This window comes from Akebia trifoliata, chromosome 5, assembly GCF_017979445.1.
Source record: "Akebia trifoliata isolate Shusen 1 chromosome 5, ASM1797944v1, whole genome shotgun sequence".
In the NCBI taxonomy this organism is placed as follows: Eukaryota; Viridiplantae; Streptophyta; class Magnoliopsida; order Ranunculales; family Lardizabalaceae; genus Akebia; species Akebia trifoliata.
In genome coordinates, this window is record NC_141379.1 from 34,389,652 (window position 1) to 34,797,887 (window position 408,236).

Consider the following 408,236-nt stretch of genomic DNA (forward strand, 5'->3'; position numbering starts at 1 on the left):
CCGTGTGGTTCTCTAAATCGAGAAAGATGTAAAATACAAAATTTTAAGAACTTTAAAATTATGATAGGAAGATAATGGGTGAGAAGTTATACTTTGTTTGGATCATAACATGCATCTTTTTCGAACAAAAATAGATGGGGTGTTTGGACCCATGGGCCCAACTAGCCTTTTAGAGTAGCATATCTTGCCTAAATCTTCTTGATACATGTAAACCCTACAAACCACATGTACCAAGTAATTCAAGATAAACCTTTATGAGTGGCCAAAGGGAGGCTTGAACTCAAGACTTCTCTCTTTTTTGAGGAAGACCTTAGCCATTATGTCCAATATTTGTTGATTTGTTTTCGCATATGTTATTTGACGTTTCGTTTTAACTCTTACTTTTTGTGATGGAGGTTTGCATTTGCATGGCCGAAACAATCTCTTCAGGAATATAAATTTCTCTCATTGCATGGTCTCAAACATTCAGAGAATTGCCAAGACTATCCAATTTTTGCAAAAACAATCAATTTCATAGCTTGTAGGATCTTCATTTTTTGCGTTAAAAAAATGATAATTTCAAGAGCTTTTTTTCCGGTAAAATGTACTTTTTTTTTGGGGGGGGAGGGAGGAGATGACAATCCAACTTCCAAGCATGCCCTTGCTCTTTTTTTGATTTCTTGTCACACCTAGCTATCTCAAAAAATTATATAATTACAAGGTTGATTTGTCATTTCTCCTTTCTTTCAAAAGGGAATAGAAATTGTTCCTCCTGATATACTGCCATCCGATGATGGTGATGACAAGTCCATAATGCATGAATTTTCTCCTCTTAGAATGGAAACAACCTGAAAAAACAACAACAAATACTTAGATAATTTAATCCTTAAAGTCTTTAATGCTTATTGTTGCGATCATTGATCACTAGGCATGTATTGTACATCAGGAAAGTATTGTACTCTTGTATGAGTAGCTCTGATAATTGAAAGTCATAATTTTGGTATTTCGAGTTTCGGTGGTACATGTGCTTGTAATGTGACTCGCTGTAATGTGACAATGAAGTCAAATCAAATAAGGAAACTAGGCTTTTGGGTTCGGGGATTCTGAGAGAGGTATAGGGAGGAATTCGGGATTGTAATTTCTTTCTCAAAGATGGTAAATTGTTCTCATCCCATTCTTCGATGTAGGTACTATTGAATCACATAAAATTTGTTGTTTTTTATTTGTTATTTTTTGTTTTATTGCCTACGATAATTTGATTCACTCTATGTTTGGATTGAGGGAAATGAAAAGAAAAGAAAAGAAAAATTGTGAGTTTCTCTCCATTTCTTTCATTTGGATTGTGAAGTGAGGAGAGAAAAGAAAAGTAATGGGTCAATTTTTCCTCTCTAAATCAGAGAGAAATGGAAGGAAATGAAATGCCCATGATTAAAAAGAGCATTAAAAATTACATTTCTACTTTTTTTTCTTTCCAAACTGAAGTTTTTTTTTTTTTAACTCAACTTTGCAGGGTGACTCAAAATTTCAACTAACGTGTACCCTTCAAGAATCATAGATTTTCCCCTCGGGATACACAATTGCACATCCCCATGAAATATTTACAAAATCAGCACTCTTTTTTTATTGTTAAAACCAAACATGGTGGATGGAAATAGAGTTTTTTCTTTTTTTTTAATGGGTTTCTTTTCTTTCCTTTTTCCCCCAATCCAAACACAGCGTTAGGGGTTCTATGCTCACAACTATATTACTTTAGATCCATTTGGATTTAGGATCATGTACGAGAAGTTACCTTCGTCATGCTGGGTCGAGAAAGTGACTTTGTCTTTGTACATTCAATTGCAGCACACATCACTCTATACATTTCATACATGTCCAAATCCTCCATATCTTCGTCTAATAATTCATAAAATGCGCCCCATTGTAGCAATGGCCGAGCCTACAAGAAACCCACACAAGAAAAATGCATTAGAAGGCTGTCTACCCCTTAACGACATTCACCATTATAGGAGCGTTCGGATTCTTGCCTATAATTCAATTCTAGAATCCGATGTTATGTTTGGTTTTGACTTATAAAAGTGAAACTCTCATAATCAAAATTGGCTATTGGCTAAGAATTGATAGAAGATCTATTTCTTGTGATTTTGGAATATGTTTCTTGCACTTTATAAGGAGCACAACTATACAAATACGATAATAATAAAAAATGAGATTCTGATTCTATGTTCTGAAATCAATTTTTATAAACGGTATAGCTAAATGAGAATCTGATTCCTAAAATTTAGTTTCTATAATCTGATTATGACGATCCATAGTAAAAAAAATAATAAAAATAAGATCCAATAAATCAACACCTCAAACTATCAATAGATGGCAACAAATAAATAAAAATAGTGTAATACTGACCCATTCGATTAAATGTTTGTCATCCTCAGGAAATGGTCTCTTGCAAAATAACCTCAAGAGCAAGACTCCAAAGGAAAAGACATCGGATTTTACTAACTCCATGGATTCAACATTGGAAGGATCCTTGCTACAACACGTATTAACATCAAAATTAACTTCATTTTATGCCAAATAATTAGTTAAAGTTAATGGATTTGATGACACCATTCTCACTTATTGATCCAATTGGATCATAATACATTTTAAGACAACTTAAAGACCATCTTATAAGGGCACATGATGGGCTATGGGTCTGAGTCTTGCTAATGCAAACCTTTTGTATGTGTCAATGGCCTCCTCTTGCTCAAATTGCAGCCATGTTGCTCGCTCAAATCCGGAGATCTATTAGAACCATAAGCGCAAATTTAGAAAGCCAAGACACACATTTAATTAGGATTATAAGTTTTGTGTGTTTTTACCAGTGGTTGGAAGTTTAGACCTAGAAAAATGTTGTATGGCTGCAAATTTCCATGAACAACTGGGCCTCGAGGACACTCTTCATGCATATATCGAACACCTCGACCAATTTCAATAGCTATCTTCATTCTATTTTGAAATGTTAATCCCACCTGTTTTCCCCTCAAATCTGGTCAAGAAATATCAAGAAAAGGATGATCAAGTCCCTTGCCTACAATTCATGAGCATATTCAAAGGGGGCAGAAACATTTCAGAAATATTTGCTTCAAATGTTTAGATTTTAGTTTTAATTCATTAATAAAAATAAAAATAAAAAATTTTGTTTAGCATTTAAAAATGAATCAAAGGTCGCACTTTTCTGACTGATGTGCTATAGAAGTGCTTCAAAATAATCCAAAATAAATATAGGAATCTCAGAACATTGCATTTGATACATATATAATATTGTGCAAGTATTTTTTATTTAATTAAATGAATCTTAGAAATTACCAAAGTTGTATGATAGTCAACTTTGTATTGAAATATTGCATTTGATATATTTCAATATTATTTTGACAATATTACAAAACATTATAATTTCAGTAAAATATTATTTTTATAAGTCTTGATATGTTTTGCGAAACATTCCAAAACCGATATTGAAATTTCCTATTGTTTTGTTTTGATATAATAAAAAAAATTGGTCCAAATATTTCGAAACTTTGAATCAAATTCCTGATAACTACTCGAATACTCTATCAGGTGTGGAAGTGTTGGGACTCACCATTGAGATATCGATCCAATGTCCCTTCTATGGTGTGGTTATAAACTAAAACAATGCCATTTTCGCTCTCATGATAATGTGTCAACCCCAAAATATTTCGATGAAACAGAGTTGATGACACTCTCTTTTCAGCTTCAATGTTAAAGATACCATTCGAATCACCGATGTATCTCTTAACCTTAACGGGCAAAGAAGGATCGTTAATAAATCCATCATACATCTCAAAATTCTCATATTGGTTGACGCAATCCCTCCATTGGAACCCACGAGTTATCTCCATAATCTCTTCCCAACTTAATTTAATTGGTATTCTAAGAACCATGGCCTCGGATAATCTTCCCATTGAGAAAATATCATATAAAGAAGTTTTGTTCCTTCCTTCAACTCTTTCGAAGTCATTGGATCCATTTTGTCCCAAAGAGTAATTAAGACTAGTTGTATCTGCCCATTGACTTTCCTCCGTAGTTCGTTCGATCCTTAATGGATTTTCGATTTCTTTACTCGTATTCACTAGGAGAGATGGAGGGGAAGATCGATGCTTGCCTTTGAAAAGCTTGGGAAATATTGGATTGGGTTGTTCAACCTCTGTAACTATAGAAGTTTTTGATCCATCACATTGGTGGGGATGATTGTAAATCTCGGCTTCCTCCTTGTTACTTATTAAAGCTATGCTGCAATCATCTCTACTCGATCGGATACTATGATCACCTGAAAAACACCTGCAAATATGAAGAAGTATTTTCATGGGGATTTAGCTTTAGATCAGTTGAGATTTGAGAAAGCAATCTTTGAAATTTTTTTTTTTGTCATATTGTTTTTTTAGTTTACTTCCACATTGAAATGGTGGGATTTCCCAATTACCAAATTTTGGACTATTTGAGATCTGGCTCATTGTAATTGTCACCCTTTGTTCTAAACAGATTTAGTTTGAGAACTGCTATTGGCACCCCAACTTTTAGTTATTACACCCCAATTTCTTGAATCATTTCACACATCATTAAAGATTAAAAGACACTATTAAAACATTACCACAAATTATTATCTCACCACCACAAAAACATTGTAACACTTGTTCAAACAATTTCAGTAGTAGTTTAAAATTATGATTAGGCTCATATAAAATCCTAAACCCCAAAAAATAGAAATATAGATATATAAAAAAAAGGTCAATCTCCATTTGTTGCACTTAAATCTACAACGTTTGGTAGACAAAATTATAGACAACGTTTTAGACAAAGTTTATATATATATATATATATATATATATATATATATGAGAGAGGGAAGGAGACCTGTCCATGATGATCCAGGTTGCCTTGACGTTATTTGCCTCATCGATAACAATTTCCTTCGGTTGAAATCCGGCGGCCATCTTCACCTGAAACTTCATCTGCATGACAGCATATGGTTCTAATGGAGCTATACAGGTGCAAAATAAAACAATTGATAAGAGTTTATACCGGCACACCGACAGTTTATTATAATACCCCAATCATTAGACTAAATAGATTTGGAGATAAAACATTTTTATTTGTTGCACCATGTGCCTTTATCCATTTTTCTGCTATGGTTTCTCTGCCACTAGAACTAAGGAGAAAGCAAGAGCCCTTTGGAGAGAGAGATTAAGAGACAAAAAAGTAGAAAGACACAGTGAGATGTCAATTTGTGCTTTATGCCCATTTTTGGCTTTTACATAAATTTATTAATGGTATGCTGTGATAAATTGTTGGTGTGGTAATATAAGCTCTCTAATTTAATAACTTAGTGTGTCTGGTTTGGTATAAAATCAAAACAAGTGAAAAATTGAATTAAGCAAAGAAGATCTAGCATTTGATTCAGTTGAGCCTATGTCTATATCCATAGCTGGTCACAAAATTCTCGAATTTCTTTTCAAAAACTTGCAAAATTCAACGAATAAGGGACTATTTGATTTCAGAAAAACAATCAATTAATTGAAGATTTATCGATTAATGGACAAATAAAACAACATTTTTACCCTTCAACTTCAAAATTTTATCTTCAAATCTCAGGAATTAGAACCAAAAAGCATCATTTATAAACACAAAATTTCTTAGAACTTTTAAAGAAACTTTTTTGAACTTGTTTGAGTTAATTAACCCCCCCCCCCCCCAACCCCAACAAACTCATTGAGCCTAAACCTGTACCATAGTCACAAAATTCTCCAATTTTTTTCTGAAAACTAACAAAATTCGCCGAATAACAGACCATTCAGTTTCAGTGAATCAATGATGTATGGACTAACAGCCGAATAGGATAACATTTTTACCCTTCAACCTCAAAATTTTATCTTCTTCAACCTTCAAATCTTAAGAACAATATAATGAAAATGATGGGTTTTGGGAAGAACTAAAAAGCATCATTTGTATAATCCCAAATTTTTTTCCAAACTTTTTGTGAAACTTTCTCGAACTTAATTGAGCACTGTATCTGGTGAGTACCCATTACAAGACTTACTCCATTTCTCTTGCATCTATCATAATATGGTCTGAGGATCTCTAGGTAACCCTTCCTTCTCTGATTGATCTGATCATGGAGGAACTTTATACACTCATCTCCCTCACATGGAAGACTCTGTTGTTGATGATGGTCAGTACCCAAGCAACAAAAACCCACTATTGGTGATGGCATGAAATCAGTAGGATTAAGTATGGTGAGCACCAATAAGTAATCCTTCGGATCAACAACGACACGTAAAGCCCATCGGAGTGGTGCAACACCCTTATCATCTTCGGAGGCCTTGACACCATCTAACACGACGATTACAATCTCTCTTCTTTCTCTCTTTCTAATCATCTTCGTTGTTGATGTCATCTCCTACTGGTTTAGGATGGATTAAGCATAAGTGATTCTATCTAAAAGAGTTTTTTTTTTTTTTTTGTCTTAGTGTTGCTTCTTGTTGTTATCATGAAAAACCAATGCATCATTGGATGCATCGTCATTTGTCATGATTTTTTGTAACTATATATATCGTTTCGCCGCATAACTGGCTGATTGATTCTGGTACCTAATATTATAATTTTAAACTAATCTTTATAAATTTGATTTCATCATAGAAATCTATGGAACTTGAACAAGGTGAACTTATTTAACTCCCATTTTAAAGGAACAAAGAAGTAGGCATGTAGGTTACAAACAAGACAAACTTTTTTGGAGCTAAAAACAACACACGTGGCCAACTATGGTAGGTGAAGATGTTCTAAGACTTTCCATAGACAATGACCAATTTTTCAAACTATGCACATTAATAAGATGAGCATGTAATTCCACAATGCAGTGGGTCTCCCTTTTTCTTTTGTCTTCTAGTTGTCATAGATGCCTTGAATTTAAAGGGACAGTCATCTATGACAACTAGGTCCTCTGTCCGGGATTAATAAGGGACAGAGGATTATATACAATTTTAATTCATATCAAGAGCACGGGAGTGTTAAAACTCTTCAAATTGTGAGTTCTTCTTGTTGTATATTTTATTATTTGTAAATAAAATTTTAAAAGATAAAATATTTTTTTATTTAATATTATTATAAATAGATTATTTTGAATGCATTAATAAATTCATCAAACAGAACTTCTATTAATTTGTATCCATTACTTAACTTTTTCTCAGTATAATAGTATAAATATGCTCTGTATGTCACTAAGTCCACGATCAAGATATGAACTTACATTCGAATCAGTTTGACTTCCGATTTGAATTAATTAGGTACCCATTGACCTCTTACGGTTGTGGATCCTCTGTCGTTCCTTATAGTTGTACTTGACTGTTGAAGGAGAGCCACATCACCAATTCACAAATATCTCCTTCATTAAAAATATTGGAGGTCATGGACCGTCCTTTTAAAAGCCTTCATCAGACCTTAAAATTTGTCCCTTTTTTTTAAATTTTATAAATCTGATCTAAACCATAATCCATACAAATCTGAGGTATTAGATTTTGTTTATAAGATGTAAAATCTCTACTACTTAAATGCACTGCATGGAACTACAGAGGATCCGCTCCCCTCACCCCAATGCATGATTTAAACTTCCAGAGAAAGAAAAAAAAAAGTTTGTATCCAATTTGGGTCAATCTAACTAATCAAAATTGTTTCCTGAATTGCTCACATCTCTTAATATGGAGTGTGCATGCTAATCTAAAATGTCCTCAGGAGCTGGAGCTTTAGTTTGTCTTGAGAAGCAAGAACTTGGGTTTTGCTTGCCATAAGCGGCGCCTCTCACGTTCATGCAGATTGATGTGGCATTACCATCTTCATCGGTTCCATCTTTGTCCACATAGGCCAGATCGATATCAACAAGTTCTATATTTTCACAAGGCACTATTGAACTGCACTCTAGCGTTACTGCAGATTTGCTTGTTGAGGTGCCCCTGATGTTCTTGAAATGGACATCACTGATCCCCACAAGCGAAGTCTGTCGGGAATTTTCAAAAATAAATGAGCCTTGTAAAACCCCGAAAGTAAGTTAAAATTGAGGTTAAATTTTAAAATCACATACCTTAAATTTGCAACTGTGCCCTGGACAGTACCCTTGATCTATGATAATGGGGTTTTTGACGTCGATCATGACAATATCCTCGAACGTCATATTAGAAGCCTTGCTTGCCCTCAATCCTGGCCATGTCTTGACTCTAACACCGTTATCGGTGCCCCTAATGGTACAATTCTTCACACTCAACCCTACCACATCCTTTTCATTTGGGTACTTTCCTAGGCTCCCCACACTGCAAGATTATACAAAAGTTAATCTTAGAGTTGACGATTTGGCACTTAGGTTCTATCATCTCTCAAGTCGAGATGAAATTTTCTACTTCGAGTTAAAAATGAATATATGTATGTGAATCTTATTGTCCATCATCCTTAATGAACCTTACCTTATGCCATGACCTGGTCCACAATTGACGTTCGAGATGCCAATGTTGGTGTTACCCGGTCCAATGGAGATGCAATCGTCACCAACGCCAATCCTCGAAGAAGTAATGTGGATGTTAGAAGAGTCACTTAAGTGGATGCCATCGGTATTTGGGCTGTTCCCGGGGGCCATGATATTAATGCCACGAACGAGAATATTGTGACTTCTTAAGAAGCTAGCATGGAAGCTCTTACTATTGAGTAGAGTGATGTCACTGATAATCCCACCTAAGATTTCCGTAAATCTCACAGACTGCGCCAAATTGTAGATGGATCAGTTCAATCTCACGTAATATGAATAAATATCTTCGAAAAAAATTAGACTTACATGAGGATAACTATTGCATCTCCCAGAAATGCGACAACCTAGATGTCCCCAAGATGATTTTCCTTGACCATCTAACGTTCCCGTACCAACTCCAGTGAGATTCATGTTGTACAGGCCTTTGAATTCGATCCAAGTAGGAGTGTGGAAGGCGCTAAGCCTCGTCGGTGCCTTCAATGTTCCCCTAATCTCGATATTTGGAGATTTCTTCTTGTGGCAAGGTCCATTGAAATATATTGGACCAACAAAATATGTTCCTTCGGGTACCAAAAAGGTTGAATCCCCGGCGTATCTACATGCATCATCCCAAGCAGCTTGGAATGCCTAAGAAGACAATCATCGATCGATTCAAATTTTCAATACGATTGATTTAGGACTAAGTTTGAGATTCATGTATAAAGATTATTTTGTGAAATTTCAATTCATGTTTAATAAATTTGTCAAATAAAAAAAAAATTACAATTGTTTATTTGCTTTAATATTTGATCTACAAAGCAAGTAAAACCTTAACAATGGTATATTAGGGGTATTTTTATATTTAAAATTTAAATAATAATGTGTACAATATTAATGGTGTTGGATAATGTATGATGTTGACACAGTTGAAGGGTATTTCTCTCTTTTGGAAATAAATTGTATTACAGGCCTAGGACTGTCAGTGGACCGTCAGTGGACCGGGCCATAGCCTGATACCAATCAAGACTCAAGATCTTCCTCCGGCCCATTTAATGGGTCGTTAGGCCGGATCAAACAAAAAGAAACTTGCCTGGCCTGGTTCGTATGGATTCAAGCTTATTTAAGAGTAGGACCGAGCCACTCGAAGTGCCCAACTCCATTCAGATCAATACGGATCTGGGCCAGACCAAAATTGTAAGATGCCCATTGATATCCCTATGGAGGGCCATATTCCAAAGGAAAATCTATTTCAAAAAAGTTTTAGGATTTACATTAAGGGGCATGTTTGATTGCACGGCAAATTAAAAGGAAAATGGTTTGCCGTGGAAAATTTGAATTTATCGGTGCATGTTTGATTGCACGACAAATTAAAAGGAAAATGGTTTGCCGTGGAAAATTTGAATTTATCGGTGCATGTTTGATTGCACGACAAATTAAAAGGAAAATGGTTTGCCGTGGAAAATTTGAATTTATTGGTGTTTAATTGCAAAATAAATGGAAAAAATGGGGGAAATTATTTTCCACGCCCAAGAGATTTGCTGCTTGAGGCAGCAAATCTTTTCTCGCCCTCCCGCTTAAGAAAATAATTTGCCACACAGTAGCAAATTTGAATCTTATAAATATCCACTCTTTTACAGATTTACCTTGATATAAGTAGAGATATTTTGGTCAGAAACCAATAAAATTGCAACTAATGACCGTATAATCAAGGTGGTTAGTTTTCAAATCTACATATATATATATATATTATGTAATCTTTAAAATCATATAATTAATATTTTAAATTACAAATAAACTCTTTGGATATATATCAATTTGCTTGTATTATCTTCTAATTTCATTAAAAAACAGGGAGAGAGAGAGAGAGAGAGAAATACTTTCCTTATTGAGGGTTGTTGAGGTCAAATATGGATTATCAAATAGGCAATCCAACACCATAGCCCTCTTGATTTCATGGAAAATGATTTTTTTTACTTGATCCAAGGATTTGAGAATGGGCGGTATAAAACTCCCAAACTTAAAATTAAAATCTAACAGTGAAAAATAACATAATTTTAAGTTGTTTTTTCTTTTCCGCATGATTTTCCATGTACTCAACAGAGGAAAAGATTAGCCAGTACTTTTGACTGATAAATGATTTGCAAGATAATTATTTTCCTGAATAATGATTTTCTGAATACTCTACTGACGTGGCATGAGCATGGAATCATAGATCTTTTTTCCTAGGATACACAAGTGCACATTATTTATGAGAATGTGCAAGTGTATATCCCGAGGAAAATATTTATGATTTCTGTATCTGTGCCACGTCAACCGGGTGAAGAAGACTTTCTAGTTAGAAAATCAGCACTCTTAAATTTTCCCAGCAAACAAACATGATTGCTTCATCTCTAACATAATTTATGTTCTATTGCTAATGGACTAAAAACATTGTAAAACTTACCAACTTATTCTCTGTCTTCCCATCTGCCACTGCTCCATATTTGGTTACAACAAAAACTCCACGTGAATTGGATCCTTGGGTCGATCCGTGGCTTCTTGAATCCAGTTCAGGGGTTGAATCTGGTGCAGCGGGTCCTAAAAAATCGTCTTTGGATGCAGGACCAGTAGCTGAAATTGGTGTGGTGGGTCCTAAAAAGTCATTTTCGGGTATTGGAGCAGGAGCTGAATCTGGTGCAACCGATCCTAACAAGTCGTCTTCGGATATTGGAGCAGGAGTTGCATCGAGTGTGGCAAGTTCTAACGGATCATATATTGGATATATGGCATTGACGCAAATAACCAAACCTATCAAACAAATATTAGCTACCAAATTCTTGCTTGAGTCCATGATTTCCTTGTTGATGCAACCTATGGTCGAACCCGTGGGAACTTTTTGGACACAGGGACTCGACCCGGACCCCTTATGTGAGCTTGCTTGATGAAATAACCTCTCAAATGTAAGATAATTTATAGTCAAGTTTCAATGAGTTAATTTCTAAATCTAGATGCTTTGAGATCAAACGTTTTGCAACGTTTTAGGGGGAGTTTTCTTTTTATGTTTTAACTGCATTTGACCAACTTAACATTGATTTGCTCTACAGTTATTGGTGCTGCTCTCCCTTTTACTTGCAAATTTTTTGTGGGGTTGTGTAATTATGATTTGGTGGATACTTGAGACACCCCAACCACTGTGTTTTCAAACTGGTGACAAACCCCTTTACGATCAATGTAAAAAGTGACCATATATGTGCACAAGCGAACCAACCTTGCGATCTCGGAAACCAAAGCGAACCTGATTGATTTGGGGGTCCACAGGAGCTTATTGGGTGGGGGGGGGACAAGACAACACCCCTACATGGAAGGACTGGGCCGAAGCATGTGGAGATATGAACTAGGCGACGTGGAGGAGAGAAATGCCCATTTAGATACCATGATAAATATGGTGGTCTAACCCAAAATCAATTGACAATGATTGGAGAGAGCTGGGAGCTTCTAAGGGGATAGACAAGGCAATGAACGTCCGATGTGGGACTACGTCAACACGAGCTAAGAAACAAATTATCTCTACCTACCCCTATGAACTGGGTTCATTCATTATCTTCCAGACAATACTAGATTAATCATATTTTTAGTTACATCAACATGCATTTAGAATTTAACTTAAGATAGGATATTTTTTAATTTTTTATAAATAACCAAGAACAAAACTTGTTTCAACCATTAAAGTTTTATGAAAATTTATAGCTAGATGGTTTCTTTGAAAAGCATTATTAAACAACTAAAATTTCCCACAAAGTGCTAAATATCAAACACAATCAAAATATATAGGAAAAAATGTATGTAAAAAAGATGAATCTCCACCCAAGTCTAGCATGCAACCAATGTTTATTATAAATATAAACTACTAATTTATTAGCAGTCTTCCCAATATCTATGGCAAGTTTATTACAAAGGAGCATACAAACTCCCAATGTTTATTATAAATATAAACTACTAATTTATTAGAAGTCTTGCCAATATCTATGGCAAGTTTATTACATGCCAATAACTATGGCAAGTTTATTACAAAGAAGTCCCAAGCACCTTTCCTAGGAGCCTAGCATACAAACTCCCAGTGTTTATTATAAATATAAACTACTAATTTATTAGAAGTCTTGCCCCAACATAGCCACTGCCTCTTTCAGCGTTGCCTTCCTTCCTTCCTCATAGTTCCACAGTTCCTCTACAACACATCGTCCAGTAGGATTGTATTCATTTAGCTCCATCAATGCTTTGGAAACAGCGTTGTGCACCTCATCGCCAAAATCATACTTCAGCTGCTTCAGCTTCTCATCCTCCTCATCTATCATTTCCTACACGCAATCAAGTTTATTATATATATATATATTTGCTTATCGTGGGTATCCCCACCCTTCGGGTAAGACTAATCGCACAAATCGTTTTTTGCTCACAGAATCCTCAGTGCTTACAACGGTAGTTTTGTAACTACCAAGGGTACTTTTGTAAATTAGGAATACCATTCAATACACATGGGTACATGTGATTGGTGGATCCTAGATTTTTTATACCAAATTTTTTTTCCTAATCTCACGCTCACACACCGTCCCTTTGAAAATTTCTATGTCGGGTGGCCCCAAGTAATTCATTGCTTCATGAGGTTTTAAATACTTGACCTACCCTCCGTGAGGAGCTTATCAAGTAATCATGCATTAGATATAGAATTGTGATAATTTGACTCCCCCACGTGGCCTAATCAAAATACTTTTCTGATGTGACATATGCTAGAACCATAGATTTTTTACCTCAGGATACACATATGCACATCCTTGTAAATATGTGCAATTATGTATCCCGAGGCAAAAAGATCTATCGTTCTAGTACATGCCAGCCAAATCAGGAAAATATTATGAGTATGTCATGTGGGGGAGTAAATCAGATTCCTGATTTTCTAACTAGAAAATCTTCGCTCCGGCAATATTTAGCTGATGTGGCATGGACATAGAATCATAAATTCTTTTTCTCGGGATACATAATTGACATTCCCAAAATATCTATGCAGTTATGTACATTGAAGAAAAGAATCTATGATTCTGTATACATGCCACGTCAGCAGAGCATGGATCAAGTGAAGATCATTATTCTTCAAATTAAATTGACTTTCAAAAGTCTATATGCCATAAAGAATAGGATTTTGAGATACCTGAGGGATACCATCATTATCAACTATTTTGAAAGGACGCCATTCAGGGTCTCCCAAATTGCCTACCCACAGCGAGAAAAGTTTTGTACATTCCTCTTCTGCCACGTCAGAAGGAAAATATTTTCCATAGCATGCAACCTGAAATGGCTTAATGTCAAGCTCCCCCATTCTTTTAACTCCAATCACATCGCCTCCCCATCCGTCCTTACAAGCCTATAAACAAGATGAACATTTCTTGGTTAGTAAATAATAATTGGAAGATTCTAACTTTATAGTTTTCTTCAAAAATTGCCTTAAAAGCCTATATATATTTTTTAATTATCAAATTCAGTTCTTTTTTTTTTCTTGTTTGTGCTCAACCCAAAGTATATTTAAGTTGCATGGTGTAGACAAGCAAGGGTTTTATTGTCATTGTTCAATGGATTTTTGCAAATAAATTTAGACTTTTGAGATTGATATTTATAAAAAATACAACGACATAAAAGCGTTTGCTTTCTACCAAATCTCTAGGTTGACAATGCAAATTCATGCAAAATCAAGAAGAGTCGGTGATGATACGACACCCCTCTCTGACATACATGCCTCATTACAAAACTATAGATTATTTTCCTTGGGATATGTATAACTATACATCTTTTCTAGTGTATCCCAAGAGAAATGATCTACGGTTCTGTGATGGGGGTGTATGTACGGTGTTAGAAAATAATTACACAACCAAGAATTATCAGCAAAACCAACCCCTTATAAAAATTAAAAACAATTGTATTGGACCATTGGAGTCTATGTAGAGCTATATTAACAAAATCAAGAATACTCACATTTATAAATTCTTGACGAGCTTCAGTTATCTCATCACTGTTCTGACGCTCTTTCTCTTCTAGAACTTGATTTAGAGCCCTGACCCCTTCAATTTCTTCTTTCAACCCTTCTATTTTTTCATTTAGTGCATCTAAATTGGGCTGCATTTACAATATTCTATTTCAATACCAAAACCAAGAGTCATACAAGAAGACCACAGTCAAGGGGTTCAGCAATTTGATAATGATCTCAAACACTCATAGAAATCTCGATTCCAAAGCAAGATCTCATAATAAAAATTAGAACCCAAAAAACAAAAACAAAAAAAAACACTAGTCGTCATGGTTTTAAAACTCATTTTGAAGTCATCTTGTTCAACAATGAGAAAAATGATATATGGTTTTAAATCTCGTCTGATATATTTGACTTGTCTATCCATCTTGGTTGGATGAGTTGTCTCGGTCTCGGACGAGATTTAAAATCATGCTATTCGTACCGGGGAGGGAGAGAGAGAGAGAGAGACTTACCTCTATTATTTCTTTGGACGAGGATGGAGTATCCTTTCCTTTGGAACCGCCCTCAGTAGACATTGTGGCTATCTCTTCTCTTCTACTCTCACAATAGATGAGAGAGACGTTGGGTTGCAGAATCTATGCATGCATGAGACTCGATATTTATAATGCCATATATTAAGGAAAATGAAAATTCTAATGGTGGGAGACGAGATGGTGAGACGGGAACAAGATACTAATTTCTTTTACAAAAACCCTCCTTCTAAGCTGACACGTGGTTTTTTATATTTATTTCACATCCCTTCTTTTTCGATAATATTTGAAATACCTCATGGAGACACCACGTGTAATTCATAGGAGCGTGTTGTACCGAAATTTTGAAGAGCGGGATGGACACTTCAAATTTTTTTCCAAACAAATGAGAGCCGCAACGATTGATGATCCAAGGATGCATCGTTTAGTTAAGAGTCGTTATAACCTGACTCCCCCACGTGGCATACTCGAAGAGTTCTACCGAAATTTTAAAGGGCGGGAAAGCCACTTCATTTTTTTCCAAACAAATGAGCTGCAATGATTGATTAAGGACGCATCGTTTTAGTCAGTAGTCGTTATAACCGGACTCCCCCACGTCATACTCAAAATACTCTTGTGACGTGGCATATTCTAGAACTATAGATTTTTTGCGTTGGGATACACATATGCACATCTCATAAATATTTGCAGCTGTGTATCTTAAGGAAAAAGATTTATGGTTATAGACCTCGTACATGATACGTCAGGAGAGTATTTTGAATATGCCACGTGGAGGAATTAGAATCCCAAAATCATTATTCATTAGTCAAATCTTTTACGTGTATGGTAATATCAAAGGGTACTTGAGAACGTGTGCCGATACTCACATGTTAAATGCAATAGAAATTGCATATTGTATCGAAAATGCCCTAAAAAAAATCCTTTTTTTATACCAAACTTACTATCCATTCATCCATATACATTAGTAGACATTAACTCCAACATGCATACATACACGTTTACGTAATTTCAATGCAATTAATTGTGAAATTACATAATCTATCAAAGTTGGTGGTTTCTCACATCTTTATCTAAAGTGAAAAAAAAAAAAAAAAAAACCTTGAAATTTTTAATTTTAACATGGAGTGTCCAAAATAATTAAAATTTTTTTGACGTGCCCCTAAAAATATGAGGGCCTTAGAATTTCTTGAAGTATCAATAAAAATTTTCATTAAGAAATCATACCCTTTAAGTACCAAAGTTGGTGATTTCTCACATCTTTACCTGCGAACAATGTACGTATTAAGGAATCATACCCTTTAAGTACCATATGCGGGAGATTTTTTGGATCTCCCACCCCTTGAGATACGAGTTACAATTGATGATCAACTCATGTCATCTTCTTCGATGTAACTTCTGAGTTCTGGTTGTCTCTTCTGATGATGCATCAGAATCTTTGATCATAGCTTGATATTGCTTTAATCTGAAAAGACATCGATGTGATACTCACCAAAGAACCTCCAACGATCAAACTAGATCTTAGATAAATTGCAAATCAAAAAGAAGAAAATAAGTGTAAGAGAGTTCTTTTTTGTGGCTTGTGTCTTGGATTTGAATAGGAGATGTTCTCTATTTATAGAGTAGTTTCTTAAAAGGTGATCAATAACTTAGTTGTAATCTTCTACGTATATTGTCTAGTATTTATGATAATAAAAGATCTTAATGACATTGAAGACACACTCCTCTCGATTCTTTTAACTTACATGAGGAGTGGACTTAATGTATAACGGGTCTAACTCGGTGGCTTTTTAATTTTCGAGTCAACTCAGTCGTGTTATGTATCTGCCACTCTTTTTATTGTTGATAATTCTCTTGCTTCTTATCTTGTTAGTTGCTATAATGATTTGACCTAAAGAGATTAATCCACTTTGTATTGGGATTTAAATTAAATGTTTGTATCTTTTGAGGTCATGTTATAGAAAGGAATGGAATTTATGAAGAGTCGAACCCTTTTTGATGGATGAAATTAAAGTTAAGAGAGAGGGGACTGAACCCTCTTAGTATTAGAAGAGAAGGAGGCCGAACCATCTTGGTGTTAAAAGAAGAAGTTGAACCCCTTGGAGTTGAATCTTCATAGAGGAAAAGGAAGAAGGGAGAAGGTTGAACCTTCATAAAGGAAGAGAAATAAGTAGAGGAGAAAGAAGAGGGAGAGGATGAGAACAATGACCTGAACCCTCTAAAATGTTAGAGAAAAGAAGAAGAAGAAAATGAGCTAAGCCATCTCTTTGAGTGAGATGTCTTTTTAGTGGGCCCACCTCATTTTAATATTTTATTCGGATCAGATCTTTTGGGTCGAACCTTGCTTCGTTTGCATTCAATCTACTTATATTAGTAATTTTGCTTATCCCAATGAGAAAATATTTTTTGCTCCTAAGCCATCAATAAAATCCTAAAACATTAATGCTTTAGAGGTCAATGTTTCCTATTGGTATCAGGCGATACATATTGATATTTTGAAACCATTAAGACATCTTCTTTTATGGTTTAACCATTAGATGATCCTCAAGATTACGCATTGTGAATCTCATAGAATGATTCAATGGCTTAGATTATAGATGATAGACTTATAAATATGCCCAAAACACAATTATACAAAGCAAATCATAAAAACCTTTAAACATAATCAACTAAAAATTCTTGAATCTTGAAGTTTGGAAATCAACTTGAGAAATGTGAAGCCTTTCGAGTCGGATATGGATTAATGATTTTTGACCCGAGTTGGATCCGGGTCGAATATGGACATTCGTATATCTGAATGCTATATTACTTTGTATGTTATACTTTTCAAGTTATCTTTTATCAACTAACAAGTGTTGGGCACAGTTGAAAATGCCCCTATTCTTCAAAGGGAAATGTCTTGAGTTCAAGTCACTTTTTGGTTGTATTTTTAGTAATATTTCTTGAAATAATTTGAAATTATTCGATCCAATCGATCCAAATCAATTAATTCGGTCAGATCTGATCTGGATATAGGTTTGTTTTGATTCGGGTCGATCGAATCTAGATATAGATTTTATGAAAATAAAAAGATTCGAATATGACTTGAGCTAGTAGGATTTGAGTCGGATTCAGATCTAGATCTGGACCTAGATAAAAATCTAATATGGATATATGCATATTCGATTCGAACCCAACCCATTTTAAGCCCTATTTTTTATGTAAGATGGGTGGCAGTGGATGAGTATATAAAGCGATAATATGATTAAAAAAAATGGGTTGACGGGATAAATGTGCCCTTCGACTTGAAAAGGTTGCAACTTTTGACTCGATTGTGAAATAAATAGTAAGATCTATTATCAAAATCAGCCCATTGAGCTTTGCATGAAGGTAGCCTAGCTGCCTATGTTGATAAGGTTTTCAGAATAAAAGTGAAAGAAGCCATTTTTTTGGGATCAAACTATATTACTTTTGAAAAATTACTTTTTTTTTTGTTGTTGTTGTTGTTGTTAAATTCCTATTTGCAAATTTTGAGTGCTAATATATTTACAAAAAAAAATAACTACTAGCAATCTAAGATTAGTAGAAAAGTTTTAATCAAGTTGAAAATTCTCTAATTTGGATAATTAGTAAAAGGGAAAAATGGGGTTAAAGTTGCAATCTATTCAATCAATTGTAAGGAAAATTTAATTGGCATTCTTATTATTATGATTATTCATGATTTTAGTAATAAAAAAAATTATTATTTTTTGTTTATAAAATTACTATCTTGTTTTACTTCGTAAATTCAAGGTAAAACCAGTGATCTTCTTTGTTTAACTATGATATCATTGTAAATCTTTAACCATGATTTTTTTGTTTGAAAGATCAATACATATTCTTATGATTTAGTTCTTATAGAGGCCTTTTTGAACTTCCACTCATCAAGAAGAGAATTGTCGTCTGATTGTAGGTTTGATTTAAAGATTTTTCTTCTTTGTTGGTGCTGAGTTGGTTGACTTCTTATGATAGTTGGCTTGATCTTAACCTAATGATCTTCTTCATTTGTTGACATTGATTAATAGTCACTTTTTCGCCACTTTTTGATCAATAGAAGGACGAGATATCGGTGTGGTGCCTACTAAAAATGCTCTGATGGTCAAGTTAGTTTTTAGATAAAAAAAAAAATGAACGAAAAAGAAGATGAATTGTGCTCAGATTTAGAGATCATGTCTCAACCAAGCCAACCAACCAACCTCGTTATTTAATTTTGAGAGTTTATACTTATAGGCAAGCCTTAGAGACATGTGTTATGACATTACTTGTCTAAGAATATGATGAGCTAGGTATTAAGATGTCCTTCAGTGTTTTGAAATATTAATCCATCACTTATAAGAAAACATTTGAGTGCGATAGGTAAGTGTTGTAAATCATTAATCTAAAGTAGAGAAATGAAGAATTCTTGCATATGACGTTCCATCAATCTGATAAGATCTTATCTACATCTTATTTAATGCGAAAATGTATGCTTGACTTTAGATACATACTAGGAATTATATATGTGCTAGGGACCAAGTTAAATACAAGCTCAAGATTAAATTAGATATGAGTTCAGGTTTAGATCATATATGAATTCGAGATTAAATCATATACGAATTAAAGATTATATCAGATATGAGCTTGAATTTAGGTCAAATGAACTAAGGATTAGACACGAGCTCTACTTTAGGTCAAATACAAGCTCATGATTAGATAAAAAATGAGCTAGGGATCATATATGAACTTGAGTTTATGTCAAATACGAGTTATGGATAAGATCATAAACGACCTAGAGACCAAATTAGATATGAGCTAGAGATCAGATATACACTTGGGATTATGTCCTTATGTAAACACTCAGATGTGAATTGCTTTAACATATCGATTTAAATAAGTTTGGGAACTCAGGCTCTTCCTTTTTCATGAGGATAATTTCATATTTTTGAGGTATATGTTACAACCTTAACGTGGGACAAAAAATATTATCAAAGTTTTCTACATTGTTCATCAATTAAACCACTGGAAAGGAATATAAATGAAGTTTTTTTCATACAATATTCTCCAAATAAATCAGACTACATAAATTAATAAAATTATAAGAAAAAATCAACAATTATTATTATTATTATTTCGGAATAAAAAAACAAGATCTTTGAAAAGAGATTGAAGATAACATAGTTATTACCGTCACATTTTTATATTCGGTATTTTTTATTGATTCAGGATCCAGCACAGTGTCCCGTTATTACAAAATAGGAACGGTGTCTATGCGGCAAGCTTTAGTTCGTAATTAAAACACCTCGAAATACTAACAAGCCGTGCACACAGTCGAATGTATTTATTCACCAATCAAAATGTGGTGCATCAGCTTAGGACATAAATGGGGAACAGCAAATATTTGATCATCAATTTTGAACTTATCCTCTGAAGTCTAAAGTCATATGTAACAATTTCGGGTTCACCATACGAGTAAGCAGTACGACTCTTTCGGGTTTTCTGTCGCGACGGAACACTCGATCCTTCTTCTTCGAAGTACGGTTCCATCATAAAGATCGATCGCACAGACACAGAGATAGAGACAGAGATAGAGAGAGAAGAGAACGATTCCATGGCGAGTCGCACATCGGATCTTCTGGGATTGGTACAACCGGCTCATGGGTTCAACGTCGATGCCTTGTCTCGATACGCGCAAGCAAATGTCCATGGCTTCCCTTCTTCTCCATCCAAACTCACTGTTTCTCAGGTCAATTTCCCCCCCTTTTTTTCTTCTTCTCTTCATTCTTGTTTTATTATTTTTTTTTTCTTATATTGTTAAACGGAATTGAGGTTCATAGATAGAATTCTATAATTCAGTTTGGTCATGGGCAATCGAATCCCACTTTTCTTATGGAAGTTAGTTCTGGAGATTCCATCAAGCGCTATGTCCTTCGAAAGAAACCTCCTGGAAAATTACTACAATCTGCCCATGCAATCGATAGAGAATTTCAGGTACTTTTGTACCAAAATTATTATTTATTCCACTAATTGTGGATTGGATGTTCTTGAAATTTCTTTTTCTGCTCGATTTTATCTGTAAATATGATTGGGGGTAGGAAAAAAAAACGATTTTTTTGTTGCCCTCAGACGACTCTTCTTGTTGGACTCTGTGGGCACACAAAAGTTTTCACATTAGTTATGATCATTGAAATTAACAGAAGTTTTAGCTCTAGATAGAGTTAAAATGGGGAAAATGATTCATGTTGCTGATTCGCGATATTTGGGATAATGGGTAGATGTTAGTGCTTACTTCAATTTATGAACATTTTATTGAAATGGGTAGAGAAAATTACCTCTTCTTTTTTTATAAAAAAATTCTTTTTCATACCCCATTAAATTTTTTGAATATTTTGACATGACAGGTTATGGAGGCATTAGGTGTTCATACACAGGTTCCTGTTCCTAAAGTATTCTGCTTGTGTACTGATCCAAGTTTAATTGGAACTGCATTTTACATCATGGAGTTTTTGGAAGGACGGATATTTTTGGATCCTAAGCTACCAGTAAGATATTTTTCATGAATGCTTCTTTTCAGAGATTTCAATTTTATTGGTATGTGTCGCTGGTATTTCTTATATATACTAGAAGGTGGCATGTGCAAACACACATTTATCAAAAGGGCTTATTTCTACTTTAAAATATTGATTCAAGGGTTTGTGAAGATTACGCGGTAAAAATGACATTTTTGTAATTTTGAAAACTAAGCAACACGAGTTGCAATTTTCTTGGTTTTGACCAAAATGACCCTCGTTATTTTAAGTTTAAACTTAAAATTGGGGGCATTTATGACCACTCAAATTTTTTATTTTTTATTTTTGATGCTAGCAGTATTAACCTGGATTGCTATTTCTAGAATCAAATCTGTTTGGTTCCAATTAATTTCATTTCTTTTAAATGATCAGGGAGTAACTCCTAATAGGAGGAGGACTATATACTGTGAAACTGCAAAAGCTTTAGCTTATTTACACAGTGTAAATGTGGATTCCATTGGCTTGGGGAAGTTTGGGAGACGGGACAACTATTGCAAGAGACAGGTGAATTAATTTTCTGATAATTTATCTAATCTTCTGCCAGGATTTAACAGAAAATAATTGTCATGTGACGTCCCTCTTACACTGTGGTATTGCATTAGTTCATAGGGTAAAAACTTGGCTTGGGTGAGTTAATATTTTTAATCAATTCAATTGTTGATCGCGAATTGGGGGTGAATGTGTATTACATGCATAGTGACAAACTCGGGGTTCGGGAATAATTTGGCAAGGAGAAAATCCAGAAAAAATGACTAAGTCAGGAAAAAATTGGGAAGAATTTTTTTTTGTTACTCAAGAACAATATGGAGGTGTATGGTTCATATATTAAACAAATTATGAATTTTCATATTATAAAAACAAATTATTAAACAAATTTCCATATTAAACATAATATAAAAATGTATTTTTCAAAACTTTGCAAATAAGTTGGGATTAAATTGTCGATTGAAAGAATTACGAATTAATTTTTCAAAAAATCGGATAATTTAGCCATTATGATTACGCAAAGGAAAACGTTCTCATGATATGTGTTGTTATACAGTTGTGAATTTCTATTGAAGGTTGTAACATCATTTACCCATGAATGGAAACATCATTTTTAAAAGATTTTGTCTATTTTAGGTAGATAGGTGGGCAAAACAATATATTGCTTCAACTGCTGAGGGTAAAGTTGAGCGGAATCCGAAGATGCTAGAGTTGGCTGGCTGGTTACAACAGCACATCCCTATTGAAGATTCTTCGGAAGCAATAGGCGGCCTTGTTCATGGTGACTTTCGGATCGATAATCTCGTATTCCATCCCATTGAGGTTGGTACCTCAAATGCCTTCTTTGTTCATTTGAAACTACTGTTTGTCATCCACAAGTCAGTTATTCAAGGAGAGATTTTAATTGGCACTCCAGCTTTTACTTATAACATACCAATACTTTTGAAATTACACCTTTGTTTATGTATAGAGTGGTGTGTTAATAGAAGTTCTCTTATTCAAGTATCCAAGTGATTTACATAACATGTGGATGTAGCTTCTGCTCCACATGTTAACAACAAAGAGCTCCATGAGTTTCATTAATCATGGAAGAGATGGAAATTTGTAACATGGCTCTTTGTATCTGAGGTGACTTCTAATCTAATGCAAATGTGAGAGAAATAAATAGTTTCATGAACATGATCCTGTGATTCAATCTCACATCTAAAGAGTCACTCTTTCATGATGCAGGATCGAGTGATAGGTATTCTTGATTGGGAATTGTCAACTCTTGGAAACCAAATGTGTGATGTTGCTTACAGCTGCTTGGTACTTATTCCATCTCTAATGTTTGTCTTGCACATAACAATTCTTACTACTGTGCTGTTTTGACCAACTTGTGATTCATTTCTTGTTGATGTCTGATTGGATTGTTTTATATGGTTCTGGTTTTGTCATTTTATCCACTTTATCTTTAACTTAGCATACATTGTCAGAGCAAACTCCCAAGAAGTAGCATGAGTTGATTGGTGATTTGTTTTCCTGGCAGCCTTATATTATAGACGCGAGACTTGATAATGCACAATCATGTGATGGATTTGAATCTAGTGGCACCCCTGAAGGTATTCCTTTACTAGCAGAATACCTGGCGGAATACTGCTCTGCAGCTGTAAGCACCACCTTGATTGTTCTAACTGGATTGTCATTCAGTACAAATTTAATGAGCTTCTTTAAATTAATTGTTTTATTACAAAGAAATTAAGGTAGATGTCGGGTAAATCATGGGATGGCAGACAAGGGCATACAGTAGATGCGGTGTAAGGGCAAGTTAGTTGGACCCATCATTTTATGGGTTTCACATGGGAGATCTCCCATCCCAAAAAATTCACCTGACCATACATATGAAATGATGGTTATGATCCGGGGTGGAGCTACATAGGGCTGAGTGGAGGCTATAGCTCCCACTGAACTTTGGAAAAAAAAAAAAAAAAAAAAAACTATTGTTTGGCTGTGTAAAGAAAGAAAACATGCTTTATAGCGGCGGAATTTTCCGCTTCCGTATGTGCCTCTACACTATATCCACAACATGCATTTATCGCCAGCCTTGCTCATCAAATATTAAAAAAACAAAAATTTAATAGTCCTATAGAGGCGGATTCTTCCGCCCCATAGACCTTATATATTTTCAAAAAAACAATTAGAAAATCTATAGAAGAGTAGCTATAAAATAAATATTTTGAAAAATAAATAGAATTTGAACTATTGAAATCTATATTAAACGTCCATGTTTCTGCTTGGCCCACCTCCATATTGGTGGTTTTTAATTGACTAGTGATTTTTCATATTTTAAGGTTCAATTCATTTGAAATCTACAGTTTTGTGACTAAATTGGTATTAAAATTAATAGTGCATTGGACTGACACATACATTTACAAAATATAAATAAAGATTGTACACTCTTATCCATTCTTGATATATAATTTTTCCTGATATGTTGTTAATATTTGAAGTATCACCACTTCCACAATCCTTCTCCTACGCGTGGTATGGTTCCAAATGAGGTTATTGAACACTCCAATTAAACTAAGGCACAACCCTAAAACCAACAGTGTAAAAACCAAGAGTGTAAAAGGCCTTATTAGTTCATGTATATAGGAAGGAGGTGAAGTATACCATGCATTCTCTCTCATATCCTTTAATAGAAAAAACATTACTCACATGGATTCTCAGATAGCATCAGGTTTGGGTAATGATTTTTTCAACTATTGACGAAGTTTTTTCCTTGTCATCATCTTCATACCTATCCATTGAAAATTCATAGTTCATTATGCCCATGTTGTCAAAAGTTCTAATAAGATGGTTTTTGAAAGGAGGCTTGAGAACTAAGTCATTTAATTAATTGGGCTAGTTTGATCATGCGAATTTTCAATTATATAAACCAAGTTTTTAAGTTGTTTGATAAACTTGATTACTTGTAGCATGATTTCTTATGTTACAAACGAGACTTATCAAATAGTTTCGATGAATGACACCATAGTATAAAGGTACATTTATGGTAGTGTTTAAGATTTCGACATGAATATTGTTGTTTTGCATGGGGCGGTGGATTTGTGTAGTTAGGAATTACAAGACCTTTTAAATTATTGAGAGTTTGATTTTACCATTTTTTTAGATAGGATGATCTAGATTTTTTTTTCTTCTCAATTCTTCTTTAACTAGGAGTGCATTGATATATTTTGTCGAGCAGTTGAGGGCGAACTTTAGGAAAATGTAGAAGTCTTTATGAATGGATACAACTGTTATTAGTATCCATTGGTCAACCATTATTTACAGTGACAAGCCCAACGTTGGCATAGAAGGAAACTGAGATTATCGGTCAACCATCTTTAGTACTTAACCCCCACTGACAGAAAATCCTGGTTCCATCATTATGATCATTGGACTTGGTCAAATTTTTGGCACAGATCTCAAGGCTGGACAGGTTGAGTGATTGGTCCTACCCACATCAAGTGTGAAACATGCATTCATATGCTGTTAATGCCATCCTTATTGTTTACTCACTAGCCAAGATTTTCTCATTTATTATTATTATTTTTTGATCGGTAAGCTGTGGTTAGAAGGTCCCTCCCTTGTTATTAATTACTTCTTTCTGAAATAGTTTCAAGATAAATCATCAAGAAGAATGCTTTGAAATTCAAAGGGACAAGATATAACATCATTAACCACATAAAAACCATCCCCATACGATCCCAATCGAGCCAAAAAATCAGCAGCTCTATTGGTCTCTCTCCACCAAAATTTGAATGCACAAGTTAGGAATTCTTCCTTCATCAACTGAATTTCCTTGATCAAATTGGCATATTTCCCAGAGCTTTCTCATTTATTATTGGTTGCTTAATTACTTATGTTTTACTTGATCGTTGTTTTTGTCATTTATTACTCGTTGTTAGACTAGGGGAGCTTACTTTTACTCGGAATGTTGAAATTTAGGGAAAATCGTGGCCGGTTGCCAGCTGGAAGTTTTATATTTCTTTTTCCTTGTTCCGTGCGGCATCGATCTATACAGGAGTGTATTTCCGTTGGATTCTGGTATGTCTATCACCTGGAATTTTTCGGGGAAGAAAATTTTGGAGTGGACATGCATTATGCATTTTATCATGAAAGTTCCAGAAATCACTACATTTTGTACTGCATCAAAATGCAGGGTAATGCTTCAGGAGGTGAGCGTGCCCAAAAGGCAGGGAGAATGGCTAATGTTTTGATAGATTATGCATGGGAATTTATCAACCGAAAATCTGTGCTTCCTGATCAGCCGCCTCCATCTGGTATTTCAATTCCTAAAATTGCATTTATGCAGATAATCTATTTCTTGGATTGGGATATTATGGCTTTTTGGAGTTTTGAAAGGAATACTAGCTTTTGAATAGGGATATATAGAGGCAACTAAAAATTTCAAAATTTACCAACCTTAAACAAATCTTCTCTAAATTGAAGGCGCCATCTCGGTGAGGTGGTAAAGTATGTGTGTGGTAATACCACAGACCTGGGATAAAAACCTTGCATAAACACTTAAACCTATAAAAAATAATAATAATTAAATGAATCAATAAATAAATTCTTCTCTAAAACTTTTGATTTTTTTGAAACCCTTCGCTCTCCCTGGTATGGTTGATCTAGCACAGCATGACCTACCATACCAGATTGAGAATCTACAACCTTCTGGAAACTTTGCCTTTCTTTCTTCGCACATCCTACCCACTTTATGGGAAGGTATAAGTTGCACTCTTAGCAAATAGCAATTTCACAGTGTATGTGTCTGTCTTGTCATTTTGGTTTTTTGGTTTCTGGCTTGAACTATTACCGAACATGGGATGTTTAACTTTTCAGCTCATTCCATTGCAGGAGATTATTTGAAACAATTAGAAAATAAGAATGAAGATCAAAGCCTTGCAAAAGAAAGAGGAAACTTTGTTCCAAGTCGAAAAGTTTTGGAATTGAGAAACAAATTACTTAAGTTCATGGAAGATCACATATACCCCATGGAAAATAAGTTCTACAAACTTGCTCAGTCTGATATGCGTTGGACAGTTCACCCAGAGGAGGAGAACTTGAAGGAATTGGCTAAGAGAGAAGGCTTATGGAACTTATTTATACCTGTATGTATTTCAGTTCTGTATATATCTTTGTGCATCTCTGCCAATATAGGGCTCTAGATGCTTTTTCTTCTTGCAGAAGAAACAAGATATTTGGCTCCTCCAATTAGTATTTCTTATAATCAGTTATTTGATGCATGCTTCTTGTGGTTTAATGTGCAGTTGGACAGTGCTGTTAGAGCAAAAAAGCTACTTTTTCATTGGACTAGCAACATTTCTTCTGGGGATGTGAAAAATCACTTATTGGGTGCCGGACTCTCAAACCTTGAATATGGATATCTGTGTGAGATCATGGGGCGTTCGGTTTGGGCTCCTCAGGTGTTCAACTGTGGTGCTCCTGACACTGGAAATATGGAGGTAAAACAAAGTTTTTGGATTCATGAGGAATGATTAGTTGGTGCGTTGTTCATATTCCACCTTAGCATATTATGTGAGAGTTTAAGTATTAATCCAATTATTTATTTATTTCTTTTAAAGTATTTCATTCTCAAGTACCATCTGAGCTGTAGTAGAGAACTATTACATTTACAGTTAAGCTTGCTGTGTAGGATTTTGTAGGTTACCATATCATGCAATTATAACCATTATATGTGATTGCTGTCGGTTATATGACACTGATTAATTCTAGCTTCTAGCAAAGCCCAAGCGACTGTAGAGATCTAAAAGGGGACATTAATTGCCACGTCGCTTGTCTCGAGGGTAGCCAAGGAACTGAATCAATACTTCACAGAAAATTGACTCATGAATGTGGCCTTTGAAGTGTTTAATTTGACAAAGATCAGACACTGCAGGGTCCTGCTGGCCTCGCTTGGGAGAAGTAATTGCAAGGCCAGTGGTTTTCCTTCTATAAAACCTCAAGTTCCAATCTAAGGTTAAAGTGATTAGGGTAGGGATGATCGAATAGTAGAAGCTAGGGTAGTAAGACTACGGTTAAGAATGGGTTTTATGATATAAATGTGGGAAGAACGAGACATGGTTCTACTCTGCAAGACCTCCGAATCATTCTCTTGAAGCTCATCCTCTTTATGACAAATGACCCGCTTGCCCTGAAATGACCTGGCCCAATAGGGAAATCCCAATTAATTGGACCTTTCATACAATCCAATAGATTGCCACAAGGGCGCCATAGTCTAGGAGCCCAAAAGTAGTGTTGGTTGACTGACAGCGTACAGAACTTGGAGTTCTCAAGTGGGGCTTTGAGGTCCAAGTGGAGCTGTTTGGAACTGACATGTGGAGTGAAGTTGCAAGGTGTTGGTTGAGTTTAGGTACATCTGAATGGACTGAAAAGATGTTATAAAATGACTAAAAGTTTAGGTTTCTAAAGGGTTATATGATGACATGAGAGTCGAGGGTTTTATGTTTGGAAAGAATTGATCTAATGGGTCTTATTTGTTTTAAATGGTGGCCAGTGATGTGGTGTTCCAAGTGACTGGTAAATAGAAAATCGACAGGAGACCTTCATTGGTGAGGCTTAAATTTCTGGTGAATTTGAAGCTCTAGACCGAAGTGAAGATTTAGAACCTTGTGAAAATACTCAGTCGGCAACACTGCATATCTTTTGATGCCCTACTGGTCTGGTGGGATAGTTTGGACACCTGACCCGATTTTTGCACTATTGCCAATATATTTGTGTTCACAACAGAGAATAATTAGCTTTAGAAGCTGTTTTCAAGTCTTAGATGGCTAACAAGGGGGCAGGAATTCTTGCTCATTATGGTTGTAGTGGGGACTGAAACTCATTGAACTGGCAGGTATATATCTTGATAGAAGTTCCTTCTACAGTTCCATTATTGAAGGATGTCTGCCTTTCTATGATGGAGTATTTGTACATCACATTCCAAAATTTTCATTTATCGCAATATCATGTGTAAATATTTTGATGATTGATCTAGATACCGGTTAGATATATTCACCATGAGCATTTGTCGACAAAGGGATCACCCTAAGAGGATCATCTCATGGCTATTGAGAACGAATCAAATCAGATGGTTCTATTTCTCAATCTTTCTGACTTGCTCCTACAGAACCAAGGTTGAAAGGATCCAAAAAGACCTTTCTCTTCGTCTCAGGCCACCCCTACGTGATTCCTCTTGAATCATATACTCGGGGGGGGGGGGGGGGGGGGGGTGCCGAACTTACAGCTCGGACTCGGATTGTAAGGATTACCATGAGTAAACCCCTTGACCTTGAGTCAAGAATGATTACCAATTACTAATCTTCTGTTTTGATTTGAAGGAGCAAAGCTTCTTTCATTTTGTTCGGTCAATAACTAAAAATCCTAACTCTGGGTTGGTGGAAATTCTTATGCATGGCAGTCTAGAAAAAAAATACTTAACCTAGTCCTGAACCACCAAAATAGAAGCATAAAAGAAAGATGATAACTCCTGGACTTACTGTGTTTCCCAAAAAGAAACCTACTACATTTTTAGTTTGAGATACATGGTGTTATTTATCGTGTTGGATTGCTCTATTTTCATCTTGTTAGAAAGTTGTAAGAGTCTAATGTTTGGAATCTATTCTGTGAATGTTGTCGTCTCTGTGAATAAGATAACTGATTTCAATATATTGTTTCCTTAATGTTCTTTTTTAGGTATTGTTGCGGTATGGAACTCAAGAACAGCTTCAAGAGTGGCTTATTCCTTTACTTGAGGGGAAGATCCGGTCTGGATTTGCAATGACAGAACCACGAGTGGCGTCTTCCGATGCAACTAATATAGAGTGTTCAATTACAAGGTAGGTTGCTAATCAAAATAAAAATAAAAATAAAAATACAAGGTCGGTTCATCCAACAATTGTAAAACTAGAAGGATAAAGCATTTATAAATTCATGGATATGGCATGCTGTCTTCTTAACATACAGCTTGGTTGCATATAATCCATAGAGAAAAAGCTGAATTTTAATCAGAGATGTCAATATTTGTATTGTTGCAGATTTGAAACTACTCAGTTCTAGTTGTAACCCTTCATTGGAGTTGTCAGTATTTGGACCCCAGATTGGAGTGGTGTCAAGTGCATTTTTCAGTATGTCCAATTTTGGTACCCAATTCTTGGGCGCTAAAAGTTTAGCCCAGAAGTTTTCAACATTTCATAAATTGCTGATCTAATATAAAAGATTTGTTGAAAAAACTGAGTATAATTATATGGTTATATTAGTTTTTGATACAATCATGTATGGTTTGGTTGGTGCCCAATTCTGCTCATCATGTTTATAAATGGTACCTTCTATGCTTTTAGGCAAGGGGACTCATATATCATCAATGGAAACAAATGGTGGACAAGTGGAGCGATGGATCCTAGGTGCAAACTACTGATAGTCATGGTTAGTTCTACTTGTATATCAACTCGTGCTCCAAGACAATTGATCACCGTAGTCTTTCAAGTATTTAAGGAAGGATTATCTGAATAAATGCAGGGGAAAACAGACTTCACTGCCGCTAAGCATAAACAGCAATCGATGATATTGGTGGATATCAATACTCCAGGTGTACATGTAAAGAGACCACTCTTGGTATTTGGCTTTGATGATGCACCTCATGGTCATGCAGAAGTATCATTTGAGAATGTATGTGTGCCAGCCAAAAATATTTTGCTGGGAGAAGGGCGGGGGTTTGAGATTGCCCAGGTGAAGGTTATTTGATGTTTTTTGAAGATGACTAAGAAGCCAATTAGGCCAGCTGTAAGTTGGTCAACAAACTTCTAGGTTTTTTAACTTGAAAGCCTAATTTGCTACTTGAAGCTTTGCAGGGTAGGCTGGGCCCTGGAAGGTTACACCATTGCATGAGACTGATAGGTGCTGCAGAGCGTGGTATGCAGATGATGGTACAAAGGGCTCTTAAAAGGAGAGTGTTTGGAAAGTTGATAGCTGAACAAGGTTCATTCCTTTCTGATATCGCTAAGGTAAACTTGACATGGTATTGTAAGGAAGCTAACTCTTAACATTGTGTCTATTCTCTTGTTGAGTTTGCCATCCAAAATTAAGGAGAATGAATCTCCTTGGCTTTGGCAAGAAATAAATGATGCAAGTTATGTCATGGATACCCCATAACTCGCTCATGGCCTGAAATGTCTATGGGCCATTACGCTATTTTTTTGTTATGGTTTCCAAAATGATGGCAATTATTTCCATTTTATTGGTGAAGTTGCTTCTTATTTTGCAGTGTCGAGTGGAGTTGGAGAAGGCACGATTATTAGTTCTAGAAGCAGCGGACCAGCTTGATCGACTTGGAAACAAGAAAGCACGTGGAATCATTGCAATGGCCAAGGTAATTCCCGTGTACGAAATCTAATATATGAGAAACTAATAAATCTATTCTGAGGGAACTTTTTTTCTTCAACTTCCTTCCTTTCTGTGTGAACCAAGCAGGTTGCAGCTCCAAACATGGCACTGCAAGTGCTTGACATGGCAATGCAAGTTCATGGTGCTGCTGGCTTATCTTCTGACACTGTTCTGGCTCATCTATGGGCAACGGCAAGGACTTTGAGAATTGCAGATGGCCCAGATGAAGTTCATTTAGGGACAATAGCAAAGTTAGAACTGCAGAGAGCCAAGCTGTAATGTTTCAAAAGTGGAGAGTTTCGGCATGAATAAATTAAAATAAAAGTCTAAATTCATGTAATCCTGTGGCCAATTTACATGACTGGGAATAATATTCTTCCAACTACCCCTACTAAACATGAGTTCAAGGGAATCAGATATTCTGAGTGACAATGGAGTTGTGAGTAAGATGTATGGATACTGATAATTACTTGTAGTGTTTTTGGCTTTATAACCATTTCCTAAACCATTTAAGAACAAAGCCTTTAAAAGCCATAGAAAGTGTTGAGGGACCCACTATTCATGGGTCCAGATAAGACATGAATCCGTCGAATGATCAGCTCCATTTGATTGTATAACCATTTGATTTTTGAGATTTGTTTTGAACTATGATACATACATTTGTAATGTATGTATCATGTTAATGATAAAATTACTAAGATCATTAAATGATTAAAATACATAAAAATTAATATAAATAATACATTTGTTAATTCGATATCGTTGAAACGTGCAACAATCACAGTGAGTGATTAAGATTCATGTCATTTTTAAAATCGAAAGACTGATTAATCCGCAAAAATAATTTAAGAATGCACTAGGAAAATCTAAAAGAGATGACAAGCCAATGCCATCCTTCAACCATCATTTAGAGTTATTAATCGATCAAATTAGACTTGAAATCTGATCCATTCCCATTTGCTAACACAATTTCCGAATTTGGGTTCTGATGAGGACTCAATCAAATGAGGACCTATCAAATCAATTTTGGATCGATCATTTTGCCATCCAATAAGGAATAATCACTCAGGGGTGGCGATGGATCGGTTTCATCAATCTTGATAATTGGATCGGGCAGGATAAGATCAAATCCCAAAGAATATTTAAAATATATACATACATCCATTGACAGCCCTATGTATCAGACCCGAAACGGATCAGATTTTGCTTATGACCCGATCCATTGAGTATGGTTCCATAACATTTAGTGTCTAGAGCTTAAAATAGCACTAGAGAATATGGACCCTCCAATTTTTTTAGAAAGAAAAAGGGACCCGTTGCACTTGGATTGGTGGTTCTCATTTTCAAAAGCACCAACGACCCTCTATTTTGTTGTGGCTCTCCTCACTCTTAGCTCTCATGTTTGCAAACTATAACTAACTTTTTACCTGTTTTGTTCTCTGCTCTCTCTTATAAGTCTCATGAACAAATCTCAACATCAGGGTACAGGGAGCTTTAATAGCTCTTTATCAACTCTCCTATCTCTCTCTCTTCTTCTATGTAGAAACCTCTTGCCTTCTAGGGAATTCCTGAAGCTGTAAGCGATCAAATCAAAGGCGCTTCAGTTTCAGATCTTAAAAAAAAGGAGAAAAAAACATAGAAGATTTCGCTTTGATTCATAAATAGAGTTTCTCAATCAATTATGCCATCAATGAAGGGATATGGGCATGTAAACCAAGTAGGGAACAATGGACAAAAGAAGAGAATCGCCATAATAGGCGTGTCTTCTTTAATCCTTGTGGCCATGGTTGTTGCCGTAACCGTCGGTGTCAGCCATAACCACAATGGGTCAGACACATCAGGCTCTTCTAGTGGTGGGTCCGGTGATGGTGACATAAGCGCTTCAATGAAGTCGATCCAAGCCATCTGCCAACCTACGGATTTCAAGCAAACCTGCGTAGATAGCCTCTCCTCTGAAGCTGGGAACTCCACCGACCCGAAAGAACTAATTAAGGCAGCATTCAAGGTCGCGGTGACCCATATTAAGGAGGCCATGGGACACTCATCGGTCCTCCAAGAATTAGAGAAGGACCCAAGGAGTACCCAAGCTTTGAAAAATTGTAGGGAACTCATGAACTATGCTATTGATGATCTAAAAAATTCTTTCAATCAATTGGGCGAGTTTGATCTCAACAAGATGGACGATTTACTTGCTGACCTCAAGATATGGTTGAGTGCCGCCATCACTTACCAAGAAACATGTTTGGATGGATTCCAAAACACGACGGGTAATGCTGGGGAGTCGATGAGGAAGGCATTAAAGAGTGCGGGTGAGCTTACAAGAAATGGACTTGCCATCGTTACTGAGATCTCATCCGTCCTCACCTCCTTAGATATCCCAGCTTTCAACCGTCGACTTCTTTCCGAGGAACCCGAGTACCCAAACCCTTCTAAGGATGGTTTCCCTACGTGGGTCTCTGATGGGAAACGTAGACTTCTTCAGGCTATTACAGCTGATATCAAGGCTGATATTGTCGTATCGAAGGATGGGAGTTCGAAGTACACTACCATCAATGCTGCACTTGCCGATGTCCCGAAGAAAAGTAACTCAACATTTGTAATTCACATCAAAGAGGGAGTTTATGAGGAACAAGTGCAGATCAATCGAAGCATGACCCATTTGATGATAATTGGAGACGGTCCCACAAAGACCAAGATCACAGGCAACAAGAACTTCATTGATGGAACCCCCACCTTCAAGACTTCCACAGTTGGTATGTAACATCGACACTCTTCCATAGTTTGATTTCACACAACAAAAGACTTTAGACATCACTTTTAAAAAAATGACATCTGAAGTGCAGTTTTCATGGGTGGAGGGATTGCGCCAAAAGTGTTGGGCTTTAGACAGATTTTTGTAAAAATCATGTCTTAAACCAACTTTTATGCACACTTTTTCATCCGAATAATAGACATCACTTTTTTCTTATAGCCATCATTTAAAAAGTGATCCATAAAGTCTTCTTCCTACATCTTCTGCCACACATGTTTTCATTTTTTGGTACTGAATATTTGTAAAATCTTAATCGTATAGCGGTAATTGGAGACGGTTTCATAGCGAAGGACATTGGATTTGAGAACACAGCGGGCCCCGAAAAGCATCAAGCCGTGGCATTGCGGGTGCAATCTGATATGTCGATCTTCTACAACTGCCAGATGGATGGCTACCAAGACACACTCTACACTCATACCCACCGTCAGTTCTACCGCGATTGCACCATCTCAGGTACAATAGATTTCATCTTTGGTAATGCTGCGGTCGTATTCCAAAACTGCAAAATGGTTGTGAGGAAACCATTGGACAACCAACAAAACATTGTGACCGCTCAAGGAAGGCAAGATAAACGTGAGCCCACTGCTATCATCCTCCAAGGTTGCACCATCACTGCTGATCCACTGTACTTCCCATTCAGAAATACTCTTCCATCTTACCTTGGTCGCCCATGGAAGGAATACTCTAGGACTATAATCATGCAAACTCATATCGATGATTTGATCCAGCCCGCCGGGTGGCTTCCATGGATGGGAGACTTTGCTCTAAAAACTTGCTTCTACACCGAATTTGGCAACAAGGGTCCTGGTGCAGGAGTGGCAAATAGGGTGAAGTGGCGTGGTGTCAAGACCATCACCCCCACACACGCTGCAGATTTTACTGTCGGGAAGTTTATTAGGGGTGATAGCTGGATCAAGCCTACTGGAATCCCCTACTCATCTGGCTTGGAGCCTATGTAGGAGAAGAATATTTTGTATTTTGAGTGAAAGACTGCCATGTTGATTCTTTTGCCTTTGTTTGTGCTCTTTTTTCTTTTTTTAATTTGAAAGTCCAATATAGAAATAAAGTGTAATATCTAACTTAAGCCTAGTCAATATAAGAAAAAAAGAAAAAGAAAGAAGAAGATCAACACTCCTTGTTGCTCCTTCTCTCAAATAAAGTGGCATCAAAATGAGATTCTAAAGTTTTCTAGTTTATAAATTTATTATTTTTACTGATAGATTATACTCTAAATATTTCAATTGTCAACCTGTGAAACCAAAGGCAAGATATAAAAATAACTTAATTTTTTATCCTTGCATTTACTCTGAAAGTTTTATCGACTAAGGAATTTGAGAATCGAGAGCCTCTCATTAAAAGAATGGAACCAAAGAATCTGTTTCAATAAGAATTCAAAAACATTGATAATCCGTCCTTTAAATGGAATGACGAGGTACATTTAGAGTCTTAAATACACATTTTTCTTCAAAAATAAATATGGAAGGAAAAAAAAAAAAATTCAGAAGAAATTTGATGTTCTTGCCATTAGACCAATATGCATTTGGAATGATTAGAAACATCGATGATAATATTATTTTGGCTCTTTTTATATATTTCCTTTATTCTCAAAAGCGAGAGCGTAACCCTCTTCACATTTTGGTTAATATTTGAGATATCTTAGGTTTTCAAACTGATAATTTATCCATAATCATGGTCTGCGTGAGAGATTAGCACAAATGACTCAAAATATCCTTGTCTTCAACCTTTTACCAAAAATCATTGAAAGTTCTTCAAATGAGCTTTCATCGTACCTTGGGACGATTTGGATAAGTTCTCAATTTTCTATCTAAATCTATGATAAAATAAATAAATAAATGAAATCGTAACTCAAAATGACTTAGTCAAGCAAATAGACGGTTCAACAATGAAGATGATGGGCTTTGAGGGCATTTCAGTCATTTCAGATTAGCCTTTCATGCAAGAACTCAGTCGTAGAGGTTGAGAGGGAAAATATCAGTTTGTATTTTGAACTCCGAAAAACCTTCACGGTTGGTCTCTCTCGCGCTCTCTCTCTCTCTCTCTCTCTCTCTCCTATTCAAGAGGAGAAGAAGATAAACGTCTCGCATCCCTCAAACTCTAATTTCACACATTTAGGTTTTTTGGTTCTAAATCCTTAACATCCCTTTCTAGGGTTTGTTTCTGGAATCCTAATTTCTCTTCCTAGGGTTTCTTCTTGTTCAATTCTTCAAGATCTAGGGTTTCAGATGGAAGTGAGATAGTTCGGCATGGAGCGTTCAATTGAACCAGCTAAAAATGAACAACGATAATGAAGAACCGAGTGGCGAAGGCATCATTGGTGGAAGATTTCATATAGTTCAGCCACATCGAGACCCTGAATCGAATTGGGCGGTCGATTTGGCCAAGAACCTCGAAAAGTATCTCTTAAAAATTTGTTCTGGTGAATTATCGGGCGAAGACGATGACGGTCACCTCTCTGTTAATTTTGCAGAAGGTTTGGGTTTGGGCTCCATTCTCTAATTAATCTTTGGTTTTATCCTCCAAAATTCAAATTTTCTTCTATTTTCAAGAGCTTAAAACAAATTTCCTGAAAAATGTAGCTGCTTTACTGCTTCAAGGCTCTGTTCAAGTGTACAGTCGAAAGGTGGAATATCTATACAGTTTGGTTTTGCATACTTTGGAGTTCATTTCTCAGAAAAGGTTCGAATTCGAACTCTTTATGCCCTTTAATTTGTTCTACTTCTACTTATATTCACTTTGGGTTTTTGATTAATTTGTTCCTGAGAATTTTCGTTTTATTTTCAAAGTGAGGCAAATGGGAAGATGAAAAGATCCAGACTTTTTTTCTCTCTGTAATAATATATGAACTTTTTTAATTTTTTTTTGAACAGGCAGCAGGATCAAACAGAAAAAAATTCAGTACAACAACAACCTGAAGGAAGTGATTCCCAGACAGTTGTTGATGAAGAAAATGAACCTTTTTTCGGTTTAGATGATATTCCGGGTAATTCAATTAGAAGTTTTTTTATATATATATAAAATAATAATTATTTTTTACTTAAAATGGTTTTTAGTTGGCTGATGTTGTTTACAATGGCAGTGGAAGCTAAAAATTGCCTCAATGATGAGCTTGATAAAGACGATGACTTGACTCATTTTGTAAGGCCTCCTGCAAATTTAGTTGTTCTAGAAGGCGATTGCTTTGATACTACTGGAGATGTTGGAGAATTGGAGTCATATCTGGTTAGTTGGTGATTGTTTTGACTCTTTATATTTATTTATTTTTTCCTTTCCAACTCATTGACTGGTTTGATTAATTTTGCAGTTAGCCACTCATGATCTTTACGAGGATTTTATTCTATTAGATCCTTCTGATGCGGGGGAAATTCAAGATTTTTTGAAGAGAGATAAAGATGGGTTAGGGAACAATGTTGGTCACAAGGGCAGTTCCTTGAAGTCTAAGTCTCGCAAAAGTGTTCTTCAATCTCCAACAAGACAGTCGGGGGGAAGGACTGCCCATAAATCACCTCTTGGAGAGAAACAAGATGCCAATCTCGATAAACCTCCTGCCTTTGATCTTCCTGAAAATGACTACCCTGAAGATGGGATGAATGGTGGATATTCAGAACATGTGGATGAGTCAGATTATGATGATGATGATCCATGGAAGCCTTTGAATCCCCATGAACCCGGGAACTTGAAAGTAAAACCATTTAAAAAAGGTTAGACAATCTTAGTAATTCCTCTTTAAAATTTCAATTTTTTGATGGATTAAACATATATTTTTTTGGTCCTAAACAGTAAATGTTCCCCAAAGGCAAAGGATAAGTTCTAGTAGGCGTGTCTCTTTAGCTACAGTGTTTCCCGTTGCAAGACTTCATGGCACCATCAGTCCAGAATTTACAGAAATATGGGAGGAACAAATCCAAGCTTGTGAAAGACTTAGGGAGTCACATTCTCCTTCACTTTATGAGAAGGTCTGTTTGCTTGGCAATTACATTTGCTCATATATCCATTTAAATTTTTTTACTGATACCTGGTTGTGATTGCAGCTACGACAATCTCTTGTTGATGGGGAAAATGAATCATACCCTGAGAATGAAAATGAAGACAATGGATATGACGTCCCTGATTTTGATATGCCCGAGAGTACTTACATGGATATGGAAGTATCTCCAAACCATGAAAAGGTTAACCTCTTCAATTACCCTCTCATAGCCTTAGTGTGTGTAAATGTGTCAGTTATTGGATGTGAGTGGTACTATAGTAACTTCCTATTAGATTATTGAATCTTAGACCAAATTGACATTTTCAGTCGGATAACTTATTATTTGATCTTTATGCAGCATGTCAATGATTTTCTTCATTCGTATAACAATGAAACCTTTGGGCAGGAAGATCCAGATTCTCAAGCAAGCCTTGAAGATCTTTGTCGGTCACACTTGGTATTTAGCTTCTCAAGATAGTTTTTTTTTTCTCGGTACTCAAGATAGTTTACTCTTACAATTCTGTATTGTAGAAATGATAAGTTGTCATTTTATGTTTTGTGTGTTCTTGTTTCGTAAGAGTTATAAGCTGCCTAACTGATTTCCCCCTTTTTCGAATGATTGAGCTGGATTTTAGAGAAGTTCAATTTCTTCACTTAGTCACCAAACCCAAGTAAACTGCATTGAGTAAAAATATATTTGCAACCTCTTGAAGAACCTAGTTCTTTTTATTATTTTTTTCAAGTTGTTGCAATATGTGGAAGTACTTAGTAGATTTTCTTCATTTATTGAATATTCTTCCATGTTTAACTTTATTTGGTTTTTCTCCTTGTTCTTTTTCTCTCCAAACAATTGTCTTTTTTCTTTTTCATTACCAAGTTAGCCAATGTGCTCAAGTATACTAGGGTTTGTTGAATTGGTACTTTGGTAGTTGGTAATGTATATTAGCAAGAACTTAGCCCTAAATATGATACATGTTTGAATTTGTAAGTTAATTTTTCTTAATTAAATGAATGACGAATGGGAAAAATTAATAGGTGAGAAGTATACTGATTGCTCTAAAGGGAAAAATTTATAAGGCATTAATAAGACCATGGCCATGTGGATTTAAATGTTGGCCAGTCAAGAAACATGTTTATGGAATGAAATTAGTAGAGGTGAGGAAGTTGAGATGGGTGAGTGGTTATATTAGGAAACATGGTTGAAGGGATCAAAACCAGGCTCCGGATTGTCTCTAGGGATTTGACCTGATTCCAAAAGCAAAAGTCAATTCCGAATTTCGGCCATTACGTTTGAGTCATGTCGAATTAGGACAAGTGGAGATAGAGTCAAGCTATGCTTTTCATTTCTCCAAACGCTTACTCACCCTCTTCAAATTTTCCAAGATGACATTAGGGCACATAAATACACAATCACTACTGCTAATTACTCCACCAGTTACCACCAAGAATCTCTCTTATTGGCCTTCAGCTACAGGCTTCGTATTGTTTTATTGTTCATACTATATGATACTGAACATTTTTATTTACTATTATGAACATCAAATTTCGATAGTACACTTCAATGCTAAGAGATCACAATCACATTTTCTCTATTTATGAGGTCCACATTTATTCTGGCAGTGACTACATTGATTTTGTTCTCTTAGTCATGAATCTCTTTGGAGAGGTAATGTATGATATATAACCTACTTTGTTTTTTTTTTGCGCAGGATGCTTTGCTTGCTAGCATAGCTGAATCTGAGAAGCAAACTGATTTGGCTACAAGGGTTTCAACGTGGAAACAAAGAATTGAGAACACCTTAGAAGAGCAGGTATGTTGTACCTTCGTGTTTGTTTCTAGTCATACTCTGATTTATTGTTACCAGTAACAAAATGCACTTTCCATGTTCTACTTGAGCCTTTCAATTGATTATAATTTTTCAATTTTCCATGTCTTTCACTTTTCAAGTGCAATTGATTATAACTTGATTGTGGCAGGATTCACACCCACCATTCAATATTCACGAATACGGTGAGAAAGTTCTGGACAAACTATCAGTGGAAGCAGACAGTAAAGGAGGTGCCCTGTCCTTTGCAGATGTGGTGAAGGGACAAGAAAAGCACGACGTTGCTAGGACTTTCTCTGCCCTTTTGCAGCTGGTGATTCCCATGTTAATTTCTGAAGAACCTTTTTCTTTTGCCCCGCCCTATAGGGTCGGGCTTTCACACCTTTAAACGGTTTTGGGGTAGTTTTCGTATTACAAATGAAAAAGGAATCATGGCAGGGACGATTTTGATATACCCTGCCCTGTTAACCCACCCCTCCCCGATTTTTAGATATAAATACATATACCCTCATAAGAAATTTAGGGATGTGGATGTGCATCTTCTAAATCTTATTAGGATTTACTTTGATCAAAAAATTGGAGATTTCCCAGTCTGATTAAGAAAAAGGAAAAAAATTGTGTTTAAAGGACAGGGCGGGGTTGGGTTTTAGAAATACTATTAGGGGTGGGGATGGGTTAAAACATTAGGACCCAACTCCCATGAACACTATTAATCAGGCCAGGCCATGCTGGGTTAAGCTAAACCCGCCCCCTAGCCACAAATACCACTTTTGCTACTACCCAAGTGTGGTACATACAAGATTTGTTGAGAAGGGATCTCTTATTTATTATAACGTATCTTTTGCTTTTCCAGGTAAACAATGGAAATGTTGATCTGGATAGAGGTGAATCTGGTAATCAGGCGGTGTGTTACACGGTTGTAAATCCTTTTTATGTGCGGCTTCTTGAAAGTGGCAAGAGACGGGAAGAGGTGCAACTCCGTTCATCGAAAAAGAGAGTGAATTCTCCCAAGGATAAACATCCCATTCAAGAAGACAGAGACAACCGCATTGGAAAAAAAATTCCGACAACCAGTTCATCATCTTTGGATTCTACCTTGGTAAAATCTTCAAAATCAAAGGGAAAGTTGATGGTGAAGAATGGTAAGTCCTTTGCAGTCCATCGTACCCCTGAAGGAAAGAGAAGACGGAGGTCTCGATTTATTGAACCAGTTGATTTGCAATCTGCAGAGTGACAAAAACTGGTTATTTTTTATAACTCAGTTTTGGTGGGTAAAGCTGCCCCCTAACAACCTCTAAGTTTCTAACAAAGCTAGGTTGACTGCCTGTATCTGTATTTATCTTTAGTTATGATGAAGATTTAGGATTTGGTTGATATACATATTGTATTCTAGGTCTTGTAACATCTTTATTAATTCAATATTCAAGTATCTTATATTTTCTGTTCTGACTCTTGTAAATATTAGTGTGCTCTTTTTACTCTAGATTTAGATTATTAGAAAGAACATTTCCCCTTTTTTCTTTTAGAGCTTTTTGCCTTAGAATTCCATGTACCTTTGAGTGGCCACTGAGTCGGGTCACCTTTGATCAGATGTTTCCTTCTTCAAGGTTCTTTCAAACAAAATATGTACACATTACCAAGCCAACCTTGTTGACATGTTGAATCATCACATCCATGCAGAACTTATCTGAAAATTAATTGTGTATCGCAATAGAACTCTACCATACAAGTACACTAAGTTGGATGATTTTCAGAGAAAATCAACAGCATCAATCATGGTTAATAGATACAAACTTGAAAGAGGCCGCATATTTAAGCTTGAGCACTATTAAGAACCCAGGCCAGCATGACAATAAATGCAAACACCACCAATCAACTATAACAAAAAATTTAACTACTACAGGTATACCCTTACTTTTATGTGTCATCATGAAGAGACTAGTTAAATAAATCTGAAGTGAAGAAGTTATCATGACCATTGATTCAAAAGTAATTATGGGACTTGTGATAAATGGGAAGTAAGGTGTGGGTTTCTACCAATTCTTACTCCTGTTTGGAGAACTGGAAATCTGTTTCCAGACACCTGAAATGAGCTTCCATTTCAGAGCCAACCCGAACTGAGATTTTACTTATAGCCCATTAAATAGCCAAACAAGGCTAGATATATGTAATGTATGCCCTCTGGAAGGAGGAACGTGCCGAGTCTTTATAAAATGGATTTTAATTCTTGGTCATCAATTGGACTGGTTTTCTTAGTTTCTTATCTGATTTTCTTTGTAGATTCAAAGATTTATTATGAAGAAGACGACTTCTAATTTTCTCCCTCTTCTCAAATGCAACAAAATGGGTGCTGCATTAACCCCAGAATCATAACTGATTATCCCATTGCGAAATTATATATATATATATATATATATATATATATATATATATATATATATAGATAATCCGATTGAAAATCACTTGAAGCCATGCTACCCAATTTATTTAATAGGTTTGGTATCCAAACAAAAGGAATAGGCGACCTTTTCCAGAACTACTCCTTATCAATTTGGTTTATAGGAACAGTCCTAGTTTAAACCTGATGAAGCTTTTCGTTCCCAACCACATCCCATCCCATTCCATGCCCTGCCCAGAGGACTAGCTTCCGATACTCATCTACAAATTACTGCAACGAAATAAATAAATGAATAAATGAATAAAAGAACAAATAAACGAACAATGACTTCCTCTTCATACATGGTCCACAAATGAAGATAGCTATGTTTATAAACATAAATGTAAGCTGGTTCTTGCTTAGTTTCCTTTTGGTATATATCATTTAAGTATGGCTTCTTTGATTCATAAATAACGCCCTTCTTTCACTTATTTTTGTGGACATCGACAATGAGCAAGCAAGATTATTTTGAAGTTGCTGCCCATGAGAAAGAAGACCAAATCATCTCGTATGCAACATAAGCAGCTCTGGTTTTTCAACCAATAGTTTCCACTCATTGCAGAATTTAGCAACTGTTGCTCCATCCACAACTCTGTGATCAGCCCCAATATTGACCTGAAAAGGAAATTAGCATGTTAAGACATGGGCATGTATATATATCAACAACTAACAAATCCAATTTTAGTAACATTTATCTGCAACAAATTCAATTATCATTATCAGAACAAATTATGTGCTTCTAGGTGAAGATAATGGAATGCCACAACTTTCAACTTGACATGAACCGTTCATCTATCCTTCCTTAGTTTCTATAATAAACCCAGCCGATAAAACCCTAAAAATTAAATTCTTCTCACTTCAGCCCACAGAATTTGTCCGCTATCATTAGGTCGCTCATCCTTAACATGCTCAAAACCTTTCCACCATAACTCGTAACCCTAATTTCCACACTGTTCAATTCCACCCTTGTGAGAACCAAATAAAAGCCTACCCTGAAGTCATGTATATCAGTTTGGCATTAGAGCTAATATCTATTATCACAACCGCTCCTATGATATCCCCTTGAAGATTATGTAGAAATTTCAATATCTTCCAAAATCCTGAAGTTACTCACCACAATGTCCCAGTTATTACAAGTCATGATGAGTAATAACAATATGATAGTGTTGATAAATGCATGAGTATATAGAAAACTAAACACGTGCCTTTGGACATGAAGAACGAACATTAAGGTGCATGCCATACACAAGTATAAAAAGTTATTTCTTACATTGACGATGGATGCAGGATATACACTTCCATCATCTGCAAAACGAGGAAGTTTCTGGATTCTGCCCATAGCGATGATGGCAACTTCAGGCAAGTTGAGGATTGGAGTTCCAACCTTTCCTCCAATTGCTCCAATGTTGCTTAGAGTTATCGTTCCACCAGAGATGTCCTCAGAGCTAAGCTTGTTATTTAATGCCAGTTGTTGTAACCGTGACAGTTCTTTCGTTATCTGATAACGAAAATGAACAAGGTTTAATATGATGGTCTGCATTTGATAAGAAAGGAGAAGAAAATAAAACATAAAGATCAAGCCTGGGATATATCACATCCTTCATCACTTGGAAATTGGGAATGTATAGAATGGCCACATAAATTTTAAAAACAGGTGAGAAATATAGGTAACATCATGTTTCCACCGTGTAATACAACAATATACAACTAAAACTTCAGTGAAATCATAAAACAAGAGTTTGAAAATGTAAGAGAACTATATGTTCGATTATAAGAGTTTTTTTTTTCCATCCCCTTTCTGACTATTTCAATGTCTAAGGCTTAATTTTTTTTTCCTCTACTTAAATATTTTATAAAATAAAAAAAAAGAAGACAAAATTGAAGGGTTGCGTTAAGGGTTTGAAATACAGCTGGTAATCTACTAGATGAATGGTCCAGATATACCATGTCATTGTATCACATGGAAGGAAAACTCTCTCTTAGCAAAAGGTATATAAGACATTCATGAAGACAAAGGCCCTGTTATACTCCTGGACTTTGGTTTTGACAGAATCCCAATGCTGTCAGTTTGATGATTGTCTTCAGATGTGGCAGTTTGATAGGTTACGAATCTGTTTTTTTTAGTAGTTGGTTGAGCTCTCCCTCACTAAGCTAATGTATTAATGTTTCTCAGAATAAACCTTTTTTTACCTATAAAAAAGATCTTTTCCTCCCATTCAAATGAATAGTTGATTCATTTGGCCGCAGAGAAGCCAAAAAATAGTTATAGAGAAAAGGCAAAAACAAAGGAAAGAGCATGGAAAGGCCAATGAATTCCATACCTCAACTTTGAAAATTCGAAAGAATATTGGAAAATGTAAGTATAGAATGGGAAAAAGAAGCAAAACAAACCTCCAGGATGGATAATGATTGGACCTTCTTTATGTTTGGTACAACTAAACCAGTTGGAGTAGCCATGGCAACTCCAATATTGTGGCAACCTACAATAAATCAACAGAATTGGAAGACACAATTCAATTCCAAACAAACGATAAGAACTAATACCATAAATAACAATAAGAAAACAAAATATGATCAGTCTGATACATATAATTTAACTACAAAATATTTTCCCATAAATTTGATGATGAAGCCTAGAAATATTAACACTTTCACAAAATGCTAGGCATAGTTGTAACAATTTGCTTGATGGGTGCATCTCAAATAGAGGATTACCAAAGGTATACTAATCAGATGGTTTTCTCAATGAGGGAAGCAGTTGTCATATTTTTTAAGACAAGTTGAAGGCTCTAAAAAACAACAGAAAGGCCAAAAGGAATGTAGAGTGAGAGTGATGTAGTAAGAAAGATATGAAGAACATGTCTTGACAGAACATATAGCAAGTATACTTATGGTCCGAGAGTCTAGGTTAAATGAGAACCCAAAAAGGTTAAAATACTCACCCCCTTGGCCTTCTAGTTTTTCACGGCTAAAGAATGGATTTCAAAAGTCAAGATGTATCTGTGCCCTTTACAATTGGACCTTCACCCATATTGAGAAAGAGAACATTTCATGTGATCATGTTCAATGGTATGATCACAAGCATTAACATGATTAAAAGGTGGTGGATTACAACTAACAAAAACATGGTGTCATGACCAAAAATTAAGAAAATACTCGGGCTATGCATTAAATGGTGGTGGATGAACAATTCATGTGTCATGGATGAATACAAGAAGAAATAGAAAATGTATTCTAGGACTATGTATTAAATGGCCAGTACTATTATTAGCATTATATAGTGAAAGCATCTGAGTATCTTACATCGAAAGGTAATACATGTGTGATTGGGAAACATGTATAAAATTAATTACTTCAGTCTCTGAAATGCCACAATATCATGAGAGCAGAAAGTGAGGAAACCACCTTAAATAGAAGAGTTTTGGTAATTTATAACGCAACCAAAAAAAAACATTTGTTCAGCATGCAAAACAAAGTGTAGAAATCCTTGTGGTCTTTGCTGGCTTTTTTTTTCATCTAGCAGCCATATTGCGGTTGCTATGCAAGCTTCAAAGGCTTAACAATCATCAAACAGGATAAGAGGCTCTAATGATAGCTGTTCTAGTACCATAAATGATTTGAAAATAAGGAAGGTGATAGCAAGCTAAGTTAGTTAAAGTCTGAATGTTGATACAACCTGGATTTAAAACCCTTCTTCACCAACTTATCAAAAAAAAAAAAACTCACCTTCACCAACTAATTACTAACCACTAACTTGCTTGGTTAGCAAATACTTGAAAATGAGAAAATAGTAACCACTCAACTATCTATTACTGAAAATATCAAGCCCTATACTAATAGAACAATTAATTTCCTGTGTAAATGGCCAGTTTTCATTCACCTTCTACAAAAAAAAAAAAAAAAAAAACAGTTGAAGTTGTACTTACCAAAAAGAAAAAAAAACACAAAAACAGTTGAATCTGTTAAGATATATATAATACTTAACAGCCGGCTCCTTCTCAATCAAAGAATCAGAAGTTGATAGAAATTGTGGAAACTAGTATTGAATATAAAATAGTGATAGAAGCAGGAGTTACTTGAGGCAGATTAATGTCAGCATACCTTTAAGGATGACCTCATCTAAGTCCTCACAGAAGGAACTATTTAATAAGGGATATTTACTCATCGCCATAGAAAGTGACTTTATTAAGAATGGCAGGTAAGTGTGTTTGACATCTGGATCGGAATTCTCATTTTTGAAAGCTGCTTTAAGTTCCACAAGAGCATCACAATTTATCTCTTCTAGATAGTAGAAATGTGGAACTTTTGCAGCCATGGTCATTGATTTAAACATTAGACGATGAAATCCCCTGCAAAAGGTCATAATTAATCAGTCAAAATCTTTAACAATCACAAAGATTTAGAATATTCATAACTTGAAATATAGCTGCTAAGCAACTAAAAGCCAAGAAATAAGGACACTTCATCAATTACATCATAGACTATTGTACCACACATAAATCCATAGCACTTCAACTTTAATCTCAGTGTCTCATTCTTTTTCAGTATAACTTTGTATGTATTATATGTAAGTGAATTTATGAATTGGTATTTATACAAGACCAACCATTCAGTAGTACAGTGTCATAGTAATTAACATACTGACAAGAATCCAACGTATTGGCTATGGCGACAAAATGTCATGGAAGTAATCTTTACCTGAGGGGAACTGTCTTATCTTCAAAGTGCCATCTATCTTCAGCCAATGCAGATAAAGATTTCTCCTCTTTAATGAACAACTGTTCTGAAGAACTTGCATCTGAAGAGGCTGATGGTTCTCCACACATCCCTTTGTTAGTAGCATAGTTCAGGACATCTTCTTTTAAAACCCTCCCATCTTTACCAGATCCTTGAATATCATTTATATTTATACCATATTGCTTTGCCAGGTGTCGGACGGCAGGAGAAGATAGAACCCCCCTTACAGTATGTTCATTGAGTGAGAAGTTTTCATTACTTGAGTCACATGTCGCAGGATTCAAAGACACAGTATTGTTTGAATCATCAGGAATAAATGTTGAGATTTGCGATTCTCCAACAATCATCTTCAAAAGAGTTTCTCCAACCTGCAAGTTGAACTCAAGGCATAACCAACCATCTTTGCAAAATGCAAGAAAACTGAAGAAAGAGTAGAAACATGAAATTATAGACAAGTAATGCATAAAACCAAATCACTTTAGAAGACTAAGCATGGATATTATCTCCTCCATCATCAACATATGGGTGTTTTTCCTTTCCAAGGAAAGTTCAAGATATATTGTATATTTCAAGCAAAAAACAATTTTATTGTAATTCTTTCTTCCAAACTATAAAAGAAAGACAGTCAACATGTTCCTGCTTGAAAGATCAAAATGCTTAAAACTCAAATAACATTATAGGTGATCGTAAATTGTTTAACTAAAGAATTAGGGCTTGGATAAATGCAAATTTTCACTTTTAAAGGGAACTCAACTCTTTTACCTTCACTATGTCACCGGGATTATAGAGAATCTGTGAAACTTGACCCTCATAACGGCTTGTTATTTCAATAGTCGCTTTGTCACTTTGAACTTCACAGAGGCGTTGAAATTCTTCGACTTGATCCCCCTGCCAGACCATATAATTAAGTTAGCATTTACTTCAGCTGTAACAACAAAACTATCAGTAATTCAGGCTACAAGTCATATAGAGGACAAAATATCAGATAGAACCACATTGAACCTTATATTGGTTCGCATATGTGTACAGTGAGTATCCCATTGCTAAGGAGAGGAAATCACCCCCCTTCTGTTTAACAGTGCTGAAGATCGGGATATAATTTTTTCTTTCTTTGATAATCTATGAATCTACCAAAAACAGGTGCATCCATCACCCAATTTTACAGTCTGGAAAAGAAACAAATAGTGTGGGTCTGTTAAGAAAGTTAATCTCATACATTTTACAAGGGAATAATATGCATCTCTTCTTAATTTTAGCTGTAAACAAATGAAATGAAGCATCAACTAATATCCAGAAAGATATACAGAGATATCTAAAAGCTTACTGAAATAAGATACATAGAAAATGTAATAATATCTTTACTTGAAAAATTAAGAAAACAACAAAATACTCTCACCAACTACAATTTGGAACAACAGATACTGATAACCACAAACAACAATGAAAGAAAGGTCAGGTGAAGCCTTTCAACTCAGAAGTCTGCCAAGCAATGATAACCAGCAGTGATGACATGATAAATTAAACAAAGTATACCATGAATGAAAAATAATCTGCTCACCTCTCTCACAAACCATTGGAGGAGCTCACACTCAGCAATACCTTCACCAGTTTGTGCCAAAGGTACATCAACTACCCCACCTACTGAAAGATCAACCCAAGCTTGACTTGAGAAGGGGCATTTCTTTGTTGTATATGAATTGTTCAACTATAAAAGGAATACATAAGAAACATAATATTAACACAACATAAAATGACTAAAGATAGAAAATAATATTATAAAGAAAAACCTCACTACATTAGCTAAAAAAAAACACAATAACACAACAAACAGGTTTAATCACCCATGGAAATTGGTACCAACAAAAGGTAAAAATAACATTCAAGATAAAATGCAGCAAAATCATCATTCATAAGTTTTAACCAGTTTCACCATTTACTGATAACTAAAAGAGCAGTACTTCATAGAAAGTTTAACTCTTCAAGGGGGGAGCCATATAGGAAAACTGATTGAAGCTTAGGGTCTTGCATATCGTACTCAAATTGCAATTCAATTGAGACTCCACCAAAATCCCCCGTTCTCAGACACACTATAGCAATGATGACTCCATGAAATCCCTTGCCGCCACCTGCAGTTCATCATCATTTATGCCTTACACAAACTTTGGTGTTGGCATGAACCCTGTTTCTTCATTCAATTCTATCTAGAGTCTAGGCTTATATCTTTTGTCAAGGCTTGCATCTACAGAAATTTTCTTACTACTTCAATCCACTTCATTTTTTGCCTTGAAATTTTAGGACCTTCAATTTGCATTAAATCACTCAGTAGTATTGTCACTGGTTGTTGTGTGAACAAACACCTAAATCTACTTTCCAATATCTTTTATCTTATTGATTCTATCACAATCTGTAGTCCAATTTCCTTTGTTCAAAAATGGAATCTAGATAGTGAAAAATCATATTTTTTTATAATAATGATGAATGCACGAGATAAATCATACGCTGTCTGTATGCGGCCGATGTGGCAAGGGCACAGAACCACAGAACCACAGATCTTTTTCCTAGTGTATCCCAAAGAAAAAGATCTATGGTTTTGTGCCCTTGCCACATCGACCTTGTATGATTTACCGCATGTATTCGTCACGATTTTTTTTTTTCAGACCCTCGAAAAACGCCATTTTCAAGAACAATCAAGAAAGAATATCTATTTTTCTAGTATAATCTTTCAATCCAGACCTAAACAAAGAGGTGGCCACACCAATTTAACAATCTGTAGGTTTTAGTAAAGAAAATTCTCGATTCAATTCACGAACACTTGTATGAACTTAAAGAGTATAATTAACAAGATAATTGTGAAATTTGAATTTTATTGAGAATTCTTGGATGAATATTACATAAATTCTGATAGGATATTTATAAGGATTACATCAACCAAGATAAGGAAACTAGCCTAACATAAATATTCTAATTTATTAGAACTTCCTAATGTATTGCTACATATATTATTCCCCAACATTCCCTTCCTTTTGAGATGAGATACATTGATATGATATAATGTATCTCATGTATCATAATATGGTGCATCCGGTTCTCTAACAATAATCTCAAAAGAAAAAAATAATAATAATAAATAAATAACAATCACAAACCTTTTAACATTTCAAGAAGAAAAAACAAAACAAAACAAAATTCAAAGGTGCAGAAAAACAATTCCACCTCTTCACATCAATCTAGAACTAATTCATAGAACCCTATAATAGAAGCAAAATCGTAAACAAAACAAACTAACAACATAGATCAATAAAGTTTAATTCCAAGAACAACAGAGACTCACATCGATGTGATTAGCAAAAGAAAAGGAGTTAACAGAGGGGCAATTAGAGACTATCGATCGAGAAGAAAACCCTAGAAATGAATTCTTCTGCTCCCGAGATGCTGATGGCGCACGTTTAGAGTTGTACGCACACCCAACTCGTGCACCGGAAATCAATGCTTTCTTCTGCAAAATGCGCCGCGAGATCATCTTTCCAAATAGGATACAATGGGATTTTGTAAATTGTGTTGTGTAAATCGCACCTATGACTACTACTTGTAGTATATAGAGTCAAACGAGAGTCTTTTTCGCGGGAATGGAGGCGTATCTAGCTATCTATCTATCATCCGCTTGAAGTGCGGGGATTTGCACCTCCCATGTGGTTTCTGTGTTGGATGTTAAAAGGTACTCGTGATTTTGCCATCTAGTTGTTGATCTGATCTAGCGGTTGATATTGTTGGTGAGTTTGATTGTTGTATTGGGAATGATGCAGCGGGATGCATGAGATAATTTCTATAAATAATAGTTTTATTGGATCAGAACTATCTGACCTGGTTAACAGGGCAGTCACGTGAGTCATATCCACGAAGGATTGTGTTGCCGTCAGCCTCGGTATCAATGGGCTGGGCAATGCATTCGTTTTGGATTGGGTTAGGCCCATTAATTATAGGTCTGGGTTTGGGTTTGAAGTTCAGATCTGTCATTTTAAGTAGCCAAGCCCCGCCTGCTCTCTATTGTTCTATTGTATTGTAAATAATGCCCCCATCTCTCCCTCCCCAGGCCCAAAAAAAAAAGAGGACCGAGTGCATTAAGGACGGGTGGTGATGGACTAGACTTGGGCTTACTGATTTTATAAAGCCCCAGTTCGGTTAATAGATGGACTGATCTTGGGTTAGGATTTTAATTCTGATTAACCTGGCCCATTTAAGAACTTGTGCATTGACACCCCTTGCTACCTGGTACGACCACAAATCATATCAAATGGGCCCAAAACAAAATTTGATAAGTGATCTTTCGAGACCAAATCAGAGCTATAGAGAACCTAATTTTAAAGATCATTGACCTATTTATTAATTTTCGTCATGATCATCAATTGCTTCTCAACAGTTTTGGTTGCACAAATCTAGGCCCATCAAAAGGGCTGCCCAGCACCGTTGGCTCATTTTTGGGCCTTGACTATTTAAAGAAATAATATGTGGATCAACCCAATGTCTAGTTTTGATTGAGCCTTGTCAAAAAATATTTGGGCTCATGAAAAGGTTCGACAAATGCTTAGTAAACCTGATTTTGTTTTTCTCGAGTTTGGATCATTTTTTAGATTCTATCGACACACCTTGCATTGCTCGGATCTATTTACATTACGGATTGCAGGACCCTTACATCATTATGAACATATTTACTAGTTCTATCCTCAGTAATTGCTTGAATCTTGATATTTTCTTTTTGTCACTTAATTACTTACCCTCATTGCTGGGATCCTTGTGACAATAGATGATGATGATGACGACGGTGAAGCACATGTACTACTATTCGTCTATTAGTACCTGATTATGCTATAAGCCCAAATCCATTTATACAGGTTTGGGTCCATCATTTGGTCCAGAGTAATAATCCATCTGTTTGTCAATGGATTTGGTCCAATGTCATGATACATCATCGTCATCGCAATGGAAGTCTTATTTCAAAGAATTTGGATTGATTGAATGAATATTATTCATCTAAATAATAACCTTGGTGTGTAAAACAAAGGTAAGATTTCTCTCCTTTCCCACTAAGGATGGTGTGTCTTGTTCAAAAGTTAAAATTTCCCCTCTCCACATCAACCAGGCATGCTCATCACGACCTTTCAATTGATAGCCACACATGCTTTGCTTAATATAGTTAAAAAAAGCTCTTTTTTTCAAAAGCAAAAGAAACCCTTATACGAAAATCCTCCATCTTTCAACTAATGTTACTTGCCATGTTGGGACCTACATGACTTAACATAATCCTCTCCTACTAATCATAATTGCTTCCAATTAAATTTATATAGTTCTTGTCCCATCAAAAAGCCCATGACCCTCCCTTTCTGTTATTTTCCTTGTAGTTGAAATTGTAAATATTTTTTTTTCTTCTAAATTGAAAAATATTACAAGCATGACCAATCAGTTTTATATTTTAATTACTTAGTTAAAAAAGGGAAGTGTGACTATCACATTGATCGATCGATGTTGAATATTGGGTAAACAATCATTCTCACTGATGGTTCTAACTCAAATGTCCTCACCAGATCATGTCGGTATCTTTGAATAAGATCTATAATCAATTAATTAGTTGACTATGGTCTTACCTTTACAGATTTAATTATCAGTGTTGATCATACTAATACTAGAAAATCAACAATAATAAAAAAATTCATTAACTAGCATAACTCAATTTGGCCGACAATTAATTGCCTTCATTAGCATTCATTTCAATTAAATTTTCAAAGTCAAGTTTGCTAATCATGCTTCATATATAGATTAAAATTTTCAACATATATCTACCCCCATTCAATCTTAGTTCAATTTTATATATATATATATATATATATATATATATATATATATATATATAGTTTTTATGGAAGGAATACTAATTAATAGGTCAAAGATGCCCCTATCCGTTTTTGTTGACTCAAATTGGCCGACCTAGTTTTGGGCGGTTGATGTCTTGATGAGGTATCTATTCTATGGAAATCATTAGGTTTCATTTCTATATTGAAGAATGTTACAAGAATTTTGATAATGTGACTGGCTAACGCACCTGATGCCATTTTCTCTCTCCTGCCCATATTGAAAAAAAAGAAAATTTTCTGATCGGATGCAATGGAGTTGTAGAGGGTAAAATTATATGAACTTTAAAAAAAAAATTATAAAATAGTTATTTTTCACTGTTGAATTTTATTTTTAAATTTGAGTTCTTGCTCGCTTGTCCATTTTCAACACTTTGGATCAATCTCGAAAAACAATTTTTTTTTATTATTTTAGAATATGAATATTTTCATGAAATTTAAAAGATTGTGTTGTTGGATTGTAAATATAATAATAAATGTGGGTCCATCGACTCTTTTTAAGATTTGAAATCTAAAAAAATAAATATGTGGGCAGCGGGCATGAAAGAGAATCTCTCTATCGCTGATGTCATTCGTGCCACATTTCAAATGTTTGTTCCCCACATGCCAAAACTGTATCACATTATCAACACTCATGTTACAAGCATGATCAGTCAATTTCATGTTTTAATTACTTATTGAAAATGAAGAATTAGGACACTCCCAAGAAAAGCTCGAACGACCTTTTATACGAAAAACTAGCTGCATCTGAAACCAATACAATGGGCAGGTAAAGAATATTTGTCATTGTTACAGGTGAATCCTAATATGAATTTATCTTAGAAAAACCTGATTTCGAAATGGGGTGAAAAGAAAATTTCATAATGGAATTTATAAATTGAGTGGTTGATACTAAAGATGCATGTTAATATCTTACCACTACTTTTATTAATTTCAGTGTTGATTCAATACATATTAGAATATTAATTTAAAATAAAAACTAATCGTCATGGAACTAGATTTGGTATAAAATTTAGTGTCTAAACTTGGCTTAAGAAAAATCCAGTAAAAATAAAGATTGATTGGTGCCTTGGTCAAATCATTTGAGATCAAGTTAGTTCTTGAGAAACTTTTTGATTGTTTGAAAAGTCTTTTTCAGAAAACAATATGGTTAAAGATTAATCAGACTTTGGTTTAATTAGATTTGTGAGTCATATTTTGGGTCCCTGAAAACCACTATCACACCAAATCAAGTGAGACATAAAGATCACTCTTAGTCATTTTAAATTTTTTGTAAAGTACCTTTAAATTATATCAAATAAATGTTGGGAATAATCTTAAATGACCAATGTCATCAAAGAAATACCCCACTTTGATTCATATCGTAGAATCTTTAGAACATAAAACTCCCATTTGCTTATAATCATGATTGGTGTTTTCTAATTGTGACTAAAGATAATTGGTTTTCTTATAATTAAAGAAGAAGCCCTAACTTTGGGAGACGATTGATTGATTGACCAGTGTTTGATGCACTTTTTTAGCTTGATTTCAGCTAAACTCATTAGTCATATTGGGATGCTTTTACCAAATGATGTTTCATTGAAGAAAAAAGAATCAAACTAAAAATCTACTTATATTCCCTCAATCTTAATTTAATCTATGATTAACGGAAGAATGATCAAAAGGTCAAAAGGTAGGCACTTGATGGGGGATAAGAGACCAAACAATGTGGAAGATCAATTGGAAGGAGATTCTCTCCACTAACATTCCCATTCTAGATATACTATCATTATACTTAGGGTTAAAGTAAATGAAGTTTTTCAATTAGGATATGTATGATTTTTTTTTTTAAGGGGGAGGGAGAAATGCAATTTGCCACACATTTGATTGTCCATCTTTTCTTGAAACCCATTTTCTTCCCAAGAAAATTATGGGAAAACCCTTTTTTTTCTCCTTATTATAACTCCCATCCCCAAAATTTAAAAACCCTCTTTTAAAGATTTTCTAATGTGCAATATTCAAATAATACATGTAAACATTTTCATAGGATCATTTTCCCAACAAAATTATTTTCCGGAGAAATATTTTATTTTATTTTTATTTTTATTATTCTCAACTATCATATATACCATTGGTGGAAAAAAAGAAAAAGAAAAAGGAATAAAAAAAAAAAAAGGGAAAAAAATAATGAAGAACTGGGCCCTATGAGTGGTTGAACACAAGACTCCCTACAAAACCCATTATCCTAGGATACACAGTATCTTCTCTATGTTTTGTTTTTCAACAAAAGTAGATTCAAAACCAAGCAACAAAGTACTTGTATTGGACATGAAAGGAGGCACTTAATGTCAACTTTTGCTGCAAGTTGTGGTTGTTGTTTAAGCTTTAGAAGGAGATAATGAGATCTATAATATTATTGGTTGTTGGTGATATCCTTCTCCTACAGCAAGAAGGCTTTCAAGTTCAACTACACAGTGAGTAATGTACAAGACACAGTACTCTAATACTCATTGCATGGAAGAGAAGTTGTCTCTTGTTTGAGTTTTAGAAAACATCCACCTGAAACTGGGGACCAAAGAGATGGTATCTTCCCAACATAACCTCATCAATTTTGCAACAGATGTGACCAGCAGATGTGGTACCGTCCCCTCCTACACGTGTGTGTGTCTGTTACACGTGTCAATCTTGTATTGGTAGTACTGGACTACACTCTCCCATCTTTGATGTGATAAATTGATTTGAAACACAATTTGTAGTGGGATCATTATTGTTGTTGTTAATTATTGATTCCTTTGATCTACTAGTTCTCCATGTTAGTAATATGAGGTAGAGGGGGTAGTATTATTACCATACAGTCCCACTCAAAAGGAATGTGTGTCAGTTGAATGTATATATTAAGAAAAAAGAAAAGTAATGAAATTGAAAATGGATATGAAGACAATTGAATTAATATAAAGACATTACTTTAGACATAATTAAATGTGTAATATGACTCGTTCAACTGAGACCTTACATTTTGGGATAATATTTTTGTTTTCTTATTTTTCTTTTCAATTAATTTCGTATCCCAAAGTTGAAGGTTAGAGATTTTTTCGATGTGTGTCCTTTTTGCATTAGTTTATACCAAAGTACTTGTGGGGGAAAAGATATTCTGCCACCACCTCGAGATGCATGGCATAATTGATGAGGGTCTTCTGGTTGTCTTCTCCAATCATTTAATTTATTTTGGTGAAATGTTTGTAATTTTATCATAATACTAAGTTAGTAAATAGTTTAATAGGGTATTGCATAACTTAGATCAGAGAAGATTATGTACCTTTACCTTGATTTTTCTTTCTTTATAATAAGGTTAATTAAGGGTTTGTGGGTGAATCATGAGCTCCAACCACTTAGCTCAATGTCCCCTTTCTTTTTGCCAAATATTAAGCCACTCAGAATCATGCTTTCTTTGATAGAGTCAATTACTACTAATTCGATGATTCTCAGGATTCGTCAAGATCCTACTTTGTGCGTGCTTGCTATGTCGAGAATTCCATTTGAGCGGATCTCTCTTTCAGTCAAAAGCTCTGATTGATTTATCCCTTTGAGTGTTGTGCTTATCTTCTGACTTCTCATTCAAGAGGTTCTTCTGTTCATGTCACTGGTTCTACGTCACTCTTTTGATGACACGTACACTCACGCAAAGATATGTATTTTTTACCTATCACATATGTATGTGTGTATATACAAGCATTATCTTTTTCTAAAAAGGGTTATGGATGCTTATTGCATGCATGCATGCATTTATGGTAACAAGTGTATGTGCATATACACATAACAAAGTGACAAACAAATCTCATGGTCGTATCAATTGTACCTTTCTAGTCCTTAACCTAAGGAACATATGGAGCTTTAACATGGAATATAGCCATTGTAGATTCAGGTTGAGTTTAACTACAAGGTCCTCTTCATCATTGATGAGAGAATAGAAAATAATTCCTTATGCCATTTCTATAATAAATCCAAGACTAAAGCTAAGTGATGCATGGGCCATGTCCACCTAAATTAAGCCAAGCCAATAAGAGAAGAAAATGTGACCAGATATCAAGAGGGAGGGCTGCTTTAACTTTGCTGGAGATGGAGGGTGTGCTCTAGTCGATATATGATCTTGGTAGGGTGTGGGCTCATGGTTAAAGCCCATTTAAATGTTCCCACTAGAAGACAAGACACTATTGTCCCCATCTATGGACTCAACTGTACCTTTCCTTAATTATCTCATCTTTCATAACAACCAATGGTTCTAGCTACATCCATCTATTAAATGGTGAATCCTTTGTCTTAAGTTTTATAAAACGAGATGACCAATCAATAAGAGTATCCTTAGACGAAGGTTGTTAAAGTTTGTGACTGTAGATTAGTTGATACCATGACCACGGTTCAAAACCCATCTTCACTTACTAATTTCTAACAACCAACTCACTTGCTTATCAAAAAAGTAATTAAAAAAAAAAAAAAAAAAAAGATAATCTTAAAATGGAATCTGCCCGAACATTAATCAATTCCATAATAAGGATCTCTTGAGTCAAATATATCAACTAAATCAATTCATCTATTTATCTTTTCAAGGTCATGAAAAATCTAGTTAGATGTTATGGTGTGGGTTGGATCTTACTTGACAAGGAATTTTGCTAACTTAGGACTGTTATAAGTATAATTGACTAACTCCCGGCCCCTCCTGTCATCAGATCACCAACTTACTATATTGGATAGCAATCAGTTGGATGGATCGAAAGATTATCTAGTCTTAAATATATCTTAGTTGGGGACCTATTGAGGCATGGGTCCTAAATCACGTGTGTGTCATACTTAATTCCTTTACTATTCATTATAGTGAAAGCTCTCCAATGGAACTCTCGATTTCTATCTCATCGAGTGGACCACCTTACCATCAGGAGCATCGGATCTCTTGCCATCAAATCTTACAATAGGGCAGGATGATTCCATTAATATGCCTTCTTTTCTAGATTTCATTTTCATTACTTTGTTATATAGACCCCATGTCCCATGGGTGTGTTTCATTTTGATTTTTACACTTGCACGGAAGTACCAAAATATGGTATGAACAACCTTCTAATCATAAAAGCAGTTTATATTATTGACACTTAAAGCTTTCAAATGTGATTGAAAATGTGATCTGACTGTATGTCTTCATTATTAAGGAATACTCACCATCATTCTAGGAAAGTCGGTCCAGTTGGTTTGACCATTAATGATTTGTTCAACCGACCTCAGATATTTGATAGATAATGGGTTATGATGATGATTATGATCTCGGAGAGGTCGATCAACATCAAAAATAATATGGGTCACCATCCTTACTCATGTGACTAACACATGGTGCACATGCAAGGTCTCCAATATGATTAGGGATTTCACAATCAATATGATTCATATAGTTCGTGATTTGCTGTTTTCTTGAGGTATGAAGAGAGAAATCCCCGAGTTGGACCACTTAACTTGCTTAATTAGTTCAGTATTCATTATCGTCTAATCGCACTTCGTAACTATGGTTTCGACCCATCACTCTATGGGCCTACATACGAGATCTTCTACATCCATAAAAGGAAAACACTAGCCTCAAACGACATTTCAGACTCTTCATCCAACCAATGGCTTAAATGGAACACACTCCTATGGAAAATGGAGAGCCCTAGAAAATTTGCACTGAAGCTCTAAAATATTACTTATCTTTAGAAATTTTGTGTTTTTCCTCCCATTTGTTTCATCTCCTCTATTTCAATCCTGATTTAGAAAATACATGGTTAAGAGAGAAGAGATGAAGTGTGATGCAGAATACATAATTCTACGATTGATTTGTTATAACAAAAAGTTGGTGTGATATTATAAGCCCTCTTTAAAATGTCCAGAAGAATTCAATTTGAGACACCCAAACCACATTACATATCCATCTTACATGGTATATGTTGCTACATCTACCAAAACAGGTGCCATGTGAATTTTCAATAGTAGAATTGTCATTACATCGAATGGCTAAAAATCATCAATCAGGCTTATTATCAGAATTAGTGAAAAGCTCATGATCAGTGGGCCCAAAGATAACGCTATATATATATTATATATATATTTGTAATAAAAAATTGGTGTGCTTTTGTCATGTGTGGTTCCTTGATTTGTGGAACAAATTCTTCGTATAGCCCATCCCAAATCTTTGGACAATCGTTCGATAGAGATGCCGATGGATTTGGACATTTTTCATCGATGATTTTCAATCAATGGAATGATTCATTTATCATTTGTGTGTAAAGGGGGGAGAGAGGAGTTATTTGAAGTTTGATCAAATGGATATAAATCGTATTTGAAGTCAAAAAATTTCTCTATAAGCCCACCAACAGATGGGAAAATGTTATGGGTTGATAGGCCCAAAAAGGTGCTGGTGGACAAAAAGTTCTTTTTTTTTAGTGAACCATCTTTCTAATGTTCATTGAACCAAATTTATCTTGGGATTCGTGCAATCCTATTAAAATAAATTGATGAGGGTCAAATATTTTAGTGGAGTATCGTGTAGCTCTGCCCCAATACCAGACGTAGAAAAAATAATTATAGAACAATTGAACTATACTCCAACTACCCGAATTAACTAAATAATATATGTTTAATGGTATCTAATTCGAAAATAAAAGTTCTCTGCAATTTTGAGAGGAAAGCACTTGCATCAAAGTTTGAAACTATAAATAAAAAAATAAGTGTGTTGGTGGGTATAGTTCACAATCAAAACTAGATATTAGTAAATAATAATAATAAGAGTCGTGTTGGGGGCACATTTGATGTGCATTGTGCACATAATCGTAAATGTATTTTCTCGAGATACGATTAAAAAGCATCTAAGGTTATGTGTGCACCTCCACTTCTGAAATGTGAGAATCGCAATAAATCCAATGTCACCCCAACATTAGCATAATAATAATAATTTTGATCTGTAATGATTTCATGGCACGGTGAATATGATTATCTTTAAGAAGAGAGTTTTTGCTCACAAGAAAATTAATACGGGATTTTACAGATTCTCATTCGATCAATAACATGAAGTCTAATTCAGGTAATTTTTTAAAATTAGAGATACCCTCAATATATATGGATTCATGCAATTAGTTGATCCAAAATTCTATGAGATCCCATATTGACTTTTTTTGGTGAGTAAAGAATTTCTATCCCATTCTGTAAAGAGTTATCCTCAAATTTAACTTTAGGTTAAAATGAAGTCGGGTTATATATCAATCAGTATATGCTTTATTACAGAAACGCTCCACATGTCAGAAGAATGAATACAAGCTTTAGAACACTGGTTCTCCATAAAAAATAAAAAAATAAAAAATAAAATTGATGTGGACTAAACTTTCTAGACAAAAACATGGTTTTTCATGCTTTCCCTATTTCACTCAACCTTACTCACTCATTTCAAACTTGTAAGTAACCCCCACCACTTCCCCACCCTTATAAAAATCTTCTATTTCTTTTGGTAAACTTCACTGCCTTCACCTCTCTCTCTCTCTCTCTCTCTCTCTCGCTCTCTCTCGCTCTCTCTCTCTCTCTCATCTCTCACCCACTAACAACTGACTCCCCACCATTAAAGCTCTCTATATATCTGTTAACTCTCTCTAAAACAAAAGAAAAGTTAAAGAAATGGTTGCAGAAGAAGATCAGACCCAAAAGTACCCGACAATGCCAGAGGTATGAAACCTTAACACCAACAAAAACATCTTCATCACTCAATTTTAATACTCCTCTCCCTCTTTCTCTCTGACACAATTTTTTGATTCATGACTTTTATTAGGTTGTAGAGGAACTTAGCAGAATTAAGGACATAGCCTTCCCTATTGCCACCATGAGCTTGATTGGCTACCTCAAGGGAATAATATCAGTTATGTGCATGGGCAGGATTGGTCGGCTCGAGCTAGCCGGCGGTGCACTTGCCATCAGCTTCACCAACATCACAGGTTATTCGGTTCTATCGGGCCTAGCCATGGGTATGGATCCTGTTTGTAGTCAGGCCTTCGGTTCGCACAATCTTCCCCTAGTAGCCATTACATTACAAAGAACCATTTTAATGCTACTATGTGCCTCAATACCTATCGGATTGTTATGGGTTAATCTCGAATCAGTGATGCTTAGACTCCATCAAAACCCCGATATTACACAAGTTGCTAGCCTTTATTGCCAATTTGTAGTACCCGATCTAATCGCTAATAGCCTTCTTCATCCTTTACGAATCTATCTACGTTGTAAAGGGGCTCTTTGGCCACTTATGTGGTGCACTTTGTTAGGTGTCCTTCTTCACCTTCCGATCACGATCGTTTTAGCATTTACTCTTGAGTTTGGGGTAGCAGGTATCGCGGTTGCCACCTTTGTCACCAATTTTAGTACTCTCATTTTCTTATTAGTTTACATGTTTTATAAACAATCCTCAGAGGAGTTTCTTTATACACCATTGTCACAACCATCTTCAGTCCTCAATTCGACTAGTTTACTAGGTGAGGAATGGGGGATATTGCTTCGACTCGCAATACCAAGTTGTCTAGCCGTGTGTCTCGAGTGGTGGTGGTACGAGTTCATGACACTCCTTGCAGGTTATCTTCATCAACCTCATGTTACATTAGCGACATCGGCTATTGTCATTCAAACCACCTCACTAATGTACACATTACCAGCCGCCCTTAGTGCTTCGGTGTCAACCCGTGTCGGTAATGAGCTCGGGGCCGGTAGGCCTGGTAAAGCCCGATTAGCAACCATGGTATCAATGACACTTGCCATTTTAGTTTCGATATTGGGCTTCCTATGGACCACCTTAGGAAAATGGCCATGGGGGAGGGTCTTCACCCAAGATGATGAGGTTCTACAGCTAACTATTGCAGTGCTACCCATACTTGGCCTTTGCGAGCTTGCAAATTGCCCACAGACGACGGGTTGTGGCGTGCTCCGAGGAAGTGCTAGGCCGACTGTCGGTGCCACGATAAACCTATACTCCTTTTACCTGGTTGGAACTCCAGTAGCCATATTCCTAGGGTTTGTTTTGGAGCTAGGGTTTGTGGGCCTCTGTTATGGGCTTCTAGCAGCACAAATAACTTGTGCTTTCTCCATCATAACAGTGATTTGCAAGACAGATTGGGATGGGGAGACTTTAAAGGCCAAAGACTTAGTAGGAAGAGATGGTTGTGTACATGCATGAAGAAGACCCAACAACAAAATCAGAGGTAAAAGATGGGTTTCTCAAAGAAGTAGCATTTGAAACATGAGTGCAAGGGATACATACAAAAATATCACTTTAATAGACCTGTCAAAACGTACATCATCTTTATATTTTACAGCATTTTGTGTAAATATGTTTCATCATGATCAGCTTTTATCTCCCTTGCAGGCTAGTGCTTATCCCCATCTATCCATCCAACCCACTTCAACTTATAAATCTAATTAGCAAAAAATTAATTCAGAGAGAGAGAGAGAGAGAAAGACTTTATGTAAGGGTTTGAAGTTATGTGTAAAAAAGTGTTCAAAAGCTACTTGTGCTTAATTTGCTACAATGTCAAAAAAGAGAGAAGCTAATATTACTTTTTGGCTCATTTTTGAATTGGCACCATTTCTTCTTTCACTTGAAATTTGTTCAATGCCTCTCTCTATCACTAAAGTTTTAGTTGATCCCTTTATTGTCTTATAGTCTTTAATCTTTAATTAATGCAGTTTTAATTACTTCATTCTTTTTTTCTCCTTTAATGTAATTTGACTTCATAGCTACGGATGCATGACATGTTCCTCCATTCAATTCTATGTGAATCCATTTCAAAAGTTTTATCTAACTCTGAGAGTCAACTAAACAAATCATGTTCCTCCATTCAACTATCAATTGAATGAACCCATATCTCAAGCATGATCGAAATGTTTTCATATCCCTTGTCGTTTCCTCGTTCCGTTCTTCAATAACTTCCTCACTCTTCAAGTTTCGTAAGTATTGATGCAATTTCATCTAATCAGACCATATTATTAATCGACAGTGTTGTTTATATCGTTAACGACAAACAACAAACTTGTAAGGTTCATCAAAGATTCTAATGTTTTAATTGTTGAATGTGTGATTCCTAGTTTCATTTTCACTCACATGCATCACACGTGCATTCCACTAGTTTTATTAAGAAGATTCTTGTGTAATGTTTTGCTTATAAATCACTAAAATAATGGACCACATGTTGGACCCCCTCACAAGTACAAGATAGAAATCAATTCCCCTAATCCATCAAAACATCAATTAATTACTATTATATTGGGTTTTTAATAGTTTAATTTTACACAAAAAATAGTAGAGATCATAGTGGAATTCGATATGAATACACTTGAATTAACAAAAGACATTGCAATTCAGATAGAATTGACCCTAGGAATTAATATGATTCGTTTAGCCGACCCCATATCTTTTTATATAAAGATTTTAATGGTGGCAAATGATGATCCCGTAAATATCACATCGATCAAGCGACTACACAAAACACATCACTAAAACCCATGCTAGAAAAAAGTTGTGATTTTCCTTTATTGAATACTATTGTCGACGTGGGTTTGTCTTCTATCCTTTTCATATAAACACAAAACAGCAAAATCTCAACAAATTGGTGCAAAGACTATAGGAGGAGTTTCCAATTTAGGGTGTTTTAGATGTGAACGTAAATGGATGCAAGTGCACCTCCAAATCTCTTCATATATTCTCACTGTTTGTGTACTTATGCTTCTTCTTTCTCATTCACCAAATAAAACTCATCTTTCAATCCAATTATATGAAACTATATGTATGTATAAGTATGTAAAAGTAAAGCCATACGTATGGTTCTCTAATACCCATAGCTTTAATTTAGACTTTAGTAACTCCACCAAAAGTAACTTTTCTGCAACTAGACGTACCTACCAGAAAAACTAAAAATTAATAAATTAATAAAGGTAAAGTAGACTACGAGAGCTTAGAATTATACTTACGTATTGTATTTATCTACCCCATTGTTGTCGAATAAAGATGGATAGAGTGGCCTAATTATGTCGACGAATGGCTAATTTATATATCACGCCTCAAGGAGAAAGTATACTTGGAGTCGCATGCAATCAACTCCACAATATATTGTGATTGCTCATTTGGATGGCTGTGGTTGTGAATTTGGGCCATCACTTGAAGGAGGGCATTTTGGGAATTTCAAATTGTCTTGTAATAGTTTGATTTTTCATCACTTATTTAGGATTTTTCTACCATTTTGATAAATAAAAAAATTAAATAAATAATTATTTAGTAGGGAAGAAATAATATTTGGGGTTAGCATATGTGACCTCATTTCATTTGTAAAAAAAAAAATTAGAATATTTTTTTGAGTCCTGATAATATAATCATGTATCCCGAGGCGTATCGATTGAGTACGAGTCATATTATCACGACTCTTAATTAATTTTGCTCTCATCGAAACACTCCTTGGGTATGATTGATCAAATATTCGGGTATCTAAGAGGCATCATATCAACCTATAGAAGTTATAGGGTAAATAAAATAATGCATGAAACATTTGAGCCCACCATTGCTCCTTATTTGTATAATTGAATAAGGGTCCAATATTGATGTTTGTTACCTTATTGGGTTTAGAAGAAGGCCCAGGAACAAAAGGCATTATGGGACCAAAAGTACTTTTAAGATGTAAACAGATCATGCGTGATAAAAGTGATTGTGGAAAATCTGGAGAGTCAAACATAAATCAGGGAGGGGGAGGGGACCACTAGGATGTGAGTATCTATCTTAATAGGATTGCTGGCTCGAATACCATTTTGATTATAATCACCCCCACCCCCCCATAAAAAAGGGTAATTTTATGGTGCCCCTCTGGGTTTTGGTGAAAATTAAAGATAACCTCAGGTTTTCAAATTAATGATGACATACCCCTTGACTTCTAAGAAAATTATCATAACAACACCCTTTTCTTCCATGTAAGATCAAGAGAGTTTTTTTTTTTTTTTTTTTGGAGGGGGGGGGGGGGGGGGGGAGAGAGGAATATAGAGTTTTTACAAGGGATTGAAGAGGTTAGACAAAGTATCCTAAAGTAGGGCTTTCAATGGGCTGGGCCCGCTCAAAATTATAGCCCAAGCCTCACTTAACTAATGTTGAAGGTGGACCATATAAAATATATTCATGTCCAAGCCCGGCTTAGCCCATAAGTTTTAGGACAATAACTTTTCTATAGGACAATAAATTTTCTATAAGTGGTTGGGCCTGTCCTTCTCGATGTTCCTAGCTCCCCAAGACTGATCTTGGCCTTAATTATATATCGGGCTAACTTGGCCAGATAACTAAATGGGTCTAGTAACACCACCCAAATCCAGTCCATTATGAAAACCCAGCCCATTGAAAGAGTAATGGCATTTTGTCGGAGAGAGATGATGAGGGCATTTTTGTCATTTTATTATTTCTAATAAATGACCAAATTCAATGGGCATCTAGAATTTTCACTAAAAGGTTGATTGGTATTTCAAATTTACTGAATAATATTGAACCGATATTTTTTTTTTTTGTTTTAATATTGCCTGTTTATGAATATAAGTAAAGACATTTGGGGATTTTTTTATTAAAAAAACCTAAATAAAATAATATTTTTAATAAAATTAACATTTTTTCCAAAATTACAAAAACCAATCTTGACAAACATCGTTTTTTGCAAATCACAAAAAACCCTCTTCAAAGTTTTTCAAGTTGTCAGGAAAAACTCTACTTCAATTTAAGAAACTACAATTCAAGTGTAGTTTTTCAAAAAAAAACTCAGACTTTTTTCCATTTCAATTGCTGAAGTTGTTTGAATATATTATAAATCGTTGTAATGTTGAGGTTATAACTTGAACCAATATTAAAAAAAAAAAAAAAAAACCACAATATTGTTGTTGTGGTCTTTATGCTTTCATACGTATTGTTATTTGTTTTCTATTTGATAAGAATTACCTATTTGTTGATTCCACCATTTTTTTAAAATCACGTTTTTCGAATTCACCATTTCATTTCAGATTCTTAACCTTTATTTTGTTTGTAACATGAATAATGTTCTAGATTTGAACTTCGGTGCACTAAGCATAAATGGTGCGGTCGACTAACCTTGCTAAGTTCGTAAGGATTCCACCCTTACTAAGGGTCCTTGGGCTCACCTTGTGGCATTTGAAAGCATAATCCAATGTTCGGGTGGTAGAGGACAAAATTCTATGAACTTTCAAACAAAATAAATATTTGTTACTGTTGAATTGTAATTTAAAATTTGAGAATTCTGTAAAAGTTCAATAGCCATCCATTTTCAAGTCTTGAGTGAAGCCCATTTTTTTATTTTTTTCTTTTATCTAAGTTTTCCGACGAAATCTAGAGGGTTGTGGTGTTGAATTGCCAATGTGATAATCCATTTTAACATAACAACCCTTAGTAAGGAAATTGTTCTTCTAAATGGTGTGTGCGAATAGAATACATATTCTATTGTCACACCGACTTTTGCTAACACCACCCCAATAGAACCTCTCAATAGAATGGCTTATAATAAAATGACTCAGACTAACTTTACGAAGTTAGTAAGGATTTCACCCTTACTAAGGGTCATTGGGCTCACCTTATGGCATCAAAAAACACGATCCCATGTCTCAGGGTTGTAAAGGACAAAATTTGATAAACTTTGAATTTTTTTTTCCTTCCAAAAAAAGAGTTAATTTTCACCGCTAAATTTCAATTTTAATTTTTATAATTGGCATATTCTGTCTCTCCACACATATACCAAGTTGACTCATTTGAGTCATCTCATCTCAAATGAACGACATAAAATATGCTCATTCCCATGATCATATTTATATATTAATATAATAATAACTTTTTTTTCTATAAAAAAAACAACTAATTAGAAAACTCTCAATTACATGATCATATTTCTATTTTAAATAAATATTTAAATAATTAAAAAATAATTATTTTTGTCAAAAAATACAAAAATTTGTTAAAATTAGACTATTTTTAAAACAATGTTTCTATTTATTATCTTTTAAAAATTCAACATTTCTTCTCGTCCCTTACTAATATTGAGTTGACTTGCCTATGTCATCTCTTCTTAGATGAGATAAATCATTTAATTCTATTTAAAATTATTTATTTTTATATATATATTACTAAAAGTAGAAGAGGTTCTAGTGAAATTTGTAGAAATTTAATATCAAGAGTACCCTTCACTGGTATGAGTAGTATCTCATGTTCAACCAAAATCCTCTAAAATCTCTAATATTTTTAATGCTTAGAATACATTTTACTTACTTTTTTTTCCGCATTGAAATTAATCAAAAATCTCCTAAAATCTTTTATGCCACGTGTCATTTTGGCCATCACGTTTTTTTTAATCTGAATTTTTCAATGAAACTTAGAGGGTTGTGTTGTTGGATTGCTGATGTGGTGATCCATTTGAGCAAAATGACCCTTAATAAGACTTAAAATCTTACTATATCAGTAAGGAAAGTGTTTCACTAATAAAATTAGGGGTGCAACTTGGTTCGGGTTGGTTCAAGTTAGAGTAAAATCAAAATCGAATCGATCATATGAGAATCAAAATCGAACCGAATTGTTCTAAAATCAAACCAATCAAAACTAACCTTACTTCGATTTGGTTAGGTTTGGTTCTATGGGTTGCCAAGAGATTTACAGTTTGGTCGTAAATCGTAGCCGCACTGAGAGAGAGAGAGAGAGAGGAACCTATCGTAAGTCGTAGCCATAAGTCACAGATCGCATAACGCAAGACACAAGTCGTAACCGCAACGAGAAAGAGATCCGCCGTTGACAACATGTTGTAAAGACGAGATGAGAGAGGGAGAGAGAGAGATCCACCACTGATAGCAGGTCGCAGAGACGAGACGCGAGAGAGAGATGAGGGTTTTGTTAAAAATTATATATATAATATTTTATTTTAAATAAATATTAGTTTGATTTTCGGTTTGGTTCGATTTTTTATATTGTCTGAATCGTGAATCAAATCGAATTCATCGATTCTTCATTTTTTTAACTCAAAATTTAATCGATATAAATCTAAATTAAATCAAATCAATCCAAATTTTATAATTTGATTCGATTCTCGATTTGAGCCGAATTAAGTTGCACGATAAATAAAATCCTTCTGATGGAGGAGGATCCACCTTGGTAAAGTCTACCCACCCCATTAGTTACTAGTCATAAGATGTGTAGCATAGAAAAGTGCGAACCTCGGAATCATCACCACCAAGTATCTGTCGTACACATCTCGAGGAACACCAACTTGTGAATGTAATGGCGTCGAACATAAACATAGACGGCCATGATTATTGTTCTCTATATAGATTGGTGACGTGTAAACGATATTGAAAATTTCGAAAAATGGAACTTATCCTTAGTTAGGCTAGCAAACAAACGTCCCAATACGTCAAAGTCAGATACAGAGGGAACACGCTACCTCATCACTATCATCTCATCAGTCATCATTAAATAAAACCAACTAACCGCTTTCGTCTATTTACTTTGATCACGAACACCAAAGTAGGACTCGACAGGAAAGATCGAACAGAGAGAAAGAGAGATATGAGCAACAAGGGAAGAACAGTTATGGAGGTTGGGACTGATGGGGTGGCTATCATCACTATCATCAACCCACCTGTTAATTCCCTTTCTCTTGATGGTACTTTCTTTCCCTCACCTTTTTTTTTTTTTTTTCTCTCCGAATTTATGTGATTTTGTGTTTTATTTGTAGAGATTTTTTTTTTAGGTTTTGTAATTCCAATAAGACATTAATATTTTGTTGATTTTACTTGATTTCTTTTCGTATAATTGAAGGGAAACTAGAAGGGTTAGAGGAGGATTTATATCTTGGAGAGAAATGGGATATAATTAGAGTTTGATTTGTAGATCTCTTTCTGATAAATTCTGAGATTTGTATGAATTTTATATCATGATTTTCATTGAATGTCACTGCCCCATTTCTTCTTTAATAATAATAATTTCTATTTCTACTTCAATTTTCTATTTTTAGATATGTATCTATGAGAACTTTTGTAATGAGCTAAATTGATTAGGTAATGATGCAAATCTGAGTACATTTGAGAACCCTAGAAGTTTTATCCTAATCACCCTCTAATCGAGATTCGAGAGGTAGATGTTGGGTCATTTTTCAATAGAAAATGGAATGGAAAGTGAATTTTGGATCTAGGGACAGATCCAGAAGCAGCAGAGTTTGGGTGGGTTTGTTAGTGTCGAGCTTTGGCAATAGTTATCGCAATTTTGGAGCAACTTTGAAATTTAGAGCAAAATGAATTCCAGTTGGGTTTCTCTATATCAATTTATACGTTTTTATCTAAGTCCTTGTTTAAGACCATAAACACACTTTGGATTATTTACAAACATCATTAATCCCAATTGGGTTTCTTTGTAGCAATTTGTACATGCACGAAGCTCCATGGTATTTCTCATATGTGAAAGGCCTGTTTCTTACTATCCATAATTGGGAGTATCTAATACTTTGTTACCATGATCTAGGTCCTTTTTTTTAAGTCCATAAATGCACTTTGGATTATTTACAAACATTATCAAGGTGAATGTGATCCTTTGAGCCCTGAGGTTGTAACTTAAAAAAATTCACACGGATCAATATGAATTATGGGGGACTTCCTTGTATTATCCAGTAAGTAATTTTGCAAGAAAAGGATTCATTTAAATTTTGTTGTGACATAAAAAGGTAAATGGGTTTTAGTGCCAGTTAGGGAATTAGAAGTAATTCTTCCAGCCTTGAAATGTCTAACTATTAGATGCTTGAGGAGAAGGCTATATGTATTGTCAAACAATACACTTCAGAGGGGATCTAACACTTAGACTTGGCGGTGGAGAGTAAATTCCATAAAAGTGATTTGTCTCACATCTTCAATTGAACATATCAAATTATCGTAATCTTTATCGTACGCACTTATCTATTTTGCTTATCACGTTAAACTTACTGTTCAAAACCTCATATTTGAGGATTTATCAATAAGAAGTCATTTTACGGGTCACTGTAATTTTATCAATTAGCATTCAGCATTGTGTTTAAATAACATCGTATAAGTTTATTTCTTTTGTTTTTCTTTTTTACTATTTTCCAGTATTAACCAGCTTAAAAGAGAATTACGAGCTAGCTCTGCGCAGAGATGATGTGAAAGCGATTGTTATTACAGGTAGAAGAAAAGAGTTTACAGTATATATTTTCTTTTCCTTTGAAGGATATAAATGATTGAGATATTTGAGTAGGTGCACGAGGCAAATTTTCTGGAGGCTTTGATATCACTGCCTTCGGTGGAATTCAAGGAGGAAAGGGTACGATTATCGTTTTGTTTGTTTTACATCATACCATTGTACCATCACTCATTTGTTAAAGTTATGGTGGTATATGTTACAGTGGAGCAGCCAAAGCCTGGTTTTATATCAATTGAAATTATCACGGACATTTTAGAGGGTAACTATTCATAGTTTTAATATAATTTTTTTCTTTACATTATGGGATTTTTTTTAATCATTATTGGATCAGATTTTGTTGACAACTTCTGTGGGTTACTATGCTTCTCAGGTGCAAGAAAACCTTCAGTCGCAGCTATTGATGGCCTTGCCCTGGGTGGTGGTTTAGAGGTTGCAATGGTACGTGATGCAATTATCTGGGATAAGTCTGTAATATTGATTGTGCTTGGGTGCAATCTCTTCATTCACTTTATTTGACCTGGCTAATTCTTACCTTTTCAGGCATGTCATGCACGCATTTCGACGTCCACTGCACAACTAGGCCTTCCTGAACTTCAACTTGGAGTCATTCCTGGATTTGGAGGTATAGTTTTGTGTCTGTATTATGAAACATTATGGTTTTGGAACATGGGAGTCTCTGACTTTTTTTTATAAGTGCATTTGATGTTCTGATTAATTGATGTTTTAATGGTGATAATATTCTGTGCATCATCTAAGTCAAGAAAATTCGTGGTGTTTGGCTATCTTTTGAATAATGGAAATATTTTTGGGTAGATTATGCTTTCCGTCTTATGTTTCAGTTTTCCTCAATATACAGTCCTCCTTTGATTGTTGAACCTAATCAACATTTCATTGTTTTCTCTGCTGTAATTATCAAATAATCCACAAAATACTACAGGTGTCTGAACTCTTAAGGTGTACAATACTCTAATGTACTGTAATTGGGGATATTAACATTTTCTTTTGTTTGGGTCTGACCTGAAAATCATTGTCGTCATCTTGAATGTTAAGGTACTGCAACACCTGGTAAATGGTAACCCTGGTGTGCTTTGCTGGTTTATTAATTGGTTCAACATTACCCCTTTTCCAGGTAACTTATTCAAATATTGAGAAGGTATTACCTTGGTGACCTGGTAAAGTCTGTGTGTGGTGATTCCACAAACCTGGGATCAAAACCCCAGCCTTCACACTTAAACCTACTTTAAAAAAAAGAAAAAAAACTACTCACATATTGAGTTGTGGTGAGAACCTGAGCACCCGAAGGCTGACATCATTTGCTACAAGCCTGCAAGTTGACTATACGAACCTTAGATTTTTTAAGGCCTTTGTGCTTCGTATGGAATTATTTTTGTTTTTTTAGTAGTTGCTAAAGTTATGCTTTCTCCGGTGAGGAAAAGAAAATAGTTATTTGTAACCAATGCAACTTTTTTGGTATTATAAAAAAAATAGTATTCGATCTCAGGATCAACCTAGATTTGGATCATGTTTAACCTGCCAGAAGATTGAATAGTGCAAATGAGATACGTAAAAATGACATGGAAGTAAAATCACTCATTCACCAAGTTTGGGACAACTATATGTTGCTCATTCTTCATTAAGGTAAAAACTAGAGCTGTCCAAACCCATGGATACCCAAAACTCATCCAGCAAAAATTGAAAAACAATGTACCAAATTTGTTTTACGGTCTATCTAAGCAAGTCCTTAATTAGCTCAAATTTGATATAACATAGGTTATGCTATAAGAGTCTCTGTTATCTGGTCCAATCTGTGCTTTGGTTAGGATGCATGAAGCATGGATGCTTAGATCCATGGGGACCATTAAAGAGCATTTTTCTCAATATATCATAATTCATTTATTTTGTATTGTATATTGTACATACCATGCCAAGAAGACACACATGCATGCACATACACATTGACACACATGCATGCACACACAAACACGCAAAGCACCCATCCATGCATACATATTACACTTGTATCCCATATTTACTGTGATATGTTTTACATGGTTCATGTACTCACAACTGTTAAATTATCTCCCTCTCGCAATAGCATTATCTAATGGGGAAGATCCTTCTTTGCTAACTCTCAAATAATATATTTAAGCATGCTTTTAGAGAATTCTGCTTTGTCAATGCATAACCTGAATTTTATTATTGTTATTTATTTTTCTATTAAATTCTCACTCCAGACTTGTCTCAGGTACACAGAGGCTTCCACGCCTCGTGGGCCTTTCTAAGGCCCTTGAAATGATGCTGGTAAGTTGTTCTGCCTGTTGCAATTTCTTGATCTTAAATATCAATACCTATGTTTTGCAAGATATAGAATTTTTTGATTCTCTCTCCATGCAGATGTCGAAGCCAATTAAGGGGGATGAAGCCCATGCCTTAGGCCTTGTAGATTTCATTGTCCCACAAGATGAACTGGTGAACACTGCTCGTCGGTGGGCCCTCGATATTTTGGAGCGGAGAAAACCATGGGTTTGTAGTCTCTACAAAACTGACAAGTTAGAGCCCCTTGGGGAGGCCAGGGAAATACTCAATTTTGCCAGAGTTCAGGCCCGAAAACAAGCTCCCAACCTCAAACATCCACTCTTCTGCATTGATGTCATTGAAGAGGGTATAGTTTCTGGGCCCCGCTCTGGGCTTTTGAAGGTATATATGTCTGTTTTTTTTTTTTTTTTGTTTCTGTTTCTCTTCCAAGCTGTAGCTAATATGCAAATACATAATGATGTCTATGGTCTTGGCAGGAGGCAGAAGCTTTTCAAAAATGTCTACACTCTGACACTTGCAAGAGTTTGGTCCACATATTCTTTGCTCAACGTGGAACTTCAAAGGTTTGAACCAAGAATTGGTGTTGTGTTTGTTTATCTTCTTTTAGCTTAAGAGAAAAAGATCTTGTATAAGATTCGGAAATCTTTTAGGAAAAAAGTTTATCTTACTTCTAACTTGGTAAATTGTTAATTTTGAATGTATTAATGAAATATCAGTGCCTTGGTACTTTGTTTTTTATGTTCAAAAGTCATGTTGACTTTGTATGGCCAAGTTTCTTAATAGTGAGTCTAGATTCCGCTTTATAACGACCTGTACTTGATGGTTGACCTAGCTGGTTTTTACATTGTGGATTAATTTTTCTGTGACTCAGCAAGTTTTACTTGGAAACTGATAGACTGGCTTCCAAATTAATCTGTTTTCCTGAACATTGCTCAGGTGTGTTTTGAAATTAAATAGGCATAGAATAATCAGTGCATCCTTGGGATTGAGCTGTCTGCTCATATCTTCACCGGACATTACTCTGTGGCAGCCCTGAAGTCACGATCTTGACCCTGGCTTATCTACCAAGAGTCTACCTCTCATCCAACAACCAAATGATAACAATGTAGATTAACTCTTGACCGATAAAAAAATATATATATAGATTAATTCTTGTTCTTCATGAACTTGCAACAGGTTCCTGGCATCACTGATTTGGGTTTGGTACCAAGGAGAATAAGTAAAGTTGCTGTTCTCGGTGGAGGATTAATGGGTTCTGGAATAGCAACAGCTCTGCTTCTTAGTAATTATCCTGTGGTCCTTAAAGAAGTAAACGAGAAATTCCTACAGGCCGGGATTGGCAGAGTCAAAGGTTAGCCCCTTAATAACCAACCTCCCATTGAGACTTGTTGATATTCACCCCATATTTTTTTATATATTATACTGCTCATTAATTTCTTGTCATTTAAAATTTTCATGTCCTGCAATCTGACATCTTGCTCTCTCAGCAAATTTGCAAAGTCGTCTCAAGAAAGGGAAAATGACACAAGAGAAGTTTGAGAACACTCTCTCTCTTCTCAAAGGTGCTCTTGATTACGAAAGCTTTAGAGACGTTGACATGGTCATAGAGGTAAGTTGAGAATACTTTTTTCTTTTGTCAATAAACATTACATACTAAATTTTTGACTGCCTTTTCGTTTTTGGATGCTTGAAACAGGCTGTAATTGAGAACGTCTCTTTAAAGCAGCAGATTTTTGCCGATCTTGAGAAATACTGCCCACCACATTGCATACTTTCTAGTAATACTTCCACAATTGACTTGAACTTAATTGGCGAGAAGACCCGGTCCCAAGATCGGATCATCGGGGCTCATTTCTTTAGGTAATATTTAAATTGCAGTGATTTGTTTTCCTTTTATCCTTTTTTATCCAACCATCCCTGTATGTTTGTGGTGCAGTCCGGCTCATGTCATGCCTCTCCTTGAAATAGTTCGTACCAAGAAAACATCTCCCCAAGTAATTGTGGACTTACTAGATGTTGGGAGGAAGATAAAGAAAACCCCAATTGTCGTTGGGAACTGTACTGGCTTTGCCGTGAATAGGATGTTCTTCCCTTACACACAAGTGGCTCTCCTACTAGTTGAACATGGTACAGATGTCTATCAAATCGACCGGGCGATAACCAAATTTGGGATGCCAATGGGCCCATTTAGGTATTTAATGAATCATGGTATTACTGTATCCAGAATCATGATGTTGCTTTTGCTCCCCAAGTTTTGGTCCCATGGAAACATTGAATGGGCTCCAATATTTCCTTTATGCATGCAGATTGGTTGATCTGGTTGGTTTTGGGGTCGCAGTAGCAACTGGTGTACAGTACATTGAGAACTTTCCTGAGAGGACATACAAATCAATGCTGATTCCTATCATGCAAGAGGATAAGAGAGCAGGTAACAATATTTTCTGTTTAAACATTAGGCTGCCAGTTGTTACCTCTTTGTTTTTAGACGGGTATTGTGTTGTCATCATCTTTAATACGTTGAAGTTTAAGATAAATAACACTGTCCTTTAGAAAGTACATCTCTGATGACCCTCGTTTCAGGTGAAACCACTCGCAAGGGTTTCTATGTCTATGACAATAAACGCAAGGCTAGCCCAGACCCTGAACTAAAGAAATACATTGAGAAGGCAAGGAGCATGTCTGGTGTGAAAGTTGATCCCAAGGTCTCTCTCTCTCTCTCTCTCCACACACAGGGTCGCGTTCGGGGGATATCTACAAGTGACAACTATTTTTACATCTCTCAGATACCATCCATTTTACAAGATCCAATGGCATCCAGTGGTGTTGTAGAAAACATTGAAAAAATGGACCACATCTGGGTGGTTATGTAAAAATAGTTGTCAGTTTTAGGTGTCACCCGAATACGCCCATATATATATATGTCGTGTCAATTGTTTTACCTTGTGTTGATTAGTGGTTTACAACAGTTCTTTTTCAACCCAGGTTTATTGGTTGATCTGACCATGACCATCCCTCAAAGAGATCATGGATTTGAAGTCTTTGATTCTCAATGAACTCTGCCTTTTTTTGTGCCATTCAGGAGGCTCACCAACTCATTGTGTTGACCACCCAATCAGTGGGTGAGCTCAACCTAAAATTTAGATTTGACAGTTCTTACTCCAGATATATGTTCTACTGTTAATTTTACATTTTTAGGTACCCAAGTTTTTGCTATATATTGAATGACCCCAAATCGCTTGCCCATAATTTGTATCATCCCTGGAAATCAAAACTCTATTGGTTTTTGGCTATTGATATAGTGCATTCCATTCTCAAATAACTGTCTTTTAAACTCTTGCATCTTGTACTGCTCAGGCCTAAACATCTCACCCAAGATGGGTGTCTTGTCTTGGCCACAATCAAATACAGGAGTCTGCCATAAGTTGGCAATTCAGTCTAGTGGGTGCAATCCTGCAAGGCATCCCGTTCCGGCCAATCTCTCTCTCCCTCTAAAGAATTTTTTTGCATTTTTTTTAACCTATGCCACAACCCTCCGCGTCCAACACAGGTACGAAGTGTCACAGTGATCCCCGGAAACCCAATTTTCTGACACATCCATATAACTTATTTCAAATATTGAGAGACATTTTTTGAATAATTCAATTCATTTTGTGTGTCCAATATAGAAGATTCATTTAGATAAGCTGCTATTTCTTAAAATTATATAAGCAGTACACAAACCATTACTGAAAATAAGCTATTTGATTAAATTAAAGATTTCTTTAGTAAAATGTGTCAGCGTGTATCTGAAATTCATGAATTACTTAAAAAGTGATCTTACATGTTTTGATGTGTTTTTTTTGCTTTTTCTGTTTGACTTCTACGTGGATGCAGCTGATGAAGTTATCAGATAAAGACATTGTGGAAATGGTATTCTTCCCTGTTGTAAATGAGGCGTGCCGTGTCCTTGATGAAGGAATTGCAGTCAAGGCAGCCGACCTCGACATTGCTGCTGTTATGGGCATGGGCTTCCCGCCATACAGGTTCCTGAGTTTCTTGCATAGTAGATCATAATAGAACTGTTTCTCTCTTCCAAGCAGTGTAGAGTTCTTTAATCTGATGGGGACCTTTTGATCAGGGGAGGGATCTTGTTTTGGGCTGATTCACTCGGATCTAGATACATCTGTTCAAGATTGGAGGAATGGACTAAGATGTATGGAGAAATCTTCAAGCCTTCTGCCTACTTGGCAGAAAGAGCTGCCAAGGGGGCTTCTCTGGTGAGACATCTTAACTGGTTTTTATGGATTATATTATGTAGAGTAAATGTGTAGACATCATATGGCCACTCTACCAATAACTCATCAGCAAGAGTTGAGAACATGAATGGATTCGAGACTCAGTTGGAAATGGCAATTGTAATAGTGAGTGTTAGTCTGTATCATGTCCCAGTTTTGCGCTTGGAGGTCTATTTATTGACTCCTTATCTGATGAATTGCTCATAAGCTTTTTACTAATCTGACACATTGTGAAACCAATGCAGAGTGCCCCATTGGAGCAGGCCAAGTCTCGGCTCTAAGATTAATCTGCTAGTAATCTTGTTCACTTTCTATTCCATATGTTTTAGAAGCTAGAAGCAAAACTTGATGAGGGCTAAATAATGCATGAGATGCGTAATAACGGTAAGAAGATCCAAAAGTGAGGACTTGAACAATAATATTCTGTAACCATCTCACTCTTTAATTTAAGGCTATATATTACCTTTTTCAAAGGCTGTTGTGTCCACTGTGTTTCCTTACTCCAGCAATGATCCTCGATATTTCTTTCTTCATTTTGGATTTCTTCTTATCTTATCAGTATATGATAAAATGAAGTCAAGCCACATTGATTGTGGCCTGTTTGGATGGACTTCTGAACATATTCTGTGCTATTCTTGAATGTGTGTCAATCGCATTTTGACATCTTTTTAGTTTGGTTTGTGCGCACTTTGTGCCTTTGAATGTGCCCCAGTTACATTTTTCTTTAATTTCTCCATTTCCAGTGTGAAGAGGTTTTCATTATCTTTTTGAGCATCTTTATATCCATAATAGTCATCTCAGTTGGTTAGACTTTTAAAATTGAGGTTTTGCTAAAATTATATGTTTCATAAAACGATGGTGTATGCGAATGAGTTATATCTGGAATCTTGCTTCGTAGGGCACCTAATGATTTGAATATCCCATCATAGAATGGTGTTCATATTAGCATTCTTAAGACTTAAACTTTCCACTCCATTAAAACCTAGGTATTTTTTATGGGATGGCTTGGGTCTTAATATTTGGTATCTAGCCAACATCCTATAAACCCACTTCAATATATTTTAATGAAAAAATAATTAAATTTAAATTTAAATATGTAATTATTTATTTATTTTATAAGAAGGTGGTTCTCGGTTAGGTTCTATACCAATCTTGAATCAAGAATCAAACCTAATTGATTGGTTCTTCATTACTCTAACCCGAAACCAAATGGAAAATTGTTCCAAACTGACCCAAACCTACTAGTTTGGTTTGGTTCTTGGTTTGAACCGAATCAAGTTGCACCCTACTTAAATGGTTACCAATTAGCGTCCCTAATTTTCGTAAGACGTGCATTTGCACTTGCCACCTACTATTATTTTTTTAATTTTTAATTTATTTATAGAACAAACACAATTGAAAAAGGAAAGAAAAAAAAAATGCAATGGAGGGCGGATCTTGTACTAGGATATGAGCATGGTTTTAAAACTCGGTTTTGTGTCTCGTCTTGTCCATGCCTAATACTGAGTCATCTCGGACAATTTTTTCGATACGTTGGAGACGTCTCGTCAAAATTTTCAAAAATAAACGTGAAGTATTAAATCTCGTTCTAAAAGTTGACTTGTGCATCCATCCCGTTCATGCCTGATACTGAGATGACTCGAACAATACGCCTAAAATTTGCTTTGTGGATAAATTATGAGAGTTGTTATTGCCACACCAACGTTTACTAATGCCTCACCAACTATGTGCAATTCGTTGATAATTAATGTAGGAATTGGTGTGACAATAGTAGCTCTCTAAATCATAGTGGTTGGATACTGGGATTCAAGCATTTTTATTTTTAGGTCTTTCAGGATTCAACATATTAAGACACCTCATAAAATATTAGTCTGTCAGGAATCTTTTATGAATTTTTCAAGAAAAACACCTGAAACACTTTCTTTGACTATGAAAAAAGTATGAGAAAAGAAAGTAAGTAAATGGTTGAGAGTAAGTAAAAGTTGGGGTGCCAATTAAACTTCTATCAAATTTTTTTTTTTTTTTTGGGGGGGCCTAATGATAATATAAACAACGATTGAAATTGTTTGAATGAGTGTTATAATATTTTAGTAATTTTGAGATAATATTTTGAAACAAACCGTTGCAATGTTTGAATGGTGTGTTTTAATCTTTAATTGGGGTGTGATAACTAATTTATGAAACTAGGGTGTAATAAGTAAAAGTTGGGGTGCCAATAGCAGCTCTCAAAAGTATTTCCAATTTTTCATGAACGATTTTGAGTCACATCTCTCGATTTGCCATGAGCGTAAACTATCTCTTATCAATTGATATGTGGTACCAAAATTGAGAATATAATTTAAGAGTCGTGTAGGAGTGACCTTAAGATTGGACCTCATATCATATCGCACATCTTGACATGAAGGTGGATATTATCCATAGATGATTCTTCACTCATATGTCGAGAAAACTATTTATGCTAACCATACACTTTCATGTAAGGGTGTGCGATGTGAGGTCCAATCTTGAGGTCACTTCAGCATTATTCATAATTTAATTTGAATCTTAAAATAACATGGCAGATTGTCTTTGGATAGTTAATTTAGCCCATATCCTTGATAAATGATTCAAACATCAAGTGGATACAAATTAGGGGTGCAACTTGGTTCGATTTGAGTTGAAATTGGAATCGAACCGACATAGGTCGGTTTCACTAAATAAGAATCAAAACCGAACCAAAATTCCATTGGAACCAAGTCAACCCAAACCGAACTAAAGTCGGTTTGGTTTGGTTCAATTCGGTTCTACGGATTGCCAATATTCTATAAATTATAAATAATATTTTTTTAATGAAAAAGGAAACATATAATAAATATAAATTTTCATATAATAATCACTAATCTATGCATAAAAAGTCATTAGTTTATTGATAAAAATCATTAATATAAATCCTAATTCCTAAAATAATTCATAATAATAATAATTATATATATATTGCATAAGGGTTAGATTCTGTACAAACTTGATCCAAGAACCGAATCAAATTGATCGATTCTCCATTTTTGTAACTCGAAACCAAACCGCTATCTGTTTCATATCGAACCAAACCACTCCAAAGCTATCGTTTGGCTCCATTCTTGGTTTGAGCCGGACCAAGTTGCGCCACTAATACAAATGCAATATTGTCAAATTTTCATAATTTCAAGTGGTGACTGTTGGGTATTTCAATGGATGTAATTAAGGGGAGAACCAAGGGTGTTTGTAAAATGCGTGGGGTGTTTAGATTGAAGGACATACTACTAAGACCTTGGATGCAAGGACAGGTCATCCAAGCTGATGGAAAATGAGATTTTATCCTTGGAAGGGAAAGTGGTTTTTGGAGTAATTTATTTGTACTAATGATAGTGTGCCCTTGTGTCCCAACAACCCATAGTGTCTTCTTAATTCCCATTAATATAATTCAGGTATTGATCCACATTACTTGACCAAATGCCAGATCCATCGGGTCAGATGGGCTCTTCCTACCACTCATATGCATGAACCCATCACACCACGTGCCATACACATCAATATCATGTAACAAAGAAATATTTCAAATCCTTATAAATAGTTTGCTAAAGCCAAGAGGCCAACCATCGATCACTTACTTTGAGCATCTCTTACCTTATCTTTCATTGCTTTCTCTTCCTTAGTCTATTTTTCTGAAATGGATGATCGACTTTTGATTTTGTTTCTCATTTGTTTGCTTCAATTCTCACTCTCTTCTCCAAAAAAAACTTATATCATTCATGTCCAAAAGGACTTGAAACCAACAATTTTTTTAAGTATTGAAGACTGGTACACTGCAACGATAACAAGTCTTACTTCCCCATTAGGCTCTCCAAATCCAACAACCCATCAAAAAGGCAGTAGAGATCTTCTCCACATTTACAAAACTGCTTTTCATGGCTTCTCAACACAGCTGACTCCACAACAAGTGGAGGATATCAAGACTCGCCCAGGTGTCATAGGAGTCTACCCAGATCAAGTTTATCGACTTCAGACGACTCGTTCACCTGAATTCCTTGGACTCATTCCCAATCCCAAAAACTCAAACAATATTTTAGTTGAATCAGATTATGGTTCTAATGTTATAATTGCGATCATTTGAAGACTGGTACACTGCAACGATAACAAGTCTTACTTCCCCTTTAGGCTCTCCAAATCCAACAACCCATCAAAAAGGCAGTAGAGATCTTCTCCACATTTACAAAACTGCTTTTCATGGCTTCTCAACACAGCTGACTCCACAACAAGTGGAGGATATCAAGACTCGCCCAGGTGTCATAGGAGTCTACCCAGATCAAGTTTATCGACTTCAGACGACTCGTTCACCTGAATTCCTTGGACTCATTCCCAATCCCAAAAACTCAAACAATATTTTAGTTGAATCAGATTATGGTTCTAATGTTATAATTGCGATCATTGACGGAGGGATTTGGCCCGAACGACGCAGCTTTCACGATCAAGGCCTTGGTCCAGTGCCCAATCATTGGAAAGGAGAATGCGTTGAAGGAAGAAGCTTCTCAAAAAATATCTGTAACAAGAAATTGATTGGAGCAAGGTCTTTCTTTCGTGGGTACGAATCTTATTATGGTCCTATCAACGACACATTGGAGTTCAGGTCTCCTAGGGACTCAGATGGGCATGGAACCCATACGGCATCTATCGCTGCTGGACGAAATGTTAAGCATGCATCCTTTTTTGGACATGCTAAAGGTGTTGCATCTGGAATTGCACCAAAAGCTCGACTTGCAATTTACAAGATATGCTGGCAAGGAAGTCATTGTTTAATGTCTGATATACTCGCCGGCATTGACAGTGCGGTAGAAGACGGTGTCAATGTTATTTCAATTTCTATAGGTGGTCCACGATCTATACCATATTACATTGATCCCTTAGCTATGGCTTCCTTTGGTGCAATGGAACGTGGTATTTTTGTTTCTTCTTCGGCAGGAAATGAAGGTCCTGGTGAGAGGACAGTCAAAAATTTAGCACCATGGATAACAACAGTCGGTGCGGGGACAATCGACAGGAGTTTTCCTGTTGATCTTCTACTTGAAAATGGTATAGTCATCACCGGAGCTTCTCTTTACAGCGGCACCCCATTAACAAAAAACAAGTTTTTTCCACTTGTGTATGCACGAAATTTAGTGACTTCATCACGAAAAAATGCCTCTGGTAGTGTTGGTGGTTTTTATACACCATATTGCTACCGAAACACGTTGGACCCGGAATTTGTACGTGGGAAGATCGTGCTATGTGATGACGGAGGAATCGTACAGATCGAGAAAGGAGTTGCTGTTAAAGAAGCAGGAGGGATTGGCATGATTATCATTAATGGGCATCCTAATGGAGAAGAAATGATGGCTGAACCCCATTTTCTCCCTGCCTTACAAATCCCTGAATCAGCTGGATACACTCTTCATGCCTATATTGCCTCATCTAAGAAACCACAAGCCACGCTCATTTTCCATGGAACCCGATTGGGTGTCAAACCTGCTCCAATGGTTGCTTCATTTTCATCGAGAGGACCCAACATCAAGTCACCCTACATTCTCAAACCTGATTTGATTGCCCCCGGTGCATACATCTTAGCAGCTTGGATAGATAATTTGAGTCCAACACGTCTCCCATATGACCCAAGAAGAACAAAGTTCAATATATTGTCGGGTACTTCAATGTCGTGCCCCCACATATCAGGTCTTGCAGCACTACTCAAAGGGGTCCACCCAGAGTGGTCACCAGCGATGATCAGATCAGCGTTAATGACAACAGCATACATGCATGATCAAGAGGGGAAACCACTGTTGGATGAGTGGTCTCATAATGTGTCAACGGTGTGGGACACAGGAGCAGGACACGTGGATCCTCAGAAGGCAGTTGATCCAGGTCTAGTTCTTGATCTCACTATAGATGATTACTTAGACTTCCTTTGTGCGTCAAATTACGACACTGATGAGATACAAGCAATTGCAAAAAGACCAATTAAGTGTAGGAAGAAGGGATTAATAAGTCCTTCAAATCTTAATTATCCAGCGATCTCTGTTTTATTTGAAGACCAATCAACATCATCATCAAGTGGTTCACAATTCAAGATAGCTGTCACCAGGACTCTAATGCAAGTTAGTGAGGGTACATCTCACTATACTGTGAAGATTAACAATCCCAAACAAGGTGGGGTTGTGATGACTGTGGAACCTTCGACGTTGAATTTCCGCAGAAAGGAGCAGAAACTAAGTTTTGTGCTCAAGATTTCGGCCAGAAAGGTTGACGTGCCACTTGGAAATTACAAGAGCGTATTTGGAAGAATTACGTGGTCAGATGGAAAACACGAGGTTAGAATGCCGATTGCTTTGACATGGGGGAATATAAGTTCTGTGTAATAAGATGTTCTCTCGAATTGAGAAATATGTTCACATTTGCAATTTATTACAATAAAAAGTTTAATGTTACACAAAGGATCATGTAGTGTGATTGATTAATTATCATTCATTTGCAAAATGCAATTATTTTGGGTGTCATTTAAGAAAGATATTTGGAAATTATGCTTGTGCCATCATTTTCACGACGAACAAGTTTTCTCAGTGGAGTTGAAATCACCTTATTCATAACTCTCTAACCATAGGACCTGATCCCATATAATTTGTTATTGAGGCAGAAATGATCGACCAGAAAACTTGTGTTGATCATTGTATTCTCATTAATCAGAAATGATCATTTTGGTTTAATGATGCTCAAGTTCGACTCCCTAGGTGTCAAGTTCGACTTCTCCCACTCTCTCCATTTTTTTCTTCTCCTCTGAACGTTAACTTTTGTTCTCTTTCTTCTTTTTCCACATTTTATTTTATTTTTCTCTTTTGATATAGATCAGTGTTTTCTGATCTAATTTGTACATGTTATCCTTATGGTGGTTAAAATCCTATGTTTGGAGAATTTTATCTTTGTGATTGAAAAATATTCCTAACATAAGCATAAATCGAGGGATGTTCATTTGTTATGAAAAAGAAAGAGTGTTTAAAAAAATATGGTTTTAGAACTTGTTATTTTGTTTGGTCTTGTCCCACTGATTTCAAGTTGACTCATTTGAGTCATTTCATCTCAACAAAATAAATCATTTAACTCAATTAATAATCATTAATTAACATATACATACATATATTCAAATTATTATTTATAAAATAAGGTGGATTGAAATACTAAATCACAAAATCATATTTTTGTTTAGATAATAAAACCTTTTAAATTATCTCCATTGTATCTGCCAAGAGCACAGCTATATATTAATATATATATAGAAAAATGTAAATAAACTAACAAGAATTTATTACGTAAAGAAAAGGCAATTAAGGAAACATTTTTTTTTTTATAATAAAACATAAATTATCTATTGAAAGGAAATTAAGAGATGTGCAATTGTTTGCAGCTTCTTTATTCTAAAACACAAGAAAGAAAGACAGAAATTAACTTAGGTGATTGAGATCATATAGGGATGACTGACACACAGTTATTCAATACTGGGTGGATATGGTACTAGGGGTATGATGTTCTCTCTTTCTGGGGGTGTGTAACAATCGTAGGATTCACAGCAAACTTGTACAGCAGATTTCATGCATCCTCTCTTGGTAGGTTTCTGGCCTCCCTCTAATTCAACTGCCATACAAGTCCAAAATACACATCTTACGCAACAATCGGTCTTTGGCTCATATTTTTTACATCTCATGACAACATCTGCATCACATCCCACTGTCGCTAAGATCAACAACAATACTACCACTGCAACTACCTTCTCACTACCCATGGCCATCCTGCTTTCTCTATGTATATATTCGATCTTCTCTACGGATACCTTAATTATATATCACACCCCCTTAATTACTTCTGAGAAGGGCAGTACTGTTTTGTTTTGTTTTGTTTGATTTTCCTCTCCACACACAACAAACACCCTTATATAGGATACCACCACATCTGGAGGATTTCCTTTAATTCATCTAATGCTTACAAATACTTCATTAAATAAATAAATAGAAACATATAAGTTTAACCCTTCCTTTCATTAATTGTATTTTAGACAACTGTTTTGCTAATATTCATTTGTTCATTCTAATAAATCGTGCGTTTCCAGTTTTATTTGCATATATGTTAGTAACCAGTAAATCAATAACTATTATTAATGATAGCAAGTGTATTCTATATATAATCTCATCATATCGATTGGGATAACGTTACTTGATTTCAGCTAGAAGTGAACCATTGAATCTTGGTAGGAGAAACCCAGAGCTAAGACATCATCACATTCATTCAGAATCTATGTACTTTTTAAGGGAAGAATTTTAAGTGATCATTGAACAAAAGCAAATAACACACCAACTTCAAACTTAAACAATTGAGGCATTTGAATTCTGGGTCATATAGATATCATGTTATGTGCTTCAATATATGGTGAATTGTCTGTACAACTGAGACCTTTTTTATAAAATTTCAATCAACTCTCACATACTTTTTTGTTAGAATATAAAGTATGATGTAATGTATTAAAGTGCATCAAGATGCACCGGATCATTATCTTATAATGGGTTGGTGATCTTAGAAAATAAATGGAGACTGTTGTGCAAAGTTCAATTATTTGGAAATGCCCAGATCAAGATGTAATTAAAATCAATACGGATGGAGCACTTTCATCTTTTGGTGGTGGGTCTGATTTTATAGCAAGAAACTCAGTTTGCACTTTTGTTTTTGCAGGTTCATCGGGGATAGAGGAGGATGATATAATCCTAATTGAGTTAAAAAGCAATTCATGAGGCTATAATTTTTACAAAATTCAGCAATATTGCAAAGATTATCATTACCTCGGATTCTTTATCTTCCATTAATTGCAGTTAGGAGGTGGTAGAGACTTCATATATGGAAATATATATAGAGATCAAATCAAAGAAATTCAGCAACTACAACAAGAGTTTACATCATGTGTATTTGAATTCTTTAGGAGGGAAGCAAAACGTGCGGCTGATTTTTTTGCTCGGTTGGGTGTCTACAACACTAGAGACTTGTTTGTAACTGAGGATGAGTTTGTTCTTTCTAAAGAGCCGAATGTGATTATGTTTGATGATTTAACTTATACTTATCTTCGATAGCATAATTAATAAAAGGGAGGGATCCCTCAAAACCCAGCTTACCAGTCAAAAAAATATTAAAATGCGCCTTATAAGGATGTTTATTCTTCTTCAGCTAAAGTGCATTACTTTTATGATCTTTGCTTACATTCAAGAAACAAGATAATCAACTTTCACTTGTTCAATTAAGTTCCAAAACTTCATATTTTATAAATGTTTTGTTGACCTAAACCTTCCCTCCCTCCAAAGAAAAAAATTAATTTGCATTCAACCAAATGAAGAGGAGGTTTAAACCAAGAAAATTGCCAAAGCATTGTAAAAATATTAGCTGACAATGACAATGGTGTGGTTTCGATGGGGTGTGAGAAAATTTTAGGAGAAACAATAATTAAGTAGGAGAAGAAGGTAGGGGGGAAAACAAGAAAATTGAAATGGAGAAAAAAAAAAAAAAAAAAAAAAAGTCAAAAAGTTATTAGTTGACCCTGTCGTTGGGGTCTTCTTTGGAAAATCACCTTAGACTTTGGGCATTATATTTAAAAACACGGCTAGTTAATCTTTCTTTCTTAATGCCCCTTACCCCTATAAAACATCAAACCCAAAGCATCAATATAGACAATTGGAGTAATTGTGATTGACCATTCAAAAATCATCATTCTTGATTATTTGAACCATACAAAGTCGCTGCTTTAAGTCTCATGTAGATCCTTAATTCATGAAGTTTACAGAATGAGTTGCTCCCGAAAGTACACCTGACGTGAGGTTTTGTGCATCAACTTGTGAAGCATGAGGGAAGGTAAATCAATATCAGACTCTTTACGACCCCTTACGACTCTTATTAAGACTTGTGTTTGTCTTTCACTTGCCTCTTCTTTTTTCTTTTTTTAACTGAACCACTATGAATCGTTAAGAAATAAGTGTTCAGCAAAATTCTTAGTTATAAGTGGCAACAAACCGATAACTATACAGTAAAAAATCAAAAAGATGAAAGAAAGAGAATAAGAATAAAATCGTGGTGGACAACACTTATACAAAAACAAGTTTTCACTTCTATTGACTAAGGTGAGTTAGGTTGAAAGGAAATTGATCTGTTCGTTACACGATTTTCGAATCCTAAATATCTAGTGTAGTGCCTTCATGTTCAAGCGTCGATTAATAATTATTGATCAATGGTTGTAAAAAGTCAATCTCAACAATTTGACTAGCCAATGAACACGCTTGAAAGGGGGTTGTTCTAGGCCATACCAGGAATTTTCAAAAAAATAAAATTGATCTCATATAGTATATCAAATTTTACTACTTCTGCCACGATAATAATAATAATAATGGAAAATTGGAAGGTTGTAATAATCCCAAGGCTTATCTGGATATAATATTATATTACCATGAATCGTTTGTATATAGATTTATGAAGAGAAATGATTGGTAGTATTGATCAGGAACGAGAGATGGAATGGTCCCCATATTACACCCATCACAAATTACTTGTGTGTTGTTTCTAGCTGTAAAGAAGAGTCTGACCTAATCTCTTTCCTTGGGCTTCATGTGTGCCTATCCTCCCATTAAAGCAAGAAGCTTTTCTCAGCTTTCTTCTCCCTTTTACAGGTAAAAGATAGATATTTGAACTTTGAAAAAGTTGGGGAAATAAAAAAGCAGAATCGTCCTGGTCGATTTACACGTCAAATGTCAAATTGATGTCTGAACTCTGATCCATAGCCATTGAATTAAGAGTTATGTTTTTTAGCAAAACAAAAACTCTCATGAACCACCTCAAAAAGCTCATAGTTTAAGTTGAATGAGGTCCCAACTTCCTTTTATAGAAGGGTATGATTGAGTCCCATGGCCTCGATCCAATAGTTACAAAATGATTTTCTAGAAGACAAAAAATCTACACCCACCTATTATTCTTGGATCAACCTAAGAGACATCTAGACGCAATTGAAGAGGACGAATAAGAAACAATAACCAAGAAATCAACTACAACACACAAATTCACATATAAACCCTAAATCAAGAAAAAAAAAATCACCAAATCACAACGATTTCACTAGACAATAAAATTACAATATTTTACTCAAACAAATTTTGATTAACATAATGGGTCTGGATCCGTAGACACATAAAGGTACTCATAAAACTGTAACATGTTTTGTCTTATATGGGCAAAAAGTTTCGGAATGGACTGATTTTTTGTGAGGATGATCTTTATGGTGAGGGGGTCATCCTTACAAAAAATCAACTCATTCCAAAACTTTGAACCCCATCAAAAGTGATTTACAAATAATGGCGGGTCCAGATCCGTAGACACATAAAACTATTCATAAAACTATAATGTGTTTAGTCTTATATGGGCAAAAAGTTTCGAAATGGATTGATTTTTTATGAGAATAATATCTATGGTGAGAGGATCGTCTTTGCCAAAAATCAGCCAATTCAAAAACTTTGAACCCCATCAAAAGTGGTTACAAATAATAATCAATCTAGAAATCTTCAACTTGTAAATATGGGGTTAGAAGTTTCAGAATTGACTGATTTTTTATAAGGATGATTTTCTCATCATAGAAATCACCCTCCTAAAAAATCAATTCGTTCTGGACCTTTATTTTTCATATAAAACAAAACACGTTGTAGTTTTATGTGTACGTAGATTCCGATCCTAACATAATACATCGGAAGTAAAGAATCGCACAGGGCAACAACTGGTTTCATTAACCGTACATTTTTGTAGGCCCACACAATGAGACTCCACAAAATATAACGCATCTCAACCGAAGAATACATTTTTCAGATGTGGTGCTCACTGTGTCAGGAGGACATCATCCTTAGGTCCAACCCACTTAATCGACAACCTCCTGTGGCTTTTGTCTCAATACTTGCAAACTATTCAGAGACTCCCAAGACCAGTTGGTGGCAACTGGCCACGTGCATAAAAGAGTAAAGGAAACATAGAGTGAACCCTACACTATACCCTACTTCCAACTTTGTACACTTTCTAAGCAACAATGACAGTTGGGTCCCCAGTTTTTTTATGCAAATTGATTTAATTAACAAAAATTAAATCAACATAATCCTATAGTTGATTATAGCAGTATTTTATTAGAAGCTATAAGGTTAATTTCCCAACTTTATTAGAATATCTTGTTTATATATTTCTCAAGAAAGGTTAACGAAAAGAAGAGAGGAGAAGAAGAAATATTCAAAGCTTAAGCCTGAGAATGGTGAAACAAATTGAATGTCTTCTACTTTTATTTAAAAATTAAAAAAAAAAAAAAAAAACAAATAATACAACCGAGTACAAAACTACAAATCGACTAAGAAATCAAAATGGGGAATAGAGAAGACGAGGGACGAAAAAAATCAAGAAAATTTTAGGTGCCCGTAAAAAATAAAGAAAAACGAAGAGCAGAAAAAGGGGGGAAAAAAACTAAGTCTATTATTTTTTTAAAAAAAATTGAGGTAATTACCGGCCACCTATGGTTAAGGAGAAGATCCGTACAGGTCGTATGGGGCCCACAGAGCATCGAGAGGGCACGGCCGCTTCGATTCGAGTCTCAGCCATGGCTTACCGCTCCCGCTCCAGTGGAGAAGACTGACTGGTCCAGGGTGAAGATTACGACAGCTGCCCTTCACGTTATCGCCACCAAGGCCATGTTGGTTCCACCTGTGTTCGATGGGCGCCACGTGTCCAGCGAAAACGAGAAGGAATGGCGGCAACGATCCCAGCTCGTATATCCGGTTGTTCTTCTGAATCTTCATCCACCGTTCAATCCTCTTACCGTATCCAAATCTCCTCCACTTCACCAGATCTATTATCATCACACCTGTATTGAAGTAGCAAGGTTTCCGCCCGGAAAAAGTACCGGAAAACCTCTTATCTGACCAAAAACCAGCCGTGAAATACTTGGTGAAGTTAGCGTGGCAGTATTCGGGCGCTCCAATGGTTCGAGAACCTAATCTAGTAGACCACAACTTCGAAATATCATCTACAACGACAAGATCTGAATCCAAATAGATCACTCGACGAACACAGGGTTCAATAATATCAGCTAAATAGTTTCTAGCGTAGTTTAGTGGCTGTTCAAGCGCTTGTCTTACTGAAGTCGAAATTAAGCTTCGAACGATCTCTGGATCGAAGTAATAAACCTTGAATTTCAACTGAGGAAACGTAGATCGAACTAGGGATTCGAGATTCGTTTCCGAGACCATAAAATGGAAGAAAATGTTTTCTGGACAGAGAGAATGTTGAAGGATCGAATGAACAGCTGCGATCGAACCACGCATGTACTCGATATCGAGCGTCATTGCTATGTGTACTAAAGTTGGATCGCAAATCGTTTTTTCTCCATCGATTGAATGATCTCTGGATCCGCATTCTTCAGCATTGAGAAATGAAGATGCTTTTCTGAAAGAAAAACGATTCTGCAAATCGATTCTAGGGATTTGACCTGGAAATCTAAGATATCCATCGAAATGAGAGGATCTGATGGCTTCAGCTGGAGGAAACGATTGCAGAGATGGAGACATCACGATCATCACCATTGCTGCGGAGACAAAACCAGATAATCTCATGATCCAAAGCATCCTCAATCGATAATCTCCGCTCCTCCTCTTCTTTTTCTTCGATTTGAGATCAATAAATCGACAAGATAGAAAGAAGAGAAGGAACGTTAGGGTTCCTTTGAGATCTGCCAGTCTGAGAAACTGAGAGAGACGACTCGAATCGTACTCTCTTTTCTCTTTCATGAATCAGATTCCGTGGAAACGAATCGATCTTCGAGAGAATCCATGAAACGAGGGAAACAGAGAGGAACAGTTGCTATCTTGCGCCGATGTGCGCACGATTAACTCATCTCTTTCTTTCTCTCGTTTGGATAAACCGCACAGCGGAGACAGTGCAGCACAAACAGAGAGGGAGAGCCTTCCTTCTCTTCCACCTCAAACCTCTCAGGCTCGCACAATAAAACCCACGGAGCCAAATAAATAATATAATATATTTTAAGAAATAAATAATTACGCTAACAGTAGAAATAAAAGATAATCAATTAGGAAATAATATCCTCCAGAAGTCCAGACGTTTTCTGTCCTCGTCCTTTCTAACAATGACAGGTCCATCCCTATCTGCTGAATATTGTTATTTTGACCTTGACTTTATCTTCTATGATAGACTACCGAAAATAACCTAAATGCCCTTGTTCTCCAACCATAAAAAATTATACAAAAATCCTATTCACCCTTAGCATTCCATTCTAATTACTTTTTTCTTTGATTTTAGACCTTGAAGATTCTATTTACTTCAACTATAAAAAAAATTATTTTAACATTCTATCATTTTTTTTAATCTAAAAATCAACCTTATGATCAACTTTCAATGATTATTTTACAGTCCTATTCAACTTTAATACTCCATCATAATTTTTATTAATCTTAATCTTCAACTTTAAGAATCTATCTACTTTAACTATTGAAAATTATTTTACATTCCTATTCAACCTTAACATTGTATCCACTTCAAACCGTATGAAAATGATTGGCTTTTCTAGTTAATGCTAATGAAATTTTTGATTAAAAAATAATCAAGGATTTTTCTAAGGTATTAAGATGAGGATTAAATGATGGATTGAAGATGAGCAGTATTTCCTCAGGGCCACCCGCGAGGGCTCTCCCTCACTTACACTTACCTAATTCGTGTGATATGCGAGCATTGCACGTTCCTAAGAGAGGGAACCACATGCCTTGGCTCATTTGGTCCCTCAACATAAATCCAAACACCCCCGTTATCAGAGAGAAGAGAGAGAGAGAGAGAGAGAGAGATTTAATAGGTTAAAAGTTAATTTACCATAAACATTGAAGATGACAGATTTTGAAAATAAATATAAAAGTTTTTTTTTATTACAAGTTGAGAGAGAGGATTCAAGTTATTTTATATTACTAGAATTTGCTCATGTTGTACCAGGCATCCTCTTTAGGTTTAAGGTGGTAAAAGTGAAATAAAAAATAAATAAAAACAAAGTTAGGGAGCATTATAAATATTTTTTTAAAATTAAGAGATAAAAGATGAAAAATAATAAAATATTTAAAGGAGTAAAAGAGGGAATATAATAAAGTTAGAGGGGTCGAAGAGGAAAGATAATAAGTTGAATCTTACAAAAATTATAGTTGGATGAGATGTTTATCCTAGCTTGATAGAAGTTTGTCCCCGCAAAAGTAGGTCTACAATTGTATTTTTATTGTATAGATTTTATAAAAGAAGATAGAACTAAGGGGGCATGTCATTTTGAAAACATATGAGTATCTCAAATATTCTCTTAAACCATCTCTAGATTATCCTTATTGTCTCTTTTTAGCAGGAAGATTGTGAATTTGATTGGAATTTTAAAATCCAATATTAAATTTGATTTAGATTACACTAAATTCTGTCATTTGTTGACAATCAAAAGAAGATTATGATTTGATTCTGAAATCAATTCTTAGAATAAAATGGTTAATGAGATTTTGGGTCTTACAAATTAATATACATAATCTAATCCTCGTATCAAAATCTAAAAATGCATCAAATGTCCTCTATTTATTTATATTTTTTTTCTAAGACAAAAATCAATTGTTTGAAATGTAGGGTAGGTTAATTCCAGTCAATGTAAAATCATCACATATCTAGTTAAAATTTATCGATCAGAATGGTATTTAGCTTACGACTCTATATGGTAGTTAGTATAAGTCCACTCGACCGTATCAAAAATACCTACATTTTCCGATAAAAAAAAAAATTCGATACGAATATACCTTCTTCTCAAAAATAGCAAACAACATGATGCTTCCCGCAAGCATCCATTCTCGTTGAAAACTCGAAAATTTTTACGTTTTTACATGAAGACTATGAGGGCTGTGCTCCAACAAAATTTATTAAAATAAATGTTATTTTATATATCTTTTTATAAAGAGCAAAAGTTGTACATGTACCATAGCCCTCCTCCCCCCCCCCCCCCCCCACACACACACAAAATTTGCAAAAATTATGATTTTATATGTATTTCAATAGAGTACTACATGTACAACCGTCGCCCACAAAGTTTATAAAATAATTATTATATAGCATATTCACTAGATGGTGGAAGTTAAACGTTTATGTATCAAAAATGGCTTAGTTGTTGTTTAAAATATTAATTAAAGAGTAATATTACATAATAAAAAGATTAATTTTATAATTTTGAAAATTAATCAACATGATTATATAGGGATGTGTGATTACAATTCTCTTTATTTTCACCTAAACAAACCTGATTTTATTAAGTTTAAATGTAAAGATGGTGAGTGGGTGGATGGGTGGTTGTGTAGAATTATTTTTTTTTAAGTTTATAGAATTTTTTTCTCATTCATGTATCATCCGATCATGTTTTTTGGATGTCACAACGTGTGATCAACCACCGTTAATAAGATTTAAAATCTTACTTAGTAAGGTTTGTCTTATTCATATTTTTATTCTATTAATTAGTGAGAGGGGGTTTCATTGTTATTTTGCAAATTCTCTTTTTTACTTTTTTCCTTTTCTAACCTTATCAAAGTTGGGTAGATATATTTTTGTAAAGCGTTTAATTAGTCATAAAGTATTAAATTATTAATTATCTAACTTCAGCTTTTCTTTTACAGGAAAAATATGCAATATGACTTCTATTATTAAGAAATATGTACATCATTATTTATTAATTTTCGTACACTTAATTCGGCCTCCTCAAGTGAACTTTTCTGGGTCCACCCCTGCACAAAGAGGTACAATCTTGAGGTCACTCCCAGATATCAGAACTTCTCGGGATGAGACAGCACGAATCTCTAGGAATTTGTACATTTAAGATGGAAATTTTTTTAGTCTTTCAAGTTATTAATGAGGCTTTTTACTCGTAACTCTTTCAAAATGACGACCTTATCCCACTAGCTCAGCAAGCGTTTGGCACAATCAAGAGGGTGCATTTGTCTTTTTCTTATTTTCAATTGGAAAGGAATTTATTCTTGACATAACTCAAAAGATGATGTCACAGGCACAAAAGGTCAGAAGTGGGTCCAAGGGGCTGAACCGCATAAGGCGAAGGTACGTGTTTGATCTATCTCGATGACACGTGGCAAATAAATGGCATTTTAACTGTACGGCTGACTCTTAGCGACACGTGGAGAAAGTTCGGGAAACGTAGTAGGCCCTCCGTTTACGAGATACGAATCCGTATATCGTACGTACTGACGCCAGCCTGGAATCCACTTTCTTTAATTAGTATCTAGCGTTTTGGGGCCTTTCTGTCCACTCTAGGGAACTGTCATCCTCAGGCCCTAACCATTAGATGATCCTTTTTTATTTCCCAATCTCGAGGACCATCTAAGAGTCACAAAATTCGTCCCATAAGGACCAATTCATTAGACATAGACGGTGAAAAATCAATTCATTTGTTAATTTATATAATAATTTTACTATATAGACAAGTTAGAACAACAATCATAAAATGTGAAAAAAAATTAAAAGTTATATAAAAATAGAAGAGAGATACAATGATTTTTGTTTTAATTTAAAAATATATGTATAATAATTAAGAATATACAATATATCATATATCAAAATAGAGTCGTGTTGGAGTGACCTCAGCAAGTGACATCTTGACGTGGTGGCATGCATATGTTTGTAAATGTGCTTTACTCATATCTCGATTAAACGCATTCACAAACATGTGCATGGCACCACATCAAGATATTCTCCCGGGTGTCCCCCACTAAGATAACTCCAACATTAATCATTAGAATAAGAAAATTAAACTAAAAATACATATTAGAATTTTCTGACATTTAAAAAATATTATCTTGATTAAGCATCTTATTAATCAATATTTATATTAAAAAAGAATGTGATGGTATAAAATAATTAAAAAAATCAAATAAGCTCTCTAACGCTCGTAAGGTAGCTCAAGTCAACTGGGTGATTTAAGACATATAGGAAAAAAATAATATAAAACTCTATTTGTTTTATTGTGAAAAATTAGGGTTACAACCCTGCAAAGTGCAAGATTAGGCTTACCCCCCTGACCGTTAGTCAATGTTTGCATTTTCTTGATGATTTAATAATGAGATTTTTTTTTTTTTTTCAAAATACTCTATAAATGCTTAAATTAGTAAATCAAAATTTCACCATCAAATCAGCAAGAAAAACAACATTGACTTTTGGTCAAGGGGTAAATCTGATATCACCAATTTTACAAGGGGCATTTCTAAAATATCCAACTTCTTATTACTCTCATGTAGGAAGGAGGGTCTTCCAACCTTTAATAAATTGCTCACTTGTATGCCGACGTACTTGTAAAAATATCACATTACATTCAAGAATCTCGATTCATGTACACTATATATTACTAATAATATTTCCTTACTGTGATTTTGGATTAGTGTTAGTAACTAAACCAAACATTAACTAAAAGTAACATTTAAATCATTAAAAAAACAAAGATTTAATGTAATAGTGCAATAAGATTTTTGTAGATGCCCATCAGGGATTAGTTAAGATGGTAAGAAGTGTCTGAGTATGCTCCTTAGGTCATGACTTCGAATTTCTATATGCCCCTCAACAGAAATGTGATTACGTAATCATCATAACACGTGACAGGATAAGATGGTGCGCAAGACCCTAGGTAATTAGTCTCACTAAAGGTGGGGATACTCCTTGGCCGAACAAACAAAAAATTTCTCTAGATAACCTTACGAGCCTTTTAATATTTATTAAAATAACGTGGTAGAACAACAATAATAAAGCCTTATCTCAAGGACTTGGGTTTCTCCTAATTTAAATACCATGATGAAATTAAAAAAAATTTATTTTTATTTATTTTTAAATAATATATCGAGATTCTTTAAGATATATAGTCTATTAGCACATCAACTTTTACTTGCAATGCACCAATCCTTTTGAAGTTAGACGGATGTTTACATATAGATTGGAGTGTTATAAGTAAAAGTTGGTGTGTTAATAGAAGCTCTCTTTCGAAGAAATATATATATATATATATATATAGGGTTGGGATAGTCACATGGATCAATTGGCCCAAAGAATTAACCATGTAAGGGGCCACGACAATATTGACAAAATGCAGGTTCAATATTTTTTTGGTGATTGCTCAATTCAGTTTAAACTAGAAAATGTTTCAAAAAAATTCAGGAGAATTTTGGAATATGTATCAATGATAGTTATAGGTTTCTTACCAAAATCCATCATCTTCAACTTCTCTAAAAACCCTTTGTTGTTCTTGAGATTTAAATGTTGAAGAACATAAAATTTTGAAGGTGATAGTTTAGTATTTTTTTACTAAATTTCAAGATTAATTAATAAATTATTGATTATTTCATTTATTTGCCCAAGTTAGTCACCTAATCCTTAATTGGGATAATTTTACAAAATTTTGTAAAAATTGAGAGAATTTTGTGACAATGGCCGTACAACCATCGTCCTTGAATGATGGTCAGAGTGTGAAGTTACATTCAACTAAATTCTTAATTATAACTGCAGCCATCATGACATAAATTACCTACTTTTGCTTTACCATAAAAGTTACCATAAAAGATGTATTAAAAAAATCAGTACTTGGCTTCTTCCATGAGAAATGTGATCGGTAACTTTTATTAACAAGGTCACCATGAGAAACAAAATTAAATGGTTGCAATGAGACAAAGATGTCCTTATTTTTAGTCAAGTTGCATTTTGGCCATTGTAAGATGAGCAAATGAGATATTTTGTATCAATTTCAAAATGAACTTATGGCTTTTGTGTGGAGTAAGAATTTCATTTTCGTAGTTTAAGATTGATTCAAGTTTTATCTAGTAGAAATCTATTCCCCGTGAGAGGTAGAACCCTGGAACTAATCCAAGCAAGTATAAATAGAAGGATATGGTGATAGGATAGGGACCAGATCCTCTGCAACACGCATTTTTTGTAACTCCTTGTAACGTCATTTGAACAATTGAAAGAGCGCCACATTAATAATAAAGTAAAATCCCATTGTTCAAAATTTGAGAGTTTAATGACCGTTCATTTTCAAAGACTCATATCAGGTTTAAAAAAAACAAATTTTTTTTTCCTTTTTTTGAATTAGATCTGAACCATAAATATAAATGGAAGTGGTGTTACTTTTTTTTTTTTTAATATGATTCTTTATTTTCTCTAAATTTATTATATTTTCTCTTTTACCACATTAACCTTAAAAATATTTTTTTTTCTTTTGCTTTTAACCCTGAATCCCAAAGAGCGGCATGGGCTAACTTGGTCTTACCGACACTTTGACGTATTTTGAGTTGGCGAGAATATGTCAACATAATTAGTCAATTTGACATGTTATCATTTTTTTATAATTGATCAAATATAGACACTTTTACTTATAACTAAATTAGACCCCACAACAATGTAAGGTACTCTCTACCAATCACTTTCTCAACCACCAAATTATTCCCTCCATATCATCCCAAATTAATCCATCAAATCAGGCATCTTTGCAAAATGTGTTATCTACAAACATGTGTATCAAAACTTTGATGATGAAGAATGTATCAAAGTATTTAAGTAAAGAGAGATTGACAAAGATACTTGGCTTTTACACGTTTGGACAATCAAAATCGATTTGTGTTGCCTTTCAGCAGTCCAGGCGAAGATGAATTTATTTATTAAACTTTGCAAAAGCTGGATTTATACATAAAATAATAAACTAATAAAACTAAACTTTATTTTATAATTTTTTGTTTTCTTTCTTTGGTTATCTTCTGTGATGGAAATATATACCATTGGAATCATGTCTACAACTATATGTATTTGAATCAAATCTCTTTGTCTCTTAGAGACGGCTACAGTCCAAGGACAAGTTGCTTAAATTGACCTTTGGCCTCTTATTTATTTATTTATCTTGGCTTTTGGGGAGTTTAAGTAAAGGATATTAGGATGTTTAAATAAATAATTGAGAACGTTATTGAATCCAAAATAAATAAATAAATAAACCCACAATAATTTTCAAAATTTAAAAGATATATATGTTATTGCGACAGATAACTACGATGAAAAATAAAATGTGTCACTATTGCTCCCACAAAGATTTTTTTTTTTTCGTTTGTAATTCTTACAAGTGGAGGGGAATTGAGTGTCATTGGATCTGCCATGTCACACAAAACCCTTGATTTTCTTCTTAAAAACATCATCTTCACCTTCCCTAAAAGCTTATCTTGTTCTTGTGGTTTATAGGTTGGAAGAGAGAGAGAGAGAGAATCTTGAGGTTGGAGACCATGGGCTTTGGGGAGAAAAAATAAAGGGATTTTGCAAGAAGACGAAGGCAATAAAGTTATTTTTCATTAGTCTCTCACAGAAGACTGTGGTAAAGGGTATGTAGTCAGTTTGAAAAGACAAGGGTGTCTCAAGTATTATTTAAATGCGGAAGGCGGTACATATTGCTCTTGGAAAAAGCCTCAGATTGGCTGGTGGACTCTAAACGTGGATGGTACTTTCTCCCCCATGAGAGGTGGCTATGGAGCTATTATCACGGACAATAAGGGCAGTATGATAGGTGCTCTTGTTGGAATGGACTTATCCCAAATCCCTCCTACATCATGAGTTACAAAGAATCCTCGAAGGGATCCGTTTAGCTGCCGCCCATCAGTGCACTCGTATTGAAGTTCAATCTGATTCACTTGTTGCTGTTAACATCCTAAACAATGTGTGAAATCCCCCTTGGCATGTTCATCACCTTTACTTGCCTATCTTAAGGTTAATTACACCTTTTCATGAAGCTATTTTCTCCCACGTGTTCAGAGAAACTAACAGGGCTGCTGACTTCCTTGCAGCACTGCAACCCGTTGTTGGCTGCCATGTGCTGAATTGTAACTCTTCTTCTATTGATCTTTTGTCGATCCTTGATAAGGATCGTAGTGGTTCGCGGTTCCTAAGGTTGTAGCTGGTTTGGGTCTGGCCTTAACCCAGTTAATCTTTAAAAAAAAAAAAAAAAATGCGGAAGGCTGTATCTAAAATTCTAAATGACCCAAACTTCTTGGGTTGGGCTTAGTACAAGGTTCTGGGCCAAACAAGACCTAATTATCATACATTACACGTGGGCTAAGCTTTTAAATGAAACTGTTTTACAGCTATCCATATAGTCTTACCTATCATTGAGTTTTCTCTTGTACTCAAAAAGCTCACACTCGTGTCCTTTAGACAGTGTTGCTGAAGATCTCAAAAGAGGGGAAAGGGATCGTTAAAGACTAATGATCAAACTTTATGAATGGTATAGGTAAATTGGGTAACCTATTCACATTTAAATTAAGGCCCAGCCCAACTTACAAGATATAGCCCAAATAGGTGGGCTTCAGGAGATAAAAGACTATGTTGGGTTTGGGGTTCAAACATTCGGCCCAATCTGTAATGTCTCATAGAATAGTAAATACGAGTCGAGTCAAGGTCCTAGCCTAAAATACTAAGCGAGCAATGGACAGTCGGACACGTCGTTGGAATTCCCAGTTTGAATTTCTCAATGAAATGGTGTTCCATTATTGTAAAATAGATTTGAATTTTTTTTTCTTCAAATGTGCAGCTAGAACAAACTATTGCGATAAGTAAAAATTGAGCCAAACCTTTGTAATGTTTGAATAGTGTGTTTTAATCTTTACTTGGGGTGTCAATAGTAGCTCTAAAATATTAGGTTATACATAAATGAAATATATATGATATTCTAATTTATAGGTATATAATATATAAACATCTTCAAAATATGTAAGATACATCACACATGGAAATAGCTAAATAATATTATATATGTCTAACTAAACGAAAAAAAGTGTATTAAATAAAAATAAATGTGATTACAAATGTTTGAGGGAATACTCCTCAAACAAAAACAAAAACTTCTACCATAGACGAACTCATCGACTAAATCAAGAGTTGAAGATGATGGGCCTATGGACAAATGAAGATTATTTGAGATAAAAAATTAAAGAGGTTCCAAATAAAGTAAAGTTTTCATTTAAAAATTTAAGAGGTTTAAGACAAAAATAAATAAAATCAAGGAACTTTAGGCAAGAGGTTGATGACCAGGGATTTTGGTAAAATTTCCTTTGGTGTCTCAAAAAAGACTATGGTCAAGAGGATACATCATCAATCTAATAAAATTGGGGATATCTCAAACGTAGGTTCAAGGCATGATTTCAAAACTCGTCCGAGACCGAGATGTATCGCCTGAGTCGTCTTGCTATTAGGCATGAACTAGATAGAAAATCAATTTTTCAGACAAGATTTAAAACCTCACATTCATTTTTCAAAATTTTGAACGAGTCATTTCAAACTCGTTCGAAATGACTCGGTATCTGGCATGGACTAAACAAGACGTGAAACCAAGTTTTAAAACCATGGTTGAGGGAAGGCATCAAATAACCATTTCCCATAAAATAAAATAAAAGTAAGAAAAATAAAAAAGGAGTGCATGGCCATTTTGTAAATATTAAAAAAAATTGACTAATTCAGCAATGAATTAAAATGTTTCATACATCATGGGCTCTATAAATATGCCATTGGGTCAATTACAAATCAAACCTCATGATGAGTAAAAACTACCATCACATGGACATGGTTAATCCACTTAATCTTATTTTTATGTATGATTCTACCAAAATGGAGCAAAACATTTATGAATCAATGGGCCTAAAGAGTATACTATTTTTTTTAAAATAAAAATGATGAGTTCGATCGGTTAAGGCACATTCGGTGTTTCAATCGTGAGAAATGGGGAGTGAGGTTTAGGGACGGATTAGAAAGAAAGGATTTACTAAATGGACTATAAAGAGAAGTCCCAAAACTTAAGGACTAATTAAAAAGAAATCTCCTATCCAGGGTCTTCCAAGTAATTTCCCACAAAAAATCATTTGTGTGAGAGAGATCTTCGTATAGAAAATGTTTTGTGTCACATGGGCGGAGAGAGGGTATGTTTCTAGCATTTTTCTTATTTTAAGTTTTGGGAACTCTATCTTCAGTCTTCACGACACCCAACAGTCAACACCATTAGAGTACCACAGAAGTTGATTTCCCTTACAACTACTACTCTTGAAGGACTTTCCATTAATATTTATAACTACAATTATGTTTTTTACTGGACATTTGATCACTTAGAGCTACCTATAAACACTTCAACATATGTTTAAAGATTATTTCATCCTTTATCCCAGTCTCCCCTCCCCATACCATATTAGGGAGAGTTGACTTATTTGGAGAGTTGGAGTTTATTACTAGTGCACTATGGCTTTTCAACTTACTTTTTTCTAGTATAATCAGGGCCTACTCATTTATATATAGTATCGTCACCGTCTCACGTAAGAGCACTCATTAGTATGGAATCTATTCCATTAGTTATTATCACAGTTCAAATAAGATTCGGACCGCCACTTCTTTTAAAACATGGTTCTTGCCTTATTATTATTATTATTATTATTAGGTTGATGGATGGATGCTTGTTCAATCATAAAATCTTATTTTTATCTAAGTAACAAATATTTAAATTATTAAAATCAAATGATTTTATATGAAAAAAATATAAAACTTGATTTACTCGATTGAGTTTTCATTCGAATCCTTGGCGAGTCATGTGATGGATATGCGTTTACCATATCTCGTCTAAGATATTTCAATGTAGAGCAAAATGTATCTACTGATTGTCAAAACCTATATTTTTTGAATCACAAAAAGGAGAGTTGGCATTTGAATCACAGGCCACGGAGCAGATTATTCTAACTTCTTAGCTATTTATTTAACTTGCTTCTTCTTCCTTTTTTTCAATGAGCCAGAGTTTAACTAATTAGTGCAGATTAGATCCTTCATTTACAATTTTATTCAAAAAATGATGGTGAAAATCGTTTGACTCACTTCAATCATCTCGACCGCAATGAGTATTGAGATGAGAAGAGAAGTTGGGATTGAAAATCATATGTTAGAACATCACAAGTAATATTTGCATGCGATAATTGTGGAGTCCATTTTTGTCACACCTTGAGATAAGTACACATGTCCTACCTAGACCCACAACTCCGGCTTTAACCTCAGACACTTTGATTTAGAGAACTACATAGTCGGTCAAGAAGTTATAACACTTGGGTGAAACAATGAGTTAGCTCTAGATAGTCGAGAAATTGAATGAGATAAGGAGGAACAAGTCAAAGTAAAGGTTGGACAAGCACAATACTCTAAGACAAAAACAAGACCTGGTTATGCAGTCAAATCGTTAAATTTAATGCAAAATTTTTTACTATGTATCGAAGAAACACTTACAATAATGTTCTCTAACTCACCAACTCCCAAACAGTAAGTTCAAATTAATTTAATAATCAATGCATTGAGATACCTCAAATCAAACTCAAGTGCTATCATTAATAAAGCATGGGAATGAAAATCTAAAATGCAACTAGCTCATGACCTATTTGGCTTATACTTCTGGGTAAATCATGTGGTGATACCTGTCTAGACATGAAGTTATAAAACCCCCACTCAAAATAAGGAAGGGGTTTCAAATTTTATACAACACAAAAAGCAAGTATAATCTCAGGCACTTCTCTGAGATTCATTATTTATCATCTTCTTCATTTATCATACTTTGATCCACCATTCAAATTTCATTGTTATTTCTAACTTAATCTTCAGAGGATCTTTGACAGACACCACATTGAATTCTCAATTTTCTTCATTCAAATCTTCATAGGCTCGGAGCCAACTACATCAACAAGAACCGAGGTATATGATTGAAGAAACATCCATTAAAACAAATGATTCGACGGATCAAGATCTACCAAGCTTGATCAAAGACTCTACACATCTCGAAGAGTGGGATCTAAAAAATCTTAATGAATAAAAAAGTCAAATCAAGTTTTGATGTCAATTTAAACAAATCGAATGAATCTTCTAAGATAGCAACTTACTCAAGATATCTCTCACTCATTCTGTCTGTCAGTCTCGATCACTACAATGATTTAAGAGGCATAAATAATCTTAATCACTCCTTGCTACTAGAAAAATCAAAATTACAAAAGAAAATAATAATAAATAGGATTTAAAATTCTTCTTTTATTTTATTTTATTTTCTTATTTATGGCAACAAGTCAACCTTTGTTGACTTTTAATATATGTAAGTTCATACTTGTATATCTCTCCATCCTAATAAAGTATTTGATTAATACGTATTACGTCGGTCGCTTTACATGATAATGGCAATAAAGTTCGCTAAACCTTAGCTTTCCTTAATCTTCAAGTGGGCCCCAAGTGCCGATGCACGTTGCTTACCAATCAAGATTCCTTGTCGGATCCTTAGGCAATAGTGGCGTATGATGTGACGCCCAACATTTTGTTTTGGTTCCAACTCGCCCTCCATTGGCCTTGGAAACAAGGGTTGTGGAATTATTTGGAGGGGGACTCTTTTAATCTTTCTTATAGAGCAAAGCTGATGACCCAACCTCCCCCAACTCATTTCACATTCAAAGAATATTAGAAATATGGCATTATATGATGAGGGGACCTGAGGACCATCATTCTCTATTGACCCTACTGCCTATTTACCCACTAATTCAATTAGTGGATTAATATTTGAAGAATTTATTTTAATGTATGCTTTTCACCCTCCCTTCGAGATATAGGTCTTAGTGGTAAAGTTTTTTGAAAAATTAAAATAAATAAATAAATAAAATTATCTACTTTATCCGCCATTGATGATTGCTTTTATTGTCATGGTAGGTGGATTACATTGCACGTCATCTCTTTCCTTCTTATTTCTTTTCCATACTTTGATGTTAGTCAAGTCATGTTGATGCTTTTATCAAGTTTTATGAGTTATTTGAGTCGATATTTTTGTGATAGATTGTGATTTTTGTATTCTAGAACGTATGTTAATCCTACCTCATACCATGTTTTACTGTTTTCTTTTCATATTTTCTTTGCTAGGCGTTCTCTCAAGCAATTTTTTCTTACTAATCTTTGCATTTAACTTGTATCTCTATTAAAAATCAAGGTTTCGAGCACATGTAGTTTAACGGTCATCTCACATTTAGGGAGTTGATGGTTCATCCACGGGTCAGTACTTGATTATAATTAAAAATGTATTTTTCATTTATAAAAAAAATGATCTCGAGTCACATCTCTATATTCGACATGGGAGTAGACCATTCCTTCTCGATTAATATAACATATCATGAATTAAGAATATAATTTGATTCGTATCTTGAGATGACATGTGTTCTTTAAAATAATTTTCATTTTTTTAAGTCTTACAATAAATAAACGACTTGTTCAAGTGATTACAAATGTTTAACATCAAGAAATTCACACAATTTCGAGATGGACAATGTAAAGGGGGAATGAACAGTGTTTGTAAAACCTGAATTGTGGGTTCTATGCTCCTTCCACCATATTCAACATGACAACATAACAGCATAACATGTGTTGCATATATATTAGATAAAACCATGTGGGTGAGGTTTTTATTTCATCTTTTTGTGAAAATAGTACCTCCCCCTATTCAAGCCTTAGATCCAGCATTGCTTGCCAAAAAGCTTAAATAATACATCCAAGACTTTTAGTTTTCTTGGCAACGAAAAAGAGAAAAAGGAAGTAGAGTAGAAGCAAAAGATTAAAGTGTAAGATTCTTTGTATTTAAATGGAGTCTTCATCGTCTCTCTCTCTCTCTCTCTCTCTCTCTTATAAAGCCAAAATGGAGAAAGCTGTCAACCATTTGCTTAGACACCAATCTCTTTCTCACCAATTTCTTGAGTGACAAGTTGTCATGATCCAGGGGTCGTTGAATATTCAATGGCCCCAACCCCAAAAAAAAAAAAAACCCTCTATATCAAACCTTTTATAATCAATTCAAGGCGCATAAATTTGGTTACAGTCAAGTAAAAATAGTGTCGAATTTTTTATGGTCTATCTAATGAAACTTGTTCTAATATCTAATCTTGTCAAGAGCTACATCTTTTCCTGGAAAAATTATTAGAAGGAATCTCACATAGGGATTTCTTTCTAATTAGTCCCTAAGTTTTAGACGGTCTCTTAATAGTCCGTTTAGTAAAAAAGAATTTATTAACAGTCCTTGGAGTTCATCTTCCACATTTCTCATGATTGAATGTCCTAACCATTTGAATTTCTCACTTTCATAAATAAAAAAAAATAGATTTTTTTGCATCTCAATGAGTTTCAAAGATTCTATTATGTCGAAAATGATTTAAGAATGTAGAAAAAATCATTTTTTAGAGATTGTTTCAAATATTTTGAAGATGTATATTAAAAAATTAGAATTTTTCACTCTTTTTTTTCATAATTTTTGAATGAAAATCGATTAAGAATGATTTTTGTACGTTAAAATCATCTAAACAAGTCACTATCTCAAGTTTTTACTCAATCTTTCCATGTATTTTAGTTGAAAAAATTCGAAAATTGAAAATGGGTGAATTTTACTAGTATTGAGTTCACCACTTTTTATTTTAAAAATGGTGAACTCGTCAGTAAATAGTGGTGAGTTCGACAATAAAAATTGGGAACTTGACAGCAAATAAAAAGTGTCAGGTTAATTCGACAGAAAATAAAAAAGTGGTGAGTTCGCCAAATAATGAGGGACCATTTAGAAAAGAAAATTTTACTAAATGTCATATCAAGCTACGGTTGAAAACTTAAAGACTATTTAAAAAGAAGTACCTCCGTGAGGGTCGTTTAAGTAATTTTCTTCTTTTTTTCTGTCTTAGTTTCTATAAGATCAAACCATTTCAATCTTATTTCTCTTAATCAATCACTAGATGGGATTGCTACAATATTTTTTTTTTCAGAATTTGCACCATTTTTAATATTGTATTTCATCATATTTTTTAATTCTTAATTTAACATCTATTATTTCTTAATTGTCATTTAGCATACATTAGGGTACGCATATAAAATAAGAATTAATAAAATTAAGAATGTGATTATTTAAGTTTGGAAATGTACGTTTGTTGTAATCGACCGATATGAAACTCTGCTCTCTTTACCTCATGTTCCATCATGTGGGGGAGTTATGGACCCCATTAAACATACTAGGAGGCAACATTTTTTGGCTCATTATATCATAAATGCTTGATATCATGTGATTAATCTATCAATAATAAATAAATAAAAGGAACTGTTATTGGCACCCCAACTTTTTATTTATCATATTTCAATTACTTAAATTATTTCTCACAGCCCAATTAAGGATCAAGACACGTTGATCAAACATTACAATAGTTTGGCTCAAATTAAAATCCCAACACTATAACATTTGTTCTAATAATTTCAGCAATTGTTTATAATTATGATTAGGCTCGTATAAAATTCGAAAAAAAAAAAAAATGGAAATCAAGCAAAAAGGATAAACGAGAGAGTTTCTATTCGCATCCCAATTTCTACTTATTCTTAATCATTCATTTATTTTTGTTGTTTATAATTGAAATGTAATAAGTAAAAGTTGGGGTTTCAATAGCAATTCTCTAAATAAATATTGTTTTGTGATTTGTAATTTTTGGAATTAATACAATAACAAACAATCAAATAAAGACTTTTAAATCAGGCTAAAACAACCTTAAGAAACCTATGTTTTTCATTACATATTAATCGTATGTTTCCATGTGGTTTTATGTATAAATGAGAGAGCTATTATTCTCACATCAATTTTTACTAATGCCACAACAATTCTCGTGTAAATCACCAAAGAATTGCACAAAGTTAGAGTCGTATTAGTAAAAGTTGGTGTGGCAATAGTAATTCTAAAAACCAATCATTAAGAAAAAAATCTAGCATTAAGAGGTTAGAGAAAGGTGCCACCAACCTTAGTTAGTGAAGACGAAGGTTACATTTCCATCATCGAATTTCTCATGTTATAAAATAAAATAAAAAAACTATAGGCTGATTCAAGACCCCCCCTAAATGAATAAAATTACACTTAGGGAAATTGAATTTTGTGCCGTAAATATCCTAAAAGAAATTTTTTTTTTTTTTTTTTATCAAATAATCCACGGGTGTCTTTATTGCACTTTAACGTGTGGCCTTAGGGCACATGTTATCAAGACCCGTCCATCAAACATTCACTTACGACCACAGATGAGACACAAGCCTTCAGTTTTACCTAGAAACCAATACTAACTGCAAAACCATTCAATCCCTAGGATTCTACTCCCATTACAGCCGTTGGTTCAACGGAGGATATTTTTCTGGAAAAACAAAAAACGTTATTGGGTAGTTGACGTGTCAACGAGTGGGGACCAATTAAAACGTTAAAGCCAAGAGAATAAACCCACGTTTCATGTAGTGACGTGTGTAGAGATCCATAATATAATAGTGGACACAAATTCCAGACTGGAACAAATCACTATGGAAACAACCAATGCATAAAATAAAAAAAACTCGGATTTCGCCGACAGTAGAGTAATAGTCAAAAGTCAAACTTTCTGACAGGTAAAAAATATATAAAATTGACAGATTTAAATTCCTATGCACGTGTCCATATCATCTCGAACTTCACATCTTTTCTTCTGTTCACATTCACAACTTGAAAAGACAACGTGCGGCGTGCGTGGTGCGGCTTCCAAGCGACAACGCTCCACTGCCACGTCATAAGAAGATAACTCTAATCATACACGTGCCAATAATTCAGTGGACGATTCATTAAAATCATAATATAACTCGCTTAAAACTTACACTATCTGTACGTGATTGACGTGGCAAGTGTAGAGAACCGTAGATCTTTCTCCATGTCTATCCCCCAAAAAACCAAATCACTATGTTTAATGTTTATGTACACTTATGACGTCCGTCAACGTCATACACATCCAGTACGTTTTCCTTGCTCCGTTTCAGAAGAATAATGGTGAATGCCCGCGGTGGTTTTGGTACGCGGCTGGATATGTGGCAAAGGTGCATGACTGCACATCTTTTTCTTGTGTATCCCGAGGATAACAATCTAATGATTCTATACCCTAACCACGTAAGTCATGTACCTTACCATGTACGAAGATCGTGTGCATACATCACGACTGATTCTAAAATCATGAGTGATGTGGAAAGTGTATAGAATCGTAAATCTTTTTCTTTGAGATAGATAAGGGAAAAAAGTCATGAAGGACTGACAATAATTTAAAATATATTTGATGTTCGAATCAATCAAATTTGAAAAACATATGAAAAATCATATTCAGATTGAAATCTTAGATCTTAAATTATTTCATATCGGATTCAGATTTATTCCAATCCAATCCGAATATATTTTAATAATTTTTTTTATTCTTAATTTCATATAAATACATATAAATAAAATATTTTTAATCTTTTTTTATTATTATTTCTCTTTATATTTGTAGTTGGAAAATAGATTTTTTAAAAGTTTAAATTTTTTTAAATTGATAATTTGAAAATAAGGCTTGTGTTCAAATCGATTTTGTATTAAGGATGAAATGAAACGGATTGAATTTGATTCATATATTCATTAATCCGTTTGAATTAGATCGATATATCTTTAAAAAAAAACCAATTGATATTGGAGTGGCATTGATCCGATACCGAATTGATCCGTTGCTAGTCCTAGTCATAATGAATGAATACAGTTTTGATATGCAACTAATGTGGCAACGGCATAGAACCACAAATCTTTTTCATCAAGACACACATGAGAAAGATGTGTAATTGTGTGCCCTTGCAACATACCCAACCGTCGCGTACCAAAATCGTGGGCATTCATCATTATTCAAGGAAAAAATATCTATTATACTATATTCTTGCCATGTCAACCACATAGAGGCTACGTATGTTTTAGTGCATCATTTTATCTTCGTTTTATTATTGAATCTCAATAAATTGACGTTGTTGACGTGGTAGTGCAAAAATATCTTTTTTCTTTAAATATAAAACAAAACAAAAAATATACATCATTTTGTGTACATGTCAAGAGTCTCAAAGCAAGATTGTCGATTTTGCGTGTCATGTTTGTCATTAATCTAAACGAGTCATAATAATGTGACTCACCAATTGGAAAACTCAATCAATTCCTAAATGTGATAAGTTCAGAAATCGTAGATCTATATGTCTCGAGGTACATGATTATATTTTAAAATTTAAAAAGAAAAAATATGTATCCCTAAGAAATCGTGGTGTATTCTGAGATGTATAAATCTACCATTACTAAACTTGTACACGTCAGTAAGTCGATTCAGTATGCCACTTGGCAAGTCATATTATCATGACTCTAGTCTTGAAACTATGATTTACAGTTTTTACACAACTCTTGTGGTAGATGACAGCTGTCAATAAATATTATATCGAAAAAAAGACGTGGTGTAGAGTAGAAGATAAAACCCGCCTCTAGTAATAGTATGGTACGCTCATCATCTCACATAAGAATACTCACTCATCATCTCTCTCACTATCTCTGCCCACAAACCCATCTACCGCACAGTCTCACTCTCAAAATTTTTTTTTTTCTTTTTTATCTTCTATTTTCCTTTTCTTCTCCTCTCTCTCAATTTTTCCACTAAAAATACTTCAATTTTAAACAAATCTTCATCTCTATCTACATCTCCAAACACCCCAAACCTTCTAAAATATGGCGAACCCACTCTCTCTTCTCCTCCTCCTCCTTCTCTTCCTCATCTCTCCAACAAAATCAACAACCCTAACAGCAACAAAAAAAGACCAGATCACGTGCACAATGTGCTCCTCCTGCGAAAACCCATGTCAACCAGTCCTCTCTCCACCCCCACCATCAAATCCATCTCCACCCCCACCATCACCACCACCGCCATCATCTGACTCTCCCAACTGTCCTCCACCACCATCTCCACCAAGTTCTGGCAATTACTACTACTCTCCGCCGCCTCCATCTCAGCCTTCTTACAGTTACACTCCTCCGCCTCCTAGCGGTGGCACAGGTGGCACAGTTTACCCTCCGCCGTACCAATCCTTCGCTGGTCCGCCACCACCAAACCCTATCGTGCCTTATTTCCCTTATTACTATTATAGCCCTCCCCCTCCCTCAAATTCACCTCAATTGAAGAACTCCATTGTTTCTTCCTTAATTACCCTTATGTGTCTTGCTTTCCTCTGTTTATTTTAGTTAATTATTATTAGAATAATTCTGTATAATTGCAGATCTACGAATTCTCCAAATTGCCCTTCTCGATTGGCATTCGAAGAACAAAGGAGGAGGAAACCAGAGATGAGGGCATCGTTTCTGAAGTAGGGGCTTAATTCTCTCCCTCACTCTCTGTTTCCATCTGTTGTAGACTGATCTGTAATTTTTTTTTTTATAAAATAATTTGTGGTGTTTTTTATGTCATTTATGTAACAAAAAAATAAGGAATTTTTTTTACAATATTTCGTTATTAATGTTAAGTGTTAATGATTAATTAGTTTCAATATTGTTTATTTTTAATTATTTCGACTTTATGAATTGTGATTTCGACTTTCGATCAGACTTTTTGTTGGAAAGAGAACAGATCTCTGAGAAAGTTTACTTTACTTTTTTGGAAAAATAATGAGTTGGAATCGAATTCTGGACCATCCGCTCACCCGACGAGTTTCTGGAACGTGCACATGGCAGACGTAAGTCTTTAATGTTACTTTATGCGTCCAACTAACGATAGTGGGAAGTGACAATGGGTCGGATCAAATCGGTTACCCTATATGACCTGATTGGATTTATCAGTTCGGATCGGGTAATTGGGTATCAATCAAACTCAATAGTCAGATGGAATTTGTTTTGGTTCATATTTTGTTAACATTAGTCACAAAATTCCCCAATTTTTTTTTTTTTAATTTCTCCAAATAAGAGATTAGATGATAAAATTGATGATTTGTGGTTAATTTGCCTAAAATGATAATCTTGAAGAGATGGGTGCTTCTCTTTTTCAAAATTTATTTTCGTCGACATTCAAATCTAACAAAGATGATTTTGCTAAGAAATGAGAAACTTCAATGCTTTCCATTTTGTGAAATCTTCCTGATTTTTTTCTACGAAACTTTCTCCAATTTGGGTAAAGTAACAAAATTGGGTTACAATTTTTGTTAGGTTGTTAGGGTAAGGTTTGATGTAGACAAGCTTAACTTGAATAAATTTAACAGCTTGAAAACATGAAATTTTGGGTAGGTAAACAAAGGGTTATAAAGAGGTTGAAGATAGTGAAATTTATGGCAGAAATATCAAGAGTTCTTAAGTTGGATTTTTGGGATAAAAATTAAGGTTTTGGAAGCTTGAGTTTTTTTTTTTTTTTTTTTTAACTCAATAAGTTTATGAATTGGTTTGACAATTCATTCCAATGATTTTTGTGAACAAATCACCTTAATATCCAATCTAGTTGAGCTTAAAACCATGTTATAGTAACTTCTTAAAAAATGATGAATATAAAAGACAATTAACCAAATAACCTTAAAATATGACATTTTAACTTAAATCTAATTTTCAAGATCATAGAACAAATTGCAAAATGTGTCTTGTTAAGATGCATTAAATAAATCTTAGAAATAAGCATTTGGAGGGTATTTCTCATATTAAAAAAAATAATAATAATGATATTCTACTCCCCCCTCCTCCCTCTTCAGACGTGGCATGTGATAAAAACTTAGATTTTCTTGAGATACACAATTGCACATGTATATGGAGATATATAATTGTATATCCCGAGAAAAAAATCTACGGTTATATCACATGCCACTTGAAAGAGTAGAGGGGGAAAAAATCCCTAGTAAAATTTCATCTTGGACTTAAAACCTGACCTCCAAAGCTTTGTAGGCTGCAAGTCAAGTCACCTTTGTTGGGTCGGCCAATCCTATTATAAGGAGCTATTCTAGGCCACCCACTTTGATTGGGTGAATGTCTATGTCAACAAATGCCCAACGTGAAGGTACACCAACGAAGTTAGGTCCTTTTAGATTCAAATAATACCGTTTGAAATATTTTTCAAATTCAAAACATGAGTATCTTCCCATATTAAAGATTAATGGTCTTGTCCAAAATAACGGGACAATAAGTTGATTTTCATAAATTTCGTAGTATGTTGGATAGGTTGCTTTTGACTTGTTCATGTCCTCGGATTTGAAAAAATGGGGTTGAATAATAAATAAATAAAATCATTGCTTCCACACTTGTAAGCTTCTATTTCAAGCAAAATGTTATTATAATCAATGGAAAGCTAATTAACCACCATATTTTAATTTTAAGATAAGATGGATCATTCCCCTTTAAGAGTACCTCCGAAAAATAACGTTAAGGATGTCACATTTTTTATTGAAGATCGAATTTTACTACTCATTCTAAGATTTTGGTCGTTCAATTAAGCTAAAATATGTTAATATAATTATAGTGTTAAACATCATAGTTTTAAGAATAATGATGAATGCACGTAATAAATCATATTCAGTTTGTACGTGGTTGATGTGGTAAGGGTATATATTTTTCTTTGTATATCCCAAAGAAAAATATCAATGGTTTTGTGCCTTTGCCATGTCAACCGCGTACAGACTGCGAGCATTCATCACAACTCTAGTTTTAAAGCTCACCAAGTTGACTCAACTTGATTGAATTTTTACTTGACTCAATCAGAAAACTCATTAGAACAAATTTGTCAAACCAACTCATAAACTTAGTCAAATCGAGTAAAATTTCTTTTTAATTTTCAAAACCATTGAATTTTCTCCAAAAATCAATTTTAAAACCCTTGACATTTCCCTCCCCAAATTTCACTATCTTCAAGCTCTTTAACCTATTCATTCTCTTTTCAATACATTGGCTTAAACATCCTGAAGAGAACCCTTGATTTTTTTTTTTTATATCCAAAAACTCGTATGCTCAAAGGGTTAATTTAACTTCCTATAAAAAAAATTGGAATAATTAATAATAACTCCTTGTCGACCAGTACCATCACACTTCATAAATCGTAACAAAAGTATCATAAATGAAAGAGGTATTTCATTTATATATTTAACAGATTAATTTCTAGGGATCCGAGTTTGATATGAAGGTTTCATATAAAATTATTACGTGAAGCCACGCAAAACAACTCTAGAAGAGCAAATTTGTTGTTCTATTAACACACATACACATATCAAACAATTAAAACTAAAAATACCCTGATAATGTTTGTAGTAAACTCCTTCGAAATAAGCCCGAGGAGCATTAAAATTGACTACCACAAAATTATCAAACAAATGACTAGAAGAAAATTGTCATATCTATTGCCATACTTTGTAAGTGGGCTTTTAAAATCTTTTAAAATAGCTTGGACTTCTTAATAAATAAACTCTAGCACTTGTTTGGGCTCTTTTGTTCCAATTTGAAGGTTGAGCTTTTTATTAGTCTGAATGAGTTGTGATTTCATAACTCCAATTTAACTAGTGTTTCATACTACATTGATGTGGTGGCCTTAGGTTTCCTCAAGATACAAGTGAAAAGCATTTATAGTTATGTGTGCACCTCCTCGTCTGTGCAGTGTGAAACGCAGTGAAAAAAAAGAGTAAAATCTCTAATTCATTGGAGATAAAGAGAGAGTGTATTAATATGTTTGCTCGTGGTAATTGTGACATCTTGGGAGAATCGATGACTGCATCTTTGATGCACTGGTGGTAGTACTAGTATACATGAGAATTCTGAATTAACTAGTTGTAAATAACCCAAATGGAATAAAGGACTATCCGGATCTACACTGAGGTATTGACGATAATTCTCAAATATCACATAACAGAATGTGAAACGATGAGATAAAATGCAATAGAAACATAGGAAGGGAATGTGTTACCTACTGCTAATGATCTAAGCGAACCCTTTCATTCCGAATTCAAAATTATGAGAATGAATAAATCAAGACATTCTCATTAAAGAGATTTCATTTTTATAGTCTCTTTAAAAAATGGTCGAGACTTATTTAAATCGGCAATAACCAACTTCTAAAAGCCCAACAATATTACCCTATTTTATAAATTTGGTTGCGTAAACGAACCAATAAACTTTCTCTCTCCATTCTCAATTGAACAGCTTAGCTAGTATTGGATGGATTTGTCTTGATATATCTACATTCGGTTGACACATCAAATTAAGGATTCATGTATCCCATATTATATGATCTAGGTGACGTGGAGAAGAAAAAAACTCACTCTAATACCATGATAAGTTTAGGGATCCAACTTAAAACAAATTAACAATGAATACAGAGGCCCAGGATTTTACGAGGAGAGAGGCAAGGCAATTTGTGTCCGATGTGGTACTAAACTCAACACCTTATTAATAATATTCATGGTAGACCAAATAATCATGTTTAATAATAATATTAAGTGTATAATTTTGATATAAAAATAATAATTATGGATGCCACATGTCATTTGTATGAGAAAAACTATAGGGTGATTCACATGTAAATATATCTTACAATGTGTGATTTTTATATTTTTGTTACTGGCAACTTACCAATGGTGGTGGTTCATGACTCGTTACGATTGATGACACAGTCCGACATCTCCCACATAGCCATTCAGGCAAAAAAAATTATCAGTCTTCACTAAGACCCTATAGAATGTATATTTATTAAACTTGTGGATGGTTAAAACTTTTGTTAAACATATCTTTTGAGGATACATAACTCATTATTATTTTATTTTTCTTTAGAACATCAAATATAGAAGTATCATGTAAATTTGATGTCTAGGATTCCACTTTAGTACTGTTTTGATTAGTTGTTAACATAAGGATTGGAAAGGACCAATAAAAAATTAATCTTCGACCGTATATTTTATGATTAACATGTTCTGTATATAAACATTAGGGCCCAAAAAAAGAGTGCATAAAATGGGTTAAATTTTATTCAAAATTCTAGTGATTGGAATATAACTGCTTTAGACCATTGAAATAGATCTGAATAAAAAAATAGGTCGAGTATGATTTGATATCCCTTGACCTGAGTCGGATTCAAATCAGATATGGGTCTATGATTGTATTCACCTAGATCTAAATGATATATTACTTTAAAAATTATATTTTTCAAATGAATAATGATTTTCTGACATACACCTCGTACGTGGTATGTACCAAAATCATTGATTCTTTTTCTCGGGATACACAACTGCATTTATTTATGAGGATATATAATTATGTTTCTCAAGGGAAAAATCTATGATTCTAACCTATGCTACATTAAGAGGCTTATTGGGGTGTGTGTAAGAGGGGCCATCCGAAAATCAATCAATCGTGACTCTTTTCAAATATCATTTTCTACTACTTTAATGTAACTTGAATTCTTATAAAATAAAAGGATTACAATTGTAAAATAGAGTAATACAGCACAAAAAAAAAAAAAAATGTTGATTGATTCGAAATTATTTGAGTGGACTTTAATCAAGTAATTTGATTGGGTCAGATCTTGATTACTTGAAAGCAAAATGATTCAAATATAATTTTATCTTGTAATATCTAAATAAGCTTCGAATTTCAGATAATAAAATTTGGATTTGGATATAGATATACTCAAAATTGGCTCAAGTCTGACTTTTTTACTTCAATTAATTAAGAAAGAGCTTCTTACTCAAGTGTTAGTTAAGAAAGAGTTTATAACTCAAGTACTAGACAGAAAAAACAACTCTCACTTTAGCTACTAATTAGACTACGAATTCGAGACACAGCTCATAACTAAGGACAGTCTCCTAACTCAGAGCTCAGTAGCTCATAAGGAACGTTACCCCCCTAGCCCTCGAACTCACCTATCGACAAACATCGAACTTTTACTTGTATCTTTATACCTAATTTTTGCCTAGAACTTTAAAGTGATTTCTTTTTGATAGATTAGAACCTCATGTCTGTCTAATCTAAACCGACCTTATTAAGCCCTAAATGAGCCTTACAGGAGGGACATTAGCTGTCCAACCAATGCCTAAGATGAAAGCGCATTACATGCTTCCTACAGATCGGTTTCACTAACCATCACATAAGATCATGATCAAAAAAATTAGGTCACCAAGGCCATAAAAATATTCAAATTTCCATATATATCCCCATATCAGATTTTACATCCTACACCATGTGTAGGGCACTGTTTCTTTTGATTGGTGATTGAAGATCATCTCTTCGAAACACAATTTAAAACATCAAAAAAAAAACATAACTTCTAATTCTTTCCAAAACCCCACAAAACAGTAAAAAGGGTTCCAACAAAAGTGACAAAAAGGCAAATGGAAGATATGTTGGTTAGGGTTTCTTTTTTAAGCATAAACAGAACTACAAGACAGAGCCATTAATAGTACGGCCGCTTGTTCTTCCTCCCCCAACTTCCTCTGTTTCTCCATTGTTGATCTCTGCAATAACACCTCACTTCCCAAACCCACCAATCTCAGTTTCATTGATACACCACAACTGCTACTTCTTTCCTTCTTCTTCTTCTCTGTTTCTCCTTTGTTCAAACCCAGAAGAGCCCTCCTCTTCTTTCTGTATCTAATCCCACAAGCATTGCACAGAGACTAAAAAACAGAGAGATAAAGATTGAAATCCCCCATTGATTAAAACATGATCAAAGATCAAAGATCAAAGAGCAAAAAATAAAAATGGGGTTTTGTAAATCACCTTAGGACCAGATGGACCACCTCTCCAAAGAGGGGTTTTGGTTGTCTGGCAATCAATACAACTCTTCTTTCCATTAATGTCTTCAGAACCTGATCTCTGTATTAGAAAGATAAGAGTAGATCAATATTAAAATCACATTGAAATTTGTAGATATAAAATACCCAAAAAATATATATGACTCACTTTTTCACTGAGATCCATCATTTCTATAGTTCTCTTGAAGATGTAAAAGAAATCGAGAAAGGTGTGGTTGAGGTGGTGAGCTCTTTAAGCTACAAACATACCTTGAATAACACGGAGAACATTAATTTCCTGAGTACAGAGTGAGTGCCTATCGAGGAATGAGAAACAGCGCAAAATGTGATTCAGAGAGATAAAGACAGATTTAACAGATTTCTGGTGAAAGAAACAATCTTGCATTAAGAAAGAGATCTGTTGCAGAACCCATTGGCAGCAAAAAGTTTCTCCATCAGGAGAGAGAGAGAGAGAGAGAGATTTGGTGGACCAGGGTCAAGGAACTTGGGCGACTCGATGAAGGAACCAACATGCAGAGAGAGAGAGAGAGAGAGAGGTGAAGAAGAACCGACAGACAGTGTCTAGAGCCTCTAACCCTTTAATTGACGTTTGTAACAGTGGGAAATCATAAATCATAAGTCTAGAGACACGAAACTCTAAGGGGGCGATTGATTGCGCTTCAAAACGCGGAATTTCCAGCGTTTGCGTTGAAAAACGGCGTTTGACGATATTTTGCGTGTTTGTTAACGCTTTTAAATGCTGCGTTTTGACGCGATTTACGAATGTTAACCGCTGTTTTGAAAAGCGGACGAGAGAGGCTTCGCGCAACCGCGTTTAAACGCAATCAAGTGAAATGACTACTATACCCTTCGACATATTTAGAAATTACAGCTTCTGTCCGCGATATTAACTTCGTTCATCGAAAGGGTTTTTCTTACCCATCGATTTCCTCAGCAGCAGCCGACTGAACTCATCGACGACGACGACCACCAGCTCCGATCTAACATATCGACGACGCCGAAGTCGACGCTAACTTCGTTCAAGTGAAACCCATCAACGACGATGGCGGAAAAACGATTTGAAATTCAAAAACCCATATCGATCGACACCCTTTATCGTTGAACTCAACCCCGATCAAGACAGCGACGAAGATCGACGGCATTGACGACCTCGTTTGCTATTGACGGCATTGAAGACGACGACTCGAAATCAATCCCTCCGTTTACTCCTTTTTCCGATCGAAACCCATTTTTCCAATCTCTGTGAGCTCTCTCTCTCTCTAATTGATTTCAATTTTTATGAATAATTCTTGTCGAAATTGCATATTGAATAGAAAATCTTCTGTTAGGGTTCTAATTTGTTGATAGAATTTTATTACCAAAAGAACATGTATATCGATCTAAATTTGTGTGAATAATTCGTGATGAAATTGTGTATTAAAGGTTGGATTAACAGAAATTTTTCTGTTAGTGTTCTAATTTCTTGGTAGATTTTTGTTAAAAAATAAATTAATAGAAATTTTATTTGTTAGAAATTTTTTCCAACTTATTTTCTTTTCCATTTTAATATTTTTCCATTTTCCATTTCTATATTATGGATAAAAGTGACAAGTTTGATGACTCAAATGTAAGATACCATTATTATCATTGGATATTGTTTCCAACTGCCTTTGCTCCATGTTTAAATTTTTTTGCTTCAAGTATGATATTTTTAATAGACCATGTTTTGAGCTTGTAACTATAATCAATGTGGAGGGAGTTAATAAAATTATTTTTTTAGTATCGAAACTTAAAGAAACTCATCTTACAGTTATTGAGACGTTAGTTGTTAAAAAAAATTGATGATTTTAGTTTTTTATTTTTCAGTAAATAATCCAACTATCATTAATCTGAACAATTTTCTACTTTCTAAACTAGGAGTAAAAATTAAGATGATTGTGGTTTTTTTATTTGACCATTGATTCCCCATAAGTTTGAGTTGGGTTTTTAATTTTTATCAACCCGTGTTTGTATTTAGTAGAAAAATAGTTTGAGTTGGGTTTTTAATTTTTATCAACCTATGTTTGTATTTTGGAGAAAATAGGATTACTTCAGATTTGGCATTGATCTTTGAATAGTAGGTGGCATGGTCCTCAACATTAGCCATTGCTAGAATTGCAAATAAGTGAGAGACTACCATGATTAATAGGTCTCTAACTGCCTCAATGATGTTGTACAATCTCATCTCTTAATATGTGGCTATATTTTTCTGTTTTTGAATGCTTCAAGTTTGATGCCAATGATCTCAAGATTGTACAATTTGAAATAATTTGAGTGAGCTTCATTCAAAAAGCAAACAAGATGCAGAATTATGGTGGAATTATCTATATGATTTGTTTATTTTCGTTGGGATTAAATAAAAAATTAGTAACCTTGGGTATGATGTTAGTTTAGGAAACTTTTAGGAGTTTGATATTAATTGTCTAAAGTGGTCTTCTTTCTCTGTTCAGCCACTTTAGAAGAATCATAATTGTTGATAATTATATTGCTTGTAGGTGAATTATCATTACTTTCTATATGATATGTGAAGAGAGTGTCAATCACCTCCTCATCCATTGCCTTGGGACTAGAAGTATCTGGTCTCATTTTTTTTTTTTCTCTTTTAGACATTTACTCGACTCTCCCCTTTTCAATTCCATCCTTCTTTATTAGCTGGCTCAGATATTATTTTAATGCTAAATATGGGACTCTTTTGGAGAGTTGTTGTTTGCAGTTTGTTGGTCTATCTAGAAAGAAAGAAATAGAAGAACATTTGGGGCAAGGAGTCTTTGCCTAATTCTATTTTGGCAACCGTATGTTCATTTTGTCTAAAAGTTACAAAGAGTTTAGGGGTTCCTTCTTTGGGCTTTGTAAAGTATGTGATAGGTTTTGCCAATGCACATTACATGGCAATAGGGTTGGTAGATCCTCCTTGCAACCTGAACTATTTTTACCTCTCTAACAATTTTTTTTTCTTTCTATTGTACTAGTATACTCATTTAGAAATATCCAATCCAATTGTTTCCAATTTAATGTGTGTGATGTTTCCGATTTTGACATTAAGAAAACTTGGATTAAGCTTAGGCCACCATTGTATTCATTATAACTTTGAAATACTTACACTAACTAAAGGTTTAAATCGAAAGATACCTTTTCATATGCATAATAATGTCAAATTTTATATGCATTGTAATTTTTCAAAGCTTAGGCCACCATTGTAATTTTTGATGCATTCTGCGTACATTATGTTGAATTGTGTATTATGCAGGTATTTTGTTTATCAGGAAAATTTTATATGTCTATTTTTAAGAGGAGATGCTGCCGAAATTTCTATAGAATTATAAATTTTTCTATAATTTTTTATAGATTTATAAACATTTTAAAATTAAAATAATTATTTTTTTAATTTTTTATATAATTTTATTATATTTATATATATATTTAGTGTAATTATATATGTATAGGGGTATTCTGGCAATTTTTATGCATTCTGGTTGCATTATCAACCTTAAGGGCATTCTGGTCATTTTACCCTACTACAGCAGATTTTAGAAGCTGTATCAAACAGTCCACAGTCAGATTCTAGTCAACAGCACAGCAGTTTTTAAAAGCTCTATCAAACAAGTTTTTCAGCTTTTCAGATTCTGACAGCAGATTCAGACAGCAGATTCAGACAGCAGAAGCTGACAGCAGTTTTAAGAAGCTGAATCAATCGCCCCCTAAGTGGTCCTCCCTCGGGTTTCTAAATGACCAAATTGACCTTAAATCTGAAAATCTAGTCCCCGCGATTCATCTGTCCAAAAACATAAAAGGGTAAAGAGCGTAATTTTCTATTCTTAAAATAAATAATAAATAAAAAAGAGTGCATATAATACGAAGGACTTCTCGCACGTTGACGTGGAAGTATATAATTATTAATTAAATAAATAAATAAAAGAATTTCTCTATGAGTTTATGTCAAGTCTATCCATAAAAAATTTGTCATATTAAAAAATATATATATTTTAAAATTCTATGAGTTTTAAATAATATATATATATATATATATATATATGGGTCCCGTTCGCCACCCTTAGTTTTACCACACACTTTAACAAACGCGTTTTGTCTTACATGGGTTAGAAGTTTCGGAATGAGCTGATTTTTGGTGAGGATGATCTCCATGGTGAGGAGATCATCCTCACCAAAAATCAGCTCATTCCAAAACTTCTAACCCCATCAAAATTGATTTACAAAAAATGGACGGTCCACGATTTTTCAACGTGTAAACATGGGCTAAACATTTCGGAATGGGCTGATTTTTGGGGAGGATGATCTTCTAATCATAGAGATCATCCTCACCAAAAATCAACTCATTCCAAAACTTCTAACCCATGTAGGACAAAAAACGTTTGTTAAAGTGTGTGGTAAAACTTAGGGTGCTGAACATTTCCCTATATATATATATATTTTTTTTTTTTCATCGATGAATTTTATTTTTAAATGTGGGTGCTCAAAAAAACATTTTCTTATCTTTTCAGTATGAATATTTTCATGAAATCAAGATGTCTGTGTTGTTGGATTGTCAATGTGATAATCAATGTGGGCCCAATGATTCTTTTTAAGATTTAAAATCTAAAAAAATAAATATGTGGACAATAGAGAAATTTTCTCTCTTTTTCTTTAAATAAGTTATGTGCTTCCACACGAGCTTATGTCAAGTCTATCCATAAAAAATTTGTCATATTAGCAGTACTCTTTTGTTTAGTGCTCATATCATCTCTATTGTGTGACACATGCAATTTAACGATGATAGTTTTGTAAATTTGAAGATACTCTCAATACAAGCGAACTAACGTGAATGGTCGATCTTGAATCCTGTGAGCAAATTTTTTTTCTTCTTCTATATTATAGTTATGGAGTGTTGGATATTAAGGGAAAGATGAAAGTAACCTAGAAAATTCATATAGGAGAAGAAAAACGCAGTATTACATGATACAAGTAGCACATGTAAAGCCCTAATAAATAAAAGAGTTGTGGTACACTGACCTCAAGATTAAGCCTCACATTACACTTTTATGATGTGGAAGTATTAGAATCCATCGATTTTTTTATTTTTTATTTTTGTAAAGAAGGGTATCCTGGCCAACTTGCATGCAACAACTATTCCCTCCTCCTCGAACAAGGCTTACTGAACAAGACTTTTAACCCTATGGATCGTTGCCACTAATATTAACAATCAATGGGATTCGAACTTCAAACCACATAGGGAGCCAACCTCTTGACCCCTAAGTCTTACCACTCAACCACTCATCTAGTGGTTACATAGATTCTTTTTACTAGTATTTGGATGAAAAGTATTTATGGTTCCTACCTACTTTCACACCAGGAAAGTGCGATGTGAGGTACAATCGTGAGGTCACTTCAAAATTATTCTAAATAAAAAGATGAGTTTGTAAAATCACAAAATAAAGTGAAGTGAGAAACCAACATACATACTTATAAAGGCTAATAGGGATTTGTAGTTTAAAAAAAGAAAAAAAAGGAGATATTAGTTGGTTAACTTTTATTTGTCGTTTTTTTTCTTTCAAAATTGTTAGAATTTTGTCCTTGATAACTTGTGGCACCATATCATGTTTTTAAACGCCACAAATTGATGTTGTTAGTACTACTCCAAGGTTTATTGAGTGATAAATTATCGTCATCATTTTGAATTTTTTGACGTGGATTCACACTCAAAGGTTTGTTGGGTAATGAACTTTATAAAATAAGATTCTTTTAGAATTGTTAGAACTCTGAAGGAGTTTTTGTAATAAAAATGCAACATTTGGATCTACCGGATAAATCTCTCTAAAAGAAAAGTGACAAATCGGTAGAGATGTGAGGGACAAAAGAATAGCTGTTGGTGGCTTCATTTGTATTATTTGTGGTGGAGAAAAGTATTAGAAAGATAGGGAATTCTTTTGTTCACAATTTTTCATTAAAACTACCATTCCCGATCCTGTACTTCCATGGAGTTTGGTAACTACTTAACTCTCTTATCTCCTTTGAACCACATGGTGTTTTCTTTCCATATTAAATATATATATTATTTAGCTAAATTGTTGTTTTTAATAATTAGGGAAAAGATTTCTTTTTTGTCTTTTTAAATAATAAATAATAAGTAAATAAAATTGAATCCAATGGATAAAAATCAAGGTGGTTGGGTATTTAGGTCTACCAAACAATGGGCTAAAACCAAATACAAGGAGAGTTGGAGTAGGGATAGTTAATCAACTCCCTGAAGTACGTGATCGAAAAAAATAAAGGAAACTGAAACCAATCTCTCTCTTTCGTAAAAAACAAAACAGAAGGTACTACAAACAGGTCTGAAAAAGCCAAAGAGTGGGGATCCAGAACGGTGTCCCGTTTCTATGCTTAAGTAGGTGTTTACGTGGCATTTTCTTATTCGATTTTAAAACTCGTTGGGGCTGCTAACCAAGCCGTGGGAATCTCTACCTTTTAAGTGTTTTAATTAAAATTTAAAAAAAAACCCTTACGTCTTTCCCTTCCCTTTCTGTATCCGAAGTCCAAACCCCAAAACCCTCATTTCTATTTGATCTCCGATCATAAAAAAAATTAGGGTTCTCTCTCTCTCTCTCTCTTCTACTTGCACTCTTTGTCTATATCTTATTTGTGGGGGGAAATTCTTGAGCACGGACACGTGGCTCGATCAGGGGCCAAGATTAATGATTAGAGGTCGTGGCTCGGTTTATCAATCCCGACGAATGCATGTATTCGAAGATCGGAACTGTGCCATCAGCTCGTAGGTCGGTCTGACGGGTCTGACAGATGAGCCTGCAATAGACAGCCAGTTCTAACCACCCACGTCATGTCAGACCAAATCTGACTTTCTCAGAAGCGATAGGGCAGTTGCAACAACTCCTGCAGCTGACATGTCAGGGAGTAGGCTAACTACCCCAAGTCACCTCAAGGGGTGGCACAGAAAACGAACAAGTCGAACACCTATATAAGGAAGAGGATTATGAGTAAAAGAGGTTCGAATTCTTCTTCTCTAAGCACATTACACTGATCAATTTGGCTAACTTGATCGTCGGAGTGGGCTGTTTTGCAGGTCCCCCCGAGCTTAAAGAGAAGGAAAGTGTAGTGCCATTTCGTGCATCTACATTATTCTTATTCATCTTCAATGCTGTTGAGGGCTCAAGATCAAATTAGAGGTGAGGGAAGAGACGAGGGTTTTGTGGTTTGGATAGAGAAACAAAGGGGAAGGAAAGAGTAGGGTTTTTTTTTTTTTTTTTTTAATTATAATTAAAATAGTCCGACTAGCCTTACTAATTAGTAAGGATTTCACCCTTAATGAAGGTCTTTGAGCTGACCTCGTAGCATCCTAATACATGATCCAATGTTCCAAAGTTGTAGATAATAAAATTCTATGAAATTTGATTAAAAAATATTCTAAAAAAAAGTTATTTTTTTAATTCTAAGTTTGGAAGTAAGGTGGAAGTTCCGTATCCATTTTCAAAACCTTTGATCAAGTCAAAATAACTTCTTCTTTTTTTTTGGAATTATTTTATCTGATTTTTTTCTATGAATTTCCAGGGCTGTACTGATGGATTGCTGATATTGTAATCTATTTAGCAAAACAACCCTTAGTAAAATCTTACTATGTTAGTAAAGAAAGTATTTTGCTAATTAAAATAAGGGGACGGTTCAATGGCCATATGAGAAAACATATGAAAAAACTTTTGTTTTCAAAATAAGAGTTAGAGGTTTTGGATTGAGCTGATTTTTTGCAAGGATGGTCACTATGATGAAAAGATCATCCTTACAAAAAATCAGCTCAATCAGAAACTTCTAAATCCATCAAAAATGATTTACAAATTAGTGATAAAATTGATAAAAAATCGACGGTCCACATTCTAAATCACTTTTAATGGGGTTAGAAGTTTTAGATTGGGCTGATTTTTTTTTTTTTTTTTTGGATGATCTTCCCATCATAGAGATTATCCTCACAAAAATCAGCTCAATCCAAAATTTCTAACCCATATTTTAAAATTTTATTAAAAATGAAAGTTTTTACATATGTTTTCTCATATGCCCTTGAACCTGACCCTTAAAATAATTAGTGGTCTAAAATGATAAATAAGAAAGAGAACTTCTATTGCCACGCCAACTTTTGCTAACACCACCCTAATTGTATGTGACTTCTTCGGATTTTTACCACCACGTGCACAACTTATGTCCCAAGTTCTTGTTTCCGTTACTTTTAATTTATATTTATAGATTCTAAAAGTGAAATTCACGAATTCATAGATTATAAAAATGAAATGCATATTTTAAAATTAAAATGAATTGTGTACCAAACTCAAAATTTCTTCATATTCAACACACAAAATGGAAATTCAGCTTTACTTTGATTTTACTAATGAATTGGGGTGGTGTTGGCAAAAGTTCATGCAGCAATAGAATCTCTCTAAATAAATTATTATGGGCTTTTCAATTTCAAGCCTTAACCAATCACCATAAAAGAAACATATTGAAAGCTGAGCATTTCTTAGAGTGCAGAGTTGAACAACTTGACAAACTTTGTTTTCTCCTCAATAAGGTGCAATAATGCTTCATATCGTTCTAATTTAGGTTTCTATGTGATTATATACACCCCCAAAAACTAAATCTACAAAGTGTGCTTAGGTTTATAAGATTCTCCGAGAAATCTTTCCAAAGAATTTTTTTTTTTTTTTAAATGGTACAAAGATAATAAATTTATTGAGAAAAGGCTTCCCGGTGTTTGATTTAAAATAAAAAAATGTCAAAAGAGTCGACTGTTGTTTAGAAGGTGGAGGTGGAGTCTTCTAGAGAAAATAAATTAGTATTTTCTAGTCCTGAACTTGATACAGTGAATGATTTTCCATCATGTATGGGAATTTACATTTTTTGTGGAAAAATAGTATTAAAATGAAAAAATTTCATGACCTTCTGAGTGAAAATGGAAAATGATTTGAAAGACTTTGCAACAAGTCACAAACGAAACTGTATAATCTGAAACAGAAATAAAAACTTACCAAGTTAAAGAAAAATAAAATGTGAACCGATTTCTTCTAGTCTGGTATTTCATGATAGAGAAACATGTAATCAGTATAATCTTTCTTCATTCAATATAGTTCAACAATTGTTTTCGATGGGGTTTACTAAAACTATAAATATATATTTTTTATCCCAAAAATACCTTTAAGGGAACAACCGATTAATAAACAAATAACAAACACACAATAACCGGCACACACGACACCAAAGAAAGCTCTCCTCTTTCTTACTTCTTCCTTCCTAGCTATACACTAGGCAAACTACACCGGGCTACTGAGGCGAGACCTGAAAAACCGACTCTGCAGTAACTATTAGAACTATCGACTCTAAAAATGCATAAAAAGAACCTGGACTTGATGCTGCGGTCTTGGCCCCACTTTTGCTACAACTAGGACCACCCTCCTCTTCTCCCAAAGCATTCTGCCAGTAGAGAGCACGCATAACATGAAACATATATACTCAATGCCTCCTCCTTTGAACCCCCCACCAATATGACAACATTTTATTCAACCACTGTAGGACCCCACGCAACCAATAGGACCCAAAGCTTCAGCACCCAACGACAAGACACGACACAACGCCCTGACCAACTTGATATGTATCCCGTCACACCCAACCTGGAAGAGAGCTTGCACCATCAACTGAAAGCCTGCAATTGCAAAAGACAGGTATCGTTATCCAAAGTTACATCATAACATTTAACTAAAATTCATGTATAAAACAAATTTGACTCAAATCATCTTCTCTGCCTATGTTACATATAGCATGGGCGCAGCCATGCAGGAACCTGAGACTCGAACCATAGGGAACTTGAACCCGAAAGAAAAGGTGACCCACACCCAATCAAGGAATCACTATTGCATTATTTTTAACTAATGTCAAGTGCCTCTTCTATTAGTAAAATTTTATATCCAACAAAAAAGAACCAATGTAATTATTGCCCATAAAATTGTCAATCTTGACTAGTCAGGCTCCCAGTCATTCATCTGATTCAGACTACTGAAACCTGTTTCCAATGACAAAATTTATGAAAATATGAAAGTTGTGAAACAGGCGGACAAGTCAAGTCAACATTTGCAGGGCTTTCCAGTGCGTCACACTTGACACCAAGCATAAAAGTAAGGTAATAGATGCACCAAAGGGCTTACCATCAGCCGAAGTTGAATCCACCAGAAGGAACTTGAGGCTCATTGCCACCAAAGCGAAAACCTGTTTGGGCAGCATCACCAGGGGGCATTGACTCGTCGTCTTCCTCCAACCAATACGTCTCAAGAATCTTCACTGCCTTCTCATAAATTTCAGTGTTATCGTGACTCTGTAGATTTTCAATCTTCTCCAACCCCTCAGCATCATCAATCAATTGTGCATAGAGATTCACATCACTGATCCCCGAGGTCTTCTCAACTTCCCCAACCTTCAAAATGTTCTCAAGCCCTTCTAAACATACTGTAACAATTCTCGGATCAGGGCAACCAAGGAGATCACACAATGGCTTGATACAACCCTGGCTCACCAGGTACCTATCATCCACAAAAAGAATCAACCATATTAGCGCAAGATCCAATAGCAAATTTTCAAGAAGTAAAAAAGAAGATAGCTGAGAAGGCAACATACTTAATTTGCTCATGGGTACCACCGGATGTAGCATTTGAGATTGCCCATGCAGCCTCTTTCTTGATGTCGAACTCAGCAGTTTGAAGCAAATGGACTAGAGGGCCGATGATACCAGATGCAATAACAGCCTATAAAATCTCAAATTTTACATGCATTTCAGAGTCATTCATTATAACGGATCAACAATAGAAAAGTTTTAGAAAATTAAGAATAAAGACAGTGCAGCTATAAATTCCTCAGAGCCCATTTCATTGTATGCAAAGTCCCTGATAGGCAAGAGATGCAACTAATTTGAAGCCATGACTAAAGAATGTGGGTGTTGAGACCCCCAATCACAAACGTATTAAGTATAGAGAAATAGCTACTCCATACACAATAGGAAAATTGTTTCACACCTGTATCTGATCCTTGTTCCCAGCGGTAATATTTGAGATGGTCCAGCAAGCCTCCTTCTTGATGCTCTTCTTGTGATTGTGTGTCAACAGATTCAGAAGGCAAGGAAGAGCTTGATGGTCGATAATGTACTGGAGAAAGGGAAAATGACACATCAAACCCATTAGCCAAGAGAACATAACATAGAAAAAAAGTGAAAACAGTGCATTGAATGCCGGCAGGATTTCCCTAGACCTTTAGCCTACTTCATCAAATTCACAAGCAGCCAACATGAACAAAAGACCATGTAACTCAATTTTCTCTACAGTAACAAGCATATTAGTAACAGAAAACTATATATATTTTGATCCGGATAAGAAGCAAGTAAGTAAGCCAATCAATCTAAAGCCTTCATCCCGAACCACTGGTATCGGTATCAATGGTCCATCTCCAGCTGACTAAAAGATGCTTGGCCCTTCGAGGCTCGAAAGCAGAACTATGAGTCCTTTCGGTGCCACCAACCCAGCCAGTGGAAGTGAACCTTCCGACAATGTATAACTTTATTTCTGAAAAGAGAAGAATGTACAGAGGCAGTCGAGATGACCGATCTAAGAGCAAAGAAAAAGCTACCTGGAGCACACAGACTACCACCTAAAAAGAAATTCTTCAAAAATTACACCTTTAAACATTTCCAACCAAAAAATAATTTTTTACATTTTAACACGTTTTTTAAGTTTTAAACACGTGTCCATATGTATAAATATAAAATGTTCAAAAGATATGTCGGTGGTTGGCTTTTTAGCATCAGAACAAGTATAATTATGAGTACAAATCTGTTATAAGGCATAGGTATTCAAGACTGTTTTTAATGTTTATAACTAAAAAAAATATTGAACGCTTTACATAAATGTATAATGTCTATATGTATATAATCCTTTTTATATTTTATAGTTCTTTTCCTCTTTTTCTCGTTTCTTTCCCTTTATCCCGTTTTTCTGAAATTTCCCTATGCCGTTTGAACCCATATCGAATTTGGTGACCACACATTCAGCCTATGGCACCAATGTGAGGATGAAAGAAATGGATCAAAGTGAAGAATAAGAGAATAAAAAAGACAAAAGAAACTTCGGGTCTTCCAAAGGGAGAGTTAATGTGCTCCGAAAAAAGTCACACCATCATCATCAAAGTCTTAAGTAAATCATTTCCCATCAAGCCAAATAGCCCACAGTTGTATTGCATTCAACAGCACATACAAGTAAGTCAACCAAAAGGGTTCTCCTGATTGAAGATGTGAACATACATAAATGATTTCTTGTACGAGCGAGCAAGTATACAAATATCTTTTTAATAGATGGATTCACAACAACTGGTTTTAAATCATGTTCCGTCTATAGGTAATGTATTGGTAACTACAAAACAGAGGTTGTTATTGTATGGGGTCTAAACCATGTGGGAGTTTCTTTACAAATCATACAAACACAAGGAAGATGAAAACAAAAGACTGTCAAGGTGTCTTTGAAATATTCAATACCTGAGTCTGGACATCGTCTCCCGTAACAATATTTCCAACCGTTCGAAGGGCAGGTATCAGCACCGAAGGAGAAGGATGACTGACAAAACATAGCAAAGGACTTAAGTCTTTCAGTTTCTGAATCCATATAACATATCAAAAAAGGGGAGCAAAATCCAAGACTGAAGCGGCACAATAAGCAAATCAAACTACATCCAGCACTCACAGCAAGAGCTCAACAAGCCGAGGGCAGACACCCGCTTCAATAACAGCTTGGATTTTGTCATTTGTACCGTCAGATAAGTAAGAAAGTGCCCAGCATGCATCTGTCAGGACTTCCTCATCATTTGAATGAATCAGACGCTCAAGAGCTGGAAGTGCAGGCTTTGTCTGACCAAGGAATTCAAGAAAACATTGTGAGCAACAAACCACGACAACAAATCAAACCATGTAACTTAAAAAACCAAAAAACAAACCTGCTCAAAAGGAGGTTGTGGCTTGCCTCTGCAGAAATTTGATAGAGTCCACGTGGCATTTCTCAGCATAGAAAGTTTGGCATGTTCATTCAACTGTGCAAGCAATGGAAGCAAAGCCCCATGGCTAAGGACAAGATCTCGGCATCTTGGGGAATCGCCAGCAACATTTCCAAGTGCCCAAACAGCCTAAAGTTTTTTTTAAAAAAAGGAATCTATAAATATTGTTGCAAATATCAATAAAATAAAAACGACTCATTTAACTGTTATGTACCTGTTCACGAACATCATCACTGGGAGAACCGAGAAGTTTTACAAAGATTGGGACGGCGCCGTGATCAATTACAACCTTGGTGTTATCTGATGTTCCAGAAGCAATGTTTGTGAGAGCCCAAGCTGCCTCAAACTATTCAAATCCAAACAATGGTAATTAAATACAAATTAAGATAAATAATTAAAAAAATTATTCAAAACATGTTCAGAATTCTAAATGGTATCTCGCCAAACCTGAAGCTGCGGAAAATCCTCTCTCATAAGAAACTCAACAAAGCGGGGAACGACCCCAGATTGAATAACTTCCTCAATTGGAGGGCTGCGTTCTGAGGAAAGAATTTTACACAGAAAAGTTACAAACTTTATCAATTATAACAAAGATGAGATCAGGGAATGAATCAGCAAGAAACCCTAAACGTCCAAATCCATACCTATAGATAGTAGTTTCCTGAACTGTGTAGTAGCTTCAAGCTGCAAATTTCGATCGTCCGACCAAACCCCAGCAACCATAGAAGGAAGACTTTCTAACTGAATTTGAACAAAAATGAGAGACGAATTCAAAATCGAGCACTGAAATCTGCTCTTTAACTGAACCAATTATAAATCTGAAACAAAACCCTATTATTTCAAACATAACTAATCAAACAGATCAACGCTGGACTAGATCAGAAGTAAACCCTAGAAATTTTGATCAAAAGATCGGGCAGACCTTTAAATCAATCCGATCAAAATCTTTACTTTAAAAGTACTCGATCAGAATACAGAAATACCTTTTTCTCGACAGCTGAAGCCTGAATCGAGGAAGGGAACTGCTGAGATTGCATGCCCTCTCTTCTCTTCTTCTGTAGGCTTTCTTCTCTTTTGCTCTTTCGAATCTCAACCATGTTATCTTCTCTTCTTCTCCGACCTTCTTCGGCATCTACGGCTACCTTGTATCGGTTACGACGAACTTCCGTTCTTGCGTTCGGTCTGAGCGACATGGCTTCTCGATCTAAGAAACCCTAAAACTCTGTAAAAAAAAAAATCCAAATCAGATCAGAAAATAAGGGATTCACACACAATAATCCATAAACCATAAACCCTAAGAGAGAGAGAGAGACAATACCTGTTAGAGAAAGAAGTGACCTTGATTTCGATGGACTGATGGCGGAAGCAGAGGGGCTTGGATTGTTTTAGGGGTTGAAACTGTGAGGTCCTTATATAGAGTTTTTAACAGAGAAATTAAACTAAACCGGACCTCGATTGATGAATATTTACAATAAATGCCACTCATTTTGAAACCTATCGAGAATTAAATAATATACCGTGAAAGTGGATAGAAACCGTAGATTCCTGTTAAATGTATCTCGATGAAAAGAATCTATGGTTCCCATACACTTTCACGTCAAGAAGTGCGATACGAGGTTCCCGGCTAAGTTCACTTCAGCATTATTCTTAAATAATAAACCGAAAGACGACTCATTTAGACAGTAGCAGACCAGATGTACGATTGATCTAATTATACACGTGGTACACGATTAGTGAAGTGGGCCCAGTCACAACGTAATAACTTTTCCTGGACGGAGTATTTGAAGGGAGTAGGTGTACGATTGATGCATTTATCCAGAATAAAAAATTTCCTAAGAAAATGATTTTCCTTAACGCAAGACAATTTTCTACCACCAACCTCTCCAGAAAATGATTTTCTGATTTGTACGGAGAACTCTTTAATGTTATACTTGGATGTATTCCATCCCAAAGTTAAAATCCAACTCTATTGACCACATGATATTGTAACTAGTGCAAATCTTGAGTCCGAACAAGTTATATTCAAAATAAACAGTAAAATAAGTTAGAAAGAATTTATCGATTTGATCGAATAATGAAGACACAGGGAAGTTATTGTTTTTAAAATCAATTTTACTCATTATGATGATATCCACATTGCAATCTATCTCAAATATTTGATTTTCAAGATTCAATAATCACAAATTTGATAATCAAGCACTTGAAAATAATTGACTATCTCAGATATTTGATTTTTAAATTCAATAAGAGAGAAAATTTTTATTAATTGAATACAAGTCTTATTTCTATTCGATATAGAACTAAAAATTAAAATAATTATCTTTACAACTCTCAAAAGAAAGTAAATAAAATAATCTTCAAACTTTTCAACTATCACAAAAATGGTGTTAATTTTTAACTTAAGATTCAATCAATTAAAGAAAGTTCAACACCACTATCACTCAAGAGTAAAAGGTCTTAAGTTCAGATCATGTTCTCCACAAAACTCAATAAATAAATTATGAATCCTACAACGCATGACCTACGTTCAATTCCAATTGAACCTACCTTTCACCTCTATTGATTGACCACTAATCCTAATCTGTCTAGTAACAAATATAAAAAAAAAAATTAAAAACTATTTTCCTAGTAAACAATTGTGCTATATTTGCTCTCAAAATCGGAAGCATCTCTAATCATTATATTTTCTTCTCCATCAAATTGTCTTTTTCTTTGCAACATACTTGATGAGTATGAGTGTTTCACAGACGGGTCTTTTAAAGATCTCATAACTCGGTGACTAGGATAAAAAATTTAGGACGAGAAGGAAGAGTCTCTGTGTTGTAAAAGCGACTCTAACGTAGGACCTATCTCGGATGGTGGAGTGTAAAATGGGTGTCTCTAACACAAGACCCATCCCACTGCAGGTTTTGGGTATTGATATTTCCAATACCAACAATAGGTACTCCTCTCAAGCTACTATTTTTCTAGGGAAATATTTCAGACAGTTAGTTGAAAATATTATAATTTTAGACTGATTTAAATCTGAGTTGAATTAAAAGAATAGTAAGATATTTATGAATAGTAATTTTTTGGATAGCATAGTTGGAGTGCAAAGTTCATAGATATCCAAATTTACTACCCATAAGTACTTGATGACTCATACAGATATGGATAAGGGTATCTCCAATGTAGTTGCTCTAAGTGTTTCTCTAATCGACTGTTTGAGGAAGCATCATTGCCATTTTATTTTATTTATCATTTGGATCATTCAAAGTTTATGAAAAGATGATGTAAAACTCAAATGTATGAAAAATTTTAAATATATAATTATAAAATAAATCAAACAAACAGGGCACTAACAACATTTTTTCAAGAGTTGTGTTGGAGTGATCTCAAGCTGGAACCTTATATCACACTTCTTGATGTGAAAGTGGATGGGAACCATAGATGTTTTTTCCTCGTTGATACGAGGTTCTAGAAAGAGGTCACTTCAACATTATTCTTTTTTTCAAATTTCAATTAATATATTTAATTGAATTCCTAATTTTTAATCCCCACTTTTTATAATAATATAAAATATTTTTATTAGAAAATTACTCTTACATTTCAATTAAGAAGAAATATTTGAGTTTAAATTATTTTAAAAAAATTACAATAAATAATTATTTTATGTTAGCAACTAACAGAAATAATGGCACGTGGCAACAAGTCATGGTTAGCATAATAGGAAAACATTCAAGGGTATTTGGGAACCGCCAAACTCATTGGATATCTAACCCCACAAAGGGTTGGTGAGTTTCAGAATTCTTGTTCTGAGATGGAAATAGGCCTAGGTTTCGGAACAAGACACACAAAGTAAATGAAGTACCAAATTCACTTAGGGTATGTTTGATTGCATGGAAAGTCACTTTCCATGGAATTTGAAATCCATGGAAAATTAGTTGTGGAAAATAGGTAGGGTTGGAAAATCAAATTCCATTGTTTGATTTCGCATGGATAAAATCATGGAAAAATATAAGAAAAAAGAAAAAGAGGAGAAGGAGGAAGAAGATGATAGGAGGGGGGAGAGGAAGAAGAAGATGACGAGGAAGAGGGAGGGGGGAGGATGTGGCGACGAAGGTGGCGGCGACGGTGGCGGCCACGACGGCGACGAGTACGGTGGTGGCGGCCACGACGGCGACGGCGACGGCGATGGTGGCGGCCACGACGGCGATGGTGGTGGCGACGACGGCAACGACTGTGGCGGCGGTGACGGTGGCGACGGAGGTAAGTGAGGAAGATGGGAGGGAGAACGTGGTGGTAGTGGTGGCGGATGAGGTGAGGGATGGAGAAGAATGAGAAGAAGAAAGATAGTAGGTGGTCGGAGACGGAGCCGATGCCGATGGCGATGGCGATGGTGATGACGGCGATGACGACGATGACGAGGTTAGTATAATGGTGATGGTGGTGGTGGTGGTGGTGGTGGTGGTGGTGGTAGTGGTGGTGGTGGTGGTGGTAGGGAAGAATTGGTGATGGAAAATATAGGTGGATTTCATTTTCCCACCCATATGGGTGGGAAAGTGAAATCCATGATTTAGTCGACTTTTTGAATGGGGTGGAAAATGAATTCCATTTCCATGTGCAATCAAACACTTGAAAAATATCATTTTTCATGGAAATTGATTTTCCACCCTATTTTCCATGTGCAATCAAACATACCCTTAGGGTGAATTACTATTTCATGACTTGAAATTAAGTTATTTACGATTCCGGCCACTTTTCATTTTAATTATCAAAATGTGAACGATCACGTTTTTGTCAAAAAGAAATTCAGAACGAAGTGACTATTGCACAGGTTTAAAGTGAAACTGTCATTTCAAACCTGTGAAATAGTCACTTTAAAAACCTCTGAAATCGTTATTGTCCATGTTTTGGTAATCAATATGAACAGTGAGTCTGAATTGTAAATTCGTCAAAAGTTGATCACTTTTTCAAAAATATCTCATTCACTTATGTGCAAATATTCCTGCATGAATTTAAAACTCGTTTTGACGTCTTGTCCATGAACGAGACTGAGTCATCCAGACAAATCTCCCAATGTGTTTGAGTCGTCTTGTTCAACAATGAGAAATGTGAACTGTGATTTTAAATCTTATCTATCAGTCTCGTTGGTGGACAATACTAAGATGTATCGGAAGAGATTTAAAACCATGTACTGTCATGCATGGCAATCGAACTTCCTAGTATTTCCAAGGCTAATATAATAAAAGACAGATCTTCACAGAAAAAGAAGAAAATGTGGGGAAAAAACATTGTGATTCTATTATGATAGAGAGAAAAATACATTGGCATGTGTGTATGAACATAGACCATCATGTTACTTTTTCTTTATACATCCACCCAAGTCCCAAGCCCATCTCCATTCAAGCCTTCACCTTCCATCAACATTGGACAATCGCTCACATCATGCCCAAATTGACCAAAGCAAGGCACAGAACAATGCCGCCGTTTCCTAGAGAACTCGGCCCCATCTTTCAATCTTCTATCTTTTAGCTTTCCGTTAGTGTTAGACTCGTGAAGATTCTCAACGGTAAAGCTCTGAACAATACCAATAGAATCCTCAGCTTCCACTAGTGGAAAGGAGTTGGACAGACTATCATAAACGATATCAGGTCCACCACGTATGGGTCTAGGAAGAAAACCCTTGATGAGAGATAACACCTTAGCAATTTTCTCACAAGCAAACTCAAGATGAACCTCATTTTCAACTGATTCTGTCGTAAGTGTTGAAACCATGGACTGCAATTCTTGAGCCCTCTCTTTATGTTCACTTGGAATAGTAATGGGGAAGTGCTTTGTGGAAAATGAGCTGACACTAAGCCAACGTCTGGGTAGATATTGATCGGGAATGTGGAAGCAGTTATTTGTTGAGAGGACACGAAGAACATGCCTACAATGGATCCCTGAAAATTCAAATTGGTGACAACTACAACTAATGAACTCTTCTTGAGGGACCCAAATGACTTTGAACCCACCATCCGCCTCGGTATGGTGTCTCACATCGAAACAACCTTCTTCTATCTGAAATGACGCGTATTGTGGAGCTAACACAAGCTCTTCTTGGAGCTTACAAAAGGCGTAAGGTGTAAGAACAGTAGTGGCATGTGATTCGATCGGTGATCCCGTTTTGAGAGAGACTTTGTGGAGCTTCTGCTGCATCTTTTGTTTTGCTCCAACTCGATCTCTATAATCAACAACAATAGCCACCTGTAAAGAGAACGTTTAAAAAAGGTAAGCTAAAAACAATAATAAAAATAATAATTTAAGGGTTTTGTCAACATGTGCCCTAAAGGCACACATTAAGGCGCATTAAATACACCTGGAAAATTTATTTTCTGACCAAAAATGTCCTATAGAAAAATTTTCTAATAAAAAATATCGTCAAATGCTTATTTCTGAGGTGTATTTAACGCACCTTAACGCGTTCCCTTGGGGCACATGTTTACAAAACCCATAATTTAAAGATTAAAATGATGAGGATGACATACTTGCTCTACAAAATGATCAAGTTGAGACTGAGCACTCAAAAATCGTTGGATAAAAGCACTAATCGACTCCGATTGGAATGTAGTCATCATTCCTGCAAAGAAGTAACATCTCAAGAATGGTAATGCCCAATATTTCCGTAGCGCATGCAAGCCAATAATGTGCTTATTTCCATGGAGTCCATATGTGTTGATCATCTCTCTCCAACCCACTTCAAAGTTGTCCACCACGTTCAAATTATAGAGGCGAAGAAACTCAGCTTTCCAATTATCGTATTGGGATCCAAGCAGTATAGAAAACCAGTCTGAGAACTTGGCAATGATGTGCCAAATGCAAAAGGCATGTTTGGAATTTGGCATTTCAATAGCAATTGCATCTTTTAGCCACGTGTTTTGGTCTGTCAAAATTGTTTGGGGGGCTTTTCCCTTCATGAAGCCCAAAAAGGTCTGTTATAGACATAAAAAATAAAAAAATTAGGAGCATGACAACTGTCCCAAACTTCAGAGAAAAATGTGACAGGATTATGCTCAATCATCTTGAGATGACCCTAGCAGTGAACAGTCACAGTGCTCACCAATTCACCACTCCAAATTGTTCAATTTCTTACAGCAGCTCGGCGGCAGTGCAAAGCAACAAAATGGAAATGACCCATGAGCTTCTTTCCTGATATTTAATCTTATTTTATCAACCATTGAAAAAAGAATTATGCCCCAGCCCCACTCAAATTTTGGGTTATGCTCCACCAAAAGAGGTTGTGGGCTGGTGAATGAATAGTCCAACTTGATGAATTAGGAAGTGACATGTACATTTTAGGGTAAGATCCATCACAATCCAAACATTTTACCTTCAATTCCCATGAAAAGGGATGCACATTTTCTTCCCGTAGAATCACACAACCAAAAAAAAAAGTTCATGCAGTTTAGAGAAAGCATAGCTTAAGCATTGTACCTTCAATGCCCATGAAAAAGATTGCATATTTTCATCCCGTAGAAGCACGCAACCAAAGAAACAATTCATGCCATGATTGTCCACTCCAATCCAGATCCCTAAAAGCATATCATATGCATCCAAACGGTGGGTGGTGTCAAAAACCACAGCATCTCCAAAATCCTCATATGATTGAACCGACGAACCATAAGACCAGGCAATATGCTTCAACCTATTATGTGAATCAATAATGAATTCGTACTTGAAGTCGGGGTCTTCATCCTTGATGTTTTTGCACATTGCGAGAAGGTCAATAGCATCACTATCTCCACCTATGTTTCCGAACGATTGTAGAAAGTTTCTCACATCTATTTCCGTAAACGATAAACAACCTACTTTCACACCTTTCTCTAGCTCCATTAACCTAAGCATTTGCCGCACCGACATCCCAGCTTTCGCAAACATGCAAATTCGACTCTTGTCATCTGCAGATATGGTGCAATATGCACGAACAAGGCTCGGTTCATTTGATTTTAAGAGTTCGTGGTTGTGTAAATTACTAAAGCCTGTAATACGCCATTCGAGAAAATCAAAATCCGCCTTTTTAACGATTCGCATATATGCTTGACAGCCACAACGTGATGATCTCCGATTTCTTTGTAGTTTACAATCGTCCGATGGCTTTAGTTGTGGATAGCCACCACGATGGCATGTGAAATCCCTTCTTGTAATTCCCCTACCAACCCCATCTTTCCCTCGAGTACGATGACGCCTAATTGAAAACCCACATTGCTTCGCAAAACTACAATAAAACTCATAAGCTGCATCTTGAGAAATAAATCTTTGGCCTATAAATGGAACTAAATTTACAGAAGTTTGGGATGATAAAATTGCGGCTTCGGGCATTTCTTCTATAGTGCTGATATCATCGGGTGATGAATCTGTGCCATTTTCAGAAGTTTCCATCACTAAACTTGTTTCTTCAGACATAGTTTCCATGATAAAATAGGTGACACTAAAGGTTAACTCTGCACAGTGGAGATTATTCAAATTAAATAATAGAATTTCTAGCCTAGAAGTAGATTACAATTTACAATCCAAAAAATATAAATCAAACAGAATTAAAATAATTAAACATTCGAAGGTATTTATTGTCTTGGAACAACATTTCTTAAGGAATCCCAATTGAATCAAAATGACTTACTTGAATCAAATCGAGGTGCTGAAACCCTAGAAACTCCAATACCTCATATGGATCTCATACAAGTGAAGGCCTAGATGGGTTTGCATCAACAGTGATAAAAAGCTTATGAACAAGAAACCGATCACATCTCCATTCAACCATGTCGTCAAATCTCCCGACTTTGAACCCAATTTGGTGAAAAAAATTCAAAATTCTTGACCTAGAAAGGTAAGGAAAAAAAACTGCAACAGAGAGCAGTTTGTAAGATTGAAGATGAACACAAACCCCTAAACTCCATTGAAGACGATCAACCAGATTGTAGGATTGAAAAGAGATGAGAATTAAAGAAATTTAATTTTCCCCTAAATTAGAGACTAATATGAAAAGAAAAAAAAAAAAAAACAATGAAAATAAGATGGGGAGAAAAGAAGAAAAAAAAAAGGCGGGTAGATTTGGGAAGAAGGAACAACGCGCATCCGTGGAGAACGATCACTATTTGCAAGTGAAGTGAGCTATCATGCGCCGTGCGGTTACACCAGTTAAAGAACGCATAGTTGGAGTGTCTGCACTCTGCCGTAGTTAGGGAAAGAGTACTTGAATTTGACGATGATTTAGATGGAAATTTGGGTGGATGAAATCGATTTTCAAGCCTGGTTAAGGGCCCATTCTAACTATAACCTATCTAAGCTTATTGGGGGCCCAGTCTAACCCATGGCTTATAAGCATGGTTTCAAAACTCGTACGAGACTGAGACGTATTGCCTGAGTCATCTCGATACTAGGCATGGACGAGAAGGATGGACAAGCCAATTTTTTGAATGAGATTTAAGACTCCACATTCATTTTTCCAATTTTGAAATGAGGCATCTCAAACGTATCAAAAAACTCGTCTAAGACGACTCGATATCTGGCATGGACAAGACGAGATACAAAATCGAGTTTTAAAATCATGCTTATAAGTACATAGGGAAGGTAATTAGAAAAGAATCGTGATAATCTGACTACCCCACGTGGCAATCAATCGACTACTTTGACGTGACAAATTCAGAATCATATATCTACGCTCCTCGGGATACACGACTACACTTCCCCATAAAAAAAGTGTATCTCGAGGGAATCGTATATTCCAAGGAGCATAGATCTATGGTTCCCGATCTTGTCACATGAGGTAGTCGATTGAGTATGCCACGTGGGGTAGTCAACTTATCATGACTCATTAGAAAAAAGATAGAAGATGATTCTTCTTTTATCACTCATAAAGACATGCAAGATGAAAGTTTCCGTGCACGTTTTTAAATGAGAAAGGAGAGGAAACCTATCTACCACTATAACGAGGGGCAAAGCTAGGATTTTCTCGTAGTGGGGGTAAATTATAGTTAATGGTAAGTTTGAAAGGCTTGAAGTTGAATGATTTTGGGAAGAAAATGCAAAGGGATTTGTTTGGTGGTTGAAGAAAAAGGTATTTAGGTCATTTTTTTTATTAGTTCATGACAAAAGACCAAGTCAATGGGAAATTATGCAACCCTCAAGAGGTGAAGGGGAGGGGGGCAAAAATTGGAGGGAGACGAGGGAGTGAGGGCAAATGTGGCAGGTACCTAGTTGAAGATATAGGGGTATAATATTAAAGCACAAATAGAAAGGCAAAAAAATTTGAGTGGGGGCAATTGCCCCCACTAACTTCTGCTTAAATTTTGATTAGTCAATCGAATTTTTGATATTTTTTTTAATTCGATAAATCGTAAAATCAATTCTTCAACTTTCAGTTGGTTTGACACATTGAAAAACAACTTTGAGTTTGTAGGTTCAAGTCCAACTTACCCATAAATAAATAAATAAATCTTCGACTGGGTTGAATCAGCTCAAATATGCACCTATTTGGATAAAAAAAGGTCGATTGGATTATTCAGCAATGTATAATTTTAAGGGAAAATAACAAATAAATATTTTTATTTATTTTAAAATATAAAGATTTTCTTTTAAAGATTTATATATCTTTAACGTATTTTATTTTACTCATTCGAGAGGGTTCAAGTTTTGGGAAGTAGATCCTTTGTAGCACACGCTTCCTCTAGCATAGTTTTGAGGGTTGAAAAAGCATTGATGCGATATTGGGAGTTCAATAGCCATTCATTTTTAAATACATGGATTTGGAGAAAAAAAAAATTGATTTGTTGGATAAAAAATTGATTTTTTGGATAAAAAATGAGTGTGTTAATTTCATTGTCTCAATTCAAATTCGTTTGTACCTTTATAATCTTTCTTTTGAATAATTCTTTTAATTAAAACTATAATCGGATTTCTACACACACAAATGAACTTTCTAAAAAGATCTTACATAATCCATTATGAGATTTTGACCCCACAATTAATTACGATAACAATAACCAAACAGGCCCTACATCTTGTAATATCATGCCTACATTGGTTGATGTCTCGTTCATGGATGAGACTAACTTGTCTAGAATGAGATAAACCATTTAACTCATTTTACAATTATTTATTCATATATATATATATATATATATATATATATATATATATATATATAATTTATTTTTTTAAATAAGGTATATTAGAAGATATTTTATCGTTAAATCATATTTTATTTAGATGATAAGTATTTAAAAAAAAAATTTATTTCAATTTAAATAAACAAAATCCTAGTTCACTTGAAGGAGTTTTACTGACTTGTTTGAGATTTTCAAAATATCATTCAAGTCATATCATTTGTTTTGCGAGATTTTGCACGTGTGAGATGGCTTATCTATCTGTCTCGTTCATGAACAATATCGAGATGACTCGGGCAAAATATCTCAATCGAAATTTAAAACCATGGTGTGCACTTTGCACTGTGTTTCCAATGTTTAAAACTTTAAATGGAATTACTTGGTACAATTCAGTCTTACCCAAAATTTTCATCACTGTGTTGGTCAATACTCGTGTTCATTTATTTTATTAAAAAAATTAATTTGGATCGTGCATGTCAGATTTTTCACGAGCACTAAAACATATTTCATCGAGATCAATTGATTGAATGATGAAACTTGTAAATGATATTTTTGTAAATTTGAAAACTAACCAACGTGATTTAGGGTAATGAACTATAGTTTTCTTGATTTTTTATCAAAATGATCTTATTATATTAAGTTTAAAGAAAAAATTACTAAAAAAAAGATTAAATATTATAATATTTACAGATAAAAAAAAAAAATTAATTCGTTCGACAATTCAACGTTTTAAGTGGAGGTTAAATTGTCGAGGTGTTAAAGCAAACTATAAAAATGTCGGACAATCTAGCGTTTTAATCATTCGAAGGACAATTTTGGTAAAGTAATTTATTTTAAAACATTAAAAACATGGATAGGCCAACGAGTTAATTTAGACTTTCGAATGACTTACTTTATTTTTGGTAATTTTTGAAAAAATAATTTTTTTTTTTTTAAATCAAAATATTAGACCCCTCTTTTAGTGATATTTTCCGTTTAAATGGAAAAGATGGGGGCATTTGTGGAATCCAAAATTTGTTGTCACGTTCTTTATTTATGTTAATGGTAAAGATAAATATTAAAAAAACTAAAGAACATTTAACTTGAATGTAGCTAATAAGGAAAGAAATAGGCCGTTCATGTCAAAGCTGTTTTAAGTGGGACTTATCGGTCCATTGTATCCTAATCGAAATGAAATTATGTTACTCATACACGTGTCAGAATAGAATCAATCATACACTCGTGGGAGTTGGATACTCATGTCTTATTTGCACGATCTGGGCACCAGGTGTCGAACAAGTGTGGGATAAACCAACAAGTGGCAGGAAAAGAAATACGTAGTGGATTAGCTATTGAGCATCCAGTAGTACAGGATTCAGAGTCTCTTCAAGAAAAGAGCGGGGAAAGAACCAAGACCCCACACAAGTTCGAAAACCCTACGGTTGGCAAAAACCTGTTTCTCTGTTTTTGGTTTTGGTTTTGGTTTTAGTTTTAGTTTCAGAGGATGAGTGCCATGGATACACAAGCGCACGATAGCAAGAAGAATTCGTGTAACCGAATGAGTGAGAAAAGAACAAAGAAGAAGAAAAAAAAAAAAAAGAAGAAAAGAGAAGAGAAATCCAAAATAGAAATTACAGATGTATGGAGACTGTGAGGGCAGTTTTATCATTTTTGGAAAGATCTCTTGGGTCTCAATTTTTCGGTTACAAATTAGGGTTTATCGTAATTTTCCAGTAATTCTGTCTACAAATATTAAATGTATTTTAATAATGCAGCTCATACATAGAGTCATAGAGAGAGCAAGAGATAGAGACAGAGAGTGAGAAAGATTGAGAAATAGAGAGAGATTCAGAGAAAGAAATCGAATTCTCTTGAGTTTTGATCTTTGATAATTCAACAATTTTCACAGTTTAAGGTGAAAATCTCTTTCAATTTCATATATATTTGTTCTACTAATGTAATCTCCAAGTAATTTTGATTTTAAAATTTAAAGCATCAAGTCTGCTGGATTCTTTTATCATGAATCTGCAATGCATGTTAAGTATCTTCTCAGCTGTATCAATGTTTGAATTTCTTTGGTTTTGGTGTTTATTTTGATTTATATTGATGTCATTTATGTACATATTTTACTGCATGTAGTGATGGATTTAATGGAATGCTATAGAAAGTTATATTTTGTGATTATTTGTTATTTTTTCCCAATTTTTTTGGTCCATTTTGTTAGTTCTTGTGGTTGAAGAATTTGTTTGAGAAGTATAAAGAGATTATTTAAACTGGCTTAATGTTATATTTATCAATTTGTATGACAAAGAATGAGCATGAGAAATGTTAATCTTAGTATGAGTATTGACATTGATTCAAAGAGATGACGATTCTTCGTTTGTGGTTAAAATCATTGCACGAGTCATGTCTATTTTGGTATTAACTCGAAGTCTTGTTGATATGAGAGCTCGAAATGAAGGTGGGAACTTGCTAAGTTGGTAATGTCTGTGAATATTGATACTCAAACATCCACCAAAGGAAAATAATAATAAGGGAGCTGGTAATAGAAATTCAAGTAGCATGTTATTCATTAGCTTGTTGATCATTTTGCTTTCAAAATGTTGTAATTTTCAATTTTTGTGCAGGTATTAAAGGCTAATTAACACATTTCCTCTATTTTTTTTGTTCAAGTAATGGTTTGTGAATTTTTTGGAAAATATAGATTCTAACAATCATTTGTTGTATCATGTTGGTCCCACATGAAACTATTGTCGTATTCTTGTCGGACACTCGGATCAATCTTGTGGTCATGGCGCAACCAATTGAATGACATCTTAAAAGTTAAAATAGTCGTTTAGTGATAGATAGCTATAACTTTTGCATGCAGGGGTGGAGCTAGGGTTTTGCCCATGTGGGGGCAACTAAAAGTGGAATTTTATTTGTGGGGGCAACCAAGAGGGGAAAAAAAAATTGTGGGGGCAATAGCGGCGGATTTTTCCGTCGCTATTATCTGTCGTAATAACTCACAAATCCTTATAACTAAGAAAATTCTTGTGGGGTCAATTGCCCCCACTGTAAATCCACCCCCGTTTGCTTGTCTCATGCCTAGAGTTGCTATTTGGTTGGGTTTGACTGCACCGTTTGTGGGAAATTTGATCTTTAATCTAATTGATATGATAATTTTCTCATTTTTAAGCTGTCAATTGGTTGTATTGTATCATAACCCCCTTTCGTTTTGTTTGTATATTTAGATTTTGGAAATCGTCAAGCAAGATATCATAGATCTCCTTTTTAGTTTCCTGAGAGGTGAAAATTATTTGGGTCCACCTGAGCCCAACTACCCCGTTTATGCTATTTTTATCTTTAATCCAATTGGTAGGATGTTTTTGAAACAATCAACTGGGTGTATCATATCATAACGCCCCCCTTTTGTTCCTATATTTAGATTATGGAAATCATTGAGAAAGATATTATCACGATTCTTTTGCAATTCCCTAAGCTTCTACAAACTTATGGTCATCTACCTACCCTGCAACCTTAAAACCTTATATAAGGAGATATGTAGAGAAATGAAACCATAAAATTCATCCCTGAAGTCTATATTCTACCTCTGGTGTTCTACCGTTTCTTCAAAAAACCTTTTGTTTTAGCAAAGTAGTGAAGCTCTTTAAGTTATATCATTATCATTTATGCTCGATGTTGTCAACTAGTTCAAAAGGCAAGTTGGTTGTATTGAGCTTTCTATGGTATTTTTTATTATTTTTATTTTTTGTTGTATCTTTGTGTTTTCCTTGTTTGATCCATATTTAGCTTTTGTACCATTTGCCTTACAAGAAAGACGCGGTAATAGTTTTTTCTACTTTGTAAGATAAACCCACATTTCTCACTGTTAAAACACAAAATCCAACAGCCGGGATAAAACATATAGCTTGAGGGTACATCACGTATCTCTAAGATGAATCCTGATACTTGGATTTCACATTTAACGGTCAAGATCGCGTGCTTGTTTATGAGTCTCTTTTTGCGAGTATATATATGCCCAACTAATATCATTCTATTGGAAGAAAAAAAAAACAATAATAAATTCAATGTCTATCACTATGTGTAAGCAGTTGTTACCTATATCTCCTTGGTTCCTCTTCTGCCATCCAAGCTCAAAGATGAACGAGACAAGATCCCTATGGAGAATATGGGACAAACTTGTTAGTGGAGTCTAAATAAGACCACAATATATAAACAAATATTATTTGCAGGAAGTTGTATGTAGATCATTCAATGATTTTCCAAATAAGAGAGCAAGGACTAGGAAAATTAGCCATCGCTCCTAACACCATCCAAAATCCAATCATACTAAGAATAAAAAAATGGGAATAAGAAACATGTGTAGATTATTAACCTAACCCGTAGATGTTATTTGTATACTGATTTTGTGAAGGTTGATCTTCTGAATTGCAATATATTTTGTGTGGATGTGACCTTAGTATGCTTTTTTAACAATTTCTTAAATCTTAAAATAATTAGAACGTTGAACATTTTGTTGTATTGAAGGGATTATTTTGGTTTACTATTGTTGTATTGAATTTTGGTGAAGATCAATATAGGTCTTGATGTTTTCTTGTAATTTGATTTGAAGGTCATATGACATATTTATTATCTACATCTGGTTATTTTTATTATGTATGCATAGGTTTTGTATTTGCTTCTACTATAGGTTCAGAAGGAACTATGGACAAAGGTCAAAACAGTGGAGACAAAGCTTATCAAACTAGGGCTATTTGTTTGCATGCTTTCTGGGATTTGGCAAGGTTGTGCCCATTAGTATTTGTCTTCCTTCTAAAAGAATGTTATCTGCATGGTAATTTTTCTCTTACAAGTGTTCTTGTTTCTAAGAGATCAATGAGCATGATATTATTTTTTGTGGTGCATGTATAATGTCATTTGTATAATCAATATCCTTTGAATCATAAGTATTTTTTATCAGATGAATTATATTCTTGTCGTTTCTCTATTTACATTAGAAGATGCTTGCAATATATATCCTTAATGTTGTCAATGCATTTGGGTGTGATTTTTTCTCATAATTTTACTTGGAGACTCCATTATTTTATTTGACTTTTTTTTTCTGTATTGAAAACCATGATGGACTCAAGTTCAGTATGCATTTGAAAGAAAAGATGGTTTTGCTGTTCCACCCTCCATACGCTACTCTAATTTGATCATTCTTCTTATGAATATACTTTAATTTAAATTATTGGATAGATTTATGGTATGTGGAGATGTCTTTATGTACTTTTTCACATATTCTTTTTCTATTTTTTTAATGTTAAAAACTCGAATGTGCCAAATTAGGCAAGTTGTAATTGTGTGTTTGTCATTGTTAAATGACCCACATTCATGTGTATACACATGAACAAATAAAATTAGGACGAGTTTGAGTCGACTCAGGTGAGTTGGAATTGAATCGGAGGCCTTCGAGCAAGTTTTTCACTGTGAATCAGTCATCTCATTGACTCTTCCAAAAATCAAGTTGATTTGTCAGATTTTTTGAAAAACTCAGTTGTCCTGTTGAGAACTTGACTGATTGTTTTGTGATTGCCATACCTATTAATCTAAATATTGAAAAATAATAATTATTTTTGAAATATCTACACTTTTTTGCATCGCTGTAAAAATTGGTTTGAATTGGTTTGGGAGGGTTTGACTCATCTAATCTGGAACGGGTCGGCTGAGTCAAACTGGACTCAGTGGGTACTGACCGAATACCAAAAACTGAGTCTTAAAACCATGGTTGAGACCCAAAGGATCTTTAGGCCTTTCAGGAGGAAGTATGGTATGTAACTATGTATGGCTAAGCTCATAAACTATCTTATGAGTAAATTGGATCCTGTCATCATCAATGAGGTGAAAGAATCAATAGTTTCTACAGATCACAAGTGGAGCTCCCTCCACAGGAGCATATGTATTACAGAAACATATGGGACTGGGACAGGTCCAATGGAAATGGACCTCACTTGGTTGCATGCCATGTCATCCATATGGGAAGTTTACATTTTAGTGTCCACGGCTATAGAATCTGTCTGGCCCAGCTAGTGTGTCAAGGACAAGTAACCTCAACCTCTTCATGATGCTGGTAGACTTTTTAAATTAGTGGCAAGAACATAAAATATAATGGTCAATTTCTTCCATGAATTTTTGTGACTGACTGACCTCTTAACATGTTGAATGCAATACAGTAAATCCGAACAACATAGAGATGTTATGGTATTTTCTTATGATGATTGACTAGTCTACACATGTCTGTTCAATTTCATGTACTGCATTTAGATAAATCACTTATTTTTTGTTTCTCATTGAATAACACTTTTGAAGGCACACACAAGGCGACCCTGAAGTTCTGTGCTCTTCGGGAACAAGTCCTACTTGTTCTTCATAACTCTCCCGTGCCTGGACCTACTACTTTTATTGTTCGGTGCTTATACATAGTGCCTATACTGGGAAATCCCTACACCCAAGGTATCAGTCAGTTATTGTTGTCTGCTCTTCGACAGTTGCTAACCATTCAAAACTTCCCAATCACCCCTGAAGATTTATCTGAAGCAAGGAGCCTGGCTGCCCGGTTATTTCTTGATTGCATTGCTGGCTCTGTCATCTACGAAGAAGGGACTCTGATAAAACTACTTACAGTTGTCGACGTTGGGTTGAAAAACATTGGAGAAGCCTTGTGTGGTTTGGAGGTGAATGATGATAATTTGGACATAGCAAAGAAATACATTGAACCATACATCCTCAGAACGATAGAATCTCATTCTTATACATTTGCTGTCAGTCTCCTAGAACACTTTTCCATCCACAACTCTGACCAGTCATTTCTTGTGAGAATGATGCAAGTAAACCAGTTCAAAGCAGCACATAAGTGGGCAACATTCATGGGGAAGTCGATGTTGTGTTTGATGGTTCAACAATATATTGACATGAAGATGCTAAAGAATGCTTACAAAGCTATAAAGGAAAACAATCTTCAGCAGGAATTTCCTGATGAGCATCTTAAATACAAAGAAAGGTATGCCCTTGATAAAGATCATGTACTTTTCACACTCTATGCCCTTATAAATTTTCTTTTATCCTCAACAATTTAATATAAGTACTCCCTGTTTTGCAGTTCACTAAAAAAGCTGGTAGAAAAAGGGTGCTGGGATATTGCAGAGGCGAAGACTCACAATGATAGACAACTCATTGATTATCTGGTGAGAAGTAGCTTTAAACATGAGCTATTGTTATGATCATGGTTCACAATACTCTTGCATTTTCGTAACTAGTTGGTGCTTTCAAATAAGCAAAAGATGTTCTGTTTATACACTACGTTTTAATTCTACAACTGAATAAAATCATGTATTATGAAACATTCATGGAAAATAAGGTCCAGAGTTTCATTTCAGAAACATTCCAAATTTATTCCTATAAACTTTTTCAGAAAAAAGAGGCTGAAAATCAGTCTCAATTAAGTGGATCCCACTTCTCTTTAGAACCAAGAGAAGGAAAAAATAAATAAAGAAAAAGTATTTGTACCTACCACCACAATAATTGTTTAAACTTTTTTAGATCCATTTATAAAGGATAATGTTCCTCTTTGATGCAGAAGAAGTATGGGAGGGAGGGTTAGTGGACTTATACACCCAAAAACCAAACACAGCTTTGGATGGGGAATTCTATCCATTCAATTCAAGCATTTTTTTTCATCATGAATTTTCTCGAAACCCGTGAAAATACTTAAATTAAATGGTTAGAATTATTAATCAGCTAGCTTTTGGTGTACTATTCCACCAAAAGGTGGGTCAAACATTCATGGTTAGTGGGCCCAATAGATAAATAGTTAAGCATACCTGGTGGGAATCGAATCCACAATATTTGATTAAATAAGTTAGTTACATATTGTTTTAGTGTAACTGCTCAGCTAGCACAGAAGTTGCAAAATTTTGGTTGAGGACCTTAACTGTCATTTGAAAATATAAACAATGTATATCAAGCATGAAAGAAACCTGATTCAGTTCTGCACAAAATAAAGGTGTATTTGGCTTTGGAAGCGGGGTACTCGGAGAAAGTTGACAAATTGTGCCAGCGATACTCCCTTTCAGGTTTCATTAAACTCACAGGTACGCAAAAATCGTTCTTAGTTCTTACTCTAATTATGAAGTTTTAAAGTATAGAAATGTGATTCAAACATATGTGAGTTTTAAACTGGACATCAATATTCCAGAACTGTTTTGTTTTTTCCATCACATGTAAACTTGCATGAAATCTTCTCAAGAAAGTGTTCCAAGGATTACGTTTTGATTGCACACCTGGAATTTTGTGATATAGTTTATGTTTCTATATTTTATCAATTTTGGTTGAGTTGAGGAAAGTTTGCGGTATTTTGACTGTAATTTGAAAAAATTTCTCGATGAAACTTATGTACTGAAATCGATGCCCCAAGATTTAAATATTTGTGCATTTCTCCCCATTTCATCCTTTTGTGGTGGGGCTTACCTTGGTGTTTGACTTTAAATTCATGTCATTGTTTCTGGTTAATGTAAAATGTACTTCTCAATTTCTTCCATGGATGATTTCAGATGTACCACATATTGATTAATTTGGGCTTATTGGTGCAGAAGCAGAACCAAAAGCAAAAGCAAATCCTTCAACAACTTGTTATCTACAACTTAACGAATTGCTTTCAGAAGATATCAACTGGGTTGATGAAATTGATTGTTTGCTCAGTGCTACATCTCATATTGCGGGTTGTAAAGTTATTGGTATAGATTGTGAATGGAAAGCTAACTATGAAAAAGGAAGCAAGCCCAACAAGGTAGTCTTTGAACATTTCCTGACACAAGGTTCATATTTGTCATAGTTTTTGGATTCCCTGTCATAGAGGATTTGGATTGAGGTAGTATGAAAATTTTGAAGGCCAAAACTTGCCTCTGTACATGATTGAATGATGAAGATTGATGGCGCTGATGATGTTCATTTTTTTAAGCCTTTTTTATTTTGAAAGAAACCATTATAAAACTTTTCCACTATCCTACTAAATGCCGATGCTGCAGTCATTTTAATCTGTTTCTACCAATGGACTTGTTCTGTAGTATTGACAATATGGGCATTTCAATGTTTCAGGTGTCGATCATGCAGATTGCCTCTGAGGAGGCAGTGTTCATCTTTGACTTGATAAAGTTAACCAAAGAAATACCCGAGGCCTTAGACAGTTGCCTCAAACGAATTTTTCATTCGTCAAGCGTACTCAAGCTCGGTATGCACATATCTCAAAGCATCACTTGCAGAAGAATTGTTTCTTATTTTCTTTTTTCGAATATTCATGTTATTATGATAGTATTTAACCTCGAGATGAAATCTGCAATCTTATTTAGAAACGAGAATCCTCCCTCCTATCCCTTGCTCTCTTCTATACAGGTGGAACTCATAAAAGGGAATAGGGGGGACCTGGACTCACTGTTAAATTGGCTAATAAGAAATCTCTGAATAAATATTCAGTCTCTTCAGATGTTTGCATCATTGTTAGCATCCAGTTAATATGATTTTTTTTTTTTTCCCTTTGGTGGACTAGTAGCTCTATATATTTTGCACATTTCCTTTAAAGAAGCAAAAAAAATTGAAGGTTTCTCCTAACTTCAAAGATGAAGTAAACAACTTACTGAATAATGGTTTGGTTTATTTGTGGTCTCTGCAACTTGTAGGCTATAATTTGTCATGTGATTTACATCAGCTGACTCATTCTTATGGTGAGTTGGAGTGTTTCAAGCACTATGAAATGCTCCTTGACATTCAGAATGTCTTCAGAGAACCTCGTGGTGGTCTCTCTGGGCTTTCCAAGGTAATTCGAAAGATGACTCCAGCCCCTCCTCACTAAATCCTGTTTTATTATTATTATTGGGTTTTTTTTAAACTTCGCTTTACCTCCTTAATTGGTCTAATAAATAAAACACGCATTATTTTCAGTTTGTTGGCATCTTCCACTTTGACTCAGGTTAATGTAAAATCTTTTGCTGAAATGACCAAAATGTCCATTGAACACATCTTAGTTCTATCTCTTAAAGCAGATTTATTAGTGAAAAAAGAAGATAGACCTTATAAACCGACCTCAATAGGATTCCAACATTAATATGTTACACATGTAACACATCTAAGAGCAGCATTTATGGATGTCTTTGGTCAATGATAATGACCAACTCAAAGGAAGAGACACCAATATATTTAAAATGGTTGGGTGTTTGGCTGATTCAAAAAATTAACTAGGCAATATTTTGCTACTTTGTTTTTCTTGGATTGAGGTTTTTCTTTTATCACGTTTATGGCCTTTCTAGTCAGAAATATATAAATAAATGAAGCAATATTTCTTTAGATTATAGTGATTTAAATAGCTTGTTTATGTTTCAAGCATAGTTCAGATCAAACCATGAGAATAACTTTTGTGGTGGTTATTGAACCAGAAAATATTGGGAGCTGGTTTGGACAAGACGAAACAAAATTGCAATTGGGAGGAACGACCTTTAAGTCAGATTCAAGTATGTACCTTTTTTTCTCTTTTCAATAAATTTTTGGTTGGTTCAATTTCTTCAAGTTCTATTATTGAAGTTGAGGAGCGATTTCAATAGAATATTGAACCTAATTCCATTCGAAACCATATTTCATAAGAATGGAAAATGACCTTAATAGTAGTTACGAGGATTTTGTGAAGGTTTTGATTTGGTAGGATTTTATCATGGAAATTTGAGTTTGTAATATTATTTCTACTGAGTTGTTGACTACAGAAATTAACAAGAAACATCCCCCAAAAAGGTCCCACGATAGAAAAATATAATTTTTGACATTTCATGTGAAAAATGAATCATACTTGTTAATCCCGAGTTAAGAAGCAATACATAACTTCAAAGCCACTAAAAACTTTTTAAGGAGAATTTTTTGTTTTCCTGTTGTTTATCTTAAATGGGTGAAAAAAGAGTATCTAATAAAGTGAAAATGATGTGCAGTTGGAATATGCAGCCCTCGATGCCGTTGTACTCATTCATATATTCCGTCATGTCCGCAATCAATCTTATCGGTCAGGTGTCAATTACAAGGTTGAATGGAAGTCCAACATTGTAAGTAAAAGAGAAAAAATAAAACTCAATATACTCTTTCTCTATTTGGTAGTGTTCTTTCAACAGTTTTTTATTGTTTTTGGTATGATGAATCTACAGATTCCCCACTTCGACGGTAATGAGAAAAAAAAGAAGAAAAAATCAAAATCAAAATCAAAATCGAAAAGTAAGAGGGAGGCTGAAGATGACGAGAGCGACATCATGGGTTCCAAGTCCAATTAGTGGCAGTTCACATGTTTGTTGCCCTTTCTTTTGCTTTCAATTGTCAGCTGTAAATATCCATTATAGGTTGAATGAACAAATAATGAAGCACAGGCACATCTGTGATTCTTATAAGGCCTTCCATTGTTTAATATGTTGCATATATATGGCTAATTCTGCTCATCAACTCAAGTTTTTTTTGTTTTTTTTTTTTTGTTTTTTTGTTTTTTATCATTTTGAATAAGTATCAGATTCATTGCCATCGAACACCTCATTAATGGGCCACAGTCAGAAAATTACATCAATTGTTTGATGTAATCCGGGCACTCAGAAACTTTTATTTAGGGAAAATTACTTAAAAGGACCGTGGAGGAGTTACTGACGAGTTCACCACTTTTATTTATTGTCTAACTTGGTGCTTTTTTATTTAGTGTCGAGTTTAACAATTTTTATGGGAAGATCCACTAAAAACTTGACATAATGGTTTGTTTAGATGAAATCAACGCAAAAGAATCATTTTTGATCGATTTTCATTCAAAAACTAAGAAAAATATAGTGGAGAAATCCTAGTTTTTTATATACATCTTAAAAAATGTTTGAAAAAAAAATCCTTGAAAATGACTTTTTCATTCTTAAATTCTTTCCGACGGAATAGAATATTCGAAACTTGATTGAGATGTAAAAAATCCAATTTTTTTTATGAGAACGATGAATTCGAAACATTCAATTGTGAGAAATGTTGGAGATGAGGCCCAGAGACCGTTAAGAAAAGAAAAAAAATTACCAAATGGACTGTTAAGAGATTACCCAAAACTTAAAGTCCCTTCGCCAAGGTCCTTTAATAATTTTGCCTAAAAAAATAATAATTAAATAACATAACAAAAATAGGGGTGCCAATGGGTATCAATTTAATAGAACCGATCAAAATTGAAATCGAAAATGCCAATTCCTTTTTTATTGGAACCGATTAGAACTAGGTCTAAAATGAAATCAAACCGATAGGAACTGGAACCATTAGGTTCCTATCCAATGGGTATCTGTATTACCTGGAACCAATTTATTTTGTCATTTCTTTCCATATTATAGATGATTTATATTTTTTTTATTTCAAAATAAATGTATGTTATATAAATTTTTTCAATTTTTCATATAAATTATCAATTGAAGCTTAAAATGAGTTACCCTTCTAAATATTTATTCCTTTAATTAAGATAAAAATTTATATTTTAAAAATCATTAATTTGTATCTTTAGTATAGCAAATTATAACTAAGTTAATAATTTTATTAATATATGTTAATTTTTTGAAAGGAATATTTTTTTTGAATAATTTGAACTACTTTTTTTCTTATTCGATTCTTGAGAATCAAAACTGATGGGTACCCATGATTTTTTATAATTCCATTTATTTTAGAACCAGACCCAAAACTGATAAGAATCGAAACCAAACTAAATATAATGGTTATGATTCTAAATTCTTTAAAAATCCAACCGAAACCAACCCATATATACCCCTAGACAGCAGCCTATTTATTCCGAAAAGAAAAATAAATAAATATTAAAGGAGAGAGAACAACTACATGAAGTGAAACTACCATAATGTGACCCTCTCTCAAATCATCTTGTTGAATGATTCATCGAGTCCAATCACTGAATCCTCACAACCCCATCACCATGATCATTTTCATCCTTGAGATCTACAACAGCATTGAAATTGCAATTTTTGCCACGATCCAGCTCTTGCAGGTTTTGTGGCGAAGCATTCTGGTTCATGCTGTTGCTGGATGAGGATGACACCGAACCCATTGGTGACATGGGTGGGTGGGTGAACAGCCACGAATGAATCAACAATTGGGGTGGTTGTGGTGGATCCCACTGTAATTGATGGTAGTGGTGATTGGTGATGGTGGTGGTGATGCAATGGGTGCATTGCACCCACTAATCTCTTCCATATGCCCTGGAAGCCGACTTTTTTGTTGGATCAATATCGCAGCATGAACAAGGCTTCCCTAATCAGGTGTGGTGCCCCTCCATTCTTGGATGGGATATGGTGGAAAGACTTCGCGTATTTGTTAGTGTTTGGTTCTCTTCCTGTACCGGATTTTTAGCACATACAACCATGGTACAAATTCCAATGCCGTATTTGGCGTTTCAGTTCATCGACCAAACGGCAACTCTTTCTTTTTTTTTCCAGATCATGCGTTCTTCTGTTTTTCACTAGTGCAATCAATTTCTCTCTTTTCTTTATATTCATCTTCCAAGAAATATACAAAACAAGTAGATTAACAAAACAATGATCCAAACAATACTAAAAGTAGCACAACTGCCCCTAAACAAATTTAGATAACACCATCTTGAATAATGATTCATCACATATTGAAATAAAAGTTATTTTTTTCCTTCAAGGGGGTGGTCAATAAGAGGAATGTCATAAGCGTTGAACATTCAATATAAATAAAGCTGGCTCAAATTTAAAAATAAAAATAAAAATTGGAGTAATAATATGTTGCAGAGGTTAATCTGACCCAAATTTCTAACAAAAATTACTGGAACAACAATAAAGAAAAAATTGCCGCCATCTTCTTCCCATTCTCTCTTTCAACAGATATTGCACATATAAATATAATAAGACACCTATTTCATTAATATTCATTCAGTGATAGATTACACCCTCACCACTTACGACCTCACCAATGCGGTATGCCATATTGCTTCCATGACTTCCCCCAAGTATTCTAACAGAAGCCTCTGGGCTAACGACAAGAACCATCCCAATCCCCATGTTGAAAGTTCGCCTCATTTCAGCATCTTCGATACTTCCAGCCTGCACAAACGTTAAAAAATTTAAATTGTACAATGAGAAGTATGGAATCATGGACTGGGATGCAGGTCATGTTTGATACAATTACTAATATGACCCAACATTCTTTCATCGAGAGTATAAAATAGGATCAAAAATCGAATTCAAAAGCATAAATCTTGATAATTTTCCTGTGACTCTGATCTCTTATTCGCTTTTGGGCTTAACTTAAACCTCGATGAGGCTAAAGAAATGGATTCTTACCTCTTGAATCCATTTGAACACAGCAGGGACCTCCCAAGAATCTTTATAAATGGCAGCTCCAAGGCCTTTGGGAAAGACTCGAGGTATATTGTCAGTAAACCCACCTCCTGTGATGTGGGCTATCCCTTTCACACCTCCCTTGCTGATGATGTCAAGCACCTTTTCGACCAATAAAATATAAGTTTTCTCAAACACACATCTTTAATCAAAATGGTAATATCGAGAAAAAGTAATCAGCCAAAACATGAGAACTGACCTGCTTAACATAGATTATGGTCGGGGCCATCAGAGCTTCGCCTAGTGTGATAGGTTTTCCAGGAAGTTGATCCTTCAGAGAAAGGCCACTTCGAGCCAAAACCCTGTAAAGAAATAATGCAATCTAAGGAGTTTGAGAAAAAAAAAAATTATTATTGAAAACTTCAGAAAGGAAGCATGAAAGTTAGATTTGTTAAAGAATGATCGACCAACCTTCTAACAAGAGAGAACCCATTAGAATGGACTCCACTAGATGGAAGGCCAATGAGTACATCTCCAGCCACAATGTTTTTTCCATCAATGACAGAGTCTTTTTTTACAATGCCAACTGCAAAGCCACTGAGATCATATTCTCCATCTGCATAGAAATCTGGCATTTCTGCTGTCTGCGAGGCATAAATTAGTATACACTGTGATTGACCAAATAATACATAGTTTCTAACATAATCAGTGAACTTTACAAGTAGTCTATAATCCATATTACCAGTCAACTTCAGAGAATAAAACAGTTTCCACACTCGAATGAATGGATCACATGAGAAAATTCTAGAACTAGGATAAACTTTTTCTTCTTTTCACTTTTCACTTTTCGTTTTCTTCCCCAATAAGGACTAAGATGAAACTGAATATGAATAAAACCGAACATTCGCACAATTATTGAGTGGATTAATATTGTACAACCAAACAATTTCCTTCTTCAAGGATAATGATATATCTTCTGAGTAATGTAGACCATGAATATCTAATGGTCCACACATATCACAGCGATAAAAATGACACACAAAGAAGAGGGAGTAAGACACTATTTGAAGCGCCCAACATAGGAGGTCCCTAGACCCAAACTAAAATAGAAAAAGAATACTGCCAACCATTTAACCCTCTAATCAAATCTTTTTCCCCAGAAAGATTCACATGAATTCCTAACTATACTAGAGAATACAAAAAAATATTTAATGGTTACGATTGCCCTCCTGGGTATTTTTGCCATGAAAATTTCTTACTTAGGACCCAACGTTTGCAATACTATTTTGAACAAACAAAAGAAAGCAAAAGATCAGATGTGCCCAAATAAGTAGGTCTGGCATAGAAATGTCTCATCTGGGACCACCACTCCACCTCACTAGCACACCACTTGCACAAATATTCCACTAATAGACTGTGATAACATCTGTAAAACTCAATATCTATAATTTTCTTTTCCTTAAACCCAGTAGTATAACAAGTATTATCTTTACGATAGCATTTATCATGATTCAAGAACTGAATTTCAAGGGCAAGTGTTAAAGAAGAGATGAGAATACCTCCCCCCCTAAGAGAGCACAGTCTGACTGTTGGCATCCATCTACAATGCCTTTAATTACCTGAAAAAGTAGATGAAGAAACTCATAAAATACCTATATCATAACAATAGTCTATTTCTCTGTGGAACCGAGTACATGAAAATAGATATGCACAAAGAACTTGTGAGCAATGTTATGAATTTCACAAGGCATCCACCTCACTTGTCCCAAAAAGAAAAGACATCTACCTTTTCGGCAAGATCAACATCAAGATGGCTCGTAGCAAAGTAATCGAGGAAGAACAATGGCTTTGCTCCAGAAGTAACAATGTCGTTAACACTCATGGCAACCTGGAGAAGAAAGACATTATAATGCCTGGCCTTAATTCCTAAAAGGATAGTGAAAGGTCCAATTCAAATTATACCAGATCAATACCAATAGTGTCATGGATTCCAGTTTCAAATGCAAGCTTAAGTTTAGTTCCAACACCATCTGTACCAGCAACAAGGTATGAATCCCCTGTTCAATGAAACAAGGTTAGAAATCTGAATTAATATCTGGACGCTGAAAATGGAAAATTTAAATAATAGCCAGACCCTTCTGGAAAGAAATGAACTAATGCCAGACTAAGCATCAGAACTAGATGTCCTACTTGCCAATGCCATAACCAGTGGTCACCCAAGCTAAAAACAACCTAATTTTCGATGACCCTTGCAATTTAAAATTTCGGAATTTTCTGACAGATAGGGCAAAGTTGCATTGCCATTAATAATACCAGTCAAGATTTACAGTGGAGGCAATCGAGGCACTTGCCCCCACAATTTAAAAAAAAAATTACCTTATCCTCTTTAGAATTTGCCCCCACCCCACTCAAGTTTATGGATTTATTAGAACCCTTCTATTTAGATAATATTTGGGAGTTGCCCCCACCCCCACGATGACATTGCCCCTTGACTTAATTCTTCTCTCATAAACTAATAAGAAGTGACCTAAATACTCTTTTCTACAACCTCTAACAAAAAACCCTTGAATTTTCACTTCAAAACCACTCATCTTCATGTTCTTCAACCTTATCGGGCAACTAGAGTTTGCCCCCCACTGCAAGAAAATCCTGGCTCCGCCCTTGATACTAGTTTCTTGTATGTCGTGTTGGGAATCTCCAATTGGGGACTTGAATATGTGGAAATGTGTTAGCATGCAGTTTTTTGGACATGTAAATCCGACACTTATACGCTTATTAATGTTTACGGACATCTAATAAATATTTCAACTTGAAAGTAGGATCCTTTAGAGCTCCAAATTGGGCTATCTTTGTGTCATTTTATACAACTTATTTAACATTTTAAATTGATTTGGTGCCAACATCAGGATAAAAACATGTAGAAAGATCATTAAAACAAAGAATAGCCTAAGAGAAAGAAATACCCAAAACATACTTCATATTAAAGCTCTTCCACACTTTGAAATTTGAATCCAACACCACAAAAAAGGGCAGCCACATACTCATAAAGTCTAATGACATCCCTCAAACCTACTAAGAGTGATTTTCTATGTGATTTCAGACTTTTTTCATTTGTTTGATTTAAAACAGAACTGAAAAACCATGCGGGAAATGGAAACAAGAAATCTCTTTCTGGACAATATGTAATACTAATCCCTAAAGTGACGAATGCATGTATTTGTAAGCATAAAAAGATTTCCCAATAAACATAACCACCTGTCAACAAAGCCTCACATGAAGGAGTCTCCAACTGAAAAGTTGGCATTTTTCTTTTTTATAATGTGAAATTGCACATTAGAGCATTTGTCGAACTAGTAACAGCTTACTACAGACATTATTGCAGAAATATTTATTAAGTTAGTTTTAATCTCTCCAATTCTGTTAACATAACCAACAAATTAGGGTTCAAATTCAATTCCTCCACACCTTCATAAACCTAAGAACTTTGAAAAATTAAAAAAAACAAAAAAACAAATAAAAAAGAAAGATTGAAGCTTTAGAGAAACAATACCGAGAGGGAAAAGCCCTCCGAAGCCTCCAATCCCTGGCGCCATCTTCGCGATTCTTCGAACGAGCTCTGACCCAGCATCAATGTCAACACCAGCATCCTTGTAAGTCATGCTCTCAACACTTTCGCTCTTTGAGCTCGAGATTACATGGATTTTCTTCGAAACTGCTCTCGTTCTTACTTCCTCAGCAGCCACTGATAACCAAGGAGAGCTCTTGGAGATGGTCTCGAATGTGGATTTGCAAGGATAGGGTTTTGAAAAGTAGGGTTTTTTATCAGAAGATTTGATCGAGATTGAAACGCAGCGTAAGAGCTCTGCTTTTGCTCCGAAGCTTGTGTTCATGGCGACTGAGTGCGGGAGAGAGAAACGCGAGTCCAGGGTAATAGTTTCGGCGATATTAAGTCTAATTTATAGATAAGAGCTGATGTTGTAGAAACTGGTGCATTATATTATCATAGTCCATAGTCTATCCAATCCACATATCATTTTCTAGATACGCAAATTATTATTAAAAAAATCCAATATGAAAATTTCAATTCTTTTAAGTCTTTTCTGAAGATAAATATGTTTTCTAATAAAAATAAAATCCTGATAATTGACTCTCTTTACTTACGCTCCTTCTACCCAACCATGCAAAACCACAAGGATCTGTCTTGGTGTATCCTAAAACAAAGAATCTACGATTCTGTAAAGCGAACGTATAAAAAAGGGAGTCAAATGTTCACGACTCTTTAAAAAAATTATCTACAATCATTGATAGTCTAAGAAAGCAATACCCACCCTTCAAGGAGACTACAACAATGTTGTTCAAATATATGGGTTGATTTCAACTTGATTTCACTAATACTCCTAATTGACACTTAAATAAAATATCAATTTTGAGTATTATTGATTTTGATTCTAAGTACGCAACCCTTGGAACTAGAACCAAATCTTTCAAACATGATATAATCATCATGTGACGGATAAATTATAAAATTATATTTTATTTAAAAATAAATAAAATGTACAATGCATTTTTCAAACAACTTAAACTTTTAAAAGAAAACCTTAGGATTGGGATTATATATATATATATATATATATATATATATATATATATTACCAATAAACTAATTTTTATTGAGTTCAGTTCATTAAGCCAAGTCTCTGGTATCACCACTCAAAGGCTTTATCAACTAAACTAGTTGGCACCTACAAGATTTTGTATCATTGTTTATAATTTATATTAGGATTTGGGAAAGAATGTAAAATATAAGTAGATATCGATAGTATATATAACTTAAATTTGTGTAGGGAGAAAGTATAGCATGAAGATTTCACATTTTCTTTAAATTTTAACTTTAACTATAGTACATTTACTTTTAACTATCTCATTGATAAATAGTTAATTTCAAGCACTTAGTATTTTTGTAAATGAGTTACAAGTAAAACAAATCCAACATTCATTGTTAATGGGTGAGTTCGAGTTTGGCTTGGTTGAGACCTAAGTAAAATTGTGATAGAGACCTAAAAGTTAAGAAAAAAAAAGTTTTTAAAATTTTTAAAAGAAAATTTTCAATATCTATCACATATAATAAATTTAGAAAAAATGCTTTATTGCCCGCGTTGGACATTGGGTCCAATACTAAGTTGGCTTGGCAGTGCACAGAGAACTATTGATTTTAAAGTTTGTACCTTGAGAAAATAAGTATATGGTTATCTATGCACTACCAAGTCAACTTATTGTTGGACTTACTGCTCAATGTAGGTAGTGTAGCACGACTCATAAATTTAATTTTTATATTAATAAAATAATTTGCAGTGGATGCACCAATATGTGCATCTATATTCGAAATGCATTCAAATATTAAAGGAATTTTGAATTCGAATGTAATATCTAAAATTTTCAGATAATATTCGATCGACACCCCTATTATTGGATACATTTCTTTGAAAACCCTGCCTTAGAGCTTATTATTCTATCTCCTTAGAGCTTAGGATTTTTGAGAAGATAAAAGATGATAAAATATTGGGGAAAAAAATAAAGGATAGAAACAAAAAATCAAGGGTTTTTTTACTATAAGAAAATATAAGGGCATTTAGGTCATTTCATGTCAAAGGATATCAAACTGGATTTTATTCAACCTATAGTAAACTGGATTATATTCGATCTAGACCCGGTTTAATTATATTCAGATCCGTTTGTGTCCGATCTAGTCCTTATTTGATTGGTCTGAATCCAACTTGTACCGATCCATTTTCCACGTGGCGACTACTTATTGGCCAAACCACCCAACCTCTCCCTCTTATTGGCCAAGAACACGTTGCAACGAGAGGCAAGACCCAACGACTTACATTAGGATCCCCTACTCCAGGAGTTAGTTAATGTTAATCATCAACCCGACTTAGTGGGGTCCATTTGAACCAAGAAATTCTTGTATCTCACTTCAGTGGACCCACACACGAAGAATCAAATTGATTGTTAAATTATAACCAATAATTTAATGAATCAGTGGACCCACGCCAGTACTATAAATGAATCGATGCAAGATAAGGTTAACCAACTCCAGGATTAGAAAATCTTACTTACATATACTGAAAAACCGAACCGAACTGGTTTTTCAAGGTTCGTCCCTATTCGTTGGACTCAGACAAGAGTACCAGAAACAACAGTCTCTCCCTCTCTCTCGCTCTCGCTCTCGGAATCTCTATTTAGTTTCGAGAAACCCTAATCTGTTAAAGATCAGTCAGATCGATAGAAAAGGGAAATAATTCTTCGACTTTCTTCATCTCTCTTCCGATCTTTTTGGCAGAGCTTCAATGGCGTACCAAAGGACGAAATTTCTGTTCTTTTTATGTGTTTTATCTTTCGCGGTCTCCGCACTTGGAGGGTTAGAACGGATTCCTATTGGTTTCTTTGATTTTCTACTCGATTTGGTTTTTTTTTCTTGGGTGCATTGTGTTTCATAGATGTTTCTGTTAATCAAATTATTGTAGGAAAAGTTATTATGAGATTCTCCAAGTTTCGAAAGGTGCTTCGGACGAGCAGATCAAACGAGCTTATCGGAAGCTCGCTTTGAAGTACCATCCGGATAAGAACCAAGGAAATGAAGAGGCGAATAAGAGATTTGCAGAAATTAACAATGGTACGGAACCATGGGATCACAAATGATTGAATTACTGAATTACATAACTACAGTTTTGTTTGAATAATTTCTCCTTTTAATTTTTCTTTTTGATGATTTACTATCAGCTTATGAAGTGTTGTCGGATGGCGAGAAGAGGAATATCTACGATAGATATGGCGAGGACGGTCTGAAGCAGCATGCGGCGGGTGGTGGAAGGGGTGGAGGAGGGATGAACATTCAAGACATCTTTAGCTCGTAAGATTTTTAAGCCCATCGATTATTGGTTTAATTTATGGAATTATTGAGCTATCAATAGTTGGAATTTGGATTTCTTGCTAACTGAAACTATGACAAATTTGAGTGATTTAAGCGCCATATCTTGGTGCATTTCTATAGCTTTCTCCAATTGTTCCATAGAGTTCGAAAATATTGGATTTCATTTTTGTATTAACGTACAAAAGCCAATCTTTGTGTTTAAATTGAGTGGACACCTCTACTTCACCATAACCAATCCCAAACCCAAACCAGCTTACAAGATGTGAGATTGGGCCTAATGAACACATACTTCACGATTTTGTACATGTTCTGGTTCATCCAACTTTTGGCTAATTTAAACTGGGCCAGCTCTACTTAACGACGACCAACCTAAAACCAGCTTACACGTTCTGATTGGGTCAAGTGAACAGAAACTTCACCATTTTGTACCATTTTTAAGTCATCCAACTTCTGGTTTATTAACCCCCCCTTTTTTTTTTCTTTTTGTTCAAAATTTATCTGGTCTCTTAGTGACGATTGATGAGAACTTTGGTTGGCTGGCTATGTGGACATTAAGGTGAGAAGTAGGGAACGGAAACATGTGAGCTTTTTGATAAAACTTGTTTGATAGATTCCAGTTGAAAGACAAAAAATGATGGGCCATATTATCAAGAATAACACCAAGATTACCATTTCACTTGTTAGGGGTATAATTAGCCTATTTGCATCATGCAACTACAATGATGACCTACTTGTGGTGTTATTCATTTTCCTGATGAGTGCTTTTGTACAGAGCAGAAACTATGTTTTGATTGTTGTCGAGCGTCAATTATTCCAGCAAGCAATTGGATTGGATCCAATTTTGGTAGTTCATGTATTAGAGACTCAAGTATGGATAATTTATCTGAATTTATGTTGTTGACTTTTTTCTTGGAGCAAACCATGTTTGATACGTGTATTATTTTTCAGGACTTTTTTGCATTTTTTATTTGGGGGTTTACTCTTGTCAGTTTTCAAAGTTTTGATTAATGCTGTATATCCTTGGTAATTCAATGAATGTTTCTTTTAGCTTCTTTGGTGGCGGTTCAGCAGAAGAGGAAGAAAGGGTTGTAAAAGGTGATGACGTAATTGTTGAACTGGATGCATCATTGGAAGATTTATACATGGGGGGCTCGTTGAAGGTATTAATGATGTTCTTGTTGACCTAATCCTCTATCATGTTTTACATAGTCCTGGAAATTTGATCTTGACTCTAGTGGTTAGCATATGTTTCTGGAGACAAACTATTTTAGCTTGGGTTAAACATTTATTGTTCTTGGGAATATCACTAGAAATGTCTGTCTTTAGCTTATTTTATTGCTTTCTTTCTGTGATCTAGATTGACTGTGCTTGGATAGGTTCCTCATCTTTTAGAATTTGCCAGTCGTAAAAGTTGATATTGCAGCCAATTTTCCGTCTGTTTTTTTGTTAATCTCTATCAAATTAATCAGGTGTGGAGGGAGAAAAACATTTTAAAGTCAGCCCCTGGTAAGAGGCGTTGTAACTGTCGGAATGAGGTCCATCACAAGCAAATTGCTCCTGGAATGTTTCAGCAAATGACAGAGCAGGTACACTTAATTATCAGTAGTTAATTAAAAAAATGCCTAAGAACTGTTTCAATAGGGTATTGGCAAGCTACTTGATATCATCCCTAGATATTATGGGGCTCTCCTACGACGATATTGCGAGGTTGCAACTTCCCTGGTACATTTTTGCGTATTAGCGTGAAAATGTTATATTTTATATCTTTTCCATAGCCATGTTTTTTAGGGTGTGTTTGATTGCATGGAAAGTCATTTTCCATGGATTTTTTTTTTTTGAAAAGTACAATATTTTCCATGGATTTTGAAATTCAGGGAAAAGTTGAAGTGGAAAATGGGTAGGGTGGGAAAATCCAATTCCTCTATTTGATTTTATTTAGGAAATAATAATAATAATATATAAAAAAACAGAGGAGAAGAAGGAGGGGGAAAATGACTTTCCCACTTATTTTCCATGTGTAATCGAACACACGCTTAATGTTTTTTCAATCCTTGCCACTTTATCTTAGAAGCTACGCTGATACCTGGCTCCATTAAAATAATTTTATTCTTCCATTTCAGGTCTGTGAGCAATGCCCAAACGTCAGATATGTACGAGAGGGAAATTTTATTACTGTTGATATTGAGAAAGGGATGCAAGATGGGCAAGTAAGATTTCTTACAAACAAACACTATTCTATTTACTTGTTTCAAATCAATCAATAACATAGTCAGCAAATTTATATTTTCTATTATTTACATAGAAATTATTTTCTAGTTCATTCTTTAATCATTAAATGATGGACAAAATTCTCATATCTAAACCCTCTAGCATATTTTTTGAGAAAGTGAATTAGAAAAAAAGACTACCATTCATCATAGATGTAATAGGTGCTCTTCGGTGCTACTCCTCCGTTAGTTCATGATGCTTTGAACAGTAAGTTTTATTGTGCATGCATTTCTCTTCTTCCTGTTGACAATACAAATAGTATGTGTATGAGCAGTCACATATCACGTTGTGTTTTGGGTTTAGTACTACATAGGTCAAATTTGTTGGGATGTGGTATAAAGATTTTCTGTTGTTAAAGATAGCCTTTTCTCTGTTAATATTTTTTGGTTCCTTAAGCTAATAGTGACTGGGCATATTACAGGAGGTAGTATTTTATGAAGATGGTGAGCCTAAAATAGATGGAGAAGCTGGAGATCTAAAGGTCTTGTCCATCCATTTGCTTTGACTTTATAATGCATTCTGCTGATACAAACCATTGACTTGACAGTAATGTCTGTCTGATGCAGTTTCGGATTCATACGGCACCTCATGATCGCTTCAGAAGGGAAGGCAATGACCTGCACACTACTGTTACAATTACTCTGGTAACTATTTTTATTTTTATCGAGTTCCACTTTATTTTATGTTCATTCTTTATGGTTGTCAATAATCCACTCGACTTCTTAATTCTAATTTGTCTTTTAATAGTGAAGAATACTGTATTTTCTTGAGTCATCTTGTCTGCAAGTAAGCAATCTCTTAATGGTCATGCTCCCCTTAAACCATGGCTGCCTTACCTGCTGCTATCTGTGAGAGATACTAAGCACACAACTGCTCCTCGACTGCTTCCAAATAAAAAACCATTGGCCAGTTCTACCGTCTTTAATGCATGCAATCTTCATATTAGTACATTTTTCTTTCAGTTTTTTGTTATTTATTTAGTTCTATAAGTGCCTTGAGAACAAATCTGAAATGTGGGGACGTAAAACCTGTGAAAAATCGCAAGAGCAAAGATAGCACAATCGCACAAAACACAAGGGTTTACGTGGTTCGGTGATGTACCTACATCCACGAAACAGAACAAGAACAACCACTATTTTCTCTCTTTAAGTTTTACAGCCCTAGAGATCTCTATCTATATAATCAAGAGTTGCCAAAACAAGTAAAACTCCTCAAGACATTTACACAACAAAACCTAAAGAAACCGAAAGATGCTCCATCATTTTACTTATTTCAGCTATTTGAGTAATGAAATGGTCTAACTGAAGGTGGGAACTAATGGTTCGTGTGCTCTAAAATTTAGGCAACAGTTGTTCCGACTAAGGGTATAGACTGATGGACATCGTTTGGGCTTGACGCACTTGTAATTTTTAACCCGAAGGATTTCTCCTCTTAACTATTTCATGGTACTTCATCTTTCAGGTTCAAGCTCTTGCTGGTTTTGAAAAGACCATTAAACACCTTGACGATCATTTAGTGGATATCAGCTCGAAGGTGAGCACAAATGCACGCTTTGCTCCTTTTGATATTTCCCATTCTTTTTTGAGCTCTTGAAAAGGCAAAATAATGATACAATGATAACCTTCAGGGAATTACTGTACCCAAGGAGGTGAGGAAGTTTAAAAGAGAAGGGATGCCGTTACATTTTAGCTCGAAGAAGGGAGACTTATATGTCACTTTTGAGGTTCTATTCCCTACTTCACTAACAGAAAACCAAAAGACCAAGATCAAGGAGGTTCTTGGTTAGGATCAGATTGATTTTTTGTTTTGTTTTGTGGGTCTGAAGATGCTCCCATTGTACCAATATGTAATCAATTTGAAGGCTTAGACAGCTCAAGATGATTTCCGCAAAATTAGTAATTTATGTTTGATGGATGTCTATGTTGTAACTTGTAACCCTTGTCAGTGTCCCAGTTTTAGTGGGGAGATTTTGTATCTTATTTTCCCCTTTTACATGATATATAGTTCTATTTAGTTTGGATGTGAAGGTTTAATATGTGTTAGCCATTTCGTTCGCTAAATTTGAATATGGAGGGAAAAAAGTAAGAATAAATTTTTAGGCTTCAAAGGTTCGATCAAGATACCATCTGTTTAAAACTAATTTAATCTCCTTCAAGGTTGGTTTCTTGCTTGTTTGGTTGAACTGGTTCAGACGAATGGATGGAATGGAAAGCACATCTTCGTGTATTTCTGGATCCACATTTGAAGCTGAGGATAAAGAGGTGTTTTTATACTCCTGTTAGTTATGAGAATTTATTTTTTTGAATCATATTACATAGTCAGTGGATTTGAGAGAGTATTTTTATTATATTTTCAAGACATGATGGTTATTGTTTTTCTTGTTTGGATTGAGAGAAATGGAGAGAAGAAAAGAATAAATAAATGAGTTCCTCTCTATTTCTCTTATTTAGATTGTTAAGTGGAGGAGAGAAAAAAAGCGTAAATTTTCTTTTTTTTCAAAAGTGGAGAGAAAATGAGATAAATCCTTTTAAGATATTTTAAATTTTCAAAATTATCCCAAGCTCTCTCTTATCAATCCAAACGTTGTGGAGAGAAAATGAATTTCTCTTTTCTCCAATTCTCTCTACTATCCAAACATAGTATTAAGTATAAAGTTCTAATCACTTATAAGGAATGAAAATAAAAGACGAGGGCACTTAGGTTATTTTTTACTAATTGACTAGAGTAGACCAAGGTCAAGAGAATTTTCAGATTTAAATGTGTATATCAAATCGGAAATAGATAAATTCTGCATAAATAAAAAATCACAATCTTGGTAGAAGACACGTGGCACGCAATCAGAATTTGGGGTTAAAAGTTCCCTGTCCAGTGAAACGAGGGGCGTTGCGAGAATCGAACTCGCGACCTCTCGCACCCGAAGCGAGAATCATACCACTAGACCAAACGCCCACTTTATTTTGCAAATCTCGTAACCTTATATTTTTCCATTGTACTCTCTCTCTCTCTCTCTGCTCTTCAAAGCAAGCCCTACTCCGCAGAGCAAAAGATTTCTCTCAAACACTGATTTTAGAAACCAAGTTGTGGTGTTAGATCCAAGTCTATTGAAGATTTTGAGTTGGTTTCGATCAATTTTGGTTCTTTGTTCTCTTCGATCTTCCCTAACACTCTAGGGTTTTCGTGAAGATAATTCAATAACAACAATCCAGGTATTCGATCTAGCTTCTTCAAATTAAAGACTAATTCGATGTCTCAGTCGAAACCTAATGTAAGTTTCTCCACTGTCGAATCAATGATGAAATTTTTTAGGTTTCTCGATTTTTTTTTTTTTTCTAACTATGATAATGGCTGTTTTTTATTTGAACTTCTCGCTTCTTCTTGTGTAAATTAGGCAGCTGGAGTCGACAATACTTTTCGAAGAAAATTCAATCGAGAAGAGTATTTGGAACGAGCTCGTGAACGCGAAGAACGGGTTATAATTCAATTTCTCATTTAAAATGGATTAATTCCCTAATAATTTCATACCCTTTGGTTTTGAATTACTTCTACTCATGTTTGTTAATTGGGCATTGTGTCTTAGGAGGAGGGCGAAGGCCGGTTTAAATCGAAGTGTAAGTTTGATTAGTTTCTAGTATTTCTTTTTCTTGTTAATGATCTTCTTGTATTGCGAAAATTTTGATTTTTATGAACTATGATGTTCTAACATTATTGATGGAAAAAAAAAAAAAAATGCAGCAAAAGGTCCTCCAGTGCAAAGAAAACCTTTGAAGCATAGGGATTATGAAGTGGACCTTGAATCTCGATTGGGAAAAACTCAGGTTAGCTGTAATCTTCTTGTTTTGTTGTATTGGTGAAATTGCATTGTTTGTTGTTCGATTTATTTTACATTCTTTGTTCAATTGTAGGGGCAGTTCTTAATTAACTTATCTTTTGGTTATGTAAAATAGTTTGTTCTCTTGAAGGCATGTGTTTGATTTTTGCTGTTGATTAGTTAATTTCTGATAGGATGGGTTGGGTTGGTGAAATTTTTAATAAAGCTCGGATGCCAACTTGGTGATCCAAATGAAAATAACACGACTGTTGATTTGTTATTTTATTTTGCTTGGCAAGCAAGGGGGTTAGTGGTAAGCATGAAAGTGGATTCAATAGGTTTTGAACCTAGGTCGTGGGATCAACACTCCGCACCGTGGTTTTAAAACTAGTTTTGACAACTTATCTCGTCCATGAACGAGACTGAGTTGTCTCAAACGAGATATCCGATTTATATGAGTCTTCTTGGACGAGATTTTAAAAAAGGCCTTAGAATTAGAACAAACCATGTCTTTGAGACGACTTGTCAACACGTCTCGTTGGTGGATGATACCGAGATACCTCGGACGAGTCGTCTCGGTCTCGGACGAGGTTTAAAACCATGCTCCACATGCCTTACCAACTTGGCTAAATTGCCACATTCAACCAGCAATTGCTAATTTTTCATATAATTGTTATTTTGTAAATAAATAATTGCAAAGTTCAACCAACGATACAAATGAGGTAGGTGGGCATGGGAGCTACGCTCAACCAATCTCGAAAAGGGGAAGAGATAAATTCAATCTACTTGAGTTGTTTTTTTTTTTTTTATAATGCTGGAGCTCTTTTCTTCTATGAATAAAAAATGATCGAAAGTTCAGTTGCGACCTCTAGGTAATCCTTGAATTTGGATATTTTTCCTAGTTCTCTTCCCATGAAATTCTTTATCTGAGAGCATGTATTGGAACCAAATGAAGTTTGATTGCTTCTCTGGAGAATATATAATTGACTCTTGTCAGTCACGTGATTCATGACTTTTGGGGTGTTCTATGTTGCAGGTCGTTACTCCAATAGCACCTCTTAGCCAGCAGGTATCCTCTATAGATTTTCTCACTCTTTTGGTTTATTTCAAGTGAATCATTCTCTTTCACATTTTTTTTACGACTATATATTTGATTAGATTCATCATTCAATGTTTTTACAAAGCCAAGAAAAATTCCGGTCATTTTCTTATAATTTATGTTCGGTGCTTTATTCTTTTGCAGGCTGGATACTACTGCTCGGTTTGTGAATGTGTTGTAAAGGATTCTGCAAACTACTTGGACCATATCAATGGGAAGAAACGTATGTGGTTGGTTGTCCATAAACATATCACTTAATGTATTTATTCTCATGCACCATACTTTACCCGTTTTTTTAATTGTTTCTTATGGTTCTTCTAACTTGCTTCTTAGATCAAAGAGCTTTGGGTATGTCAATGCGGGTAGAGCGGGCATCTCTTCAACAGGTAACATACCATTCATTAGTTAACAGGCCCTATGATTAAGCACTACAAATATCATCACTTTGTTTTACTGGGAAATTAAGACAAGCCTGTAGACATGAATATAATTCACATGGATGTAGAGAACTTATTGTCCTATAGTCCTGATTTGGGATTTCTTATTTACAGAAAATAAGGTTTCCAATTTGGGGAACCTCTAGGAGTAGCCACAAAGTACATTGGGTATTTTCCAAATTATGAAATGACAAAACATACATGCAGATAATAACTATTTTAGAACACCGAACGCTTAAACATCCAAGATGCGATGCATCAATATTTGACATGTGACCAAGATAAGCCTCTTGAGACATAAATATTCCATGTAACACAAGCACAAGTAGTAATAGGAAAAGTTTTCCAATGTTTGCACAGGTCCAAGATCGATTTGAAATTCTCAAGAAGCAGAAAGTTGAGGGAAGTTTTACGGAGCAAGGTAAGATTTCAAAAGAGAAAGAAAATCCAAATACTTTAAGGTTATGTACCACGATGTACTTTTATTGATTAACTAAATTTTCATACTTAAACCTGGAAACCATATTTTCCTTTGCTCGATTAGTTGAGAAGCATGGGGCTCACTCCCATCTTATCTGTGAAAAATAAAAGAGAACAAAAAAATAATGATAAGTTTTATCTTGGTTTCAGATTTAGATGACCGGATCCTAAAACAACAACAAGAAGAGGAAGAACGGAAGCGCCAACGCCGAGAAAGGAAGAAAGAGAAGAAGGTTAGTTACACTTCACATGGATTTTCTTTTTTTCTCTCTTTAGTTTTATTATTTCAAAATGGTTTGTTGCTGATTTATTCTGGTCTCAGAAAGAGAAGGCTGCAGTGGAAGAGGCTGAGGGAGACCCTGACGTTGCAGCAATGATGGGATTTGGAGGTTTTGGTTCATCCAAAAAATGAATAATGCTTGGAAGTTTTTTTCAATGTTACCATCTCTTTCACCTGTATGAGAGAGAGAGAGAGAGAGAGAGAGAGAGCATGTTGCCTAAGTTCTCTTCCAGAAATTTATGTTTCAGAATGACTGAATTCTTTGTAAGAGAACAGTCTAATCTAGTTATGTTTATCTTCCTCAAGGTTGTAAGCTGTTTATTTCTGTTTTTCAATACTTCTGGTCATCATTTTCATCTGTGACGCCTGTCTACAAAGAAGCATTGCATCTTTCTCTAAATCCAAACTTTGATCTCCTCCAATTTGAGCTGCACTAAAAGTTCCATACTCTGATTATCTCTCATGAAAAATAAAACCATCTACACTAAGAGCGGGAGGAGATGTGATCATTGGAAATTGATTATTAGTTATTTTGTTATTGAAGTGACGTTGAAACCCATTTTGAATATAAATATATCTAGAACCAGAATCTATGATATTATGATATTTCTGGCTCCTATTGATATAAATGATTGTCCTGGTTCCTGTTGATACTGATTCCACTACGGAAATAGGTGCATATAGAAGGATCCAGTTGGGTATCATGGCGTGTTCAATAAGAAGAAAGGGGAAAAGTGGAAAAAATATTCTCTAAAGGAGCTGGCCTTGACACTAACACGCTCCGAGAACTAAATGTTTCTGATTCCAATGCAGAAATAGATGAACCCAAAATCCAGATGATCTGGCTCTGATTTAATTGGGTAATTTTATTTCTAAAATAGCTGTATACAAAATCAGGATAATCTGCTCTTATTCTAATCAAGTATCAGGGAGGGGTATGGCAAAACCCTTTCCTTAATAACATAATAAGATTTTGGGCCTTACTAAGGGTAGTTTTTGCTCAAATGGATTACAACATCAGAAATCCAACCCCACAGCCTTACTAAGGGTAGTTTTTGCTCAAATGGATATCAACATCAGAAATCCAACACCACAGCCCTCTTTAAATTTCATCAAAAAGCTAGAAAATTCTTTTGAAAAATGGACAGCTACCGGACTTCCACTTAACTCCCAAACAGTGAAAAATAACTTCTTCCTTTTTTGAATTTTTGTCTTCAAAAACCATGAAGCATCTGATCATGTTTTTAAATGCCAAGAGGTCCAAGGACCCTTAGTAAGGGTGAAATCCTTTACTTAGACTAGGGGGCTCATAGCGAAATGTAGTACGTAAGTTACATAACCAGATGACATAACTTGGTGATGATAATGCACTATTGTGCTTGGGCACTTTTTTGTAGAGGATGCAGCATCAAATTAAGCCAAAATTCCAAGCATTGCAGGTTTAAAGTGGAGCTTCCAGAAAGAAAGAAAAAAATTCTAAAACATTTAGAAAAGATCTAAATAGAGAAAAATAACTATAACTGACAATCTTCATGTGTATTTATAGAGGAAGCTGTCATGTACACAGCAGGAACCACCTAAAAGGCAGAACCCCAAAGAAAGGAATTGGTCTAGTGTTTTTCCCATATCACTCTGCTGTTGAGACAATCTTATCTTCATCTACGTCAAAAGCCTTCCTTGCTTGCTTCAGTTCCTCATGCATAGAAAGAAGTTCTGTACATCGGTGAAGTTTTGGCGTATCCTGTACGATCAAAGAGTTAAAAGACACCAAACTCATCAGAAACACAGTAAACATACCAAACAACCTACACTATCATTAAAGAGTGTACAAATATGAATTTTGAATTCTCACTTTTGAAAGAAAATATAGAGGAGGAAAATGATTGTGACGTGTAGCGTTGATGCGGGAGTTGGATAGTGGAAATATGAATGTGGGATACCAATATTTACCCATTTTGATTTAAAATTTATTATTTTGATCAGTACCCATTTGATTTTAATTATCAAAAGAGATCCCGTCTAGGACTACTATTCGACTTTCAACCATCCAAGCTACAAAAAGGAGCTTTCATATACAAAAGGTGATTCTATAGAAACTTCTGCACCAGATGCATTACCCTACGAATCAGATAAAGGAAGTCTTCAGTCAAAAGCTTTCCCCTCTTAGATGCAATATTTTGGGCTTTATGTACCTGCAGAAAAGCCAACAAAAGACAAAAGGTTACAAATGCGAGTAATAAATATTGAGTGTCCACAAGAACGTAATAACTTACCAAATCAGTGATATACTCGACAACAATGTCCTCCAGAAGAGCAACAGTTTCTGGGAGTGGCTGTAAAAGTAACACATAGTGGCCACAAGAAAGTAAGTATTGAACCAAATAACCATCATCAGCTAGAAGCACACTTGTATCTTAATCCCAATTTATACCTAGTGGCATGGTTTTGTCCCAACTGTAGCAATGCAAATACACAAAATTCAAATAGTTCCAATTTTTTGTTAGATAAGTGGATGGAACTAGTAAGAAAAGATATGAAGGCACGTGCCTTCTCTTAACAAATAGCTATTTTTCATGATGACTACAGGAATTTTCAATAAATGATAGAAAATAATATCGCCTGAAATATTTATTGGGTTTCCACATACAAATGGCTACTTCAATTTGTTAACTTTTTGACAAGGAAATATTTAATAAGAACTCATGATTACTTCAGTTAATCGACAAAATCTTTGATTATTGCTTGATTTGTTAGTTAACTTGTATAGTTGAAAGTTCAAATCAATATGGAACCAAGCAAAGAATCTAGACTATGTTCAAAGGTATGTGCTTCATGGGCGATCCCATTGTTATGATATAGTCTTGAATCTATTTGATGATTGATCACCAAGGATGTACAGTACACTCATACACAAAATCACAAATTAGGTGTCACAGACGTAGTATGGGGAGCCCCTTTGGTCGAGCTGTAATATGACTCTGGTTGTAATCTTGGGACTTATTGAATCACATATGGTTGGCATTTTGGGTTTCAGATACATAGAGCTCATTTTAGGTTACGGGCACCCACAAAAAACCACAAAGATAACAATAAAAAAAAATATAAAACAAAGAACACACACGAACAACACATGATCTGTGTGATTCAGCATCGTGCCTACATCCATGGACGAGATGAGAATGACTTGCTACCTATCTCAGACTACAGGAACCCTAGTTTTCTTGTTCTATTTTCATGAGCTATGCCACAATTATTCATAGATCATATCAAAATTATAGATTTCTAGTTTCCAACTAACAAATTTACCACATTTAATATCATAGACCAAGAAATTATAAATTATAAGCTAAAAACATATAAATTAAAATGGAGAATGGTGATAAGAGTGTGATACATACATTGGGGTCATCTCCGAATCCATACATCATGTGTTGCACTGTAACATCGAAGAAAAAAAAGACAATTTAAAGCAAAACTATCGAATTCAGATCAAGAATGAATCCAATACTGAAGAAAAACAACATCACTGATATTTACTTACAATCTTTCTGGAAAACACCTCGTTTGCGCTTGAAAGAAGAATCAGATGGCTGCGAGGATCCAACTTTTGGCTTTGAGGAGGGTCCGGTTGAAGAATTATGCATCTTCGCCTTGTAATCTATCATAAAAACTTACAATTAAAAATCTTAAGCTAAAAAAATACAAAATTTTGAATCAAACAAATTAAACTGTCGAGGTTTCTTGATTCTTACAAACACCGATTGCAAATAATCGAAAGAATCCTACCTTAACTTCTACAAAAGAATATTGATTCTGTAATTCAGGTAAATTAGGGTTTTCTTACAGAATCTGTAATCCCCTTACCTCGAAATCCTTGTAAACCCTAATCCTAAATTTCGAACAAGGGACGAGATGTTATTGCCTACAGTTTGGAGGAATAGGTTTTCAGGAGTATATATATTTTTTGAGCTGTGCTAAACTGACTTTTGAAAACACTGCATTCAACACTGTGTTTACAGAGAGCGTCCATTTCCAAACTTAAACATCTAGGAAAGCATCTATGGTTCTGCACACACAACACGTCAGTGCAGTGTTGTAGAAAGTCAGTTTAGTATTTTTCATATTTTTCTTTTAATTAAATTAGCTCCCTGTACAATGATATGTATTTCACATGCGTCCCTTAGCATTTAACAACAAATTGCTTGAAGGGCTTAGAATCAGATGGCTTCGGTCAAGAATCACAAGTTTAAGAGTAGTATTAAAATAGAACTTTTGTTAGCCATGATCAAAGATTTTAAAACAATCGATCTCCAAACACCCAAATTTAGTGACTGATTCCTGGGTGGGTTAGGTCTAATTCGAGGAGCAGTAGGTCAGTCGAAACTCTTAGCCACGGACTTCATCGATTTATTACTTTTGATTTCAAATATCCTTCTAATTTTTACACCATCTGATAGGTGTGATCTTAAGTGCTAATATCATGGGAAATGAACTCTTTTTGAATTGCAGTACTCTGACTTTTGTGTCAAGTGGTTTTGGTGCCTAATACCTTCCAAAACTTATAACCTGACCCCTTACTCATAATCTCTATTATAGATTTATACGAATCTATTTTGATGTCATTTATTGGTTCTTAAACTTAAAACTAGGTGGCAACTCCTCCAAACCTTCAAAAAAAAATTCTGAAACGAATTGTCATTCGTAAGATTTTTGGAGGAGGTTGAAGAGGACAGACTTATGCGAAGAAAAATTAGGACTTTTTACCAAAGGATTCAAAGGATGGTGTGTTGATGAAAGACAAGCTCGAGAGGTTCAATAGGTTAAAAAGAATTATCGGTTGAAGATAATGAGTTTTTGTCGTCTGGTTGACAGTGAGGGCATCACTTTATGGTAGTCTCTCATGTAAGACTGAAGTCAGGGATCTATTATCAGTTTGAGAACTACAGAGATTTCTCTAATTTTTCACCAAATCCTGGAGGGTGCATCAAAATTATCAAGTTCGGAAGGCCAAACAAATAAAAAGATTATAGTTATAGAGTACTGTATAAATATGATATTATTTAACTATTTATGCACAAGTTATACATATTATATCATTTTTCTTAAAGGAAAATTTCAATCAGAATGAGTAGAAATCATATTATGTGATTATTCTAATCATAACATACAATTTAAAGAAAAAAAGAGATTTTTTTTTTAAAGCTTCACATTAGAATCGGAGCAAACAATTCGAATTTTTTACAGCATTTCATGCTCCAAGTTCTGAATCAAATTTACATTGTTTCTCTTGTGAATACAACTCCAAACAAAATCAAAAAAATATATGTATACACACACAAATGCACCTGAAAAAAAAAAAAAATCAACTTGGATTGCTCGGGGGAGGTTGTTGTCGTGACATTAGAAGGGCAGTATAGAGGAGCTGGTTCCAGGCATCTGGGACCCCGGGCAGGCACCAATGGCTGCAGTCTTGGGACATCCCTGGCAGTCTTCGGGTCCCTGGCCTCCGATAGATTGATGGGTGACCATCTTTCCGATAGTCTGTCATTCTTGTAATATTGAGATAGATCACCGGTGTTCTCATATCCCTGATAACAGATTCAAGGATGTTCATCATCTTAGGGTATGGCATAAGGTAGGAATTGTTTGTTATTGGCTGTGTCTCACCATCGCAGTTACCACCCGAATTCCATTGCCCTCCTCTACAATGCAGACAAAAAAAACACTCAATGTGCACGATACAACATCTTTCAAGCAATAACAGGCCGATGTGAAGACCCAAAAGAGCATGAATGGAGATAATGGAAGTAGATATACACTCTTTTTTTTCTTTCTTTTTTTTCGAATATGGGTAAGCTCGACTTGAACCCGTTAACTCAAATTTGCTTTGTAATGTGTCAAACCAACTGAGCCATGGGTTCTAAGACCTCAAAAGTGCTCATTTGGTTAAACATGAAAGGTCCTATTTTTTTTATTTTTTTTGTCATGGGAAGCTGAACTTGAACCCACGACCTCAAATTTGCTTTGTAATGTGTTGAACCAACTGAGCTATGGGTCTAAAGCCCTAAGCAGATATTAAAGTTAGGGTTCTAAGACCTCAAAGTGTTCGTTTTGTTTGACCTCAAAGGTTCTTTTTTATTTTATTTTTTATGTCATGGGAAAGCTGGATTTGAACCCACGACCTCAAAGTTGTTTTGTAATGTGTCAAACCAACTGAGCTATGGGTCTAAGCCCTAAGCAGATACAAACACTCATTTAAAATCTTTAAAGCTATGGGTCCAAGGCCTCAAAGTTTCTCGTTTGGTTCGACCTCAAAGGTTTTTTTTGGTCATGGGAAAGCTGGATTTGAAGCCACAACCTCAAAGTTGCTTTGCAATGTGGTGAACCAACTGAGCTATGGGTCTAAGCCCTGAGCAGATATAAACACTCATTACAAAAGAAGTAATTCTATATATCAAGTGGAATAAAGGAACATGATTCGAATGTTCAATTCCAAATATTATTTGTGATAAGGTCTTGAGGATGATGGTGGTGGACTAAGTAGTTCAAATGGGTTTACCTGAAGTGAGAAGCTGAGTATCCTCGGAAGAAGACCCTTGTCCGACTCGAGTCAATATTAGCATCAACCCATGCAGCCCACGTGCGCAAGGCTTTGGTATATGCTTTGGTCATGCCTAGCTTCTTGTGCACATAGTTGCCTTCTTGATAGTAATCCTTGCTGAACAAAAGATGGTGCATCGTCAGATTCATGTGCTATTAGTGATGATGACGATGGAAGTGTTGATTCCTTCAATTTTTATTTTATGAAAATAAAATGTAATGTTTAGCGAAAAAATACCCGTGAGAAGTTTTCTCGTGTGTCCACCAATGGCCAGTATTGAAGATGATTATATCAGCTTCCCGATACATAGAGGAAGATCGCTGTAACACGTCGAGTCTGAGTGTCTCCTTACGTGATCCTGTTGGGTCCGAGACTTTCCATTCTTGAACGAGGAATGGAGCTCGGAAGAACTCGATTGAGCAATTATAATCCTATAAAATTTGCAAAATGAGAAAAAAAAAAAAAAAAAAGAAGTAAATTTCATTCCTACAATCCTTCCCAATTAAAACTAACACCAAAATAGACCACAAAGAATCATCACCATTAAACCATTTGTAGTGGTTAACTTTTGTTTGACAAACAAACACCTGATACTTGCAAATTTGTGTTTTAAGCTAATTTTCAGTTCTACCCACCCAATATAAAAGAGCTTTAAAGGTAAAATCAGTACAAATTGAAAATTTCTGAAAAAAAATGGGGAATATTTGCATAATGTAGTATTTGTTAGTGACCACCTTTACCATCTAATCTATTCGCCATTAACGCTAAGCTTAGTTCTTTCTTTCTTTCAAACTTACTTCGAATTTGAAAGAATAGAACCCTTGTGTTCTGAACTCACGTCGTCCCGAAACCTCAAAGACTCTGTTTTCATCAACCGAAGAGTCTCTGAGCGCACACACGAGCGATTCCCACATGTTCCGATTCAACGAATCGCCCACAAAAACCACTCTCTTACCTCTCAGCATCTCCAACATCTTCTTCCCATCAAACCTACAAAATCAAACTCAAAACAAACAAAAGAAAAACCCATTAAGAAAATCAAACCTTAATTCAAAATTTTGAAACTGAGAATTTTTATCTTTTGGACCTCGGAATCTGACACCCACTAGGCTTCCACCGAAATCTCAGATAATCGGTATCCGGTCGTCCATTCTTGTAGCAATTGAAAGCATCGTCGAGGTACGGACATGAACCGGGTTGATAAACCGGGTTCTGATTCGACTCATCGACGACCCAATTACCGATAAAAATATCGCAAGAAGTCAGGTCTCCGATCAAATCGTCGAGGTGGGTCATTTCGACGGCTGTGACGACGGACAGAGCAGTTCCGTCGGTTAGATTCTTGGATGGGTCGAGGGAGATGAATTGGGTATCGGAGGAATCAATCGAAGAGATTGAATTGGAGAAGAGGAGACGAGAAGAGAGAGTTGCAGAGGTACTAGAAGGGGAGGTTCCAGCAATGGTAACTGATAAGTAGGAGAAGAGAGCGAGAACGAAGAGAAAAGCGACGAAGGCGTGGGTTCTTGGCCTTGAGAGAGGCCATGAGAGACTTCTTGAGAGGTCCATAAGAATTGAGAGGAGATTCTTGAAAGAAGCCATTGTTGAAGAAATGAGGAGATTCGTTTCAGTTGTAGTCCTTCTGTTTCGAATTTTGATTCTTAAGGTTATTTATTAGTGCGGGAATATTCATGTAAGATCGGGAGTATAGGAAGAAAACTTGCTCCCATGCGCTGAGAACAGGTGGCGATCATCAAGGACAGTGGGGTTTGAGAAGAGAACAACCTTTGATTGGTCCTAATATTGGGGTATTTTGGTCATTTTATGTTAGCTTCTCATAGGAAACCATGGTCAACAATATGTCCTCAATTTAACAACACAGTGGATCGTGCGTATATCTCAATGGTCACTACATTTTACAATTTATTGGGAAGGGCCTTCGCCTTAACATTTGAACAAAGGCCTCTCCAAGCCCTATTTAAACCTATATGTGGGCTTTCCTTGGGCTAGACTTTTTTGTCAGTCCAACATAGGCCAGGCTCATACAATGTTTTATCTCTTGCATTGTAAACTAGTTCCGCCACCCCTTGAAGGCTTGAACCATCACCCTTGATGGAGCTACCACTTAGGTTGCATATTAAACTCGATAATCATGTTACATGGATGCATCACTTGATTGCGAGCCATGCATCAATCATCAAATTATGATATTGTGCGGTTATTCTTCTTTTATATGTACAAGCATAAGAGCAACTCTAATGCATTCGGGCTCAAGCTCTGTATCATCTTCAAATTTCCATTTTACAGAGCCAGAGTCCTATGAAAGTACTCTTAACACACTCGGGCTGGGACCGTCTAATTTGATATATGTTGGAGAGAGAGAAAGTGGGAGAGGCGAAAGAAGAGAGTGAGTTTCTTTATTTCAACTTATTGACGATATAAAAAAATGATGGCAATTGTGAAATATTGTATTGTAGCTAAATTTGTGGAGAGTCATTTTGACTAGCATGATTAGAGTAAAGACTCTTGAATAAGCAAAAATGACTCACCACAATAAAATGCCTAGCAGAGATATGCCTATTTGGGTTGCAATTGCTCTAAGCACTCACTTTACAAATCTATCATCTAAATATGCCAAAAGTTAGCAAAGATTTGATGAGCTTGGCCTTCCTCTCCATGCTCAATTATATTGATCATAATGATAAATTAGTAAAATAAGGTTTCTCTTTATCAAGTTAGTTATATTCGTATTCCCATGGTATGATTATCTTATGTTTTACTTTTCTACCTAATTTCATAAAAAAATTTCTATGGGCAATTTCGTCTTTGTATGATCTATGTTTTTGTAGCAAACTTGTTTAGGGTTTCTATAAGAGATTTTAGTATTTTTTAAGTGGAAGTGAAGTTAAGAGATTGTAACTTTGATTTTCACGAAAGAGAAAAAGGAGGAAGGATCTCATCATTACCCATGAACATAGACAATTTTGTTGAATCACATAAACTTTGTGTCCTTTTCTTCTTTTTAACTTTTAATTTGCATTTTTGTTTTAAATGTCATTAACCTTTCTCGAACCTATTAATTTTTCTATAGAATGCTACAAGTAATCAGGAAATAACATATTCATAGATTGAACGTATTACTTAGAAGTAATATTATTGAGATAATGAGTAAAAATAATATTAGAATCAAACATATTCTTAAAAATATAAATAGCTTAAAACTAAGAGGAAAAAATTATTTAAATGATTTGATCATGTCATCATGTGCAATGAAAGCTAATTACAAGTCCAATTACAACAAATGTGCAAGTCTAAGGCTTTGAACGGGCTACAAGTAGATTAAAAAAAATCTTAAATCGATGTACTATAAACAAGTTGCAACACATCTAAATTAACAAAAAAAAAAAAAAAAAAGCAAACCAACAAGTGTTGGGTGTAATGGTCAAGACCTCCCCTTCAAAACGAGGGAGGTTTTGAGTTCAAACTCCCTTATTGGCAACCAACATGGATTTCTCCTTACTTATTTGGTATACATGGTTCTTGGGGTATTGTATATACTGGAGGGTTTTGGGTGAGATATGGTGCTCTAAGAGACCGTTTGCCTCACCCCTAGTTGTCGGGCCTATGGGTATACCCTCATCATTAAAACAGAAGCAAAAAAGCATAACCTTAACAAAATTGAATAAAAATCCTGATTCATTCAACTAGATCCAAATTTTTGGGTAAGGCTTTGATGGTAATAATTTTATCTCCCCAAAACAAATTGAATATGAAAAAGTAAAATGGTAACAAGCTAGAGTATTTACATCATAAAATAATGATTTTGTAGTGATTGAAGTTTGAGCATTAAAAATTGAGTCGTGATAAACTGACGTCCCCTACACCCCCATCATAGAACCGTATATCATTTGCATCGAGATACACAAGAAAAATATTTATGGTTTTGTGTATCTTGAGGCAAATAATCTACGATTCTGTGATGGGGGCATAAGGGGCGTATGTCAAAGGGGGGTGCCAAAAAATCATTATTCTTAAAATTTTCTAACAAATGTGATAAGGAAATAATAATTTGTATCAATACAACATTATTACTATTATTATTATTATTAACATTAGAAACAAGATGTCATGAACCTAGCCCTTGTTGGGTACACCAAAACCCTAAAGAGACCCGATATGGCACCTTGACCTCTTCATGTGCACCTTAAATAGTTGTGTCCTAATGACATTGTTGCAGGTGTGGGGAACTCTTAGTATGCTTGCATTAGTGTGTTTTCTAAAGCATAAATTGGGTATAAGGCCATCTTTTCTTAAAGGAGGAGGGAGAAAAATTATAAAAAGTTTAAATAAGAGGGAGAGGAGAAATTGTTTGTAATTCCATGATAGATAGCGACAAAAAAAAAATTTAGGTGAAGCTCATTAGTAATAGTTGGGGGGAGGGGGGCGGGGGGCGGGGGTGGGATATTAATAAAAGCTAATTTTGCAAAAACAATAAATAGACCTAACGTTGATTAATGGAAGAAAAAGACTTAGGGGGAGAGGATCCTGAAAAGACATTTCTACAAAAATATATAATACGAGTCATGCTAGAGTGACTACACAGAACACTACATTAGACACTGAGCCGACGTGAAGATGTCCAGATAACCATAGATGCTTTTCACTTATATCTCAAGGAAAAACATCTATGGTTCCATGCACACCTCCATGTTAGCTTACTGTTTAATGCAATGTCCTGCACATTTACTTTAGCATTTTCCAAATAATATATATACCTAAAATTGAATAATGGAAAAAATTCAAATTGCAAGAAGATTCCCCTAAAAGAAGCATGAAAAGTTAGATATATAGCATATAATGCGGGTGCCAACTTGTTAAATTAGTTAAAGATCACGACACTAATATAATCTATAGAATAATGCTGAAGTGACCTCAAGATTGAACCTCACATCACAAATCCTGATGTGAAAGTGTATGAGAACTATAGATACTTTTTCATCGAGATACAAGTGAAAAAACATCTATGGTTGCTATCCACTTTCATGCCAAGATGTGTGATATGAGGTACAAGCTTGAGGTCACTCTAGCACGACTCTAATCCATGTCTAAGTAAACAATAAATATGTACCTAAAATCTATTTCCAAGTAAACAAGGTATACACCTAAACTTGATTAATGGAAGTGTATGGTAGGGAGAGATGCATGAGAAGTTAGTTATATGACATTTTAACCTAATTAATGGAAAAGGATGGTAGGGAGAAATGCATGAGAAGTTAGTTATCTGACATCTAAACTTAATTAATGGAAGAGGATGGTAGGGAGAAATGCATGAGAAGTTAGTTATCTGACATATAATGATGGTTTCAACTTTCTAAGTTAAAGTCTATGAAGGTTGATAACATAGCCTAAGTTCTAATTCCACTTATATCTACCATGGTTTTAAATCTAGTCAAAGATTGAGACGACTCGTCCGATACATCTCAATATTGTCCACCAACGAGATGGATAGACAAGTCAAAGGTATCGGGCGAGATTTAAAACTATGATTCATTTTTCTCTTTGTTGAACAAGACAACTCAAACGTATTGAAAAACTCATCCAAGATGACTCGATCTCGTTCATAGACAAGACGAGTTTTATATCTACTAATTATAATCACTAATCTTGCTTGCCTAACAGGGGAAAAAAAGTTAGAGTTATGGCATATAATAAAGTTCCCAACTTCCTAGGTTGGTTTAAGTTTGTGAGTGTTGGTACTAGGTTCAAATCTCTTACAGCCACTAATCCACTTTCCTAGCAAAATCAAGGAGAAGTTAGGTATAAGCATATAATAAAGGTGCCAACTTGCCAAGATAATTAAAGTTTGTAATGGTTGATACCATGACATGAATTTAAATCCTTATCTAACATCTCATTATTAATCACAAATTTTGTTTTACTATGTATGAAAATGATTCTATTATGGTAAGAAGAAAAACACTTTCCTTACTAACCAAGTTGGTTGGGCTTAGACCCATTCTTGTCTAGGTTACTCATAAAAATAAAATTAAAAAAAGTTGGTTAATGTTTGTGAGTGATGGTACTAGGTTCTAATCTCTCTTTTACCTACTAATTACGCTCACTTAGTAAGATTAGTTTCTTGGCTGCTCATCCATGTTGCATCCAAAACCCAGATTGGATGCCAATTTTGGGATGCCACAAGGCTGTAGCAAGAGCTTTAAAGAAAAAAAAATTATCTTTTGCCATTGAATTTTAATTTTAAATTTGGAAGTTCAATGGTTGTCCATTTTCAAAGTGTTGGATCAAGCAAAAAATAAAAAGAGATATTTGAAAAGAAAAAAAAAAATCTACCTTACGCTATGAACTTTGGGAGACTAAGGTGTTATTTGGCGAACATTATGATAGTATCAATGGCAACGAGTCGGTTTGTGTCGTGTTGAGGTAATATCCTTATGAAAATTTACCCATCCCGAACCCAAACTGTTTAATAATCATGTTAACATATATCTTATACTTGAAACCTACCTGTTTATTAAATAGGATACATGACACGACGGTGTAACATGTTTAATAAATGGATTGGGTGGCTAGAACACGCATAACCGGTGAACTTGGCATGATTATGTTCAAAACATGAACATGATTATGACATGAACCGATTACAATCTAAACACAACAGTAATTTATACCCAACAACATAAATTAAGTATCACAAACACATAAACCATGTTCTACCACCAAGAAAATATACCACAACCATGGGTTATATACGGATTGAGTTGGAAGCTGGTCAATACGACACATTAGTAACATGATAATTAAACAAATCAAAAAGGGTTTTGATGGGTTGAGTCCTTAACCTGAACACAACCTGTTTAATAAAAGGGTTATACGAATTGACGTGATTATGATCTGAACACGATTAGATCAATCCAAACACGTCAATTTCGTATTGTTGTCATGTGGGTTGAACTCATTAGATTCGAATCACCACTCCTACATGGCAGTACACGTGAGCCACATGACTTATATAACAAAATGAGTCATGATGAATGCACATGGTTGACATGGTAAGGGCACAGAACCATAGATCTTTTTCTTTGGGATACACAGGGAAAAAGATCTTCGGTTTTGTGCCTTTGTCACATCAGCCGCGTACAGACCACGTATGATTTGCCACATGCATTCATCATTGTTCTAACAAAATATGATTAGATCATATACATAATAGTGTATATCATAAAGCTCACTGTAACATCTTAAAGAAGAAGAGAGAAAAGTAGAGAATGGAGAGCTAAGAGCTTTCTCTCTTATTACAAAATAAAAAAATTCTATATTGAATTTCTTTAATCGAACCTACACAAGTAATTATAGAAAAACAAAAACATCTTAAAGAAGAAAAGAAAAAAGTAGAGAATAGAGAGCTAAGAGCTTTCTCTCATATTAAAAATATATATATTTCTCTATATTGAATTTCTTTAATTCAACCTACACAAGTATTTACAGAAAATCAAAAATTAAAGAAGAAAAGAAAAAGGTAGAGAATAGAGAGCCAAGAGCTTTCTCTCATATTAAAAATATATATTTCTCTATATTGAATTTCTTTAACTGAACCTACAAAATATCTTAAAAGAAGATAAGGAAAAGGTAGAGAATAGAGAGATAAGAGCTTTCTCTCAAATTAAAATTATATATTTCTCTACATTGAATTTCCTTAATTGTACCTACACAAATATTTATAGAAAAACAAAAGTAAACTCCTTCTAGAATGAGAAACCTTATCCCATAACAATCTACTCCTAATTAAACTAGTATTCTTTAAACAAACTCCTAATCAAATTTTACTTTCTTTTGAGACTCCTAATTAAAATTTGACTTCGAAATAAATCAATCCTAATAAAATCCCACTAAACAATTAAATGTTAACAACTTACTGTCTGAATTCTTAGTCACGCTAGTCTAACTCAAGTAATAATAGTTTGTGACATGGTGTTGTGAGTCTCTTATGGAATAATTTTATCTAGAGAAACATTTTTCTTACTAACTTAGTAAAGATTTTAAGCCTTACTAAAAGTGATTTTGCTCAAATGGATTATTACCACATTAGCAATCCAACATCACAACCCTCTAAATTTCATCGAAAAACTCAAATCAAAAGAAGAAAAACAAAATCAAAAAACAATTTTTTTGGACTTGATCCAAGATTTTTAAAATGATCGGCCATTGAACTTCCACCTAACTCCAAAATTTAAAATTTAAATTCAACGGTAAAAAATAATTTTTTTGAATTTTCATCAAATTTCATTAAAAAAAAAATTTCTCTACAATCCTAAAGAATTGGATCATGTCCTTTGTATGTCACAAGGTGAACCCCAAGGACCATTAGTAAGGGTGAAGTCCTTACTAACCTAGTAAGGCTAATAGGATTCTTTGGTCATCCACACAAATATTCCACATGGCAGAAAAATAGTAGGGCTAGAGAACATGGCTTTTAAACTCATCGAGACCGAGACGTATCGTGCGAGTTAACTCGAAATCAGAGCTGAACGAAACCAACTCACAAAGTCATTTTTTGACCGAGATTTAGGACGTTCAATTTTTCGATTTGTCTCATGAGACATCTCAAAAGTATCGGAAAACTCGTCCAAGATGACTCGATATCTGGCCTGGACAAGGCGAGACGCGAAACCAAATTTTAAAATCATGCTAGAGTAGCGTTTAGGTTTGTACTGCCAGTCCGGAGCCCCCATCCTCCCTCCAACTAAAGCAGCTGCATTTCAACCTATATAAATGCAAAATGTGCAATCACCGTCTATTGGGCCCAACCGACAGCATGTAATGGACTGAGAGATGGGACCCATAAAGTTGTGGGCCCTATTTGTAGCCTTAGAACACGATGTTAAAAAACTGGGTCCACTTAATGTATGGTAAACGATGCTTACGGTCTATCTTACGTACCATGTATACTGCGCGACAAATGGAGATTGGAGAGTTTTATACGAAGACGTATCTTGATAAAGAGACGTGTCGCTCTCTCGATACTTCCACGGAACTTGAAGAATTTCGTGCACGCGTGTCAGTACCTCTGGGACACGCAGCAGACCAAAATTGCCGATTGCCAACTATTGAATTGTAGCTTGGTTCTGATTCATAACTGAACTCCACAAACGTGACTCGAAATTCACTCTTCCCTTTTAGGATTATTAAAAAGGGGATTATGGTAATATTTTATTTCGAGTTTTTTTTTTTTTTTTTTTCAAGGAAAACGTTTGAAATTGACATCGTATATCGAGATACAAGTGAGACATATCTATGCTTCTATGCATATAAAATCCAATGATTGAGATTTATGAATATCTTAATAATACAAATCTCGAAAATATTTATCCAAATTATAAATCTCAATCAATAGATTTTGCATTTAAAAAATTGAGATATTGTGTTTTTTTTTTCATGAATCATGGTAAAGAGACAAGAAGGGATCACACCATAAGCCAATAATAGTCCATAGATGTCGCCTCCAAAAAACTTGTTTAAATAATAATATTACTTATGATGTTTATTTATAACATAAGTGGTGTGCTGATATCGGAGCAGCCCAATAATTAATGCAGGAGTTATTAGGTGTTTAGGTCCGTAAAATGCGCCGAAAGATTGTAGCAGGTGGCATCATCAGGATTTGGGGCCACTGAATAACAATGATCCGAGAACATGACAGCACATCCCATTTATTTATTTATTTCAAGTTCCGAACTTGTTGGCGAGTAGGGACTTTGGTTGCCATTGCCGACGGCCCGCGCTTTCTTCAATTCTTCTTTAAAGACTCTCTCGTGGCCGTTGCGCACGTTAACGCTGAACACCTGGGGGGCGCACGTTAGCGTTCTCTGTTACAGGCCCTGATCTCTGTTTTCTCTTTCTTTCGAGAGCAAATATATAAAAGAAAGAGAGAAAACAGAGAGACAGAAATAATGGAAGGTCTCTGTTTCAAATCAGGGCTTAATGGGTTCTCTACTTCGATCTCCTACGGTGGAGGAGGCATAGATTACCGTAAACATACGGCTCAAGTTAGCTCTTTGGGACGTTCTGCGAGTGGGGTATCTTCTCACGCGAATGAGATTTCTATGGAGAACTCTAATGCTACCGAACCGCTTCAGAAAACTTCTTCGTCTTCGAGATTTTCTTTTGTTGATCCTTTGAGATCTTTGTGGCCTGGTGGAGGGAAGAGAAATGACGGAATTACCCTTGATGATGTAGTTATTGTTGATGGAAATGGAGAAGAAAGCGAGGAGACTGGTATGGGAGGAGGAGAAGAGAACGAACCGATACGATCTGAAGAACGAGGAGAGAATTGGGTTCTGAAGATTTTGCATATTAGGTCTCTTTGGAAAGAAAAAGGGGGAAAGAGTGATGCAGATGTAGTGGAGGCAGAGGAGAAGAAAGATGGTGATGTGGCGGAGAATGATCGACGCAGGGGGTGTTCTTGTTGCGACGATGAGGAATCTGAAGAAGAGGAGGAAGTAATGGAGTTCGATAGGGATTCATTCTCAAGGTTGCTTAGGCGGGTGACATTGGCAGAAGCGAAGCTATATGCACAAATGTCATATTTGGGGACTTTGGCGTATAACATTCCCAAAATCAAGGTAGCCAGTTTCCAATTTTTAAGTTTTTTTTGTTGGTTTTTCATATACGAAGGTGCAAATCAAAGAATCTCTATTTTTAAAGTATTGATTTTTGCAAGAAAATTTTCATTTAAAGGTTGGTTTTGGTTTGATAAATGGCTATTTGAAACCTTAGGTCAAGGCACCCAATTTTGAATTTTAAGTTTTTGGCTGAACTTTTCATATATGAATGTTTATATGTGCAAATCAAAGAACCCCATCTTCCAAGTTTTGATTTTTTTTCTTCTTGCAAGAAACTTTTCATTGAGGTTGGTTGGTTTTGGTTTGGTAGATGAGCATTTGAAACTTAGGTCAAGGTACCAATTTGTGAATTTTTGCCTTCAAGCATAATTTTAATACGATGAATCACAAACCACAACCAAGGAAGCCATTTTTTTTCCCTGTTTACTGATTTTCTGGTGGAACAGTTTCATTTGCGGGAATTCGTTTTGATGGATGTAAGTTGGATGCATGGGCATTCGGTGAAGATTCCCATTTGCACAGAATGATTTGCCAGCTTTTAAAATTTTTGTGGAAAAAATCGTTGAGGGAGGCTATGATCTATATGTTTGACATACAATAAATATTGTATCCATTTTTGCATAGATTTTAGTTCATCTGTAGCTAGAAATTTTCATATGGAGACTATTTTATAATATAAAAAAGTAGTAGTTTTATTTTTTGCAATTAAAACTTTTGTTATTGGGGAGCTCTCCATATAATGAGTGTGTACTGGACTCTCAAGTCAGGGGAACCTATTTTTAAATAAAGTAACTCAATTACCTCCCCCCACCCTCGCTTCCCCTAAAACCTTAGAGGTTAGTTGGAAGAAATTTATGAATCCAGATTTTATTTTGAGTTATTTGTATTCCATTGCTAAATCAAGGAACTTCTTTAAATTTTTTAGATTTGAATGGAGCTTTCATCTGTAAAGGTTTTGTTTAGATTGTCTATATTCAACTTGAGCGAACTCCCTATTTTAAGGCGTTCTATATGAGGATCTTTATTAAATTGATACGGGTACACATGTTAGAACGCAGATACGGAATCATATTCCATGAATCTTGAAGTCTTGGTAAGTTTTTTTTTTTTTTAATTTACGTAAAACACGGTACTTATTTTGTGTTTGATTCATACAATTTTTATCATATTTTTAAAGACGAGAATGCATACATGTAATGCTATATTTGCTACATAGAATATTTTAATTGGAAAAGGTAGAACTTATAGTCTATGGCATATGTTTGTTAATCTTGCAAGAAAAGAAAAACCAATAAGAAACACTGAAGAAATTCACCAAAATCCATGGAGTGGTTAGAATCTAACACTAGTGTCCAATAATAGTAGTTCAACATTTTAAAAGAATCCATGCAATCTGATTAGATATGGTTCGAGGATGTATCTCCCTCACCCAAATCAATTTATCCATTTTCAAATATTTGTAGAACTTCACAAAGAGAGTCTGTTTTCATGTTCTAGGCTCTTTATTTATTTATTTTGCTTCATTTCAGGCAGGGAATCTCCTAAAATATCAGGGATTGCGTTTCATGACGTCCTCAATAGAGAAGAAAGCACAATCCATGAATGCTGAAAAAGAGCAAACCTCAATCCAAGTTCAAGACACAGAAGAGAAGCTAGAGAAGAAAGTGGAGGAGCAGAGGAAGAAGAAGAATGGATACCGGATAAGTGCATCTGCTGCTTATAAGATAGCTGCCTCTGCTGCTTCCTATGTCCAGTCCCACACAAAGAGCATTCTTCCCTTCAAACCCTCGAAAGCTGAAAGAGGAGAAGAATCACCTGAGGGAGGCAATGGAACTAATGAAAATTCTGAAATAATGAGCTCAGAAGTGGCTTCTTTTGTGGCGACTACTAATTCTTTGACAGCTGTAGTAGCTGCAAAAGAGGAAATGAGGCAAGCTGTCGCAAAGGACTTGAACTCGGTGCATTCTTCACCATGTGAGTGGTTTATATGTGATGACGACCAAAGTGGAACGCGATTCTTTGTTATTCAGGTAAAGAAGAATTCATTGGAAATTGGAAAGTTGTAAAAATAATAATAATAATCCATTTTTTTAATTAGTTTTGTTAGTTCTGATGTATTTGGTAGTGGTCTTAAAATATGATTTTGAATGTCTTATGTGTAGGGTTCCGATTCATTGGCTTCTTGGCAAGCAAATCTACTCTTTGAACCAATTCACTTCGAGGTAAAATTTGGATGCGCTTCCAAACCTCATCTGTTTATTTTCTAGGGTGTCTGTTTGAGCTAAGTAATGATCTTACAATTGTACCTTTAGAATTTATCGTCATGTTACAATTGTACCTTTCGGGATACTTCCTGATTCATCTTATTATAAGACCACCTCTTTGTTTCGATCTAAATAAGGGAAGGATCCATCTTTGTAATGTAGGGACTAGATGTGCATGTTCACAGAGGTATTTATGAGGCTGCCAAAGGGATCTATGAGCAGATGTTGCCAGAAGTACATGCCCACTTAAAGTCTCTTGGTGACTCTGCAACCTTCCGCTTTACTGGCCATTCTTTAGGGGGAAGTTTGTCGCTCCTTGTAAATCTGATGTTGCTGATCCGGGGTGAAGTGCCATTAAGTTCCTTGCTTCCTGTTATAACATTTGGTGCACCGTCCATAATGTGTGGAGGTGACCAACTACTTCGCAGGTTGGGGTTGCCTCGGAATCATGTTCAAGCCATTACCATGCACCGAGACATTGTACCTCGGGCCTTCTCTTGCAACTACCCCGATCATGTAGCAGAACTTCTCAAGGCTGTTAATGGAAACTTCCGGAATCATTCATGTCTTAAGAATCGGGTATAATCTTTAGTCCATTTTAATGTCATTCTCATCCTGACATCTACAAGGTATTTAATGATTTGGTGAAGCTAAGACATGATATGCTTGTTGTCATGGGAAACAAAATTTGTCATGGGAAACATCAAGTTCTGTAAGACTCACTGATCAAGTTTGGAAAATTGACATGGACCAACTTCAACGAGTCTGCTATATCCAACTGAACAACAAAATGAAAAAAAATCTGCCTTATATTGGTCTAGTTGTTCTGACATTTTTAGTAGTCTGACATTACTTGAGTGACTTGTCATCTACAGAAGTAAGAAGTGCTTCTTTTTGGTTCCCATTGAAACTAAGTTGATTTCTATTAGTATCCGAACCTTCATCATATTGCTTGACATATCTTAGCATAGCCCCATTACGTGCTGTAGAACTAAATAAGCAAACGAACAAACAAAAACTGTCTTATCATGCAACCCATTATGTATAAAACATAATTTTAGGGTTTTTCTGAATCCATATCAACTTTGCTAGACACTTTTTTGTATCCATCTCGGGTTCTGAAACTTGTATGTGTTTTATGTCTTGTCTTGAAACAGAAACTACTATATGCACCCATGGGGGAGACTCTGATCCTACAACCAAATGAGAAACTCTCTCCACACCACCACCTCCTCCCATCTGGTAACGCCTTATACCTTCTAAGCTGTCCTTTATCAGAAACTGGGGATACAGAGAAGCTACTCCGCACTGCACTGACTGTGTTCTTGAACTCGCCCCACCCACTTGAGATCCTAAGTGATAGGTCTGCATATGGCTCTGGTGGTGCCATTTACAGGGATCACGACATGAAATCCTACCTGAGATCTGTTCGTGGAGTTATATGTCAGGAGCTCAAACGCATCAGGAAGGCCAAGAGAGAGGAACGCCGCCAAGTTTGGTGGTCACTCATTGCTCCTAGAGGCATTCATTCTGGTATAGTCGTGGGCAATGCGACTCAGCATGAGTCAGGCTTCTCTGGAGTAATCAAGACTGGGAGTGAGTCTTTGAAACGGTTCAGCAGGCTTGTTGTGTCACAGCACATGCATTTGCTTCTTGTGCTCTTCTTCCCCGTACGGTTGTTACTTGTGGGGGTGTATAACATCATTAATTTCCGCTGAAACGAGAGGTTCTGAGTGCCTGTGTTCTTGTGGCCTTAAGGATAGAATGGCATGGTGGTTCACCATTCATTGGCTTTAGAATTAGTTATTTTCTTTGGTTTGAGATGGGAAAAATTTGTCAAATTAGTGAGATAATGTAAAGAAAAAGCATTAGAGCATCATTGAAACACTAGAAAGATTAATACCCTTTGGGGTTACAGTTTGAAAGAATACAACCCATCATTTAGTTTGTAAAGCTCTTTTGGTACCTGTCATGGTTACCAATCTCCAAAACGAGGTTTATTCCATAATTTTTGAAAAAAAAAAAAAAATTCAAATTGTCTTCTAGGGGAAAAGACTAAGAATTTTGTTTAATTACATTTTTGGAAGTAATTTGTTTAGATTGATATTTACAAAAATATTCAATAACAAAAGAAAATTCATTTCCATTTTATATAAATAAATTTAAAAAAAAAAACAATGACAATACTTTTCACGTCAAGATGTGCGGTGAGGTACAATCTTGACGTCACTCTAGCATGACTCAAAAAATAATGAGAATATTTTCATTGGGTTTGATTCGTAAAAATATAAATTCATGCATATATATATATATATAGGGGGGCGTTCAATGGCCAACTTTTTGGCAAAACATTTTTCAAAACATGAGTTAGAGGTTTTGGAATGGGCTGATTTTTGGTGAGGATGATCTCTATGGTGAGGAGATCATCATCACCAAAAATCAGCCCATTCCAAAACTTCTAACCCATGTTTACAAGCTGAAACATCGTGTACCGTCCATTTCTTGTAAACTGTTTTTGATGGGGTTAGAAGTTTTGGAATGAGCTGATTTTTGGTGAGAATGATCTCCTCACCAAGGAGATCATTCTCACCAAAAATCAGCCCATTCCAAAACCTCTAACCCATGTTTTGAAAAATGTTTTGCCAAAAAGTTTGCTAAAAAGTTTGCCCTTGAACGCTACCCATATATATATGGGAAATGTTCAGCAACAAACATTTTGACAAACATTTTGGCAAAACATTTTTCAAAATATGGGTTAGAGGTTTTGGAATGGGCTGATTTTTGGTGAGGATGATCTCTACGGTGAGGAGATCATCATCACCAAAAATCAGCCCATTCCAAAACCTCTTACCCATCAAAAATGGCTTACAAAAAATGGACGGTCCACGATTTTCCAACTTGTAAACATGGAGCTAGAAGCTTTGGAATGGGCTGATTTTTGATGAGGATGATCTCCTCACCATAGAGATCATCCTCACCAAAAATCAGCCCATTCCAAAACCTCTAACCCATGTTTTGAAAAATGTTTTGCCAAAATGTTTGTCAAAATGTTTGTTGCTGAAAGGGACCCTATATATATATATATATATATGGGAAATGTTCAGCACCCTAAGTTTTACCACACACTTTAACAAACGTTTTTTGTCCTACATGGGTTAGAAGTATTGGAATGAGCTGATTTTTGGTGAGGATGATCTCTATGGTGAGGAGATCATCATCACCAAAAATCAGCCCATTCCGAAATGTTTAGCCCCATGTTTATAGGTTCAAAAATCGTGGACCGTCCATTTTTTGTAAATCATTTTTGATGGGGTTAGAAGTTTTGGAATGAGCTGATTTTTGGTGAGGATGATCTCCTCATCATAGAGATCATCCTCACCAAAAATCAACCCATTCCGAAACTTCTAACCCATGTAGGACAAAACGCATTTGTTAAAGTGTGTGGTAAAACTTAGGGTGCCGAACGGGACCCTATATATATATATATATATGGGTCCCGTTCAACACCAAACATTTTAGCCAACCATTTTTGTCTTAAATGGGTTAGAAGTTTTGGAATGGGCTGATTTTTTATGAGGATGATCTCTAAATGGGTTAGAAGTTTTGGAATGGGCTGATTTTTGTTGAGGATGATCTTTACGGTGAGGAGATCATCCTCACCAAAAATCAGTCCATTCCAAAATTTATAGTCCCATGTTTACAAGTTGAAAAATTGTGAACCGTCCATTTTTTGTAAACCATTTTTGATGGGGTTAGAAGTTTTGGAATGGGCTGATTTTTGGTGATGATGATCTCCTCACCGTAAAGATCATCCTCACCAAAAATCAGCCAATTCCAAAACTTCTAACCCATGTTTTGCTAAAATGTTTGCCAAAATGTTTGGTGCTAAACATTTCCATATATAGGGAAATGTTCAACACCCTACACTTTACCCTATGCTTGCCAAACGTGTTTTGTCCTATATGGGTTAGAAGTTTTGGAATAGGTTGATTTTAGAAGATCATCCTCACCAAAAATCAGCCAATTCCGAAATTTCTAGCCCCATGTTTACAAGTTGAAAAATTGTGGATCATCCATTTTTGTAAATCATTTTTATTTAGAAGTTTTGGAATAGGCTGATTTTTGGTGAAGATGATCTCCTCACCATAGAGATCATCCTCACCAAAAATCAGCTTATTCCAAAACTTGTAACTCATGTAGGACAAAACACGTTTTGTAAAGCGTAGGGTGGGAAACAGGACCCATATATATATTTTATTAGTGAGCATGTTTTTAATGAGTTTAATAACTCGGTATTGACAGGTTTTAAACTCAGGTCTTTGATATCATCACCCAAAAATTTTACCAATTAAACTAACTGTTACCTGTAATTTTACGCACAATATAACATCAAATCAAACCATATAGGGCATTTTGTGACCCTTACTCGATCCAAATTTAATGGACTACAGATTTTAGAACTCAGACCCATGCTCATGGGCCCAAGATCAAGATCCTAAACTACATTTTTTCAAATGGGTCGGGTTGGGTTAGCCCATTTGGCATAAGGACATTTTTATTTTTAAATGTAAGAAATATGGACCAGATCCTCTATTTGTACGCAAAATGTATCCTCACCCACTCTTACTTTAAAAAAATTAAGGTCTCGGTGGAAAGATAGATTTCTCTCAATTCTTTCTTAACCTCAAAATGTCAATTCTCCGTATAAAGTCAAGTCAATCCCACTCACGTTCCATCCACCTTCCTCTCTTTTATTTTATTTATTTGACCTTTAATTATTAAACTAATTTAATTTAATTAATATTATATTAAAAACTGATAGTCAGAGAGAGAGAGAGAGAGAGGAAATGATTCCCTCACATGTTGTGTCTGACATCATCATCTCTGGCCACGACACTCCCGTCTTTTCTATGTTCCCAACATTCAAACATCACATGCTCTTCTTCATAAATCCTTAACTCTTAACAAAATTTCAATTCTACCCCTACTTCATTTACATTCGATTTGGATATTGGAATTTAATTCCCACATGCTTTCTACCAAATTTCTTGAAATAGCCGGACAACACCCTATCTACAAATCTAAATGATCAATCCACATTTGTGAAAATTTCTCCGACCCAAGTTCAATCCTAAGTTGAGCTTGAATTCGAATAATTTAACTCAATCTTAATTTTAATTGAACTCTCAAGTCAAGAGTCTCGACAATCTTAACAAATTTGAGGGTCCAATTCAAAATCAACTAACAATGAGTGAAAAGGCCCACGAAAATTATAAAGAGAGAGACAAGGCAAGGAGTGTTCGATGTGGGACTAAACTCAACAAACCCAATTCAACCCGAATCTGATGCTGTATGAGAATGTATAAATATTTATTTGTATTTAAAAAAATTTAATTATTTATATTAGAAATCTAACAAGACTAAATGTTCAATTTCCCATTTGTAAAAAGATTCCTGATAATCTTGCTCACTTTTTCTGTATTCTCCCTTCCCATAATCATATAAAATCATAAATATATGTCCTTGTGTATCCTGAAATAATGGATCTACAATCATGTGAAGGGAGAGTACATAAAAGTGAACCGTATTATCACGACTCTTGAAAAAATTCTCATGACTTTGAATTACCATTGAAATAAAAGCAAAAAATCGAAATAGTAAGGTCATTTTAGTCATTTTGAAAGCCGGAATAGTTGAAAGGTTGAGTTGAGGGTGGGGGCACTCCAACTGTCTGACTAATGGTTATGCTGGTGGGTAATCGTGATACCTTTTCTTTTCAAGAAAAATATTATTTAAAATACTTCAATAATAGTTTAAACTAGAAATTAGTAAAAATTATATTTTAGGTTGCAAACCCAAAACAATACTATAATTTGAAAAAACTCCTCCTAATTACTCACAATATGTCCCATACCCAATCCCAATAACATAATTTACAAAACTTTCCTTAAGATAATCAATAGCACATGAATAAAGTCTGTTAAATTAATCATAAATTTTTGGATCTTTTAGAGTCATCATGTTGGACAGTTTAGAAGCATTGTGTTAATAAATTTAATGAATAGAGATGAGAATGATAGTATGGATAAATGAAAAGTTTAAGAAAGATAAAATAAGAAAACCAACACAATCAAGAAATGTAATAATAACTCCAATGAACAATAACTTAGAAGATAATCAACATAAATGGTGTGGGCATTGCAAAGGAAAAAATTCGCGATCCCTAAGATAATGACATGTGGCATCACAAAATGTTAATGAGTCGGGTAGCATATCTTACCAACCCGAAACATAGTCAAAAGTTCTGAAAGAAAAGTACTGAGCCTTAAGGTTGGGGTTGCTTTCGAATAATGCGTCGTTATATAAAATCTTTGATTTTTAGAAAATTGGGTGCTTAATTTGTAATGTCAGCTATTAGAATGATAGAGGGACGGAAAATGAAGTGAAAATCTAAAACAAAATTATGTTATCAGATTAAGATAGATACAGATCAGGAAACGTCCCAATGGATGAGATCTGGTCCTTGCATCTATAAAAGGCGTACCATCAAAGAGATATGCAATTCTTTAGTTAAAAAAACTCTTTAAGATTCTTATTTCTAACTTGGATGTTAGAGGTTCTGTGGTGTAGGGATTCATAAGGGAACGATCTAGGAGAGAAGGTTTTCAATCAAAATCACTAATCTCGAAGTGAATCACAAAAAAATACCTTTTACAGGCATACTCAACAAAGATCATGTATAATCTCAAATGAAAAAAAATAGTTAATTTGAAGGTCCAAAATAACGAGAAAACAACCCAAATGAGGGGAGTTTTTATAAATCAAGTTATTACAATAGAATAGTGAAAGAATGGTCAAATGTTGGAGGGGATTTCTTGCAAATGATGCTATAGTTGAGGGTGAATCTAAAATTTCTATGAATATGTAATATCGTATATTTTTAATTTGAAGTTGTGAGGACATGTTTCTTCACACATCCGCCACTCTCTCTCAAGTCTCAAGTCTCAATTCCTTTCCAGCTATTTTTTTAAACAAAATAATCTAAATAATTAACCAACTAAATTTTATATTTTATTTTTTAAAGGTCACATATTTAATTATGTATTTTCTGTCAGTTAGAGTTAGTTCGGGTTATTAAATTCCGAGCTCTTAGGCTTACAGCTTTGGTAATAAATTAATAACCAAAAATACCCCTATTAAAAAAATATGGTGTATCAGATTCAGACATCAAGAGTATCCAATGTGGGTAGATAGGGAGTGTCATTTTCGTAATTTTTTATAAAGAGTCTTTGAGTGTTTAGGTGAGAAGAGTTGGGCAAGTTTTCAGGCTTAAGTTTTGGCTTTATATGAAAGTGAGGATGAGAGAGAAGACAGACTTTTGGGGAAATCCTGATTGACAAGTCTAAACTCTGACATGTCCTCTGTTTTTATAAATATTTTTATCCTAAAATGCCCATTCATAACCATGATAAGGACATATATGTCCTACTGTCACGTGGCAGTTTTAGAATGAATTATCACAAATGACAATAGATAGCCACATTGGTGACTGTAATTATTCAGATCCAGCTATCATATTCTTTTGGACAGTTTGAATCATGACAGGTTTCCACTGTAGAGAAGGGAGGATTGATCATATCTTTTTAAGGTTGGGTCTAAGGTTATATCCATTCATTAATGTCATATAACTTTGGATTGTGATATGAGAATTTAAATTTTTTAGAATTTTTTTTTTCACACAAAAAATCAATTCGATATTTCACGGAAGACGTTACATTACGTATATTAAAACTTCCCTAATATGGGTATTTTTGTAAATTGGTGATGTTCTCAATACACGTGACATTCTGCAACTAGTCAAATTTGAATTTTATAAAAAATTAATGATTTTTTGACTCGAGTATTTTCAATCAGTTTGACCTAGTAAGAGAAGAGAACCGTTGATTTTTTTCTTGTATATATCTAAGAATTCTGATGAAAATGATCTACAACTCTATGGTCAGAAAATCATTGACTCTCTATAAAAAAAAATTCATTTATCTAAGAAAATTTCCCGTGTGATAAAACCTGAAGTGTGAGAAATTATGTAAGTTATTTAGATATCCTGATTAAATGTATGAAACTTATTTATGTTTTATGTATAAAATTAAATTAATTCAATTGTTATCAAATCGGGTTTGGACCCTAACATTGAGATCATATAAAAAACGATGTCCAGCAAGGATTCAATTTAATTTTTATCATATTAGATTCGGGTCCAATCAGAACCCAATTCATTGAGATGCCTAGGAGGAACATTAAGACACATGTGACCCTACTAGTGGAGGTCTAAAAGGATGCCAAGAGATCTTTTCATAAACAAGCATGTAAACGTGTCCACAAATTTTGAAACCATATGGTTAATCCTCTAAATCTAATTTGAGTAAGGTAATAATAATCCTACCCTACAAAATGTTTACAATAAAGGACTTCAGCCCAAAAGCATGAAGTAAATATAATTTAAATTTAAATAATTAAAAAAATTAAATCTATCAAAATTGACATTAAATTTATTATGTATTAAGACCGAAGTCGACAATATTACTGAAAGTTTAACAAGGTCTTCTAAACAAACAAGAAGAAGACCCAGAAGATTATGATCATTCTTTCCGTGATATAAGATATAATTTTCAACAAGATTTGTTTAGCCAACCCCAAATCTTTTGAATGAGATATCAACGAGGAGATGACAAGTCAAAGATGACAAACTTGGGGCTATGGTTATGAATCCGAACCCCTTCCAGGTGCCACGAACCTATCTTTGAGCTTTGTCCTTCAGTTTTGGATCCGGATCCACACCGTCGGGGCAGTTACAAATCCACTAATTGAATCATAGATGCTTCCAAAATCTAAACTACAACCAATACCATGTTCTATAATTGCAGTTTGGTCCCCAAAAAATCAATAATGTCAGTTGGTCCCCACTATATGGATAGAAATATAGATAGTAAAGAAGATGAGAATCAAAGCAGGAAGAGTAAACCCATCTCTGCAAACAATATCCATCATAAATGTGACCCCATTAATTGAAAAAGGAGAAAAGATGAAACATTAAGCTAAAATCCAACCTAGAGAATCTGTACATCTACAATTCTACATAACATAGAGAAAGAGATCCAAAACAAACAGATTAAAATAACCCAAAAAAAAGAAAAGACCAAGTAACTAATAGGGGAAACTAACTACATAGAAGGGAGAGAGTAGTAAAAGGTGACAAAATTTCCTGGCAGTTGTTTTTGTACAATCCCCCGGCCGGCCAGCCGCCAAATCTGATGATCCGATGACCCACATTTTATTCTGATGATCAGCAGCTCAATGCCTCATACTTCACTTGAATCGGACGGTTAAAACTGGCCTGAGATATTAAGTTTCCAACCACAGAGATGTCACGGCAGAAAACCCCTTGAAAAACTGATGACGCAGTGCTGCTAGTGGGCTTTGGTAATTCAATGCTGCTTAGATTATAATCCGATGAACTTTTCAGGTTCTTATCTTGAATTTGCACATTGGGTTTTCTTAATTCTTCTTCTAATTTTGCTTCAGTGACTGTAACTTGGATTGCTGCTGACGCTGCTTGTAGGGCAGCTGTGGCCTTCTGCCTCTGCTTCTCCGCTACTTCCTCGTCCATGATTGTGGCCATCACACTGGAATACCCCTTTTGTAACAATCGATATAGCAACAATGCAGACATCCTCGCTTGGTCCTTAACCGAATCAAGATCACGATCTTCAACAAAGTCACACCGATCAACAAAATTAGTGGCCTTATCTGGCCTATGTCGTAAACAAAGAAGTAAATGTGCTCGTTCCAATTCCGATCTCGAGCACCCTCGTCTTAACCCAATCAACCCATAGTAATCCACATTGCCCGTCTCTCCCAATGCAACCCTTTGCCTCAATTCCGGGATCTTTGAGGTGAGGGCGCGGAGATTGCCCGCAACATCTGGGTACCTCACGTTATGTCGCTTCCATGAAGGACCAGGGAGCTTTCGATTGCGTAGAATAGAGTCGTATAAGAGCTTTAAGTGCTCAAGATCACGAAGGCAATCTGGGAAACATCGAATTGTTTCAAGGAGATTAGCCCGTGTAGAAAGGGCTGGAATACAAGTAGGATCCAGTGCAAGGGTTCGATTGCAATCCGCAATCGCTTCTGCAATTCGACCTGCAGCACGATACGCTGTCGCTCTATGCATATAACATTCAGCAAGGAATCCTTGTGAGGTCCCTCGACGAGAGTCAAGGATCTTTGAGAAGTGACGAATGGCCTCGGAGTAGATGCCAGCGTCAAGGGCAGCAAGTGCTGCGGTGCGACGACGAAGGAGAAGCTTAATGTGGCCAAGGAGTTGTGACACCCTCTCGGCTTCTGATGGTGGCGGTGTTATTGGAGGATTGGTGTTGTTCATATCAGTGCAAGTCGCAATATTGGAGAAGGTGAAGCTATCGTCCGACCAACAAACACTTTCCCGTCGAAATGCTGCCGTAGAGAGGCGTTTTCCTGTTTGAAGGAGAGCCATTGCATCTTCCAATAACCCAAGATGGCAACAAGCCTCACCCAAGACCAGGTACCTGTGTTACAGAGAGTGAGAAACTGATCTGATCATCTAAACCAAAAGATTCACCATCATTGGTTCAAGTTCAATATATAAAAAAATTTAATTTTTATCCTAAATTATTGTATTTGGGCATCGGATTCGCATACAAAATAAACAGATAAGAAATATACCAGAAAAGTCTGGTTTTTCTCCAATGGGTCAGATCACATTCCACCATAAACCCATGATTGATTCAAGTTCAACAAAAAGTTAAATTTTTATCCTAAATTATTCTGTTTGGGAATCGGATTCGCATAAAAATAAAAATAAAAAGAGAGAGAAGAAGAAATATTCCAGAAAATGTATGGTTTTTCTCCAATGGGCCAGATCACATTCCACTATAAACCAATTATTGATTCAAGTTCAACAAAAAAGTCTCAATTTTTAACCCAAAGTAGTGTGTTTGGGCATAAAAAATTAAACAGAGAAGAAATATACCTCCATCGGCCTTCCTTTTCGCAGTTTTTACAGAGCCCAGCCATGACCTTCCTCTTAAGATCAGAAACAGAGAAGCACTTGAACGAGTGGTCTCGATCGTATGAATCGGAAGATGAGGAGTTATCAGAGAGAAGCTTAACTCGCTCTCGAGAGAGCTGTTGAGAAGCGTTATCAGATGAAACAGAGGAATCCTCAGAAACCATTTTAAAGCTAGGTATGTGTTCTTGAAGCATATCGGCTATCTCTTTGTAGCGGCGAAGGTAGAGAAGAGATCGTGCTTTCAGTTCTAAAGCGGTTTCAAGACGAGGATAGAGAGCTAGGGCTGCATCGAGAATATTAATGGCGGAAGCAATTTCTGACTGGTCTTGAGTTGCTATTAGGGCTCTTGCGTCTCTCACATATTTTTCTACAATCTGTTAAAACAAACGAGAAAAAAAAAAATCCAATCTTTATGAACTCTTCAACAAGAAATAAAGCTGAAGTAATGAAACCCGCCTTTAAAATTGCAAAAAACTTATTTAAAACTCTTAAGAACACAGATAACAGAACCCATTCCTTAAAAAATCTAAATTTCAAAAGAGAATAAAACCCCATTTCGATTCGCACCCCCAAATTACAAACTAACAGCAGAGAGAGAGAGAGGGAGAGACCCACCTTTCTATTGCTCAACCACCAATGCTTCTTCTCCCCACCAGCCAAAGATGGAGATGTTGCCATGGTTGCAAAGCCAGCAAGGCAGCAACCTTTCCTCTCAAACCCTCATTTTTCTCTCATCAGAAGAGAGAGACAGAGAGAGAGAGAGAGAGAGAAAGAGAGAGATGAGAGAAGGAACAGAGACACAGTTAGTGGCTTTTAAGCCAAGATTTCGAATGAGTAAATAAGTTGGCGGAGAGTGGAAAAAAAAAAAAAATTAAAAATAAAATAAATAAACAAATAAAGTTTCAATCCTTCAAATGCTTCGCTGGCAGATGCCACTCGCTTTCTTCTCTCTCTCTCTGTCTCACACGCTACCATCCACTCGACCTAGTCTCTAGGGTCTCTACACCCTACTGGCCCTACTGTTAAATTATTACTCATTTAATAACAAAAATTAAAAAAATAAATAATGAGGCCCACAACCTTGACTGCTTCAACCAGTAAAAATTAGACCTTACTGGATATAGCCAGTCACCTATCACGGGGTTTCAGGGTTCAACTACCGGGGAAAAAGATAAGACGCCAGCAAATTTGCTTAAAAAGAAGGCAAGAAAAGTGTAAAGAAGAATCGACTCTATTTTACCATTTTGTCCTTGTTGTTAATTAGGATGACTAATATATCCTTTTCAATGTCATTTTTCTTAATTTTTTAATTAAAGAGGGATTAAGGAAATGTTTTTCATTTACATGTAAGAGATGGGGAAATAAATAATTGAGATAGTACATGTAAAGCAATCAAAAGTCAATGAAACTTACATTCAACATGTGAAAGGCATGCATACTGAAGGTTATATTGATTACGTATACAAATTAGATAGAAAATAAAATTTTGTGGAAAAATTATATTATTATTCTTTGATGGAATAATCTTTTTCTTTTTGGACAAGAAATTTATTTGTTTGATGTAGATCCATCTGAAAAATAAAATACTATCCCCATGGAATGCCTCTAACCCTTAATTAAATCTTTTCATGATCATATAAGTTTCTTCTTCTTCTTTTATTTCTCCCCTCTTCTTCTTACAACCCTATTTTTTTTTTTCTTGTTTCTCTAAAAATAGAGGTTTAGCTTTCTTTGTCTTTAGGGTTGTCAACAGATACTTATCGGTTTGGATACAACAATATCTGAATTTGAAATTGAATCCGATGAATGTTCTAAAACTCTATCCAAATTCGAATCCGATTAGAATTTGAATAATTTTTATATTAAAAAAATAAATGTTTTCTTATTCAATTGATTTTTTTATTATTTAAAAAACCTATTATATATTATACTACGTATATAATAAATAAATCAAATAAAACAATATATATTATATATTATTTCGAATTGGATATTATCAGATTCGAAATGTTAATATCTGAATCCGTATCTGATAATGATTCAAATATATAAAACTATTCGAATTCGAATTCGAATCGGATTCAAATTTTCGACCATCCATGAACAATCCTATAAGTCTCTCTCCTTTCCCTTCTTCCTATATTTCTTCTTTTTATTTTATTTTGCAATTGTATTCATTTTCCTATGACTTGAAAAGGAAATTCTATGCAATTGAACAAACCTTGAGGAAAAGATTCAAAAGATTGTCTATTAAAATAATGTGTCGGTATTGGCATGCTTTCTTTTTTGGATAATTGGATATATTTATAAACAACAGACTGGGCTCATACCTAGGCTTTGCCCAGTCCATAGACCAAGGTCTTGTCCAAGGACTAGTCCTAAGGCACGTGCAACACCCACACATCACACACACCATGTAAGTGAGGGTGGGCCCTCACAAGTCACCCCCAGGAAATTAATGCTCTATTAGGTATCTAACTCACGACCTACAGACATTAGCAGCTTATAAGTTTGAAATTGCCATTGAGCCAACCCTTCAAGGTCGTTATTAGCATATTTACAATAACAAGTAAAAAAGTATTTTTGATAGAATTGAATAGAAGAGCAAGATTCGTTCAACAATCTAACTCCAACTTTTTTGGATAAGATGTTGATGATAACATAATGATGCGGAAACTAATCAACTACTCTTGATTGTTAGATCTATAAATCAAATTTTATTATTGAAAGAATATGACATTAATTTTGGATCATTTTTTCACATGTATTTTTTTTTTCCTAACCGAGTGTCCGCGCTTGCTTGCGCGCACCACGACTAATCTCGGGGAGGACTACCACAGCAACCCCCAGGTGTATCAACAACTCAACGTTGTAACTTTTAGGGAATCTCACTAGCGCATTTGAGAAGTTATAATTGTTCACTAGCACAATTCTTATTTTGCAATTTAGTAACACTTAAAGAGTTATATCTTCTATCAAGTTGTGTAATTTTTGATAATTTCTTTCCACATCGATCCATTTTATTTAATGGTATGATATGTAATCCAAAATGTCGACTTAAGAGCTGTCTGTTGCATTAATTGGTCCCACAAAACCTAACATCGATATATACATTACGTGTGGTCCATCATGTTTATTTTAGAAATTCACGATTGATTGCATGGTTGTCGTAACCAAGCAAGTTTTTTTTTCTATTTAAGGATAAAATTGAGTAATTTGAGAAGTATTAACTAAACTTAAGATTACTTGGAGAATGAAGGAAAGGTTGAGGAATGGAAAAGTGGGATATTTTGGTCATTAAAGTAAAAGTGGAAGGATGATTGGTAATACCAAGTTTATATATGGAGGAGTGAAAGTAACCCACTTCTCGTCAGGCACAAGAATCATACTTTTGTCTTTAATTTTTGCAACTTTTTTTTCCCACCCATATTATTATTTATTGAATGAGGGCACATGTAGATGGGTTTGTCTTAAAGTCTCTCCAACTTCCAAATCCCTAACCCCTTTAAAAGGATAACTCCTTCTATGTAGTGCCCACCTCATTCTCGTGCCACATCATTAATACATCTAACATGTGTCCACGTCATTTTGAAGATATTGGGTCCCACATTAGTAGGACATAGTCAATTGCCAAGCTCAGCATATGGTTGGTAGCACTCTAGCTGAGTTGTCAATGGGTTGGATTCGGATAGTTCTCCGAGGAACTGATCCAATCGAATAAAATCAAATCTAGATCCAAATCCAAATCACGACTTTATCTGATCATATGCTTTCTGAATCCTAATATTTGGATATAAAACCAACCCGAGGACAAATGGATCAGATCCCGATTGGATCAAATCTGATTGTCTAATGATAAGTCGATGCGGCAAAACATACGTGGTCTATGCACTGTTGATGTGGCAATTGCACAAAACCGTTGATCTTTTTCCCTTGTGTATCCCGAAGAAAAAGATCTATGATTTTGTGCCCTTGTCACGCCAGCCACGTATAGACCACATATATTTTGTTGCATCGATTTATCACAGCTCAATCTAATTCGATGTGATTTAGTATGTTCATGTATGAATATAGAGCACAAAATTTAAAAAATTCTAAATAGTTAAAAACAAAATTAGATTTTTCATTATCGTTAGATTTGAATTTTAAATTTGGGGTTCATGGCCATCCACTTTCAAAGCATAAATAAAATTTTAAAATTTATTTATTTATAAATATTTAAACTTCAATCCAGATCATTAAGTCTATGGGGATTATTAGGTGTCATTTGGCCAATGTGCCAACCACATGACTCAAATGAGGATCTTAATATTAGTTTGTCTTTTAATGACAAAACTAAACTTAGTGTCATCCAACAATAGTAATTTGGTGATATTTACAAAATTGTCCTTATATAATGACATCATAATTCTTGCTCTTTTGAAATAAGATTCAAGGATTACTTTCGAAAAGTATTAATAATAGAATATGATTTTTGTGGTAACTAATGTACAATGTAATAGACATTAACATCTTTCGCACTTTATATATTTGAGCCAAATATATAACGTAGTTTATATATTTACTTAGGGTCAAGTTTGCTTGCAAATGTTAGAGAATTGGATTGGGTTGATAGTTTGTGAGGATGATCTCTATGGTGAGAAGATCATCCTCACAAAAATCAGCTCAATCTGAAACTTGTAACCCCATCAAAAATTGTGGATCGTCGATTGTTTACTGAAAATTTTAAAATCACTTTTAGTGAACTTAGAAGTTTTTTATTGGACTGATTTTTTGTGAGGGAGATATTCTCCTCATAGAAATCATCCTCACAAAAAATCAATTCAATCTAAAACTTTTAAGCCATATAGGACAAATGCATTGGCCATTTTCTTACATGTTTGTATTATAATAATAATACTACTATTATTATTATTATTTTGATAATGGGGGTGTCTAAATATACGTTCAACTAGGGGGATCGGACGAACCAGAGTTGGAACCAAGGTCTATGGGATCCTCCTCTGGGCACGTGCAACACCACACACATCACACGCACCAGGTAAGTGAGAGAATGCCCTCAAGGATGGACCTGAGGAAATATTGTTCATACTGGGTATCGATACAACCTACAGACTCTCATCGCTTATCGGATTCGAAATATTGCTCGTACATGATATTAAATCAAGTTAATTTCTTTTGAATTGGAACATGGTTAATCTAAATCCTTCTAAATAATTATTGGATTGCATCATTCCCAACCCAAAGCCTCACCCCCAAACCCAAAATTATCTTATTAAATTTCAGGTATGATCCGATCCATTGTCAGTGTACTCCCAAGACCCATGAAAATAAGCTGCATGGATGGTAGGTCACCATTGATTAAAGATGACATATGAAGCAGTGTAAATATTTATGATTGGAGAAGTAGCCTAATAATTTAACATTTTGTGTAAGGTAGGCCATCTATGTGGCACACTTAAATGAACTAGGCCCAATTTGTAACTGAAAAAGTACACACATGGGTAGGTTTCTTCCACAAATGTTTTCTTCTCTACCTCCACTTAGGTCTACATGACAAATGCTTAAATCATTTGGGGGCCCACACATGGTAAATGAGTGTTATAAATCATTTTGAAGCCCACATTTTGATGAATCAGAACCCATTAGCAAGCTAGGTCAGGATCATCAATGCATATAGAGAGACATTTGAATGGGCTAGAGGGGGCCCACAAGAATCATAAAATGAATTTATTTTGTGAATCTCTTAGTTGTATACATGTACCACATAGTTGTATCTACAAATATGATTGAACCTTCCCCTTAAATGCACACCACAAACTATGTAAGCTACTCTGCTCCTAGTGGTCTTGGAGTGATGGGACCTCCTACTAATTAGGGTTTGGGTACCCTTCATAAATTGAACCATTTTCTATAACAGCCTTGTTTTAATAGGGGTTCAATTTTATTTAATAAGAGCATTAAATTTTGTTATTTTGTACTGTTTTGGAAAGATTTACTTCTCTGGTAATTTCTTAATTATTGACACTTTAGTATGGTTGTAGATTCAGCTTGGTTTGGCTGAACAATAGGACACCAAGGATGCATGCCACATTCTGGACCACAATGAATTTATTATTGCAACAAACTGTTTTCTAAAAATAAATAAATAAAAGAATAATGCTGAAGTGACCTCAAGATTCTACCTCATATCGCACATTCTAATGTGAAACGTGTGTAGTAACCCTAGATGCTTTTCGTTGAGATATAAGTCAAAAAGAATCTATGGTTCTTACATACTTTCAAGTCCGGATGTACAATCTTGAGGTCACTCCAACATGACTCTAAATAAAATTGAATCTGTTAGTTATTGGTTGAAAGTGGTTCTGAACTCGAGTCGTGGTATCAAAACTCATAAATCTTACCAATTTATCTATTTGGTCGCGTGAGTTGAATTTAAGATTATTTTCAGAAGATGATGATGATGATAAGCGTCATGCATGACATCGAAGTTGTCAGTAAATTTACTTGATAAGGTATGTGGTGTAAACCCAAGTACAAAACCCATCATCATCCGAGTTATTCATCTCGCTCACCCCCCCCCCCCCCCCCCCCTCCCCCCAAAAAAAAAAAAAATGAAGAAGAGAGAAAAACAGGTTAATGATTTCTAATACTTTGATTAAGTATTTTTCCTCAACAAATATTGCTTAAAATAAAAGAGGGTAACTTTTTTTTTTGTCCTTGATGAAAGATATTCAAAATTCAATGATTAAAAATCATCAATCATATTAAAATTTGATGTATAGGTCTGCTTAAAGGTGGGCCAAACAATTGTATAAAAGAAAAACTAAGACTTTGCTTAGTATGTTGCAAATGATTTTCTAAAATCAATTTTATTGATACTTGGTAACACAATGCAAATGATTTACAATGGAAAAAAAAAAAATGCACCGATCACTTAAATTCTCTAGAAATTTCAACAAATGATTTGCAACACAAAAGTAAAGTATGTAAATCATTTGTAAAATTATTTGACTCCAATCTATTCATATCAAAATTACTAAAATGCCTTTTATCAAGAAAATCAATCAAATTATAAAAATACAATTAGTACTTGGTACAACAATATACACACATAAATTTATAAAAACACCCAAGATACATTAAATTGCACACTAAAATTATAAAAATACCTCATAAAAAAACCTTTAAATTATAAAAAATAACCCTCAATACTTACTGCAATAAAACGCTTATTAATTTACAAAAATGCATCTCTTCATAACATTTACTTGCATATGAAAATTATAAAAATACCCTCGATCAATTTTATTACAAAATATCCATCATCATGAAGGTATTTTTGGAGATTCACATGCATGTTATTATAAGAAGTACTATAAGTATTTTTGTAATTGAATAGTTTATTTTACGGTGACTATACCTTTTGATAGGAATATTTTTGTAAATTCATATGTATGTTAATCTAGCAAGTACTGATGGTATATTTGTAATTTGAATAATTTATTTGATTAGGTTGAACAAGTTATTATTTTTTTCCTTGTTTTATATTAATAAGAAATCACAATGAAATTTTTTTATTGTAAATATCAACTAATCACCAAAACAAAAAAATAATTAATTAATTTAAAAATTCACGAGAGATTTCCCAATGGTTACCAAACAATAGTAGATCTTTCAGTACAAATGATTTGTAGTGTATCAAGAAAGAACTAGATTGTTTTGATGTATCAAATTAGATCAGATCGATATATTAGATACTAATATAAAATTAAGAGATTTATTCCCTCAAAAGAACCCAAGAAGCTTTTTATATGGATATTGCATGTTAGGGTATCCTCCAACTAACATGGGTTACCCAATATAACTGCTTTTATTGCGCAACTTATAATGGCATAAGGCATATGTGGACTTTGTGTGAGTTTTATTACCTTTTAAAAGGAACCCCATCTTCAAAGTTAGGGTATTTATACTTAATAAACATGTACCTTATACAAAGGGTAAGCTTTACATATTAAGGGTATCTTTAGTTACTTAAATGGAATAATAATTATAATATAAGTTGAGGTTTATTTGATAATAGTTAAGCATTCTCCTTCTCCAGAGTTGTCTACTCTCAAGGGAGCAAGTTTATGAGAATTCCTAAAGATTCTCTTATCAACTTAGATAATGACCTTATTGTAACATTATATGTTTATTTCATAATTTGCATATAAACCTTATTATAGTGTCGTCGCCAACCAATGGGTGCTCATTATTGTAGCCAACCAACGACTAGCTTGATTGAGGTTGTTAAGTGTTAATTATTGATGATAATTTAGCTAAGTGAGGGTTTTTAGTTTAATATCATTTAGATATGAACATTCCATAGGTTTCGTTGAAGCAACGTCCAATGTAATTTCAAGCATTTAAGATATTGGGTATTTTTATCGAAATTGACAAGTATTTTGTCGAAATTATCGGTTCAAACATGTTTTTATTTATAATAATAAAAAAAGCACCTATTCACAAAATCGTAGATCATTTGCCTTGAGATACATAGAACCATAAATCTTTTTCTTGTGTATCCCAAGGTAAATGATCTACGGTTCTGTGATGGGGGTGTCAGATTATCAGGACTCTTTGAGTTATAATTTCAACCAAACCAATAAGTGATAAACTCTAAAACCTAATGGACATTTTAGAAGCGAAAGTGCATTAATGTCGCAACCTCATATCGAATGATTTGGCTTAGTTAGTACTATGATCTCAAATTCAAAATTTCTCGAATCCTTTTGTGATTCTTGAATACGAAAGGCACATTATAGTGTCACACATCCAATTTATATTGGTTTGAGCTCAAATAATTGGATGTTGGAGCATTATTGGTTATCCATTAACACCACTTTAATTTCATCCCTTAAAAGACACCAATCATAAAGAGCGATTGCTGAGTTGACTCACTTATTCTCAAGCACCTATTACAACTGTAAAATGTTTTTAAGCCATGTGGTCTCTTTGGTTTCAAAACTTTTGGAATCTTTTTCCATCCCACACTCACGAGCACTACTTTAACAAAGTTCTCTTTAAAATGGATGAAAATACCTTCCTTATCCTTATCATTTAAGAAAGGCACAAAATGATAATTCGTATCTAGGGCTGGCAATGATCCGAAATATACCTGATAACTGGTCCGAATCGATCTGATCTTAAAAAAAAATGAAATATCGGATTTTCGGATCAGATTCGAATCTAGTCCAATCCGATCCAAACATATTTTAATAATTTTTTTTTTATTCTTAATTTCATATAAATACATATAGATAAAATGTTTTAATCTTTTTTGTTTCCCTCTATTTTTGTAATTGGAAAGTGGGTTTTTTTTAATTTTATATTATTTAAATTTTTTGAACATTGATCATTTGAAAATAAGGCATGTGTTTGGATCGGATTCAGTTCACATATTCATTGATCCGTTTGGATCGGATAGGGTACATATTTAAAAAAATTCGGATCGGTATTGGAGTGGTACTGATCTAGTACTGAACCAATCTGTTGCTAGCCCTACCTATTGATTCTAATGGTCTGGACTGGCCAGGATATGCTCTGGAAAAGCCCATTGTGTGACAAGATTAACCTGTCCATTGTATGTTGAAGTGACGTAGGCCCAAATCCAGCCCATAACTAGATATATTCACATACATACAAGCCCAACAAGAGCCCATTTATTACTCAATTAACACCTATGCAGTCTGCACCTATTGCCCTAGTAGACACTGAAGGGAGTTTTGGTGCCATTTTAGAGAAGTAATTTTGAATTTCATTACAAGTCAATAGGGATATCTCACATCCTTTGCCAACCACACGATTCACATTATTTTTACTGGGCTTTTAAGTCTTCTAGGCCCATGTCTTTGTTGGTTGAACATTCACACCAACAATCAGTCTGGTTGGTCATTCCTAAACATTAGATTTTGAGATTTTTTTTCACATCGTGGGCTTTATCAACAGGCCAGTGCAAGCCTACTAAGAACAATGCTGAATCCAACGGCCAAAAAATCTCCGACCTCCTTGTACAGATTAAGTTATGTTAGGGCAATGATATTAGAACACCATTATTTTATGAATAAGCGCCATAAAGTGATTTTATTATATGGTGTGATTTTACAATACATAGCTTATGATGTTTATTTATAACATAATGGTGTTTTAATATCTCACAATTAGATGAAAAAACCCAACGGACAGTGGATCAAATTTATAATAGTGCAACTTGAATGGGCCTTAACTTAAGCCAATAGAACTAATATGAGCTTGGACTGTAGCCCAAGCCCTTTTATGGAATCTTAGATTGTTATATTTTTTAGGTGATTTGTACATAACCTTCTGGGTGTTTTGATAAATATGTGAGAGACCCTCTATGTTCTCAAAACTGATGAGATACCCTTTGACCTCGGTCTTCCCTTTGAACCCTTCAACTTCTAAGATAAATTCCTTTTTAACCTGTTTGACCTCGTCAATGATACCTTGGCATCAACATTTTTTCGAAAATCCTTGATTTTTCTACCTCAAAATTATCTTCAATTTTTTTTTTCCAAAATTCCTATATTGTTTGTGAGGTATTTTATCTCAGAGGTCGAAGATGATGACCTCAAGTGTACAACACCCGTATCTCGAGAAAATGCATCTATGATTCTGTGCACACCACCACGATAAATGAATATTGATTAAAGTTTAACTGTACCATTACCCCTACGGCTAAAAATAATAATTTATCTAAACTAGACCCAATAAAATAAGGTTGGTTGTAATCATCAATATGACAAAGATATTGATTGGAAGAATATCAAACTAGTTATAATTTAGAGCCGAATAACATCATTAGTAAGAGTAAAATCAATTATTTAACCTTATACATTAGTGAAATAAAGAATAAACGGTAAAAAAGCCAAGTGAATCCAAAATGTCTAATCCTTCAATTTTCTACCAAAGCATGATCTCTAACTTTCTCAAAATTCTTATATTCTCTTTGGGATTCGAAGGTTTGAAAAAAACGGAACTAAGGATGAAAAATCTTAACCTAAAGATTGACGACAACGGTGTTTTGCGGAGTAAAAAAAAAGGGTTTTTGGTTAATTAGAGGTTGAAGATGAGAGCAGTTATATAATTTGTCATTAATCTCTCATAAAAGACCATAGTCAAGGGGAATGTCATCAATTTGAAAACACAAGGTATCTCAAGAAGGGTATATTTAAATCACCCTTGTTTTTTCAAAAATTTCTAAGCTTATTAGCTTCTATATCGGAGGGCAACGTGCCCTAAAAAAAATTTAAAATTCTTTTAAGAAACTATTTTTTCTTCTAGTCATGCTAGAGTAACATTGAAAAATTGACATCGTTTTCAGACGTGGGTGTGCACAAAATCATAGATGCTTCTCACTCGTATCTCGATGAAAGTATCTGTGATCTGTACACTCATCCATATCAGCAATGTCCCAAACACGTCGATTTCAATGTTACTTCAGCATTTTCCTTTCTCTACCCTTTAAGAAAATCGTGTATCATGATTATCTTTTTTAGGTAGTCCAAAGAAAAGCACACTAAACTTTAGTCTGGTGGGGCTCCAAAATTTCAAAATAATAGAAATTTCACCATCAATAACATATTTTTCATATGGAAAAAATATCCTTCTTTAAAAGTATATATTATATACTTAAAGGTTTCGTAAGCAATTCGGTTAGTTGATTTATTTTGGATTCTTTATTTGTCTACATTTGCTAATCCTTTTGGAGTGTTAGGGAATATTATTCCACATTTAAATTAAGTAATCAATGACTGTTAGGCGTAGTGTTTAGAGTCACCTAAAAAAAAGGGAGAGGTCTTGAGTTCAAGCCCCCTCAACTTACTTTCTATATCTGGTTTGTAAGGGTATTACAGGTACTTATGAGTTTTAAGCAAGATATAGTGCTTTAAGAAGCCAACTGCCTCGTCTTGTTGGATGGACCTATGGGTCCGGACACCCCTATCATAAAAAATAAAAAATAAAAAATAAAAAATAAAAATTGAAATCATGTCACCTATTAAATATATTTTTGTAGAATAAATTTTTTATTAAAAAAATAAAAAAAAATAATAATAAATATGTTTCTTCATAAAGTCTTTATTAAATATTCATAAGGAGAATGTGACTTAAAAATTATATTATCAATATAATGGAAGATATTTAAAAAAAATACAATTTAATATCCAAATAGTAGATACCTATTTTGATAGCTTGAATAAATAAATACCAAATCAATTATATGATCATTTAATAAATATTTTAATTTCTACACAACATATTACCATTATCATAATTCATCGGATGGTTTAGAAGTTAACGAGAATAAGGAAGGGATCTCTATCATCGATACCCATAAGCTTAATCACCTGATATTTATATCATTTGATAGCTTAAGTTTTCATATTGTTATTTTCATACAATTTGATCTATTTATTTGATTGTTTATGATCATCTAATTAATTTATCTTTTTTTTTTTTTTTTGTATACATATAAAAAAAAAATATCTATCACAAAGAAATAGGGCCCATATATCAAATGGATTGACTGTCAATATTCAAGAGTTAGGGGAGACGAGAACGAGTTTGACGCAAGGTCTTCACATGGAAAATTCTGCGAAACAGTTCGAAGTTGACATGCCTTCTAATGTGGAAATTTGTTGTTTACAAAAGTAGAAAAATCATATAATGGAGTAGCGATCGCTATTAGACTAAGTTGTTAAATCAACATCAAATGTATTTGGTAACATTTTACACCTATTGATTTACAAGCTTAGAACCCTCTTTTACCAACTTCAAATCTCTACCTCCTGTAATGTTCATGTCCATTGAAAACGAAATTTGGGTATCCTCACATAAGATATCACGTGAAGTTACTATTAACAAGGATGTATCATAAGTTCAAAAACAATGTATGTATGTATGTATTTAATCGTGTTGAGTCAAATTATATTGATTAATATCAAGTATTTGTTGTGTAAAAGTCAACAAATTCTTTTAGACATGAATTTATGAGATGAAAAGTACCAATCTAATTGATGGTTTGATTTTTCACATGGATTACCACGTTTGTTGTTTATATTCATATTAAACATTAATCGTTTACATGTAAACGAATTGTGAAATTTATTTTAGAGGAAAAATGTACTCTAATAACTATTTAGCTAAAGTAGAAAAATAAAATATTTTAATATGTGTAGTCATGTATGTACATATAACATAATTAAATAAATAAGATAAAGAGAGAAAAAAGATTAGGAGCCTACCTAGGGATGGAGTCAGGATTTTTTTGGTAGTGGGGGCAAACCATAGTTAATTGTACACTTGAAGAGCTTTAAGATGAATAGTTTTGATAAGAAATTCGGAGGGTTTTTTTTTTGTTGGAAGTTGAAGAAAATGATATTTAAGTCATTTCTAATTAGTCTATGAGTGAAGACCTGGTCAAGAGGCAATTTCGCTAAAAAAAATTAAGTGGGTGAGGCAAAAATTGGAGGGAGGTGAGAGTGTGGGGCCGTGGGGGTAATTGGGGAGGGAGTGGGGGCAAGCTCTGCCCCTTGGCCTGCCCACAAGTGGAGGGCAATTCATTGGTCCACTGGACATCAAATTGGTCCATGGTCACTTGATGGGTCAACCGATTAAGAACTAAGGGGGAGGGGGAGGGGGAGGGGAGCTATGCCCCTCGGCTTGCCACAAGTGGAGGGGCACCTCATTTACTGGGTATTGGATTGGTCCGTAGGTACTTGATGGGTCAACGACCTGAACAAGTTCTAAGTGAGATTTGAGGGGTGTTGAATAAGTTTCGAAATTGCACGAACACCTTTCAATAGTCACTCCAATGATTTCTAAAACCCAAAGGACATTTCCAATGGATTTGATACTTTAATTGATTTTCAAAACTAGTTTTCGAATGAATATCTTTCTACATAAGAGACTAGTTTGATCAAATAAGCTTATAGGAAAAAAAATAAATAACTCTTTCCATCTCTACTAAACAATAATCTATCTCTTATTTTGTTTTTTTTTTCACTTTTTGATTTTTATTTTATTTTATTAAATATCTTTTCAACCAACAGTTGAAAAGAAAAATACAAGTTATCTTAGATCATCGAATCCCTTTCTTTCTCCTTGGCTCCATTACAATATTTTAACCAACTTGGCATAGTTTACCGTCTGTGGGACCCAATGTCCACATCCAGCTCAGTAAAACCAAAAAAATGTATTCATGCGTCCAAGGCCCACATAGTGGAGTACACCTCCAAACTTGTCACATGTCTTTTCATGAATATTATAAGTCATAACACCTTCCTGACATGGTAAGATTTCAGACTCATGGTACGCTGTTTTTCGTTAACGCCTCTCTCGCCTACTTATAGTAAAAAGAAAAAGCAAATTTTCTGATTTGATCATCTTATGACATTTAAAAACATGGTCCGTTGTAATAAAGTTATAGATGATAAAATTATATAAACTTTAAAAGAAAAAATTATTTTTCTCCGTTGAATTTTATCTTTAAATTTGGGTGTTAGGTGACTATCCATTTTCAATACCTTAGATCAAATTCAAAAAATAATATATTTTTGTATTTCTTTTAATTTTTTTTATATGAATATTTTCATAAAATCTATAAGTATTTGTTGTTAGATTGTCAATGTGGGCTCAACGATCTTTTTTAAGATTTGAATTCTAAATAAATAAATAAGTAAGTGGGCAATGGGCAATAGAGAGAAACTCTCTTTTTTGCTGATGCGATTGCATCACATGTCAATCATTTATTAGGCTATGAGTCAACATGTCATAAGGCGTTTGGGGCATTCTCAAACCCAAAAAAAAATAATTTCTTTTAAACTTGATATGAGATTTTAAAAATTGACAACTACCAAACTTCCATATAACTTTAAATTTTTAAATGGAAATTCAACATTGAAAAAAAAATTAAAATTAAATTTTTTTTTTTTCAAAGTTCATAGAATTTTGTCCTCTGCAACCCTAAAGCATTGGATAATGTTTTTGAATGTCGCAAGGTGAGTCAACGACCTTTAGTGAGGATGAAAAAAATATATTCTTCGTAGTGGAAGTTCAATTTTAAGTTTGAAAGTCATGTGGAAGTTTAGTAGCAATCGATTTTCAAAACCTTAGATCAAGTCAAAAACAATTTTTTTTTATCCGATTTTTTCGAAACAACTTAGAAGGTCGTGGTGTTGGATTGCTGAGGTGGAAATCCATTTGAGCAAAACGACCTTAGTAAAGTTCAAATCTTTACTAAGTTAGGTAGGAATATGTTTCTCTTATAACTACACTTAAATTATTACCTTTAATTATATATTAAATGATATTGTTTAATAAAAATAATCCGATCCACTTATTGTCCTTAAGATTTGTTGTACCCAATCATAGACTTGGGAGGACGCTGCCTCGGTGCATGAAATGGGCGGACGCCAACTTCCTCGAATTAGGGTCTAACCACTAGATTATTTGTGAAACACTAACTTTTACTAACAACGCACCAATCCTTTTGAAATTAAATGGTTGATTTTACTAGTTTGATGTGTTATAAGTAAAAGTTGGTGTGTTGATGGAAGCTCTTTTTATTTATTAGATATAGTTACGCTGTATCATGTCCACATACGCTGACACCCATAGGTGCGATGCTTCTAAGGAGCATTGGCACCCATGCACCCCACTAAACCCCACCAATCACCTATCCCACTTGATCCAAAGAGAGATCACAACACAAGAATAATATCGAATTAATGATATTTAAAATCTGATCAATGGAGTTTGTTGATGCAAAAAAAAATTCAATCCTCCTCGAGATTTGAAATCACATGAAAATTGAAATATTCTAAGTTTCGCTCAATTTCTCTAATTTTATTTTCTTGTTTTACAGATCTATGAAAGAGATTTGCGAGAAAAGGGAAGAAAAAGATGGGAGAAAAAGAGGTCGGGGGAGAGACATGTGAAGAGAGATAGGTACAAGAGTTTACGTCTCTAAAGCATCCTTCTTATTTATCTACCCATAACCCTGGTCTTCCCTAGAAGACTGGGTTATTTAGACCAGCCTCCACATGTTTTGATAAATATTTGATATACCCCTTTGTTTTCAAATTGAAGATATGCTCCTCGACCATGTTTCAAACGTTTCATAATATTTTAGTATCATTTTGATTTTTTAAAATATCGTAACATTGAAACGAAACAAAATTTTAAATCAATCACTTCAAACTATATCTGTTTTGATGCAAATGTCAAGGTAACATATATACTTAAATAATTGATCAAAAATAAAAAATAAAAAATTATCCCCACATATATATATTAATACATTGTGGAACTGAACTCTTCAATGGATTGATTTTTTTGACTATGGACCATCTTGATCAATGAGTGTCAGGGGTGTATCAGTAAGTACACGTATAATACATTTTTACATTCTTGAATAATTAAATGGTATTCGGAAATAATTAAATAAAAAAGAAAAAGAATATGATTGGTGATTCAGTAAGACTGGTCCTACCACTTTAAATGATGTCCTTATATATCTTTTAATGCGATGGTCCTTGTACCAAGGTTGTTATGTAAGGTTAATATTCATTAGAAAAAGAATCGTGCGCTGGAGTAACATTGAAATGTACATCGATTCCGACATTCTAGTGTGGTGGTGTACACATAACCATGCATGCTTTTCACTTGTATCTCAATGAAAAGCATTTATGGTAATTTGTGCACCACCACATCAGAATGTACAATCGATCTATGTTTTAATATTATTACTTCAACATCATCCATAAAAAAAAAAAAAAAAAAACATGCCACAAATGTCCGTACAACATTACTTCATAGAGGTGCCATCCATCGAACATTTTAATGGACCACTGCTGCGTTAACTCCCACATAAATCTTTGTTATCTTTAGAATTAGATGACCAGTATACCCTACACTTCAATATGAGTAATACATAATAAGTAATTATCAAACATATCCAGAGGTTAAAATTGGAATTAAAAAAAATGATGAACTTCAAATGTTGTTCATATATACCTGTCACGATTGTTAGGTATGCCAAATATTGCCATTCACAGTAGAGCAGTTCGTTGGACACAATCTCTAACCATAGAAAATTTTATTTAAATTAGAGAATTGCTATTGGCACCCCTGCTTTTATTTATTGTACTTCAATCAAAATGGATAAATTACCATTTCGTGTGTTGAATATGAATATAGCAAAATTTTAGTTTTGGTACTTTGTTCATTTTGATTCATAAATCATGTTTTCAGTTCGTAGTCTTTATCAATGATCTCGTTGATAAATTACCAATAATTTCCCGATTAAAAAATATCAAGAAAATTTGATTTTAACTTTACCTATGATCTCGTTAATAATTTATCAGTGTGATTGTTGATTATAAAAATGACAATCTCACTGGAAAACATGTTTTTGAAATAAAAATGAACAAAAGTGTATTGGATTGCCATAAGTTGATCTCTCACTGTGTGTGTGTGTGTGGCTAGATTGCTATTTTTGGGGTTTAGATTAATCATAATTGTAATGAGTCGTGGTGCCGGAGTGATTGCAAGATTGTACCTCACATCACATTTTCTTGATGTGAAAGTGTATAGGAGTCATAGATGTTTTTCATCGAGATACGATGAAAATACTTATGACTCTCTTTAAGAAAGTGCAATGTGAGGTACAAGCTTGAGGTCACTAAAGCATTATTCTAATTATTTCAACAACTAAAATTGTTTGAAGGGATGTCTTAACGTTGAGATTATAATTTGAGCCAAATCTTTGTAAAGTTAGAAGTGTGTGTTCTAATTTTTTATTGGAGTGTGATAAGAAAAAGTTGGGGGTGGCAATAGTATCTCTCTTAAATTACTGAAGGGAGCCTTAATTGCTATATTTATTTCTATTTATATAATAAGTAAGAAGAAAAGCGTTCTTTTTCGCACTGAAAATTTCCACATTTGAGTTGAAGTTTTGATGGAGAGATGAGTTGGTCTCCATCGTAGGCGATTCAGTTTCTTTCTTTAGTTCCGGTAAGATCGCCTTAATCTACCACTCTCGTCTATGTATTATAAGCTTCAATGGAGCTTTGTTCTTGGATTAGTTATTCTTCGATAGTCCTTTTGAAGCTCTGATAACTTAGTATTTGTTTTTGTATTCTACGTATTTTATTGAAGTTTGGGATGATTTTGATATCTAGGGTTCTTGTTTGAATGTTGAGTTGTTTGGAGGTTTTCGCCATGGAAAGCAGCGTACCAGGGCGACTTGCAGGTTGGGAAATTCATGGGTTTCATACCATGGAAGGTAAATCAATAAAGAACCCTTTTCTTGTTTTTGAGTTTGGTGAATTGGGTTCTTTTTCTTTATTGAGAATTTTAGCTATTTTTAACAATAAAAATGATTTAAGTTGAGATTTTAATTATTGATTTTAGGAACTTTTGCAGAATGTAGACAAGTCCAATGAGTAGTTTCGATTATAGTTAGGTTTATAGAATTTGTTTTACTGCATTTTTAACTATTTTTTCATAGGAAAAATGATGTAGTTGTTTAAAACCCATGTTTTCTATCTGTGCAATGTATTTACATCAGTATTAAACTTTATTTCCATCAGCTTTTTCATTTTGGTTTTTGTCGTTTGGAAATCTGTTATCGGCAACACTGAATTATGTTTATGATCTCAACTGGAAAGACCTTGAATTAAATAGAATACCTTAGCAAGACCCTTCGAGTTGTTCGAGGAGATGTTCAAGTTGGCAACTTTTGGTTATCTTATTTTCCTACATATTAAGCCTTTTTTTGTGTAAATGTTGAGTTTAATAATTAATTTATATATGTTTGTGTCACGATTCCCCTTTAGTAATTGTGGTTTGTTCTTATATAAAATTTTGATTCATTGCTTCTTTTGGTTCCCTTATTCTATGGACAGACTTGGATGTCGAGAAGATTATGGAGGAAGCTACAACAAGGTGGCTGCGTCCAAACGAGATCCATGCAATGCTCTGTAACTGCACCTATTTCAGCATCCATGCAAAACCGGTGAATTTGCCAAAAAGTAATTAATTGTTTAAATGTTCTCCTTTTCTGATGAGCTCATTTTATTAGCAAAATTCTGTTCATTGTTTATTTGTGTAAAATGAATATTTCCAGGGCTAATCAATCAACTTATATGTTTCTTTGCTAGAATCTTTTCACAAAAATGAATTTTCTTTGTGACACTTTCACCAAATAACTGGTTTGAGCAATTTCCTTATGGACTCCATATAAGACCCTTAACTTGGCAACAAAGAAAACATCATCATGAAAACCTTATACCCCAGATTTGGGTTGTTTGAATAAATCTTGCTCCTCCATTCCCTTTTGTCCTAAGCCACGTGTTCTTGACAAAGACACAAGATCCATAATTTCTTTTCCTTGCTTTTGATTTTTTTGATTTTCTTTTTAGGCAAATAGGGGTTAGTGTTCAGTAGAGGTGAAGGCGGGACGAGCTTTGAACCTAGATTATGGTATCAACACTCCACAAGCCTTACCAAATTAGCCAAGTTGGCACCTTCTTATACCGGATTCGGGAATAAGTCAACAAGGGAAAAAATCAGAATCAAATCAGAAAGAAATCATGCTAGGTTTAAGTCTGTGTAATTGTTCATGCTAGATGGTGTTTTCATATTATATCACCAAATCTCATACTAAACCACAATATTAAATCCCCAAACCCCACATAGATATCATCCTTGCATCCACAACAAGTAACCACAAGTCCACAACACATTCAAGGTTTATATTATTCAAGATATAAAAGTATTCAATGTCATTCTCATTATCTAATACTTCATTAATAAAATGGTTACCATCATCTTCATCAATGTCATCTTCTCTTACTAGTGCTTCAATTTCATCTTTCAGTTTAATTTGTTTAATTGCAAAGTTCGCTATTTAATCAAGAAGTCGTAAACCCAATTATGTTTATTTAAATAAGTTGGAGAATTTGGTGACTATGGTTAAACCCAATTATATTATTGAACCCATTGTTTAATGGATTACATTCATCTTGTTGTAATATTAGCATCAATCTTTCTAATTTTTGTTCTCATGTCTTAATCCATGATATTGGCTTCTTCAATGAAAACTAACTGAAAATTTCTCCTATGGTGTTCCTCTATATGCTGCTCTCTTTTTCTTTGAACTTCTCTATTGTTTGACTAAATAGAAAAATTGTCTCGATGGTTGATCTACTTGGCATAAAAGCAGATTGGATTCTTTCCATTTCCTCTGATGACTTGAGATTTGTCTTTCGAATTTCAAAAAGAAATATTGAGCCCTTTTTATTTTCTCATAGTTAAATGTCTAGAATAGAGAAAATCAAAAGATAAGCAAAATAAGAAATAAATCAAATAAGAAAACGAGAAAATTCCCTTTTTTTTTTTTATTCCTCACGTCCGGGATATACCTGATATGTTCTTTTTTTGTTGTAACCTTTGTTGAATCATTCATTTGCATTGTTTCATGATGTTTCTAATAGGTTTAGTACTTTAATAATTGGTTTAGAATTCGTAAATCTACCTCCAAAATCCCAACTTGAAAATACTTTACATGAAAATCAAATCCCATAAGACCATTTTCATTGAAAATCGAAAATAAATATTTGCTTACTACATAGTTTACCTGTTTAGCACAGGACAGAAAAACCCAATTTAGTCATCCTGGTACTTGGAACGTCAAAAATAGTATTGAGAGGTATCTGCTTCCTTGGTTTGATTGGTTTGCACTCTTGACCTTTGTCAAGGTCCCATAAACAAGGAAAGTAGGTCATGGGAATTTGAAATGGAAGGTTAGAAGAATATCACATGATTATGTTCATCTAAGAAGGGAGAGGAATTCACAATACCAACCAATTTGTTTTCTCAAACTGGAGTGTATTTTCAAATATATATCCCCCCCTTCCCCCTGCCCTCTGTTGGTGGTCTAGTGTGATACATAAATTTAAGCTATCAGCACTTTCAAGTCTATGAATGGAATAGTTAATTATTTGTTCCAATCTTTATTTTTCATGCATTGCAACTTAGGTGGCGCAATTATATTTTATGACCGTAAAATGCTGAGGAACTTCCGGAGAGATGGCCATAACTGGAAGAAGAAAAATGATGGAAGGACTGTTAAAGAAGCTCATGAACACTTAAAAGTAAGCCGTTTCTATTATGTACAATGACTTACTTTTGTGCACATAGCCTCGCTGAAGTGCATAACTTAGGTTAAACAGATTAAGACCACCATTCTTAGTCTTGGAAGATTATTTTCGTGTTTTATAGTTCTCATAGGATTAGATCAATCACATGTTGCTGTGTCTCTTTATCTATGTAAAATGCACATCTGCAAATTACCACTTAGTTAACAAATTTGTAACTATCCAATCTGCGGGTAAAAAGACAGTAGAGGCAAAAAAAACTTATGTGAGAAAGGTTTCCCTCCAAAATTCATATTTAACTCTATGTATTCTTGTTGACAAACAATGACTACCTGAAGCCTTCCTTTATTGGTGCTCTTGTTTCATGGTATAGGTTGGTAATGAAGAAAAGATCCATGTGTACTATGCACATGGCCAGGATAACCCTAACTTCGTGCGCAGATGTTACTGGCTACTAGATAAGTACGTAATTGTTTAAGTTTATGTTGATCTACATGTTAACTACTTGTGGCCAATAACATTCATTTCTAATGTAAAATTCTATATGGTATGGTCTAAATTCTGCTCACGTTGTTTTCAGGAAACATGAGCACATAGTCCTTGTGCATTATCGTGAAACAACAGAGGTTGGTCAATTCTTTCTCAATTACTATTTGTGTCAAGTACCCCTGACCACACTGAGTTTTACCTGCATCTTACCGTATCTTCGGTTGTCTTTGCATTTTTTGCAGTAACATTTCTTCTTACCGATCAAACAAAAAAAAACCATTACACTTGGAAAGTTGGTAGAAAGTCTGTGAGCAGTAATATCTCAAACCTGAGTTGAAAACCCACCTTCACGCGCTTGCCTACCACCCCCCAAAAAACAATTTTCAATTGCATCACGAGAACCTTTTTTCTGTAAAAATCTTTGGTTTCAAAGCCTGTTCTCAAAATCTGTTTGTATATTTTCTTTAATTAGAAAAAGGATTCTGGACCTATGTTATCTGGTTTTTCGGTTCACTAGGTTCGAATTTTGGGTTTGTGGTTTGCGCTTCACCATTCTAAAATGAACCTTGTTTGTGGATGTTTTTTTGTAGAGGGTCATCAATGTGGACCATCCATATGGTTGCCAGCCCTTGTATTGTTCATGAATCAAGGTTCATGCTGATTAGACAATCATAACTTTTTGATCCATAATATTTTAGAACTGAGAGGTATTTAAAACATCTTCTATTTGGACTCTTAATGACATTGAAACGGCCTTTTTTCCTGGGTAGCCCTGTTGGTTTGTTCCTAAGTATTTCTTATATGAAACAATTTTGAATCGGACAATTCAGATTCATTGGGAGAATGTGCACTTTGGTTTTTGGCCAACATTTGGATGGTCCTGATTGATGCATTAATGTTCCATGTGTAAAGAAATCCCATAGGCATAGAGAAAAAGCATGGGCCAACTCTCCAGCAAACTGGACCTCTTTGAAATGGTTGACATTTCCGCATCAGTTCTAGTTTCTGTAAATGACACATCGAATCCTTGTGTGAAATTAGTTTAGTTGTCCATTATGAGAGTTCAAAATAACATTGTTTGCTCTATGGTTGGCCTACGATACAGCTGCAGGGTTCTCCAGTCACACCTTTTAATTCAAATTTTGGTTCAACTTACTCAGATCCATCAGCTGCTAAGGTTTTATCAGAAGATGCCGACTATGGGTCTGATCATGCATGTTATGCAAGTGAGAGAAAATTTACTTTATCTTAAAGTAACTCTATTAAGACAATTATATATAGTTCATTCTTTCAATAAATCGTCATTTTTTATTGAACTCATCATCCATACTTGAAGAAATATACTGAACTATGGTTTTTGAGCTCTCTGAAACTGGGAAAAACCTTATAAAGTGACCCTTTTGAACTCTATCAGTTGATGTTACAGTTAAACTTGGTTATGCTAGTAGTTCAATATATAGTCTTACTACCAATGTGTCTTTTGGTAATCACAATTCCTTATTCAGTTGTTCTTGAAAATGGATATATTAGGTTCTGGCACTTCTGTTATTGACGGATCGATTGACTTTGGTGATATTACAACTGTGAGAAACCATGAGACAACGCTTCATGACATTAATACACTTGAGTGGGAAGATCTACTGGTGTCAAATGATCTCAACGAATCTGATGCAACTGAAAAAGGTAATGACTTAGAATCTGTTTTTCTTAACTTTGGCAACTCAACATAGGAAATCATTAACCACGATTTATTTGTGACAGATAATGGTTCCTTCTTTGAGCAACTGAATCAATATGAAATAAGTGACTCTTTAAGCAATGTAAGTAAATTCATTCACCGGTGCGGAATTACCTTCATTCATAGACGCAAAGCCAATGTTTGTTTTTTAATGGGTAAGCTGGACTTGAACCCACGGCCTCAAAGATTTTTTTGCAATGCGTCAAACCAATTGAGCTATGGGTATAGTCCAACGCTAATGTTTCCTACTTTAGTCTTTTCTGTATTTATCTTATTCCCTCTCTATATCTAAATTTCTTAGTGGGAAGGTAATTCTACATTGGTTGTTTTAGGAAGTTATCCTATTATGATGTCTGTGTGACTCTGCTTAAGTTTCTTTTGTGACCGATTGTTTCACTGATTAAATATGAATTTTCTTTTTTTTTAATCATATAGTTGGTTCATTGTTGCAGGACAATCTTCTCCTGTCCAAAAATATTCCTAGGGTGATGCCTTCTTTTGGGCATCCAACCAAGCTAAAGGAAACTAGTGGATCCATTGACGTTAGACCACCAACAAGTGCCAATTTTCAGGTACATGGAAATCAACCGAATTCAAATGTCCAGGAAAGGAACTTCAAAATGATTGCAGGGAGCACGGATGAGTCGAACATGTTTGTCCAAAGCAGTCTACAAACTCAGGATAGTTTTGGAAGATGGATGAACTACATCATGACTACTGATTCACCAGGATCATTAGATGGTATACTGGCCGAGTCCCCTGTTTCAACAGGTCATGAATCATCAAGTACATCCACGGTGATGGATCCTCAGTCTTCTATTCAAGAGCCAATTTTCAGCATAACTGATGTTTCACCCGCATGGGCTTTTTCAACAGAAGAAACAAAGGTTTTGTCCTTATTACAACTATGTGTTCTTAGTGTTCTGATGTTCACACCAGGGGCATATATCTTTTTTAAATGTTAGGCTTCAGATGTCCATGCAGTTAATTAGAACAGGCTCCTAATGTGAAGCTAACATCTAAATTGATAGGAAACACATTGATTGTGACTGTATCCAACATGTAATTTATTTCTATCAAAACATATCTGTTGAATATATTATGGAGTGAACAATAGAAGTGTTCTTGGATGGGTACCTTATTGTGGAACATGAGCTCCTCTCTTTATGATATTCAAGAAAGGGAAAATTCAAACTCTTATTCTCTGAATTAACAAATACTCTAAAACTCTACCTTCAATCAAACCAGTCCATATTTATAGACCACTTGTTTCACAATTCTAACCTATGATGTCATCTTACACATATGGATCTAGGAAGCTAGGATACCACTCGGCATTTTTTTATCTCAATGTTCCTCAATTCCACTCTGTCCAGAGCCAAGTCTTTTGTTATTGAAAGTGAGTTCATATCTGTGTTCAATATCTCTATCTACATTCTTTTGGGTCTGCCATCCCAGGACTTTCTCTTAGTTTATTGTCTATTGGAGCTATTCCTACATTTCCTGGTTTCTAGTTTTATCTTTATTTGTCTTTGCACTCATCTGTCTCAACGTCCTCATCTCTACTATGCTCAATTTATTAACATGCTTCTTGACCGCCTTACATTCAACTTTATAAAGCATTGTTGGTCTTACTACAGCCTTATAAGATTTTCCTTCTATTGTTCAATTACCAAACTTATATTTGCATTATGTGAAGAAGTGAAAAATAGCTTTACTTGGTAAACCTTTCTCATTTTAAGAGTGTAATAAGGAAAATGAGACAAACTTGCATGGACAATCAAATATTTTATGAACTACTCTTGATATCTATTGCAGGATCTCAATAGCCATTGAGCTAGAATGCCGTTTTCTCTCTAGATTAGGCTGACCCATTGCATGAAACCTAATCATCGAACGAGAAAATGGAATACCTCACGTTGTTTACTGTTAGTCTCTTTTTCTTTGGTAGGCGTATATTGTTAATCTCCAACTCAACATATATCCAGGATTGAAAGAGGTTTCAACATTTGGTGGATCTCTTTGCAGGTCATAGTGATTGGATATTTTCATGGAGCATATTCACATCTTGCAGAATCCAATTTACTTTGTGTTTTTGGCGATACACGTGTTCGTGCAGAAAAGGTTCAAGTTGGTGTATTCCGCAGTATAGCATTGCCTTGTACCCCAGGATTAATAAATTTTTACATGAGTATTGATGGTCGCACACCCATTAGCCAAGTTCTTAGTTTTGAGTATCGCTCTCCCCCACTGGAGAAGAGGATGGCTTCCCCTGAGTGGAAAGAGATTCAAGTTCGGACAAGGCTTGCACATCTTCTCTTTTCCACAACCAACATATGTAACGTTATATCAAGAAAGTTACCACCGAATGCCCTGATAGAAGCGAGAAAATTTACAATGATAACCTCTTCCATTAAGAGTGATTGGGAATATTTGATTAAGTTAATTGGGAATAGTGAGATCTCATCTTCACAAGCCGAAAACGGTTTGCTTGAGCTTGCTCTGAAGACCAAGTTACAGGAATGGCTTTTGGAAAGAGTGGTTGATGGGTGTAAAACAACTGCTCGTGATCATCAAGGTCAAGGAGTTATCCATTTGTGTGCTATCCTGGATTACTCATGGGCTATTTCTCTATATTCCCGTTCGGGTCTCTCATTGGATTTTCGAGATGCACATGGATGGACAGCTCTACACTGGGCTGCATTTTATGGGAGGTATGATTCAGTCTCCTATTGCACTAAACTGCACATTATATGTTTCCCTTCTCGAGTTGGGTTGCTTTATCCTTTTTACCATTTAAATCTTTTGCATTAGAATTGGCTAAATTGCTCCCATCCTACATGCGAAAGCTCTTCATCCTGTTGCTATGAAGTTTTGGTCTGATTTTCTTGATCTTGCTGATAATTGTATACAACAGTATAAGATCTAATATATATTATCTTTCAACAATATCTGAATCTAAAGCCAATGTAACAAGGTACTTAGAGCCTGTTTGGATATACTAAAAAAAGTAACTTTTATTTTACTTTTGAAAGTTAAAAAGTAAGTTCTGATTCATTATTAGAAAATTACTCTCAAAATGTAAAAATCCTAACTTTTTAAAAAGCAAAAGAAAATTATTTTCTACTGCTATTTTCTCCCAAAGTTACTTTCTTCCTAACTACTTTCTACTCTCTATCCAAACGAGGTCTTTGCTAGGGATGTAATAAAACGATTTCTTTGCGTCCTGTTGATGAGAAGATAGGAGCTCATTTCTTGGAAATGTTGTGCGGAAGCACCCAAATACTCTACGGATCAAATGATTAACACACCAGAAATATGCAAAAGAGAAATAAAGAACAGATCGTACAAGAAACAAAGATTTACGTGGTTTGGCAAAATTGCCTACGTCCACGGACGGCGATGAAATTTCATATTGATGAAGTCACGAAAACAATACAATTTAGGGTTTTCCAGAGAACATGTGTATGTAATCCTAGGTTTTCCGAATTATTTTCTAATACCAAAAATTCTCCCAAAAGTTGTTACGGTGCCTGAACCCCTGGCACTCTGTGATGAACCCAAATCTTGCATATCTCCACAGAATTAACCTAAGATTAGGGCCATAAACAACATTGGTTTCTGTTTTGGGAATAGATTTTCAAAATTTGGTGTTTACGTTTGGAAAAGTTAACGTGCAGGGAAAAAATGGTTGCAGTTCTTTTATCTGCAGGGGCAGATCCAAGCTTAGTCAATGACCCAACTTCAGAATTTCCTGGTGGATGCACAGCCGCTGATCTTGCATACAAAAATGGTTATGATGGCTTAGCTGCTTACCTTGCAGAAAAAGGATTAACAGCACATTTCAAGCGAATGTCCGTATCTGGAAATATAAGTGGCTATCTGCAAACTAGCACTACTAATGTAGAGAACCCCGGGAGTCTCAATGAAGAGCAGCTGTGTTTGAAGGATATGTTGGCAGCATATAGGAATACTGCTGATGCAGCTTCACGTATACAGGCTGCATTCAGGGAGCGGGCGCTAAAGCTACAGACAAAAGCGGTTCGGTCTGCTAAACCTGAGGCTGAAGCATGCAACATAATTGCTGCGATGAAGATTCAGCATGCCTTCCGTAACTATGAGACACGAAAGAAGATGAGAGCCGCTGCCCGAATCCAACAAAGTTTTCGTACTCGGAAAATCCGAAAAGATTTTCTCCATATGCGTCTGCAGGCAACCAAAATTCAAGTAAGCACCCATTAATGACTTAGTGATGTATTGTCTATTACAACTAAGTTCACCTGTGCCTACGGCATGGGATTAAGGGTTAATATAGTTGGGGGGTATTATTTCAATTTTTTGAGGTTAAGGGGTAAAACATGAAAAACAATAAAGTGGGTTAAAAGGATAAAAGAGGAAATATAGTGAAGTTAGAGGGGGTGAAGATGAAAGGCAATAAATTGGGCCCCACACAAATTATAATTGGATGAGATGTTTATCCTAGGTGGATGGAAGTTTGTCTCCCACAAAAGTGGGCCCTATTGTTGTGTTTTATTATATAGATATGGCCTCTCCAAGTCATATGGTAGTCGAAATGGAAAGAGTCGTTTATGTGATTCTGCATGGTCAAAGTCGCACAGATATGATAATTCGACCCAAATAGTGCTTTGGTTAACCCAATTAAAGTAGAGAGATTCTATTGCCACAACAACTTTTGCTAACGCCACCCCAATTCGTATGTAATCACCAAAGAATCAGCACACGTCTTGGGTGGTGTGGCATTATAAAAAAGTTGGTGTGGCAATAGCAGCTCTCTTAAAATATTTATCCACCAAGTCAGCTTGAGCCAAGTAGCTTCCTGGTCATGACTGCACTGATTCAGAAGAGTTTGATGAGTGAGGTATAGTATCCTTCTGGTATTTATATTGGCTGAATTGGCCTCCAAGGTCCAAACACCTTTGCCTTCTTGTGGGTATATCTAACTTGAGTTACTTTTCCTACTCAACATCATGGCATGAACTTTTGGATATTGTGATAAAAACATCCTGATTGTATTATATCTACTGATTGCTATAAGAAATAAGCGGACGATTTAATTATGTTTTTCTCTTTATCTTTTAATTTTATTTTTTAATTTTAGGCTGCTTTCCGAGGCCACCAAACGCGGAGGCAGTACCGCAAGATTATTTGGTCTGTCGGAGTACTTGAAAAGGCAATTCTAAGGTGGCGATTGAAAAGAAAAGGCTTCCGTGGGCTTCAAGCCAAACCAACTGAAGCTGTTGTAGTAGATCAGACGTGCAAATATGATGCCGAGGAAGACTTCTATCGAATCAGCCGGATACAAGCCGAAGAGCGTGTTGAGAGATCGGTAGTACGGGTCCAAGCCCTTTTTAGATCGTACCGAGCACAACAACAGTATCGGAGGATGAAGCTAGCTTATGATCAAGCACAGGTAGATCATTTTTTTTTGGGTGAAATCCCTGAAGTTTCAATTAATAATTTTGGGTCAGATTGCTAAATTTATCTTTGGCTTGTGCAGTCGGAATATGAAGAGATGTGCGAATCTTAAATCAGAATCAATTGGTGAAGGTACATCAGATATATCAGGTGGTGCGACCTGGCTTATCGAGGATGTAGGCTCTACGCTGCCACAATTGTGTAAAAACTGCCGTGGAAAGCTTTTTAACCGCATACTTGTAAGTAAATTACAGCAACTAGTATAGTTGTACATTTAGACACTTTTGAACTTAATCTGTGAAAAGACTAGGCTTATCATGGTGTTATATTAATCATTTTTTTTGTAGCTGTAAATCCTTACAGAAGTATTTAATTTTTTGGTAATGGTGAAGGTTTGCAGATAAGATATACCAAACCTTCTACATAAAACACTCGGAAAAATACTTATATCTATCTTATATGCAAAGCATATATGTGGCAGCATCTCCTGGCCTGAAAACTGCTCACAAGAAAACTCTGGCCATTCGTTAAATTCAATTTTCAGCTTCTTGTCCGTCTCCAGTTTCTTGACTAAACTTTATTCTTCCATGAGAGACGGCCTCATCTCCTGCACCAATACCAATTTGTCGACACAACGAACAAAAATAGAATGCTTGCCAAGGACAAGACAACCTCATCTACCGATAATGGGACCACCTTCCCTTGCTTCATAGGTAGCATTACATAGAACTTTTCAATATCTAACGTCTTAAATGTGGGCTCTTTGCCACCCCAAATGATCCAAATTCAATGACAACTTCAATGAGTACAACTCTGCCCAACCCAGAACAAAATAAAGGTTAACTCTGTCTGTGTCAACATTTATTGTGATCCTCGGATCATCAGTGTATCGGCTAGGGCCAATCGAAGAGAATAGCTGGGGATCTTGGTCTGACCAAATTATATTTGAAAGGAGATGATGAAAGTGGTTCAAAGATTCGTTTCAAAATATTTTTGAAATATCTATCCTAAAGAGATCATTTCAATTTTTCTTTTGATTGAATTATTACATCGAAATGAATACATTTGACAAAATCTCAATGGTTTACCATCCCCTCAAGCTTATAGATAGAACACTGAAATCAAATGAAGCTGCTAACCTTTCCCTTAATGAACCAAAAACAAGGATTCTGGGACTGCCTTCCCCTTCTTCCTTTCCTTCTTTTCTTTTTAAAAAGTATTGGAGTGAAAATCTAATGTATAGGTTATTTTTCTTAAAAATAAAAATCCCAGAATCATTATTAAACATTTGGGTCCAAAATCTGCTTATAGATAATGAATCCAAGTATTTTTTTTGGGTAGCGTATAATGGAGTTGATTATAAGATGGGAGTGTTTATAGAAATATCAGTGACCATATGATCAATATTTTTCATTTAAAAAATTCATAGTTTATGCAATTAGAGCCAGATGATTAAAATATAGATTGCTATAGTATAAAAATCTTGATCAAAATTAAAATTTTATAAATCATAATCTAATTAACATAAATTTTTATAGCTATCAAAGCTGGTTATACTGGTAATCAAATACATTCATGGATTGAATTGAAAAAAGAAAAAAAAGAAAAAAAGAGAGATGAGAATCCTGAAATAGATGACTGAAAAGACCATGTAAAAGATAAAATTAAAAATGAATGACTTGGTAAAAAAAATGAAATTTCTAATATATAAGTAACAAATTAAAAAGAATTAAAAAAAAAAAAAAAAAAAGAAAAAGAAGAGAGTTTCAACAACCAAGCCAGCCAGCCAACCAAACCAAACCACAAATTCACTTTACATAACGGTAAAGAAAAACAAGGAATCTAATCTAAAATGACAAAAAGTTACAAAAAACAGACTGAGAATTACTACAAATTCACTTTACATAAAAAAGTAAAGTTTAAATTAACACCTTCAACACCATCAAAAAAGACAACACATACAACGGCCGTGGAGAAATACACCATTTTGAGCATCTGCCAGCTGTTCCACCCATTCTATTTGATGTATTGAGAGAGCCATTTGAAGCCGTCACCATAGCCCATCTTGCGGACAATGCTGCACATGAAAACTTCAAGGGGACGGACATTAGAGTCTGTTAGGTTCACCTTCCCTTTGCCCGTGGTGAAGTTGGTCAAGCCCAAGTAGTAGCGTAACTCGTCTTCTGAGGCTGCATATGGTATGTCAATCTTATTCCCCAGTACAAGGAAAGGGACATTGGCCAATGACTCATCTGAGAGGAGGGCATCCAATTCCTTCTTTGACTCTGCGAACCTCTCCTTGTCATAAGCATCCACGAGATATACCACTGCATCCACCTGCACAAGAAAGAATCACATACCCATATGTTTCTATCAGCACTAGTAAAAACTAAAAATAATAAAACGAGAGTATCTACAGCATATAATTACTTGAGAACAGCTAATTTTAATCAAATTCTCTATTACAAGACTCTCAACAAACCAATGCTTTAGAACACTACGGTCTACAGGTATAATTTATAAAGAAAATGAAATACGAGGATCATATATCTTTTTCAAGGTATTCATTCAGTCAAAACATGTCTAACAGTAATTTGGAAGCTCCACAAATGCATCAAACAGTGATCTACAAGGGTTAATAAGTTTGGGTCCTGAAAAGCAAGTGTGGCCAAGATGGCATTATGAAAGAAAACCAAGTTAACTGAACAACCGTGAAAAAAAAAAACGTCATCTAAGAAAGACATTCATAAAACCACTAGTATTTAATCTCTTGTACCATTCATTTTGGGAATGGCAACCATTGGGTGTGGGAAGGTAGTAAGGATGACATTCTTTTGGTTAAATCTTTTTATGATTCGATCTCTCCTATGTCTTCATAGGAATTCCTACATAGAGAAATTTGGAACCTCAGTTCTGTTCAAAATTTCATTTTTTTTTTTAAATTAGGTTAGCTGCTTTGAACAAAATTTAGACGATGGACTGTATCATTCTTGGAGTTCCCCTAATCATTGCCCTGTGTACAGAAAGAGGTGCCAATCACTTACTCCTCCATTGCAATATTGCTTGTGAGATATCATCCCACTGTTTGTCTCTTTTCCACGTATCTGGATGTATTGCCAAATCAATCTCTGCACTGTTTGAAGGGTGGTAGTCTCTTCAATTCTCTTTTGTCAATCTGAAAAGGATTCTTCGATGTTTAATGCCTTTTGTCGGGTGTTAGGTCATCTGGAAGGAAAGGAACAATCAAGTTTTTTAATGTTGAGATCACACACTCTAGAAAAGCATTCTTAGTATTATAGGCTTTATGTTTCATTGGTATAAAATCTTTAATGAATTTAGGGAAATATTCATAAAGATTTGATATTTAGATGAGAATGGCCTCTCAAATTGATTTATAATAGGCCTTTAGTTTTGTTTTGCTGCTTGTATAGTTATTTTCCTGGTTTCTTGTCCTGAATCTGGTTGGTCGTCTTGACACCACTTCTCTATTTTAATAATTCATCTATATTTATCAGAAAAAAAAAAAAAAACCCACCATGTGAGAATTGAACTCAGGCCTACATACAAAATAAAATAAAAATGACTATTTTTACTAAATACTAAAAAATGCTAGAATTTTCAAGTGGGATAGCAACAGAAACAACGCTAAGATGGTTCTGCATTCAGCACTACAGTTAAAGACAATGAGAGTGAATAAATTGTTTTAGCAACAGCACAAATAGTACCATAATTTAAAATTTTAATCCATGCAAGTCCAACAAGTCCATTCTAAGATGCCAACAACCACATACTAGTATAATATCATACAATGGAAAGCCATGGCTCAGAGGAATTACTTTCCGATAAACATAACATCAAAGCCAGTAAAAGTGTTACCAATCCAGCCAAACATATCAGGTATATTTTTCAAGTGAAGGATTCTAAAAGGACCAATTGGTTTAAGATATGAGCACTTGAAACATGGGCTTGTTTTTTCTGGGGAATGGGGTTTAAGGAATTTTAAGGGAAGTTTTTTTTAATACTTTTTAGTTAGATGGGATTGGGTATGTAATCTTGCTTTGACGTAACTCTTGGATGGTGTCTTGTTTGTTGGCTGGCCCTCTCGATGGCCCTTCTTTGATTCATTAATTCAGTTTTTTGAAATCTAAAAGCATTTTGGTACATTTCATCACCTGCATCAAAATTTACAGACCAAATGTCTTCCATATATGGTTTTAAAACTTGATTTGATGTCTCGTCTCATCCATGAACAAGACCGAGTTGTCTCATTCAACAATGAGACAATGGACTGACTTTTGAGAAACACATCAAGTTGGAGATGACTTGTCTATCTGTCTCGTTGGTGGACGATGAGCATGCTTCCATAACACAGATCAGATGCAAAGACTTCTCCTCTTAGCCAATCCAAGTGAACAACACAGGAATAATGAATAGAATTTAAGTATCAGAATCCATCAACTAACCCAATCCTTATCGTACTTGTTCGCTTCCTCAAACCAGTCGGTGCCAATGAAAAATTCCACCCAAAACTAAATCAAGTGGGATCCACATCAATAAAAAGAATGTTGATTCCAAAAGAAAACTCGAAATGGAATCATATCTACCATCTGAATCCGTCACAAATTTTCCATAAACAAATAGTTTACTGATTTGCCACCGAAATAATGAGATTCAACATAAATCCCATTTGTTGATTAAAAAAACTAATAAAAGAGGTCCAACATAGCAACTAATAACAAGATCAAAGAGTAATATATTGCCAAAAAAAGCAGTAATGTTGGTCAAAAATCAGGTTAAACAAAACAAAGCCAGAAATGGGGGACATAAACACCAAAATCTACCTTGGCATAGTAATCTTTCCAGACTCGGCGAGCAATCTGATGTCCTCCCAAATCAAAGGCCTTGAACTTGATCTTGCCAATACTCAATTCCTCTGACGTTGGATACTGTGTTGGTTGATGCTGAACTAATCTCTGCAAATCATCCAACAAGAACATCACTCAAAATTCAAACTTTATTCAAAATTTCCGAATAAATAAAAACCACGAAAATTAGTGAGGAAAAAAAATAATCAGAACTTCAAAGATCGAAGGAAGATGAACCTCATCTTTCAACATATGAAGCAGTGTTGTCTTTCCAGCATTATCGAGCCCTAAAAACAAGATCTTGGCCTCTTTCTGACATAAACCGAGCGACGCGAGGACACCATAGAACCAATCGAGAAGAAACATGGCTCCCAACGATAATCAGACCCCGATTCGATCAAATCACCTCCAAAATAAATCTAGATCGGACCCTGGAATCCCCAAAAGTTCAAATTTTCGATCAAATAACAAGAAAATCGCGGAAATTCCAGAGAGAGAGAGAGGTCTCTCTGAAGAACGAAGAGAAATGGCAAGAAAACGATTTTATATTGGGTTTTTATGTTTATATTTATAGAACAGAAAATATGAACTGGATTTTGTTTACCGGTTTGGCCGGTATTGAATCTGGTAGAGATGTCTCAGCACAATGGGTTTGGGTAACCGGAAACGGAAATATCCGCTTGATAGTTGATATACATGCGTCCAGCTGGAAATTTAGATTGGTTGGACATCGTCATTGAATGCATCCTAGCCGTTGATGTGATTTGTCGTGTTTAGGAGAGCAAGGCTGACGTGTAAGAACATACGGATGGGTTGTATAGGAAAGCTAACGTTCATTCAGAAATAAAAACACTTTCCTGACTAACTTAGTAAGGAAAAAGGACCTTACTAAGGTTCCTCCACCGTCTAAACAAACCTCGAGATTTATAGAAAGTTTTTTTCTTAGTAAATTAGTCAGTCTAGCTCGGAAATACTGTTGAGAACTTCTATTAAACTCTCAAAAGGATGGGTGTGTTATAAGTAAAAGTATTGCCTGCTGCACACCATTCCCGGTCCTCAAGTGACCATGAACGTTTGGGCCCAATTGAGTTACAGGGCTGGTCCAAGGTAGAGCCCGCCAGATTAGTGCTCAACTAAGCCCGGCCAGAGTCCGCCCATGGATTGACTTCTGAGTTCTGACTAGCGATATAGAAGTCATACGGTACCTCCCTCTTTCGGTTCGCTACATTCACGAAACCCTAACCCTAGGAGAGCTGTTTCTCTCTCTCTCTCTCTCTGGTATGTTTGTTAGCCTCCTCCCCCCTAATGTATTTCAAACTGACTATCTTTAAAGTGAAAATAGGGATATGTTCATGTTCATGATTTCTTCTTTGTTCTGTAAATTTTTGTTATATTTTACGTATTTTATTCATTTTTTTTCGTAGAAATGGCGAAATCGAAGAATCATACGGCTCATAACCAGTCATATAAGGCACACAAGAATGGGATCAAGAAACCCAGGAAGCACAGGCACACTTCAACGAAAGGGGTATTATTCTTAAAAAAAAAAAAAAACTCACTTTCCCATTTTTAAATTATATTGAAATCTGGGTTTGTTTAGTTCTTCAATAATCTCTAATGGGTTTCAAGAATTTCATGGGTATTTTTGTTACTGTTGTTGTTTTTTGGGGTGTGATAGATGGATCCGAAGTTTCTGAGAAACCAGAGGTACGCGAGGAAGCACAACAATAACAAGGGTGGATCAGAGGCAGAGGAGGAACAGTAGGCAATGATTGAGACATGAAACTAAGAGTGTTTTTTTTTTTTTTTCTTTCCTTCCTGTTTTAGGGTTTCTTAAGTCTAGGGTTTTGTTTCTTCTATTTTGTTTAAGAAGAATACTGTGTTGATGTTGGACTAAATTCTATGGGTTTCTCTACTTATTGTTAAATGCAAGTAATGATCTTACTCTTCACTGATTTTTGTGTCATATGTTTAATTGTTTTACTTGAGTTAGTTCTTGCTTGTAGATTATGTCTTTCTTTGGCTTATATACTTGTTTCAATTGGAAACTTGCCTGAAAACATGACCTGGTTTGGCTCTTTTTGTGGTTCGTATGATGGAGCAAAAAATGGGATTGTTTGATGTTCAGTAGAAGTGAAATTGTTGGTTAAATCTAAATTGTACAGTCTTGTTAACAAATCTTGTACTTCCATTCAATTCCATCTGAAGTCGTGTCTTTTTTGAATTTGACTCTTCAAATCTGCTTTTACTACCTTGATCGATACACATTCTTTCATGTCTTCCTCTTACTCTAATATTACCTTCAACTTTCAAATCATCTCAATTGATTTTCTATTAGTTTATCTCCGAATGAGACTACTTGTATTGTAAATGAAGACACATTGGTTTTCTTCCATCCCCGAAGGATAGTGGACCTTTTTTTTCTATAGCAGGGTGACTAGTTAATCAAGTAACTAGGTCACTTTGATCTGTTTACACTGCCATTTAGACCATTTAGGGAGATTAAGAACAGATGCCAATTTTTATGTCAAACTTTGTGTTTCATCCAACTTGGTGTGAATATGCATGCAGTTGGTATCCAGAACCATTTCAAATTGGAACCTCTTTATCCTTGTAATCATTGAAGGGTTCTCATTTCTACTTACAATTTGATATTTGCTGATGTTTTCTCAATTACGTGCTTCTGTTATTCAAGAGTTGATGGTACCTGATTTTTTTTGGGGAGTCAAAAAGGATTTTGTGGTGTTTAACCCTCCCTTGTGTGGTGCATTGGGATATCCAGGGAAGAGGAATTGTGGGGTTTTTGAGGGGTAGGTTAACTCATCCAAGATATACTCATCAGCTTCTTTAACTAATTATTTTTATTGTATAAGGTTTTCAAAGATTTTTGGTGGATCTTTGAGATTTTCCTATTTAGATTGGATAGGTTTGCATGGTAGGAGAGTAGTAGTGCCTTTGTTTTTGTGCTTTTTTTTTTTTGGTTCTTTTCTTCTCCGCTTTTATGCCATTTTTTCTTCTTGTCATCTTTACCTCCTTTTTCACCATTGAAGTTAAATATTTATTAAAAAGAATATAAAGAGCTAGGGCAATGATTCTGTTAATTTGCTTTAACAATTGAATTCTGGAGGTTGGCTGCATATTGTGACTTTGTTGTATTTGTTATTTGTGAAGCCCAATGTCTCTAATGATCATCATTTTAAAACTTGTTTTGTCCATGAAAGAGACTGATTTGAGTTGTTTCATTCAACAATGAGAAAAATGAATGGAGGTTTTAAATCTCGTCTGATACATTTGACTGGCCTATCAGTCTCAGTGGTGGATGTTACTGAGACATAGCGGATGAGATTTAAAACCATGGTCACGATTTCATGTTGAAATTAGTATGCTTTCTCATTATTTTGATGATTATTGGAGACATGGCAGTGGTGGGTGAAGAGGATCCTCTGGTTGCTTTATGATGACCAAACGATTATTCCATCTGTAATGTCTAGCATGTTTGTGCATCTCATACTTTGTTGTGTGCAAGATCTCTCTTCTAATTTGGGCTGGAGTAGTTTCAAGAAGCCGTTGCAAATTGAGTTTGAGCCATGTTAACCAAGTTTGGATTCAACAATTAATCGATTGGGTGAATTTGATTTGATTTGGATATATCTGTTAAAATTTTGGTGGATTGTGCAAATTATGTTTTTTTCAGTTTCTTCCAAAAACGACTTTGTCAACTTCAACCCAACCTAAAAAACTCACCTTATTCTTGAGAGTTGAAGTCTTATTAATTTGGAAAATTACTGAATAATTTTCGAATTAAATCTGCTGATCTTTGCGAGTGTGTATATATGTGAGCTTGATATTGTTTAGATACAACTAATTCGATTTAGGTGGTTGATTTCTCTCCAAGTTGCCGATAGTAGTTCGTACATCTTAGTATCAATTAGTTAACATGATCGGTCAATATCTAATCCAAGTGGTAGATCAACAGTTCAATCCCATTGATATATAAAAAAAAAGGTTTAAAGTAAGTCAACATCAGAGGCTAAATAAATTATTTCCATCCATTCCATTCTGAGCAGGGACAATATCTTATCCAAGTGGTAGATCAACAGTTCAATCCCATTGATATAAAAAAAAAAGGTTTAAAGTTAGTCATCATCAGAGGCTAAATAAATTATTTCCATCCATTCCATTCTGAGCAGGGACAATATCTAATCCAAGTGGTAGATCAACAGTTCAATCCCATTGATAAAAAAAAATGTTTAAACTTAGTCATCATCAGAGGCGAAATAAATTCTTTCCATCCATTCCATCCTGAGCAGGGACACGTCTTTTAAATCCAATTCATCTCTTTCATTCTGGTCAGGGTCACATCTTCTAATATTGAAAGTGTGTATGTGTATGCATTTGCTTTCACTATCTCAAGCCACATTCTTTTGGGTTTTACTCGGTGGAGTAGAAATCACCTTATACACTAGGCTTAGCTCAATAGGGCATAGTGGTTACACTCAATGCAATTAGACGGTTCAGGGGACCAACCATAGCACTGGTTTGGAAGAACGGGCGGCTATATTTTATTAGTAAACTGATTCAATGCATATTATAATGACGGTTTTACATTTAATCAATAAAACTATTGATTACAGAACGGAATACTAAACTAAGCATCTACTTGAGTGGATTGATGACTAAACTGAGTAGAAAATTTTCCAGAAGATCTAGAAATATGGATCGGATACATCGTAAAGCATTGGGATGAGTCGAGCTGTTACCTTCCGTACTGTGCTGATCTGCTCTCTTACGGGAAGATGTACTGCTCACATTGACCCCCTAACACAACCATACATCTCCATAAATTTATTCGAAATTTTGAGAAGCTCAGACTGCAACTGGTTCATTGACTGGACTAGAAACATTAGTATAAACCTGCCCCAGAAGAAAGACAAAAAAAAGGAGAGGAAAAAAGAACCCATTATTGACCTCAAATGGGCATTGGTTTCTTCCGTTTATAGAATGCTTCAGATGGTTGAGAAGTGTGATGAAGCTAGAAAAACCATGTGATAACAGCAAGTTGTTTGAAGTATGAGAAGATATTCGAATCAGGGGGTTGAGGCCCACATTAAGCGGGCTCCACTTTCACGGGCAAAAACTGACCCAAATGGATGATTGTAACTACCCAATCCACGTAAGGATTTTTTGACAGTAATGGATGAGCATTTACAATCAGATGAGCTCCATGGGAAGTCCATAAAATGAAAGCAATCCAATCATGCAATATTAGAGGTAATAGAGGAAATCAGAAGCACACCTTGGCTGATTTATATAGTTCATCAAGCACTTCTGACAAGGTTGGATGTGCATGAACAGCAAATTTCATGTCCTGCAGGATGCCAATGGTGTAAACGACAATAAATAATATCCAGAGTTGAAGTAAATCAATCCAAAAAAAAAACATCCGAGGAGCTGGTTCAACCATAATTGAAGAAAGAAGAGGATATAGTAGATAGACTTTTTTTAATAAATGCGACAGGGTGTCCCACCTCCTTCGGAAGTGGGATTACGCCCTGTGGATACATCTTAATCACCACAAATGGGAGTATTGGGATAAGTTACGAGTGAGGAGATTCGATCTCATGACCCTGGGGAGCACACCCACGTCGTTGAACCATTGTTACACCACTCAGATGGTAAAATAGATAAGTAAAAAAAAAACACCTAATCCTAACCGTTAGATTTATCATAGGGTATTGCATTGCCTGGACTTGAACAACCCAAAAAAAAACTAGATAGAATTTTTCAAGCACAAATAGAACTGTTTTCAAGTTGCGCAAATGAAAATCGAAGGTAGTCTTGAAAGAGATTCACAAGTTACTGTATATTTTCTTCTAATGGGGATAAGTTCCAACTGGGTTTCCAGTGACAAGCCCTAACGTAATGGTTCCCTGTAAAGGGTTCCATGTAAGGCTAGTGGTTCCGTGCTTAAAGATCGTGGTATCAGGACACAAGCATTACCTGAATACGTGACCCCAAAGCAATTGCATTGGACGCTTCATGGATGAGGTCTGCAGCATGCAACCCAAAGATATGAACCCCAAGAATCTCTCCATTGTCAGGTCTATATATCAACTGCGTGAAAACAACAAAGTAAGAATTTAGGAACACTTCCATACATATTTAAAAAAAAAAGAATATTTGGTAAGGAGCACTCTTTCATACACCCCAGGTGTCACTTTTTTTCCATTTGCGAAGTTGGGAATTTCATATGTCATAGAAAAAGGAAAGCCAATGACAGATAAAAGAAGTTTTCTTTTATTGTGGGAAAGCTTTGAAGAGGAGTGACAAAAGAAGAAGATGAAGCAGGGAGATTCATTTTGTGGTAAAGGTGGAACATTTTTTAAGCAAAGTGCAAAGAAGGATCAACTCTCGAAAAGTTGCATCGAGGTTTTCAGAGCAGGAGTGATACCTCTAATTGGAGGTTCTGACACTTAAAACTCCCTCTCACTCATAAGGGTGCAAAATTCCTTTGAGGAGACTCGAACCCGTGACCTATACGAACCCAGCGCTCTGTTACCACGTTGACAAACCATTTACCCCAAAACACAGATCTGACGTGGAAGGTGTAACTATGAATATAAGAGGGTCATGGGTCGAACTGGGCATGATACGTGAGCACGTGACACCCGGGAGTGGAGGTGGATGACACAACACTCAACATATTGTTCTACAACTTTCAGATTACTATGGGAAAAAGTAGTCATAATTGCTACACCCATTTTATTGTTTCTGCACATGCATAGCGTATAAAGAATACAAGGTTCATGTAGCATCACCTTAGCAAGCCCCTCCCCTTCATTTTCTGCTAGGGCTTTTGTGTTAGCCTTAAAACTTGTCTTGGCAATACTTACTTCAAATCCTTCCTTTTCAGCTTTCTCCCTTGCTTGAGGCTGTAAAAGTTTATGTATTCAGTCAGAACTGGAGAATCAAAAGATATTGTTTCAAGAAAGTCCTTCCATTAAAAAATATAAGGCCGCCGTTGTATGAAAAGCCCACTATCATGGCAAATGTTTAATTGCTACATCGCCTGTAGCAGAAAGAAAAGTATTTCTTCATGTTTTCTTGAATTCAACCAAAAGCTTAGAATTCAGCCAAAAGCCTATACTATTATGGAAGGTAGAATTACAGGATCGAGTGGAACTCAAACAATGCCACCAATAATTTGATATAATAATGCAAATCATTTTCTTTATATTTATATCCTATATTATTCAAATAACCAGATATATATAGGTTTGACTTTTGTTATAGCTATTGCAGCCACTGAAGCAGCTATTGGACCAGCTATTGTTTCAACAATTCATCGTAACAGAAAATCAAATTAAAAATGAAAGTCTGAGCTTTGGATCCTCTGGAATAACTTCAGATTCCGAGGTTGGATTTCAGCCTAGTGTTATCCATAGTAAGTCATAGCCACATCTTAACATACATTTCTTTCAATTAAAGCTCTTATTTAGTTGCAGGCACATTCCTGATATCTCAGTTAAGCTTTGAGTTCATACTAATCCACACTACCTAACAGTTAGATGTGTTCATAATCCAATTGTTAATGCAGGAGGTCAATAATTACAAGGATCTTTGTAATTCTCGTAGGTAAGAATAAGTTGGGAAAACATTAGGACTCCTGGAATGATCAAAGCTATGACTTTAAAGTTTTTGCTCTTCCACTGATATTGAACATTGACATCAGACTAGGATCTTAGTAATAATAAGTCTGGAAAACGTTGAGACTCCTGAAGAAGAAAGACAGAAGCTATGACTTACAAAGCTTTTGATCTTCCACTACCAATGCCCCTAATTGAACTACCAGATGTCATTGATTGAATAGAGTATGACTACACTTCTATTGGAATGGTAGACATCACTCATGAGTTTATATTGAATCACTTAATTGTATCCAAGGTTTTCCAATCAACCTTTTATTGTTATCTTAATGTCAGGCCCAACTGCTTAACAAATTCCTGAAAAACAACAGTCTGTTATAAAAAAAATGAATAGTAAAAGTCATGCATTGGGCTACCACAATACATAACTCTTTAATCATGTAGTCTTGCGACCATGGTTTAAAATATCGTGTTTAAAATATCATATCAATTGAATGTTTCGGTTAATGAAAAAAACGATACGGTATCAGCCGATATAAACCCGACACATTCCCGAAACATTCAATGTTTTGGGGTCAATGTTTTGTATTGGTCTTGACCGATACAGATACATTTTGATATTTTAAACCATGCTTGTGACAACCCATTTTGCATGGATTAACCGTACATCACCGACTAGAAGAGCAATACCTGTAATCTCTATACTGATTGCACAATAACATAAGAGCAGTGAGCATGAAAGGTATCAAACATACCTCTGTTAATCCCACCATACTGATTTCAGGATGGGTGAAGCAGGCTGCTGGGATACTCAAATGGTTTACCACATGATCCTTCCCACACACTTGTTCAACAACTATGTTCAAAGAGTAATGAAAGGTGTCAAACAGATGAAGCAATAAAAGAAAAACATGAATATTATGCAGTTGATAGAAAGTAGCAAACAACAAGCATGTTACCTGAAATCCCTTGTGCACTTGCCGCATGAGCAAGCATCATTTTCCCATTTGCATCACCGATGCAATACAAATGAGGAACCTAATTAAAGCTCAACGTCAGTAACAGTTGGAAATAGATATATAGAAAACTGTGAATTCGTCAAGGAAATTTATTACAGACCAGCTTGCCATCTATATCAATTACTTGCATCCTCTCATTAACAGGAACAAAACCCCGTTGTGTTTCTACATTGATCTGCAGATCATCCAAGCCATCTATTAAATCAGTAGCAACTTTTATCTGCTTTAGCACTTCTAACATCTTAATACCTTGGTACACTTACATTCTCCAAGCCAAGGCCTTTTGTGAATGGAGCCCTCCCAGTTGCAATAAGTGCAGCATCTACCTGCAGTTTCAATATTGTTACATCTAAAGAGGTGAGACATTGGTAACCTCAAGAACTATATTTGACCATTAGCGCTATATGTGCTGCAAATCCATGTTTTATTTCTTTCTCTTTTTTGTCTATTTAACTGATGGATCAAACAAAGATGTGCATGCTACCCTCAAGTTGGCCTACAGACTCAATTCCTGAAAAATATTCACTTATATTTGAAAAAGCCACAATTCGCGACTCTAATTGGCGATTTAATGCTGACTTATTCGTGAAGTTTCTAAAAGCATTTTTATATAAAGTTTAATACAGAAATTACCTCCAAAATATCCTTCAATTCCTTCGTCTTTGCATCAATAAGCTCAATAGTGACAGGTTTCCCATCCTTTGCTGGAGTGATCTATAACAAACAACAACAACATGAAATGCATGTCTTACTACAAATTGGGCAAGAAGTGCTTGTAAAGCACAGAATACCTTGCTTGCAAATACACCGGTGTGATAATCAATTTTCCGTGGATTAATGAGTATTCTCTGGGCCAACTTCCCAATTTCAGGATCAAAGCCAGGCATAAGCTGATCTAGAGCTTCAATAAAAGTAACCTGTGCAATGAATTAGGGTCATCTTGGTTCACTCTGGGTAAGAAATGAATCACTCGTGGTAAGAAAAACAGAAATTTCTCCACAAACCAAAACTAGAACTACTTAGCAATCATTACTGCTTCCAACCTAAACCATAATTCACTATTCGATATAAAAATTTGGCAGAAATGATAATAAAAAAATACCTACCTCACTTCCAAGAGCTGTATACACATCGCTGAACTCCAGCCCAATGTAACCACTGCCAACAATGGCTATCCAATCAGGAACAGACTCCAACTTCAGTGCATGATCACTGGTAATTACAGTCTTGCCTGCGGAGCATTAGCCAATTGTATTCAATAATTTGAGGGAGGGAAAGAGGGAGTAGAAAGTTGTAAACAGGAATTTCCCAGAAAATGACATCCAAAGTCATCCACACTTAAGAAAGAAATACGTATTTGAAAAAATTTCCAGAGGAACTTATGCAGAAGTCCTATGTTTCTTCCCACCCGAGTTAAATTGTGGTCTGACTAATCGTGTTGTTTTCCCTGGTTACATTAATACTTTCCCTTCCATTGTGGCTTCTGCTTTAGTTCCTTTTTCATTTTGCAATTGATATTTAGAGAAGGGGTGTGTGTGTGTGTGTTGGGCCGGGGGGGGGGGGTGGGTTGGATGGATTTCCCAGCTTGGGATATTTGGTCATGCCACCAACAATTAGACCAATAACTCAGGTGCAAATGGGTTTTGAACCCAGGATCGTCAATACGAGCCCTTATCAACTCTAACAGCCGGTTTTGGGTATTTCAGCCCAGTAACTGTGTTTAATACCAAGCTATGTCTTGCAATATACTAATGAAACATCTTCGCTATTGGTGATTCCTCAAATTTGCATGATATGTCAACTAACATACACCATTATGAACTTAAGAAAATGTCATATCTTGGAGAAATTCGAACAAATGTTTCCAGCACAAATGTGTACTGCCTTTTTAAGCTGTAGCTTAACTAAATGAAAGTCTAAATATTATAAATATTTGTAACAATGGGAGTGGGAAATTCGCACTAACCATCAACTTCGATGCCCTTAGGGACAAAGGGAACAGAACCAGTAGCAATAATTATGTCCTTTGCAGTAATTACATTGTCAGAGAAGCCAACTTTTCCATATTTCACCTTTTGTGGACCCTGAAACAAATCCATGCATGAAATCATCATTACCACATAGCTCATGAAATGAAATGTAAATCTAGGAACAAACGTAAACTGTAGCTTGGGAATATGAAAAGAAGCTGCGTATAATTCCTGATTATGACTTACCAAAACTGTGCCAACGCCGGTCAATATATCCACACCAAGAGATTTCATTGAATTAGTCAAGTTATTTCGAATTTTTGAAGCAAGATTATTTGCATGATCAGCTACCCCTTGTCTGTCATACCCAGCAGCTGAAACCTGTCATCAGAAGTTATAAGTCGGAGCAATGCAAACAAATAATACAATTATTACTTAATTTTAAATATGAAAATCTTTCTGCCATGATTTTCAACACATGTACTTAAAGTTTGGACTTGTGTGAAAACTAGGGAGGGCATGATTACTCCATTACCTGTAAACCAAAAGCCTTCAAGTGATGCTCATTCTGAAGCTCACGCATCCGACCACTCACTGCTAGAAGAGCTTTAGAAGGCACGCAGCCTCTATTCACACATGTTCCTCCCACTACATCTCCCTCAATTATAGCAGTTTTCAAACCCTGCAACCAATTTTTTTTTATAATAATTCTTTCATTTCATATGCATCTCACAAGCAAAAAAGAATAACTAACTTATCATCCAAACTGTATCCAGTAATCACTATGTGCCAGAACATTAAAACCACAATCATTCAGTGATTTACTTATTTAACAGGGTCAATATTAAAGCTACAACACACGTTAAATGTTTCAATTTCATGGAAGTCAAACAAACAGGAGCAATTCAAAAAATAACAATTTCAGCTAACTATAAATAACCTATTTTTCCATCTTTAATAACTGCTTCACTTCTACTTCAACAATATTCTGGTTTCTACGGCATAGAAGACCTAAGCTAATGATTTCAGCTCCAATTAACAAACGATGAAGCTTCAACTTTCAAGCACTTTACTGCAAATTCAACTAAGGAAAAAAAAGGTAAAAAAGTTCAAATTTTCAGATCCAAAACACACAAAAAGAAAGATCAAAGTTATGTATCAGACAAACAGAAATTAAATATTCAAAATCTAATAAGAATACATATAAAATTCAACTAAACCAAATTAACAAACTTGAATATGTCGATCCAAATAATGTAATTAAACATCATACCTTCTCAACAGCATGAAGAGCAGCTCCATGACCACCAACACCAGCTCCAATTATAACCAGATCATAATCAAACCCCTTCGGTGTACTCCCGTTGTCCGACACTGAAGCCGATATCTTCTTCGAAAACCTTCGCCTCGACGATACAATTCGAATCGATTCAGACTGTTTCAAAGAAGAGAAACCCAATGCCTCTCTTCTGAGACCACAAAACCGAAGATTTGCAGTCTTGGAAACATTGATGGAGGAGAATTCGAGTGCGCGATCGGATCTGGTTATAGCGGATGACGAGGTGGAGAGAGAGATCAAGACCTGCATTTTGTTGATCTCTAGGGTTCTTTTGTTGGTGGAGAGGATTGAAGAAATTAGGGATTTTTTAAGGAGATTTAGAGAAGAGGAGTGTGTTTTGTGTTTGAGAACGAGAACGAGACCTCGATAAGTCCGTTGGAGATGGCGGAGATGACAAAGCGCGGCAGATAAACTACTTGCTGACTCACTCTTTTCTGTCTTGCCTTTTTATTTTTTTTAAAGCAATATTGGCAACCCAAAGAATCGAACCGAACCAAACCGACCTTACTTCGATTAAGGCTGGTTGGACTCCAATGAAACTTTGGTTTGGGTTCTAGTTCTAATTTAATGGAATCGACATAGGTCAGTTCGAATCTAATTTAGCCTCGAATCAAACCAAACCGAATCAAGTTGCAGCCCTAGTTTATTCACGCCAGATGATTGGTGTTTTTGTAATATATAATTGAAGATCTTTTAGAAGCATTCAAACCAAAGATAATTCAGCAGCTGTGTGGGCTAAAGATCTGTATTCAACTTCTGTGCTAGAACGAGCAATTGTCAGTTGTTTCTTAGCACTCCAAGACACAAGATTTGGAGCCTATATACAAACAGAATCCACTAGTAGATCTACAGTTATTGGGATTGCCAACCCAATCTGCGTTGGAAAAAGATTGGAGATCAAGGTTCCCTGGCCGATATTGTAGTCCTTTAGTGATTGTACCTTTGAGATATCGAAGAATGCGCTTGACAACAATGAGATATGACGTTGTTGGATGGTGCATGAATTGACAAACTTGGTTCACTGCAAATGCTATGTCCAGGTGCGTAAATGTGAGATATTGAAGAGAGCCCACAAGACTATGATAATGTGTAACATCAGCTAGAGGATCACCATGGTCTATTAATAATTGTCCTTTAGAGGCTGCTGGAGAATTGCATGGTCGAGCACCGTTCATTGATGCTCGTTTAAGCAAATCAAGGGTATATTTTGTTGTGATAAGAATATATCATGATTATCTTGCTTTGCTTCATTTTTCATGGTAAAATGAGTACCCAAATTGTTGATAAGAGTTCACAAATAAGAGGGGTTATTTCTGATAACAATGATGCCATTTACGTAAATAAGAAGGATAGTGATGACTCCATCTTAAGATCGAAGAAACAATGAGTAATCAACAGTAGAACTGATGAATCCCAATTCTAGTAGAAAGTTCGTGAAGCGATCATACCAGGCCCGTGGATTCTGTTTCAAACCATATATTGCTTTATGGAGCTTGCATGTGTCATGTGGATTTGCCGGGTCAACAAATCCGAGAGGTTGTTCCATATAGACATCTTCTTGTAAGATACCATGCAAGAAGGTGTTTTGGACATCAAGTTGTTGGATGGGCCATTGAAAATGAATAATAAGAGCCAAGAGGATCTAAATCGTAGATGGCTTAGCAACCGGGCTAAATGTTTCCGTATAGTCCAAGCCAGGTTGTTGATAGTATCCCTTGGCAACAAGGCGGGCCTTATACCGCTTCAAAGTCTCGTCTGCACGACGTTTAATCTTTGAATACCCAACGACATCCAACCACATTTTGTTTATGAATCAATGGAACAATAGTCCACGTGCCAAGTTTTTGTACTACCATTACAGCCCACCACTGAGGACTTTCCGAGGACTAAATCTGTTGTGACAAGTAGTCCCATAGGTAATGGGTGACGGGTACAAGAGAAGACTCATTTTTTTTATGTGCCTACCTTTGCTTGTGTCACCATTGCGATGGGTGTTTAACTGAGAAGGAGCAACAAAGTCCGTTTGAAATGATAATTGGTGGAGGTTGGATTTGGTTTGATGTGGAAGAAGAAGGATTTATGATAAATTTAGTGGTCCAACTCAAAATCAATTAGCAATGAGTGGAGAGGCCCAGGAGTTTATAAGGAAAGAGAGATAAGGTAGTTTGTGTCCGATGTGGGACTAAACTCAATACGATCCTGCACGTGGGGTGACGTAGAAGAAAGAAAGACTCACTCTGATACTATGAAAAATTTGGGGGCCTAACTCAAAATCAATTGGCAATGAGTGGAGAGACCCAGGAGCTTATATGAAGAGAGGCAAGGCAGTTTATGTCCGATGTAGGACTAAACTCAATATTTGGCTATGTACAAATGTTCTTTTTTTATTTTGGGTGATTTCAAGGGTACCCTCCAGTTTATGGTAAACTTAAATATATCCCTGTAAACCTTCAAATTTGTGATATACTCACTGTTTTCCATGAGAGATTATAAAACAATGATCAAAATGTCTTCAAATTCAAAACTGGCCCAAATCTCATTGTTCTAGTTATGAGATAATCTTTTTATTTAACTCGATTTTTTATTAATATATATTTAGGTATAAATTTTATAAATAAGATGGATTAGAAGATGCTTAGTATTAACATGATCATTTTTTATTCATATAATAAATAGGAAAATGCTGAAGTAACATGAAATTGACATCGTTTCACACATTACTGACATGGATATGTGTATAGAACCATAGATGTTTTTCATCGAGATATAAGTGAGAAGCATCTATGGTTCTGTTCATTCCAATGTGTGAAACAGTGTCAATCTCAATGTTATTCCAGCCTGACTCTAATAAATATTCAATTATAAAAATAAAAATACAAAAAATCAATTACTTTAATAAATTTTATTGAACCATCAAGGGTTGGCTCAATGGTAAATTTCGACTGATAAGCAGTTAATGCCCATAGGTCGTGAGTTCAATACCCAGTATGAACACTAATTCATCCGCGAGGGCACACCCTTACTTACCTAGTACATGTGATGTTCGAGCGTTACACATGCCCGGGACTTGTTGTTGGACAAGACCATGGTCTATGGACTTTGCAAAGCCCAAATACGGGCCTAGTCTGTTGTCTATAGGGATACACGGTTATAAAAAATAAAAATAATTTTCTTTTTTATTGATTCGATTGAGATTTTCAAAATATTGTTCGATTCATCTCGATTGTCAAGCGAGACAACATCATTCTCATAAATATACAGCTCACTCATCAATGATACCAAGATGACATACATGAGTCATCACAGTCTCATATATATATATGTTAAATTTCGTCATGCCACCACTTGCCAAGACAAATGTAGCTAGACATGGTTTAGCAAAATAAATTTATAGATTAAAAAAATTAAATTAGAAATTGAAGACAAGGACATTTCCATTCTTTTCAGTTGGTCTCTCATGAAAGATCAAAGTCAAGGCAGCCATGTCATCAGTTTGAAATTCCATGGGTATCTTTAATTTTTGCCAAAACAGTTAGGGAGATACCTTAAGACATTCCATTGATTCACGAAATGGCTCGTCGATCCAAATTCATCATTCTTCTGGTCTCTCTCCGCCCCCCGCCCCGAAACTGACCCGCGGCACAGCGCCCATTCGCTTCGCGCGCGGGAAGGCAACGAAGTTCAGTTCATGAGACCGCAGCGGAGTGGAGCAGCCGCGACACGAAGTTCCTTACCTTAGCTGGATCTCGCTGGTGCCACCTAAACGGTAGGTAGGCGGCGGATGTGTGACGTTTGGAGTTGTCGTTCGTGCACCTGTCCTGAAAATACCTTTTGTTTTGCCATATTCTACAAATGTAGGCAAGTCGTTCACCAACCTAATCTCCCAATTTATGGGACTAGGGAGTATCTAAATGGTCATCCAATCATCATCAATCATATAAGAAAACATAATTTCATAATCATGAAAAGATGGAATAGCAATGATTAGTTTACTAATTGCATAAGAATTACATCCCTAGAAATACATGAAGATCCCCACTCTCACTAAATTGTAATACTTTTAAATGGATACCAAAAAAAAATCCTTCAAAGAAATCATAATTAATCCAAATAATACGAAATTTCATCATGTTACGTGACATATTAAACAAGTTGTGCTAATCTGACACTCTTTTTACATAATTGTAGATCCTTTACTTCGGGATACACAAGAAAAAGATTTATGATTCTATAACTGCCAGGTCAGGGGGCATCTGAAAGTAGAGCGTCAGATTATCATTAGTTATATTAAATGGGTTTATTGTGTGATATACACCTCAATTTTCCTTGTGTATATGTACATGTAAATTAGATCTGCATTAGATCAATCCTAACATTGAGATACACATTTTTAACGTCTCATAGGTCTAATCCAGATAAAGTAGTATTTTATCGCTCTAAACTTGTAAAGAAGAAGAATTAGTAGGATTGTAGCCGGATGAGTTGCAATTTTTCTTGGTTTTTAAGATATATTGTTGTTTGTGACACATATCATTCATACCAAATCGATGTGTCCTCAACAATTTGGGAGTTATTCCAAATAATTGACCGATTTATACATTGGTGCCGTTACTATAATATAATTTCAAAACCTTCATCTCTTCCCTCACCTCTATTTGATCTCTAGCCCTCAAAACCCTTAAAAGTTGAATGGGAATGAGAGAGAGGGACTTATTTCTTCCACAGAGAGGAGAGAGAAGATGCAAAGAAATCAAATAGAGGTGAGGGAAGAAAGGAGAAGGAAAGAAACATGATTTTTTTTATTTAATTAAACCAATTAAAAGGCAAAGATTCTCAGGGTTTGGTTAGCAGCCCAACAAGTTCTAATATCCAATAATAAAATACCACATACACACCAAACCCAAGCATAGAAATGGGACACCGTACTGGATCCCCACTCGGTTGGCACCAAGTACCACCACTTTCTCAAGAATCCTGTATGACATTGTAGTCGTGATCCTAAAAAAAAAAAAACTCATTGAAGGAGAGTTTCTTAAACATATGGTTCTATTAAATCTATTAAAGGGAATGAGTGGTAATTTTTTTTAATTGATAATATTATCAATATGTCTCTAACTTGAACGTTGAAGTGTTTTTAATATGTACTAAGTCATACAAGACTTTAAAGAAGAAGACTAGAATCAATCAGCTCCTCAGCAAAATCTTGAGGCATAAAGGATAGAAACTCATACTACTTTACAAGGGAGTGTTAGAGGTGGATACTCTATTTCAAATTTATTGTAGCATATAAAGTCGTAGTTCATACTTCTGCCTACCATCCAAAAGGGAAACTTTCTCAATCATTCTCTCTTAAGTTACAAAAATACAAGTGTATATGCTCTGTTAGATAATTTGAAATTTGTGTCATTCTCATTGGATAGTGAGGTATTTATAATCTTCATTCTTGTCGTTGTCACGCTTCCCTATTGATTGACGAGGGTGCCTCTGTCCAATCATGGCATCTCGTCACTTGTTGACCACTGATGGAGTGTTGCCAAGTGTCATCGTAAGTTGATGTGGTGCTCATGTCATTCAACACCATCTATAAATACCTTTCTTAAATAAGGGGAAAAAAAAAAAAAAAGTTGCAATCACATTCATTTATTTCACTCTTTAATTAATTTATTATTTGGTAAATATTACATCAGTGTCTCATATTGATAATGAAATTATTAAAAAATTAATCAAAATTTGATTTAAAAAAAATAATATACATTAACAAAAATCTCGAGGAATGTATGAAAAATAATTTTCACAAAAATTCGATCTTTGTGGTCCAAGATAAACTTCTAGGTCTTGAATTATTTTTTGAACAAATGTTACTTTAGGCCACATAACATCTTTAAGTAATGATGTTTGTTTTTATTTTTCAGATTTGATTTGATGGTCATGCACTCATGATGTAGGGTTAGACCAAAATCATGGACATTTTTATTTATTGGAAAACTAATCAACACCATTGCTTTAATAAACCCAAACTTCTCCTACATCAAACTTTTGATGCAAATGACTGCATCAAATAATTATCAACGGACACTTGACAACTTAACACAACAAATATTTACAGCTTTACCTAGACAGTCCAAAAGTCAACAAAGAAGATCACACGAAACAATTGATCATTTGTTTTCATCCGTTGACTTCGGCTTCTTCACAATCAACACAGGACACTTCACTTTCTGTGCACAATAATTACTCACACTTCCAAGAAAGGCCCTGTCATTATAAAAAATTCCAAATTAGTCACCAAATTTAGTATCAGGGTTTGAAAATTCCCATGCAATCTCATACAAGCAAAACGCTTGTATAAGCTCTCAATTAATATATCTGATACAAAAAGAAGCTAAATAATTAGATCGCCCCCACCTCTTGATTAAACCATAGCCGTGTGTTCCCACGACCAACACATCAACTCCAAGTTTCTCAGCCGTTTCACAGATCACATCCCTTGGGTCACCATTCTCCGCCCTTGTCTCCACTTTGACCTACACCACGAGTTTAGATTGATATGGACCATTTTACCCTTCGAAAGGGCCCAAAATAGAGATTCTATTGTCACGCCAACTTTTGCTAACGTCACACCAATTCATAAGTAATCACAAATTAGGGGTGTGGCGTTAGCAAAATTTGGTGTAGCGATGTAAGGTCTCAAAAGTAAGAAAACCTATATTACCACACCAACTTTTACTTATATAACAAACCAATCTTCTAATTAAAAACAAATATTTATAACATACATGTTGAAGATCCTTGCAAAGCCTCTTGGCCTTCTCTAACACACAATCAGCCACATCGTTACCGTACTTCTCCATGGTTGCCATTATATCCGACGAAAATAAATACCCTAAAATTGAAGCCAAACATCAACAAAATATCCCTGGATAATTTATTTTCCTGAAAAAAAAATCATGAAATTGGGGGGTAAAAAAAAAAAGGTAAAAATACCTTCGTAGTGACTCCTCGTACCTGTTCCATCTAAAGTAGTATAGACAACACGAGGTGGTTTGGCGTAGAGTAGAACAAGGGTATCTTTGGAATTATCGGAAATTAAGTTCTTGACAGCCCAAGATAAGGCGTACATGCTCTCTTCGCCTTCGTCAACCGCAACAAGGATCTTACGTTCCTTCGCTTCCACGTCAGCCATTAAAACAAGAAAACTAGATTCTAAAACCGCTTATCTTCGCCGCGAAAACCAGATAACAGAACACGAGCTTATATAGCAAGAAGAGCAAATTAGGTTGCAAAGGAATAATAATAATAATAACGAAGTGGTGTGTTAGACAGTCTTGGCTTGGCAAAAGGTTTTATAGGTGAAGGGATTGGTGGTTTCTGGTTTTGGTGTCTGTTGGCGGTTTTTAAGACCGGTGGACGCTTCGTAGGTTTTCTGCTTAATATAAGTTCTAGAAATATAATTTCAATAATGCCCCTTGTTTATCTAAAGAATTACAAGACGACCATATGATTCTATTTCAATCTACGTTGGGCACAGACTTTTATTATTATTATTATTAATTATTATTATTCTAATATTAGTAGATTTGACTAAATAAATATTGGGTAAATTACACTTTAACCCTTTGTAATTTGGCATAATTCAATTTTAATCCCTTAACATTTTGATAATTGCACTTACCTTATCTAAGGGATTCACTTACCCCTTCTGTCAAATTGCCGTTAATTTACTAGTTAAATTCCTTAAATAAAGATCATTTTACCCTTTTTAAAATGTTATTCTTTTTTATAAATAAAAATATGCCTGTAAAAAAATGAGTTCAATGCATGCTTAGGCAAGGGTATAGTCATTAGATTTTTATTTTTTCTAATAAAAATAACATAAAATAAAATGATAAAATAGTCAAATAATATCTAATTTTAGCCCCATCAATAAAAGAGGAGGTAAGTGCAATTATCAAAATGTTAGGTGGTTAAAATAAAATTATGTCAAACTATAAGAGTCACAATGTAATTTATCCATAAATATTGACTAAACAATTGAGTCGTGATAAGATGACACCACCTCTAACACATGCCCCCTATGCCGCCATTATTGAACCATATATCATTTGCCTCAAGATACACAAGAAAATATTTATGTTGATATGTATCCTAAGGCAAATGATCTATCGTTCTATGATGGGGAGTGTAAGGGGCTTGTGTCAGAGGGGGCATTAGAAAATCATTACACTAAAATATTAATATACTTAGAATTGATTTCAAAAATTTATGTGATTATAGTTGTCAATACTACCTATAAAAAAAACAAAGAAAATAGGTATAAGGCATTAGCTTTTGTCAATGTCTTTAAATTGTTTCATGTATTTGTAGAATTTGATTTAGTACTTTTATGCAATGGTCCCAATATACAATACTATAGTAATTAATCAATTTTTTTATGACTCGTAGACCCAACTAGCAGGGACAAGGCAACTGGCCTCTGGTGTTTCATGAGAAAAATAAATTTAAGGAAAACCCAGAACTTACATTGGACTCCTTTGCCCAAGAAATTCAATTAACCAAAATAACAAAAATAAATGGATAGGTCCGTCTATTTTAGAAAGCAAAGATACGTGAATAGAAGAGGATATGTGTCTCAAAGTCCATTGAATTTAGACCATAACCATTAAATCAAATGATAGGTCAAAGGTCCAATTTCCATTTAGTGATCGTAATCTCTGTCCACAATATTCCAAACTTATCATCATCTCAATAACTTGTTATGTTACCACTCCAACGTGACATATCAATGCACACTTTGAAATAATTTTTATTTTTCAAGTCAACTTAGAACAAAGCGAAACTTTAAATCATAGTCACCAAGTCGGAATATGGGTTTAAAACACTAAGATTTTTTTTAAAAATGTATATCATAATGTGATATATATTAAAAGTTATCATGAAACCATAATCTTTATTTTTTTTAGAAAGCTGTTGTCTTCAATCTAAAATAATATTTTTGAGCTATTTAACCTTTTCAAGCTTGTCTTCAACTTTTTAGGTAAAAGCTCTTGAATTTTCTTTTTTCAAAAAGACAAAAACACATTTAACATCCCAAACCCTATTTAATTCTTGAGATTTGGAGGTTGAAGGAGAGAGAAAATCTTTATTTTCTAATTTTTGGAACTGAGGTATCTCGACTTCTTAGGTAATAATTTTAACCTAGCATTACAAGGAAATAGCTTCTTCTTCATTTTTAGTAAGGATTTTTTGAAAAGTTTGAAGGTGAGGGCATTTCTGTTATTTTACTTTAGTTTCACATTGAAGACTTCACGGAACTCTGAAGTTTCTATAAGGGCATATTGTAGTTTCCATGATGATTAAGGGTCATTTAGGTAATTGAACGTTTTCTACTATTATAGACGATAAGGGACAAGAAACAAGGACCACGTGGAAATCCAAACCCCTAAGTCTAGATCCTTTTATTATATTAGATTAGGTATCTACGTGGCATAATTATGTCACGTAAACACCTTTTCCATCTATAGAGACGGAACATCGAATGAGATCTCGACTTTTACATTAAGGGTTAGTGAGGAATATTATGTTACATATAAAATCATTAACAACAAAGTAAAGTTAAGAAGCTATAATTAATCTAACTTAATAAATGAAAGAGGATAAGACATAGATGTAAAGATTCTTCAACTTAAAAGTTAATGGAGTGACCTCAACTTTATACCTCATATCGCACATCTTGATGTGATATTGTATAGGAATCATAGATGTTTTTTAATTCATATCTCGATAAAATATATTTATGATTCTTTCACATCAGGATGTGAGATGTGATGTAAAATCTTGACGTCCCTTCAACATTATTTAAACTTAAATGAGTCATTTTCGATTGAGTCGACTTTACTCAATGGAATCTAAGTTGATCAGACATAAAAATAAAAAATAAAAAATAAAGATACTTAAGATCTCACCCCAAAATAATAGAATAAATCTTAATAGTAGTAAAAATGAATATTATGAGATAATTAAACAATTGTAAATAATAAAAAATAAGAAATGGACTTAGTCAAAGATTCGATGAAGATAGACATGCAAGGTAGAGCTAGTAAATAGCTGGTGGAGGCAATTGCCCTCATAAAACTTGGAGACACTCCTATATTTTCAACTAATTACATGTCCCATTTGTCCATATACTCCCTCACCTCTCTCCCCATTTGCCCCCACACCCTCATCTCCCTCCAATTTTTGCCACCACACACCCTCACCTCCTTCCATTCAAATTCTTCAACTATACAACTAATCATAGTTTGCCCCCACTACAAGAAAATTCGCACTCCACTCTTGTTAATATGTGCCACATTTATTAAAAAAATAAAAGTTGTCATAAAATAGAATTTGATGAAGCCTATAAGTAAGGGTAAAAGAAATGGATTTACACTAATAATTTTCTGACTAAAAATTTTTCACTCGATATGTATTGGATGACGTGGCCATGGCATAGATGTATCCCAAAGAAAAAGATATATGGTTCTGTGCCCTTACCACGGTTAGTTGCATACAAATCGAGTGAAAATTTTTGAGTCAGAAAATCACGTCTCATGAATTTAATCAGTTTGTTTCGAGTTATAGAAAAATACTAAATCACTAGGCTCATTTTTTATTCTTCCATCCTTTGAAACAAAATTATTTCTCCATTTATACTTACACATAAAAAAATTTAAAATTATGAATAAGTGAATGATTAAAATAGGTCCCATATAAAAAACATAAATTAAAATCAAATAATTTGCAGTAATGTTGGACAAACATTATGGGTCTTCGAGCTTAAAGAATCAAATCTGAACACCTATATGTAGACCCCACACCAAAAGTTAAAGTTGTCATGTGGTTCAGTTGTTTGGGCCCTGTAACCTCATGGGCCATTCTCTTGATGGTCCAAAACTTACAATCAAAAATGGAATTTAAGACATCAACTCAATTGGAGATTTGTTGTACTTTTATACTACTAATTAAAAAAATCCAAATAAATGCAACCAAGAAAAATTAGGGTGTCCAGCAAAATGCCAGAGATTGGATAAGATTTTCCAGGGATTCTCTAATGCCAATTTGATGAATCAATGCCATGATGCCACGTGTACATAGAAAAGGGTAAAATCCCTAGTTTTTTTTTTTATTTTTAAAGAATAGATATGCACACTATAACATCCTGATTAAATTGGTTCTTTAAAAAAAAAAAAGTCTCATTTCTTTGGAAGATCTATCTCGTGTCGGGTACTGCATGATTCCACTCCGTAAGAACTCCGAATTATTTTCTTAAAAATAATGCTATTTACGATAAATAATCAGAATTTAAACTTAACGATTCTCCTACTTAAATGAAAATAATAATAAAAATATTAATTTTCAGAAGAAAAAAAATCCTATAAATCATTAGAAAATAAAAGAGTCTTGATAATCTGATGCACCCCCTTTGTCATACACCCCCATCACAAAAACAGTAAATCATTTCCTTGAGATACACAAAAATTTATCATTCAATGTATCCCAAGGCAAATAATCTATGATTCTATGATGGGGGTGTGGTGGGCACCAGAAAAATCATTATTCAAAACAAAACAATTCAATTGCTTAAGCAACATGTGATCATCTATTTTTTTTTTTTTTTTATCTTTAATAATAATAATCATTGCAATTGATTCTCATAATTACCCAAACTTAATCTTAAGTTCGAATCTAACGGCTATAAGTTTACTTATTTCATAATTAACTTTAAATGTGTTACACCAGAACATTAGTCGTTTTTAAGTAACTCCTTGATCCACTATAACCACTTATCTCATCATATACGTGGACACCACAAACACGTGTCATAACTCCACACGTGCGTCTTAACCGGCGCAAATTAGCACCGACCACTTGTTTACGTTAACAAGGATGGAGAGAGAAGAGATGATAAGATCGTCAAGGAGATAAGCACAAATGTCATAATCGAAAGATCATCGAAAAAAATAAAAAAAAAATATCTGACGGTCCCACACTTCAATGTAAAGTGGTGCGCATTTTAATATCGTTCGCACCCTTTCAAGATTTCAAATTTCAAATATCCAACGTACTTGAAATCTACTAAACACACCCCACAAATCAAATTTTAAATTTGAAGGATTTCAAAGTATAATAAAGAGACAAAAAGGGCTCTGTATAGATCGTATAAAAATATTAGCTAGACTTAGATAAGACTCAAAGTCCAAATCAACACATTAATATATTATTTAATATTGTTTTTCTTCTAAAAAATTAGTTTGACAGTTGGACTTAATGATTTTTTTCTTTATTTGATTTGAATTACTAAGTTTTTTATGTTTTAAAAATAATAATTGAATCTGATTTTGTGGATGACAACTAAGGGGATTGAACCCACTTTTGAAATCTTAGTTTGATTTTGTATGTTTTTATTATTGAATTTGAACAATTTTTATTATCAACAATAGCAATGGAATTAAAAATGAAGTTTATATTGGTGCACAAATGTATTATTATTAACTAATCAATAAAATTAAATTTCATATTTAATTTGCGAATATTGTTCTAATTTTTGAGAAACCTAGTTCTTCAATTTGGATTTTCACTTAAATTAGAAAAATCTCTTTAATCAATGAAAGGTTTGTAGGCATGGAAAAAAAAAACACTTTTTTTTTTCAAGTGAAATAAGACCACCAACTAAGCACAAATTGTTAATCACTAGACAGATAAGCCCTTGTGTATAGGCAAAGGGGTAGATAATCAAACTTTTCATGTGATTATGAAAATATTTATAAAATAAGTCGAGATTTATTATCGTTGAACCTCGTGGGGTTGATTCAATGGCAATTTTAGATCAATAAGCAATTAATACCTCATTTGGTGTGTGTGATGTTCAGGTGTTGCACGTGCCCCAGGACTAGCCCTTGGACAAGACCATGGGTTATGAACGTGGCAAGCTCAAATATGGGACCGATTTGTAGTCTACAAGGATACCCGTTATAAAAAATATAAAAAAAATTTGTCCATATGTTACATTTATTTTTATTTTTATTTTTTATAATATTTTATTTTTCATATTTTTTCCATAGATTTAATTTAGGGTTTGATATTTAATTTCATTACTTATGTGGTGTGTAATAGAAGGAGTTGGTTTGGCAATATAAGTTGTCTACAAATTTTACTCATTATGACGATAGTGTCCTATGGAGCCTTCTACAATAGCCGAGTCTTTTGTCTCAGCCAAAGAAGTTATATCTGTCATTTTCTAAAAAACAGTGGCAGTTTCGGAACTTCAACTAAAGTCATCTTTTCCTGCTTAAAAACTGGAAGCGTTTATTAAAGTCTGAGAAAAAGAAACAGAAACAGAGAGAGAGAGCGAGATGGGAGACAGAGAAGTTGTACTGTTTGTGGAGAATTTGATTTCTCCTTCAAATCTACAGTGTAGAATCTGCCATGAAGAAGAAGTTGAGAGCTATAATAGCTTAGAAGCACCGTGTGCTTGCTCTGGAACCGTAAAGGTAACCCCCCAAAAAAAACAAAACATAACAGAGCAAAAATTGGGTGCCTTTTAAATCCAACTTCGAATTCAAATTCGTGACAGTGGGATTTTTTTTTTTTTAGTTTGCACACAGAGATTGCATACAGAGGTGGTGCAACGAGAAGGGCAACACCACTTGTGAAATATGTCTACAGGTTTGTATCCAAAAGTGGAAAAAATGATCTTTGTTCTTCAATAATTATGAAGGCTTTTTGTGTTTCTATTATGACCTTTGTTTCTATCTTCTTGATCTGCTTTCTTTGCTTTTATTTTTAACTGGGTTTTGTTTCTATTTGTTTATCTGTGATTTGAACTTGATCTTGTCGTTTTCCTTCTTGAGTTTGATTAATCTGGTTAAATGGTTTCTGGGTTTTTAAAATTTCATGGTTTTGGTTAGAATCAAAATGATTTTCTCTGATTAAAGGTCTTGCTTTTCTTGGGGAAATTTGAAATTTTTCTGAGATTCTTTCATACTGGAATCTGGGTTTGGGTTTCTCTCTCTTTTTCTTTTTCTTTTTTCAATTTTCTGGGGTTCTTCTCTATTTGAATTTCAAATTTTTTACCGTTAGTACATTAAATTTCACAACTTTATTTATTGATCTCTGTTTATTTACAGGAATTTGAACCTGGGTACTCTGCACCTTCCAAAAAAGTTCAAGTTGACGATGTAGCAGTGACAATCAGGTATTAGTTCTTGAAATTCAATTAGTCCATCAAGATAGATGTTCATAAAGAAATTTCTACTAACTTTAGAGATTGAAACAGAGGAAGCTTAGAGGTTCCAAGACAAAATCAGGAGCTAAATAATCCTGGATTAATGGCGATCGTCGCTATCGACAGCCAAACAATCGAAGGTGACTATTCAGATTGCTCATATGCAGCTGAGAGAAGTGCAAATTGCTGTAGATCAGTTACTATCACTGTAAGCATTCTTGATCAAATCATCAACCTTTATATGCCTCGAGATTTGTATTTTTCAAAAATGGGCATTTTGGTGAGGGAGTCTTACTATTGAGACTTAGTTTTGTGTGACATCAGGAGTCAAAATTTTCAGTTTCAAGTTGAAGTTCACTATTTTAATACTTGGGCGTTTGAGAATGTGAATTAAACTATGAGTCTCTTATTTTAAGCTTGATTAAGTGTTTGGAAAGTTTATTTTTTTACCATTTTGGATGTTTTACTATTTTGGTAAAGTATAGACTACAGAGATAGTAAGTAAGTTTTGAGAGTCCAATTCAAACTTTCTTTCTTCTATACTTCTTCAACTATGTCACAATCCCATTATATACAAGGCTTATGTATCATTTTTTTTTTAAATAAAATAAAAATTCTAGAACATTTATGACTTTATGAATAATAATCATGGAATGAAAATAATTCAATAATCTGACTTGTTAAAAAAAAAAATTTAATTTATAATTTTTTTTTCACAAATCTCTTTATGCAGTTTATAATCCTTTTGCTTATGAGACACCTCATTTCTGTGCTCACCATTGGAACTGATCAGTACACATTCACTCTTCTTACTGTAAGTATCTAATGAATCCTACTAACCTCCATGTTTGATGATTCGATAAAAACTGTTTAATTTTTATTTATTTTTGGGAGAAATTTTGCAGTTACTTATTCTAAGAACTGGTGGAATTCTTCTCCCACTTTATATAATGATTCGAACAATTTCAGCGATCCAAAATAGTCTGCATCGGCTTTATCAGGTTAACTCCCAGATTCTTTATGAGAATTCCTTTTTGTTTTAGTTCCCAAATATGAATCACTGTTTCAAATAAAAACCCAGTTTGCAATAATGGCTATCATTTGTTAATTCTTTCGACTTGAGTAATTTAAAATTAATTACCAAACATATCTCATAGGGGAGTGGTTTCAGAGACAAAATATTGATGGAAAATAAAAACCCATTAATCCAAACTCTTCTCAAAACAGTTGGAGGAAATAATGTGCAGTTTGTAGGTTTAATCATAAATCAGTCTTTGAGTGCAAGTTTATGTCTCTTTTATCTTTAAAGAACAGTTAATCATTTTATGATTTGGTTTGTATGTTAGGAGTCTGATGATACATCCCTCCAAGAATAGGAAGATGAAGATGATGATGAAGCAGCAGCGCCATCTCTTCCGACAATTCAAATACAGTCTTTGAGGGTTTCTTTCTACGATTTTCTATTGTATAAGAGCATTGTGCTCTTCTGTTTTTTCGATCCTAAAAAGAAATATAAAATTGAGTCAATCTTATGCATCTTTTTGTCACTCCAACTCAAAAATTCTACCAATTTCATATAAGGAAAATTTTCTAAGGATCAATGGGTGGTTCTCATGCTGCAATAATCATCATTTAAAATATGCGGTTGATGGGAGATGGACCTGAGTTCAATTCCCAGGAATGGATCTTTTGCAATTCAGTTCGACGGTTGAGAGTGCCACATGACATAAGATTAAAATTTCTATCAGTCCTTCTGATTATGCTTAAAAATAAATATTTTTTTAAGATTTGAAAACTTCCTAATCATGTTTAACAAGAAATATAATCTTTTTTTAAACCCTCATCATGCTTATTTGAAAAGCTCCTGACCATTCTTTAAAAGAAATAATTTTTTTTTTTAACCCTAATCATGCTTATTTGTAAAGCTCCTGATCATTTTTAAAAAGAAACATATTTTTTAACCTCCTTACCATGCTTAAAAAGAAATCTATTTTTTTCAAATCCAAATCATGATCAATATATGAAATGACATCTCCACTATTAAAAGAGTTCTACAAGGAACTGCAAAACTGTAGAGGACCCGCTACCTCAATTCTCATCTCCTCATCTCCATCGAGTTACCCATCTTAATAAAAACTAGCAGTGAAGAATACTACACACATTGGTCTCGAGTCTTGATTGTGAAGAACATTAATAAGAGTCCTCTGGTTATATTGGTGTGAACAATTTCATTTCTAGCTAAAACTAGGATTGTATTAAATCATGAACAAAAAAGCCTTGACCCAAAACCTAAATCAAATGGTTAGGTTAAAAATTGAAGTAGAATTATAAAAGTTGGTTCACCTAATTAACATTAGGAAACAATTCAATTCTTTTTAAACTGTAAAGAAAAACTGTTAATTGCAGAAAATAATAAAAGTAATAATTGGTTAAGGTTAAGAATCCAAAATCAGTGACCAGAAATGTAATAATCTCAAGGGTTATTTATTTCTACTCAATATCATCAATGACACTAACAAAAATTTGTATCCAATAATGATTAATAAATAATAATAAAAAATTGTGTCAAACCCTAACTGGTTTTCCTAAGATAGAAAAAAATGTAGATATAAAGATGATAATGGAAAATTTTATCTTGATGAAATTGCCAGCACTAGATCGTCCCAGGGGTTCTTTCCCTACAGTTCATCCTGCAAACACAAAGTACAGGAAAGGAAAGGTTGAACTAAAAAACTAGAAAAAAGACAGTTTTGGATTTGAAAGGATTAGATAAAAGAAAACATACATGTACATCCTCATCATCACCATCTTCGTCTGCATCGGTATCAGCATTGTCTTCCACATCATCAACATCATTCTCACCATCCTCCTTGTCATCCTGGTAAGACATATTCTTTATGTTAAAATAACGGACAAATAGAATGGGAAGTAATAAAAGAGAGTATTCAAGAGTTACATCAGAATCGACTGGATCATCCTTTGGTTCCTGCAAGAAGGATCGATGATAGGAATGTAAAGTACAATACCAACAGCAACAATGTTCCAAATAGTACAGAAAATCACTAAGTAATATTCTCAACCATTTAGATATGAACGAAATGAAATACTCTGCTTCACAGCCTAAATATAATTAAGAAATGTGTTCTTCATGCCCCAACTAAAATCTCTTCTAGATTATTCGCCAACTAGAATTAATCCATCAAGCAAAATAAAGCTATTCGTCAAGTGAGGTTACACAAATTCCATGAATATCAGTCACTACGTTATAATGCAGGTGAGTACATTTTAGGCTTTGTGTACATTCTAGATGACATTTTCAAAGAATTTCTGTTGTCGCACCAACTTTTCAACATCACACACCCAACGTATAATTACACAAAAGCGTAATCTTTCTCTATTAGGATTTTAATCTCTCTCTCTCTCTCTCTCTCTTCTAGGATTTTTTCTTCTAAGAAAACTCTAGAAGAAAAAGATTGAGAGAGAGATTCGACGTTTATTTATGCTTAGTTGGTGGGTTATGTCTAACTTCATTAATTAGTTCTGCTTTTTAATCATCAATGTGATGGATATTATGCTCCATCGTATAACCAAGAGATGTTTGCAGTTCTGGTGAAAGTCTTATCAACAACTGAAAAGGGGAGAGCATTGACAAGTCAATACCTCCGCTTCTCTCTTTTTCTCTGCCTCATCAAATGCTGCCTTCTCCGCCTGCAAAATCCAAGACTTCAAAATGAATTTAACTGTAAACATTTTCAAAGGAAACCAAAACTCAGAGAAATCAAAATGCATCGTACATCCTTGTTCTTGCCCCATGTTTCTTCAACAAGCTTCTTCGCATATTCCGGATCATCACAAACTAAGACATTGTCAAACAAGGTCCCTGATTTTACCTGGAACATACACATATTTTCTTGGTAATTATTTACTTATATATGGAAAATAGTGTAGAAGAATCAGTGTAAAAAAAAGTAATGATCAAATTTACCTGCCACAACTCAATGCCCACGTATTTCAAATTGGGGTAAACATAAATTTCTGGGTCATCCTTGAATTCTGTGAAAATGCGAACAATTTAAACATTACAGCTAAGAAAACAAATTTAAAGTGTCAATGCAATAATGACAAGATAAACATGCAATTGAAATATTTATGAAGCATTTTCAAAAACCTGGGTTATCAATCATAGGTGCCTTCCATTTTCCCTTGTAGTTGGGGTTCTTTATAGTCTGCTGGTAGAAAGAAAGAAATAAGGGAACATGTGACTCCTAAATCCATTACAAATTGTTCAGATCAGAAGTAAACAAACCTTTGGTTCCCATGGCCCATTGTATTCAGGGTTGGGGATGGTTGGGGCTGTCCATTCACCATCCTCCTCCTCATCCCAGTCTTCTGGCTGTATTCATGCAAATGCCATCAAGTAAATACATTGCTTCAATGGAACTACGAGTCAAGAAACAGTAAAAGAATGGAAAAACAAATTCCGAATCAATACCTTCTTGGCATCGGGATCAACAATCTCCTTTGGAAGGTCATCATACCCCTTTGAACACAGAAAAACAGTCTAATTAGTAAAGGCATAAGAGTTCAAAGTTACAAATGGATTTGACATAAGAATGTTAGGAAGTTTCTGAAATAAGGGGATGACTACCTCCGGCTTCTTATCTTCAGGATCAGGAATATACTCCTTATCATCCCAATCTTCGGGCTGTTTATCAAAGCATAGGAGCATAGGTCAATGTCGAATTTCAAAACACAACGGGACAATAGAAAAGAAGCCGTATAAATATTGGTTAGAAGTATTTACTTTTTTGGCTTCAGGATCCTTGATTTTCTTTGGAGGGAGAATATCCCAATCGGTATATAAACTTCCAGACTTTTTCTCTACATTGTCAATAAGAATGCTGTATGTAGCATCTGGCCGAAGGATGAAAGTATACACATGAGTCAACTGGTCCGTCTCACAAGGAACATCCTTCTTAATCAAGTGGTTTGTTCCGTTGTGGGAAAGAATGGCATGGACCTTTTTGGTGCTGTACCCACAAATATCTGGTCCAAACATGATACTGCAATCCACCATATATAACTGGTTACTAAGTCAAATTTTTAAAGGGGTGGAAATATATGAAACGGAAGAAAAATCCAATATTATCAGGGAACACTATTTATTACCTATACGGGGTCTCACCGCCAAATTTCTTTTGATCAACTTCACCACTAAGCAACTTCATGTAGCCACCACCACAATCAAGCTTTTGCTCGTGCTTCACTGAGAACTGAAAAACCAAGGTCTTATCCTTGTTACTGAACTCTGGAAACGCAGCTGAAATAGCATAGAACCTGTAGTCTTCACTGGTTTGAATACCTAAACCAAAACATTTATCACCAAGAAACCAATTACTCATAGTATTTAACCAGGAATCTATTACCAAAAGACTTCTGTTAAATTGTCCTTCGTATTATGAGATGGTTGAGAGGAGAAAATAGTACCTTTGTCATTAGGATTTCCATTCCATTTACCAGAAGTATAGTTCCACTCCCCAGCCTTGTTCTCATCCTTCTTCCAATCAGATGTAATCCATCGGTTCTCCCATCCATCTTCATTTGTCGCCAATAAATAAAATTCATGAAAATAACAGAACATTCATTAAAAAACAATAATAGAAAAAGATTCGTTTAAAAATTTGCAATAAAAGAGTCACATCAAACTGTAATCAATTTACCCTCAGCACTGAACTAGAAATAGTCAATAATCTCTAAACAAGAAACTTCATTAATATCCCAAAGATGATCAATGTACGTCAACAGATTTATTTTATTTTTGAATTGAGAATAGTGGGGAAGATTGCATTGGGTGTCAATTAGCAATTTGTATTTCTTTTTCTTTTAATTTTATCCAACGTTTCAGAAAGCCATACATCATCAGATACATACTAGATACTTATTGCATCGAATGATATGTATAAGTTATGTGTTTGAATAATTATCTCCATGCTTGTAACCTAGAACACCCAAATGTAAGAGAATACAATACCATAAAAAAGAACTTTTAGATGAATTTCAAAGACAACTATCATCGCCTAATCTAAGCAAAAAAGATTACTGGGTATCCAAACGGCACGACGAACAAGTAAATAGAACAGATGCACGAAGACGGAAGCTAACCCTAATCTGATACCCAAAAATAAGCTAGATGTTTGTTATTACTTTAGTTTAAACCAAAATGTGGATTGATCGCAGCAGAGTTTAATCAACCCAGACATAAAATAAGTCCATGCGTGATTCGACTAAGAAAGATTACTAGAAAATCCACACTAAAACCTTCAAAAATACTTCAAAGAAGTCCTGATAAGATCAGAGTCCTCTCAAATGTTACGAACTCAAAATCAAATAAAAACTAAATCAGATACAGTTATCAAAATCGACAAAAACGAAAATCTTCCTAAAAAACGATCTTTCATCCATTATATCAAAATCAACATAGATAAATTCCTGAAAACTCGTGGAAACCCTAAATTTATCATATGCGCATTGAAATTGGAATAAAATGAAAAAAAAGAAAAAAGAAAAAAAAAGAGAGATTTTTGGAGATCTGCTGTACCTTCGAAGAGTTCTTCAAAGAACACTGTTGCAGAAGCGATTGAGAGAAGAGAGAGAACGATGAGACCAAGAACATTAGGGTTTTTTCCAGGAATCGCCATCGTCACCGAAAAACAGTCGAGAGAGAGATCTTCCTCTTCGATGAGAGCTACTCTGTACAGACTACAGAGTGGGTCTTATATAGGAATTCTTTTGGGTAATTTTGACATACCCCTCTGGGTTTTCCCATATTTTGAAATACACCCCAATATTTTCGAACTGATGACTAATACTTTGACTACAGTCTCGTACTAGAGACTATCTTAAAGTGACTGAAATAACCTCGTCGTCAATCTCTTCAAACAACAGCTCAGCTTCTGTTACTCAGAATAAAAGAATGTAGTCGAAGGGTATTATAGTCGGTTTAAAAATAAAGGGGTATCTCAAATATTCGTGAAAACAGGGAGGGGTTTGTTATAGTTATCCAAAGAATTTATTAAGGATTTCCCGTCTAGATGGATAAATACAAACTTACGAAAATGTCCTCTCTTTTTTTTCGACTTTTAAATTACAATTTTTAGAGATAGAGATTCATTTTTGAAAGAAAATCCTAAAAATATCTTCTCAACTGCTTCACAATCAAAGACTTCTCCCAAAATCTCGAATAGAAATTTCGACTTAGAAACATCATGGCGAGTAAAACTAGATTCAGATTCTAGAACATGAACTTAATTTCTAAAAGATGTTTTGGCAAAAATTTGTTAATATAGTCTCTCAAATTCGATTTTCAAAATCAGAATCTGAAATCCACAACAAACAATACATAACAAAAGTCCCTTTTTATAATTATTAGATGATTGTGATGGTAATCATTTTTTTTTCTCACAATCATGGTTTTAAGACTCGTCTAAGACCGAGCCGTATCATCCGAGTTTACTCGATATTTAAACTGAAGAAGACCAACTCACAAAATCACTTTTTTGACCGAGATTTAAGACTCACGTTCAATTTTTTGATTTGTCTCATGAGACCTCTCAAACGTATTGGAAAACCATCCTTGACAACACAGTATCGAGCTTGGATGAGACGAGAAGCAAAATCGAGTTTTAAAACCATGCTCACAATCAAACATCCCTCACGCAATCAAGGATTGATGTACAATTTATTGTTCGACTTTCAAGAGAATCATTTCTCGAAAAATTGATTGTTTTTTTTTTCAAAATTTTTGTCTCAACAACAAAACAGGTCTTTAACCACATTCAAAGGTGTAATAGGTGTTGAATTTATTTTGGTTAAAACCATATGTAAAAACAATCATTTTTCAAAATATGAGCTAGAAATTTTGTGGATTGAACTGATTTTTTATAAGGATGATCTCCATGATAAGAAGATCATCCTCACAACAAATCAACTCAATCCCAAACTTCTAACCCATATTTTGAAAAACCATTGTCTTACTTATGTCCCATGAACCGTCCCTTTTATATATATATTTGGGTCCTAAATGAAACAACTCTGAGATGAAGCTCTCCTCGCAATCAAACATAAGCAAGTAGCTATCACAAAGAAAAGAAACAAAACAAATGACTTCAAGAGAAGTCATCATAAGAGTAAAGATGGTTTACCAAAATTGCAACAAGTTAAGATAAAGTAAATTTTAAAACTTAAGAACACTTGTTATATACTTCTGATTTTCTGGACCATTTTCAAAGCCATTTGAAAATTAACCCCCCATGAGTTGCGAAGAATGGAGCAAACACCAATGACTCCACGGCCATAAGCTTAATCAAGATGTTGAGTGATGGGCCAGAGGTGTCCTTGAGTGGATCCCCGATAGTGTCCCCAATGACAGCAGCTTTGTGCGCGTCCGACCCCTTGGGACCCAGCATTTGTGCGTGTTCAGAAGCACCGGCCTATATAGAAATCACAAATGAAGTTTTAAACCAACCTTGAGAAATAATTCAACATAGAGTCCGGAACCAAAAATCCAAGTACAATAGGCCTTAGCATCTGAGGCTCAAGAAAGAAATAATTTACCTCTATGTATTTCTTTGCATTGTCCCAAGCACCACCGGTATTGGAGGCCGAGATGGCGACCTGCAAACAAAGAACAAGAGCCCACCAAATTTTTGGGAACCCATCAGATATGAAATAGTGTAAGCAAGAGTAGGGAGGACTACCCAAAAGAAGAATTCCATGGATCCCACCAAAACTAACATCAACGGTTACTCACAAAAGGAGTACAAAGAAAAAGAATCTTACGTAGAAAAATATGCAAAACAAGGTCGACCCAAAAGAAAAATTATAGAGCCATCCAAAGGTAAAGTGTGGTAGTGATTTGGAAAGTGATTTCAGCAAAAAAGAAATTTTAAAAACAAAACCCAAGAAACGAAGCATACCTGGACACCAGAAACAAGTGCACCAGCAAGAACCCCTGCGAGCGTTTCCACCCCAAAAAAGGTTCCAGCAATGAGTGGTGTGAGCATAACTAGTGCACCAGGTGGGATCATCTCCTTCAGAGATGCATCAGTAGAGATTTTGACACAAGTTGCATAATCTGGTTTTGCCAATCCTTCCATGAGACCAGGAATCGTATTGAACTGCCTGCGAACCTCTTCCACCATCTTGAGAGCTGCACTTCCCACACTCTTCATTGTCATGGCTGAAAACCAGTATGGAAGCATGGCTCCCACAATTAGTCCAACAAAGACCTTTGGAGTCAACACATCAACACTAGTGATGCCAGCTCTGCTCACGAAAGCGCCAAATAAAGCAAGAGAAACAAGGGCAGCTGATCCGATTGCGAAACCCTGACACATGAGATCACCATATGTCCAGAACCTTTTTAGTTGAGAAGAAAAACAAAAGACGCAATTCTTTAACTGCCTCGTGACAACTAATGATGATAGTGCCTACATCTAACAGACATGTCCATAGTGTCATGCATGGTGTCCATGTGTGTCCAAGTTATTGACTGTAAATGAGTCTTTGTGTTGTGCTTTTGTATCGAGTTTGAACCACCTTTAAACTCAGTATGATTGGCTCAAGTTTTGAGTCATCCTTCTAAAAATGGGTGAAAAGGTTAGCATCCTGTTTGAGGGAACAGGTAAAGATAGAAGGCAAGCACCAGGCCACGCCTTGTGAGCAAAGTGCATGCCTACAAGTGACCAAGCATTACCTAGCACGATCAAGTGAGAACGTGTACTTTGTAAGGTGTTCATTTATGTCTTGCCTTATAAGTTCCCATTTGAACATTAACAAACTAGCTTTTTTCATTATTTTTCCTTTTTAATTCCTTCACCCAAAACTGAAAGGTTTCTTGATCCAAATAAGTTATAAATAAAAAAATAAAAAACATGGGCAAAGAAGCATTACCTTGCCAATGGCAGCGGTGGTGTTTCCGGCAGCATCCAAAGCATCTGTTCTCTCACGGATCTTGTGGCTCATTCCAGCCATCTCTGCAATTCCGCCAGCATTGTCACTTATAGGGCCATAGGCATCAATTGCAAGCCCTGTAGCAATCGTACTGAGCATTCCCAAAGCTGCCACCGCAATTCCGTACATGGCAGCCAAGCTAAAGCTGACATAAATGGCAATAGCAATGGCGAATATTGGAATAATGACCGATTTGTATCCCAAAGCTAGCCCAAAAATGACATTTGTTGCTGCACCCGTCCTGCAAGAATCGGCCACATCCTGCACCGGACTGCAAAATTTGGCAAATTTCAATACCTAGATAATAATTTTATATTCAAGAAAAAAACCAATAGAAAACAGAGGAAAGATCCTTTAGAATAGTGTTGAACCATGGAACCACTCCAAAAGACCGATCTTTTGGAGAGGGGGAGAACTATGAATATAATAGGGTCACGGGGCTTAACTGGGGTATGACACACCTGAGAGTGGAGGAAAATATACACTCAACCCTTCTCATCAGTTGGGCTCATCTAATTAATAAGCCGTTATCCAGAAACACCATCAACTAACCCAACTGTCCAATCAACCAATTCATTTGTATGGTCAGTGAATGTAGCGGCTGCCAGCCAGCCCCATAGGGGCATGGGTCCCATCAATGGTAAGTGTCCCACCAAAGAGATTTTTTGAGCTAAAAACTGACCTTATTGGATGATCGATCTTAAACATGATATTTTTTACTCTTTCAGACACTCAGAAAAATAAAATAAAATAAAAATTGGCAATCAAGTCAGAACAAATAGATCAATTTTGACGTAGATGGTCTTCTTAGCCAATTGACAATCGACATGGGGATAATAAAAGTAACTCTGAAGAGAATGACCACCTGTAAGCATTGCTGGTGAAATACTCAGTAGTGTATCCAATAACAAGACCGGCCCACAATCCAATTGAAACACACAAAAAGAGGTACCTGAGTTTACAACAAAGGAAATAAAAATTTAGTATTACACAACATAAATGTCCTATACTGTCTAAATGACAGAAACCCAAGAAGATTACCAGTTTTTAACTTCCTTCTCAGTTCCAAAGTTGAAGAGAGTAAATTGGGATGGCAGAACAAGGAAGCTCACAATGGCAATCCCGGCTGTCATCAGGATTGTTGAGATGAGAAGTTGTCGCTTCAAGGACGGCTCAATCTGAGTTACCTTATTGATCTCAAAGAGATCGGTGGCAAAAAGTGTGGTAATTAGACAAACCAGAATTCCCACTGAGCTTATAATTAGAGGATAACACATTGCAACATAGTCATGGTTGATGCCAATTGATGATATAGATGCCACAAACAGTGCGGCGCAAGATGATTCAGCATAAGACCCAAATAGGTCCGAACCCATCCCAGCAATGTCCCCCACATTGTCACCCACATTATCTGCAATAACCTGAAATATAATATAAAAAGCAAAAAACATTACCATTATACATTACTCCTTGTAGTTCCCAAAATTTGCAAAATATGTAACTATCTTCCAAATCTTTTGTACATGCATCATCTAAACATAATTGCTTTACTATTTATGCAATTTTATATTGACTGAATGATTGTCGTATATTTAAGTAATACTAGAATACATAGGAATATACACAGATGAATGATGAACGTACGAATAAGATGTATGTGAATCTCTAGATTATGTATACACATACATCCTTTTGTGGAAGTGAATTATCCTTGGTTTCACAGAAAATTGGCTCTGTGAACCTATAAAAGAACACTAGACAGGCAGACAATTTTAACAGCATGTATGTGTATGAAAATAATTAAGTATAAATATCACAAGAAAATAAATGAACTGATTGACAACATTATAAAAATAATAATTTTAAAAAATAAAATAAAATAAAATAAAAATTGGCAATCAAGTCAGAACAAATGGATCAATTTTGACGTAGATGATCTTCTTAGCCAATTGACAAGCGACATGGGGATAATAAAAGTAACTCTGAAGAGAATGACCACCTGTAAGCATTGCTGGTGTAATACTCAGTAGTGTATCCGATAACAAGACCGGCCCACAATCCAATTGAAACACACAAAAAGAGGTACCTGAGTTTACAACAAAGGAAATAAAAATTTAGTATTACACAACATAAATGTCCTATACTGTCTAAATGACAGAAACCCAAGAAGATTACCAGTTTTTAACTTCCTTCTCAGTTCCAAAGTTGAAGAGAGTAAATTGGGATGGCAGAACAAGGAAGCTCACAATGGCAATCCCGGCTGTCATCAGAATTGTTGAGATGAGAAGTTGTCTCTTCAAGGACGGCTCAATCTGAGTTACCTTATTGATCTCAAAGAGATCGGTGGCAAAAAGTGTGGTAATTAGACAAACCAGAATTCCCACTGAGCTTATAATTAGAGGATAACACATTGCAACATAGTCATGGTTGATGCCAATGGATGATATAGATGCCACAAACAGTGCGGCGCAAGATGATTCAGCATAAGACCCAAATAGGTCCGAACCCATCCCAGCAATGTCCCCCACATTGTCACCCACATTATCTGCAATAACCTGAAATATAATATAAAAAGCAAAAAACATTACCATTATACATTACTCCTTGTAGTTCCCAAAATTTGCAAAATATGTAACTATCTTCCAAATCTTTTGTACATGCATCATCTAAACATAATTGCTTTACTATTTATGCAATTTTATATTGATTGAATGATTGTCGTATATTTAAGTAATACTAGAATACATAGGAATATACACATAGATGAATGATGAACGTACGAATAAGATGTATGTGAATCTCTAGATTATGTATACACATACATCCTTTTGTGGAAGTGAATTATCCTTGGTTTCACAGAAAATTGGCTCTGTGAACCTATAAAAGAACACTGGACAGGCGGACAATTTTAACAGCATGTATGTGTATGAAAATAATTAAGTATAAATATCACAAGAAAATAAATGAACTGATTCACAACATTATAAAAATAATAATTTTAAAAAATAAAATAAAATAAAAAAGACATAGGAAGAAAGGTGAAGGAAAATTACAGCTGGGTTTCGTGGGTCATCCTCAGGGATATTTCGTTCAACTTTTCCAACAAGATCCGCACCAACATCAGCCGCTTTTGTGTATATACCTCCACCGACTCTCCCAAATAGCGCCATTGAAGAGCCCCCAAGGCCATAACCAGTAATAGACTCATAAAGTCCCTCCCAGTCATCCCCATAGTACAATCTGAAGAGATTAATTGTAATATAAAGAACCAAGAGGCCATTGGCAGCCAAAAGAAAACCCATTACTGCACCAGACCGGAATGCTGTAATAAATGCCTTCCCAACACCCTTCCTTGCTTCCAAAGTCACTCTTGCATTAGCATAGGTTGCAATTTTCATGCCAAGGAAACCAGAGAGAACGGAAGTTAGAGCACCAAGGAGGAATGCAATTGTGGTAAAGATGGCATTGGCGAGGGCTGGTTTGCAGAGTTTCTCCGGGTTATAAGTGCAAGGTTCACTCTCGGTGCTGAAACCTCTTACTGAACCAAGGAAGAGAAAGATGATGGCTCCAAAAACAACCACGAAGACACTGAGATACTTGTATTGAGTGAACAGAAACGAAGTTGCCCCTAGAAACATGCCCCAATTATGAGAAGAGTAAGAGAATCAAAAGACATAAAAAGAAGAAACATGGAATGCTAAAAAAAATAATTAGTAAGAGCTCTCCAAATGTTGATCCATTCATCAAAAACCTTATGCCAAAATTTTGAGATCGGCTGAACATTTTTTGTTTTGTTCTCTAGTCATGTCTTTTGTTAATTCAAGTATGTTTATATCCGCTCTCACTACCTCAACCCATACATTTTTGGGTCTTCCTTCACTCTTTAGAATCTTCAAGTTATGGGGTCGTTACTAGCCTTTGTTGCATATTACCAAATCATCTCAATCAACTTTCCCTTTGGTTATCACCTATTGGGGCTACTTCTACATTTTCACGACTAACATAAATGAAACCCATCATGTGTCAAACTGAATAACCATGGGAATTAGTCTAGAAGTACCAAAAAAAAAAAAAATTGCAAGGATTACAAAGATAATGAAAAAAAAAAAAACTAGATCTTTTATGACTTACTTCTACAAGAATAACACAACAAATTATGTTGTACAACTCAAATGAAGAGGTTGGATTTGGAACACCCCAAAAAAAAAAATTTGGAAGATAAAAAAGCATCCAACTACACAGAAACCATTTAATTATTGAAAAGAGAAATGTGTCAGTCTATGAACTACACAGTTACTCTCAAAATCCAAGAATATAACACTAATCATGTAATCATATAAATTCAAAAACCATAAAGAACCAAGAGATTTACAGATTTAATACCATTATACCAAAAACCATATAAGAAGACAAGAAAACATAATAAATAATTTTAACCCAAAAAGAACATATGTTTTAAGAGTTTTTTGGGAAAATGGTCAACCCAAAAAGAACATGTGTTTAAGAACATATATTTATTTTTGGGCCTAAAAATGGTGACCCAAGCATATCCTTTATCACTCAATAACCACTGGTGGCAACCATAAAGAACTGATACCTATCAAAAAGACACAAATCCATAAAAATAAATAAGCAAATAATTTATTACTGAGTAATATATTAGTCTGATAAATAATTAAAACCTTTAAACCAGTAATCTCTAACATAAACAATTCAACAACCCTCATCCCCACTAAAACACCAATAGAAAAACATCACGCGAGTTTAAATAATAATTATTAAGGACTGCTTCGATCAATCTTTTGTGCCAAGAGAATATGTTTTCTTTGGATTTGATCCAAACAGACCTTTAATTTATAATTATAATTGCAAAAAAATAAGATAAAATAAAAAATCTAACCCAACACACACACACAAAAGCAAACAAAATACAGGGAAAAAAGAAATCTTTTTTCCATAAACTTGAAACACACACACACACCCAAAAAAAAAAAAAGCAAACAAAATACAGGGAAAAAAGAAATCTTTTTTCCATAAACTTGAAACACACACACACACCCAAAAAAAAAAGAAAGCAAACAAAATACAGGGAAAAAAAGATATCTTTTTTTCCATAAACTTGAAGAAAAAAAAAACAAACAAACACAAACACACACAAAATAAGCTAACAAAATACAGGGAAAAAAATATATATTTTTTCCATAAACTTGAAACATAAACACACACACACAGAGGAAACAAAATACAGAGGAAGAAAAAAGATTTTTTTTTTTTTTTGTATAAAATGTAAAAACACACCAATAGATATGGCTGTTTGAATCTCTGCACATTTGATGACTACTTCAGGACCATCAACACTCTCTTCTTCGTCATCAATCAACCTATCAGTATACCCATTGTCCGCACCAGTGTCCAATGAAACCCTGACCTTTGAAACCAAAAACCACTGTAAAAGAGCAAACCCAATCCCAATTACGGCAGCCAAAGGTATCACAATCTGTGTTACAGTTTCCCCAATCAAACCCATCTCTCAAACCCACTTCAGAAATGATTTCTACAGTTTGTTTGCACCAAAACCACTTGATGGTTTGAAATACTGCTTCTGCAACTAGAAAAAGAGACACCTTTCTTCTATAAAGAAGTCTATCTAGAGAGGTGGCGTGGCATGGAGAGAGAGAAGTAGAGAAACATTTAAACTAACTTCCCTTCTGATGTTTTTTGGTTTTTGTCTTTTTTTTTTCTTCTCATACTTATCATGTTTTTGTTTGAAAAGAATTATTAGGTAATTTCGACATACCCCTCAGGGTTTTGGTGAATATTACTAATACCCTTCATTTATGACATGCCCCCTTGACCGTGGTCTTCTATAAGAGGTTAAGAAGAATGTCGGAAATAACCTTTTTTCAAACTCTTAACTAAATTTTTGAGAACCTTAGGTCATTTTGCCTTGGGATATGCATGACCAAAAATCTATTTTCTTGTGTTTCCTAAGGTAAATGATCTACACGATTCTATGATGGGGCGTAGGGGGTGTGTATGTCATCGGGGAGTGTCATATTATCACGACTCAACTTTTTATTTATATAATAATCCTTGATTATTATTTTTATCTATACCAATCTAATATTATTTAGAATATGTTCTAAGAGCACACGTTAAAGTGCAATAAATACACTTAGGAAATTATAAATTTTATATAAAAAATCTTTTTTATCAAAATACCCCGTATGCTAATTTTTAAAGTGTGTTTATTACACTTTAATGTATACCTTAATAAGATCATATTATTTATTGAATAATGCTAAAGTGACCTCAAGATTGGACTTCACATCGCACACTTGACATAAAAGTGTATGGAATCGAGAATGCTTTTTTTGAGATACAAGTAAAAAAGCATCTATGATTTCCATCCACTTTGACATCAAAATGTGCGATATGAGGTCCAATCTTGAGCTCACTCATCACGACTTTTACTGATCCAAGTTGCATTAGTTTCTTGTGGGACTTGAGTATGAATTTGACATTTTCCAAACAAATGTCCAGGAATTCTTCTAGGTTTAAGTTTGACAAGTATTATAATTATGTTTCAAGCAATGACTTTGAAAGTCTTTAATTAAATAATAAATGTTTTATTTATGTGTATACATGTAATATAAAATTGACACGTGTCATTTGATATTTTGATTTTCCATGATAATCGTTACCCACTCTTAAACATATAATCAAGTTAAACCAATTTCATCAGCTGAATTTCACTTATGGCATGAAATCTTAACAAAACGTAAGGTTTGGATCATTGAATCATGAAATCATATGTTGCAACCGGATGCATTGGATCTCTTCTCATTATTCTATGTAGTCTTCATTAACACGTATCTTCTGATCACATTCACCACGTAATCTATCCCAACCAACTTTTGGAGTCTTCAGTCTTAGAGGAATAAAATCAAAAAATTATAATCTCAAACCATGTTTGAATAACAGCGTCAAACGTACGGAAGAGATATGACAAAGATTTCTAGGGATCTGTAATTAAAAACAAAACCGTCTAAAGTCAGAAAAATTCGACCCGATCAACATATTCTATCAATGGGTGCGTTAGGACCAACTATTTAACGGGTCCCACACAGAAGTTCCTTGGGCCGAAAATCAAAACTGTTGGCCATCTTTTTTTATTTTTAAATCATCTTTATAGTTTTTATATATATAAAAACTCATAGGTAAGTTTTTAATTTTGAAGAGAAATATTATGGGAGACCGATTCAATGGTTGGGTCTAATAAATTACATGTATTTCTTGCATTCAGATTTGGTGTTTTTCCAACAATGTATATATTATTATATTATAGTTGTACCAAAGAGAATGCACTGGTAATGGATGCATTGTCTAATAATAATAATAATAAATAAATAAATAAAAATTATAGAATATAAGACGGAGTCAGGATTTTCTTGTAGAGGAGTTCAACTCTAGTTGCCATGAAGATTAGTGGGTTTGAGGAGAAAATTCAAATATTTTTTATTGAAATTAAAAAAGGGCATTTACGTCATTTTTCATTAGTCTATGAGAGAAGACCTAAGTCAAGGAGCGATGTTATGTGTGGAGGTGGGGCAAATAGTTTCTTAATACAAAGGCAAAGTCAAAATATAATGAAGAAATCGTAAATTTTAAATAAAATAGTGAGGGCACTTGCCCCCACTGTAAATCTGCCCTTGATAGAATAATTATAATACTCATTATTAACTAACTTTATTGGTAAGGTCTTTAGTAATGATATCATAGATTTGGGTTAACAATGAGCTATCAAAAATATATTTATCGATAAAAAAGAAATACAGAACTATACTACAACTCAATGATAGTCATGATTAGCCTTACAACATTTTATAAAGATTTTTTTTTTTTTTTTTTTTTTGATAACAGGGTATCCTGGTAGATAATGGTTTGACCCGTATTTGGACTTTACTTAGTCCATAGACATGGTCTTGTCCAATGACTAGTCTAGAGGCACGTGCAAGTGCAACACTAGCACATTACACCCATCAGGTAAGTAAGGGTGTATTATGAGGAATTATGTTCATACTAGATATCGAACTCAAGACCTACGGGCATTAACCTCTGATCGGTTTAAAATTGTCATTGAGCTAACCCTACGACATTATTTTTGTAAAGTAATTGAACAATGAAAATCATTAACTTGTAAATATGCAAAAATATCTAAAAATAATAATTAAAAATTTTCATTAGACAATGATGATCGACCAGTTTATACTAAAAGACAAGATAATAATATTATTTTTCGAGATATTTTGAAAAAATTCATTGTTATAGAGATTGCTAATGCCATATGAAACTTTAGACGTTAACAACCCCTTTACATAGATAATAATTATATATTTGATTAAAAAGTTTAGTGTTTGTTGTAAAGATCTAGATGAAAACTATCAGATCAAAAGTAAAATTAGGTAAAATATAAAGAGTGTTAATAATCTGACTTAGGCACGTGGCAACTCAATCGACTTACCTGACGTGATAAGCTTGAGAGCCATAGATGTACTCTCCTCGAGATACAAAATTACGATTTCTCATAAAAAAGTGTAGTTTGTATCCCAAGAAAAACATATCTACAATTTTCGAACCTATCACCCTCAGGTAAGTCGATCGAGTACCACATGCCTAAGTCAAATTATCACGACTCAAATATAAATAGAGTTACTCTTACCATGTCAACTGTGTGTAATTACTTGGTGATTTACATAAGAATTGGTGTGGCATTATAAAGTTGATGTGACAATGGCAACTCTCTATAAATATCTTCCATATGAATTGATAGCCTTTGTTGCATGAATGGCACTTTTATCGTTTTACGAATTTAGATATTTGGGAGAGAATATAATAAGAGAAATCGCATAAGATGAAGCCAAGATAGGAATTATAGGATGAAAAGAAGATGGCATCTACCTGTTTTCAAGCAAATTGGATAAGAAGATAAACACTGTTTGGTCCACGTTGGATTGTATATGAGTTATAATTACTTCACGTGACAAGAATCTAACGTGTCTTTTTTAATCCTACGTGGCAAGAGAATTTTATGAAAAAATAAATAAAAAAGTTATAGAAAGTAGATAGAAGCACGTTTTTGCCAATATTAGAGTTGAGATGCCTATAAGTTTTCAAATCGACTGTACACCATTTGCTATAGATTAATGAAAAATAATATAAATACCCCATTTTCAAGTCATAATAAAAAAAATCCTTCATTTGTTTATAAAAAAATTAGCATATTTAGAGGTTTCAACCTCCATTATTTTTAGAGTCATGATAATATGACTATCCCATGTGAAATACTCAATTGACTAAATTGTGTATCCCGAGGAGAATAGATCTACGATTTTCAAACTTGTCATGTCAGGGTAGTTAATTGAGTTTGCCAAGTGGGATAGTCAGATTATCACGATTCTTATTTTTAATTTAATTGAACATCATCTTGTAGGAGTAATTTTTGTGATTTATCTCGAGATACTAAAAATTCATTGATTATCCTCGAGATCTCAATCTAAATCTAGATCATATACCCACAAATTATACAAGTAAGAGAAACGTATAAAACAGATAAAGAATATAATAGTTTTTTATGTGATTTGACAAAAGTATTTACATTCATAGGTTCAAGGAGACATTTCACTATAATATGTATCCCTGTTAAATGAATATCCCCTTTACATGATGGCCTCGAGATACACCTCTCCCAAATCCATTTTTTTTTCTCATTTTTTACAATGATTTTTAGTATTTTAAATATAAAAAACCTTAAAATTAGAAAAAAAAAAAAAATCATAACCTTAATCATATTACAATTTTCATTTTTACTCATATCCTAATAATAATATAAAGTAGAAGAATTCTCTCAATTTGACATTTTTTTTCTAAATAGATAGAATTCCACCCAAATAATGTCACATGTTTGTCTCAAGATTCCTATTGATTGGTGCAAAATGAACGATCTAGATGATAGGGGATTTTTATCCCTTTACAATCATCGTCTTAACCATTTTAGAAAAACTCCTGATTCCACCATCTTTTACTTCAAAAATTATATTTTATTTTTAAAATTTGAAGGTTTAAGTAGATGGAGTCTTAAGGTTAAATAAAATGGTAATTTTTTTTTTTTTTAACCTAAGAGGTTTTAATGACCAGTTTTGGAAAAATAATCAAGCTAAGATTTAGATTATCGATTGAAGATGAGGGTGTTTGAGTCATTTTTCATTTGTCCTATTTGAGAAGAACATGTCAAGAAGCATGTCATATGTTTGAAAAGAGAGGGGTATCCAAATATTGACTAAAACATTTATTGGTACGACTAAATTACACTAAAAATATGAGCAAACATGTTAATAAAGTTACTATTTATTACATAATGTTTAATGTACCATGAGTTTTGAAATGAGAGAATGTTTTAATCTATCTCCCATCATCTCTTATAGCTTGGAAGATGGTAGTAGATTATGTATTCCACCTTACTCTATTGAACGTTCTCTCTCCATTTTTTCACTTGAAGGCTTTTATTGTTCTCATTTTCGTGTCATTTCGATAACATTTGAGGTGTGCTACCGCATTTGTGAAATCTTAACCCACAAATTCAAGACATTCACCAACATTCTCAAAAGATTTAAGTTTTGGAGTTATCTACAGTCTTAACCGAGTAAGAGGTTTCTTGTTCTTGTGGATAAGAATTCATTTATTGGGTATATTCACATTTGTAATCGAAGAGTATTGTTATCTTGATGTTTGAATCCTTTTAACTTTGTCTAAAAAATTCTTTCATAACATTACTATTCATTTAGGTTGTCTTTGGATTGAGAGAAATGGAGAGAAGAGAAGATAAGGGAAGAGAAAATAAATGAGTTTTTCTCCATTTCTCTTGTTTGGATTGTTAGGTGGGGAGAGAAGAAAAAAAAGAATTGGAGAGAAAAAATGTGAGTTTTCTTTTATCAAAAAGTGGAGAGAAGAGAAGAGAAATGAAGATAAAGCCCTTTTAAAATATTTTATAATTCCAACTCTGCCCCTAGATCGCTTTTTTAAGGTATGTTAAAATTATAAAGTTGTCCCAAGTTCTCTCTTATCAATCCAAACATGATGGAGAGAAATTGAATTTCTCTTGTCTTAATGAATTTATCTTCTCTCCACTTCTCTCAATCCAAGCATAGCCTTAGGGGAAGTTTTTTTATTGGATTGGGTCCCATAGTTTTTTCCTTCCCAAAAGATTCCCCACGTAAAATTCGTGATATTCCTTATACATAATTTGATTATGTTGATTGTGCTAAAGTCATCTAGAGAATACCATCAGCACCATCAATAGCTATTTGTGTAAATTGAAAATATAAAATCTAATAAGTTTATTGGTGCCCATTAATGGCAATTTTACAAATAAATGGTATATACAAATTTTGAGAGGAAAAGAAGGTGCATCATTGTTCTTGGTACCCATATCTCACATCTAACTGAGAACTAACAAAGAAATATCATGGATCTTTTAGATTAAATTGGGAAATCATGAACATACTTTAGCACAAAACTTTATGGTTAGGATAAACATGGAGAATGGTATATATATAGGTGTGTTTGTGGGAAGCATTCGGAGGCCCTAAAGAGAGCTAAACATTGTGCCAAACATTTTTCAAAATAGGGAATAGAAGCTTCGGAATGAAGAGATCATCCTTACCAAAAATCTGTTTATTCCGAAACTTGTAATAAACCTAGTTTACAAGTTGAAGAATCTTGTATCGTTCGATTTTCGTAAATCAATTTTGATGGGGTTAGAAGTTTCAGAATGAGCTGATTTTTTACGAGGGTGATCTCCTCATCATAGAGATCATCCTCACAAAAAATCAGCCCATTCTAAAATTTCTAATCCATACATTTAAAAAATGTTTGGCACAATGTTTGGTTCTCTTTAGGACCTCTGAACATCATCTTATATACAAAGGTTGAGTTATTTTGACAAAATCCTATACAACATTCTAGACAAAAATTTGTCTTATATGAATAAAAAGTTCCGGAATGAGCTGATTTTTTGTGAGGATGATCTTTATAGAGATGCAAATTATCCTCACAAAAAATCAGTCAATTCTTAAACTTCTAACCCCATGAAAAATGGTTACAAACTAATGGTAAAAAAATTGACAATTCACTATTCTTCAATTAATAAACTAAGGTTAGAAATTTCAGAATTTGCTAATTTTTTGTGAGGATGATTTTCTCACCATAGAGATCATCCTCACAAAAAATCATCCCATTCTGAAACTTTTAGCCCATATAAAATAAAATACTTTATCTAGAATATTGTATAGAATTTTGTCCAAAGAAACAAATTATGATTCTTTACACATTGCCATGTCAGCACAGTATTGAACCCAATATCGAAAGAAGTCAACGCAAATGCAAATGAGGAGATCAGAAGGCCAATTACATATGAATTGCGGTGGAGCTCGCAAAAGTTGGTGTGGCAATAGAATCTCTCATGTTAATTTCGTTTCATATCTGTGATCACTGGTCATATCCAAATAGCCATGGAGTCGGGTTCTGATCCGGTGTTTCAATAATGGGAAAACGGGGCTCCTAAAAGAGACTGGTATAATAGGGGCGGGTCCTTTTGGTTATAGGTTAATCGGGTGCCCGATATCCGTTTCCGTAGGTCCAAAGTCAAACCACGTTTTCGATTAGTAGATTGCTCTTTTAAATTTTATTAATGTTCTCTCGTCCATCGTTGCTCTTCGATCAAGGATTTCTAGGGTTCCTGTCTCCTGAGAGCAACCCACCGATCTCACGGTATGACTTTTTCTTTCATGATTTAATAGAGTTCATCAGTTTCAATCTTGTTGTTGATTTCGTCGGGTTTAAATCGTTTTTGACGATGTAAAAATTCTCAAGTCACCCACTCGATTCTAAAAGGAACTGCTCGATTAGGTATTAAAGTTTGTTAATCTTCAGAGTTCCAACAATGAAGGAGCTTTTGATTGTTTTTTTAATGGATAGGGTTCTTGTTTACTGAAACTTCAGTTTGTTTGCATTTTAGGATTTAGGATATTTTTCGAAATTAGGGTTCATGGAACTGAGGATTGAAGTCGGTTAGGCATGAAATTTTGGGGTAGGGCTTTTTTCATGTGAAATTAGGGCTTGGATTGAAATAAAAGGTTTTTGGTAAGTTAGCTTTTCTTGATGAAATCGAACATTTTCGATTTTGGCTGGGAACTACGGTTTGCTGGTTGTAAATCTGTGGCTTTTGATGACTTCTCTGATAGATGAAAGTCTAGGGTTTATGTTTTTATTTTGTTCTTTTTGATGAGTGGGAATTTTTCATTGTGACCTGTGAAGAAGCTTCTGGTTTTGATCGAGGTTGGGTTCTTTAGTTCCTTGACTTTAGATTTTGGAGTCTTTGTCTTTAGAAAGCTTTTAAATATCTTGAACTTGGATTTTTTTTCTCTTCCTGGATTTCTTTATCCAAAAAAAGTTATAATTTTGATTTGTTGGCATTTGGATCTGACCTGAAATTTTTTGTCAGTTTTGCATGTTTTGCTTCCTTCTACGAAGATAATATGTTAGCATTTCACCTCAAATATGCTTTTGTTGTTTTTTTCCAGTCTTGGTAGATATTTCCTGCTATGGCTAGTGTACTTCAGGCATTGAATTAAAATTTGATCCGTGTGTTTTTTGTATGTAGGAATGCAGATATTCTGATCCTGAAGTGCTGAGACTGGGGATTGGTTTTGGAATTATAGGTTTTTGTTCAGAGTGAATTATTTACGGGTTTTATTTTTTGAAGGACCGGGATTGAATTACCCCTCATTTGTAAACTTGGTTTTTTTATTTTGCACCCATAAAAAAAACCTAGTTACTCATTCTCAATTAGAAGATGTCGAGTAAGAAAGAAGAGAAAGGTCAGGTTGCAGCCGATAGAATCAAGGCTGCAGCCTTGACAGCTGCGAAGGGTCTCAGTCGTGCTCAGGCTGAAAGAGCGGCTGCAGCTGCAGCCCGAAATGTGAATGCGTATGGGCAGAAGGAAGAAGGACCTAGCCGTTGGCAAGAAAGGAAAGAAGCCAAGCGTCAGATGTACTTGATGAGTACTGAAAAGGCAGTTAAATTGGGTGAAAGAAAAGATCCTAAGACCTCAATGTCTTCCATTGGTGGGTCATCTTCACAATGCCAGAAGTGTTTCCAGCCTGGGCATTGGACGTATGAATGCAAGAATGAACGGGTATACATTTCACGACCTTCACGTACCCAACAACTCAAAAATCCTAAATTGAAGATGAAGTTATCTGTCTCTTATGAATTGGATAACCCGGATATTCCAAATGCCGAGAAAGATGAAAGGGTTAGTAAGAAAAGCAAGAGGAAGCATCGGGCAAAATCTGATTCGGGGAGTGAGAATAGTGAAGCTTCTGTTTTTGAGACTGATAGTGGGTCGTCTTCAGTGACAGGGTCAGATTCGGGGGAGAGTAGCTCAAGTTACAGTTCATCATCAGATTCGGAGGAAGAGTGGAGGAGGAGAAGGAAGAAGAAACAGAAGAAGAGGAGGCACCGGAAGTACAGCTCAACATCAGATTCCTCTGATTCTGATTCTGATTCAGCTTCAGATTCTGAATCAGATGATAAGGGCAGTCGGAGGAAGAGCAGAAGGCATAGCAGGAGGCGTTAGGAGAGGCGGCCATAAGGGAAGGAAGATATGATGCATGGTGTTCTGGTAGTCATTTTCATTTAGTATTGTAGTTTTGTGTTCACTTCTTCAAATCTTTAACTACCTTGGATATTCTCTACTATGTTTATCCTATAAGTTTTCAGTAGGACCTACTTGAATTTGGTATTGTGGCTTGTTGTACATTAAGAACTACAATAAGTTCATCTGATGTTCTTTTTTAGATATGTTTGGAATGCAACTTAAGAACTACAGGTAATGAATTTTACTAGTCTTGCTTTGGTTAAGTAAATATGGCAGTAAAGCCATCTGTGATTGTTTAGTTTCATCTTTGCCATTGTTGGTTTGGTCCTATGCTGTTTAATGCAACCTTTCTCAAAGCTTTGAGTTTGGTTGTTTAACAGATTTGAGTAGCTTTAATGATTCTGTAGGTTTTTTTCCCTATATCATTCTGAGTGTCATACAATGTTTTTTATGGAATTTGTGTTTCATGTGGAAGCAAATAGCAACTTCAAAGCTAAAGCCATATCCTAGGCCAGATAAAAAAACACATGTGTGTTTTGTTGATCTCCTAATTGATTGATCAAACTGAGATTGCTAGTTGGTTCCAGATATGCACCTTGCGGTATTAGGTTTCCTTGTTTAAAATGAAGATTGAAAATCAAATGGATGGAGGTAAGAAGACAAGTATGTAGGAAGACGCATTGATCGATGATCAGTCAATGTAGTGAGTTGTAGTTTTTAGATGGCAAAACCATTTTTTTAACTGTATGTGAAAATTACTTTTTTCCTATTTTAGTATAAACATGAATCTTAATTCAGTGACAGACCAGAACCCAATTTTAGCAGGTTTGGATCCATCCATCTAGACTCAGATTCATGACAGGTTGCTGATGGTGTAATTTTGGTGGATAAACATGCACGGGCAGTGTCTAGAGGGGATGAAGGTATGGCGCTGCTGCAACCCAAACTGCAGCCAATGCTGGAGAAATTGGTTGATTGGATGCGTGAACTTTCTGTATTAGTGGGTCTCAAAGGCATTTCTTTATCTTAATTTTACAGAACTTACATGGCCAAAACCAACTTTCTTTACAACACCAATTAATAAAGCAATACAACAATGATTATTATTGAAGCCGTGATTTTGGGTTGACTAAACGCATCTTTTTCCTCCATTCAATTTTTTCCTGAGCCACAATCTTTGTTATGGAATGCGAGATCATATCTGCTTTCACTATTGTGATGCCCATATGGTACGAATCAATTGCATAGTACTTAAAAAGCAAAAGAGAAGAAAAAAAGCAGTTGTGTCGAAACAAAAGGAAACAAGGAAGAAGAGGAATAAAAAAACTACAATGGCAATCATATGGCAGCCGACCCTTTTAATTGTCCTTAATCAGTCACTTGTTCTCGTAAATTTGTTTCTTTAGAGCTCAGTTTTTTCTCACTAGAGTAGAAAACCAACAGAGAATTAAAGTGGAAGACATGTAGTCATTTAGAAGATATGTTGGCAATCGGCATCCCAGACGACATTTAATTTCATTGTTGTGTCATATAAAAATGTTATAATTTACGCCCAACTGATTTATGCCTCACTTCATTACCAATCTCTTCATCTATAAGAAAATCCGGATTCTGAGTGCTTAGAATGCTTGTTAATGAGCTTATTATGAATGTGGCTTATGGATTGGCCCGGAATATATGTAATCTGTAACATTTTTGGATTTCTCTACATGTTATTCAGAATATCAAAACAACAAATCTGTAAAATGGATTCAAAGCATGAAGAAAACATTATCTTGATAGTGTATAAACATCCACACATCCTCGAAAATCTAGATTCAAGAGACATCCCAAGATATGTATTTCTTGTGACACTCCTCTTGTGCCAACCAAAGTTCAGTTTACAGAGGACACGAAGTTCTGAATTTAATCACGTATCACGTTCTCCATTCGATGCTGGCTGGAATGCCTGGCTTGCCCATTGAGGCAAAGGTGCCTGGAATTCAACCTGCAGACCCGTAATTGGATGATCAAATGACAAGCTCTCCGCATGGAGAGCATGACCATCATATGTTCTACCTCTCCACTCGTAGACACCTTCATACTTCACATCCCCTCTTATCGAAATTCCAAGATACTGACAATGCAAACGAATTTGATGAGTTCTACCGCTCTGTGGGTACGCTCTCACTAATATTTCATCATTCTCATCGTCACCTTTCACACTTGGATCTTCAACAACTAGAAATTCTTCACCATTGGGTCTCGACTTAGTTGGCTCTTTGAAGCTTCCTTGCCCACTTATAGATAAAACTTCAAATTTAGTTGCCATGTCTCTGACTACAGACCCTCCAGGGAGTTTCCGACCCACATCTGACGCAGAGTACACACGCCAAACACCAAATTTCGATCTTCCATGACCTGATTTAATGCTGATGGTCTCCCATTTCGGAGCTTGTCCGATGCATAAGGCAATGTATGTTTTCGTAACCTTGTGATCAGTGAATGCCTTCACTAGTTTTCCTGCTATTTTATGTGATTTGGTTATAACCATTAGGCCGCTCGTGTCCCTATCGAGTCGATTAGCCATATGGAGCTCCAATGGGTCGGTTTGAAACCCTGCAAAATATGAGTAGATCCAATGTTCAATAGGGATGGTTTTGTAGTATGTCAGCCACACTACTAGTTTTCAGATGAACATGAACTCAAAGAAACTCTCTGAGTCAACTCAAGTCGATAGAAGGAACAGGTCATGTCAGCTTTTACTTGTTACACCCCAATTTCTTAAATTATTTATCACACCCAATTAAAGATTAAAAACATACTCTTCATACATTACAGAGGTTTGGCTCAAATTATAATCTTAACATTACAAAACATTATAAACACTCCTTAAAACAATTTCAGCTGTTCTTCACAGTTATGATTAGGCTCATATAAAATTCTAAGAGATATTTTCCAAAACATGGGACCAAATTCCGATTCCAGTACACTGTTCATTTTAATTCTCAAAACATGTCTTTCCAATGAATTCACTAATAAATTACCAATGATATTGTAAGTATGGTAAAATAGTTGGTATTTTATCAACAACTTCATTGATTATAAAAGTGATGAATTCACTGGAAAAATATGTTTTGGAAATTAAAATGAACAGTGTACCGTGAATTTCGTCATATTCAGCACACAAAATGGATATTCACCCAAATAATAAACCCAAAAAATAGAAATTTATCACTTGTTCAAACGTTACACAGCTTTTATTGGCACCCCAACATTTTATTTATTCTCAACCATTCACTTATTTTCTTTATTTTTAATTGGGATATAATAAGTAAAAGTTGGGGTGCCAATAGCAACTATCTTCATTTAAGATGAACATGAACCCTAAAGAAGCTCTCCGAGTCAACTCAATCAGTTCAGCATGTGTCAAACGAACAATCAGAATCAACGACTGGGGTGTGAATCGCGAGTTTAAAAATCAAAATCGATGAAAACTAAAAAAACCCACTTAAAAAAAGGGAAGAAGGGGGGGAAATCTTACTGGGTCTCATCGAATCGGTGAGAAATAGAGGGATCGAAGACAAGACGCTTTCACAGTAAACTCCTTCTGGTTTATTTACGACGATTAACCACTCATCTTCGAAGACTATATCAGTTTCTGAGAGAGAAAATAGGTTTGATTTCAAAGAGGCGGAGTTGGCTCTGTTCAGCTCGATCTGCTTAGATATAGCAGGCAATGGCGGAGACAAAGGTTTTGGGTAATTTAGGGTTTTGGGGTCATTAAGGTTATCCCTTTTTGCAGAATCGAAATGGGTTTTGTCTGCCATGATTGGAAGACAAGTCGAGTTGCAGAGAAATCGGATGGTTGTGGAGGATTTGGAAAAGATGGTAGGAGGGAGGAGGAGGTGAGGTGCGAGCTGTCTACAGAAGGGCATTTTAGTAATTATGGAAAAATAGAAGATTTTTTTTGCTGTAGCTAGTAATTGCTGCGAGACATATAATGGACTAAGTTGAGATGAGCTAGTCAATTAGAATAAGAGAGACTTGTATCACTATCACCACCCTAACTTTTGTTTATTACATCCAGATTCTTAATGACACCCCCAAATAAGATAAAGGCATCCACGAGAGAGAAAATAAGCAGTTGAAGGACATTTCCTATGTTCCATGAAAATGAATACAAGATAATAGATTTAGAGAGTTACTATTGCTACACACCAATTGTGTGCAATTCTTTGATGATTTATATAAGAATCAGTGTGCCATTAGTAAAAATTGATACGGCAATAACAGTTCTCTAAATTTATATGTGAGACAGTGATGCTCTTAAGGCCATTCTTGCCTCATAATTGTTATCAAAATTCCCAAAACAAGTGCCATCACATGTACATTGAAACACAAATCTTCTATGAAAATAAGGAAAATGTTGGAATGACACAAACAAAGACACAATGGCGACAAAAATGATGTGGTGGTAGTCGCATAACCGTAAATGCTTTTTACTTGTATCCCGCGAAACAACATCTATGATAATGTGCATGACACCACATCATTTTATCACCTTCGTGTCACCCTAGAACGACTCAAAAAATAAAATAAAATAATTTGAATAATGTTAAAGTGACCTCAAGATTGAACCTCATATTGTACACCCTGAGGTGAAAGTGTATAGTAATAATAGATGCGATGCACCTTTTTATGGGGAAGTCCAGTTTTGTATCTCAAGACGTACAGATCTACCATTTCCGAACTGATCATATCAAAAGAGTCAATTGAGTGTGCCACGTGGGATAGTCAGATTATCACAATTCTTTAGATATTAATTTTTAACATTTGACCAAAGAGCACACGTTAATATGCATTAAACACAAGTCAAAACTTTATTTTCCCATCAAAAATACCTTCAAATACTTGTTTCCAGTATAAATGGGCTGCTATAAGTAAAAGTTGGTGTGAAAACATTAGTTCCTATGTTTTGAAAAATCAATCAAGTCTACTAGCAGTCGCAGAGGAGAAGACCGTGATGACTCGCTCGGGTCATCTGTATATTTGTCTGAGATAAAACGACGAGTTCAAGCAGAGAGAAATCTTCTACTTGGAAAAGCCTAAGCTTGATCTCACAGAACAGAACAGAAGATCAAAGATCAAGAACAAGGGTATTGTTTGATATAGGATTTAAAGGTTTGACCTTTTTTTTTTATTTTTTTATTTTAATCTTTTTGGTGAATTTGGAATCTGTTTCTTGCAAACCCTAATCCTAATTCTATGTGGGAGACTTTTTAATATCTTCTATTGGCATCACAGCTGATAAGGCATGAGTTCTGAAGGTAACAATGGAGGTCAAATGGTAAATAATGAGGGCAGTATTGGAGGCAATGGGGCGGAACTTGGGGCTCTTGGCTTTCCTGATCTTGGCATCAACACCACTATCGCTGGAGAGGCCTTGCAGGCTCAAAACATGGGAATGATCGTTGAAAAGAAGCAAACCATGGGGAGTGCTGAAGAGAGAGGAGGCCAAGGTGCAGATGGAGGTGAGAGAAATCATGATGATGGGTTGAAATTTTGAAATATATTTTATTTACTTTTCTGAAATAATGTCAGACAAGCAATCAGAACATGAGGAGTACTAGAAAATTTTGAAATTTATAGTGTTTACTTCTATGAAATGTTGGACAAACAATCAGAACATGGGGAATGCTAAAATTAGGATTTTTTTTTTTTGTGGGGGGGGGGGGGGGGGGGCGCATATAATCTACCTGTTTTGTTATAGATTGAAACATAAGGGCATGTCTCTTATTATTTTTCTATGCAGACGCCATGGCTAGCAGTGCCAATGCTTGTGAACTCACACCCATTGGACAAGTGGTTGGGGCAGTTGAACCAGTTGTTGGAGCAATTGAAGTTGATGTGGGTGATAAATTTGAAACAGATATGGTAATATATCAAACAATTTGCAAAATAGATGCTTTTAATTGGATTGAGTTCCTTCAAACTGCCTTTCAATTTTATTACTAGTAAACTTATGGTTTGATATTGATCTTATAGGTTTTTGAAGAACGGGAGGATTTGATATCATGGGCACGCAAAGTTTCTTATGGGCTTGGTTTTGTGCTAACGATTTCAAAATCCGATCCAGTAAATTCACGCCCAAGACCACGGGTTTTTCTTGGATGCGATCGATCCGGACATTATCGAGAAAATCAGTTATCGAAAATCCAAATTGAGAAAGGGTTTCGTCGTTCTTTTTCAAAAAGGATTGGATGTCCGTTTTCTTTGAAGGGACAAAAAGTAGCTGTTGGGGTTGATATGTGGACAGTTGAAGTCGTTTGTGGGATTCATAACCATAAGGAGTCGACATCTTTGGGGGAGCATACTTTTGCAAAGAGACTCAATCATGAACAAAAATTGATAGTGAGAGAGATGTCTCAGGTAGGTGCCAAAGCACGTGAATGTCTTCTATCTATTAAGAAAAAAGATTCTGACAATGTAAGTACTCTGAAGACCATCTACAATGCACGGGCTGCTATACGTAAGGAAGAATCTGGTGGAAAAAATTCAATGCAACATCTCTTGAAACTACTAACTGATCTCGGTTATGTTACATTTCATCGCATGGATGAGCAAAATAAGCATATGATAGACTTGTTCTTCGCACATCCAACTGCCATTTATCTTTCGAATGCTTTCCCAAATGTGTTCCTTCTTGATTGTACTTCTAAAACGAATCGATTTCAGTTGCATCTATTGTCTATTGTTGGCATTACTTCAACGTATCAGACATTTTGTTCTGCAACTGCATTAATATCATCTGAAAAGGAGGAAAGCTTTATTTGGGCGTTAGAATGCTTCAAATCAATTTTTAACTCTGGTACACTTCCTTTGGTAATGGTGACAGATCGTGATCTAGCCTTGATGAAATCCTTGGAAAGCGTGTTTTCATTGTCCAAGAACATTTTGTGTGTATGGCATATTTCAAGCAATGTGCTCGCACAATGCAAGAAGCTTTTTCAGAAAGATGAGAGATTCCAAAAGTTTTTAAGTGACTGGAATGTGTTGATACGGATGCCTACAAAGAGTGATTACTATTTAACTTTGGAAAATTTTGAAAAAGAGTATTCTGATAACCCCACAGCATTGTCCTTTGTTAGAGATACATGGCTTAATCCTTTCAAAGAGTTTTTTGTCTCTGCGTGGATTGATGGATATTTTCACCTTGGGACTTCAACAAATAGTCAAGTGGAGAGTTCCCATGCTCAACTACAACGTCATCTTCTCAACTCAAAATCAAATTTGGCGACAACATTGGCACGGGTTGATGAGTTGATTAATGGACAACATATGGAAATTAAAGCTTCATTTTCAGAAAGTCGAATAGAAAGGAGTCAAGAATATAATGATTATTTTTATAGCGAACTTTGTGGGCAAGTGTCTCTGTTTGCCTTGGGAAAGATCAAAGAGCAAAGGGCTATTGCACAATCTGCCATAGAATATGATATCAGTGATGACCAAGATTGCCAGCATGTCATTCGCCACACATTTGGGATACCCTGTGCTCATGAATTGGTGCATTATATAGGGAATGATGAACCATTTCCGTTATCAAAGATTCATGATCATTGGAAGAGATTACTATTGGTGGATGCAGCTTTAAGAAAACAATTGTATGAGATTGACCCAGAGATTGAAACATTTATTACAAGATATGTCAATGCCAATGTCTATCAAAAAGCTACAATGAAGCGCAAGTTATGTGAGATTGGAGAACCATGATGAAGTTGCTGTTGGTTGGACTGCACCATATATTTTAAGGAAGAAATCAATGGTTGATGTGATAGAGCTAGACTGTTGTGCGTGAAGTAATTAATATTAGTGCATTTCAATTTTTTTTCTTTTTTTATACATAAAATTTTTGTTTGCTAACTTGATTATAGTATTTGTTGCAATGCCAACATTTTATTGTGAACTTGTTATACAATAGTGAACTTTTTGTTATCCATGTGTGCATATGAGAACGTTGCATTGACAAAGTATTTGTATTCTAAGCGCCATTTTTTGTACTCTTTGTAGAGTGATGTGACATTTTTAAATATGTGTTTGGTTATGCATGCTTATATGGGTGTATAGTTGATCAAGTTCTGATCTCATTGTTTGTGGTGCCACACAACACACCTTTGTTGGACATAGATGTAAATAATATTATTGCCTCATAGATAGCTCAAGTCTGGTGCTACAATTACAGAAGCGAATACCGTAGTGGTGCTACTGATCACTTGGGAACACATGCAGTAGTAGCCTTTGTAAAAATTGTGTTACAAGCTGTGAAAGTTAAAGAAGAAAAAAAGATGTTACTTAAAAGGGATAAGCTTGGTGAGTTTTATTCCTTCTAGTAAATGGTATGCCAGCTATGGGTTTTCTGTGTTCAGTACCTATGATTCAAACTGTCAATCCTTTCAAGGTAATAGAACGCTACTACTTGTGGGGGTTTTTTTCATTTTTCTATTTTGTCAAATATATGCTTTGGATGATTAGGTTTTTAAGGAAATTTTTATTTTACTTTGCAGTATGGTTTAAATGTGGCAATGGGAATTTATGTTGTCAACCAATGAAGTGCTTGCAAATTTCATGTTTTTTTTTTCCTCACTGCACGGACGCTTACGAGAGTTTGAATTTGATGTTTTGAGAACTCTAGGCATGCCTTGATGTGGGTACTTTGCCGTTATATTTCTTGTTTTTTCTCACTATGTAGTGCTTGTAGTTTCCTTAACCTCTCCTTCGAGTCTCTACTTAGTGAGCATGAAGAACAGATCAATCTAAGTGGACAACATCAACCAAAATAGAGTTAAATGGCAAATTACTTTGTTCAGTTGGATAGGAAAATAGACTAGGATTTGGAAGACAACAGTACTGAACAGATCTTCCTTAGATAACCAAGATCGACACAAAACAGTGACAATGCTGTGGTAATATCACAAGGTCTTTCTTTGTCAGAATTATTAAACTATTCTCATTGCATTTGTGAATGTAGGTAGTGGTCACGTAAATCTCTTATTCTTTTCTCGGGTCAGTAAACCTGTTTTTAATAAGATTAGTAACTCCTTGATAACGAGTATTTAGACAATGAACAACTAAACTGTATTGCATTTGTGGTTGTCATCTAGAATGACAGTAAACAAGTTGATTGGCAAATATAGACCATGTCGCAACCCCAATGTTAGGGATAAGTCGCAGATGATTAGGTTTTTGACTTGCACGATTATTAGGTTCTCAATTATCAGAAAAGAAAGCTGTGAAATCTTCTTTTTTCGGGAGTGCACCCATTTGTATGGAGTGCAAGGAGTATTAATAAAGTGACATTAATCCTAAGTGATCTGCAACTAGTCAGTCCCTATAATTTTGTACCTCTTGTGGAAACAGATCTACAAAGGAAGGTACCTCAGTTCATGAAATCAATTTCCAGAAATATTATAGCCAAAGTAGATTCTGGATTCTGAAAATCTGTTTCCATCATCTGGTTGTGACCATCCAAAAACAGAATCTAACAAGCAGAAAACCTGATCTTCGAATTTTTACAAGTCTTACAGTGATCGCTAGATAAGGTCATAAAGATCCAGGGCCAACCCACCTAGCTAAGTTTCTTTCTTCCTCAATTTCATCTGGACCCCGTGATCTCTGGAGGACTAGTTGGCCTCATAATCATTTAGAGTGACACAAATACCCAATTTTTTTTTTTTAAAGAAAAAGAAACATTTTTTTTTCTTTTTTTCTTTTTTTATTATCATCAATGACGATGCAACAGAAATGGGTGTCTATACAATGAATTCTTTTGGCTGATTTTCCACAAAAAATCAGATCTCTCCCACCCCTTCCCCTCTCCAAGTAAAACCAATTCCCCAAAATTGGATCAATGGATACACAAGTCTTTGAAATAATTATAAAAATTAAAAGAATATCTACAATGAAAACTAGAACCCTCCCCCACAACTTGTGTGTCATTCTTCTACAAAACTGCAGACTGCTGAGGGGCCTACGATGATGACAGCATCTCATTGAACTTCTCTGATAGCCGCCTCATCTTCGTCGCAAGCTCCACATTTTTTCCAAAGTAGGCTAGAGCGTTTGACAGCATCACTGTGAAGTCGTGCTTCAAGGCCTCCAATCCTCGGTAGTAGTTGTGTTCTAACCTCGAATGGATTACATCGAGAGACAGTGGAGCTGGAAACCTGAAACAACCCAATACAATCAGTCCCAAATATTGTTCATTCAAGAAGAAATTTCGTTAGTAACAGTTGTTTGAGTTAAATGTCTTTTAATATTATTAGTATAAATTTTCTCCGATATAATTCCAACATCAACTTGCCTGATCCTGTCCTTGACCCAAACTTCTACTGCAGCTTTTGTATCATTTAATAATAGAACCATTTTTTCCATGGATTCATGTATATTATACAATCATAGTTTAACTCTAAATTGCAGTATTTTGTATATCTACATAGATATCCAACCTGGATTATGAAGACTGTTAGTTTCAAAACTTGACTCAGTCATAAGTACCACAAGAGTTGAACAAAGTGAACTCTCAGTGCCATAAATCTAGGCAAAGAAATACCTGTTTAAAAAATCCGACTTCTGTGAGACCTGTTTCAATTTTTGAATCCCATAACGATCCTGCAATATTTCAGAATAGGATCGATCACAACACTTGGAAATGTTCTACCTGTAAAAATTCTCAAGACAAATTGCACAGGGAAAAATAGAAGTAATTTCAATGCAACGGATAAAATGAAAGAAAGGTTAACCTGATTTTTGTTTGCAGTCTGCTCCAACTTGGTAAAAAAAGATAATACCCTAGTTCTGCTCTGGTCATCGATATGAGGGTACTCTGCTGGGGAATCAGGATCATGGAGTTCCCAAGGACTATGTAGATGGTCGCCACCAGCAGAATCATTCTTGTATCGAATAGAAAATCTCTCCCATGGACTATCTGGAAACTCGGGAGATTTGGGTTTTACAGACATAATCCGACCTTCCCACCAACTCCCACCTTCATCATTCTCATTTCTCCACCAGACCAGGCATTTATCCCTATTCGTCCAGTTTCTATTCATGGCATAATCGTACAATGTTCTTTCAACAAGAAAGTCCGAAAAATCAGTCAGTTCGGGTAAGGTCAATTTGAATGTTTTACCAAATACACCGGACGAAGGATCGACAAATTCAAGTGTGATTTTACAGCAACTCTCCCCAGATCCAGGAAGTGTGGAATATTCAAGGCCTTCGACTTTACAAAATTCCACAGCTCTTAAGTTTCCCTTGAATGATCTCCAAGGACCTCCTTCTGACAAATGCCGCCATTCAATATACTGCTGATGACCCTGAGAAGTGGTATAACATATTGAAAATGAGTAAAATTAAACAATTAAATCCAAAGAAAAAATTGTGAAAAAGATGTTAGTTGTTACCTGTATCAAGTATACAACTTCGTCACCTTGTTGGGGGATATATCGGTAACTCTCCTCATGCTCCAACAACATCAACCATGACAACTTTCTCATTGAGTGATGTGACTTCCTCTTATCTAGATGATGGGTGTCACTATCATAATAATTGCCTCTCCTGTTTCTAGCAGACCTTAATCCAACAGTCATTCTTGCATTGGGCCTCCATTCTTCGCATAAAAGTTGCTCATGTGTATTCATGGCAAAGTTCTCTTGAATTCTTGATGTCTCACTTGACCCATGATCTTGCCTCACCTTGAAATTATTGTTCCTTATATTTGGCTCTCGTATAGTTATCTTCAACCCTGTTGATCTTGTTCGACGAATCCCATCAGTAGCAGCTTCAGGAAAGTCCATTCTCTGGTCAAGATTGTGGTTGCTGGAATTGGATGTGCCTTCTTCCATGCCACCACTCTCACCTTCTAAATCAGTTCTAGACCTATTTGACTTTGACCTTTTATAAACAGCATTGTACATCCTATTGTTTAAATCTGAATGCAACTTCTTTGAATCTTGCAAGCTGGACAGTTCAGAATTGTTTTCAATCTTTCGGTCTCCATGACTGGGACCCTCATCCTCTTCAGGCACTCCTGAAATTGAATTTTGTTCCATGAATGAGGAATTTTGGGAGTTTAAATCGCATCCGGAACTTCGCCGATCCTCTACTGCATTAATGGACTTCAGTTTGGAAGGACTGCCCGAGTCCCTCCGAATAGTTTTTGATCTAATCTTCAACCTTGTTGCAATGGGTAGAGTGTTCTCTTTCACTTCTTGAGAGTGATTGGTGCCATTATTATAGCTAAGTACAGCTGCCATTTTAACATCAGCTAAAGCATCAGCCCCGTCCAATGGCTCATCATCATCCATGCACTTACTGGGCCCGGATTGGTTCTTAGATTCCTCATTGAGATTTCCATTACAAGTGATCAAGGATTTGGTTCTTTCATCATCCAAATCCTCTGAAGTGCCATCTCTAAACGGTTCATCAATTCTGCAAGCTTTTATGTACGGATCATCTCCATGATTTAGCTTTTCTGGATGGGGAGATCCAATTCCATAGTCGTTCTCAGGTGTATGATGCTCATCGACGTTATTGCCAATTCTGTTATCATCAATAGTCCCATCAGATCCATGGCATGCATCGAATGTCACAGAATCTCCTGATCTCAAACGCTTGGATGTGCGTGCCTTAACCTCGCCCCATCTAATTTTGTTATCCTTGTATCCTGAAGATAAGTCCAAAGGATCATCAAGTTTTTCAAATTGCCCCTTCCCCTTCTCTCTGCTCTTACTTCCACCACAATTTTGAGACGGTATTGCATCAATTGCATCGCCCGAAGAGGACCCTAGATCTTGGGAGCTTAAAAGGTTCCTATTTACTTTTGTAGTTTCTAGAGGAGCTTTAGATGCACAAACTAAATCCACTAGTTTGCCAGATTCAGATCTAGAGTTCTCTAGAGGAACAAGTTTCTTTGAATCACGAACGGGCAATTTCAGGACCAATCTCCTTCTGCCTCCAGCATTTGTCTGAAATTCAGGAAGATCGGGGGGCTTAATAACATCTTCAGACTCATCCAGTGCTGCTTCTTTCCCCTTCTGATTTTTTTTCTGCACATTTTGTGTAGATCTATCAGATTCATTGTTCTGAAAATTTGAATCTGGTAACATTGATTCACTATCTGATGACTCAGTTTCTGAGCCATCGTCATCTTCTTCTTCATCGGTAGATGCTTCAGTAATTCGAGAGAAAAAATTAAGAGCATTGCGTGCGGCTACTCTCTGAGGCCGCAATGATTTTGATGTAGATGATTTCCTCTTTGAGGCTTTTGGTCCATTTCTTGATTTCCTAGTTTTGTTGGACCGGGATAAAATACCATCTCGCTCATCCCAATTCCTCTTCTTAACACGCCTCCCAGAAGAAGTCATGAACTCAACCTGAAAATAATGAAGAGTCAATCCTACAAAGTCCAAATAGTAATAATACACACAATAAGGGGGTTAATGGTGAGGTGTAAACAAGAATATAAATAGAGATTTATGAAGATATACCTTGTGTTTTTTCCTTTTTGATCTGCGAAAACCATCTTTATGACTCTTCTCAATGTCACTGTATTCTTCTGCACTGCCCTCTGGATCACCAGCAGAATCGTTACTTAAACTTCCTTGCTCCCCATCACTAGGATATTCATCGGTGACATTGTACTCGGAATCGTTATCATCACTTTGGACTTCATTTTCTGGTTCCCAGTCCATGGCATCTATAAACTCTGGTATTGGCTCAATTAGTCTGTCCAAGTCCATCAACGGCATAATTTGGTAATCTTGAAGGCCACTGATATCCACCACGCCAACAGAAAGGTTAACAGGAGAGGGGCACCACTCAATTCCCAGAGCACCTAATCTCCGTTTCTGGTACATGCTCTGATAAGGCTCCGGGTAAGGAATCATGCCTGACATTTCCCGTTAAACAACTAGTATATGAGAAAATGTGATCATCTCATAGAAATTTTAAAAAAGGAAAACCCAGGCCCAAGTTGGTGAAAAGGAGTCAAATGCATACCTGAATCACAAAGGAGATCTTGAATATTCCTCCGATATGGCACAAGCTGAGTCTCCTGCAGTGAATGTAGCCCAAGCTTTCAAATTAATAAATACCGACAAAAGCACTACAAAACAAAGGTGCCAAAAAGTGATTTAAAAAAAGAGCCAAAAGACGACAGAAAAGGTGCCAAAAAGTGACACCTCAAACTCCCACTATCTGAGATGCCCTATTAAGGGTTCTTGGTAATTTTTCTTCTATTTTTTTGGCTCTCTTCTTCTAGGTTTAGATACTTGTAACCTAAAACTCCAAAACAAACTCTTATCTAACCCTTTTGAGGATTAGAAAAAATATCTGATTTTGAATGTATTGTTTAAAAAGAAAATCCATCTACATAAACCCAAACATAATTTGTTTTGTTTTTTGTTCTCTCTTACAATCATTTGAAACATCTAGAGCTATTTTGTAGAAGTGAGTAAAGATTAAAGATTTGGAAAATCGTCATCAAGGAATCAACCCAAAATGTTTCTTTTTCACTAACATGATATAAAACAATAATAAAATATAAAAGAATCAGGTATATACATTTTCAGAAGGGAAAAAAAGTACATTTCCATGGGTATATCTTATATAAGGAGACGATAATCTGATCCACCGACTTGACCAACTAATATAAAATAAAGAATGGTCAAGCTAACCTGATCCATAACATTTCCATGGGTATCTCGGACAAGGAGACGATAATCTCCAAGGAAGAACTGTTGCAAAAAGTACAAACAAACCAATAACATAAAGTAGTTCTTGGAGAACTGTTGCAAAGTATAAACACAACCAATAGAATGAAGTAGTTGTGATTTCCTAGTAAAATTGCATAACTAATTGAAGTAAGATTTTGTGGTACCTGATCATATTTGGCATCCTTTTGGGACTCCCCTTGGCCTGTGTTTAATATGTAAATTTGGCCAACATCATCTGAAAGTATAATCGATGTCCCATCCCTACAGAACAGAGAAGGGAAACTTTTATCACCACAACACAACTAGAACTTTGATATCATCAGTATCTATCTGATATAATTTTACTAAACCTAACCCAAACTTTGCCTATGCTGATAAGCAGGATATTATAGAGATGAATAATTTAAGGGTGAATGTCATAACATTTCTATAATAAAATTTAAGAGGATATGGAATTAAGCCATCAATTTAATCAAGGCAAGAAAATAATAAGGTTCGTCTCTTGTATCCTGAGTGGTAAACTTACGGAGAAAATTTCCCGTCAACCAACTTAAAGCGTCCAGTTTCATATATGCGAATAGGAGTGCCCTCCCATATCTAAGAAGAACAAGGAATACCAAGGCATTCAATAAAGGAGCAGTGGAAGAAAAAAAAGGAGCATGTAAGAGATTCAAGAACCTGATACTCACATCCCACACTATGGTTTTTCCATCATAACCAGCACTCATAGCTATCCGAGGGTTAAAAGGATGAACATCCAAAACATAAGTCTGCCAAAGGAACAACAAGAAAAAAAAATCAGAATTCAGAAACAAGGATCTTCCCAGCAAACATGCTACTATATAACATACACTGAAAGATGAAATACCTTAAAACAAATAATGTACGCAGTGATATAAGCAACTAAATGATGAAGCAGTGAATCATCTAAGAAAACCAAAACAATAGTTTTGAGCATTTCAAAGATATAGAAAGGCAGGGTGGTTCGGATAGTTTTTCAGAACCAAAGCACAGGGTAGGGCATACAACATCATGTCAGTTGATTGAAGATCTGCTCTAACAAGTGCAAACAAAGTATGTATTTTTTAAAAAAAAAAGCCAAGATGAGCATTCTAGATGAGTAAATTTAACATATGAAATGGAAACATATTGGCCAAAATATATGATGTAAATGATGTACTCAAATACTCCAAAAAGGCTATCCATATTGGAAACCTCATATCAAGAGTAATTGTTGTAATCACACTGTACCAATCCCATGATCTTACCATATTGACGTAGACAAATAAAAATATGACGGGAAAAAGGGATTTTTATTATCGCTGAAACCAATATTTCTCCAAGGGAAATCTAGGGAAAACTACTTGCAGAGAATGCTAATCCGAGCAATCCCAAGGGTTCACAAAGTAACTTGAGGCAAATAGCATTTAATAAATAAAAATCTCCTACAATCTTCTCATGCCATCTATTTCTAAGAAAAAGACATACTATAACTTTAAGGCCTATGTAATATATCTCAACCATCCATCCAAACTAACCAAAGCTTATTTGCTAACAATGACTAAGATATTCTTAATTTTCATTATCATTATCTGAACTTCTGACAAAATTTTGACGCCTCGAGCATCAAAACCTCCTCACTGAAGGTCCTGAAACAACTATTATAGATCAAGAGATGAGCTTTCCAACACATCTAAAACTTTCTCGATCCAATATCTGAGTAAAACTTATGCTTCTCAGAAGGTAACCACCATATATTGGGGCCCAATGAGATCACAAGAACTTGGACCTCTTTTACTGGTATATTCATTGTAGTTCAGACAATCAAGATCATCGCAGACGTGATTTAGAAGGTCTACAACTTTGGGCAGCAACACTCTCCGCCAATTGAAGAAAAAATTCACCCTTGAGTTTGATTGGACACTTTTGTGAATGGTTCCACAATATTTCCCTTAAGTTATCCCTTTCGATTGAATTTTTTACATATTTTGATCGCTAAGAACTTGTTTCCTAAACAAGCAACAAATTTTGCATGTCTCATCTGTATAGAACATTAAGAACAGAAAGGATGGGAAACCTAATAGAAAATCTCAAATATCTAGTTCATGCATTGTGTTTTGTTTTGTCCAGAAAACAAATTTTATCAGAAAAAATTACAGTAGTACTCAACCCAACAAATCTTGATTATATTTCATCAATAAACAATGCATAGTAACTTCAATTTTTTGCGGTGGCAGGGTGTATCCACAGGGATTATTCCATTTTAGAGAGTCACTTTCAAAAAATTTACATTAACACAAACAACTTAATAGCATGATTTATATATCTCTCCATAATTAAGGTTCATAATTTTAAACCACTTACAGATTCACTATGACCAGTCAAAGAATGGACTAAGCTACCATCAACAGCATTCCATACACATATTCTGCAGTCTGCATCAAAGAAAATTATGGACTAAAAAAAGGTAACGATTACAAAAAAAAAAAATTACACCCAGAAACATGAATACAGACAGCATACTACTCCAGTGCTACTTTAAAAAAATCCTAGGTAGTATAGTAAAACATTTACAAAACCCCTTATTATAAATAATTGATATTTGTGTATTTAATATGCCATTCACAACATCCACTTAGGCTCTCAAATAGGCTGTAGAACTAATACTGGGTGCACAACAGTCTCCGTTTGTGCAAAAGATATTTGATTGTAAGTAGAGGAGAAATCTGTTTTTGAGTACTTCAAAGCAAATGCATGAAGATACATGTGTTGACTGCATATATGAATCAAGATAAAGTTTTTTTTTTTGAAAAGTAAAATCAAGATAAAGTTGACAGGCGAAATAGGATTCATGTAGCCAACCTTAATAATTTGGATAAGGTGTACATGATGGGTATCAACAAACATGAAGAATGCAACCTTCGTTACTCATATTCCAAATAACCAAGGAGCTTCGAAGCCAAACCACTATCATCAAATTGGTCTGTTCAGAAATATGTAAAATTGTGCCCTCCCTTTTCCCTTAGACTGAAGGAAGTCTTAACTTCGTGGTGTGTACCTCTAAAGGGATCGTCACTAGTGATACACAACTATTAGAAGGCATCTTCACCACTGATAAACATGTAGAAAGATGAAATCAGAGGGTGGGCTCAGTTTGCAAACTAGATACGGAAAAGTCTTGCAAGGTTGATTGGGAATTACTTGTTTTTTACCTTAGAAATGATATATATATATATAAGAAGTTGGATGAATGGAGCTTAATGTCATGCATAGTCAGAAAAAAGGTACTTCTCTTTTAATAGTGTTGTAACAAGGGCTGATGTTTAAGGGGGGTGCCCCAGTGTCCCTTATGATTCATTCTTCTAGGTCACCTCAACTTATATGGCTTCCTGTTGTACCTCCTTTGTTTAAAATTCATCAAAAAAGTCTTGATTATTCTCTTTTTGCATTTAAAAGGGAAAAAAAAAGCATCACAGCTAACTCAATAACATTAATATGCAAGGAAGAAAATTCATACAAAAAGTAATACAGCCTATCATAATAATTATTCTTGAGATAAAATTAGAAAAAATAATAAATGCCTTACCCATGATGGCAGCAAGCACAAAGCGGTTGTCCAGGCTCCACACTATCATATTAACACCACGAGGAGTTGGAAGAAATCTCTGGCGGGGACCTCCACGAGAAGGTTGAGGAGGCATTGGTGGGGGAGGAACTTTGAGATGATATGCTCGTGTCCAGCGTCCAACTTTTCCCTAAAGCAAGAAAAGTAATACACCAAATGCACAAAAAAGTAACTTACATTTAGTTCAATTAAACATGTACTGCATGAAAGAAACTGTGTAAATATGGAGGATGCAAAGCATACAGAGAACTCATCTAAGAGGAGAACTCACATGAGATCTACGTGATCTTGGAATCCAAATAATTGCACTTCCATCACGGGAACAGGTAACAATGTTGTCATGAGTAAACCTGGAAACATATAAATATGGGATGTGCACGTTCAACCAGTTTAATGTCAATTACAGGTATATATTTAAAAGAAAATAAGATGCAAATGTGCCAGTTGAGAAAATTACTGACAGGGTACGGTACTTGATTAAGAAAGGAATATATGCAAACCTCTTTTCTCTTTTTCTTGATCAATAAAAATTGAATTAATATAAAAGTGTAGAATTAGAAAAGAATTCTGTGCAACAAGTTCCAACATACACGACTACCAGCTAAAGAATTCACCAAATCATTGAAAATCTTATTAGTGTAACTAAAAATAATTGATCACACTAGCAAGTTCTCTAATTGCTTATAAACTGACCAGGAATTTTTGAATTTCGGAATATTGTCCTCCTTTGAAATGTCAGTGGTAAAAGATCTTGACGCCACAGCACAACCGCTGCATAGTCAGGCAGATATAGAGATCAGCATGAAGAACTTAGAAAAGGAAATTGTTTAATGATAAGGACAAACTAACCTGAATTGCACATAATTGACATCATTTTCATGGCCAGATAACACATCCATCTCATGATTTGGTTGCTCGGGGTCATCTGAATTAGATTTACAAGCATTCCACACCTGCGAGTAACCGGTTTTTCTATGAAGAAATCCATCTACATTTACAGCTAGATTTCACTCTGAAATGATGTTATAAATACAAGTATAACAACAAATATGTAGACTAAAAAGTCCATCTTGGTGAAGAACAAATATTTTTGCCAAAAAATAAAAGACATGTAGAGAATATAATTAAGAGAATAAATATTAGTTGTACCCTTGCGTAAGTGTCTGAGCTACCAGTAACAAAAACAGTTCCATTAGCATTATATGCACAACACAAGACTTGATGGCTCTGCGGACCAGTACTTGATGAGGGACCATTGCTCTTTCCTACAGTTAATTTCATAGTCCAAGCATTAGTTGTCACTGCCCAAAACCCAGTCAAACAATCAGAACACCATATAGAAGCAGCAAACTAACCAACTACAGCATCTGAAGGCTTCGGAAGGTAAATTCTTAGACTGGGCAGCGAGTGCCTAGCATCCCAGATCCGACATGTTCCATCATCGGATGACCTATAAGGAAAAAACAAAACAGCACGGAGTAAATCACAAAGCAAAAAAAGTATCACTAAACCATAGTTGCAAGGTAATCAGATAACGGCTTTCCACAGCAAAGTTGTTGCAAATCTTGCAATGCTGGATTTCTTAATAAATTGTATATAACAGGTAAAGAAAATAGTATAAGAACCTATAAAAGTGCCTTAATGGCACAACAAGTGAGCCATCTTATATACTCGTAGGATTGATGCAAAGATTAAGCATTATGCATACAGAAAAGCAAGGGACATTTGCTCCCTTCTTATCAATCATTCTAACCACCAATTTCCCAAGGCGTCCATTTAGGGAACTAAAATCCCATTAAAGGTGGGGCAGACCATTTCTGATATTCTGAATATAAAGGGGCACAACACAAGAATTACAGCATTCGGTAAGGAAATTTTCTGGATTCCAATATTGTGGCTGTTTTTAGTGTACTTCAGTTCAGAGCCTTCTTCTTCTTGTCGTTAAATTCCCCAAAACGCACAATTTGTAGGCACATGGGGAAAGAACCATACAGAAGTTAATCCAACGAAGTTCGCCAAGAAAACAGAATTTGCAACAGTTGACAAATTGAATACAGAACTATCATAATCCACAGAAATTAGTCAGGATTTTGAGATTTAGGAATGATATAGTACAATAGATGACCAAATAGGTGACTGCAAATTAGTGACTACAGAAGAATAACTCAAAGAATAAGACTCACGATAAAAGATGGTACACAGAGCCAGGCCTGGGACTAAATGCAATGGCAGTAACAGCTCCAGTATGTCCCCGCAAAACAGAAATAGGCATCCCATCTGGCAAACGCCACTGTAATAGACCAAAAAGAACTGTCAAATGGTCAAAAACACAAAAAGAGAAAGCATGTATTGAAGAAGAAGAAAGAAATCTTACAATTCGAATAAAGAAGTCATTTGAAGCAGATGCCACCAATGCATTGTTTGAACTCACAGCCAAGTCCGTAATGTCACCCTTTGAAATCATACTATGGGATAAGTAAAATAGTAGACCAGAAACAAATTGTGGATGCATGAATGATACATAAGACCATATAAACTCACATCATGTCCACGGCAGCTGGCCAAGCAAAATGCAGTTTCCATCGACCAAATCTTTACAAGGCGATCATCAGAACCAGTAATCACATATCTCCCTGAGCGATCAAATATGGCTACAGCATATACCAACCAAAAAAGAAAAACCCATTAGGTAAATTACATGATCTCACATGGATCTACAATGAAATTGTCATCCGAAATTCCTATTACACTAAACAATCAAAAAATACATTTTATAAAATGTAAAGGGGAAAGAATGAAAAGAAGACTGGCAGCAACAGTAGCAGCAAGAAAAAGGAAAAGCTGTGGCTGACAGGAAATGGATGACTAATGTAAACAAATATATAGTCAGTGATCACCCAGATACCAATATCATCATCAAGTCTCATCCCAAAAAAACTAGGATCACCTGAACGAATCATTCAATTCTACCTAAAGCCATGCTGCTATTTGAATAGTCTTCAAATCTGCTCTTGCCGCCTCAATCTGCAAACTGTTTGGCCTTTCTCTCGTTCCTTTAGAACACGTAATTCACACAATCCTTCTAGCTGGTGTTGTTATCGATCTTCATTGTACCCGACTAAACTATCACCTTCTAAATCGACTCTCCCTTAGATATCACTTCTGGGGGTAAATATAATTACTTCGAGAATATTACTAAAAATCCATGCAGAGGAAGTTCCTGACAAATGTCTTGGTGCCTAAGCTTCAATGAAAGTGACCATTTTGACTAATGTTAGATCTATTAAACTTCAAGAGTATTATTTTAAAAATAATTCCTTTGCACAATCAAATTTGAATCATCCATATGTGTTCATGCAAGCCAAGAAGCTCCAAATGAAAGATAGAGGTGTACTTTTGCATAAAACCAAGAAAGAAGATAGAATAATTTAGAGATGGAAGGTTTAGGAAGATTAAGGGAAGCTCCAGAAGTTTGAAGTAGTTGAGAGAGTGAAAGAAGAATTTGAAAACAGAATTCGAAAGGGAAATTCTTAGTGGTCTTTTTTCAATTAAGACATTTTTCTTCATACTAAGTTCCTAGCTTCTTTAGTTTGATGAGTTAAGGTTCCCTCTATAGTGGCTTTCTTCATGTAGACGCCTAATCTCAATAAATTCTCATTATAAACAATTTGATTGATAGGAAGAAAATTAAACTTCTGCTTCATTTTTAGAGTTAGTTAGGAGCCCATTCATCATTTGTACGTACTTCATCATTTGCAAAATTGATTGGGTGCAACTCCTTTTGAGAGTTTGGAATATCATGAATAATCCCAAGGAGTCTTTGTGAGATGTTAAGAGGATGGCTCACAAAAGCCTCCAAGCACAAAGCTTGTCTACACTGGAGATTGACCTCATTTGTAGTGTGGTGGGCAATATGAAAGGAGAGGAATCAGCAATTTTTTCAAGACGAAGGGGAGAATGTGGAATCACAATCCCAATGACTAAGATCACAAATTATTGGTCAAGGATTCTTCTGAAGTGTAGGGTTTTAGGTTTAAGGAGTTTGCTTTTAGATGTGCTAAACTTGTAAATGAACCAGACTAATTTTCTATTGATTCTAGACTGTTAGGGATAACTAGATAAGAGCCTTTCTAACCCCTGTAACTTCCCTATTTTTGAAATACTATTGTTTATACAATCTCAATTACTTGTCCCAAAAAAAAAAAAAAAAAAACCTAGTTATGGGTCAAAGATGCTTCTACAAATCAAACTAAACCCCCATAAATAGGAAGCTTAATTAGGAAACGAAGAAGGTAAGTACATAGAATAAATCAGAGAGTATCCTGTGAACAGAGTCATCTCAATCTGAAGCAAGATTTTTGACCATATTTCTTGTTAATGAACTGAGGAATATTATATCGAAAGCAATTTGCTCTTTTATGTTTCAAAGGAAGAAAGCAGTGTACCACAATAGACAGCATCCCTATGTCCCCTTAGCTTCTTTATATTTTGCATCCTTTGCACCATAATTGATGGTTTAGCAATAGCATAACATGCTGCACGAATGGATGGAGCGCGATGGTGTTTCGTGAAACCACCCCCAATTTCCCTCAAACTGAGGCCACGCACCTGATCAGCCTGCATGTGAGGCCAACGCAAGTAACTGGGCAGATGGGTGACTACTTTATCTTCTCTGTTCCTATCAGCTGGAAAAAAGGAAAAAAAAAGGTCAAGAGAAGGAAAACAAAATTTCTAGAGAAGTCCTCACCTCTGCCAAAAAACAAATTGTTGTTTAGTGCTTTGTGGATGAACTAAAATGCATTTCCTGGAGAGGTGAAAACTTACTCTGGAAAAAAGCCATCCTACGAAAAATGAATCTAAAAAAACTAGGGTGGGAAAAAGGAGAGCGTGTGAAAACAGGAAACTCAAAATAGTGTGAAATCAGGTTAGCGAATAATTAAAAATGAACTGATACTTCATATGGCACAGTGTAACTTCAATGGCTTGCCAAATTTCAAGAATCGAAATAACATATGGCACAGCGTAACTTGTACAATACACAAAATAAAATTAACTATAATATCACATACATTCCAGAAGTGAAAAGGAACCAGATCCCAGGAGTGTAGGAACATCGGCTGCATTAGCATTTCCTCCGGCCATGCCATGGGATACCGGCGTGGTATTCAGTATCAATTGCTTCAGAAGCTTTACCAAATGATCCTTGTCAATGTGTGGATGCCTAAGTATAGAAAAAAAGTTATCATTCAATAAATCTGAGTGCATAGAGAGAAAGACAAATTAAAATAAATCCTAGTATAAAAAGTGGCTAGAACAACTTGATTTGTCAGTAAAAAGAAATGGATTCCGTAAAGAAAAAGAGGCATATGCCCACAGTACAAGGGAAGAAAGAGAGAGCAACTATTACCTTGTTACTTTTCTACCATTCGTTATGGTACAAAATTTAAAAAATATGAGCAACTAAAATCCTAAGGTGGGCAGAGCTAGAAGGAAGCATATTTTGTATATACCTCTCTACCAATTTATTGTAGCTCAATGGAAAGGACAGGCCATCATCATTTTCATCCCCACTGCGTGCACCATTCCTTGAATACCAAGCATGGTATCTTCTAGGTAAAAGTTGATGTTCCAGAAGCTCATTCCATAATTGTCCATAAGTTCTTTGACATGGCCCTTCTGATAGAAAATGCATAATCAAAAAATAAACTTCCCTGAGATCTATATCTACGTCAGCTTCTGCAGGAGGACCCGTAGCTGTCTCTGGATCTACAAACAGAGCCTTCTCATGCACCTTAATTCTGAAGTTCAAAGGTGCCATAGTACGAGAAGGCGCATCACTGGAAGGTATACACTTCCTACGATCCATATTTCATGCAAAACCTGGAAGAAACGCAAGTAGCATGAAGTTACAAGCTACATTTGAAATCCAAGACACGTCCAAGAAAATACCATAGGTAAGATATATGCAGATAAATTGAAGATTGTCCTCAGAGGATATCAACTCTATTTTAGGAAATAAAGAGCGAATACTTGAGGGATAATGACTATTTCCAGATGGTAATAATTTCCAAAATAACTCAAAGTACAATAGGATCATCCATCCTCGAACTGCATTTATACCTCAGCAGTTAGCACATATTGATAAATGAACATCAAGGGCCAAATTAAAAGGTTTCATCCAACAGACTAGAACTTTTACTGAAAAAGTTATAGTTCCAGACAAGCCACCAAACATTTAGTTTGCCGGAAAAATACTAACACTGGAATTGATTTGTCCAATTGATGCAGGAGCTGTACACAAAAAATCAAAGCTGAAAATCAGATTTGATTGGTTCCTCGGGACCTAACAATCCAGCAAAAGATTCATGCATAATATGGAGTTTTATTTTTTTGAAGGCCTAAAGTTCATCCCATCATGAAGAGCTATTAGTACATTTGCACTGCGAGTGGAAGGGTTTGTGTTGATGAAACCAGTCACAAGTGGTCCCATTAACAGTCCCCAAAGGAGGAAATTTGTTCTAGAAGAACAATAATAAATTAGAAGTAAATAGTTCTTTCCAAACATTCCAAAAGGGAATACTTTCAAACTGGTCAGACAAGCCCTTAAGTGGGTCCCACATTTGGACACCTAGAATTTAGGAATTATAATTAAATTTTTTTTTAATACATCTTACATTCACGAGTCTTCTGTTACTGGCTTCCCTGTCTAATTTATTTGGGTTTCCAAAGACCCATTGAGAGTGTTACTATTTTTACTTGGGCTGTTGTATTAGACAAAATTCTTCCTGTTAGTCATTTGATTCGCGTAAGGGTCATTGTCAATTTCTACTCTATGTGTAAAGAATCAGTAGTCAATCATCTTTCCATTCATAATAAAGTAGTTAGGTAAGTGTGGTTTCGTCAGTTCCCTTGGGGGATGTTGGACTTTGCCTTGTGATGTTTTGTGTCTCTTCCAAATCCAGTATTTTTTTGTCTTCTTTTTTTTTTTGATCGATAAAGATAAATTTATTAAAAAGACAACGAGGGGGGTCGAGGGGAACAACCCAATACAAAGGAAAGAAACAAAACAAAAAGAAACACCAAAGAACCAACGGCCAAACGAAATTAACAACTACTCTCGCGGCAACGAACAAACCCTATCCCACCTCACAACAAAATCTACAAAGAAAACCCCTTTAAACTCCTTATAAAGTTTCCTCCAAGAGAATATGAAACAGAGAGAACAAATCCATCCGATGTAGGTTCCTTCCCTTAAAAAATACATCGATTGCGACCTTTCCAAATGCCCCAGCAAATTGCAAATGGAACCAAAAACCAAAAAATCTGCTTAGACGACATGAAAGACCCTCCCCACGTCAGTCAAGAGTCCAAAGCCGACTTAACTGATCTAGGGAAGCACCCTACTATACCAAACAACGATAAGAAATACGACCAAATGTGATGAGTTTTTGTCTTCTCTATCAAAGGAATTACTATAAAGATCATTAGTTTTTGCAATGTACTGAGGACTATATAAGAAACGAAATAAGGTGTTCGGTGGAAAATGAGGAGGATATCCAAAATATTGCCTCACTATTGATTATGAGCTTCATCTACAACTAGAACAAACAGATATGGACTCAAAGCCAATCCCATACATAAAACAATAATAATAGAGAACTCATTTGTCTCCTCACCATTGATTCTCATACTAGTCATAACCCACTTATACATGTTTGTAATTCCATCAATATATCCATTTGAGACTTCTTTCTTTTTCCCAATACCCACCAATTAACTATCTAGGTATATGTTATATGTTTTCTCTAAGTCAATAAAAAACATGTGGAAATTCTTCAACTTTTCTCTAAACTTCTACATATCTTATCTAAGTAAAAAAGATTACATTGATGATTGATCTACCTTGCATAAAACCAAATTGATCCTTTGATATCAATTTTGTAACTTGGTCTTCTAATAGTTAAAACCCTTGTTAGCAATGACCCGTTTAATTCTTGGAAACTTCACGAATTTTTCATTTTTTTCAATGAAAGTATTACTCTCCGGATTATTGAACTATTTTTGAATAATTCACGAATTTTAAGTTTGAAATGAATAAAACATGTTTTTTACGACTTTTACGAATTTTTATAAAACTCGGTGGGGAAAAAAAAAAGCTACTATAACTTCTTGTATGTTGCAAAGTGTAAACTTGTAAGTTGTGACGTGTAACACAAGTCGACTTTGAAGCGGCCATGCTTCAAAATTTTGGAAGAATCCACACTTTTACGTGACAAAGGTCCTTTTTATCTTAAAAAAAATAATGACATGACTCTCTACATTTATTTGAGATTACACCTTAATTTTCCAAATTGATGATTTGTCCCTTGACTTTGGTCTTCTTTTAAAAATCAATGGAACAATAACCTCAATGTCCTCATTATCACCACCATCACCATTAACATCACCAATTTCATCATCACCATCACTATCATATGGCCGGATTTTTGGTTTTCGAAATTTTGAAATAAAACGGATAATACACGTATGAAACATATGCCGCATATTTTCCATTTATCAAATTTTAGACAGGATTTTTGCAATCCAAAATCAAATAGAACTTGAATTTTTCACGAATTGAATTTTTACCGTATTCCGAATTGCTAACAAGGGTTAAAACAGCTTTGTATGTATCCTTTGCTCTTATATATAGGTACTACGATGATTTTTCCATATCCATTTAGCATAGTTGTAATCATCAAAATATTATAGAACAACTTAATTAGCTAGGAAAATTCAATACTTCCCATGCATTTTCATACTTCAGTTAGAACATCGTTTGGTCTGAAAATTGTAACTGTATCCTTCTTTGCTAACTTTATTTTCACTTATGAACCTTAATTCTAAGGAATTATGTGTGCTCTCGAATCTTGTGTTTCTTTTCCTAGCCTTAGGTCTCTCGTGCAGTATTCTTTTAATAATTTCTAGAACTAACACTACTACTTTTTCATAATTTCTCCATCTTTTACCAAGACTCTCCCATCTTCATCTTTAATACATCAATTTTAAGTTCCCTTTCTCTAATTCATGCCAGTTTATAATCATCTTTATACATATATGCATATTTATCATCATACGCCATATGTTTAGTTTCACTTATCACTCTCTTTTCTTCTTTTTTATATCTTCCTACGTTTTCTTCAACATATAACTCCTAAGTATTGGGCATGTATCTCATTGACAACTATAGAGAATGAATCGAATCAGACACATTTATGAATCGATCCCCTTCAATTTGATCTAACACCACCTCTATCAAGGATGTAATCCAAAAATCCCCAACTAACATGATTAGGCTACTTTACATATCAATGTTATATAGCACCCCAGGATTTTTTAAACGCCCTCTTGAACCAATACATTCATTGGCAATGAATACATCATCCGAAATTTTTCTTCCTTTGATGAATGCTTCTTGCTCACTACCATAGTCACCAAGTCGGAGGTTCAGAAATAGGTCGGCAATGGAAAAAATCAAAAAATCTGATAAAATCGGGGGAAAATAAAGCTAGGGTTAGGGTTTTGTAATTATTCCAAACAGGTGGTGTTATCATATTATATCATCAAATTTAATATTAAATTACAATAATAAATCACTGAACACTATTTTATATCATCCACAACAAATAACCACAGGTATACAACATATTCAACGTTTATGTCAAAATCATCACAATCAATGTTATCCTTATATTATGTTTTAGTGAATCACAGTCATCTTACATTTTTTTTCCCAATTTAATATAAAGATCATGAATTAATCGTGAAGTTCATGATTTAATCACGAAATTTACAAAAATCGTGTCTTATTGAAAAAGGTGTGATCAAATTAGTGAAGGTAAAAGTCATGATTTGATCGCGCGACTTTTTCAATAAGTCGAGGAATTTGGTGGCTATGCTCACTACAATGTGGAGAATCACTTGCAACCTAGATGCCAATATCTTCGCAACAATCTTATAAACACACCTCATCAAGCATATAAGCCTCTCTCATATAAGCAACAAAAAGGCAACTGGAGAAAAAAATTGTGAGTTTTTGACACAAAGCATCTTGAAACTCCTCAACTATTTTCATAAATCAATCCCAATTATGAATTACCTCCCAAGAGACTTCAAAAGGAGCAAAAAAATCCAATCCCAAGGATTTATACCATCCATCTTACTAATTGAGGCCAAAATCTCCTCCTCTTCAAAAGGTATCTCCATGCAAATACCTCAATCTAACAATATGGCATCAAAATGGATTCTATCAAGTGAAGGTTTAGACCAATGAATCTCATCAGGTATTTTTCATAAAAAATCACCACCCCTTCCCAAACACTATCCTCACCTTCCAAAATGCTTGATATAAATTTTGGAAATGTCGTCACCTCTCCTATGAGTATTAGCAATCTGATGAAAATACTTAGTATTATAACCAACAAGAGTTGGGTGTAGTTGCCAGGGCCTACCTCCAAAAAGGGAGAGGTCTTGAGTTCAAAGCCCCAAGTTGGCCATCCCCCTTGTGCTTTAAGAGGCCAGTACACTTGGCACGTGTTGGAAGGGGTAACTCACATGTCCATGGGAATGGTCAGACTAAGTTTGGATACCCATGTATCAAAAAAAAAAAAAAAAAAACTTAGTATTATTGTCTCATTCCTCAATTCACATCACCTTTGTTTTATGTATCTAACTTATTTCTTCCACATTCACCAACTTTGGGAAAACTACTTCTAAGCTTGCACTTCTAGATCTCTCTTCTAAGGGAGGCCTCGTGCCTCCTATTTATCGTCAATTGATGTTACTCATCAAATGATGAAGATTGAGGTAGTAAGAAAAGATCCAAAGACATATGCCTTGACTATATATAATGTTCCAAATAGAAAAATGGGATTCATGTTTCCAACTCTAATATTTGGGATAAGGTAGAGATGATGAGAACAAGCGTGATATTGATAGATTTTACAATTTGAGTAGCCTTAGACTAGGGGGAGGATAATCATAGACCCTCCACTACCAATCCCCCTCCATCTCAACGTCCCTCCATCCATCCATGATACAATGCTGATGGAAATCCATATTTACCAAATGTTGAGAGTTCCATGTCCGCTAGTAAGCCAATAAATCAATGACCTCTTTCACACTGATAACGAAGCCATCCATAACTTATTAACTCTTTTTAAAGTTCAGAATACATGATAAACCCTAGATTTAACTAAAAACCTGAGTAAATCCCCCTAATGATCATCTAAAGCCCTTCATCAGCACTATCCTCACTACTAACGCTACTTAACCACATAAATCTCACCACTAAATAGGAAAAGCACAAATACAATGATAATTCTACAAAGTGCATCAGCAAATTTTGAAGAAATAAAAAAAAAAAAAAAATAGCACAAACCCATTTCAGTTTAGGAAAAAATGAGCAACTTTTACAAAATAAACAATTAAATTACTCCTACAGAAACAAAACAATAAGGGAAAAAGAAAAAAAGACTTACGTGCGATTGCTCCAAATAAGTTGACCAGAGGAGTAATTGCCCCAACTTGAAACTCTCCTCTATTTCTCCAAAACCCTAATACGCTAAAATCCATACTGCATTCCTCTGCAACAAAAAAAAATCCCAAATTCAAGCTCTTCTGACTTCTCAGTCTCTGATTTCCGAGAACAAATTGAGAAAATTCAGGAAAAACATCAAAATACCGATTCAAGATCTAATCACAAACATGCACGAACCATAGATGATTTGTTGAACCTCATATCCTCTCCAATCAAAGCTCCAATACGTTCAATGAATTCAGTCTTGAAAGGCGAAAGGGCGAGTTTTTCAGAGATTGTTAAATCCTCGGAGACGATTGAGATTGGGGCAAACGATTTCGAATGAAGATGGAGGGTTGAGGAGTTGCAGAGATGAAAAAAATCGGTGTTTTTTTTATGTGTTTGTGAGACTAGGATTTGAGATTATAGGAGAAAGTTTTGGTTTTTTGTTTGCAGAGAAGGTCGAACTGTTCCTCTCTCCTGACTCCTTTTTAAAGGGTTTTTTGTGAGAGAAAATTACAAGGAGAAATCAATAAAAGGAAATAAAATAAAAGATGGTGATTTATAAATTTAGAATTTTACAATTACCTCTCTGGATTTTGATGAATATTTGATTTATGTACCTCTTGTGCTTCCAAATTGATGACATACCCCTTGACCTGGATGAAAAGAAATACTAATAGAATGACTTAAATGCCCTTATCTTCAACCCCTTAACCAAAAACCCATTGTTACTTCCCAAATTCAACCTTCAAACATCATCAACAACATGAAATTTTGGGAAATTTTGGGATTTTTTTTAGAATAATATTGAAGTGACCTCAAGATTGTACCTCACATCGCACATCTTGACATGAAAATGTATGGGAACCATAGATGCTTTTCCACTTTCATGTCAGGATGTGCGATGTGAGGTACAATCTTAAGTTCATTCCACTGCGACTCTTTTTTTTTTGTGGAAAATGTGAAGGCTTCAAGTTAATGAATCTTTGAGAGAAAAATCAAGGGTTTTTTATTAGAGATCGAATGCCTTGATTACCATTGCCACCAAACATTTGCTATGAACTTCTTCTGATCATCGTTGTTGCTCTCCATTTTTAGACTTCCTCTTGTAGCTAGCTCGTTTCTTAATTATACCTGTCTTAACAAATTAGAAATATAATACATAACTTCACTTTCCTGTTAGTTGTCGTCCTTACTATAGGCGATCTCCGACGTAGGAAGTAATGTAAGCTAAAATCACAGAACGAGATGAAACTGATAAAAGACGAAGAGTCTAGTTCTTCTTAAAAAATTAGGGCAAATACAACGATGGATACAAGAAAACGATCTTAAATACTAAAACAAAATACTAAAATACCCCTATAAGAAATTACAAAAATACCCTTAAAACATAAAGAATGATTGAAAAAACTATCTAAACAGTTTCAAAATATGATTATAAAGGCTTGAAAGGACAATGCATGTGTATATTTAGAAAACAAAGAAACATAGCATAAATGATCACCAAAACAAGTTAGGGTTTTAGCACAACATCGAGAAGTGCTTCTTCCCACTATCACGATACACTTCCTACCAAATACTTGAGCATGTTTCCCAATGACTTGTTTACAATTCAGCCTCTACGTGAAGAAAGCATTGTTGCAATGCCTTTGTCTAGATGAGGGTATTTAGATAATTTTATATCAATCTCTTTTAGAAGACCGATGTTGGGGGGTATTGGAAATTTTGCATATCTAGAGAGGGGCATGTAAAAACATCCCGTATTAAATTTATTTCTAAAATTTCACCAAGGATAAGATATGCTCAAGTTTAATACTCTTAACTGCTTGAGATTTAGTCCACCAGCTCTCAAGAAAGAGAAACATTTACGGTACTGGTAGTAATGTATTTACCATACTACTAAATCAATTGGTATAGAAGGTCCATATACTCATCAATCAAAATTGTGGCTTGTGGGCCCAAATTTGAGAAAAATTATGCTTGATCAGATATTCTTAATATCTGAAAACTTTAAGTTTTTTCCTAAAAAAATACTGATCTTAATATTACTAATTGTTTTTAACAGAATAATAGTTAGTTGAATGGCTAAATCTCAAGGCATAACTTCATTTTTTATATTTTATTTTTAAATTATGATTATAAGATTTTTTTTTTATTTTTTTAAATCGTGATAATCTGACGCCCCACTCTCACCTAGACCCACCCCACCCCCCCTTTGTGCCCTCGTCATAGGACTGTAGATCATTCACCTTGGGATATACAAGAAAAAGATTTATTGTTATATGTATCTCAATGCAAATGATCTACGGTTATGTGACGGGGGCATATGTAAAGTGGGGTGTCAGAAAAATCATTATTTTAATTTTTACGGGAAAAAAATAATATATATATATATATATATATATATATATATATAGGGTCCCGTTCAGCAACAAACATTTTGACAAATATTTTGGCAAAACATTTTTCAAAACATGGGTGAGGAGATCATCCTCACCAAAAATCAGCCCATTCCAAAACTTCTAACCCATGTTTTGAAAAATGTTTTGCCAAAATGTTTGTTGCTGAACATTTCCCATATATATATATATAGGGTCCCGTTCGGCACCCTTAGTTTTGCCACACACTTTAACAAACGCGTTTTGTCTTACATGGGTTAGAAATTTCAGAATGAGCTGATTTTTGGTGAGGATGATCTCTATGGTGAGGAGATCATCCTCACCAAAAATCAGCTCATTCCAAAACTTCTAACCCCATCAAAATTGATTTACAAAAAATGGACGGTCCACGATTTTTCAACGTGGCTAAACATTTCGGAATGGGCTGATTTTTGGGGAGGATGATCTTCTAATCATAGAAATCATCCTCACCAAAAATCAGCCCATTCCAAAACTTCTAACCCATGTGGGACAAAAAACGTTTGTTAAAGTGTGTGGTAAAACTTAGGGTGCTGAACATTTCCCATATATATATATATATATAGGGTCCCGTTCGCCACCCTTAGTTTTACCACACACTTTAACAAACGCGTTTTGTCTTACATGGGTTAGAAGTTTCGGAATGAGCTGATTTTTGGTGAGGATGATCTTTATGGTGAGGAGATCATCCTCACCAAAAATCAGCTCATTCCAAAACTTCTAACCCCATCAAAATTGATTTACAAAAAATGGACGGTCCACGATTTTTCATCGTGTAAACATGGGGCTAAACATTTCGGAATGGGCTGATTTTTGGGGAGGATGATATTCTAATCATAGAGATCATCCTCACCAAAAATCAACTCATTCCAAAACTTCTAACCCATGTAGGACAAAAAACGTTTGTTAAAGTGTGTGGTAAAACTTAGGGTGCTGAACATTTCCCATATATATATCCGAAATGTTTAGTCCCATGTTTACACGTTGAAAAATCGTGGACCGTCCATTTTTTGTAAATCAATTTTGATGGGGTTAGAAGTTTTGGAATGAGCTGATTTTTGTGAGGATGATCTCCTCACCATAGAGATCATCCTCACCAAAAATCAACTCATTCCGAAACTTCTAACCCATGTAAGACAAAACGCGTTTGTTAAAGTGTGTGGTAAAACTAAGGGTGGCGAACGGGACCCTATATATATATATATATATATGGGAAATGTTCAGCACCCTAAGTTTTACCACACACTTTAACAAATGTTTTTTGTCCTACATGGGTTAGAAGTTTTGGAATGGGTTGATTTTTCGTGAGGATGATCTCTATGATTAGAAGATCATCCTCCCCAAAAATCAGCCCATTCCGAAATGTTTAGCCCCATGTTTACACGTTGAAAAATCGTGGACCGTCCATTTTCTGTAAATCAATTTTGATGGGGTTAGAAGTTTTGGAATGAGCTGATTTTTGGTGAGGATGATCTCCTCACCATAGAGATCATCCTCACCAAAAATCAGCTCATTCCGAAACTTCTAACCCATGTAAGACAAAACGCGTTTGTTAAAGTGTGTGGTAAAACTAAGGGTGGCGAACGGGACCCTATATATATATATATATATATATATATATATATATATTAAATTTAAAAATCTTTTTTTTTTAATTCTCTTGGAATTGATGGAAGGATTTGAAAAAGGTAAATGACACTTTTCACCTCCTATGATTTGATATAATTCTATGTCATCCCTCTCATGTTTAGACAATTGCATTTGCCTCCTTTATAATTATCTAATGAGTTCATTTAACCCTTTCCATCTTTGACGTCAACCAAACAATTAAGAAATATTTGTTACATTTTATAAAGATGATTTTACCCTTTTTAAAAATGTTATTAAAACAATTTTATAGTTATAATTTATTTTTATTTTAATAAAAAACTATAAAATGAGAGTGTAAAATTATAAAATAACACCTGAGTTTTAACACCAAATGTGAAAGTGGAGGTATGTGTAATTGTCAAAATATTAAAGGATTAATGTGAAATTATGCAAAATCCTAGGGCATGTAATTTACCCCTTTGAAAATGGATAGTCTCAGAATCTAAAACAGTTAGGCGTTCCTATTTTGTTCCTGTTAATTGTCCAACAAAGTACTATATGATTTATTGAAAAGAGTCATGATATTCTGACTATCCCACGTGGCAAAATCAATCGACTATCCTAACATGACGAGTTAGGGAATCATAAATTTGCACTCCTTGGGATACAAGGTTCCATCGAGATACACTTTTTTGTGAGGAAGTGTATCTCAAGGAGCACAAATCTACGATTCTCTAACTTGTCACGTCAGGTAGTCAATTGAGTTTGTCATGTAGGATAGTCAGATTATCCCAATTCTACTGAAAATAAGTACTATAGAGAACTCACTCCTAGATAATTAAGAGTGTGGTTGGAAAATAAAAGTTCATCTTGAAAGTTTTACTTCCAAGAATACAACTCTCTCGAAAGTTGAAGGTGAGAGTCAATTAAAACTTCTGTGTTTGGTTGTTGTGACAACTCATCTTCTACCCTACCATTCTTTTTCAAATTGCTAAAAAAAAAATCAAAAATCAAAAATTATAAAGCAAAAGATTTTAAGAGAAGAAGGAAAATGAATTTCATGCGACCTTTCAATAGAATAAAAAATGAATTTCTTGGCTGAGGATAAAGAAAAAGGTGTTAGAGAGAAAAACATGAGCAATTAGTTTTTTTTATTGATTTTCAAATGACTAATTCTATAACTCCTACTCGGCAATTATGGAAGACGTTTTCTTCATTTATAAAATCAAAATCATGGATTCCAAATCATCACCAACTCCTCGTCGACGGCAAGACAAACCATGAACGTGAGAAGATTTCGAGAAAATTGGGTTTTGCAGAGTTTAACACACAAACTATTGAGTGTTGTTGACATTCACCATATTCAACGAATGTTGAAATACTCAAAACGAGGGTTGTTTGGGGGTTGGCAACCATAATAGGTTGACACGGTCAAATGCTAAATGTTGAGCAACTTGCGTGAGTTGCCAACATTCACTCGTAACTTGCGGTTTTCAAACACACCCTAAGTGTCTCTAGTCTTACTTTCTCGAGGACACACGTCAGTCTATTATTTATATAATTACTTACGTCTCATTTATCGACAACAAATCCGACTCATCCATGAACTAATGAGATGGGAGGAAAATTATAAAATTTCATTTTTTGTTCAAGTTGGTTGTCAACACAAGTGTAATTTTGTGCTTTCGTGGTATTCAGTGTTCCACTTATTTAGCAATCTTAAAATGGATTTGGTTAAAAAATAATTCTTGATGGAATATTTCCACACCACGTGAATCTCGAAGAACATTTGTTCAGCCTGGACTTGAGAACAACGACGATATAATTGTGTATTCGAGATTAAATGACCAAATTCTTATTATTTTTATTTTGTGTTTGGGCGAGAGATGCTCAACATTATACATTTGTTATTCTTCCCTTTTTTTTTTTTTTAAGTTTTTAATTTTTAATGTTATAGAGTAGACTTTACTCTTAAGTCAAAAGACAAAGAAAGATTTGAGACAAAATTGAGTAGACCGATAAGATTAGGTTATTAGACTTTACATATTTTATGATGGTGGTGATGATTTTATTTTATTTTTTAGAGAACTATTATTAGTACCCCAACTTTTACTTATTACATCCCAACTTTTTAAATTATTTATCACACCACAATTAAAGATTAAAACACTCTTCAAACATTACGAAGGTTTGATTTAAATTATACTTTTAACGTTACAAAATATTATAATCATTCGAACAATGTCAATAGTTGTTTACAATTATGATTAGGTTTATATAAAATCAAAAATCAAAAATATATATAATTATTGGCGTCCCAACTTTGACTTATTCTCATCTTTTATTTAATTGGAGTGTAATAAGTAAAAGTTGGGGGGGGGTTTGCAAATAATAGCTCTCTTTTTTAAAACCCTGCATTTTCAAAATGATGACACCACCACCTTGACTCTCGTCTTCAATGTGAGACTAGCTGGAAATAACTTAAATATCATCACTTTAAACCTTTCGTAAAAATAAAAAAAACCCAAAAAATCATTCCTCTTCCACCTTGGATTTTGGTGAAAAATTCCTCACTTGTTTTAAGTTTATTGCCTTCAATATCTTGTCAAAGAACTTTACCCAAAAAGACGTTCCTCTTCAATCTTGATTTTTGGTATAAATTTATCACTTAATTTGAAAATTTTATGCAAAATTATGGCAGTCAAGTTCTAGGATGATAAATCTTGGTCTTCATGAGTTTGTAGCACGAGAGACATGATGGCATAATGGGGGTAGGATTGGGAATTGCAATTAATATGTTGGGCTTGTTAGCAAAATCAATGGTACATGGAAGAGAAAATAGTAAAAGAGTCCAACGAACCATAGTGAGAAAAAAAAAAAAAAAAAAAGCCTGGTTAAGCCTCATCCATCGTCAAAAAATCTCGAGATTCATATAATAAATCATCAAGATTTGTAACAAATCTCAAGTCTTTGTTTACGCATCTCGAAGTCTTTTTGACGGTGAGTGAGGCTTAGTAAGGCCTTCTTCCTCACTATCTTAGTTATTTAGGTTGTAGACTATTAACATAGAGGTACTGATTAGACACAAGAACAAGCATTTAAAAAAGCAATAATAACCCCTAAACTATAATTGATCAAAGCATGTGTTTTGGATCTATATTGACTATCTTAAAATATAATTTTTGAGCACAAGTGCTAACAGTTTGATCTACATTACCCAATTCGTTGCTACTAGTCCGAACCATGAACGATAAAAAGTGAATCAGTTTATGGTATGGTTTGTACTTGATTTGTAAAATCAAACGAACCACGAACCCAAGAAATTTTGGCGGGGTACGACGAATCAAAATATTTGGTTAAGCAAATCAAAACATTAAGTTCGGCAAACCAAATCAATTATTATATTTTTTTAATTACTTCATATTTACGATTTGAATTATTTTATTTTTATTTAACTTAGAGTTTTTTTTTTTTTAACATTGTACTTGTACTTATAAGTTGTATACTTGAATTAGACATATGCACAAGCCAACCAAGCTGGTGAACCAATTTAGGAAACCAAAGTGAGCCAATAAACGAATGATCTCTACCTGCCCCTATGAACTGGGTTCATTCTTGAGTGGCAAACCCTAAACCCAAATTTGAACAGAAGAATTAGGTAATTAACATAGGTTTAGGTCACTCATGTGAGGATAAATCAAATTCAACGCTTCCATGGTTACGTGATACGGCCAATAATATTGAAGAAATAACCCTCACATATATGCGCATTTGTTCGACAATGGCCAATTTACTCTAAAACAATTGCCAAAATTCGCATATTAATACCAAAACCTAGATATGAGATTTTCAAACTAGGTGTGAAGTAATGTATCATTTAAAAAAATATTATATCTCGAGAACCCCAATGATTAACCATAATTTTAATTGAATACTAAAACTAAAATCTAATTTCCCAATGTACACCTTATACAAAATTTCAACAAATATGTTAGTTTTCCTGAAATTATACAAAAGAAAGAAAATCATTTAAGCAAATTTCTCTCAACTATAAGCATAGTTGTGTCATTAAGGATTGCCGTTCTGACCAAACAATAAAATAAAAACAAAAATTAAGGATTGTCGTTTTCTTCTAAGTGCAATACATTAAATGTATTTACCTTAATTCCATAATTCAATTTATGCGAGGAAAAAAAGTACAGCTTTTTTTTAGATCATCGTCAAAAATTTCAGGAAGAGCAAATTGTATGGTTGTCTTCAAGTTCATGGGATGCATATGATGCCCAGATACCCCGGGTGGAGTTAGTAAGGAGGCAGTGGGGGTATTTGCCCCCCGAGAACTTTGAGATCCCCCTTATTTTCAATTAATTACATGTCTTATTTACCCCCACTCTCTAATCTCCCTCCAATTTTTGCCCCCTTAAATTTTTTGAAGATGAAATTGCCTCTTGACTTAGGTGGTGTTTGTTTGCGCTATATTTCAGTGCTTATTGCTGAAAAAAATTAAATTCAGCACTTTTGTCAAAATAGCGCGTTTGTTTACTCGTGCTTATTGCTGAAAATAAGTGAAAAAAATTCAGCACTATTTTGATGCTGAAAAAAAGTGCTGAAGCGATAAGCACTTCGCTTTTTTCAACACGGACAAGTATGCCCTTTGTTTTTTTGAACATGGACAAGTATGCCCTTATTCTTAAAAGGATATTACCTCTTATATCCCATGGTAAGTATATAAACACCTCACAAATTAATAAACCCACACCATAACTAAATTATTTTGTCTTATATGGGTTAAAATTTTTGGAATGAGTTGATTTTTGGTGTGGATGATCTCTACAATGAGGAGATCATCTTCACAAAAAATCAGCACATCTTGAAACTTCTAACCCTATCAAAACAAGTTCAAGAACCGTAAATTGTCCCTTTTTAAAATAAAAAAAAAAAACTATTTTTAACGAGTTAGAAGTTTCAAAATAGACTAATTTTTGGTGAGGATGATCTCTAGACCATATAGACCATCCTCACTAAAAATTTGCTCATTCCAAAAACTTTAACCCATATAAAACAAAACAAAAAATGGCTATAATGTGGGTTGTCCTTATTAATTCATAGGGTGTTTTTATAATTACACATCCTTCATTTCCATCGAAAATTATTCATCCAAAATTAAGTTCTTTTAAAGTTGATTTCAAATTTTGGTGGCTTGTATGACATTATTATTTTTAATTTGAAATTTGTGGGTTTTTATAAATAGAAATTATTATTTATAAATTGATTATTATTTGAGTATTATTTATTATTTAAAAATAAATTGTGTTTTAATTTTATAAGAAATAATATATTTTATTGTGTTTGATAATAAATAAGCATTTGAAACATGTAAACAATGTATAATATGATTGTAAGGGTAACAAAGACAATTTATCAGTTTCAGCAATGTGTAACAAACATGATTCAGCATTTAAACAAACAACTTTTTCAACACTTAAATTCAGCGCTTATAAGTTTCAGCGCTTAATGCTATTCAGCACTTATTTTTTTCAGTTTAACAAACAGCACCTTAGTCTTTTCTCATAAAATAATTGAAAATGTCCTAAGTATCATTTTTCTTTTCGATGTCTAACAAAAATATATATATATAATATATATATATATATATATATATATATATATATATATATTTTGAATTCTCCCCAAAATTATTAATCTTCAAAATGTTAAAGTGTACTGTTAAGTATTGTTTGCCCCCCACCCTATCAGATATGTGAAAAAAAAAGAAGAAAAAAGCATGGTCATCCAAGCTCATAGATTTAAACAAAATTGAAAATATGTGGCTGCTGGGATTCGAGCCCAGGTCTCCACGGCCACAACGTGGAATTCTTACCACTAAACTACAGCCACAACATTGGTTTCTAAGTTATCAATAAAAATAATTTAACAAGTTATAGACTTCTCTAAATCATCCGCTAATAAACAGCTGGGTTAGGGTTGTCGAATTCCGCCACGATTTCCTTGCCGAAACCTACCTAACAAATCGGTTTTTTTTACAGAAGATTCGAAGAAGATTCCTTTTATTTATAAAAAATTAATAAAGTATAATAAAAACCCACCTAATTTCATCTATAAAATCCCACTTCGCAACCTTTCTAAACCTTCTCTTCTCTTGCGTTGAATTTACTCATTCTGCCCAAATTCAGTCTTGTTTTCTGTTCGTCCTCCATTTTTAAGCTCTCTGTTTCTTGGGTTCTTCGGCTTTTGGGCTCTCGTGTTGGGACGAGATCGATCAGCTAAGTATCTGGTTTGTTTCGGTTTCTGATTTTCTGAGACATTTCTTTGGTTGATTTGTTTGATCTTTAGAGTTTCTTTGATTTTTTAGGAACGATTGACTATTTATATCAAAACCCAATGAAGAATTTGGGTTTTATTGGAGTTTGATTGGGTTCCCTTTCAGATCCAACAAAGCTTTCTGGGTTTTATAGTTAAATTTGAAACGAAACTAGGGTTTTATATTTGATTTGTTACTTGAAGACCTTTGCTGAAATTTATTTTTTTCGATTTAGTCTGTTGATTTGAATTGGAGGTTTTGGTGATGATTTCGATGGTTCTAAGTTTAATTCAGTGGAAAACCCATCTCTAGTCTTTATGAACTATACGTCTCTTCTGCGTCGTATTCGTCTTCTCCAGTCGTTCTCAGTTGTTTTCCTCTACTGGTTTTATGTGTTCTCCTGAGCTAACCCTCTCTGCTTGATCACCCTTGAATCTAGAAACTCTCAATTGAAATAATACCCAAAAGAAAAGAACAAAATTTAACTTCAATTCCTGCTTAATCACCCTTGAATCCAAAGCTTGGGTTTTGGAGGAGACCCCCCAATACATGATGGCTGACGAAAGGCAAAAGAAAAGAATGCTTTCGAACCGAGAATCCGCGAGGCGATCAAGGATGAAGAAGCAAAAACACTTGGATGATCTTATAAACCAAGTAGCCCAACTGGAAAAAGAAAACAATGAGATTGTGAAACATGTTAATGCCAACACACAGCTCTATGCTCAAGTCGAATTGGAGAACAACATTTTGAGGGCTCAGGTGATGGAGTTGACCGATAGATTGCAATCTTTGAACTCGGTCCTTCATATCGTCGAGGAGGTTAGCGGGTTCTCTATGGACATCCCCGAAATACCGGATCCTCTTATGAAACCATGGCAGCTTCCCTGCCCATCACAGCCAATTATGGCATCTGCAAACTTGTTTCAGTTTGAATAATCTCAACTGTGTTGGGAGAAGTTAGGTCTGTGTCTTTTTCTGTCTCTTTGGTTCTGTTTTTATGTTATTTTCAGTTATTCACTTTGATGTTAGTGTATGGTCTTTAAACATTAAGTTGGAGGTGAACTGTGTCTGTCTGTCTCTAAATGTGATTTAGTTATTTCTAAATGTTTCCGTGGTTGAGTCTCATTGGTTTTTATTTGTTTCTTATGTTGTGATTTGGCAAGAAACTCGCATACTACGCAACAATAGTTTACAATTCTATTATTGGCTACATATTAGTAGTTTGGGTTGTTTTGCTTTTCTTACAATTTGGATATGATCTTAAATTAAATACATGTTATTGGAGTTCCTAGAAATGAGAAAGTTGATCGATGAATGAGGGTAGTGCAGAATATGGATAATGTCAACCATGGATTAGTTTTAAATACATGTATTTGGATCATATTCACAATAATCTGTTGTAAATCAGGGAAATGGTGGCAGAAGTTTTCATATTTCTTTACTTTTCAAAAAAAAAGAAGTTTTCATATTTCTGTTTCTGCTGATTCAATTCTGTTGAACCATCTGGCCCTATGTGTTGTAGCTATATGCTATGTTTGGTCAATCTGTTCGATCGTTCAGTTGACTCCTTTACAAACTTTCAAGGAAATGAACTTGTGATTCAATGGTTACTTGGATCTAATGGACATCTTAAGTGAATATGTCGTTTTACAAGTTTTGGCTGGGCGTTGGTTAAGTAAGCCTTTAATTGTAGCTAGCTTTGTTTCTTAGCTCAGAAACTTTAATTGGAGGTCATTTCTGAATCACATTTGGTCAGAATTCATACCGGTGGATGCTAGAATCATGTCTTTTTTCTGTTTAGTTAGCTATAATAAAGGATATTGAGTAATTTGAACATCTTTCCACAATTTTATTTGTAATAACGTGCCTGCCATGTTAGAATATATACTCTATAATTTGGTTGAAATAAGCTGTCTTTGAATCATTAGCTTATCCCGAAGGGGTTCTCCTGGTGGCAAGCTGTGCCTTGATAAGCTCCTCAAGATGGGTAGGTCAAGTGTTCGAAACCCAGAAGCAATGAATTCCTTGGGGCCACCCTCTAGGGTCCGATTGACCCTCGATAAGGAAGGAAAAAAAAAAAAAAAAACCTGTCTTTGAATCACTAGCTATAATAAAAATGAAGATACTTGGAGGAATGGGTTGCATCCCATCATCCTTTGTGAGGGGTGCTTTTGGAATCCTTATTTTAGTCTTCTCACCCTCCTTGAAGTCTTGTCCCCAAAGATATGTGATTGGCTAAATGAATTTTGTTACTGTCAACTTGAATATTTCTTCTAATCTAATTGGGACTGCAATTGACTTTTGTTGAACTAGCCCTAACCATAACAGTTGACTTCGTCAAAGTTTATCGTCTCTTGGAGTCACATCTTTATAGATGGATAATTGTTATGGAGTGTTGTCAACTACCTTGAAGTTGATGGATAATTCTACTTCAAAACTGGTGTTAAAATAACCAAATACACATTTTCAGTAACCAAAAAAAAAGAGCTGAATTGAATGGAGAAAAAGAATTGGTTTAATGACTCCAAACCTTTGGGACAAGACTATAATGATGATGATGATGATGACATGAAGCTATAGTATGAATAGCCAAGAGTTTGTAACAGAGGATTGGTGCTGGTTGAACTCACTACCCTTCAGGTCGGTGCATTGTTTTAAATTTCATCCGAGATGACTCGGATAAGTCATCTCGGTATCGTCCACCAACAAGACTAGTTGATAAATTGTCTCAAAGACATGGTTTATTCTGATTCTAAGGCATTTTTTTAAATCTCTTCCAAGATAAATCAAATAAATTGGATGTCTCGTTCGAGATGACTCTATCTTATTCATGGATGAGACATTAAAATGAGTTTTAAAACCATGGTCCACTGATCCATAAATTTTGGGTCAAATGTAAGAAATTTGAATGCGTACCTTTACTCATTCGTTTTAGGATTTTTCTAATTAATTCTATCCATTGGTGGACCAATAGTTCAAGTGCTCCCAGCTTGAAGGAGCATGACATGTTGCATTTTCCTTTAATTAAATAACACTGGGGAGAGCATTTACAAGCAGTGAGCAGTGAGCACCATTCATCACCCTACACATCAACCGTTCAAATGATCCCTCCCATACCATAATTTCACAATGACTAATGATAAAAGGACATGCTGTCACATACGCATTCTGCACCAGGAAAAGGATCTATGGTTCTGTGCGCGTATGTGTATCATGACTCTTTTCACAATTCACACATGTCAATTAGGGCTGGTAATGGGTTGTGTGTAGTGTGTGTGATGTCAATTAGGGCAATGGGTTGGTGTTGTGTAGTGTGTGTGTGATGAAGCTATTTTCATATCTTTATCTAACTCTAAAGCCCTTTTTTTTACCCATGATTAGGATATCCATATTTGATTATTTATCCATTTTTATTTAGCGTAATTACAATTTAAAAAAAAAAATGAAATATAAGATGAATTGTTGTTCGTCACCAATCATTGTCCTAGTCGTAGTTGTACCTCCACCGCAAAAATTCGTGGTGGTCACTCCACTTACACCACCAATGACACCGTCAATGAGTGAAAAGCGCATGTCTTCAGATGGCTTCCAATGCCGCTTTCTCTGGTTTATGAACCAGTTGTTAATCTGCTTCTGATCAAGTCCACTAATCTCTGCTAGCTTCAACTTTTCTTCTTCCTGTACCATCCAAATATCATCAAGCAAATTTTAATCATGCACCAAGCAAAAGTCCATTCGATTCAACTCGAGCGAGAAAAATATTACAAGCCCATATTTCTCAATTCCCTCAAACCAGAAATCCTAGTTTTTTTTTTTTGTTTTTTATTCACTTTCCCACAAAAAAACCTTTAGTTGGTTCTGTTTGAAGTTTGAACTTTAATTTAGAACCAACAATTTAGGTAAACTACTTAACAATATTTTTCTGATTATCAATCATCAACTGAATTCAAGAACATCCATCATAACCACATGTGAAACGAAAGCTTTGCATGCAGCACATCTAATTCGGTCTGACGTGGCAAGTACTGAATAAACCGATCAAAGATTTTGTGCACTTGCCACTTCAGACCGAGTGAAAATACTCGAGTCAAAAATTCACAACTCAAACTAAAAAGATGAAATCCAATTGTCGGGATTTATATATACCCTATAACACACATCTTGGAAATACTTATCTTGAGGTTAAATTCAATCTTTCGATTTTGTGTTTAATGATTTGGAAAATATGTTCCTTTCCCAAGTCTTTCTTCCTGAATCATCCAACCTTGTCCTATATATATTTGGGTATTTTAGAAACACCTCCTATAAAATTGATGATATTATGTTTTACCCCCTTGACTATAAGTCAACATTGTGTTTTTTAGATGATTTAACGGAGAAATTTTGATTTTTTTTTTTCAAAATGCTTTTTATATACTTAAATTACTAAATCAAAATTTGAAAATAACAAAATTTCATTGTTAAATCATCAAAAAAAAACAACTGTGACTTATAGTCAACAGGGTAAACCTCATCTTGTATTTTGCAAGGAAGTAAACCTAATATCACCAATTTTAAAAGAGGTGTTTCTAAAATACCTTATATATTTTGATGTATAATAGCAAAAATAACTATATATACTAAAAGATGAGGAGTTTATCTCATGCCTACCCATTTTTTAAATAAGATTCAACCTCTAAGGAAATGAAAAGCAGTGGGCTTGGGCTTGGTTTTAGTCGACTTTCCAAGGTTGATCACACCACTTTGGGACTAAACCAAGCCCAGTAGAATATCTGTAATTGAAATGATGAAATGATCCTTTTATTGACAATCCAATATTTTATTAAATAAATGCAACAAAACAAAAAAAAAACAATGATTTTCTGACGGGCCCCTCTGACATACGGCCCCATCACAGAATTGTAAATTAGTGTTGGCGACAGGTAGAGTAAGACTTTTACTGACCTAATACCTGAATTCTAACATACACACCCATACCGATTTCTCAACCATAATATCAAAATTCAAATTTTTACCCAAGTTTTAAGTGGATAATCATATCTAATTTCTTAATCGATTTTTGGATCACCCAAAATTTTACCTCTCATCTAATTTTATTTTTTTTATTTTAACAATAAAAATTACATAATAAAAAACTATTTATTTACATATATTTATATATAGAATATGAAATTATATTTTTGTTGTCAGGTAAACAGGTAATTAGGTCGGATATGACGTATATTCATACTCGAACTTACAAAACTTGGGTATCAGGTAATATTACCTGAATTCTTAATTGGGTAAGAAAACCTTGCCCATATCTGATTTATTCAGGTTGGATGAATCGGGTAGAAGGGTATTATCCGACCCATTGCCAATCATACCGTAGATCATTTGAATTAAAAAAAAAAAAGAATAATGATCTACTGTTTTGTAGTGGGGGATTGGGGTCGTTATATGATCATGACTCTAAAAAAATGTATTTTGACATACCCTCTAGATTATTTGGGATACCCTGCGTTTTCAAAAATGTAACATTCTTCTTGACCTTACTCAGCATTCTTGAGAGACCAGAAGAAAATGACCAAAATACCCCAACTTTCAACCTTAAAAAAAACAAAATCTCTTGATTTGGGCCCAAAAGCCCATCTAATCCACAAGACTTCATTTTCAGGTGCTTGGTTGTGGATTGTAAAGAGCCCCCCTCTGTACTCAGCACACTATATAAGCAAGCTGATAGTTCATGCATACTATAAATTGCTATGTTTTAATCTAGACCATCCAAATAATATAGGAAGAATGGGCACAACGAATGACCACGATCGAAAAACAAATAATCTAATATAGTTAGAAACACTTGTCTTAAAATTTTAAACATAATTCAATGAAACTTCCATGCTGAAACTGAGTGCATTGGAGTCCCCTTCCACCCTATAGTTAGGCATTTGCCGTTCATATCAAGGTTACAAAAATTCCCACACGCGAACTGATTAAGGATCAAGTTAGCTTGATACAAGGATTGGTGACCCAATTCTGTTTCCACCAACCCAAACCTTGCGAAGAACGCCCTCCATATATCGATTCCCACATTTCGAAGCTTTCGTTCTTCACCCTCCATGGCGATGGTGTTTCTGATTCCTTGACCTAAATATATCCCTTCTATGATCATCCTATTTTGATTGTTTTGACCCATGCAAGTTTCGAGGGAGTCAAAATATGCACTATAGAAGAATAGAGCTTCGGTGAATCGAGTCACAAAGGATGGCGAGTTATGGTTTGCTTCGACTTCGATGACCACCATTATACATGGGTTGAGATTCCTGATGATAGAGAATACATACGTATTAAGAAGGGATATTAGAGATATATACATTGTATAAGGTGCATTATAGCATTGCAATGGAATATATTATCACTTATATGTAAGACTTAGATTATCAACAATTAGGATTAATTAAATAATGTTAATGCTAGGTTCAAGGAAATGAGGAAAATGAACCGAGTGTTGAACGTAAGGGCCAAGGCCTCCTTCCAAAAAGGGAGACGTCTTGAGCTCAAGTCCCTCTCGTTGGCCACTCACAGGGATTTATCACGACTTACCTGATATGTGTGGTTTGTGGGGTATTGTATGTATGTGGAGGATTTGGACGAGATATAGTGTTCTAAAAGGCACCTAGTACTCAAGCTTATAGGGCTGGAGGCCCTAATCATCGAAAATAAATAAATAAATAAATAAATGAGGAAAATGTTAACCTTAATTAGTATTCAAGATTTTGCATTTAACGAACGGTTGAGATGGGAGGATATTCCTAGGGAATCCCAATATAGAACTCTTGGAAATTTATGTTTTTTTCCTCTCATCTCTATTGTACATGACAATCGTTATTAAATATTGTTCGAGATTTAAAAAATTCCTTTGATTTGATTATATTGGATTGAGATGTTGCAATATAAAATGATGTTGAGAAAAAAAAAATACTTAGAAAGATAAAATTAGAAATTAACGAATTTAAGAAAATGTAGGAATACTTCCAATAAATAATAAACTAAGAAAAAATCAATTGAGATAGTTAGAAGGAACATGGATTGAAGTTTAGCTTCTTCACCTTAGTACTCTCATTAGAGTTTCTAACCGATCGGGCTGATGAAGCATGGTCCTCAGTATCAATTGGGAGTAAACAGCGATTGCTTCATCGTCCTCTATCTCAAATAACTCTTCTTTGAGATCTTTCATGTCCGATACGATAACTACGTTGAATAAAAATGGTATATTCATGGTTTTAGCAAAATCGATCAACCTTTTACCCGTCTCCTTGACCTTTTTTTGTAGGAAAATTGTTCCTATAGCAGTTATTTTAAAAAGCTCAATTGGGCAATCATGTCTTGCTGCAAAAGCTTGCATCAAGATTGTCCATGGCATGCCACTTCTGATTCCAAGATCGATTAAATGAACCTTTTTCGCCGAGGCCACACTTTCTATGATGACTTCGACTCCTGAAAATTGATAAATTTGAGAGAAGGGAAGTGATTTGTGACATGTAAGAGAGGCCGAAGTAGGAGTCATCATGATCTCTTCGACATCGATCTCTTGTCTTCCTTGTTCCGTAAAGGGGAATCCCTTTAAAGGAATTCTTCCTGTTTCTCGATTGATCCTTTCTCGAAGACCTTCCATGAAGTAGTGGACAATTCTTTGAACAGGATTACCATCGATCGAAGATAAGTTATCGCATTGTGCAAGCAATTTGATTGCTCGATCGAATTGTTGGTTGCTTACTTTCTCGGCCGAGGCTAGAAGAAGGTGAGCAAGTTCTACGTCTTTTGATTCCTCATCGGTGAGACTTGAAAAATCACAACCAAATGGATTCCCAAGCACGTTGACATCATTTGAGAATTGGATGTACCGTGCTCCAGCGACTCTCATGACTTCTTCGGTCGATAATCTTTGGGTATCGACGTTAGGACATGTTGTTGTACCGTGCTGATCTTGTTCCCAATTAATCCTCTTGACCCCATTCTTATACTTATTTAGAAGGTCTAGAGACACCAAAGAGATCGGATTCCGATACGATCTTTTATTCTTCTCATCGAGAATATTTGAAAATTCATCGAATTGAAAATCATCAAGTACCCTGAAATCCAAAAATGTTTGTTGTTGTTGTTGATGGTCGGATAATTGGATTTCTTTGGGTGGAGTGTTCTCTTGACAGAAACCATATCCAGGATAGAGATAATCCAGATCAACCCAATCTTCAATTCCAAACAGTTGGGTTTGTTTTCCTTTGTCCCTCTCATAGCCTTGAAGAGGTTGATCACAAACACCTTGATGAGCTCCACCAAAATCAAAGGTTTCGGAAGAGAAAAGTGGATTTGCCATTCTTGATATTGGAACAATTGCTCACTTTTGAAGTAGAGAATCTTGATTTCTAAAATATAGTCTTGACATGCCTCATGAATGAGGGGATAGACCAAGAGAAATTAATATTGTAATCCAATCCATAATGCTTCAAAACTCGTACGAGTCGACTCGACTTGGATGGATTGCAAGGTGACTCGCCCTCCAAACTCGGATGGCATCAGCTTGTTGGGGGCAACTTGACAAATCATTGAGTCAAATCATCAACTCGATTGAGTCAACTTGAAAATGCACTAAATTATTTTTTAATAAGTGGAGGAGTGCTTTAAACCCAGGTCGTGGTATCAACACTCACATATTCTTATATGTATTAACTTTTTTTTTTTAAAATAAATTTTATTATTTATTTTAAAATGCTAAAATTATTTATAAATTGAATATCTGGTCAATCCACAAGTCATTGACTTGACTCGAGTGGATATTCGAGTCTAGTCAAGTTTTTGAATTCTAAAACTATTATCTAATCTATAATAGCAAAAAACTATATGTACCGGTAGTTTATAATTGAGAAATATATGATTAGAGGATTATATTTATCGTATCCAACTCCAATTTAGATAGCCTTTGGGGTGTATTTGGAGAGTGCTTCTTGTGTTTTTGGCACTAAAGATTATGGTTTGATCAGCGATCCGGCTCCTTGTTTCTTGGTAACACATAAGAAATAAATGAAATAAAATGCTCACACCAACTTTCTGTTTTCAGCGTTTGTTAAAAGTTGTCAGAACTTAAAATTATAAATATTTTAGATAATAATGTTCGTTTTTTTAGTTTGTAATTAAATTATTTCCAAGATTTTCATGTCCAAGTGGGGTGCATAGTTGTTTTCCCCGCATTCCCAAAGGAATATAAATTTTTTTAGAAAAAAAAAAAAAAAAAAATTCCCAATTCATCTTCCAAACAGAACCTTATATTACTTGTAATTAATCATCACTTTTGGCACCATCACGATGCAAGATCACAAATGATGCTGTGATGTTTCTTTATTCCTTGTTGATCACTAGTAGTAGAGATCAATAATTGAGTTGAAAATTGAAAAATATTAAACCAAAGTACAGCTAGAACAACGTTTGTCATGATGTTGATATATCGATGTTATCGACTCAACCTGCATCGCAACTTGCGGAGGATCTCATCATACAGAGACTTTTACGGACAAATGCTACAAAAATAAAATCTACATAGCTTTTTTAAAAATGATTTTAACATATTTAAGACAAAGATATATGTCCAAATACGTAGTTGTCATAACAAAGTAATTGTCTTAGAAGCTCAGCCAAAACAATTTCAAAGAAAATAATAAAATAAATAAGAGAATAATCATTTTTATAAAATGAACCAAATGTAGTATAAGACTCAGAATCGGAATTAATATTGGACAAGAATCAAATTCTAGAATCAAAAGATCATTAATTTATATGATACATCGTGACAATAGATCCAACAAATAGGATATCCAACACTCTAAAAGCTAATTGATATATAATACTCTCTAATTGAGATAATTTACTTAATTTATTAATAAAATGGCTTGGACGTCATGGCAAAACATGGGCCAAAATTTAGAGTTTTTTAATTGGAAGTATAAGAAAAAGATATTTAGGTCATTTTCAATTAGTCTATGAGAAAAGGCCCAACCAAGAGGCAATGCCATCTTCAAAAAATTGAAAGGGGGCAAAAGTTGGAGAGAGGTGAGAGGGTGCGGGTAAATGGGGCATGTAAATAGTTGAAATTACAAGGGCATCTCAAAATTTTGTAGGGGCAATTGTCCACACTGTCTCCTTACTAGCTCTGCCCCTAAGTAGATTGATGAACATGATAAAGTGGGGTTTCAAGTAAGAAGTTTTTTTGATCAAACAATGCACAGGAGGCCAATCTATATCCTACTGAAATAAAAGTCTTAACTTGTTTGTGGGATGCCAACATTGATGGTCAAAAAACTATCAAAGAAGAAGATCAAAGAGATCTTGAACCTTAATACTATAAACCCATTTTTAATGAATTTGATATGAGAATTTTAAGTTAGGATCCGTTTGGTGATTTAAGAAGAATGACTCATTAAAATAACATGTGATCCTGATTGTTTAAACATAAAATACAACGGCAGAGTTTATTCCCGGGATAAATATACTAAGATGTATGTTATTGGGATATGTATAAATCCTGATAATTGGATTTTGTGTTTACATGACTAGATCACGTTGTAAAAGCCTATGGGCTTAACTCATACTCACTATGTTTGGATTGAGAGAAGTAGAGAAGAGAAACTCATTAAGAGAAGAGGAGATTCTTCCCTTCTCTCCACCATTTTTGGATTGATAGGAGAGGGCTTGGGATAACTTTGAAATTTTAAAATATCTTAAAAGAGATCTAGGGGCAGATTTGGAATTATAAAATATTTAAAAGGGTCTGTCCACTTCTCTTCACTTTTGGAGAGAAAAAAAACTCACAATTTTTTTTTTCTTTCCTCTTCTCTCCAATTTTTTTTTTATCTTCTTTCACCCACTTAACAATCCAAATAAGAGAAATGGAGAGAAACTCATTTATTTTTTCTTCTCTTCTCTCCATTTCTATCAATCCAAACACATCGTTAAGGTTTCCCCCAGGTTTATATATAGCCCAAGATCATGATACCCAAGTAATGTGAGACCATCGCTTACACTCCCTCTCATGCGTAACATGTCTCCTACATCCTTATGGTTACCCGTTTTGATACATAGTATTAAAGCACTAAGTTTGTATAGGTTGCAATTTCAATTCTTTCCACCCCCATGGGTGAGGGCACTCTCAAGGGTGTCATACCCCAGTTAAAACTCTCTGATCCTCTTATATTCATAATTCTCCTCCTTCTCCAAAAGATTGGTCATTTGGAGTAGTTGGTTGGTTAATACACGTGTTTTCGTCATGAGTCATTGGAACCCACCATAAATATAAGAGTCGTGATGAATGCATGTAGTAAATCAGACATTGTCTTTGCGTGATTGATGTGATAATGACACAGAACCATAGATCTTTTTCTTTGAGATACACAAGAAATATATCTAGGGTTCTATTTGTTTGTCACATAAGCCGTGTACAGACTGCATATGATATACCGTGTGCATTCGTCATTATTCTAAATATAATCATATAAACATTTTCATGTGACTCATATCCATTGACTTCACATATATTAATATAATTATTTGTTTTCAAAGTTCATCCGAAACTAAAGGTACTGCGACATCAAACTTGGTATTAAGAAAAACAGCAAATTTGCCCCTTCAGATGTCTTGGAATCCTCCAGCCCCGCATCATTGAACGATACAAAGATCTTACATCAAACTCGAATATCCCCACAATGCGTAACCGATGGAGTCCACTGTGTATTTTCACACCAATAAAAAGATAACACGTGCTCCATTTCGCTGAAGATGACGTAGCACGTCGAACCAAAACCAAGTGTGGCGAACCGGGCCCGCTGATGTTCTACATTGGGTGACACGTGTCATCATGATTAACTTCAAATAAAAAGGGTGATCTTCTTCGTCTCCCTCGACGTCTCCACTGCGTGTCGAGGTGTTATTTATCCTACGCCGTTGCATCTAACTTACGCCATGGCGGAAGAGAAGTACAATCTAAAGAACCCAGCTGTGAAGAGGATCCTTCAGGAGGTGAAGGAGATGCATGCCAACCCCTCAGATGATTTCACGAGTCTTCCTCTCGAGGTATAAATCACGATCCCTAATTTTTTTTTTCTAGGGTTTCTGTAACAGTTTATATATCTCATGCGTTGTTTTGATTTCTAGGTGTTTAACTAAAAATCTTCTTCGTGTAGTTAATTTTACTAAAAGAAACATGATTAGGGTTCCATTCGTTCAATGTCACGTAGTATGCTGATCTATTGATTTTTCTGGCAATTTTATAGATTTTTTTTTTTTTCGAATTACAAGCTTCTTAATAGTTTGTTTGGGATCTAACACTGTTGTTGTAAAATTAGCTCTCAAACCTCGTTAAATTATCCCTTTTACGAGTAATTTGGAGAATTTAGCAAATTCTCCCTTGATTTAGTCGTGAATACCTGCAGCATTGACAGATTTTCTCTGGAGGAGTATGTGTTTCTTGGGGTCTGTTTCTCAGGATGATCCTCGGGACACACGCATCACTTGAATCACCTGCACCGTCCCATTGTGTTGACCTGAGGAGGAAAATGTGAAAGCTCTAGGTCTGATTCTTGATTTTATGATTTCTCAAAATGGGTAGGATCTTGTCTCTAAGTGTCAACAAGAGATGGATGAATATGTTGTTAGAGTAAGAAGGGATGTTCTAAAGCTTGGAGATTGGTTAGAAAAGGAAATTAAAATTGTAATTCACTAATACCCAAGTGGAAATTTTCCTTGGTTGAATGAGAAAAGACCAGACAAAGTACTAGTAGTTCTCTAAGCGGCATAATTATGACTTGTTTTGATTTACCCAAACTGAAGGCCAAAAAGTGGAACTTCCAGATTAGCAATTGGCATATTTGGGTTGCACGCTTAACCTTATAGAATTGGTGACATTGATAGTTGTTAGTGGTTTATTTTATTTTATTTCATTTATTTGTTTTAAATTTGAATGGTGGTGTCAAAAGTACTTGCTAATAGGACTATAACTAAAATAAAATAAAACACTAAAACTAAATATGGCTCAAATAGGATAGGCCCATGATCTCTGATGTCTCCGTCACTAGTCTTAGTGAAAAGGCATTTAGGCCGATTGGACGATGCAATGCAAACGCATGAATTTTTGAATTAATATATAGGCGACTCTCAAGTTCTTGTGCTATCTTTACATCACCACCATCAGCATCAAAGTCCTATCCCAAATATCTGTGGTCGGCTGAACTAATTTTGTTTCTCCATTTATTCTATCTAAAGTAATATATGTTATTCCAATTTTGGTATTCCTCTTGCTCTTTTAGAATCTTCAGCCTATCTATTTGTGGTTTGAAGTGTGGTCTAGTAGAATATTTTATATATTGTGCTCTGAGTAATGCTTGTAAAACCAGTCGGTTCCCACGCTTTTGAGAACCATGGATTGTTGGATGCCACATCCATCCTAGAGAAACCATACTTGAGAGGCACCAATGCAGTTGATAATCCCATGATTACGTTTTCCGTAAGATTCAATATTTTATAAAATCTAATATAGCAAGTTCACTCTTTTATCTTGTTTGGGTGCCATGATATGCTTGATTGCTCCTCTATTCCATAGTGTCAAACTTACGTCATGGTGACTAAAATGTGTAGACATGCGGCACATAACATCTTCCAATATTATTATTCTTCTCATACTTTTTATACTTATCACTCCTCTATAATATGGTTGAAAATTGAAATACCTTATAAAATTTATGCCTTTTTTATGGTACTTTTAAAATCTTTGTCTTGCTCTTTTCTTGTAGAAAATCATTGATTTTGTTCCCATGTGGTCAGGAAAATATATTTGAATGGCAATTTGCAATCAGGGGCCCACATGATACCGAGTTTGAGGGAGGAATCTATCATGGACGGATCCAGTTGCCTGCAGAATATCCATTTCAGCCTCCTTCATTTATGCTGTTAACCGTAATGGCCCAACTCTTCTTAAGAATTTATAATGTGTCTAGCTATCTAATGTTATTTGCTTGGAATTGTGATTTTTTGATGAGTTTGTTATTTCAACTTTTTCTATACAACTTTCTTATGATGTGCTTATTTGGTTCAATGCACTTGTTTCAGCCAAATGGCCGTTTTGAAACGCAAACCAAGATATGTCTAAGCATATCGAATCATCACCCCGAACATTGGCAGCCATCATGGAGCGGTGAACTTCTCACCTTTTTGCAAATCTTGTTGTGAATATGAATTTGAATGATTTGGATTTTCAGACAAATGAGGCCAAAAATTATGTGTAGTATCAGATTTGCTGCATTAGGGTGTATGTATCAGTTATGCTGGGTGCGTGAGTTGTTCTTTTAGGTTTTTATTCAGGGATTGCTATCCATGCAGCTTTACTAACATATAAAAGCAACATTCTTTTCATCTTGCCTGAAACTTGTATTGCAGAGAGTGGGAGGGGAATTAGGATTTCATGACATGTGTTGTGTTTGCTTGTTCTGGCATACTTGAAGGGAAAGATGGATTTGCTTCGGTTTCTTTGAGTGTGAAAATGAATTTTGAATAATTTTTTCTGATTAAATTAGGCACAATGCAGAAGGTTGTGTTTTGGAGTTTGGAATGGGTTCATTAGAGATTTTTGGAGTTCAACTGATGGTGGGTTGATCTTGTGTTTAGTTTGCAAATGGGATCTTCAGTTGCCACCTTTCTGGAAGATTGGGTTTTATGTTTTTGGTTGAAAGGGTTAAACCATCAGTATAAGAGTTCAAATCCAAGAACTAACTTTCCCGTTTGTCTGTAGCTCTGTAAGTTTAAAGCCATAGCTGGAAGTTACGTCCCTTTTGTGATATTAGTTCACCATGTAAATGTACATTTGAACATGTCCTTACTTACAAGCAGAATGTCTATCAATCAAATCGTATATTTCATCCACTTAATTATGTCATTGTTATTATAGATATTTCCTAATTACCGCACCAATTAACAAGTTTTAGTTATCCTGGAATTTTGCAAAATATTTTTTTTTTCACTTAGCTAATATACCACTTCGATTGGCAGTTCGGACTGCATTAGTAGCATTGATTGCATTCATGCCAACTGACCCAAACGGTGCATTGGGCTCACTTGATTATAAGAAGGAAGAACGACGTGCACTGGCCATCAAATCCCGTGATGCAGCTCCAAAATATGGAACTCCTGATCGTCAAAGGCTAATTGATGAGGTCTGTTCCTATTCAAATCTCTATCTCAGTTGGTTTGGGTTGGTTTTTTACTTCATCACTAAAAATTCTAAACCTCTCGCCCACAGATTCACCAATACATGCTAAGCAAGGCACCCCCAGTTCCCCAGATAAGCCCCCAGCTAACATCTGGTGAACCCTCAACCAACATAGACGGTGAATCCCAAGTTGGTCCTCAAGATGCTGATGCTAATCATCCAAACCCAGTAGCAGACAGGATCGTTGCAGATGTGCGTGAGGTTCATGTGAATGCTAATGCAGGGCCGTTGAGAGTCAGCTTCAGTGCTGGTTTGAGTGTATCGAGACGAGTGCCAGCTACGGACCCTGCTGAGCAGCAGCAGCTGCCGCTGAGGCCTGAAGATAGAGTTCCAAAGCCTGCTGATGATCGCTTATTTACTTGGGCTGCTGTTGGGCTGACCATTGCTATTGTCTTTCTTTTACTAAAGAAGTTATTGAAATCTAGTGGACAAGATATCATGGATGGGTTTTAGATGGTTAAGAGCAGTGTGATGTTGAGTTCTCCATTAAACTTCTGTAACAATTAAAAATGTTCTTTCGATTAGGGTAAGTGTGACATATAGTGATGATTTGCTGATTAATAATATACAATCCATCACGTTTGTATTTAAACATGTTTTGATGCTTGTTGTCAATGTCATCTTTTTATTTTAAGGCTTTTAATATCAAAAAATAGATTTCATATTCATTATTCCTGTAACAAGAAGAAATAATATTCGGTCCTTCGACCAAAAACATTGAGATACAAAAAGACGATCATACAAAGAGGAACATTAGGTTTGATTTTAAACCTTGTCAACATCCCCATAATAGCATCGAGGGCTCCTTTCTACCCTTCTACTACAGAGCAGAACCTTTCCAATCAATACAAGACACTTTACCAACTTCACTATACCAATTGTCACTGTAAGGTAATACAACCACCAATTCACTAGATCAGAGACACCCAATCCCATCAATAGCGATTTCTTAACCTCCACCACCACCATCAAGCCTTGAATCTCATCCCTTAACATCCACCACCATAACCACCAAAACATGCACCCATTGCCACCCTTTCCATCCAACATTCATCCCTCACAACACCAAAAATTGTGTCATCCACCACGGGCCTCACAATTGTTCTTGACCAGTGAAGCATCGTCTCGTGCAATCCTATAAAGAAAATTATTCGACTTAGAATCGTGCTCTTGTACCTTACACCATAGTCCACAGGCCAAATTCCAGCATCTAAGGTTCCTTCGATGCCCAAACCGACACACACTTGTAATGTGCATAGAAAGATCCATGCCATGTATAGGAGCGGTTGAAGAATTGGACTTGACGACCCATTCAAAAGGGTGACTCGACTTATCAAGCCTTGCAGAAGTGCTGTAACGCTAACAAAGGAGACGAGAAAATGAAGAAGAGTTGGGTTGGTATATAGGAAGAGAGAGAGGAAGGAGAAGGGTTGTGATGGAGGGGAAGGGGTGATGTTTAGGAGATATATTGCAATGGAGAACCTAGCCAACAAAAGAAAGGAGAGAGGAAGGAGAAGGCTTAGAAGGGTGAGGGTGAAGATGTAAAAGGATTCTCTAAGGATTGGAGCCCTCAAGACCCTCTCCCCACTTTTTCCCCATCTCTCCCAACCCATTTCAATCCAAAACAAACCACACAAATCCCTTCTTTTACACACAAATGGACCATTTGTGAGGTATTTAAATACTTATATTTGTATATCTATCTTTATATGCAAATAGAAGGGATATAAGGTGGAGGTCACGATAACTAGTAGCTGACATAGGACATGGTTTCATCCACTATGGGTATTCTTATTTATTAGTTATAATATTATTATTTAAAAAAATAAAAATAATGGTATTTTTTTTTTTTTTATAATATTGGAAACTAGTATAATATAATATGGGTTTCTACAATATAATTGTTGTAGCAGCTCATTAATCATGAAGATCAAATTGAATTTGTTTGACTTGATCTAGATATCTTTAACAAATGTCAGATCTTTTATCTAATAAATGCATTTGATCGAAATAATTTTGATTGATAATATTATAATAATTTGTAAAAAAATATAATAAAATTTAATCGACAGTTTAGTTAATTTGATCAGACTAAATATATCAAAAATAGAAGTTGCTTGGTCAGATGATTTGGACTGCACTACAAAATATGCCAAGCATAAGGTTTAAGACACCATTTTGCTATCATATTTGTAAGAAGAGTAATGATAACCTGACTACCACACGTGGCATACTCAATCGATTATCAGATGTGACAAGTTTGAGAATCGTAGATCTATACTCCTTAAGATACATGATTCCCTCGAGATACACATTTTTATGGAAAAGTGCAATTGTGTATCCTGGGGAATGCAGATCTACGGGTCCCGAATTTGTCATGTCAGAGTAGTCGATTGAGTTTGCCATGCCAAGTAGTTAGATTATCATGATTCTTGTAAGAATCCATTATTCAATTTTTGGCCTCCCTATTATATGCCACGTGGATGTCTACCAAAACCCCTACATGGCCGACTCTCCCTTATCAATATGTAGAATTTTCAACTAAGATTAGAGGCCAAAGTTTTATTTAGGACTTTTCTGATCTCAAACCTTGTTTGAGGCTCTCCATTCAAATAATATTCAATTACAATACCATAAAAATCTTTTATATATACAATAATACTATCATAAGATTTTTATTGTTTTAAGGTTAATAAAATAAATTTAATTTGATTAAAAATTAAGAATTTTAGATAGTTGCGTTCTTGAGGAGGTAAAATATTCATTTTGGGGCAGCTTTGTCTATTTCTCTTCTACAATTCCAAACTTATAATTTTTTTTAACCCGAATTTAGAATCAGCCACGATGAAAATTGAAATAATGATGCCAACAAGGAGGAGAATAGCTTATTTTAGAAAAATAATCAAATCCGACAGCTAGAAATTTAAGAAAGTGTAACAAATCATAGATTAATACATAATTTTTTTTCAACTTATCAAGTTTCTTGGAAATAAATTCATAACATGACGGCATGAGCGACCCATGGCATGGGTAGTTCAAATGTGCAATCTAAATTAAGAAAATTTTGAGATGTCTGCTTGAACCTTTTACCATGACTTGGTCAAAGAAAGTCTTAGGCACATAGAATACTATCTACATTTGTAAGTCAAGAGGTCACCCAATTTCGAATACACGATCAGAGAGAGCAAACCCTTATCGCTAGTTTTAGCGTTGATCCAACGCTTTATAGTTATTAAAGGCTAGATGAACGGTTTTTAACAAAAAATTGTATGTATTCGACAGTACAGTTGTCATCTTCTTATTGGATGGTCGTAAGGTGGGGCCAGTTGGACTATAGGCTCAACCCGAACTTGACTTGTTGGCACCTCTAGTGATAGGTAGGTGTGTGTGTCAATCAAGAGCATTCATGAGTCCATTTCCACAACAAGACTCACTGAGGAGTGAGGACCCCTACCTATGCAAAGACCACCTCAAGGAATCCACTTGTACATAATACAACTAGCAACTGTATATATATAAATGTTTTCTCAATCAATCCATTTATGTGTCTTTCCAAGGTTTCTTGTCAACATGAATGATTTAGAGGGAAAGAAAAATAATTTTTTCCTAGGGATTAGTACCAGTTTTGTAGGGGATCGATTTACCAAATTAAAGAGTTCAGATCCTTCGATACCAAATTAAAGCACTATTTTCTCATTATTGTCGTAGCTCTTATAGGTAGAAGCATTTGTTCCATTTGATTTTGAGCTTCATCTCATCAAGGATGATCTGATTAATTGATTGGTCCAACTGATTAATTTCGGCCTAATGGAAGGTTAGGATCTTTTTAAATATATCCTATTACATTGGGAAAAGAGCTTGACATCTATGCATAATTAATTAAATCAAGAAGATATATAATCAATATCCCAAGATTGTACTGTGGTCATGATTGTATCTCTATGAATCGTCTTCGTCTTTGACGATCAGACTAAGTTTGGCCCATTGGGGGCCCAATAAGTAATTCGTAAATCCCACAAATGGATTTCAATCTATGGACATAGGTTGAGTTTGTGAAAGTTTTTGGAGGAACTAAACTAACCTTCAAAACTTAGTAAGATTTCAAATCTTACCAAGGGTCGTTGGGTCCACATGAATTATCACATTGGCAGTTCGACACCTGATTCTTCTAGATTTCATTGAGAAACTTATATTCAAAAAGCTTGATCCAAGATGTTAAAAATGGATGGTTATCAAATTTCCAAATTTTAAAATTAAAATTCAATGGTGAAAATTAATTTTTTTTTTTAAAATAAAAAATATATATTCTAAGATGTTAGAATTTTATCTTATACAACCTTGTGGTGTCAGATTGTGTTTTCGGATGCCACAATCTGACGTGATCGAGAATTTTTCCTTTCTAAGTTTGTAAGGAAGGTTTCTTTTTTCTTCTTTTTTTTTCTTTTTTTTTCTTTTACAGTGATCCCTAAGAAATGTTTTATGGAGATTGTTATTGTGTATCTCGAAGAAAATATATTTGATTTAATGTTCATGCCACGTCACTTAAGTATTGACCAAGATTTTCTAATTAGAAAATCATATATAAATTTTATAATAATTTTTTGATTAATGACTAAAATTTCATAAAATGTTTGTGCACATTGCTTATATAAATGCTCCACAGCTCTTATAGACAATTCCCTGGATAACTCTAAAGATATAACGGATCTCGAGGAGTTGTAGGTCTTTTTGACGGTGGATGATGTTTAGTAAGATCTTTCTCCTCACTATGTTAGTCGGGAAAGTGTTAGTGATACCCGATGAAGGTCATAAACACGTGGTCAATATAATATTATATAAAATAAAAATTACACGTGTCCAATGCTAATAAGTGCTGCTACTTAAAATATCCTATGACATCCGACGTGGCACACAAGAGAACCCGTGAAATATGTCGTTCCTTCTAACCGTATCGTATCGGACAAAAAGCTTGAAAAACGTTCGAGGAGGAGACGACATGCGTGCACACTGCGCAATACGACAAACAACTAGGTTTATTAGATTCAACTATTAAAGCTTTTTGTGCTTCACAAGCTACTACATGCATGCACATTGCACAAAATGACAAAAATTGAGTTTTGTTAGATTCATCCAAGAAAGATTCGGTGGCTTAACAGCTACCGTTATTAAATAGCGTGCTGGTTAGGTCACTGTGGGCCCCACTTCACGTGTTGGAATAGTACTGACGTAGGCTATGATGTTGCTTACGTCAACAAGATAAGACCACTGATCCTAGACGTCAGGAGTCAGACCAACGGCTAAGATGGAAAGGTATTAATTACAAAATCAATATTTCCAAATTCATCTTGACCGTTGGATAGATGTGTGTTACATCAAGAAGTCTGTAGTTAATGCCAACGACATATGTCAATTAAGCTTGAATAGAGGAAAATAATTTGTTGATAGAAATTAAAAGTTCTGATGATGACAATAAGATTTTCCTAATTATGAGACATTTGAACTAAAATTAATAAAAAATAAAATGAATCACAAAAATTAAGTATTGAACCATCGTATAAAAATTATAATAATTTGCCAGTGATTTGAAAAATTAGTCGTGATAGTCTGAATCACTTTTACATACACTTTTTGTACACTCCATTCACAAAATCAGTAGATCCTTTGCTTTAGGATACATAAGGACAGATCTTTTATGATTTTGTATAGTTCTGTGGGGGAGCATATAAAAAAGTGATTCAAATTATTAGGATTTTTAAAAAATAAATAGGATTTTACACAAATTCAAAATATACAAAACTAATAAATACCGATATTTATAACGATTTCTTGAACGGACTTCGCTCCTAACCATTAGACTTTTAGATGCACAATCGCAGTCATTGAAAATTACTAGCAATGCTTTTTAAGCAATTGATGTGCACCGACATTCTTTGGTTGCAATAAAGTTGTCTACTATAATACTACGTAGCAACCAATTACATCTATTAAACTATGTAGATTTTGCGCTTTTAGTCACTTAAAAGTTCAAAATTTTCACAATACCATGCTTAACCTACAATTAATAAGTCACTTTTTGATAAAAATTATACAATTAAAAAAATCTTTCACTATGATATGGTACTTTAAGAGGTTAGTTGTCTTGCTTTTGCTAGTGGGCCTACTGGTTTGAAACCTCTTTCATCATAAAGTTACAAAAAAAAAAAAAAACCTCTTATATATCATTATAGACAATATTTTATGATAAAATTTTTTGTTCGTACAAGAATACAATTTTGCCATTTTAGAGTTTTCTCTACTAATCAAAGAAGGTGCGACATGATCAAAAAATTGAGGGTTAATAGGTCCACCAAAGTGGGTAGTCTTAACCATGAGTGAAGGTAAGCTTAAAGGTTGTTCTCGTCCTTGTAAGGGGAAATGCCGACCATCTCTCTTTTCTACAAACACCCTTTCTAGTACGTTCTTATCGTTTCTATCATTAAAAAAAATCTCTATTATTGAAAAAAATGGATAAACAAAAAACCTAAACAATGCTATTAAGAGGATGCTCTTATCATGACTATCAATACTTTTAATTCTAATTGGATTAATATAATAATATTTGGGTCAAGATTGTAAAAAATGTCCTTACATCACATTAAACAACACAATAGTTATGAAATTAGAGGGTCTATTTTAAATTTTCAAAATAATCTCTCAAATCTTTGCTATTATAATAAGAGGTGGAGTTGAAGTGGTTCGACATCAAAATTTGGATTTCAAAAGTGCATCTAATTTAACATTTAAACTTAATATAATCAGGGTCAGTTTTATCAAAATCTAAGAAATTACAATCTCACATCCTTAGATCACGTTGGTTAATTTTTAAAATTATAAAAGAAAAATGTGATAAAACGATGCACTAAATAATATACGACTGATGTGACAAGGACACATACCCATAGACCTTGTTATTTGGGATACACAATGAAAAAATCTACAATTACACATAATCATAGATTTTCTTTTATCAGGATACCCAACTGCACAATTTTATGGGGATGTGTAGTTGTGTATCTCAAGGCATAGAGTCTATGGTTCTACACATGCCACGTCTAGAGAGTATTTTGACTATGCCACGTGGGAGAGTCAGATTATCACGACTGAACACTTTCTCGACTACCTTAGTAATGGAGAACAATTAAAAAAAAAAGCCCTTACTGAGGCTTGATTGTGGTCATAACAAATCATCGAGATTTGTAACCTTACGGAGGCCTTTTTTTAAGAAAGTCAGCCTAGCTTTACTCTAAAAATAATTGGAACTTTACATTAAATTTTAATGGTGGGATCCATCTAAGAGGTTCCGTACATCAGGAGTTTAATGACTATGACCCTAGTGTTTGATATACAAAGATGCTCTACGATGAACATCTAATTTGATGGTGATTCATTATCTAACGACTGTTATAATTCAGGTTGATTTGATTTACAGATTAGAATACATCCGAGAAGTACCACATCACTCACAAGGGCTAGCATTGCATGTGATGGATGAAAATAATAAAAGACAACCCCAATAAATTTAGGTGGATCAAAGTCAAATCTAATGGGAATCAGTTTGGATGGTGACCCCATAACTATTAAATATTATATATTTAGAGAATATATTTGTCATATTGACGTGGAAATACATTTGTTGAGAATTATCACATTGAGGGTGGGATTAGATGTAGCTATTTATATATCTTAGGGACCCATACTGAGAAAGCTGACCATTCAATCCCCATCAAAACACCAATCATTGTTGATGATCGCTCAGTGATTTAACTTACACAGGTAATCTAGTAGTTCTTGCATATGTACCCCAAGTGTTACTAGGGCCTCGTTTGAGGAATCGATGCATTCACTTGAAGTGATTTCCTTAGAAGCATGGTCCAGGCACTTTCTATGGAAGGAAGCACTTTGGTAAATATATTAAAAATTAAATTTTTTTATCACCAATTTTATATCTTAGAAAATATTTTCCAAGGTATTTTTACAATTAATTGATCTAGCAAGTGTTAACCAACCAACTACTTCAAAAAATCAGGGAAAGTGCGATTATGATTGTAAGAAAGTCACGGGTAAAATTGCGATACAGTAAGTGAACACGTGACACCTAGGAGTGGAAACGGATAATACAACACACAACACTCAACACTTTCCCTTATCCATAAGGGTGAAAAATTCCTTCGAGAAGACTTGAACTCATGATTTATATGAATTTAACGTTCTAATACATTGTTAATCAACTAATAATTCTAAAAGATCAATCCATTGAAGAGAGGGAGAACTATGAATACAAGAGGGTTACGGGACTTAATTGGGGTATGACACACCCGAGACTGGATAAAGATATATACACAACATCAAGGGTAATTTTATTCGACCTAAGTTTCATTAGATTTCCACAAAAGTGGAGAGTTCATTTTGGCCATGGATTTACCTAGGTAAGGTCAGTTCATGGTCCAATAGAAATACAATATTTTAATCTTAAAAACCTAGTAGAAATGGGGAATTAGATAATTGAACCCTCATATGGCTTACGATTGTTATGAGGTGTTCGACAATAGTTGAATAGAAGGAGGATCAACATGACTATAGCACTTGATATATTTATCAAAAGAGTTCTGAAAATATGACTCGGCAGGTGGCATACTCAAATGACTCCATGATGTGAACAAGTTTGAGAATCATAGATCTGTACTCCTCAAGATACACGGTTCTCCCGAAATATACCTTTTATGGGGAAGTGTAATTGTGTATCTCGAGACGTACAGATCTACGATAACTTATCACATCATGGAGTCATTTGAGTATGACACTTGGCAAGTTATATTATCAAAAACAAAAATAATTAATTTAATTTTTGGCTTGGTTCGGTTTTAGTGACATCTCTGATTCCTATTTAGTGGAACAAACGTTGATTTGGCCCCTAACTGAAACAAGTTGCACCTGGTGTAAGGGTAGAAAATATTTTATTCGAGAATCGTATGGTACACATACATTCCATATTTGCAACCCAACTCAGGCTAGAGAAAGCATTTTAATTGGCGTTTGAATCACTTCCAGCTTTTGTATATTTTAAACTTCCTGCTTCGATGAGAAGCTGGTTCAACAAAACGAGTTCCCAAAGCTACCTTAGTTGCGCATGTGTGGCATGTTTGCCCACCCTACTCGTAATGCGTTTGGCATCTATAAGAGAGAGAGAGAGGGATTGGATGAAATTCATATTTATTGCTTTTTATCAGCAACAGATAAGAGAGTGTGTCCATAGTATACTATTTAATGAAAGTGAAAAGAAGAGAAAGCAACTTGCCTTTGTCATCTATTCCTCTCTCTCTCTTAATTAATTGGAACTCTGAAATTGTATGGTTAACTTTATCATCTTCTACATCTCTCTATCTCTGATAAACTTTTGAGATATAAAGAAAGAAGAAGAAGAAAGCCCATAAGAGGAGATATTGATGTAAAGTAAAAGCAAGCAACCCATAGGGAGGAATACTAGAAAAAAGCTTTTAATCCATAAGGGATCAAGAATGGAAGGTTCATTTTCTGGAAAAATTGATGATTCAAACACTTCAAGAGAAATCAAGACAGAAACCCAAACCCAAGTCTCTAAAAGAAGGTGGGTATTAAAAGTGATTTTGATGAAGCAGCTAGTTTTATCTCATTCTTGTCCTTTTACTTTCTTTCTTTCTTTTTTTTTTTCTGAATTTTTGGGATTATTCTTTTGTGTTTTTTTTTTTTTTTGAAAGGAAAATGATTGAGAAGACTGTGGTGAGAGTGAAGATTGAAGAAAATGTTGGGAGACAAAAGATTGAAGGGCCACCTTCAGATTTCTGGTCTTGGAGGAAATATGGACAAAAACCCATCAAGGGATCTCCTTACCCAAGGTATAGTTTTTCTTAATTTATTAAAAAAAAAAAAACATATGGGGTGTTTCTTTTCTAAGATCTTTTAATTGTTCTATGAAGAAAACCCAATTCTTCATTTTTCTTGTTGAATAAAGGGTTTGAAAGTTAACCTGAAATCTATGATTCTTTTCCCTTCTCTTTGATCATATAAGGTTATCTTATTAATTAACTTCTCAAGCTGTCTTTGTTAACTTTGGCTTCTTTCTGTTAAAAGAATTGTTTCATGAATCAACCTCCTTATTTTCCTAGAAATATTGTTCTCTGTCCATCCTATTTTCTTTATGAACCTCAACAAATTTAATCTCTCTCTCTCTGAGGCTTGTCAATATTCATAGATACCTCAAATAATCTCATCCCTCTCCTCTCTGCAGGGGATATTACAGGTGTAGCACATCAAAGGGTTGTTCAGCCAAAAAACAAGTAGAGAGATGCAGGACAGATGCTTCAATGCTCATCATTACGTACACCTCAAGCCATAACCATTCAAGCCTTAACATCCCCACCAATCTAACCCAACAACAACAACCATCACCACCACCACCACCACCACCACCAACCCAACCCACTGAGGAACAAAATCCCACCATCACTAGTGAGGAAGTACTCAGTGAAGATCACCCCCACTTCTTCCAATCCCCCATCAATTTCTCACAAGACATCACCCATAACAAAGGAGAAAATCCTTTAACAGTAACACTAGATAAAACCCAGGACTCATCAAGTCTCCTCTTTGATGAAGAACCATTATCTTACCCCCATCTCATGAACTTCTCATCAACACCAAAATCCGAAGAAAATGATTTCTTTGATGAGCTTGAAGAGCTACCGACTTCTTCATCTTTCACAAGTTTTATGAGGAGCAATTTCTTTGATGAAAGGATCCTTGTTCTTCCTTCCTGAAGTAGTTTTAATAATTAATTAGTTATTTAACAAGAAATTGTATTAAAATGTTCATAAATATATATATATTGTAGTATACTCAGTACTCTCTACCCAATAATAGTTGCTCCTATATATATGGATTTCTTGAAATTTCCTTCATTTTGGTGGAAAAAAAATTGAGAAAAAGGGGAGTAGGAGATGGTATTGGTAAATGGGTCCCTTTGGATTTATGTGACATTATTTGGGGGGGGGGGGGGGGGGGGGGGGAGAGAGAGAGGGATTAAATGATATTTGACAACTGACAAGTGTGAAACCCACACAGCACATAAAAGGTGAGACTTGAGTGGTGGGGAGGAGAGAGAAAATTTTATAGGTGGAGTGTTCTCAGTGGTTGTTAGCCATATTTAAACATCCCACGAGATTCACGAGGGAGGTAGAGAGACTAATAAATGATGACCAGATGGTAAGCCTTGTTTTCTTTGATGGGTTGATCGATTTAGTGGAAGAGCTGTTAAGCACTCTCGCTCTTGTAGATGTTTTTATGCTTATAAGCCCTCTAGTTCTCCTTTTTAGGGTATGGTGGCACAGTTGAAGCACTTAGAATATTAGTAAAAGAGCATCATTTCTTTCTGAGAAAATTAAATATTGAATCCACAAAACAATTGTAATAATAATGAATCAAAATGTTCTTCTAAAATATTTTATGGAGACTTTTAAACTTTTGATTTGATACTTAGGATTTATGTTGGACTCAACTTTTAGTAAAAAGAAAGGTTTATTTTGGACGTCTCCCTCCACGTTTGAGTATTATAGATATCCCCAAGTTTTCAAATTACTGACCCCATGAGCATGATCTTCTATGAGATACTAATAAAAGTTACCAAAAACACCTTAAGCCTCAACCTTGTGGGGGAAAAAAAAAATACTTGATTTTTCCAATTTCATCTAAAAAATTTCTCATTGACCTATTTTACATCAAAATCAAAGTACCCACATTACCAAAGAAAAAGAGATTATGAAATCTCATGCCCCTCTTTATGAGTTTTTTGCATTGGCAACAGTTTTGGGTGTCGAAGATGATGACCAATATCTCCTCCACGTTAGTGACATTGATACTTAAGGCTACAAACATGGCCTTAGTGTTACATTTTAAACCAAATTATGGGTTAAGCTACATGTTTTTGTATCAATAAAAGACCCTAAGAAGATAATTGAGTTTCTTAAGAACTATGAAAGCTGGACTCGCTTAATTCTCAGGAAAGGGAATTATGTGTAATTTTGTTCTAGAAGAATAGGTATCACCTATAGCCCTAAAATGAGTAGAATGGTGGAACAAGCCTTGAGATTATTGGTAAAAGGCTCTGTTAATGATGAAATTGGATCCCACAAACCATTTAACATTGTAGATTTACCAAATGGGTGTCCATTATAAAAAGATTAATCATAATAAGAAGGTTTTAGTCATATTTGATTAGGACCTACCCTAAAAAAATTCAGCAACAAACCTAACCATGTGATTCAATCATTCATTTGGCCAAATGAGAGCATTATCAAATGACTATTAGGGTCCTTATATTCAATTATAATAAGAGTTGTGATTTTCTGGCACCCTCTGATTCCCTCGGGATACACAACTATACATATTCATAAATATGTGTAGTTGTGTATCCCAAGGAAAAGAGTCTATGGTTCTAGCACATGCCACGTCAGGAGGCATATGTCAGAAGAGGGTGTCAGAAAATCATTATTCTTATAATAATGGTTACCAAAATGGCCCACAAAATTGTTATGGCTAATCCAGTAATCTTGTGATCAACGCTGTCCAGATCCGCCTCTTTTCCTATAGTAGGGATCTCGATCTTTATACCCTCCAAAGAATTTGCACTTGATATGTCACGCCCCTCGATTTAGGATCTAGATTTTTTTCAAATCTCAAAGGTAGAGTGCAAGAAAAAAAAAATTAAAATTAAGATCTTTAAAGCTTAAAAATTAATCTTAACTCACATATAATATAAATAGTGTTCATCATCCTGATCTTGCGATTCCTCTATATGATGTTCCCCGTAAAAAATAAGCATCTCAATAATTTTATAATGTTTTGTTGATAGAGTGACTAATAGAGAAGTTACTCAATAGTAAACTCGCATTTCAAATTAATAGTCCTAATATAAATAGATAAACAAGTTAATCTATTATAAATAATGTAGGTTTTTAAATAAATAAACAAAACGAATAACACTCAAAACTAACTAATCTTTAATAAAATAGTAACAAAATATCTTCATATAATAATAATAATAATAATAATAATAACATAAACATAACATAAGAATATCAATCCTGGTGATGTATTTAATAAAAATGATGAGTTACATGATCGATACGAAAGTACCAATTTGTATATCGATATTCAATTACTTAATCAATGTAGAACTTACTGTTAGTTTTTTTTTATGGTCGATCTAGCAATTTACTATAATTGGTTGATTGTGTTTTTCGGCTTAGGTTGACTATTAATCCCTAATGAAAATCAATCATTTGATTATTATAAATTATAAATAATCATTTGACAAGTCAACTTCATCGTATCTCTATGATATGTATGTGTACTCAATCAATCTAGTCATCTACAAATCATCTTTAGAGTATAATTTATTATTTTTCAATAAAAATAAGATAGAAATTTCTTTAATAATATGTACAATGATATTCTCAAGTGATATACCATACTACTGAAGAAAATATAAAACCCCGATTATTCTAAATTAATTGATTGCTTCCGAAAATAGTTATCGATTAATCGTATAAGCATTCATTATTCTTTAATATATATTTATATTTCAAAATTCATTTGAAATAAATTAAAATAAATTTGCAAGTATGACGATATTTTCAAGTATTTTAGAATTATAAACATGCAGGTACACCGTCCCTTGATTACCATCTTAATTGCATCCCCTGCTCTATTACACAATGCTAAAAAATACTCTAAATCTAAAAATTCATCAACACAAGTACATATAACTAAGAATCTCATTCTCGATTCCATTTTAAATTTAAACATTTCATCATTTTTTATAGGTTATTACCTAATAAAAATACACTTTCAAAATAGAGCATCTTATAAAATAAATTATTCTACAATTTGATACATGAATTTTGAATTTAAATCATAATACATTTGAAATTAATTATTAAAATTAAAATAAAATAAATTTTATTAAAAATTATACTACAAATTTGAAATTATAAATTTCCTATCATCGCAATTAGGTTCTACGCATCTTTATGACATTAAAATGATTTTTTTAGCAATTTCATTGACGATTTGACAAAATATTTATGTAATCAAGTAGATTTTAACGTCGCGAATATTTTCTTTAGTGTCAGATCTTAATTCACATCTGAAACACGTTTAAATTTCAATCTAAGATAATATACACGAATCTACTATCAAAATCCACTCGTCTCTATTTATGTTTCTCTTCTTGTAGGTACAAATGAACATTAACTTATATTATAATATATAAAAGGAATACACCTGAGTATCTAATCTGTTAACACATTTATAACTTATAATATATTATAATATTATATTATATAATACATAATAATTTCAAATCAATCCCTCTTATATAAATAATTACACTCAAATCTAATTTTTATAAAAATAATTTATTTTTTCATATATTTTTATTTTCTCCGTTATGTTCGTTACATTAAATCAATTTGAACTATATATCTCGAATTTTCGAAAATTTTCATCGATTTTTCTCTATTGATTAAAATACCTCTTACGTCTCAAATTTTCTTGATAAAATTAATATTTTCATAATTTATCCTATTAAATTTGGATTTAAGCATGCTGACAGTCTAAATTATGTTTTTCAATATTTTTGAATTTAATGGTAATATCCATTTGATAAAAAAAACTTCATATAAAATTTTGAATTTTATTTACTTTGACTAAATATTATCATTTTTTTATCATAATTATGGTAAAATTCTTTAAATTGTATATTTCATTTGTTAAATTCTCTTTTTAGAAAATTTTTATTTTAGATCGATAAAAATACGATTTATTTGTAATATATTAAAAAAGAATCAAATAGAAAAGTAAGTCAATATAATTAACTTAATTCTTTGATATACATAATAAATTTTTACAGCGTTGCACAATATATTTTTATGAATCAAAGGCACTAGAATTTGATTTAATGGAAAAAAGATTCAAATATAAATTCGGACTTTTCATGTTCTTTCCAATGGTTTCCAGCTTTAGAGCAAAATTAGATTTCATCAAAAAGTGCTTATGAAAATAAATGATGAGAAGAATTCGTTCATGAGTGGGATATTATATATTTGGCAGAGAATACAACTTTAATCATGTTCAAATGACTTGAAGCAGATCATAATCATTCCATTATTATATTAAGAAAGAAACCACTAAAAAGAGCATTAACTTGAGGTGTGAACGATAATCTAGTGGATTTGAACTGTTTGAGCAACTCAAGCATATTGGAGTCTTAATCAATCCTTGGTCTGACACTACTTTATCATATTCGTTTTCCAGTCTGCAGTTCGTACTGGGTTTGTGGAATGTGGAGAACATCAAACCCAGTGTATCAGAAGGCATTATATTATATTATATTTTTTATTTTCTGATACATCATGTATTACATTAGTTCTGAGGATTATAATCTTTAGATTATATTGTTACATATTTTTTATGTAAATATATTTTGGATATACTTGATGATATTAGGTTGATTGGATCCCGACCAGCAATATTTTCTATGGAGCAAAATTTAAAACTCACCAAAGATGATGGTCCTCTCCTTACTGATCCATCATGTTATTGTCGTCTCGTAGGTCGTTTTATCTACTTTATTATTACTCGTCCCAACATTATTTTTTCTGTGCACATCCTAAGTCGATTTATGGATCAACCACGACATTTCCATCTTGATGCTGCTCACCACATCCTACACTACATCAAGCAAACACTTGGACAAGGCATCTTATTATCAGCCTTTAGTTCATTTCATCTGCGTGTTTTTTGTGACTTCGATTGGGCTAGTTGCATTGAGACTCGACGCTCTATCACAGATTATTGTATTATGTTAGGTGATTCTCCCATCTTATGGAGGTCCAAGAAATAATCAATTGTGTCTCGTTCCTCAGCAAAAGCAGAATATAGAACCATGACATCCGCATGTTGCGAGGTCACTTGGCTATTTTATCTCTTACGGGATCTTCAAGTTCGTCATCCTCAATCAACTATCCTATTTTGTGACAATAAAGCAATTATGCACATTGCTGCCAATCCCGTTTTTCATGAATGGACAAAACACATAAAAATCAACAGTCACATTATTCGTGAGAAAATTCAGTCAGGCTTGATTCGCATCACATACATTCCTAGTGATCAACTAGTTGATGTCCTTGCCAAACTTCTTGGTTTTTTAATCTCGTACACAAGTTTGATGTTCACAATGTTCACACACCAACTCGAGGGGGAGTATTAGGAAAGTCAATGTAATCCCCAAAGCTAATGCCTTAATTCTTGTACATTCTTTATTATATTTTTCTTAATAAGATACTAGAAGATTGGATCATTTCTCTATATATACCTTTTGTAATCTGTTGTACAGTAGGAAAAGACAAGAGAGTTCATTTCAGATTTCATCTTCAACCTCTGTTTTCTCTCTACTTTGTTTCAATTTTATTATATTATATTAAATTATAACATTGATATAATAAAAACAATACAATATTATATTATCTCTACCCACCCCTGCGAATCAGGTTCGTTATAGAGTGACAAATCGCAAACCCAAATCAAGCAAACCAGGACGAGGTAACGTACCTCTGACATTTAAGGATTGTTAGCTAAAATAAAATTACTGAGTCTGCTTAATTGAAGATATCCAATTGATCTGCAGACTTCACTTCATAAACGAAGACTAAAAAAGATTCAATTTATAATTCAATGTAATAAGACATTCCAAGTTCAAAACAAGCAATGGATTTCAACAAAAGGAATCCTTGGGTTTTCTATATTCCGCATGTAGGATGTATACACGATGTATCCAGTGGTGCAAGCAAGCTCAAGCATGTTTCAGTCTTAGATTGAATTTGGAAGCTGCGCAGCTTAATTTAACACATGAACTGTTTCTCACGTTTTATATCGGATGATAAATAGTTCACATTTGTGCCTGTGTGATGGAGAGTGGTATCCATTATCAATGAGAAAAACCAATATAATACCATTATCATTCAAGTTAGCTCCTGAACGCAGCCATTGGATAGAAATATTAATTAATGTGGGGATTTGACAAACTCAAGACTGGTTTTTACTGATCAGCAATTGCAGCAAGCGGGTGAAGAACTTTTAGAGGATTCAGGATAACACCATCAATGAGCCCATATTCTTTCGCTTCTTTCGCACTCATAAAATAATCACGGTCTGTGTCCTGATTAATCTTGTCTAGGCTTTGACCGGTGAGGAAAGAGAGATACCCATTCAAAGTAGCCTTGTGATGCAGCATCTCATTTGCCTAGGGAACGACAATATAACAAAAATACCAAAAGAACAAATATGGTAAGGAATTCCAAGAATGAAAAAGAGAGATTCAAGTACAATAGATGTCATGCTAGCCTATACATATCAGATCCCTGTTGGTGGGTTACTAGTATAGCGATAAATGGTGTGCAACACTATTTGATGGGTTGCAACAACATAAACCTGCATGCCAACACAAACTTTTTTGTGTAAGCTGGACTTGAACCTGCCTCGAAGTTGCATTGTAATATGTCAACCAACTATACCAACTTTATTGATTGTAACATGTCAATGTGTACTTCCAGGACCTTCTCCCGTATTTTTTTTTGGACCATTCAAAAAGAGGCAATATATGGTTACAATCAGCTATCCTATCAGGCCCACCAGACTTGCACCAATGTCATTCATGAATCCTATTTTATAACAAATTGATGGGACATTAGATTTCCTATTTTATAACTAATTGACAGGCCATTACATTTCTACAAGACACTATAGTAGGTTGTACATGTATGTGCATCAATGAAGCTAATTGGGCATGGCATATATCTGCCTGGAAATCAAAGATGCCTTGGAAAGAGTGAAAGGGAGAGAAAAGTCCTACCTGGACGTCTATGTCGGTTTGTCCACCTTGTGCCCCACCAAGAGGCTGATGGATCATTATCCTTGAGTTTGGTAAGCTGTAACGTTTTCCTTCATTGACAAGGATCGTGAATGAGAAAAATAAGATAACACATATTTAAGAAAAACCCATTATCGTAAAATGAAAGCTTCATCATTATCTAGAAAGAGCCAGATAAATGGGTTACCCTTGGTACCGGCACACAGAAGGAAAGCCCCCATACTGTTCATGAAAAGGCAAACATTGGTATGTGATATCAGTTGACTGAAACATGCATATATGAACAGACCACAACCAATTTATAGATAAAAATAGCATGTTGAATAGTTGGCAACAGAACTACTATCATCAAGGTACTAAACTTCAACTTTGCAAAAAACTTCAGACAGTTGTTGAACATTTATTTCCAAAAATTTCACCAGCATAGTAAAGTTTTATGCACCATTGCTAAGAGGTTGAAAAACAGTATGATGGTTCAGGATTTGGAAAACAAGATATAATACACTCAGAACTCATTTTAACATGGGAAAAAACATTTGAGTAACAATATTTAAGAACAATAGCATTTGACATGTACCGACACAAGTACATTGAGAGCCATAATAAATAATTGCTCAACTTAATGCCATAGCCCCCCTCCCACCTAGCCCTCAGTCAAAATGAAGCAAGTCTCAACTGAGATGATGCCATCTAAAATAGTTGTTACGAAGAAAAAGGGAGGCACCTATGAAATCATGTAAAACCTATGGAATACGGTAGCAGATGGTTGGGTGCCAGTGCTACAGAATTCATGGTTAATCCCATGAATGAAATCCATTTTGTGACAGGAGAATTTTCCAGACTGTTTTGGGCATTGCCTCTGCAGGGACACATGCAAAAATAAATGTTTTCTGTAAAAATATTCAAACATAAACTCCTATAAATACTTCTTGTGAGCCCAAGAGAAACTGAAACAATCTTGGTGTTTTTCTATGGCAAAACAAGGTGTATTCTAATGGGGGCAAGAATGAAGAGATGTAAAACCGCACCAAAATAAAAGAATGACTTCTATAACAATGAATGTTCGTACCTAGCTGCAAGTCCAACACACACTGTGGAAACATCAGGTCTAATATGCCTCATGGTATCGAATATAGCCATACCTAAAAGGGTAGAAGATGCAAGTTAGATGAAAATGGAACTATTGATAGTCTCAGCATTTCCAATTACACTGGATACAAGAATATGTTACCAGCTGTAACAGATCCTCCTGGAGAGTTCACATACATGATAATATCCTGTTCAAAAAAATAAAGAAATAGATTAGGGGAATAAAATATTGTTCAGTGTCCTTCCATGTTATTTTGTTAGGATTTATGAATATAAAAAAATGAAAATACTAGGTAGGAGCCGCAACTGCAAAACAATTATTATCCAATCGTATGCAACTGAGAATAAAAATATTATATTAGAGTTTCAACATGACGTGAGCAGCCAAAAAGTCTGACTTGGATTCCCAAAGGTCACAATTTTTCACAAAAGATTAATGATGATGGAGAACCTCATAAAAATAAAAAGCACAACGTATTTTGCAGCACAGCAATTTTTGCCTAAAATATTCAATAAAATGCAATATATATTTACTGGAGTCAGTGGCCAATGTTCAGTATCTCTAGGCAGAGTCACCTTTAGTCTTTGATGCCAGCACATTCAGGTGATTTAAATGGAGCTAACAATCACCATATCCCTGGTGATCACCATCTGCTGGAATTCATGTTGCCTCAAAATCTAGACCTAAGATATTGATCCCTTAATAATATATATTTAAAAAATAATAATAATAATGAAGCCATATTATATGGGTTCCAATGCCTGCACGGATCACGCGGGCCCAGTAAAGCAACAATTATTATGATAATTATAAAAACGGCATCTTGTCCCACATCTAGAGGGGTTTCCTCACCAATAACATGATATGAGGGAAAAGGGAACATAGTAAGCATTTTTTTTTTCTTCTGATAAGTAGAACTTTATTTCAGAAAATATAAGAATGTACAAAAGGCAGTCGAGGTGACTGACCTGAAGGCACAAAGAGAAAAGACTACTTCGAACACACAAACTCCCACCTAAACTTTAAACTCAAAAAGGAGTTTACACCAAAAAGAAAACAGCAACCCAATACTATTTAAACTGATTTCCTGAAATGAGGACCCCACTCCTTGGAACACTCTCTTGTTCCTCTCCAATCAGAACCTCCAACACACTACAAATGGCAGAAAGCTCCACAGGATTCTCGTCCTCCCAGAGAATATAGTATGCATTTTGAAACCAAGATTCCCCAAAAATGTGGGTTGAGTGCAAGGTGTGAAACTTGCAGACCTTTGACAAGGTTAATGTTTATTTGATGATTATGAATACAAACTAAACTACATTCCTATTATGGTATTACAACAGATACAAGCTTCAAGTTATCACCTTTAAATGCTCAAATATACCATTGGCTTCATGAATTATTAAAATCCCTAGAACTAATGTTTCAAATCCAATTTAATTTCCAAATCCTACCGCAAAATGATCCAAACCCAACCATTAACATAAAAGAAAAAGTAAATTACAAATAAACAGTTAAGTAAAAACAGTATATAAAAAAAACAGTAAAAAAAACCTTGTTAGGATCAATGGCATCGAGATGGAGAAGCTGAGCAACAATAATGTTCCCCATGTCATCGTCAACGGCTCCTCCACAACGTATTATTCTCTAACAATTCAGCTCCATTAATAACCAAAAAACTAGTCAAAAGAATTTCACGATTCATCCAAAAGAAATTAAGAAAATCTTACATGCTGAAATAGCTGACTAACAATACTCTGGAAGCGCTCTTGTACCATAGGTGGCGGCCCTTGACCTCCTTGCACGTAAGAAGGGAAGAACAATGAAGATGGAATTTGCAAATCATCCCTAACATAACAATCAATTAAACAAATCAAACACTCCGCCGATAGGAAAGAAGAAAAAAAATCATTGAACAGTGAATCTTGCAAAAGAGCTGAGATAAAGTTAAAAAACCCTAAACCTTATAGACCAAATCCCTTGCCCAGAACTTCGTTCCTGTGCCCGAATTCCATCAGAATAGATAGCTCTTGCTGAAGAAATCCGTCGTTTTCTTGAGATAGATCTTCTTAAGTCCCTGTAAATACAAAAATTCTCTGAAATTCGGAAAATTTTCAAAAGAAATCTGAGGAAGAAAGGAGAGAGAAATACCTTGATTGAAAAGGTTCGAAGGAAATGGAGAGTTTCTGAGTTTCAGAGCAAGAACTAGGGTTTGATAAAGCAAGATAGTTGAATCTGAGAGCTGATGTCGATGTGGAGACGCACGAATTGGCCATTTCCGTTTACACCTTAATTTCTCCTATTAACACTCCTCCGCTAGATTTAGCTGAGTTCTGCTTAATTTTAGCGGGATATTCTTCTTCGGTTTTTTGTTTTATTTAGACTCTTATCTGCTAAAAAAAATACATACATATTATATTACATAAAGGCGCGCCGGAGTATTTTAGCAGGAGAACTTGTTATGCGCATGAAACACACTGCGTAATATAACATCAAGTCGTTATCATGCGCACAAGAGAAGTGATCCTTAAATTGAAATAATCTCAGCCTTAGATTTGGATCAAGCGGTGTGAAGACAAGGACCTACACATTGTCCAAAGGAAAAATAAAAGTTAAAAAACTAACCTCAAACTACAGTTAAGGATTTAATGTACCTGCCTGCTTGGGATTCCCAACTTGTACAAATCTCTAGGAAAGGGATCTGATCTCTACTAAATATGTGCTTTGATGGGTTGAAAATAGAAAAGTCCATTCTCAGTTTTTCTAGGTTCAGGTCCCTGGAAATCTTGTAACTTTTACTTACAACACACCAATCTATCTGGAAATTTAAAGGTAGTTTGGAAATAGATTGGTATGTTATAAGTAAAAGTTGGTAGAAACCCACCAATGAAAAATGTGCAAGAAAATGTTTTCTCCCAAAAAATGAGCTTTTCAGATGCGTAGTTTAAAATCTCGTTCCATTTCAAAATGTTAAGGCAGAAACTTTTTCCGAGATGAAACATTACAGAAGAACAATGTTCAGTTTTTTACCACTTCAGTGTTCAATCTCTTAGAGATTGAGAGAGAGAGATTAGATCATAAGGAGAAGTAACTTTGGACAGCACCATTGGCCTCTCATTACCATCTGATTCGATTAAAAAATACACAAATTAACAGCAGTTACAGTCAAATCAAGAACATAATAATGTATACAACAATTGAGCAGAGTAGCTCTGAAATGTTTGAAACACGACATCAACAGTTAAACTAGAATTCCTAATCACAACATTACAAGTTAGAAGACGGATAATGAGGCAAAGTAGCTTCTTTTGTTAACACCCAGCTGCTTTCAGGAAGTTGTCAAATGGGCTCGCAGGGGGCAGTCTCAGAGCCAACCAAGGTTCTGTTGGCAAACCACCTCCTTGACTTGGCCCGACATCACTGGTTATCTACATTGACACAAAACAAACTCAAAAAAAACTGCAGAAATTGAGGGTGATAAAACTAAAGAACACAATTAAAGTAATATTGTCAATGATGGGTTATTATAATAATCATGACCACCCATGATTCTCAACATTAAATGTGATGGTTTCTTTTACCATTTCTAGCATATCTATATTTCTTTTTTGACAATTCTTTTAGAGAGCTGCTATTAGCACCCCAATTAAAAATAAAGAAAATAAGCGAATGGTTGAGAATGTGTAAAATCTGGGGTGCCAATACAAGCTATCTCGCTTTTTTTTTTTTGCTAGATTTCTTCTATTTTTAGGGTTCAGGATTTTATATGAACCCTAATCATAATTGTAAACAACTACTGAAATTGTTTAGACGAGTGTTATAATGTTTTGTAATAGTGAGATTTTAATTTGAGCCAAACCCTCGTAATGTTTGAAGAATATGTTTACTCTTTAATTGGGTTGTGATAAATGAGTTCAAATTGGAGTGTAATTAGTAAAAGTTGGCAGCAGGTCTCTTCTTTTATACGTACTTGTATTTATTCACCAATTACTTCGAGCTATTATACGATGTTTTACATGCTTTTTTACAAATTGAAAATCTTTTTATTGGGAAAATAAAAGTAAACATTATAATCATAAGTAGAGACCAGTATCAAGTATTGTAGAGTATGTTGAGCAAACCACATGCCATAATAGACTCATTTGGCTGATAGAGTTAAGCTTTACCTTCCTGATCGCTGACCGCCTGTCGCCAGGCAAAGTCAGCAACAACTTCTCAGCTGCTTTTGAGTCGTTGGTCTCATGAGCCAACCAGCTCGACAACTTTTTCCTTGTTCCCGTACCAAGAGCCTCACACTGACTAGCCATTGTGCTGTACGATAGGGGTGAATTTGAGAAGGATCCACCAGCCACCTGACCAGCTACCTCAAGTGCCTGATCCCATGTGACATGGGTTACAAACAAAATAAAAGACAAAGCACACTAACAATGAACTATACAATGCATGCATGTCATTTACATAAGTAAATTTGACAATATATGCTTTAGATGGAATGATCTTTGTAATCATTGATGCTTTATTTTCCTTCTTGTTCTTTGTGAGGCTTCCTCAGCCACCTTGTATTTGAATTTCTTTTATCAATATATTATACTTTTCAAAATAAAAATTTGACAACATATGCAGACTATGTGACTAGAAAATACATATATGCGCATGTTATTTACATAAGCAATGTGTGTGAATGCATTTATCCATAGGAAGAGATGGAGAAAGAGATTACTGTTTCAAGCAGCTGCCCAACACTAATAACGTGTGACAACGATGGGGAAGGATGTATTTTGGGGATAAAGCGGGACAAGTCTGTAATGGATGATTCACTACTGGCATCTTCCTCAATGGTCACATTTGTCGGGAAATCCTGTAAATCACAATACCCATCAATAGTATCAAACTATGTGTGAAAACTGAAGGACCTGATTAACCAAGTATGTCTTGATATTAGACAAGAGAACCCCACAAAAAAAAAAAAATTGCATACCCCATCGAAAGAAAGGGACTCATTAGAAAGGCCCATCATCTTACGGTGGTCCAATTCATATCTTGATTGTGGACCAAACAAGAACGCATCATCAGGAGTGAATGCTTGTGACAGTTGCTGAGCCACCTCATCCTTGTCCATCTTAACAAGAACAACAAACAGGTTAGGATTCAGAAAAGTAAGCAGAGGACATAAGAAAGTCTGCTCAGTCAATGAGGTGAGATGGCTACCTCTGTTATGCTGGACAGGCTTGGAATTAAGATTTCCAGTAAAGCCTTGTCAGATTTGTGCACATTCTCCCTTAACTCGGAGAGTGAGTACAAGGCAGCTTGATTATCAGTGGTGGATCCATATTCTCTCACATCTGCCTGAGGCTTGACATGTACTTGCAGATCATCACCAATGCTCAAATATGGATCAACCTGATTTTCAAGGAAATATTTGTTGACTTGTTAGTGAGTAATTGAATATCAAAGGTGATAATATAAAATATAATGTCACTCCAGGAAAACCCAGACATTGATGGCTAGAGAACTCTCGGCCAGACAGAGTTATACTTTTCATCCATCTTGAACTTTACTCTTATGGATATGTTAAACCAGAAGTATGTGTAGTAAGGCCTAGTTAGGTAACAACAGAAATTGAAAAACACTTCCCTTAGTACGGTTTTAAGTCTACTAAGGGTCGTTCTGCTCAAATGGATTGCCACATTGGCAAATCCAACACCACAGCCTCTAGATTTCATGGAAAAACTCAGATACAATATATATTATTTTATTTTATTTTTAAAATGGACAGCTACCGAACTTCCATGGAACTCCCAAATTTAAAATTAAAATTCAACAGTGAAAATTAACTTTTTTTTCAAAGTTCATAGAATCTTCTCCTCTACAACCCCGTGGCATCGGATCATGTTTTTTGACACCACGACATGAGGTCAACAACCCTTAGTAAGAGTTGAAATCTGACTAAGTTAGTAAGGCTAATTGGACTAAAACACTTGGAATAACAGAAAAACCCTCAAACCTAATTAATTAAAAAGAGCTCGACATAGCCTGAGTCAACAAAGATGACTGAGGAATGGTATTCCAATATACTCCCCCATGAAGGTCTGGAGTAAATGAAAAATAAATATTGCATATTAAGAAAACTTACATTATATTCAACCAACGATTTAAGAAAGTCATTCAGAACAGGAATATGATAGATATTTGCGGTAAACATCAACATCGCTGTTGCTAATGTAAAAAGTGATCTCTGGCATGTCGACGGCAACATCCCTGCCAAGGTGATGAAAGACAAACATAAATTGCATGTATTTCAAACTTTTTTAAATTCAAAGATTTTTCCAACCCCAGTATTTGGGATGATTAGTAGATGATGATGATAACAATATTAGATAACATTCTCGATTCTTTACCATTATTAGGATCCAGAGCAATATTTCTTATAGATAGTGGAAGCTGGAAGAAGTGGACAACAAAGTTGTGATTGGGGTTCTGCAACATCAGAAGCTTGAGAAGGTGAAAAAGGAATCATTCACATGGGAACGCCTAGACAATAGACTCAAAAGTATATGGTGCAAAAACCAAAAAATAAAAACCCATAGTATCGCAGAGAGAGAGAGATCACCCTAAGGCGTGAAGAAATAAGTGTCAAACTGAAAGAATGAGCAATTGCTTCAAAGCTTGAAGGCATATTGTCCGGAAGACTGGCTTGTATCCAGAACGAAGAAAGCAGTTGAGTTGTTTGATCCTCATTTAATTGTAGGATATTTGGTTCCTGCATGAAGCCAATCTTTCATTCATTAGAGACGCAGTAAAAGAACCCTAGCTTTCTGTGCAGATACAAGACGAGGGAAAAAAAAAACCTACGAGAGAGATATAGCCAATAAAGCAGTACTTTCATTCCAATACAACAAATGGAGACAAAGGGAAAAAAAAAAAAAAAGAAGGATTAATGCAGACTACTTACTGTATCTGCAGAGGTGGTTGATCCAGCTGTCCTTTCAATGATAGAACTTATTTTGTAAAAATTGGGCGAATTTTTACGGACCCGTCCCTGCTTCCACTCTTCTTCAAGATGCTCTTTTTCCTTATAGTCACCGTGGGAGTCAGTCCCATCCTTTTCCTTGCGGAGCTTTTCAAGTAGGGCAGTAGCAGAGGCCAATGCAGATGCAGTTTTGGACTGCCATCTCCTTGGTTCATATGGATTCCCGGATCTCAATGAAGTGAATTCGTATCTGGGATGGTTAGAACTTGGAATGAGGAGAACAACAAATATTTGGTGAGCCACTACACGTGCTTCAACGTCTGGATGCACCATGGTTTTCAAAAGTTGGACAAGAAGAGCCTCGGGAAAGACCTGTAAAAAACAAAGGGTAAAAAAAAAAACAATGCAGCAATTCAAACAGAAATTACAGTGCCATGGATGATTTGTGGGGAAGTTTGAATAACGAAGAGAATAATTTTGAGACGATATAAGGAGACAAGTTCATCGCACCTGTTGTGAATGTGAGCGAAGAGACACTGAAGAAATTATATGAGCGAGAATCAACATGGATCCAATCGTTGCCCTTGCAACAACTTCAACAGGTTGAAGCTTCTCCAGTGTGATCGCCATCATGTCAAATAATGGCTGTGCATCACCAATCTAATAGAAGCCGATTCAAAACAAGAAACATCAATGAGAGCAAAAAAAAAAAAAAAAAAACTAATCTAATAAATAGCAAAGAAAAATAATTTACCCCTTTAGCAATTTCTACTAAGCAATCTTCAATAGAATTTTGGAGTGAAATATTCAAGTTCAATTCTTGTTGACCAGCCAATTCAACTGTGGCTTGAAGACTCTTTCTCAAATGTCTGCACAAGTCACTGACAATTCCAACTTCAGTGACTATAACTCGTGATCTGAATTGACGAGCCAAAGTAGCAGCGATCTGAATAATATCAGATTTAACTTGGGGATCATGAGCAACATTTTTATGGTCCAGATGTCGGATAATAGCTGCTAAAATCAATTGCTCATTGCCTGGAAGAAGATCAAATACAAGTGGAAAAAAAAAACAAGATCAGTGTCTTCCATAAGATTTTCCACATCAGACAATCAGAAAAAACAATTTTTTTCAGCAGATTGAAACCAGTTCAACAAAAGTAACAATTGTTTTTCCCAAAGCAGCAAACCCTAGAAAGCCCAATGTATCATGTATCATTAGTAACAACATGAGTAAAACAAAATAAAGGTTAAATGAAAAAGTGGTGAGTGTTCAACAATTGCAGAAAAAATATTTAAACAAACTGAGATGTGTTGGAGAATGTGCATCAATATGAGTCTAACATGTGAGTTCAACACAGTGTCAGTGTCACCAATAAAGCAAATCGAAGGGCCTTGTTACATGGGAAGAAAAAGATAGCAAGGGCAGGAAAACTAACCAGAATTCTCCATAAAGTAAGACATGTCAGACAGAACAACCATCGCCAACCCTTGTCGAGGAACCCAGTGTCGTCCGATGTCAAAGTAGTTGAACATTGGATCCAATACCCGACGCATTGTTGTACTCTCCTTTGCCAGTTCCACCAGTTTCTGGATGCAAATTTGAGCCCAGATCTTTGGCATCTCAATCTCTTCTCTATAATTAAAGTGCAGCAAATATATTAGCTAAAGTCCACATATCAAGCACAAAAAATCAAGAGCAATCCTATTTGTTAAACTTTCAATATGGAGTTCTTAATTGCTACCTTGTCAAAAGAGAAGAATCTTTCTTTTCTGGGCGTGGCCTGATGATCATGTAGCTTGGACTAACATCACCCGCACCGGCTCTTGCTTCAGATCTAACTACTTCATCTACCCAATTATGATGTGATTCCCCTCTTTCATCATCTACAAGATGTGTATCCGGCTCATAGTTATCCAATATGGCTTGCACAATCTGCATTAAGGTTAAATCTACATGTCAGGATGGATGCATTACCTTATTACCAAACACCATCAATATGTGAAAGCACTTACTTCATCAAAATCAGTAAAAATGTGCGAAAACTCTCCCATAAACCAAACCTGAAATGCGAAAAACCAGTGAAATATGAACATAATGGTATATCTATTCTTAAAAACATACTTCCAAATTTACTAAATGGAGCTTTAAAATTAGGTACAAGAAATTAGCAAAATATTGCATAGCCAATGTTCTTGAAATGAATAAAATATTAAATAAGATAAAGCCACTACCATAGCCGAAATGCATTGCAAGCTTGACGCCCTCAAGCAACGCTTTTCATGCTCATCCCCGGACTCATGAGCCATAACACAGACTTTATGGACCAAACTTTCGATATTTTGTGTGTAAGTGCCATCTGCCTGTTCATGCATGAGGTCAGAATAAATGAGAGAACATACCATCGATGCAATCATCATATGGAAACATAAAGAAATGAAAAGAAGTGATAAGACTCCATATGTGGAAGTGAAAAAGAAAGATTCGATATCGATGGATTATTTATCAAAAAAAGTTAGAAAATAACAGATGGGATCAACATATTCCCAGAAATTGTGAACAAATAAGCACCAAATCAAAAATATCAACTTACCCAGGAAAAGAAAAATTGCAGAAATCAAAAATATCAAAGATGGAATCTTTATATTCATTCACACAGTCTGTAACTAGTAATGTATAATATAATGATTAAACAAAGCTGCATTTCCTTCTATATATGGATTGTTTAAAAAAATAAAAATAAATAAATAAATAAAAAGAACTCCATCTCAGACTTCTCAAAATCTAAATAGGAGAAGTAAACATCAAATAGAAAGGACCCACAAGTTAAGAGCATTTTTACTATACAAATGCAACTTTCAGCAATGTAACTCAATTTTGTTATTATCTATACAATTTTTGAAGTACAAAAATGTTGAGAGGATCCACAGGCATTTGTTCAATACACAGGCAAGATTTGTAAAAAATTTCAGTTTCAGTCATAAACTCACCTGACTATAAATGAATCTGGCCAGGGTTTGGCATCCTAGTATCCGCACTGTGTCTTGCTTTGTGTTTTCCAAAAGTTCAGCAACCACGTTTTGCAGGCTGACAGCGAAATATGCCCTAGAGCACAGTATACAAGAGAACAAAATATTAAGATAACTGCAAATCATCAACAGAATTTGAGGGCCTTGGTTACAAAGAGGAATCGAGTAGACAAATTATAACAGACCCACCAATGGTTGCTGGAATAGGTTCATTACGTAGAGGAGACTGATGCACTAAAACTTCTCACATATTTAGTGGCAAGCTTCAATATAAAAGTAAAAGCGAAACAGACCTTTGAAACTCTCATAAAAAATCCAGAACAGGTTACAGTTGAAAATTAAAATTTTAAAGGGCACAATTTTGGATTAAAATGTTGTACATAATCCAATTCTGGGTCACCTTGCTCAAGATATGGGATTAATAGTGAAAAGGGCCGTGATCAAAACCAAATTGAACTTATGAGTACGGAAGTCTTATTGAGCAATAACGAGTAGAATAAAAAGGAAATAAATTCCCCCCCACTTACATCTGCTTCTTACACATGGAAAGTAATTTGTTGTACGTCTCCATTATGATATTAATGAATTTGATGTGATCAGTTCTCAGTTCTTTATATATCCTTTGTTCAAGATAGTTGACAATCTATGGAAAAAGAAAACAAAAACAAATCCGAGAATACAAGTTAGTTGCAACTATTGATGCATAATATATCTTCAAATATATTCAAGAAGGTAACTACCTTTGGTATGCGGAAAGGGTTCTTAGCAGCATATTCACATAATTTTACGATTTTGCGTTCATTCGGAGGACCATCCTGCAAAATTCAAGGGTAAGCTTCTTTGGCAAAGCAACCTATCAGAAAAAAGAAGACTACAAGTTAATTTTCGCATCAGACTTCACACTCATATCGAACTCTCCCATCACCATTGGCCTAATTTCAGTAACAATGGGTATCATCCCATGTTTACACTTCAATTTTAAGTTCAGAATGTAAAAGCCACACACTTCATATATAGGTAACATTGACTAACGTCACATACTATGCACATAATATTCTCATTTCAAAATAAAGCATCCAATATAGTAATGTACGTAAAATAGCTAATATCTTACAATTTCTTTAGTCGAGCAAACCAGGAAGGACAAGACGCAAATAAGAACAAGCAATCCAAGTCATGAAAGCATGCTTAAACAATTATTGTTCAATGGGTACAATTGTACAAACCCTTTTCCTCTTCATGAACCTCAAACAATTTGATGAATATAACATCCCACATTACATTATAAAATGCAATATACACTTCTACCATGTTTATCTTCTTATGTAGCACAGTTTATAGTACACTTTGATCGCTTTGTTGTGGGAGAAATTACCCAAACAGAAATTACATGATTAAATACAACAAAATTCAATTCACACTATATTCTGAGCAAGAAATGCTGACAAATAGTGGAAGAAAAAGCTAGTAAATACTTACAGTGGATTTGGGGAAGATCTCTGCAAGCAGTTTCTTGTATCGCTTGACGGGTTGCCGAGATCTTGACCTCAAAGCAGGACAGCAGACACACATATGTCCACATACAGGAAGAACCCTTCTTGAAATAAACCCCATTTTCTGCACATACCACCCCAAAAAAAAAAAATTGAATATTTTTTATTTTTTATTTGAAAAACCGACTACAAATTCTGTCCTTATGTCTCCAAAGCTTGAACCAACAAAACCCAGCAAATGTAGTTAAATAAACCCAGAAATTGCTCCCAAACATCTAATTTCGAAAAGAAAAAGGAAAAAACCCCAGAACCCATAATGAGCTACAGAACAAGAAAATCACCAACCAAACAGCCCAGAAGAAACTATTACTATAAGCAAGATACAGCAAATGAACTGAAACAAAGTGAAAAATATTCATAAATCAGAATGAACTAAAAAGGGGGAAAAATCAACCCAAAAAACAGCTATAATAAGCTATAATAAAAGGAAATAAAAAATAAACAAAGCGACAAATTAAAGGTAGAAAAGCAAAAAAAATAAAAATAAAAAAATAAAAAGGCAAGAGAATTTACTGTGCACTATAAGAGCAGATTTGAGGAGCGAAATCTCCTCCAAGAGTCCAAAAATTTGCAGACCAACAACAAGAGAAAAAAGCAAGAAGAGTGACAATAAAGAACACAGAAGAGAAGCGCGGGTTTTAACTTAACAGAGAACAAAAAAAAATGATAAATGTGGGAAGGAGAGAAGTCGATCACGTGATCCGCAGTCAGCTTTATTAAGAAAAGAACCTGTTTTGGGTCAGACCCTGAAGACTCCTCAAAGTTCAAATTCCCACTTTTATTTTTAAAATTCATTCTTCCATGGCGGATTTCATTTTCAATTAAAGTTTTTTTTTTCTTTGGAGGGGTTTAAATTAGATTAAAATTATTTAAACACAAAAATGAAATCTTCATCTTTTAATTTTGAATGATACTCTCTAGTTTATTTTGAGTTTCACTATAAAAGTTTCACTTCATATTAAATCAAATTTATCCTTGAAATCAATTATAAATGAAATAATTTTACGACCTTAGAGTATGTATTTATTTTTGTTATAGATTAAGATCACAGAATCGTAGATCATTTGCCTTGGGATACACGTGGGGGGGAGGGGTTGTGATTAAGAAATTATCCACACAAATATACTCCATAGCATAGTATAAGCTGAAGGGACTTTTCTAAGCTCGAATTATAAATTTCGTAGAATTGGACCACGAAGTATCAATCTTTGGTTTTATTTGTTTGTGATCGAGATGATTCAATTAACATCCGTGAATGAGGCTTGTAATCAAGAGAATTTTTTGCTCTTCTTTGTCCTTGTGATTCACATATATTAAAAAAAATAGAAAAAAAATCATTTGAAATATCAAGATGACTTATTTGTATAATTCGTGAATGAGGTGAGCTGTGAAACAAAGTTTCAAAATCATGCTAGATACCCCACAATTGTCATTATGTATGTAGTTTTCCAAGTATTAGGTTAATATTAAAAATCATATTTCACAAGTCAATCATATATTACATGATTAGTTTAATTTTAAAGTCCAAAAGCGATAAAAATAGATGTTAACATATCAAGAAAAAAATATTTATACACACGTACATGTACGTGCATATATACAAAAGCAAGGCTGACTTTGAAGCGGGCAGCCCACTTCAAATTTCGAAGGAACGCTTTTCGTTATAAGACATGTGGCATTTTGAATTTATTTCACGCCCCTACATATCTATCAAAATTGGAAACACCTCCTTGAAAATACCACATGGAATCCAATGGAGAGGGTTCCTTCAAAATTTCGAAATGGGTTGACCGACCGCTGCGAAATTTTTCCCTACACAAGCACATAAAACTACATGTGCATGAGTCATGATGTCTCTAGCACAAACCTTAACATCAACGTGCATGTTAAGCAATTGTTAACTAAGAAAAAATTATTAGGACTCCACCAATCAAGAATACTTAATCACTAATTTACTCTATGACATTAAATGAGTTATTATTGGAGGCCTACGCTATGCATGTGATGTTCAAGAAATTAAATTATTCAATTTTATTATTAATATAATAAATTAGATAATTAAACTACAACAACTAAAAGATTCGTGATAATCTACTATCCTATGTTACACATTCAATTGACTCTCCTGACATAACAAATTTGGAAATTGTAAATCTATACATCTTGAGATACAAAATTGCATTTTCCCGTAAAAATGCGCATCCCAAGAGAATTGTGTATCTTAAGACGTACAGATCTATGATTCTTGAACTTGTCACGTCGAGAGATTCGATTGAAAGTGCCACGTGGGGTAGATAGATTATCACGACTCCAACTAAAATATGGATATAAAGAAGTTTTTTTTTTTTTTTTTTTTTTAAAGATCTCAAAATATTATATATAAATACCAAGTCAGATGTTATAAAGAGAGGAAATATAAGACTATTTTCTTCGATTTTGGAGAATGGAGGATTGCCTTTACAAGAATGAATGTAAAAGACTTTAATACCGCAAGGAAACATAATATTTATTATATACACCAAAAATTCTAAAATATTTATTATTTCTCACTAAGACACTACTTAAAATAAATGGTAAGAAAACACTTCATTTGGGCTTTAAGTAGTAAACAACTAAAGATAAGAGATAGAGATATTCACAATTCCTCCTTGAACTTTTTGTTAGGGGTGGAGATGGGTTAGGTCGGATTGAGGTAAGGGTATTATGAAAATTTACCAAACCCAACTCATTTAATAATCGTGTCAAAAGCTTAAATCCAAATCTGGCGCATTTATTAAATAAGTAACCTGACTCAATCTATGTAATTTGTCTAATAAAATTTTAATCTCACTTAAAAAAAAAAAAATCATTTCCACCACAAAAAATAAAATACCATTACTAAAGTACAAAGTCACACAACCATTCTAAATCAATATCTATCAACATAAATGAAAATTTTGATTAAAAAAATATAAAGATAAATAAATAACTTAGTAAGGAATTATTTTTTTCTTTTCCAAATTAAAATTTTAATCATTAATTATTTGAAAAATGTCTTAAAACATCTTCTTTATTTTATAAAATTTGAAAATTGTACTAGGAAAAGAAACTCTAGCAAAAAAACAGACAATTGAAAAAAATTCTTAAATAATTATTGATATTTGAAATACTTCCTAAGTTTCATAATTTTAAACGACAAGTTAATGACATAATAACTAAATGCATCAAATGGATTAAGCGGGTTAATGTCTTTGATCAAGACTTGACCCATTTAAAAATTGTGTTAGACATGTCGACACTATTATGACAGGATTGAACCAAACCTACTAGCTTCGTGTCGTTTTTGAGTTGTGTTCATGCATCATGTTAACATTGCCACCCCAACTTTTCATCTATCTTCTCTTTTTCAATCCTATTTATAATTATATGAACCCCACCCCACTAATGGATGCAATATAATTGGTAAGTGTACATCTTTAAGGTGTGGGATTGCTTATGTTCGACGTTTAATAATTTTAGTTGTGTTGTAAGCCACCTACTGAACATTATATAATTATCTTTTTAAAATATTTTGTGAAAATTCAATGGTATTAAACGTTTTTGTGTCCAATACCACATGACAGCTCATTATTCGAATTTAATTATTTTTGTTATTATTTACAAGTCTAACAAGAGATAATTCAAAAGGAAAATGCTGAAGTAACATTGAAATTGACATCACGGGAGATATTTTTGATGTAGATGTGTGTCAGAACCATAGATACTTCTTATTTGCATCTCAATGAAAAGTATATATAATTCTGATACACATCCATGTCAAAAATGTCCCTTACGATGTCAATTTCAATGTTACTCTAGCACGACTCAATTCAAAAATCATGGGATCAATAAATTATTTGAAAAAGAGAACATCAAATCATCATTGATCAATAAAACAGCAAATTTGTGCCACCTATGAGGTGTCAGCCTCTCTATACTTTGCATGATTTTTATTAGTAGGTGTGAACAGTAATGGTTTATTAATATGAGGTACTAGTCCCCACTTTAAGCACATTTCCTACAACTGCCACCATTACTATCTGCGGATGCCTTGGAAAGCAGGGTGATCGTGATCATGATGGAACCATAGAATTTGAACCACCATGCGTGGGTTTGATGTTACTGCCTTTAAATTCTCAACTTTGGAGCTCATCCCCTGTTTGGTCCATAATGTAATTTCATATATTGATATAATCTAAAACTCTGTAAAACTGGAGTGATTTTTTTATGTGATCCACCAATCATACAAATCAGCATGTATTGAAAGGCATCCCTAATTTACAAAACTACTCTTGTTAGTTACAAAATTGCCCTTACTATACTTGACGTGGCACGCACTGAAGAGTCTGTGAGAAAAAAAAAATCACTCTAGAAACTGATTTTCAGAATCTAGAATCATCTTTCCATTTTTGTAATTTACTTTTTATTTTGATTATGAGAGAATTGATGTTATAAGCAGAAGCTTGTATTAGAATCTGAAATTGGATGATTAGATAAAGATTCGATCAACTCCTTTCTTGATGCTTTGTAGATGAATCCATTTGCAGCTTTAAAAAATTAAATTTTTTATTTTTACTCTTAATACTAACACATTCATATAGATGTTACATGAATATTCAATTAAATCATATTGTCACTTTTTTTCTCCTAAGAATTAGAAAATTTTTGTTGCCTCTTTTAAAGGATCTTCAAACAATTTGAAAAGAATAATGCTGAAGTGACCTCACATCACACACCCTGCCGCGAAAATGTATGAGAATCATAGAGGCTTTTCATCGAGATACGAATGAAAAAAGCATTTATGGTAAGAACCACTTTCACGTCAAGCTGTGCGATATGAGATCCAATCTTGAGGTCACTCCAGCACGACTCTTTCGAAAATTCATCACAAAATTTCTATTGTTTTAAAAAATCAACTAATTTTTTTTTTTATATTTTATATTCTCTACTTGCTAAAATTTTCCTAATATTTAAAATATTGAAGTACTAACTAGCTCAATTATAAAAGATTAATGCCGGAGTGACTTCAGTGAGGGATATCTTGATGTGGTGATACACGTATGTTCGTAGATGTGTTTTTTTGAGATACAAGTAAAACACATCTACGGGCATGCATGTGCCACTACCCACGATATCCCCCCGATGAGGTCACTCCAACACAACTCCAAAAGATTTATGAAATTAGTAGTGTAAAAAATTATTTTCCTAAGATGTAAATGATTACATATTAAAGTCAACATGGCCATGAGATCCATCAAGATAATTAGATAATTCAATGGATAGCATGTGACATGATGCACAATACCATTAAACATCTAACATAAATATATCATCCATTGTGGTGTTATCTTTTCTTAATACCACCGTCTCGTTGTTGTCATTTTCAATCTTTTGATCATTATAGTATAGAGCCACTTACCACCCACGAGGAATTGAAGTTGATCTTATCAAGTAGGATCAAATCTGATTTGATACCATATAAAATGAAATGTAGATATATAAAAATATATCTAGAAAATATAATTTATCTTTTCTCACATATTTCTTGGATGGGTCCCTGTATACTTATTGGAACAACTCCTCCTCCTTTCTAATTAAATATTTAAACTGTCGAACCCGGCTCAGCCCAGACATTCACATTTGTCGTGTCTACTTTATATGCCCAACCCAAGGCCAGAGTGGTCCAGGCCACGGCTCGAACCCAATGACAGTTGGGCCTTCATTTAATGCTGTGTTTGGATCGAGAAAAATGGAGAGAAGAGAAGAGAAAATAAATGAGTATCTCTCCATTTCTCTTGTTTGGATTGTTAAGTGGGGAAAGAAGAGAAAGGAATTGGAGAGATGAGGAAGGAAAAAAAAAGGATGGTTTTCTCTCTCCAAAAGTGGAGAGAAACCCTTTTTAAATATTTTATAATTCTAACTATCCTTAGACCTCTTTTAAGATATTTTAAAATTTCAAAGTTATCCCAAATTCTCTCCAGTCAATCCGAGCATGGTGGAGGGAAATTGAGTTTCTCTTCTCTCCACTTCTCTCAATCCAAACATAGTGTTTAGAGTATCACTCTTGGAAGGAAAACATCAAAATCATGTTTCTGTTATGATTTATAATGCAATCATACACACCCAATGTAGATGTTATGTAGAAAGGTATTACAAAAGGAAAAAAAGCAACTTTGATACACTATTTAAAGGCACTTATTAAAAAATAAAAATGCCCACATATACGATGATGTGACATTGCTACAGAAAAAAAATTGAATGAAAGAACAAGCTTCACTCAGCCAACCCCAAATCTTTGAGATAAAGCTTTGATGGCTCTTAAAATGCCACATAGCACATTTTTTCAATGCTTAGTCATCCCACAAACCAAAGCCATACAACCCGGCGGCAGCAGAGATGATATGTGAAACTTGAATTTAATCTTAAATCAGTTCAGGTGTATCCCCATCCCATAGTGGATAGAAATAGAGGTAAGGAAACGAGTGTTCCACCAGTGTCTTCTTACATCAAATGTCTAAAGCTCTCCCCATCAAGACTAATTACGAGTCACTAAATCCACCATAAAAGACGAATTTAGGTGGTGCAAGATTACCAGAACAAACTATGGACATTATTACTGCAAGACGACTATTAAGCTCATCAACAGGTTGATACTGGGTGTATAGGTCTGTTTATTGCCTTGTAACACTGTAGACTGCACAGTGGAAGCTTTGACTTGGAATCCCGGTACTTGTATGTGTTGGTGCACGCAGGACCAGCACATTTCTCGCGTGGAGGAGGATAACTGAAATTCCACACCATCAATCAAACCATCAACAACAAACAAACATAGATACCATATATATGATGTTTTTATTAGATGGATTTAAAGATGTGGGAAGACATTATCTTTAAAGATGCGTGTAGGTAACATAACAAATGAAATTTGGATTTGCACAATGAGAATAGAATCCTAACCTGCATGGCTTGGGGTCAAAAATACTCGGCAGGTCCACATCCTTGGGGAACGTAACAGTTGTCCCAGTGGGGCCCATGATCCATCTGATGGTGTTTGATGCAAGCATGGTTGCTTTGGCAGCCTTCTCCTGCATGAAACAATATTATTAATACCAAAATCGATTTTTATTTTAGAAAATGACTTTAGATCAGTTCTCAGCACCTGTGCTAATTCATCGCGGTGTTTCTTTATCTTATCCTCCCGCTTTTTCCTAGTGGAATCCTGACCCAGTATTTTCCTGACAGCCTCGGCCTGTACAAATAGAACCAAATAAGCTTGTTTTCCCTTAAAAATAATCTAAATTATTAAAAACAGAAAAAAAAAAAACATAAAACATAAAACATCAGTCAAACCTCGGACTCCCTTGCTGCCTTCTCTACTTGCATTCTTCGCCTTTGAGCTGCCTCAGCTTTCTTCAGTTGTTGCTCTACTTCGGAAAGCTTTTCTTTTTGCTCTGCAATTGAACCAACCAAAAAAAATCAGAAACAATAATAACTGAAGTAGTACTAGTAAAAATAATGTAATCAAACTGACGTAACAATAATAAATGAAGGGCTTAAATAGTATTAAAAAGTACTCACTTCTAGGTGGGGCTGGAGGTAAACCATTTGGGAACTCAATTATACTTGAACCAGACCTGGTAGAGATGTCTTTGCCGGACTTAAGGGCCTGTTGACGTGTAGTAATGGCCATTCCCTTCTTACTTTCCATCAACGAATAAACAGACTCCTTCCTCTGCTTCTTCCTCTTAGCTTCGGGTTCATCATCAGATACAAGTTCTTCATCCTCCATGTAATCTGTATCGTCAGTTACCCGCCCCATCCTAGACTTCTTAGCATCTCTGCCCGACCGTGAAGAGTGATTCTCCAGATCATCATCATATTCACCATCAACCATCCTACTCTTTGAAAACCGAGAAAACTTTTGCCGTTTCTTGCTAATGTCATCTTCATTGTCTTCATATTCGGCACCATAATTCATGGAGACCTTCAAAGTTTTGTTCCTCTCAAGGTATCTGATCTCTTCATCGTCATTGTCAATATCGAATTCCCCATCTAATACACGACGCTTGGGGACTCGCTTGCTCTTACGAACTGGCTCAGACTTGTTTGTTAGCTTCCCAGAGACACTCTCTTCAGGCATCTTGGCTCCTGAACCAAAACTACTAGAGAAATCATTCCATGGTGCTCCTGGCACCCCACTTGCCTTACCCGGAGGAGGGGATTGATCATCATCTGAAGTGTCCTGCACCAGACACATGTTAAGCAAAGCTTTTTTCTTAATGGGATTCTAGACCTTACTTGATAAATATATTATAAGCATAATAAATATACTAGTATCACAAGTACTAATACGACAACTACCCCCTTCACACAATTGACATATGTTCATTTGTCTAAGCTTAAGATGATTTCCTAGCAAAAACACCAGCCTGATTGGATGATTCTAACCAAACAATCAAGTACATGCTTTGAATGGTTTAGAATCTTTTAGATCATCTGACTGGGTTTACTTTCAGGGCAGGATAGCTATTTAGATGGCCCATACATGGGATGTTTTCTTTCCATTACATATCCGCCAAGTAGAAAGTAAAGATTAAAGACCTATTGACAAAATAATTAAAATGAAATCGATATCCTCACTTGGTATGAAGGATCCAACCTTATATAGTAGTCAACATGCTTTTAGTAAGAGAACATTGACAAAATGCAAAGAGGACCATTCCTGCACTCAAGTAATGGATCTTTCCCTAGTATAATAGTATGGGACAATTGTGAAACTTTTCCTTTCATGAATTAGAAAAATTGCAATGGTGAACTACCTGAAGAATAAGCTTGGGTCGTGGCCGAGGGACAACAGAAGAGCGAGAAGACTTCATGGAAAAAGAACCACCACCAGAGGCACCATCTGAAGAGGACTTGGCATGTATTGTACGAGTGACACCCCCAACTTTAAGCCTCACCCTCCTCGGTTTGTTCTCATTCTCTAATCCATCTGAAACTACCCTTGAATGCAATGGATTCTGGTTTTCACCACTATTTCCACAACCCATATGGCTATCCAGCTTTCTTGACTGCAAATCAAACCCTTCATTAACCTTGTTCAAGCTTCTCCAATTAGCTGGTGCAAGGACACCTTCACTGCAGCGTTTGAAATCAGACCCAATTGGTCCTCGCTCACTATTGCTCCTTGAACCATCATTACTGTGAAACCCATCGAATCTTCCAAATCCCCCATAATCTTTCCTTATCTTCTTAATGGAAGTTTCACCTTCAGCTCTGCTAATAGATAAAGCCCTCGAAGCACATTCATTCAGATTTAACTCTTTTCTCCGAGAACTGGTGTCACAAACAGTGTTCTCATCGCTGGATACCTTGCTCACATTGTCTGAAGAGGGTGTTGATGATGACGGTTCATGGCTGTCTGGAAATGGTTGTGAATCAGGTCGAGGTCGACGGGATGTGGTACTCCTCTTCTTCCTCACAAATCCTTCCATAAGGGTCAACTGAACTTGTACCACAGGGCTATTTGATACTGCTTCTTTTTCTCGAAAATTGAGGGGGGAAACCCACAAAAGCTGTGTATCCCAGCAAGTCTAACAATTCTAACAAAAAAAACGAATCCAATAAGGATCAATATTATATAAATCTTCTTCAAAAACCAAAACAAGAACTGATATCCATTGTATTGGAACCATTCACAGCAAAAGAAACACATATGGACCTAGAATTCACTTTATAAAACATGAAAAAATAAGAAAGAAAGCGAGAAAATAAAAAACCCAGAATCGAAATTCCTCACCAAAGACATTCCAGGAATATAGGAACACTCTGATTATGGAAGGCAACCGAGACAAGGAATAAAAATATTCCATATATGTAGAGTAATTATCAGATACAAATGGAGAACCAAAACCTTAGGTGATTATGCATCCGAAGATTATAAAACGATGGATAAACCAGATAACCACATACCCAGATGGAACAACAATAAAGCCAAGATGGGAAACAGAGAAGAACCCTACACAGAGAGAAGAAGGAAAATGAATCCCCCTCAATTGATCCATCAATCAAACAACAACAAACCAAGAAGCCCAGATGAAAAAAATACCAAAAATCCAGATAAAACGACCAGAAAGAAACCTAATCCCAAATCCAAATATCATCAAAAATGAAAAAACAAAAAGAAATTGAGACACCCAACTAAAAATACCTTCTCAACCACATATACAAGGGGAAATCTAGATACCCACTTAATAAAAACTCATCAAAACCACATAAACAAAGAGAAATTGAGATACCCATTTAATAAAAACTCATCAAAACCACATAAACGAAGAGAAATTGAGATACCCAAAAAACAAAAAACAAAAATCACCAAAACCACATAAAGAAGAGAAATCGTGAAACCCATAGAATATCACGAGGACAAATAGATAAATAGATAGAAAGGAATTACCTTGACAGTGATCATGGGTGTAATTTGGAAACCCTAGGTCACCACAAAGAGAAGTCGAGAAGGTCTGGAGAAGAAAACAAAGGAAAAAAGAGAGAGAGGGAGGAGATGGGGGTGGGGTGGAGTCGGTAAATGTGTATTGGGTTAAAGTTGGAGACAGAGACAGGTCAAGGTTACAGGAAGAGAAGGGTAAAGTCGGGTTCAAGGTTAGAAGAGGTGTCGAGTCATGATGATGATGATGATGATGACGATGATAGGAGTGAAAGATATGCTTCTTCTCCTCCATCTCTCTTATTCTTCTTCCGCCACACCTGTATTTTTGTTTAGTAACCTTGTCTCCTCTCTCTCTCTCTCTGTCTGTCTCGTCTCCATGCATGCAGGGAAGTGGACCCACTGTAGGAAATACGAGATCTTTGTAGTAAAATGTATCTTATGTCCACGACCTCGAATCTCGATGATTTTAGATGGAAAGTTGAATTTTTAAGTGATGGGGTGCAATTAGTAATGAGTGATGTGCAACTAGTTGATCCCTAATTTTAACTCCCTCAGCCTCATTGAACATATCCTCAGATTTAAACTAAAGGTCATCTCCTTACATTGAATCAAATTGTTCTTCAGTAGAAGATATACTAAGCAACCACTTGTCATCTTCCACCAATTTTCCTCTCAACTACCATTCTAGCTATTGGAATGCTTTTCAGGTCGTCGACAACGAAATACAATAGTTAATGGACAATGATGGAGGCTTTTTCAATAATGCACCATTGAGTTCAATAACTGAGGCCTAGAAACTTGAAAGGGGTTCGATCCATGCTGTTTCATCATCTTGTAATGGGTACAACATCGAACAACTCGAAATGTTGCTCGAGGCATATTTTGTTGTCATTGAAGACACCCTTAGCGAGTTGTTATCAGTAAGAGATGTGTTCTGCCTTCTAGAAATGGAGCTAATTGGAACTTTTTCTTCTTCTTGTAGAACATCGCTCGATACTAAAGAATTTTAATTTCATTGTTGGCATTGTAGCTCAAAGAGTACATAGATGACACTGAAGATCTCTTCTAACTTGAAAGATTGAGAATACATTAACGTGCTTTTTTCTTACATTTTCATTCGGTCTAAAAAAGGTAATATTCAAAATCAGTTGATACAGTTCGAGTTGTTGATCACAAAGGCCACCTTTGTATTTAAAGTTCGAGAGAATTCTGCCATTATGAAATCCATGAGTCCTACAGAGTACACATTTTATTCTTGAGTGTTTGTCTGGAACATTAAAATGGATTACTTGCTTGAACTTTTCCTTCTCTCTTGCTTTTCCTCATACTCGGCACATTGCAGGTTAGTTGGGTCAACTACTTTCAACTTTAGTTTGATTTTTATGTATTTGGGACATTTGAGCTGTAGAAATATGGAAAAGTCCATGAAAATTTCTTCTTTTTTTTTTGTTCTTTCTCCTCTATTCCCAGTATATTCTTGAAGAGATGTCACTCTATGCTTCCTTGTCGAAGATTGGAGAAGAATTCCATTAAATGGCAGATGTAGTATCACCACATTTGATCTTCTCCTCCATGGATTGGCACAAGCTGTGACGGGTGCTGGTCAGCAAGGAGTAATACTGTTCATCGTTTCCCAAGGGTATTTTTGTAATTTCACTTGTATTATGGAAACTCTTAGTTGTATTTTATTGGGTTTTATGTATTTCTCTTTCAGTGAAGGGGTGTAATCTATAACGGAGAATTTTCTTTACATATATAGTGGAATCAGTGTGAACCATGGATGTAACTCAATCATGAGGGAACCATGTAAAAATCTTTTATGTTTTGTGTGTGTTTGTTTCTTGTTCTTAATTTTCTTTTTTTTATTTATTGCCCTTGGAGTGGTTTCCCTACAGTAGATTTACCAAGGATCTTGTTAAGAAGCAAGATTGAGGATGTATTTGCTAGTGTCCTAAGTTATGTTCATAGGAGCTCAGTCGTGTTGACAACCATTTACCCCAAAAGACTGATCTGATAGGGAAGGCGCAACTATGAATATAAGAGGGCCACAGGTCTAACTGGGGAACAATACGTGAACACATGACATCGGGAGCGGAGGCGGATAAACAACACTCAACAAGTCGATTCTCAAAGCCAGACCATACTTTGATGTCCATACTACTGTGGCCTTGTGCATAATTAAGCATGCATTTCTTTTCCAATCCATAGAGAATCTCCTCTTATCTCAACTTTGGCCATCTTTGCACACTATAAAACTCTTAAAAGTTGTGTGGTTCTTTACTCAAGAAGGAAGAAATCCATGGTTCTTTGCTCAATAAAATAAAAAGAGACAGAGAGAGAAGGACATGTTAGATTCCACCACCAAATATTATGGGCGTTGTGTGTCCAATATCATCACTTAAACACTATTAAACTCTAAAATCTGTGTAAGTTCCCTACTTAAGAGAGAAGAAATGGATGGTTCTTTACTTCTCATAAGAAAGAGAGAGAGAGAGGTGGAAAAGATTGTTTTTTACTTGATAGAAAAAATAGAGAGAGAAATATAAATTCTTCTTCCTTTCTTTATTTCATCACCTGTAATTCAAATTCTGTTTCAAAGATCACCTTCCCTAAGGCATACTAAGAATGGCAGAATCACTTATATCCGTTTTTCTTGAGCCAGCCATGGGCAAACTATCCTCTTCAATCATAAACGAATTCAAATCGTTGTGGGGTATCGAGGAAGAGTTGAAAAAATTGTCTAGTTTGTTGTTAACAATTCAATCTGTGCTCCAAGACGCTGAGGAAAAGCAAGTCCACTCCAACCAGCCGGTGAGAGATTGGATGAGAAAGCTTAAAGATGTTGCTTACGATGCCGATGACGTATTGGACCAGTTTGCAACCGAAGCTTTACGATCGAAGGTGGAAGGGGAAATTCAAACTAGCAAGATGAAGCGGGTACACAATTTCTGCTTTCCTTGTTTTAGTTTAAAACCACTTTCATTTTGACATGAGATAGCACTAAGATAAAGGAGATTAATGAGAGACTAGATAGAATTGCAAAGGAACGAAATGATCTCTATCTTCGTGTGGGAGATGGAGTCAGGCCTCTTGAAATACGACTGAGAGTAGATACTGTCTCCATGATACATGAACCAGATGTTTTCAGCAGAGACAATGATATGAAGAAGTTAAGGGATCTGTTGATGTCTGATGGATCTATTGTGAAGGAACTCTCTGATATTCCCATAGTCGGTATGGGTGGACTTGGCAAGAAGACGCTTGCGCAGCTCGTTTACAACGATTTGAGGATTGAGAAGCATTTTGACATCAGAGGATGGATTTGTGTGTCCAAAAATTTTGATCTAAAAGACTAGCGAAAGCAATTATAGAGAGCACTTCCAAGCAACCATCTACCTATGAGGGACTAAACTCACTTTTTGAACAAATTCAGAAAATAGTGAGTGGGAAGAAATTTTTTGCTTGTACTTGATGATGTGTGGAACGAAAATTCTGAACAATGGGAAGTCTTAAGTTCCCCCTTGAGAAGTGGGGCAAAGGGAAGTAAAATTATATCACCACTCGAAGTGAAAGAGTTTCATCTATCATGGGCACTATTCCTAGTTATCGCTTGGGAATTTTGTCAGATGAAGATTGTTGGTTATTGCTGGGAAGACGGGGCATTTCCAAATGAGAATTGGGATGGGCATCAAAACCTAGTGGCAATCGGTAAGAAAATTGCAAAAAAATGTAAGGGTTTACCATTGGCTGCAAAGACACTCAGAGGCCTCTTACATGTTACAAGCGAAGAAAGAAGATGGAAATATATTTTGATAAGTGAAATATGGGAATTACCACAAGGAGGAAAAATTGATATCTTAGGTCCTTTGAGATTAAGTTATCATCATTTGCCCTCACATCTAAAACAATGCTTTGTGTATTGCACCATATTTCCCAAGGATCATGTATTTAACAAGGACAAATTGGTCAAATTATGGATGGCGGAAGGTTTTATTATGTCTGAAGGGGGGCAGAGGGAAATGGAAGATGTGGGTAGTGAATACTTTGATGAGTTGTTATGGTGATCATTCTTTCAGTGTGAGAAAGCTCAGGATGAACAATTGGTATACAAGATGCATGACTTGATTCACGATCTAGCACAATCAGTTTCAGAAGGTGATTGTTTTAGAATCGAAGGTAACAAAAAATTTCTTTCTTGTGAAAAGACTCGGCATATTTCTTGCTTCACTTCTGCAGAAAACGATTCGACAATCTTTTTGAGATGCTTCTTAAATGCAAAGGGCTACATACTCTACTAGTATTCCGGAAAAGTGCATTGAGAAGTGTCCCCAATAATATATTCGAGCAATTAAAATTCCTACGGGCATTGGAGTTGAGTGGTATAGATATCAACGAGTTGCCTGATTCAATTGGCAATTTGAAACAGCTACAATACCTCGGCCTCTCTATTGCAAAAATAGAAAGACTTCCTGAATCAATGACCGCCCTTTATAATCTACATACATTAGATCTTAGCTGTTGGAGATTGGTTGAATTTCCCAAGGACATGAGAAAGTTAATTAGCTTATGACATCTTTGCCTTGCCCGATTCTATTTGTTTGATGCTGCATGGAATTGGGGAATTAACATGTCTACGGACATTGTCAAAGTTCGTTGTCGGTAAAGATAGGGGATATGGGATACGGCAGCTAATGAGATTGATCAACCTGAGAGGTAAATTGCATATTTCAAAGCTTCAAAATGTGGACAGTGCGAACGATGGCTCTGTATTGAAGACTAAACAATACATTGCGGAGCTGAAATTGGAATGGGATGATGATAATGATGCTATGGATGTTGCAAGTAGTGTTGAGGAGAAAGAGAGGATACTTGAAATCCTTGAAACTCACCCAAATCTCAACATGCTAAGCAACTACGGTTATAATGGTGAAAGATTTCCTAGTTGGATTGGGGATCGATCATTCTCTCATATAGTGAGTGTTGAGTTAAACAATTTTACATCCTGTGAAACCCTCCCTACTCTTGGGCAGCTACCTTTACTAGAGAAACTTACCATAAGGTGGACAGAGAAATTGAAATTTCATAGTGCTGGCACTGATCAAGTACGCGATTTCCCTTGCCTCCGTGAGCTGATTATTGTGGATTTCAAGAGTTTGATTGCTCTTCCAAGGTTTTTGACATCTCTTTGTTCATTACGTTTGGTCAATTGTAATGAGAGAATATTAAGCTCTCTGTCCGACTCTTACTTAACCTCTCTCTCCCCTTTGGACATTCTAAAATCTAAAGGTAATACCCGTTGGGTCGTTCAAGAACCTAGAAGCTCTGAAAGTTTTGAAGATTGCTTATTGTGGCAAGTTGGTGTCATTAGCTGAGGATGATGAAGATCGGAAACTCCTCCATTATCTTGAAAATATAGAAATAACGTATTGTTCCTAACTCGTGGATTTACCATTTCAAAATGTGAGTACATGGGTACCTCCACCCCTTCGCCATGCCCGACGGATTGTTAAACGTCGTATTCAATCATGAGGATGACCATAGCACATATTTGATTCCAGGTAACTTTCTTGTCCTTTTTTATTTCACTTACATCTATTTTGTGGGGTAGAATTTTGTGCACATCTTTTGAAAAAAAAACCATCACATTTCGTGTTAGTTAGCATCTTTTTTTTCCTTCAAAATTGAAGTTCTAACTTTATTTCTTCCCACTGTTCGAAAAAAATCTAACTTTAATTTTGATGACACACTCAGCGATATAGAAATAGACTTAATTGGAACTTTTTTTTCTTCTTGTGAAACAGTCCTCAATACTTTAAGATTTTTAATTTCATTTTTGGTGTTGCAGCTCAAAGAGTACATAGATGACACTGGTGAAACTTGACAGAAAATTTTAGATTTTCCTGAATCATCCGTATTCCAGTTTGAAAAATTATAAATACATTAAAGCATTTTTTTCTTACATTTTCATTTTAATCTAAACAGGGCAATATTCAAAGTCGACTGATATAGTTTGAGTTGCTTCTCACAGTGGCCACCTTCGTGGCTACAATCTTTGTGGTTGGTACTGGGTTATGTTCTTCTCTTTCTTGTTGTATTTCAAGTTCAAGAGAATTCTGCATTGTGAAATGTGAATAATTCCTTAGTAAAAAAAATTCCAAGAATCTGTCAGAAAGAACATTTTGTGAAGGACTTCACTAATAACTTGGCATGCATGAGTGTTTGTCTGGCATATTAAAATGGATTACTTGCTTTTTCTCAAATATTTCCACCAGATTGCAGGTTAGTTGGATCAACTACCATCGACTTTAGTTTGATTTATTTATTTATTTATTTATGTATTTGGGACATTTGAGCTGCAAAAATATGGGAAATATTTAACTCCTTTTAGAGATATGGATTAGACCCGGATCAAGGGACATCAACCCATATCCAAACCATATTTTAATTCGGATTCAGTGCACTTGAATTTCGGATAAAATCCATCCCATTTGAAGTCTTAAAAATAAGGCCCTAAACTAACTTGAAGAGATGATTGAGAAAGCATCACAAATTGGATTGGAAGCATCAAATATATATTTATATAGTCAAGGCAAAGATTATAATGCCTACCTATGTACGAAAGGTTATGAAATGTGGGCCAAACACCTTGGTTAATGGAGCCAAAAAAAAAAAAAATGCCACTTTTAATAATTAGAATTCTCTTGTTAGAAACTAAATAATAGATTCATATTTTCTATATATAAGATAGATTTAAATTTTTTTAAAAAAATTAATTATATTGAAATAAGGATAACCACCTAGGCCAATTTGATTCATATCTTGAAGGAGAGTCATCTCCTCCACCGAATAAAAACACCATACAATCAATGTACAACTGAGATGTTCCTAGGGATGTCTAACAAAAAGGATTTTTTATTTTATTTTTATATCGTGGGTTATCCCCACCCGCATCGCCCCCTCGTAAAGTCCTACACACAACAGGTTGAGTCAAGGGTCAACAGGACCCTTGAGGGTGGCCCCAAGAAATTAATATCAGTATGTACCACTCACATACCATCCAACCAACACTAGTTTTTTCTTAAAAAATATTCCACTTCAAAATATATCTGAACCTACAAAACGAAGAAATTTCTTTCGGGTATTTTCATCAGACAATTAAACCTGAAAATATGAATGGAGGAACACGATCTATTTAGCCGACCACAATTCTTTGGGATAAGTCTTTGTAGTTGTTGTTCATCAGGTTTCTCATTAAATTATTCTATCTTAGTTTCTAAGAATAACCACTAAGCTTGATTTGATTACAGGTTTCTTGTTCAAGAGACCGCACAAAGGGATTCAGAGGAAACATTGGGTTTGGTTTATAAAGTTCAAATAGCAAATCAGAATGATCACAAAGATTAGATGTAACAAAGGACGATCAAAATAAATATTCAACAAGGTAGAAATCAGAAGTTTATTTAAGTCATATTCCCTCGAGTACAACGATCATAAGGGACAAATACATATAATACATAAGTGATACAATACATCAAATTTCAAACACCAATAAGAATAAGAAAATCATTATTCTTATTCAATTGAAGTTTGTATTTCAAACCCAACTTAGAAAAGAAATCTGTGTTTATTCTGCAAAGGAAGAAAGTAGATAGATGAGCTTAGCCTTCATGTTCGACATTCTTCACAACCGTGACTGGACAAGATCCATTGTTCACTACATGGTTGCTCACACTGCCCAACAGAACCCTGCAGAAACAAATTGAATATTAATTGCTAGGTATGGTCTAATTCCAAGACTCAATTTGAAACTAATATTATCTGATTCATTCAAGACTTGATACTAGCAGTCTAGTATCTCATCGTAGCAAAACCCATAAGCCAATTAAACAAATTCTAACCATTTAATTCTAAAATCATCCTCACAAAATATCAGTCCATTCCGAACATGGTTTTAAAACTCGTTTTGACGTCTTGTCTTGTCTCGTCCATGAAGAGTTTTCCGATATGTTTGAGTCGTTTCGTTCAACAATGAGACAAATGAACCATGGTTTTAAATCTTGTCCGATACGTTTGACTTGTCTATCCATCTCATTGGTGAACGATACTGAGATGTATCAGACAAGTTGTCTCGGTCTCGGACGAGATTTAAAACCATGATTCCGAAACTTCTAACCCATATCAAATGGTATGCTATAATAAATAAATAAAACTCATGCTGGAGTGACCTTAAGATTGTACCTTATATCGCACATCCTGACGTGAAAGTGTATAGGAACCATAGATGCTTTTGACTCATATCTCGATGAAAGCATCTATGGTTCCTACACACTTTCACGAAAGGATGTGCGATATGAGGTACAATCTTGAGGTCACTTCAGCATTATTCTAAAAAAAAGTTGGTATCACAATGTAAGCACTCTCGAGTAAACATCGACAACAAATTTGTGAAAGTATGATGGGGTGGGGAATTCACCTCTTGATCTTTCCGAGTCCTCTATTGCCAATTATAAGACAACTAAGGGGAATGTTGTCAATTGCTTCGCATATCTTCTCACGAGCGTCTCCCCAGTAGATCTTCAGAACCACCACAATCTGCTAAAAAAAATCAATTTAGTTGAAAATGTTGAATTCTAGAGGAACTTCATGGTCATGGGTCAAATCAAAACAACTGAATTACCTGTTTCTGCGCTGCCACACAATTGAGAATGTCCAAGGTTTCCGGATCGGGCTTCACCCCATATTTCTTCATGATTATAGGGTCCGAAAGTTCGCTTAAAGGGATCAATGCTGCAAAAATAAATAAATAAAGATACCATTTATGATTTACGATTTCTAAGGCTGAAGTTGGTTAATTTGTCGAAGCTTGGAGCTTTGAATTCGTGTTAAACATCTCAGAGACTATCATTCACATGGTTTCCTTGAATTTGGGTGTTTTGAGGAAGCTTTCAGTAGATTAATTAAAGAGAGAGGGATATAATGGTCAATTTAATCTTGCACCAATGACAATAGACCTTTAAGTTCAAGGCCGAATTTCTGCAACTATTGAAGATGTTCATGTTCCTCTAGAATGAAAGAAATAGACCATTTTGCCCCTTTGATCCATTTTGGTAAATTCAGTCATCCAAGCGTTAAGGAACCACCAGCACATCCCTGATTAATTAAAATATGACTAAACTATCCTCCTCCACAGTTTATAGAATAAATCTCGTTGCAGATTTTACAGGGTATTCTTGTTGTTCACAAGGGTATTATAGTCAATCAGCAAATTTTCATGACAATTTGCCTAGAAATTCATTAATCCACACAGAAAACCACGTGAAATCATGAAACCCAGATTATAAAAAACACAAATTACTGAGAACAAGAATCCCAATTTGAAGCAGAACCAATATATTGAAATTAAACCCATCATGTAAGAAAGAAAAAAAAAAAGAAAAATCGATCTTTTTTAGAGAGAAAAAGAAAGAAAGAAAAACTTACGTGATCCGGTGGTCTTCCAAAGCTGCATCTCGCCTTCCTCGTAGGATCCTTCTGGAAGAATGTTAACGATGATGAGGTAATCTCCATCACGGACTACGTTCTCTACCGCCCATTTTAGGGCTTTCTTGCTACATGGAGAGAAATCAACGGCTACGCCAACTCTTCTGTCTCCTTCCATCTCTATCGATTGTGATCTCAGTGGAATTTTGGATCAATTGGATCGTCGAAGAAGGTTAAAAAAAGGTGGATTTGTAAACGGATGAAAATTGTGACAGAGATTCCCTTAAAATAGTGACAGTCAAACACGCCACGGGACGAAGAATAGTGAGTCCCATCATGTCATCAAAAGCAACGGTTGTGATTACAAGTTTGACTTTCTTTCTGTCGTAATTTGATTGGCAATCTGTTAGACTATTTCTTATTTCCTACTGTGGCGGCTTGGCTTTCTTCAAAATACTTTTATAGAAAAATCACTTCTCTTTGAACCACTTTTATGAGAATCACTTCTCTTAGATTATTCATATTAGATTTTAATTGTCTGATTATGCTATTATTTATTTAATAAATGAGATTAAGGGATCTTTTCCTTCTACAATTTAGGTTTTCAAATTTGTATAGAAGTTACTAGTCAAAAATGGATTTGGACGATTTCGGCTTCTAAGTTCTAATCCCTTTTTGAATTCTGACTTTTGGCTTTTACCTTTTGAGGGAATTAAAACCTAATATTGATACCAAACAATTTTCTCTTGAAGAGCCAAGGGCTTGTTTGTTACGATATTTTTTGATGACTTTTTTTTACTTGGAGAAGCATGTTTGTTAGTAACGACTTCTGCTTCATTAGCTTTGTAGGAAGTCAAAATTTATGTTTTTGAAAAGTCTTGCTAGGGCTGCTTTCAGGTGCAAGACACTATGAGAAGTCAACATCGAAAAACATATGCCGTGAAATGACGGTCTTCTTAACTCATCAATCAAATAACATAATCAATTCAACATCTCTCTAGTCTACTATTTCTCTGTCAACTTTCATACCAAACAAGATTTTTCTAGATGCAGCTTCCTAGACTCTGGGCTTCTGTTTCTCCGAGATAAAAAATTTTGAAGTAGAAGCTAGAATCTATAACAAACAGACCCTAAATTGACCTCCCAAAAGCTCCGCCACACGTGACAACCTTACACTTGAAGTCGTTGACTTCTCAAGTGCTTACTACCATTTATCTAATTGGTTTAAAAAATGGATCATGTATAGGGTCTATCCAAATGGGTTCCACCTTTGTGGGGCATAAGGTGCATATAATACCATTGAAGTCTTATTCAAAATATTTGTGGTTCACTGAAGAATTATTCCTCCATTCAATTTTATCTTAAACGGTGCAATCATTCTCCTTGACTGGGCCAAAACGGAGACATGGGTACCTCACACTATCAACATTATTCATGGGCCACAAAGCCAACAATGATGAACCACCAACAAAAGCTATTTGTCTGCCAAAGGTCCACCAAGTGCAGGGTTACAAAGTTACACTACTAAAGGCCCTAAGAATTCCACATAGCATTTTGGTTATGGGATCACTAAATAAGATTCAATGACCGCCACTTGTCGAAAGGTAAAAAAAATTTGCTCACAAAATACCAGATCGACCAATAACACGAACCAACGTGTATTGAGGGCATCCTCAATTTACAAAACTACCATCGCTAGCCCTCATTCGATTGGTTATTTGGGATTTTGTGAAATCCCTGATTGACTTTTCTGTGAGCAAAAAATCTCCCAACACAGCATTCTCAATTTCTGAATTTTCAGTGTTCTCCATCCATGCAATCTTCGTCTCCTTCATTAAGTTTTCTTTAGGAGCATACAATCTTGTTAGATGACCAATACTTAAGTCTAAAGTTAAACTGCCATCAGGGGTGTTAGTGGCCAGGGTTCAGGCCAGATTGAGAATTGTCCGAACCTAACCTGGCATTTGTGTAGACCCAAATGTTTCTAATACCAACCCAAGAGTAATTATAATGGACAAAACTGAAAACCAAACCATCAACAAACTCAAAACCTCTGTGCAATGAATGAACTCATCAAAGGCATAAACATTTGAAACATCAGTTACAGAAACACCTTGTAAAATAAAGCTCAGTAACATGAAATGATAAATAAATAAAACCTTTAAAGCCAATCCAAGCAAGCAAAAAAAAAAAAAAAACTGCACAGAATATACAATGTTATTATTCATGCAGAGAACCCACCATTATCTGGGAAAAACTGAAAAGTGGTTCTGCATGAGAAAAAGAACTGACCATCACAAAGTTCTGAACCCATCCCACGTTGAACCACCGTCATTCATTCGTGTATTAGATAGTCAAAAGCATCACTGGGAAATTTACATAGATGTCTCCTCATCGTCCTTCATGCAAGTCTTCTGAGAACACTGCTGTTCGAGAGAGATTATCAGTGTCAAAGGTGCTTAGACCAGAGAAAGGGCCAGAAGAGAACATTGATGAAGTCCCATCTGACTCATTGGTTGTAGAGGACTTCCTGAGGTTGGCTCGGGCGGTGGAGGTGGTTAGCATGGAATCTTGATACTCTGTGATACGCTGCACCATCTTAAGGGACTGCACCACTTCTCCCATTGTGGGTCGCTGACTTGCCTCAGGAGAAACACAAGCTGCTGCTATTGTGCAAACACGTATATAGTCATCCTTTGGGTACTTGCCCGCTAGCCTTGGATCGGCAAGCTCCTCTAATCGATCTTTATCTCTTAGAATTGGCCTAGCCTGAAGCATCAGAACCCAAACATCTTATTTTTCTAACGTGAACAAAGTATGGCACACAGCTACTCTGTAAACGCAATATATATTTTATTTACCATGTGATATGTCTTTAGAATTATTTATTTTTATTTTATTTTAGTTATTATTATTATTATTATTATTTATTTTTTTTTTTTTTTGGGGGGGGGGGGGGTCTAGGCAAGCAAAGGAATTATAATATTAAGGGAAACAGGGGGGCATTACCCCCAAATTACAGAGTTTAGAGGTCTTTTCTTTGAGGATTTTCCTTTTAAATGGGATTTGGTTTGTGCTGGGAGGTCTTAGTCTTGTTTTGGTTGTTTCTATGGAAGGCCATCTTGTCCTCTTTTTATTAATAAAACCATTTTATTTATTTAAAACAAAGTCCATGGTTTGTTGGATTGATACATGGGTATCCAGAGTAGTGGCCAGGGCTTCCCTCCAAAAGGGAGGGGTCATGAGCTCAAAACCCCTCACTGGCCATCTCCTGGTGCTTTAAGAGGCCAGTACACTTAGCACGTGTTGGAAGGGGTGACTCACGTGTCCATGGGAATAGTTGGATACTGATATACATCAGACTCAGGTATTTCCACTCATTATATCCAGGGTACCAAGTAACTCCGCTTGTGTGTGGTGTCCCCTTTTACATTGGTCCCAAGCCTGGTCCCAATGAGGAGAGATGATTTTGAAATTATGGATGTAACATAAAGTTAATAAAAAAAAGGGTAGAATGGGAGAGAGTACAAACCCAAGTTACAAGATTCTCCTCTCCAGAAGGTTGTGACATTTCCACAGGTTTCCTTCCAGTCAGCAACTCAAGGAGGACAACCCCATAGCTATATACATCGCTCTTTACAAGTAGATGTCCAGTCATAGCATACTCAGGGGCTACATAGCTGAAAATCAATTTGGTTACTTACGACCTCTTGGTGGTAGGCCAATCATAGTAATGTGTAGCTTTAGAAGGAGAAAGTAAGGAGACTTACCCAAATGTTCCCATCACACGAGTAGACAGATAATTTGCCCGGCCTTCAGGTGCTTGTTTGGCCAGGCCAAAATCAGCAACTTTAGCGTGAAAGTTATTTTCAAGTAATATATTGGATGCCTTGAAATCTCTGTGAATTACACAAGGTTGTGAGTCCTCATGTAGGTAGGCAAGTCCTCTAGCTGCATCAAGAGCAATCTTCATTCTGGTGTCCCAATCCAACGGACAATTTACTCCCAAGGGACCTGACATGAAATAAAGCATATATAAGTATTGTGTATAATACTTCTTAAAACAACCCTGTGAGCAAGGAAGATGAAATACCATGGAGCCAGGCCTCTAAGCTTCCATTTGGAACAAGTTCATAGCAAAGAAGGTTCTGTGAAGAATCATGACTGCTGTAGTAACCCACAAGTTTCACAAGATTACGGTGATGCAGCCTGCTAAGCATTTCGATCTCAACCGAGAACTCTTTATCGCCTTGTTGTCCACCGGTAGTAAGTTTCTTGATTGCAACAGCTGTCCCATCACTTAATACACCCTTGAAAACCTTGCCAAATCCACCCTCTCCGAGCACACTTGCAGTTTCAAAGTTATTTGTTGCTTCTTTAAGCTCTTCGTATGCAATAAATCGTGTGCTGGTGGGGTGGGGAAGAGATCCTCCTACAGGAGCTGCCTCAGCAGCCTTTGCTGCAAAAGCAAATGCAACATTTATCATTTGATAAAAAGACCTAAACATATACAAACTAACATCACTCAAAAAATATATATATATATATTCCCGATGGAATGGTACAGTCCCGTCAAGTACCCGCTAAGTAATATTGGAGCACAGCCATCTTCAATACTAGTTTTTGATAGATTAATCCTAGAGTTCCACACAGCTTAACATGAGATTTATTTGAAGTTGCATTGAATGCTTCACAAAATGAAGGTAAGTTGTTGAATTTCTTGTGAGGAAAAACCTCATTGCTCCAAGACAGGAAAATATACTTGGGTTCAGGAGAACGTGTAAAACTCACTAGGATAAGAGGTATCATTGAACCAAACAAAGCAACAACTGATGAAACCAAAGACAGATAAAGTACCTAAAGTTATAAGACGGGTAAGCCTCTTCAGACCATACAAGTGCACAGCGAGCCCATGCAAAGGATTTGGTTAAGATACGCCAGATTCCACCTAGTATACAAATGAAACCTAACCATATATGTCCAATTATAGCTTCTAAATAATCGACACTAACAATCCATCCTTATTCCACAAAAAGGGGATTTTAGTATATAACTAAATATGACACCTAGAGTCCTGGACCAAGGGTCAAGTTGGTAATTTTTCTCACATCCCCCTCCCCCAGGAGCCCAAGTGTCATATACACCCTCAAAATAGGGAGCCTTGAATACAAGAAGAAAAGCACCTACACATAACAAGATTAGGTGAATACCCAAAATACTCTCCCTTAGTTTAGCACTATTGGGGCTGCTATTCATTTCATGAATTTACTTATTTCTTTGTTTTTTCCCACTCATTCATCTCAGCATCCTTGTCTTTGCTATGTTCATCTTGTCAATGTGTTGTTTCTTCATTACCGAACATCTTGGTCACAAAATTGGCATGATATAATAATCTTAAAGGACACCTATTTGAGTTTTCACGGCATGATTTTCACTTGTGAAGATTCTGCAAAAGATATCATTGCTTGCCTCAGCAAAGGGTGGTAGGAATTTTGGCTTCTATCTATTAGTTGTTCATGCACATGTAAAATGATCTTAATTAATTTTATCAGAAAATTTTCCTGCTTGAAATCGGCCAAAAAAAAGAAAATTTTCACTACAAGAATATATTAAATTTTAAAAGAAAAAAAAAAATCTGGGTTCACTTTGAGGCTTTAGCGAACCAATCAGAAACCTCTCTTTACATTTAATCTCAAAACAAGCCTTTATAACTACTTAAGCATATGTCGCCCACCAGTGCATGTTAGTATTTTGATATCATAGGATATGATTGAAATTGCATTTTAAAATGCTTACCAGTTTCTTTGACCGCTGCTTTCTTCTTTCCTCTTCCAGATTTGAATGAACAGATTATCAGCACAGACATAACCATGATGATCAAGACACCAGCACTGACACCAATAATAAGAACCAAGTGTGAATGTTTCTGTCCATTAGTAGCATTGAGTGGCATAGGAGAGGGATGATGACGTGGGACAGTTACAGGTGAAGTAGATGCATTGGGAGCTGTAAACAGATTTAGCAAGTTAAATAAAATTCATACAAATCCAGAAAGGGACAAAAAGTGTGCATGAGAGAGAGTTTGTCCATCAAAGCAAATGGATTTTATCAAAAGCAGATTCCGAACAATAAGAAGGATCATTGGCTAAAAGTAAATTGCAAACCAAATCAGATGTTAGTATAACTTATGCAAGTAAAAATTCATTCTCTTGGAACTGAGCAATTTTGTCCTTGCGCTACAAGATTAAACAGTGGTACTTCACTTGCTGAGGGGAGGGGGTGAGGGAATAAACAATGACAATAGGAAATTTTTTTACATTTAAACTTCTCCAACAACAGCATTCAATTAGATAAAAGACATTTGTACACAGCAAAAATAGGTGCGTTGGCATTAAGAAGCCTGCAATATATGTCTGATTTCTGCTCTTCTCTTGCTGATTTTCACAGAGAAAATCCAGTACCACTTAACTTCCAGTGAGGATCTCGGTGATTCTGGGACCCAAATCTGCTTTGATACCAGATGATGTAAATAAATCAACGGTCCCCAATTTGCAATAACATTGTCAAAGAAAGCTTCCAAGCCAAAATGAAGGTGGGATGGGGAGCAAGCTCCTAACCAAAGCCTAACACTCTCAGGGAAGGAGGAAAAACACTCAGCTCTCTTTCTCTAAAATTCGTAATTCAAAAACTACCCCAAACAACCAAAAGATGGGATTCTAGCCATAAGCTTATCCTCTCAACCCAACCCTTCATCTACAAAAGAGAACCAAAATTACAACAAAAAGTTCAAAGGTGCTATGATTCCATAATGAAATGCAGAGCATAAAGAAACAATATTGAGGGTCTATTTCTTATAAATAAGGTGTGGTAACTATATTACATATTATAGAATTGTGCATGACACCAAGCAAAGCAATCATACCAATCTGGTGACGACTTTAATTAAGCCAACACTCTTGCCAAACATTACATTATGCTTACCTTTCTTACATAAAAAGGTTTTGTGAAACAGTTCTTAGGAAAATGTTTGTAACAACATATAGAAGAAGTCATCTTCTCTATCAGAGACCTACGGTAAAGTTAACAAATCAATCCCATTATAAAGTCCATTTTTCTGCAAATCACGCATAAGCAATATCGATATAAACCCAACATATATCCACCTAGTTCTAATGCTCCAAGTCCAACAGTAAACAGTGCCACATGATTGAGAAGTTGCATTTTGTTAGTTAGATTCAAGCACATAAGAGGGAAACTCAAAATTACCTGGAGAATGATGTGGGGGCTTAAACCAGCTCAAGTTAAGCAGCTTGTAATCACCCACTAATGCAGGATCAAGATGAATCCTGTGGATAGCAAGTGAAGAATTTATGTTTTTCACAGCACTGGCAGAGAAACTTATCCCTGTATATGGTGTTATATCCATTGAAATATTCAGCCTTGATAAGCTGAGTACATAAAAGTTGATAATCTGAAACTGGGAAACTCGCAAACCAAGCTGAGAAGCTAATTCTTCCAGAAAAGGACTCAAATTCGAACTAAGTGAAACATTCAGAAGGAGAAGATCAAGTTTTATAGGATAAACACAATGGCAAGCCTGACTCCCTCGTTTCACCACCATATTTGGTTCACAACAGTCTGACCAAGTGTAGAATCAAAACACCCAAATTAAGACCAAAGCAAACATTTCTCAATATAAAGCACAAAACTAACAATAAAAGTAAAAATCGTAGTCTAGCTAACTTTGATAACTTATTGATGGAAACATTATTAGAAATTTACACAAGCTCGCTAAATCAAATGATAGAAACATATCTTACCAGAGATGCGAGGAGACAATGGTGGCTGAACTAAACCAGAAGGACTTGTACCAGAAATAGAATGGGTTGGGGCAACACCAGCCAAACGGGGTGGTAGAAGGCCAGCAGTGGGGCCTAATAATAGGCTCCTCTTAATCAGGGGTTCTGACAACCATGAACTTGATGGGAGGTGACCTGAACTTGTTAACGAGCCATAGCCCGGAGGCTGAGTTGGCATTAGCATAGGCGATGGTGCACCATGTGGTAAAAAAAGCTTCCGATGCCATTGACGAAAATTTGGAGGATTTACAGGTATTGGTTGTTCCGGAATAACATGCTTGGAAATTGCCACATCAGTTGGAGACAACGAAGGTGGTTTGGCTAAAAAGATGGGCAATTCTGCGTCTATATTGGATGCCATATAAGATAAAACGAGCATATATTCCAGTAATAACCATTGAATCTTTTTCAGTTGTCCTGTAAATTCAGAATTTAGAACAAATTTCAATATGGTGAAGACGTTGATGATAGGAATCAATCAGAGCTTAAAGAAAAACATATTAATTAGATAGTGAAGTAATTTCATGCTTGCAAGGCTTGAAATTTTATTGAATTCTCCCAAATTAAACATAACACAGCTACCTGTGTCACAAATAAACTCCAAGAAAAACTAAAATTTTTTATGACCTAGAATTAATGATCACTTCAAGTTTCCACAAGAACGATAAACTAATGCGTATTGAGGTAAAAAATAGTCCATAAGAAAGCCTAAACTAGTTCAACAACTCTAAAACCATAAAAAACCCTAACTGAATCAACTTGAGAGTTCCATCAAACAAATCGTTATAAGTTTAATCAAGCAAATACTCTGCATTTCGCAAAATTACTAAAGAAACATTTCAATAACACCACATAGAAATTAAAATCCAAATAAACAATAAAAGGAGAAAAAAAATTGAAACTATAACCATTAAAGTAGATCGAAAAACAACATTACCGTCAGAAATTAAGATCGAGACAGCAAAATCAGACATCGCCAAAGACGTATAATTCAAATACTTCAGATCTGTATAATTTTAAGAAACCTTCGATGATATTGATCTGTAAAAGATCGTAGAAAAACATAAGAACTTGAATCCGAAAGAACACTAGGAGCACTTATAGACGCCATCGCTAAGTTCTGACAAAGGATCGAGAGGTGGCGAAATTAATCGAATCGGAGCTCGTAATGAATAGTTTAGAGAATCGAACGCCATTAACAGAAAGAAAATCAGATATTTCAATTCCAGAAAATCTGATTAGTGAAAAAGAAATTCGTAGATTTTTCGAACTCTTGGAAGAGATTTACTTGTTTCGGTACAAATCCTTGATATCTCGACAAAAAAAAAAAATCTAGTTCGCAAGGAAGTAGAAGCGTAAGTTTTTTTTACGACTAACGTACGCTTTTTAACGGAAAAGTATTTATAACGGTAAAAACGGATAGACGGCACCGTTAAGTGTAGGAAAAGAAATAAAAAAACAAAGGATATATATATTTTTCAATATTTGTTAGGTAAAATTTGGACCGAAATCGCGCCTTATTTTGTACGAATTCGGTAGCGCGAAAAATGGTTAATTACAAAAAAGTCCTTTGAAATGACACAATTACCCTCATGTGATGAAAATCCGAGTTCATCTGCTAAATAAAAATGGTTCATCAGCTTTAATAGATGAAACTCGTTACGTTCCAAGTCAATCGTGTTAACTCACCAAACCCAGTGGAGCCGAAACGAGTCAATAGAGAAGTATATGTTACAAACTGAAGGGCCTTGTGGTCATTTGAACTGTTTTTTTAATCTGTATTTTTGACAAGTTAGGAAGATTTCAGGCTGATTTAGACATGTCTATACAATGACCGATATGCCCATTATCTCCAATCTTGAAAAAAAAACCCTTCATTTTCATTCAAAAAGTCAACCATTTTCTAATTCTTCAACTTTTATATTAAATTATTTCTAGCCCATTAAACCCCGTCTTTAATTCATCATTTTCAATCATATTTTTACTTCTTTTACAAATCCTTAGATTTTTTCTATTAAAATTTTCATTGTCTTTAATTTCCCCAAAATTTTCATCATGTTTTTGAGAGTTGAAAGGTGAAATTTGTAGATTTTTAGTTTGAAGAAGAGGATAAATTTTTTTAACGAAGAAGTTTTGAGATTATTATTATTATTATTTTTTTTTGTCTTCAAGAGGTTTTTTTATTAGAAGTTAAACATAGGGGCATTTAAGTCATTTTTTTCTATCTCTCACATAAGATCGAATTCAAAGAGACAAGTTGGTAGTTTTGAAAATTCAGGTGTTCTCCTCGAATATTGGGGAAGTGAAGCATCTAAATCATCCATGATTTTATGATATTTTCTTTGGTTCCTTTGTCCCCACAAAATTAAGTGGTACCAACCCTATTCTTGATTTATTATTAATTAAGAGTTTTAATACATAAGTTTCTCTCCATCATTATTCAACTAAATATAAAATACTCAGATTATTTAACATTAAAACAAAGATATAATTCTAATTTATTTGTTTTTTTTTTTTTACCATAAAGAATATAAATTTAGATTATCCCCAAAAATATAAAAATCAAAACTAAAAGACTTGGTATTAGAGGTCTTTATCCCTACCCAACCCTAACTAACAAACCAACAAGGTCTTGATTCATCGATGGTGACCCTTACAGGACCAAGAAAATCAGCTATGTCCACTAGCAAAATGAGGAAAGATCATCCATGTCAGCTTCATACAGTTAGCAGATGCGAGCATTTAAGCATTTGATGATGATGAAAGACACCTACGACTTCTTGCGTTGTCATAGAGAATTTTCATGTCCTTTCGTTGTGATCTACTATTAACATGAATTCTTTGATCAATGTTTAACTTATAGGTATTTATTTTTATTTTATTTTGCATAGTTTGTTAGAATTACTAAATTTTATTTTTCACTAATCATTTGTACTTAATTTGAGAATTATAATCCCCATCGTCTTCCAAAAAAGTGCTCTATTAATTATTGAATATTAGTTTATATGAAAAATAATTATTTTATATGAACAAAAGAAAAAAAGAAATTGATTATCACCCGGCCCAAATTTTAATTGCTTGGTTGCCTCGGAGACTCAGACGACTTGACCTTGAGCGAGTTGTGTTGATTTCGAACAAGTTCAAAAATAATGTTGGATGGGCTATAGCTTAATAAACATCAATTGGGATTTATTTTTCCATCTATTTTTGATCGATTTCTTTTTCTTCTTTTTTCCTTTTTCTTTTTCTGCATCTTTTCTCCTTTTGTTTTGAAAAGTTAAGATAAGGTTTGGGGGATATGGCCCATTGAAGAGGTAGATAAAGGCATTGCTAGCCTCTTACATCCATCGCACCAAAAGAAAATTAGGAAACAAAATGCTGATCAGAGCAAGAATCAATCCAAAATACAAGGGTCCACGAGAAAAAGATTTTCTCGGAAAATGCAATTTGCAAGTGCATGATTGTGCCTTGTCATGGAAAACCCATTTTCTTAGGAAAAATGGCTGCCTCCTCGGAAGGAAAATATTTTCTACCAACTCCTGAAAAGTGATTTTCTCATATCCTGAAATTTATCTCTGATAATCATCCCACCCCCAAAAGGCCGAAAGCCGACTCTCTTTTTGATATTTTCTTAAGTGCAACTAAATGCTGAAAATCATTTCCCAGGAAAATTTTCCCTCGAAAATGTTTGTTTTACAATCACACAATGCCCTAGAGAGTTGCTCACGCCTGATGGAATTTTTGATAAAAATTGGATAGCCAATCTATGTCACAATAAAGATGGGGACACCAAAGGTCTCATTGGTTTATATACAAAGGATGAGATCACCTTCATAATTATCAAATTGATACTCAGTTTTATAAAATTTTCAACATCATTTCTTGAAATGCTTGAGCTCAAAAAACCATAATAAGATACAACAAGAATCAAAATCCAAAGAGAATTCAGTCCAATATTTATGATTCAATATCACAAACAATAGCACATAGAATTAAGACTTGTGAACAAAGAAAGAAAGAACAGAAAATACGGTTGATGCAAGAGTAAGAACAAGGAGTATAATTGCAGCAACAATCGAAAGAACAGCCCACGGACTGTTGAAATAATCACGCTTCAAAGTTGCTCGCCACACATGCCATTGAGTATCGCAATATGCATTCACTTTGTTGCAAAGCTCAGAATAATAGAAATTGACAAAGGTTACCTCACTACAAAGTTTATTGAAGAGTTTCGACACATCTTCATTGTCGCCTAAATAACTTGTAATAATTCCATGTCGGCGGAGGAACCCCACATCGTTTGGAGAGTTTATAAGACTATCCATCAAGAAAGCGTAAGATGTCATGTAATTGTCATGACCAGCACAGATCTGCTCCGAAGCAATAAAGTTTCGCAAGAGAGTATCTGTTTGGTCTTGAATGAGTATTGGAGGGATTTCTAAGACCCCATCGATAAATTTTATGTCCAAGAAACTATGTTCCATGCTACCCTTCTTGAACTTGACCCCTGCCTGTCGGAGCTCCGTCACACTACGTAGAAATTTGCATTTTAATGTGTTGTTTCTTTCCGCCTCTTGAGGCGAAACATGGAATGTTTTGCACAATAGATCAAGTAAGTGTTTAGCTTCATTATTTGAGTACGTCTCAAGAACTTCGTCATTGCTTGGGGTCAAATGATCAAAGAAAAGGCTTGGCATCAAATGTTTAAAGAAAAGGAGTGTGAGTTTGGTAAGCGAGTGACCCCCCCCTTCGTTTACCATTGTAATCTTGAATAAACTCACAAGAACACACATAGGGAGTTGGTTCTCAAGTAGTACCAAGTCGCGTACCAAACTTGCCATGTCACCACAGTTATTATTGAATATGTGATCATCTGAGTCCGTCTCCACCTCACGAGCACTCTTTCGAAAGAGCTCGATTATGAATAAACCATCAAGTAGCATCATTTCTACAATATTATCACTAATAGGGTCAATGGGTTCAGAGTAGCACTTACGAATTTTGACTTCTAACTTCCTGAGAGATTCAACACACTCCTCCAATTTTGCCTCCGGTGCTGTTGTTCGAGAGAGGAGAGCGCGTGCATAACGCAACTTATGATCTTCCATTTCTTGTAATCTTTCTTTTCCACGATGAAAAGGACCAATTGAGACCATCTCAGGTGTGTATGCTTCTTTATTTATTTTGCGAAACTTCTCATGCACTCTATAAACACAACAATCACTCCCGAATGGTGAAGGAGACACATTATCAAGCTTTTCATTGATAGTATGAGCTAAAATCCTGTTCATTTCAATTAAAACATGATCTTCTCCTAGTCCTCCATTATCATGTTGAATTACATCACCATTATCACCCTCCATTCTTCTGTAAGGCAATTAAAATTATTAGCCAATTAAAACCCCTACAAATTAAGAAAGATAGCATAATGGTATTTAAGGTATAGGTGTATGAAAACCTACAGTTAATTCAGCTATTTCTCTACGTTAACCCAAATCTGGATCCATGTGGGACACTCTTTCGGATCAATTAATCAAACCCAATTCGACAGTCAGAAATTGCCAACAAGCTAGAGATTAACAAAAGTATTATTTCTTTTGGCATTTTAGAAAGAGTCGTGCTGGGGTGACACAGGATTTACTGTGATTCTCACAATTCTGACGTGGAGATGCATACATAACCGTAGATGGTTTTTACTCGTATCGCAAGGAAACATATCTATGGTTATGTGCACATCTCACGTCAGACTTGTGAGAATCGCAGTAAATACCATGTGTCATTCCAGCATTTTCCTTTTAGAAATACCCTCTGTTAATTGGTGACATTAGGTTTATGCCCCTTGACCGTAGGTCAACGTTGCCTTTTCTAGATGATTTAACAGTAAAATTTTGTTTGTTTTTTTTTTTAAATACCGAAATGCTCTTCAAATATTTAATTACTAAATTAAAATATTTGGTACAAAAAAAAATCGAAATTTCACTGTTAAATCATCAACGTTGACGTACAGTCAAGGGTGGTAAACCTAATATCACCAATTTAACAGGGGGTTGTTTCCAAAATACCCTATTTCGTTTGTCAAAAACCCATTGTCTTCAACATCTAGAGTAAATTGTTTCAAGATGATGGGTTTTTGGAGGAAAATTATGGGTATTTAGCGAGAGGTTGAAGACGACAAGGGCAACATAGTCATTTTCGTTAGGCCTTTCATAGAAGATACAGTCAAGAGGTATCTGATTATTAGTTTGAAAACTCTTGGGTACCCTCAAATATTAGACAACTGTTGGTTGAGGCCCTCCATCAAATTTACCGTTGGGATTTGAGTAAAAAAAAAACAGCAGATTTCCTAGAGATCAGTTCCTAGCCTCCTAGGGATACACCTTGTAGTTGGGGCTAGAAACCCCAACTGAGAGTGAGTGAGTCGTGATCCAATTAAATTAATGTTGTGCTGTGTGATCCTCCTAATATCTGCTAAAATTCTGAACTATAACAATAAAATCAAATATAAGAAGAAGGGAGAGAAAATAGGGCAAACCTGCTGATAAGAGCTAATTAAGATTGAGAGAAGAAGAGAAAAACTCTGGTTTTGTAGACGAAATTGATCTTCTTTGCAACTCCAGATAGAATGATAGATATCCACAAAGAATGAATTTTAATTTTCTCTTAAATTAAGCAGATTTGGCTGAAAAAGTAGAAAGAAGATGCAGAGAAGAAGATGCAGGGAAGGAGAGGGAGAAGACCCAAATCAAACAAGGAATCTTTTTGTTTTTTTTTTTTTTTAAATTTATCTGTAAGCTGGACTTGAACCCACGACCTCAAAGTTGCAAACGCGGTATCTTCACTCAACTTAAACCTGAAAGCGACATAAAGCAAGAAACCTTTAAATTCTTAAAATGGATTAAAATATGACTAATAATTTTCCTACGCCCCCGAAGATCATTTGCCTCGGGATACATATAATCATAAATTTTTTTCTTGTGTATCCCGAGACAAATGATCTATGGTTCTGTGATGGGGGAGGGGGTGGGGTCAGATTATCACGACTCTTAAAATATACATTAAAAAAATGAGATGAATCATAATGCATAAGAGCAACTCCAACGCAATACCCTTCTCTCTACCCATCAGCTCCCAATTGTCGATATGGGTAAAATGGAGTTTGAAAAATTCAACTCCAACACAGGACCCATCTCTCACCATTTTTTGGGTCTAGACATTTTCAACACCAAAAAAAGGTACTCTCACTTGGTTACCTATCCTTTTTGGAGGGAAAAAATTTAGGCAGTTTGATTGAAAAAAATGTTAATTTAAGAAAGTTTTAAATCTGAATTGAAATAAAAATTTATTAAACAATTTAAGGGTAGCACTTATGGATATCATAAGGATACCCACAATAACTAAAAGACACATTTATGGGAATAAGTAGAAGGAGATGCTTTGGAGATGCCTATGTGATTTTGTAATAAAATTACATCATATAAAATGAAATTTTGTGAGTTTAACATCTATTTACTTAGAATAATGATAAACTGGCCCAAAGAAAGATACTCCAATACACTCTAAGTGATGTGGAATGTGCATAAAACCATAGATTTTTTTCCTTGTGTATTTGCCAAGTTTGAAACCAAGCTATGAATTCTATTGTTAGTCACATTGTCCATGGTAACGACAAAAAGCAAAGATCATGCCCTCAGAATGCCTCCATCACGATATTCTTCAAAGGACTCACACCATAAGTAAGTGTGTGTTTGGTTAACACTTCTGAGGTCTGAATAGGGCTGATCCACCTTTAAAATTCAGACTTCATAAGTTTTATTTCCATTTGTTTCGTTTCAGATTTTAGACTTTAGAACCAAAAAATCAAAAGTTTTGAACCAACTATGAGGGGACATTGGATGAAACTTCTTAAGTCTGATTTCTAGTTTCCAGACTTTAGATATTTCCAGCTTCAGACTTTGGAAGTATTACCAAACATAGCCTAAATGAATCGTGATAAACTGACTCAAAAAAACCATACTCAACTAACGTGACATGTGCACAGAACCAAAGATTTTTCCTCGAGTGCTTTTTGTCGTTACTATGGACAATGTTACTAACAACAGAGTTTATAGCTTGGTTTGAAACTTGGCATATCCATTAATATCCATATTTGAATTTATCTCTGAGTCAAAACCTATTAGAGTCTGTTTTCAGTGATTCCACTTAGCCAAAGGAGTTGCTTGGCTT

General features: G+C 35.0%; 45 protein-coding genes, 1 long non-coding RNA gene, 3 other non-coding genes and 2 pseudogenes across 75 annotated transcripts; 21 read left to right on the forward strand and 30 right to left on the reverse strand.

Moving 5' to 3' along the window:
- Positions 1 to 725: 725 nt before the first annotated feature.
- Positions 726 to 6,433, reverse strand: LOC147402485 (putative receptor-like serine/threonine-protein kinase At5g57670). The gene is made up of 8 exons (XM_086444494.1): positions 6,061 to 6,433; positions 4,894 to 5,020; positions 3,602 to 4,320; positions 2,841 to 3,007; positions 2,696 to 2,763; positions 2,383 to 2,509; positions 1,769 to 1,915; positions 726 to 827 (listed from the first exon to the last, which is right to left on the reverse strand). The coding sequence occupies exons 1-8, from the start codon at positions 6,431 to 6,433 to the stop codon at positions 726 to 728; spliced, it is 1,830 nt and encodes a 609-aa protein (XP_086300620.1).
- Positions 6,434 to 7,747: 1,314 nt separating this feature from the next.
- Positions 7,748 to 11,357, reverse strand: LOC147402486 (exopolygalacturonase-like). The gene is made up of 5 exons (XM_086444495.1): positions 10,971 to 11,357; positions 8,855 to 9,175; positions 8,490 to 8,779; positions 8,114 to 8,339; positions 7,748 to 8,029 (listed from the first exon to the last, which is right to left on the reverse strand). Exons 1-5 carry the CDS (start codon positions 11,355 to 11,357, stop codon positions 7,748 to 7,750), a joined length of 1,506 nt encoding a protein of 501 aa, XP_086300621.1.
- Positions 11,358 to 12,421: 1,064 nt separating this feature from the next.
- Positions 12,422 to 15,173, reverse strand: LOC147402487 (factor of DNA methylation 1-like). The gene is made up of 4 exons (XM_086441637.1): positions 15,035 to 15,173; positions 14,528 to 14,668; positions 13,710 to 13,922; positions 12,422 to 12,861 (listed from the first exon to the last, which is right to left on the reverse strand). The coding sequence occupies exons 1-4, from the start codon at positions 15,095 to 15,097 to the stop codon at positions 12,655 to 12,657; spliced, it is 624 nt and encodes a 207-aa protein (XP_086297763.1). The 5' UTR covers positions 15,098 to 15,173; the 3' UTR covers positions 12,422 to 12,654.
- Positions 15,174 to 20,497: 5,324 nt separating this feature from the next.
- Positions 20,498 to 32,026, forward strand: IBR3 (acyl-CoA dehydrogenase-like protein). Of its 2 annotated transcripts, none has more exons than XM_086444156.1 (17): positions 20,498 to 20,789; positions 20,900 to 21,034; positions 21,445 to 21,585; positions 21,985 to 22,116; positions 22,735 to 22,920; positions 23,329 to 23,406; positions 23,627 to 23,746; positions 26,068 to 26,166; positions 26,282 to 26,402; positions 26,965 to 27,233; positions 27,393 to 27,587; positions 29,821 to 29,963; positions 30,465 to 30,549; positions 30,643 to 30,852; positions 30,975 to 31,127; positions 31,388 to 31,492; positions 31,594 to 32,026. In XM_086444156.1, exons 1-17 carry the CDS (start codon positions 20,655 to 20,657, stop codon positions 31,783 to 31,785), a joined length of 2,499 nt encoding a protein of 832 aa, XP_086300282.1. In that variant the 5' UTR covers positions 20,498 to 20,654; the 3' UTR covers positions 31,786 to 32,026. The 2 variants fall into 2 exon arrangements, with proteins under 2 accessions (XP_086300282.1, XP_086300283.1); XM_086444157.1 differs by having other exon boundaries at positions 26,980 to 27,233.
- A 946-nt stretch (positions 32,027 to 32,972) lies between these two features.
- Positions 32,973 to 35,402, forward strand: LOC147402489 (putative pectinesterase/pectinesterase inhibitor 21). Its single transcript, XM_086444158.1, has 2 exons — positions 32,973 to 34,259; positions 34,580 to 35,402. Exons 1-2 carry the CDS (start codon positions 33,188 to 33,190, stop codon positions 35,275 to 35,277), a joined length of 1,770 nt encoding a protein of 589 aa, XP_086300284.1. The 5' UTR covers positions 32,973 to 33,187; the 3' UTR covers positions 35,278 to 35,402.
- Positions 35,403 to 36,337: 935 nt separating this feature from the next.
- On the forward strand, positions 36,338 to 41,570 carry HEB2 (condensin-2 complex subunit H2-like protein). The gene is made up of 11 exons (XM_086444159.1): positions 36,338 to 36,809; positions 36,916 to 37,015; positions 37,207 to 37,319; positions 37,416 to 37,558; positions 37,641 to 38,037; positions 38,117 to 38,292; positions 38,368 to 38,505; positions 38,662 to 38,760; positions 40,013 to 40,114; positions 40,281 to 40,442; positions 40,983 to 41,570. The coding sequence occupies exons 1-11, from the start codon at positions 36,611 to 36,613 to the stop codon at positions 41,361 to 41,363; spliced, it is 2,010 nt and encodes a 669-aa protein (XP_086300285.1). The 5' UTR covers positions 36,338 to 36,610; the 3' UTR covers positions 41,364 to 41,570.
- A 1,270-nt stretch (positions 41,571 to 42,840) lies between these two features.
- Positions 42,841 to 50,935, reverse strand: BCE2 (2-oxoacid dehydrogenases acyltransferase family protein). Its single transcript, XM_086444160.1, has 8 exons — positions 50,635 to 50,935; positions 48,862 to 49,008; positions 48,066 to 48,191; positions 47,265 to 47,671; positions 46,668 to 46,915; positions 44,958 to 45,046; positions 43,837 to 44,064; positions 42,841 to 43,181 (listed from the first exon to the last, which is right to left on the reverse strand). The coding sequence occupies exons 1-8, from the start codon at positions 50,821 to 50,823 to the stop codon at positions 43,068 to 43,070; spliced, it is 1,548 nt and encodes a 515-aa protein (XP_086300286.1). The 5' UTR covers positions 50,824 to 50,935; the 3' UTR covers positions 42,841 to 43,067.
- A 9,779-nt stretch (positions 50,936 to 60,714) lies between these two features.
- LOC147402492 (MATE efflux family protein) lies at positions 60,715 to 62,799 on the forward strand. Its single transcript, XM_086444161.1, has 2 exons — positions 60,715 to 60,913; positions 61,017 to 62,799. Exons 1-2 carry the CDS (start codon positions 60,866 to 60,868, stop codon positions 62,406 to 62,408), a joined length of 1,440 nt encoding a protein of 479 aa, XP_086300287.1. The 5' UTR covers positions 60,715 to 60,865; the 3' UTR covers positions 62,409 to 62,799.
- Positions 62,800 to 68,707: 5,908 nt separating this feature from the next.
- Positions 68,708 to 77,514, forward strand: MFP2 (multifunctional protein 2). Its single transcript, XM_086444163.1, has 18 exons — positions 68,708 to 68,907; positions 70,361 to 70,432; positions 70,506 to 70,571; positions 70,654 to 70,710; positions 70,822 to 70,889; positions 70,992 to 71,073; positions 72,697 to 72,752; positions 72,846 to 73,148; positions 73,244 to 73,330; positions 73,944 to 74,118; positions 74,255 to 74,376; positions 74,464 to 74,627; positions 74,704 to 74,958; positions 75,074 to 75,195; positions 75,348 to 75,469; positions 76,641 to 76,789; positions 76,885 to 77,023; positions 77,287 to 77,514. Exons 1-18 carry the CDS (start codon positions 68,811 to 68,813, stop codon positions 77,320 to 77,322), a joined length of 2,172 nt encoding a protein of 723 aa, XP_086300289.1. The 5' UTR covers positions 68,708 to 68,810; the 3' UTR covers positions 77,323 to 77,514.
- Positions 77,515 to 80,247: 2,733 nt separating this feature from the next.
- On the forward strand, positions 80,248 to 83,613 carry LOC147402494 (subtilisin-like protease SBT1.5 pseudogene; annotated as a pseudogene).
- A 1,121-nt stretch (positions 83,614 to 84,734) lies between these two features.
- Positions 84,735 to 91,142, reverse strand: LOC147402495 (putative galacturonosyltransferase-like 7). Its single transcript, XM_086444164.1, has one exon. The coding sequence runs from the start codon at positions 90,910 to 90,912 to the stop codon at positions 89,647 to 89,649; it is 1,266 nt and encodes a 421-aa protein (XP_086300290.1). The 5' UTR covers positions 90,913 to 91,142; the 3' UTR covers positions 84,735 to 89,646.
- An 18,420-nt stretch (positions 91,143 to 109,562) lies between these two features.
- LOC147402496 (hydroxyproline-rich glycoprotein family protein) lies at positions 109,563 to 110,596 on the forward strand. The gene has a single exon (XM_086444165.1). The coding sequence runs from the start codon at positions 109,785 to 109,787 to the stop codon at positions 110,292 to 110,294; it is 510 nt and encodes a 169-aa protein (XP_086300291.1). The 5' UTR covers positions 109,563 to 109,784; the 3' UTR covers positions 110,295 to 110,596.
- A 5,575-nt stretch (positions 110,597 to 116,171) lies between these two features.
- On the reverse strand, positions 116,172 to 117,466 carry GATA15 (GATA transcription factor 15). Of its 2 annotated transcripts, none has more exons than XM_086444167.1 (3): positions 117,062 to 117,466; positions 116,778 to 116,873; positions 116,172 to 116,674 (listed from the first exon to the last, which is right to left on the reverse strand). In XM_086444167.1, the coding sequence occupies exons 1-3, from the start codon at positions 117,080 to 117,082 to the stop codon at positions 116,420 to 116,422; spliced, it is 372 nt and encodes a 123-aa protein (XP_086300293.1). In that variant the 5' UTR covers positions 117,083 to 117,466; the 3' UTR covers positions 116,172 to 116,419. The 2 variants fall into 2 exon arrangements, with proteins under 2 accessions (XP_086300293.1, XP_086300292.1); XM_086444166.1 differs by having other exon boundaries at positions 116,961 to 117,466.
- A 4,468-nt stretch (positions 117,467 to 121,934) lies between these two features.
- On the forward strand, positions 121,935 to 126,051 carry LOC147402498 (uncharacterized). The gene is made up of 2 exons (XR_015178904.1): positions 121,935 to 123,825; positions 123,903 to 126,051. It is a non-coding gene; the product is annotated as an uncharacterized LOC147402498 (long non-coding RNA).
- LOC147402499 (importin subunit alpha-2-like) lies at positions 125,918 to 131,357 on the reverse strand. The gene is made up of 12 exons (XM_086444168.1): positions 131,220 to 131,357; positions 130,885 to 131,123; positions 130,546 to 130,642; positions 130,349 to 130,440; positions 130,116 to 130,247; positions 129,845 to 130,030; positions 129,595 to 129,758; positions 129,390 to 129,468; positions 127,882 to 128,010; positions 127,487 to 127,614; positions 127,021 to 127,392; positions 125,918 to 126,521 (listed from the first exon to the last, which is right to left on the reverse strand). The coding sequence occupies exons 2-11, from the start codon at positions 131,092 to 131,094 to the stop codon at positions 127,023 to 127,025; spliced, it is 1,587 nt and encodes a 528-aa protein (XP_086300294.1). The 5' UTR covers positions 131,095 to 131,123; positions 131,220 to 131,357; the 3' UTR covers positions 125,918 to 126,521; positions 127,021 to 127,022.
- Positions 131,358 to 135,161: 3,804 nt separating this feature from the next.
- LOC147402500 (protein FAR1-RELATED SEQUENCE 11-like) lies at positions 135,162 to 139,104 on the reverse strand. 2 transcript variants are annotated; one of them, XM_086444171.1, is made up of 4 exons: positions 138,582 to 139,104; positions 137,357 to 138,363; positions 136,411 to 136,854; positions 135,162 to 136,129 (listed from the first exon to the last, which is right to left on the reverse strand). In XM_086444171.1, the coding sequence occupies exons 2-4, from the start codon at positions 138,332 to 138,334 to the stop codon at positions 135,251 to 135,253; spliced, it is 2,301 nt and encodes a 766-aa protein (XP_086300297.1). In that variant the 5' UTR covers positions 138,335 to 138,363; positions 138,582 to 139,104; the 3' UTR covers positions 135,162 to 135,250. The 2 variants fall into 2 exon arrangements, with proteins under 2 accessions (XP_086300297.1, XP_086300295.1); XM_086444169.1 differs by having other exon boundaries at positions 138,540 to 139,104.
- A 3,328-nt stretch (positions 139,105 to 142,432) lies between these two features.
- On the forward strand, positions 142,433 to 152,504 carry LOC147402501 (uncharacterized). Of its 9 annotated transcripts, none has more exons than XM_086444173.1 (11): positions 142,435 to 142,918; positions 144,237 to 145,840; positions 147,355 to 148,045; positions 148,145 to 148,229; positions 149,048 to 149,135; positions 149,634 to 149,830; positions 150,139 to 150,271; positions 150,717 to 150,853; positions 151,470 to 151,544; positions 152,010 to 152,120; positions 152,220 to 152,504. In XM_086444173.1, exons 2-11 carry the CDS (start codon positions 145,624 to 145,626, stop codon positions 152,340 to 152,342), a joined length of 1,857 nt encoding a protein of 618 aa, XP_086300299.1. In that variant the 5' UTR covers positions 142,435 to 142,918; positions 144,237 to 145,623; the 3' UTR covers positions 152,343 to 152,504. The 9 variants fall into 9 exon arrangements, with proteins under 9 accessions (XP_086300300.1, XP_086300306.1, XP_086300299.1 ...); XM_086444175.1 differs by having other exon boundaries at positions 145,673 to 145,840; XM_086444178.1 differs by having other exon boundaries at positions 145,673 to 145,790.
- Positions 152,505 to 154,771: 2,267 nt separating this feature from the next.
- On the reverse strand, positions 154,772 to 159,313 carry PUR5 (phosphoribosylformylglycinamidine cyclo-ligase, chloroplast / phosphoribosyl-aminoimidazole synthetase / AIR synthase (PUR5)). 2 transcript variants are annotated; one of them, XM_086444181.1, is made up of 8 exons: positions 158,932 to 159,313; positions 157,344 to 157,438; positions 157,168 to 157,269; positions 156,941 to 157,000; positions 155,853 to 156,025; positions 155,641 to 155,743; positions 155,385 to 155,543; positions 154,772 to 155,144 (listed from the first exon to the last, which is right to left on the reverse strand). In XM_086444181.1, the coding sequence occupies exons 1-8, from the start codon at positions 159,269 to 159,271 to the stop codon at positions 154,974 to 154,976; spliced, it is 1,203 nt and encodes a 400-aa protein (XP_086300307.1). In that variant the 5' UTR covers positions 159,272 to 159,313; the 3' UTR covers positions 154,772 to 154,973. The 2 variants fall into 2 exon arrangements, with proteins under 2 accessions (XP_086300307.1, XP_086300308.1); XM_086444182.1 differs by having other exon boundaries at positions 157,355 to 157,438; positions 158,932 to 159,175.
- A 2,215-nt stretch (positions 159,314 to 161,528) lies between these two features.
- Positions 161,529 to 166,603, forward strand: LOC147402503 (dnaJ protein ERDJ3B-like). The gene is made up of 10 exons (XM_086444185.1): positions 161,529 to 161,802; positions 161,909 to 162,057; positions 162,165 to 162,294; positions 163,364 to 163,475; positions 163,785 to 163,901; positions 164,436 to 164,522; positions 165,005 to 165,064; positions 165,150 to 165,227; positions 166,045 to 166,116; positions 166,211 to 166,603. Exons 1-10 carry the CDS (start codon positions 161,732 to 161,734, stop codon positions 166,367 to 166,369), a joined length of 1,035 nt encoding a protein of 344 aa, XP_086300311.1. The 5' UTR covers positions 161,529 to 161,731; the 3' UTR covers positions 166,370 to 166,603.
- An 857-nt stretch (positions 166,604 to 167,460) lies between these two features.
- TRNAP-CGG (transfer RNA proline (anticodon CGG)) lies at positions 167,461 to 167,532 on the reverse strand. Its single transcript has one exon. It is a non-coding gene; the product is annotated as a tRNA-Pro (tRNA).
- Positions 167,533 to 167,583: 51 nt separating this feature from the next.
- On the forward strand, positions 167,584 to 170,992 carry LOC147402505 (C2H2 and C2HC zinc fingers superfamily protein). The gene is made up of 10 exons (XM_086444186.1): positions 167,584 to 167,848; positions 167,972 to 168,052; positions 168,161 to 168,191; positions 168,316 to 168,398; positions 169,428 to 169,460; positions 169,635 to 169,713; positions 169,824 to 169,876; positions 170,288 to 170,348; positions 170,558 to 170,640; positions 170,730 to 170,992. Exons 1-10 carry the CDS (start codon positions 167,828 to 167,830, stop codon positions 170,817 to 170,819), a joined length of 615 nt encoding a protein of 204 aa, XP_086300312.1. The 5' UTR covers positions 167,584 to 167,827; the 3' UTR covers positions 170,820 to 170,992.
- A 1,196-nt stretch (positions 170,993 to 172,188) lies between these two features.
- TAF13 (TBP-associated factor 13) lies at positions 172,189 to 174,710 on the reverse strand. 3 transcript variants are annotated; one of them, XM_086444189.1, is made up of 6 exons: positions 174,552 to 174,710; positions 174,229 to 174,345; positions 174,086 to 174,123; positions 172,961 to 173,020; positions 172,805 to 172,879; positions 172,189 to 172,428 (listed from the first exon to the last, which is right to left on the reverse strand). In XM_086444189.1, exons 2-6 carry the CDS (start codon positions 174,329 to 174,331, stop codon positions 172,315 to 172,317), a joined length of 390 nt encoding a protein of 129 aa, XP_086300315.1. In that variant the 5' UTR covers positions 174,332 to 174,345; positions 174,552 to 174,710; the 3' UTR covers positions 172,189 to 172,314. The 3 variants fall into 3 exon arrangements, with proteins under 3 accessions (XP_086300315.1, XP_086300313.1, XP_086300314.1); XM_086444187.1 differs by having other exon boundaries at positions 172,805 to 173,020; XM_086444188.1 differs by having other exon boundaries at positions 172,805 to 173,020; positions 174,474 to 174,631.
- Positions 174,711 to 175,896: 1,186 nt separating this feature from the next.
- Positions 175,897 to 178,937, reverse strand: TBL4 (TRICHOME BIREFRINGENCE-LIKE 4). The gene is made up of 5 exons (XM_086444184.1): positions 178,376 to 178,937; positions 178,086 to 178,278; positions 177,526 to 177,719; positions 177,247 to 177,405; positions 175,897 to 176,389 (listed from the first exon to the last, which is right to left on the reverse strand). Exons 1-5 carry the CDS (start codon positions 178,885 to 178,887, stop codon positions 176,050 to 176,052), a joined length of 1,398 nt encoding a protein of 465 aa, XP_086300310.1. The 5' UTR covers positions 178,888 to 178,937; the 3' UTR covers positions 175,897 to 176,049.
- Positions 178,938 to 187,036: 8,099 nt separating this feature from the next.
- Positions 187,037 to 192,142, forward strand: LOC147402508 (phospholipase A1 PLIP2, chloroplastic-like). Its single transcript, XM_086444183.1, has 5 exons — positions 187,037 to 187,925; positions 189,455 to 189,955; positions 190,088 to 190,147; positions 190,352 to 190,768; positions 191,347 to 192,142. Exons 1-5 carry the CDS (start codon positions 187,254 to 187,256, stop codon positions 191,905 to 191,907), a joined length of 2,211 nt encoding a protein of 736 aa, XP_086300309.1. The 5' UTR covers positions 187,037 to 187,253; the 3' UTR covers positions 191,908 to 192,142.
- Positions 192,143 to 199,229: 7,087 nt separating this feature from the next.
- On the reverse strand, positions 199,230 to 202,115 carry LOC147402509 (uncharacterized). Its single transcript, XM_086444190.1, has 3 exons — positions 201,912 to 202,115; positions 201,258 to 201,670; positions 199,230 to 200,793 (listed from the first exon to the last, which is right to left on the reverse strand). Exons 1-3 carry the CDS (start codon positions 201,972 to 201,974, stop codon positions 199,533 to 199,535), a joined length of 1,737 nt encoding a protein of 578 aa, XP_086300316.1. The 5' UTR covers positions 201,975 to 202,115; the 3' UTR covers positions 199,230 to 199,532.
- A 17,116-nt stretch (positions 202,116 to 219,231) lies between these two features.
- On the forward strand, positions 219,232 to 236,573 carry LOC147402510 (calmodulin-binding transcription activator 5-like). Of its 4 annotated transcripts, none has more exons than XM_086444191.1 (15): positions 219,232 to 219,371; positions 219,539 to 219,642; positions 220,265 to 220,390; positions 222,399 to 222,514; positions 222,891 to 222,979; positions 223,098 to 223,143; positions 224,112 to 224,232; positions 224,537 to 224,689; positions 224,768 to 224,826; positions 225,197 to 225,631; positions 226,773 to 227,458; positions 228,425 to 228,971; positions 229,864 to 230,175; positions 230,263 to 230,419; positions 236,470 to 236,573. In XM_086444191.1, exons 2-14 carry the CDS (start codon positions 219,552 to 219,554, stop codon positions 230,290 to 230,292), a joined length of 2,811 nt encoding a protein of 936 aa, XP_086300317.1. In that variant the 5' UTR covers positions 219,232 to 219,371; positions 219,539 to 219,551; the 3' UTR covers positions 230,293 to 230,419; positions 236,470 to 236,573. The 4 variants fall into 4 exon arrangements, with proteins under 4 accessions (XP_086300317.1, XP_086300318.1, XP_086300319.1 ...); XM_086444192.1 differs by having other exon boundaries at positions 224,118 to 224,232; XM_086444193.1 differs by having other exon boundaries at positions 219,237 to 219,371; positions 219,560 to 219,642.
- LOC147402511 (small COPII coat GTPase SAR1A-like) lies at positions 231,935 to 235,593 on the reverse strand. Of its 2 annotated transcripts, none has more exons than XM_086444197.1 (3): positions 235,283 to 235,593; positions 235,022 to 235,153; positions 231,935 to 232,517 (listed from the first exon to the last, which is right to left on the reverse strand). In XM_086444197.1, the coding sequence occupies exons 1-3, from the start codon at positions 235,409 to 235,411 to the stop codon at positions 232,197 to 232,199; spliced, it is 582 nt and encodes a 193-aa protein (XP_086300323.1). In that variant the 5' UTR covers positions 235,412 to 235,593; the 3' UTR covers positions 231,935 to 232,196. The 2 variants fall into 2 exon arrangements, with proteins under 2 accessions (XP_086300323.1, XP_086300324.1); XM_086444198.1 differs by lacking the exon at positions 235,283 to 235,593 and adding an exon at positions 233,225 to 233,405 and having other exon boundaries at positions 235,022 to 235,155.
- LOC147402512 (large ribosomal subunit protein eL29z-like) lies at positions 236,470 to 236,996 on the forward strand. The gene is made up of 2 exons (XM_086444201.1): positions 236,470 to 236,573; positions 236,724 to 236,996. Exons 1-2 carry the CDS (start codon positions 236,472 to 236,474, stop codon positions 236,808 to 236,810), a joined length of 189 nt encoding a protein of 62 aa, XP_086300327.1. The 5' UTR covers positions 236,470 to 236,471; the 3' UTR covers positions 236,811 to 236,996.
- Positions 236,997 to 239,583: 2,587 nt separating this feature from the next.
- On the reverse strand, positions 239,584 to 247,462 carry LOC147402513 (dihydrolipoyl dehydrogenase 2, chloroplastic-like). 2 transcript variants are annotated; one of them, XM_086444195.1, is made up of 15 exons: positions 246,954 to 247,462; positions 246,216 to 246,362; positions 245,927 to 246,061; positions 245,677 to 245,794; positions 244,817 to 244,941; positions 244,502 to 244,627; positions 244,344 to 244,424; positions 243,974 to 244,036; positions 243,811 to 243,885; positions 243,651 to 243,729; positions 243,447 to 243,547; positions 241,864 to 241,977; positions 241,046 to 241,159; positions 240,342 to 240,413; positions 239,584 to 239,863 (listed from the first exon to the last, which is right to left on the reverse strand). In XM_086444195.1, the coding sequence occupies exons 1-15, from the start codon at positions 247,266 to 247,268 to the stop codon at positions 239,702 to 239,704; spliced, it is 1,827 nt and encodes a 608-aa protein (XP_086300321.1). In that variant the 5' UTR covers positions 247,269 to 247,462; the 3' UTR covers positions 239,584 to 239,701. The 2 variants fall into 2 exon arrangements, with proteins under 2 accessions (XP_086300321.1, XP_086300322.1); XM_086444196.1 differs by having other exon boundaries at positions 239,632 to 239,959; positions 246,954 to 247,458.
- Positions 247,463 to 252,966: 5,504 nt separating this feature from the next.
- On the reverse strand, positions 252,967 to 254,402 carry LOC147402514 (Adenine nucleotide alpha hydrolases-like superfamily protein). 2 transcript variants are annotated; one of them, XM_086444199.1, is made up of 4 exons: positions 254,004 to 254,402; positions 253,796 to 253,902; positions 253,425 to 253,543; positions 252,967 to 253,274 (listed from the first exon to the last, which is right to left on the reverse strand). In XM_086444199.1, the coding sequence occupies exons 1-4, from the start codon at positions 254,200 to 254,202 to the stop codon at positions 253,178 to 253,180; spliced, it is 522 nt and encodes a 173-aa protein (XP_086300325.1). In that variant the 5' UTR covers positions 254,203 to 254,402; the 3' UTR covers positions 252,967 to 253,177. The 2 variants fall into 2 exon arrangements, with proteins under 2 accessions (XP_086300325.1, XP_086300326.1); XM_086444200.1 differs by having other exon boundaries at positions 254,025 to 254,399.
- Positions 254,403 to 260,358: 5,956 nt separating this feature from the next.
- On the forward strand, positions 260,359 to 262,820 carry LOC147402515 (uncharacterized). Its single transcript, XM_086444206.1, has 7 exons — positions 260,359 to 260,548; positions 260,652 to 260,723; positions 261,185 to 261,252; positions 261,334 to 261,490; positions 262,016 to 262,096; positions 262,188 to 262,283; positions 262,629 to 262,820. Exons 1-7 carry the CDS (start codon positions 260,411 to 260,413, stop codon positions 262,656 to 262,658), a joined length of 642 nt encoding a protein of 213 aa, XP_086300332.1. The 5' UTR covers positions 260,359 to 260,410; the 3' UTR covers positions 262,659 to 262,820.
- Positions 262,821 to 263,745: 925 nt separating this feature from the next.
- LOC147402516 (calreticulin-like) lies at positions 263,746 to 268,040 on the reverse strand. Of its 2 annotated transcripts, XM_086444204.1 has the most exons (14): positions 267,881 to 268,040; positions 266,770 to 266,877; positions 266,452 to 266,644; positions 266,087 to 266,345; positions 265,931 to 265,987; positions 265,775 to 265,822; positions 265,589 to 265,675; positions 265,451 to 265,508; positions 265,268 to 265,335; positions 265,077 to 265,172; positions 264,943 to 264,990; positions 264,239 to 264,268; positions 264,068 to 264,160; positions 263,746 to 263,972 (listed from the first exon to the last, which is right to left on the reverse strand). In XM_086444204.1, exons 1-14 carry the CDS (start codon positions 267,978 to 267,980, stop codon positions 263,961 to 263,963), a joined length of 1,257 nt encoding a protein of 418 aa, XP_086300330.1. In that variant the 5' UTR covers positions 267,981 to 268,040; the 3' UTR covers positions 263,746 to 263,960. The 2 variants fall into 2 exon arrangements, with proteins under 2 accessions (XP_086300330.1, XP_086300331.1); XM_086444205.1 differs by lacking the exon at positions 264,239 to 264,268.
- A 1,389-nt stretch (positions 268,041 to 269,429) lies between these two features.
- On the reverse strand, positions 269,430 to 277,012 carry LOC147402517 (pyrophosphate-energized vacuolar membrane proton pump 1-like). The gene is made up of 8 exons (XM_086444202.1): positions 276,592 to 277,012; positions 274,347 to 274,921; positions 273,469 to 273,848; positions 273,293 to 273,379; positions 271,234 to 271,564; positions 270,258 to 270,668; positions 269,896 to 269,955; positions 269,430 to 269,771 (listed from the first exon to the last, which is right to left on the reverse strand). Exons 1-8 carry the CDS (start codon positions 276,818 to 276,820, stop codon positions 269,565 to 269,567), a joined length of 2,280 nt encoding a protein of 759 aa, XP_086300328.1. The 5' UTR covers positions 276,821 to 277,012; the 3' UTR covers positions 269,430 to 269,564.
- Positions 277,013 to 283,971: 6,959 nt separating this feature from the next.
- LOC147402518 (zinc knuckle (CCHC-type) family protein) lies at positions 283,972 to 286,280 on the forward strand. Of its 2 annotated transcripts, none has more exons than XM_086444210.1 (2): positions 283,972 to 284,121; positions 285,014 to 286,280. In XM_086444210.1, the coding sequence occupies exon 2, from the start codon at positions 285,206 to 285,208 to the stop codon at positions 285,989 to 285,991; it is 786 nt and encodes a 261-aa protein (XP_086300336.1). In that variant the 5' UTR covers positions 283,972 to 284,121; positions 285,014 to 285,205; the 3' UTR covers positions 285,992 to 286,280. The 2 variants fall into 2 exon arrangements, with proteins under 2 accessions (XP_086300336.1, XP_086300337.1); XM_086444211.1 differs by having other exon boundaries at positions 284,050 to 284,121; positions 285,022 to 286,280.
- Positions 286,281 to 287,751: 1,471 nt separating this feature from the next.
- On the reverse strand, positions 287,752 to 290,015 carry LOC147402519 (Pseudouridine synthase family protein). Its single transcript, XM_086444209.1, has 2 exons — positions 289,536 to 290,015; positions 287,752 to 288,610 (listed from the first exon to the last, which is right to left on the reverse strand). The coding sequence occupies exons 1-2, from the start codon at positions 289,927 to 289,929 to the stop codon at positions 287,922 to 287,924; spliced, it is 1,083 nt and encodes a 360-aa protein (XP_086300335.1). The 5' UTR covers positions 289,930 to 290,015; the 3' UTR covers positions 287,752 to 287,921.
- Positions 290,016 to 290,928: 913 nt separating this feature from the next.
- On the forward strand, positions 290,929 to 294,000 carry LOC147402520 (PKS-NRPS hybrid synthetase cheA-like). 2 transcript variants are annotated; one of them, XM_086444208.1, is made up of 4 exons: positions 290,929 to 291,150; positions 291,299 to 291,525; positions 291,807 to 291,928; positions 292,040 to 294,000. In XM_086444208.1, exons 2-4 carry the CDS (start codon positions 291,309 to 291,311, stop codon positions 293,762 to 293,764), a joined length of 2,064 nt encoding a protein of 687 aa, XP_086300334.1. In that variant the 5' UTR covers positions 290,929 to 291,150; positions 291,299 to 291,308; the 3' UTR covers positions 293,765 to 294,000. The 2 variants fall into 2 exon arrangements, with proteins under 2 accessions (XP_086300334.1, XP_086300333.1); XM_086444207.1 differs by having other exon boundaries at positions 290,932 to 291,175.
- Positions 294,001 to 295,771: 1,771 nt separating this feature from the next.
- Positions 295,772 to 316,478, reverse strand: LOC147402521 (WD40/YVTN repeat and Bromo-WDR9-I-like domain-containing protein). 2 transcript variants are annotated; one of them, XM_086444213.1, is made up of 25 exons: positions 316,146 to 316,478; positions 315,910 to 316,014; positions 309,901 to 310,270; positions 309,460 to 309,611; positions 308,836 to 309,075; positions 306,932 to 307,041; positions 306,765 to 306,842; positions 306,574 to 306,680; positions 305,746 to 305,840; positions 305,540 to 305,655; positions 305,240 to 305,343; positions 305,084 to 305,161; positions 304,662 to 304,740; positions 304,352 to 304,520; positions 303,130 to 303,200; positions 301,455 to 301,535; positions 301,292 to 301,362; positions 300,930 to 301,026; positions 300,727 to 300,786; positions 300,050 to 300,104; positions 299,539 to 299,939; positions 297,454 to 299,424; positions 296,791 to 297,366; positions 296,601 to 296,659; positions 295,772 to 296,214 (listed from the first exon to the last, which is right to left on the reverse strand). In XM_086444213.1, the coding sequence occupies exons 3-25, from the start codon at positions 310,254 to 310,256 to the stop codon at positions 296,019 to 296,021; spliced, it is 5,322 nt and encodes a 1,773-aa protein (XP_086300339.1). In that variant the 5' UTR covers positions 310,257 to 310,270; positions 315,910 to 316,014; positions 316,146 to 316,478; the 3' UTR covers positions 295,772 to 296,018. The 2 variants fall into 2 exon arrangements, with proteins under 2 accessions (XP_086300339.1, XP_086300338.1); XM_086444212.1 differs by having other exon boundaries at positions 316,113 to 316,478.
- A 9,305-nt stretch (positions 316,479 to 325,783) lies between these two features.
- Positions 325,784 to 325,855, reverse strand: TRNAH-GUG (transfer RNA histidin (anticodon GUG)). The gene has a single exon. It is a non-coding gene; the product is annotated as a tRNA-His (tRNA).
- Positions 325,856 to 326,831: 976 nt separating this feature from the next.
- Positions 326,832 to 327,215, forward strand: LOC147402523 (bZIP transcription factor 53-like). The gene has a single exon (XM_086444496.1). The coding sequence runs from the start codon at positions 326,832 to 326,834 to the stop codon at positions 327,213 to 327,215; it is 384 nt and encodes a 127-aa protein (XP_086300622.1).
- A 4,927-nt stretch (positions 327,216 to 332,142) lies between these two features.
- On the reverse strand, positions 332,143 to 334,635 carry LOC147402524 (DELLA protein RGL1-like). The gene is made up of 2 exons (XM_086444497.1): positions 333,368 to 334,635; positions 332,143 to 332,581 (listed from the first exon to the last, which is right to left on the reverse strand). The coding sequence occupies exons 1-2, from the start codon at positions 334,633 to 334,635 to the stop codon at positions 332,143 to 332,145; spliced, it is 1,707 nt and encodes a 568-aa protein (XP_086300623.1).
- A 3,551-nt stretch (positions 334,636 to 338,186) lies between these two features.
- Positions 338,187 to 342,157, forward strand: LOC147402525 (ubiquitin-conjugating enzyme E2 32-like). The gene is made up of 5 exons (XM_086444214.1): positions 338,187 to 338,378; positions 340,125 to 340,256; positions 340,410 to 340,494; positions 341,346 to 341,509; positions 341,596 to 342,157. Exons 1-5 carry the CDS (start codon positions 338,268 to 338,270, stop codon positions 342,016 to 342,018), a joined length of 915 nt encoding a protein of 304 aa, XP_086300340.1. The 5' UTR covers positions 338,187 to 338,267; the 3' UTR covers positions 342,019 to 342,157.
- A 173-nt stretch (positions 342,158 to 342,330) lies between these two features.
- LOC147402526 (uncharacterized) lies at positions 342,331 to 343,310 on the reverse strand (annotated as a pseudogene).
- A 4,577-nt stretch (positions 343,311 to 347,887) lies between these two features.
- Positions 347,888 to 348,009, reverse strand: LOC147402527 (U6atac minor spliceosomal RNA). Its single transcript, XR_015178987.1, has one exon. It is a non-coding gene; the product is annotated as a U6atac minor spliceosomal RNA (small nuclear RNA).
- Positions 348,010 to 350,815: 2,806 nt separating this feature from the next.
- On the forward strand, positions 350,816 to 352,538 carry LOC147402528 (uncharacterized). Of its 2 annotated transcripts, none has more exons than XM_086444217.1 (3): positions 350,816 to 351,208; positions 351,339 to 351,476; positions 351,881 to 352,538. In XM_086444217.1, the coding sequence occupies exons 1-3, from the start codon at positions 351,120 to 351,122 to the stop codon at positions 352,395 to 352,397; spliced, it is 744 nt and encodes a 247-aa protein (XP_086300343.1). In that variant the 5' UTR covers positions 350,816 to 351,119; the 3' UTR covers positions 352,398 to 352,538. The 2 variants fall into 2 exon arrangements, with proteins under 2 accessions (XP_086300343.1, XP_086300341.1); XM_086444215.1 differs by having other exon boundaries at positions 350,825 to 351,208; positions 351,869 to 352,538.
- A 5,999-nt stretch (positions 352,539 to 358,537) lies between these two features.
- LOC147402529 (ATP-dependent Clp protease proteolytic subunit 5, chloroplastic-like) lies at positions 358,538 to 363,071 on the reverse strand. The gene is made up of 9 exons (XM_086444219.1): positions 362,808 to 363,071; positions 362,620 to 362,733; positions 362,387 to 362,504; positions 362,211 to 362,303; positions 360,798 to 360,843; positions 360,636 to 360,708; positions 359,754 to 359,788; positions 359,549 to 359,637; positions 358,538 to 358,939 (listed from the first exon to the last, which is right to left on the reverse strand). Exons 1-9 carry the CDS (start codon positions 362,930 to 362,932, stop codon positions 358,736 to 358,738), a joined length of 897 nt encoding a protein of 298 aa, XP_086300345.1. The 5' UTR covers positions 362,933 to 363,071; the 3' UTR covers positions 358,538 to 358,735.
- Positions 363,072 to 363,734: 663 nt separating this feature from the next.
- LOC147402530 (protein SEMI-ROLLED LEAF 2) lies at positions 363,735 to 372,878 on the reverse strand. The gene is made up of 20 exons (XM_086444218.1): positions 372,723 to 372,878; positions 372,136 to 372,273; positions 371,397 to 371,471; positions 371,184 to 371,299; positions 370,618 to 370,732; positions 369,862 to 369,990; positions 369,643 to 369,690; positions 369,372 to 369,562; positions 369,066 to 369,262; positions 368,381 to 368,664; positions 368,137 to 368,286; positions 367,609 to 367,998; positions 367,267 to 367,416; positions 367,055 to 367,133; positions 366,790 to 366,914; positions 365,865 to 366,056; positions 365,635 to 365,775; positions 365,377 to 365,514; positions 364,823 to 365,029; positions 363,735 to 364,084 (listed from the first exon to the last, which is right to left on the reverse strand). Exons 2-20 carry the CDS (start codon positions 372,268 to 372,270, stop codon positions 363,968 to 363,970), a joined length of 2,979 nt encoding a protein of 992 aa, XP_086300344.1. The 5' UTR covers positions 372,271 to 372,273; positions 372,723 to 372,878; the 3' UTR covers positions 363,735 to 363,967.
- Positions 372,879 to 378,298: 5,420 nt separating this feature from the next.
- On the reverse strand, positions 378,299 to 383,049 carry LOC147402531 (uncharacterized). 2 transcript variants are annotated; one of them, XM_086444220.1, is made up of 7 exons: positions 382,684 to 383,049; positions 381,047 to 381,829; positions 379,806 to 380,469; positions 379,578 to 379,678; positions 379,387 to 379,476; positions 379,185 to 379,312; positions 378,299 to 379,011 (listed from the first exon to the last, which is right to left on the reverse strand). In XM_086444220.1, exons 2-7 carry the CDS (start codon positions 381,719 to 381,721, stop codon positions 378,867 to 378,869), a joined length of 1,803 nt encoding a protein of 600 aa, XP_086300346.1. In that variant the 5' UTR covers positions 381,722 to 381,829; positions 382,684 to 383,049; the 3' UTR covers positions 378,299 to 378,866. The 2 variants fall into 2 exon arrangements, with proteins under 2 accessions (XP_086300346.1, XP_086300347.1); XM_086444221.1 differs by lacking the exon at positions 382,684 to 383,049 and adding an exon at positions 382,027 to 382,560.
- Positions 383,050 to 385,299: 2,250 nt separating this feature from the next.
- Positions 385,300 to 390,078, forward strand: LOC147402532 (putative disease resistance protein RGA4). Its single transcript, XM_086444498.1, has 6 exons — positions 385,300 to 385,547; positions 385,673 to 385,946; positions 386,301 to 386,450; positions 386,751 to 386,829; positions 387,238 to 387,844; positions 389,982 to 390,078. The coding sequence occupies exons 1-6, from the start codon at positions 385,300 to 385,302 to the stop codon at positions 390,076 to 390,078; spliced, it is 1,455 nt and encodes a 484-aa protein (XP_086300624.1).
- A 3-nt stretch (positions 390,079 to 390,081) lies between these two features.
- Positions 390,082 to 392,473, reverse strand: LOC147402533 (Adenine nucleotide alpha hydrolases-like superfamily protein). The gene is made up of 4 exons (XM_086444222.1): positions 392,155 to 392,473; positions 391,352 to 391,461; positions 391,148 to 391,266; positions 390,082 to 390,420 (listed from the first exon to the last, which is right to left on the reverse strand). The coding sequence occupies exons 1-4, from the start codon at positions 392,330 to 392,332 to the stop codon at positions 390,333 to 390,335; spliced, it is 495 nt and encodes a 164-aa protein (XP_086300348.1). The 5' UTR covers positions 392,333 to 392,473; the 3' UTR covers positions 390,082 to 390,332.
- A 1,735-nt stretch (positions 392,474 to 394,208) lies between these two features.
- LOC147402534 (receptor-like serine/threonine-protein kinase ALE2) lies at positions 394,209 to 401,346 on the reverse strand. Its single transcript, XM_086444223.1, has 8 exons — positions 400,951 to 401,346; positions 399,975 to 400,430; positions 399,421 to 399,792; positions 397,951 to 398,160; positions 396,248 to 396,613; positions 395,925 to 396,168; positions 395,687 to 395,834; positions 394,209 to 394,923 (listed from the first exon to the last, which is right to left on the reverse strand). The coding sequence occupies exons 1-8, from the start codon at positions 400,985 to 400,987 to the stop codon at positions 394,546 to 394,548; spliced, it is 2,211 nt and encodes a 736-aa protein (XP_086300349.1). The 5' UTR covers positions 400,988 to 401,346; the 3' UTR covers positions 394,209 to 394,545.
- A 2,578-nt stretch (positions 401,347 to 403,924) lies between these two features.
- LOC147402535 (UPF0481 protein At3g47200-like) lies at positions 403,925 to 406,790 on the reverse strand. Its single transcript, XM_086444225.1, has 2 exons — positions 406,546 to 406,790; positions 403,925 to 405,380 (listed from the first exon to the last, which is right to left on the reverse strand). Exon 2 carries the CDS (start codon positions 405,374 to 405,376, stop codon positions 404,006 to 404,008), a length of 1,371 nt encoding a protein of 456 aa, XP_086300351.1. The 5' UTR covers positions 405,377 to 405,380; positions 406,546 to 406,790; the 3' UTR covers positions 403,925 to 404,005.
- Between the last annotated feature and the right edge of the window lie 1,446 nt (positions 406,791 to 408,236).

Coding starts and splice junctions, on each gene's coding strand:
- PUR5 (XM_086444181.1), bottom strand. CDS start 159,271: ATGAACACAAGCTTCGGAGCAAAAGCAGAGCTCTTACGCTGCGTTTCA. Junction 155,544..155,640: donor CCATAATCTATGTTAAGCAG/GTCAGTTCTCAT, acceptor TTGGTCGAAAAG/GTGCTTGACATCATCAGCAA. Junction 155,145..155,384: donor TGTTCAAATGGATTCAAGAG/GTAAGAATCCAT, acceptor ACGTTTGTGCAG/GCTGGAAGTATCGAAGATGC.
- LOC147402520 (XM_086444208.1), top strand. CDS start 291,309: ATGAGTTCTGAAGGTAACAATGGAGGTCAAATGGTAAATAATGAGGGC. Junction 291,526..291,806: donor AGGCCAAGGTGCAGATGGAG/GTGAGAGAAATC, acceptor TTTTCTATGCAG/ACGCCATGGCTAGCAGTGCC. Junction 291,929..292,039: donor ATAAATTTGAAACAGATATG/GTAATATATCAA, acceptor TTGATCTTATAG/GTTTTTGAAGAACGGGAGGA.
- LOC147402535 (XM_086444225.1), bottom strand. CDS start 405,376: ATGGAGGGTGATAATGGTGATGTAATTCAACATGATAATGGAGGACTA.
- LOC147402525 (XM_086444214.1), top strand. CDS start 338,268: ATGGCGGAAGAGAAGTACAATCTAAAGAACCCAGCTGTGAAGAGGATC. Junction 340,257..340,409: donor CTTCATTTATGCTGTTAACC/GTAATGGCCCAA, acceptor CACTTGTTTCAG/CCAAATGGCCGTTTTGAAAC. Junction 341,510..341,595: donor GTCAAAGGCTAATTGATGAG/GTCTGTTCCTAT, acceptor TCTCGCCCACAG/ATTCACCAATACATGCTAAG.
- LOC147402512 (XM_086444201.1), top strand. CDS start 236,472: ATGGCGAAATCGAAGAATCATACGGCTCATAACCAGTCATATAAGGCA. Junction 236,574..236,723: donor GGCACACTTCAACGAAAGGG/GTATTATTCTTA, acceptor GGGGTGTGATAG/ATGGATCCGAAGTTTCTGAG.
- LOC147402523 (XM_086444496.1), top strand. CDS start 326,832: ATGGCTGACGAAAGGCAAAAGAAAAGAATGCTTTCGAACCGAGAATCC.
- LOC147402528 (XM_086444215.1), top strand. CDS start 351,120: ATGGAAGGTTCATTTTCTGGAAAAATTGATGATTCAAACACTTCAAGA. Junction 351,209..351,338: donor ACCCAAGTCTCTAAAAGAAG/GTGGGTATTAAA, acceptor TTTTTTTGAAAG/GAAAATGATTGAGAAGACTG. Junction 351,477..351,868: donor AAGGGATCTCCTTACCCAAG/GTATAGTTTTTC, acceptor TCCTCTCTGCAG/GGGATATTACAGGTGTAGCA.
- LOC147402534 (XM_086444223.1), bottom strand. CDS start 400,987: ATGTCTGATTTTGCTGTCTCGATCTTAATTTCTGACG. Junction 398,161..399,420: donor GCCCCCACATCATTCTCCAG/GTAATTTTGAGT, acceptor ATCTGTTTACAG/CTCCCAATGCATCTACTTCA. Junction 395,835..395,924: donor CGTGTGATGGGAACATTTGG/GTAAGTCTCCTT, acceptor ATTGATTTTCAG/CTATGTAGCCCCTGAGTATG.
- TAF13 (XM_086444187.1), bottom strand. CDS start 174,331: ATGCATAATTCTTCAACCGGACCCTCCTCAAAGCCAAAAGTTGGATCC. Junction 174,124..174,228: donor AGGTGTTTTCCAGAAAGATT/GTAAGTAAATAT, acceptor TCGATGTTACAG/TGCAACACATGATGTATGGA. Junction 173,021..174,085: donor GATTCGGAGATGACCCCAAT/GTATGTATCACA, acceptor TTACTTTTACAG/CCACTCCCAGAAACTGTTGC.
- LOC147402530 (XM_086444218.1), bottom strand. CDS start 372,270: ATGGGGTTTATTTCAAGAAGGGTTCTTCCTGTATGTGGACATATGTGT. Junction 366,057..366,789: donor AATCGTTGGTTGAATATAAT/GTAAGTTTTCTT, acceptor CTTGAAAATCAG/GTTGATCCATATTTGAGCAT. Junction 365,776..365,864: donor GCCTGTCCAGCATAACAGAG/GTAGCCATCTCA, acceptor GTTCTTGTTAAG/ATGGACAAGGATGAGGTGGC.
- LOC147402489 (XM_086444158.1), top strand. CDS start 33,188: ATGCCATCAATGAAGGGATATGGGCATGTAAACCAAGTAGGGAACAAT. Junction 34,260..34,579: donor CTTCAAGACTTCCACAGTTG/GTATGTAACATC, acceptor TTAATCGTATAG/CGGTAATTGGAGACGGTTTC.
- MFP2 (XM_086444163.1), top strand. CDS start 68,811: ATGAGCAACAAGGGAAGAACAGTTATGGAGGTTGGGACTGATGGGGTG. Junction 70,433..70,505: donor GAAAGCGATTGTTATTACAG/GTAGAAGAAAAG, acceptor ATATTTGAGTAG/GTGCACGAGGCAAATTTTCT. Junction 75,196..75,347: donor GCAAGAGGATAAGAGAGCAG/GTAACAATATTT, acceptor CCCTCGTTTCAG/GTGAAACCACTCGCAAGGGT.
- BCE2 (XM_086444160.1), bottom strand. CDS start 50,823: ATGATCTCGCGGCGCATTTTGCAGAAGAAAGCATTGATTTCCGGTGCA. Junction 45,047..46,667: donor AGATGAGGTCATCCTTAAAG/GTATGCTGACAT, acceptor GATTTATTGTAG/GTTGCCACAATATTGGAGTT. Junction 44,065..44,957: donor AATCATTATCCATCCTGGAG/GTTTGTTTTGCT, acceptor TTTCGTTATCAG/ATAACGAAAGAACTGTCACG.
- LOC147402513 (XM_086444195.1), bottom strand. CDS start 247,268: ATGCAGGTCTTGATCTCTCTCTCCACCTCGTCATCCGCTATAACCAGA. Junction 246,062..246,215: donor TGAAGGCTTTTGGTTTACAG/GTAATGGAGTAA, acceptor TTCTGATGACAG/GTTTCAGCTGCTGGGTATGA. Junction 243,730..243,810: donor TTGATATAGATGGCAAGCTG/GTCTGTAATAAA, acceptor AGCTTTAATTAG/GTTCCTCATTTGTATTGCAT.
- LOC147402510 (XM_086444191.1), top strand. CDS start 219,552: ATGTTGAGTTGTTTGGAGGTTTTCGCCATGGAAAGCAGCGTACCAGGG. Junction 222,980..223,097: donor TGTTACTGGCTACTAGATAA/GTACGTAATTGT, acceptor CGTTGTTTTCAG/GAAACATGAGCACATAGTCC. Junction 224,827..225,196: donor TAAGTGACTCTTTAAGCAAT/GTAAGTAAATTC, acceptor TCATTGTTGCAG/GACAATCTTCTCCTGTCCAA.
- LOC147402529 (XM_086444219.1), bottom strand. CDS start 362,932: ATGGCCAATTCGTGCGTCTCCACATCGACATCAGCTCTCAGATTCAAC. Junction 360,709..360,797: donor AGGAGGATCTGTTACAGCTG/GTAACATATTCT, acceptor CTACCCTTTTAG/GTATGGCTATATTCGATACC. Junction 359,638..359,753: donor TCTGTGTGCCGGTACCAAGG/GTAACCCATTTA, acceptor TTGTCAATGAAG/GAAAACGTTACAGCTTACCA.
- LOC147402516 (XM_086444204.1), bottom strand. CDS start 267,980: ATGGCGATTCCTGGAAAAAACCCTAATGTTCTTGGTCTCATCGTTCTC. Junction 266,645..266,769: donor TGGAAATCCTAATGACAAAG/GTACTATTTTCT, acceptor GTTTTGGTTTAG/GTATTCAAACCAGTGAAGAC. Junction 265,676..265,774: donor TTGATCCCGATGCCAAGAAG/GTATTGATTCGG, acceptor GCATGAATACAG/CCAGAAGACTGGGATGAGGA.
- LOC147402519 (XM_086444209.1), bottom strand. CDS start 289,929: ATGCCCTTCTGTAGACAGCTCGCACCTCACCTCCTCCTCCCTCCTACC. Junction 288,611..289,535: donor CACCGATTCGATGAGACCCA/GTAAGATTTCCC, acceptor CATATTTTGCAG/GGTTTCAAACCGACCCATTG.
- TBL4 (XM_086444184.1), bottom strand. CDS start 178,887: ATGGCTTCTTTCAAGAATCTCCTCTCAATTCTTATGGACCTCTCAAGA. Junction 177,720..178,085: donor TCTATTCTTTCAAATTCGAA/GTAAGTTTGAAA, acceptor CAAATTTTATAG/GATTATAATTGCTCAATCGA. Junction 177,406..177,525: donor CACGAGAAAACTTCTCACGG/GTATTTTTTCGC, acceptor TCTTTTGTTCAG/CAAGGATTACTATCAAGAAG.
- LOC147402505 (XM_086444186.1), top strand. CDS start 167,828: ATGTCTCAGTCGAAACCTAAT. Junction 170,349..170,557: donor GGGAAGTTTTACGGAGCAAG/GTAAGATTTCAA, acceptor TCTTGGTTTCAG/ATTTAGATGACCGGATCCTA. Junction 170,641..170,729: donor AAAGGAAGAAAGAGAAGAAG/GTTAGTTACACT, acceptor TTCTGGTCTCAG/AAAGAGAAGGCTGCAGTGGA.
- LOC147402500 (XM_086444171.1), bottom strand. CDS start 138,334: ATGGAAACTATGTCTGAAGAAACAAGTTTAGTGATGGAAACTTCTGAA. Junction 136,855..137,356: donor CTTTTTCATGGGCATTGAAG/GTACAATGCTTA, acceptor TGTCTATAACAG/ACCTTTTTGGGCTTCATGAA. Junction 136,130..136,410: donor TTGATCATTTTGTAGAGCAA/GTATGTCATCCT, acceptor TTCTCTTTACAG/GTGGCTATTGTTGTTGATTA.
- LOC147402511 (XM_086444197.1), bottom strand. CDS start 235,411: ATGTTTCTTCTCGATTGGTTCTATGGTGTCCTCGCGTCGCTCGGTTTA. Junction 235,154..235,282: donor TTCATATGTTGAAAGATGAG/GTTCATCTTCCT, acceptor GATGATTTGCAG/AGATTAGTTCAGCATCAACC. Junction 232,518..235,021: donor GGAAAGATTACTATGCCAAG/GTAGATTTTGGT, acceptor TTTCTTGTGCAG/GTGGATGCAGTGGTATATCT.
- LOC147402524 (XM_086444497.1), bottom strand. CDS start 334,635: ATGGCAAATCCACTTTTCTCTTCCGAAACCTTTGATTTTGGTGGAGCT. Junction 332,582..333,367: donor ACTCTAATGAGAGTACTAAG/GTGAAGAAGCTA, acceptor CTCTATCATCAG/GAATCTCAACCCATGTATAA.
- LOC147402533 (XM_086444222.1), bottom strand. CDS start 392,332: ATGGAAGGAGACAGAAGAGTTGGCGTAGCCGTTGATTTCTCTCCATGT. Junction 391,462..392,154: donor TTGGAAGACCACCGGATCAC/GTAAGTTTTTCT, acceptor TTATTTTTGCAG/CATTGATCCCTTTAAGCGAA. Junction 390,421..391,147: donor GGACTCGGAAAGATCAAGAG/GTGAATTCCCCA, acceptor TTGTTTCTGCAG/GGTTCTGTTGGGCAGTGTGA.
- LOC147402503 (XM_086444185.1), top strand. CDS start 161,732: ATGGCGTACCAAAGGACGAAATTTCTGTTCTTTTTATGTGTTTTATCT. Junction 162,295..163,363: donor ATTCAAGACATCTTTAGCTC/GTAAGATTTTTA, acceptor TGTTTCTTTTAG/CTTCTTTGGTGGCGGTTCAG. Junction 165,065..165,149: donor GAGAAGCTGGAGATCTAAAG/GTCTTGTCCATC, acceptor TGTCTGATGCAG/TTTCGGATTCATACGGCACC.
- LOC147402521 (XM_086444213.1), bottom strand. CDS start 310,256: ATGGATCGTAGGAAGTGTATACCTTCCAGTGATGCGCCTTCTCGTACT. Junction 303,201..304,351: donor TGTGCTTGCTGCCATCATGG/GTAAGGCATTTA, acceptor TCTTTGATGCAG/ACTGCAGAATATGTGTATGG. Junction 301,027..301,291: donor GTTGACGGGAAATTTTCTCC/GTAAGTTTACCA, acceptor TCTGTTCTGTAG/GGATGGGACATCGATTATAC.
- LOC147402486 (XM_086444495.1), bottom strand. CDS start 11,357: ATGGACTCAAGCAAGAATTTGGTAGCTAATATTTGTTTGATAGGTTTG. Junction 8,780..8,854: donor GATGCAATAGTTATCCTCAT/GTAAGTCTAATT, acceptor AATTTGGCGCAG/TCTGTGAGATTTACGGAAAT. Junction 8,030..8,113: donor GGCACAGTTGCAAATTTAAG/GTATGTGATTTT, acceptor AATTCCCGACAG/ACTTCGCTTGTGGGGATCAG.
- LOC147402517 (XM_086444202.1), bottom strand. CDS start 276,820: ATGGGTTTGATTGGGGAAACTGTAACACAGATTGTGATACCTTTGGCT. Junction 273,849..274,346: donor ATGACCCACGAAACCCAGCT/GTAATTTTCCTT, acceptor ATTATATTTCAG/GTTATTGCAGATAATGTGGG. Junction 271,565..273,292: donor TACACCAGCAATGCTTACAG/GTGGTCATTCTC, acceptor CAAATTTTGCAG/TCCGGTGCAGGATGTGGCCG.
- LOC147402518 (XM_086444210.1), top strand. CDS start 285,206: ATGTCGAGTAAGAAAGAAGAGAAAGGTCAGGTTGCAGCCGATAGAATC.
- LOC147402509 (XM_086444190.1), bottom strand. CDS start 201,974: ATGGCAACATCTCCATCTTTGGCTGGTGGGGAGAAGAAGCATTGGTGG. Junction 201,671..201,911: donor GGTGGTTGAGCAATAGAAAG/GTGGGTCTCTCC, acceptor TTGTTTTAACAG/ATTGTAGAAAAATATGTGAG. Junction 200,794..201,257: donor GAAAAGGAAGGCCGATGGAG/GTATATTTCTTC, acceptor TCTGTAACACAG/GTACCTGGTCTTGGGTGAGG.
- LOC147402514 (XM_086444199.1), bottom strand. CDS start 254,202: ATGGCTGACGTGGAAGCGAAGGAACGTAAGATCCTTGTTGCGGTTGAC. Junction 253,903..254,003: donor TACGAGGAGTCACTACGAAG/GTATTTTTACCT, acceptor CTTCAATTTTAG/GGTATTTATTTTCGTCGGAT. Junction 253,544..253,795: donor TTTGCAAGGATCTTCAACAT/GTATGTTATAAA, acceptor CTCGTGGTGTAG/GTCAAAGTGGAGACAAGGGC.
- LOC147402532 (XM_086444498.1), top strand. CDS start 385,300: ATGGCAGAATCACTTATATCCGTTTTTCTTGAGCCAGCCATGGGCAAA. Junction 385,548..385,672: donor GCCGATGACGTATTGGACCA/GTTTGCAACCGA, acceptor GACATGAGATAG/CACTAAGATAAAGGAGATTA. Junction 386,451..386,750: donor CACTCAGAGGCCTCTTACAT/GTTACAAGCGAA, acceptor TCATTCTTTCAG/TGTGAGAAAGCTCAGGATGA.
- LOC147402531 (XM_086444220.1), bottom strand. CDS start 381,721: ATGGAAGGATTTGTGAGGAAGAAGAGGAGTACCACATCCCGTCGACCT. Junction 380,470..381,046: donor GACCCAAGCTTATTCTTCAG/GTAGTTCACCAT, acceptor TGTCTGGTGCAG/GACACTTCAGATGATGATCA. Junction 379,477..379,577: donor AGGCAGCAAGGGAGTCCGAG/GTTTGACTGATG, acceptor CTATTTGTACAG/GCCGAGGCTGTCAGGAAAAT.
- LOC147402495 (XM_086444164.1), bottom strand. CDS start 90,912: ATGAAAGAGAAAAGAGAGTACGATTCGAGTCGTCTCTCTCAGTTTCTC.
- GATA15 (XM_086444167.1), bottom strand. CDS start 117,082: ATGTTCTCCGTGTTATTCAAG. Junction 116,874..117,061: donor TGTTCTCCGTGTTATTCAAG/GTATGTTTGTAG, acceptor TTTCTAATACAG/AGATCAGGTTCTGAAGACAT. Junction 116,675..116,777: donor GTGGTCCATCTGGTCCTAAG/GTGATTTACAAA, acceptor TCTGTTTTTTAG/TCTCTGTGCAATGCTTGTGG.
- LOC147402496 (XM_086444165.1), top strand. CDS start 109,785: ATGGCGAACCCACTCTCTCTTCTCCTCCTCCTCCTTCTCTTCCTCATC.
- LOC147402499 (XM_086444168.1), bottom strand. CDS start 131,094: ATGTCGCTCAGACCGAACGCAAGAACGGAAGTTCGTCGTAACCGATAC. Junction 130,248..130,348: donor AGGATTTTCCGCAGCTTCAG/GTTTGGCGAGAT, acceptor GGATTTGAATAG/TTTGAGGCAGCTTGGGCTCT. Junction 128,011..129,389: donor GAGACGATGTCCAGACTCAG/GTATTGAATATT, acceptor CCCTTTCTCCAG/TACATTATCGACCATCAAGC.
- HEB2 (XM_086444159.1), top strand. CDS start 36,611: ATGAACAACGATAATGAAGAACCGAGTGGCGAAGGCATCATTGGTGGA. Junction 37,559..37,640: donor GAGAATTGGAGTCATATCTG/GTTAGTTGGTGA, acceptor TTAATTTTGCAG/TTAGCCACTCATGATCTTTA. Junction 38,293..38,367: donor CTCCTTCACTTTATGAGAAG/GTCTGTTTGCTT, acceptor TTGTGATTGCAG/CTACGACAATCTCTTGTTGA.
- LOC147402492 (XM_086444161.1), top strand. CDS start 60,866: ATGGTTGCAGAAGAAGATCAGACCCAAAAGTACCCGACAATGCCAGAG. Junction 60,914..61,016: donor AGTACCCGACAATGCCAGAG/GTATGAAACCTT, acceptor GACTTTTATTAG/GTTGTAGAGGAACTTAGCAG.
- IBR3 (XM_086444156.1), top strand. CDS start 20,655: ATGGCGAGTCGCACATCGGATCTTCTGGGATTGGTACAACCGGCTCAT. Junction 21,035..21,444: donor CAATCGATAGAGAATTTCAG/GTACTTTTGTAC, acceptor TTGACATGACAG/GTTATGGAGGCATTAGGTGT. Junction 26,167..26,281: donor TGTATTTCCGTTGGATTCTG/GTATGTCTATCA, acceptor ATCAAAATGCAG/GGTAATGCTTCAGGAGGTGA.
- LOC147402515 (XM_086444206.1), top strand. CDS start 260,411: ATGGGAGACAGAGAAGTTGTACTGTTTGTGGAGAATTTGATTTCTCCT. Junction 260,549..260,651: donor CTTGCTCTGGAACCGTAAAG/GTAACCCCCCAA, acceptor TTTTTTTTTTAG/TTTGCACACAGAGATTGCAT. Junction 261,491..262,015: donor GTAGATCAGTTACTATCACT/GTAAGCATTCTT, acceptor CTCTTTATGCAG/TTTATAATCCTTTTGCTTAT.
- LOC147402485 (XM_086444494.1), bottom strand. CDS start 6,433: ATGACATCAACAACGAAGATGATTAGAAAGAGAGAAAGAAGAGAGATT. Junction 4,321..4,893: donor ACCTGGATCATCATGGACAG/GTCTCCTTCCCT, acceptor TCATATTTGCAG/GTGTTTTTCAGGTGATCATA. Junction 2,764..2,840: donor GTCTAAACTTCCAACCACTG/GTAAAAACACAC, acceptor TGGTTCTAATAG/ATCTCCGGATTTGAGCGAGC.
- LOC147402501 (XM_086444172.1), top strand. CDS start 145,624: ATGACATATTTATTATCTACATCTGGTTATTTTTATTATGTATGCATA. Junction 149,831..150,138: donor AAGGAAGCAAGCCCAACAAG/GTAGTCTTTGAA, acceptor TCAATGTTTCAG/GTGTCGATCATGCAGATTGC. Junction 150,854..151,469: donor GTCTCTCTGGGCTTTCCAAG/GTAATTCGAAAG, acceptor TTATTGAACCAG/AAAATATTGGGAGCTGGTTT.
- LOC147402487 (XM_086441637.1), bottom strand. CDS start 15,097: ATGTCTACTGAGGGCGGTTCCAAAGGAAAGGATACTCCATCCTCGTCC. Junction 14,669..15,034: donor CGTCCAAAGAAATAATAGAG/GTAAGTCTCTCT, acceptor TTGTAAATGCAG/CCCAATTTAGATGCACTAAA. Junction 13,923..14,527: donor CTCGTCAAGAATTTATAAAT/GTGAGTATTCTT, acceptor TCTTGTTTATAG/GCTTGTAAGGACGGATGGGG.
- LOC147402508 (XM_086444183.1), top strand. CDS start 187,254: ATGGAAGGTCTCTGTTTCAAATCAGGGCTTAATGGGTTCTCTACTTCG. Junction 187,926..189,454: donor ATAACATTCCCAAAATCAAG/GTAGCCAGTTTC, acceptor GCTTCATTTCAG/GCAGGGAATCTCCTAAAATA. Junction 190,769..191,346: donor ATTCATGTCTTAAGAATCGG/GTATAATCTTTA, acceptor GTCTTGAAACAG/AAACTACTATATGCACCCAT.